General features: G+C 39.0%; 3 protein-coding genes and 2 long non-coding RNA genes across 18 annotated transcripts; 1 reads left to right on the forward strand and 4 right to left on the reverse strand.

Moving 5' to 3' along the window:
• Window positions 1–185,309: 185,309 nt before the first annotated feature.
• GRB14 (growth factor receptor bound protein 14) lies at window positions 185,310–243,495 on the reverse strand. 3 transcript variants are annotated; one of them, XM_039352785.1, is made up of 13 exons: window positions 243,016–243,495; window positions 225,721–225,877; window positions 206,019–206,140; window positions 203,642–203,716; window positions 199,727–199,864; window positions 197,803–197,913; window positions 197,491–197,586; window positions 191,830–191,907; window positions 190,789–190,905; window positions 190,636–190,705; window positions 189,255–189,342; window positions 186,592–186,685; window positions 185,310–185,752 (listed from the first exon to the last, which is right to left on the reverse strand). In XM_039352785.1, the coding sequence occupies exons 1-13, from the start codon at window positions 243,190–243,192 to the stop codon at window positions 185,606–185,608; spliced, it is 1,470 nt and encodes a 489-aa protein (XP_039208719.1). In that variant the 5' UTR covers window positions 243,193–243,495; the 3' UTR covers window positions 185,310–185,605. The 3 variants fall into 3 exon arrangements, with proteins under 3 accessions (XP_039208719.1, XP_039208721.1, XP_039208720.1); XM_039352787.1 differs by lacking the exon at window positions 243,016–243,495 and adding an exon at window positions 233,568–234,461; XM_039352786.1 differs by lacking the exon at window positions 197,491–197,586.
• Window positions 243,496–261,054: 17,559 nt separating this feature from the next.
• Window positions 261,055–381,760, reverse strand: COBLL1 (cordon-bleu WH2 repeat protein like 1). Of its 8 annotated transcripts, XM_039352791.1 has the most exons (16): window positions 381,231–381,760; window positions 349,740–349,828; window positions 296,050–296,235; window positions 289,912–290,113; window positions 288,740–288,968; window positions 287,617–287,655; window positions 285,064–285,152; window positions 282,624–282,863; window positions 278,125–278,275; window positions 276,767–276,841; window positions 273,947–274,105; window positions 273,053–273,245; window positions 270,105–270,190; window positions 267,834–269,662; window positions 267,356–267,538; window positions 261,055–263,004 (listed from the first exon to the last, which is right to left on the reverse strand). In XM_039352791.1, coding segments are annotated over exons 2-16 (3,753 nt in total). In that variant the 5' UTR covers window positions 349,742–349,828; window positions 381,231–381,760; the 3' UTR covers window positions 261,055–262,914. The 8 variants fall into 8 exon arrangements, with proteins under 8 accessions (XP_039208725.1, XP_039208724.1, XP_039208723.1 ...); XM_039352790.1 differs by lacking the exon at window positions 349,740–349,828; XM_039352789.1 differs by lacking the exons at window positions 349,740–349,828; window positions 381,231–381,760 and adding an exon at window positions 347,417–347,493 and having other exon boundaries at window positions 267,356–267,535.
• On the forward strand, window positions 379,282–455,620 carry LOC120312278. 5 transcript variants are annotated; one of them, XR_005557839.1, is made up of 8 exons: window positions 381,948–382,271; window positions 395,881–396,087; window positions 400,194–400,267; window positions 434,283–434,445; window positions 438,076–438,194; window positions 446,306–446,339; window positions 448,320–448,587; window positions 453,364–454,035. It is a non-coding gene; the product is annotated as an uncharacterized LOC120312278 (long non-coding RNA). The 5 variants fall into 5 exon arrangements; XR_005557837.1 differs by lacking the exon at window positions 438,076–438,194 and having other exon boundaries at window positions 381,953–382,271; XR_005557838.1 differs by lacking the exons at window positions 434,283–434,445; window positions 438,076–438,194 and adding an exon at window positions 455,135–455,620 and having other exon boundaries at window positions 381,956–382,271; window positions 453,364–453,757.
• On the reverse strand, window positions 399,693–405,186 carry LOC120312279. The gene is made up of 2 exons (XR_005557841.1): window positions 402,408–405,186; window positions 399,693–400,070 (listed from the first exon to the last, which is right to left on the reverse strand). It is a non-coding gene; the product is annotated as an uncharacterized LOC120312279 (long non-coding RNA).
• A 19,901-nt stretch (window positions 455,621–475,521) lies between the features above and the next one.
• On the reverse strand, window positions 475,522–557,634 carry LOC120312280 (sodium channel protein type 3 subunit alpha-like). The gene is given in 29 exon segments (XM_039352797.1): window positions 475,522–477,225; window positions 479,878–480,148; window positions 480,482–480,586; window positions 483,829–483,966; window positions 484,825–484,878; window positions 487,060–487,341; window positions 489,086–489,208; window positions 494,454–494,627; window positions 494,931–495,085; window positions 498,402–498,522; window positions 507,985–508,464; window positions 511,396–511,752; window positions 514,136–514,309; window positions 522,879–523,117; window positions 525,426–525,558; window positions 526,956–527,306; window positions 532,419–532,691; window positions 534,904–535,110; window positions 535,367–535,508; window positions 537,910–537,973; window positions 540,045–540,317; window positions 541,346–541,521; window positions 541,523–541,624; window positions 542,472–542,600; window positions 544,950–545,039; window positions 546,061–546,179; window positions 548,067–548,384; window positions 549,358–549,493; window positions 557,520–557,634. Coding segments are annotated over 27 exon segments (6,192 nt in total). The 5' UTR covers window positions 548,334–548,384; window positions 549,358–549,493; window positions 557,520–557,634; the 3' UTR covers window positions 475,522–476,032.
• Between the last annotated feature and the right edge of the window lie 18,664 nt (window positions 557,635–576,298).

The raw sequence follows: 576,298 nt of genomic DNA on the forward strand, positions 1-576,298 counted from the left end.
AATGTTTAATCTCATGGGCAGCGAGGTATCAGAAATGCTGTAGATCATATTTGTATGATTTATTGGCCAGAGTCTTTCCCTAGTGGAACAATTCTCCCCCTTCTCTCCTCCTCCCCTTTCCACATTACAGGAACAAGGTGCAATTTTGAAACAATAATGTGAACCCAAGCTTCTCCGATAAATTAACAGAAGCCTTTAAAAGAGCTGGGGGAAAAAATAAAATAAAATAAAGGAGTGTCGTGTGAGATTGCCCCAAACAAAAGCTTTGCAATGACAGTGGTTTGCATTTTATTTATATATATTTTACCTGCAGAGAAACAATAATATTTAACAGGCTGCTTGATTACTTCATCTGTGCCTTTTCCCCTTCCCACCTGGAAAATTAAGACAGGAAACACTGTAATACTTTTAAAGACAAAGGTGTATTCCATTGGCCAGTCTCATAAAAATTCTGGGTTAAGTGAGCATGTAATTTACTAATCTGCATTTCAAAGTTGCACATTATTAAAACTTCACTGTGTGGATTTCAGCATATGGAATCTTGCACTGCTGGGCATAGGGCATATATATATATATATATATGTATTGCTAATTCATCAATAATGCCAAACTGTATTATTTATAGAACAGCAAAACGTCTACAATTGGAAGCCAAGTAAAGAATGCTTGAAATCCTTTGTGATGCACCTATTGCAAGATTTGGCTAAACAATCTTCTTCCACCATTTCTCTCTTGGCTGATCAATGTTCTCTGTAAGCAGCAGCTGAATTATAAAACATTATTATTCCTGATAATGCCAGGAGGTGGCACACCATCAACTCCAGAGCAAAATCTATGCCGGGGCAACTGATTAGCTCTACAGAATTTTCTTTTTTGACTTGACTTTTTGATCCCACTACAAAAGTTTCAGAAGATGCTGAGGCAATAAGTAAGCATTGTGATGTTTCCTCGAGCTTGTTGAACTGAGTTGACCCAAATCCATGTAATAAATTTTGTGAATAGGAAAAGGAGAAATTTAATCTTTAGAGACATCCTGTCTGATATTTTGTGAATCACAGCCACTGCATGAATCTGATAACAGCTAACACATTCAGGTGGGGTGGGATTGATCAGTGCTGGGTAGGACAATCTTCTACTTCTGCTATGAATTGACCATGTCTCTCCCTACTAAAAATGTATACATTAGTGCTATAAAATACTCTTTTAAATCATATTGGGCTACCCGGGCTTCCCCGCTTTTACTGACCTTAATTTTGATATACAAAACGTGGACCTCACATTTTCATTTGTTGCTTGTTTGTTTATCTTTTACTGCTGAATGAAGTCCTATAATTGTCTAGCCTCCAGAAAAGGTCACTGCTCTGTTAGAGTATCTTCACCACAATATGATAAAGACAACAGAAGGAGAACTTGGTGACAGTCTCATACCATTGCATAAACAGTAACGCCCGGTTTAAGGGCAATAAGGAAAATAATGTGATTATAACCTTGGTTCCAGTTTATTCATTACTATCCTTATTTAGTAGTGCATAAGTTGTGACTAGAACAGCGCTCTTTAAGAATACTACTGACTGACCCTTGAAGTCCAAAAGGACAAGTAAAGGTTACTGAAGAATTTATCTGCTGTGATGAAAAGTCTGCTGGTCTGGCTTTTATATTTTTTTTGGGGGGGAGGAAAGAAAGAAAGAAAGAAAGAAAGAAAGAAAGAAAGAAAGAAAGAAAGAAAGAAAGAAAGAAAGAAAGAAAGAAAGAGGGAGAAAGAAAGAGAGAAAGAAAGGAAAGAGGGAGAAAGAAAGAAAGAAAGAAAGAAAGAAAGAAAGAAAGAAAGAAAGAAAGAGAGGGAGGGAGGGAGGGAGGGAGGGAGGAAGAGAGAGAGAAGAAAGAAGAGAAAGAGGGAGAAAGAAAGAGAGAAGAAAGAAAGAAAGAAAGAAAGAAAGAAAGAAAGAAAGAAAGAAAGGGAAGGAGAGAGAGAGGGAGGGAGGAAGAGAGAGAGAAGAAAGAAAGAAAGAAAGAAAGAAAGAAAGAAAGAAAGAAAGAAAGAAAGAAAGAAAGAAAGAAAGAAAGAAGAAAGAAAGATCTGCATCAGGAATGGCAGTGAAACTGCACTGGCTGCTCTGAAGGATGATTTCTGACAGGACCAAAACATAACATGACCTCTTTGGTCTTGTTAGGTCTCTCAATGTTTGGTACCACTGAACATGGTATCCCTCTGGCCCATGTGCAGGAACTGGAAGCATTATTTTTTAATAGTTCCACTCCTACCTGACTGGGCAGTTTCTACTTAGTAATTACAGGAAAGCAGCACTTGAATCCTTGAGTTCTCCAGGGTGGGTTTTCTCAAGGCTTGATGTTCTGGTCCTTGCTAAGCAACAGCACTTCAGGGTGAGGTAGTATTAATATGGTGAAAACATCCAGTTGCCATTCTGGCAGAGATTTCATAGAAGTCCTGAACTTGTGAATTTGTGCCGAGAACCTGAGAATCTGGATGGGATGAAACAAACTTAAATCAAATCTTATCAAAATGAAGTTGTCAATAAAAAGCCGTGCAATCCAATAACATCAATCAAAGTCCTGGTGTTGATATTTACAACTCAGTATTGTCCCGGGATACATTAGACCACGGATGTCAAACTCACCGCATCACATGACAGATCACGATATATCGCGACTTTTTTTGCATTGCCGGAGCTGGAGTGGGCGCAGCCTCCACATGATGCAACCGGTCCGCAAGCTGGAAGTTTGACACCCCTGCATTAGACAATCCTGAATGTAGTCTAGATATATATAGTATAGTAGAGTAGAGTAGAGTAGAGTAGAGTAGAGTAGAGTAGAGTAGAGTAGAATAGAATAGAATAGAATAGAATAGAATAGAATAGAATATTGTCACTCTTAAATCTAGAAACAATCTATTGAAACCCCAGCCCCTTTCATGAGGTTCATCCAACATGGATTAAGTGATGACCTCCATGCTTTGAAATATAGTTTATTAGTGATGACCTCCATGTTTTGAAATATACTTCCCCAGGGACAGCCCAAATCATGAAACGATTATGCTTATGTTTCATAAGTTAAAGTTATTCTGTTGGAATATGATTTCAACCTTTAGTTGTTCTTAAGCATTTTGCCTATGTGCTTTCATATTATGCATATTTTTCTTTTTATATTGAGTTTTGATTTTTTTCACCACTCTGTCAGGACTGGGTGGGATATAAATTTAGGAAATAAATATTTAGTAAGCATTCTATCAAAATACAAAAAAAAACCCTCTCTACTTACAACAGCTTCTTATTTATATGCTTCAGTCCATTTTCCCTGTCAAAGGCAATTGTCTCAGTCTCTAGTAAATTAATTTTCAGATCCATATTCCTTGTTGCATTTATTTATTTATTAATAAAATTTACATGCATGAATCATACATCTGCCACAAATCAAGAACAGATTTATACATAAGCCACATAGTAGAAACATGTTTTCTAATTAGAACATTAAAACATTTTAAGTATTACGGGGAAAAACATTTTTAAGAAGATCCTAACAACCAAAAAAAAGGCCTCACCATTCTTATTTTGGCCCAATCATTTTTTCTGTATTCTCTCATCTTGTTCTCACCCATCATATATACTTCTTCCTTTTGATCATATCCATGCAGACTGTTGTACAATTTTTCCTTAAATTCAGCCCCAATTCTCTCATTATTGCTGTTCTCTGGTGTGTAACATGCAATCATCAACAGCCTGTGAACACCTATTTTCATATTCAGCTACTACAATCTAGTTCAGACTCCTTCATGTTTTTTGACACAATTTCTTTATTTCGCTCAGAATGAAACCCAAAAACAAGCAACTCTACCCCCCCCCCCCAAGACCACTTTTATTTGTATCTATTAACACCCACCCCTTTCTCTTAGTTATACACAGGGCTTTTTTTCTCATAGAACGCCCAGAACAGAGTTCCGGTACTTTTTGGGATGGAACCTTGTAGGGTAGGCAAGGCGGGTTGTATGACGTGTGTGAGTTCCAGCACCTTTTTTTTTTTTTTTTTTAGAAAAAAAGCACTGGTTATACAGATAGAGCAACATACAACCCCAAGAACCAATTGAGTATCAAAAGATGTTGTCCCTAAACTACATAACTTTATACACCAGTTATACAGTACGTAGCGTATACAGTTGCTCATATGCCACCATCTAATAAATGCATATGGAAGACTGACACACATAAGATATGAAAGGTATGAAAACAAGCAGTAGGTTAGTGTCCTACCCTAAAAAGTTAAATCTTTGGGCTCTTTCTTCTGGAGTTTGGGAACATCACATGCCAGCTGAAGGATACTGATGCATTTTATCTCTTTATTTATTTCTTAACTATTATGTTTCAGTTTGGAGTGCCACCCTCTGATTGGCACAGAAGGTTGCACCCTCACCATGCAATATTCTCTGGTGGTCATTTTGAGTCTCACATTGTCACTAAGAATGTTTGTTCTATAATGCCTACACTTTGGTTGCGTTCCATGAGGCAAGGCTTGCGATCTTCCCTTGTTTCAGTGTACTTGAACCAGGGGAGCAGCTGGAAGGGTTGGGGCCTATGAGCTGGCACACTTTGACAGAAAAATAATTGCTTTACTTGATGGAATCCTGAGTGGAAGTATTTGGCTCTTTTTATTATTACTGAAGTACGGTTTAATGTAGAACAGATCCTATTAATAAAAGCAACGCTCACTCTCTCTGTCTTTTTAAGAGAGAAGAGCTGACAGTTGGAAAAGGGTATATATTATGAGGTCTATCATGCAGGTAATATCCTGTATATTTAGACTGATCACTCATTTATAGCTAAAACAAGAGGTGCTAAGGGTGTAGTGAATCATAGTCTAATGATTAGTGATAAAAATCACCTAGGTAATGAAACCGGTATTAAGAAACAGATTTTTAGGTAAAAATGATTATTGTGTGAGATTGATTAAAAAAGATGATTGTAGAACAGGGTAACCTTTCCTATAATTGAGGCTTCAAATTGTTTAAGACCGTTTGTCATAATGATGTGGCGATCCGGAATTGTAAAAAGATTGATCAGTAATAAAAAGTTATTTATTGTTTTTCATAACTTCAGGCATTATCAAATCTCTAAAATATGATTATAATGTCTCCCGTTAAAGTTAGAAAGGAAAAAAAAATAGGAGTTAAAGATAGGATGGTTAAATTTCTAATATGGTACTAGAACAGACATAATGCCATGTTTATATTTTATTTAGCATTTGAAGAATCTGAAAAAGTTGAGATCCATACATGTTTTGTCCTCAGGACTTTAAATTTATTCTCAAAAATATAAGTACTTTTCAAACAAAACTACCATACCATTCATAATAAAACTGTATAGCTTTGTAATGCATTTTTTGCTGTCCAATGCATTTTTTTTAAAGAAAAAAACGCTTTTCGCTAGATAGAAGTTACCTTTTTGTTCTAGTAATGTTTGGAGGAAAAAAAAGTAGACCATTATCCACAGTAATTCTTCAATCCCGCACAATTTTGGTAACTTGTTGGTTGTTACAGTAGATGCACTCCAAAGTCCACTCTACAGGTAAAAACAACAGTGCATATTCAATCTGTCAAAACACTGAATGCCTCTCAAGATCTTCCTGTTCATCATAAAAACAGAGAGCTCTCCTTGTGCTTTTTTAACATAGAAGATGAAAAGCTGTTCTTAACCAGGTGTGTCAACATGGTTTTTTTGAAGCACAAGTATTTGTTGCTTCTTCCTTTGGTTCTCTGCAGCATTCTCAGAACACAGTAGCTGTGCCATTATAAGGAAAGTATTAAGAATGCCAAACCCACCAAGATCTTCCAATGGAAGACTACCTTCATGGGTTATTTCAGCTTAAAAATGAAACCAGAATCTAGTCCCAGACCTCTGAGCCTCCTTCCTCTCATGTTGCCTTTATGGGACATCTTTGAAATGTCTCCTTCTGGCATTAGCTTAGCTTTCATATTGAACACTGCTTTTATTGTTTGGTTGACTCTTTGTTGGATTTATATGTTACTCCTCTTTCTCCCCTCCTGTGCTCCACCCCTATTTGTCAAAAGGATGGATCCCTATATATACCACCTCTTAAAAATCTGTAACCATTAAGGGATCAAATCCTTCCATTCCCCACCATCCAATCACAGGTCAGGTAGCTTCTTGGATGAGAAGCGGAACATCTTCAAAGAAAAACAAGAAAGTCCAGTTATCTCATGAAAAGAGCACCTTTGGGACATTAACGAATCAGTAACTTCTTCTCATTTCTCAACTCTTGAAACACCTGCAGAAGGCATCCATCTTTCCATAATAATAACAATGTAACTGTATCTGAGGGGGTGCGGGAAGAGAGCTTACCATCTGATTCACATGAAAGACAGTTATGCATTTTTAACTGTGTTTGAAAATACACAGTAAAAGACCTTAGGATTGGTTAAAGTTCCAATTAGCTCCCAAAGTTTGATGAACCATGCTTTTGGGATACATTTTTATTGTGTAGTTAGATGATCTGTTCATTTATAGTGAGGACTCTGTCTTCCACCTTGATCAAATTTGAGCCATTCCACAATATCTTCCTGATTGTAGATTGTATGCTATTCTAGAGAAATGGGCCTTTGATCCTCCTGTGTTGGTTTATTTGGAGAACTGTACATCCTTGAAAAGAACGGAACATCTTCTTTTAAGGGAGCCCCTCTGTACTATTCTGGAGATGCAGCATTCTCTAAGATAGTGGTGGCAAACCTATGGCACGCATGCCAGAGGCGGCACCCAGAGCCCTCTCTGTGGGCATGCATGCCGCTGCCCCAGCAGAGTTTGCCAGAGTAGCAAGCATATGGCGTTTGGAAGTGACAGGGCAGGAAGTGAGCGAGCAAGCAGTGTTGGCCCCCCAGGGATGCCCAGAGATGGTGAGGAACTGGCCCCAGACACGCTCCCCAGTCTGCCGTGACCACTGCAGCCACGCCCACCCAATGGGCCACCCCCCTCCCACAAGGACACCACAATGCTGATGCAGCCCTAGTACTTTGCGATAAATAAGTGGGTTTTGGGTTGCAGTTTGGGCACTCGGTCTCTAAAAGGTTTGCCATCACTGCTCTAGGATATGACATTATTACCGTAAATGTGTTTCTAATTTTCCTGCATGGCCATACTGCAGACCCATCTTGGATTCCAATACTCAAACAGCCATTCTTCACCTCAGTCAGGTATTCTCTTTTCAGCCCATCACTCCATCATCCAGTTTGCATTATAGGCTAAGGCTTCTCTTTTCTTCTGGAGAAAAAAACACTCCTAATTTGAAGACAACCTCCCCTGCATATTTCTTTCCAACTCTTTCTGGCTGAAGGGAGCTGTGGTGTTTTTAAACAAAGGACTCTGGACAACCAGGAACTTTTTCAGCAAGAGCACCTCTCTCCTCAAAGGCGTGGAACATCATATAAATATACAAAGTCACCTCAGAACCGTGGAGTGCTTATAAACATTTTACACCTGCAAAGAGCCAGGTCAAGGTGGCAACCAGCAGTTCCTAGAGAGAATCATTAAGTAAATAAAGTTCAGCTGCCTCTCAAAGCCATCAGGAGGGCAGCCAAGTTTTCAAGCAAACAACCAAACTTAAGAGAACACCAAGGATGCAAAGCATCTGTTAACTTGGAAACTAGTTAACTTGGCCTAGTGGTGAAGGCATCAGGCTAGAAGCCAGGAGACTGTGAGTTCTAGTCCTACCTTAGGCCATGAAAGCTGGCTGGGTGATCTTGGGCCAATCACTCTCTCTCTCAGCCTAACCCACCTCACAAGGTTGTTGTTGTGGGGAAAATAGGAGCCGGAAGGAGTATTCGGTATATTTGCCACCTTAAGTTATTTATAAAAATAATAAAAGCAGGGTAAAAATAGATAAAACAGTGTTTAAGTTGAGGAACACAGACCTATTCTAATGTGTTGATTTCTTTGTACTAAGAGGGCAAATCTTCCATTATATATACATTTCTCTTTTTTCCCGCATTAAAGATTCAAATCTGGTAGAATCATGGCTCAGAACCTTTTATCTAGTAAAGTCAATTGCTGAATAAAGAGTTAACTGTCTGAAGAGTTAAGAATTGCTTTTTATATTCCAGTGCACAGCCAGACATATAGACTGCTACACCTTTTTATTCAAAATGCTGGAATACTTGTCCACCACTGTTTTGTTTTGCTTTTTAAAATGTCCTCATCACCTATACAGTCATTGTCAGTTCACAAGCTCTTACTGAAAGGAGGTATCATGGAGTGGTGATTACTATAGTTACTCCAACTATTTGAAAAGCTAAAGGTTGGGCAACTCTAAGTCTTTACTGAAGACATAGTTCAGCCATTTTAAGCTTTGCTCATTCATATTTTAAGCACATATTTAAAGTTCCACGGTTGGAATTAATGGATTTCAGACTGCAATCTTACATCTAGTGAAAGGTTTATTAGAAAGGACCCTACACCAATTGGATAGCTGTCTGTTCTTTAAGGGAGTTCCAATTGACTCTTAGTAAGGACCTACTTGAGGTAGTTGAAAAGAGAAATTGATAGTGCTATTGAACAGGCATCTTAAATCAGGAAGAGAAGCCCCTCTTCTGTGATATGAGTGTCTTATTTAAGAGAAAAATATATCCAGGACAATCACAATAGTTAAACAGTCATTGCTTCATTTTGGCTGAATAAATCACAGTGATTTAGCCCCCAGTAGTAATAAAAAATAAATGATATTGTTTTGGTTCCTTACTACTGAACTAATGAAATATAATGAATTAAAGAATTTTAGTGAGTGAAAAACTCTCATCAAAAGAATCTTCTGAGTCTTACTTTAGGCCATAGTAATTGCAAGAGCTAAATACAAGTAGATACTATCCCAAACCTAATTAATTTCAGTGTCCATAGCAAAGAAGTTCTGTTGGTAAAAAACAGAAATAATCTCACATTGAAAGTTCATTGTCATTCTGAGTTTAACTCTTTCCTTTCTTGCATTATTTGTTCAATTGTTACAAAGATTTAATAAGCTACTCTTCGTCATGGAGACACTAGCCTTAGAGTACCTTAAAATAATTCAAAGTAACAAAAAAGGATACAAATGGTAAAAATAAGTTGACAAAATAATGAAACCAGCCACAGCAAAATCAGTGGCAAACAGAGAAATAGGTAAAGAGATGAGAACTCTGGATTTATGGCCCCACAGAATTTTTAGATAGCATTACAGTAGTTTGGTATGTTTGAAATGTGAACAATGCAATTATTACGCATCTGCAAGGCTTTAAACAGCTACTTTTTACCTGAATACTCTCAGCCCACAAAAGGCACCAAAATAAAATAAAATTAAAATAAACCCAACTTGAAAAAGAGTGCTTCCCAGCCTGAAAAAGTTGTCCCCTTTTACTCCTAAATGCTAGGGCAGATAAAAAAACAAAACACCTTCATCTGGTACCCTTAATTATTAGATTTGTGCATAACCTATAGTTGACAGCCATCACCAAAAAGATCCTGTTGCTCCCTGTTTCTGATGGCAATGGACAGAAGGAAGAAGAGTAACCAAATTCACCTTCCTGGGTCTCAACCGTTGCCATCATTGGAAAGGGCAAACAACTTATTCAGAGATATCCATACCTGGGCGAATCAAAAAAGGAAGATGGTGGCCCCAATGTTAGAGCTTTGATTGCATCAAGGCCACACTCTCTCTCTGCACTTACTATTCTAAAATTGTCTTCTGGGTTATTTATTGTAGGCAGCAATGAATACTAACTTCACATAAGCTTGACAAAATTATCTAGGTTTCATTATCATACACCGTTAGGTGAATATTCTTCTGTGGGGCATTCATTAGTAACTGGCTATGCCAGCGTTCAGATTATACTGTTTTGAAAAATGGTTCTTTTTCATTTTGTGATATGTCATACAAAGACACATTCAGTATACACCTAAGATTTAGATCTGGATCCTAGGGACATCTCAGTTCAGCTCTCCACTGGACCATGAAGTTCACTGGATGACTTTGGAGCAGTCATTTTATCTTGGGTGGTCTACCTTACAGCATTGTTGTGAGAATAAAATGGGCACCAGCATGAGCTCTATAAAAACAGGGGGGATAGTGAATAAATAAATAAGTAAATAGGATTGAATTATGATAAAATTAATGTATTATAACTAACTCTTCTTTCAAGGCAATATTAAAAGCCTAAAATAAGTGAAATAAATCCAAATAGACTACATTCTGTCTTTATTGCTACTTGGTTCCTTGGCCTAACAATGTGCTAGCATTTCTTCTTCTTGAAGACCCCTCTCTACTGGATATTATTAAATCATAACAATTATTTAGAAGGCAGATCTAAATATCTTTACTCCATTAGCCCCTTATGAAGTTCTAAAAAGTTCATTCTTTAAACACTGACTGAGAGATCAAATACTGAGCGATCCAAAACACCTGACGGACACCGGATATCATGTCAGGCAGGATTAGGACTATCATCGGTTCCAGAAAGCATTGCACCTGGCTTTGTTTTATTGATTTTGTTCTTTATCAGATTACTGTAGCCTGGACTATCTGTTTGAATTTGTCTTTTAGCTGTTTTTATGCTTTTTTTTCTAATTTTGAATACCACCCATCATCCACTGGAGTTGGCTAATAGAGTCCAATAAATAAATAGTAATAATAAATGGTTTAAACAATAAATAAATAAATAGCCTAAGTAGCGTTAAAGTGACACATTCCTAGCTGAGGACTATCCAGGGCCTAATGCATAAACAAAATAGTCATTCAGCTTTTACAGTCAGTTGTCTTGCCTGACCTTCTGTATAAATCAAGAAATGTTATTTGCAAACGGGTCTTCTTTCACTGCATTTATGTCTCATTTCTTCATGCTATTGGCTGTAATCCTAATGGCATTTTTTTTTCCTGACCCATTGATTTTGGTGGGATTATCTCATGGACTACCTTTAGGATTGCAGCTATTGGATATAGCAGAGTTCTACCCACAAAAATACTACATTCGGTTCCGAAAGATTTTTATGCCACTCAAAGTCATAAAAAATGCAAACCAAGCAATTCTAAGAGGGTGAATCAATGAAGCTGTATTATCTTAGAAAGCAATTCCAAGTATGTTCCATGAGAGAGAATAAAAATGACAAAATATGCTGTCTGGATTGAAGAACTATATTAGACAAGTTACCAAATCATGAGTCCATAGACACTCTTTTTTTCTGCAATATTTGGCAAATGCAGTCAAGATTGTGTAGGTGGATAATACTTTGACATTGAACAGAATAGAGCAGCTCTCCCTGTAGCAAAGAATTCTGTGCATACCAGACCTGGCATGTGATGCTCAGATATAATTTTGGTTTTAAAAAAGATTAATATATCCAAGCACTCTAATCAGTTAAGTAGCAGATTGCAATAGCAAAGCTAAAAGGTTTTAAACTCTGTTATAGATCTGACAAAACCCAGCTCCATACCATTTAGAATTATCTGGAAATTCGAGTTTTGATTTTTTTTTTTTATGTTCTTTGAATGGCTTGATTTAGAGAGTCTCGTAGATCAAGCTAAAGTAGTGGATCAGCCAAAGTCTCATAAACATGGATTTCTAGATGTCTCAAGCAAGTCCCAATCCCTCACTAAAGTCCATCTAAGGATGAAGAAAAGATTGACAAACAACAGGAGAGAGAGAAAAAGTTAGTTTAGGAGACTAGAAAGAAATCTCTAGCGCAGCGGTTCTCAACGTTTGTGTGACGGCGACCCCCGTCACACAAACGTTATGCGCAGGCGCAGCGCAGCGCGCATGTGTGGTGCCGCCCCCGGAGGAGAGAAAATGGCGGATCGCCACCTTTGGCGACCCCCGAAAAGTGGTCGATCGACCCCAAATGGGGTCGCGACCCATAGGTTGAGAACCGCTGCTCTAGCGGCAAGATACTAGCAAAGTTCAACATTCTGCTGAAATCCATGTCTTTGTCAGGAAAAAAAAACGTGAGCAGAAAATTGCAGATGAAGGCATAGCAAACCACACGAAGCAAACCACTGGACATGTCTGAAAATTAAAATAGAAGCACACCAACAGATGAGTTAAAAAGACCTTGTTCTATGAATGATCTGAGCTTTTTGATCTGTCCCAGCAAAATTTCCAGGTCCTGCTCATGCAGTACACCATGTGTAATGTTCTTAACATTGCTAACATAGTTACGACTAGCTAAAAGCGTAACTAGTTGGTTTAAGCAGGTAGGATAGCAAAACATTTGCACAGAAATTTAGAGGGAGAAGAAACCAAGTTGAATCTAATACTGTCTCTCAATTCTACCTTAACTTGGACTGCTCATTATTAATCATGTCACCCATCAATGTCTTTCTTCATTTTCAAAAATAGGCTGAAGCTGGAGGAGGAGGAAGAAAAGAATCAGCAATGCTAAAGGCATCGTCCCTTATAAATATATATAACCTGATAAGTTTACTTTTTTTTTTAAACAAAAATCCTCCTTATTGACTTTACTTCCCAGGAGAAAGCTGTTTCTTTAGTCTAAATGGTTTCTGTATGGAAGACTTCTGAGTGAACTCAGATTCACCTTTTACTGAAGAATTGGGGGGAGGGGGGAAAATTTTACCATTGCTAGACTTCCTCTGGATGCAAAAAGATTTTAAGCATGATCAGAAACGTCCTACATGGAGAGCTAGCCATACTATCTGACTTTGGGCAAGTCCCCTTTCCTCCCATTTTCTCCTTGTTCATGTGCGAAATTCCCTGCTGTTTCTACTATTGTCAGAAAGGATGCTACAAGCATCTAAAACCAGATCCTCCTTTTGTGCAGATTCACATTCATCAGAACTCCCCATTGAGGCGTCCTACAACTACGCTACAATTCTTCCATGCTACAATATGATCTGCACATATGAATGCTCTCTGTTGCAATTTAATAGCAGTAGCAGAAGCACTGGAAGTGACAGAATCAGGGGAATTAGAGGAAATGCTCATTAAAACAAATTTAAAAGGTCTAATGATTAAAATATTGATTAATTAGCCAAACATTGATTAACAGTCACACATTATCAACTACAAAGGTTCTAATTACTGTGCCATTATTCCAAAGATTGACCTGTTCTCTCTTGTCAGTTAGGATGAAGAACAATTTTTATTAAGTGGGTAATTTGGATTTTTGACCTGTAAAATTTTAATAGGGAGTGCAGAGAGGGTGTCATGTGTGGTTTGGCATTTTAGTCATCAAGGGACCTACAGCTACTGTCTCTACTTAACCAAAGGCACAGGAGTGCAAAAGGGATGCACACATGTAGGGATTAAAGCCCCAAATGACTTCTTCATCAGGAAAATATGGAGATGTGCTTGCCAGGGCAACAAAAAAATGAAATCCTTCTCCTAAGCACCAAGAATAGTTCAATTAGAGAGGCATATAAGCAGCGCATGAGGGAGCACATTACGGGATGCCCAGATGCCTTTGAACAAGGAAACAGACAACATGAAAACATTCTACTTTTACTTCTCTAGCAAAGAGAAAGAAAGCCTACCAGCTACAAAGATTCTCCCACAGGTATCACTGCAGCTTCCACCATCTGGCACAAGAATCTAAGCTAAGAGGAAGCCCATGATTCTCCAAAGGCCATTTTGCATAGCAAGAGATTAATCCTATGGAAAGCAGGCCCGGAATGTAAGGGGAGATTTATGGGTGTCCTGCATAAGACTTTTTTCTGGGTTTCTCTGTTTAGACTTGTTGATGTAGCATTTAAATCTCACCTCACAAAAGAAGAGAGTCTAGCACACACCCAATCTAGCTATCTCCATAACTGTCAGAGAAAGGATAGTCTGGATTAACGCTTGATGAGATCCGCTCTCTGGCCAAGAAACAGATTTATGCAAATAAACCCGGAGGAAGAAAGGAGAAATTTGGAGTGTATATTGGCTTGATACTCTTGCCAGGCCAAATATACTCATAAATGAATAATGTTTGTGTATCTGTGCAACAACTAACAGCCTCAGTTGGGCCAAATAAATAGCACTAGGGGGGCAATTAGGAAAAGAGTCATTAACTAGTCCAAAATGAACAACCAAAGCTTGGGAAGAGCTCAAGAAAGAAACAAGGGTGCCAAATACCACCCTAGGGAGGCCTTTTCTTCATGCATAATGTAGATATTTTGCAGAAATCTCCAGAGTATGTTCTGGTCATCCACAGGAGCTAAAAGACCTAAGACTAACTTGGAAATTCCTTACATCATCTGGGAAAAGTAGCAAAGAAGTTACTAAGAGAGGAGTTGTGTCATATAGGATCACTATCAACAAAAAACTGAGATCACATCAAGCTATTCTGTATCCTTCCTTCCTTCCTTCCTTCCTTCCTTCCTTCCTTCCTTCCTTCCTTCCTTCCTTCCTTCTTCTCCCATCCTTTTTCTAATAGATAATAAAGAAAACTAGTAAATGGTGAAAAAAGGAAATAGAAAAAAAAGACAGAGAAAAGAAATGACAAAGAAGCAGCTTCTGAAGTTCTTGGCAATGTTTATATCTTCATGGACTCTTTCTCACTGCACCTAACACTAACATGAGATGGCAACCTCTGTTTTCTGATGTGTCCTCTTGATGTTGCTTTCATGTCAATCCCTCAATTGACACCTGAGGCTGCCTAAAACCAACTCTGCTGCTTCCGTTTCAGTTTTCTCTTCTCCTAACACCATTTTTGCCATAGCTATGACTGTTCTATCCCCGCCTATTGCCATCCTTGTTAAAGGCACAAGGACCAAACCCCTGCTGATGCAATAGGCTGTAGACTTTGCAACAAAACAAAACTCTTTTAATATGGTTGACAAACCTGTCAAATAGTCCAAAACACAAACAGCAAAACTCAAGTCCAAAGGAAACACGATGCAAACAGACGAGAAGTCACAAACAAGATAAACAGAGAAGTCACAAGCAAGACGAACAGACCAGGATTCCAAGCACTTTGCAAATGGTTGCCTTCAGCAACCAGCACCGCCCATACCTCCTCTCTTTATACAGCAGTCCCAAGGCGTTGCCTCTCAGTGCCTTCTCCTTTTCCCCTGGAGTAGTCGCATTGACTGCTGCTGATTTACTCTTGCTAATTGACGACGGGAGCGTGCATCAATTAGCAAGTCCATCAGGTATGATTCTTCCGAGTCTGACTCATGCTCCTCACACAGCTGAGCTTCATCAGAAACATGACTGGAGGGCCCAGGCTCTACATCAAACTGTGAGTCCTGTAATTCATCAGAGCCTCCCTCTGCCCCTGATGGCCCTTCAAATGCCTCCTCCACCTCCTCCTCAGATTCCTCAGACTCAGCTGTTGTGAGCACAGGCTGGCACGGAATCACAACACTGACCTCCACCATTTCACTAATTATTTGATCTCTGATACAAGGACTGAAATCCACCCAGCTCTTATTGGCCACTTTGTTTGCTGTGGGCATGAATGGTCGATCTTGGGCACTGCCCTCTGTGGTAATTTTGCTTTTGGTGGCAATAGAGAATAATCTCCTGTGGAGCCCTAGCTGCCCACGTAACGTTTGATCAGCACTTTCTAAAGCATTTGTAAGAATTTACAGACTTAACACTCTTGTGAAAGAGCACTAGTCCTGTGCTGAAAAAAGGTCAATTTAACTGGAGAAAGAGACTTGACTTCTGCAGTTACACGTGGCCAGCTTTGTTGCTATTGGGTGCCTTACAGGTTTAATGTGGCTTTTGGGGAAAATTGTTAAAATTCTTTTTATTACTTTTATTATTTCGGAGGATTCACATGTGAAGACTTCCATTGTCATCCTTGCTGGTCAGTGCTCCCAAGACTAGTATCATGAAGCTGCAATTCCCATGGCTTTGGGTACACTATTTGCTTGGAAGAAGAGACAGTTTCATTTGCTTATTCCATTCCACCTGGATGATGCTAGTTGCCAGTGATGACAGCTGCTATTTTTGGGTCACGCACAATTGCATGTTCTGCCTGGCTGTCCATTGATTACGTCTATAACTACACATGTGGAAGTGGGCTTTTTGGTTACCTATTGCCAGCACTATTTATCCTTACAGCGGCCAAGGACAAAACTTATTCAATCACCATTATTCCCTTTTACCTTATTACTCCCTTTTATCTGTCAGCTGGACTTTATTTTAACATTGGTTTAGTGCTCTTTAGGGCAGCATGGTAGATCAGCAGTTAAGATGCTGGGCTTGTTAGCTGGAAAGCCGGCAGCCCAGATTCGAGATCCGAGCTCCACGTGTAAGCTCCCGTCCTCGCACCAGCTCCTGCCAACCTACAGTAACAGTTTGAAAACATACAAATGCAAGTAGATAAATAGGGACCACTTGTGGGAAGATAACAGTGCTCTGTAGCATCATGCTCACCATGTAAACATGGAAATGTCTTCGGACAGCATTGGCTCAATGATCTTGAAATGGAGATGAGTGCCACCCCCTAGAGCTGACAATGACTAGTGAAATAAAATCCGCAGGGACTCCTTTAGCTTTTTTTTTTTTTTTAGTGCTCTTTTAGAAGAGTGCTAGACTCGTGTGAAGAAATAGTTACAGTGACAGATGACAGGCACAGAGCGGGGCTAGACTCAACAGATGCTTCTGGGGCAATCTAGTTTATGCAGGGATGTTTTCTGCCAGCTCAGCCACTTGTGGATAGCACTTTAACTTGGCTATCTGGAAAGTTGCCATCTATACTCTTCATTACCAACACCAGCATTTTCAAAGTAAGGAGTGGGTATGTGTTTGTATGTATGGATGGATATATTTTTAAAGCAAATTCTTATTTTCGTGTATGTTTTGTGAAACTCCAGAAGGAAACTCTTGGTTATTTTAAACCTATCATTTATTATTACTAGGTAAGAATAGCTTTCCTCAGCTCAGATGTCTTCAGTCTCATTTCCCAGAATTCCCAACCAGCATAGCCTCTTCTGAGAACTGGAGGTCAAAACATCTGGAATCCAACAGACTGGGAAAGACTGAACTAGTACACTGGAGAATTACAGGTGCAAAGAAGTCATCTGCAAAGCAGAAAACTCAAGGTTGGGGGGTTTTTTTGTCCAGCAACTCAGCAAAACAATTCCAGTAAGCAGAAGAACAAAGACATGAGCAGAGCCAGAAAAAAAAAAAAAACAAAAGTAAACATGGTTTAATTTTACTTTCAACCAACCAACTCAGTTGAAAATAACGAATGTGGCTTTTCTCCGAGAGTTTCCTAATTTTCTCTCCTGTCATTTTAAATATGTCAGGATGGCTACATCTTTCGCAAGGGCTATAGGAGCTGAACTTGAACTTTTGGAGAGTTACCAAGTTTAATCTTTGGCTGCCAATTGTTTCCTGCTAAGGTTCAGTAAGTGAAGGAGGTATTTAAACACACAATGGGTTGTCCTCGGCAGATCTCTACAAGAGATCTAGACAGTAGTTGTGCTGTGTTCAGGAACCGTTTCATTACTCTGGCATTGCTGAACATGGAAGACAAAGCTACACAATACATTATTCTTGCAATGCAGACAGGAGAAAGATGAAGTATCAGAGCAGCCAACCATCCTTCCTCTAATCTGTACTTTCAGACATTGTCTATTTTTCCTCCCTTTGTTTCTGACAATGATAATTGCAGTCCTTTATGTACCTAACAAGGCTAGAACCATAATACACATAGACCCACACAGACACAAAGACTAGGTAGGACGGTTATTTATGGAAACAGATCTTATTGGGGGGGGGGGCAGAACAATGGGGATGGATAGCAATTCCTTATGCTATTGGGTTGAATGCAAAATTTCCAGTAAACCTCCCTGCATTAAAAATGAATTAACAAGGTGATTATTAATTGTGCCTATTCCGATTCCTTTGTGCTCTCCTGCATGTTTCCTGAATCTCATTTGAATCCTCTGGTTAAGTAATGTGTCAAGGGGGGTGCCTGCCTGAATGCCTGATTTATTTAAAAAGCAGGACATCACTCCCAGATTAGAATACCAATGAGTGGGGTTAAAAAGGCTCCACTGCATTTGGAGGACAGCTTTCACTCTGAGAGGTACCTGAAAAGGACCTCCATGGACTAATTTTCCGAATCACATTGTAATGTGGGCTCATGTCAATCATCAGAACAGACAGCTTCATCCCATGATATAAACTAGTTATACATTCAAGAGCTGCCAGAGGATCTTCATTAAAAAGGGACTTAGCATTAAAAGAAGAAGGTTGTTTTATTATAATACTTCAAACGCAGTTTTTTTGTTTTATATGTTCTCTGAAAAGCCTTTTTTGTTCTTCATCACAGTATCAAAAAAAAAAAAAAGAAGTGCCACGGAAGAAGCAACAACATTAAATATTCTTATTTTTAATAGGAATCAAGGTAGCTTTCTGGTTTAAGGCATAAAGAAATGATATACATTTCCCCTTCTAAATATATTCATGCCTTTGACTAACAAAAAGAAATCTCCAGATGTAATAGGAGGATGTTTTTAATCTTTTGTGAGGAGGGATTTGCAAAGCTGCTACTCAAGTACAATATCTAGTGGCAAAGTATAGCAGCAAGAGGTTATATATTTGTATAAAACCTTTGGGCGATCACCAGCTTTAAGATACAAGTGAGATATCACAATCCATGCCATTAAAATATAATGAGATGGCATTAAGAAGAAAACATTAACAATATCCGTGGAAGTACATCATTGACACAGTAATCTAGTTTTTTTTAAAAAAAAATTAGCACGTACAAATGTGTGTGCAGGCACTCACACACATGACTGTCATTTCCACACTTCTAATTTAAATATAATTTTACAAGTTGCATGTCTTCAAATTAAATGGGACATTTTAATCAAACACAACTGCCTTTCAAACAAAAAGAGAAGGGGGAAAATGTGCTCTTAATACATGCTTGATGGCTGAGCCATCTTTCTTTTCCTTTGGAGATTCTTCAGATCCTAGGATGTAACGGGGGGGTGGGGTTTTGGGGGGAAGGATTTTTGATATTTTTTATTGGAGTGGGCTTTTTGATATCAACAATGGTTTCTCCTTTCTTATTCCTGGATAGATGACTATATTGTTATTATCTGGGAGATGGCGGGAGATGAAATATATACCTTTATAAGTATTGTTGAACTAAAAGCTGCATCATAAATATCACTTGCCACAGGGAGGTAGGACTAGGGCCCTTGCAGATGTTCCTGGATCTTGTTATCATCCAGGTCGGTGGTGGCGAACCTATGGCATGTGTGCCACAGGTGGCACGCAGAGCCCTCTCTGTAGGCACGCACAGCATCTCCCCAATCCTAGGCCTTCAGCTGGGTTTTATAAAACCTTTTTGCTTTAGGCCTCTGATGCCATGTAAAAAAAAAAGTTCATTCAATCATCAATTTCAACTTCTCATGGGAAAAAAAGATTTCACAAAGTTGGAATTGATTGAACATTTTAGTCCCACCCAGTCTGCCATTACCACTGCAGCCACGCCCACCCAATGGGCCATGCCCACCCAAATGGCCAGTTTGGGCACTTGGTCTTTAAACATTTCGCCATCACTGACCCAGGTGGTCAAGGCAAGGCAGGCCTCTAAAGACTTCTTTATTCCTCTTAAACAAAGTTCCAGCCAATGGCCCTCCAACAACTGCTAAGGCTCCACCCTCACACTACCTTGAAGGCAGCCACCCTCAGTCCCCCAAACAACAGCTCCTATAGTACACCAAAAGCCCCCAGAGAAGGAGCACGCTCACAGGGCAAGGCCAAGGATTCCAAGTCCCATCCACCAGGCAGGGTCCAGGCCCAAGACCAGGGCAGCCCTCAGGAGAAGAAACAGGTCCCAGAAAAGAAGCAGTTCCAAAACCCCAATGAACAAAGGCCAAATGTAGGCCATAAGAGAAGGGCAAGGCCCAAAACAAAATGTGAAGAGCAATCTTCAAAGCAAGGCAAGGCAAATAGCAACAGGCATGAGTAAAAGCCGGGGGAGTGTAAACCAAAGCAAACAATTGTTCCTGGCAAAGACTTAACTCCCCATGGCTTCTCCTTAAGTTACTCTCCTTAAGTTACTTCCTTGTGAGGAGGGGTGGGGTGACCTCCTCCCAAGAAGCCTTGCAGCCCTTCTCTGGACTTGCCTACACTCCACTCTCCTTGCCCTTGGATCAGTGGAGCAGGCAGCTGTTCCTCGTCAGAGGAGATCATCTGCTTATCAGGACCTCTGCTGGTCATCAGCCGATCCTCCCCTGTGTCTGTGCAGGCAGGCACAGGTGGTCGACCACTTCCCCCAATGCCTGAGGGGCACGGGACAGCATCCTTCTAGGCCCCTGGCATGTCTTCCCTGTCGGAGAGTCCCAGCTCCTCCTCTTCCTCCGAATCAGCATCTGAGGGGGCCATGACAGATCTTACTCTTTCTAGCATCTCTCCTTCTTCTTTACATGTTGGTTTGGCGGCTGTCAATTGGAATGCACCAAGATTTGGAGAACCATTGGTTTCCCCCTCCCTCTTTCAGCAAAACCCTCAATAGGCAGGGTGGTTGAAGAACTGCTCAGCACTGGAACTTCAGAAATGCATATCAAGTCAGATAAATAGTGCACTTAGTTCAGTATTGTTTATCCTGACTGGCAATGGCCCTCTAAGACTTAGACCAGTATCTTTCCCAGCTATCCCAGGAAATACCAGCAGTAGATCCCACAGGCTGGGCCTCCTTTAGGTCCTGTCGGCCAAGCAGTGCCATTTGGCGGGGCCGTGGAGGAGGGCTTTCTCTGTGATGGCGCCCACCTCTAGGACCGCTCCTACCCTGTTGGTTTTCCGTAAGTTGCTTAAGACCTGGCTTTTCTGGCAGGCCTGGGGTTTATAAAATCTGACCCCTGGATGACTGTTCTTGTGCTATTCGTTTTGTTATGTTTTATGTGTTTTTATTGTTAGCCGCCCAGAGTCCTCCGGGAGTGGGGCGGCTTATAAATTTTAAAAATAAATAAATAATAAATGCTAAACCAACAACAATCTGCAGGCAAAGAAAATATTTAGCCACCAAGCTTTGGTACTTCCCTGTAGGATAGAACATGTCAAAGAAGGTTCCCAGACATTGAAAACTTTTAATGTATTTTCCACTAAGTAGATCAGACCTGGAAATCAACACCCCAAGAAAGCTAAAACTACTTTTATTGTGATTGGTGATAAAACAGAATCTTGCAAATCTGATTTTGCTGTATCTCCTTCCCCCTTCCTATACTCTTTTACTCCTGTGAATTAAGGAGGTATCTGTCTAAGGTGCTTCTAAATGCTATCTGGACATTTTGGACTTAAAAATGTTTCAGCCTCTCCTACTTAGGCAACAGCACCTGCATATCTCTATCATCATCTTCCTTTTTTTTATCCCGCATATATTACTTTTTTTTAGAAATAACACAAAGCGGCAGACACACAGAATACTTTCTCCTCCTCCTATTTCCTACACAACAACCCTTTGAAGTGGGTTGGGCTGACACAGAGTGATTGACCCAAGGTCACCCAATTAGCTTTCATGCCTAAGGTGGGACTAGGACTCAAAGTCTCCTCTTGGCTAGCACCTTAACTACTACACCAAACTGGCTCTTTTATCTCATCTCCTTATCTTATCTCATCATATTTTATCTTATCTTAAATCAGTTTCCTTATTCTCTACGGGTTCAGATACGAAATAGTTATTGCTCTGCCTGAGTCCATGGGAATCTTTATTTGTACCTCTTCTTTTCAAAAACATTTCTGGATTGTTATCTATTTTGGTAAATACTTAAGATAAGTAACAAAGGTTTTGCATGCTATAGTATTCTTTCAAGCTCTTCTCTTATGAGAAAGTATGAAAAGCTGGTGACATCTCAGCATGTAGCCCTTACAGCAAGACACACATCATAGAGAACCACTCCAGGAATGGTGTGTTAATAGGGCTTCAATGGTACAACAGCAATAGCACTTAGATTTATATAGTGCTTCATAGTGCTTTACAGCCTCTCTAAGCAGTTTTTACAATCAGCATATTGCCCTCAACCACAGAAGGATGGAAGGCTGAGTCAACCTTGAGCCAGTAAGGATCGAACTGCCGAACTGCTGGCAGTCGGCAGGCATCAGAGTTAGCCTGCAATGCTGCATTCTAACCACTGCATCACCACAGCTCAGTGAAAGATGAAGTAGCTTTCTCCAAACTTGGAAAGCAATTCAGAATATATCATCAATTATTGAAAGTAAGATGGTGATTGTTCCCTTTCATAAAACTACACAATTTTCAATGGATCCACTCAAGACAACTCTGGGAATAATATCATTATGAAATTAGTTTTGAGAGCTTAGAAAATCCACCTGCTAATTAAGCTCTGTTGCACCCAGAGACAGCTTAATTAAAGTCTTCTGATGCTTAGCTGTAAAAATAAATATACCAATCCCCGCTTTTTGGGGCTCTTAAAGGTATTCTTTGAAGCTTCCCCCCATAACTGTCTCTATCATATTGAAGACTTCAATTATACTCAAGCATACATATAGAGCTTCCTCATTTTTTTTAAAAAAGAGAGAGTTGCCATAGTACAATTAAAGACTGATAGATACCTCAGCACCTTCCAGCTTCCATCTCAGAAGCAGTTAGCAGCACAATCTTGGATTTGCCCTTTATTGCTGCCTAATAGGCAAAAAAACATTGACCTCTTGAATATAAAGCTTGGAGGGGCATTTCATAGAATTATCACAAGCGGAACATTCCAAGTGTAATGAATGTAACCCAAAAGAAGGAGAGTTCTAGAATGCTAGATGCCAAACCCCCCAAAATTCCCAAACAATTCCCTCTGCATTCCTACTGCTCTTGATGTCAACCCAGGTGAGCACCTGATAGGCAGTCCTTGCCCAGATTGGTTCTTTTTTTTTTCTTGAAATCAAAATGCAGAATAGATTCAGTACAACGTTTCCTAATCTAACCTGCAGGTTGACAGCTCTTCCGTATGTATACATTGTGTAACTATTGCAACCAACAGATATTGTTCTCAAAGAAATTCCAATACCTGGTACCAGGATTTTAGTTGTGCTTTCGTCTTAGTTTCAGAATAGAGCCTGCCTATTATTTCACTCTCCATTGGCTTCATGGATTTTCCAAATCTTGTAATTGAGTTTTGCCAAAATATTTGCAGGAAGGAGAAAGAGAGAATAGAATCCATATAAAAGTGTCTCTGTGTGTGTCTGTCTCTGTCTGACTCTGTCTCTCTGTCTCTGTCTGTCTGTCTGTCTCTGTCTGTCTGTCTCTCTCTCTCTCTCTCTCTCTCTGTGTGTGTGTGTGTGTACCTCAGTATTTTAAAAGTTCATACACATAACATAAACAATGTTGCTTTAGTGACAAAGCCAAGCAAATAAAAATATCCTTCTCAAAAACTAATGTGCTAGCTACAAAAAATGTAATTGTTTGCAATAGTGACTAGAGACTAGACAACAGAGAACTGGAAACCTGTGTCTACCACAAACCCACACACCCGGACCAGATCCTCAGCTTCACAAGCAACCATCCTGCCTCACACAAAATGCAGATGCCGATTTCATAGGGTGCATCGGATAGATTGGTCCCTTTTCCTCTGAGACTGATAGTGGAAGATGGTAGGATGAGTTCATAGGCATAATGATGTTCCCCATATAGCAGAGGCATCCGTTGGGTCGCTCTGTGTGCCTGGAGGGGCACAAGGGGCCCCCTTTCATCATGGTTTGAAGATTGTCACAGCCAAAGCAAAAACCTGAATAATGGTGCAGTAGGAGTAAGAGTCCCTGTCTCCATGTGAAGGGGCACTTCACTTCAATCCAAGTGGCCTCTTGAGATGGCTCCATAAAGCAAAGGCTTGTCAAAACAACTGGGGTGCCGTTTTGTGCATGTGGTGGGCAAATATCCAAATCACACTTCTGCTAGCATTTCCATGGAAAGTGGGGAAGAACAGGAGGGGAAAACCTCCAAGATGGTGGTTGTGGCAGCCTACGTTTGGAAGCTTCTGCTCTCTTGTCTGTGCTTTCGTGTTCCCTGCAGGCGCAAAGGAAAGCTTTGATTGCGCTGCTGCCCCCAGTATTACGAAAATTTTGGTCCTACCTGCAGATGCTGAAAGTGAAGGTGAAGAAACTTTTGGATTTAATCCCCAGCCTCTTCTTACCCGTTTGGGAAACTTCTGCCTCCTGGAACTCTGGAGACAGCTTGACAGTCAGTGTCGGCTGTATAGTCTGAGTGGTTTAACTTACTGCAAACATGTTCTGAAATGTGTAATGTAAATAAATAAAAGTGTGAAAGCTGTGAGAAAGATGAACTCTGCCCATTTCATATGTCCTATGGTTGTTTTAACGTTACCCTAATGGTTGCCACATGCTTCAGTTAAAGAACTTGCTCATGATGTAGTGGGGGCTACATACTGAGATGATTAAGGTAGCAAAAGCAGACCAAAATATGGAAAATTCTCAGGTTAGAATGTTGATAGATGCCAAGCCTGGTGTTCAGCAGAGAGCATGATTCTGGCTCATTACTGTTTCCAAGTTTCCAGATTAAACGCATTTTAACTGAATTCTTCTGTGGTTATCTGAGCTGAATGCACAAGTGTGGAAATTTTTCACTTGCCACTAAAGAAATAGATTATCATTATCATAATAAATCTCTGTTTGTGCCATTAAGGATGTATTCACATGATTTAACAGTTTAATGCCTGTAATCCTTTTATCAGATGTTCCTAAATAAGGCTTGTCTTTGCATTAAAGGCTCTAATAACCAGAACTAAATTAAGTTATATCCAATAAAATATACTAATTTGCTGTGTCAAACAATTATGGGGTCCCTCTTTTGTTAACAGAATACATATACAGAATGGTCTTGAAAATGCTCATTAAAGAGGGCTGCAAAATTGCACATTTTTTAAAATATGCTTGTATTGGGGAAAAAATTTCAGTGTTTGTTCGCCCCTGTCAAGGATAACAAATAATGTATTTCCGTACCATGTGTTCGTACATTGTTATCCTAGTTGTGTTCTTTGGAGACACAAAAATGGCACCTTCTAGAAAAAAAACTTTGTGGATGTTCCCTCCCCCCACCCAAAAAATATTATTCCCAATAATAATAATAATGATAACATGGTGGTGATAAAGATAAATTAAAACCTGAATAGAGATTTAATATTTGAGTCATTTCTTCCTGGCCACATCTCCCTAAAGATGACTTTCAATCATTAACACACCAGTCCGTCAGCCAGCCCGACCTTTTTAATAAGCCGTTGAAGAGCCTCTGTCTTCAGTGCATGAAGGTAACAGAAGGCTCATTAGTCAAATGAAGAAAGAATAGCTGGAATATCAGTGTCTTCTTTTAAAAGAAGGCACACATACAGGCACACACACACACACAAAGAGAGAGAGAGAGAGAGAGAGAGAGAGAGAGAGAGAGAGAGAGAGAGAATGAGAATATTCATGCAGATATTTGACTGGGATTTTGGCATCCAACTTCTAATGCTTTGGGCCATTCTGGTGAAAAATTGATACCAAGGAAAATGTTGAGAGCATATATTTTTACAGCTTGTCAGCTTAAGTGAGGCGTCTTTACTTTGCAGAGTCATTTTGAAAACCTACTTAAACCAATAAAGATGTTGAAAGAAAAGGGAGAAGGAAGGTGTTTAACTTTCTTTTTTTCTGTTGCTATATTTTATCAGCTAAGAAAGACTGTTTGCAAGAGACTGGAAATATGTGTTTGAAATAAACAAATGATGAAATAAAGCACAAGGACTTGGCGCTCTTGTAAGTCATGACAGCACATACAGAGAGCTTCTGAGCAAAGAAGCCTATTGTACAGGCTTAAAACATGTTTGCCCTGCTTGTGATAATTGACTGACTAGATTTATGTCCTACCTTTCCTCCAGGAGCTCAACATTAACTATATGGGAACTCTGAGTGATTAAGGGTGATTTAAAGCAGGAGTGGAGGACCTAAATGGCTGTAATTGACTTTTATGCCAAATGCTAACAATAGGTACACTAGGTAGGACCAGCGTCTGAAGAAAGATCAGCCAAGTGCAACTGCAAAGAGAACAAAACCTCAATTCCATGGATGGCATTTTTACAGAAAGAGGAATACAGACAGGCCTGCATCCTATTAGCTCCTGCTTACACTGACTGCATACATACTCACACGCACACACATTCCCACTTTAATATACTCAAAACCAGGGGTCTTCAAACTTGGCAACTTTAAGACTTGTGGACTTCAACTCCCAGAATTCCTCAGCCAGTCCTGGCTGGCTAAGAAATTCTGGGCATTAAAGTCCACAAGTCTTAAAGTTGCCAAGTTTGAAGACCCTTGCTCAAAACCAATCAAATCCACAACTCTTATTTCTAAAGGAAGGACAAACTGGAATCTCTTTAACATGCATGGTAATGTCATCAGATGGCAGAAATGGGGGCTTCAAAATGAGATTTGGAAGGGCCACTCTACAAAATCCAAAGAAAGCAAACCAGAGGGTGTTGTGTGAATCAAGTTGGGGGGGGGGGAGGGAGGCATTTTAAATTTGACTAGGAAAAAAAGTTTTCTTTATCAAAGAGAAACAAAGATGCACATTTCCAAGCCAAACCAATGGCAGAATTAGAGGACTTTGAACCTAAATTGTCAACAATTCTTTACCTTGCAGATACAATAATAGCAACAACAGCTTTCCATGGGAAAATGTGTAAGCAAAATTCATTACTATCTGGCATGTTTTGATAAAAAGAGCTCCTGTGATGGGAATAAGAACAGCAACTCTATTGTAACTGTAGGAAAAGAACAGCCACTCTATTGTAACTGGGGAAAGTTGAGCAAAATACTACGAAGGGGAATGGAGGTCACTCATAGGGTATAGATATAGAACAAAAAAAGTAAAGAGAAATAGAATTATATTGCAAGCATCAAGGCTTAATCTGTGTTTTTCTCCTAACCTCTTTCCTTTGGGTGCTAATGAACTGAGTAAAGGAATGAGGAGATTGGAGACTCAGTCACTCGCTCACTCAGGTATTGCTGAAATGGAAACCGAATGAAAGAAGTCAATCAAAGGGCGAAAGTGCTAGAAATCAGTCTAACCTGGGATAAAACCAAGACCCTCCGGGCAAAACTATCACTCCGCTGAAATAAATGCAAGTCTCTTTGAGAGTCTTAAACACATTTTGTCCCATTATTCTCCGCAGCCCGGATCTTGATGCCAAGGAATGAGTCGAAGGCAGGTGGCCTCCCTGGAATTAGGACGAGCTGCTGGCCAGAAGAAAGTCATTTTATGCAGATGATTGTGTGGCGAGGAGATGGCCCACTGTGACATAACATCAGATTAAAATGCAGCTGTCTCAACGCAAACCACAATAGGACAAAGATCAAAAGGCAAGGTCAAATATGTGGAACGTAATGAGATAGAATTTTAAAGATATCAAAAAAGAGGTCCAGCAGGCAGGAGAGTCGCCAAATCGGAGAGAGTCGTATTCCCAACTGATTAAATAGTAACAGTGGCAAACGGACAAGGTGCTCCTAGATGTGATAACATAAATATCCTAAGACCTCCGAGTGACATTTTGGGATGCTGGCTTAGAAAAAAAAAGGGAGCATGACAAAGAGCTGCAAAGAGAAAGAGGAAAGGTAAAAAAAAAAAAAAAGGCAGCATAAGTGACACTTAGGTGTTTGGTTGGAAGCCGATGGTGATTAACAGGGAAAGCTATTAAGATGTATGCTGCTCAGAGGGAAATGGAGTGGGACAATGCTGCAGGCTATCCATGCCTGTGTTAAAGAGTGGGGACTAAGGGCCATGAACTTTAGCTCAGTTGGACACTTAAAAAGTTACCCAGGGTTGTTTTGCACAACACTTGTATCAATTGATTGGAACCACACAAAGTTTTTAAAGATGGGGGAAAGAGAGAAAGAGATCCTGAAAAGGGCAAATAAATCTGTATTTTAGTTATCTGTTTGTTTCTTCGATTTCTATAGTATGGTACAGGTCCCCAAACAAAGATCAAACCCAGTACAATGCTGCACATGGTTCTTCTTTCCCTTAGATTAGGGTCAAATTAGGGTCAGATTAGAATCAACTTGAAGCCCCGGGGCTATGGGGAGCCACCAAACTGCTGCTCCAGCACTTGTTCCAGCAATAACTGAAAAGTAAAAGTGGCATCTTTAAGGGTTTATGAAGCAGGAAGCCCAGGAGAACTGTCACATAAGCCCTACAATTAAATTTGACTAAGAAGAAAAAAAAAAAAGAAGAAAAACAGTCACCTCCAAATCCTAACAGGGAAATCAAACAGAAATACTGATACCTTTCCACAGCACAGCACTCTCTTGAATGACAATTGTATACAAGGAAGCATCTGCACCCTCAACTGCTTCTCTTAACAGCAACAAAATAGTTTACATCAGTATTTCTAACCTTGGCAACTGAGGAATGGGTGGACTTCAGTTCTTGAAATCTACTCATCTTAAAGTTGCCAAGATTGAGAAACACCGGGTTTGAGGCTTGCCCACTTACCCAGAACAAAAGACACCCCCCCAAAAAAAGTAGGGGATGGTCAACAGCACCTTGAGAGGCTTAAGGGAGTGAGGAGGAGCAATCTCACTGGATTCTTGAGATAATTGTGTGTTTTATGACTAGCCAAGTCCACTACAGCAGCCATTTTGTGAATTGTCCAATTCTTCTGCATGGCGGCTGTTTTCTTCAATCGCTCATAATATGTTCTCAGAACATTAAATATGCCCACTGGTCCAAAAAGATGGCCTTATGTCTGCTCTTCAAGATAGGCCAATATTGGTCTTATTATAAATAATTAAGATAATAACGAGAATAACAGAATCTTGCAAATTTGAATACACTCCATTTAAATTCATGAGAATAAGATAGGGGTTCCTCTGAGACATTTTTTTTCTCTTTTTGTCCCAGACTTGGATTTCTTTTATCTGACTGTTGTCTTGATAGCAGCTTTTCCTCCTGTCCCTCAAGACCATTCCCTTGTCCCACTATATCTTCCCATGTTTTAGAAAAGAGAAGTAAAAATTAATTTGCCATGTAAAAAGACAATAGCAGGATATCTAGTATGAAAAGTCACAGAAACGTTTAATTTCCTATTATACCTTTGAATTGGATATACACCATTATGGTTAGCATCAGTATACACAGAACCAAAGTGAATGATCTTGACCTAATAAAGCAGTTTCATTGCTCTTAATAAGTTCATGATCCAAATAAAGAATTGGCCAACAAGTTGAAATTAGACAACCAGATGCTGCAGATAGTGTGATAGCAATATTTTTAAAACTGAGCAGAAAAACATTAAATAACATAACACATCTGTCTCAATATTCATCTTAGAGGAGTCTCATTGGAACTGTGCTGTCACCATGACACAATGAAGGGGGAATGGGATTTATTTTATTTTATTTTATTTTGAGAAAAACTGAAAAAAGGCCCCAGTCTCTAATTCTGCAAACTGTATCAGCAGAAGGATGATCAAAAAAAAAAAAAAAAAGATCATTAGCAGAAATGATGCCATGTTCCTTCTAAACTCCTATCACAGCCTGACCGAAACTGTTGCACAAGTGTTGCTAATTGTGATTTTTATGGCTCTTGTTTTCTTTTTTTGCATCATGCACAGAAGAGGATCATTTTACCTATCTTTGCTGCCTTTCTGGTGAATACTGTCTGGCCCCTTACACTGCGAGGTCAGTCAATTTCCTTTTTCTGTGTTCAGCAGAAATAACCAAAAAAGAACTCTCCTTTGTTGGAAATGGCGTACGATGACTTTGCATGGGGAGAAACCTCTTTTTATGGGGTGATGTGTTTGGAGACCACATATATTCCCCTGAATTCTGGATACAGGAACTATCCAGAAACCTATCAGCCATATACATCCAATGACAATACTAATAGTGGTACTACAGCATTACAGGAAAACCATCAGGTAGATAGTGAAGGACATGCAATTAAAAAAAAAAAAAGCTCTCCCTGACTTTCACTAAAAGAGTGAAAATATATTTTGCTTTTCTGTCTGTATATAACCAAGCTTGGCAGTCAGCAATGTGATAATGGCCTAACTCATATGCATTAAGAGTTTGCATCATTTAGAAACACTGCAATGATTTACAAACCTTGGAAGGTCATTGGTTGACCTTGCCAAATGATGACAATTCTGACCAGTTACACTGTCTAGCATCTCTCCCATTAATCCATTTTCTGGTAGCCCATAAGCAGAAATGGTTGAACCTGGAATGTTTTGCACACAGATTTTTTTTTTTTTTTAAAGCACATTGCTCTGCCATTGAAAATTGACCATTCCCCCTATTGATTTGAAGTAAATGTTGTTTTTCTTGCCCTAAGATCAAGACTTAAGACCCTAAGACCATCCCTTGGCAGGCTTCATGCCATAAATACCAACCAAATGACATTGCAATTCATTCTTCTCATCAAAAGCAAGGACAACCTTAGGGTGTATTGGACGTGGCCCTCTACTGTCTCCCCCTTGAAGAAAGAAGGATCATTGTTGATGGTGAATTTTTTTTTCTGCATCTCAATGTCCAGAAGGAGTTTGTCCTGATAGTTCCAATGCTAGCATTGGCAGATAGCCCTAACATTTTGTGCACAGTCTTAAGCCCCGGGATACTAAAACCTGTTTAGTTCTAAATCCTGAGATCTTTCCAGCTACACCAAACTGTAGTTAGCATAGCAAAAGAGTCCCCTTCCCTTTTTGTGCTCACTAATACCTTGCCGCTCTGCTTCTTCTTAATCCTACATTTTATTGTCCTGTCTTCAATGATTGTACATCTTTCCCCGATGTGAAGTTTAACATACATTTAATTCACACACATTCTGAATAAAGAAAAAAGAAGAAGTCAACACATCTGCTAATATCACCACAATAGAAAATATACAATACCCACATACAGTAATCCTTGGAGACTGCTAGCTGAAAAGGATTGTCTACAGTTAAATTAAAAATGGTTTGGCATTATACTCATCTTCCCTCAGACTGCTGTCTGTACTCGTGGGTACTTATAAGCAGAAACTATTGGCGAAGAGGCAAAATTGGCAAATCGCTAACCATGTAAAGAAATACTTAAATATGTCAGGAGGCTTTTTATATATGACATCAGATATATCGGTGACATCCAAAGTTTCCTGTTAATGAGCTGATATCCAGCAGTCCCAATGATGATGCTTCTTTGGGATACTCAATCTCAGTGTGGCATCTTCTGGTGACTAAAGCAGAGAAGCGATGGAAGCTGCAATCGGGGCAAAGCAACGTATTGAAAGGAATACAAAAAAAGGTGATTAGTTGTACTAAGTGATTTCTGGGGGTGGGGAAAATGCTGGTTCCTGAAAAACAATTAAAACTGAAAGATATTTGGCTCTGCTGTGATGTGAATTATACATCACATGCTATGCTATTTATAACAATGTCAAGAGTACAATATGTCACTCTTTCTAATAGAAATCTGAAAAACCACTAGCTGGCAGCAATGACTTAGAATATTCTCTCTTTCCTGCCATCTACTGGTTGTACAGTGTTTTGCATCCTATATCTGATAGCCCTAACTTATGCCTTTAGCCACTAGCCCCCATTTCATTCACCGCCAAAAGCAATAAAAGCTTTTTACCGCTCCTTCTGACATTGCCCACACCATTCACTTCCTGTTCTGTACGTATCTGCAAGGAAAATCTCTCTGTCTCTAGCAGCTGCGCAAGCAGATGTATGCACAGTGTATACAGATGTGTGTTTCCCCTTCACTAGATGTTTGTGCTGGATGCCTGACTTTGCCAGCCCCCACCCACCCACCCAAAGTTTATACCTTTTAATAAAATTGAGTGAGAACTAAGAAAAGAAACCTCAAATTCAATGAAGCAAATTTGCCTTACTGGGGAGGGGGAAGGAGGCATCTGTGGAATATCCAAATTTATAAATTTGCCAGAAAGAAATTTATAGCAAAGATTTGCCCATTCTAATGCAACAACAATGCTGCTGCTGCTGTTTTTACTACAAAGAACAGTTTTCAATGCCAGCAGCTAGTGCTAAATACAGCAGTGTTATTTCTATTTTGTTTCGCACTCTTAGGCATAAGGGTCCTTCTTCAAAGCCATGGACTCTTCTAGGGGCTGTTACTGAAGATGTGGGAGCTTCTTCTGCTAACACTTGACAAAAAAAATTAAACCCAAAGGAACGATGTCAAGCTATCACATATCCTGGCACCTTTTATTACTCAATGCAGAGTGATAAAGAAACGGTTCTATTGCAACTGAGCACCTGACTGAATTAAAAAGCTGTTAAATGGAGATGGAGTGCAGACCACGGTTAACAATACTTGGGAAAGAAGTTTGGATTGATTAAATTGCTCTGACAGTAATATTCTACAACAGTGGTTCTCAACCTATGGGTCGTGACCCCATTTGGGGTCGATCGACCATTTCACAGGGGTTGCCAAGCAAGGCTGTCCGCCATTTTTTTCCCCTTTTCCGGCGGGTGCCTTACCTCCCTTGGGCTGGGCCAGCTAGTGGCTCAGCCGGTGGTCGGCCTGCTCTGTCTCTGCCGCTTGCCAGCTATGCCTCGGCCAGCACAGGGGGCGGCACCACGCATGCGTGGCGCTCCCAGGCAGGGAAAGTCCTCGACTTACGACCGGTTGGGTAGTCCTCGACTTACGACCGGTTTAGTCCTCCACCTACGACCGGTTGGGGGTCACGGCATTAAAAAGGTTGAGAACCACTGTTCTAGAGAGACCACCTTTGGTGAAGTGCATTCAAACATTCACCGCTGAATTTCTTGGTTAGTCTATTGGTACCTTTTAAACATTGTAGCTCAGTCACAGAGAGGAGAAAACCTGTAGGTCCTTAGAAATTGTTCCAGCATAGAAACCACGTTTCCCCTTGTTTAGAAACCGAGGCTTGGTCTGCTTTTCTACAACTATGCGTATGCAAGTCAAAGGATCAGTTTCCAATTAAGCTACGATTCACTTTCCTCCCCATAATCTATTTGCAAATGCTTTTTACAATATTTTAATGCACTCTGCCATGCCAGCTGGTAAATAATAAATACAACCCCTATATACTTCAGGAAGGTCTGCCTACTGCAGCTTTGCAAAGAGCAAATAGCAAGCTCGCTAATGAGTTCACATTCATTTTCATTTTATTGATTGCCATAAGCTAGGTAGGTAATGAAATAGATCCAATATGACATGGCACAGCAGTTGCAAACTTAACAGTGCTGTCTGACTCATCCAGGAAAGGCTGGAAGAATCTAAACACGCACTGAGCACGTGCTCAGAGCTTCCCGACGCCAGGCTGCCAAGCAAGGGTGCAAGCTTTTGGTCTTCCCTAAGGAAGGAGGCAGCTTTTAATCCCCCCAAATTGGCTTCAAATATTACCTTTCTTCCTTACTGTTATGACAGCATTGTTGGGAACGAAGGGATGTTTAATGATATTCAATTTTGCTCCATTCTAAAACAATGTGGTTCAACAGGAGGAATCCTTTGCTTAAGAGTGTACTCCTATTCTTAGCATTGTTATCAAGAGCAGAGTGGTGTGCCCTACACTGGCCTCTATAAATTGACTTTTTTGGGGGGGTGGAGTTGGCATTGCAGAAGCACAAAGAGGACAATTGCACAGGGTGACTGACCTATATTTACCAGTTTCAGGAGGACAAAGTTGGCTCTTTAAAATCCAAATCTCTTCCAGAAAAATTCAGGAATAGAAGGCTTAGGGCAGGGGTCTTCAGACTTGGCCCTTTTATGATTTATGGACTTCAACTCCCAGAATTCCTCAGCCAGCATGCCTGGCTGAAGAAGCCTGGGAGTTGAAGTCCACAAGTCCATAAAAAGGCCAAGTTTGAAGACCCCTGGCTTAGAAAAACACACCCACCCACACACACACACACACCTTCTATTAGTTTGCACTATTTCCAATTTAAAATACTAATTCTACTTATATATGTCAGTTGAGTGAACTTGAGATGTATCTTCGGTCATGGAGTAAAAGTGACCAATTGACTTTGCAAGATCATGTGCAAGCATAGGAAACTTTTTATGAGAAAAGAAAAAGTCTTACCAAAGTCTCCAAATCTGCATTTTTATGTCTTCCCTAAACTGAGTTTTAGGATCACATAAAAGCCTGAGTGACTTGGGTGACTTATAATAAAGTTTAGATTGTTTGGGGAACAAATTCCTGTTAAAACATGATTTGGCTTAAAACCAGAATCAAATTCTAAAAAAAAATATTTGTGTCTTAGCAAAGCAGATCCACCTTAAAAGGAATAATAAACAACATTTCACTGTGGAGTCCTTGATAATCTCTGAGCTTCCTTTTTTTCTTGCAGACATTTCATTACCCAACTAGGTAACATCATCAGTGCTACAAGGGTTTGATCTCTGTTTATATACTAGTGGCTTGCCCTGTCATTGTTGGTGGGAGTTTTGATGCAAATTAAAGATAATCTAGACACACTTTCAAATTTATTTCAATGTTTGGAGAAAGATCAGAATGACTGAGATGACCTCAGCTTCAAGTTTGAAATACTTTACAAAACTTCCTATCTTTCTTTTAAACTAGTTATTTGACTTTAAACTACTTTAACTTATTTTGTAATGCATTAACTAAATCTCTCTGGTGCAAATTTCAATTATCTATTGCAAAAAGTTGACTTAAATTCTCATACTTTCATATTTGTCTTTGAGGATTTATTTTAATTTTTGTCACTGGCTGTAATCAGGCACATCAACAGTCAGTTCCACTTTGGATTCAAACTGAGAGTTGTTGACAACATTGCAATCTCAACTATTATTGGGAATCCTTGTTGTAAAGAGGATCAGTTTCACTACCTGCATTTAGTGAAATGCCACAAGATATATTTAGAAAATATTGGATTACATATATAATGTCGACTCTTCAAGAAAAGCATACAAAAGGAGCAATCCATATTATAAAATAGCAGATTTGGGGGCAGGGAAAATTGAGCCTCTGACAAAATTATTCCTCTTTTCTGTTACAGATTTTTTTTAATTGATTTCTTTCAGAGTGCTTCTTAACAGTTGATTTTACTCAAGCATTTGTCATTTGTTCTATCAGATCCAGATGCTGCTGCAGATTCATAGTGGTTGTAGATCAAAGAGGAATTAATTATGGTTCCCAAGCCCTTTCTCATAGAAAGTTGATGAAATTGATATTTACACAACCTCAGAATATCCTATCTAGTTAAAGGTGCTTTAAATGATTGATGCAACAGCAACAATAAAAGATTCTGCATATTAGACACATCAAAGAATGTTTAATTGGAGCTAATTGAAATTGCCTCACTTTTGGATATGCTACTAAGAATTGTTCATTAGATCAGATGGTTTGGCCAGTTTTTGGACAGTAACCAATGTGCCTGGCTGAGGAATTCTGGAAGTTGAACTCCACAAGTCATAAAAGGGCCAAGTTTGAAGACCCCTGGTCTAGTGGTTAAGAAACCAGGCTAGAAAGCAGGAGATCATCCTGAATTCAAATCCCAGCTTAGCCATGAAAGCCAGTTGGGTGACATTGGGCCAGTCAATCAGCCCAAACCACCTCACAGGATTGTTGTTGTGGGGAAAATAGGAGGAGGAAAGTATGTTGGATGTATTCTCACTGTCTTGAGTTATTTGTAAACATAATAAAGGCAGGATACAAATAAATAAATAAATATCAGTTTGTTAGGTGTTAAATATGTTTACGTTCTACTTGGCTATATCCCTAGTATCTGGAATCAAACCTAGCACCAGAAATGGCAGACATGTCAGGCATGATAGTGGTTAACAGTATTAAAAGAAATGCATACTTAGTTTCTAGCATAGACTGTTGACAAGGTACACAGCTTTCCTTTTTTTATCCTCCAGGTCTTTCTAGGAATTTACCTACCCAGAAATCCATTTTGGTATCTTTAATAAACAATTGTTGGTCATTTATATACATACATACATACATACGTATGTATGCCGAGGTGGCGCAGCAGTTAGAGTGCAGTACTGCAGGCCACTTTAGCTGACTGTGTTCAGCAGGTCAGAGGTTCAAATCTCACCGGCTCAAGGTTGACTCAGCCTTCCATCCTTCCGGGGTAGGTAAAATGAGGACCCAGATTGTTGGGGGCAATGTAAATATATATATACATTGCTTACTGGTGTACACCGCTTAGAGAGTGCTTGCACTTAAAGCGGTATATAAGTCTCATAAATAAATACGTACATACATACATACATACATACATACATTTAAATAGCTGTAGCTAGGAAAGGCATTAAATATTTAGTTTTAATTACTGTTTTGATTATTTTATTTTAGTTGTTCTGTATCCACATCCCCACCCTCATCTTTTTCAGATGCTTTAGAGAGTTTTGGCAAAATAATTGTTCTATAAGCTGTGAAGCAAATAAAGTATTTAAATATTATTTTGCTTTTAAATCACTTGACTGAATACAAGATAACACATTATTTACAAGTAAGTATTTAACTTCCTGCATGTTTCTAGAGATGTGTAGGAGGCTGATTAAACAGTAAACCTAAGGTGGATTTTCAATTTTTCATTCAATCATGCATGATTTAACTAGCTTAATTTCCGTGTTGAAGCATGTCTCTGGCTCCTGTCACTTTGAATTATAAATATGTGTGTGTGGTGGGAAGGGGGGGGGAAGACTATTAAAAAACACAGTAACTATTACTTCCTGAGTGACATGCTAAATGCTTTACTATGCATTTCCATCAGTAAGTAAATATGACATTGAGTGTTCATAGGCCACTGATTATTGATGACACAGTGCCATCAAAATATATCTAGGAATGTCTTTCACACTTCATACAGTTTTATTAACATTACATTAGACAAATGTGTTACTCAGCACAGCTACTCAGAAAATATGCCTAAATACAATGAAGCCAATATAAGTACAGACTTCTAAGCCAATGTGAGAAGGTTCTCTCCTGTTGTTGCTATCATTAAAAAAAAAGAAAGTGGAAAGAAAGCTTCTTCTTTCTTCTTCAACTACTCAAAAAGTCACTACAGGTAGTCCTCAACTTACAACAGTGCATTTAGTGACTGTTCAAATTTATAAGGGCACTGAAAAAAATAACTCATGGTCCTTTTTCACACTTAGGATCTTTGCGGCATCCCCATGATCATGTGATCAAAATTCAGATGCTTGGCAACTGATTCCTACTTATGACTGTTGCTGTGTCCCAAGATCATGGGATCCCCTTTTGCGACCTTCTAGCAAGCAAAGCCAATGGGGAAGCCAGATTCACTTAATAACTGGGTTACTAACTTATCAGCTGCAGTGATTCACTTAACAACTGTGGCATGAAAGGACGTAAAAGGAGGTAAAACTCACTAAACAAATATCTCACTTAACAACAGAAATTTTGGGCTCAATTGTGGTCGTAAGTAGAAGACTGCCTATAGACATGATCAGAGGAGAGGTTTCTTTCCCCAGCACTTCAGAGAAGTCTAACATCAGTATAAAGGTAGAGCAGGGCCCATGGATACGAATGTGACTCCTTGGGGCATCCTTTCTTACATTCATTGGCTGTGGGTACTAATTTTATTATTTTTACTTTAAAAACACATGCTTTCCTATAATAAAATTATGCTCACTTTCAAACAATTTTATCTAAGGCATTGGGGCAAATTCCATGTTTCATTCCTATAGTCATGGTGCTGTTAAGACTAATGCCAATCTGAAAGTTGCTATCAAATTTTAATAGGAAGTATGAAGACAGAACAAAATTATGAAAAATTAGGAAAGCAATCATAATCACATTAGGACATGACAACCCTCAGTGGACCTTATCTGATCTTAGAGGCTAAGCAGGATCAGCTCTGGTTAGTGTTTGGATGTGGAACCACTGAAGAGTTTAATGCAGAGGCTAACAATTTCTCTTATACTACCAAGAAATATGTATGGATGTAGTTAGCAGGAATCTAATTTAATTCAAGAACATTTTAATCATAGTAGCCATATGTGATCCATTTAATTCAAATAAATTTGAATTAAATCCAATCCCATTTATTTTGTTCTGAAACCACCCACCAAACAAGGGAGACAATCATCTCAATGAAGATTCGGAGGGAGGGAGGAACAAATAGAATTATCACTACTGTTCTTCTTTCTATCAAATGTCTGTAATCTTTCCAATCTAAAAATTCCATGAAGTCTATTTTTATTGTCCTCTCCCCATCTTCCCATGCTGGTGTAGTACCAAATTATCATATCTGAAAAGAGGATTTGAGGATTATAAGAAGCATACATTCAGTTTTGCAGTATGAAATGTTGATAAGAGAATGAGAATAAAAATATAAAGAAATAATATGAAGATTTTCCAAAGGAGATTTCCTAATTGGAACCCAATTATTTTTTTAAAGATTTACATGTTATGCGTGTTATACGGTTTTTAAAAACATCTCTGCCAATGTGTTTTAAATTTTAAATACTGGAAAACAGCTCAGGAAAGGAAGTCAGAATGAAGACTTCTAAAGATTACACTAGCAAGCATATTTATTGTGAATCACAGTTGTTTTTTTATATGCAGCTAGGTGGACATGGTTTTGAATTACTTAATATTCTATATATTTAATTTTGCTAATTAATTTTCTTCCAGTGTTTTGATGAGTTGGATATGGCTTGAAATAAAAATGAAGCCACAGTGGTAAGGACAACTGCACAGCAAGGTTAAGTGCATTCTTGTCTCTGGTACCCATAATTACCATTAAACCAAAAAAAAACCCCAACCCTGTTCTCAGATCTGACAGCTAATTTACTATGACTATATGCACCCAATTTATAAAAATGTAATATTGATGAAAAATAATCTTGCACTGGTACACATCAAAATTATTTTATTGTTCAAGTCTTTTATTATATAAATGGGAAAGGATTAATTTTGCAAGATGGAATTGTCGGAGATTGCTGCATAAACGAGATGCATGTCAGCACTAAATTTAATTATTGATCACAATACAATAGTGCTGACATTTCCAATCCCAAAGCTTCCAGTAAGTATCAGCAAATTTAAAATATATAGAGAGGGAGAGGGAGAGAAACACCAAAGAAAAATATTTTAATTGCAGATCCCCACATTTTATTAAATATTTGATTGCAGTTAGATAAAAAAATAATTACCACTTCCACTTCCGATCACCTACTATTTTGCATTTGTGTGCACAAGAAAGGATTAGCCAGCCTAATTATCCCATGATTTTGTCTTAAAATGGTTCCACCAATTGTTTAATCTGGGTCTTTGAATTTATACTTGAGAGTAGCAAAACATGCTAGAGAGGTTTCTCCTCATCTGTCTCTGGAAAAGCTCTGTGGGGTGTAATAGAGCAACTCCAGAGAGTATGGCTTGAAGTTGCTTTTACAAAACTGGGTGCCACATGCAACAGAGATGACTAGGCTCCTTGGAGAAATCTCAGCCTGATTTACAACCCTTGATCCCTACTTGCCAAGAAGGTATTGGAATATTTTCTGAAGGCAGGAGACACATATGGTCTTCTAGCAATTCGGAAAAATAGGCTGGTCACGCTAAGTCAAATCGTAACGTCGTAAAAGGGCTTCATTCCAGCACAAACATAAAAGGAAGAAAAAAGCATTCCATTATGCTTTCCTTACAAAAAGTATAACGCAGAATGCATGTAGATTGAACCTCGTATTCCTTTAGTGGAAATGGGTTACTTTTGACCGTGTACATCACAAAAAGGAAGTGTATTGTGCATGTTTCCAAGTTTATGGGAGAAAACGTGTGTGCATGTGAGAAATGCATATGGATGAAAAAGAAATGATTGGCATTAGTATGAACATGTTTATGTAGTCCTTACCTGGCAAATTGTTAGGTTTTCTGGCCAAAAATGTTAACCAGCCATGCTGCATGATCTGAACATGATTCTAGTAATTGTGTGAACAGTAAACAGACCTATCATGCAGCAGGCAAAGCGGTTTCCTTTTGATAGGACAGTAAGAGCTAATAAAGATAGAAACTGTGTTTGAATGTAACGCAATATCCACCATACTGGTTCCCATGAAAAGTATCAACTGAAGGAAAAAAGTTAGTCTGTCTTGTCTTCCATTCTGTTCCCTATCCCTGTCTGTTTTCTATCACTTTTTAAAAATTAGTGTTCGTTTTCTGCAAAAAGACATATAAAATAAAGAGAAAAGGGCCCATCTGTAGGCCATTGTTTCTATTTCTTTTAGTTAATGCTCTAAAAAGTTCCATGTGACAATGCTATGATGTTGACGCATGCTGTGCTTCAGCTAAGGCATATGATTGACAGTTATGCCATTATTTCCACATTCTGGACTGATTGCTAAAAGTAAATGCTAATCTTTCTCTGTTCAAGTTTGTATGTGTGCGTAGATGTGCACACCTCCCTCCCATTTTCTCCCCCCACCCACCCCCGGTATTTTTCATGATTTTTCCCACTAGTGTGGAATTTACTTATTTGGTATACTCCTCACATTGTTTTCTTTTACTAGTCTACGCTGGGTTGCAATTAAACACCTGGACAACTACTCTCTAATGGAACTTCTGGTATGATGGCTGTATTAGTAAATACCCACTAGTACACACTATGGTACATGACTCATTAGATGCCAATAAATGAGTCATCTAATTTAGACTAATTGAGCTGTACCCAGAGATTCTGTATGCATATGCAGATAGCTTTCTGTATCAAGAGTGTTTTGCATGCACAAAGGCTACCCCACAGTGTAAACCTACTCTATATTCAGTTTTAATTTAATCATAACTTGGTATTGTATATATACTCAGGAGACAGAATATTTTTCTCTCTGCTTTGATAATTGGATGCCAGAATCTAACATTCTGAGGAAAGAAAAGTAAGAAACTTTTCATATCATTGCATCTTATATCAGATTAGATATTAAAAAGGTATTACAACATAGTACAGTATAGAAAATAGTGATCGTTGTCAGCATCTAATAGAAATATTCTTGCCGTAAAATAAGAATTACAATTTAGTCCAGGGGTAAGCAACCTTGGCTCTTTTATGACTCGTGGACTTCAACTCCCAGAAGAGCCAAGGTTGCCTACCCCTGATTTAGTCACTGAGTACTCCAGTATAGAATTTTTCTTTTATATTTCTCTCCAAACTTTCCCTCCAGTCTTCCATTTTTTTTTTATCCCAACCCATTATTTAGAACAGGGCTTTTCAACCTTTTCACCCATTGTACCACTTTTAGGATATGGCAACATCCAAGTACCACCAGTCGCCTAGCAAGGTGTCAAAAACTTGATGACCCGCCCCCCAAAAAGGAAAAAAGTGATAAGCATAGGTAGTCCTTGACTTACAACAGTTTGCTTAGTGACTGTTCAAAGTTAAAATGGCACTGAAAAAAGTGCCTCCCAAGCCACAGCCAAGCAAGACACCTGCCTGCCCACCCGGTGGCACTCTTCCTCCTGTCCGAGGTTTTCATTGTTGTGAGCATTTCTGTTGAGGATTTGCAGCAGGGGTGGGGTGGGGGTGTTTGGTTTTTATTCCCCCTGTCTGCTGGGTGGTTGCAGCAGGTTTTTGTCACTTCACATGACCCTGGGACACTGTGACCGTCATAAATATGAATCAGTTGCCAAGCATCTGAATGTAAATCACAAGACCCTGGAGATACAGCAACATTCCAGCTGATCGGCGCTTCTTCTGGGCTCAGCAGAAGCACCAGGATCAGCCCTGAGCTCCAGCTGGAGCCTGGCACTGATCCTGGTGCTTCCGCTGAGTCCTGACAGCCCTGCAGCTCAGCCATCTCTCGCTCAGGCTTGTGTGGTGCTGCCACCTGTTCAGCTCATTCCCCTCCCCCGCTACCACTTTTCTAGGATGGTCACATACCACCTGCCAGGTGCCAATGTACCACAGGTGGTACCCGTACCACTGGTTGAAAAGCCCTGATTTAGAGGGAACATGAATGCATCCAGAAACAACCCTGAGTAACACCATAGGACTTAATGTTACAGAGATGGACACATAATTAAAGGTAAAGGTTTTCCCTGTCCAACTGTGTCCAACTCAAGGAGGCAGTGCTCATCTCTGTTTCTTAGCCGAGGGAGCCAGCGTTGTCTGAAGATGCTTCCATGGTCATGTGGCCAGCATGACTATACCCCAAGTTGCATGAAACACTGTTACCTTCCTATTGAACTGAAGCTAAATCTATGAATGGCAGTCTGCTAAAATCCAGCAGACCTATGAAATATCAAACACTGAGGAAGGAGAATCGATTAGAACATGTTACCTTACCCAGACATTCCTGGAAAAAACAGAATTGATATCTGATGATTCTGAAATCTGCAGACAACATAATCAATTATTTTTCTAAATGTATATCAGTGAATTGATAGAGAAGACCATATCCAAACTCTGAATTTAGAACATGGGGTAGCAAGTGGGTTTTCAGCCATGGCGTTGTCAGTCTTATTATAACATTACAGGCATTCAGTTACCTATGATTGCCTTGCCAGGGAAGGGATATTTCACAATTAAGTACAGCTCTAACAATTCCATCTCTGAAAGAAGATGTCAAATCCCCAAGCAATGTAAGAATTTTGTTTAATTAATAAAATAATGGAAGATACAGCTATGAATACTAGAGCAATTAAGAAAGTAATAAGGGAGGGAGGGAGGGAGGGAGGGAGGGAGGAAGGAAGGAAGGAAGGAAGGAAGGAAGGAAGGAAGGAAGGAAGGAAGGAAGGAAGGAAGGAAGGAAGGTCAACAATCAAATTATAAACTTGCACTAGAGTTAGACTGCTGCTTTAGCTTCCATTAGTAATCTATTTCTCCAGTTTAAGAACGTTTGTGGGGTATAAGCTTTATTCTTAGATTTCCTTGAAAAAGAAATGCTGGCAATGCAAAATCCACATGTTATTTAACCTTCGCAGGAAAGCTAGAATGTTATTTTTAACATGTTAATGTCTGAACCAAAAGAGTTCTTTCTTTTAGGGAAAATAGCCATTCAAAGTCCTGAACCCTCCTTTTCATACATCACTTTTTGTTCCCAATTTTATCTTGGCTTCTGTGCGGCTGCAAATGGCACAACTACATTGCAGTGTTATACTGAAGAAGTTCAGATTTAACCTGACCCACTTGGAATGGGAATCCATACACCAGTATAAGACCTTTTGTGATACTTCTTTGATAATTCTTTGCAAGTTTCCATTAGAAACCGGGAAAAGCCACTTCAAGAGTGAACACTTACAGCTTACTGTTTACCCATACACTCATAAGATCAAAACCCTTGGTCTTACTGTTTTTGTTAACAAGGAGCACTAAAAGTCTTCCCACATACTGCGTTTCGGTTTCCATTTTACAATCTGAGATGACAGACGGCACAAAATGATGAGAAAACTGTGGGGAGGCTTCCAGAAGATTGATTCTCTCATCAGCTGATTCTTTTCTAGTTAGTCTTTTATTGACTACAAAGGTAGAGCCAATGCAGAAAAGGAAAACCAGTCTGCCCTGTTTAATCCTGAGGGCATTGGCAAAAGGTGATCACTTTTTGAGAAAACAGAGGCCTACAAGGAAATCAGCACACGGGTATGAGCTGTTAAGCTGATTTAAACACACAAGGGATGCCTGGGGTTGAGCTCAAGATCTCAGAGGGGTAAGATGAGAATGAAACCATTCCACAGACTAATATTACTGGGCTTTACTAGCAGGTGGTATAGTTGATCAGCCAGGAACCTGTGATTTGAAGAATAGGCCAATATATCTGAAAGACATGAAAAGTCATTCGTTTTCCCCACCAACCCCCTCTTTTCCACCACAATTGGGGAAAAAAGAGATCAAAATATTGAAGTTTGATACATCTTGTCCCATACATTTCTTTAAAACTAGCCTGAGATAGACCGAGCAAAATTATTTTGGTTGTAAAGAATCTGAAAGATATTAAAAATGTAAGTACATAAAGGGTGAAGTAAACAATGTGCATATCAAGGGATTTACAACCATTTCTTCTGCTAAAAAGTTGCATTCCATTGTCTAGAGTACGTGTCAAAACTATGTGTAAAAGCAACATAAGGAACACATAACAAGGTAAGGTCAGATACGGGAATGGGTAGACCAATTTTTGATTTAGCTATAATTTTTACTGTGGACTTTATCTTCATTTTAAATCTGGACATGCATGTGCCAAAATCATACTTGTTTGACAGCAACAAGGAACATTTGGGTACCTGACTAAACATAACCAATAGAATGTAATAGTAGCAGTAATAGGAATAGTATGTTGCCTCCAAAATAGACTAATGGCTTGTTGATAATTATTTAATGACACTAAAATCTCCCTTCCCAAATCTCTCGGCATATATGGAGAGTCAAATAACTTGATAACTTGGGAGACTTGTGGATCAAAATTGCTTTGTTGTTAGTTATAAAGAGTAGAATAGAATAGAACTGGAAGGGGCCTTGGAAGTCTTCTGGTCCAGCCCCCCGCTCAAGCAGGAGAACCTATACCAGGGGTAGGCAACTTCAGCTCTTTTATGACTCGTGGACTTCAACTCCCAGAATTCCTGAGTCATAAAAGAGCCGAGGTTGCCTACCCCTGACCTATACCATCTCAGACAAGTGACTGTCCAGTCTCTTCTTAAAAATCTCCAGTGATGGAGCACCCATGATTTCTGAAGGCAAGCTGTTCCACTGGTTAATTGTCCTCACTGTTAGGAAGTTTCTCCTTAATTCCAGGTTGCTTCTCTCCTTGATCAGTTTCCAACCATTGTTTCTTGTCCTGCCGTCTGGTGCTTTGGAGTATAATTTGACCCCCTCTTCTTCTCCTGTTTCTTCTTTTCTTTAGACTAGTCAAACCCAAGTCCTGCAGCCGTTCTTCATATGTTTTAGTCTCCAGGCCTTTGGTCATCTTAGTTGCTCTTCTCTGAACTTTTTCCAAAGTCTCAACATACTTTTTATAGTATGGTGACCAAAATTGGTTGCAGTATTCCAGGTGTGGTCTCACTAGGGTTTTATAAAGCAGTACTAATACTTCATGTGATCTCAATTCTATGTCTCTGTTTATACAACCCAGGACTGTATTAGCTTTTTTAGCTGCTGCTACACATTGCTGGCTCATACTCAAGTGATCGTCCACTAGGATTCCAAGATCCCTCTCACAATTACTGTTTTTGAGCCAGGTCTTACCTAATCTGTACTTATACCTTTGATTTTTCCTGCCTAAATGTCAAACTTTGCTTTTCTCCACATTAAAACTCATTTTGTTATATAGGGCCCATTGTTCAAGTTTGTCAAGATCTTTTTGGATCCTGTCTTCTGGGGTGTTGGCTATTCCTGCTAGTTTAGTGTCATCTGCAAAGTTGAAGAGTTTCCCCTTCTATTCCCTCATCTAAGTCATTAATTAAGATATCGAAGAGTACTGGGCTTAAGACAAAGCCTTGTAGTACCCCACTGCTTACTTCTCTCCATGTGAATGTAGTATCACTGAATACATTTTGTCAGCCAGCTACAAATCCATCTGGTGGTGATGTTGTCTATTCCACCTTTTTCTAGCTTATCCAGCAGTAGATTGTGATCTATTTTGTCGAATGCTGTACTGAAATCTAAGTATACTACGTCCACAGTGTTTTGCTGGTCTACTAATTTGGTCACTTTATCAAAGAATGAAATAAAATTTGTTTGGCATGATCTGTTTTTAACAAACCCGCGCTGGCTACCAGTTATAACTTTGTTTGCTTCTAGTTGTTTGCAGATCTGTTTTTTTATTATCTTTTCAGGATCTTCCCAGGTATTGATATTAGACTGATTGGTCTGTAGTTTCCTGGGTCTGTTTTTTATCTTTCTTGAAGATGGGAACACATCAGCCCTTTTCCAATCCTCGGGTACTTCCTTGGTGCTCCAGGACTTTTAAAAGATATGGTGCAATGGTTCCAAGATAACATCTGTCAGTTCCTTCAGAACTCTGGAATGTAATCTGTCAGGTTCCAGTGATTTATATTCATCAAGGTCAGATAGGTGTTCTCTTACCATTTTCTTGCTTATTTTAATTTTTGTTTCTAGTTTGTCTTTTGCAGTAGTTTTTTTTTTGTATGTTGGGCTATAATTTCTTTTTGTCTGAAGACTGATGCAAAGAATGAGTTAAACAGCTCTGCTTTCTCCCTGTTGCCTGTTACTTCCTTGCCATCTTCTCTTTTTAGTGGACCTACAGCTTCCTTGACTTTTTTCTTGTTATTAATATATTGAAAGAAACTTTTTATTATCTTTGATTTCTGTTGCAAGTCTTTGTTCATTCTGAGCCTTTCCTTTCCTGACTTCGTCTTTGCATGTTCTGGCTGTCTGCTGATAATCGGCCTTAGTTATGTGTCCCTCTTTCCATTTTTTGTACTTGTCATTTTTGTCTTTCATTTTGTCTGAGAGATCTTTGTGCAGCCATGCTGGTTTCTTCTTGACTTTCTTTTTTTTTCAGTGGTATTGTGCTGGACTGGGCTTTTATGATCACATTTTTCAGAGTTTCAAAGTTCAGAGGTCAGTTGTGTTGTTAGTTCTAAAACCTGTGCCAAAGATTAGCATCTGTCTACAAAGTTATTGAATGCAGGTTTCCATCACTCATTCTTTTATCCATGAGGGCCCACTTAATGTATTGAGATACAAGTCATGTGTCAACTATATAGGATCCGTCCACCAAACGAGGAAGACGACAATCCATGTGAAAGCATATTACCTTATTCAGACATACAAAAAGTAATGATTGGATGAGACTAGCCTAAACATGGTCTTTTGTAATGGTCAGATCACTCTCTGACAGCCTTGAATTTCTCTACATGAAAGAGGTAGGACCTCTTCTGTCAGTCTGTGCCAAGGGCCTGATTAATACAGCAGGGTTTTCTGGGGAAATTGAGGTCATTCCTGAAATTCTGATAATATTTAACTGAAACCTTAGTACTGCTTAGAATAAGTAGATAACAACAGTCCTAATTTGTTGTACCCCTGTGTGAACTTTCACTGTCCATAGATCCCGAGGAGCTCCTGGTTCTCAAAAGAATTCTGAGAGATGGTTAGAGGATGACTGGAAGATAAGTAAATAACCAAGTAAAAAGTAAAAATGATCAAGCATAGGTGAGAGCCTTTAAGGATTACCTTGTGATGTTAAGAATGCAAAATGTAATTATTTTTCAACTCTTACCATGTCTGCATTAGCAGCCCTGTTCAGGGTGACCTAGTCCCTCTGCTAGGGCTGCTATGTAGATTACTGAAGGCATTCAACAGATAAAATCATTCAGCTCCACTAATTCTATGAGTTGACTGAGGCATGGTCTGGCTTAGTTGAAAATACATATCCCCAAATCCCCAAAATATACATGAATGTTGGAGAAAAGATGATGTGTAGGGAAATCCTGAATTTCTGGTCTAAAAATGTTGGATATCTAACAGATTAGGAAATTCTTCAATTCATGCTTCTTGTGACTTAGCTGTTCACTTCTGAATTAAAGAATAACATTAGAAATAGATGAAATATGAAAGGAATAGTACTGATACAGTTCCATTGTGTTTTCACTTTATATCACATGTACCAACAAGAATAAGAAAACCACAATTTTTGATTATCAGTTTTGATATTTGTTTATCCATTACAGAAGGAGAAAGATCCATTGGGTCCTGCTTAGATGTTGTGTGCACTTCATGATTCTTTCCTATATGTAGATGGTAATAAATTATTTGTTCACACAATCTTCAGTTCTCTAGATTTCAGGTTTTGAGGAATCTTATTGATTTTTGTCACCAGCTGCCTCATCCCCAAGAGGAAAGCTAAGCCTCAGTGCTTCCTTATTTCCCATAGGTTTTTTCTTTTATTCTTTTTTTGTTTACCTGCTAAGCATTATTGGGTTGAGATCCAATCAATATAAAATCCAATGTAAGCAAATTTCCATATGTTAATAACTGCCAAGCAAATCTACACCTCATCAGCATTTCTTCTATTTTTGGTAAATCACAAGAACAGAGCCAAGGTAAATGTAAAAATGAATTTAAACTCTATTGCTAATATTTAAAATTAGATTCAGCACTATTATATGGGATGTAATAATATATGTGAATAATCAGAAGTATATTGGACTATATTTAACGGTGAGGGACTGCCTCTGAAAGGAAGAACCTAGAAGCCATAAAGTATAAACTGAACCAATATTTTAGTTCAGTTCCTAACATGCAGGGCTTTTTTTCTCATAGAATGCCCAGAACGGAGTTCCGGCACCTTTTTTGGATGGAACCTTGTAGGGTAGGCAAGGTGGGTTGTATGACGGGTGTGAGTTCCGGCACCTTTTTTTTAAAGAAAAAAAGCACTGCTAACATGAGAGTACAAACAGCACCGTACCCAAATTCTGCTCCCATTGTAAAATGCTCATTAACAAAAGCAAATGTTCAGATGCCCCATAATCAAGCAAAGTGGATTTGGTTCAGATTTAAGATGTATTATTCAGCAAACTATGCATTGTGTATTGGAATTACATATACAGATCTTAATCAAACTTAGAAGTAAACTTTTTTTCTTTTTATGACCCTGTTATCCCTTGTATGGATTGAGTCGGGGCAACTGAATAGAGCTGAGCATTTACTGGCTAGATACCCTTCCTGACGCCTATGCAGAGTTCACAGCAGATATGTTCTCTTTGCACCCAGAACTTGGAAATAAACATTATCTAGAGAAAATATACCTCTTAACCAGGAGTATAACCTATTAAGTGTTTGGGCCTTGGAGGAGCATTGGATTTCTCCTATTCAAAAATAAAAAGATAATCCTAACATCCCCTTCCTATCTCCACATCAGCTTCCATGACCAATATTGGTTATGATTACAGAAATCCCAATTTCACACAGGGAATATTCCAGCATTATGTCCAGAGGCTATTCTTACACTTGCAATTCCTGAGGATGGGTTGTTACCATCTAACATTTCTATATCCAATTTCTTCTTGGTAGTCTGTTACAGTCAGGTCTAGAGGCTCATCTTTGTCATTTCAATTAGACAACGCAGACATATTTGTCTACTCTGAATGGCAATAGTGTTCCAGCAGAGTTTTTCACATCGCCTCCTACTCGATGTCTGAACTAAAGGGCACCGAACATAGGAGTTTCTTTATCCAAAATATATGCTCCATTACTGAACTGCAGCTCTTTCCTGCAATGAAGGTCATGGCTTTATTAATTTCCCACAGATTAATCTCAAAACCAGGCATGTTTATGTATTAATGAATTTTCTATTTGGAGTGAAGAAACATGAACACACAAAACAAGGCAACAAAAAGCCAGCAGTTAAGCGATAATAAAGTTCCATAACCACATTGCTAGAACTGTCACAAATAATCATGTTGCAGAGGGTGAAAAAATCCACCACAAGACACTCAGCACTACAAGGTGAATCAGAATCTACTTCAAATCACTCAGAGTCCTAAGAGTCCTAAAGCTCCAATTCCCAGTTAGCAATTGCAACAATAAGTGACTTGTTCCCCCTTCCCCCATTAGATTCTATTGCTGAAAATGGGAGGGGTGTACTTTATTTATTACAATTCATTTAATACAGTTTAGAGGCTATATGACTCTAAATGAGTCTAAGTGGCTTAAATTAAGAAAAGTAAGTATAATAAGAAAATGAAAAGAAGGAACAGATCATAAACATCCAAAACAAACAAAAGCATAATAATAACACATCCCACAGAGGCTCTGTCACCACTCTGCCCCAAGACCTGGGAGAACAGGCCAGGTTTTTCAATGACTTTCTGAACCTCATAATCAGAATGGATCATCAGACCTTTGGGGAGGGGAGAGAGCTGTTCAGAGGACAGGCACTATGAGAAAGAAGACATGCTTTCTGGGTCCCACAAGATGACACTGCTTGAACAACGGGACCCAAAGTTCACCCACTCTGCCTGATCTCCCTTGTTGGGCAGAAACCATTAGAGACAGGCAGCTCTTCAAATAATACTGTACCAAAAAGGCTTTATAAGTAATAGTCCGCACCCAGAAACCAACTGATAACCAATACAGCTCATGAAGCAGTGGCATCACATGGGCATAGAATGGCATGTACATTACTGGCCATGTCACTGTATTGTGGACCATCTGAAGCTTCCAAATTGTCTTCAAGGGCAGACCCACATAAAGCACATTGCAATTATCTCCAATGCAGAAAGATACATTATGAGTTTGATGAGGACATGAGTTACTAGTTGAAGGCTATCTCAATCCAGGAAAAGGAGTAAAGAGTACATTTGATGAATCTGTGCATAGTCCTTCTTGGCCACAACTGCCACCCGCTCTTTGAGCGAAGCTGTGAATTTTTTTAGATTTTGTACTTTAGCTATTGTGCAGGAGTAAGGGTGTGTGTGTGTGTGTGTGTGTGTGTGTGTGTGTGTGTGTATCCTTAATCATTTTAAAAACTTGAATCCCAGGTATAGTCATTTTAAAATCTGCTAAAAACCACTGATCTCCAGTATAGAAAAACCTTTTTAATAACTTAGCTTTCGTCAATCCACTGTTGACGTCATCAAAGTATGAGCTAGTAGCAGAAAGCACTCGTTACTTTTATAGCTATGTGGATATTAGCGATCTAGTCATGGAGCACGTGACCGGTCTACCCACCCCACGTTCTCCCATAGTTGGCTGCGTTGATCGTGATTTCGCCGTACTAGCTGGTATCTGCTTCGGTTTCGATGTTTTCCCTCCCCCCCCCGCCCACCCTGCCTGTTGGTCGTGTCTATCCTGTAGCACGTAGCTGTTCAGCATTGTTGCCAGATCCCTCCTGCTACTATTCTGTCCGGTTGTGCTGTCAGCCTGCCATGCAGCCACCTCCGTCGATGATCCTCCCGTCGTATGCCTCATCCCGGTCATATTGTTCTGTTGTCCTTCTCTTAGTCTTGTGGTGGGTTCTGCTCATGCTCCCATCTCCCATTCGTTGTGACACCCTGCTGTTTCATGGATAAACAACCCAGATCTCTTATATTTCTGTTTGCCTGGCATGGAGGTGGTAAGAGATTCACCTGCCCCAATTCTCTATGCAGTTGTTCATGTCTTCTCAATCTTTGATATGCTGGAAGCAGTTCCACGTGTCGACTGATGGAGTATCGATCGGATAGCCATGCTTTTTTTAATAACCGGCCACCTTTCATGGAATCCTGGGCGATGACTTTAGCCCCAGTAAAATTGAATGTGTAATCCTTCTCAGCCATATGTGCCCATATCTGGGAACGCTGTTCATGCTGTTTAACCACTAGTTCATGCTCATGCACTGTAGTACGGAGGCGTTTCACCATTTCCCCAACATAATTGCAACGGCAATCATTGCAATTGATTCTATAGATTACAGATGACATGTCGCCTTTGGATAGCGGTTCCTTTAGGCGCATTATTCTTATGCACAGGGTCTGGCTGGGCCTGTGTGCATATATATATATATATATATATATATATATATATATATATATATATATATATATATATACATACATAAGAATAGCGATTCCTGGGTACATATATTTCAGTAAAAAAGGAAAGCGATCACCAGGAAGTAAAACACCAAGGTTTTAATAAATAAAATCAAGCTTTCGATGGCTAACATCTGCCATCATCGTCAGGATACAAGCCAGTCAGTGAGGAAACCTGCTTATAAGCATAGCCACACCTAAACTCTACGCATGGACCTTGTAACAGGTCCAAGCCAACTAATCCTTACTTTACTTACAGCCTTCAGTGATTCTTTCTTTTAGCTCTTACTTACATCCACCTAGCTTTCAATGGCTAGCACCTGCCATCATTGTCAGAATACAAGCTAGCTAGTGAGGAAACCTGCTTACAAGCATAGCCACGCCTAAACTTCTATTTGCCAGCCCTTGCCCATGTGTAAACTCCTGGGGGTTGGTTGTCTCGTTCCTGTTTTTTATCCCCCCTTCTCTCTCTCGCTAATGGGTGAGCTCCTGTGTGTGCTAAAGGGTTGCTAACTGGGCATGTCTTTGGAATTGCTCCACTACTTGTTACCCTCATTGCCTCCTCAGTACATATATGGGAGCGCAGGAGATAACCATCCCATTTGCACTCGCTATTACTCGTCTGTTCTCCCGTTGATCGGGGCCGTGCTTCTATTGCCGAGTCATTGGCGGGGCACGCCTCCGGTGCATTTCCCCCATTTTTAAGTTCTATTGCCCCTCCCCTGCATCTATAATCATCTGGGGGGGTATCCAGGTGCTTTTGCCCCACATTTGCTACCTTCCTCATTAGCGGGTATGCTCGTCTGTCTGGCCAGGTGTCATCAATGGGGTATATCAGAGCTTTCCCTTTCTCCCCGGTGTGTATGTATGCCCCTCGGGGGAAGCCATCCGGTGGTACCTGTTCATTGATCTCCTTCCCTCATCCTGACTGGATTGAGTTGTTTGTGCTTTGGATGCGGGATATATTTCCCTCATGCTTTTTCTCATCTTCCTTGTTCCTCCACCAATCTGGATATCAGCCCCTGGGGGTGGGTTGTCTGCTAGCATTGTGTCATCCCTCCTCTCCTCTTTCATATATAAGTGGATTGGAGACATCATTTTACTTGTGGGTGTATCCCCAGTTCACCACTCTCTCTCAGGGTTGTGGTTATCTCCCCTGTCATCCCCTCTTTCTGATCTTGTACAGAGTAAGTTGGTCGCCTGCATTTCCAATTAGCACCCCGTCTTTCCCATCCCCTTAGTATGTGATATGCTGGAGGGAGCTCTATGTGGCGATTGATGGAATGTTTGTCTGACAGACAGGCTTCCTTGAGCAGGTGGCCTCCCTTGGTGTTATCTTGGGATATGGCCTCGACATTGGTGAGGTCGAACCCGTGCCGTAGTCGGCCATGTGGATCCACACTTGTGAATGCTGCTCTCTTCTCTTAACTGCCAGCTCATGTTCGTGGACCCTGGTCTTACGACTCTTGGAAGTTTCACCAACATAATTGCAGGGGCAATCCTTGCAATTGATCTTATATATTACCGAGGATCTTTCTCCAGTGGGGAATGGTCTGGGAACTTCTGAGGGTCTCCAGGACTCTTTCAGAGGTCTACAATCAGATAAATAATAAATATTTAGGAATGCAAAAGGAATCCTGGAAGCAAAAGTTTGAGAACTGCCATCAGGAGTAAGATTTCTTAAAATGAGTCCCTATTATTGCCTGTTGCATACCTGACAGAGATCCAAAGTTCGCCCTTACAAACCATGATTAGGAGATCAGGCTCATAATGTGAAAACAGCACAATGAGGAAAGAAGATTTCATTCAGAGGGTTTATTAAAGCAGTGAAAAAACATATTTATGTATCATGCTTAGTTCATAAAATAAAATAATAATGTGCATAATCAGATGCACTGTTTTTGCTTGCCAACAAACAAGCTAATCAAGACTGGTTCTTTACTTACAACAACTCCTATCTTCTGGATTCCCACTAAAATGTGTGATCCTAGGCTTGGGCGCCATCTTTGAATTCTCATAATGTCTATTTGTATAAACAAAATAATAAGTATCCCTGAATATTTATTTCCAATATTTATTTGCCATTTTACAGATTTAATTTCTTTTTTATAAATAACTACACCTCCATTCTGGTTTCTTGGCTTCTTTTTTCCTTTTTTTTTTTTTTAATTCCTGAGCTTTTGCCCCACTGGAAAAATTTCCACTTCATTAGCGCCATACTGTCTCCCATTCATTTTTACCATGTCTTTTTCTTCACATTTAGTTCTCTTTCCTCTGTTGTAAACACATTTATAATCACATAGGCAGAAAGACCTACTTAGGTCAACTTGGAAATTACCATCAAGGTCTACGTTTGATATTAACCTACAGCTTTTAGTCTCACATATTTAATGAAACCGTAGGAATGATACTTTTATAATATGACTTTGAAATTAATTAATTCTCACCTGCTTGTTCGTTAGAAGTCATCCAGATGATGCATATATATATATATATGCTTAGCAAAACTCCTCCAATAATAAACTGATCGTAAAATTTAAAAACAAGAATAAAAATATTGGCATCTTACCTAAAAGGCAGGAGAATGGGACCAATTCACCATGTTATAATTGAGGGTATATATATCATTCTTAGATTTGTATTTTTTTTTTCACAGCAGGTACCCAGATACCCAGCAACTATTCCTTCAAGACATAATAGAGGAGAAGATTAGAAGAGCTTTAGGTCCTGAAAGGCTAGAACTATCTCATATATTTGCAGGATGTTAAGGATATATTCTTATGCTAGTCTTTAATTATAATAAACATTGATTGATAAAGATATATTAACTATTTTGCTAACTCGAAGTTATTGAACCTGAAAGTACACCAATATGAAGCCATTATAATGAAACACATTTTTAAAATCTTATACCATGTTTTGCAATTCCACAAAATAATAAACCATAAAACGGATGTAAACAATAAATTAAATTAAACAATAAACAATAATAAAATAAAACAGATGTAACAATAAATTAGATCTGTTAGTATGTGGAGATTAGGATAAGGAAATGTAGTGTCTGGGACACAAAACTCCATTCTGTCATCTATAGATTTAAAAATTCAACAAAAATATTACTTCAAAAAATGGGTATTTTCAGGAAGAAATGGCAGGGTTCAGCTAACTGTTGGAGATGCAACCCTGGTCCATATGATGGGGTTGCCTCTTGAACAAAAATTATTCCATAGATTTACTTGATTTTTATTTATTTATCTAACTTATATCGCTGACTATCTCACACAAGGTGATTTTGGGTTGTGCACAATAAAACTAGCTATTAAAACCAAATACAAAAACCAATTAAAGTAAATAATCAGTGTAAGTAAATACATATTATGAGAGGGTATTATTGAAGATGTCATGTGTGGCACCACCAACACGTGGGCTATCTGTTGTCAGGGATCGCCAAGCCTGATGAAGAAAATATTTTGAGAGCTTTCCGAAAAGCCATAAGGTTTGGATCTAATCTCACCTCGGGGTGGGGGGAGGGGGAGATGATGTTCCAGAGGTTGGGTGTCACATAGAAAAGGCTTGATTCCTTAGAAGACCTAAAATATCTGCTGGATCTTATGACATAGGCAGAAATAATCAGGGAGAGGCAATCTCTCAGTAAGCTGGCTCTGTGCCGTGTAGGGCTTTAAAATTAAAATCAGCACCTTGAATTGCACCTGGTGTGCTGTCCAGCTCACTCTCATACACACATAACTATGGTTTAGTGAGTTTATCAATCTTTCCCGGCAATTACCTTCACCAAAAAAATCCAGAATTAAGTCCCAATTAAGTCCAGCCACGAGCAGACAAATGCTAGTCCACACAGCAATGGCCAAAGATCCACAAAACACTTGAAAGTTTCTCAATCAAAATAAATCCACCAAGCAAACTTAAATCCACAACACAAGAGAGTTCATGAGACAAGAAAAGTCCAGAGTTTCCAAGGCACGATCCAAGTCAAGGCACAGTATCAATCCAAAGTGAGGCAGGAATCACAATGACCAGAAAACACACAGCTAGGAAACAAACACATTGTTCCCAGCATCACCTCCATCTCTGCTATGCTAAGTAGCCAGCTTTTGGTGCAGCCCATCAAGAAGGGCAAAGCTTTCTGTTCACAGGTAATCTGGCTGACCTTCTCTATTCCCGCCTACGTGTTCTTGGATCAAGTGCAGAAGGCAGTTCCTCCTGTTCCTCCCCGACTGACTGCAGCTGCATGCGTTCCCCACCTGGAGCCTCAACCAAATCCCTCACACTCAGAGCCATCAATCAACTCAGCTCCTGATGTGCCAGGAACTGGTTCATCCTCCCCTGAGCTGACATCTAGAGAGGTATCTAGGGAAGTATTGGGGAAGGGGGAATCATCACACCTGGAAACAAACTGACAATTAATGTAGCTCATGAAGCAGAGGTAATCCAGAAGTAACTGTGCATTTTGCACCAGCTGAAGCTTCTGAATACTTTTCAGGGGGAGCTCCATGTAGAGGAGCTATTATAATAGTCCATTCAGGAGATAACCAGGACTAAGTAATGGTGAGTAGAGCCTTATGATCCAGGAACAAGCACAACTGATCCACAACATGAAATTGCACAAAGGTCTGCCTGGCCACGACTGTCACTTGCTCTTCAAGCAAAAATTGTGAGTCCAGAAAGACTCCCAGATTACATACCAGAGCTATTGGGGGAAGTACAATCCCATCCAATAGCCAAGATGGTAACATCCAGGGTGGGAAGCTCCTAAAAGTGAAACCCCAAACCCAAAATCCTACCAGGGTTCAGCTGAAGCCTGTTGTTTGCTATTCAGGGGAAGTACAATCCCATCCACCTCCAGGCACCAAGAGACAACATCAACAGCATCACTTAGTTCACTACAGGCAGAGAGGTACAACTGAGCATCATCACCACACTAATGACGTATGATCTCCCCCAACAGTTTCATGTAGATATTAAACAGGAGCGGAGAGAGCACCAAATCATGTAGTACCCCACATAGGGGCCAAAGGTAGGATTTTTCATTCCTGATTAACACTGACTGGTATCAACCTGTAGGAAAGAAGTGAACTAGTAAAATACAATGCCACCATTCCCAATCCCTGAAGCTAATTTACAAGAATAGTGTGGTCAATGGTTCTGAAAGCTGCTGAGATGTCAAGGAGAACCAAGATAGATACACCATCCCCATTCCCACTCCAGCCAGAGTTCATCCAAAAGTGTGGACAATGTCATTTCTGTCCCATGTCCTGGCCTGAATCCAGACTGAGAGGGGTCCAAATAATCTACTTCAGGGTCATTGAAATGGCTGTGCAACCACCTTCTCCACAACCTTTCCTAAATAAAAGAAGTTTTTAAAAAGTAACTGGATGCAAGAACCATGAAATACTAGTGTAATGGTATGTTGAAAACTTGGGGAAAATTCTTGTTATGCACACCTAAATATTCCTCTTTCATCAGTGGGGGAAAAAAACAGATTCTGCCACATGGAAACTGAAAAAGTTTCTGACTTAACAGGTGAGAGATGAAGTGGCTTCTAAAAGTGAAAACAATCCCATTATTGAAATTTCTGTAACCAACTCCTTTTTCCCCTCTCAATAGTTCTGGCTAAAGAATTTTCTGTGAGAATATTGCTTTTAGATCAGCTGTCAGGAACTTCACAAACTGGTTCAATGCATGCCAGTTCCAAAGAGTTTTTTATATATATATATACTCTTGAGGATGAAGGTTCATTCCCTGAGCTTGTGGGTTGGTTTCTGTAGGTAACATCTTCAACAGAGTTTAGGGGATGTCAGTGTCAGTGTTCTTGTTTATAAGATGTAGATATGTCAAGTGACGGTCTTGTGATGGGGAGATTACATCAGCTGAGGGTCATTGGGAGGTGAAGTGCTGGTTGGGTTGGTTGAGAGTCGGTGCTGTCTCTGGTTGGCTGTGTGGTTGATTTGGCTTCTGAGAGGTTCGTAAGCTGGTTGTGGGTCGATTTTTATAATCTTGTCTGTCAACAAGATTGATAGACTTTAATGAGCTACCAGAGATGGTCAATTGATTTTCTTTTAAAATTTTATACTTTACATCCCACAATCTCTTGTCATTGGACATTCAAGTTGGAGATGAAGAGATTTGACGTTTCAAACATCTGGAGAGCATCAGGTTGTTCACTCGTAATCTAGGCAGTGTTGGATAGCAAATTAGTTTTCTCAAAAGCATCATTAAAAGTTTTCTAATATGTAGTTAATAGGTAGCTGCTTCAGGAAATCATTCTTAAATCTCATGCCCCCTTATTTCAAGATAGCACTAAACCTGACATTGAATGCTAACATAAGTACACAGCTCTGCTGGTGCCTGGTTAGAATGCAGTATTGTAGGCAAACTCTTTCTACAGCTTGGGGTTCAATCCTGACGCTGCTCAAGGTTGACTCCATCCTTCTGAGGTCGGTAAAATGAGGACTGTTGATTGTTGGGGGCAATATGTGACATTGTAAACCACCCAGAGAGTGCTGCAAAGTGCTACGTGGTGGTATATAAGCCTAAATGCTATTGATATTGCTATCGCTATAAGTAGTGATCAGTTTTTTGTCCTTATGTTGGTACCAATATAGTATATACAGAGGATATATTTCCATAGGTAAGTGTAGATAAGCTGCACCTGATCTAAAAGGCAAAATCCAGCATGGATACAACCAGTTTCTAACAGATTTTTTTCTCCACCAAATTATTCCTTAAGTGTGCCCGTCCTCTTTCTGCTCAAGATATATTTCTATAATGGCTAAAGAAACAAATACTCTCTGCAGATGGCCCAGTCCTCAAACTAGAGGCGTCCTTCCTTATCTTGATCTTTCCACATGCATTACCCTGCCCCCTTCGTGTCAATACACCAACGTGAAAAATGAGTAAAGGAGGAAAAAAAAGAATGCCCATGGTGGCTCAGTGGTTAGAATGCAATATTGCAGGCTAATTCTGCCCACCGTCAGCAGTGCGATTCTCATTGGCTCAAGGTTGACTCAGCCTTCCATCCTTCCGAGGTCGGTAAAATGAGGAGCCAGATTATTGGGGGCCATAGCTGACTCTGTAAGTTGCTTAGAGAGGGCTGTAAAGAACTGTGAAGCAATATATAAATGCTATTGCTATTGTTAATAGCAGCTGCAAACCCGATGGAGATTCTAACAATGATGCTAAGATTATTATAACAGATGAAGTAGAGAATCTTCTCTACAGCCATTGCAGTAAGCATTTCAGTGGGGTGGTTTCTGATTATAAGCTTCAGTGGAGAGACAGTGTGTAGGTTTTGCTTTAAAAAAATGAAGACATTTTTTTAAAATAAAGTTAAAGGAAGGAAGGGAGATGGGAATACCATGGCGAAAATGCCAACTCTTTGTTTAACTATCACCAACTCCCTGTATGTGTTTATCCACAGAAGCCTGATATTGAGATTTTGTTTCCATGGTGCCTTTGTGATCAAGGAAGAAATAAATCATCTCAAGGTATAAATGGTAGACATTTCTTTCCTGATTTTTGTAAAATCATCTGCATTAGGCTTAGCCACTGAATATATCTTTCTCCTTCATACTGCAAGGTGTTATGACAGAGGGGGAGAAAAGAGCACCATCACAACAGCATCTAATCAAGCTGCAGAAAACATAGGAACTCATACTGATACTGTGTACACAGAATATATTGAAGAAGGCAATTTTAAAAGGTAGAGATGTAATCCTGATCCTTTGTAATAAAGTAAAATATAAGCTCCTATTGTTAGAGGATAGAACTTTCAGGGTAATAGGCTATCATTAACAGTGTAGCTCAATCCATTATGCAACTTTCTACTGACAAATAAAGAAATAGTTGCTGTTGAGAGCCCTGAATAGATTTTTGGGAAGAATGAATTGTCATTTCCACCCAGTGGAAGTTACTGTAAATAAGGATGCTTTTTCATCATAATTTCAGCACTTTTCAAGGTGGAAAAAGAAGAGCTTGTCCCAAACCCGAATTACATAAAGACTCAAGATTCTGAGGTGTTTTTCCCCATACAGAGGGGGAGTTTTTTCTTTCAATCAATCAGAATGGAGCTGGAAGGGACCTTGGGGGTCTTCTAGTCCAACCCCTTGCTCAAGCAGGAGACCCCATACCATTTCAAACAAGTGACTGTCCAGTCTCTTCTTAACAACCTCCAGTGATGAAGCACCCATAATGTCTGAAAGCAAGCTGTTCCACAGGTTAATTGTCCTCACTGTTAGGACATTTCTTCTTAATTCCAGGTTGCTTCTCTCCTTGATCAGTTTCCATCCATTGTTTCTTATCTTGCCTTCTGGAAAATTCTGGAAAATAAATTGACCCCTTCTTCTTTGTGGCAGCTCCTCGGATACTGGAATACTGCTTTCATGTGACCCCTAGTCCTTTTTTTCTCTAGACTGGCTATACCCAATTCTTTCAATCATTCTTCATATGTTTTTGTCTCCAGGCCCTTAACCATCTTAGTTAAAAGTGCTCGTCTTTGAAGAGCAAAATAATACTAAAGAGGATTATACATCACCTTATATACAATCCATTCAGATTTTGAATGATTCAAAAGTGATTGCAATCAAACTATACGCAACTCCAAAAAGGATGGGGATTGAGGTCCAATTACAAGCTACCAAGAATCGTTACAACTTTGTTACTAGCCTATTAAAATGGACAATGGGAGACTTTCCTTTGGTTTACGTATTCCGGCTAGAGATGAAGGGAGACCTATTTGCAGATCTAGAGTCTTTATTATGGAAACCTGCTTGGAATAGAAAGAAAGCTGGAATAAGATATAAATATGGAATTTAAGATTACAGTTATGGGTTGCAAAGGCTTCATAGAGATGCAGATTGATTTGGATTTGAATTTTTAAGAAATGTTATTAGGATAAGATTTAGAATTTAGTATTGAAATATAGTAAGAATACACTCTTTGAAATAATAGATTTTCCTTCTTTTCTCTTTCTTCCTCTTGGTCTGTTTCTGTCTTTCTTTACTATTTTTTCTATTTTCTTATGTTGTTTTTATTATTAGGCATGATAATTAATTTGTGGAGGTATAATGAGAAAAAGATTGCAATAATGGAAGAGATGAAATTAACAAATGAAGAATTATTGAATAAGGAACAGAATATAGCTAAGAAATGTAAGAATGTAATGATGGAAATAATATGTTTAAATAAGAGAAGTTTGAGACATCCAAATGGTAAATAATATGTCTGTTTAAGGCTAAGTTGGATATGGTATTTGGAAATTAATAACAGCTGAAAACAGGATTTTGATTTCTCATAACTTTTATTGATTAATGGAATTTTTATTTAGGAATGTATTAACGAATGAATTTTATTTAGAAATGTTTTAATTTGACTACATTATGTTAATTGATAGAGAGGGAAATTTTAAGGAGTATTATTTGAGCCGTATATTTATGATGTTATTGTATTCAACTGATTACCCTATCTCCACGTTGGTTCTTAAGCTTCTTGGTGCAAAAATGGAAAAACCAATAAAATTGTTTGGAGGGGGGGAAAGTGCTCTTCTTTGCACTTTTTCCAAAACCTCAATGTTTTTCTTTATAATGTGATGACCAAAAATGGATGCAGTATTCCCAGGTGTGGTCTAAGATCTTTAATGACCTTAATGTTTCAGTGGAGGTTAATGCGAAGGCTAGGCCTTCAGACCAGTGTAAAGAGCCAAGGTGGCGCAGCAGTTAGAGTGCAGTACTGCAGGCCACTTTAGCTGACTGTGTTCAGCAGGTCAGCGGTTCAAATCTCACCGGCTCAAGGTTGACTCAGCCTTCCATCCTTCCGGGGTAGGTAAAATGAGGACCCAGATTGTTGGGGGCAATGTAAATATATATATATATACATTGCTTACTGGTGTACACCGCTTAGAGAGTGCTTGCACCTGAAGCGGTATATAAGTCTCATAAATAAATAAATAAATAAATAAACTCTTCAGGAGAAAGAGAAATTTTTGCTAATTTCTTCCTTTCCTTCCAGTCCCTGACTCTCCAGAACAGATACTTGAAAGAAGATGTAGACATTATTTCCCTTGGAGTCAATGCAGCATCATAAAAAAGGAGACTGTCTCACTTAACTGTCTTTGAGGGGGTCATTACACTGAGTTTTGCAAAAGAGAGAAGGGCTTTTTGATACCAGCCTCTCAGCCTATGGAATAAATTGCCACTATCCGGAGCTTTTAAAAAAGCCACAAAGACCAATTTGATCTGCTCAGTGGCAGCAGAGGTGCCTCTGGAAAACTAAACAGAATTAGAATTGGTTGGCATTTGCATACCAATACTAGGGTTGTAGACTAAACCAAAAGCTAAAATATTGCTGTCTGAGTCCAAGTTCAAGATGGCATCCCATTCCTAGGTAACAAATTGAATTTCACTTTAACCCTAGCATCCACTGCACCTGTGTCTTGCTTAGGGGTCCTAGATTCATGCAGTGGGTAGCACTGTATCCCATAGCCGTGACTGGGTCCAGCATCTGCTTATTTCACTCTGCTTATCATTTGGGCTGATCCTAAGTGAAGGTAATATTTTAAATGTCAGTCTGGTCAGTCTGCAAAGGTCAGTCTGCAAAAGGAGCAGATGTCTGAAAAACAAAGAAGTGACCAAGCCAAATTTGCTTTCATTCATTTGCTGTAGCAGCCTCCCTTTCTTTTCTCCAGGCTGTCCAATGAATGAAAAATCTCTTCGTAGTCATAGAAAATTCAGGCAAAGCGCTCAAGAAGAAAAAAGGGAAAAGCCTAAAATGTTTGCAAGAGCCTCACTAGCATGAATGGAACATGCACAAAGGAGAACAGCTGTCCTGCTGCTAGCCCTCGACTAGGATGGAAATAGTCAGCATATTTTCATGTTGTTAGATGTATGAAAAAAAGTTCTGCATTTCTCCTTAAGAAAGATTCCCAAAAACTCTAGGCAGCTTTCAACATCTCAATATATAAACACAGGGGGTCCACGGTCATACTACCCCAAGGCCTGGGAACAGGGCCAGCCCTTAGGACTCTTCTGGAATCCCAGGAGAATGGGTATTATGCATATCTCAGGGGTGGGGGGGGATCCTGTTCCAGAGAATGGGGATTGTAGTAGAGAAGGTGCACTTCCTTAGTCCACAGTGTTTAATTGAAGTGACCTGGAGCACTCTCACTCAACCTGAATGTACTGGATATGCAGAAACAGTTGTAGCCTGTAGGTAATCAAACTTTAGTCCATGAAAGGTTTGCAGGCAACCAACACCTTGAACTGCAACTGGAAGCCTACTGGCAACCACTGCAGCTTGTATAACAGCAGTGACACATAATGAGGAGTGCCCATTCCTGCCCATGTTGCTGCATTTTAAACCAGCTGTAGTTTCAGGACGGTCTTCAAGGGCAGCATCCTGTAGTATAGTGTAACAGTCCAGCCATAAGGTGACCATCTGAAGGGCCACAGGATCCAGGAAACATTACAACCTTTACAAAGGTTCTCCTGGCCATAGCTGCCACCTGCTCATTGTACAGGAAAACATTCAGGAAGACCCCAAGTTGCAGACTAGTCTAAAATGCAACCCCATCCAAGACCTATGGTGGAAACATTCCCATCCTAGGTGTTCCAATATCTAAGGGGCTGCCACAAAGAAGAGGGAGTCAAGCTATTCTCCAAAGCGCCTAAAGGCAGGACAAGAAGCAATGGAGGGAAACTAATCAAGGAGAGAAGCAACCTAGAACTAAGGAGAAACTTCCTGACAGTTAGAACAACTAACCAGTGGAACAACCTGCCTCCAGAAGCGGTGAATGCTCCAACACTGGAAGTTTTTAAGAAGAGACTGGACAGCCATTTGTCCGAAATGGTGTAGGGTTTCCTGCCTGAGCAGGAGGTTGGACTCAATGACCTCCAAGGTCCCTTCCAACTTTATTACTATTACTATTCCTCCCTAGCCAGACCTGAACAGTCTGCAGACACTGAGGCAGTGCATTGAAAGATTCACCTGAAACAGCTGAGTGTAAAGATGAAGAGCTGGCTGTTATCAGCATACCGGCCCACTGTCAATATGAGAGAAAATATCTAGGTTAAAAGTCATTAACTGGGGGAATGGGCAGATTATAGAATTAATAAATCTGTTCCACAATAACTTCAACTCTATGAGCTGTGAGCACTTTCGGAATGTTAACAAGTTGTAATCATTCTTGGGGAAAAATGGGGGGGAGGTCCACTGACAACATTGGCTATCATAAGGAACCCAATCATTTAGAAAACATCTGTTTAACCAAAAAGTGCCTGTCACATCTTCCCATTCCCTTCTGCCATACTTACAATAAAAGCTTGCCTTTCTTGTTTATTTCTTGGTTTGTTTTCCTGGGCAGGTGAGCGTACATTCAAACTCCAGGCGCTAATTTATTTATTTTTCCTTTTATATTTTCTGGTTGTCAGAACAACCCCCCCCCAAAAAAATAGTTCATGGGAGTTTAGCTTTTATGTAATTGCATTTGTTTATTTGAGTTATAACCTGCCTTTCTATCTGGGCAATGTCTCAAGGTGGGAAACATAAATTAAACCCAGACACACAGAGACAGCGAAAACCACAGATATTAAAATCATGGGACAAGTAAATGCCTGCTGAAGAGATGCATCTTTACACATTTTTCTAGATAATGGAGAGTGACAGATCAAGCTCCTAAAGCAGTGTTTCTCAACCTTGACAATTTTAAGGCATGTGGACTTCAACTCCCAGAATTCCACAGCCAGCAATGCTGGGAGTTGAAGTCCACATGCCTTAAAATTGTCAAGGTTGAGAAACACTGTCCTAAAGGAATGAATCTCACAGCTGAGGAGGCCTTCCCCACAAGGCAGACCAACCACTGTCCATCAGCAAGGATATCCTGCTGCCAATTGAAAAGCTGAATGAGTCTGAATGCGAGCAGCCAGTTGTTGGGGCCAGACCCTGGTGAAACAGTCTAGCTGCAGGTCAGCAAAAGAACGAGGGAAGGTTCTATGCTCGCCCTTTTTTATTCAACCTGTAGCAGTTTAAAAGCATGCACATGCATGTAGATAAATAGGTACCACCTTGGTGGGAAGGTAACAATATTCTGTGTGCTTTGGTATATAGTCATGCTGGCCACAGGACCATGGAAAATGGTGGCTTTGGACAAAAGTGGCTCCCTCAGCTAGGAAATGAAGATGAGCTATAATTGAATACTACTGGCAGAGGAATCCTTTACATACAGACAGACAGATAGACAGACAGACATATATACATACTGAATATATATTGAGAGATACTGCAGATGAGAAGATGATGAGTGTGATTTAAAAATGGAGGAAGAAAAATCAATAACCTATACCATGCTGATGATACCATTCTGATAGTTGAAAATGCAAATGACCTGGAAGCTCTAGTAATGAAAGTCAAGGAGCACGGTGGAAAAAAATGCAAGAAAAAAAATTTAAATATAAATTTCCACAGATACAGCAAAACTGAACAGTTGTCTTAGGAAACTAGTAGAAAAAAAAGTTATTTTTCCTGCAAAGTTCTTTCCAAATTTGTAATATTGGTATATGCATTACTAATAATCTAAAACAGGGGTGTCAAATTGCTGGCCCGCGGGCCGGACATGTCATCCAGAAGCCGCACCTACCCCATTGCCGGCAATGGCAAAACCGTCCCAATACATTGCGCGATGTCACATGACATCGTGAATTTGACATGTCTGAATTCTAGAAAGACAAAGAGGGTACCTGCATGTTTACCTAGAAAAAAGATCAACTGCATTTTAAATTCCAACTCCGAAAAGACCTTCAAAGAAGATAGTAATGATCCACTCATAAAAGATTCACATTGGACAAACCTGTATCAAGCATCAGTTGGTTCTGAAATTAAGTCAAATCCTATCAATAGAGTCCATCCATTGAATTCTCTTTTCTTTCTTTCTTTCTTTCTTTCTTTCTTTCTTTCTTTCTTTCTTTCTTTCTTTCTTTTCTTCTCTCTCTCTCTCTCTCTCTCTCTCTCTCTCTCTCTCTCTCTCTCTTTCTTTTTTTCACACAGATTTCCATTTTCCTCCATCCTTTTCCATTGGACTGTTTGCAGCTTCCTCTGGACACTATGGAAGGAGGTTTTGAGGTCTATAGAGAGAAAGTGAAATTGACAAAACTTGTCTTCTCTCCCTCCTCCAATGGAATCCTTAGTTAAATTTGGATCCCTTCCATGAATGCTAATTTTTTGCCCAAGTCCCAGATGAAAAATGTCAGATTTAACATTAAGTTATGGTTCTTTTGACAGGTTGTATTAAGCTTGATGATGTTTGAAGATAAGGGGAATTTGCCTGATGGGCAAATTTGAAGCTCTGGAAAATAATTGCTCTCTTAAGAACAATGATTCTTCTCCCTGATGGAACATCAGTATTGTAATAGAAAAAAAGGGGGAGAACCATTCCCTCTTTATTATGCTGTACAATTTTGCTTTAATATTTTAGAATTAGTTTATGGCTATTGTTACGATGAATGTGGTACCCAGATAGGCTTGGTATGATTCAAGTGGGAATAAGAACATCAGACACACTATATTAAACACGTACCGTGGGAATTTTAGACATCTTCATAAGACATCCAATGACCTCTTCAAATAGGGCCTCCCATTATAAATGTATTTATTAATAAAATAAATTTGAGATAATGTACTTAATTGAGATAATGTTTTAAGACACCCCCAGTGAATTATTCTGTAGGCAATCTGTTACTTTATATCTCACCTTTGTTTTCACTGGTCTTAATGCTTTATTTGTCCTTCATATACCACTTTGGGTCCATAAGGCTTGGAGAAGTAAAGATAGATACTAAAGTGATTTTTCCATCACCAAGCTTGTACTCTTCTAATACTTCAGATTATAACTACTAGCATGTAGAAGCAGCATGACAATTATCTGGAGAGCAACAGGACATAAAAGACTAAATTACAATAAGTGGATACCTTGAAGAAATACAGGGAGGGCAGGCAACAGGTTTGGGGTGCAATGGAAAATGTTTTGTAATTTATCTAACTAAATCAGATTCCCTCCCCCACACCCCCATCCCACAGCAGGTGGGCCACATTTCTTATCATTCTCAGCTGAATTCATTAACTAAACAACATTTGTTTCTCATGCCCATACAATCCACAGCTTCTTCATAACCACCACCCCAAACAAAGGCGACATTCGCTGAAGCCAGAAATGCTTGATTCAAGTTCTTCAATCTTTAAAAGAGGGCACTCATATAAATTTAGCAAAGACAGTAATGTGTGACTCTGGTATTACCCTGACCTCAGTCCACCTTCAAAAGCAACTCAGCAATCTTAAACAGTAAAATTCAAACCAGAGGGGGGAGAGAGAGAAAGAGAGGGAAACTCCACTGCTGCTGCCAAACAGATAGATAGCCTATGCCTGAACTCAATTTACAAAACAGGGACATCACTGTATGTTGGCTACTTTAATAGTTTTCAAGTTTCTTTTCAGATTATACCTCTACCATCAGCAAACTGCAGAGTGGAAGCAGAACTGAATTATGCTGACTGAGAAAGTGACCAGAGAGATGAACATGAAGGAAGCCAATTAACCCTTTCTCATTTTTTTTAAATAAAAAATCAAAAATTCCCTTAGTATACCCTTCCCCTGCCCCAATTTTTCATGCTTCCTTATATACCTCTTAGCATTTTGACTGTTCAGATCCATGCTAGTCCTGGGTTCCTGCCAAACATTGTTGCCAAACTATGGCCATTTTGATGTTGTCAGCTTTAAAAGTATTAGCAATAGCACTTAAGACTTATATACCACTTCACAGTGCTTTACAGCTCTCTCTAAGCCAGGGGTCTTCAAACTTGGCCCTTTTATGACTGTGGATTTCAAATCCCAGAATTCCTCAGCCAGCATGCCTAGCTGAGGAATTCTGGGAGTTGAAGTCCACAAGTCATAAAAGGGCCAAATTTGAAGACCCCTGCTCTAAGCTATTTATAGAGTCAGCATATTGCCCTCAACAATCTGGGTTCTCATTTTGCCGACCTTGAAAGGATGGAAGGATGAGTCAATCTTGAGCCGGTGACAATCCTATTATTCTAGATGACAGGAGTGTAGGTTGTGTACTGAAGTGAGCCCTATCCCAACAGCATAAAGGAAAATCTCGAGAATCTCTAGATGCCTGGCCTTCAAAGTGATCCTGGAAGAATAACAAGCTGCAGCAATCTATGAATCTAGAAACAGCAATAAACAAGATTCAGTTTATTAGCTGGTAAGCCTCTTTCAGAAGATGGCCAATGATGGCTGACCCACAAAACAGTGCTTGTGTTACATGCCAAGTGGTACTTCGCTCAAGAAGCAACAGGGAAGACCAATAAGGAGGAAATAAAACACAATTGTACATGCAACATCTCTAGAAAAAATAGTATCAGAGAGCTACTAAACTTCCATATATGCACACAAGTAACTGCCAAGCAATAGAAGAACTTTTAGACATACCAATCTGAAAGTCCACATGCGCAATATGACTTTTTCCCATTTGCTTCTAAATTTCCTCAATTCAGAAAAGAGACAGAACTGTTGGAGAAGGCAGATAAGTTTCATAGCTGTAGAGAAGAATCACTTCTTCTACCCAATGGAGTCCTATCTTCTAGTGTAGCCTGGTATACAGCTAGTCTAGGCCACATATGTGTATATATGGGTATATACATTTTTTTGGTTATGTTTGTGCAGTTTAATATTGGAGTTGGTTACCCTTTGAGAGCTGTATGCAATGAAATATGATTTTAATGTATGCTGGTTAGTGTACCTTTAAAGTGATAATAAAGTTATTATTCTATTCTGTTCTATTCTGTTCTGTTCTATTCTATTCTATTCTATTCTCCAAATTTCTCTCAGCCTATCTTGCTTCACAAAAATGCCATTGTGAAGCTTAGAGGGAAAAGTGCTATATATGACACCTTGTTCTCCTAAAGAAAATTTGGGATTGAGTATCTATCAAACAAACAATTCAATAAGTGCTTTTAGGCCATAGATCTCAACATATGAGAAAGAACCAACAGTTCCTCCCTTCTCTAAATGACACTGTAACATGAAAGAACAGTCAGTTTATTCATAGGTGTGGCATGACGGCTTACAGCGTTCCCCTCTGTGCTGTTGACAAGGAGTCCAGTTTTTCAGTGATATCTCTAGTGATTGTCTCTCTTTCAGAGCATTTGGTCAGCAATTAGCAAAGTTCCCTATGAGAAGATAATAAAAGAAACCATATTTTTCCTGTAATGGGCATGGAGGTTGAATTGCAAGCAGGATATTGCAGATAAATTTAGGATAAGGCAGATAATTTCCATGACACATGGCTCTGCTAATTCTGCTCTCCCAACTACCACTCGTGTACACCAGGCTTTATCAGTAGAAATCTAACCTCCCAAGGACATCTACATAATGGAAACAGATGGGTTTGCAACAGCATCTTTAATCCCAAATCAAATAACAGAATCAACACTTCAGAATGATGGCTTACTTCGACACTTTTTGTCAGACAATGTCGTTTATAGCTGTCTGTCATGTGTGGAGTTGGGGGCGGGGGGGGGGGAAAGAAACCAATGGACTTTGAAATATGACTTTGAGGTATTTCCTCTCAGAGTTGGTCCTTTTTCAGCTCTTCCACCCTCACTGATTATTCCATTCACTGACTTTGAAACAACTTGCTAGATACAAACACCAAATAAATAAATAGATAGACCCCCACAGATAGGAAAGTCCCATATATAGTTAAAAATCCAAATTGACATCTCGGAATCCTTGGAATTGTTCAAAGGGGTGAGGAGACAATGTTGCACATTCACATATAGGAATCAATCAATATTATAAAATAGCAGGTTACGTACAGTCCCAAAAAACCCTCCTCAGCTATTCTTTTTCTTATACAACAAAGTGAGGCCTAAGCACGTGAGTGATGCTAAAGATTTCTGTAAGGGTTTTAAACTTTATAACTATTTTCTGAATGCAAGTTTAAAAGTATTTCCCTTACCACTGTTATTTATTTTACTTATTTACTAATATTTCATGAATGCTACCCATTCTTGCATGCTCTAGGCAGCCAAAACTATAAACATATAAAAATAGATTTCTCTTCTTTCACCAAGATTGATGGGAACCAATTCTTTAAGAAGGCGAAGCACTGCAAGACAGTGTTACATGCATCAGAAAATGTCCCAGAAAGTTGTGTCAGGACTATGGTTGTCATGGCAGCCATGAACTGAACAAAGATTAGTTAAACTCCCCCCAACCCTACCCTTTGGGAGTAATTCCATCTTCATCTCATCAATCAGGTTGAACAGACATGGCCGTGATGCTACTGTTCACCTAGGGAAGCAGTACACGTGCATTCTGTCCAACTGGCCTCTATGGCTGACATGCACAACAAGGCCTTGTGACCCCTATATTTGTGAAGTAGCACTTCTTCACACCAACAGAGTCTTGCAGATGACAACATTAACCCCACATCCCAGCCCAAGGATCACAGGGGATACCAAAACTGAAAGCCAGGAAGACAAATTAAACAGATACTGTTTAGATATAGTTTCTGTTCTGGGGTCAAAAAAGTCAATACATATTAAAAAGGAATTAGGTTTTGATTGTATCGGTCTCCCTACCACCTTGATTTCTAGGACCATTTCCCACAGAACCCTGTAACAGAGTAACAGAATTACACAATTGGAAGGAACCATGGAGATTTTCTAGTCCACCCCCCTGCTCCAGCAATACCTTATAGCATTTCAGACAAATGGTTGTCCAAACTCTTCTTGAAAACTCCCAGTGTTGGAGCATCCGCAACTTCTGGAGACAAGCTGTTCCACTGGTTAATTGTTCTAATCAGGGCTTTTTTTCTCATAGAACGCCCAGAACGGAGTTCCGGCACCTTTTTTTGATGGAACCTTGTAGGGTAGGCAAGGCGGGTTGTATGACGTGTGTGGGTTTTGGCACCTTTTTTTTTTTAGAAAAAAAGCACTGGTTCTAATTAATTAATTGTCAGGAAATTTTTCCTTAGTTCTAGGTTGGTTTTCTCCTTGATCAGTTTCCATCCATTGCTGGAAAGCATGGCCAGTGGGGATGAATGTGAGGCATTTGGGTCAGCTAACCAGCATGCCAATGATTTTCCCATCTAAAAAGAAAGAAAAGAAGGGGACAACTTCCCCGTGCCAAAACTTTTAGCTAAATGAGCATCTACAGTAGCCTTCCTTGTAGCTGTATAGCAACTCGAAAGAGAAATGCAAAACTAGAAAGGGGCATAGCAGGATAACTGCTTAGAGAGGTGCTCCCTCTAACCCCTTTTCTGTCCCTGGAAGCCTAAATTCAGCAGCACATTTTAAAATTTCAATTAATATTTTTTAAAAAATATAATTGCATGGAAAATATTTCAAGTACTTTAAAAAACACAGAGCACTATTTGCCGATGTCACCGTGTGCACTCTTTGTCTTGGGGCCCCAATACCTCCGTTGGAATCCTTTGCTGATCAAGTCCACCTGTACCTGATTTAGAGAACCCTGGAAATGTTGTTTATAGCTAACAGAAAAATTGAAAGTGTGTGGTGTGCATGTGTTGGAAAGAGACATACAAACAACCTTTCATTGCCATGTCTTATTATTTGTAGATCCAATAATACAAATATAAAACTAGGGGCAGAAAGGAGAGTAGAACATAGTTGGTTCTGCATGAATGCTAGCATAACGGTCAGTCCTCCCCCCACAATGAGTTGATTAGCAGTTTCTCTGCAACATCCCCTGAATTTTATTCTGCAATACAATGGGCTTCTGTGATGTGCTGAAATATTTCCTGATGTAGCATGCTCTACTAGATGTTATCTATTGAAAAAGGACTTCTAAAACAGCAGCAAAAAGAAAGGGGTTGAAGACAGCTGGGAAAGAAAAAGGAATCCTGAACAGATATTGTGTTGTATCTTGCAGAGCAAAAAAAGAGGCTACTAAAAAAATAAGAATCCCGCAGTTTCATTTTTTCTCATCCAGCCTACCCTTTCCCCCACTCCCTTGTGCTATTGAAATAGGCCCTTCGCTCAAGTACTTTTCACTTAGGAGAACGGCAAATTTCCGCAAAGGCTGCGCTAATATTATGCATTCTCCTTTCCGAGTGAAATGCTCTTCAGTAAATAGACACAAGCATTCAATTGTGATGAAGCCCGACTCATATATATATATATATATATATATATATATATATATATATATATATATATATATATATCAGAATAGCAGGAAACTCCAGAGGGCTGTGAGTCTCTCAAGCCCATGGAGAAGACCAGCGCTTCCTCCTCTGTTTTGTACAAAACAAAATGTTTAGACAATTGTGTTCTGCTTAGTGCGGTTGCGATGTCTAAGAACTGCCTATTATGGCAAAGGTGACAGTTTCATTGAGAAACCGAGTTTATTTTCTACAAATTCCATTTGAAACATTACTGATTAGTTTACTCTTGGTAATGTGAACCACTCAACAGTCACAGAAATTCTCCATGGATTGAGACTGATGATGTAATGTTCACATTTTCAAACAGAATGGAAAACAATTGAAGGTTCATTTTAACAGAAGAGGGAATTTATAATGAGGAATTTATATATAGGATCATCAATGATATGGAAAGAATGAAGGGAGAAATTCAACTGCTCTCCTCAAGTAAGAATTTGGGAATCATGCAGGCAAAGCAAAGGGATGCCTCAAATGTAACAGAACTAATCTTAGTTACTCTTAGTTACTTGATGCTACAATGAAAAACAGGAATTTTGGGATACTGATAGCATTTGGATTAAATGCAGGAATAAAAGATTGTGTGCCATTACAACAGTCAGGTAAAATCACAAAAAGATTCTACACTGCAGCCAACCCCACTAGCAGAAGATAAGCAAAGCTATGATCATCTTCAATAAAATACTTCATTGGGCATAATAGCTATTGATAGCCTTGCCTGTTAATTGTCACATAGCCTTAGTTGGGGGTCTGAAGCAACATATCCAAACTTGGTGTTCTCCAGAAGTGTTGATACTTCCATCCCATAATTCCCAGCCGAGTACCAATCTTGCAATTTATGTTTCTAATGGGTTTGGAAAGCATATGTTTGAGGAAAGATAACCTAAAGATTAGGTTACAGAAATGTCTTATTAATCTCAGTAAAATCAATAAAACACAGCACGAATCAAAATTAAATTACGGCTACTGAGAGATAAGAACAAGTCATAAAACTCCTTCCAAGTTGTGGAAATTCTGGATTTATGTTCCTTACTATTGCATGGTAAATATACTAGCTTGCTTAGTTTCTGTCCATTAAGGAAGGTTCCCCCATTTCAGGTTGGTGAGCCTGCAAGATATTATGAATACTGACAATGTGACATTAGTAGTGATAATATTAAATTTAATCCAGTGCTTGGAATACTGAGCAGAGCAGGTGACAAAATGTGCTACGCATTGTGGAAACCAACCTGGCAAGCAGTGAAATCAAAATGACCTGCAGCGCTGACGTGGCACGCTACGGTGGCCTACTTGACACATGCTTATGGCTTGCACAAGTGGTTGTGGTTTATTAATTGATTAGTCTTATGACCATATCAAAGAAACTAAAGTAAAACAATATAGGACTTAATTCCAAGGTAAAATAGATAAAAGAAGTTTAGGGTACTTGGGTATTTGCAATTAAACTATTTATATAATCTTTTGGTACTTGCCTTGGCCCTTGCTGAACTTCTTTTAAAATGATTTACCCACAACCCAGTAAAATCACTCCGAAATTACTCAGTCTTCTATTTTGCTCAAAAGGTATTTTGCATCCACCTAGGATGCAACCTGTATTACTTATACAAGAGAACAGCCCTGCTAACAATGGGGCTCACCAATCCATGGGTATCCTGAGGAGTTCTGGGGCTAGAAAATATTTCCAGGCGCCTTGTTAGATTTCAGATTTGAATAATACATTTTTATTATTATTCAGATACTGATAACACTGATATTCGGTATTATTTTGATAATGACACTGGAGGCCAGGGGAGAAAGTGTTCAAAAACTAGAGGATCAATAATTTACTTATTGATTAGGTTTAGTAAATCAATTTGCATAATAATCCTTCCAAACTGAAGCTGGAATAGGCATATTGAATTGGAATTTAAGTTCCTTCAATAAATGCAGTATTCCAGAAGAAAATTGAGTTTGTCCCTTCTGTTGAAATTTCTAATTTTGACCATATTTTAGCCATGTAGAAAACTTTTTTAGAGACTGTCATTTTCTTGTAATCATGCCTAATTTTTAACAATTTACTCTGGGTTGTTTTGTGTCTGTGTGTGTGTGTGTGTGTGTGTGTGTGTGTGTGTGTGTGTGTGGTGGGCTGTCCCTGGGCTGGGTTCATCACTGCCCTCAGTAACCTTCTGGTTAGAGTCAAGCCAATTAGAACTTATTGGGTGTCAGTTTCTAATGAGGAGTTTATCTGCTAAAAACTTTCTTGGTGAAAGACACATCAGCATTTTGGGTCAAGATTTTATTTGGATCTTGGATAAAGAAGGAAACTTCTCTAAATCTGAGGCTGTTCTGAATGAATATTGCCTTAGCACAGTGGTTCTCAACCTTTTTAATGCCGCGACCCCCAACCGGTCGTAAGTCAAAGACTACTCAACTGGTGCAGCACCGTTTGCAGAATGGGACTTTTGGCGGGCTCAGCAGGGCAAAGACAGCCTGGACAATTCCTATTGGCTTTTGAAAGCCAATAGAATTAGACTCTATTCAAGAGAGTCTATTCTATTGGCTTTCAAAAGCCAATAGAATAAAAGGGAGTAGCACAACTAAAGAAAAGGGGGAAAAAATGGCGGACTGCGTTGTTTGGCGACCCCCATGAAATGGTCATTCGACCCCAAATGGGGTCCCGACTCACAGGTTGAGAACCACTGCCTTAGCATCTACCTTGGCCCACCCAAAGCTTCTAATCTGCCTCACTTCAAGATTAGCTAGTAGCTCCTTAAATGAGGCATAGATAATCTAGCATCAGATCTGCCTTGGAAGCTTGCGTTAGTGATAATTCCTAGTAAGATGGCAATTTGTAAGTAGATAGTACTGAACAAAAGGCAACCACAGTAATTTTTAAAAATTACAGATTGGAATACATAAGAACAAATTCACGTTCCAGTAGAAAAACAATCTAAAAACAAACTTCTTTCTACTTGCAAAAGAAAAAAGAAAAAATCCACATCCCAGGTGTGTGATTTATTACTCATGCCAAAAAGTCTTAAATTGAATGGTTTAAAAGCAAACCAATTTTGCCATGTTGGATTTATGAGTGTAAGAACATTTTATGGCATATCCAGATCTGTTTCTCGGTAGGGCAAATGTTTTCTTGTGGAGAAAACAAGGAAATGGATGTCAGTTTAATTTTAGATAGATAGATAGATAGATAGATAGATAGATAGATAGATAGATAGATAGATAGATAGACAGACAGACAGACAGACAGACAGACAGACAGACAGACAGACAGACAGACAGACAGACATTAAAATGTGGGGTATGTTTGCATGAAAACAAAACTATTCAATTTCACAGAACAGAGAAGAATGAATTCAAATCATATTATATGTCATTTGAAAAAGTGAATTTGGACCAATGACTTCTATTCTTTAGAGAAAGCAAATGTAGCATCCCAATCTGGAACATGCACACTGAACTGTCATCTTTAGTAATATCTGCCTGGATATTATTGCCCCACTAACATTACTAGCAATGAAGTTGCCTGATACAAAGCTTGAAACTATGAATATGAGTGTTCATATTTAATACTCAACACTATGACTTTCCAAAACATTGTTAGGTTAAAGGTACGTGAGTACAGTACTGTAATGCCTTATGTAATTGGGCCCTGAATTTAATGCTGGATGAGATCATCAGATAGCACAGGGTGAGGTTTCATCAGTATGCTGATGATACCCAGCTATATATCTCTTCCCCGAGCATTCTCAGTGAAGCGGCTGATGTGATGGGCCGTTGCCTTGAAGCCATGAGGGTCTGGATGGGGGTTAACAGACTCAGACTCAATCCTGACAAGACCGGGTGGCTTTGGATGTTGCCTCCCAAGGATCATGTTAACTGTCCAGTGTTGACTCTAGCAGGGGAAAATATATCCCCTTCGGAGCGGGTTCGCAACTTGGGTGTCCTCCTTGATTCACAGCTGAAATTGGAACATCATTTGATGGCTGTGGCTGGGAGGACCTTTGCACAAGTTCGTCTGTTGCACCAGTTGCAACCCTACCTGGACTGGGAGGCTCTCCTTACAGTCACTCATGCCCTTGTCACCTCATGTCTGGACTACTGCAACACGCTCTACATGGGACTACCCTTGAAAAGTATTCGGAGACTACAGTTGGTCCAGAATGCAGCCGCATGAGTGATAGTGGGTGCTCCTCGGTACACCCACGTTACACCTATCCTCCGTGAGCTGCACTGGTTGCCTATTGGTCTCCGGGTCCAATTCAAGGTGTTGGTTATTACCTTTAAAGCTCTATATGGCTCAGGGCCAGGCTATTTGCGAGACCGCCTACTACCTCATAGTTCCCTTCGTCCGGTTAGATCCCACAGGCTGGGCCTCCTTCAGGTCCCGTCGGCCAAGCAGTGCCATTTGGCGAGGCCTCGGGGGAGGGCTTTCTCTATGATAGCACCCACGTCTTGGAATCAGCTCCCCCCGGAGATTAGGACCGCTCCTACCCTGTTGGTTTTTCCGCAAGCTGCTTAAGACCTGGCTTTTCCGGCAGGCCTGGGGTTTATAAAATCTGACCCCTGGATGAATGTTATTGTATTGTTTGTTTGTCAAGTTATGTTGTGTTTTTATTGTAAACCGCCCGGAGTCCTGCGGGAGTGGGGCGGTCTATAAATTTTAATAAAATAAATAAATACATAAAATAAACACAATGAATCCTAATCCTCCAATTATCCTTGAAACTAAACAAGTCTTGATCCAGAGATGTACATATTGGTTCTCTGTTGTTCAGTACAAGGCAGCTTCAGGAGGTTGCAAGTTTGAGTAAAAAAGACAGGGATTTGTCTTAATCTTAGGCTTTTCTGACAACATAAGTTGGAAGAGAAAATGAGAGAGAGAGAGAGAGAGAGAGAGAGAGAGAGAGAGAGAGAGAGAGAGAGAGAGAGAGAGAGAGAGAGAGAGAGAGAGAGAGAGAGAATATCCTATCAGCTGCGGCCAAAAAGATAATTATTTGCTTGGTTGTCTACAGCAAATGTAGTTTTTTAAAAAATATTTTATCTATTTTCTTGTAACTGGGAGAGAAACTCTTGAAAAAAGTCATCCCAAAACAAAATGGGTTTTACCGTAAGAGATTCCATTTGGACCTTCCTCTTCTTATTTCTGCACACCTAGGATTAATCAAATCCTTTCTAAAAGAGAAAGAGAGAGAAGGACCACTAAAGTCGCCATTAATTGTTCTAATGGCAAAAGTCAGGGATAAATAAAATAAAGCCATCAGTGCCACCTTTTCCAACAGGATAATGTACGCTTGTAAAAGAAATTGGATAATTGTTTATGCTACTGAAACATGCACAAAAACACCTCAGTCCTACTAAGAAAGAAAATGCCTGTAGTGCATTCTATCCAACTGGATACCCATAAAAACTGCAGTGGTATAGGACAACCTTACCTCTCCTCATTCTCTTTGCTAAATTCAGCTGGATTTTCTCTTTAATGTGCATACAGCCTGAACGTGCATGATTTGTTCTGAAGCCAGCTGATAAAGCACTGACATTTAATACGAGAAATAGCCACTTTAGCTTGATTTGAAACATACTCGTTCTAATGGGTATTCTTGGCCTTTACCTCAACAATTTCCTTTACAATTTCATTTTTTTAATTTACATATTTATTTGTTTTATTTTTGAGCTGCGTTATAGCTGAAGCAATCAGATCGAAATATCCAATAAAACAAAACAGCAAAACCCATAATAAAACAAGCACTTCAAAAACAAGTGAGGAATAAGACTGCAAAGCAACATTTTTAAGAAGCAGAGGCTCAGCAATAAAACACTCACATAGGCAACTGGAAAACGCAGCTCTGACCTGGAGTACAGTACAGCAAGATATAAAATAATATAAATCAGCTTTCCGACTCTGTCATTCTGTTATTCTGAACAGCATTTAAAACAATTAAATGTAACTATATCCAAATGTAATTGGCTAAAGAAGTACAAAATCTTTTCTTAAAACATCAGCGTTATACTAGACATAATTCTAGACGTGCTGGTATTTCCATTTACCCTTACAACCATTCATTTAGTGACTGTTTGAAGTTACAATGACACTGAAAAAGAGACTCTTATGACCCCTTTTCACATTTATGACCATTGCAGCATCTCCATGGTCATGGGATCAAAGTTCAAATGCTTGGCAACTGACTCATATTGATGATGGTTGCAGTGCCCCAGGGTCATGTGATCACCTTCTGCGACCTTCTGACAAGCAAAGTCAATGGGGAAGCCAGATTCACCGAACCACCGTGTTATTAACTTAACACCTGCAGTGAATCACTTAACAACTGTGGCAATAAAGGTCGTAGAATGGGGCAAAACAATTGTCTCACCTAATTACAGAAAATCTGGGCACAATTCTGATCGTAAGCCAAGGACTACTTGTACACCATAGGGCAGTGATGGCGAACCTATGGCACGGGTGCCAGAGGCGGCACTCAGAGCCCTCTCTGTGGGCACGTGCACCGTCGCCCCAGTCCTAGGCCTTCAGCTGCGTTTTATAAAACTTTTTTGCTTTAGGCCTCCACTGCCATGTGCAAAAAGAAAAGGTTCAATCAATCAGTCAATTTCAACTTCTTGTGGGAAAAAAAATCTTGCAAAGTTGGAATTGATTGATTGAACTTTTTAGTCCCACCCAGTCTGCCATTAACACCATAGCCACGCCTACCCAATGGGCCATATCCACCTGGCACCCGATGATGCATAAGTGGTTTTGGGTTGCAGTTTGGTCACTCGGTCTCTAAAAGGTTCGCCATCACTGCCGTAGGGACTTTAGTCAAATTCCAGTATTTTAAACATACAACGAATGCCTTATTAGCGTGTGATATTGATATTTAAAAGAAATAAAGCAGAACTTAGGAAAGTAACCAGCAAGCACTTCAGCTTGGCTCTCCTCCTATCTTTCTGTGGTCTGCTGTGAAGCAGAAATGCTTTTTGAGAGATGTCGGCCTGACAGTATTCTGTTTTAAGTTTGTCAGGAAGGACACTGTATCAGAAAAACAAACCAACGCTAGAAGCCTCTTTCTCCCCATCCTCTGCTTATATAAGAAAAGTGGAGCTTCTAAAGTGGATTTGTCTTTAATACAGTGTTTGACCTGGTGCATATTTGCACTGAAAACCTCCACTGAATTTAATTATCTAAAGAACAAGCTTACATCTTTTATCTGGCAAGCGATAACCGATGTTAGTCCACATCCGCAGAGTTCTTAAGGACTCTTAACCAATCCTTCTACCTTCAAAGTAGTCCATAGGGAAAATAAAGGACGCGGCAATAGATACAGCTTTACTGAATGATGAGGATGAGGGTGATCCACAGAAAAAATGTAAGAAGTATATAAATTTTGGAGAGGCAAGAGCTGAAAATGCCTTTGAACCCCAGCAAAGCAGAACTCAACTGCGATACCGATCATGCTAGCCCTGGCATTGGAAAGAAGGAATTTTACAGAAGAGGCAGTTCTTTGTCCTGGACATTGTAAAGGAGGCCAAAGGAGGAATCCCTATAGGAACTATGATTTATAGGCATTTATTTTGCTCTCCTCCATACCACCAAAATAATATCTGCTCGTTGAAGCGCTGGCAGTACGGTAACCCAGCATTGCCACACTCAAAGAAGCCCTTTCTGTTGTTTAATATACAGTTTTATATTATTGTAATCCTAATGCTGTCTTTAATGGGCGGTGGTGCTGCAATGGTTAGAAAGCAGTATTGCAGCCTAATTCTGCCGACTGCCAGCAATTCGATCTTGACCTGAGTCAAAGTTCACTCAGCCATCCATCCTTCTGAGATCAGTAAAATGAGGACCCAGATTGTTGCGAGCAATATGCTAACTCTGGAAACCGCTTAGAGAGGGTTGCAAAGTACTGCGAAGCGGTATATAAATCTAAGTGCTGTTCCTATTGTCTGCTTTTCAACACTTCTTTATGCTGCCTAGCCAGCCACATCCTCCAAGTGATTAATAAAAAACTTGGGAATTGGGGAAAATACAGGCCACAGTAGAGCAGTGTGACCATCCCTTTAAAAGCATGAACAAGCCTTTCTCTCATAAATCTTATCACACAAGAACACTTTTGGTGTTGGCTTTGTTTTCATCAGCACAATCCACATTTTGTGTTGGACTGGACAGACACATTGCAGCAAGCTAAGCAAGACATTTTCAGGATGGAGATATCTTGCCTCTCTTTACAGCAGTATGCATATTCCTATCTAACAAGACGTATGTGCGGAGCAGGGGAGCTTTTCCAGAGGAATGGCCAGGTGGATGACCTTGGGACAATCCCTCAGCACACTCATCTCACAGGGTTGTTGTGGGGAAAATAGGTGTGTTGAATATGTTTGCCACTTTGAGTGATTTGTAAAAATAATAAAGGCGGGATATAAATAAATAAAAATGAAATAATATCCCAAGAGCCAGTTTGGTCTAAAGGTTAAGGCATCAGGCTAGAAATGGTGGTGAGTTCTAGTCCTACCCAAAGCCATCTGAGCAATGTTGGGCCAGTCACTCTCGCTCAGCCCTAAAAAATGACAAAATGGGAAGATACTTCTGAACTCTTGCCAAGAAAAGGAGAAGGAGAAGGAAAAAAGGAGATGTGGAAAAAAGGATAGGCAGGGTAAGTATGTTTCTGTATGCTGGACAGGAATGACTTAAATCCCTCCACTTTTGTACTTGACTTGATCCACCATTGCAATGTACTATCCCAATGCTTTCTAATTATAGAATACAGGACTTGTTTGAATGCATGATCCACCAGGCAAGTAATATTGTGTGTCAGGAAATATAAGAATATTTAACTGCACTAGCAGTTATGTTAGAAATATTACTAACAGTACTCATTTATTCCTTTATCCCATTCTCCGGCTCTATCACATTAATGTAAGATGCTTTACTCTGTTTCTCTGAAAGGAGCCTTTCAGTGACAAATAAAAGAAAAAACAATTAAATCCAAAAATTAAATGAACCTTGACAGGAATAGCCGAGTGGGTTTAACTTACAACAATAACTATAAATCACATGGTCTCTTTGAAGACTAGAAAAAAAATGTGTCCTCTCGACGGATTTTATCCCTTCATCACACACAGCAAATCTGAGTAAACATGAGTGGCAGATCTCAAAGGTAAAAACAGAGAAATTAAGGTCACGTGGTTAGGAATTTGTCTATTGTAACCATAATGAGTGGTCTATTGTCTCCAAGGAGACAATTCAGGGCTTACAATACACAGCGTACAAAGTTAGTTAGAATCTCTCTTTTCCTCCATGTTCACACACCTGACCTCTCATAGGAAAGTATTAAACTGAAAGCACATTAAATTCTTTCAAACTATTGGCAGGCCAATAGCTAGTTAGAGCCTCGGGGTAGCATTAGGGATCCATGATGACATATCAGCCCATGTAAGGTTCTGTCATTTTCACATTTCTCACACTATGCATATGTTCCAACCCATTTTTTTGTATCTATTTCTGCTTTTAAAAATCATTCACATAAAATTAATTTGTATTTTCCAGAGCATTTCTCCCTGTACACATAAAGTATACTGTAGTAATTTCTCCACTTTGATCATTTCTTTCATAAATATATGAAGTATGAACGTGTTTCTGGTATCTGCATATATAAAGAAATACACCCTCAAATCCAGAGAAGCAGCATTATTGAAGGATAACTGAAAATAAAAATAAAATAAAATAAAATTAAATAAAAAATAGGTTGCTTCGGGAAATGAATCATTTTGACCCTCTTCCAGAATGTATTGGTTACCTTCCAATGTGGGGCACCAACTTAGAACAGCATAACTAGTAACACTGAAAAGGAAGAAATGGCATTAAGTTTCAGAGCGATAAGCTTGTAAAGTCTGATTTATTATTATTAAAATTTGTAAACCACCAAACTCTCAGCACATCTGGACAGTTTAGATTGGACAGTTTAAGTGGAGCACAGCTAACTTGGAAAAAAGAAGGGGCTACGCAGGGGCCTTTTCCTCACCCCTGCATAATATTCACTGTTTTGCATAATCAGCTAAGAATGTGCATGTAACAAGGCGCCCATTCACCTTTCTTTTGGAACAAGTCACTACAAACTCATTTCAATACTGTGCAGCACTTGCTCAAACAATGCACTAGACTAGAGTATGTCTGCTTTTCTTTTCTTTTTTTTTTTGTAAAAATTTTTTTATTTTCAATTTTGCAATACATTACATTCATAAAAATACCTCAGATAAAAAATAAAATAAATTGATACACACAACTTTCGGTATTGCTCGCCCATTTCCTCCCAAACCTCATCCACCCTCTAACCTACTTCCCTCTTTCCCTCTTCTTCCTCACTCTCCCCCTCTCCCCCTTCTCCTCAACCTTCCTACTTGCTTCTCCCCTTCTTCCTATCTTCTCGCTCCAGATGCAGTCCAGGGGAAATGCCCGAGCAATTCCTCTCTTCAGATTGAAACATCAATATTATATACAATAAAACTATTTCTACTTATCTGAACTACTTAAACTTGAGCCCATCCTCCCTCCACCCCCCTCCCCCCACCCCGACTTCCCAGAGGAAAGTTCAGGGTTATACAAACATATTAAACACAATCTATTCAAGTTTACTAATTATACAATAACCAAAATCATACTAACCCTTAACTCTCTTCAAACTTTAACATCATAAGTATATAAACAAATTCATTACTCATAAAATAAGTGAAACTTTGTAGTTCCATATTTCTTCCGAACATATTCTATCCATCTTCTCCATACATTAAAATATCTCTCTTGTGAATGGTCCTTTAAATAAGCAGAAATTTTAGCCATTTCTGCTAAATTAGAAACCTTAAATACCCATTCTTCTAAAGAAGGCAGAGTATCCTTCTTCCAATATCGACCCACCAGTAATCTTGCTGCTGTTATTAAATTCAACATTAAAAGTATGTCTGCTTTTCTTGTAACCGGCCAACATAAGTACAATCCATTTTTGATGGATTTTTCTATTAAACATTATTTTGGTTGATCCTTTTTGCATAAAACCATGGATGGCTACCACATTGCATGTTACTGAAAACTTTGAGTAGCAATACTTGTGTCAACGCTGCAAATATTGTATATTCTTGCTTTTGACAATACGCAATATTGCAATATGCGGTTGCATCTCAACTAACTTCCCCCTCCGTCCCTCTGCCTTTTCTTGAGCAACTATTGAGAGAGTAATCAGGATTATGACTGTGATGACTTTTGTCTTTCTGCCCTCCTCCCCATGTAGTTCAGTTCTATATATTCTCCTAACCAAGTAGAAAAACTGCCACAGATAATTTTATTCCAACAATGAGCTGCAGCTTCAGGATGAGTGATTTTCAGGCAGATTATGCCACAAGGAAGAGAATGGTCCTTCCTGCCACATGCTTCAGCCTTTATTCTTGGTTTGTTTTTGGTTTTTTTTTTTTTTTTGCTTACTCACAACTCCACAAATGATATTCATAAACAATCCAATATGAGAGCTACATTTAGCATATGTTCTGGTTCAGTGGTGGGATTCAAATATGTGCACAACCAGTTCTCTGTGTGGATGCTGCTTCCGGAAGTTCATTCTGGCCTTGGGCAACAAAAAATTAGCTACCAGTTCTGCCGAAGTGGTGCAAACCAGCTGAATCCCACCGTTCTGGCTGATCAGCAACATGTTTGCTGTCTGCAGTCATGACAGAAATGGTATGATTTCCCCTCAGGATTAACAGCTGAATCATACTGTAGTCCTGCTGGTTGGGTCTGTGGACTTCATGGGAGCCGATGCAGGAGAAGACCAGGACAAGTTGCATGACACATCCGTTTTTTTACTTTCAACAGGGAGGAATAGCTAGAGAGCTCATAAAAGCTTCCCTTGCTCCTCTCCAAATCTGCCCTCTGAGGCAGTCACTTTATTCTAACTAATGCTAGGGGTGGATTACAACCGTATAGGCTGTTCTTTTATTCTTCTGTATCTCTCCTTCGAGTATATGTCAGAAGACATGTATTCTTAGAAAGCAATGCAATTGGCTGTTTTAAGCATAATGCCCCAAATTTGCACACATTCTAAGAGTTTGGGTTTCATTGGGTATTTTATCCTCCTTCCTTTCCATAAAATGAAACATCGGGCCAAATTTTTCCCTCAGTTACACTTCTCTAATGGCATGCTATTAGTTGATGTTTTATTCCCAGATAAATCTTCTTTCATCTGCATTTGTCTAGAGCAGCAGAGGCGATGACCGAGTGGCTGATTTCAGATATACATTCTCTAAGTACAAGGACACACGGCCTGGCTTGGAGATGAATATCATACTATCTAAGCCAAACACAATTGATGAAAAGAAGAGTAAAATAAGTGGCTTGGCCACAATCATTTAACATCTGCCCAAGTTATGTTAATGCAGGTTGGACATTACATGTAAGCCCATGTTAAACACACCAGGAATCATATCTGTAAACTAATGCATTTACCCAGGAAATATGTCACATATGAGGATGACTCCATCTTTCCAATGGCTCTGATTTCTCACCGACTTCACACTGATTACCATTTCCTTGAATATTACTTGCCCTGATTTGCAGTTCCATTGTGTGCTTTAAAAAATAACATCAGGGCTTCTTTATGAAGGAATATGAATCATGACAGCAACCAACCATCAATCAGATTGGATTATATACGGATGTTCTTTGACTTACAACCGTTCATTTAGTGATCCTTCAAAGTTACAAGGGCACTGAAAAAAAGTGACATGATCATTTTTCACAGTTATGGCCTTTGTAGCATCCTCATGATCATGTGATCAAAATTCAGATGCTGCACAACTGGTTCGTATTTATCATTGATGTATCCCAAAGTCACGTGATCCCCTTTTGTGACCTTTTGACAAGCAAAGTCAATGGGGAAGCCAGATTCATTTAACAACTGAGCTACTAATATATTACCTGCAGTGATTCACTTAACAACTGTGGCAAGAAAGCTCATACAATAGGGCAAAACCTAACAAATCTCTCACCTAACAACATAAATGTTGGGCTCCATTGTGGTTGTAAGTCGAGGACCTGTAATTAGATCAAAACCTCAAGTTAGATGAATGCCTTCATTCTCAATAGGCCTATAGGCAACACCATATCATTAGAAAGATTTGATGGTATGAGGAAACAGCCTCAGAAAACTAGGTGAGAATGGAAGAAATATTTTCTTTTGACTAAGCAACTAACTCAATCCATTTAACTGTCTCCACCACAGTCTCCCAAACAAAAGCTACTTTGCCCAGGATGAACTTTTTCACAATTGTGATTAAAAATAAGAAGTGCTTAGGAAGATGATAAATACATAAGCAATTGTTTGCCTGTGCATGGGGACAGGACTCCTGCGAGGGGGGGGAGGGAGGGAGGGCCAATTGAGTTGTAGACTGCTTTGCAAATTAGACAAATTGAGTTATAGACTGCTTTGCAAATTAGAGAAATCTGCCAAAGTGGAACTGAAATGGGAAGATGAAGAAGAAAGGACCAGGAAGGGACCTGGATAAGCAGAGGGAGAAGGCTAACAAGTGTATGGAAGACAGCAATCCAAACAGGAGACTTTATTATTGATCAGTTCAATCAGTAACCCACTTGTCACTCAACAAATGTCACCCACGGAGGCTAACAATTAAAAGAATTCTTTACAATTGGATTTCATCTATTAGCTGGATTAAAGAGGCGAATATGAACAAACCCCTTGGCAATGAAAACCACTAGCACTTTCCCCATATCAGCTAAAACACAACCAAGTGCTGCCTAAATAAATAAAATATTCCTGACTGCCAATGAAAGGTGAACAGAATTGACAATTTACCTGACCTCTGATGGCTGGATAATCCACAGAGGAAAGGCTTCCCTCTGCTCATCGGTTTCTGCAGACATTGTGCTTCTCTCAAACAGAACCTGTCCATTGCCTAGACACAAACCACACTGAGCTGAAGCATTCATTGAGAAGCTATTTGGACCTGGAATCCAAGTAGGATACTGAAAAGAGGTCAGCATAGGTTTGCATTAACTAACACTGCATAGTCTTTAAGGATAGTTCAAATTTCCTGCAGATTGCAGAAATAAATGGGTAAAACATCTACAGGGAGTCCTTAACTTACAACCATTCGTTTGGTGTCTGTTCAAAGTTACAAAGTGACTTATGACTGGTCCTCATGCTCATGACTATCACGGCATCCCTCGCAGTCACATGATCAAAATTCAGATTCTTAATAACAGGCATGTGTTTATGACAGCTGCAACATTCCTGGATTGTGAGATCATCATTTGCAACCTTCCCAGCTGGCTTCTGACAAGCAAAGTCAACGGGGAAAGTCAGATTTGCTTAGCAACTGGGGTCAGAAAAGGTGATAAAATCAGGTGTAAACAACTGCCTTGCTTAGCAATGAAACCTCTGGTCCCAACTATAGTCATAAGTCAAGGGTTAGGATATTCTATTCTGACCCTTGTCTGTCTATCTCTATCTTATATTTATCTATCATCTACTGTGTCTATTATCTTACTGTTTCTATCATGTATCTGTCTATATATCAGTCATATGTATCTATCTATGTATCATCTATCTACTGTTTTTATCATCTATATCTATCATCTACTGTATCTGTCATCTATCTATGTATCTATCTTATATATATCGTCTATCTCTATATGTCTATGTATCATCTATCTACTCTATTATCTACTGTTTCTATCATCTATCTATTTAATCTTATGTCTATCATCTATATCTATCTATGTATCATCTATCTATTCTATTATCTATCATCTGTCTACTCTTTCTATCATATCTATCTATCTATCTATCTATCTATCTATCTATCTATCCTATATGTGTTTAAAAACACATAATTCTAGTAGAAAGGTAAGATTTAACATCTTTGATTTGGTTTGATTGGATAACCTATGCAGAGGAAAATCCTTGCACACATTTCACAGAAGCGGGAATGATTTGATTTTAGTTTGTATCGCTAATTTGCTTCACCCTTAACACTAACAGCACAATAAATAAATGTGCCCTTAGGTCTACTAAGATGTGCCTGCAATAGTCTAGTAGACAAATGATGTTGTTACTGTGTGGCACCGCTTTGCCCCAAAAACGTTCTTGCTTCTCCCTCCCCCTTTTATATCTGTTTTTATTACTGATGTACTTTATGGTCTTTATTTTGCTGTGTTTTTTCTCTTTCCAATTTCTCTAGTGTAAGTTGAACTCTACAGAGTTGGCTTTACATCTAATGGCTGGTTTCTCTAATTCTCAAGTTCTCATACAATCAACCTGCCTTTTTCCTTCAAAAGCTAGATTATCACCCATCCCTTACTCTGGTCCATTTCCATATCACTTAGCAAATCTGGCCAAAAACAGAGGCAAATGGTGGGGTGAAAGAGAGATAAGGAAAGTCAATTCAATTGTGTACAGTACATACATTTTGGAATGCACTTTTTTTAATATATGGATTTTTGTCCAGACTTTCCTAGGTTTATATCTACTTTAGGTGGATCCTATTATGTGAATATTAGGTAAGTACAACAGATGCCACATGATAACATCTGCAAATGCAAGCAAAATTATAGAAGAACTATGTATGTCCTGCCCAATGGATTGTGGTAAAATGTAATGATTGTTTGCCGGTTGCACATTCCAGTAAAAAACTAAGTACTGTATATTCCAATGATCATATTATTTACCTTCTATGAAGATTCTAGCAACTTCTGCAGGATACACCAAACATTCAGTCCATATTTTTCAAGTCACAGAGCTACTAAAAACAGAAGAACACCTATTCTATCTTTACTTATCAGTTTCAAGCTCAATTCACCTCTCAATCATCCAGTTGCAGAATCCGTAGATACAGAAATTCCACAAATCTGCTTATAGTGACAATTCTTTACCCTGAATAACCAAAATCTGGTCCGTGCGAAAAAACTAGTGCACCCTATTGATTAAGGGGAAAAAACCACCAAGGAGATAAATCAGATAAAATAAAATAAAATAAAATATAAGATAATTACATGCCAAAGAAATGCTATTAAATTGATAAGCTATATCCTGTCTTAATAAATAGTGTTTTTTTTCCACATTAAGGGGTTTTATACATTTTAGAGGCTTTTAATTGCAGTGTTTTTCATGCTAGTGATCATCACAGTGCACAGGTGTTTTATAAATACAAATCACCATTAAACCTCTTACATTTTACAGCCCAATCCTTAAAAGCAGTCTGTCAATGTAAGTCCCCATTCCATTCAGCCACATACTGTAGGTGTGAGCAGATCGCTTTGCCATTGGGCTGTAAGTTATTGTTCCCTAGGGGCCTTCTGCATTAGAAGCACAGCCTTAGCCGAACTGATTTTCCAATTTTCACATTACAAAGTAATAGGAAGCAAAATGAAAACTTTCATTTTGTCGCCCCTATAAATGTGTCCCTACACTGTTTCACAATTGACTTTAAGCAGATATTCCTATAATAAAACTTCCACCAAGAAAGCTTCATTTCTTTCCTGTGTCAACCCATTTGTGGTCCTGGGACAAAGTCTCTGAAACTTACTTAAGACATCAAGATAAAGCAATGGGCATTTGGTTACATCCAGATGAAAAAATGATTTGGAAACCTTTTTAAATCTCTGGCTTGAATTTTGTGGTTAAATAATTGTAATGTGTCTATCTAACCATACTCATCTATTTAATATACTTGGGAAACCCTTGTTTGATAGATTAGATTAAAGCAGTGGTTCTCAACCTTTTTATACGGCGACCCCGGTATTAAGCAGGCGGTGCGCATGCGCGGCGGCGGCCCCTGCGCGGCGCACGTGCGTGGTGCTGCCCCCTGTGCAGCATGCATGCACGGCGCCGCCACATGCGCCACCCCTGTGCGGCGTGCATGCGCGGCGCCACCCCCATGTGCCACCCCTGCCCGGCGCGCATGCGTGGCAGCGCCCCATGCGCCACCCCTGTGCGGTGCCCCTGCGTGGCAGCGCCCCATGCCCCTCCCCTGTGCAGTGCCCCTGCGTGGCGGTGCCCCATGCACCGCCCCAGAAAAAAATGGTGGGTCGCATTGTTTGGTGACCCCCGTGAAATGGTCGTTTGACCCCAAATGGGGTCGCGACCCACAGGTTGAGAACCGCTGGATTAAAGGGACCTAGGCAACAGAAAAAAGCAGTAATATTCTTATGAGTAGGTCACAGGATTCTTGAACAAGAACCCATCAGGTCCAGCAGAAGAAGGATGTTGTGGATTCTGTTTGCTAAAGAACTATATCTACCAGGACCCAGGAGACAGACTTTTTCTACTGTGGCACCCATTTTGTCAAACATCTTTCCCTCCCCAGATGAGATTGGCCCCGTTCTTTTTTTTTAAACAAATTTTATTTATAATACAATTAAAAACAAACAAACATTGGATTTGACATGACATTCCAGTATATACATTCTTATCAGATTATTCCACTTTTTACAATCAATTCTTCATCTCTACATATACATCTTTTATATACAATACTTGTTCTAAAATAACATATATTTCTATCTTAACATTCATCTTTAATCCCGACTGTCCTCTTCAAATTCTCCAGCGGTAAAATTTATCCCAGGTTTCATAATAAACTGATCCACATTTATCTTTTAATATCATTGTGAGCCTGTACATTTCCGCACATGCTAATATTTTATGTATTAACTCTTCCTCTGTGGGAATTTCCTTGCTCTTCCATTTTTGCGCTAAACAAGCCTAGCTGCAGTCAGGATGTGCAGCAGCAGGTAGATTGTTCCCTTATCGTATTTTTCTGTCATTATTCCCAACAAGAAGAGTTCAGGTTTTAACTCTAAATCCAGTGTTAATATATCCCTCAATCAGTTTCGTGTCCTGTTCTAATCCTCACGGATCTTTGGGCATTCTCACCACATATGGTAGTATGAATCTAATGCTGTTTTACATTTCCAGCATAGGGGTGAAATGTTTGAACCCATTTTGGCTAACCTTATGGGTGGGAAATGCCATCTATAGAACATCTTGTAAAGATTTTCCTTATATGAGGTAGCTAAAGTGAGTTTCCTATTCCTTTCCCACAGTTCTTGCCAAATATGTAGGTCGATACTAAAACCAAAATCCCTACTCCAAATTATCATCGTCTCCTTAACCTGTTCTTCATACATTGTCTGATCTAAAACAAAATTATATATTTTTTAATCATTTTATCCTCGGGACCTAATAAAATTTTATCTAGTTCTGTCAGTTCTATCTTTATACCCCATTCTTTTTTATCTTGCTTATATCTTGTTTGTAGTTGGAGGTATGCCCACCATTCTAATTCTATCCCTGCATCTTGGAGATTCTTCCTCGATTTTAATTCTCCTCTCTCGTCTAGTATGTTTTTATAGGTTATTACTTTCCCCAACTGAATAAACCTTGGGTGTATGTACATTTCTAATGTTGAGATCCAATTGGGGACCTGCCTATAGTTCTGTCATCGAATTTTGATCCATACATCTATTAGTGCCCGTCTGATGTAGTGCCTCCGGAAGTACTGGTGAACTTTATGCTTCTCATCCCATAACATGGCATGCCATCTTGTCTGCATGTCATGACCTTTCAGTTTTAATAATCTCCAATTTTCCAGTCGAATCCAATCCCGCACCCACAGTAGAATTTTATATTGATAGTATTTTTCCAGATCGGGGAGGCCGAGATCCCCCCTTTCCTTAACATCCTGTAATAATTTTAATTTAATCCCTGGTTTTTTCCCTTGCCAAATGAATTTAAGTACAGTTTGGTTAAAATTTTGAAAGAATTCTTTTTCTAATCTAATTGGTATACATTTTTTTCTTTTTTCTTTTTTTAATTTTTTTTTTATTAAAGAGTTTTATAAATTTTACAAAAAATAAAAGACAATACAAAAACAAAAAACAACATATACAAATAAAAAACAAACATTACCCAACAAAACCCCCCTTCCCCCACCCCTACCCAGACCCCCCCTTCCCCCCCCCCCGGGTCTCCCAAAGCAGAATATAGGCTTAATTTAAAAAAAAGTTAAAAAAATTTATATTTATAAAAAAAAGAATATAAAATAGAAAATATATATATATATAAAGTTAAAAATTATGAAAAAAGTATATAGTATTTTTTTATATCAAATTTAAATTGTATGAATTTTATCCATTTATCCCAAACAGCAAGAAATTTCTCTTGCGTTTGTCCCTTTAAGAAAGCCGAAATCTTTGCCATTTCCGCCAAATGAGACACTTTAAGAAACCATTCCTGCAATGTAGGCAAAGATTCCTTCTTCCAATATTGTCCTACTAACAGCCTCGCAGCTGTAATCAAATTTAACATCAATATAACCTCCTTTGTATCACAATCAATAACTATACCTAACAAAAATAATTGTGGAGTAAATTTTACCCTCCTTTTAAAAATTCTCTGGATATTCCACCATATCTTAATCCAGAATGCTTTTATCTCTCTGCACGACCACCAAATATGATAATAAGTAGCGTCCATACAACCACATCTCCAACATTTAGGTTGTAAGTCAGGGTACATAAAAGACATTTTTTGTGGATCAAGGTGCCATCTATAAAACATTTTATAAAAATTCTCCCTTAAGTTCTGTGCTTGTGTAAATTTGACATTTCTCACCCAAATAGTTTCCCAGGTGTCCAATGGAACTGGCTCGCCAAAATTCTGCGCCCATCTAATCATACAATCTTTAATTAGTTCCGTTTCTGAATCCAATTCAACTAAAACCCCATAAATCCTCTTAATGTGGGTTTGTCTTTGATCCTTCACTTGCTTAATAAGATTTTCATCTTCTCTGAGAAAACCCACCTTACAGTCCATCTTCCATCTATCTAATAATTGCCTATATTGGAACCAAGAATAAATAATATTTTCTTGTGCTAACTCTTCCCGTGATTTTAACTGCCAGTTTTGTCCATCCCATTTAAGTAACTGTCTATAAGACACCATATCCATTTTAACCCCTCTTTTTATTCCTTCTATTGCATGCCAAGGTATAGCCCATAATGGTACTTTGAAATCACTTTTATAATATTTTCTCCAAACCCTAAGTAAAGAAATTCTTAAGATATGAGATTTAAAAGCCCAATCCATTTTTTTATTAAATATTAAATAGGCATGCCACCCAAAAAGTAGATTCCATCCCTCTAAGTAACTAATTGGTATACATTGAAATAGAAATAATATTTTAGGTAATATGTTCATTTTAATTATGGCAATTCTACCCATGAAAGAAAGCTGGAGATTTGTCCAGGTGTCCAAGTCTGTTTTAATCTGATCCATTAATTTATCATAATTGTCTCTTTTAATTGTTACATACCTAGCTGTTAGATGTATCCCTAAGTATCTTATTTTCTTTGTGATCTGAATACCTAATTTATCAGTTAGTTCGTTTTTCTGTGATCTAATTATATTCTTCACAAATATTTTGGTTTTTTCCTTATTTATCTTTAGGCCTGCCATTTCACCATATTCACCCAGTACTTCCATTAGCCTTGTCCCTGGTTGTAAAGGTTCTTGGAGTATGAAAACAAGATCGTTAGCAAAAGCTTGCAATTTAAAAATTTCTCTCTTAATCTCTAAACCTTTAATATACTCATCCTTCCGAATTATTCTATTTAGTACCTCCAGAGGTAGTATAAACAGTAAGGGAGATAGCGGGCAACCTTGCCTTGTGCCTTTTTGGATTTGGAAGTTTTTTGTAGTTTCTCCATTAATTATCACTTTAGCTACCTGTTTGGAGTAAATTGCTTTGAATATGTTTATGAAATTCTCCCCAAAATCCATGTATTCCAATTGATTTAACATAAAGTCCCATTTCACATTATTGAATGCCTTTTGTGCGTCAAGAAAGATTAGTCCCATTTGTTTTTCATTGTGGACTTTGTAATATTCCAATATGTCCAATATAATCCTAACATTGTTTCTTATATATCTTTTAGATAGAAAACCGTTTTGATCTGTATGTATGAATTTTACTAAGAATCTTTCAAGACGTTTAGCCATTATGGCCATGAAAATTTTATAGTCCAAATTTAATAATCAAATAGATATTAGCCCTGTTCTTGATGTCCTTGCAGAAGCCCCTCAAAATCTAGTTGAGTCAACAGGCTTGGGGGTCTCAAGAAAATGGAGACTTTATAGAAATGCAGTTTGACGTCGTGGTGTGATGGGCGCAGGAAAATGGGGCTCCGTCTTCCGTGTTCAACTTCGCCTTGCTGGGGACCCTAAAAAGGGTCGAAAGTCACTCCGGAGAGGCAACAAAGAAGGGCAGCGGCCCTTCCGTTTGATCTGAGGAAGCCTTCCAAACTAGTGGGGGAAAGACTGGCTACATTCATGTGGCCAGTCAGATGGCATCAACACCATCTAGTGGCAAACCATGAGACAACAATTTATTATGTTTAAAGGAAATTTGGCTTGAAGCCCAGACTCAGATAAGACTTTTGTTGTCCTTGGAAACTTTCACTTTTCAAGACTGCAGCTGGGAAAGGGGGGCAAAAACACTCTTGGGCTGCTTATCTGTGTGGCAGACGATAAACTGTTTTGAAACTGACCTGCCTGGACTATGAATATAAATACTAACTGATTTTTGGAGCTGTGTCATGAGCTATTTATCTGTAGAAGAAACATGCATTATGGATTGAGATGATGGAATACTTTGCATTATAAACCTTTGACTAATGAACAACTTTTAATTGTTTTTTTTCCTCTGGACAGAAAGGACATGTTTTTCTTTGAACAGAAAAACTTGAATTTTGCTTAGGGGAGGCTTAATGATGGACTGGTAGGCTGGCTGAATAACTTGGAGCTCAAATGACAATTGACTGAAACTTTTTAAATCCCTAAATGGATTGGACTATAGAGACCACATACAAAAACAAAATGGATGTTCCATACTTAGCTTTAAATGGTAAAAAAAACCATCTCTAATACTTATCTCCAAAGTCCTCAGCTTGACATATCAACAAGAAAATGTTGACAAAGCTCAGAAGAAATTCTTTCTATGTTAAAATTAATACAAGAGACAATTGATTTAGCTCATGATGAGACTAAAAATAACGCAAAGAACAATTTTCTAATCTAAATCCGCAAATTCAGAAAATGACTATAAAGAAGGAACTAGTAACCCAGAAAACAGAAGGAAAATTAGAGGAAGCAGATCCAAAAATGGAGGACCAAAAAGAAGGAATTAACAAACAGACTAAGACAGATGAAGAATTAGAAGACACAGAAAAGACATCTTACCTGTCAAGATCTCAGAACACTCTTGAGGATAAGGAAGAAGAGTCGATCGAATGTAAAATAAAGCTGTTAGGAGAATTGTGAGAAATTGGAGAAGGAGGGAGGCTGCTTAATGAATATCAATAGGCTGAGCGTTCTTCCAAAAATAAGTTAACCGAATTGTTTTTCTTATTCCAAACAATATACATAAAAATAGAATTCAAAGGCATTGACTTGGAAAGTTAGTTGGCAAAGGAAGAAAGCTAGAGTAAGACTGAAGAAAATAGAGGTTCTGACCCATTAGATGGGATATTATACTATTAAAGTGATGTTTGAACATGCCTAAGAGAATAGATAATTGTTAGAAATAGAAGTGTTATTAGAACTAGAGAGATCAGATTTATAACTAGAATTTTATATTTTGGTATGAGAAGAGAAATATGAAAATGCTAAGTGGGTTTGAACAAGGGAAGCCTTTGGTTGCCCAAATATATTTTATTATGAGAAAATTATAAGTGATAGAGACACTTTGAACACTGATGGGAAATCAAAATTTAAAGAAAAGCGGGGAAAACAGGATATTGATTGAACAAATGGATATTAAGTGCAAATGCAGTTGAGATATGTTTTGGTTAGAAAAGGTATTCTAAATTGACACTACTGCTATTATATATAATATTAGAAAAATATAACAAAGATGCTAATATTTAATTGTATAAACAGCAAAAAGAATTGTATTTGCCCAGTATGGAAAATGTATACCACTGGAAGAAGAGAGGAAGCACTGGATAGTGTAGTATTATATCTAGATTGAGGAAGCTAATATGTACCTCTGAATTACTAATGGACCCAGGCAACATGTTTATTAAGTACTTATGATTGTAAAACTAGAAAATTAATAAAATACTTTTTTTAAAAAAAAGAAAAAAAAAGAAAATGAAGACTTTATGACATGGTTACATTGTTTGTAACATCGAATGCTCCGTCCTATCATATCTCTTTAATCTTTTGTTAATAATAATATTATTTTTAACTATATTTTAATATTATAGTATATCATATTTTTGTAATATTGTTTATTTTATGGTTTTATTGTAAGCTGCCAAGATATGAATGGCATATAAATACGATTGGAGAGACAGAGAAGATGGGGGAAGATGACATACAGCCTCCTCAGTTTTCCATACTTCCACCACAACAAGGATGATGTCGATGAGCTGCTTTACCAAATGATGAATCTGAGCAGTTTCATTAGTGATCTTTCTCTCACTACAATATTGTCTATTGAACTGCTACTGTAATACTATTGCATGACCACTAGTTATGACGATATTTTACCAGAGTAATAAGGCTAGCAATGCCTATTTCTGCACTATAAAATAAACTGCCCTAAACCTGCTGCAACTATCCTCAGCCAGATTCAAGTGGTGTTTTATGTAAATCTGATATTTTGGCAATAAATGGAAGGGGAGTTCAGATTCCTGGCATCTGGCACAATGGATTCAATATGATAGGTTCTGAATTAGGAGAACTGTGATTCAGGATTGCCTGATGTAGATGCTTAGGCCCAATGCTGCTGCAGGAAGCATGCAGGAAAGGTCAGACTGAGATTAGTTGGTCTAATTTACCAATGGCACCGGATGGGCATTCCAAAGTTATCTGATTCCAAACTCAGGAGAATTGTGGATTAATGCAAGATTGGCCCTATCTTTAGGCAGACAAATGCTTCAAGCAGCAGATCAGGGAGAAAGGGTGAGCAAGCGGCCTGCTCTGTTCTTTCAGGATTTCCTGGCAGTCTTCGTTAGTAAATAGAACTGTGCATGTCCCATAAACTGACTTCCAAGTGCAGCATAGGTTACTATGCCATTATAAACACTCCAGCAACTTTCAGTGGTCAGCCCAGCTAATATCTGAAAGGGGGGGAAGATACCAACTTAAACTTTGATGCAAGCAGCCAAACATTGTGTGAAAGCCCTTGGCTAATTTGTCAATTGCTGTTGAGTTGGCAGGGCAGGAAGCCTATGGGTGGTCCGCTCTCAGTGTTCAGCCAATCAAATCTCTATCCAGAAGCTGAGAATCTACTGAGTCAAGTTAGAAAATACATTAAAGCAGCACAAAGTTATTTTTCCACCTATCCCGGAATGTTTTACTCAGATTGGCAATGTTCCCCCCCCCCGCCACCATCTTTTTTTTCTTTTAATTTAAGAAGTACAAAGGTTAGTTTTAGGACCTTCTGTACACAAAGCATCTGCTCTGCTATCGAGCAATGCTGCTAATAAAGAGATTAGTAAGCAGTCTCCCAGCCGTGCAGGTGGGATGTGGACCATCTGCTCATTTCCATGTTATATGGCTACAGGTTTTTTTCCTACCTTGCTAATGAAGCTAGTCTAAGACTGTCATCAGTTATGGCAGCCAAAAGGGGGAAAATGGACTGGAGGCGGGAGCTTGGATCAAGACAAGAGATCCTGCCAGCAATATAATGAGGAGGCTGAAGCACACCCTGTTTTTTGCAGTTTAAGAAATTAATTTCTTCAAGGATTCAATTAAGTTGACTGCCTTAGGAGAATATTAGTTGTCCCTATTCGCTTTTGTCTGGGAAAGAAAAAAAATATAAAACTAATGTTTCCAACCTGTCAAAACGCATAGCTCTGAAACATGTTTTTCTGACAACCAACATGGCTGAGGAGCTGTGAGCAGCTTAGAGTGCCTGCAGAAGAGGCATGCTGAGAATCACAACTAAAGGCTGTAGAACTGGGGTCGGGGGGGGGGGCAGGGGGCAGAGAAAATAAAAAGTTTAGAGGAAAAGGCACAATAAAAGCAGGTAGCATACTATATTTTTTTTCTAGAACAAACAACATAAATAAATGCCCTTAAACGTTGGGCAAAGGATGGACATGGACAAAACAACTGAATAAAAAGTGTCCATCAGCCCTCTCCAAAAGCTGGATTCTTTCGGATAGCGAATTCGGATTTCAATTCCCGTAACTCCAATCTTCCAGATAGTTTAAACCAGGGGTAGGCAACCTTGGCTCTTTTATGACTCGTGGACTTCAACTCCCAGAATTCCTGAGCTAGCCATGCTGAGGGAAAAGGGAGAGGTTTCCAAGCTGAGCCATGCTGGCTCAGGAATTCTGGGAGTTGAAGTCCACGAGTCATAAAAGAGCCAAGGTTGCCTACCCCTGGTTTAAACGGTTCCTCCCATATCCCCTTATCACTAGCTATGAACAGCTGGGGGACCCCAAACTGCCTACTACAAAGAACAGATAGTACTGCCAACAACTTTTCCACTCGCAAGAAAATGTTCTCTTCTAACTCCTACTTAAAGATCCAGTTCCTGGATCAATCTTCAGATGCCTCCATCCGCCTACATATTTAGAACAATTCTTTTTTTTCTTAGCACAGTTTCAAAATCAATTCTTCCGACCCCATTCTCTTGGAAGTGAATATTATCATTAACTCTATGTAAGTCCCCACAATGTACACTGCATCTCTCTTTGAAAGCCTCTGTCTCTTCTGCAACACACCGGCCACAGTATGAAAAGGTTTCAGGAATCCCAAAGGAGGTTAATTTTGATTCAGAAATTAACTTAGGAGGGAGTGACATTCCATTCTCTTTACAAAAAGTTCCATGAATATAGGAAAGTTAACCAAAAAAGTCAGCTTGAAACTATCACACTTTTCATTGCTTATGTTATATATCTCCATGGGCTCTTTTCTTTCTCTGAATGTTGTAAGGTTTGTCTCCATTGTGTTTATTGTTCCAAAAATATTTCACTCAGTGGAGTGGTAAATCTCTGATCCATGTATACATCCCCAAAATGGTTTCTGTACAGTACTGAGAAAACTAACATATGTTTGAAAAACCAACAACAATGTGGTGAGTTTTTTTAGGTAGAGCAGAGGTTGCTCACATCACCTTTCAAGTAAAGGGTATAAGTAAGATGGACAATCTCTGGGGATTCTCCATTTAATTTAAGGCCCTGATTATCCAGGGGTTCTTGTTCATTTCAAATGTTTTTATATAGTGCTTTTTTTGTAAAAAAAAAAAAAAAAAAAAGGTGCCGGAACTCACACACAGCTCTGGCTCCAGTCGAAAGCCCTTTATGGGGGGGGGGAGAGAACCGCTTTAGGGAGCTTCTGAGGCACAGATCACGTGAGCAGCATCAGCTGACGGACACCATTGCCGCGGCTTTTGAGAGGGCACTTGTTCAGAGCCAGCATGTCTTCTGCCACCTCGTCCTCCTCCGCCTCTGATGACACAGAGGCTTCCTCCAGAGCCAGAGTGACCAAGGCTGCTTTGGGAGTGTGCCTGGTTCCTCAAAGAGATTTGCTCCAGGTGTCAGTCCTGGTCCCTGGTGGCCAACCCAGGGGTGAGGACAGGCAGTAGCGGCAGTGGGGGGAGCCCCATGAACCAAGGCAGAGAAGAGAGTCTGCTTTCAGGGCCGTGGAAGTGTTTCCAGATCAACCTTTGAAAGCCTCTGTCTCTTCTGCAACACACCGGCCACGGTATGAAAAGGTTTCAGGAACCCCAAAGGAGTGTCCCCAAGCAGCTTCCTTTCACCGAGCCAGAGCTTTACTCGTGCTGGCAGCTTAGAAGGAGCCAGTTCTTCCCTTCAAAAAAAAAGGTGCCGGAACACCGTTCTGTGCGTTCTATGACAATAAAAAAAAAAAGCATCGCTTTTATAAGTAGTAGAGGTTCTACAAGAACAACCAGGCAAGCAAACCGAAAGGGTCAGACTCTGTGCTCTTCTTCAATCTTGCCTATGTGTAGAAGGTAAATTGATCAGGGCAGAACATTGGGTCTAAAAATGGGAGAAGAGGACATTATTGCTGAATGATACACAAGGCTGATGTTTTAAACTGGGAATCACAGAGAACATTTTGAAATCTCAATAAAAGAAAGGCATATCAGGTATCTGCCTTTAGAAAAAAGAACACGCAAGAAGTCCTAACTTTCTAAAATTACTGAGAAGTTGGCATACTAGAAGAGAACTCTCAGTGGGCATCTCTCTAACTAGCGGCATTAAAATTTGGGTGTGGCTGATCTTTTCACATTCATTGTTCTCAAAAGTTCCCGCTTGGAAATGCTGGTGGGATTTCCCCTGCTTCAAAGGGAAAACATGCTTTAATCATTTTGTCAACATGAAGGTGCAATAGTGACCTCAGTGAATGGGAGATACAGCATCTAGCTATCAGAAAGAAGTGATGAGCATAAGTCTGCAGCAGTGTAGTTTGAGCTACAAATAACAACTTTCAGACTTATGAAAAGTGGAGGTGTGCACTTAACCACAAAATTGATTCAGCAGTTTGGCAAACAGCCTTTTCGTATGACTGGTTCAAAGATTCTAACACGGAATCTAAATCTGAAACATGTTTTGGAAAACTGATCCTCCCATTAATCTTCAGCATTAGTTGGCTACAACTTTTAACTTTGTTCAGTTCAAAATAATGGAATGAATTTCTGAGGAAGAATATGTCCTAATTCACAGACGAAGCCTAACTGATTTCATATGAATGTGGTAAGGGACTTAGTAAATTAACTTTCTGGCATTTATAAATACACGTGTGAGAAATAGGTTGGAATTAGAGTTGGAACTAGAGAGGAATAAACAACTACCAGGTAGCACTAAATGTGAGAGATCAAAGCATAATATCCATTCAGCTGTGGAAAAGGAGGGGGGAAGCATTTGATCTAAATTTTAGAGGGTATCAAATGCAGCTGCACCCTCATTTTGTCTGAGAGAAATCATTTCTTTGCAGTAGCTTGAGGCAATATTTCTAAGTAGCCATGCTGTCATGTTAGGTATGTGGAAAAATTCAAGGCAATTTTAGCCAAAGACAATAGCCTGATAATGTGACACACTGTTGTGATACACTAATTCTTATACCCCGATGGCATGTTAAGTTCCTACTAACAAACACATATACATATAACTTTAATCTAGTATTGTGGACACGTTTCTTCTTGATTATGATGATGTCATAATATACAATGTATATTATACTTGTATTGTGATGGTACATGCAAATACATAAGCGGCAGAATGTGCATCATGACATCCTAGTACAAATTTCATCACTTGCTTACCCCCTTATCCAGGGGTAGGCAACCTTGGCTCTTTTATGATGTCCACGAGTCATAAAAGAGCCAAGGTTGCCTACCCCTGCCCTTGTCCCTCCACAGATACCTATGATGAAGGATAAATCCCAAGAGTGGCAACTTTAAGAATTAGTTCTTAATGCTGGTATGGGATTTGTCTTGTTTTCTCTTTCCAGGCTTCTGCAGAAATGCAAGGACAACAAATTAGTTAAGACACTTCTTCTTCAGATTGGGTCCCATAAGAGATTACATTCTGCAACACATTAAATTTTTGGTAAATGGTAAGTAAGTCAGAAATCTACTAAAAACTCATTTTATAGGGAAAAAGGCCAGTTAAAAAGTGCTGTGGTTGCTCCACTAACTGGGCAGCCCTAGAAGAGACTAATATACAGTATAGTAATAGGATTCAGTGAATGAATTAACATTATAGGTAAGCTGAAGCCTAGGATGACCAATCATAATTTAATGCAAAATTAGTAATGTGATATAAAAAAAGAGTGTGCATCTTTTAACAAAGAAGCCAAATATCCTTTAGTTTTTGAGGTACGTTCTTTGGTTTTCAGACAAGGTTTTGTTAAAATTCTTTGGAAGGAATACTTTTTCATAATATGTTTCTAGGGAGTTCCAATTTTTGACATTTGCTAAATGCCCAAATCATTATGGTAAGGTTGAATCACTAATATGAGGCCCTTCAGAATTCCCTACTCTCCCTTATCCCCCATGCTTTAAAACAGAGGTTTTCAACCTTGGCAACTTTAAGACTTGTGGACTTCAACTCCCAATTCTAGGAGTTGAAGTCCACAAGTCTTAAAGTTGCCAAGGTTGAGAACCCCTGCTTTAAAATATTTCCTTGAATCCCCTCTACCATAACATTAAGAGGCCTGAGGAATATATGCTGCTCTTGCTCTGTTGCAGCCCTCCTTTTTCAGAATATCTTCCTAAATAGATTCAGCTCACCCTGCGTATGTTGGCTTTCTGGAAGTTGGTCAAACCAAAGTTCTTCCAAAGGATTTACCAATTTGGTGTAGTGGTTAAATTGCTGGCCTAGCCACCAGGAGATTGTGAGTTCTAGTCCTGGCTTAGGCATGAAAGCCAGCTGGGTGACTTTGGGCCAGTCCCTCTACCTCAGCCTAATTCACCTCACAGGGTTTCTGTTGTGGGGATAATAGGAGGAGGAAGAAGTATTATATATGTTTGCCACCTTGAAATTACTTATAAAATAATAAAAGTAGGATTTAAAAAAATCTAATAAATAAATAGTGCAATGCTATTCAGATGTTACTGAGATACATTTAATTTTAATGATATTGTTTTTAATGGTTTTACTATGGTTGTTTTCATTTTTATAAATGGCTGGATCGCAAGATTGCAGACGTTTGAAAATCAAATCAGTATCCAGACTATATTAAGTATAAAATGCCAAAGAATAAAAAAGGAATCGTTGAAACCAGTGTCCATATGTAATAATCTTCACACGTAATTTATAGGGTGCTTTATATCGTTCAGTGGTGAGTGGTTCATTTAGATCAGCGGCTCCCAACCTTTTCCATACCCCGCACCCCTAGAACGCTTCTGATATATTCTCACACCCCTTACAAAAGTTCAAAATAACGGCAACAAATTATACACATGCACTATAATTTGGAAAACCCAAGTTTTTGCACCCCCTGGAAGATCGTCTCGTACCCCCGGTTGGGAACCCCTGATTTAGATCATATCTCTTTATACATCACTTATTTATCCCCACAAGTGAATATTGTGTTCCAAACTATTTTGTGCATTAGAAACCAACAGAAGAAAAAGTTTCTCAACTCTCAACTCTGAAACCTCACATCTATCAGTGGAAAAAAGGAACACAGCCAGGAGCCACTGCATTTCATAGAGGCCATCTTTGAATTTTTTTTAAAAAAAGGATAATGGGCAAGGAACCATTCACTATACTCCCAGTCATTGTGGCATTATGCTGAATATCATTTTTCATCTTCAGTATTTAACCTCAAAAATAGTTGGCAATGGCAATTAAAATCAAATGCTTGTTTTCCTTTCTTCTATTGGAAAATATAAATCAGCCTTAAGAGAGAGTGGGAAAGAGAGAGTACTTCAGTCAAGATACTTTATAACTATGATACATAGTTACAGTGACTAAAATCCAATATAAAAATCACTTTGATACATGAAAACTACCAATGCACAATTAAATTACTCTTCTCCTACTCAGAGCCTATGGGCAAAAATGTTCAAAGTTATTATTCCATGCTTCTTGTACCCTGATTAAAATAAAGTTCTGGGAACTCTTTATCAAATCAGTTTCCTTTAGTGAAAAAAAAAGCTTCATGATATTTGTAAGAATGCATTTCTTTAGAAATATAAAAGTGAAACAAACAGCAGAGATGGCAGCACATATGGAGGAAGCGACTCTTACAAAGGGCTTTCTATCCAATGCCTAAGAAACAGAATCCGATCTCTGTCTGGGCTATCTAAATACATAAAGAGAATCATAATCTGAAGTCTAAATACTGCCCTCAGTTTCAATATTTAGCCCTTGGGAATCCAAGTGAAAATGAGCATCTTTTTCCATTCTATAGAGAAGAAATGGTCATTTAATGGACACCTCTCCAAGATTCTGTGTCCTTCCACATTACTTGATTGAAAAGGTAAAGGAAAGACAAAGACCATAACTAGGAAATATTCCCATACTTGCTGGATAATGTCATTAGACTGCTTAGACACTAGGTGGCAGCATTGTATTTAATGCAGAAACATTTTTAAAAACAGACAAATTTTTAAAATATTTATTTGCACAATTCACATGAGTCTTCTATTGAAAAAAGATAAATTTTCTCAGCTAGCTTTCTGACTAGCCTGTCTATGACACATATTCACTACCAGATTAATTTCAAGGCTCAACAGACAAAACGGACAAGGTTTATACTGGAAAGATAAAGAAGAAGGAAAATGAGCTTGACAGAGTTAGGTGGGAACCATTTCCTAGGCCAGGGGTAGGCAACCTTGGCTCTTTTATGACTCGTGGACTTCATCTCCCAGAATTCCTGAGCCAGCATGGCTCAGCATGGAAACCTCTCCTCAGCATGGCTGGCTCAGGAATTCTGGGAGCTGAAGTCCACAAGTCGTAAAAGAGCCAAGTTGCCTACCCCTGTCCTAGGCAAAAGGAGCTGAAATATTTCTTTTTAAGTCCAAAACAACAAGATAATACTCAGAAGCTGTTTAGACAAGACACTTCTGAAATTCACTCTGTGAATGTGGAAAGAGAGGACCGCTGGTTTGAAAGAGGGGTCAAAGAGGCCATCTATGTCAAAATAGAACGGCCCTACGACATCATCTATCTCCAGTCTACAACACAGTCCTCTCAACAGTTCCAAGAAGGCTCCACACCCATCTGCACTACTCAGGATGACCCTGAAGACCCAGATAAACGACTCTCTAAAAGAATACAAATGACCAGCTGTCTGCAAGGAGTACAAATCCTGCCATTCCCCACCATCCAGTCACAGCTGAAGAAGCTTCTTGGGTGAGAAGCAAAACATCTTCAAGAAAAGCAAGAAAGTCCAGTTGCCTAGTGAAAAAAGCACCTTTGAGACAACCATGACCTGGATGACTGAGAATCTCCATAGACATCTACCTACCAAGAGGAGATTTCCTAAGACAATTTCCAGCCTCCAAATGTTCTTCTTGATTTGCTCTAGTTTCCTAAAATAACATTGCTTCACAAAAATACTCCTTTCTTCCCTCCATGATTAGCAACAGAGTGCTTATTTCTAAGAACCAGCACTTTTTAGTTCAGTCACAACTAAGATGGAATATTCCTTTATTTTGTAATTCTTTATATATATATATATATATATATATATATATATATATATATATATATATATATATATATATATATATATAAATGCCCTTCCTCTGATCATTCTTGAGCCTACCTTCCTTACTTTCAAAGGTATCAGAAGCCCTCTCACGTGTTTAAAATCTGATCACAGGCTTGTGTAGGAGGTCATAAGTTTCAGGGGTGGGGGCAGACGACAAAATGAGCCCATAAACATCTGCCATTCACACAAACTTCCAATGAGATAGGAAACGTATTCATGTTGAAAATATCGAGTTGCTAAGCCTTCCAGCTGTATTCCAAAAGTCTACTAGCAACATTTCAATCAAGAACGCAAACCTGGAGACAGCCAGGCCGCTTGAGCTGAAAAGCACCGTGCAGAATTATGTTGGTGAATCTTGTGCCCTCTCGATGACCTCATATTATAGCCACAGCATTAAGTCATGGAGGAACCTGTAAGTCAGGTGAATATTTTTTTCCTTTTTAAAAAAGTAGAAAGGGAAAAAGCTCCTGAGTTCCCGGTAAGAATGCTAAATTACTTTTTTTGCCAATGGAATAGTTCACTTTCATTTCCAAGGAGCCGTAAGCCCTCGTGACCCCCTCCCCTGTGTTATCCCTTCTACTGCTCATGCAGTATTTTCTTTAATCTCTCAGATCAAAGACTGGTCAATAAAATTCATCCCTGCTTTTGTGGGGCGCAAACAAGCCACGCTCAGACTTATGATAATTGGAAAGCTACATTCACATCTGTTTGAGGAAACTTTTAAGTTATGAGAAGGAAGATTCTGCCCTGGTATTTCCAAATATGATGATTCAAACTGTAACTTAGCATGATGGAGATCCCATGGTTTATTTTGTCACCATTCTTTAACAAAAACAGAGATTAACTTACCTGTGATTAGAATTACAATACTGGGTTCATTGGCTGTGGTACCTTGCTGCCAAGAGGTTGGGATCAGTAGGAGATGATAGGTATATATATGGACCCATAGCATTATCCTTGCTGTGAATTCTGGGATTTGTAATTCAAACCATGCAGAGAATATGGATTGGAGAAAGATAAACTAAGGCCTTCCCTTAGAAGTTCACAGTGTGAGAATTACAAAATGGACAAATTTCTTTTCCTCTGCCTAGAATCTATCATCACTTCTCTTTGCAGCCTTACTAAATGTAAGACTCTGTGTGTGTGTGTGTGTGTGTGTGTGCGCGCGCGCGCACGCACACGCACGCACACACACAAATATATATGAATTTCAAAGACAGAATAAATTCTATTTTTTTCCAGTAAAGTAGAAGTACTAATTACACAAACATGGGTCAGTAAAAAAAAAGGTCAAGGGAGCAGGTAATTATTAATAATGGCACCTGCATTCATCAAAAAGAAGCTATTTTCAGATGCTCATGACATTTTTGAAAGACAGAGCAAGGTTAATAGGCCAATATAGTGAAGGGCTGGTTGCACACGTTAACAAAAATAAATCTGGAATTACTGAATTGAATGTAAAAGATGAAAGAACTTTTTTAATATGCTTTTTCAAAATGTGTGATATCTTGGCTTTACAACTATGCAACAAGCTGGAAAATGTTTACAGATGCAGCATGAATGGAAAATGAAGCATTTTAAGTATCCTCTGGCCAAAGAATCGGCTGAAGGAGTTGATATTTGCATAAAGTCCACAAACCGCCATCACTGCTATGGCCTCTAATCTTTATTGCCTTTCACTAGGGCAGCCAATTCACAACAGAAGACTTGAGTGGCAGAATTCCTTTACTGAGAACTAGAATGCTGTACAATTATCTAGTTTTTTCCCCTGTCTTTCCCATCTAAGCCTAAATTAGAAGCTCATGCTTTTCAGAAGTTGGACTTTTGTGAGACCAGTTGAGCTAAAGATTATCCATGGTATCTGTCAAGTGGTGGTCCAAAATATCAAGATGGTGGGCAAGCCCTTTCTCTTTTGCATATGCCAAGGGGTGGGGTTTTTATCTTGAGGTTGCAGCTGCCATCTTGGCTTTGTTTACTTGCCCCCTCCCGGGATGCCCCTGTTGCTGTCAGAATCTATCATGCCATAGAAGCAAGACAATCTGACATGCTCCAACCAATATTAAATATTTAAAAGGTCATTAATCTCAACTGAAGAGTTTTCTTCATGCCCTTTAATCTCCAGTTCTAATAAATGGTCTTTAAAAATAGTCATCATCAACTGGAACATTCCTGTCTACTTAGAACTCAACAGTTTCTCCCCAGCAGCCATATTCGTGCAATACATGGACTGAGGTAATCTAGCCATGAAATAAAGTGAAGCTGAATCCTTGCATGCAAAACTGTAAGGTATCACATATCTGTATTTTGAGGAATAGCAAAGGTTGACAATTGACCTTTATCTTGCCTGGTTTGTTACACACATACACACACACACACACGCTTTATAAACAGCATTAACACAAATAGAGTAAAAGAACCAAGTAAAGAAAGAAAAAAGCAAAACGCCAAAGTGCAGAAAGAAGGAATAGAAAGAAATAGAAGCTTCTGATTTCCTTTGCAACAAACATAAGTGCAATAACACCATTATCTCTTCCTCTTAAGCACACTTTTTTTCTATTATTCTTTTTTTTTTCTAATCACCCAAACCACACATCGTAAGAAAGGCATACATTTTGTTTCTGTTTCGTGTAAAAATTCCACAAGGAGTTTCCAGTCAGTCAAACATATGGCTATTGTTTTTTCATTAATCGAAAAAGTTAATTTAGCCATCTCCACAAGTTCCATCATCTTCAGTAACCATTCCTGCATTGTGAGGTATCCAGCCTGTTTTTTAAAACTGAGATTCTCTTTTCCTGGAAAATTATCCAGTTTAAAATGTCTGAAATTTACAATTCCCATATCATATTTAGAGTTGGTGCTGATCTATATAACCAGCTTGCCCCAGTATGAGGATCATCGGCCAGTGATCATTTTTTTGAGGATATAAATTCAAAATGTCGTCCTCTACCACCCCCTGCAATGTTAACCTGATTTTCTTTTTCTGGTATGTATCCTCCCCCCCCCCCAAAAAAAAGCAGGTTTTTTTAGCTGAAGCAGTGCTGTCTGCTTCAAAATGCTGCAGTTCTTTTCATTGGAGGCAAACACCTCCGCTTCTGTTCTGTGGTACCATTCTCTATGGCCAGCTTTTTCACAAGTTTGCCAGTGGAACAGTGAAAAATTGAGCTTCTTTTAAACTAGTTCTATGACAGAACAATGAAATGATACTCCCATTGTTGGCTCTGTGTGTGTGTGTGTGTGTGTGTGTGTGTGAGTGTGTGTTTCTTTTAATAAGTATGTGGATTAAACAATAAAATTCTTTCTCTTTCTCTCTTTTTATAACTACCCCGATGTTAGCATGCAACAATAGACCTGTCTTTTTTTCCCTTACAAGTTCATTAATAAGAAAGCAGTGTAGTGAGTTATGAGAATAACCTTGAGGATCAAGAGGAAGAAGAGCAGTCCAGGCAATGGTCAAATAAGAGAAATCTGAGCCCAAAGCAGGAATGGATTTGAGGAAGACTGGACACTCCCTGATTCTCTTTAGGAAAAAGGTGGGGAGGGGACGATACAAATTCAGGGTTGCAATATTGCTGTTTGCCCTGCAAGATAGATTTGAACACCAAAGTTATTAATAATAAAATTATTAGAGCAACAAAATCTTCCAACTCTGAATGTGTCTTCCCATCCACCATTACCCCTGCCTTCATCCTAAAGAAAACTAAGGAGGGTTAGTTAAGTCTTTCTCAAATTCTTTTCTTGCTCTGGGCTCAGATTCCTCTTATCTGACTATTGTCTTGGCTGTGGCTTTTCTTCCTGTTCCTCAAGGTTGTTCTAATAGCCCATTACAAACAGTGATATCTCTATTTTTGTTTTTTATTTATAACAGATGAATTTGACAAGAATTCTGTCATTTTTCCCTTCTAACCCACGTTTATTCAAAATAGCTTCTTCTTCTTCGTCCTCTGCCTCCTCCTCTTCTCCTTCTCCTTCTCCTCCTCCTCTTCCTCCCAACAAGAACATGAGACCACTATCATGAATGAAGCAGAGGAAGGTTGTTCAAATCTCAAAAGAGACTTTATAAACCTGTTTTGTTTCCAGGTAGTTGCACTTGGTGGAAAAGACCTTAATTTGACCACAAAATTGGGTGGCTGAAATATGGCAACTTTGGAATCCAACATTCCATTAGTTTGTTCAGTGCCATCCAAACAAAACTGTCTCTGTATGCTAACAGTGAGCTCTTAAGAAACCATTCTTTGGGGAGCCACAATGCCCAGGAAGATCTTAAGATTGAGCTTAGGAAGTTCCTAAAGGAATTTTGGCAGGACTCTTCTAACCAACAAGACAAATGCCAAACCTGCTCCCAATTATCTCCTGTGCAGGAATAACACAGGAACCTTCTTTCTTAAACAAAATCATCCTGAGGTCAAAGTTCACGGAAAAAGACAAGCCTGCTTCACCAATTCCTGTACCCTGTGCTTTCCAGCCTCAGATGGCAGGCTGCAATTGGAGGTTGATTCTATGTCCTTGGCTGATCTGCTTATGATAAGCAGATTCAATACAATGCACCGTCAATTCTTTCAGGCGTTAAGCTCACCACATACTGTATTTATATCACTCCTACATTCCCCAATTGCAGAATGATGCTAATGCAAAGGAATATGAACAACAGGAACAGCATAATTCTAATGGCATATTCGTTTCCTAGATGTCATGATTCCAAGAAGTATCAAGATATCAAGCAAAATTCCCTTTAATTGTTTTGATTATTGGTAACACTAAATTAAGTATTATTTATTCACTATATTTATCTAGGAGTGAGATGGGCAGCATCAAAATTTGACAAATACATGAATAATAATTTATTGGTTTTCTGCCAAAACATCCCAGCTAGTAATCTATGATTTAATGCTATAAACCAGTGGTTCTCAACCTTTCTAATGCCGTGACCCCATAATACAGTTCCCCATGTTGTGGTGACCCCCAACCACTTATACATCACCGGGTGCCAGGGGAATGGCCAAAGAAAAGGGGGGGGGAAATGGCGGACAGCCCTGTTTGGCACCCCCGTGAAATGGCCGTTCGACCCCAAATGGGGTCCCAACCCACAGGTTGAGAACCACTGCTATAAACTATCTGAAGACAAGTTGCAAACCATTTTGACACAAGGGCATAAAGAAAATAACTGTCATAGGTTTATATATTTACAAAACATTAGCATACTCTCTCTCTCTCTCTCTCTCTCTCTCTCTCTGTGTGTGTGTGTGTGTGTGTGTAATCATTAAATAGTACCTCAATAACAGGCACACTGGCAAGATGCTCCTTGTTCTGTCTTTGGTCAATCCAAGTTGGTTTGGGTTACTTTTTGGCCAAATGAACACCTTTACAAACCTACGTGCTACTTCCAAGATTAATTCCTGCTATTTCTAGTATTGTTTGTTTTATTAAACATTTTACAACTGAGGTCTCTTGGTAGCTTACATTTTTAAAATGTCCAAAAATGTTTATGATTGCTAGGGAGAATTCAGTGGAAATAAAAATGAGTCTAGCAATTGGTGCTTTGATTTTCTGCTTGCAAACTTACCTTTTACTTCAATTTAAAATGACATTGAAAACACATAAAGCAGAGTGGGGCGGTATTACTGGCAGATGCCATTCAGTTGTCTTTTGGGGCTAGATCCCCTCCCAAAATTATACATATTGACTATGCATATTAACAATAATTCTGGTCACTGCATCAAAGATAGAGAAAGGGGGGAGAAGGGGGAGAGGGAGAGGGAGAGGGAGAGGGAGAGGGAGAGGGAGAGGGAGAGGGAGAGGGGAGGGAGAGGGAGAGGGAGAGGGAGAGGGGAGGGGGAGGAGGGAGAGGGAGAGGGAGAGGGAGAGGGGAGAGGGGGAGAGGGGGAGAGGGAGAGGTGCGGGAGAGGGAGAGGGGAGGGGGAGAGGGAGAGGGAGAGGGAGAGGGAGAGGGGAGGGGGAGGGGGAGGGGGAGGGGGAGAGGGAGAGGGAGAGGGGAGGGGGGGAGAGGGAGAGGGAGAGGGAGGGGGAGAGGGAGAGGGAGAGGGAGAGGGGAGGGGGAGGGGGAGAGGGAGAGGGAAAGGGAGAGGGAAAGGGAGAGAGAGAGAGAGAGAGAGAGAGAGACTGTAGAGTTAGAGAAGTCTAACCAATCGCAGCAGAGTATACAAATAAGTAGAATAAAGCCTTTGATTTTTTTTTAAATGTTGTAAATCAGCGTCTTTCTAGCTTGGCAACACAATGGCCAATAATGGCTGAGGGATCTTGGGAACTGAACTCCACACATCTTAAAATTGCCAAGTTTGAAAAACAAATATAAATGGAAAACAAGCAAGGATTTCAGCTCAGATTTGTATAGTCTTACAATAAAACAAAAACTGTACTTAATGTACTATAACTAAGCTTAGACCTTCCTTGGTTCCACTCTAAAGCTCAAGCTGGGCTTTGCCTTTCTACCTGTCTCCAGTTGCAACAAAGATAACTTCCTACAAAGAAATAAATGGCTTGAATCCTTCCAAACATATCCCTTCCTCTCTTCTACCAGGTACAAAATTAAATTATGAAATCCTCAAGGGCAGAGGTCATGCTTCCTTACTTCTACAAAGGGACATCCAGTATACTTGCTGGAGTGAAATATAACTAAGAAAAGAATGATACATCTGCTCTCTCCTCATAAATAAGAAACTATGATTATTTTCAGTGTGCATTTATACTAAAAGGTTAATAGGCAATTTGCTAGCATACTTATTTTAAAAACTGACTTTGGCTTCCAATGCCAGGTCAAGCACATCAAGATACAAAGGTTGTAAGAAGCTCCATATTCTATAAGGCACCCCGTCTGTATTAAGGACCTGTCCGTACAGGCTGCATATTAAAATTTGTCACTGAATATCAAAGAGATGTGGCCATCAGAGTTGATGAACAGATAGTGCCACCCTGCATTAATTACAGAAACAGAAAGTTTAACTTCAAGCACTTCTCTAGCAATCCATGATCAAGGGCCTTCAGAATTCTAGAGTAGATGAAACTCCCATCTTGACATAACTATGCAACTACCTGTGTTTCCCCGAAAATAAGTCTGGGTCTTATATTAATTTTTGCTCCAAAAGACACATTAGGGCTTATTTTCCAGTTAGGCCTTATTTTCAGGGAAATACAGTACTAAATGTGTCTGTCTGGCTGACAACCTTAACCGGGGCTCATTTTAGGGGTAGGTCTTATATTATGAGCATCCTGAAAAATCATGCTAGGGCTTATTTTCCAGTTAGGTCTTATTTGGGGGAAAACACAAGTATATTGTTACATATATTTCAAAAGCACAAGCCAGAGTCTTATATTTTTCAAAAATAGTAAGATTAATATCTGCTATTCAGAGGATGCCTCACTCAAATGAAGATAAATTAAGAAAACTGTGAACTTCCCAAGTTCTTTTCTCAACAGATTTTACAAAGCTGAAGCACGTGCATTCCTGTTCTTCCGGTTGGATTCACTCACTAGAGAACCAGTTTGGTCTAATGCAGGGGTGGGCAACCTTGGCTCTTTTATGACTCGTGGACTTCAATTCCCAGAATTCCTGAAGTCCTGCTGGCTCAGGAATTCTGGGAGTTGAAGTCCACAAGTCATAAAAGAGCCAAGGTTGCCTACCTCTGGTCTACTGGTTAAGGCACCAGGCTAGAAACCGGGAGATAGCGGGTTCAAATTCCAGCCTAGCCATGAAAGCCAGTTGGGTGATGTTAGTTTCGTCACTTTCTCTCAGCCCAACTCACCTCACAGGGTTGTTGCTATGAGGAGGAATATTAGGTATGTTTGCTACCTTGACATATTTGTAAAAATAATAAAGATGGGGCATAAATAGATAAAATCAGACTAAATTATAATTTGTTTAGTTTGGGAATGCAATTACATGAAGTGTGGATAAGGCCACTGTGGCTTGCTCAAGAAATAAGCCTCATCCAGGTACTTCATAAACCTTGTTGAGGTACTCCAGGTACCTGACAAGGTGATGATTATGCAGCATTACTTGTATGACCTGAAAGGTTAAGTATCATAAGCCCTACAACTAACAAGGAGCAATCCAAATAATTGAGTTGTCAGACTATCTAGTTCAAGGCTTTCCTTCCACAAGCTCCACTGAGCTCAGTAGAGTTGCAGCCCTGTGGGATGGAGGTGGAGAAGATGGTGGGTAGATGGACCAACAGACCAGTGACTGCTTCTGAATTGGTAAAGATGTGCCTTATGTACAGAGAAGGAAGTGTTGAGCCCTTTGGCTTAAAAGAGCTGAAATCCCAGCAGAAGGATTATTGGTTAAATTAAATTAAATTAACACTCATATTTTATCAGGAGAGGAGAGAGAAGGGGAGTTCTTCATCAGAGTTGTAGAAGAAACTATAGTTCTTAAGATTTCTTAAGCTAAGGGGGAGAAAAAAAGCTATTGATTCAATAGATGTTTTCCTTATAGTAATACCAGTAATAACAATGATATACATAAACAGACACATACAATACATAAGTCTACAAGAATAGGGAAAGTAAAAAGTGACTGACATTAACTGTCTCATACAAAAATCAAAGCTCATTTCAAGTATATATATCCAGGCCATGTGACAAAGTGGAATTATTGACTCTTAAGAAAATTCATTTAACAATTAATAAAGGGAAATTAAACTAATATATAGGATCCAGATTTCTAAACATCAACTGAGATTACAACAATCAAATGCTTACTTAAATATAGAAAGAGACGGAAGCTCTTCAGACCATTATATAGTCAACCGGTGACCTTCCTACCTTGTAATATCCTGCCTTACTTAGTTGAGTAGCTCGGGGTGGTGGGGGAGTTTCAGGGGGGTCAGGTTTGCATGTGTGTTGTGTTCCCCCCTTCTTTTGTAATCATGATGGTACACAAGGACACAAGGAAATTAACAAAAGCCAGGTATACTGTCAACTCTCACAGTAGAAATAGGGCATAATGCAGATGATTGAAAACAACTGAAATACAGTGGATTCAATACAAAAACTACACAACAAATTATTATGAAATAACAACAGGTATTTCTATGATAGATGGATCTCTTCTATACAGACCACTGGGCAAAAAGCTTATTAAATTATTAACAGAATTGTTATCTACTAAAATATTTTATAAATAGCCCTGTAAATATAAACTATACCAGGTTGCAGTCACTTGCATAATTAGGTATTTTAAATCCTACTGAAGTCAACAAGAATCCAGCCTTTACTGATTATATAGCCTATATATTTTACATATTCATATTCCTAAGCACTGCATATATTGTAAATAGCTGTTACTCTTCAAAAGATTAAATTATTTCAGCACTGAATTTTATAATCAAGAGCCAGCCACTTAAAGCATTGTAGAGAGTGCTTCCTATCGCTTTTAAACCAAACATTCATGCTGGAAATAATATGATATAGGGATATTAATAAAATCCATAAACCGTTAATACTGTTATGCCTGCTTTGTTCAGAATTACACATAGACCTTTTATGTTTATTCCTCACAGAAAATGCATTAAAAATGAGATCCTCTCTAATTGCACTCTCTGAAGATAGCTGGTAAAATCATTTCTAGCAGCTATAAATCAATTGCAGTATTTAAATGACCTGCCAGGTGCATCTTCTGGGTATCAGACTAATTAAGGGAATGTATTAATTGCAACTATTCATCAACACCACCAATGTTGTAAGGTAACCCTTACAATGAATCTTTTCACCATATTATCCAGCAATAAAACTGCTGTTTGGCCAAGTGATGGGTGTATGAAAAGATGGATTTTAAAAGACAGACACAAACTAATGTTTGTCCCTAATTTTTTTTTATTGACATATATTCTACCCCATCTAATGTTGAGGAGCACGATTACTATATGCAGGTTCACAGCAATAAAATATTGAATAACCTTTGTATGTATGTGTTGAGTATGAGAGAATATATTTCTTCCAAAGCTGGGGAACTACTGTCTTCGTTTTCTTTAGGTTTAAGTTTCCACCAATGGAATAGAAACAGTAATATATGGAAGATTTCAAATAAATTTGCATACTTAAATGAAGTTTAAATACAAATCTAAGCAATGTCAATTAATTAGGTCAGCCTTATCTGATTTCCTTGACTTGAAGGAGGGTCAGATTTCCTAATGCCCATTAAAAAATTTATACATTTCACAGACTTTTTAAAAAAAATTGTTTTATTTCCCAAATACTTGTATTATAGGTTTCACTGACAAAATGTATTGAGATTTAGATTCTATAATCTCCAGGGACTGTAGAAACCTCAAGAACAATCATACCGTTTTGAAAGATGGCAATCCATTTCTGGCTAGTTCAAACAAAATTGCCCCATAACTTACACTTCAAACTTACCTCTGCTTTTCACTGAAGCAGGAATCAGCAGCATCCCCCAATAATGTCCACAACTAGATACCACACAGGAAAACCATGACATCAATCTGACTGATTACCTAATCTGATAGCCTCCATTTTCTTCGGCCCATGGAGTTTCCATGGTTTGGGATGAAGTCCGAGTTCATAACTGTTTGATCTGAGATATATATCCACTACAAAGCTTGGCTTTAACATCAGGTATTTATTGTTAAGTCTTGAGCTCTGCTTCAGCTTGGATTTTAATCTAAATTGGAGAACTCTGCTTACTATCTCTTCCTTGCTGACCCGTTTCTCTGACTGTTGTACACTTGTTTTAAAAAGTGGTTAATAACACTGAGTCTTTTGTCTTCCCATTCTAGCAAATCCTATCAGCGATGGGTGATACCTTCAGGACAGTTTTCTTCCCACCTTCAGACAGAGATTCCAGGTGAAAATGGGCTTTTCTGCTTCAAGCTTCCTTCAGCCAAGTTGCTTTGGCAACCAAGGATACACTGCCCTCTTCCATCTTCTAAATGAGTCCTGGACACACATCATTATCCAACTCTCTGCGCTCCTTTTTGACAAGAGTATAACTCAATTGACAAGCACATGAATTTCCCAATGTTTAAAATTATGAGCACTCCAAAGATTCAGCAGGAAACCAAAATGAATCATTTCGGTTGGTTTCAAACGAAGGATATCCGCAATGACTTAAGTGCCATTCTCATTTCCACTTGACAACTGTAAGAATAGATTTCCTTTTCTTTCACTTCTCCCTACTTGCTAAAATTTCAGAAGTAATCTCTGATATTTAATATGCTTATCAAGGAGAAGTACTCAAAAGTAGAACATTACAAGCAGCAAGCTGTTAGGAAAATGGAAAACAGAACGTGCAGGCATTAAAGGCAAATTGAAATACACAATAAATATAAAATGTGAAAGTATGAAGTATGCAATTCTTCATCCTCATTTGCAAACTTTCCACATCATATGTGCTTGAATTTAGTTCTCTTGCTTCAGTAAATCAAGTGCTCTGACCAGTGGTGGGATTCAGCCAGTTCACACCACTTTGGCAGAACCGTAGCTAATTTTTTGTTGCCCAGGCCCAGAATGGACTTCCGGAAGTGGCATCCACTCAGAGAACCGGTTGTTCACATATTTGAATCCCACCACTGGTTCTGACACAATATCAGGAATTGAGAAAAGCTGTCCCATTTTGACTAATTTGATCATTTTCAATCTCTCTCTCTCTCTCTCTCTCTCTCTCTCTCTCTCTCTCTCTCTCCCTCTCTCTCTCTCTCTCTCTCTCCCTCTGCCTCTGCCTCTGCCTCTGCCTCAGTCCAGACATATTTAATTCTCCTTTTCTCACTGCAGTCTGCAATCTTTATTGCCATCACAAGGAACTTGCAAGGAAAATCTGCTTTTACAAAATGACAGCCATGTTGCATGTGAGCTAATACCAAATACTCCTTCCCCAAATTCCATGTACCGTCCTCCCAAACCCCCTCAAAAGCTCCAACCCTGGCCAACTCTTCTATTTTGATATCTTGACAAATGGGTACACAGTCCAATGAAGTTCTGAACTGTAGCCACTTCCCATGTTTACTTTTTATGACACTTTAGGAGGACCCACGTAAAAGCATTCCAAGAAAGATAAGGCTCAAGAATCATGTCTTACTTGCTGAATGCTTGTATCTGGTTCAATTTAAAAATAAATAAATGCTCTATTTTGTGGGAGGGTGCAACAGCATCTGGCATTTGGTCACTGTGATGTCTGCGAGCTGTTCTATACCAAGACCCAGGAACAAAGCCAGCTGGTTCAAGCAAACAAGAGGCCCCAAACATATATCAATGAAAGCCTTGTGCAAGGAGTAGGGTTGGGGGTAGATTCATTTTTATGGAAGAGTTTTAAGATGTAATGTGTTTACAAGCAGTTACCTTGCCAGACACTGCAATGAACTCTGTGGATTTACTTAGCTAGTGGAAGCACACAGAATCACACAACAGTCATTAAAGATTTGCCTCAGCATATATTCCCAGCTGCGAGTATTACAATGTTTACAAGGTGATGTTATATATACATTTATATGATATTATCTTTATCAAAAAGGACTCTTTCTTAGAGAACATAATTGTCCCTCTCCTTGAGCCAGGGTTTTAAAATGGCTGTTAAGTGCTCACAGAATGGAACATTTAACTTTCATTTATATATTTAGTCACTATTATTGCTATTTATTATTTTGTGCTGGGGGCACAGTGTTCCAATCAAGGGTCAAAGCTCAATTGTCTAGTGGTGAACACTAACAAATAACTGAAAAGACAGCTAGGCAAATCCTATGTCCCAGAGAGGTTATATAGCCATAGCCTCTGCCACTTTCTTATGTATTTTGAAAATGCAAACTTCAGCGAAAAAAAAAGTGAGGGAAATCTTTAAAGGAAAATCTCTAAAGAGATTAGAACTCTGCTTGAAGTTTATCATAGAGAACTTTCATATTTAAAACCTCTGGGTATTTTGTCAATTTGGAGGAGAGAAATATTTTTGGCTAACAATAGGGGAGGGATTCTGGTAATCAGAAAAAGATGCATGTTCAGATCATCTCCCTCCTGCAGTCATCAAACAAATGCATGCATCCATTTGGAGAATACGCAGCCAATCATCACTTCTCAGGAAAAGTGCACAGGGCATATTATAGATAGGTGGGCAGTGGTCATACACGACAATCAATGTGTGAATTGCATGCAATTCCCTAAACAAAAGTGAAATGTGTCATGCCCAAGGCAATACCTCCCTGCTTCTAGAGAGTGTACAACTTTGTTAAATTAGCTGACATAGATAAACAATTGTCCCCCAAATATAGCTGCATCAGTTTTTCAGTTATTTTTACATTTAGAACAGGGAAAAGCAATATTTTACTAACATTGTTTTGCTTTGTGGATTATTCAGCCCTATATCAACAACCACCCGACTTGGATCCTGGATTACGGTTTCAACTTTCTTCTTTTTTTGGCTGAGGCTGATAGGATTCTGTAAGGTTTCCCACTTAGCCTCACAATTGCCCCAGCGTTACTCGGGAATTTAAAAGAGCCAAAGAAACTCCTGAGCCGAGGTTTCAGCAAAGAATTACAACTTTATTTTGATCAAAACAGAGAGGGGTTGCCTGATTCCTCTTCGTGGCTGGTAGAGAGATGAAGGCAACAACCAGGAAAGATGTCTTCCACCTTTTATACCTTTCCAGAACAAAAAGACCAGGTCTTGGTACCAGGCATAAGATGGCACAAAAAAATAATTCCTAGATGATGACTCATACACAGCAACCCAGGTTCCATCCATAACTCCTTTCCCCCCTCCCCTTACTGTGCTCTTTTCATGTAAGCAATCACGTGTGTGTTTAACATAAAGCTTTTACTTTTCCAATGTTCATAAAACATCTGCTCAGGCAATTGACTACAAAATAACGATTACAAAATAACAAAACAATGATGACATGACAACACTATAAGTATCCATATAAAATGGTTACTATATATAAAATAGCTGCTAATGTCAACCTTAAACATACTAAAATCATAAGCACAATAAAATCCCTTCAATTCTCTATCTATCTCTATTTTCCAAAGTACCTGAAGGCAGGACAAGAAGCAACGAGTGGAAACTAATCAAGGAAAGAAGCAATCTAGAACTAAGGAGAAACTTCCTGACAGTGAGAACAATTAATCAGTGGAACAACCTGCCTCCAGAAGCAGTAAATGCTCCAACACTGGAAGTTTTTAAGAAGAGACTGGACAGCCATTTGTCCGAAATGGTGTAGGGTTTCCTGCCTGAGCAGGGGGTTGGACTAGATGACATCCAAGGTCCCTTCCAACTTTACTACTACTACTACATGGTATCTATCTATCTATTTATCTATCTATCTATCGCTCTATCTATTGGTCTCTCTATCTCTATCTCTCGCCCTCTCTCTCTCTCTCCCTCCTGTACTGAAATGGATATTCTCACCAATATTTCTCTCTAAACTAGAGAAATAAAAAGTTCACAAAGAAAGATATTGTTTGTGTCTTTTGCTCTGCCCTCATATTGCTGAATGATTTTCCTTTTGTCCTAGATCTCTTCTCTATCCCTTTCACCTTCTCTCTCTTGCTCTCAACACTGTCCCCTTGATCCAGCAGACACAGGCAAGGCAGCTGATGTGTTATGCCTGAAAGTAATTTTAGACAGAATCAAATGCCCTAGAATCCTTAGTAATTCTCCTCAGATCCTGTTGCTGAGCCCTGGTTAGGCCCTTATATATTCAACAAACAGCCTTCAGTCAGCTAGAGTGGAATCTCATAATCTTTCTTGGAAAGGCTAGAGAGAGGACAAGTCCATTGTAAAGAAAGGGGGAGCTCAGTGGAGAATATATGCAGAAAGTACAATACAACATAGCAGTCATTGGAAGGAGTGGCCAATCATCAAGGCTGAAAGCCTTGAAAACTTTTCCATATTTAATGCATTACTTAAACTGTGCTACGTTACTCAGAACACCTCATATTTAAGTTGCATTCTAATAATAGGATTTATGTACCATGTTTTTTCAACCGCTGGGGAAGAAACACTGAGAAGTAAAGTGATAGCTGCAAGACCATTGTGAACAAAACAAAGAAGGGATAGTAGCAGCACCAGCATGAACTGGAAACAGTATCACACTGCTTTAAGTTGGTTAGATGCCATCAAATAGGACTCAAATTTTGATAACAATTGGTATAAATACTCATAATTTCAAGTTTTCTCCAGCAGTAATCTGTAGTTCTTCCAGGGACAAACTGTCTCTATCATTTTACCTCATTCATCCTCTTTATTCATTGTCCTCCTTTCTACTCCTTTCAACCTTGCCAAAAATTCTTTCTAATTCATCATCCACTCACAATATAAAATTTGTGAGCTTGTTTACTATTTCATCTATCTATCTATCTATCTATCTATCTATCTATCTATCTATCCATCCATCCATCCATCCATCCATCCATCCATCCATCCATCCATCTATCTATCTATCTATCTATCTATCTATCTATCTATCTCTACATCTATTTTGCATTCCATAATACTCTTACGAACCACTTCCAAATCTGTAATTCTGTGGTGAGCATTACTACTAGAAAGATCATTGTTTTAACTATTCTGATGTTTGTGATCAACAAACATAATACAATAATAATCTTATTTTTCACAATCTATTCTAGGTTTGTCATTACCTTCCTCCCTGGGATTAATTTTCTCTACATCTTCAGCTCATTGTTTAAGATTACCTATTCTTGAACTCAAGAACAGTGCTTCACTTTACTTCTTCACTATCCAACTACAAGTTCCTTAAACATGTTGGTTCATATTATGTTAGTCTTATTAATATTTAACACCATTAATTTTTCTTAATATTTAACATTAGCCCAGACTTTCTTTCCTTACATAATAAATAAAAAATCTAAGCCTTTCTTTTCTAAGTCTCTTTTCTTAGGAGGAGGGTTGCTATCAAGATATGTCATCTGCATATCTCAAATTGTTAGTGCTTCATTCTTTCCCTTTTGAATTTACTAGCAAGTATAACTCTACCAGGATCTTCCACACGGTACCATTACTCTCAGGGTCAATGAAGCTGCTGAGTAGCTCTGTCCCCCCACCCCACCCCAGAAAGGTGACAATTCTCTAGGAGGGATGAAAATGAAGACAGGAAATGGTCAATTAAAAATACTTTACTTGTTAGGGAGGGATAATTAAGGCTGTATTTGTCTGCATGAACTAGTCTATAAAATCCATGCATTCTGTAGTTTCCAGAGATGTCATTATAAAAAACACAGATCCTAGAATATTTATTATTTTTATATGAATGCTCCTCAAATAACCATTATGGGTATGAAGTATGATTCCTATTTACCATCCTGATAGGGTCATAAGGTAGACCTTGACTTACAACCATTTGTTTAGTCACCTTTCAACGTTACAACTGAAAAAAAACTGATTTATGGCCTTTCCCCCCCATTTGTGACCATCGCAGCGTCCCCATGGTCACGTGATCAAAGGTCGGGTGCTTGGCAACTGGCATGTATTTATGATGGTTGTACTGCCCCAAGGTCATGTGATCACCATTTGTAATCGTCCCAGCTGGCTTCCAAACAAGCAAAGTCAATGGGGGAAGCCAGATTCATTTAATGACCATATGATTCATGCAATGATTTGCTTAACAACTGTGGCAAAGAAGATTGTAAAATGGGGCAAAACTCATTTAACAACAGCAATGGAAATTTTGGGCTCAATTGTGGTCATAGGTTGGGGACTACTTATAATAAATATTACAACAATCCATATCTTTATGTTAGGATAGTATTGTAAAAAATGGAAGTTTTTTTTATTATTGTGTGATATATAGATATTATTGTTCGCTCTAATTTGATAGTAGCCGAGGTAGATTCTCTATAAAACTCTAATAAGGACAACATAATTTGCTTCAGTGTTGCATCCCACTTGTTCAGACTTCATAGAAAAGAAATCCTGTGGTATTTTATCAGTCCCTTTCTCTCATTTTCTCATATATATATATATACACTTTCTTTCTCATACACACATGCTTAAAGCCCAAACTATGTCATAAGAATAAAATATTTCAATTCCACTCAATAGTCTTCCATTTTTATTTATTTTCCTTCTCACCCTGGCCTTTGTTATAAGGGGAGCTTTTTATACCCATACAGTTGTGCTTTGTATTTTGATGACATCACCTTGACACTTTAGCTCAAAAATCTAAAGCTGGATAGCCAGAGGTTTGAAGAGGGCTACAGACAAAAAGGAAGTCTGAGAGAGCTAATTTATATATGGTTCAATTTTATACAAATTGATTCCAAGGAATTGCAGATGGGTGAAAATTCTTATTTGATTGCAATATCACTGCCCACCCAAGAAGGCATCTGTAGATTGGCCAGTCCAGAATTTTGAAGGGAAAATCAAACAAGTCCTGAAATATCCTACTCTACATTATTCTAACAACCTCTTGTTTGCACTGCTTAGCTGAGCAACATTTAAGTCATTCAAACAGCATTTTTCATTTTTTTTTCAAATTTCAAAGAGATTTCCTTTTAACCCCTAGAATTGAATTAATGATCCCTTTGTCTTTGGAAGCTTAACACTGCTCTTCAATTTGAGTACAGTTGTTTCTTTTTGCCTAGTCTCCCAATATGTTGCCTCATTTCTTCATTTTTATTGCAATTATTATTTTATTTATAATTATTTCACTGCCTAAAAAGATACATTAAAAACCCATAGGCAAAGCTTCACTCTATAGAAAAACGTATGCTGAGCCCAAATCCTGGTCCATGTAAGACACAAACTTCCAGTTCATGTGTATGGTTGTCTCTTTGATCATGGATTGCTATTTTATAGATTAGTGAAAATAGTCAGGATTTGGAAGGGGTTTGTCATTGTCTTAAAAAGTGGTTCAATAGTGTCTCTATACCAGGGGTGTCAAACTCGCAACGTCACGTGACGGGTCGCAACGTATCATGACTTTTTTGCCATTGCCAGCAATGGGGTGGGCGCAGTTTTGCTATGATGCATCCGGCCCACAGGCCGACAGTTTGACACCCCTGCTCTGTACCAACAATATAGCTAACTTATAAATTTAGCTTTAGATAGTTCTATTTTTCCCCAAACTTCCTTGTTTCTCCCTAAAGTTGCAATGTTTTCTGCTATAAATGGCATCTAAGGAAAAACTGTGAATTTACTCTTCTTATTGTGAGCTCTACTTTTTTGACAAAATGTTCTTGCTCTTTACTGTTGCCTAAAAGTGGCTAAGCTTCTGTTTGACCTCCCCATCCTCAACCAAGTAATAGACCCTTGAGGATGCCAGTGAAATTTAGATAAAATATATGATTGTCTGTCTCAGAACAGCATACTTCTAAGAATGCCTGACTGAGTTGGTTTGTCCCATTTCTGAATTCTTAACTAAAAAGTGGGAGCCCAATTTATAATCCAGTGTGTAAAGTAATTTGCCATGTCTCTTCAACTGGTTAGGAGATTATTTTTTTTTGTACTTGCCTTACCCTGAAACAAAATAATTACACTTGGTTTCATTTCTCCATTGTTTCTTTTAAAAGCTCACTCTTTTTATGAACCTTCCTTCCTTCCTTCCTTCCTTCCTTCCATTAGTCCTATCCCTACTATTTCCATATCACCTCCTTATTTGAGAAACTTTGATGCCTTTAAGCTATCACTATTAGTGACAATATCCTGGCTTACTCCTTAGAGACCCACAGGCCAACCAAGCTTCTGTTCTATTTTATACAATCAAACTTGTTTTGATTGAGTTTGAATGGCTCTTTGAATGCACTGTATGTCCCCTTTAGAAGCAATTCCCCCTCATTAGTGGAGGCAGGGTGCATAAATCCAGTCGGTACATATCCTACCTGGGTCTTTATTCCTGGATCTGGCTCATGGGAACCATGTCTTCATAGATTTGCATGAACAGAGATCACACAGCAACACCTTTCATTTCCTCCTGGGCAGCCCCATAACCCAAATCACTTAATTCTCCTTCCATTCACACCCTGTAGGCAGTGGTGGGATTCAGCCGATTTGCACCACTTCGGCAGAACCGGTAGCTAATTTTTTGTTGCCCAGGCCCAGAATGGACTTCCGGAAGTGGCATCATAGAACCGGTTGTTCACATATTTGAATCCCACCACTGCCTGCAAGTCTTCTATTTTCATTGCCTCCTCATTTAAAAGGATAGTGTGATTTTTCTACTCATATTTCAGGTTCTTTTTAAAAACATTTGCTGTTTTTATTGATTTAGAAAGCACGGAAGAATGCAATTTTTGCCAGCTCCCCAAAGTGATGAGTTTTGTCTACAGCGGAATAAATACATGTTATCTGATTTAATTCATTCATATTAAGCAATTGTAAAACAGAGTGTGACAACAAGGAAGTTTTAAGAAGAGAATGGACAATCATTTGTCTGAAATGGTATAGGGCTTCCTACCTGAGGAGGGGGTTGGACTAGAAGACCTCCAAGGTCCCGTCCAACTCTGTTATTCTGCATTCTGTTTTTTGCAAACAGTCAAGGTGCTACTGAATTTCCATCTAACTTACACTAACCCTTCTGAGACTAAAATAAATTCTCTTTCCAGATGAATGCAAGTCCTGTTGACTTAATGGTGAGGTGGATGTCATTTTCTTGGCCACTGGTGTGGTGGAATGTAGTCTGGATTTCCAGGAGGGAGAAGCTGCATTCCAGAGGGCACAGAGGCAATGAATCATGGGATGTTTGGCCTGGAAGGAAGAGAGTTAAGAAGGCTCCTCTCTAATTATTTCCAGGATATATTTATAGTGATATAACTGGTTGCTTTCATTTGGCAAGATTTCTACCCTATAGGTGAGCAACAATTTCTACCCTATAGGTGAGCAAGCACATGTGTCTTTCTTGTTTCTTGGAGAGACTGACAGCAACAATATTGTATGAAAAAGATTTGCCACTGCTTATTTCCAGGAGGTTTTAAAGACTTTTCAGTTTACCCTATCCTCCTGGGATTTCCTGTTGATCATTTATACAATCCTGCTTAATTTGTTTGATATCAACTATGGTTGGCTAAGTACTGTCAGCTAGTGGGACATTTTGGAGTTCTTTCATGTGATCACTGAATTTGTACAAATGAGCTTTAAATATTAAGTATCAGATACAACTGTGAAATTACTAGCAACCAAGTTTACAGATGCTTACTTTGATTCTAATCTGCCTACAGTCTGTAGTATATGTTATATATGTAGTATATGTTGTATTATATAACATGTTAAAATATATCGTGCTATATTATATATGTTACATAAATAACATTCTATATGAAGTACTTTGGGAATGATGAAGTTATGATCATCCTGATAGTTATATATGGTTTTATACCACATCGAACTATTTGACCATTTTAGGATCATAATTGAAAATAGTGTTGAAAAGGTCCTTCAAAATATATGGGCATGCGAACATACAGTACAGCCTAGTCTAATCTGATCTAGAGCCTATTCTCTTCCAAGAATCATTTGGCAGCCCTCTGCACTTACCAAAGCACTACCACAGGCTTTGTATGTTCAGCATAATACTTATCACCTCTTACAGTGGCATTTCCTAACTATATACCTGTTAACTTTTAACACAAAGATGGGAAACACAACGATATTCTTGCACTGAGCTCTCATTGTTCCTCACTGTGGGCACTATGGGCTAGGACTGATGAAAGTCCATCAATATTTAAACAGCATATATTTCCCATTCCTGTTTTAACAGGAGGCACCAGGGATTAAACATAGAAACCTCCTGCAGTCAACATTTGTGCTCCAAAGTTGAACTTATCCAGCATATTCTTGCATGCACTGCCTTGGTTCAACAACTTCATTTGCCATGCAACCACCTGTAGATACAAGGTTGAGAGTTACTTTATGAAATTAAGTCAAATTATATACAGCCTGTCGGATAGAGGAGGATCAATATTATCTTGTGTATTTAAGATGAGAAGGCAGAGAAATAACACTTACCTAAGGCTGCTTCATGAATCCATAGCAAAAGTGTGATTTGAACTGGAGGCATCAAAGATCTTAACTTCATTAGGACTAAATTACAGCAGCCGTCATATAATCCTAGTTTTCCCTCTTGTTAATAATGTGGGAACAATACATGCCAATGCAACAGTCCAATGAAGTAAATATTTGGATGCTTCGTAAATGTTAGAAATGTTAGAAATCTAATTGCAATATGGAATGCCTGGCTGAATGTCTCCAGCAGAAGACAAACCTTTGGCTACTGACAGTAGCTATTGCTAAGCAGTTCCGTTTTCTGATCTGCTGGGGTTCCAACTAATCTGGTGGACTGAGAATGGATATAGATACAGATGCAACATGACATTCTCAACAAACCTGCATAAGTCTATGTATGTGTAACTCCCCTTGATGTCAGTGGGTGAGCGTAATCATCCTAGAAATTCTGTTCTCAAGGTTCATAGCTATATGCATGAGAGAACATTTCCTTAGCTCATTAACAATCCTGCTAATTCGTCCTGTGTGTGTGTGTTTGTGTGTGGTTAAATCACTGCCTAGTATGTAAACTGCCCAGGTTCGAATTCCATAAGGGGTGTGGCTAACTGAAGAGAGCAGAATGAGCTCGAAATGGCCATCTTAGTCTCCCAATTTAATTTTTTAACTCTTTGTCAGAAAAAGAAATTTGGATTTGTAAATGTTTTGCAGTTGCGACTTGAGCCTGCTTAACACCCCTAGTTGGAGGGCTGCAAGGCAAAAGAGATTGTAAAAGTATAACTGCAGTATAGCAGTTAAAAATGTCAAGGTGTAATCAATCAGACCTGTCTGTCTGAAAAACTTCGTACGTATATAGCATACAAACTCAAAAAAGGAGGGCACACAAGGGATTTCATGAGGAGAAAAGAGGTATTCAAGGGGCCCAATCTGACACAGAGTCCGAGAGCATTGGCAATGGGGGGAAGGAGGAAGTAGATAGCAGACAAAGTGGCAATGATAAGAACGGGAATTATACAGCCAAAGGATGGGGAATGGAAAACACGAGATGGGGAGAAAGACTGAGGGCTCGCTCCCATAGGATAAGGGATGGCAACAGGGGAGTAAGTAAGGAACAGAGGAAGGAGGAAGGTGGGAGATGTAAGTACAAGAAGAGGGAGCAATTTAGAGATACGATCTAACCAACCAAAAAAGGGGGGAGGGAACCTTCCTAATCCAAGACCGGGGGAGGTAGAAGTGAGTAATGGCACACTCACAAGCAGCGGAAGCAAGAAAAGAGGAGTCATCAATATGGAAGCTATAATTAGAACGCAGCCAAATCAATTAGGGCCTATGACAAGAGCTAGGAGCCATATGCAAAGGACGGCTCATCTATAAATGTACTCTCCCATAGACCAGCATTAACCCTGACAATGTCAGAAATCTCTGACGAAAGCTTGGTGATTGGTGATGGTATTAAACTTTTTCAGTTTATTATATTCTTGGTGCTCATGTTTTTATTGGATATGTATGTCTTTGGTTATTCGGGTTTTCTCCCGCATAAAATTGGAAATGTCTTGGCGATGTTTCAACGAAGTCCCATTCGTCATCTTCAGGCTGGTGTTTTCGGCTTCGTGCTTCTAGCAGTGCTCCTAGAAGCACAAAGCCAAAAACACCAGCCTGAAGATGACGAATGGGACTTCATCGAAACGTCACCAAGACACTTCCAATTTCATGTGGGAGAAAACCCGAATAACCAAAGACCTACATACAAACACCCGCGAAAATCTCAGAATATATATATATATATATATATATATATATATATATATATATATATATATATATATATATATATATGAAGGTCTTTGGTTATTCAGGTTTTCTCCCGCATCAAATTGGAAGTGTCTTGGCGACGTTTTGACGAAGTCTCATTCGTCATCTTCAGGCTGGTGTTTTCTGCTTCGTGCTCGAAGTCTCATTCGTCATCTTCAGGCTGGTGTTTTCTGCTTCGTGCTTCTAGGAGCAATGTGTGATCGTAGCTGTTTCTTGCTTTTAACTGCCAGTGGGGGTATGAACTGATTGGGTGGGAGCTTGGCTGTGTTCTGATTGGATGGGGGGTTGGCTGTGCTTTGATTGGCTGGGGGAGTGTTCTGTTTGGGTGGGGGCTTTGTTGTGCTCAAGTTAGTCTGAGTTGCAGGGGGATTAGGGATGGTGAGCTGCGTTGTTCTTGTTTGGCTTCGCGTTTGTGGTTGTGCCTTATCTTCATGGTGGGTGTCAGTTTGCTTCATGTATGGATTGGAGGGGTTTAAAGTGGCTAATGATGCAGCTGTGGTCTGGCTTCTGGTTTGTGGTCGTGCCTCATCGTCGGTGTGGGTTTGGGTTTGCTTTTTGTGTGGATGTGTGGTGGTGACATCCTGTGTGGTTTTCGTGAGAGTGGGTCTGGTGTCATTCTTTGTCTTAGGAACTCGTTTGTCAATAAGGGCGAGTTTCCAAATGGCTGGTAGGCGGGAGGTATCATCTCGTTTATTCATGCTGTGTGGGCGTTTTTCTATCTCAATGGCTTCTCTGATTATTCTGTTATTAAAGTGTTCAGTTTTGGCGATAGTTCTGGTCTTTTTAAAGTCAATTTCATGTCCTGTGGCTTTAAGGTGTTGAACCAGGGAAGAAGTTGGTTCCTCTTTTTTGACTGAGTTCTTATGTTCTTCAATGCGTGCACTTATTCTTCTGTTGGTTTGTCCGATGTATGTGGTGGGACAGAATATGCACATTATCAAAGTCAAATTGATGATCAAATTCCGCCATGTGCGTCCAAACTTGTGAATACTGCTCACCCCTTTTGATTGCTAACTTATGTTCATGTAAACAAGTTTTTAGTCTTTTAGATGTTTCATTCACATAATTACTACGACAGTTCTTACAATCAATCCTATATATCACTGCAGATTTCTCTGCAGTGGGGAGTGGGTCTTTGGGGCACATAACCTTAGATCTCAACGTTTGGCTAGGTCTATGAACCACCCTTATATTATGGGGGGCCAGTAGTCTGGCCATTGCCTCGGAAACGTTATTAATATAGGGTGCTAACGCTGGTTAATTCTATATAAGTCTTTCCCATTGTCTGACTTTAAACCCTGACGATGTCGGAAGTTCCCGACGAAAGCTCGGTATTTATTAAAATTTTTCCAGTTTGGATTTTCCTGGTGGTCATTATTGATTTATTTTATGACATGGATATACCCAGGAATCGTGTTTTCACTGACATTATTAATTGTATGTATGTATGTATGTATGTATGTATGTATGTATTTGTTTTCTGAGGTTTTTGCGGGTGTTTATATGTAGGTCTTTGGTTATTCGGGTTTTCTCCCGTGTAAAATTGGAAGTGTCTTGGCAATGTTTCTCCTAGAAGCACGAAGCCGAAAACACCAGCCTGAAGATGATGAATGGGACTTCATCAAAACGTCACCAAGACACTTCCAATTTTATGCGGGAGAAAACCCGAATAACCAAAGACCTACATACAAACACCCACAAAAACCTCAGAAAACAAATATATATGTGTGTATGTGTATATATATATATATTATAAAATTTGGATTGCTAACAAAGAATTAAGGGAGAATGGAATAGCTATTTCGAACTTTTTAGTTCTCGTCAACCAGACATACCCTTCTGAGATTTGAACCTGGGCTGTCTGCATGTTAAGCAGCTGTGTTAACCTCTAGGCCACAGGCTCTTTCTCACTTTGTCAGCTGTGTCAGGGAGGGAAGAGACAGGGGGAGGAATTACCTTGAGTGCTTTTTGATGCACCCTGTCGACCCAAATATGGGAGAAAGAAATCTTTTGCCTTGTATCAGCTCAAACTAGAGCCATCCACAGGCAGCAGTCGCAACTGCGACATCATTTGTATTATAAAATATATAGTCTCTAATTATGCTAAAAATACGAATCCTGGGTAAATCCATACTATAAAATAATCTGAACACCAGGATAATACTAAAAACAAAACTGTTTAATTAAAAGCTGAGCCTTTCGTCGGTCAACACTACCGACATCATCAGAGCATGATGCAAGATTGCTGGGAGTCCTTCTTATGCTGCCGGGCAGCTTTGCACTCGGCTCCTTGACCTGGTTACCGGTCCATCCGTTCTCTCCATCTGGTTTCTTAAAGGGCCCATGTCCTTTATTGTGTTAATACCCTCCGAAGTTGCTATTTCCTTCCTCCTGGATCCAACCACTCTCCGTTTCTGCTCGCCCACTCTCATCTGTCATCCTCTCTAGCCCCATTCCGTGGTCCGTTAGATCCTCCCTGGACTGACTATGCTTGCGTGCGTTCGAGGGAAGGTGTGTGTCAAGCGGGTCCGGATGCCTATTGGCGCAATCCCTGGCGGCTGCATTCCTGCACACATTCCTCCACCCAGGGACGCTGTTTTCCTCCTCAGGTGTCCGTGAGTATGCTGTACCGCTTCTAGTTGTCCCCCTCCTCTTGAGGCTCCTCATTACTCCTCCCCGCACGTGTGCAAAAAGAGCAAAAGAACTGATGAACCCAACGTGCGAGCAAGTAAGGAGGAGCCTCAAGAGGAGGGGGACAACTAGAAGCGGTACAGCATAGTCTCTCTTCTAGAGAGCTGATAAAAGTAGAAGTAGGCTGTTCTTTGCAAAAGTTTTAGAATAATGACTGGGTTAAAGAATACATTAAAAAAACTGAGAGCAATATTAATGGGTACAAGATGAATCTGTAAATAAGCTTGATGGGACTGATGGTGACTCAACTGTTCCTGAACATCTTACTTTTGACAAAGGAAGTCTGCTATTGAATGGAAAAATCTGGAAGCTGGTAAAAATGCTTTCACTCCCACAGCTATCAATTCATTACTGCATCATCTCCCAGTTTCTGTAACGTGCCTGCTTTTAACAAGGCTTCTTAATAAGTTTGGGCTTTGTCATTCTTTCTCCCTTGAAAGACTATCAGTGTCTCTAACTACTATGGCTAACCAAAAACTCTGCCTCTGGTTTCTGGACCAAAAACTCTGTTGCTCTTATGATTCTGCTTTTTATACAGGTTTTAAAAATATAGGGAAGAAAAAAAAAACACTGCCATCAAGTAAGATAAACAACTGCTGAGTTTGTATATTAGCTTGCCAAAGAATATTGTCCTTTTGCACTGTTTCAAATTAAACAATTTGGTGGGGAAATATTAAAAGTGTAAATGTTGCCTTAATGAGCAACAGAGGTATAAAGTTGGACAGTACCATGGAAGCAGAAACCGAATCTTATTCAGCCATAACTATCTGAGCAATTCCAGGACTGTTGATACAAAGATCTTTCATTTTGGAGGTCCAACAAGTTACAACTCCTGATCCAAATCTCTTCTATGGTCTCTCTTAGCATTTATATGTTATGCTATCACTTTACAATAAATATTGCTGTGATCAGAGGAAAAAAAATGCACTAGTAGTAGCATTTTGTTCTGGGGGGGAAAATAATACTGCCGAAATTACTCTATGTTAGTGACATTTAATTGTAACATAAAAATTAAACACCATTTACTGGATTTAAAATCAGGGCAGTATGCAAATTAAGTAAGTTTCAATTCATGTCTTCTTAGTCACATCTGTTGGCAGTTTGAATAGTTTTAGTGTCATTAATTGTTATAAAAGTGCAAGATTTGCTGTATGCTTGCCACTTAGGACCAAAGGCACAAAAGTCTAATTGAACTAAGTAATTAGTAATTTGTCATTTCCTATTGTCAGCAATTACTTTCTATTGGAAATCCACATTGAAAATTCTAATTTGAAGTGAGGTTTGCATTTTACTGCTGTCCATCCAAATTAGTTTTAAATTGACAGCTACGTTTTCATTAAAATGTAAAGATATTAACTATACCTGTAGACAGTGAAACACAAAATCTGCTGCACATGAGGTCATTGATAAATAAATTTGACAGTAAATAAATAAAGTGAAATATAAATTAGCTCTTGTTCTTTCAACCCAGAAGTATCCATTTTATACATAAGCAAATTTTTTATATATATATTTTCCCCTACTGTACTGATGGGACCATCCCTGCTATTTAAGACAAGGAAAGGGGATTTCACTTTGTTTTGTTTTTTTCAAGCTCTGTTGCAAAACTGAGATCCACATGTTCTTCTTGGTTAACATAAATAGTCATGTGAGAAAGTAGGTGGGACATCTTGAACAGCTGCATTTTAACAGATGTAGCTTACAAGCAACACCTGCTTCATTTTCTCTCTTCCCACAATCAAAGATGCAGCATCCTGACCTTAATCTGAAGGACTGAAGGGAATTGGAGTGCCGCATGGTTTTCCACACTTCATTAAAATCCCCAGTGCTCACTGTATTGATAGAAAATAGCCACATTCCCAAGTGACTTATCAGTGACCTACTATCAAATAACCTCAGACCATGGCTGCCCAAATTAGATTAAGGAATAGCCGTATTTGAGCTCAGGTCCATTTACAGTGGCTGCCAAGCTTTTCCCTTTTGTATTCTGTTTCCTTTTTTTATGGTTGGCAAAAGAGAAATAATTTTAAATTCATGATGCTTAAAACAAGACTGAAGAAGGTAGAAAGCTGAATCTCTACTCTCAGTTCATTCCCCCCCCCCCCGCAGCTATGGGGGATGGAAAGAACAAATCCCCAAAATAGGGCTAGTATATGCAGCTGTAAAAATAGAGACAATCACTGGATGGCAACACAGAGGCACAAAGTTTTAATTCTTGCTGCCATCTAGTGGTCACACCTTTTACCAGACCACTCCTTCCAAACAGACTAAGTAGCACCTGGTTAAAAAAAACAAATTTGGGTGAGTTTCTCTAGCCTCTTGTTTCTATGACCAAGATTTATGAGCCCATTTCTACTTGTGTGTTCTGTCTCTCACTACACTGTTCTTCTGTCACCTAAACTCAAAATCTGTTCCAAAGGGTTCAATGCTTTTGGAAGGTCAAAGTGAAAGATAAAGAAGGAATCTGGTTCAGGGGAAACATTACTTTTCAGTGGATGACTATTTTGAATATAATTCCAAAGTCGTTAGCTTTCTAAAATTGCTCTTTGCTTGTGCATTTCATAGCATTAGTTTAACGAGTTTTCAGCAGGTGTGTATATAGATAGAATAAAGGAGAAAGATTTTAAAAAGGAACAGAACCTGAGAGAAAAAAGAGGGCAAAAGGGAAAAATGTTGGTTTGTTAATATAAGATATCCATGAGGTTGTTTATGTTTGCTTTGAAACAAATCCCAGTGAATTCAGTGATATACATTTATACTAATTTTCCCATCAACCAAGATCACAGCTGCTTACAAAGTTAAATCACAAAATTATTAATACATAATTTAAAAGGACTCATGAAAATGTCTTTTTGAAGACTCTAGTCAGACATCATCTAAAAATACTTAGAACTGCAACCTTGATATATAAAGCCAAGTCAAATTTGCAACATCCATATAAGAGTTTTGAAGATCATTATAACAAAAAATCAGAATCCCTGTTCATGCATTTTTTTTTTCAAAAGTAACAATTGAGTTTTCTCCTACAGCACAAAGCATCCTTCAAAGATATGAGAAAGTTAAACTGCTATCTGGTAAAAAAAAAAAAATCTTGCAATAGAAATTATTGGCTTATTAGCTTAAAGAAATCTCATATGGAACAGACAAGTTCTGAGACAAATTACATTGTTATCCAACATGGAAGAAAAGAAAAATTCTGATTTAGAAAGGACTGGCAAAGCAAGTTAGAAACATGTTCAGTTATTAAGTCAGAAAATTAGAGCCTATTAGGGCTAGGATACTATACTGTACAAATGCACAATTGTGTTTCTGATAGTTCAATAATTGCTCAGTATAGCTTTGGATCTTAATTGCAGCAGTACAATATTCTTATGTACAGACAGACATTGTTTTCAGTGTAAGAGAAACTAGAATTACCTTCTTCAATGAAGCCAATTACTTTGGTTCAAACAGATCATCTCAATCTATGTACACCAAAAGCATGGACAGAAAACCCATTCTGCTAACCATGATGTACCTGAACTCACTCTGTTAAGTGGATATTAATTAACACTACTTCACAATAGAATTCCTATGAAACTGCGCACATTATATACGCATTAAAACCCAAAAGGCTCACCAAAGCGCTCCATGTGATTAATATTGTAAGAAAGAAAAGTGGAGACACGCCATGATTTATCGCCAATTAGTGACAGATGTTGTCGACTTTTCTTTAAACAGATAAAATAGCCTTAGTATGATGCCAGGGGCAAAAAAAAAATGTGCGCAGTGGGGGAGAAATTACATGGTTCAGACATGGGATTCAGTATTCATTCTATAAAGGAATTTTGGTGGGATTTAAGTCCAAACAGAAAGGGATCCACTAGATAAAATCAGTAACCCCCCCCCCTTCTGGTTTTGTGTCCTACACTATTAATAATTAGATGCTTCAAATCTTGATGCTGTAGGAGATTTAAGAGAAGAAAAGCTCCTCTGCAGACCTTAGTTCTTATCCCTTAGTAGGCTCGGGCCAATATATTCAAAATACCTGGAGCCTCTCTATTCTTCCTTTTATGCACTTGTGCTTAACTGCCAATAAGGCACTGTGTGAACCAGAGAATTAAATTAAAAGTTCAATAAACACTGATCAATATTCGTGTAAATATTGAATCCATAAAACGATCTTCCCCTTAACTGTAGTTATACTGCAGGTATTCGTCCTTATCCTCCCTGGTGGAATGCAGAAGCGGTTGTTCCGCAGCTTCCAGCCCAGCTCAGTTCATCCCTCATAAAAACCAGGCAGGAAAGGCCGGCGCGCTTCCCAGCCGCGCTCTGACTCGCAAAACTGTTGCCGGGCGCCGAGCTCGCCGGCGGAATAAAGAAATCGTCTCCTGTCTAACATGTAAATAAATCATCAGCCTCACTTACTTGACCACCGGCTGCTTGTCATTCAGGGAAATAATGGTTAATCGATGGCTAATCGATGGAGACGTGTAACGTATTAGTTTGCAGTCCTTCATCATCCTATTTTCTTCAATTGCCCTGGGGGGTCGTGTGCGGTACTTACAGAATCGATGGCGGGGTTGAGAGGGGGGGGGGTTGGACAGAGACGATCATTCAACTCGCACGGAGAGCCCGTCAAGCGGCGCTCTGAGGGGAACAGGGGACCGGGACGAGATCGGGGTTTTGCCCTTCGGTTGAAGGCGAGGCGCTCGCCTCTAGTTGTAGACCTGGGAAACGGGGATAGCCGGAGTTGCGCGGAGGGGAAAAACGGGGCACGCTACGAGTCGCTTCGAGGGAGTTGCGGCACTTCGGGGAAAGGCAACTTTTTTTCCTGGCTCCGCAAACGAAAAGCGCCGCGCGCCTGAGTCAGAGCACGCCTGAAGGAAAGTGTAAGAATCCAGGCGATGGGGAGGCCGACGGGGGTCATTCTCCCCATTTCTCACAACCAGGTCGCAAGGGATTTTGCCCTCGTTGCCTGTGGACGCGCAGGACAAGTCCTCCGTCCGAGCCACGCTCAAAAAAAGTTCCTCCTTAGCCGAGCGCCTCGGGAAACAGCATTGACGGCAAAGATGGGCGAAGACGAGAGACGTTTCGCCTCACGTAAAACGCCTAGTGTTGCTGTGTTCCTTTCGGTGTTGGGGGGGGAGGGGAATCCATTTTATTTATTTTAAAGGAAATGTAAGCATGTTTGTTATCAACATCAGACTGCGACAAGCCTGACTGGCTTCTCTTAAGCCCCCGCGGAGGGCCGCAATCAATGCATTAATCATGGCTTTTAAGCATTTCCCTTGCAAATCCGCGCCGTTTGGACTGTCACCGGGCGCGCGGATGGTGCCAAAGACACATTCAAGGCTTTCCAGGAAATAGTTGCAAGCTAAACAATAGCGCTTCAAAGCGTAGCGCGCTCCCCACCACCATCACCACCACCCCGCGCGCGCGCGCCCGTAGGTATAGAGAAGGTATGCGAGGGATACCGGCGCGCGCAGGCTCCGGTCAGCCGCGGAGTTTGCGTAGGGATACGCAGCCAACGGGGCTGTGTTGAGGGTAAGCTCGGGTTAGCCGCGGGAGTTTGAGTGTCCACAGCACCCTCTTGTGGCCGAAAGCCTCCAGGTGGCCTCCCGCCTCGGCTTAAAACTTGCTGCTTTTGGCGGAACTTCGGTGTCTGTCCGTTTGAAGCTTTCGACGTGAGGAATCGCCATCGACACGTGACATAACGACCAGAGATGAAAAAGGCGGCAGTTTTGTTCAAACTAAGGTCGAGACAAAGGCGACGAGAGGAGGATATTTCTCTTTGCCAGCCCTTCTCAAAACGTGGCGGAGGGTCTGCGAAGCCAAATAAACATTTCAAAATGTCTCCTTTTTAATTTCTAATACAGTAAATATCGATAGATATATAGGTCAACATGAGCCAAAGCTCTTTGGATCCTCAATCATTTTTAAGAGGGTAAGGGGGGGGGGGTCCTGAGGCCAAAACATCTGAGAACCACAACTTTGCATTGAGCACCCTTTTCCTCTGGTTCCTCCTCCCCTGAACCAGGGTCCAAACTCAGCTGAGGGAAAATTGGGAAAAGCCATGATTGGATACCTAACCCAACTCATAGAGGCGGGATTGAGCGACGCCTTCTAATGTCCCTTAAGTAAAGGCTGTTTGTAAATGTAATAAAACAAATATGGCATCTTATTAGGAGGGTCAAACACATCTCTAGCCTTTTGGGTCCCCAAAGACTTTTATGGAATTTTTGTTAGGTATTTTCAACAGTGTCAGGTAAACAAGAAGACCAAGCCTGCGATTCTAGGAAACATTTGTTGCTTTTTTAAAAGAGGATTCTCTGGAAAAGAGAGAAGAAAAGGCTGTTAAATGGGTGAAATGATATTGAAAGAGACTCTTTGCCTTTTCATTTATGCATTTATTTGCAGAGCTTACATGTCTCTCCAAACTGTCATTTATTGTAGTCACCTGGATTTTTTTAAAAAAAACCATTTTAATCAAAACTCTACTTTGAGGTGCTGTTCCTGGTCAAAAAGTAACACCATCAAGCAGATTAGATTCATTTTCAAGATTTTCTATTCATTTGTTTCAGATACTGAAACAGAAAACAGACCGCAGTATTTGAAGTAAAAGCAGATGACCGTGTGCACGCACACATATAAGTCAAATTACATAGATGCCATGAGGAATGAAAACCATTTCTGCAATATTCAGATACTGTATATGACAAATCTGCCATCACCTTTTTTGAGGCAATAGAAAAGATGGCAGAAATGAATATAAATTACAAAGAAAAATATTGCTGAACTTTGGTCTCTTCCTTGCAATGTCTACAGTTGTTGGTTCCTTGGCCACAGCTCAGACAGATGATTGCAGAGAAAGAATTGTGTAAAATGGTGGTAACACAAAAGTCCCTAGACTACAAAGCATGTGGTTTCAACCCAGGCCTAGCAGGCAAAGTCCTTAAATGCAGCCCAAACTACTTAAGTGCCAGATACAATTCTGTTTGTCAGCAACCAGATTGCTACTTTTACTATGCTTTCTTTGCAACTTGGAAAAAAAATGTGTTATATTCTACATCATACTATTAGGTTTAGTTCATCTAAATTTTGTTATACCTTGCTTTTGTTTTTAAGTCTATTATTTTTCTGTTCATTTAATGTTACACTAGGTTGTTACAACTTGCAGCCACAAGAACCGGATGGTATCTTTGGAAAATGCCAGTCTTTGTATAAATCTGAAACAGTATCTTCCTCATTCATCTGTTGACTTGAACCTGAGCATTCATTAGCTGTCCCAAAGAGATCCTGCAATTTCTGCATCAACAGAAAATGCAAAGATTTTTTTTAAAATGCACATTCTGCTTTGTGAAAGATTCTGAATTACCAGTTTTGGGGGGGGGGAAATAATATCTATCTCCTTTGAAGTGGTTTGTAGTCTACGAAAGCTTATACCAGTGGTGGCGAACCTATGGCACAGGTGCCAGAGATAGCACTCAGAGCCCTCTTTATGGGCACATGTGCCATTGCCCCAGTCTTGCCTCCCCCCATGACCCTCTCCTCTCCAGCAGCCCCCCTGAAGGAGACTCGCCCTCGAACGTGGCCCACATGGAGCAGCGCAGCCAAGTAGACAAGACTCTGCCCTCATGCCCCATCATGCAGTTGATGCTGCAGGGTGTAGGCAGAGGGTATGGCCGCCATAGCGCTGCTGGGCTGCCTGGGTGATCTGCAGCAGGCCCTGGAGGCCGTGAGTGGTCCTGTGGGCAGGCGGGGCAGAGGATGGGGGGACAGAGCGGGGGCAGGCAGGAGGGTGGAAATGGGGTGGACCAGTTTTTGGGCACTCGGTCTCTAAAAGGTTCACCATCACTGGCTTATACCATAATAACTTGGTTAGACTTTAATAAAGTATTTGGATTTTAAAAAAACACAAGAAAAATCATGCAGAAATAGAAAAGGCTTATGATTAAAAATATGGAAGCCCTACATGTTGAATGGACAGTTTTCTCATAATTAAAAGTAAATTAACACTGTTTAGTTAGAACAATATAAGCACTAGAACAGTGATGGCAAACCTTTTAAAGACCCCAAAACCACCCCACCCCCGCTCCACCCGCCCACCCCCGCTCTGCTCCACCCTCACCCCGCCCACCCTCAGGGCCATCCACAGCTCGCCGCAGATCACCCAGGCAGTCCTGCAGCACCAGGGTAGCCACGCCCTCTGCCCATGCCCTGCAGCATCATCTGCCATGTGCTTGGCTGCGCTGCTCTATGCAGGCTGCACCTGGGCGTGACTCTCCTCCAGGGGGGCTGCTGATGAGGAGGAGGCTGCAGGGGGAGGCAGGGTTGGGGCAACGGAATGCGTGCCCACAGAGAGGGCTCTGAGTGCTGCCTCTGGCACTTGTGCCATAGGTTCACCACCACTGCACTAGGATTACACAAAATCATCAAAGGAAGGCCTCTTGCAATGCATTGACATAAGCAAAAGACACACATACACAAACACACACATGAAGGGGTTCCAAAGGCTGGACCTTTCACAAGTTTTGGGGTATCAGCTTGGAAAGCTGTTCCAGTTCCCTCCACAGATGTGGGCCTGCAAAGATGCTTTGCTTTGCTGGCAGTGCCACCAGAAAAATGGTGTTGGAAAAAACCTATAAAGCCACCACACTCCATCTTCCAAGGATGATGCAGCTGCTTAAATTTGAGGCAGGATGCTTCACCCACATCCATATTTTTCACAAATATTTTGCCAGCCCTGATAAGTCTAGCCCTATACTAGTCTCCTCAAAACTATGGTACTCTCCATATGTTCATGTGCAACCCACAGAATTAGAGGTTTAATGAGGGTTGCATTGGAAAACAACAGTTTCAGGAATGCCACCAAATATATAAATCCTTAATATTGGACATTTTGAGTAATCTTGGGTTAAAGTAAAGGTAAAGATTTACTACATTCAAAACCCCTGTCCAATGGTGTCTGACTCTAGGGGGTGGTGCTCATCTCCGTTTCTTAGCCAAGGGAGCCAGCGTTGTCTGAAGATATTTCTGTGGCATGTGGTCAGCATACTATATGCCATGACACACACAACACTGTTACCTTCTCACCAAAGTGGTAGCTATTTATTGTGGGAAGTCAGACCCCCAGACAAGGAAATATTAAAAGGGCAGAATATTATATTTCCTCAAAGGATCTTAAAAAGAGGCAAAAAAGCATGCCCAGTTTTTCTTAATAGCCCCAAGTCTCCCTCCCCCAAGCAGAAACCAGCTCTGTAGAAATGCAGATGTGATAATCCATTCAGGAAGGTTGTAGCCCTCCAGCTAGAAGCTTAGGAAGACAAAGACACCTAAAATCTACATACCCTACCCAAACTCTAGGACAGGTCATAATAGGATTAACCCAAAGATGCCAAAGGGGCACACTCAGGCTCAGGCCAAAGTACATGACACAAGAAATGCAAAGCCTCAAACAGGAACAGGAAACAACTCCAAACAAAAGCCCAAGAGGTAAAAAAAACCCACTCCCTACTACATGTGGTCACTCTTTTCTTCCAGAGCCATCTTTCTGTCTGGCTCTCCTCTTCAATAAACTGCAACCTTCTTTCTAAAGCAGTCGCCATGTTGTTTATTCCCAGCTTGGACTGAACCATGATGAAGACTTTTCCTTCTACATTATCTATTTGCATTTGTATGTTTTAAAACTGCTGGATTACTCTCATTCTAAGAGCCCCTTTAACACTTTCTACCTCTTTATATTCAACCTGTAATCCTGCAGTCTAAGACCGATGGTTTTAGAGCAGTATCCAGGGTAGAGGGAATGGATTCTGATAAAGATCCTGCACTCAGACCTGGCTCAGTGTGCAAAAAAAAAAAAAAAAATCAATTGAATCACTTGATCTTTCTTTGGAGGAATAATCTACACAGGAGACGTCTTTATGTTAATCAGCTACCTAATGCTATCTTTTGCTAGAAAGTGTTAATAAAATCTACCTTGAATGCATAATTATTTCTCTGAAATACAATGAAAAAGGTAGGTTTCTCCAGTGAACCTTCATGCTAAAGCACCGTTATACCCTTTTTGCTATTTGTAAACAATTATTTTTGTACTTAAACCAACTTTCCAGTCAATATTTACAATGAAACCAGAATACAATCAATAATACAACACTAGAGAGCATATTAACAAGTCACAGAAAGTTACTACTGTGTTTGCTCTATAATATTGTAAATAACAGGATATGAACATTTTATAAAAGCAAGAATAAATAGCATTTTACATCACACTAAGCCAAAATAATTAATAAAACTGCATTGTGACATTAAAGTTATATGAGAATGATGCTTCCATGATCAACGCTTATCTTTAACATTCAAACTTAGTATTCTGACATCCATAAAACGTACCATTTAAATATATCTCCAAGGCGACCACATTCATGTTTTCTTCTGTAGTACCAACATACATTGTATCTAAATATAATTTGTTAACTCTCATTATGATCCCAAGGACACTTTGAAACCAGAGTTGAATTTGTTGAATTAGCATATATGAAATGATAGCAACAATTAAACATTTTCATTGGGCTACATAGAAAAGCTTAGGACCTGGGGAAATCTTTAGGCCATGATCTAATGGATACAGATTAAAATGTATCTAATATTAATATAAAGAGCCATGATATTGTATCCTTATTTGCAGCATGGTTTAAATATGCAGATATGTTAGCACATCTGCACATTATGTTAGCTTAAATGCAATTGAGAAAAATCTGTAGATCTGCTATGCATGAGATCTTATGAGTTTCCTCCTTCTGTTATATATTCAAGATGGGCAGTATTTAGTATTTATTTGTTATGTATATGTAGGGGTGTGGGTCTATACATATGTTGTATATAGTATGTTTAGGTGTGTGTCATGTGTTTCATTTTGAGAGCAGGCAACTAAATTTCATTTTTGATGTGTGCTGTTGTGCCCACAGTAAAAAAAATGGCAATAAAGATTATCTTGCCTTGCCTTTGCCTTTGCCTTTGCCTTGCCTTAATTTAACTTAACTTATCTTAACTTAACTTATCTTTTTTCTGAACATTCAACAGTATGACCAAAGCCCAGGAAAAACAAGTATAGTATAGGAATATTTTATCTGCTTTACTATCTTCTCACAAAAGCAGTACATGTTAACATTGATACAAATGTTAATACAAATGCAATCAAAATGCATCCCAGGCCATGTTACTTCTTCTCTATCTTAGCATGTTAACTAAAAAATTATATGTAAATGCTACAGTATCTACAACACTCTCCCAATGACTGTCTAGATTTTGAAACTTTGGCATCAAACTTCCACTTCCAAAGACTCCAAGAACTCCAAGAACTCCACATGAATTTTAAACAAAGTTTAAAATTCAATTTATAAAGACAGCTGACAAAATGAAAGCAAAGAGACTGATGATACATGTTTATTGACACAAATGATGTTAAATAGCATATTTATATCATCAGCAAAACAATGACAAATGAAAGACTTAGCAAAGGTTATGGTTTGACAAAATAACATTTTTAAAAATGTGGACACCAATCAAATTGCTGGAAGCACCAATGATGCAACACTTTCTGACACTAAAGTCTTTACTTCTGCTTAAATATATATGGGTTTGTTTGCTACAACGGCTTACTGTCAACTTTTGTCCATAAACTCTTTCATAAAGCAGAAACAGAAAAAATGATTTAAGCAGCTCAATTTGTCTGTTTATCTTAATCTTTAACTATTCCCATATGTCTTGGCTACATGATGTATGACTCCTTATAAAGCCATTTTTCACTGATATCCAAGACAAAAAAAAAGTCAGGGTAATAACCTTTTATCCACACTACTTTCCAAAACAAGTCTGCACAGCAGACTTTAGGCTATCAGAAAAGTTATAGTGATTTTGATCAATCTAGGCCCTTTTGGAAATTGTTTGCATGCAATCTATATGCTCACCTTTAACCATCAAATTCCAAAGAAACCTGGAAATATAACTCTAGCTGTAATATCTCAGATTGCAGCCAAAAGGTGGAAGATTCAGTTTCAAAAGTCTTAAGATTGTATTGAAGTGCAGTGATGGTACAATATTATAGTTTTGAAGTCAGGCACTTTTCATAATAGCTGCAACCAGGTTGTGGGTTTCTTTGTAGAGCCGCAATGCATTCACAGAGAAAGAAGGAGTAGCAGCTCACTCAGCCAAGCATCTGGGTTAGGATAAGTTTGGTGTGTCCATTGATGTAAGCAGGGGAAATCAAGTTGGAAAGAGTAGTTTGTTAGAGAGATCATAATATTTATTAAAGAATAGATCTAGTTGTAAGATCTAACTGCTTGTAAAGTTTTAAAAGCTCTGAGTTCAGCCAGCAGGAGCCATAGTAAGAAACAGCCCACTTCCTCAAAAAAAAAAAAAAAAAAATGGATACAAATCATTTTTGTATCATTTTGTAAAAAACATTGATACAAAATGCACTGGAAGTATTGGACAATTGACAACTTATCATCCGGAAACTCCTAGTAGCCAACCCAAAAGATGTAGACCATTTTTGATATGCATATTGCCTTGGTGTAAACTTCCCAGAAGATTTTCTTATTGATTTGTGTTAAGCTGCTATGAGAAACATAGGTTTAGCCCTACAAGTTCAAGCTAAAGCATGTTTAGTTAAGTCTTCTGTTCCCATATGACTGCTAAGAGAACGTCCCCCAAAATGGATGCAAAGAAAAAGGCATCTTCTAGTTGTCCATGTTGTGAAATAGGAGATGAGGGCAACTGAGTAGATTTTGGAACAAACCAATAAAATCATGAACTGTGTACAACTTCCAGAATTGTGGTTTTATATATATATAATTACCTTTGCAAGTAACAACAAGATGACAGAAGACTCCCCGGAGTTTTCCTGGATCTTATTTTCCACATAGAAAGAGACAGTAAGGGGCTTTCAAATATTCTTGACTGCTGAGGGATGTTGCGGTTGCAGTTCAGCAACATCTGGAAGGGCAGATGTTGCCTATTCCTGATAGCTCCAGATTTTGGAGTTCCTGCCCAAAGCACGTCTGGGAATTATGGGGTCTTAAATTCTTCTTCATATTTGGATAATATGAAGAATACTCCTATGAATATGGAATCATCATTTCAAAAGACTTATGCTTTTATTTCAAGGAAAATAAGCAAAGTGTCATTTCTCACTAAAACCTTATATGGCTCAATTAATGTCCCAGAATTCAGAGTGTATATGAATTTCTAGGGAAAAACTACTGGGAACCCTCCACAAAGTGGACTAATTTTAGCCTGGGATCTCCTCCTTCACTGTTACTTGAACTAAAATGGCTATTTTTTTAAAAAAAAAAAAAAAACTTCTAGTGAGCTTGAGGAACTGATTGTGGATCATGTATACAACACGGGGTCAATGCTGTATTGAATTTTTAGACCATTCTCAAACTACCTTCTGGCAGTGGAAGCATTTTGACCACTGACACTCCCTATGGGTATATCTGACTATCCTGGTACAATGCACCATTCCCCATTATTGAATCTACAACAAACTGCTGTAGGTTATTCATTGATTGAGTGTTTAAGTGTATTCTTTGGGAGTAAATGGAAAGTGAATTCTGTAGACAGCCACATAAAATAAAACTCTAAAAAAATCAGCAAAATGCCTGGCTTTATGCAGTGGGATTAATGGGAGGAGGAGGAGGAGGAGGTTTAATGGTTTGTTACATAGTCAGCCAGATATTTAGACTGGATTTGTCATTTTTATCCATCTATCCAGTCTTTCCAAGGACCTGAAACAAGCAGATGTTGTTTGATGGTGTTAAAGGTACCATTGCAGAATACAAGCTGTTCCAAGTAAAGCTGCCTTTTGCAATTGACCGATGGTGCTCAAATAATGCTCCAGCTGTTTTATTATTATTATGGCTCAATTATTATTATATACAGAAAAATGTGAAATCACAGTTGCCAGGTTTTTAGATGGCTGTCATACATATAGAGTTCTTCCCAAGTATCTAAGATGTTATAATGTATTGGCACATGTACTTATATAAAGTATTGGTATATGTGCAAATCCAAGTAGTGTGGACTTTTGTAATTGGTAGGTAGAAATTTTGTCAATGTGGAGGTTTTTTTCTAAGATATTTTTGGTATGGTACCCAGCGTGCCAATAAACACTGGGACCATCACAGCCACTTGTAACATAATCTTTCAAGTTCAATTTTCAGATGTTGATACTTTGTGATTTTCTCCAATTCTCTGTCTTCTGATCTACTATTCCCTGGTATTGCCATATCAATTATCTCCACTTTCTTCTTTTCAACTACAGTTATAGCTGATGTTTTGAGCCAAAACTTTATGAATCTGTATTTGGAAATCCCACAATACTTTAACCTGCACTTTTTCAACTACTTTTTCAACTCTGTTACTACCCATTTTTCATTACTGGTGCATGATAATTTTTACAGATGTTCCAGTGAATCATTTTGGTGACTCTGTTAGGTCATTGTTTATATCCAGTTTGTATGATTATTATGGTTTGTCACACTGCCATCCCTATGTTTACACTTTATTTGGCATTTTTATCCTATCCAGCCCTTCCTAATGCCTGGGATTATTATTAATAATATATTATTATCTCACTTTCCTGAATCACTTTCTACAAATGAGGTTGTTTTTGTGTGTTTTTGCTCTTTTATTCACAGGAGGTGATACTTCGTTTGAAGAAAAAAAAAGTATTAAGCCACCACTGAGATGACTGTGTAGGCACCTAGGACCAAGGTATAATTCCTTGCAAATGCCTTTACCCAAACCAATGATAGGCTCAATGCTCTTGTTAAATAGTGATGATCTGCAGGTAAAAAATGCCCTTCAAAAGGGCTGATGAAGGCCAGAACAGATAGAGTCCATTTTTTTTACAATGTCTGAGCTCTTCAATCTACTATCCCTTTTCCTGCTTGCAGGGTTAAGGAAAAACACACCTCAGGGAAGGAAAAATTTAGAAAAAGAGGCAGAGGAGCACTCCAGAGACAACAGAGGCGAATTATCTGATTGCTTGTGAATGGAGAGAAAAAATGAGACTATTTAAACATCTTTTTCTACAGAGTAATGGGATTAATCCAGCCCAAACTCCATCTTGGGGTGGGGGGAGGGATGAGCCAATGGGGAAAGGACTAAGCTAACTACTCATACATTACCTGCTTTATCTGCATAGCAATCCTCTGTTCTGTTCTCAGCCTCCCCAAATAGGGTTGGAAACAACCCTGATTTGAAATCCTGGATGGGCCCTTTGCCCCAGATGCTGAGTTGGATTACCAGTAGCTTGGCTTAACCGAATACAATTCCCTTTCTTCCTATTTCCCTTTGGATAGGACCTTCTCGTAGTATCTCTGCAGCTTTTCTGCATCAGCCCCAAGGGACAGGCGGAGGACTGATGGGTGTAAGCAGAATCAGAAAGGAACACTGCATTGAACTCAGCTATGTTCCTCTTACATTGGGACCCAGCATTTCAAGCAGGGCACACATCCCGTCCCTAATCTTGGTTCCAAAAAGCAATTTGCATTAACAGCTACTGCAGTGAAGGTCACATGTAAAAGATACTGTAGGCTCACTAAACCAGCTTACACAAAACGATGGCTTACTCTGCTCTATTGCCTACTTTCCAAAACTTGGGCTCTGTTATGAATTCATCCCTAGTTTTATTTGATTGCTGGCTAGTCCGTGGCTAATTTCCCCCTCCCCTCAACCAAAGATGTGCTATGAAGATGATTTTATGTAGAAAGCAACAGGGGTTTTTTTCCACATCAAGGGCACTTCCACAAAGCTCTGCTGGGGAGTGACTGGCAGACTGGTGAGCTGGAGGTTGGACAATCAGTCCTGTGGCTTGATAGAAAAGAAGAGGTGTGTAAATGTGATGAAGGCCAAAAGGCATAGGCAACAGGTCCATGTCCCATATGAATGGACAGTAGGGAATGCCGGTTTATGATTTTGCCTAGGGCAGAAAAATGCTTCATGCATACCAGAGAAAAGAAAAGAGTAGAAGATCTAAAATGTTGCCATTTGCCTCCAAACTGTGAAGCCCTCTGCCTGGATGAAGACGTGGCTGTCATTCAACATTCAGGGTTTAGAGAGGATGTTTCAAATCTCTAGAGGCTAAGCTGCATTGAAGGGAGTATTTCTCAAGAATAAATCATAGGTACTTTAGGACCCTTGTGCGAACAAATATATTTTCACAGTAATCTGGCAGGTTTCCAGACAGGAACTGTTCAGGTTTGTGGGGTAAATAATAGAACTTCAAAGAAACACTTTTCAAACCTGTATACACCCAGCACAATCCACAAACACTTCAGTCAAGCGGGCAAATAAGACTAATTGTGAGCACCAAAAGGAATCGAGAGAGTGCATTAAAGAGATTTAAGAATTCATTTAACCTCAGACTGCTGCTTCCTCTGTCCAGACTGAATGGACACTAACAATCACTAAAAGAAATCACTAAAATACATTATAGAGTTTGCGTAGGTGGATGGGTGGATGTGTAGAATAGAAAAAGCCCTGCCAAAATCAGAATGTCAACCAGGAAAGCAAAGAGAATAGAGAGGAAATCCTGAAGTTAAACTACACATACATATACAGGAAAAGGATGAGCGTTACTTTTTCTATGGCATTACTTTTCAGTCTGAATCAATCTCAGTTATGGAGGAAAAAAATGCATTCTAGCCTAATGGCTTATCTAAGAAATTCACTTCTTCCAGACGATTAGCAGGAGCAAAGTCCTGTTGGGTTTTTTTTTTTTTTTCCTCCCCCATTCTCCAAATCTGCGGTGCCTGCAGCCAGGCCAAGGAAAGAAAGGTGATGCAGAAAGGCCAAGTGGTCACCCGTCTGCAGAGAAATCTTGACACAACCTCCCGGGTCTGCAGTCAGTAGCAGGGAGGAGAAAACATTGCCCTTGTCCACAAATCAAAGGATAAACCTGAGCTACAAGAGTGCGGGGTGATTCTGAAAGACACATTTGACAGTAGGAAGTCCTTCTGGAAAGAGCTCTTTTCCACATGAATGAGATTGCAGAGGCAGACCAACTGGGTGAGCATGTGTGCCTAGTGGAGGCAGCAGCAGAGGGAGAAAAAGGGGAGGGCATCACCTATTATAATCCATCTTTACCACCTGAACTGGGCTTCAGGCGTGCTGGTCTGTGCGTTGTTCTCTCCCCGTTGCTGTGAATAAGGAAAAACTTCTTTTTTTGCTTTCGTGCATTATAACTTGAAATAATGAACGCAAGTTACGTAAGACAGCTGTGGAAACAGAACCTGATAGGCAGAAGCTGTTTTAACAAATGAGCGTGACGTGAAGGAGCAGTTTTCAGATAGCCCAAGTGAGGCTTTAAAAAAACAACAACAACAACCTCAAAGCATAAAACAGAAAATGTAAATGACATAAAGAAATAGGCCAGTCCAGAGTGAGAAGTCAGGAACTATAGCCATGGTGGCAAACCTACTGGCACATGTGCCACAGGTGGCACGCAGAGCCCTCTCTGTGGGCACGTGCCCCGTCGCCCCAGTCCTAGGCCTTCAGCTGGGTTTTATAAAACCTTTTCACTTTAGGCCTCCGCCGCCATGTGCAAAATAAAAAAAAGGTTCAATCAATCCATCAATTTCAACTTTTTGTGGGGAAAAAAAAATCTCGTAAAGTTGGAATTGATTGATTGAACTTTTTAGTCCCACCCAGTCTGCCGTTAACACGGCAGCCACGCCCACCCAATGGGCCACACCCACCCAATGGGCCATGCCCACCCGGCACCCGATGATGCATAAGTGGGTTTTGGGTTGCAGTTTGGGCACTCGGTCTCTAAAAGGTTCGCCATCACTGAACTATAGGCAGTATCAACAAAATGTGATGTAAGAGCCAAGTTCCTAAACCAAGGGAAGAGAGGAAGAGTCAATGGCTGCACCATAGAACCAATCAGAAATGAAAGTTCTGCTCCTGCTCCTCTCATTGGACACTGAGAGACGCAAGTCCATCAGCACAAGCTCTTCTTTTCTTTCCTCGGCCCCCATTTCCTTTTTTTTCCCTTTCCCTTCATCAGTTCCATCCGTTATACCTGAGCTGTGTTCATGCTCCTTTCTCAGGAATCGTGTGCCATGTGAAGTGGGCTGTGCTCTAGGAAGCTCTGTGATAAAGCCTGTGGAGTGTGTGATATCAAATGTATTTTATTCCACCTTAGGCTTTAACTTTGTTGAAGCTAAATAAGAATGAATTTATTCAAAGCCAAGTGACAATATTGTTTTGAAACTCTGCATATACTCTTTCTCTATTTCCTGGGTTGGCGGTGGGATAAAATAAAATTTAGCTCTTCACATTTCTTCTATCCTTGCCCATTCTGCTGTTGTTGTTTTTTTTGTTTTGTTTTTTGTAAGTCTGTCTGTATGAAGTTTCTATCTCATATAAAACACCAGCATCTCCTGTTGGGGTGAACGATCTTACAAAATCCTATGGAAATTTATTATGCATTTAATAACTTATGGTTATTAAATTATCTGTATTGCACAGGGTAGAAAATATTCCAGTGACATCCACTTCCACTATTTGTCGGAAGTGACTGAGACATGTTTGAGGCCTATTATCTGAGAAAGGTTTGAATCAGTTGGTCTCAAGGAGGTGGACAGAATCCTTGTGGCTATGGATTAGACCCATGGCCCTCCTGATTGGTCAAGGCCTCCAGGAGATGGCATGTGGTTGAGTAAAAGCATGGTTAATGACTTTTTGTGGGAGAGGTGATGCCTCCTATCTTGAAGGAGGCAGTAGTGCTTCTCAAGAGGTCATACTTGGACCGAACAGTTCTTGACAATTTTCATTCAGTGTCCAAACTTCCCTTTAGAGGGAAGGCAGCTGGGAGGATGGGTGTCACACAGATAAAGAGGGCCCTGGATGAAGCTGGCTAAATGGACTGTTTGGGTTCAGGTCAGAACGCAGTACTGAGACAACATTGGTCACACTTATTGATGACTTTGGAGGACTGAAGCCAGGGTGATACAACTATCTTGGCCCTCCTGGAGGTCTCAGTAGTTTTTAATACTCTCAACCATGGTATCCTTCTGAACCGGTCAAGGTATTGTAAGCGGGAGGAAATGTTTCAAAATGGTTCTCCTTTCTCTGTAGCTGATTTCATTAGGTGTTGGTGGGAGAGGAGACGTTGAGTCCTAGGCTTCTACATTGTGGGGTGCCTCGGGGCTCAGAGCTTTCTCCTCTTTAACATCACCATGAAAACTCTAGGTGAGATAATTTGCTAGCATGAGAGGCAGTATCATCAGTATATCTAGTTGTACATCTCCATCCAGGATGAGAAGGCAATGATGTTGGAGTGTTGACCAGGTATCTGGAGATTGTGAGGGTCTGGATAGGGAGGAACTGACTTTGACTCAACCCTGGCAAGATGAAGTAGCTTTGGGTTGTTGATCTGGGAATATGTTATCTTTGCATTGAGTCTTTTTGGGATGGAGCTGGTGCAAAACATGGAGATCCTCCTGAACCTATAGCTGTTGCTCAATGAGTAGGTGTCAGCCAAGGCTAAAGAGGCATTTGTACAAATTTATCTTGTGCCTCCTTTTCTGGAATGGGAAACCTTGCTCCCAGTCATTCACACTTTGGTCTTTTTTTTATTATTGCCACACCTTTTATGTGCGGTTGCCCTTGAAGATCACCTGGAAGTTACAACTGATTCAGAATTCAGTGCTGGGCATTTCTAGGTCTGTTAATATTGCATCGTTGTTGTGCGAGCTGCATTGGATCCCAGTTTCCTTCTGGGTGCAATTTAAGATACTGGTTGTCACATTTAAAGCTCAACATGGAATGGAACCAGGTAATCTGCAGCACCGCCTCTCTCTGCGCACATCTCTCTGTCCCACAAGAGGAGATAGGGTGGCCATGCTCCAGGTCCCTCCCCTTAAATATTGCCATCTTGTGTGGCCTTGGGAATGTACCTTTTCCATTGTAGCTCCTGCCCTATAAAACACCCCCCTCCCCCACCGCCATCTGACAGACCCCTGCCCTTCTATCCTTCTGGAGTGTATTTAAAATCTGTCTCTTCCCCCTGGAGTTGGGATAGGGCGAGGTCAGGATGGGATGAAAGTGGGCCTGCATCAGAAAAGTATGTCCTTGGCAACAGTTTTTTTCTTTTTAATTTAATTGCTGTTACCGTGTTTTCCTGAAAATAAGACCCAACTGGAAAATAAGCCCTAATGTGTCTTTTGGAGCAAAAATTAATATAAGACCTGGTCTTATTTTTGGGAAAACATGGTAATATTATACTGTTATATTTTATTGGTTGTAAGCTGCCAAGAAAGAAAGAAAGAAAGAAAGAAAGAAAGAAAGAAAGAAAGAAAGAAAGAAAGAAAGAAAGACATTCATCCATTCACTTCAACTATTTGTATGTCATTGGGTTTACAATATTACTGTAAAAATGAATCTGAGGAAATGAATTATTTGGGGGTTCAACCGACAGAGAAGGAAACTTTAGTTGCCTGACCATCATGCTGGAGGCATATTTCCCCTCAGTAGTTGAAGATGGACAGATTATGTCAAAGTTTGGAGCTTTATGCTTAATCCCCCCAAAATGGAGACCATACCTAATAAAACTAGGCATGGCTGGACAAAGCAATTTCCTCCTGCATTAATCTTAAACAGTAAGAGTTAACAGTTATCAGAGTTTTATTTCAGTGGCCATAGTTTGAATGGCTGGTTTTAACAGAATACATCTGTCACGGGTCTTCACATGTTCTCAAACTGGAGGCCATGACAATTTAATACAGGTTTCATTAGAAGAATACTTGATAACAAAGTATTCTGGAAAGCTTTGGCTAGCAGTAGTTTTTTAAACATTTCTGAGATTAAATCTTTTTATCAACAGTGAGCCTTCTACTGCCAATCATTGTTGAAAAGAGTCCTGACTTCCAATGTGTCCATTCAAAAAGGCACACTCTTAGGGCATGTCCCAGCTATTAAGGAATATTACGCAACAGAATGTGTAATAGAATAATATTCCTGTACTAGATTTACCTATAGATAGTGACCACTAACAAAACAGTAGCAACAGTAGGATAAGAAGTGACAAAAAATTCTTTCTCTCTCTCCCTCTCTCTCTCTCTTTTCAATGAGACTATTGCAGTGATCTTGGGTCTTATTCTTCTGTCTTTCACACACCCCATCCAAAGCTGATCTTAGCACCAAAATTGCTCCAGGACACATGTAATGGCAAGTCTGTTTCAATCATCCCCAGTTGTCCTATCTTCCTTCCGTCTTCTTTCCTTTCTTTCTTTCTTTCTTTCTCTCTCTCTCTCTCTCTCTCTCTCTCTCTCTCTCTCTCTCTCTCTCTCTCTCTCTTTCTTTCTTTTTTTCTCTGCTCCAAGCCCTTTCCTGTTATTTCTATTTAAAACTATACTTGTAAGTTAGCAGTAACTGCTTAGGGGGAAAAAGTGTAATTTGACTGATGAAATTTGACTGAATTTATCATTTATTGTAGGATTCTCCAGAACATATCATTTTTAATTTTTGAGTAGTCAGAGCAACCAAGTTGACCATTTTGCAATGAAAAGTGCATTGAAAAACATCAGCATGTTTTGGGTTGCGTTTTTTTTTAATGTTATGTTTTTCACATGACTGGGAAAGCAGAATTAGGGCAGAATTAGGGCTCAGAGTCATCTGGGCCCAGTGCCTTAAAAAAAATGTGAAAAACAAGCTAAAAAAATGAAAAGCATCTCTTGCTCTTCTGATGTTTTCACAGATAATATAATATTCAGAAGGTGAAGAAGCAGAGCATATCAAACATTGTCCAAACCTAGATTAAGAGGTTGTTTGTAAGTAAGTTCAGACAATAACACCTAAGGTCTCTGAAAGAGACACATCTTTCTCCGTGATGTGAATAGTTTTGGCTGGGAAGCATAGGTGATAACAAGAGGTGTGCTATTGTTAAATACCGTGGATGCACACATCACACATTTTGGTTTGGTTTTTAATGTTAGCAAATGTGTATGACTGCTTTTTAATTCTCCCAGGATTTTGGTATCTGTTCTTTTATGCCTGGGGATATTGCCTGTATCTTGAGATGGGATTCTTTTTATTGACTGTATTTTCTAGATTTTATTTGTTAATGTGCCTTATTTTATGTATTGACTGCCATTCGACTGAGACATATTAAATAAAAGAAACACAGGCAGAACAAAACTAATCATGAAGTTGCATGTGTTTAAACTTATATTAGTTGATGTGACAATAGAAGTACATTACCAGAAGGTATGTCTCTTTGAAATGTAAGCATCAACTAAGCAATTGTTTCAACAGATCCATTTTTTTTATTCGTAGAAAACCCATTCTAGGGTTTTTTTTCCCCAAAAGCAAAAAAATATATATCTGTCATTCTCTTGATTTAAAGTGACAGGTGTATTGGACTGTGAGGGAAGTATTAAATAAACTTATTTCATTCAATATTTTCTCAGCCTTAATTGTTGAAGACACAGCTTGTACTATCACAATCAATTATAGTGCTTTTCTTAAATTCTCAAAGATGGGGTGTTTGGGGGGTGGTGGTACAGTTTTATGGTGCTTCACGGGATAACCTTTCATGGGTGTGCTAATTGCAATCATTTATAGGCTGAAACACTATACTGCAAGATACACCAGGGAGAATTCTGAAACCTTTCTTGCCTTTGAAAGGTTAAAAAAAAGTTACAAAAATCTTGCAGGACTAAACCATCTGTCTCTTTAAAATCTATGTTTCGACCATTCTTTCTCTTAGTTTCCATGCTCTACCCTCCACCCACCCCATCCTCAAATCAAATCAAATCAAGTCAGATCAGTGACTAAACTGGGGAAAAAGTGAAGTTTGCTGGCCCAAGGAAACATACAAAATGGACGCTTTTCCAAAAAGAAATCTAATAAATAAATAAATAAATAAGAAGAGCTAAAGTAGGTTGAAGCAACAGAAAGACTAGTTTTGAAAGTTGACTCCTGGTTGTCAAAAGCCTTGACTATTATTTTAGAGGTAGGATTGCAGATGCCCTATAGAAGAGGGGTGCAATCTCTATTGACTGGGAATGATAGGATCGGTAGTCCTTATCAGATTGGGTCAAATAACTAAATAGAAATAGGACTACAGCAAATCCAATCAGCAATACAATAGAAGGGGGGGGGGGAGAGTCTAGGATTCCCTAATTAAAATGAGGTGGACACTAGAGAGACAATAAGGAAATATTAAAAGTGGCAGGAAGGAATAGATAAAGGGCAGAATATATAGATTTAGCACTGAATCAGGAGAAAGAAGAAGAAATAACAGAATGGTCAGAGGCAGATTTTCACATTTCATGGTCAGGGAAAAGAGAAAAAAAACTTTGTTTGCTTATTTGATGGGATTACCTGAAGACTCATTGTGAACAGACTGTATTGTCCCAGTTTTGATCCACATAGCACGGGCCCTTCTCGTTCCCATAGATACCAGTCCTGGCAGAGACCATGGTAGCTATCCAAGGCCCAGTAGTCACTCTGAGGGTCACCCAAAGTCCTGCTCTGTGCAGAATAAGGCCTAAAATCCTGTTAAAAACCAAGATGGTAAAGCAAAACCTAACCTAAAGGAACCTAAAGGAAATATCAAACAGGGGAAGAGGCAAGGGGAGGTTGGGAAGCAATGCATGCCAGCTAAGGTTTGAAATATCCCTGGCTTAATACCTTGGAAAAACTCCCCTTGAACATCCCCTTGAAGTGTTTGCCTTGCTGGTTTTTGCCTCATGCAGAGTTCTCCTCTTTTGCTTATCATAATATAAGGGCAAACAGCTTTAAACTCCACGCTGATGATCAGTAGGAGGTGTCTGAAATCAGGGACCCCAGAGGGGTGTTCAAAACTCAAGATTGTAGGTTTAATTGCATGGTTGCAGCTATCATCTTGACTTTTACGAAGCACACACACACACACACACACACACACACACACACACACAAACATTCTGTGGTCATCCCTATAAATACACCATGTTTTCCAACGGCCTCTTTCAATCTTGCCAGGATGAGGTGGTTCTAATGCAAAAGAAAATTCTCAAAACTGACTTGATCGAGGAGCCAAATGATGTAGACCAGTTGTCCTCAGTGGACTTCTGTAACATACAGGTTGGTCAAGAACATTCCAAGCTAGAAAGGGGGAAAAAAATGCCAGGAGTTCAATCCTGACCAGCTCAAGGTTGACTCAGCCTTCCATCCTCCTGAGATTGGTAAAATGAGGACCCAGATTGTTGGGGGGGGGCAATATGCGGACTCTGTAAACCGCTTAGAGAGGGCTGTAAAGCACTGTGGAGCGGTATATACAGTAAGTCTAAGTGCTATTGCTAGTTAGGAACTGACATTTTTCTTTTCTTTTTGCAAAATTGCTTTATTGAGAAAGGAATCAAGTATATTGAGGTGCTTTTTAAAAATAGAAAAATACTATGCTTAAAAAGTATAATCGTTTTATTTAGACATCATTGTCACCCTGAAAGTTATATATAATACATATTATAAAAGGGACACGGCTGGCCATCATATTGTTTTTCTTTCTTTAAACAGAATTATGCAGGGAATCTAACAATAAGCAGAGAAGATTGGAAAAACCATGGCAACCTTGGGTCCTGTTGATTTCAATGGGGCTCTATAAACAGAAGGAACTGTTCTGGATTGTAACCAGTACAATATTTAAGGCTAGGAAATAAAGAATTTCTAGCTGAAGTGTAGCAGAGAGACAGAAGGCAATTTTGAAAACATGGGATTTGGCCTGATCAGAGGGAGGGGTTCGAACCCTCTAATGGGGAAATTCTTCTAGTTAAATTTAGGGTCAAAAAAGGCTTAAGAGCTATCAGAAGATGATCTATGAGCCCACCAGAAAAGGCCCACAAGTAATTCTGCAAATGAGGTCAGACAACTGAAGCGCAGGCCATTCTACTTCTGGAGCGGTCCTGAAAAATTGGTAAACCTAATTAAAATAAACAGGCAGACAATAGCTTTTGATGCCCATTCACCCAAAATTGCTTGTTTCTCTGAAATTAAGATATGCCATTTCTGGGAACTTAAAATAATTTTTCATCCCCGGATGTAGAGGGCAGGACTACATGGCATGAGGAGATGTGCCCCAACTATGTCAGCGGCCTGTGAGCTGATAGGAAAAAGAGGAGAAACGCAAATGATCAGGCTCCCGATAATTAATTTCTTTTTACACCCAGATCCATTCACAGCAGGAAAGCCAAGAGGGAAACAAAGCGAATGCCAATTGCTTTCTTCTTCAACAGCCACCAGGGTGTTTAACTGAGCATGACTCATCATCACAATGACTAGTCAGCCTATCTATCAGCAATAAAGAGATTTGCCTGGCTAACAAAGGTCAGTATAGAACACAAAGCAACAGATTTTACCTTTCGGAAAGATGACTGCAGGGCTACAACGCTGGGCGACTGCCTCTATGAGAGGACCATATGCACGTTCCGCTATTTGTATGGTAATGGAGCCGTAACGCATGGCATAAATATTATGCAACAGGTAAATTTCAGTAGCAGTGACTTGTATCCAAGGTGGAGTTTAAAGAAAGTTCTTCTGTATCTTCGGCTGCACGAGACAGGATTCCACACTGCTCCAAAATTAATAATAATAAAGTTGGAAGGGACCTTGGAGGTCATCTAGTCCAGTGGTTCTCAACCTTTCTAATGCCGCGACCCCATAATACAGTTCCCCATGTTGTGGTGACGCCCAACCACTTATACATCACCGGGTGCCAGGGGTGTGGCCAAAGAAAAGGGGGGGGGGAAATGGTGGACACCCTTGTTTGGCGACCCCCGTGAAATGGTCGTTCGACCCCAAATGGGGTCCCGACCCACAGGTTGAGAACCACTGATCTAGTCCAACCCCCTGCTCAGGCAGGAAACCCTATACCATTTCAGACAAATGGCTGTCCAATCTCTTCTTAAAGACTTCCAGTGTTGGAGCATTCACTGCTTCTGGAGGCAGGTTGTTCCACTGGTTAATTGTTCTAACTGCCAGGAAATTTCTCCTTAGTTCTAGATTGCTTCTCTCCTTGATTAGTTTCCATCCGTTGCTTCTTGTCCTGCCTTCAGGTGCTTTGGAGGATAGCTATATGATTCTGTTTAGCTTTCTATCCCTGTGATCTCTAAAATAATTTCTTTTCACAGCAAAACCAGCTTATTCCCAATTTTAGGTACCATGAACCTGAAACTGTAGAATATCTACAGTCTGGTTGTGGCCATGGACCGTGGCTATCTGGACCGGGGTGAAGGGGGTGAGGAGGCTGTTCCCCATTTGCAGAGCTTAGATTGCTGGTAGAAATGGAAAGGTCCACCTTCCCTCAGTCCTCCCTCACATGGACATGTCTGATAGGAGAGAGGAATGTTTTGCTGCCCTAGATCCAAACCATAGTTTCACTGGAGAACTGCAAACATGAAGCTGGAGAAGATCCTTGAAACCCCCAGTGAAGAGATTAGGTTGGGGCTAATCTTTGGTGCAGGAAACTCATCCAGTGGGGCTGAAGTTCTGAATTTCTACTCTACCCCCTCAGGATTTGCTGATCATTGCCTTTTGCTAGGAGGGGAGCTCCTCCTCTACCCCACATGTAACTTTGGTTTCGAAGATACTGAGCAAGCCAGAAAAGCACATCTCCCAAGGACTTTATGTGAGAACAACCTTATGCTTAAATCATCATCAAATGCTCCATCATTTATTACTGCAGTGAAAGCCTACCTATTCTTTCTAGATATCTCTTTTGGTACACTCACCTGTCCTGTGAGAGTTGGACATTGTGACATGTCTTTGACAGAGGCAGAATGCTTGATGCCAGAGCTAAATTGTCTCTTTTTACTTCAGCAGCATTAAACTGGAGAGTTTCCTGGGTCATTAATAGGCATGATTTGATTATAAGGCTTGGCTAGAACCACTGAAGAATGAACTATGCTGAGTATGTCTGCTGTGGCCTAACTAAATTCCCTTCCCCCCCCCCTCCAGTCTGATTCATTTTGCCTATTAGTGCTACTTTCCTTGCAGAATATGGCAAAGTAAAGCCTTTTTTTATCATTCAAATTATATTTCGTATTTACTAAAGAAACAAGCTATAATTGTGGCAAAATGTTGTTTTGCAATAATGTTTAATACACAGAATTAGAAGAAGCTAATAATAGTAATAATATAATGACTTACCCCTCTCTATGCTGGCTTCCAATCTTTATGTTTAAGTACGCATAACTGTTTTATATTTTTCACCAATTAAAGGAGCAATGTACAAACTGAATGAGCACAGGCATACCACACATAACATGGAAAATGCAATATATACAATATTAAAACTTTAATTTGCAACCTAAAAATTAATGCACTTTAGATATTATTCCTAGAAACAGCAACATTTACTAAGATTATGGAAGAGAGTATAATTTCTGAAATTCATTAGTTATAATCATCTATACCTCCATATGCAATTAATTGTAGATATTTTACTCCATTTGTTAGATAAAATCATATCAAATATTTAACTATCGGGTTGTCATAATTAAAATTTATTATTTAATTACTTATCAGTCTTCTTACCAGGCTTCTGGTACAATAAGCATGTCTGCAGTCTTTTTTCTTTCCCCCAGTAGAACTATGTCTTGCATCATTTATCTGCTTTGGGTTGTGAGTTCTGCTTTGAAACTGCTTATGGGTTTATACACTTTTGTGTAGTTGCTTCTGGCATTAAAGGACAAAACAAGAATACCAATTCCTTGCAAAGCAGTGTCCCCAATTCTCTTTATTAACCCCAATTTCCCTCTCTTGCACATATAAAAACATGGAGTCAGTATTTGGACCAAAATGACTAAATTTAACTCACTGATTATGTTAGCAATAGAATTTGAACCCAGGTCTTCTAAAGTGAAAAAAGGGACTGAGAGGTCCCCTTCACGCCATGCCTCATAGCATTGATCATATTTTAATATTAATTAGTCACTTACTTGGCTGATTATTCAGCCAAAATATGCTCGGTTGGGAAAAAATTATATTCTTAGCACATAATTCACACATTGGATCAAGCCTTGCAAGGGGTTCCTTTTATTATTTATAAGGTCATGTGACACTTTCGTGCTAAAAAAACGAGGGTCTGCATGAGAAAAGAAGTAAAAGAAATGCACAGAAATGAAACAATCAGATATTCCCTAACAATATTTAAAAATAGAAAAAATTGTTACTGCTACATACAGCATGTTCCATCTTTTGAGATTTAATGGCTCTCTTGTGGTTTAATGGAGAATTAGTTTCAGTAATTGATTATTAAAATTTAAAATTGCTAACCATCTTCATTATTAGACGAGTGAACATGTTATCCTTGTAATTAAAAAAAAAAGCTGGAGATTGGCTTTCATCCTGTTGACAGACTGGGCAGACAGGCTCAGCGCTCTCCAGCATGATGGTTTCAGGCTGGTCTCTTATTTGACCAGGAAAAAAAAAGAAAAAAAGAAAAAATAAGCAGCACATTATTGCACGATAAAAATGTAGAACATCCACAGAGGCTGAGCAGAGAATAATGAACAAAGATAAAATTATAAAAGAAGTAACAAAGACTTAGATGCTAATTAAAGTATTTGGGGAGGGGCTAATATTACCCTCTCTCATTCTGCACACTGCTTCCTTGTCTTAAATCATACTTTGATTTTATGAGGAAGACAGAGGTTTGGATAAAAACCATCATACAAAGGCAACAATATACCTTTGCATGCACTTGGTCCTGAAGGATGAGCTTTGCTGGTGCTACACATACATACACTACACACACGCTTTTATGGCAGAATTGTTGGGGCAAAAGAGAAGTGCCATATCTGCACCCCATTACACATCCGTTACTCTGTCAAATCTTAAACTGGGTGGGCCAGTAGCAGGAAGACTTGTTCCTTTCATTTGGTTCATGGAAAAGGAGCAGGGATTCTGAGCACAATGGGATTCCCATCCCCACCTGTTTTTCTACTGCCATTACACCAGTTGAGCAATGGGAAGGAGAGGTATGATTGAGTCATGGTGGCGCAGTGGTAGAAATGCAGTATTGCAGGCTATTTGTGTGAACTGCCAGCAGTTCAATTCTGATGGGCTCAAGATTGACTCAGCCTTCCATATATAAAATCAGAGGTCAATTTTTTTCCAGTTCTCTTTCCAATAGACCCAGGAGGAAAGTTTCTGGTGACGTCAGCAAGATTGCTCTGTGCACAAAAGTGGAAGGATGCCTCGATTCCTACCATGGACAAATGGCTACAAAAGCTTATGGAATTGGCAGAGATGGCCAAATTGACTGTGCTGGTAAAAGAAAAGAACATAAGTACTTTTGTTTCTACTTGGAAAGCGCTTGTGGACTTTGTGCTTGAGGTGGGAAAAAATGATATCGTGATTTTGGGTTTTACCGATTAGACTGATTTGCTGATACAGAAATGGCTGGTGGATACTATTATAGAAATGCAAAAAGTTGAGATTTGATTTTAACGTCTGATTTTACTGCAACAGAGAGAGTCAGAAGTCAATGCCTTTTGTTTCTTCCCCTCCCTTTCTTCAGATCTTTTTTTGTTTTCCCTTTTTCTACTGTTGTCTCCAACTATTTGCTTTGGTATTTTCATATTTTATGTTATAAATGAATAAAACTAAATAAATTTAAAAAAAAGATTGACTCAGCCTTCCATCCTTCGGAGGTTGGTAAAATGAGGAGCCAGTTTGTTGGGTGCAACATGCTGACTCTGTAAATCGTTTAGAGAGGGCTGTAAAGCATGGTGAAGTGGTATATAAGTCTTAAGTTCTATTGTTACTGCTATTGGCCACGCTTCACAAGTCACAGAAGGAGCCATCAAGGGCTGCATATCTCCTCTGGGTCATCCCCCCTGGAAAGAGCTTCCTCAGATTGGAGGTGAGTGGGGGAAAATCTTAGTGAATGTTGGTTGCTGGTCTGCAAGCAGATGGAATGAATGTTGTTGGATTTCCCTGATTTTTTTTCACATTTATTTACTGAAATAAGTCTCAGCCCTATTCTTGTGAGATCAAATGTGTAGATCAGCCCAGTAATGTCTACTTGACTGATAAGGTCAAAGAGGGTGGATTCTCTCCACATCCCCTCATTCAAGAGGCTGTGGAAGCAATGCCTCTCTATTGCTATCCTTCCCATTGGCAAAGTATACACACACACACATACACACCCCCTCCCCCCATGACTCCTTTCCTATTGGCATTTAGAACGTCTATAAAGACTTGACTAGTTGGACAAGCTCTTGAAGATGTTTGTCCCATGGAAATAGCTTTAAACGGACAGCATGGACCTTAACTTTTCTCAGGGCCTTAAGTTGTCATTTATGCTTTTGATTGATTGTGTTCGCTTTCTTTTAATCCAAATTATCGAGGGAAACAACTTGTGCCTCTCAGAGTCAGTTGTGATTTTAATAGCTTGTAAGCCCTATAAAATAAATAAATAAATCAAGAAATAATCAGTTTGCCTTAATGTTTCTCATCATCTACAGATGGATTTGTATCATAAGCTTATTCAATCTTATTCCATGCTTGAAATCATGTAAGAATTGAAGATATCTGATTTCAACTCACCAGAAACCTAAACCGACCCTACTTAGACGGTAAAGACGTTTACAATACACATCTTTGAAATAAGACCACATTTTCTACAAATTCAAATTTTACACACGCACGTGCCAATATTACTTGCCTAATGGATCTGTTCTTTGTGCAGATCCTAATGTCCAAAACCCCTTTTTACTATTACAGTAAAAATAAAATGTGATGAAGATAAACACATTGTGACTGTAGCTTCCTAATGTTGCAGCCTCTACGTTCCGTTTGTCTTCTGGCTTTTGGTCATTTCACAGGAAAACCAAATTTCAAGAGGTTTCCCCATTGCATTCAGAAGCTCTTCTAGCCTGGCCCCAAATGTCATAATTTACTGCCTAATTAATGGGACTGTGCGCATCACATCTGTTAGTAAATGGCAAGGTGTCAAAATCAACAGCCACTGCTGGGCAATGACGTTGAGACTTTGTCTGTCTAAAGAATGAGCCAACTTGGAAGAGTTTCATTTGCTTGGCAAGGCTCTACCCTCTCTCTCTCTTTTCTTGTTCAACTTTAGCACACACACACACACACACACACACAAACACACAAAGGAAACAAAGTTGGATCTTTTCACTGCTCTCTCTAGAGTCTGATAATGTTATTTGCTAAATCTTTTTTGTGTCAGCACGGATAGAAGCTATCTCGGTACAATGGAAATGGCAGATTGTGAATAATTAACATCAGGCATCAAGGCATTGACATGTCACTCACTGATAACACCATGGGATGGAATGCCAATAATGCTTTCTAAATATGCCATAGAGGGAATTCCGAGATCCTTAACGGAGGACGCCTTGATACATAATGTATAAGGAAGCATCTACCTTCCCCTGCAGAAACCGTGCCAAGTGGAGGGAAGGTAACTGCATTAACTTTCAAAGACTGGCTCCAAGCAACAGACATTTTTTTTTTCATTTCATTTTATTATTTTATTTGTTTTCTATGGCTAAAAACATACACAGGCGTGGATTTCAAAATAAGTTTTAGCCTTCGGAATATGCCGTTTATTAGATAATGGTGGCAGAATCCTTCTCTTTTCTCTTTTCTTTTTGTCCTTCTCTTTCCCTTTCATTCTCACTCACTCTGCTTGCCTTTGTTTAAGCTACCTAGAAGTTTTGTCTACTTACCTTCACTGCAAATCTCATGCTACTATATATCTTTAAAAAGCTAAAAAGCTAGATTTGGGAATGGTTGGCAATAGGGCTACTGTGTCCAGGAGGAAGAGGAGAGGAGAGCAGATGAGATGATCATGGATTGGCAGCAATTGTCTTTACTACCATCTAATGATCTTTTAGATTTTTGTAGCCCGGAATTAATTACAGCGCAGTAATGCAGAGAAAATGGATTTTAAAAGAAAGTGCCATTATTAAAAGATAACCAAAGGGGGGGAGGGACAGATAAAAGATTGTTTTAAAGCTTACACAGATAATCTTAATTGTGTGGTATGAGTTCCAGAAGTAAGTGGCAAGCAATATGGTAAATAAAAAAAATAAAAGAAGAGGATACTGTCTTTAATTTCTTATTGCATGTTGATTTATTTAATGTGAAATGTCTCATTTTACAACACGTTTTTAAAAATGTCAAGGGTATTCCCTGAGCTACAATCAATAGAAGTGATTTCTAAGTGAAACCCTACTGCATGTTTACTCAGATGTAAGCCATACTTTCCCCTTTATGGATTACTGCCTTGTCGTGGCGAAGGGGCTTGCGTAACTCAATGAAGCTATAAGCTATGCCGTGCAGGGCCACCCAAGATGGACAGGTTATAGCAGAGAGTTCTGACAAATGTGATCCACTGGAGAAGGAAATGGCAAACCACTCCAGTATCTTTGCCATGAAAACCCCATGGACAGTACTAAAAGGCAAAAAGATATGACGCTGGAAGATGAGACCCTCAGGTCGGAAGGTGTCCCATATGCTACTGGGGAAGAGCAGAGGGCTAGTACTAGTAGCGCCAGAAAGAATGAAGCGATTGGGCCAAAGCCGAAAGGATGCTCAGCTGTGGATATATCTGGTGGTGAAAGGAAAGTCCGATGCTGTAAAGATTTTTTCTCCATAGGAACCTGGAATGTAAGATCCATGAATCAAGGCAAGCTAGATGTAGTCAAAAAAGAAATGACAAGACTGAACATCGACATCTTAGGAATCAGCGAACTAAAATGGACAGGAATGGGTGAATTTAAATCAGATGACCATCAGGTATACTACTGTGGGCAAGAATCCCTCAGAAGAAATGGAGTAGCCTTCATAGTCAATAAAAGAATAGGAAAAGCAATACTGGGATACAATCCCCAAAATGACAGAATGATCTCAATTCGAATCCAATGCAAACCATTCAATATCACAGTAGTCCAAATCTATGCCCCAACCACTGGTGCTGAAGAGGATGAAATTGACTGGTTCTATGAAGCCCTACAGCACCTTATAGAATTAACACCCAAAAATGATGTCCTTATCATCATGGGGGATTGGAATGCTAAAGTAGGAAGCCAAAAGATAACCGGAATAACAGGCAAGTTTGGCCTTGGAGAACAAAATGAAGCAGGGCACAGGCTAATAGAATTTTGTCAAGAGAATACGATGGTCATAACAAACACTCTTTTCCAACAACCCAAGAGACGGCTCTACACATGGACATCACCAGACGGTCAACACAGAAATAAGATTGACTATGTACTCTGCAGCCAAAGATGGAGAAGCTCTATACAGTCAGTAAAAACAAGACCAGGAGCTGACTGTGGCTCAGATCATGAGCTTCTCGTTGCAAAATTTAAGCTTAAATTGAAAAAAGTAGGGAAAAGCACTAGGCCACTCAGGTATGAACTAAATCATATTCCTGATGAATATACAATAGAGGTGACAAATAGATTTAAGGAACTGGATCTGATAGACAGAGTGCCTGAAGAACTATGGATGGAAGTTCGCAACATTGTACAAGAGGTGGCAACTAAAACCATCCCAAAGAAAAAGAAATGCAAGAAAGCAAAATGGCTGTCTCAGGAAGCTTTGCAAATAGCTGAGGAAAGAAGGGAAGCGAAAGGCAGAGGAGAAAGAGAAAGATACACCCAATTGAATGCAGAATTCCAGAGAGTAGCTAGAAGAGATAAGAATGCCTTCTTAAATGAACAGTGCAAAGAAATAGAAGAAAACAACAGAACAGGGAGGACCAGAGATCTCTTCAAGAAAATTGGAGATATGAAGGGAACATTTCATGCAAAGATGGGCATGATAAAGGACCAAAATGACAGAGACCTAACAGAGGCAGAAGAGATTAAGAAGAGATGGCAAAACTACACAGAAGAACTATACAAGAATGAGCTTAACATCCCAGATAACCACAATGAGATGGTCATTGACCTCGAACCAGACATCCTAGAATGTGAAGTGAAATGGGCCTTAGAAAATCTGAGCAACAACAAAGCTAGTGGAGGTGACAGTATTCCAGCTGAGCTATTCAAAATCTTAAAAGACGATGCAGTAAAAGTGCTACACTCAATTTGCCAGCAAATTTGGAAAACTCAACAGTGGCCACAGGATTGGAAAAGGTCAGTTTACATTCCAATTCCAAAGAAAGGCAATGCCAAAGAATGTTCAAACTATCGCACCATTGCACTCATTTCACATGCTAGTAAAGTTATGCTTAAAATCCTACAAGCTAGACTCCAGCAGTATGTGGATCGAGAACTACCAGAAGTACAGGCAGGATTTCGAAGAGGCAGAGGAACTAGAGATCAAATTGCCAACATACGCTGGATCATGGAGAAAGCTAGGGAGTTCCAGAAAAACATCTACTTCTGCTTCATTGACTATGCAAAAGCCTTTGATTGTGTGGATCACAACAAATTGTGGCAAGTTCTTAAAGAGATGGGAGTACCAGACCATCTCATTTGTCTCTTGAGAAACCTATATGCGGGTCAAGAAGCAACAGTGAGAACCGAACACGGAACCACTGATTGGTTCAAAATTGGAAAAGGAGTCCGGCAAGGCTGTATACTGTCGCCCTGCCTATTTAACTTATATGCAGAGCACATCATGAGAAAGGCAGGGCTAGATGAATCAAAAGTTGGAATTAAGATTGCCGGGAGAAATATCAACAACCTAAGATATGCAGATGATACCACTCTAATGGCAGAAAGTGAAGAGGAACTAAAGAGCCTCTTGATGCGGGTGAAGAAGGAGAGTGCAAAAGTTGGCTTGAAACTCAACATTAAGAAAACCAAAATCATGGCATCCGGCCCTCTCAATTCCTGGCAAATAGATGGGGAAGAAATGGAGGTAGTGACAGATTTTATTTTTCTGGGCTCCAAGATCACCTCAGATGGGGACTGCAGCCAAGAAATTAAAAGACGCTTGCTCCTGGGGAGGAAAGCTATGGCAAATCTAGACAGCATACTAAAAAGCAGAGACATCACCCTGCCAACAAAAGTGCGTATAGTCCAGGCCATGGTTTTCCCAGTTGCAATGTATGGCTGTGAAAGTTGGACCATAAGAAAGGCTGAGCGCCAAAGAATTGAGGCCTTTGAACTATGGTGCTGGAGAAGACTCCTGCGAGTCCCTTGGACTGCAAGGCGTTCAAACCGGTCAGTCCTAGAAGAGATCAACCCCGACTGCTCTTTAGAAGGCCAGATCCTGAAGTTGAAACTCAAGTACTTTGGCCACCTAATGAGAAGGAAGGATTCACTGGAGAAGAGCCTAATGCTGGGAAAGATTGAGGGCAATAGAAGAAGGGGACGACAGAGAATGAGATGGCTGGATGGAGTCACTGAAGCAGTAGGTGTGAATTTAAATGGACTCCAGAAGATGGTAGAGGACAGGAAGACCTGGAGGAATGTTGTCCATGGGGTCGCGATGGGTCCGACACGACTTCGCAATTAACAACAACAACAACAAAAGCCATACTTTGTTCAACAGGGTGCATTCCTTTATGTGTCGAGGGTATAGGTGAAGTTCTGCTCTCACAGAATTAATTTACACTCAGAATAAGCCCAACCATCCCAATCATTTTTAAGTGTGACTGTTTGAAAAAGAAGCCCAGAAACAGAATTCCCTCATAACGTGAGTTTTAAATGCTTCTAAATATCCATAGTAAAGTGCTGAAGAGAAAAAAAAAAGATCTGCATACTGGGATCAGCATCTCAGTTCTGGGTGAGATACTGTAATTTTCTAATAGGTTTAACTGTACTCTTCTCCCCCACATAGGTTTTTTTTAAAAAAACAGCTCATTTATGAAAAAGAGAAAGTCAAAACCCAGCTTGGCAGGAAAAGTTGCAGCAATTAGTTTCAGCAAAGTTCACCAAAGTATTCCTTTCCACTAAAAGAAAAAGAGGGGGGGCAGGAAGCAGGATATTATAAGACTTACTCCAGCTCCCAGGGAAGTCAATGTTGTCACCATCAATAGCTTCCAAGGAAATGGGATCAAGCAACTGCTCACATTTTAGATTTCTACACAGTAACAAGGTTACTCCAGTCCAGTGATGGCGAACCTTTTAAAGACCGAGTGCCCAAAACTGGCCCCACCCTGCTCCACCCCCTGCCCCGCCCCGCTCTGCCCCCATCCCCCGCTCTACCTACCCGCAGGGTTACTCACCGCCTCCAGGGCCCGCCGCAGATAGCACAGGCAGGCCAGAAGTGCTATGGCGGCCACACCCTCTGCCCGCACCCTGCAGTATCAACTGCATGATGGGGCGTGAGGGCATAGTCTTGTCTACGCTGCCTGGCTGCCATGTCCTTGGCTGCGCTGCTCTGTGTGGGCCATGCTTGGGGGTAACTCTCCTTCAGGGGGGCTGCTGGAGAGGAGGGGGTTGCGGGGGGAGGCAAGGCTGGGGCAACGGCACATGTGTTCACAGAGAGGGCTCCGAATCCCGCCTCTGGCACCGTGCCATAGGTTCGCCACCACTGCTCTAGTCTATGGGATCTCCTGATTGCCTGGAAATCAAGCGGCCTTTCAAAGTTCTGTTTCTTGAATCAGATGGGAATGTCCCCAAGATATTTACATCAAGTAAGAAAAAATGCTAAAACTTGCTTTTAGCTTCTTGAGGTCAATACTGGCTTCCCTCTCTTTGGGGAAGGTCTATTTGCCAGCAGCACTCTTTAAAACTCAGAGATGATTTGAAGCCATGATGGATGGCAGGAGTCTGAAAATTAATATCAGGAGTTACATCCCCTAAAGACTCTGCCATTCAGACATGCATCGTCAGGAGCAGCACCATGGAAAAGGCAGGGGGTTTGACATAGCTGCCTTCATTTCATAGGGCAGACTTCCCCAAACTGGGGCTTTCGAGGTGGATTGGACTACAAATTCCACCATTCTTGGCAAGGAGGTCAGCACAGGATCACAAAAGCTGAAGATTCAAATGGATGGCTTTTTAGGAGCAGACTATATTGAACCATCGTTATGTAATGGCTACGTCAAAAGCTAAATGTTTAGGCAGGAAGTTCAACAATAGAAAAACAAACATGCCAGAGGATTAACCTATCTAAGAATATTTCCAATTCTTTTTTGAACAGACTTCCATTAGGTCTGAGTAATTTATGGTACAGAGCATAAACCCAACTATTGCCTTAGCACTTTGCATGAAGCTGTCCATCATGTTACACTATAGCTTGGCTTTATGTGAGCAGAGCGTATCATCTGAGCACAACAATTGGGCTTTGTTAATCCAGATTAAAGTAACTTCTGGTTTCTTTTCTAGGTTGAGCAAGATTCTTCCAGGGAATAAACTTTTGTCAACCCAACAAGGCAGATCAGACTAAGAAATCAATGACAAATAAGTCAGGACTATTTTTATTGTAACCATAGTAACAAAATCTTGCAAGTCTGAATGTGCTTTCCCCTCTCCATCACTTTATCTTCCTGTGAATGAATGAGGAGGTTATCTGAATATTTACTCACATTACATCCTTGCCCCGGACTCAGGCTCCTTTTATCTGACCATCGCCTTAGTAATAACTCTAAGACCTGTAAGAGCAACAAACAGTTATCCATTGTCACCAAAGCAATAGCAATGGCACTTAGACTTAGATACGGCTTCATAGTGTTTTACAGCCCTCTCTAAGCAGTTTACAGAATCAGCATCTTGCCCCCAACAATCTGGCTCCTCGTTTTACCAACCTCTGAAGCATAGAAGGCTGAGTCAACTTTGAATAGGTCAGAATCGAACTGCTGGCAGTGAGCAGTGAGTTAGCCTGCAATACGGCATTATAACCATTGCATCAAGACCAAGAATCCATTCTCGCTAGAGTTCTGTGTATCCTGTTCTGCGTATTCTGTCGCTGCAGGTATTCTTACCAGCTACAATAAACTTAACAGATCTCTGCTCTATGGTGGATTCTTGCACTGGGAGGGGAGTTGAATTGATCTCTTCCAAGATTTCCATCTATTTAAGGATTCTATGAGAATTCAGCTTTAGAAGTTTAGTTCATTCACAATTCTAGTATTTCAGTATGTCTAGAAAAAGGATGTATTAAGTAACTTTGCTAAGGCCAAATTTCTTATACAGTCTTTATCATTTATTGTGACATAGAGCCAGTTTGGATTAGATCAGGGGTAGGCAACCTTGGCTCTTTTATGATTTGTGGACTTCAACTCCCAGAATTCCTGAGCCAGCTGCTGGCTCAGGAATTCTGGGAGTTGAAGTCCACGAGTCATAAAAGAGCCAAGGTTGCCTATCCCTGTTCTAGTGGTAAAAGCACCAGGCTAGAAACCAAGAGGCTATGGGTTCTAGTCCCACTTTAGACATGAAAGCTGCTGGGTGACTTTGGACCAGTTTCTCTCTCTCAGTCCAACTCATCTCACAGTGTTGTTGCTGGGGGTAAAATAATGGAGAAAAGAGTATAAGATGTTTGTCACTTGCAGGTACTAATAAAAATAATCTATGAGATGCCCCGAAGTACATAAAAATCAGGTTTAATTTAACCTGTAGTTTTCCTGTTTCTACATACATGGTGGATGTTCCTGCTCTGTTTCACCAAATTTGTAATGTGAACCTTGTTTCATAGTAAATCATCCCCAGAAAAAGAAAAAGGGAAGAAAAAACAGCTTTGAAAACAGAAGCTTAATCTAGGATTTCTGCTATCTAATATATATATGTTTCGGTGTGGAAGAGTAATCAAAAATAGCAATACAAATATGCAGAACTCTAAGAAATTATAGCAAATAAGCAAGGAAGGAGTATGTTCTCTTTTTAAATAATTTTTGTGGCTATTCAATCTGAAATGGAAAATACATCTGTATCTCATTGTGTTTCATTATACATAAAGTCTTCAAACATGGCGCAATAATCCCATCCTTCAGGATCTAATCTGAAATTAATCTGACAGAAGAAAATTAAGTGAATGGGACATTATTTTTCTCCTACCATTCAAGGTGGTAATTTGGGCACTTAAATTTAAAACTTTGATAATTCCATTTCCAGAATATATGGACAGTATCTTTTGAGTGCAGCAATCAAAAAAGAATGAGGGAAAGAATGAAGATTGAATGAATAAGTGAACTCAACGAAATTAAAACAGAACTCTGTTCAACATTTTAAGTCTTTTAACCGAATGTGTTCTGGTCTCTTTCCATATCTGCTTTTTCCTCCCCACACTTTGCAGTTATTTCGTTCTTGTAGATACTTTTTCTCATCTGTCTCAACTGCCTGCTACAATTGTAATAACTTACCTGGGAATAATGCAACATCGGCTATACCCATTTTAAGTTGTTCATGTAATATTTAGTAATTTAATTTTGTTAAGATTAAGACTGGTCCTGCCCTTGCCCTCTTTGACTCTTGCTTCTTTTCAAAAACTAGAACTATGCTTCCCTGAGCTAAAGTGAAATGCTAAAATTCCGAAAACTGTAGAAGGTAGAGAGTTCACAGCATCAACTGGCTTTGCAAATGATCCTAGTTATGATTTAGAGAGAGAACTGTATTGTTATGTCACTGAACCTTTCACTCTTTAAGATGCCTTTCCTCTCTTCCTCCTCTACACCCTGAATTCTATACCAATATAATTTGGGGAATGCAAGGTATCCTGCAGGAAGTAAAATTGCCTACTTTCAACCTATTTGATGGGTAATTGGATACAACCTATAAAGATCTAGTGCAGTGTTTTTCACTTGTCAGTTTTAAGATATGTGGACTTTAATTCCCAGCATACTGACTGGAGAATTCTTGGGAGTTTACGTTCATACATCTTAAAAATTGACAAGATTGAGAAACACAGATCTAGTGGGTCAGACTATCATCCCAAGGAGCTTTGTCTATTGTGATTGGCCAACATTTTTTCCCATTCCTTAATTGATCCCTTTTTTTGTAGAGATCTTATAGAAAGTCATCCCATGATATGTTCGGATAACAACTGAAGAGCTTTGCATTGGATTATTATTCCCAGTTAGGTGTGTTCATAGGAGAAAAATGCACCTACTATAACAGTAACATTTGTTTTATTTCTCTTTAATTTTGTTTCCACTTCCAAACGATTGTTATGAGAAATCTACCGTGGTTTCTATTGCTTATTACTTTGATATTTCCAATTAATTGGCACACATTTTCAGACATTGCATCACACCTTCTGGCCATTATAACCACTTAATGTCATGTAGATTAGACAAAGATTTTCTATTTTAGCAGTAATTAAAAAGGCTGCTTTCTAAAGCAGACCTAGTCATTCTTCTCCTGTTTATATCTTCAGTGTTTTTTCAAGTTTTGAACTTCCTTACTTGCATCATGATTTGTCTTTAGCACAATAGAAAAAATAAATGTGAAAAATGCATAAAACGTTCATTATTTCTAAAGACTTAATTGTGCAATAAGGTGAATGGAAAATGCACTCACTGAAATTTTTTATTAATTTTTCATATCTGAGAAGAGCTTATTTGTTAGCTATATATGGAGTTGATTACAGTTGGATGACTAGAGGAGCTTTTATTCTTATAAAATTATCCCTATGTTTTATACTTGACAGAAAAAGATATGGGAATGTCTCATTTCTGGGATCCTAGGTGTTGAACTTGAGGGTTCTATTCATCTTCAGCATTACTTGTGGGCTAGTTGACACTGTCAAAGGTATCATCAGAAGGGTAAAAAAAAAGTACATAAAAATAGCAGGGTTCAATTGTGTGGTCATGCCTACTACCTTGACTTCATACTCACTCCCTACGGATGTCCCTTTTAAGCCTCGCCTCCCGATGTGAATTATTTTTTTATGACAGAGGATTAGGTTGAGATGTGTTTGAATATTAGTAGCTCGGATTGGTAGTTGGGCTGTTGGTTTGATCTCCAAGCTTAGCGATTTGGCTGCAAATGTTTCCTCTCCATTCGGGGAAGGACATCTTCAGTGCACTTTGAATTGTGCTCCTCTGTCAGAGCACTGGCCTTTAAATACCTTTTTGCGTGATGTGAATTGGTGTGGGTGTTATTTGTCTGGATATTTCTGAGTCATGGTCTGGTTTTGGGTTGTTTGGCTGGCTGGCTTTTGTTGAGACATGATCTGGTTTCTTGAGATGGTTGTGATTTTTGTTGCTATGTGGTGGGGTGCCTGTTTGTTTTAAATGCTGCCTTCAGGATTGAAGTAGTTCTTCATTTTCAGAGGTTGGTAGATTGGGTTGATGTCAACGTGTCTTTTATTGACCTATTGGTGGAGAAGATTAGGCCTATGGCTTGCCTAAAGCAATAAGGGAGTGATCACAAAAGTATTTTATGGAGAAGTTGGGGAATAAAAAAGCTACACAGGGAATCATTATATAGAGTGGCGATTTTGAGTGACAGTGGATTGGACGGCTGAGCTGAATGGGTGAGGGGAAGGGCCATCTCAAGGTATACGTGCACAAAGATTAGAAAGGCAAAGCCATAAAGGCCTCTGAAGACAAGGAGAACCAGTTTGTGCAGGCAACATAAGGAAGTCAGCAGAGAGGTTTAAGAAATAGTTACATGATCAGAAGGCTGAGAGAGGTATATAATTTTGGCAGTAGAGTGGTAGATGGATGTCACTGAATTATAGTGCAATGACAGAAAACCAGGGAGAAAAAGACCATAATTAAGGCAAATGTTACTATAGTATAAACAAGAGTCTTACTGGAAAAAATAACCCACAAGCTTACTTCCCGAAGATAGTAAATTATGAGGTTTCTTATTGAACCCAATGTGTTTTTAGATACCGTAGTTCTTGATAAACCCATCCCTACTTTATTAAACCATTTAGAGATTAAGACTAAATAGTAGGTGTGTAATATCTTTAGGCCAGGTGCCAGATAAGGCCTTTAATTGATGTGCCAACTGTTTTAAGTCAAAAAGCAGTTTGGTTTCATTTTATTCAAACACTGTTAATATGATTATCTCTCCTCTTGTATTTGATAGCTTTCTCATTCAGATGGAAAACTTTTGTCAACAAGTACTGTTAAAGAAATTCACTTTTTGGACTAATTTGGGCAGCACTCAAATTTTGTACAGCAGGTTGAGTGCACCCATAGTGTAATGCTTCCTTCCTTCCCTTCCTCCCTCCCTCCCTCCCTCCAAATAGAATATATTTCTCAGCTGCTTCTTAGAATATCCATTTTCCTATCTAAGTTCACTGGCTGTCTCCAAACAAGCATTGTAGATGTTTCTTGGTTTGTTCATCCGTACTCAGGTAAAAGACACTATCAGTTGCTTTGACCTGGATTACTTGCACATTACTTAAGAATTAAAGAGTAGCTAAAAGGCATATTGCACAGCCATAAAGATTTGTTCTTCTGTGGTAGGGGAGGGGTTTTTTCTCTCTCTCTTTCTTTCTTTCTTTCTTTCTTTCTTTCTTTTACTATGGAGCTATGCAAGTTGAGAGAGGTAAAAGAAACTGAGATCATATTGTAATGCATGAGAAAATTGAAATGCCTTAGGACAACAGCATAACTATTGCCAGTTAATGTACTAGATTCAGAAATAGAATCCATTTACCTTACTTTTCCACAATTCACAACTGTGTTACAAAAGGAAATGAATATCTGATGGCAGAATCATGACACAATGATATTTCCCTTCGGTTTGAAAAGCATAGGACCAATTATAGAGGCAAAGAAAAACTCTTATGGAAGTTGGAGAGGGGGCTTAATTTCAAAACCATGTCCTCCCACATGGTGAGTCATCCACATCTCCTTTATAATATAGTAGATATGTCAGATTAGTGTAAAGGCAGAGGGCCATATTATAAATCATACACGATGTCCTAGGTATTCAATTATGTATTTATTTTTTGGTCTTAGCAGCTGTCAATCCTTAACTTTTCCTGGCTGATCTTGGAAGTTAAGCTAAGTGGCTTTGCTTAGTACTTGGACTTCTTGGGAAATCCAGGCCTGTTGGTTGGACTTGGAAATTAAAAGCGGAAATCATAACGGAAATTGACAGCATTATGGAGGAAGGAAATTTCTGTTATGTTGCCAAGAGAACTGAATGGATGCAGTCCTTGCAAATATTATTAGTAATTAGTTAAGGCCAAGGTAGATAACAAACAGAAACAAGAGATTACAACTTCCAGAAACCCTTGTCGTTAGCCAATGATGGCTGGGGTTGCTAAGATATGAAAGTTCGAAGCTGGAGGATAACATATTCTGTTCTTAATTTAAGGATTCCAGATCTCATGGGATAAGAATTGTATAAGAATTGCCTGTAGATTGTTCTGCAAAAGAACAAGGAGTAGCAGACATTCCATTATTAATTAGCATTAATTATTTTAGTTAACTGCTTTGAGGACATCTTGGTGGAAAAATTGGGGCAAAATAGCTTAAATAAAAATGAAATTATGAAAAGAAAACCATCCCCATAGGAATGTGACCTGCTTAATAATATTTATACTTGTCCAGTAGAAATCTGCACTACTCCAACATAAGGAAGACTAAGGAAGTTAGCCAAGAGATTGAGGTCTCTAATAAATAGCCAGTTTTTTTCAAAGAATTTAAGAGAAGTTAGCCAGTGCACATAACTCAGTCACTACAGAACAGCATCATACTATTTTCAAAAAGCTATACTGGGATACCAATTTCCAGCAACTCAGTTCCAGTTTCCAAAAACTCAGTTGCATCACAAGAGCAAAACATTTCATATTTTTGTACTATTGCTTTGCAGATGCTTTTGGTTTGTCCGTCCTGGCAAGGCTAAGAATCAGGCTATAAAAATATTGTGCATATAAGCCATGCAGAGAAATTGAACAAAATAATAAAGACAGAATCATGCCACAGAAACTTGCCAGCAATTGAGAAAAGACAGCCCCCCCCCCTCAAAATGCAAGCATAAAACTTTTTCATCATTCTAAAATAAAAATCAAGATCATCATTTGGAAATGAAGAGTTGACCTCAGTTTAAGTGAAAAATAAAACACAGACCAAAAACTGACGTCCGTGTGTTAAAATTTATAATAAAGAAGTATTTCCTGTACTTGGTAATAAAATTGGCAGCTAACACCAAAGGTTCTTTAGTAATAAATGACATTGCCTGAATGTGGGAGATAAGATACTCTCAATTTGTTTATCATGAATTCATTGTTCTTTTTTTCTGTTCTAAAACTAGATAGTAAAGAATCTATATTATTACTGAATGAAAAAGGACTTTTTTTTTCCTGGTTGCATTTTGCTTTCACAGAATGTTTCAGGACTTCCAGGTCAGGATCTGGAGCCATCCACTGGGCTCACACAGTGTTCTAAGCCATGGGCTACTTTACTGAATAAAACACATATTGGTAGTTTCATGTACAATGCAACATCATGAACTTTGGTTTATTCTAAGCCAAAATTAAATGAGCCACATTAAGGCATAGCAATTGATCCCTGTCTAAATGTCCTTTCCCTCCCCTTTTTAGGGAGGGGGTGACTTCAAGTCAGTATTCTGTCCGGCAACTGTTTGGACAAATTCTTGAAGCCTTCTTGGAGAGATTTGGGAAGTAGTTGGCCATTTGTCTGCTTCCCCGGGCTGAGAAAGAGTGGCTGGCCCAAAGTCACTTGGCTTCCTGCCTGAAGAGTTTTCCTGCCTGAAACTCACTTTCTCCTGGTTTCTAGCTCAGTGTTTCTCAACCTTGACAATTTTAAGGCATGTGGATTTCAACTCTCAGAATTCCACAGCCAGCATTGCTGGCTGTGGAATTCTGGGAGTTGAAGTCCACATGCCTTAAAATTGTCAAGGTTGAGAAACACTGTCTCTAGCTTGTCTTAACCACTAGATCAATTTGGTTCTTGGGGATGTTCAAAACACAACACGGGCAATCTCACAAAATGGCTGCTGTCACCAAATTAATGGCTTGCCCTTCCCCCTTCCCCCATCCATCTTATTTTTCTGGAAGATTGGTGCAAGCAACATTTGGGAGGTAGTTCTGATTTATTTTTATTTTCAAAGAATGCAGTACCCAGAGGTATTATTGAAAAAATAAAATATTAGAGGTTATTTCTTCCCTTTTAACGTTTTTCAAATTAATTTTTAAAAACAATGTAAAGCAGAGAGTCCAGTAGGTGCACAAGGGAGATGCTGTCTGGCACACTGGTCCCCATCAGGGATGTCAAGATGGCACCTTTGGTTGCAGAACCATTGTAGAATCTTCATTTTACATTTTTCTATTTAATTCCAAATAAAAGATAGTATTGAGATATCTCCAAGGATATAACATGCAAAATATAGTGGACTGTAACAAAAAAAAAAAAGCTATTGAAAAATTCTTCTGTAGTTAACTAAACGTACAATCATAGATGAGAAACAATTTGTTTTTGAATTATTCATGGGCAAGATGCAGAGATCTTTTATTTAAGAAGTGGACAAAATACAGGTGAATGGCCTCTCAATATACAGTACAGGTAGCCCTTGACTTACAACCATTCATTTAATGACAGTTTGATGTTACAATGACACTGGGGAAAAAAGTGACTTATGACCATTTTTCACACTTAATGACTGTTACAGCAACCTTGTGGTCACATGATCAGAATTTGGATCCTTGGCACCTGACATGTATTTATGACAGTTGTAGTATCCCAGGATGAAGTGATCACCTTTTGTGACCCTCTGACAAGCAAAGTCAATGGAGAAGTCAAATTAACAACTGTGTTACTGTAGTTTATTCACTTAACAATTGTGGCCAGAAAGGTCATAAAATACAGCAAAACTCAACAACAGTCTTGATTAGCAACAAGAAATTACCTGTACAGTAATTTCTTCAGCTGTCCAACTCTCTTTGGCTCCCCCATGAAAACAGGGAAGCGATATTGCTGGCTAGCAGCTCTTTAGTACATCGTCTTCTTGAAAAGTTGATGGGGATACAAAGCAAAGCTTGACACAGAATGCAAAGTTTTAGCATATGAGAGCAGGCATTACTTTTCCTTCGCTCTTTCTTCAAAGAGTGGATTTTCCCCCTTCTTAAAGGGGAAATTATGACAGAAATGAGCCAGACTTTCAGAAAGATATGACTGACAGGACAAAAGCTATAAAATTTGGTACAGACACTGTTTTGAGCATACCAAATGGCTTTTTCACCAAGAGCTAATAGAAATTTCCCATTTCCTCATGACTGGATTTCAAGATACATTCTCTAACTCATTCGGAGGCTATAAGCTACTGCTGACAAAAGGGCAAATGCTTGAAACTTGTTACATCTATGACAGATTATCTATCTATCTATCTATCTATCTATCTATCTATCTATCTATCTATCTATCTGTATCTACTATCATCTAGCATCTATATATCTATCTACTGTGTTAGATAAATCATCACTTGTTAAAATATTTTCATTCTATAAACATTTTCTTAAGATTGCTATCCCTCCCTCATATTATTCTATTAGAAAAAACCAGTGGTAACTGAAATGATGCCTTTTTTCAGCAGGCTATAAAACTGTGACAATATAAGTAGATTGACTCTCCTCTCCCAGCCCATAAAATACCATTATGTATTTGGGTGGAATTAGGCTCGCTTCACAACAGCTAACTCTATTGGAACAATGGCTCTCTATAGTGAAAGCTTTAATTTTCCAGAAGGACTGCGCTGAATAAGATATCTTTCCCTCCAGATATGTGTACATTTCCCTAACTTTGGCCCTTCTGGGTGCACAGGAGCTGTTTTGATGCTTCCAATCGCTGCCTCCTCCGTCAATTTTTATTTCCTTCCTTTTTTTTTTTTTTTTTTAGCATTCTGCGCATTGCTGCCTTCTCCCCTCCCCCAGTGCTTTTATGAAGAATTTCAGCTTCCCCCTCCTTAAAAAATTAATTATAGAAATCATTAGTATTAAAAAGGTAATATAATGGTTCCAAGAACAAGCTTCAGAGAGTATCTGCATATTTAATCATCTGACTTAATAAATATTTAATCATTCATTGAATTCAGGTTCTGTCTTGAAGCTTAACTTGATAACAAACCTTGCAACTGGTAGAACTAATTGGTACAGAAGAAGTGAATAATTTATCAGAATGAAAAGCGGCGGGTTTTCGGAAGGTGTGCAGAAACCAGGAAGTCACAGCTGTTTCAGGAGCTAACAGGAAACAATGGTTCCTTCTAGGGATTGCAAGCGCACTGCTGCCCTCCGGAGGCTAACGCTGATCACTGGCATCTCTCTTTGAAAAGAGAACTATCCGGCCGACTACAAAGCCAGATCCATTAAGTTTTAAATATTCATACATTTCATTAAAGCTATCATAATTGGTCTACCGTACACATTGATTATGCATAGACCATCGAGCGTTTAACCTCTGAAAGCTTGCATGCGTATTTAAATATATCTGTTATGTCCTGTCTTGGTGGCTTCAGAGAAATCTTCAGCCACATGGTGCTGGATTAGAAAAACAAGAATGTAGCACCGAAGGAAACAGAGGCCAAAGAAGCAAAGCATGGCAACTGCAACGTTGTTATTTGTTTTTTCAGCATGATCGAAATGTATGGTTCAGAAACATTTGATGGGGAGAAAGAAAAGAAAAGAAAAGAAAAAAGAAGGAAGGAAGGAAGGAAGGAAGGAAGGAAGGAAGGAAGGAAGGAAGGAAGGAAGGAAGGCAGGCTGTTTGGCATTTCTTAATGGCGAGATATTTCTTTGCAACTATTTCCCACACAGATTTAATTTGCAGAGCACCGATTTGTAAAGCAGAACGGAAGGGTCTGTTTTAGATGCCCTGCAAAACTATGGTCAGCTTAACTAAAAAGGAAAAGTCCTGTCATATCCAATAGCTCATCAGATTCCACAGTTAAATAGTAAAAGAACCTGTAACATTGGGGTCTGCTGTATTGAAAACTTTTATAGCCTGAGCTTTATAGTAGCTAATCTGTCCAATTCCAAATATCAAGTGATAGCTAAAAAAGGACTATTTCTTTCATGACAATCAAATATATTTCAATCACATTCTGCCTAATAAAATCCCAATTATTTCACAAACCCACTTAATTTAGACTTTTGGGGTAGGCATAGCAAACTGAAAACATCTCCATGATAGTATAGCCAACGACTCTGGCAAAGAACAATAGACCAGTTCCTTGGAATCTCATTGGATAATGTGAGAATAGAAGATTGCCTACATGTGCTCCAGATGGTTGCTCCTCACAAGTAGACCACAGGATAGTAGTTTTCTGCAGGTTAGAGACCCAGGACATAATGGGATCTGCCATTCTGCTTGCAACAACAGTGGAGCCTTCAAGAGGACACTACATTAACAAACCTCACTTTCTAATTGCTTTCAAAAATTGCCTATTGCTTTAAAGCTATTAGAGATCTTCAGAATGATAAATCTGAAAAATACAAATTACAAGCTTAAGAAATTAAAGAATTTAAAATAAACAACCAAAAGCTAAATAAGATTTTGATCTAAGAAAATTACAAACAGATTTTGGAAATTCAAAAGGTACAAAAATCCTGTGGTGAGAGTCCAATATTCATGTAAATCAAATGAAAACACTTCACCATACGGAAAAACAGCTGTGCTTCCATATGGAAAGATCACAGATTATTGAGAGCAGAAATTAAAGGAAAGAAAAGAAAAATCAGAGTCCAGCAAGGGGTTGAAATAAATCAGCATTCAACCACTAGTCAACTTTTAAGAATAAAAAGCAAAGTAAAACAATACATTCAAAAAAGTGAAGGCCAAAAGTCCATGTATGCTTAAGAAAACGAAACTGCTGAGAGGAATATGGATATGCCCAATGACTTTCCTACGGCTTCCATATAGTTCTGAGTCACAATCCAGGTTATCTGAAGGATAATGTTTCTCTCCCATTATATCTACCCAATCCATCAAAGCAAAGTGACAGGTAATGTTGTGCGTTCCCTCTCCTAAGGAGGTACATCTGGAAGGACTCAGAAGGGCCTTCTCTGTGGTGGCTCCCTCCCTTTGGTACATCATCCCGGCAGAAATTAAACTGGTTCCCACTTTGACACTTTTTCACAAGACCCTTAAGACTTGGTTTTGCCAACAGGCCTGGGAAACCCAGAATGGGATGAAGCCCATCAAGTGGCTTGTTTGACTAATTGCTGTCGCGGGGGGGGGGGAATGGGGTGGAGGAGTTATTGTTTTTATGGTTGCATATTGGGTTTTTATTTTTTGTACGATGCCCAGAGTCACTGAAAGTGAGTGGATGGCCATGTCCATTTTCTAAATAAATAAGTAAATAAATGATGTAATCATTTCTCCAAAATAGGGGGGAAATGTTGTAAAGTACATACTAAGACAAATGGCTTCAATTTAATGAGTATAAACCAGAGAACCCATGTTAAATGTGTGCTATAATCTTGGATGCACATTTTTGTGAGAGTAAGTCCCACTGCTTTCAGAGAAAGCCCAGGATTACCATTTCATTTGCATAAAGTCTGGATCGCATCTGGTACCTGGAAATTGTGGGTACCCTTCCAGAAATGTCCCCAGAGGCCTGTCAAGCTCCATGGCCCACCCCTGGATCACAGTGCTTCCACTCTCCTTGGAGCCTTCTTAAAACAATCTACATTTTTATTGGACCCACAAGCAACAGTTCAGTCTGCTTAACAGAGCTAACAAAACAAATCGTACGAAGCTCACACCGTCCCATTATGTTTCAAGGCTTAATTCAAGTGGAGGTTTTGAAAAGAAATGGAGACCCTGAGAATGCAGGAAATGCCTTCTTCCAAATGAAGCCCTGTATTGTAACAAAGGGTGGGTTGAGGGGGTGGATGGGGTGGGGAGAACCAGATGCAAATCCATCTTCAGACAGGGAACCTCATGGGGTGACTCTTACACTTGCTCTGATCCAAGCTGCCTCCTTCTCAGCCATTCTTTTCGCCCTACCAACAAAGCTAGTAGGAATAAGATTTTTTTTTAAAAAAAAAAGCTTTAAAAATGGAAGCACAACAGCTTTCACACCATTGTGTGCTTTTCTCACTGCTGCTTTAAAGGAAGGGGTTAAGACAATGACTTGGACCACTGACATAAGTTAGACACAATGAAGCCCAATGAAAGAGATTTTCCACTGATTTTAGTGGAAATAGTTTACCTCCTACCTGGTGTCCACTTTACACTTCGTTGTCGCTGGGGCTTTCTTCTTTCTTTGCTCTTTATTTTGTTTGTTCCTCACCACTTTCTATTGGATTTGCACATAATATTGCCACGTAAGTGTCAGAAGGTCAATGTAAATAAATCGAAATATATCAACCACGTGTCAATTATTAGAGTAACCTGTCCCAATCCCATGTTTGTAGTTGTATTAGGATTCATTTCTCAGAAATTAATTTTAATTCTGTTAGCTACCTTGAGTATTCTTTGGAAAAGGCAACTGCGTAGACAGGATATAAATCAAGTAATAATTTTAAAAAATAGATTCCCATCACTGGATTTTTCCCATTTCAAAGCTAAGTATCACTCTCAATTGCTTTGAAATGTATTATGATGGTTTCTTTACACATTAGGGACACTGAAGCAGTGCAATTAAAACTGAAGATTGATTTTACAGCCTACTTTACTTAGGACATAGGCATCTCAAGGAAAAATTTCTATGCTGCAGGCCCTTTGAAAATGTAAGATAAATGCAAGTTGGGAATTTCTTCTTAGATGCTGTGCTTGAGAAATACTCTCCTCAAAAATACTCATTTTTTTCTTAATTTCCTTTGCTTACCAGCTGAAGATCTTTGCATTTTCTGGAAAACAATGTCTGTCTATCATCCCTCCCTCCCTCCCTCCATCTACTACCTACCTACCTACCTACCTGCTTACCTATCTTTTCAATATATAGCACTGTCCGTCTCAAATTATGACTCTGGGCAGCTAATATTAAAAACCAGCACAAAAATATAAAAAATAGAAAGACAACACATTAAAAAAACCAGCAACCAAAGTAAAACCAAACTCACCTGTTGCAAATGAAGCATAACCAATGTATGGGCCCAGCCACACCTCTTGATCTTCAGGCCTGGTGACAAAACTGTATCTTTAAGGCCTTAGGAAAGGCTGGAAAAAACAGGACCAGTCTAATCTCTGGGGAAAAGATCTTTTAAAGGGTGGATGGATGTCGTAACAGAAGAGGCTTTATAACAGAAGATGGCACTCCTTAACAGATGGAACCTGCCTCTTCTGCTGAACTTAATGGGATGGGAGAATAATTGGGGAGAGGTGGTCCCTCAAATAACCTGGTCCCTTTTCATGTCTGTGTTTCTATTTTGATGGGAAAATATTTGTATGGGAGGGAGTGATATTAATATAGCAATCAGGTTCTTATATATTAGAATAAGGTACGGTACCTGGCATTTGATGGAAGCATTGTTCATATTGCTCTGTATTATGTGGTTATTTTGCAAAATACTTGTTCCTAATCTAAGCTTATGGTCTTCTGATTAACTCCAGTGCTTGAAAAGGTAAGGCATTCTCTCCAAGAACTTCTTTATATATACAAAGAAGTTTTATTAAAGAAGTTTTTCCACAAAGTAAAAAAAAAATACAATTCTTAAGTTAAAGATACAAGAAATAGAGAAAAGAAATAAAAAGTGAAAAATAAGTAAATAAAAGAGATAGAAAAGGGAAAAGGAAAAAAAAGCATAATTTAAAAAGTGGTTTCTAATCTTCTTAACAAGTTATATTTATATTTCACCCTCTGTAAGGTTGCATCAAAGTTTCCTTCCTTTCATAATCTATTCTTTGTAATCATCAAATCCATCAGTTCTTTTTTCTTTTTTTCCACAAAAAGTCCATAATGAGTTTCCAATCGCTAATAAATGAAGTGATTGATCTTTCTCTAAGTAAACAAGTTAATTTTGCCATTTCTATTACTTCCATCATCTTCGTCAACCATTCCTCTCTTACAGATATTTCAGAATCTCTTCATTTTTTTACTTACAGTTATCTCGTAGCAGGGTTCATATATAAAAATAATCTTCCATGGACTTTTTCTGATTATCTGTCCATTAATTCCAACAAAAAATGTACTGGTTTCAGTTGAATCTTAGTCTTTAAAATTCTTTAAATATATGTACGCAAACACAAAATTTTCTGGCTGTTTTACAAGTCTACCAAATATGAAAAAAATGAACCTTCATGTTGTCCTCATTTCCATCATAAATTTGAAGTACTTTATAATTCTAGATAATTTTTCTGGAGTCATTTTGTTTTTTTAAAAAACCCCATGTTTTAGGTTATATAACAATGTGAATTCCATCTTTTCAACCACATATTTTCCCACTGTACCAAATGCATTATGTTTATCATTCTTAGCCCATTTAATCATATACTTTTTCACTTGTTTGTCCTCTATTTCAAATTTCAGCTAGCTTTTATACATTTTGGCAATTATATGTTCATCATTTGTACATAATTTAGCTTCAAATTCTGTCTTTTGTTCCGCAATTCTAAATGTTCTAATTTAATCTTGAATCTTTCCCTTAGCTGTGCGTACAAAACCATCAAAAACTAAATCCTTCAGCAGCCAATCGTTCTCTTGATTTCATCTTATATTTTCTATATACTTGTTCTAACAGTTCTCAGTAGGTTAACCATTTCTCTTTACTTGCTGTTTCTTTCCTATAAAATGCTTCTTGCGTTAAGACCCGTGAAAGCATTTCTGGGTACAGTCTGGGTTTATATCTATTTTCAATATGGTACTTCTGGTATGGTGATTTTAAAAATCAGCCCTTAACTTTAACTTCTAGTACAGTAGTTCTCACCTGTGGGTCGGGACCCCATTTGGGGTCGAATGACCATTTCACGGGGGTCGCCAAACAACTCAGTCCGCCATTTTTTCCCCTTTTCCTTAGCTGTGCTACTCCCTTTTATTCTATTGGCTTTTGAAAGCCAATAGAATAGACTCTCTTGAATAGAGTCTAATTCTATTGGCTTTCAAAAGCCAATAGGAATTGTCCAGGCTGTCTCTGCCCTGCTGAGCCCGCCAAAAGTCCCATTCTGCAAATGGTGCTGCACCAGTTGAGTAATCCTCGACTTACAACCGGTTGAGTAGTCCTCGACTTATGACCGGTTGGGGATCGCGACATTAAAAAGGTTGAGAACCACTGTTCTAGTACCACAGAAAGGCATGCCATCCAAACCTCAGATCATGCCCTTTTAATTCTAAAATTACTTCCTTTCTCAGCAGCTTTCACGCTTTCTTCCAAACTAAACTGCTGGCCACAAAATATAGTTTTAAATCAGAAACCCCCTCTTAAATTATTTCAAACAACAAAAGACTTCAAGTCAAAGAAGAATATCTTCTCCCAAAGATGGTTTCCTGCTTCCTAAAGTTTGCAAGCTTTCTTTGTTTTTCAATTCTGACTTTTTGTGACCGAATGAACATCTTTTGGCCAGGATTGCCTGCCTGCCTCCTTGAGTTCTTATAAGTTCATGCTTGTGTCATTAATGATAGTATCTTGCTACCTTGTTTTCTGTCAGCCTCAACTACTTTCAATCTTTCATCGGAGTCTTCTTTAGAGACCCTTGCCTCGGCATCAGATGTTATAGAATCTGACCAAGGAAAGAACCAAAGTAAATCAATGATGAACTCTGAGTGACCAAGTAAAAAAAAAAAAACAGCAACAGAGAGCCAATGATCTCTTAGATGACAAGAGCAGGAAGTGGTCTGAGTGAGCAGGAATTAGGAGATGCCTTCCTTCAGTTGTTTTCAGCATCTCAGCAGATCATTAGTTTTCCTCCTTTTGCTTTCTGCATTTTGGTAATCTTTTGTTTACTTCCTCTTAAAGATGTCACAAATTGAAGTTCAGATTTCTTAAACACTCTATTCATCAAAGCTGAATCTAAAGAATAGATTTCTATTTTTTTACCTACACTACATAATCATTGGGTTCCTATCTTGTTGGTCTGATTATTTTGTTTTCTTTAGTTTAAGAAATTGTTTGATAGTCAGCCCTGATTTGCTTTTGTTGCCTGAATACAGTTTTTCCATCTTTTGCTTACAGGGCAGTGTTTCTCAACCTTAGCAAGTCGAAGTCCACATATCTCAGTTGCCAAGGTTGAGAAACACTGTTGTAGATATTGTCCATCTGACAATGACCATGTATACAATCATCTTCTAAGCTGTTGGTAGAAGGTATTTGTAATAAATATTGAATCTTCTTCCCAGAAGCTTGCAGTCTGTTTCCTGCTTTGTTTCCTACTCAATGCCAATGTTTTTTCTGTTATTGCAGATTCTAATTTACTTGCAACTTTGACCTTTCAGTCTCTTATAATTTTTCCTTTTGTTTGTTTTGCTGACAAGTTGCACAGTTTTGATAGATCTATTTACCCTGCCATTTTCATGGTCTCTGTGGCTGGCACAGAGATTTTGATGATTGTGATACTGATTGGCTTTCCTTGGGTTTAGATTGGCTTTTCCTTGGAGAAAGTAAAATAAGGATTATCTGCTCTCAAAGATTTTTTTTCAACTTCTTAAGGTTTGAAGGCTTCTTTACAAGTGTTACTTTTATCTTTCCATTCCATTCTGCTGGCTGGAACCCAGGGGGGAATATTGAGGCATATCCTTTTAAAAGTGTATTCAATTGTTTTTCATTGAATTCCTTCATTAAGATAAGATCCACTTAAGAGAAAGATTCTCAACAGAATAATCAATCAGAATTTTAATTTCTTGATGGTATGCTTAAAAACATCTTGTCTGTGAATTTTTCTATAGTAATCAATGGGTAAAAATACTTTGTAAAAATTATATCTTGTTTTCCTTTATTGTATCATGATTGTTGTGGCTATTTTTATACCATCTTTTGTCAGTTAAATTATATAATTTATTCTTGGAAAATCGTAAGTAAATAAGAACTGTTAGTTAGGCACATGAAAAATTTACTGAAAATTTACTCTCTTGGGGTTTTGGAAAGCTAAGTTAATGTTTTTGTAGGGGCCCTGTCATGTATTTATTATTGTGGTTGTTTTAGTCTAGGTTATCTCATTTTGTTTTATGTTTTTGACTGTTTTGTTTGTATTGGGTTTTATAGTTACTCAGAATCTATAAATTTAATACGGGTAGTTCTCCACTTACAATTACAATTGAGCCCAAAATTTCTGTTGCTGAGTGAAGCATTTGTTAAGTGAGTTTTGCCCTATTTTACGATCTTTCGTGCCACAGTTGTTAAGTGAATCACTGCAGTTGTTAAGTTAGCAACAAGGTTGTTAAAGGAATCTGGCTTACCCATTGACCTTGCTTGTCAGAAGGTCACAAGAGGTGATCCCATGTCCCAGGGATACTGCAACTGTCATAAATACAAGTCAGTTGCCAAGCATCTGAATTTTGATCATGTGACCATGGGGATGCTGCAACGGTCATAAGTGTGAAAAATTGTCATAATGGCCATTTTTTTCAGTGCTGTTGTAACTTTGAATGGTCACTAAAGTGAACTGTTGTAAGTCCAGGATTGCCTGTACATAAATGTTGTTTTGACAATTAAAAGTACTGAATGGGAAGGTAACATATTAATACCCTTATGAAGGGGACACGTCAAATGTCTTTTAGCTATTTTGAATTACATTCAATCTATACAGTGAATCGTTAAATGGAATAATGAGATTTGTAGTTTATGATACCTGAAAGCTTACAGGCTGCCTTCTTACTCTCTACAGATTTAATGGATAAGCAAAGCCTTTTACTGTAAATGTGTACTATCATCAAAATGTGAGCTAGCTATAGCTATTGTATTTGCCCGGTATCTGTGTTATCCAAGATTTTGATGTTTACCTCTTACTAAATTCTGAAACCATGATCTGGAACACAACACATCAAACTATGTCTGGGTCATCTTTCTGTATCTTGGTGATGTAAAGGGAAAGAAGAAATTGCTTAAATGGCATTGCATGGGTTATGTTCATATGATCTCATCATATGCAAAAATCAATGGAAGGTGTAGTAAACAAAAGTATAAATGGGTAAGTGTTCTATTTCTACACTGTACTCAGATGCAGTCCTAGGAGGCTAACAGTTATGTTGGCAGGCTATGTTTTTGCTGTTTAATAATTGTAAGGAGAAAATAAAGAAGACATTTGAAAAAAAATAGTGAAAAAGACATTTATTATATTTTGAAAAATACTCCCTAGGATTCCAGCACTGCAGTTATACCATTTCAGCTTGAAGTTCATATTTGGAAGATTAACCATCACTTAATCAACTCTAATACAGAAGTACTGCATTTTGTTTTTCTGTAGAAATAGAAGCTCTTCTTTGTAAGCTGAAATGTACATTCAATTACTTCTTTTTAAACTTCATTCTCATAACAAAGTGCTTTTTCAAAAGTAATGTTCTGTCTTGATTTGTTATTCTAGTGAGCTTGGGTGACATGATGATATTTTAGCTAAAGTGCAATTCGAGCACAATAATGTTTTAACTTGCAAGGAAGAATTCCTTTATTGAGTTGGTAAAACTCCACGAGTTGAATAAGATCAGAGAATCTAGTGTGACCATCATCCAGTGAATAAAAGAGTTTGCCTTCCTCTTCTAACTGCAAAGGGAGAGAAAGTCCATAATCCAGTGATGGCAAACCTTTTAGAGACCGAGTGCCCCAAAAACCGCCCCGCCCCTGCCACATCGCTCCGTCCCACCCGCTCCACCCCACCTGCCAGGCCATCCACCACCTCCAGGGCCCACCACAGATCGCTCAGGCAGCCCTGCAGTGCCATGGTGGCCACGCCCTCTACCCACGCCCCACATCATGGGGTGCGAGGGTGGAATCTTGTCCCTGCTGCCTAGCTGCCATGTGCTTGGCTGCACTGCTCCACACTCAGGGGTGACTCTTCTCTGGGGGGGGGGCTGCTGATGAGGAGGGGGCTGTGGGGAGAGGCAGGGCTGGGGCGATGGCACGCGTGCCCACAAAGAGGGCTCTGAGTGCCGCCTCTGGCACGTGTGCCATAGGTTTGCCACCTCTGCCATAATCTATCATGTACTGTCAGCAGGCAATTAAGCAGACTACTATTATGGATACATATGATAGCAGCATCTCAGGTTTTATTTAATAAAACATTTCTTTTTCCTGCATGAATTTTATTTATGCATCTCTCAAAAAAACAAATTCTGTGAAATATGAACTATACCTTGTAAGATACAAAGGAAGAAAAAGCTAGAATGATAGTCCCATGTAGGCTTATCGGGATATGTGTCAAAACAGATACCAAAGTCATAATGAGAAGTTGATATCCCAAATAAGAAAGTAAAATTTTCATGAGAAACATGGTTTTTGGTTTGGAAACTTCTCTTTCATAGAAAAGTGCAAAACCATGGGATTTGGTTCTTGTAAACAGAACATCAAAAGATTTGATTCATCACCTTAATAGCTATACTTACCGGCACAATTTGGAAGTGCTTTATTTTTAATCCATGGCTTAATGACAACACAAAAGTTCTGGGATTGCTTTGACTATCCCGTACCAAGAAAACTCTATGGTAAAAAAAAAAAGGAAAATGTGGTCAAGCAAGATATGAAATTATGTCCTTAAATAATGACATTGCAGTGCTAGCAAAAGAATTTTTTTTTTTAGATTTGTTTTATCCTACCTCTATTATTCTTATAAATAACTCAAGGAGATGAGTTATATTCCTTTCTCCTCCTATTTTCTCCAGAACAATGTTTCTTATCAAATTTTATTTTACCTCTTTATTTTTAAAAAGTAAAGATAATTAACATTAATTGCTATATTCCATGTGTCGCAGTATCCACTATGAACTTAAGCAGGTCCACGTCAGGAAAAGGGAAATTTGCCAAGTGAGTTTAAAGTATGGAGCTTTACATTACACTATGGACAAAGAGGGAATAAAAATGTGATAAATATTGCACATCTTTTGCTATTGTACCCACATGAAGCTCAAGAGAGATAACATAAAAAGTCCCCAAATGAACATAATTGACTTCTTTAAAAACATTTTCTAATAAATGACAACACTAGGCAAGGGTGCCCATTTTCTCTTATTGTTCGTATTTGCTTTAGAAATCTTTGTGGACAAGATTCAAACATATTGGAGATTAAAATTCAAGGTCAGAAATAAGAATTGAAACATTATGCTGACAATGTAGTCCTAAGCATTATGTAAATACAGAGGTTTATAAGATAGCTGATGAAATACAATCAAAGACTTTGGTGAATGCTCTAGAGACTGGGTCAATGAAAAGAAAAGAAAAGAAAAGAAAAGAAAAGAAAAGAAAAGAAAAGAAAAGAATGACAACATACTTAACCCCGGATGAAGAAGAGCTTTGTTTAAAAAATAAGTCTGGTTATGAGATAACCAAATAAATAAATAAATCCAATGAAATTCTTAGGAGTTTATTACATAAATATTTACATTTGACAGGATGCAAAGATGTATTTCAGAACAATTACAATCAATTATGGGAAAAATATATTGAGGCTAGACAAACTGAAAAATTTCTTGCTAGATCTTATCTTGACAAAAAAAATGAGCATACTACCCAAGATGATTTGTGTATTTCAAATGACACCAATTTCAATCTCAGTCAAAATCTTGCAGGATTGGCAAAGAAGAATAAAGAGATTTATACAGAGCAACGAAAACGAACAAGAATAGAATTTAAAATTCTGCAGGATTCAAAGAAAGATGGGGCCTTACGTTTCCTAACTTTAAATTATATTACCGCACTAGCTGGTAATATAATTGCATAACATAACAGATAAAATCCCCAAAGAATAAAATATCAATCATAGGGGGAACTGACTTAGCCAATGGACTTTATAGATACTTATAGTATTTAAGAAAGCAAAAGAAAATGATTTGAAAGGACGTATAAAACTAAGTCTGATAACAATAGGAATCTTTTAAAAACAAAGATAGGTGTGACAATTTCACCATTAGTCTCACGGTCAAACATCATGTGTGTAAAGGTTTGTATGGATGGGTGGTGTTAAGTCCTCAAGTTAATGGTGAAAGAAGAACACGCATTCTGCAGCCAACAACTGTTTATTCTCCTTCTGCTCACTCCAACACAACTCAGAGGCTCACAGGCCTCTCTCACATTCAATAGATCCCCGGGCAAAAAGGTTACAATAGAAAATGGCGCACTTTCGCGCCTTGCGCATGCGCGCAGGCTGGCACCGCTTAGTCTGGTCCTGGGCAGCTTGCAATAGCCCGGGACCATAGCAACGTCCTAAGCCTGCTTTTGCAGATGGGTGGGTGGGTGTGTCCTCCAACCCCACAAATGTTTAAATCACTTCTGACATTTCTTTATAAAGGCAGAATGAAGTGCCCATTTCCAGAAGCAGACGCTGGAGAAGAGGAAGCCACAGAGACCTCTCTGAAGGAAAACACTCTGTGCATCATTACATAAAAGAGTGGGATTGTGAATTTAGCTCTAACCTGCTACAGTATGGTGGACTTCCAGCAGATTAGGTAAAAACTTAAAAACAGATTTGAAACGCGCAGCTAAAGAACTGAGAAGTTTCTTGGACGAGAAATGAAACATCTTCAAGCAAAACAAAGAAAGCCCAGTTGCTTTTTGAAAAAGCATCTTTGGGACAACCATGACCTGGATAACTGAAAATATCCACAGACATGTCAAGGGGCTTGAACTGAGTCTATGTAGAGGGCTTCTGAAGTTAGGACAAACTGAAAATAAGCTAAGAGGTATTTCAGATACAGGTAGTACCCTTACTGAACTACCATTACTTCATGCTTGTTTGATTGATTAACTGATTTTAAGGCTGCCAACTCGCTGGTGACTTTAGCATCCTACAGAGGGTTAAAACAACAGCCATCATTAAAAAAAGTCAAGGATGCTGGGAGGAATAAATCAGCTTATATGAAACTGCTGCCAGTGCTTAGTGGGAACACACATAAAACTCAGAATCTGCTGGAAGAGTCAGGGTTTAAGTTCTTGCCCAAAGACCAGCAGGTCAGGGTCATGTGGATCTTGGGGGAGATACAGTTTCATAGGGTAGGTGGGGCAACATAAACAGCCAGTCACAAAATATAAATATCAAGGGAGGGGAGAAACTTACCCATCCACCAATCCTTGCCTCAGAATCAGTTGGTGTGCCTCTTCTCTAGAAATCTTATGATGAAACCACGGTTGTGAACTGTGTATAGCTAAAAACAAGATCAAGTCTATCTCATACGATTCTAGGATAAGGTAATATACCTTTACATTCTGCTTCAAATATCTGGGGATTATTTTCCACAAAGTGGCTCCTGCATAGAGTGTGCCAAATTCCTAGTCCAAAGTGCCCAATATAGTATTGTAGCAATTCTGGGCTTTTTTCATGCCAGAGATATCCATTTTATTCCAGTTTTTTTATTCAAAAGCCCTAGAACATATATTATATGAATTTAACTTGGCTCACACCCTCAATTTGAATTAATCCGGTCAAAAGTCTGAAAGGCTATCTTTTAAATTACTAATTGCTTTTATAATTGTAATTGTATTCCCAATTTTATTTTGCGGCTTGAGGCTGAATGTTTGAGGCAGAGTTGAAGATCTAAATCAAATCATGACCTACTGGCCAAATTTTCAAATTGATCCCTTTGTGTTTGACTCCTTTTATATTGGTAGATGACTCTTATCATCCTTCTTAGAATTGCCTTCTGGAAGCATATAGTTTTCTCTAGGTTAAAATGTGCTGGAAAGCCAGTGGTTCCAAGTTACTATTACTTGAATAGATTCAATTGTTCTTTGAAGACAGCTGGTAATTTTTATTTCATGTATCAGTTCCCCCCTTTTTTAAAAAAGTATTCATTTTGTCATCCTTGGTGGTTTTATTTAGGAAATACAAAATTCCCTATGGTCTAAGTAGCTTGAGTCAACAGAATGTATCCTTCTAAGTCAAGATTCCTCAAAGTAGCCAGTATCGACCCTCACAGGTTGATGAGACTAACTATTATTATTGTCATTATTAATATTTCTAGTACTATTTGTTACAATAGTATTTATTAAATTATTTTCATATAATAGATGTTTGGGTGGGGAGGGGGATCAATCAATAATCTGAAATTTCATGAAAGAGTCAACAAGAAGAAAAGTTTGGGGACTCTTGCCCTAAACATGTATTTTATAAAGATATATAACATTCTCTCATTGCCTTGCTTCTATGGTCCTCCCAATAATTTTTTTTGCTTGCCCAGAAAAGTATCTGCAGAATCTTTTTGTCAAAATGGCAAAAGCAACATTGCCCTCCCTATAAGTTCCACATCATGGCACATATACAAAAGAGACAAAATGTTCATATTGGTTGTCCCTTGATAATCCCAAAGCAATCTCCATCACAATAAAACTGAGATAAACATGCTTTATGATTTCAGTTTGTGAGTATATGTATGCATGTATATGATGAATGAATTGATGACATCACATGCTATTCTACAAGATCTGTCAGGGGTGCATACCTGCAGTGGAGGGGACACTTTGCAAAGTGCTGGGGCTGCTATGTATACCAAGACGTAAGCTCCCTTTTTTCTACATAAAAAGAAAGGAAAAGCACTAAATTTTTAAACAAGAAACCATAACATTAAGAATGGCTTTAAACGGAGTTTTCATACCCGCCATGCTAAACCTTCTTCGACTGCAACTGATAAGGCTTCTGTAGGGTTTTCGATAATTCTGGATTTATTCCCTGTGAAGTCCATAGCGACAAGAGAATTCTCTGAAACACTTCTCTAAAGGATAAAAAAAATGTGTTAAATGCATCTACCAAAAACATTTTACAGTATACCCTTGATTATTCTCAGGCAAAATCAACATGGAATCTATTGATTAGCAAACAGAAAAGTAAAAAAAGAAGGGCATCTTTTCTGCAGAAGGTGGTTTAGATGCAGTAGATACCCCCCATTTCTTTGTAAGATTATGCCTGAAAGATACTGCATTATCAAGATCAGCAAGTGATATTTCATTTTTATGAATTACACTCCTAACAATTCTGTCAAGGTGGTTAAAAATAGATGGAATTCATTATTTAAGTTGAATTGTTGTTGGTTTTTTTAGATTTATATTCTGCTTTTTAAATATGCCATTTACAACAGAGGTAAATATCTTTCGCCCCACTGGATGGAACAGACTTTGACTCCTATAGGCCCCAGCCAATGGTCTGGGTTGATGGGGAGCTGTGGCTCCAATTACCTTTAGAGATTCATATGATTCTCCAACCTATCTCAAATAAACTTTCACTCATATCCTGCTCTACAATAAAAACAATCCAAATACTATAAACTGAAAAGGAAAATGGAGGGGAGGAAAGAAGAAACAACTGTAGAAATTATATAAAGAGTACCAAACTAGTAACTGGAGGACTACGCTTGGTCTAAGAGATTCTACTGCATATTAATTCATAAGTTCATCTCTTTGCTTATTCATTCCATTTGTATATAACCAAATCAATAAAAGCATACGGGCAATAAGTCACTGTGGAGAAATCATCTTGTTTTGACAACCAAAACAGAAAATCCTGCAACGATAAACAAGCTAAACCATTTCCACCTCCTCCATTTTCTCCAAAATCAGTTGCCTGAGGAGGCCACATAATGCAACAATCAAGAGGTTGTATTTATATTTCAGTTTAAATAATTGTTATTAAATATACTTACCATGGGTGTGCTAAGAAAACTGCCCCCACTTCTACCTTGATAGGGCTGTGCGTAATTCTGGTACAACTGCATTCCATACTATAAACAAGGAACAAAGAACTATTACAATTTTATGTATATAATTCAACCATCTGAGAATATTCTACTGTTAAAATAGAAATACAGACATAGCATGCAATAGCAACCGCACTTATATACTGCTTCATAATGCTCTACAGCCCTCTCTAAGTGGTTTACAGGGCCAGCCTATTGCTCCCAACAATCTGGGTCCTTATTTTACCGACCTCGGAAGGATGGAAGGCTGAGTCAACCTTGAGCCAGTGAGAATCAAACTGTTGGCAATGAGCAGAGTCGGTGTGCAATACTGCATTCTAACCACTGGGCCACCACAGCTCCTGTAGCCAAGTTATTTGAAAGATTACCTCTCCCTGATTATGTAGACCAGGCATGTCAAGCTGCTGCCCGGATGCGTCACGTCGAAACCGCGTCCACCCCATTACCAGCAATGGGGGAAAAGTCGCAATACGTCACGTGACGTCACGAGTTTGACATGCCTGATGTAGATCCATCTCACTAGGCATGCTCTGAGTCTCATATATTAGAGACTGCCATCTGGAAGAGCCCAGAAAGAGATCCTTTTCTGTCAATTTGGAACATCATCCATCCCAGAGATTAGATTGGACCCAAACCTGTTTGCTTTTTGTAAGGCCTTACACACAAGTTGCATCACTGAGTTGAAGACTTGGGTGTGTGGCAGAGCCTATGCAATGATTATATTGATTGTGTTGGTTGTTCTTGTTTTTAATAAAAAAAAATCTTTGCTGCTGATTAGTCAGGCATTTTTAAATGTTATATACTTCATGCTGTTTTTAATTGTTATTAGTTGCCCAGAGACATGAATGTGAGATGGGCTGCTATATAAATTGAGATAGACACAGTTGATAGACAGAGGTGAATTCTATCACTAGGCTGTATGATTGAAGATGACTGGTTACAGACCAACATCTCTAAAAGACCCAGAGTTGGAGGATGTTGACTTAGAAAATTGCTTCTATCACAATTATTCCATCTCTTTTAAACAAGGGCTGGGTGATATTCTGCTACATATAAAAACAATAGGAATGCCCGTGTTATAGATTTTTTTTCCAGGCATTCTCAAAGTGATAAAATAACAAGTTTCCTTTTTTTAAAAAAAAATAACTGAACAGATCTCTATCTCAAAAACTAAGATGAGCAGGAGGAGAAAAAGGAGTCTGTCTGCCTAGATTTGTTCTTATTCTTTGACAAGTAGATTATAGGGAAAGAAACAGGGCCACCTGGTGACCCAGAAAACTTCAATGTTCCTGAAAGAACATCCCTAAGGAAACCTACAGCTTGCCAATAACAATAGTAATACAAAAATCCTGTAATACACTGGAACAGTTTTTCATTGATTCCAACACTAACAACAAAAGGGGAACAAGCTTTTGTGTTTATAAAATACTAACAAGATGGAATTAGGCTCCCGTTTTGTTTCCAGATCCCACCCAGAAAAATCCAACTCTATTTGCAGTTTTAACATCTCTTTTAAACATATCCTGAATTGGATTTGGATAAATGCTTAAGTGGTGATTAAATAGCGACATAACAAAAGCAATTACTTAAAAACCTTTTTATGCACAATATAGTTTTGTGCTATTAGGTGACCAGCTTGAGAAAAATATTAACAAAAGGCGTTTTGAAAACAACCAGTCCTATTTTGTACAATGTGCTCTTGAGAAGCTAGCTGAAGAGGTATTTGTTAAGACCCCAGGAAATGTGATCAGGTCATTCTGCTCAGGACAGAATAACAATTACAGAAAATAATTATTTTGGATTAGAAAAACTATATGTTATTTGGAGGAAGATAGTCTTAGAACCACTTCTCTTTTAAAAGAAACAAAATCTTTCTAGAAGTTTATTCCGTGAGGTATGCCAAATCACATTAAACTGTTTGACTGCATTAAGTTATTATATCTCAATTAAACTACTACATCCCATGTAGTGGTTTATGGCTTAGTGTGATGAGTGAACCCAAACAACTATGATTTAATCAACAAGCTCTAGTTAAGCAAACCATGAGTTACTCTAATGTTTAAAAAAGGTTTTTACCTAGGCCAGCACACTGGCTTAAACAGGGGTGTCAAACTCAATTTCATTGAGGGACGCATCAGCATTGCAGTTGCTCTCAGAGGGCTGGGTGGGTATGGCCAGGGTGGGTGCAGCCTACTGGGTAAGCGTGGATGGAGTGGGTGTGGCCTACTGGGTAGGTGTGGCCAGCTCTACACCATTTGCGTCAAGTGTGCCTGTGAGGGCCTGGGCAGGAGTAGGATAGATCTGAGGGTCTCTGGCAGAAGGGGGTGGCATGGTCCACTGGAGGAACCTCACTGTTCCTCTCAGGCCATGTGGGGAGGGGCTTATGGAGCTAAGACTGAATGCCTTTCAGCATAGAGGGCCACCACAAAATTGTACATTGGCTCCCGGCTGGCCTGGGCCAGGGCCAAGGCAGAGGGGGCCGTTCCCTCACTGTTTCCAGGATGGCTTCGTGGGCCACATGAAACCACTTTGCGGGTCGCATCCGGCCCCAAGGCCTTGTGTTTGACTTGTCTGGGCCAAAAGAATGATCAGTAAAAAAGATTATTCACAGGATAAACTTTTGCTCTCTCACTTTATTTTCTGAAGCTATCTACAACTCCTGAAATGTTGTCCTAGGACAGGGGTGTCAAACTGCCAGCCCGTGGGCCGGTTGCATCATGCAGAGGCTGCGCCCACCCCAGTTCCAGTAATGCAAAAAAAGTGGCGACACATCGGGACATGTCATGTGACACGGCAAGTTTGACACCCGTGTCCTAGGAGAACCCCTCAAATTATGCATAATATGACTAGGAGTGGGTTTTGCAATCAGATTTACATTCTTCTATAAATTGAGGAGCAATATATGATCCAAGCCAATGGCTTAATATGATATACAAATCAACCCTTTATGGCAACCCAGTCACTATAATTTGTTCAACAAATCATTCAGTCCAACAAACTGAATATGACTTCCCTCCTGAAATATTATTGTAAATATATAATGGGCCAAAGTCTGTGTCCAATTTTACTTTTTCTAAATGGAAAAATACTTTTTTCTAAAGGAAATGTTTTCCTTACCCCAACAGAAATTGTAATACAGTTTATCAATGTTTTAAAAATGAATGAATAAAAAGCAAATAGACATATATTAACAAAGAAATCACACAGGTCTAAGGCAGAAATATGTAGACTGGATTAACATATTACTTTAAACCATGGCTTATACAAGTTTAGTGATTAGGCCATTAAGACAACTGTCTTCAGACAATAAGTCAAGTACCACAATATGGCTTATTGCAGAGCTTTTCAACCAGTGGTATGGGTACCACCTGTGGTACATTGGCACCTGGCAGGTGGTACGCGACCATCCTAGAAAAGTGGTAGCGGGGGAGGGGAATGAGCTGAACCGGTGGCAGCACCGCACAAGTCTGAGCAAGAGATGGCTGGAGTTGCAGGGCTGTCAGGGGTCAGCGGAAGCGCCAGGATCAGTGCTGCTTTCCAGCTGATTGGCGCTTCTTCAAGACTGTCAGGGCTCAGTGGAAGTGCCAGGATCAGCGCCAGGCTCCAGGTTGGCGCTGATCCTGGTGCTTCTGCTGAGCCCTGAAGAAGCACCAATCAGCTGGAATGTTGCCTTATCTCCAGGGTCTTGTGATTTACATTCAGATGCATGGCAACTGATTTATATTTATGACGGTCACAGTGTCCCAGGGTCATGTGAAGTGACCAAAACCTGCTGCAACCACCCATCAGACAGGGGGAATAAAAACCACACGCACCCCATCCCATCCCCGCTGCCAATCCTCAACAGAAATGCTCACAGCAATGAAAACCTTGGAGAGGAGGAAGAGCGCCGCCAGGTGGGCAGGCAGGTGTCTTGCTCGGCTGTGGCTTGGGGGGCACTTTTTTCAGTGCCATTGTAACTTCGAATAGTCACTAAGCGAACTGTTGTAAGTCGAGGACTACCTGTACTTCATCACTTTTTTCCTTTTTTTTTGGTCATCAAGTTTTTGAAACCTTGCTAGGCAACTGGTGGTACTCGGATATTGCTGTATCCTAAAAGTGGTACAATGGGTGAAAAGGTTGAAAAGCCTTGGCTTAGTGTATTGTGTGAATCAACATTGGTATAATAACTACCAAATTACTGATGTTTTTGTGGTAAGATTTTTTGAGCTTAGTTCAATTGTAAGCAGTGAACCTTACCTCATTCCAATGAAAATATATTTTTATAGACTATTTAACTTCACTGGCATCTGCTGAAATTTTATTATTTGCTAATCTATGCTGTATATTTTAGATAAAAAAATCCATCTAAACTGCCTGAAGCAATGTAGTCCTCTTAATTGAATTTTAACATTCACTTTTATTGGAATGAAATGGTCTCAGATGGAAAGTTTCCTATCACTACCAGTTAAAAGATGTAATGCAACTCTGCTGCCTTCTGTTGGTAAAATACAGGGTTGCTATAAATGGAGCATCATTCTTAAGGAATAAATATTCTTGAGCTGCCATAGTTGTGTGTTAAATTTAAATTTACTGACAAAGAATTAAGGGGAGACTAGTATAGTTATTTCTAACTACTTAGCTCTCATCAGCTAGCCATACCCTTCTGAGATTCGAATCCGGGCCACTTGCATGTTAGGCAAATGTATTAAACTCTAGGCCACGGGCTCTCCTTGCTTTGTCAGCTATAGCAGGGGGGAAGATTAAGTATTTTCCGGTGAGATCGATTTATCAGGGAAACCTGGTCTACCCCAAATATGGGATGGGAAAACCTTCATAACTGCCTGTGAAGGCTCCTAGATTGGGGCTGAAAGGCGAAAGCGGAAGCAGTATGCTCTGTCCCATATTTGGGGGTAGACCAGGTTGCCCTGATAGACTGGCCTCATCAGAAAACACTTAATCTGGAACTAGTTCTTTGGAATAACAGTGACAAGCACTTCTCTGATAATCTGAAACTGGTGACAGAGCTTTTGCATGTAAATTACTTGTGCATCCTTTGATGGCCTTTTCATTTTCAGGCTATTCTTTGACTAAATATGCAAGGCATATTTTAAGTGATCCACTTCTCCCACAGCTTCCTTCCACTTCTTCAAAAGGAATGTCTCTTCCAAACATTGCTGCATTGTCCATGCAGTCTGGCCGTCCTTCTAAGATTGAGTGGGTTGCTCTATGGCCGTGCTTTTTCAGCTCTAGTTCTCCCTCACAGGATGCCCTCCCTGGGAAGCAGGCCTGGCACCCAATTTAGGGTCTGCTCTAAGCTAAGAGCTTCCTCTTTTCCCATCAGTTTTAGTGAGCTTTGACTTCATATTTCTATAAGGACTTTGTGCATTTTTGTCTTACATCCTTGCGGTGCTACTTTCTAATTCTAATTGGTTTTTATGTTTTAAGTAAACATTGTTTACTTAAATAATTGTGCAGATGAGAAATATACACATGCAACACTGAGCTTTAGAAGGCTAAAAATACCACTTTTACCCAGAGGCTAAAGAGAAGAATGAAATGTATTGTGAACAGTAACTATAGAAACAATTGATGAAGACAATGCACAGAAGAAGAGAAGACATTTACCTTCAGCAACCGAATTGCTGTCATCCAACAGGTCCTACTTTGCTCACTGTCTGCATAAAGGTATTTCAGGTCTCTGGTTCCTCCTGCTTTATAAGGCTAGAAGGCCACAGCATATTGTTTAGCATTAATGCATATCTTGAAGACTATACCTGTTGAAATAAAAGCCACTAATTCTCCTATTTCACAAACAAAATCTCTTCTTTTCTTAGTGTTTTTCCCTGCATCAAAAAGTGTCTTAGCATTTTTTTTGGGGGGGGGGACCACTAATTCGCTAAAAGGGGTTTAGCTCTTATTAAAATGCTAAATTCTTACCTTGAAGCAGAACCCAAAAGTGACTGGCACTCCAGATATCTTTTTGCCTCTCAAAGACATATATATGTCGCTACTGCTAAATTCACTGAAAAGCTGAAGGTGTCGTGGTTCCTAAAATGAAAAACATAAAAATATTACATCCACTTTTAAATTATTGCTTGTGGGGGGAGGGGTTGAGAGAGGGGAGGGAGGGAGGGAGGGAGGGAGGGAGGGAGGGAGGGAGGGAGAGCGCCTATAGTGGAACACAATGAATTTTCAAAGAATTATGGAAAGTTTTTCCAAGTTGCGTACAGCATCTTATGACCATTCAAGATCTTTTAGATTAGGGGAACTTCCATCAACACTACTAAAATAGTCTTAAACACTGAAGAGGAACAATAAATGTTTTTTAAAGGAAAAGAACTTGAATTACTGAACATGGTAACTGTTTAGAGACTCTGCTAAACCAGAATGTGACTTATTTGGCTTTGCTGTTTTTAATTTGTTACACAAGATGAAGTATAAACCCAGCCAGTGTAGTTCATTCAACAGATTAAACCAAAAGCAAACTATGGTCCAATGTGAAGTGTTGACCCTCATGTGATTTTTCAACTACTAGTTTCACCCAGAAGCAACTGGGGATCTCAAATTCAAGAATAAATCAAAATGTAGATTGGAGAAAACTGTTGGAAACTACCGAGAAAACCATCAATGCCAGAAATATAGGAGGAACCATATACCACTGTTTATTGTAATGCACCCACACAGCAAGTTTTACCCAAGGCAAGGCCTTGACAAATATGCACCAACTACAGGGGCATCCAGTCCTGCAGGGAGGGTCAAAAAACTCAGCTTTGACAGATTCGACAGATCAGCCCAAGTTAACAAAAGCCCGGCTCCTTTGTATGTGCAGCAATGTTGTTTTCTATACAAAGGGGTGGGGCTTTGGTCATGAAGTCATGGCTGCCATCGCTACTTTTTGGCCTATACCCCGAGGATATAACTCAGTGGATATTTTTCCAAGAGATATCTTCTCTTGGTTTCAATCCTAAGAGAAGGAAAGCTAACTGCTACAGCTCCTGAACCAGAGAATTCCCAACAATTTCCAAGACAATTAGGTGAAGAAGAGCCCTTGGTCGTCTTCCAGAGTGTGGCTGGAAGAACAAAGTGACAACCCTCCAGTAAAAAGGTTTCTAAGAATAAACCAATTTTATTTGTTGTTGTGGGGAAAAGAGGAGGAGGAGGAGGAAGGAGTATTAACTAAGTTCGCTGCCTTGAGTTATTCAGAAAAATAATAAAGGTGGGATAAAATAAATAAATTAATTAAAAATGTACAGGACATCACCACTTCTTCTATAGGCAGAGCTATCAGCATTATATTATAGCTGTTGTGATGCCCTCCCAGAGACTATAGAACTGTAGTCTTTATCACAATGTAACTTTTTTTTAAAAAAGGAATTTTATATTTCAAGAGCAACATCATTAATCCTTTAAAGTGGAAAATTAGCTATAGACAGAAGTTTTCATAAATACATTTCATTTATTCTAATTTCAAATCCTAATTCATTCCAAGTCTATATCATAAGGACTGGATTTTTCACTTTTTCACCTCTCTTTCTCCACAACAGACGTTCCCAACGAGGGGTGCCCACCCAGCTCCCAGGGGGGGTGCAAGATGAAATTTCAGAGGGTGCCACAAAGAGTGGCTTGTGTCACTTAGGCACAGTCAAAATTACTTTTAAAGAGAGGGTGAATATTAATCAAACATTTCCTAGGGATGTGGTGCATAAGAAAATGTTAGGAACTACTGCTCAACAAGAACAAAACTGAGGAGAATTTTTTCTAAATCTGTACAGATTTAAAATGATAAAAAAAACCTCTACTACATAAAAATAAAATGCATACCAATTTCTAACACTTCTTCCTTTCCATTTGCCAAACTTACCTTTGATGTTCCCTTAGTGGAAAAATACAGGCCAGATCTCCGCAACAAAAAGTACATTTTTTTCCAGGTTTTCTTCCCTTGCTCTTTAAAATGCAAATAACCATGAATTTCAGGATATGCACTGGAACTTAAAAACATCTGAGAGAGAGAGAGAGAGAGAGAGAGAGAGAGAGAGAGAGAGAGAGAGAGAGAGAGAGAGAGAGAAAGAGACCCCATTCTTTAAATTCCATTGGAATGTTCTCTTGTCTTGCAGTTCTTTGTACACAAAATGAGGAATTCTAACATTGGCATTTGCTTAGGACATTGTACAATGAGCTTCTGCGTATTATATATATTGTTGAAAGTTCTACAACTTTCTTAAAATGCTAAGTGCTGTAAATACTAAGTGTGTTCGAGATAACTCCCATAGTAAGTTCACTTTATTCTACAACCATTTGTTACTCTGGGTTCCTGTTTGCGTATTTCAGAAGAGCAATTAGTAAGACCCAGATCCAGCAACTTTTCCTGTTGCAGAGAAAGTCCCCCTATCTCCATGAAAGTGCTTATAATTAGCAGAAGATTTTTCACAGCTGGGACTGGAATTCTGCTCAGTTGTCTCATCCAATATTATTCACAATTCAACCAACCAGCTATAATTTCTTCAGTATCTTTTTGCAGATGGCAGGCTATTATTACATATAACATTATCTGATAGCGCAGTTAGGTGAGAAGGCCGTTCTTTTTCTCCAGGCTCACTTTTTCTCTGCTACACAAAGACATGCACACACACACAAACACACATACTCACAGCGACTTCATTAAAAGGAAGAGATGCTTATAAACCTAACTGACACCTTGAGAATAAATAAATCTTAAGCCAGATGGTATCCACCTGAGGGATTCCAAGAACTACATGAAATTGCTGGCCTGCTAATAAAAATACACAATCTGTATAAGATTGCCATCTACTCCCAAGGACTGGAAAATTATCAGTAAGATTCCAGTTTCTAAAAGAGAAACTGAGGGGAGATACAGGCAATTATAGGACAATTAGCTGACAATTAATTTGTTCCAGATCAATAATAATCAAACATAGAAAAATGAGAACCAACATGGTTTCGTATGGATAGATCTAAGCTAAATCTCTAAACTGTCTTATGGTATCAGTGAGTATGTAGACAGAGATAACTGGACAGATCTTGAAGATCTGGAATACTCAGTTAACTTTTGCCAAAGGCTCCTGAGCAGTTTCAGCAGCAGAGGGAAATATGGTGATCTTAAGGAAAGGCGATTGGCTAGAGAACAGAAATCACTTTTGGACTCGAGTAATAATATTCAATATTCAGTTCAATATTCAGAACTGAATCGTCAGGAAATGCTGGTAGAATCTGTATCTTTAGTCTGTTTAAAAAAGTCATCTGGAATGAAGAGGGAGTAACAAAGTGACCAAATTTACTAATTGGATCAACCTGTTCAGGATAGTAGCACCAAAAAAAGATGGCAGAGGATTCCAACAGCTTCTCTTCAATGGAGGATTGAACTGGATTCAAAATAGCAAATGAAATACGATATGAGCAAGTACAAAGGGATGTATAGGAGCACACCAAAAAGCAAAGGTTTAAAAATAAATGACAGGTGATCCTCAGCTTACAACCATTTGTTTAGTGACCATTCAAAGTTACAATGGCAGCCTTTTGGATTATGATTTGGTGGAACATTCAAAAGGTTTTTAAAAGGAAGATTAAGTTTACTCCCCAGTTGTTTCTTTTGGGTATTTTTGTGGATTTTGATGCTAAAGAAACTATCTTAATGTTGAATTTAATAATAGCAGCAAGATTATTGGTGGGTCAATATTGGAAGAAGGATTCTCTGCCTTCTTTAGAAGAATGGGTATTTAAGGTTTCTAATTTAGCAGAAATGGCTAAAATTTCTGCTTATTTAAAGGACCATTCACAAGAGAGATATGTTATTGTATGGAGAAGATGGATAGAATATGTTCAGAAGAAATATGGAACTACAAAGTTTCATTTATTTTATGAGTAATGGATTTGTTTATAAACTTATGATGTTAAAGTTTGAAGAGAGTTAAGGGTTAGTATGATTTTGGTTATTGTATAATTAGTAAACTTAAATAGATTATGTTTAATATGTTTGCATAACCCCGTACTTGGCTCTGGGAAGTGGGGGGGGGAGGAGGGGAGGGGGGAGGATGGGTTGAAGCTTAAGTAGCTCAGATAAGTAGAAATAGTTTTATTGTATATAATATTGATGTTTTAATTTGGAGAGAGGAATTGCTCGGGCATTTCCCCTGGACTGCATCCGGAGTGAGAAGATAGGAGGAAGGGGAGAAGTAAGTAGGAAGGTTGAGGAGAAGGAGGAAAGGGGGAGAGTGAGGAAGAAGAGGGAAAGAGGGAAGTAGGTTAGAGGGTGGATGCGGTTTAGGGGGAAATGGGTGAGCAATACCGAAAGTTGTGTGTATAAATTTATTTTACTCTTTATCTGAAGTATTTTTATGAATGTAATGCAATGCAAAATTGAAAATAATTTTTTTTACAAAAAACAACAACAACAACTGCAGTGATTCACCTGACAACTGTGGCAAGAAAGGTTGTAAAATGGGGCAAAACTCACTTAAGAAATGTCTCACTTAGCAACAGAAAAAATTGGGCTCAGTTGTGGTGGTAAGTCAAGGGACTACCCTGTACTGTAAGAGGTTCTGGAATACAGTGAACAGTTCATTGAAAAAACAGTGTGAAGCTGCTTAAGGAGAAGAGTGAACTACATGGCTAAAAAAAATAGGAAGAAAACTGAAAATAAAACAGCCCTTACTTAAATATATGGTGAGTTTGCCCCTGTTAAGTATTGTTCAGTTTGAATAATTACGGTCAAAAAAAGGATCTTTTAGAGCAGCCCTTCTCAGCTTTTTTTTTTTTTTACCTCAGAGGAACACATCAAGTACTTTTGCAACGTCTCAGGGAATTCTTGCATTTTTTTTATATATCTATAGGTCATGGTTAATAAGTTGTGCATATATAACATAATAAAATACAAAACAAAATGACATAATAAATAGCTAAATGAGAAAACCATTAAGAATAGGAGCATTTCACCCCTACAATTCATTTCTAACCTATACAATCCATTTTTTACAACATTTACAAAGGGCTGAGTCATGGCACGTGAAAATTCTCAGCAGACTGCTAGCATTGCACAGCATGTGAAATTAAAAAAAGTTTTTTTTTTCTTTAATAATGATCTTTCACAGAACCTCTTGCAACCTCTTCAGGAACCGTAGAGTTCCATGAAACTCCAGTTGAGAAAGGCTGCTATAGAGTTTGAAAAATTATGAACTGTAAAAAATGAAAATACAAATAAAGGGGCAGTTTGCTCCCATATCTTCACCATCTCACCCGTCAATACACATACATAACCCATATGAAAGTATAAAGTTTAGCATTCCACATATTGCAAGAATAATACTAAATCATGCAAATCCTGTTATTTTTTTTTAAGTGGTCATGCCTAAGAGTCTTCATATAACTTTAAGTTACTTTAAGGAAGACACCAATGGTTATGTCTTTTTAAAAACAAGCAAGCTTTGACTTAAATATGAGGAATCCAAAAGAATTTAGATGAGTAAAATATGAGCAAATCCAACTTCTTAGCCCCATAGTAGTCTTCATTGAGGTCAGCTTCTCTCCATCCTTATTTACTTGCCGCCGCCATCCCTCCCATTGTTTTAATGAGACATATGGAAGCTTTAGAGCACCATAAAAGTCAGCCACAAGGGATGCAATCTCAACTAGGGTTGCTTGAGAGGGAAAAATTAAAATCGGATTCCCGGTGCTTACTTTACACAGAGAGCAGAATCCACTTAGTGGGGCTTAACAGAATCTGTGGTTTGATCCACAGATAAATTTCATTTCAGTACCTTACCTGCAGTATCTGTGTATGGTTCATTGTGCCATTGCTCTCATTTGAAAGGGATACCAAATGGTCTGGGAAAAATATCTGCAAAATAAAAAGTTAACAGGAGGCACTAAATGTTTCATAAGCTTGAGCTACATTGTGGGCTTCACCACGATTATCATAATCTAGACCAGTGATGGCGAACCTTTTAGAGACCGAGTGCCCAAATTGCAACCCAAAGCCCACTTATTTATCGCCGGGTGCCAGGTGGGCATGGCCCATTGGGTGAGTGTGGCTATGGTGGTCATGGCAGAGTGGGTGGTGTGCTCACTTGGATGTTGCTTATGGGGAGGGATGCCTGTGGGGGACAGGCAGGGTTGGGGAAGAGCCAGGGGGTCTCTGGCAGGTGGGGCAATGGGCAGGAAGCTCGTCCTGCGGAGTGAGGCGAGGCAAGGCGAGGCATTGTCGCAGGGCAAGGCGAGGCAGGGGCCACGGCAGCTGCTGCCTGACACCATTGGCCCCCGCAGAGAGGCCAGCAAGCGTATGGGGGCCGACAGTATCCGGCAGCAGCCACAGCCTGCCAGCCCCTCGACTGGTACACTCTGGGGCTCCACAGCCCATCGCCAGCAGTTCAGAGAAGCCGCCTCTAAGCTGGACGGCTAGCTGACAGCTGAGGAGGCGATGCAGTGGGTCATGCCCGGGAAAAGGAGAGCATGCAAGTTCAGGAGGGATGGGGGGGGGAACCAACTGTGCTGGGATGCATCCGGCCCCGTGGGACCTCAGCGAGTTAGTGGGCGGTTGATTGAAGAGGGACAGTTGCCATCTCCGGGGCATGCCGCACATGCCCACAGAGGGCTCTGAGTGCAGCCTCTGGCACACGTGCCATAGGTTCGCCACCACTGATCTAGACAGCAAAAATCCAGGCAACCACCAGATGGCAATACAGCAATACAGAAAACTCTTAATAACTCTTGACTACTCTAGTGACAAATTGGAATTTAGCAACCTTGCATCACATTTATTTGTGAATGTGGATGGAAAGAATGCCTGACTCCCAGCAAATCAGAGTACAGTACTTGATATTATAATAAGCTAGCATAATAAAATCAAGCAATGGGAACTAGCTTTGAGGGAAGAAGGTGGCTTTCCTCACACGAAATACTTCAGCAGCCATTGTGTCTGAAATCAATGTTTAACAGAAGAACACTTCCTTGGTAAGCAGAAGGTCTGTGTTGATGTTACTTACTAAAAGAAATAACATGGTAGTAAATAGGGGAAAGACATTTCTACTGCCAGTCAGTATTCTATGGCCAAAGAAATTTTCTATGGACTTAAGTACAGGTATGTAGTCCTATCATAACAACCACAATTGAAGCCAGCAATCTGTCACTAAAAATGTGATCATTAAACAAAACATGTGACTGTACTGGGATTTCTCTGTAGTTGTTAAATGAATCACCCATGGTCATTAAGTGAGACATCATGTGAATGCAACATGCAATTTCACTGTTGACTTCTCCACTGGCTCTGCTTGTCAGAAGTCAACTGTGAAGCGTGCAAATGGCAACTGAATGACCACATGACCCTGGGATGATCATTAATGCAAGGGCTTATTGCAAAGTTACTTTTACAAAGCTGCCATAAATTCACGTGGTTACTAAAGAGGGCAGTTATTAAGTGAGGACTAAGTGTAATACTTCCACGTCTTCTCTAGATGTGTTCCAGCACAATTGGAAGATAACATGTGGTGGAAGACTCTTATAATGTACACAGCCCACAGCTTGTAACCATTGAAAGGAACTCAAAAAGAAAACCATTTGTCACTTTTGTCTGTATATAACACAATATACAGTCAATTGCCTCTCAGCAAGAGATTTTTGACTGCCACCACAACCTTCAAGCTCTGTTCATACATAGGAAGTAGCTGAAGAATTTGGAACAAGCAAGGTTTTGCAAGCCTATTTGCGAAACTCTTTGTTTTTTTTCAGAAGATGGGCACAAGAACAAAGAAAATGACCTCCTACAATGCCAGTTGTAGGTGGGGGGCATGAGGAACCTATGTCACTTTAGGTCAGGGGTGGGGAACGATGGCCCTTGTATGACTTGTGGACTTCAACTCCCAGAATTCCTGAGCCAGCCTCTGCTTTAGGTAGTCTGGTTAGTGCTGAACGATTCCTCACTCCACATTACAACTTTGCCTTGCTGTATTGTAATAAAAAAGAAAAAAAATGTGGGGATGAACTGTTAATCCTTTGAATCAAAGGGATAATAGTATATGCTGCAAAGATTTTTGTCACTAGACTTCGTAGAGCTGGTGAGTTCCTGTAACTAGGAAGAATTATGCTGAGTATTCAATCTGAGGTATTTATCTATATTATAAACATATCATACAGTAAGAACTTACTTCAGGGTTTTTAAAAAACTCGTATTTGGCGTAGTTTTTCCGGAAATAAAATTTATTGCCTTCTTCAATTCCCCACCTTGAATGGACTTCAACAATCACTTCATGGTCTTCTACTATTCTTTCTGTGAAGGAAAAGAGAAATGCAAATACCAGTTCTTTCACCAAAGGGACTGGAAGGAAGTGGCTTACCTGAATCCTTTGAGGTGAGGTTCAAGCCCAGTTGTGCTAGTGCAGGGGTCTTCAAACCTGGCCCTTTTAGGACTTGTGGACTTCAATTCCCAGAATTCCTCAGCCAGCCATGCTGGCTTATTGTTTCTGATTTACCCATTGTTAGCTGGCCAGCATTATTTTATAAAATATAGGCAGCTATATAAATCTTTTAAATACATAAATTTCCATTTCTGTAATTGAAAAAACTGTCAGACGTCTGAACGATTGAGGCAATTTATAAACACTGTAAATAAATAGCTAAAATTTGCCCAAGTCCCTCAAAACAATGCTGCTACAATTATAAATATTTTAAAAACTTAAGGTCATTAAACTGGTCTGTTCAGGAGAAGGAAGAATTTTGAAAGCCACATAGCTTAGGGATGATATACAAACCACCATCATCTGTAGTTTAGGATATGTAACTGTACTGGACATTGGACATGCTACATCTCGGTAAAACTGACATGAGGAAAAGCTCCCTGGGAAAGCCCTCGAATTCCATGGAAAAAAAGGAATGTTCATAAATAAATTTAGTCAGTACAGTCACACCCTGTCGTAAAAGATTCCTTCCTAGCTTGTAATACTCAGAAGTCATCAGTATATGGAGCTTGGCCTTCACACAAAGTAGCTATTGGACAAAACATAGATGCTCATGAGGAGAGTGTTTAAATACTACAAACTATGCAGAAAGCTTGTGTGCTCCATTCTATTTCTTGACAGAGTAATCAGTGCTGCTACTAAGAGATCAAACATTGACTTTCTATTGCTTTGACATAATAATAATAATAATAATAATAATAATAATAATAAGAAGAAGAAGAAGAAGAAGAAGAAGAAGAAGAAGAAGAAGAAGAAGAAGAAGAAGAAGAAGAAGAAGAAGAAGAAGAAGAAGAAGAAGAAGAAGAAGAAGAAGAAGAAGAAGAAGAAGAAGAAGAAGAAGAAGAAGAAGAAGAAGAAGTTGGAAGGGACCTTGGAGGTCATCGAGTCCAACCCCCTGCTCAGGCAGGAAACCCTATACCATTTCAGACAAATGGCTGTCCAGTCTCTTCTTAAAAACTTTTACTGTTGGAACATTCACCGCTTCTGGAGGTAGGTTGTTCCACTGGTTAATTGTTCTAACTGTCAGGAAGTTTCTCCTTAGTTCTAGGTTGCTTCTTTCCTTGATTAGTTTCCATCCGTTGCTTCTTGTCCTGCCCCCAGGCGCTTTGAAGAATAGCTTGACTCCCTCTTCTTTGATTGAGTGTATGGCCAGGAGTTATAGTTTACCAATATCTGGGAGGCATTCCCAAGGATTTGAGATAGGCAGATGTGGATGTTTCATGATGTTAGAGGTATTATTGCAGGATGCAAACTATTCCAAGTCAAGCTGCCTTTTGCAATTGACGGTGAATTTATCAATGCCAATGGTATTCAAGAGGTGCTCCAGTTATTTTGGGGTTGAACTCAAGGCGCTTATTGCTGGAATTGGGTATGTCTAGTTTAATGAAGAGAAGGACAAGGGGGGACATGATAACAGTGTTCCAATATCTCAGGGGCTGCCACAAAGAAGAGGGAGTCAAGCTATTTTCCAAGGTGCCTGAAGGCAGAACAAGAAGCAACGGATGGAAACTAATCAAGGAGAGAAGCAACCTAGAACTAAGGAGAAACTTCCTGACAGTGAGAACAATTAACCAGTGGAACAACCTGCCTCCAGAAGCAGTAAATGCTCCAACACTGGAAGTTTTTAAGAAGAGACTGGACAGCCATTTGTCTGAAATGGTATAAGGTTTCCTGCCTGAGCAGGGGTGGTTGGACTAGATGACCTCCAAGGTCTCTTCCAACATCATCATCATCATCATCATCATTATTATTATTATTACTACTACTATTACTACTACTACTATTTTTATTATTACTATTACTGCTATTACTACTGCTGCTGATACTATCTTTGTTTTCTTTTGCCACAGTCATTCCACTTCTATTTGCAGGTATTAGTAGCTGTTGTCTTCTCCAGTATTGCCATGTCCACTATCCAAACTTGTTTGACTTTCTTATCAATAATTATTAAGTCTGGGATGTTATGTAGCAGGTGCTTGTCGGTTTGAATTCTAAAGTCACAGAGCATTTTAGTTTCTTCATTTTCTATTAGTTTCTCTATTTTATGGTCCCATCAGTTCTTGCTTGCAGGCACATGGTATTTCTTGCAGATCTTCCATTTTGCTACTTTGTCATGCTGTTGTTTGTAGTCATTCTGGGCTTGGTGCAAACTTCTTGCAGCAGCTAACCAGATAGTCCATTATTTCTTCAGCTTCTTTGCAGAGGTGGCACTTGCTGTCTGTTGCTGTCTTCTGAATTCTGGCTTTGTATGCATTTGTTCTTAAAGCTTGATCTTATACAGCCAGAATTAGCCCCTCTGACTCTTTCTTCATCTTTCCTGCTCTTAGCTGTTGCCAAGTCTTGTTATTATTTGCTTTCCCTGCTATTTTTTTTAAATTTACAGGCCATGTAATGCTTTGTCTTCCCATGTCTCTTTTTTGCTTTTCATCTGGTCTTTCTAGTAGACCAGTTTGGTCTCTTTGCTTTAGTGCATCTTCTTTACTATCTTTCAGATAGTTTTCCAATGCCCTTTTTTCTTCTCCAACTGTCTGATCTATTATTATTATTATTATTATTATTATTATTATTCATGAACCTCAGTCAAGTGAACATTCAAATTGACTGGCGCTGATGGTTGACATGGGTTGCTGCCAGCATCCTAAATATCAACCATAAAATGTAAGATGTTCCGAGTAGCGCAGTTTTTTGTAGCATTGCTAGAGTTATTGCAGAAAGCTGCAGTTTCTTGAAATATTTTGCAAAGGTTTTGGACATAGTTCCCAGTGCCCCGATGACAATGGGTATCATCATCATCATCATCATCACCATTATTATTATTATTATGGATCATCGCACAGTCAGCCAGATGTTCAGACTGGATTTGGTATTTTGTCTACCTATCGAGTCCTTATCCAGGACCTAGGATAGGCGGATGTGGATGTTTGATGGTATTACAGGTATCGTCGCAGGATGGAAGCAGTTCCTAGTAAGGCCGCCGTTTGCAATTGACTAACAGAGAATTTGTCAATGCCAATGGTGTTCAAGTGGTGCTCCAGTTATTTTGGGATTGCACCCAAGGAGCCTATTACTATTGGTACTACCCTTGCTTGCTTTTGCCACAGTCTTTCTATTTCTATTTGTAGGTCTTTGTATTTTGCTATCTTCTCCAGTTCTTTCTCGTCTATTCTGCTGTAGTATTATTATTAGACATTCTTTTAGAGAGAATTAATATTAATAGCAACACTATTTTAGAGGAAAATACTGTATCCTTACTTTCCCATGCCCAACAGTTAGAAGATCGTGCTGCTGATGTTCAGTTATCCGGCAACTGAAGGGTTATGATCACTGAGAACTCCAGAGCTTCAATAAAAGACGCTGGCTGCGGTCAGTGGGCTGTCCAATCCTGCCCTATGGTTGTATGAGCTAAGCCAAAAATTGATTCTAGCCCTGTCAAAGTTCTCAACTGCTTTTTGGATTTATTTGTTTATTAAAATTATTAATTTGCTGACCCCTTTAATGATTCTGATTGAGTCATAATAAAAATCATCATACATAATCATAAAACACAGATAATAAAATTCACAAATAAAACATAGCATGTGGCCCCAAAAGTAGAAGTGGTTTCATCCCTGGAGTTGGCTGTTTCTCAATAAGTTGCGTTCTCCAGCCCAAAAGGCTATTGAAAAGGGGCATGGTCTTCTTTACTTCCCAAAAAGGCAAGAGGAAAAAGGCCATTCTCATTTGGTGGGTCAGGCTGTTCCAAAAGGGGGGGGGGCTTTCACTGAGAAGATATTTTTCCTGACTCTTCACACAGAGAAATGATCCTCAGCCAGCCTCTGCAATAATATCCAGCTACCACTATACTCTTTTGGCTGATCAATGAAGCCAACCTTCCTTAAGTTCTAAAAATAACATATTCCAGATCTTGGAATAAGATGAGGGTTCAGGAAATATAATACACATATCGCTTGTCCTTCTAACTAATCTTCATAAATTCATAAAGTCTGACCTGGACAAAAGATGGCAATTTTCTTCAAAAGTTGCTTTTAATTTCCATGCCAGCAGAGGAACTGAAAGAAACTTAAAGGTGCATGATCATATAATTAAAATTCAAAAACAGCAGCGGTATATTCAGGGCAAGTGCGTCTGAGATTCTATTCATCTCAGAATGTCTGGCTTAGTTCAGTGCAACACTTGCTTTGCAGCTGTCTTTCGCAGTACTCTTTTCAAACTTGGAAACTGTCCTGTTTGTAAACGAATCACTAGTCTACAAGGACAGATTGTTTATCTAGGATCTGTAATCTGTGCTGTTCAGGCAGAAATTAGGTGTCCAGTTCAGCCCTTCTACTCTATTGAGCCTCCGCGCTATCAGCCCCCGCTACCACAAAGATCCTGCAGGAGAAGGGCAGTGTAGACAACCGTGGGATCTGGCAGGGTGAGAGCTGTGAACCATAAACACAAAGCTTTCGCTGTGTCCCTGCATAACAGATTCAGTGCCCTTGCTGACCTTAGAAGGGACATAAAGGAGACAGGTCAAGGTAGTTGACTAGGAACTAGGGGATTAGCCATAATGGATCTAATCCTCACTAACAGAGATGAAATGATAGAAGGTGTTGAAGCCACAGAAACCTTGGCAGGAAGTGATCATGCAATATTGGAATTCAACATTATGGAAGCACAAGCAATAGAACACAGTCAAACTAGAGTCTTGGACTTTAAGAGAGCTAATTTCAATAAACTTAGAGAGAGCTTGGGAAGGATTCCATGGATGAGAATCCTCAAGGGGAAAACAACTCAAGAAGCTTGGGGAATTTTGAAAAGTGAGATAATAAAAGCCCAGTCTAGCTCAATACCAACAAAGAAGAAAAATAACAGCTCTCAAAAGAAACCAGCATGGCTGCATAAAGAACTCTCTGATAAATTGAAGGGTAAAAAGGACTATAAAAAGTGGAAAGAGGGGCACATAACTAAGGCAGAATATCAGCAAATAGCTCGAGCCTGCAAAGATGAAGTGAGGAAAGTTAAGGCTCAAAATGAACTAAGGCTTGCGATCAAAGTCAAAAATAATAAAAAAAGCTTCTTTCAACATGTAAAAAATAAGAAAAAAATTAAGGAAATGATTTGTCCATTAGTGGGGGAAAGTGGCAAGAAGGTGACAAGCAATACGGAGAAAGCAGAACTATTTAACTCATTTTTTGCATGTCTTTACAAAAAGGGAAAAAACAATCCAACCTATCAATAACAGTACCATAAAAAACAGATTAGAAACATAAATTAAGATAGGCAAGAAAATGGTAAGTGAGCACCTGTCCAGCCTAGACGAGTTCAAATCGCCAGGACCACATGGATTACACCCCAAGGTTCTCAAGGAACTGGCAGATATGATCTCAGAACCACTGAACTATATTTTTCAAAGATCCTGGAGCACTGGGGAACTACCGGAGGACTGGAAAAGAGCTGATGTAGTTCCCATCTTCAAAAAAGGGAAAAAATAGATCCAGGAAACTACAGACCTATCAGCCTGACCTCAATACCTGAGAAGATTCTGGAAAAGATAATCAAAAAACGAATCAGCGAACATCTAGAGGCAAACAAAGTCATTACTAAAAGCCAACATGTGTTTGTCAAAAACAGATCATGCCAGACAAATCTTATTGCTTTCTTTGACCAAGTGACAAAATTAGTGGATCAGAGGAATGCTGTGGATATAATTTACTTGGACTTCAGTAAGGCATTTAATAAAGTAGATCACAACCTACTACTTGATAAGATAGAAAAATGTAGGTTAGACAGCATCACCACCAGATGGATTTGTAGCTGGCTGACTGGCCGTACTCAGCGTGTAGTCCTCAATGGAATTGCATCTACATGGAGGGAAGTGTGTAGTGGGGTGCCCCACAGCTCTGTTCTAGGCCTAGTGCTCTTCAACATCTTCATCAACGATTTGGACGAGGGGATAGATGGGGAACTCATCAAATTTGCAGACGATACCAAGCTGACAGGAATAGCCAACACTCCAGAAGACAGGCTTAAGATACAGGAGGATCTGGACAGACTTGAACACTGGGCACTATCTAACAAAATAAAATTCAATGGTGAAAAAAGTAAGGTTCTACATTTAGGCAAGAAAAACCAAATGTACAGATACCTAGTATAGGAGTACCTGGCTGCATTAACAGAGGGTAGAATCAAGATCACGTGAAGTATTAATACCACTTTACAATGCCTTGGTAAGGCCTCACTTGGAATATTGCATCCAGTTTTGGTCACCACAATGTAAAAAAGATGCTAAGATTCTAGAAAGAGTACAGAGAAGAGCAACAAAGATGATCAGAGGACTGGAGGCTAAAACATATAAGAAACAGTTGCTGGAATTGGATATGTCTAGTTTAATGAAAAGAAGGACTAGGGGTAACATGATAGCAGTATTCCAATATCTCAGGGGTTGCCACAAAGAAGAGGGAGTCAAGCTATTCTCTATAGTGCCTGAAGGCAGGACAAGAAGCAACGGATGGAAACTAAGGAGAGAAGCAATCTAGAACTAAGAAGAAACTTCCTGACAGTTAGAACAATTAACCAGTAGAACAACCTGCCTCCAGAAGTGGTGAATGCTCCAACACTGGAAGTTTTTAAGAAGAGACTGGACAGCCATTTGTCTGAAATGGTGTAGGGTTTCCTGCCTGAGCAGGGGATTGGACTAGACAACTTCCAAGGTCCCTTCCTCAACAACAACTACTACTACTACTACTACTACTACTACTACTACTACTACTTCTCCTCCTCCTCCTACTCCTCCTTCTTCTTGTTATTACTCTACTGAAAATTGAGCTATCTCAAAATATGCTTCCTTTGCTAACTGTGAAGGAAGCTTTCAAAACTAGCCTGACATTTAACTGTAGCTATACAGATGTCACTGTGGCATTTATGAAAATGCCATCTTATATAGGACGGAAAATGTATTTCTTAAAAAAATTGCAACCATCTCCAATAGAATATATTAACACTTTTATCAATTGCACCACTATTATTACTTAGATAAATAACCCACATTTCCCCAAATATTGTTTAGACATCTTTGTTTTCTAATACACTAAGTTTTCAGACACTCATGCAATCCAGTTTTTCTCTGCTTTGTTTCTTTCTTTCTCCATCCAACTAATGTTTTTAAAATTCTTCTGGCCCTGGGATTTGGTCTGGGGCACAGAATTTAAATGGACTGGATTTGTATTTATGTATTCACTTTACGCTTTGTAAATTAACACACATTGCTGGATTCCCAGAGTGTTCCTTTAGTGCAGTGGTTCTCAACCTTTCTAATGCCGCGACCCCTTAATACAGTTCCTCATGTTGTGGTGACCCCCAACCATAAAATTATTTTCGTTGCTATTTCATAACTGTAATTTTGCTACTGTTATGAATCACAATGTAAATATCTGATATTCAGGATGTATTTTCATTGTTAAAAATTGAACATAATTAAAGCATAGTGATTATGCTTTCCTCTCTCCCTCTCTTTCTCTCTTTCCTCTCTCTTTCTCTCTTTCCTCTTTTTATCTTTCCTCTCCCTCTTTCTCTCTTCCTTTTCTCTTTCCTCTTCCTCTTTCCCTTTCCTCTCCCCCTCTCTCTTTCCTCTCTCCTTCCTCTTTCCTCTCCCTTTCTTTCTCCCTCTCCTCTTTCTCTTTCCTCTCCCTCTTTCTCTCTTCCCTCTTTCCTCTCTCTCTCCTCTTCCTCTTTCCTCTCCTTCTTTCTCTTTCCTCTTTTCTCTCCCCTCTCTCCCTCTTTCCTTCTCTCTTTCTTTCTCTCTCTCTTTCTCTATTTCCTCTCTCTCTCTCTCTCTCTCTCTCTCTCTCTCTCTCTCTCCCCCCCCCCTCAATATCTCTGGTTTATCCTTTCAGTGACTCTGGGCAGGTTAGAGTTCAAAGATGTTAAATGCTAAAAACTTTTTTAAAGAGTAATGACAGCAAAACCAATAAAAACAACAGAAGCATCCAAATTAAGTGACCACGCTGGAATAATGCCCATAATTGGGCCATGAGATGCAACTTCCCCTCAAGAGGCAGAAAGAATTCAGGCAAGCGGCATTTCGGAGCCGCACAAGTCAGCGCGGGGCTCGGTCGGGCCCTCCCGGGCGCAATTAGGGGCGGCTTCACGGAGTCCCAAGTGCCTGATTCATGGAGGAAGCCGGCCAGGAGCTCACAATTAGCGGGTCCACCAAGAGGCAGCTGATGTGGACATCCCCACGGCAGTCAGGCGGCCCCCGAGCCGGATGAGAGTCCTGGCCAGCCGGCCATGGGGCAGGAACAGCTCCCTCACCGGGGCTGCTCACCCTTCCCAGACGGCCAGCTGGCCGGGCTTTTCCAGGGCCAAATCCTGCTGCGCTCTGCCTGCCGCAAGAGGGCGAGCCGGGCCAGGCTGGGCAGTGGGAAAGGAGGCACACTGCGATTTGCACAACCGCAGTCCCGGTGCAGAGAGGATGAGGGTCTGGGAGGGGGAAGCCCCTTCCCATGCCCGGAAAGCAGCACTTCCTCTCCTGCTCCCAGCATGGGAAAATGGGCGGAGGTCCCAGGAAGGCCAAGCGTGGGGGGGGGCAGGAGGCAGCAGAAGGCCCCGTGGCTCCCACAGCGCCACCTGCACACCATACCAATGGCGCAGAGCTTGCAGTCGCCAAGCCAGATGCCAGTGCAGGGCGGTGGGAGGGTGCAGACGGCAGGCAGGCCGAGGCGGCAGCAGGCGTTGCGGGCCAGGTGGTCCAGGGCAGCCATGTAGGCACAGGATGAGGCAGCAGCGGCGCAGGTCCAGCACCGGCTAGGTCACCAGCTGGCCCGGCCCAAGGAAGGTCAGCCACCTGCTGGGCCCCACACACGCCAGCTACCCTCCCAACACCCGCTGCTGTCCCACTAGCCTTACCTTGGCCACCACCCATTCGGTGCGGCGGCAGGCAGGCTCCGGCGCTCCTGGCCAACTATGGCAAGCGGCAGCGATGGTGCAGGCCAACCACCGACTGGGCCACCAGCTGGCCCAGCCCAAGGGAGGTAAGCCACCCGCCGGGCCCCACGTGCGCCAGCTATCCTCCCAGTGCCCGCCGCTGCCCCGCTAGCTTCACCATGGCCACCGCCCATTTGCTGCAGCAGCAGGCAGGCCCAGGTGCTCCTGGGCGGCCCTCCCACCCCTGGCCCTCTTTTACTTACATTTAGTAATTGCTCAGCAGGGAGGGGTGGAAACTTCCAAAAAGCTCACCTTAGCTGCAGATAACTTGCAGCAACGTTTGCCGACTGGGACTTTTGGTGGGCTCAGCAGGGCAGAGACAGCCTGGACAATTCCTATTGGCTTTTGAAAGCCAATAGAATTAGACTCTATTCAAGACAGTCTATTCTATTGGCATTCGAAAGCCAATAGAATCAATGCCAGTTGCATGTAAACACACAGAGATGCTGCGATGGACTGCAAGGACCAATCATAAACCACTTTTTTCACAGCTTTATAACTTCAAGTGTTCACTAACCGAATGGTCCAAAGTGGAGGATTATCTGTAGTGTGAAGTTCTTTCTACTTGTCAGTGTTGAGGTTACTTAACTGTGTAATGAAATATTTTCAAGAAAACAACCAAGCTCAAAGAGTACCAAGAATTCCACAATTGAATCCTGAGCTACAGTCTCTTTTGACATTAGTGATAAAAGTGCATCTACACCTGAAATATACAACAGAGGGGGACACTAGAAACTGTCCTACTTTGCAAGGTTGCAGGGCTCTTCTGTCACCTACTACTGTCCCATGAAGTTGCTGGAAGTTGAACTCAATTCAAAGGAGATTTTACGGTAGGTTAAGAAAAACGAATGACTGAAATTCTATGTTGCGTTTTGCTAAAGGTAAATATGTCTTTGAAAGTAAGAAACAACAGTGACACCCAGTGGACATTTCAAAACTATACACGTCTCTCAGTTTAAAACCTGCCATTATGTGAACAATTATCATTCTTTCTTTATAAAATACCTTTAGCATTTCCTATAATTTCCTTAAGATTTGAAGAATAAATCAGTGATATATCTTACTAAATTCAAAATTCAGAAGCTATTTGTATTCCTATTACTGGAAAAGATTCCATCCAGATAATAAAACCTACCTTATGTCTTGACTTTCCGTGTAGTTTATTGAACAGTTAGCTACCACCATTTCTTTTGCATTACCCTTGAATTTGACCCTGAAGAAATAAAGCCTGCTAAATCCTGCCTATTAATTCCATTTAATAGATTGGATTAGAGTCATGAGCAAAACTGTCTTCTGCTAGAGTAGAGTGATTTACTATTAGGCAGCGCTTTTAAACCCCATGTTCTGGTGGGACAGCAAAAATATTTCCATTGGCATCAATGTAGTGCCCCAGATGGTTTTAATATTCCCAGATGTGTCAGAGGATATGATCCCGATCATATACCTCTGCACAGATTAATCAAGTCAAATAGGTAGGTAAATGTATCTGACAAAGCAGCATCAGAGTTCATCTTGTTCCGCACTTTTTAAACTGAATTTACATTAATCTTATGGAAGAAAAGAATGGTGTAAAGTTCAACAAAGTCTGAATGCTTGAAATGTCAGATTATGAACATACCAAATAAGGGAGGGAGGGAGGGAGGAACACTGAAAGTGGCAATTGGAAGCTCACTCAGAATCCAGTTTACATTTTAGATTCCCATTCTATATTTTGCTTTTAAGAAATCAAATCCACCCACAAACAAGCTAAATGCTGCAGAAAGTTGTAGTGCAGTTCCAAGTTGGTAGAGATGGAAACACATCATAGTTGATCAAACTATGCGGCCACTCCAGGGAATTCCTAAGCCTTACTATACTAGTCCTTGACGTATGACCAGAATTTCGACTGTAAGTTGTGATGGTCATAAGTCAAGATACTGACACCTCTGGCCCTGATTTTATGTCTGTTTTTTGTGATGGCTGTTATTTGAATTCTTTCAAATGGGCATTTTTTGCAGAAAACTGGTCAAAAATGTCACCAATTATGTTCATTTGACTGTGGGATGCTGCATCCAGTTGTAAATGTGAGCCAGTTGTCAAGTGCCCAAAGTGTGGTCATGTGAGCGGGGGGGGGGGACATTTTACGATGGCCAGAAGTGCTTTACAGGCCATAAATCACCCTTTGTTGAGGTCGTCAATTCCAAATAGTTGTTACTTGATTGACTGTAGGTGGAGGACCACCTATATAACCTATCCCTTTTAAAATCACTTCTAACCAGTTTTAACCCTTACCATGCGTGGGGATCGACCTTCCAGGGGCCTCCATGTAGTGTTCATTCCAAGTGGATTTCCCTATATGCTAATGGAGAGGGGCTTCCAACCAGTGGTGGGATTCAGCCATTCACATCGGTTGAGGAGAACCGATACCTAATTTTCTGTTGAGTTCGGCGAACCAGTTATGATAAATCTGCACAAGCCTCCCCTGCCGCCTCCCTCCGCCAGCCCTGATATCCCTCCGCCAGCCCTCCATTGCCTCCGCTGCACTTTCTTGCTTCCCTGCATCGGCCGGCATCTCCCTTCTCCATTCTGAAAATGGCAGCCCCGTTTTCTGCTGCTTTCCTCCGGGAAGGAGCCAGCAGGGGAGGCTTGCGCTTCCCGGACATGGCCCAAGCTATGGGAGAGGTGGCGGAAAAGGAAGAGGCAGCTACCACTGGGCAGGTGATCTGCGGGACGAAGCGGGGCCAGCAGAGGCCAAAGAAAGCCCCTCCAGCAGCAGACGCGGCTGTTGCGCAGTGGCAGCAGAGGCTTTTGCCATCACTCTCCCAACTCTGAAATGTTGGAGGGGGACTGGGTAAGATCCATCCTCCGTAGCATGGCAGTCCAGTATGGGAGGGGAATGAAAGGGAAGAGGCAGGTGGGCAGCTGGATTTTTGAAGCGGTGGGGGGGAGGTCATCGAGCAGGGAGTGGCCTGGGTGTGGGGATCCTGAAGTAAGCAGGTGTGGGACGTATGGGGCAGTTCCCACCCCCCCACCACCACCCTAGCTTGGTTTTTACATGTGCGCCTCTTAAAGGGTTCTGTGATTTCAGAGAGAACAGGTTGTTAAATTATTTGAATCCCACCACTGCTTCCAACTCACCAAACCCCTCCTAAGATACAGCTTCAGATCTGTGCTCTTAGGAAGAAAACAGCTTTTTTGCCCAAAGCATTTGAAAATAAATATAACCAAGTAGGAACATTTTAAAAGACCGATGCTTGTCATATTATAGCTGCACAAATTAAGATTAAAAGCAGCTGGCAGTACATAGCAAAGAGAAGAGAGTGATGTCCTAATAATTAACATGGTGCGCAAACATTTCACACGCACATTTATTATGAAATCTGACATTATTGTTGCAAATAAAAATCCCATTTTCAATTTACTATGATTCACAAGTTTAGACCTCCAAGCCCTGGAGCAGCTGCCGAGTGTTAGTAAAAGAATTTGAAACTGCTATCTTATCACAAATTGTTTATTCTCAAAGTAGAAAAACCAAAGCACATTTTTCACCATAGTCTACTGGGAAGCAACCTGATATATTTGATAAGATTCGCACAATGACAAAAATGGGAGATCAGTCCTTTTGAATCATCCCCTACCTTGCTCATTGTTTAGGGGTCTTCAAGAGAGGTTTCACATGGAACTGTGAAGGAATGTGACACTATTATTATTACTAACATATTATTTTCTCAGTTGTGATAGCAACTGAGAAAATTAGAGGCAAATATATCAAGCATGCTTCTCTACCTGTCAAGGTGACTACTTAGCAGAGCTCAGGATGTGTTATGCATCATGGGTTTGTTGTGCTAAACCCCAGCTGTGAGTTCTTTTCCTGTGTTTAATCTTCTTCTGATTTGTGTGTGTGTGTGTGTGTGTGTGTGTGTGTGTGTGTGTGTGTACGTGCACCTCTGCAATACCTTTGACTTTAGTAAATAAAGCACTGAATTCTTTGATGAAAACAGCATTTTCCTTCTCTGTGCTACTTACATCCAAAGCAGCACTGTATTTGCTTCGCATAACTTCCTTTTTCCAGAACTTTCCAAATAGGGCAGGATATTCTTTTGGAAGGAAGAAATGGGAGAGGGGAAGGAGGTCATTTAAGACCATTAGTAGAATTAAAAGGACTGTTCCAGGCCTTTGTGGTAGGTGTTTGAGTTGTGGCAAAGACGGCTCTATTTGCTTTGGGCTTCTAATCAAACCATAGCAGGTATCTTTAACCCAGGGATAGGCAACCTTGGCTCTTTTATGACTCGTGGACTTCAACTCCCAGAATTTCTGAGCCAGCATAGTTGGCTCAGGAATTCTGGGAGTTGAAGTCCACGAGTCATAAAAGAGCCAAGGTTGCCTACCCCTGCTTTAACCCGCTTTATATAAATGCCCAGAACATTCAGTAGTTTCTTCTATGAAGACAGGCAATTTTCTCTAGCTTGATGCTCTCTGCACATTTCAGAACTGAGATTCCCATGAATGTATTCATTTACCTCCTTATTAAATTTTTATGCTGCCCGACTCCCAACAACTCAAGTTTTGAACCCTAACCTAAATCAGCAATCTCCCAATACTTTGGAAAGGATCGGATTGGGGGCGGACGGGGGCTCTTTAAAACTGCTTCTTGGGGAAGGCCCTGTTCTGCCCCAAAACTCTGATTTCCTGCAAATCTAAGTTCCCAAGAGGAAAGGTCTTTTGGTGATACAAACAAAGGATTTCTTCCAGTGTGTAGGATTGCATTCCAATGGAAATCATCGCCCAAAACATCATCAGTGCGAATCCTGCCTCTTGGGGAAAGAATGATGGGATCACTGACACATCTAAACAGGAGTTGTGTCTCTATAACAGGAAACCAATTCAGAAAGTTTAAAAGCCGTAAGAAAGAAAAGAAGATCAATTTGGTATAAAGGCCTGGATAGAGGAAATCTGCTGTTTGCACTACTGTAACACATTAAAGATAAGTTTTTTTATCATAAACTCCGGCTACAGCTCTCATAGGTTTCTGGGGTGGTTTTTTTTTTTCCTTTCTTTTCGTTGCCTCTGAGTATTCTTAACTTACTGTATTTGTAACGCCAATGACTGAAGACAATTTAGCACCGACAAGGAGAGAGGATGAACAGAAGCTGTAAAATAATTGTAATTAATATTGATACAAGGGAAAGAGAGGCTCTCAAACTTCATAACGTGGCTGAAAAGGATCCCGAGAAAGATGTCTTTGTACAAAGAAAGCATTCCCAGACACGATGGGAATTGTAGCAAATGAAGGATTGCAATGGATTGCAAAAAGCTATTTTATGTCACTTTCAGTAATTGCTATTCTCCCTCATTTACTTTAAATTGCTTGTCTTGTTGAAAGTTTTTTGCGGAAGGTATTGAAAGCATTTGTTAAAAAAAAAAAAGCCCACTAAAATGAATTCCACATTTGGTGCATATTTCACAATTATCACATTAGGTATACACTATTATACTCCCTTAAAGCACTTGCTCTCATAAGCCTAGGCCAGGGGTAGGCAACCTTGGCTCTTTTATGACTCGTGGACTTCAACTCCCAGAATTCCTGAGCCAGCCATGCTGAGGGGAAAGGGAGAGGTTTCCAAGCTGAGCCATGCTGGCTCAGGAATTCTGGGAGTTGAAGTCCACGAGTCATAAAAGAGCCAAGGTTGCCTACCCCTGGCCTAGGCAAACATTACTAGGGTACACCCAGCTTTAAAAGTCTCTCTCTCTCTCTCTCTCTCTCTCTCTCTCTCTCTCTCTCTCTCTCTCTCTCTCTCTCTCTCTCTCTCTGTGTGTGTCTCTCTGTGTCTCTGTCTCAATTTCCACGATTCTTTTTCAATACCAGTTTCTGGACTAGGGCTAAAATGCTGCCAAAAGTGTATTGTTTGATCTAGGCTTTCAGAAGTTCGACAGCTGTAGTTCTGAATTCCTCTATTGTGTTAGCGGACTTTAAATCAAATTGCACTGGGATAATTTATGACCCTGTAAGAGCATGCTGACAGGTCTCTTTCAGTAGAAGAAAATGTAATTTAGAAGACAGCACCTACTGTCCCCACAGAAATATGCACTAGGATAACACTTCTGTAAACCCCGGACAGTCAACAATGCCCTTGCAGCAATATTTTGACTGGCTATGTTGGATTGACCCTAAGGTCAAGGTATGTGAAAGTAAATATAAATTATGGAATTATCCTCCCCTTCCCCATTATAAAGACTTTTTTTTAAAAAAAAAAAAACAACAACTCTGGAAACTTTGGATGAGTTGTACAGCCATATCTTAATAGTCTGTTGTGAAAGGCAAAGAACAGGCATGATAAATCAGAAGTCACCTTACCACACGGATATGTGCAACAAATGAAGATAAAGAAAAATACATCTTGCAAGGTCTGAGAACAGGAGAAAGGCAGCAAAAAGAAGCACCAATGGTGATCATACTGCATTATCAGGACCAGCAAACCTTATCTAAATCAGGCTAGCATTTATTTATTAAATATATTTTGTATGCCAATACAATCAAAAACAAATCTTTGTGGCTTACGTAGAAAAATACCATATTAAAAAAAAACTTCATATAAAATTAAAACTGCAACGACGCAACAAGAATAGAAAGAGAATAAAGGGCAACAAAAAAATATCAAGCGAAAGGGTCTTTAGAAGCTTGAGAAAAGTCTACCAAGAAGAAGTCAGCCTGATTTCCACAAAGAGGCTCTTCAACACTATTGGAAAAGCAGTACCTCTAGTCTCAACCCCCAAATGTTATGAGAGAGGGCAATTGGGGCAGTTTCTACCTTCTAGATCTAATTGGTCAAGATAAAGTTGGCTGGAGAAAGCAGTCCTGAAGGTATCTGGATGCCAAGCTATGAAGTCATCTATAAGCCAAAACCAGTATCTTAAATTGGACCCAAAATTAATTGGCAGCCAATGCAGGTTTCGCAAAATCAGTGCTAGATGTTCTCAATGTCTGGAATCTGAAAGTATGTAAGCTCCTGCAGTTTCCAAATATTCTTTAAGGGAAACCCCAAATAGAGAACATTATAGTAGTCTAGGCATCGGGAATAAGAGCATGAATTGCTGCTGTTAAGCCCTCCTGCCCTAAGTGAGGCTTCAATAGTACATCAACTGAAGTTGATGCAACAGAAGCTGTGAGTCCAGCAGTATTCCAAGTTATGAACCAGTTCTCAATAGTACTTGCCTATGAAGGAGTAACTCTAGCAGGAAAAGGGGTCCTTGAGGTATCAACAACAACTCTAACTTGCTATTGTTCAACTTTAATCTGTTTTCTCCCATCCAGACCCCGGGAAAGGGAACTGACAGAATCTCCTCCCACTCACACCTTTATATAGAAATTAAGAAGCAGAGACCAACCCTGTAAAACTCACAAGGCAGGAGTGAAATTACTGAAAGATGTCTCCAGCCCCCAATGCTTGCAGGCAGTCCAAAAGGATACCAGTGACATCCCAAAACTGGGCCTGAATCCTGACTAAAAAGGGTCCTAATAATCAACTTCCTCTAGGGTGCTAAAAAGTTGATCCACAACCACTATCTCAACAACTTTCCCCCAAAATATACTTGTCTAACACTATTAGATCTAGGGACGGCTTCTTCAGAAGGAGGAACTGAGAATTCCCAAGGCCCAAGTGGTAACCATCGCCATCCCTGTATAAGCTGGGAGACACGTGGCATAGGGCAACTGAAACAGCACCTTATCCACTTCCTTGGAAGTCAAAGACAGAAGGGGTCCCAAAATAACAGAGCAATGCCTCAGTCACCATCAAAGATTCTGTCCACATGGAGGCAAGGCTACAGTGGAGCTGAGTGACGGTCAGTAAAAAAATGCACAAACTGGTCATATCAGCTGGAGGGAACTTATTCTATCTCGGATGGGAATTCATTACCGTGTAGGGCCACTTGATAGCAGCCATCCAATGCAGTAAGGATGAGAAATAAACATGTTCGGCTTCCTTTATCACTTATTCAGATATAGACCTGAACATGGGCATGTACCTGTGTTCAGTCAGGTTCACTTCAAAGCTTCCTCTCCCAGGGCTCCAGATATCCTTCCTGGCCAGTTCAGTAATATTACTGCAAAACTCTAGAATTCACATATGTACTTGCACACCTGTCCACACACATTCTGCATACAAATGCAGCCGGCTACAACTAGGAGCAAAACTTGATCAACTATAGACATAATTATCAGAGATGGGAACCATAATATAGTTCACATATTGGGATTAAGAACAAACTATATCTATTGATAACAGAGTTGAGTGAATTGGACCTTATTGGGGCCAATAGAGCATTCTGCAATGCTATGATTGTTTCCCACAAACCATTAGGACATTTTGGCAATAAAAAAATGAGGTAATTTCAGGCTAACTCATTTCAAAGCAAACTTTACATTGGTAAAAGTGTATGCTTCAATCCCTGAAGCTTGGTTTCTCAACAAATCCAGCCTATCAGCTATATTTTGGACTCTATCAGCATCTTCTTTCTTTCTTCCTCATGTTCTCCAGAACTTTGTCACTTCCATTACTGGTTCTTCATGAGAACACATTTCTAAATAACTGAATGGATGTCAACAGAACACAATACACATGTGGAAAGACAGTCGGCAAATAAAGTAAATAAATTAATAGGCATCTAAAGGTGAGCTTGGAATATCCTACTAAGTAAACTTAATTCTGTTTTTCAGAAATTCAACCTAATTCCCAGGCGCATAACTATGATGAAAGATTTGGAAGCCAAGCGTTGTGGGAGTACTTAATTATTCTCCTCCTCAAATTACAATCTTATTCCAGTTTCCTACCCATAATAAACCTCATCTTTCCTTATCTTGCAAACCAGAAATGGGAAAGGATGGGGCAAAGATGCAAATGATGTAGGGCTATTTAATGCAAATAAGCAGGGCCAAAATTATCTAATTTTCCCCAGATATTGGAAGGAAGCCATCTTTTGTCTCCACTTTTAAAGCTGTATTCAATCAATTTGAAGTTTACAGTAAAGGTTTGTATGTTTTCATCTCATAACAGCAGGAAATATTATTACTCATTTTCAGTCAAAGAATGCTACAGGTTTCTCACTATTAAATTAACTAATATTTAGAGATAGTAACCCTGAGTAAAAAGGAGGCCTTTTTGCTGTGGCCCCCACCCTTTCCAATATCATGCTGCTGGAGGTGAGATCTACCGCCACTCTCTTGGCCTTTCAAAAGAGCATCAAAGCCTGTCTCTTGTCAATTGGCTTTAGGCCCCGATGGGATGTTCCATGCTGGAGATGGCTAGTGCACTAAGAAGAGCCCTCCTCCATTCCGTTTGTGTACTGGTTCCGGGTTTTACCCAGTCCCTGTTTATTTTAACGTTTGCAATATTTTTAATGTTTTAATGTTTCTATATTCTCTCTTTTACTCTCTTACAAGCTGCCCAGGGACACTCGCTAATGAGATGGGCAGCATATAAAGTTAATAAATAAATAAAGGGGTAAAGAGAAAAGAGCAATGCTCTTTCTTAAAGGTGTTCTTAAACAGAACGACAAGGTTTAAAGAGGAGCTGGATTCAAATAGCCCTGGTCATATGGAAAACTATTTGCCTTTTGGGGTGGGTGTCCACACTATAATATAACAACTAATGAAGTCAACTGACATAACTTGATTCCCAGAATTTTTTTTCCCAAAAAATCTAAGTAAAAGACTAAATATATACATGTTGCTTTGATTATTCCTTGCTAGGAAAAACAAGCATCTAAAGGCTGCAGTGAGTCTTTTCTCAGCCAGCAACTGGCAATAATTACCAGCAGAAAACAAACCAGCTGTGTGGAAAGACCTTTTTTGGGGGGTTGCTAGCAGGCAAGAAACAAGATATGCAGCATCTGAGCATGTGCAGTGATATCACTATGGAAGCCATCCTGCAGTAGCATCGGGATATAGGCCTGTAAAGGAGGGGCTTGTGCAATGACATTACTACAGGCTGGGACCATAACTTGTCCTAATTTGCTATGGATTTGCTGCTGGGGAGGATTTAGTTCATTCTTCTACAATCTGAGCATGTGACAATGTGAATCCTCTGCTACAGCTGAAGTTGAGGAAGTTGGCTTAACTTATTCTATAAGCAATCCAATATTAGCTTTGGACAGAGGGAACAATATTCCTCATTTCTGCTAACCACTGAAAGGTCACTAAAAGTGACATAACATCATGGCATTCAGTTAATGAGTTGTTCTCGTTTCCTAATTTAGTTTTGGCACGTTACGATCCTGGTTAGGAGCACGTGTGTTTGAAAGTAAATCCTACTACATTCAGTGGGGCTTGTTCTCAACTGATACAACTGACACAACGTCTAACACTCTAGACTCACTCTCTGCCTCCTCAATTTCCACCCCATTACAGCCACCCAACGAATCACTGCTGCTTTTAAAAGCAAGTAATACTTACCTAGCCCTAAATAAGTGAGACGTTCAAAGAGGGTCCAGCTATGATCATCAACGTAATGATTCTTTAGTATTAGCAGCTGGCACAAATCTCGGGCTGTTATATCACTTGGTATTTCAAATGCTCTGCTGGTTTCATCCTCACTATATACTTTAATCACCTATTAAAAAGAAAAAAGACATCAATGTGGCATTAATATGTAATACTATTTTGTTACAATTATTATGTTACTTGGTTTACGCTGATTTGCCACCAAAAGAAAAACAAGCAAAATAATAGTATTTATTAATTTTATATTCCAATATTCCTTTAAAACAAGGGTGTTAAACTGGCAGGCCACGGGCCGGATGCCTCACGCGTAAGCCACGCCAACTCCGGCTCCACAAAGGCAAAAAACATTGCGATACATCACAATACATCACCTGACACTATTTGAGTTTCACACCCGTGCTTTTTAAAAGCTCAAGACAGCCTACATAAGGCACCCTTTTTCCTTCACAATAACATCCCTGTACGGCAAAACTGAGCTGAGAGAAAGCAACTGGCCCAGTGTTATCCTGGAAGCAATTGAGATGTACAATCTTTGTTAGATGGAGGATATGGGTTTTGCTGGATGTGCTGAGTGAACATATTTAAACACGACGAGAGAAAAATAGTCGTTGTAAAGAGAAAAAAAAGCCCTCACAATTAAGAAACATTTATTTCTTGTAGCCTAGCTTTTTATCTATCTATCCATCCGTCTGTCTATCGGATTTTATCACCTTCCCACTTCTGCTTTATCCATGCTTAAAGCTATCAAGCTTAATTTAAATCTAATTAAAATGAATTGTAATTTAATTTTCCCCAAATTAGCAGCAGCTGAGGAGGCTGCGCTCTTTTGATTATATGGAGTTTTGTATTTCCTTTTATTACAATCACAAGGCTTAGCACTGTGCGTGTGTGTTCATACCCCCAATTAAAATATTAGTTTCATTAGTAGGGGACAGTTTCAGGCCATATGAAGAAACCATCCACAACAAGAATTGTGCTGCATGTGATCCTCAAAATCATTACCATACATCTGATGATCGTTTAGCGGCATAGCTCAGTGGCAAAATAGTTGCTTTGTATGCAAAGGATCCAAGATTCAGCCCTTGGTATCTCAACTTTAAAAAAGCTCTGGGTAGACTGGAACCATAAAGGGATGTTTTTCACCAGACTAAATGCTATTGAAATCCTAGATAGGGTTAGGACAGTGTTTCCCAAACTTGACAATTTTAAGGCATGAGGACTTCAACTCCCAGAATTCTGGGAGTTGAAGTCCACATGCCTTAAAATTGTCAAGTTTGGGAAACACTGGGTTAGGATTTCAATGGTCTGATAGAGGATGTAGCAGTTTCATATGATCTAACCACAAGAGTTTTAGGAGAAGTGGGAGCTGTGTAGAACTAAGCCAGGGGTAGGCACCCTTGGCTCTTTTATGAGTCATGGACTTCAATTCCCAGAATTCCTGAGTCAGCATAGCTGACTCAGGAATTCTGGGAGTTGAAGTCCACGAGTCATAAAAGAGCCAAGGGTGCCTACCCCTGAACTAACCTATCCTATCCCCTGCTCCCTTCCCCTCTCCCACTCTCCACTCCATTCCATTCACCACAAGGACAGCAGGAGGCTATCATATTCATATTCATCTATTCTTCTCAATTTTGGGATGCTGCTAATACACAGTGCTAAGGAACCTGTGACACGCTATGGTCCAGTATTTGGGTCCATTTTAAGCAAAGGTAAGCAGCATTTACTATTCTATTTATTTTGTTTTAATCAATTCAAAAAAGAAATGCATTGGCCCTATCAGGATAAAAACCACTGTTTACTAAGTGGCAGAAAGTACTCTCTCTCGTCACATACAGTATTTCACCCCAATAACCATGATTGTGGTGCAAACATCAGTTGCCCACTAGATGGCAACAAAGGGTTTCCCTATATCTCCTTGCTCCCATCTAAAGGTTGTTTATGTTTTTGCGACCCATATTAGATAGCCCTACCCTATCATGATACATAAATGTCCCTCTTATATTTAGATTCATAAACCAGCAATGAATTATCAATGAAACTCACATTCGGTGAAGTCATTCTTTATTTATTTATTTATCACAATTGCCAAGGTTCACACAATATTTTAGGCCAAACTAGGGTATATAAACTACAATAGTTAGATTCCTGTAACGTTTTAAGTGAGAACCCAGCGACCACATGATTTAGCACCATGTATCACCCAGCTCCTACTGGGTATGCTGGCACAGCATTATGTGTAGTAAGCCAAATCATGTTGAAATAGTCTATGTAAAATATGGAAGATTTTAACTGACAACTGATCTTCTATTTAGGTATGATTTTAAAACGATATATGATATGATCTGGATATGATTTAATAGAAGATTTAAAAGTGGGGTTGAACTGTCTAGAACAGGGCTTTTCAACCTTTTCACCCATTGTACCACTTTTAGGATACAGCAATATCCGAGTACCACCAGTTGCCTAGCAAGGTATCAAAAACTTGATGACCAAAAAAAAAAAAAAAAGGAAAAAAGTGATGAAGTACAGGTAGTCCTTGACTTACAACAGTTCGCTTAGTGACTATTCGAAGTTACAATGGCACTGAAAAAAGTGCCCCCCAAGCCACAGCCGAGCAAGACACCTGCCTGCCCACCTGGCTGCGCACTTCCTCCTGTCCGAGGTTTTCATTGCTGTGAGCATTTCTGTTGAGAATTGGGGTGGGGTGGGGTGTGTGTGGTTTTTATTCCCCCCGTCTGATGGGTGGTTGCAGCAGGTTTTGGTCACTTTACATGACCCTGGGACACTGTGACCATCATAAATACAGTATGAATCAGTTGCCACGCATCTGAATGTAAATCACAAGACTCTGGAGATAAGGCAACATTCCAGCTGATAGGTGCTTCTTCAGGGCTCAGCAGAAGCGCCAGGATCAGCACCGAGTTCCAGCTGGAGCCTGTCGCTGATCCTGGCGCTTCCACTGAGCCCTGACAGTCCTGAAGAAGTGCCAATCAGCTGGAAAGCAGCACTGATCCTGGCACTTCCGCTGAGCCCTGACAGCCCAGCAGCTCCAGCCATCTCTCGCTCAGGCTTGTGCGGTGCTGCCACTGGTTCAGCTCATTCCCCTCCCCCGCTACCACTTTTCTAGGATGGTCGTGTACCACCTGCCAGGTGCCAATGTACCACAAGTGGTACCCGTACCACTGGTTGAAAAGCCCTGGTCTAGAACACTTGTAAGAGTTTTTTAAGTTAAAAAAAGCAGGATAAAATATGAAATTTAAGTATGGTATTTCACAGAGGAAAAGCCCACAGAGTTCACAAGTGTGCACAATTTATTAAGTCATTTTAGTAGCATCTTCAGAGAACCGTCTCAAGAAAGGTGGGAACCAATTTACTATCAAAGGTGAGACCAATTTCTCGCATGTAATTTCAACGCTGCACCACTCTGCTCAATGCCTCTCCAAAGAATCCAAATGTCCACAGAGGAAAGACTTACTGCTTGCTAAAGTAACAGTTCAGTAGGCCACCCAAGATCTGACAGTCCAAAATCAGACACTGATTTCTGGAGGCTTAATTTATTTGAAAGAGGATTCAGCTGAAGAAATGGAGTAGTAATTTTCTCAGCCACACTGATCCTTTTCCCCCTGGATCCCCCAAGGGTATGTGTCAGGAAGAAAATGCCTTTCTGAACCCTGGAATATATTGGCAAATGAAGCAACAAAGTCCTTGGTCCCTATAACAAACAGATTTCAAAGAAATGGAGATGAAAGTGGAAAGAGAAATCAAGCATTCAAGGGAGAGGTATGTCCTACTGAGAATCATCAAGCCATGAAGCTGTATAGATATTTTCACTGTTGGCATTCATGCAACTGTGCAATCAGATACTCTAATATATCTGATAGACCAACTTTATCAGGAAATGCGGGGAAGGTCATTGAAAGCGTTGCCTTGACAATAGAGAGAGCATTAAAGTATTAAAATAACTACACACTGTGGTGTCTTTGCTTTTGAAGAAGGCATCTAATTCAGCCAAGGGATGTGACAGAAAAGATTACAAAATAGAGATCAGTCATGTAAAAAAAAAAAAAGTACATAAATATATCACAAGGTAATCTGAGGTTAGTAAAGGGATCTGAATTTTATTTAAATCTTAAAGCATTTTGTTCTGCGCAGAATTATTTTTAGGGATATGTGCCTAGTAGTTATTTAGGTCAAATCGGCACACCTCTTCATAATTGTAATGCAGCATATGGGCAGATTAATGTTATCCAAATATGCCTTTTAGATGTAGTTACAAGTTCCTCCAGCCTGTACTCAACTTTAAAAGCTGATCTACAATAAATATATGCAACTGTTACCCTTCTGTGCCAGCAAGAGCCATGGTGACACAGTGATCAGAATGCAATATTGCAAGCTAATTCTGCTGACTGTCAGCAGTTCAATTCTCACCAGCTCAAGGTTGACTCAGCCTTCCATCCTTCCAAGGTGGATAAAATGAGGACCCAGATTGTTGGGGGCAATATGCTGGCTCTGTAAACCGCTTAGAGAGGACTGTAAAGCACCGTGCAGCGGTATATAAGTCTAAATCAGTGGTTCTCCACCTGTGGAAAAAATAGCTCCAAAACTCCACACTTGACTAAATAGAAATTTTGCATGAATTATATTCTACCACTTGATTCCTCCTAACTTAACTTGGTAGAATTAGCATGCAGCAAAATGAAAAAGATGATGCATTCATTTATTTGGTTAGTCAATTTATATGATGATGAATTTTACTAAATACTATTTAACTACTCAACTTGTCCAGTGAAAAGGATAATCCTATATTCAAAGTTACAAAATCTTACCCATTCCAATAAGCAGACCAGATTCAGCTTATTAAAAACACATGCATACACAAACTGGATTATATTGCAACCTTTAAAAACACATAATTTGTTTATTTCAATAATATTTTACTAATGTCTTGGCCCCATTATAAATAGTAGTACTCTTCACTGATTTGGAGATTTAGGCAAATGCTAACCATATAAGTGGGCCCTAGTATTAACAATCCAAAAGTCATTTTGAAGTCCATAGCACCTGGAATTAAGCAGCAGGACACAATCTTATATTCTTTTACAAGAACCTGAATTGCTTTCAGCAAGTCAGACAGGTTAAAATATTTAGATCACATTACTTTGCTGAGCAAATCTCATTATATATTGAAAACTCATTGCCACTCTAGAAATAGCATTTCTTTCATATTTCAGCTTTTCTAAATAAGTCAAGAATTGAGTTTGATAGAATATAAAAGGGTACTTCAAATTTTTGTTGGAAATATGGGCAACACAAGGGGTCATTTTATCGTGTCTGGTGGACATGTAAAAAAGCAGAAAATTTTGGGTTCAAATCTGTACATTGATACAAGGAATTTTAAAGTTAAGATTCAACTGAAACCAGAACTTTTCTTGTTGTGATTAATGGGCAGACCACTAGGAAAGAGTCTATTTTTATGCACGATCACTGCTGTGAGACTACAGGTAGTCCTCGACTTACAACAGTTCATTTAGTGACTATTCAAAGTTACAACAGCATTGAAAAAGTGTCTTATGATCATTTTTCAGAGTTACGATCATTTTTTGCGACTTTCTGACAAGCAAACTCAATGGGAAGCCAGATTCACTTAATAATCGTGTTACTAACTTATCAACTGCAGTGATTCACTTAACAACTGAGGCAAGAAAGGTTGTAAAATGCGCCCAAACTCACCTAACAAATGTCTCACATAACAATAGAAATTTTGGGCTCAATTGTGGTTGTAGGTTGAGGACCACCTGTATTATACGCACAAAAATGGGAAGACTTTGATATATCCACAATGGAAGAATGTTGGTGAAGATGATGGAACCAGCAGAGATAGCAAAATTAATTTGTTTGCTTAAAGGAAGATAACCGTTACGTTTATTAGTGACTGGAAAACCTTTATGGACTTTTTGCTGGAAAAAAAAGAAAAAAATGAATTTGTGATATATGGGTTTGATGATTAGAAAGGGCAGTTTACAGAAGAAAAAACTGATGTCACCCTACACAGAGAGGGTACATGTAAATACATGTATTTGTATCTGCTGTCAAAAAGATTGTAAACATTTTTATAAAGTAGGATAAGGCGATCAACAACTTACAGGATCAGGCTGTATATATCCAAATATTAGATCCTAAGGAACATACCCTCATGTTCCATATAATCTTCCTAAATGAACCCAATTGTTCACAAGGAGACTGATGGCTGATTCAGGTAGGCCTCTGGTCTGATTCAACATTGTTCTTTTAATAGCTGTAAAAGTGACAGGAAGGACTTTAACCATGTTCCTACTGGCCTTCCTCAATTTAATTATATAGACTGACTCAGTCAATTTATTTATTTTTTTTCTCTTGTAGGAGCTAAAATAGAAGTCCTGTGTTTAAAAGGCTATATAAAAGTTTTCAAGGCCCAAAAATTATGTTGGAGGACTGAGAATGCAAAACTCACATCAGACTCAAACTTTCCCATGTTGGCGCTCTATGTAAATTTTGGACTAACTTTCCTCCATACTGGCTGAAAATATTGTGCACTGTAATGCAACAGGAGGGCTCTATTTTAGATAAACAGAAGACAAAATCAATCATCTATTTGTCTAGTGTTAAGCCTAAAGGCATTGTGTATACAGAATACTTCTCCAAAAATGTAAGTTTTTAATGTTTTCAGTATTTTTTCCTGCTCAAATTGGTATGTATGTATGTATGTATGTATGACTTTTATGTATGTATGTATGAGTTTTAGTTCAACAGACCTGTGAAAAAGGTCTTATGACCAATTTCAAAGTTTTGGAATTGCCCCTCCCCCAAGTTACATGACTATATTTTGGGTGCTTGGCAAGTGGCCTGCATTTATGGCCATTTGCAGAGCCATGTGTTGTTTTACAAAGTTTGGCCAGAAATCAGCGTTAACTTCTGGTTTCCTGCAAAAAAAATTAATGCTCACAGCATTCTCTTATTGATTGTGGCAGCTGCTTACAACCACAGCAGTCGCTTAATAACCGAAGCAGATTATGTGATCTGCTTTATGATGGTCACGACTTATGATTGCCAGGTTCAATTACAATTGTAAGTCAAGGACTACCTGCACGTAAATTATAGCTGCATTATAACTTATAGCTGCACTATGATTGATTCAGTTTTAATGTCTTGATATCCAAACAATGTAGAAAATTTACCGGCCAAAAAAAATCTTATTTACCAATTGCCCAAATGCCTTCCAACTATCCCCCACCCACCAATGAAAATAAGAAAACACAAACAGTGTAAGAAATTAATCCAAGTCCTAATTTCATCAGACAGTATCGGATGCAACCTTTTTAACTTCACATAGAACCTAGCTGAATATTCTGCCATTTCAAATGTAAAGATCAGCTGCAATGTTAAACTGGTATTTAGAGCAAAAAAAGCATTTTTTTTATGAGAGAAAAAAAGCAACGTCACAGACTTGCAAATAGTTTTGGTTAAAAAAAGGCCATCTTATACAAGATGTAAGTTACAAGGATAAAAATAAGTTTAGAGAAGATTGTTAAAAAATCATGTCCTGTAGTAATATTACTTCACCACCACACTCTATATCTAGCAGCTTAGCCACTTCCGGGAGAAGACAGCCCCTCCCAAGTCTGTGTCACTGAGCTTTCCTTCCCACCTGCCACTTCAGCTCTTCCACATAGCTCCATTTATTGTGTTACACCTAACTTCATAACCGCGTGTGTTTTCATGGCAGTCATATTCCATTCTTCACACTTCACCAAGTCACCTACCCTTCTTGACAAAACTGTTGGAGAAATCACAGGCAAGGCTGCTCTTCTTCCATGCGCGTTCATCTCAGTTGTTGACAGCTAAACAAAAGTCCCTTGTCCAAATTACTGGCAAAAGAAAGATGAATGCCTGAAGAATCAGTTCTCAGACAACCTCACCTCACGAAGGGCCATCGGAAAGCGGTAACTTGGACGGCAATCGAAGGCATGCAGTTTATTTGAATATACTCCTTCAGAAAGCCGATTAAGGACTGTCCAGACAGAACTGACCAATGGCAGGCTAATCAGAAGATGCAGGGCAGACAAGGGAAGGCTCATCTCTACTCTGGAAAACACATTATGACTCTTCGGTTTATTATGGTTAAAAAAACAAGGGAGATAATTCAGTCAAAGCTCCTTTCTCTCAGCTGTGCCTTCATCTACCAAGCAAGAAACTGCATCTGGCTTTTCTTTTCCTCCTCTCCCGCAAAGACAGATCCCCTTTCCCTTGTTGGAAAGGAAAAACAGGCATCTTAAATCTTTCGGTTATAGCAAGCAGTTAACTTTTAAACAAGATGTAAAACTCAACCTTAGTCAAGTCAGGAAATATTCAAAATCAAGACTACGATACACGGCAAAAATTAATGTTGGATTGGTCCAGGGAAGCCAATGCCACCTTCAAATTAAATGTCACTTTACTTTCTGACTTGCGATACATGAAGTAGCTGCAAGAAGACTCCGCCTTGTTCTGAGTTAGGGTCAACTGAGGATAACGTCTTGCCATGTGAAATAGCAGAAGGCTAAACTGAACCAGCTGCATCAGCAAAAGCCCAGGACTGCTTTTATTTTCTTGTTTTTAAACAAGAAAATAGCTACTGCACGGTTCGTATAAATATATAAGCATGAGGCATGTTTGCATGCGTATACCCCTACACAAACACATACACTTATATATGTTTGTGTGTTTACTCATATATCTCTTCCCTTAATTTCTTAAAGTTCCTTCAGCATGTAGATCCCAATAATTCATGGCAGAACTATCTTATTTTCTTCAAATAGCTGGTCAGCAGCCAGTGGAATGCAGTTCAGTGACCACGAACAATAGACAAAGGAGAACAATGTGAATCTGGGTTATTTTAGTTAGCAAAATTAAAGAATTAAATCCTAATCAGTTATGGAAAAAATGGCAACTGCCTAATAGCTTACTTCTTAATACAGGAGCCTTAACATGCTAGAGCATGTCTGGCTATTGCTGTTGCAGCTTATCCCTTCTTTGTGGCAAACCTTCAGAAAATCAAGGTCCTCAGATTTTAAAGAGGACCAGAGAAAAGCACTAAAGCACAGGCCTACAATTTTCATGCAGCAAAGACATATCCAAGAAGAGATTATTTCCCATATGAAACTTTAACAAACTCAGCAAACAAAAGGTTACACAAATGCTTCCAAACAGAGAGAGGAAATTCAACTTTTCCTCAACCTTTTGCACTCTTGCCCAATATGTGCACATAGCCTCTGGTCCCTATAGCTCAGGGACCAGAACAAAAAGTACATTTCATTTCACTTCCATTTAATTAATATAGTTAATATAACCTCATAATGTATTTAATAATTGTTCCTTACAAATTGCTATACAGTCATAACTGGGGGGAGGAGCACTAGTAGTCCTGGAGTTTTAGTTGTGCATTTCTGGTCTAGCTAATTGCTTTATCTTTAAGGAACATCCCTGAAGCTCTAGAACATTAGTTTAATAATATTCAGTAATGAACATCCCAGCTCCTTAAACTGAAACTAGAACTTTGACAACTTCGATCTTTTGATTCAGTGACATCACAGCAGCTCAGCCAATCAGGTAGCATGCAAATTTTTATCTCACAGTTCATTACGCAGGTGGTCGGTCGGTCGGTCTGTCTGTCTGTCTGTCTGTCTGTCTGTCTATCTATCTATCTATCTATCTATCTATCTATCTATCTATCTATCTATCTATCTATCTATCTATTGTATGCAGCCTGCATATAAAAAAGTAAAAGTGATTTGCTAATAAAAATACATAAAAATAAAGGAAAGCAACCTGGAGTGATTATGACTTCCTCTCTCATAAGCTTCCCTGTTCCTTTCACTTTGAACTAAAGATCTGTATTTCTTAAAATAAATTTGCTCCCTTCACTGAACAAACAAACCACATGCCACAGCTCTGGATATGTGACAGAGCATCTGCAATGCTGTTGATCATGGTTATTATGGTGCAATTATTTCTTTAAGGTCATTTTTTTTTCATACTCTTTCAATCTCTATCATTTCCAATCACAAAAGATGTAAAACTCCCAACAAGGTGAATAGAAGTTGTTACAAGATCTAGCCAAGGTCAAACCCTTGTTCCTTGCCCAGTTACTTTTTAAATTGAAGACTTCTCAGTAAGCAATAAAGCCTAGAGCCAGACACAACCATATCTGCTGCCAAATTTCTAACCTTGGCTTTTACTCCTACTTTCAGGAAATCCATAGTAACAATGCAATCACCTCACCATAAAATACATAGCCGTTTCTCTATTGCCTTTAGTTATCTGCAAGCTCCACACAACACCATCTCTTCTCTTCAGCATATACAGGTAGTCTTCAACTTATGACTGTAATAGAGTCAGCCCATAATGAAGTCTGTGGGGATCCCATGGGGTGGGATGGGGGGGGGGGAGTTAGCTGGTCAGTCATAAAAGTGGTTGGACTGTAAAGTGTCCAATTGTTGCTCACATGATCATGGGGGCACTATAGTGACCTTAACTTCAAAACCATCATTTTTAAAAGAGGTTGTAAGTAGCTTTTCAGGAGTCTATCATAACTTCGTAACTTCAAACAGTTGCTAAATTCTTCTCCTACAATTAGGAATTCAGACTTATTTGTGTTTCCAACTATATTTACTGAGAACACCCCACGTTTTCCAAGTGGTTCAAGCAAGCCTTTTTCTTATACTCCATATCAAGCTGTGCTGTTAAAAAGAAAAAAAAAACTAAAAAGGTTCAGGTCAGGAGGTCCCTTCTGAGCAGACACAAGAGTCCTGCAGAGTCTAATAGAAATCAAGTAACTGGACAATGTAGACTTTGGGGATGAATGTAGGAGCCCCATTTTTAATTTTCCGTAATGTCCTTGAGGTAACCCTGCACTAGGACTCATCGCAGAGGTAGCATTTTCAAATCTCCTAATGCTCTAGGGTAATGCTATACCAAGGGCATGGGGGCAAATTAACTTATTAATGTTCATCACATTAGTCCAACTTCCTGCTAACATGCTCCATCATTCCCGGGAAAACTCCCATGCCCCCCAACTACAATGTGTAGGGGGAGGGAAGTAATAATAATAATAACAACAACAACACCAATAAAGTTGGAAGGGACCTTGGAGGTCATCTAGTCCAACCCCCTGCTCAGGCAGGAAACCTTATACCATTTCAGACAAATGGCTGTCCAGTCTCTTCTTAAAAACTTTTACTGTTGGAGCGTTCACCACTTCTGGAGGCAGGTTGTTCCACTGGTTAATTGTTCTAACTGTCAGGAAGTTTCTCCTTAGTTCTAGGTTGCTTCTCTCTTTAGTTAGTTTCCATCCGTTGCTTCTTGTCCTGCCTTCAGGCACTTTGGAAAATAACTTGATTCCCTCTTCTTTGCGGCAGCCGCTGAGATATTGGAACATTGCTATCATGTCCCCCCCCCCTCGTCTTCTCTTCATTAAACTAATAAAGTAAAGAGTATGTTGTGGGTGTCTTTAAGTGTGGCCCTTCAAAGTAGACCAGGTCAGGAAACAAGTATTTCATGAACTGCTGGAACTCTTCTTCATTGTCGTAGGTTATAATTACAGAATCTTGAAAGTCTGACAGAGATTTTCTCTCTCCCGAGACATTTTTTTATTTTCCCCCCCTCACCCCTTATTGTCTGTCTGAGCTAAAGCGATCTTTACATAACAGCAGTTGCATTCCTTCTTCAAGGCATCTCTGTACTCCTCTATCCCAAAATATTTTCCTTAAATAATCCTCTCTTCACTTCCTTAAAGGAAATCCCCTCAAGTTCCTATTTTCTGTAAAAAGTAAATGTCACTTAGGTGAATGGACTGTGTAGAAGACAGATAGATTAGAATTTAAAGTAAAATTTGCAGCAAAAAAAATCCCTATTACTCTCATTGGACTTGCAACCTCATAAAGGATTACGTTGATTCCAGAGGAAGGAGAGTTATGAAGGACCCTTAAAGAGTTTTTGCTTCTATGGGTGATATTTCTCGATTTTGCCATATTAAAAATTAAAACTGATGCACCTGCAGCTGCTAGCACCCTTCACAATTGTTTGATGAGATCTTAATATTGTATTATTTCTCAACATAGGCTGGCAAATAATTTTGATTTCACAAACTCTTGAGATGGTCTCAAGAGGCCCCCTGGGGTCTCAGAACCACACTTTTAAGAAACATTAGTCTAATATAATGCTCACTCTCCAATTTAAGTAGTGAAATAAGAAGCAATGTAATGAGTAAAGGGATTGCTGCTTTATTCAGTCCTCCAGTTCATACTATTATCAGACTATGCATAAAAAATAATTTTAAAAATGAAAAAGTTATTTTTTCCTATGCTGATATTTTAAAAAAATGCACTTATTTTATGCACTGAATTTCTTGGGTGAAGGAAGGAAAGAAAATTAGTTTTTGTTGTTTTTTAAAATAGTTAGGGATTACAACTCAGAGAAATTTGCATGTGCTTAAACATACATAACATCCTAATTCTAATACAGTGGTAACAGAAACATATACCATGTATGCCCAACAACATTCTTATTTAGTCTCTGTAGGACATATGAATGGCAAGGCTGTTTTTCAAACATGGGTCATAAATTGGCAGATTTGAAAATGAACGACAATCTCTCAGAAAGAGAACAAAATGGAACATGCTATAAAAAGGCACAACTGATTGATGAGCCATGAAGAGTAGCTTTTCCTGAGCTTGCAGGATGCAACTTGTCCTGGTTATTATTTTTGCTTCATTCATCAGTTGTTACTGGGATAGCATGGAACAGACATGCCCTAAACTGAATCAATTCAATCCAGAGTATATTATAGGCACCTGAATTGTCTTTGTAGCATGACTTTCAGCTCCTATTGTAGGTGGATTAGTCTGGCAGGCTTGCTGATTTGGAAGTCAACTGTAGTGACCTCACTCCTGGAGTGATCCCACTAGCGTTCCCTTCTTTCTTGAAATAATGGCCCTATTTTAATTCTGGAAGCTCTGGAATGATATACTCATGGTAATCTAAAAGCAAAAAACAGCTACTGACAAGGTGGCTTGGTAGAATCTTTCCATTAAAAAGATAACACATAAATATGTAAAGAATGACTATATATACTCAGCCATCACAAATATAGAAGCAGGAATATAAATTATTTACTACCTTTAGTTAAATGAAAACAAGAGTCTGTAGGAGCCTTTCAAGTGAAAAAAAAAACCTGTACAAGAACATTCCCCCTTTCAGGCATTCTCTTTGTAACTGCAATGTGGTGAAGAAGAAGAAGAAAAACATACATATATCATAGATATTATGTCTTTACCACCTCTGCCTCACACATTTTTGGAGGAGTATATGAAAAAAAATGCTGCCTGACATGCATAGCTATTTCCCATCATATAAAATCCTAAGTACACATACAGGTTATTAAATCACAGGAAATTCCACAACTGTACAGTACTCATGCAAAGAAGACTCCTGCGAGTCCCTTGGACTGCAAGGCGTTCAAACCAGTCAGTCCTAGAAGAGATCAACCCCCACTGCTCTTTAGAAGGCCAGATCCTGAAATTGAAACTCACTTTGGACACCTAATGAGAAGGAAGGACTCGCTGGAGAAGGGCCTAATGCTGGGAAAGATTGAGGGCAATAGAAGAAGGGGAGGACAGAATGAGGTGGCTGGATGGAGTCACTGAAGCAGTAGGCGTGAACCTAAATGGACTCCAGAAGATGGTAGAGGACAGGAAGACCTGGAGGAACGTTGTCCATAGGGTCGCGATGGGCCGGACACGACTTCGCAATTAACAACAATAGTATTCACGCAGCACAATATGCATTCTCTTCCTTCAACACCCCCACCTAATGGGCAGTCAAAACCCAACCGCCTGGGTTCTACAATGTAAAAAGCTATGCTTTCTAAACTTCGACCTGTGATATAAACTGCAACTGATTGGATTCATATGTTTGTGGTACAAACCATGGTTTTTCAAAACCAAATTGTGGGGTTCACATAACACACTAATCCTAGTGCAATTTGTGAACCCAACCCACATGATTGTTCTCTTCATCCACATTACAATGATTATAAAGCTAAAGGGATTTTTTTTTAATAAGGTTAAGGTTTTACATTTATACTAGTTGTGTATGATATCACCATAACCTGAAAACTACAATTTTCTGCAAGCAATGGGATAATCAGGATGTTATTGGATACTCTTGTCCTAAACATACTTTCCAAAACTTAATATGATTTTTTTTATGGTTCTTGGAGTTACTTATTCCCAATTTCATCTCCTACTTCTTTAACGTAGAATGCATGAATTTGTGCTTTGTATGCTTATTGAAGCACAGGAAAAAAATGTTGTACTTTGCAAAATATTGCTTAAATCCAACCTTTCGCATCCAACCTTTTCTTTCTTTCTCTCTGTAGGTATTCAGTGTTAACTAGCAAATCTCTTGCTGCAGTTCTAAGGCAACTCAAAAAACAACCTACCTGTTATGATTAATAATTGCCAAGATTCTTCTGTTATAACTGTATTATTTTAAAATATACAGATACGAAGTAACACTTAACAATCAATTCTACATAGTTTATGTATGATACAGAGATTATTAGACCAGAGGCACCCAACCTTTTGGGCACCAAGGACCAGTTCTGTGGAGAGTTTTCCGCAGACCGGAGGGGGCCTGGTTTCGTGTGCTGCCTGCATGCTGCCGATGGGCCTTTGCTTGTTTATGTGGCCTGGTGCCAGTCCACAAGACGGGGGGTTGGAGACCCCTTTATTACACTATTGGTTTGGGTTGTCTACATAAAACTAAATTATACTCATAATACAGGGCAGCATCACTGTCTCTATGTATTTGCAGGCAACAAGGTAACAATGCTAAATATCGACTACATTCATATTAAGCAAATTGAGGTTCTGCTAAATATCACTTTCCCGTCACAAAGGACAAAATGTAACGATAAAAAGGGGATGAAGATGAAATGACTCATGAAAATCCAATTGTCCGGCAGGGACTTTAAAAAATCTTGTTAGCTCTCCTAGAATTTTTTTTAAAGCAATAGCTTCATAAAAGGGCTACCCCTCCCTGTCAAGAAATAAAAAACATGGATGAAAGATAGACATATGGACTCCAATTCCACTTCCTTTATCCCACCTACTGTAAGGATGAGGTCTGCAGTGGGGTTGGAATTGCCCTTGGCCAAACACATCTGAGGAAGCACCACTTTGAGAATTGGAGTAGACTAGGCAAGAACCTTGGTGAGAGAGTTTTAAAAGGATTCGTATGTTCCTCAGAGCTTTCCAAAGACATTCAACAGCCGCCAGTGGAGCAGCAATTGCACTTTCATGTTGTAAGCAAGGCCCAGAATATCTAAGTAGTTGTTGTGAGAAATCAGATATGGTTGGTCAGGAACTGTCATGCAGCTAAAATCTGCTTTGATTTGAATTGGACTCCTGGTCATTTCATGGACATATATAGTTTTCTCGTCAATATTATGCAAGTCATTTTCCATTAATTTCAAGGTTAAAAAAAGAAACAGTCTGCCTTGGAATAAAATCTGCAGTAAAATGTCTGTTATATCGTTCCATTCTGATTCTCAATTAATAAAAAGTAGTGCTGAAGTTTAATTACCAGCCTTCCTACAAGAAACAGATTTATTTTGCCTAGTGTAGTCAAGTTATTTACAAACTGTGAATATCTAGAATCAGATAAATACAGGAAAAAAATGTAGCAAAAGAATAAAATGTCCCTGGATTTAAATACCCTTGAGTTTTATTTTGCTCCTTCCAATCACATTCAAGGAAGCTAACAGAGTTGATTTGCCTTGAACTATTTTTATAGAGAAGTCATTTCTAGCTTATCTTTGACCAAAACAAGATTAATCATGCTAGTGTACATTTTCATTCCATTTATTCACTTATTTAAATTTCTTGTGTTTCCCAAATAAGTGACATTCCAACACAAATATAATCAGAATAGAATAACAGAGTTGGAAGGGATCTTGGAAGTTTTCTAATCCAACACACACACACACCCGTTCAAATGGTATAGAGTTTCAGACAAATAGAAAGAAATAAATCCTTTAAAATTTTAATGTGAAGGTTATCCATCAAACAGTAATTTATATTTTTTATATTCAATGATAAAACTAAACAACTAGCATTCATACATGAAACACAGCTATGGGAATCACTGCTAAATGAATACTATGGTTCCTGAAGGCCATGTAAATCTGAGAGAATCTTAGAAGCAGGCTACTCTCTCCTAAGTATCTCCAATGATTCAAAAATTCCAATTTATATTTCAGATTCTATGTATGTGGATATGCGCAAGCTGTAATCTTTTACATGAGTCCTACGCAGAGTTAAGTTAGGGAAGTATTATCTGAATAAGCGAAAGATGATACAGTTCCCAGGGCTGTATTGATGCGTACAATATTTTATTGCTCAAATCAAAACTGCATACAATATTTCATTGCTTAAATCAAAACTGCATACAGTATTTTTTTCCACAGCTTTGTGACTGTACAAAGCAAAAATCACAAACTTGTATCCGAACACACTCAAAAGATTCAACAATTCAATACAGCAGGAATCTTTCCATCCCAAATTGGAAATATCAGGGATTGATCTATGGGTTTCTTCCTCTTTTATCCCATGGTTGTTACATTTAATCAAGAACTATTCATAAGACGCTTTCAGGAAAAAAAATCCAGATTCAGAATTAATATTTGCCAATCACCCTTCTTCACCTGCAAATTGATCTTGTTATAGTATCATTTCAATTGTTCTTATCACATATGTAATCATCTTTTGGATCATTTCAATATGCTTTGTATTCACATACTTCATTAATGGTTAGGACACATGGATGGAGCACAGCTTTATCTCCAGTTTTTTAAGTGTGAAAAAGTACAGGCCTTGAGTATCTACTTTGAATAATTTGGTGAAATATGGACCCCAGCTTGGGTGTCCATGTTTATGATAAACAAAATGTCTGAATATGGTTATATAGTTAACATTTCTAGATCACAAAGAAAGGATTATATCTTGAAATAGCTGACAATAGAAGGAACCAGTAGGAGAAAATTCTAGGTTTAATTGCACATATTGTTGAAAAGTTTTGCGGTATAAACAGTGAATCTGACGGGAACTGCAAAGAATAAGCATGATTCTCTTCATAGTTTGGCTGTCAATTTTTTTTAAAAAAGATGCTTACCTGTTTTATCCTGGGATTTGCCTTAGGCAACAGGCTGGCTGACAAAACTGATGTAAATGGTGAGACACAAAGTTCAGGAAAAGGATTTGGTATGGGTGGGATTTCTGGCATATTAAACTCTGTCTTTTTTGTCCTATATTGAAGAGAGATGATGTATTGTTTATATACCGTAAGCATACTTATCTATATTCAGTTCAAAATTACAAGTAGTAGTTATACATGCAGAAATTGCAATCTGTGGATATGCACAGACTTTATTAGGAAAAGCTCCATTCTCCCAACTGCAGAAAGCACATTTTGCACTGGAATGATTTCTAGCAACGTTCTTTGATTATGTGGGAAATGATTATTGATCTTGTCTTGCAGCCATATTCCTCAATTGTTAAAAAAAATGAGATGGTAAATTGGATGAAAGCATTTTTTTTTTACTTCCAGATGTCTGACTTATTAAGATCACAACCATGCTTGCTTGTTCTCATAAATTCTTACTTAGAGGTGAATCACACCATGGTTCATATAAGGCCTTCAGCTGCAATCTGTCTAGGTTCACTTGAACAAATCCCATTTAAATTCAGTGGGCTTTAAAGCTATAGGAGTATACCGTATATTAAATGCAGAGTCAATCCTAATATGAAAGATCAACAATATTGGCACAATTCAAACTTATACAGTATTTCAAAAGTCATTTTTAATTATCTAAATTTAATTATCTAAATTATCTAAATTGTATTGTTCTAGATTTCTTTCATTGAAGATTTTAGAAAAGTGAAGAGATTATCTACACATATTAGCATTGGGTACTATCAGCACTATAAATAGTAGCTTGATTCTACTTCATGGTTCTTAATTAGCTTCACTTATGTATGCAGTATTTCTGGATAACAATGTATATTTTGCACTATCCAAAGCACTTCCTTGAATGCTCTAAGAAATTTCCTATAAAGGAATTTTTATAATGCAACAGAAATATTCAAGCTACTTTCTCATATTTGGGTATTAATTAATAATCCTAACATTTTGTACAAATATACATTCTTTTGAGTTTAAAAAAATGCTTTTACAATTCACTAGCAGGATCACAAATGTAGTACTTATATGCATCATTCTGTTAAACCATAATAAAGTTATAAATGGAATAGTGGCATTTCAATTCACTCCAAACGTTCTCATTTACAAATTCTGCCAATTATTTCTTGTTCATAAAGTCTTTTGGTTATAGCAGACAGACCTCCTAATTATGTCAAATTAAGTTTTTTTTTTAATCCAGAGACCATAGCAACAACATGTTCATGTCCCACCTTAAATGTGTAAATGGTTAATATATATATATATATAGGTCCTTGAAAAACGTATATATTTTTAAAAAATTCTAATACTCTCTTTTGTATGATCTTCTACTAATTGCACAGGAGCACTAAAACATTTTCTTAACTGGCCCCTTCCAGATGCATCTGATTTCAGCTCCTTTCATTCACAGCCAAGCCAGCCATAGAGTGATTTGGTTATAATGTGGCAATATTGAGGCCAACCTGGCCACCTAGAAAACCACTGTTTGAAATAGACTGACCTGAGGGATTTCCTTTTGGAGTTGGATGCTTGCTGTAAAGAGTGGATGGGGGAGGGGGAAGGTAGGGCATGTGTGAAGTTTTCTCTGGTATGTGTTTCTGTGTGTGCATTTAGGGATGAGGGAGGGAGGGAGAGCTGGGGGAGAGAGAGAGAGAGAGAGAGAGAGAGAGAGAGAGAGAGAGAGAGAAAGAGATGCTTCTCATCAGAACTGGCCTGTTTCATCAGGTGCATCAGCCTTCAAGCTTCTGCAAGCCCAGGGGGGCAAAATGTTCATTCAAGCCTCCTCCCATTTTCTTTTCATTGCAACCCATGGCTCTGCAATTCTTTCTCCTTTCTCTCAGGATAATAATAATAGTAATAGTAATAGTAATAGTAATAACAACAACAATAATAATAATAATAATAATAGTATTAATAGTACTTTATTACTAATAATAAAGTTGGAAGGGACCTTGGAGGTCATCTAGTCCAACCCCCTGCTCAGGCAGGAAACCCTATACCATTTCGGACAAATGGCTGTCCAGTCTCTTCTTAAAAACTTCCAGTGTTGGAGCATTCACCGCTTCTGGAGGCAGGATATCAGTGCCGGAGTGGGTGGGCAAATCCAAAGTACTGAACTATCCTAAACCTCTTAGGGCAGTTTTGCTGTCCTGCTTAAAAAGGAATACAAACGCCTCTGATCACTTCCAACAGTGAGTTACTCTTTGGATAGTCCCCATGCAAACGTTTGGCCCAGAACTAGTGACTCTTTGAACTGCCCCGCCCCCCCCCCACCCCAAGTCCTCCAAAGCAACCTGGTGAGTCTCCCCATTGGAGAAGCTTGGTCCCTGCTTGGTCCCATTCCCCCTACAATTTTGTCCTGAGCTACACTGTCTCTGAACATGGAGGATTCATAGGATTATCCGGCTCTCCTCCGGCATGCTTGGCAGACCCCGGCCTTCTTCTTTCCCTCCTCTTCCTCCCTCCCTCCTTCCCTGCCCTCCAACGGAAAGGCTTACCTGTCCTCTCGGGCGAGCTGGGCCGAGATCCCCGGAGCCGGCGGAGTCACCCAGGCGATTTCTCCCACGCTGCTCCCTCCCTCGCTCCTCGCCGGACAGAGTCTTCGACGCTCGGCTGCCACCCCGCCCGCCTGGCTCTGCAAACCGGGCAAGGAAGCGGCCATCCTCATCCGCGCCGGCTACGGGGCTAAAGGCACATCCTCCGCGGGCAAGCAGCGCGATCACGGGGCCGCAGAGCCCCAGCCAGACAAGGCACACCTTCCCTTCGCCCGGCTTGCCCGGCCCCACGTGCGGCGTTTAGCGGAGAAGGGGAGGAGCCGAAGGGGAAGCCGTCAAGGTAACTCCGGGCGGGCATTCCCCCGGAGGGCGGGCGGGCGTTGCAAAGCGGGGAGCCAGCGGAGGCGGGAAACAGAGGGCTCGGCTGGGCTCCCTGGGCGGGGGCTTCCATAGCAATCTTCACCCCATCTTCTCCCAAATGCTGCTGGGCGAGGGGGGGGGGGGCTTCTCAGAGAGGCCGATAACCGATGCGCATTTCTCGGGGAGGAACCCCTGAACCGGTTCCGAGGAAGTCCGCTTCGGCTTTCCTCACAGCTTTTGTGTTAGGCGCCTCCTTGAAGACCCGAATTCAGTACTGAGGGGCACCCGTCGCCTTTTTGCCTTTACAGTACTTCGATTTTTCTCGCTATTGTCTGAATGCTGGGTCTTAAGGTTGGAGAATGATTCAGGCGTGTGCGGAGCCAAATCCTGATGGATTTACGAGGTTGCCCTGGGATAGGAAAGCCCGGATTTACCTCCCACAGGGTGGGCTAAGGAGAAAATGAGAGGGACACCGGCTTATATGCTTTGCCCTGAGCTCTTAGCGTAAATAAAAAAAATATTTAAGAATGTAAACTTGCATAGCTTTTGAAAAACCTGAGACCACAGCATTGCATACAGTTACTTTTAAATAGATGGAACTTTTGAAAATTGCCCTGTTTTTTGAAATCTGCAGAACTCAAGTCATCTTTTCTGGTAAAGGAAAGAGAGAGGGAGAAGGGGTTTGGTTTCATCTGTTTAAAGTTAAATCTCTTTTTGATCATGTTTGACACATAACTTACACTTTACTTGTGACAATGTAGAATTGGTTTTGCACTGCATTCATAAAAGTTTTCTTTAAGAAAGGATCTTTTAGTAATCTATAGGACTAGGAATTTCTGATCTGTGAGATTAGCCATAGTTTGCTTTAAATTCCTCCTTCAATTTGTCCTAAACTTGTGTAATATTAGATGATTCTCATTGATTCTCACCTTTTCCTTGATACTCCATGACATACTGTACTAGCCATATGTGAAAACATGCTTATGCTACAAGCTGGATGATTATTTCCTATTAAGCCATGATTTGCTTAAGCAGAATTTATTAAATGAGTTGAGATTAGCACAAGTAAATTCAAACCAAAACCCAACATGGCTTAGTGATTTGGAAATGTGAATCTAGCATTATTCTACAGAAGCCACTAAAATTTAGGAAAAAGCTGAACTTGGGGATCCCAGGGAGCCTTCAATCTTAATTTACATCATTGTCTTTCAAACTTGGCAATTTTAAGCATGATGGATGAGGAATTTTGGGAGTTGAAGTCCATACATCTTAAAGTTGTCAAGTTTAAAAAAAACATTGGTGAAGGGAGTAGAGACTGGCCTGTGGTGTGATCTGTGTACACTGGAGCCTTTGTTAAAAACAGCCATCAAAAGGACCATCCATGATTTTAAACCACATTCTTTTGTTGCCATGACTGCATTTTTTTGTGGTTTTGACTTGAATACAGTACTCTCGTAACTCAAATCTATTCAAAACCCAATAGCTTATTTGTACAAAATGATATGCCAAAGTTTGCTTAACAAGTGCAAACTATTTATTTAAAAGACTTCTACAACATGCCTGGGCTCACACATCCTGCTAAACCATGGTTAACTCACTATAAGGGCTGGGTTTGCAGACAACACTAAGGCAAACTAGCATGTTATATGAATTATGCTAAGGATTTATTTCACTCAGGACTGCTGATTAAAATATTTGGTTAGTTTCACATATGCTAAACCCCAAATGATGGTTTGTAGACAGCATCACACCATGATTTAAACAGCCATTTTATACCTTAGTAATTGTACAATGTATGAGATCTCTTTCTGAGTCAGGCCAGTAGCCCATTTACTCTTATATTTTTGCTACTTCCAATTCAGCAAGGTTTCATGCTTAACTGGAAACGTCTGGAATATGTTTTATGGAAAGTCAAGCTTTGGCCTCTGCCCCAATGTTAATTTAACATTTCGTAGTCAAGAAGCATATTTTCCAGCAGTTCTAATTAAATTTAATCATAGGAACTTTTGTATTTAATTACTTTCCATGAGATAGTCCAAATTCTCAGCTGTGAATATTGCAGCCCTTAGGTTTGTTACAAGAAGATTAAAATAGGATTTCTCTATCGAATTTAAGGTTATTGCTACTGTTTGGCTATGCCACATAGGAATGTGTTAATTGTAGGATTTTAGCTTCTCGGGTAGGCAACAATAAGTTTCCAGGTGTTTTCTACATTATTAATTGCTAGGAGGCACAGCTTTCCTAGCCCTGGCAAGTAATTCTGAAGTTTTTAATATTGGAAAAGTTCCCATGGTTTGAAATTCTCCTTTTCTATGAACTGTGTCATTCCAAATTCAGGTTCCACATGGTCTGAAAAATAAGCAACATCTCCATCTCCTGAATGAGATTTTACAATTGCCAGCTTTGCCCACACATCAGGATCCACCTGCTATAAGGGTTTCTGACAAATGAGACTTTTGGTCCTTGGCTGCTTGTTAAAAAAAAAAAAAAATCAAGCTACAGTAGAAGGATTGAGGGGAGTCGCTTAAGAGAACCTAGCAGGCCCTCTGCCTGTACCTTTTACGCCCTGCTTTTCAGGATCAACAATAAAACACTGATTACCATCACATTAATTTGTGCCTAAAGCAAATATTGTTTGGCATTAAAAATGTTCCAAGAAGGAAAATCAGGAAATTAAGCAAACCAAGGTCAGATGCAAAACCTACCCATTCTCTAGTCTAGTGCACCTCCTCTCATTTCAAGAAAGAATCGCTTAACAATTTGCTTCTTTGTGATTAGTTGAAAAGGCCAAAGGGCATTCACATGGCTTTTAGGACTTATTCTACAGCTGTGCTGATTGCCTTACTACAATAGAAGTTGTTGAGCCAAAGATGGTGCTTGTCCAAGCCCCTCAGACTGAAAAGGGAAGAATAGCCAGATTGTAAAGTTGCCATAAGAGCTGTTAAAGATTTCAAACTGAAGTATGTGTGTTGGGGGAATTAGATGCATGTCAGGAGCCACCCTCCTACATTCAGGACAAAAAAAAAGGTAGATTTAAATTTACAATTTAAATTTAAGTTTAGCAGGATTGGAGTGGAGCTAAATAGAGACTACTTCACAATTACTCACACTATTTAACATCTTCTACCCTTTATAGTCTGATTTTCTGAGAAAGTGATTTTTCTGCACCCCATGCCAAAGGCTTTGGAGTAGATTATAAGACATAAATCATCATCATCATCATCATCATCATAAAGTTGGAAGGAACCTTGGAGGTCATCGAGTCCAACCCCCTGCTCAGGCAGGAAACCCTATACCATTTCGGACAAATGGCTGTCCAGTCTCTTCTTAAAAACTTCCAGTGTTGGAGCATTCGATCTGCTTTAATCCCACCGGTTAGATGTGTCTTTTGTACATCATAATAGTACACTATTTTTTTCCCGTATCAAATGTTAACCGTTCTGATCGACAGTGAGAAATGCAATGTATTCCCATGTCAAACTGGCCACCTAAGAAATCTAACAAACAGCATCAAAATAAATATATCCTGTAAAATAAGTCCAATTTGTTACATATTTAGATCTTGAAAAAGATAAAGACTATCCACATGATCTATGAAATTGGCAGGTAAGAAAGGAAGCATGAGAGATGTTTTATTTACTGCTTCCTGATGTGCTTTGCTTATATAGCAGAATTTAGATATTCTTGGTGCTGAATCTCTTATGGAAAGAAGATTTGCATTAGAGAGAATAATTAAAAAGTGAAGGAACACACATCTGGACAAGTATGGACCTGAGACACCAAAGGTTTATGATTGGTTAGAAACTTTAGTAGCTTTGTACATACAAGAGCTCACCTGCGAAGAAGAGAATTGAAATAATGAGAAAAATTCTGGAAGTTATTTTGAAAAGAGGGACAACATTAAGGCAGTTTGTGCCTCTTGTTCTTTTTCATGGGTCTGGAAACTCCCTACAATCTCACAGTAATCTTTTAGCAAAAGAGTTGCTAAAAACTGACAGCACATGTTCCCATGAAATTGGACACCTGTGATGGTCAGGTCAAAAGAGTCACTGCTTTTTATATGCAATGGTGGCCACCATCTTGATATTTTTGACACACATATCCCAATGACATTTGTAGTGTAAACCTTGCATAAATTAAATACCTTTGCAAAAAGCAATTCAAACACTCCAATTTCCAGAATAAAAAGCTTGGGGAAGGGGGCACACTGCTGGCTCATATTTAAGTGATTGTCCACTAGGACTCCGAGATCCCTCTCACAGTTACTGCTATTGGGCGAGGTACCACCTGTACTGTACCTGTACATTTGGTTTTTCTTGCCTAAATGTGGAACCTTCCTTTTTTCACCATGGAATTTCATTTTGTTAGACTCGTGTGTCTTGTTTTATTAAAGAAGGAACAACTACTTTTATAAAAGACTGGAAATCCTTCATGGACTTTTTGCTGAAAATGGATAAAAATGAACTAGTGATTTCTGGATTTACAAATTAAAAGGATGTATATGGGAAGAAGGTGACTATGTTCTATAATTCTGAAGGGAGTGAAATAGTATCTGGTATATCTATAGCTCCTATAAAAATATTGGAAGTCACTTCTTTAAGTATTTTCCCTCCCTTTTTCCTTTACTTTCAATACTTTTTTCTTTCTTTCCTACTTCTATATTTTTTATTTATCCCTTGTAAATCCTTATATAACTTTGTAAAACAAATAATAAAAATTATATTAGGGGGTGGTGTATGGATTTGAAGAGTCCTCTTTGGGTTTTGGCCAGAAGCGCCTAAGAAAGGATTGCATCCAGTGTTTTTTTCTTAAAAAAAAAAAAAAAGGTGGCAGAACTCACACTCGTCATACAACCCGCCTTGCCTACCCTACAAGGTTCCATCCAAAAACCGGAACTCCGTTCTGGGCATTCTATGAAAAAAAAAGCCCTGATTGCATCCATGGGGAAAAAGTGGTGAGCAAAACTAGGAGCAGTTGGAGGAAGACGGAGAGGAAGAAAAGAAAAGAAAAGAAAAGAAAAGAAAAGAAAAGAAAAGAAAAGAAAAGAAAAGGCAGCTATGAGCAGCCAGATGAAAAGGAAAAAAAAAAAGCTGCAACAGTAAAGTCAAGAATCGAAAAGCCAGAGTGGGGCAGTGACTCATCCAGCAGATGCAGCCACAAAAGAAACCTGCAGGTAGAGAAGCAGATCGATGGCAATCCACTCATAGGAGAAAAGGCTGTGGGAAAAAGGCAGGTCTGAAATAAAAGTTAATAGAGAGGCCGAAGTGAACTCAGCAGTCTTTAAAAAGAGAGTCACCAATTTGGCAGAGACTGCAACTGATTGAGTTTCCCAGTGAAAAGTTGAAAAAGGCAAAGAATATAAGTATTTTTATATAAGGCTGAAGACAATGTACAATGAATAAGTGACCAGGATAGTAAGAATTTTATTTATCATGATTTGTACTGTTTCGTAATATAAACCATACTATTGCAATCATACAAAAGACACAAGGATTAGGAAGTACACATGCCATAGGCACAGGAGCAGGGCAGAGTTAGAAGAAAGATTATTTTTGTAATGACATAGCTTTACCTTTGAAATGGTTCAACAATAAAACAGTCTTGCAGGGGGCAGATATCCATTCCTGCAGAACGGATATCTGCTTTGGAGATCTTGCAATTCTATATCTGTCTATATAAGATTCTTGTTGTCACGACCTTTAACTGGGTGAAACAGTCCATCATTGAGCAACAAGATACCTCAAATGGGCCAAAATCTGGGACCCATGGCTCCCATGGGAATGAAATTTGGAAAAGTTGTACTTTCTTCAGTGCTACTGAGTGATGCTGTGCTGCTGGGATCTTGCTGTCCTGAAATGATCTCCATTTCAGTAACAGTTTCCCAGCCAGTCTCGTAATCCCTTGCTCCATCCCTTACCCAGCAACAAAGAATTAATTCATCATGTGGGTCTTAAAGATGCAACAACTTTAAGGTACGTGAAGAAAGGCTTGGATATTTTTATTGCTTTATGTGCCCCTTCTCTGGCACACAAAGTCCACACATCTAAAAGTTGCTAAGGTTGAGAAACATTAATTTTGCTCTCAGGACCCTTTTACCGCTTTAAAAAATTACTATATGGAAAACTCCAAAAGAACTGTTATTTGTATGAGTTATGTTTATCAGTGTTTAGCATATTAAAATTTTAAGTGGATGCTTTTATAGAATATTGAATCATATTCAAATAATATTAAACCATTAGATATTAACATAAACACTCGTGAAAAAAACAATATTTTAATAAATAAAAGATGAGAAGACTGACATTGTTTTTAAATTTTAAATACATCTTCAATATCTGGCAAATAATTTTGATTTTGTGTTCCCCTGAGATGGTTTGGGGGTTCTCAGATGACATTTTAAGAAACACTGATTAGAGGAAGCATATCCTAGATAGAATATGGGTTGAAATATGGAATGTTTTGCATGACTATGGAGTTGAAGGGTAAGGCACTAAAGGCAAGATTGATGGAACTGCAGCACTCACCAAATACATTAAATGCTTCCACATTGATCAGAAAGTAAAATAATATGTGATAATTATTTGATTAAATAAAGGTATAAGATGTTTGTGATAATATTAGTGGTAAGTTAATTATTTGCAGCATATGGAAGATTTTATGCAAATACTGATTGTAAAGTAAGGGATAATTTGTGGTTTGGTTGCAAGGAATGAAAGTTTATGAAGAGAAAGAAGTGGTTGAGCCTACTTTATGGAAGTGAAAGTTGGCTCTGTCAAGGTGATATGTGAAATTAAGTGGAAATGGTTTACTTAAAATAACCTATGTAGTAAAACACAGAGATAAGATTGATTATGAATAAGTGCTGAATGAATGTGGACTGAATAAGAAAGTGAGTGACCAGTACAGAAGATGTAGGTTGGGGTGATTTGGTCATATGGAGAAAATGAACCAATTACAAAACAAATAAATGAAACTGTCAACCAATGGAGAGGAAGTGAAAAGCTGAGAAATTCACAAGTAATGGAGTTGCTGAGATATTCAGAAAGAGCAAGGAGAAAAGTTTAAGGAACAAGACAATGTAATTAGTGGCTTATGGTAGAAGCCGAGATGTTTCATAGTTTGTGTGGATAGAAAAGTAAAAGTGCAGTGAATGATGTTGCTGTTAATGGATTTCCAACTACATTTACTGATCGTGTCTTTCATTTCTGCAGCTTACTACTTTCTTACACTTTTTCGGTGCTGTTCCTCATAATGTTGCTTACCCTAAAAGGGAATAGCCTAATGTAAGTTTATATGTTTACAAATGCTGTATTTGTCGCTTTCTCATGATCAACGTTTCCTTAATGAATAAATGCAGTTTGGTAGGCTGTCTGCGGTCAGAGACTGTAAACTATTTGGGGGAACTTCACACTCCTGTGTGATTCACATCCTTGAATGTGGCCTCGCTGTTAAAGCATTTAATTTAGTGTGAGATACAACTATGAAAAGAAAATCCAAATTTAGGTTTAATGAATTGAGGAGTTCTTCTCCCTGCTATGTTTCTTTCAGAAATGTGTCAAAAGTGCAAAAAGCAAGTTCCTGTCCTATTTTGTGCTCTTTGTGCTGACAACTATGAGAAATTTGATTGTGCTCTTCTCAGTCCGCTTTGTTCCCATAAAAATCTAAAGAACACAACTGTAATATTTGCCTGAAATGAGGTCCCCACATGGCTGTCTCAGGACTTAAGAGCCGGCCCCAGAGAGCTTGGTGTCATTCATCCTTCCATTCCCCACCATCCAGTCAGAGCTGAAGAAGCTTCTTGGATGAGAAGCAAAACATCTTCAAAGAAAAACAAGAAAGTCCAGTTGCCTCATGAAAAAGCACCTTTGGGACCCCAGAGAATTTTCATTCTGGAGTCAAAAGCAAGATGGTGTTCTCACACTTGAGGTCGAGACTGGGACTCAACTGGCTCCTAAATGTTTTTTTGATATTGATGAGAGGCCGACCTGTTTCACTGTACTCGAAAAATGCAGGCTAGTCACCCTGCACAGATCTCTGCTCCAAAGCCTCATCCAGTATGGCTGCTTCTCTCTATTGACTGAAAGAGACAGAGGTCAGGGTCAGCCCTGTTGTAAAATGACACGAAGCGTTGTTTCATATGGCAGGCACCCTCAATGTGAGACTGTGAAAAGTTGCTGGTTGCAGAAGTTAAAACTTAAATTGGTTAAATTTATCTTTTCAGAGATATTTATCTTTGTGTTGCATATTTCTTCAGCAAATGAAGTGGAAGCATTTTTAAAACATAATGTACATTTTGTATCAATATTTTGCTGAATTTCTTTGGAAAGAAAAATATTAAACCACGCTAGTATCTATGAGCTACCGTGAGATTAAGATGTATTAGTGTCTTAAAATACATAGAAAACATAAAACGTTTTGGGGGTGGGGAACAGAATGAATGGTGGGGATAGCAGGGTAGGGCAGTGTATGGTGGTAGAGTCAGGGAATGGGAAATATGGAGGGAGACAAGAGGCAGGGCCCTCAGCGTTCAGTACCAATCTTGTGCTCCAGCCTCCTGCACTCAAACCACTTACCGTATATGCCGGCGTATAAGACGACTTCTGGAAGCGCTAAACTTGGCGCCAAAGACGGGGGTCGTCTTATACGCCGAGTCATCTTATACGCCGGAAATACTGGTAGTTTCTGGCGTATAAGACGACGTTCTAGGAAGGCGACCCGGCGATAAAGACAGGGGTCGTCTTATACACCGGGTCGCCTAATACGCCGGCATATACGGTACCTGGTCAGCAGATCTGCGTTTAAATGCCAAATCAGTCCTTTCCTGACCAATACACCCTGCTCACAATTATCCACACTCTAGTCCTCTCCCATCTTGACTACTGCAATATACTCTACAGGGAGTTGCCTTCAAAAAGTATCCAGAAGCTTTGATTCAAAATGTGGCAGCTCGTATAGTTCTGTGCAAGTTTAGATTTGCACATGTCACCTCTCTTGTGGGAGCTGCTTTGGTTGCCAGTTTGCTTCCAGGTACAATCCAAGGTGCTGATTGTCACCTTTAAAGCCCTACATGACTTGGGGCCAGGTTATTTGAAGAGCTGTCTTTTCTTGGTTACATCTACCTGATCCATCAGTGTGAGGAGGTAAGGTATTTCATGGACCCCCTCCATTAGGAAGGTCCATCCAGTAGGACCAAGAAGAAGGGCTTTCTCTCCCTGAAGAAATAAGACTGGCCCCCATATTGATACACTTTTAAAAGGCCCTGAAGACATGGTTTTGCCAGCAGGCCTGGGGAGCCCAAGGCAATACAGAGTATCAAGCGGCTTGTCTGATTGTTGACAAGGGAGGTGAGGGTATACTGGGTTTTGAATTTGGGGGTCTTATTTCTACAAGCCATATACATTTTCTAAATAAAACAAAACAAAAATATTACTACTAGAAACAACTGAAGCATCTCATGCAATTACTTACCAAAACATTTCAGCAGTTCTTAAAATTCAACCAATCAATCACAATAGAGCTGGAAGAGACCTTGGAGGTCTTTTAGTCCAACTCTCTGCTCAAGCATTAAACCCTATACCATTTCAGACAAGTGACTGTCCAGTCTCTTCTTAAAAACCTCCAGTGATGAAGCACCTGCAACTTCTGGAGGCAAGCTGTTCCACTGGTTAATTGTTCTCACTGTTAGGAAGTTTCTCCTTAATTCCAGGTTGCTTCTATCCTTGATTAGTTTCCATCCATTGTTTCTTGTCCTGCCCTCTGGTGTTTCGGAAAATAAGTTGACCCCCTCCTCTTTGTGGCAGCCTCCCAAATAGTGGAATACTGCTATCATGTCCCCCCTCGACCTTCTTTTCTCTAGCCTAGCCAAACCCAAATCCTGCAAGCATTCTTTATACGTTTTAGACTCCAGGCCTTTAATCCTCTTAGTTGCTCTTCTTTGCACTTTTTCTAAAGTCTCGATGTCTTTTTTGTATTGTGACCAAAACTGGATGTAGTATTCCAGGTGTGGCCTTACTAAGGCTTTATAAAGCGGTAGTAATATTTCACGTGATTTTGATTCTATGCCTCTGTTTATACAACCAAGGACTGTATTAGCTTTTTTGGCTGCTGCCGCACACTGCTGGCTCACGTTTAAGTGATCGGCCACTAGGATTCCAAGGTCCCTCTCACAGTTGCTGTTTTTGAAACATAAAATAAAAAAAGAAGTTTGAAGCATAAAAAGTATTCTACCTCCTTGTTGAATATTATAAGATGAAAATAGGCCAGCTTTGAAAGAAGAGACTTTTTAAAAAAAGCTATCATTGAATAAATTAATCGGCTAATAACTTAGAACAAAACAATTGATTTATGCTTTGTGTTAAAGCAAGTTCATACAACTAGTGTATTATTCATAGACTTAATATAAATTAGCCATATTTGGACTAGCAGATTAGTTATGGTTTCATTGTCTTCGGATTTATGGTTCCAGAAAACTTCACAGCCTCTGCAAGGGGAAAACATCAAATTTCATGGTCAGATCTAAGGTAGCCAATTGTTCTTGCCAAAGAAGCCTGTAGCTCCAAACACATTACAACAGGTTTTCCATTATAGCACAACCACATTTTGAAATCAATTATCTTTCCTCTTTAGAGGGAAGTTTTCCATTTGTTTTATTAGTGTGTAGCCCTCCCTTCTTTTCCCACCAAGGCAGGCAACTGGAGACATCTCTGTATTATTTCTCCATTCAGAAATGAAATGAAATGAAACCCCACAGGAATCATGCCACAAGAAGGTCAAGCAATCCGGTATCTCTGTCGGTGGCAATTAAATTATAGCCGTGAGAACTTCAGAACCATTTGGCAAAGTGACGTTCCTTCACCGAAGGTTGAAATTTAACATCTTTTCTGTCTGCAGCCAGTCCCGTGCTTGGCAGAGTGAGCGCAACCACTTACACTTATGGTACATTTTGCCCAAACTCGTGCAACTAATTTCTGACTGAAGAGGCTGGGGGTCAGGCTTTAAATTACGTAGTGTAATTAGAGATTGGCTTTTTAAGTTCATGAGTTACAACAACTTGAGTAAAAAGCTCCTAGTTACCCCACCCCCACCCCCTGCCTTCCTCCCAGTATTTTCAATAAGAGAAAGCTCATTCCAAAACAACGAAGTGCCATAGCAATGGGTAGTTCACACACAACACTCCTTTCATCCAGTTGGACGATTACAACAATTTTGTCTACTCTGACCAGCATTATTCCTCAGGTTCTTTGACATGACAGGTTTTTTCCAAGAGAATTTTTATGGAGGGTAATAAATATATAATAAATGGAGTATCTTGATTTACTTGTATGGTTTCTAAACCGAAAGGATGTTGGAAAGAAATTGTGGAAAGAAACTCAGGGTTCTGTCCAAATGGAATGGAATATGGTGTGGAGAGAGAAGCTGGGAAAAAGTTTTGGAAATAGGCTGGATCAAGCTATGGAGAAAAGAAAAAAAAACAGAAAAATGTTCTCCAGCACCTTCCTGTGGGACAGGCAGCTGAGAATAGTGTTGACTTCTCCGTTATATGCCTTCTTCCTCCTGGTGACCCAGAGGTGGACATAAAATGGCAGCAGACCACTCTGGGCTTCTAGCATGTGAAGATGCATGCAGATGCATACAGAGTCCCTGGGGATAGTCGCCAATGTGAATTTAATAAATAAAATGTACACATCACATTGCTTTCTACAAAGAAAGATCAAACACCTTGTATGGCCACTCCTGGTAAAGGGTTGGAAACAATTCCAGATGCCATATTCTGTATTTTCTTTCTTTTTTAAAAGAGGATTTTCATTCTCTATATTTCCTAAGATGATCTAGAACAGTGATGGCGAATCAAGTGCCCAAAAAGTGGCCCTGCCCCCACTCCACCCCCCCATCCCCTACCCCACCTGCCCGCAGGGCCATTCACCGCCTCCAGGGCCCACTGCAGATTGCCCAGGCAGCCCAGCAGCGCTATGGCAGTCACGCCCTCTGCAGCATCAACTGTGCATGATGGGGTGTGAGGGCAGAGTCTTGTCTACGCTGCCTGTCTGCCATGTCCTTGGCTGCACTGCTCCACATGGGCCACGCTCAGGGGCGACTCTCCTTCAGGGGGTGCTGCTGGAGAGGAGGGGGTCGCAGGGGGAGGTGAGGCTGGGGCAACGGCATGTGTGCCCACAGAGAGGGCTCCGAGTGCTGCCTCTGGCACCCGTGCCATAGGTTCACCACCACTGATCTAGGAAAACAATACATTTGGTAACAAATGCCTATCCAGTTGCATTTTTTCAGCATATACTTTTTTTTTTCACGGAATTGCAGTTAGTATATTTAAATAGTATAAAAATGTGACCACATCTTTTCATTAAGCTAGTACCGGTAAGTGACCTTCTTGGATGTTGTGACTTCTCTCCATTCTCCCTCCATCACCCCATCTTTCTAGGCATATCTAAAATCCAATGCAGAGTGTCCCCCATCTCTTGACCAGGGATCAAGAGGATCATGGCAGAAGGTGGGACAATCTGCTCTGCTACTAGATGCTGCTTGAGTGTTTCTCTCCCCCAACACATCAAGATTCCTGAGTAAGATGAGATATAATTTGCCCCCTTCCCTGTATGTCTTCTCTCTGCTCCTTGGGAGGCAATCCTAGGGTCACACTCGGACTTTGAACAAATCATGACCGGAATCTGCAGGAGTCAGATAAATTCAATAGATACATAAACTTAAACAGATCAAATTGTAACACTATTGAAACTTTAGAACTGGAGAACTCAAAATCAGAGAGATTCCAATCAATTTAATTGCAAAAATGGATACATTTCTTTTAAGCTTTCTGTGTAAGAAAATCATCTGATGTGTTATGTTTAAAATCACAGTGGTTTTTATCAGAGATCTATATAGTCAGGGCTTTGGAGAAAGGCTTTGCCAGTGTTCAGTGTTCTTTGACAATTCTCTCCAGGGAGCAAAAGAAATAGGATCTATTGATTATTTTTCATTATCTCTAATTTCTACAATTATGAAATTTTAAAGCCCATGTTTTCTAGTAACTTTCATCTAATTGTAAAATTTGCTTTCCAGAGAGGTGATTCTACAAGCAAATTGCTTGGCATTTCCATGATAATGAAAGCCCTTAAAATAACAAGACATTTTAAAATTCTGTAGATGATTGATTTTCATTCTTTTATATGTTTCTTATTCTGAACTGTTTGGCTGTGTTTTCATGCCATCCAATTTAAATACAGGTAGTCCTTGAGTTACGAGCAGAATGGAGCCTGCCCATTCCACTCATAACTCGAAAACTCGTGGGAGTGAATCTTGTACCCCGAACGAGATCACTCCCTTGCTCGTTAAGATGCACACGGCTCATTAAGTGATCATGAGGTATCTCAGGGTGGGGAAGGGCATGGAAGGTCTAGTGATGGAACAGCCCCCCCCCAAGGCCTTCCCGACCCACTAAAAACCTCATTCTTCCCCCTTCCTTCCTACTGCACCAGACTCATCTTGAAAAGATCTGTCTCCTCTCCGCCGCGGTTCCTGCTGCTACCCAGATCTGAGGCCAGGGGACACTTCTGTGGCCCTCTGACAGCCAGATCTGGGCGCCGGATAACTTCTCCAGGCTGCCGCCGCCTGGATCTGAGGCCAGGGTACACTTCTGCAGCATTCTGGCGGCCTGACCCTGCCGGATGCCTCCTCCAGGCCAGTGCCACACAGATCTGAGGCCAGGAGACATTTCTGTAGCCCTTTGGCAGCCCGTTTCTGGGTGGCACCAACCTGGATCAGGCTGCCGAAGGGCCGCAGAAGCGTCCCTTAGCCTCAGATCCGGGCGGAAGCAGCCTGGAGGTGTCCAGCGCCTGGATCAGGCCGCCAGAAGGCCACGGAAGCATTCCCTGGCTTCGGTTCCATTCTCTGTTGCAGAGGCCTAAAGTACCATGAGTTCACACGAGATCAGAAGCGTGAGATCTCGCCCCACTGATCTCACGTGATCTTGCGTTACTTTAGGCCTCCGTTCTCTGCAAATGCATGAAGGCCTGGAGCAGCCAAGAAAGCAAAGGATCTCAATCTTTGCAAGGTGATTATTGAAGGCCTGATTCCTAGGGAGACCCCGGATGGGGGTGGGGAGAGAGGGAATAACCAGGGTGAATGTTGCAGTGCCACTGCCATCACTTGTAAATGTGAACGTCTGCCATGGTGCTGCGATATTCATGATTTTGGGACTTGCTCATAAGCACTAGGGGGTGCTTATCATGTAACTTCAAGCAAGCGTTAAGTGAATGCTCATAACTCGGGGATTACCTGTTATTTAAACTCTATGTTCATATTCTAAAGCTTTCTAATTTTATTCCTTTGTTGCTTCTTTTGTTCTTGGAAAAATAAGTAGATAAGCTAGATGAAGGCAGGGGTTAGTGTGGATTATATAGTGGATGGATGGATAGAATCTGCATCCATTTGGTGATGTATTTACATGCTTTAACTATAGAATTGGATTATTTCTCCTCTATTGTTTTAGATTTGTATTTTCAACAGATTAGGTAAAAGTAATCCCAAATTGCTTTCATTCTGTAGTTGCTCAGACACCGTGACAGATGATGATGAAAACACTGGCGTCATACTATTGGATCACTGGATAGGGTGTTTTTTATATTATAGTTTGTAAAAGTATTAGTATATATATCTTCCAGCATTCTATACTTAATCCTGAGACTTATTTTACATGTACTGTATACATAAAGAGCACTGGTCATATAATTTTATTTTCTGGCATGATTACTGTATACAAATCTAGCTATATGAGGACAGAAAGAATGATGTGTAATCAGATTAGCAAAAAAGCAGCTATATCAGTGAAGAGGTAAATTATGGCAGTTTCCCAATTTTGCATTACATAATTTTTTTGACAGCATTCATTGCCCCATTCAGATCAATACAATGCAACTCACTGCATAGAAGATTTTGAAAATGTTTGGAAATCTTTGTTAAAAACTGATCTGATTAGAACTTTTTTAAAATTTCAAAAGTTGATGGTTTTCAAAATTATAATTCAATATGATTCAAGAATAAAACTAAATACCATTGCTTTTATCTGAAAATACCATGAGTTATTTAAAAGTAAAGTAAAAATATTCCATTATTTGCAATGCATATCTACAATTTATTGCTTGATCAGAACTAGGGTCACAAACAAATTTTCAACATAGAAATGCAACATTAGTAAGTCAAGACAGGAAGAAAAAGATGGACAGCGACAAAGCAAAACATCTATTACTGAGGATTTGGTTTTCTGCTCAAGATAATATGTCTTTTCCATAGTTGATGCTTAAATTCTACAGTGTTAGAAATATATACTCGTAGAAGTAGTTGACTGACAATATTTCTAAAACAAATTTGAACTGGAGAAATTGTCACCAATACCTCTTTCCTTAAGATAAAGTGAAGCGCATTTCCCTCCATAACCATATGCTGAATTTCCTGAATGTCAAAAAATATTTTAAAAATTAACCAACATAAAAATAGCTTGCTTTTATGAATAGTGAAGAAAAACTGCACAAAAGTTTGCATTCAACTACAGCTTATCTATTTTCAAATACATTATGGCAGCTCTAGGCCATTGCGACTTTTGCTTGAGATCCCCTCAAGCTATACCTGATCCACAGCTCAATGTCTTGAAAATTTATATCCAATGCCAAACAAATATCCAGAATCTTCAGTCCAACCCAGAGCTGGATTGTGAATATTTCATGTCATCTTAAATAGATTCCAAATTTATTTCCAAATATATGTCCTATCAGTCTGTCTTTGCCAAAGATCCTTTCCCAACATCTGCTTAGCTACTAAATTTACAAAAAGATGTGGGTAGAAGTTACTGAACCTCAGTACTGGTGAATCAAATCCATAAAGGACTCTGAATGAGGATAGGAATGCTGAATTATATGCCTATTTTTGAGATATACAGTTCAGACCTCATGGACCTGCTCTTTGGTATCACCCTAGAACAGGATGGGACATCTGTAACTTTTCAGATGTTCCTACACTGCCCAATTGTTACTATCTATCCCCATTGGCCATATTAGCTAAGGTTTTGGGGACATCTATCAGCAACATGAGTGCACTCCAAAAGTATTCACGGGTTGCTATTTTCTATAATTTGGATATGGGTTTACAGTTGCTTTTGAAAAAAAGATCTGATCTCACTGGTGGCATTGTTGTGACACATCACAGACATAAGCACTCTAGCATTGAGACTAAACATGTTTTAAATAAGGAAATTCACATATAGTGTTAACAAGTAGGTGCCAGGAGATTTCTGTTTTATTATTTTTCACTTTGATACTAGAAGCAAACATGGTAACAATCAACCTAAATAGGCATGATCCAGCCAAAATTAAGCACCTTTAGGTTCTACTAATTTAAGGAGAATAAGCAATTAAATTGATTTAGAAGTATATCTTTAAATGTATATCATCTACATTGCTTTTTTTACTAGAAAACCTGCCCATCAGAGTTTCTAGATAATATTTAGCTAAGTGCAATAATTAATTTCAAATTTAACATTCAAGGCAACAGGTGAGAAGAACTACATTTAAATTCAAATATTTCTGAACATAATTATTAAGCAGTTATAAACATTAAGATGAATCTTAGCATTATACAGCACATTGCTACACATCATTTGTTATGGATGAAGTGGAAATTAGCATATCTGATTATTACAGCAGCAAAAAAAATCTACAACTGTTCTGCGCCATGGAATATGTTCTGAAGCAGCATTTTTAGTTTTAAAGAGAAAAGTCAAAAAAAGCCATAAATTATATATTTTAAGAATTCTTTTGAGGCGTCCATTAAATTTCTGTGCTTCACTCTTGACAATATATACCCACACAATCCTGCATCTATACATAAGTCTTCAATAATATGCAGGTAACTGTGAAGTAGATTTATGCAGTAGATCTATGCAGCTGTGATTAAAGTGCAAAATATTTGGTACAAAGTCTTAATGACTACCGTATCTTGTTTCAATGGACACTGGAGAACTGAGACTGGATCTTCCATTGATGGCAATAGTGTTTGATGGAGGTGCAACCTGGAAAAGAAAATATTGTCAGGATCATAGAAAAAAATTAGGCCTGGATATCATCCATCCGCCATTTCAACATGCATCTGTCTTAAAAGCTAACCCTGAGCAACATCTACCGTATTTTCCCAAAAGTAAGCCCTAGCTTGATTTGGGGGGGCGGACCTAATATAAGCCCTACCTCCAAAATAAGCCCTAATTTTGGGGCAGGACACACACTTAAAAATCAAGCTAGGGTGGGGATGTGGATCTGCCCCATGTGCCCCACACCCACTTACCTTGCAGCCAGGCCTCTCCTTGCTGGCCCACTTCTTCTGCAGCGTCTTCTGCAGCCAGGCCTGCATTTCTCAGTCACAGGCCTTTCCGTAAGGCCTCTTCCGCCAAGAACTAAGTTATGGATTGAATAGCTTGGTTCTGTAAGACCTCTGCAGCTGAGGACCGAGCTATGGATTGAATCCATAGCTTGGTACTCGGCTGCATAGGCCTTACGGAAAGGCCTGACTGCAAAATACAGGCTGGACTGCAACTGCAGAATGAAGCTGCTCCTTCGGCTGTAGAAGAAGTGGACCTACTAGGTGGGGCTGTCGGTGCCGGAGGTGAATAAGACATCCGCTGAAAATAAGACCTGGTGCCTCTTTTGGAGGCAAAAGAAAAAAAAGACCCGGTCTTATTTTTGGGGAAACACAGGTAATTATTTACTGCGACCCCATTCAATAAAGAAATGTATACAGGTTTGATAAAGAGAGTAATGTAATGTGGTCAGCGAAGGTTGAGAAGATTAATCAATTATTAATCAGTCTTGATATTCAGTGGGTGTCTCTGGATATTGTTTTACCAAACAGCCAAAATGGTAGGACAAAATGAGATGGAAGAAGCATATCTCCAAGATTAAAAAATAGGAGACAAGGAGGTTACAATATGAAAGTACGAGATCAAACAGAATTGGAGAATAAAACAGGTTTTAAGATTGAGAAGAAAGCAAAGCATTGGGTATCGCCATGACAATTCTGAACAGTACGCTGCTTCAAAATAGTTATGTTAAAACATGGAGTGAAATTAAAGAGATATGTTAATGATAGAACAAAATGCAACTGTCACTTTTGAGGAGTGAAGTCAACAGACACATGGATGAGGTATACATTTTGCTTTTTAAAAGGAAATGTTTTAAATAAAGCAGTATCTTAATGGGGGGAGACTAGTCATATGATGGAAACATTCTGGAGAGATAAATAGCTTCAAGCCTTACCCTCTTTTGACCCATTTGATTAGCAATTAATGAGGGCTTAATTCAACAGAAATAAAACTGCAGCACAAAAGGCCACAGAGTTTGGCTCTGCACCCAAACAAGTTATTAAAAGGAGGAAAATGTTTGGCTGACAGGAGAAACAGTTTTTCTGCCTCATTTCTTAAATACTTGGCAGACAGTGAGAGCACCTGATAGACCTTTTACCTTACTAGAGTAAAGCAATTGCCCAACATCTACTCTCCTTGCTCTCCATACACAAGGGAATCAAGGAGCCTGCCAGCCTGCTGACATTAAGGGTTTAATTCTCTCACATGCAAACATCCCTTGTTTTAAAAAGCTAAAGTGACATTTTGCAGCCACAGCCTGACATCATCTTCACAAGAGGAATAAAAATAAATTTGATACTGCAGTTTTCTCATCTAAGTTTCACTTCCTCACATTGTTAAGATAGTGCAAAAGTCTCATCAACAGGCTACGCTTTTTGGGGGGGGGGAAGGGGGAGGATGTCTTTCTTGAATGGAGAACAACTAGGAAAATCTGAAAAAAAAAACTTCTAAAAATGAATGGATCTAACTAGGTCCATCCCGACCATATTAGTTAGCCTTAGAGCCCATTCTCTTTTCAATGCACAGTTTTAAAAAAGAATGGAGGCATGCCTTAATTACTCTTCATTTTTCACTATTTATTTACTTATTTAAGCAAACCCATAGAGGGCCTCAACAGCAGTCAAAGAAAAACAAGTGACAATAGAAATACTAAATACCCAGAACTTCACAGCTCATTATAAGAACAGAAAACATGCAAGGAGCCAGTTCACATTCCACCCTTCCACAGAATCTGCTGGAAAACCTCGATCTTCAAAAAAGCACAACAGATTTGGGGTCATACAGACATCGGAAGGAGTGCCGTTCACGTATGGCTACGGAGAACGCCCTGCAAGATGGCACTGCTTTACCACGAGGACTTGGGAGTGAGCAAACTTTCCAGATCTTATCAGATGGACAGAAATAACAAAAAGAGGCCACCCCCATGAAGTGACAACCAGCCTTTTGAATTGTAACTGGAAGCTAAATAGTGGTCAAAATAGTGGTGTAACACAGTAGGGGTATGAAACAATGATGTTACACAGACAAAATGAGATATGACCATAATTACCTCCATCCCTCTATTTTGGACCAATGCAGTTTCTGAGTAGACCTCAAGGTAGCCAAATGGAGAGTGCACTGCAATAATCCAAACAGGTGGTGATTAAGGCCTCCCAGTCCAGAATACAGGTTGTAATTGGAGTACCAAATGAAATCTCTGGCCATGGCTGCCAACTGTTTGTTGAGTAAGAACCTAGAGTCTATGCACCCCCACATTGCACAGATGTTCCCCACTGAGAGCAGAAGTTGAAAAATACTTGAAGCCAAAGCCATTCGGTCTTGCTATGCTGGAACTGGAACTAAACCTTAATGGCACTGCCATGTTGGGATTAACATTTAAATCTGGGTATCACCTGCATACTGATAATACCTGAATCTGTGTTAACATAGATGCTAAATACAAACGGGAAGATGATGAGCTGTTCCAAGGAGTCCTGTCCTGTCCCACTCTCTACCAACTCTGACTGGAACTGACCCTGGAGAAAGAAGGGTCACTATAATTCAGAACTTCCCATCTCTAACCCCCGGGAGTGAAGGGCTCAGAAGGCTACTGTGATCAATGATCCTGAAAGCTTCTATTCAGCTACATTAGGCAATTCAGTCCAGAAAATCTACTCCACTAGAATTATATTTTATTAAGATTAAGATTTATTAAGCTATAATAGCAGAATCTTGCAAGTTTGATCCTGCTATCCTTCCTTTCCATCTTATATCCCAGTGAACCAGGGAGCATTTGCCTGTGCCACTTCCAAACAGTATCTTGCTTTCTAGGTCTTAAAAGAGTGTTTCAGCCCTCTTTGTCTAGGTCAGGGGTAGGCAACCTCGGCTCTTTTATGGCTCATGGACTTCAACTCCCAGAATTCCTGAATCAGCCTACCCCTGATCTAAGTAATAGATCTTGTATAGTTCTGTCAAGGTCATCTCTTTTACTTTCTAAAGCTGCAGTAACAGGAATGGTCCCACCAGAAGTCATCCACAAGCACAATCAGTGATGTCTCAATACTATATCCAATCCCTGTCTGGTAAGATTTCAGATAATGCTTTTCCTCCAGAGTCCGCTATAGTTACAGCCAAGAGAAGCAGGCAGCAACAACAATTAAAACCACAATGGTAGACTTTTTTTTTAACAACACAAGAGAACACTGAAAAAAATATCTTAGAATGGCAAGGTGTGCAGTCACAAAGCTTGCCTGAGAAAGATGAGTTCATCTACTCCAGGCATGTCAAACTCGCGACGTATCACAACTTTTTCCCCATTGCCGGCAATAGGGTGGGTGCAGTTTCGGCGTGATGCATCCAGCCCATGGGTTGGCAGTTTGACATGCCTGATCTACTCACTTGAGCTAAGTTCTCTGTATATAGATTTTGTCCTATTAAGAAGCAGAGCAGCAAAAAATATCTGTAAAAATATGCAAAATATTCTGCTGTATATACATGAAAAATATCCAGTATGGTTTTGAAACTTGAAGCCTACAAACCTGAAACTGATACCACAACCTTTCTGCTTTACTGACTTGACTTTTAAGAAGTTAACTATCTGATTCGAAGGCTGAAGAGATTTAGGGAAGGTGGAAGTGCAGGTATGAAGCCAGTTTATGAAAGACCTTAACTTGGAAAGTACAAATGAGCAAGGGAACTGAAGGAAGTGATGGAAGAAAGGAGAAAATGACCAGGCAAATAGAAAGAGGGAAGCTAAGGGTACACAGCAACCTGATGTCCTTTAAAATGGGTTAGTTGATTACGGTTTCTATAACAAAAGTAATGATATATACTAACCAGGTTGAGGTTAACCAGATCAAGGTCAACCGTTATGAACACAGATCTATTTCCTATTGGCATCGTTAAAAATAACAACAACACATTCACAAGATTTGCTCATTCTGATTACTACACAGACTTTGAAAGAAGCCCTATAAATCCCCTGCTGTTGATTTAATGCTGAGTGGGAGAAGGGAGGATAGCGACTCACCCGCCTCAATTTGGCAGCAGCCTCTCCAGAGCGGATTGCAGCCAGCAAGCTCTGGTGGATCTGTTCTGGGTCAGGGTGCTGGACTGCTGCAGCAAGGCTTCTCTCACAGATAGCGGTAGCTGGATGGTTGAATAAAGGGGGTGCCTGCCTGTTTTGCTCATAGCTTGCATCGTTAGTCTTCTGCTGGGTTAAAACATTGCCCAAGTAAGGTTAGCTGAGGGTGTTACCATCATTCTGAGCACATTCTCAAAGAGCTATAGGTTTCTAACTACGAAGCATTGTAGTTTATTAAGCGGATCCAGAATAATAAATCATTAATTTATTATTAGTGTAGGGGGGGGGTGTTTAAGGTTGCCACAAAATTCAGGTAACACACATTGGATAAATAGCTTACTCAAATATTCCAGTAAGCAGAGATAGAAGTGGGGGTGGGGGACATGCAATGCCATTATGAATGCATGTTAAATACAAGTTTTACCTTGTCTGTCAGGATCTGCTGTGTCTGAGTTGTTGGACTCGGTATAGATGAATAATCTTTTACTTCGATGTTGGATGCTGATGAGCTAAGGTCAAGAGAAGATTGTTCTTTTAATGGTCTGGTTGCATTGGCACATGTTTTACTGAAGGACTGTGATCTTTTAACTGCTGATGATACAGCAAGAGCAAAAGGTGAAGGTTTAGGAGAAGAATATGGTTGTGGCAAAATAAAAGTCCTCAAAGTTTTCAATTGTAATGGAGAAGGCTGGGATGAAGGAGAAATCAATGGTTGAGATACTTTTATAGGAGAAGTGACTTTTCTCTCTTCTTCATTACATCCATTTTCAGTAGTTTTCTCAGGTAACTGAGAAGGAACAGTAACTGGTTTAGGTAGTGGAAAGCCAGGTTGATCTGGAGATGCCACTTTTTTTTCCGTCTCCCTAGTCTTAGCTTCATTCTGAATAGGAAAAGTGGTGACTTTTCTCTCTTCTTCATTATATCCATTTTCAGTAGTTTCCTCAGGTAACCGAGAAGGAACAGTAATTGGTTTAGGTAGTGGAAGGCCAGGTTGATCTGGAGATGCCACTTTTTTCTCCGTCTCCATAGTCTTAGCTTCACTCTGAATAAGAGAAGTGGTGGCTTTTCTCTCTTCTTCATTACATCCTTTTTCAGTAGTTTCCTCAGGTAATTGAGAAGGAACAATAATTGGTTTAGGTAGTGGAAGACCAGGTTGATCTGGAGATGCCACTTTTTTCTCCACCTCCATGGTCTTAGCTTCACTCTGAATAGGGCTGCTTAGAGAACCACTTCTTGCAATTGCAGAAGTTACATAATGATCTGTGGTCCTCCTCTGTATCTGTAAATAAAAATTGCTTGGCCTTATTGGGGGACTCAAAATTTTTGGTTTTTCTTGCACCGCAGGTGGAGAACTTTTCTTTCCTGAATTTAGAATTAAAGGAGGAATTGGGTAGTCTTGATTAGGCCTGGGATGTTCTACCTCCATTTTCTGGCCTTGGGCACTGGAGAAGGAAACTGGGCTATGATCAGCAGCCGGGTATGTTTTAGGCGGTGAATCCCTCTTTACCTCATATAATGTAAATTCATTCTTAAAATCAGGTTCCGTTTGATACAGTCTTTTTGAGATATTAGCAGTCTCTGTTTGTGTACCAAATTCTTGGGAATTTTCATTCTTGGGAGATACCGTTGCTTCTTGGGGTTCCACAGGATCTAATTCCCGATTCTTTGCGGTTTCCAAAAATTTGGGAGGTACTATTTTGTAAGTAGTCATTCCAACTTTGGGTATGTAGTCTCTGGTAATTTCATTGGAAGGCTTAGGCTTAGGCTTTGAATCTTGTCTGTAAAGTGGGTACGTTTTTGTAGGAGAACTAATTGGGCTTCTGACAATTGTCTCTGGGAGAACTTGGTTCTCATTTACCAATGCATTATCATGGGTGCCATTAGGATTCACACTGCTTTGGTCTGCTTGTCCTATGGGCTTACTCATCATATTCAGGGCTCCTGAGGAATGGTTTTTCTGTACTGGCTTGTGTACATGAGTCGAATTTTTGTGAGGGCTCAGTGTGCGACTCTGATGATTGCCATTTTCACTTAATGCAGTCTGACCACAATTATCTTCAGATATGGTCTGAATTGCAACATCCTGAGTCTTTATTACATCTACATTGATGGGATCACATTTTTGATCGTGCACATTCAAAGACATCTCCCCGTTTAGAGAGGTGTCATCCACTGTCTCAGGCTTGTTACTTTTTCCTATTTCTTCCTTACTGAGTTTGTTAGAAGGCAGAGGATATGTTGCTTCTTTATGACCTTTTTAAAAAGGGAAACGTAATTTTGACATTAGCACAGAGAAGAAAAATTCTCTGAATTACACATCACTCTTTTTTCATTAAAACGGTACTAAGCAAAAGAATTCCCTTAATATAAAATTCCATTGATTATACCGAACTGCCATGTGTCATGCTGATTTCACAATCTATGCCGGGCAGACCCAAAATGGCTTATTAACATGAAGTAATGGTAACTGCAGGCAGGACTTTATGATTGCTGATTTATACGGCTTGAGAACAACCACAGAGAGAATCAGAAGAATTCCTCGGTGCCAATAAGCTTAATTAGCATTCCCAGAATGTTAGAGGGAAAATTTTCTTGCATGAGCAATTCAGAGAAAAAAAACTGCAAGGATCATTTCCTGATTTTTCAAGGCATTACATGAAGGACAAGATAATAATTCTGATTAAGAGAAACTCACCATTATTTGTGTTTGGCTGCAATGTACCATGTGCTGTACCATTGGGAATGCTAACTCCTTCACTCAATATTTCACTATCTTGGGCTCTGCAAAACAAAACAGAAATACTAGGGAGAGGACTACTGACAGATGAAGAAAGCCCCACAAACAAAAGATAATTCGTTTTGACAGAAAAGGAGCCAAAGGCGGAATAGAATACAGGTAGTCCTCAGGTTACAACAATGCTGAATGAGGAGGACTTACAATGGTTCCTTGGAATTCTAGCCATTGCAGCCTCCCTGCAGTCATGTGATCATGATCCCAGTGCTTGGCACCCAGCTTGCAAATATGATGTAGCAACGGGCCATGATTATGTGACTGTGATTTCCAATGTTTCCTGCTGAGTTCCCACAAGTAAAGTCAATGGGGAAGTCAGCAGGAAATCGAAACTCACTGTCACATGAGGTCCTTGCTTAGTGACCCATATGATCCTTATTTATGACAGCACAATAGGTCTGCTGGAATTACTGTCACTAAGCAACTCAGTCATATGATGCCAGGCTTTCCAACAATGTCACTTAACAATGCAGTCCCAATAATCCCTTAATTACCCTATGGTAAGATGGGCAGCCAATAAATCAGATGGTTAAGTAAGTAAGTAAGTAAGTAATCAACCCTAGGACTACCTGAATGATAATAACAATGAATCATATAATAATATGGTCTGTATGCTAAAATGTAGACAGAAAAATCAAGAACTAAAGAAAACAATGAAAACAAAAGGACTTTAAAGATTAATATATTTTTATAGCTTAGGTTTTTATTGGTTGGAGTTATTCTAGCTGGCAGATATATAAGGATATTGAAAAGACAAATACAGCTAGAGAAAATCAAGAAATGAAAAAATATGAATTGCAATAGATATATTAAGCTTTAAATTTAAGTAAAACAAGCATAAATAAGTAGTGCTCATTGAAGCCCAAGCCTTCTGGTATGGATAGGCTAAGTAATCATCCACAGTGTGATAACAAATTATTTTGAGGACATAGGTGACAGAATCAAACTTCTGGAAAGCTTAAACCTGAATCTCCCTTGACCAAATCTTTAGATGGCAAATGTGACTATGTGGGGTCCTTGGTGCTCTCTGAGCTTGCTTGTTTTCTTGCAGACGTTTCATCACCCTAACTAGGTAACATCATCAGTGCTAGTAAGGAGTGCGGTTTGCTGTCTGTTTATATTTGGGTGTCTTGCCTGTCTGGGTGGGCGGGGACGGTCATAGGATTCTTTGGTTGGGCTGTTTACTAATGGCTCTTTGGCAGTTTCTTGATTGGCGTATTGCTTACTTGATTGCTAGTCTGAAGTCGACTATCCATCATGGCTTGTGAGAAAAGTAAAAATGCCCAGTCCTGAAACCTTGTGCTGTCAACTCCTGCAGGTATCACTTCAGTACATTTCTATTAGGTTCTTAAGAATGTAAACTGTATTAGTTAACTTCGTAGAAACATAACATATAAATGTAAAAAGTATGTAATCTTAAAATTTATGGAGATCTTAGAAATAAATTAGAGCAAGCGTTGTATATACTGGGGATCATAACTATTTGTTACCAAGAGTTGCAGATAAGTTTTATCTTTTGAACTTTTTATGAGTTTGGGTCTCAGATGGCCACTGGAGGTATGATGATGACAAAGGAGATACACTTGAGATTCCTGGCACGTTTTATAAGGAAGGTCTGTATTTTGTTTATATAGGTAAGACTTAGTCCTACGATCATTCATTCAGTGACCATTCAAAGTACCACTGTACTATATGAATGATGGCTGTGACTGGTCCTTGGAGCCCCAGTCATCTCAACACACCTGCAGTCACGTGATCACAATCTGGATCCTTGGCAAGCATTCCCTGTTACAACCTTGCCACATCTCCCTTCCACGCATGCGCAACTTCTTGCCTTCATCTGCACCACACCCTCCCTGACCCCACTCACAACTCTCTCTGCACCACTTCTTACATACCCCCCTTGCATCTTTGTGCACCTTCCCCAACCCCTTCTGTGTATCCCCATGCTCCCCACCTGAAAGCAGTTGGTCAGGGACTTGCAACTTCCTACCAGCTTCCCACCAACTTTGGTCGCGGAAAGCCAACAAGAAGGTGCCTCGCCTAACCACACCATGGGATTTGGTCAACAACTGGAACTGTAGAGATTGCATTGCTAAGCAATGCAGTCGTGCTTTACAATCGTACTTCTAGGCAGTGGAAATTCTGGTCACAACTGCTGTCATAAATCAGGGCAAAATACTGTAGCTGAATGGACTCCAATGGAGGTTTAAGAATTTATTTTAGTGTTTACATGTTGTGAGGGGGGGAGGTAAAAAACAACAACATTATAATGCCATCCAAACCCAGAATTAATTTTTCTACCAAGCATCAGTGGTCTGTGGCTGGGGGTCCACTCCACCCCCCAATGAACTGGGGAACTGAACCATAGTCTGCCAATCTTTGATATATTCATCAGCCACAACACTTTTCTTTTTCAAGAGAAGCACTGATTAAGCCTTATTTTGCTACACGAGGCATTAACAGTACTGTTGGTATATAGCATAACTTTTTAGCCCTAGCTTTAGAACTCCCATCCCAACAGTTACAGTAATAGCAATAGCACTGAGACTTATATACCGCTTCACAGTGCTTTACAGCCCTCTCTAAGGGTTTACAGAGTCAGCATATTGCCCCCAATAATCTGGGTCCTCATTTTACTGACCTCAGAAGGATGGAAGGCTGAGCTGGCCAGGATTGATGGAATCGAACTCCTGGCTGTGTGAATAGTTAGCCTGCAATACTGCATTCTAACCACTGCACCACCACGGCTCCCTACAGTAATGTGAGATGATGGAACCCAGCTTGGATGAATTACTCAGTTCCTTACTCTCATATATAAATAAAATCGTACTAAACTTAGCTTTACTTACTTATCTCGTGCACTCGTATTTTCTGTTTTCTCTTCATTAGACTCTTGTGCATTGTCTCCAATATCAAAACTTGGATCAGAAGCAGTTTCATGTTTTTGAACATCTAGTGGAACCTCAGAAGCACTGAGAGAGTTATCATGTGTTTCTTCCTTCTCATCTATTTCCTTTAGGCTATATTCAGAACCCATGTCAGCTGTGCAAAAAAAAACAAATACACACAACATACAAGGAATAATCTTTGGAGAGTTTCAGTATACAAAAGTATATTGCTTTTTTAAAAAAAATTGAATGCTTGCTTACTAATGCATTTGCTATATTGTCCTATTATTTAAAATCACTATAAATAAGGTAGGGAGAACGTAATATATGAAACACTTATATATTAATAGAAGATGAGAGTTTGGCAAATATATTTAGAAGTACCATAAAAGCAATGTTGTCTTCTTTAATTAAACACATAAGAGAATAAACCGACAGGAACATAGGGAACTGCTTTATATAGAATTTAATATATTTAGATATTCTGTGGAAGAAAATAGGAAACTATCTAATAGTGTTGCCATAATCAGAGGAAAAGTCCCTGCATATCTTAGTTTCTTCTTGGCTTCATTAATAGACTAATATTATCATATGACGTCAGCATAAATGTGTTGTACCGTAGAGTTATGTGAAGACAAATACAACAATGGCACTCTTAAAATCATCAAGAAGAGAATAAGTAGGCTATAACACTCAAAGCAGGCACATGAAGCTGAACAGAATGGAAGATCTTCCTTTCCTCCTCAAAACATATATTAAACGGCATTCATTACTCTCAGAGAGCTCATGTTAAATGAGACTAGTATGTATAATTTAGGAAATTAGTCCCAAAGAGAAAACATGACAGCCACCTACATTTGAGCGACACTTCAGATTCATCTGGAGTATCAGTGTTAACCAAAACTCTACTTTCATCTGCGACTTGCTGGACATTGTTTTGATCATGACTGGTTGGATCAAAGCTGCATGAGGTACCTGCTGCCACTGGGGTCCTGGTTAGATCAACTACATTGCCTAAGAAGCAGGTTAGGAAACAATGTGTGAATTAACTTGATTAACGTGACAATAAAACAAACATGAGAAGGAAAAAAGCAGAGGGAACAATGTTAGTCAAATCAAAATGTTTTCAAGTCATTTTTGGTAATATTAATAGGGTTGCTGCACTAAGTTCACAAACACAGTCTAATTAACACCTTTCTCTACTCAGCACTGAAAAGAACTGAAAATGTCTCTGATCATCAAAGTATCAGTTCGGAAGATCCTCACCTTTTTCCCTCTCATACAAACAGAACCACTATCTCTTCCAAAATACTGTCTACTGAAATTGCATGTGCTTCATTTAAAAACAAAACAAGGGCACTTATTTTTTCCTTTGAAATTATAACTTATTCATAACCACCCAGATGCAATATAACCAATTAATCAATGAAATCAATGTGATTAAGCAATTACCAGTTCTTTTTTTTCCTAGAACAATTAATTGTACATTAAATTGTAGGGCTCTGCAGAAAGCCAGTAAAGCATCTTTCTGAACCCACATTTAAGGGCTCCCTTTCTCCAAGGCTCAGGGTCACAGCCTTCTCCCACTCCAGCAATCCTCTTTCCATCGGGACTGCTGTCAAAATGAAGCAAACTGTCCTCTACGCTTGCACACTCACACCGAGATTAAGTGGAAAAGAACCTCAGAGCTAGTAGCCAACCTTGAAGAAACACAGCCATCTTGACACTCTGAGGAGCAGATTGGGGACGGGGGTGATTATTGGTCCCTTTGGAAAGGCTAGGCTATTAAGTGGGGAGGTAGAATGGTGAATATATTTTAATATGCAGAAATGTAAAAAACAATAGTCAAGGACATCTGTGACTTGATTATGGAGAGAGAAATGGAAAGAAAGAAAGAAAACGCAGCTCTGCTAAAAACTCAAATGAGGAAACCAACAAGCTGAGTTGCAGAGATTAGCTGTAGTTGTAGGAGGAGCTGCATGCCAAGCAGTTCCAAGTTATTTTTCTTATTATTTGTAAATAAAGAGATTGTTTTTGCTTCAGCAGGTATCATCTGCCTCCACATACACAACTATTTACGCCCTTTTCAGCCTTCATAATGGAAAGAGGACATGTGACTGGACCCCTTTCCCTGTACATTTCAGAGCCATCACTCCTATAGTTGATGGGGGTTATGTAGACTATTATTCAATCACATACTCTATTAACCTAACATATTGAAAGACCAGGACCATGGTGTACCTAATGGGAACAAATCACATCCCTCTTCATCTCTAACAAGGTATCAAATTATTATTTGAACATTATTTCCAAGAAGAAACTAGTGCAGAACATAAGGTTTTAGTCCCCCTTTTCAGAGTATTGATCTAAATGATATTTCACTGTGGTTGCTTTTCTTAGCTTTTAATAAAGCTATAGTCCAACTATAGTATAAATCAGTGGATTTACAGATATTTCAATATTTATGCTGTCTCTAAATCAATGTGTCTGCTTAAAAATAGGGGGGGGGGAGTCTCCCAATGATATGCTTGCATGTATGTGCCTTGAAGTCAGTGTTTATTTCTGGTGACTGGACAAGTCCCTGCCATTTTCTTGGCAAGTTTCTTTGTAGTTTTCAAATACCTCCTTCTTAGGGCTGAGAGGGAGTGACTGGCCTAAGATCACCAGCTGGCTTTGTACCTAAGTCAGGATTAGAACTCAAGAGTCTCCTGGTTTCTAGTCTACTGCCTTAGCCCCTACACTTGGAATATTGCATCCACTTTTGGTTGCCATGATATAAAAAAGATGTTGAGACTCCAGAAAGAGTGCAGAAAAGATGATTAGGGGATTGGAGGCTAAAACATACGAAGAATGGTTGCAGGAATTGGGTAAGTCTAGTTTAATGAAAAGAAGGACTAGGAGTGACATGATAGCAGTGTTCCAATATTTCAGGGGCTGCCACAAAGAAGAGGGAGTCAAGCTATTCTCCAAAGCATTTGAAGGCAGGACGAGAAGGATGGAGAATCAAGAATCAAGGAGAGAAGCAACCTAGAGCTAAGGAGAAATTTCCTGACAGTTAAAAAAACAATCACTGGAACAGCTTGTCTCCAGAAGTTGTGGGGTGCTCCAACACTGGAGGTTTTAAGAAGAGATTGGACAACCATTTGTCTGAACTGTTATAGGGCAGGAGTCCCCAACGGCCGTCCATGGACCGGCACTGGGCCATGGCATGCCACAAACTGGGCCTCACAAACAAGCAAAGCCCCATCTGCAGGATGCAGGCAGCATGTGAAACCATGCCCCCTCCAGTCCCCGGAAACACCTTTCTCCATGGAACTGGTCCCTGATCCCCAAAAGGTTGGGGGCCACTGATATAAGGTTTTCTGCTTAAGCAATGGGTTGGACTATAAAGCTTCCAAAGTCCCTTCCAACTCTATTTTTCTGTTATCAATCTGGCCCCAAGATAGGCTTAAGGAAGGGAAAAATATTGACATAATTTAATACTGCTTGATTTTATACATTTTAACACCCAATTCAAGTAAAATGAAAGCCATTGTTTTGGGTTAATTTAGAATAACGTAACAAGGGCAGAGAAAAGGATGTTAAAGGGGCAAAAAGAATTTTGGGGCTATACTAGCAGATATAGCTGGGTTTGTTGTTTTTTTTTTGTTTTATTAAATGTTGCATTAAAAATACCTGTTAGAGACTGCGCTTTTGAGTATTTTCCTGTGTCAATGCTTTCTGTATGAATTGATTCTGCAGATTCTGATCCTGGAAAATAGATTTTGGATAAGCAGAAATAGGCATTTTGGAAATACTTCCTTCTTCATGACAAAATGCAACAATGCCCAAATATCTTTTAACAAAGGTATACAATTGTCAGACCATTATTGTTCTTATGATACTATTTTTCTGGCAAGAAAGCACAGGCTGCATGCAATCTACAAGTAGTCCAGCTGTTGACACAACAGTTAATTTAGTGGCCATTCCAAATTACAACAGCACTGAAAAGATGACTTATGACTGTTTTTCATATTAACCACCATTGCAGCATCCCCCTAGTCACGTGATCAAAATTTAGACACTTGGCAACTGATTCATATTTATGACGGTCGCAGTGTCCCGGGATGATGTGATCACCTTCTGTGACCTTCTGATAAGCAAAGTCAATGGGGAAGCCAGATTCACTTAACAACCCTTATACTAACTTAACAACTGCAGTGATTCACTTAACAACTGTGGCAAGGAAGGTTATAAAATGGGGCAAAACTCACTGAATAAATGCCTCAGTAACAGAAATTTTGGGCTCAGTTGCAGTCATAAGTCAATTGAGTAATAAATAATAACTTCCCGTCAAATTTCAATGGTAAGAATTATACAACAGGCCACACTGTTTGGATCTGCAGATATACCACAATGATCCATTACAACAGCCTAGATCAGTGGTGGCGAATCTATGGCACGGGTGCCAGAGGCGGCACTCAGAGCCCTCTCTGTGGGCATGCGTGCTGTCGCCCCAGTCCTAGGCCTTCAGCTGGGTTTTATAAAACCTTTTCGCTTTAGGCCTCCACTGCCGTGTACAAAAAAAAAAAAAGGTTCGTTCAATCAGTCAATTTCAACTTCTTGCAGGAAAAAAAAAGATCTTGCAAAGTTGGAATTGATTGATTGAACTTTTCAGTCCCACCCAGTCTGCCGTTACCACCGCAGCCACGCCCACCCAATCGGCCACCCCCAATGGGCCACCCCCAGTCAATGGGCCACACCCACCCGGCACCCAACGATGCATAAGTGGGTTTTGGGTTGCAGTTTGGGCACTCGGTCTCTAAAAGATTCGCCATCACTGGCCTAGATTCTTGGGAAGAACTTGATGGAGATCAAAACCAGCTAAAGATGAGACAACAATGATTTCACATTTTAGGGTATAAAGTAATAACAATTCAATGAGCCAATTCTGACTATAAGTTAAAGAGGACAACCGCTCCAAAGTCATTACTTTACATGAGGGCAAAACTGTTTCAGGTTTTGGGTACAGAATTGTGAAATACTATGTTTACCTGTGTCAATGCTATGGTCACTTTGGCCATGCAGTTTCCTGGAAGGTGGAGAAGGCGCTTTGCGTTTTGTGCGCCTTAAAGAAGAATTAACTGAAGATGTGCCACTGAGATGAAGAGAACCTGATCTCTCCATTCCCATTCCCGAGAGTCCCTGGGGAGAAGGTCAGAGCAGAAATGAAACTAAAACAGAACCATTCAAAAATGTAGCCAGACAGTAATCATTCCCTGTTAAATACGAAAACTCTTGGTGTAATCAAGACATACTTTCAGTCTGCACTAATAACTCCATAAAACGATGTATGCATTTTGTCCTTCCTGAATCAACTGATTATTTCCAGTGTAACACCAACCCAAGACTAAGCATTAATTTGGAGTTATGAAAATATGGATCTATTTTCCCCACAAACATAAATAATTAAATTCTAATGATACATTTAAGTGACTGTAACTTAATCCGAGGGATTTGTAGACATTCACATCTGCTGGGGATCATAAACCTTCACAGTTCAGACACAATGGAAAAGTTACTAGCGTTCACTGTAAAAAAAAAAACAAAAACGAAAAATAGCCATCTATATTTTATTCATCCTAGATTTTATTCTACCAAGCTATATTTAGCTGAGGGAAAAAATCTGCTTGCATGTTGTTCAGAAAAAAATAAACCTTTAAATGTTACTGTGAACTAAAGCTTTAAAATTTATCTGCCAGAGCAGACCTCGCTCATTATTTAACGGTGAAGTGGCAGTACTTAGCAGACCTTGGATGATCTTGAAAAAGCTTGTTTAGTACTCAGATGGGAAAGCATCAGGAAATCCCAGGGTTTGTAGGTTAGCCCAGAAAGTCAAAAAGCATCCCAGAAGCCAGCAGGGGCAAATGACTTCTATATTGTTACCAAGGAAACAATATGGACATGCCTGAATCATCACCAGATGTTGACTTAAGGGAGACTTCATCTTCAAATTTCAAATTAGTAACTTCTTAAGCTAAGAAGCAATGTTAAACAATACAACTGAATAACTAGTTAATCGTATAACACACACACAATTTCTTGTCCTCTGTGTCGTGCAACAATTTCATGCTATTATGAGACTGAGAAGATGGGATTCCAACTAATGTCTTCCTGAGTTAACAAAACAAAACAAAACAAAACATGATCTCCTGCATTTAGAAAAGTAGTACATCAGGCAAGCATTCCCTCTTCCAAGTTGTACAGGCAATCCAAAATTACCTCTGGTTGTTCTTGATATTTGGAAAAAAACTGGGTGTTGTTCCGAAAGCACCTGAAACTTTCAATATCTTAAAAGCAGCCTTTCAGATGTACTGGACTATAGCTCTCCAAATGTCTGCCAAAGTGTCTGGGAATTATGGCAAGTGTAGTCCAACATAGCTCTGAAGAGCTATGGCTGGAAAAGATTGATTCAGAGCAATTTTACTTTGCACGTCTCGTTTACTTCTCAAGGAAGATGAGAAAATTCAAAGAAGATACCGGTAATCAAATTCTTATATTTTCCATTTAAAATCAAGAAAGCAGACTATAATAAGTGAAACTGTGGAGGCAATGTTCTTTTTATTTGGCTTCCCTTGCCAGTGTCTGACATTACCACTTTAGCATGAATAAATGCTTTGCTTTATCAAAACAGAGCAAACTGTTCAGTTGGGACAAAGGTATTTCAGTTTAGTCTAGTGTTAAGATAATATAACAAGTCACTTTGTATTTTCCTTTTAAGTTACATCTCAGCAATTGCTGTATGAGCATAAACCAAAAGTACAGGTATAGTATAGGTGGTACCTTGCTCAATAGTAGTAACTATGAGAGGGATCTCGGAGTCCTAGTGGACAATCATTTAAATATAAGCTAGCAGTGTGCTGCAGCTGCCAAAAAAGGCAACACAGTGCTGGGCTGCATTACCAGAGGGATAGAATCAAGATCACATGAAGTACTAATACCACTTTACAATGCCTTGGTAAGGCCACACTTGGAATACTGCATCCAGTTTTGGTCACCACAATGTAAAAAAGATGTTGAGACTCTAGAAAGAGTACAGAGAACAGCCACAAAGATGATTAGGGGACTAGAGGCTAAAACATATAAGGAACGGTTGCTGGAATTGGGTATGTCTAGTTTAATGAAAAGAAGGACGAGGGGGGACATGATAGCAGCGTTCCAATATCTCAGGAGCTGCCACAAAGAAGAGGGAGTCAAGCTATTCTCCAAAGCACCTGAGGGCAGGACAAGAAGCAACAGATGGAAACTAATCAAGGAGAGAAGCAACCTAGAACTAAGGAGAAACTTCCTGACAGTTAGTACAATTAACCAATGGAACAACCTGCCTCCAGAAGTGGTGAATGCTCCAACACTGGAAGTTTTTAAGAAGAGACTGGACAGCCATTTGTCTGTAATGGTACAGGGTTTCCTGCCTGAGCAGGGGGTTAGACTAGATGACCTCCAAGGTCCCTTCCAACATCATCATCATTATTATTATAAGACTTGACTCTGTGTCTGGAGATGTGAGCGACTGGGTTGAGCAAAACAAACTGAGAATGCAAGATGGAGCTGCTATGGGTACAAATATTACCTGGTTCTACGAATGCTTCATCTACTGTTCTAGAGCTGGTGCATTTCTTTAGACATAGTTTTACCAGGAGTTTGGCAAGTATAAACTAGACTAAGACGTCTGGACAGGCATAATTGTATGCCTGCTTTACACAGATGCTGCTTACAGATTCTTAACTGGCATAACCAGTTTACTTTGATATTATTTGGAGAATGCACTGAGATGGCCACTGACTTTTCCCAAAGGAAGACTTTTTTTTTTTTTTTTAGTTAGTTAGATGCAAATTTCCAAACCTCTGTTAAACAGCGCACTCTTGTGGTTAAGGCTTTATAAAAAATAGAAATAATATATTTTTAGGAGAACAAAAATACTATTCACTGATTGCACTTATGTTCCATTCATCTACTGGGCCTGGCTTTCCTTTTCTTCTTTCCTTTTCTCTTCATCTATATAGCATGCTCATATATTCTAGGATATCAGAAAAACGCCTTTTATTCTAAATTCAAAGTGCTGTCTCAGTACACATATTCCCATTTACGCTGATACACTTAGCTTTGATTTTTAATTGGAATTCACCAGTGACAATTTATGCTTTAGTAAGATATTAGTAACTGCATTAATTTCACCCCTCAAACTATGCTGGAATAAATTCAGCATGTATGGGATTTATATAGATAGATTTGACCTGGCAGCCTCCTTTATAACTTCATTAAAATGCTTTATTATAGAAGCAGGCAAGGTTATTAAGATAAAAACATTATTTTAAACATCCCATGCTCTCCCAATAAGTACAATTTGATTTTCTTAAGGATTGAATATGTTTCTAATAATGCAATGGTTTGAACTGCTTGGGAAACCTTTTCCCAGTAAAGTATTTAACTATATTTTTCATAAAGGGATGAGGAAGACAATCTGGAAAAGACAGAAATTGTCAAATCTTTCTTCATTTGATACTTAAACTACACTTTTTCACATTTAATGAAAATATAGAAACTATCTGTTTTATAGGGAAAGCTGAATTTGAATTGCAATTTGATATTGCTTCAAAATACAATTCTTCACAATCAATGCAACTAGCTAAATTTATGATTACTGAACTGTTTTGATCACATTAAGCTTTTCCAGCATTTAATATTAATATTTAACTTCCATCTACAAATTAAAGGTTAATATCTAAAGCCACTGCTTTAGAAGTCTGATAATAAATGCTAGTTTGAGTGAAGGAGGATTCTATGAATAATCAATTTCTTCCTAAGCACAGTTATCAGATGTCCACATATTTCATTTAAAAGTATAAGAATATACACTTCGATTTGGAAGTTCTTTTTTGAAGGATTCTAATAGGAGCAAAGTTTTAGCATGTTCCTCCATGTCTTATTACCATATGTGTAAAAAACCTGAAACACAGGATTACATCCTAAAGTCATACAATATATTTCTGATGATCTACCCCAAGGGTGTCAAACTGCCGGCCCACAGGCTGGATGCATCATAACGAAACCGCGCCCACCCCATTGCCGGCACTGGAAAAAAAGTCACAGCATGTCGCGACATATCACGTGACGTTGCGAGTTTGACAGCCCTGATCTACCCTGTCTACATATCTGATGTGTTTATCATCATCATCATCATCCTTGTCTATCCATTGCAGGATGAAGGCCTCTTCCGCATGTTTCTAGCCAATTTGGTCCTGAGTTTTCTTTTGCCAATTCGGCTGATGTCGTTGATCCGTTATACTCAGTGTGAAATCTGAACATAAAGAAGTAATTTTGTGGCTATGGTTGATTTCAGATACATCATCTAAATTTGGCTCAAGTCAACTCTCACAATTTAATTGGAAGGTATGGCGGTGATTATTCCCATTAAACGGTTTCATAGCTATTCAGACATTATTTTAAAAATTATCCCCAGAGTGAAATGAAGGGCAAGAGGTTAATGACTAACCTTATCGGTTTCATCTACACTACTGGATTTCAGCATACAGATCTTAGGTTTGTCCTGGCTCTGAGCAAGATCCTGGGGCACACTTTGAGAAGCAGGCATGGGAGGCAAAGGCGCTCGGCGCTTTTTGGGCATCTCGGAGGGCAAAGTGTTTGAGTCATACTGTTTCGAAACGGAGCTGGATCTCACAGAAAAGGCTGGCCTTGGCTTGTTTATGAGTGGTGTCGCAGGAGCACTGGTCGTCTTATTGGGGTTGGGGTGGAGATAAGAAAAAAAAATGATTTGATTAGATGTTCAACCATCCGACTTCTTTAAACCAAGAATTATTCACATTTATTACAAGACCAGATTCAAATGTAGCATACACAGCCCAGGAAGTTGTTTTCTTGTAGGAAGTTCCCCAAGAAGCTCAATACAGAAACCATAAGGAGATGGACTGATACGAAATATTGTTTATATTTCATCAATAAAAAATAATTGTTATGGTTCCAGCTAATGAAACATTTCAAAGAACTTCCAGGCAAATGTCCGCACAGGCACAACGGAGGAATGCTAGGATATAAGTTCTCTTCCTCTGAGTAGTTAAATTATCAGCATGTTCCCTCCCTAAATTAGCCCTCATATCTCATATTATCCAATTAGTGTGAAGGTCAAAGGTTTTCTTCTTCTTCCTTTCCCAGGTTTTACCCACTCCCCGTCTGCTCTGTATTAACCCCATAAATACCAGACAATTCTGCATATTGTCAAAAGCAAGAATATACAATATTTGCAGCGTTGACATCAATGCTTTTTCCCTATTCTGGGTTGGCCAAAATGAAATTGGAATGAATGGGGCAAGGTGGGGCATTGCAAACCTCCCCCCCTTTTCTCTATCCTTCTTCTTTCTCCTCCCTATTTTATTTCTAGCAATGTCCCAGCATGCTATATCCTTCTACCTCACCTGTTCCAGATCTTCCTAGTACAGTCTATCCTTCTATTCAGGTTCTTTGCTGTCACCAATGTTGCAATGGAGCCTATCCCATTGACTCATCAGCCCTACTGTATCTTCCTACCATCTTCCCTCAGCTGCCATGCATATTCCATTAGCCACTCCATCTCCCCAATGCCTTTCTTCTTCTCCTCCTCCCTTAGGCCTCCATCCAAATTGCTATACGGTATTATGTATTTCAGCAACCTATCTCCCACTTCCCGGTATCTTACCCTTTCTATCTCCTTTTCTTCCTCTCAGATGCCAATATCCCTGGTTCCCTATACACTTCAACCAAAATAGCCCTACTTCAGACTATGCATGAATAAAACAGACTCATTTCACTCCATTCTTGGATCAAAATGACCAATACGTGTGTTTTGATTTGAGCCCTAAACCTCCCATGAATGCACAAAACATTTTGATTATCCCTGGGCTACCATACGGGTAAGGATTAAGTCCCCTAACAACCTGAAAATCTACATTCACTCATCTCATTAATTGAAAGAAAAATGGGATTAGATAACAAAATCTTGAAAATAGGAGATGTGTGTTTTTTAGCCCAGGGGTCGCCAATCCCCGGTCCGTGGACCAGTACTGGGCCACAGCATGCCAGCAACCAGTCCGCACAAACAAGGATGCAGGCAGCACACAAAACCACGCCCCCTCCGGTCCGCGGAAAAACCTCTCTCCACAGAACTGGTCCCTGGTGCCCAAAAGGTTGGGGACCTCTGCTTTAGCCTCTCTTTTATCAGTTCAAGCATAAAAGCAGTCTCATCCTTGATGCCTTTGACCTTTTCACCCTGCCTTTGATCTAAGGGCTAGGACACAACTTTAACACCCATCTATTCTTATTTATTTATAATTTAAATTACATTAATTTAAATCTCCACCTATCAACAATTTCCACTGCTTCCATTTGTCAACAATTCTGTTCTGTTCTGATTCTGCAATGTTTTGCAAATATTCTCATTCCCAAACTCAGACAATCCATTACCCCGAGTAGGAAGAATAAGACAGAACCACAGCCGGTCTTAATCTATGGGCAAGGGGGAAGATGGTGAGAGAATTAACATTTGCACAATGGTAAAAAAAAAAAAATTAAAAAACAATTTTAAAAAATAGGGTCTTCAGAGCTGGGATGGAATAGTTTCCTTAGGTTGCAATTTTAGGATAATAAGGAAGAGCTGAGAGTGATATTGTGGGATGCACATATGGGGGTTACGTGTGTAAGAAAGTAATTCCTGGAAGCAAAGAAATAGGGATACTCCATGACTTTTGATCAGGAAAGATCAGGAAATATGGGCCTGGTTGTTCTGTGAGAGAAACTGAAAGGGCTAAAAAATAATCCTTTGTTAACCACTCCAGTTAACTTTAACAGGACAAATTGTCCAGGCCAGCAAAAAAAAAAAAAAAAGATCTACTCAAGCTTACATTCTACCTTACCATAATTATAAACATGTATATGTTTGTTACCTGTTGTCGTTTCTTTTTGCTTCGTTGAAAAATGCCAAAGAATCCTTTCTCCTTCAAATTCTCAGAATTTTGGGTGTTCTGAAAAGAGTCTTTAAAAAAAAAGTACCTTCATGTCACAACTTCTAACTCCTATTCATATTTTCTTCACTGAGCCTCTCCTCTTTCTATTATATAATAAACCTTTGAAAATCAGTACGATACTAAGTAGCATCAATGGGAAATTATCTCATTTATTTATTATCTATACAGATAATAAATCTTGAACAGGACATTTAGTCTGATACATTTTCTGCAGTTTTAGATTCAAACTATTATCTGTATCAAAGCAAGATGTAATCTGCATATCTTTTTCTGGTTAATACATAAAATAAAAGCTGCTTAGTTGATTCTTTCTATGAATAATTCTCAAAGAATTGTCCTTAGCAAGATTTATTGCAAAGAAATGAATGGGGTTATATGAATCTGAGCAAATGAATTAGTTTGTATTTAAAACCAGACATGATCTCAGAACAATTGAACTATATCTTTCAAAGATCCTGGAGCAATAGGAAACTACCAAAGGAATGGAAAAAAACTGATGTAATTTCCATCTTCAAAAAAGGGGGAAAAATAGATCCAGGGAAACTATAGACTTATCAACTTGACCTCAATACCTGGGAAGATTCTGGAAAAGATAATCAAGCAACGAATCAGTGAACACCTAGAATTAAGGAGAAATTTCCTGACAGTTAGAACAATTCATCAATGGAATAACCTGCCTCCAGAAGTTGTAAATGCTCCAACAGTGGAAGTTTTTAAGAAGAGATCGGACAACTGTTTGTCTGAAATGGTACAGGGTTTCCTGCCTGAGCAGGGGGTTGGACTAGATGACCTGCAAGGTCCCTTCCAACTCTGTTATTCTATTCTATCAATGTATCAGATCAGAGGCTTTTTTATTTTTCTTCTAATAACCCTCCTGTGAGGTAGTGGGCATTTTCATTGATAACAGAAAAATGTGCAACTATCTGTTCACCTAACAGTCTCCTCAATTTTCATTAGTCTGGGAAGTAACTATTATACCCATATATCATAATTCCTTCTAAAAGCTGTTTACTGGATATTTTTTCATTAGTGGGATTTTTTTTTACAACAGGAATAATTTTTTAAAAATGGATAAGTCAGTTCAGGCTCTTTGCGAACAAAGAGACAATGGGTAATAAATAAATGATCTAGCACAGTAAAAATTACTTCCCATTGCAAATAGTGCTAGATAGATAACACTGTCCAAAGTTGACAAACAGGCATGCTGCATTTACTCTAAAGGAAGCTGGCTCTGAATGAAAGCCATCCCAACAGAAAGAAAACATAAAAATTGATAATATCTAGCATCCCCATTTTGTCATGGTAGGATTACCAATGGCAACTAAAACCAATCCTGAAGATCTCATTTCTCTGGCCCCAAATAAATGTATGTGAATTTCTATGTGCTATATACAGTATATTTCCCTAAGCCCCCAAATTAAAACAATAAATACTAATTATAACTATATAACATTATCCCCCCCTCTACCTTTTAATATTACATGATACAAAGGAGACTCCACTGTTATTAATATTTTAAACAGTAAAAATATTATGTCATATCTGTCCATGTCCTACTTAGGTTCTACTGAAGCATAAAATGGGGAAAAAGTGTGTGGGGGGGGAGAAGGGGATTGAAATAAAAATAACTTTCAGGGAATCATATTGGGGAAAGGGAGAGAAGTCTACTAAGATATTGCCCTTCATGCTCAAGGAAATTAAACAACATATTATATTAGTTTAGAAAATATATACAGATTTCAGCTCTACTAACCAACAATTTTATTCCGAGTTTATAGATCCAATTCCTTTCATCAATACTATTTGAGGTTTATTTTTATTTGGCTATATTCCTAGAATTTGGACATTATCAAAGCATCAAGCTCCATTTGCAACAATGGAATACAGTACTGATACATGCCATCTGTCAACATTTGAATTAGGATTTGTTTTTCCAACAAAGGAGCAAGAAAGATTTTTGAGCATTAACAAATCATAATCTTCAGAATAGTAAATAATAAGTTTTCTGGATACCTGTTTCCCTTTTCTCTCTTTCATTTTTAATTATTATAATGAGCATTCGTTTTATACAAATACATGCTATTTATTATACTTTTTCACATTTATTAATTTGTGTGAGACAGGTCAAAATTTAATCTCTGAGTTTCTCCAACAAAGATAGGTACTTCCAGTGATATAGTAGAACTTTTTAAGAGTGGAAGGCATGTTTTTTTTTTTCTCCTCCATTCCTTATGCCACTTCTGAGGTAACTCCAAAGAATTAGGCATAATTACTCTATTGTTGTTCAACAGTTATCTGATCATTGAAGAGTAATCCTACATTAGATGTACTATACGTATTATCAAATACAAATCAGGGTTATCCCATTTAGATAAATGCTAATTAGTATTGTGGATTCCAACATCATTAAACAAGAATAGTTGTGTGTCTCAATATTTTATTGTTTGTATATCTATGTTCAAAGCGACTTACCTTGTAATGAAGACAAGCTGTGTTCAGTAGTTGGCGTGGCTATAGAGACAAAAAGAAATGCAAATTTAATTGTATTTGAAATGCTTCTTTACAAATTTCTACAGAACATGTGAAAGCTACACAGGCAAGATGTTAAAAAAAATCTATTTGATCATCTCTAGAAAGAAAAGATATATTGTAAATGAGTGGACAAAACTACTGGTGCACTATAGAATGTTCCAGAAGCAACCCACCTCACAGGGTTCCTGTTGTGGGGAAATAGGAGGAGGAAGATCTGTTGAAAATGTTCATTGCCTTGAGATAGTTGTTAAAACAATAAAGATGGGATAGAAATAAAATATTCCTTAAACCCACTCATGGGAGCCTTAGGAAACAAAAGAGTACTTTCTTAAGATTCTCATATACCAAATTTCTTCCAATATATGCGATAAAAACAGCCAAGAAATAGATTGGGCTGAGAAAGTGGATGATGTTAGGCCAATCATTCTGAGTTTCTTTGGCTGAGGAAGGAGTTGAATCTTGTTTCATCTGGGTCCAATTCCAATACTTTAACCACTATACTATGTTGAGATATTCCTATTTTATGGCTTATCTGACATCACTTGCACTGATTTCCCCGTGCCTTTTAAGGTCAGCAATCCCGGGGACAGGATTTTACCCGAAAGCTGAAAAGGGAGAAATAGAATAGAACGTGAGTTTAAAAATAGAGAAATTGTCTGATTTGGATTCCGGAATTAGCAAATACTGACTCCAAAATATTAGAAAGTTACTTTATCTAGCACAGGGTTAGGCAACCTTGGCTCTTTTATGACTCGTAGGCTTCAACTCCCAGAATTCCTGAACCAGCATGGCTGGCTCAGGAATTCTGGGAGTTGAAGTCCACAAGTCATAAAAGAGCCAAGGTTGCCTACCTCTGATCTAGCATGATATAATGAGGACAATTTAGCAATGTAAATGGAAAATGAACTTATTATATTATTTATGCTATTTTTTAAATCAACCTTTTATTTTAGAACATTAAATAATTGGAATGCAGAAACAGGATTATAGCAAAAAAAAAGTAATATATTTACAGCATTTCTTTCAGCAACAGCTTTGTAGACAGACAAACCGTAGGTCTTACCTCTGCTGACATCCATTGCATATAATTCTCTGAGTCCAAGGTCATTAAGGGACTTTGTCAGGTCAAGAGTCTCTCGAGATTGATAGGTCTTTAGCAAAACAGTGTGTAAAGGATCAAAATCACATTTGCTGCTGATAATATGCACAATTTCTTGAAGTGGTGCATGAGGACTAACTCGGACAACTGTCTTCTGTGTCTTCTTGTAATTCACCACAACTCTCACAGTTTGCTAAAACAATACAATTTTTAAAGAGTTTAACACACCGTGCACTATAGCTCTACAGAGTCCATTAATACAAAACATGTTTGCAATACTTAACATAAAAAAATCATAGAATAGTAATTAATTCCCATATTTCTTCAACTCTTCTAAGAATATAAGAAAATTCCATTACACTTTACAGTTTCCTATAAGATATGAAGCTAGGCCTCCCTCATTCACACATATTATCCTAAAACTGATAAGTTGTGGAATGAATTGGAGCAGGGTTATTTTTAGCTGTTAATATTCTTTCCCCTCAGGAAAAGGAGAAACAGTCAGGAGTATGACATCAGGAGCAATTTGCTCTTATAAAAAGGGAAGGGCTGCCAGTATCAATTTTTAGGATATTATGGAGAAGATGCAAGCAAACAGAAGAAGCATCCATCTTCTCTAGGTAAGAAGAATCCAAGTCAAATAAATGCAGCTTGAATAGATATGGATAAAATATCCATAAAATATGGATCAGCAATGGATTGTTTTATGTGTCAAATGACATGGCTTTTAATTTTGTTAGGTGTCTTGGTGATCTGCTTGAGTAGTAAAAACTTTACAAATAAATAATACATTATAGGTCAAAATATTTTTTTAATTGCATATAATTTTCCTGTTATTCTTGTGAGATTTTACAACTGCATCTCAAAACTTTACAGAAGGATACAACATCTCACACGATTAAAGCACTCTTATCTCAAATGTTGTGACACTTCAGTTCATCTGAATTTTAAAAAAATAATTTTGTGGAATCACAAATGTTAACTGTGCAGTATCACAGATACCTTGGTATCTGTGAGCACTCTTTAGTTGACATATGGCCTAAAGCAGGCTATTACTGCTTGTAACTAATATATATATTATGAAAAATATGTGAAGTAGAGGAATGACAATAGTAAGACTTTACTGACTCTCTCACCTCAGGGATGATAGGAATAGGCTTTTTCTTATCCATTTGTTTTGGCTTTAAAATCACTTGCTCAAATTCAAGCATCCCAATAGGTGTATTAGGTTTGAATTTGATTGGTTTCTTCTCAGCTGACATCAGATCAATAATATGGCTTGCAGGATTTAAATGGTATTGTGCACAAAGGTATACCAATAAGTCCATCATTGGTTTGCTAAAATAAAAAACAATAGAATATTATATGGAAATATTCAATACGCTACATGTTTTATCTCAGCCAAGTTTATAGATCAGAATATAGACAGCAATTCAATCTTTTTATTTTTTCCAGAGAAGCACAGCACTACAGCACTGAAATTATACGCAGTTAAGACACACAATTATTCTTTGGGGCTCAGCTAGGACCTTACTCCTCTTTTACTCCTCTGGAAAGGGCAATCCAAATTCCTAAGACCATATTTCAGATAGTGCACTGCATCCCAAATGTAGTAGTAAGTAGGGAGGCAGGACTAGCCAAAATTGAAACAGGTGCATGGAGTTACATTTTTGTACATCGGTTAAAACTACTCTTTCCCTCTACAGATTTGAGTTCTCTCCTTATACAGAGAGTCCTCAACTTACAACAGTTCATTTGGTGACCGTTCAAAGTTACAACAGCACTGAAAAAGTGACTTATGACCATTTTTCACACTTATGACCACTGCAGCATCCTCATGGTCACATGATCAAAATTCAGATGCTAGGCAACTGGCTCACATTTATGACAGATGATGCAGTGTCCTGATAAGCAAGGTCAATGCGGAAATCAGATTCACTTAACAACTGTGTTATTAACAACTGCAGTGATTCACTTAACAACGGTGGCAAGAAAGGTTGTAAAATGAGGCAAAACTCACTTAACAAATTTCTCACTGAGCAACATAAATTTTGGGCTCAATTAGGGTTGTAAGTGGAGGACTACCTGTATAACACGATTTCAAATTAGTATGGTTCAGGACCAAAAACTCCAGTATCTTGGTTTCTCCAGGGAAGTGCTTCTTTTTTTTAAAATGTTTTATTGATTTTTAAGAATTACAATCTTTAGTGCTTAGTAAGCAAGATGTTGTCTGGGTTCAGATATTTAACGTTAACTTCTTCAATATAAATCCATTCAGTACTGCACAATCCAGTATTTTTTCCCTGATCCTCCTTTCTTCCCCATATTTTTTCCATTTTACCCTCATTACACATTTACGATTTTTGGTACTGCTGATGTATAAAAAGTTAGATATAAGCATCTTCATCATACTTTACTAATATCATACAAATAATAATATCAATTGTAAATCAATAATGTCAATTTATAAATTAATATCCTGTTTTTTGTGCTCTTGTTAAGGTTTGATTTCCTATCAGTATTTGAAATATCTTTGTCAGTTATAATTTTCTCAATATTAATTACATTTATATAGCTAAAAGTTTTATTCATATGAATCCTCTTATTTTCACATTTCCCATATAAAAAAGAAAGAAAGAAAAAATGCTATTTTAGTTTTAAATCATATCTTTCATTATAAAAGTCTAAATATATCTAAGGGTCATCGGTTCTTTTAATCTTATTCAAGCAAGTATTTAAACATATAATGCTCCCTCTAATAGATCAAATCTTCTGTTTTTTAAATCTAACTCTTGCTTTCTTTCTTTGGCAAGTAGCTTTCCAAGCCAGAGCAATTAAATCGCCCAGGAATTTTCTTTCTATTTTTGTGAAAATTGCTTGACACGAGGAAGACAATTTAGGTAGGGCATTTTTTGGGGGGGGGGGAATTCCGCCCATTTATATTCCTTAAGCAACTCCCAGTTTCTTTCTCCTTCAATTTCTCTTTTCATTCCCTGTCTCCAAAATTGTGACATTTCCCCTAACCACTCTATATTCCATTTTTAAAAATCTTCTTCCTTGCCATCAGATTATTTTGTAGATCTAAGGAGTAAAAGATCTTTTGCATTTTCATTGTTATGGCTAAGTCTTGCAGTATTTTGTTTGTATATGGTCGTTTAAATTTCCTTTCTTTTATCTCTTCCGTCTCTAAATCCATTTCCTCTGTTTCGTCTTCTAATTGCTGGTTTATTTGTTCATACTTTGTGATCGTTATCTGGGAACTTTCTAGTTGTAGATTTAATTTGGAGATTTGCTCATTTATATTATCTAAATTGTTTTTAGACTCATTATGAATTCTTTTTATGTCCTCTTTGTATGCAACAAATGTTTGGTGAATTAATTGTAGCATAGAGTATATTTCCTTCTAAAAAGTGTTTGTTTTTTCTTGAGGCATCATTCCTGGAGATCTTCTAGTATCGCCAGTCTCAGTAACAGTAGATCAAATTTTCCTCTAGTTTTCTGGTCTTTATATATACACTTAATAATCCAATAGATTCCAGAGTATAGGTCCAGTCCTGAAAGCAATATTTTATAGTGATCCTTTGTCTCAAGTATCCAAAAATTGTCAGGCAAGGTTGTAATCCACAATGTTCAAAATGTTCAACCTCCCTGAAAACAGTTCAAAAATCTCTCCCATCCAAGCGTAGTCAAAGATCAATTTTTTTTTCTCTCCCACTAGCTCCTGAGGTTAAAAGTCCAAGTCAGTAGGTATTTATACTCCAAGAAGATCAGGGTGAAAAGTATGCCAAAATATTTTCCTTTATTGCCAGCTATTCTCCCAAGCTAGGAGTCACCAAGCAGACAGGAAGCAAATTATAGTGCTGTACACAAATCCACCACTAGATGTCATTCAAAGTCCATTTTCCACTCTTAAGGCAAAGAACTGATTTTTTATATTTCACCTTAATGTTTGTTTGTTTGTTTGTTTTTCCAAAGAGAAAATCTTAACCGTTATCTCAGTTTTCAAATTTATCAAAACTGTAGCTTTATGTTACTTCCACTTCAGTATTGTATGTTTCTGTCCCTCATAAAATTAAAATGCCGCTTCCATTCACATTCAGAGGTTTTTAGCTTCTTGGGAGCCTTTCCCAGGAAATTCAGTTGTAAAATAGTGAAGAAAGGATCAGTATTCTCACCCAGTCCCAAACATGCTGTTTACGATGTGTTAATTGGTGCTTTTTCTTCTTCGGTTGTCAGCAACTAATGGCTGGCCACAGGAATGTAGTTAATCTTTCCCCTGCTGGTTTGGAGGGCTTTCCTTGGATTGAACAGAAAGACTGCCATCTCTCCGTGATCAACAAGGCACCCCTCCCCTTCATCGCCTCTTCGGGGCAACTTTAGGTCCTTTTTAGGGCCCCCAGCAGGGCAAAATCTGGTGCATCTCACTGCAAAACCGGAAGTCTCAGGAAGTGCTTCTAATGATAGGGTATGAGTGTACACTTAGCGCACTTATACAATATATTAAAAATCTGGAAATCCAATAAGATCAGGCTGCTCTTCCCAAGAATGTTTATTTGAGCAAACTTCCCCTTTTAAAGCAGCGAGATATTTATATCAAATAACCATTCCAAAAATTCAAAGGGTATTAACCTTAATGCATTGAAGTGAACTTTCCACAGCAGTTTTGGAGGGCTAATACAAAAAAAAAAATACCATGTGAGCTGAGATTGTGCCCCTGTGGATAAGGAGCCATTGAAACTGTAGCTCACATCCTGCTATACTGCATCTTCTATAAGGACTCACAGACTCAATTTATAACACCTTACCCAAAAAATATCCAGGAAATATTCACGTGCAACTATCAGATCAGTGTGAAGTAGTTTCTCTCAATGTGGCCAAACTCTGCTATGCTGTCTGTAAAAATTAAGCAAAATTTAACTGCCCACTGTTAATCCACCACCAATCACTATAAATTATTCTATCTTTTATTTTTTACTATTACTATTATTGTTTTAATCTTTTTATTTGCTGGTCTGTGACGGTAATAAAGATTGATTGATTTCATTACACTGTGACAATATTAATGTGAAGACATCAGTACATGCATCACTGTGGTGGAGCAGTGGTTAGAATGCCGTATTTCAGACTGATTCACTGCTCACTGCCAGGAGTTTGATCCTGACCTGAGTCAAAGTTGACAAAGCCTTCCACCCTTCCGAGGTTGATAAAACGAGGACCCAGTGTCATGGTTCCAACAGACAGAGATGAATAAAGCAGAACTCCGAGGGTTGAAAATTCCTCAAAGAACATGTTTATTAGTTACAAAGAATCGGCATGGTCAAAAGTGAAACCAAGTCTGAATACACAAGTAACAATCACCAAATTACAAATTACAAAGTTAAATGTCCCACCCATGCAAGCAACTACGTTCCCCAATACTTAATTGGTGGGCTTTTTATGGTCTCGGGAGCAGTAGATGACCTTGGTTTCCACGGGACAGAAGATTACTTTGACTAACAAACCACCTGGGCAACCCTCCTCCCTCCGTTCTATGTGGCAACCTAGAATGAGAAATAAAAGTGGCTGCAGTCATGCTCATTGTAGAGTTGACACCCAGATTGTTGGGAGCAATATGCTGACCCTGTAAACCGCTTAGAGAGGGGTAGTAAAGCACTGTGAAGTGGTATATAAGTCTAAGTGCTATTGCTAAATGCACTGCCATTGTGTTGGAAGCCATTGCATAATAACATGCTGCCTTGACTAGAAAGGATTATTTTTTTCAGGTGTGAAGCTTCTTACATTCCTAAATCTTTAAAGGAGTGTTTCTCAACCTTGGCAACTTTACGATGTGTGGACTTCAACTCCCAAAATTCTCCAGCTAGCAACGCTAGCTGGAGAATTCTGGGAGTTGAAGTCCACACATCGTAAAGTTGCCAAGGTTGAGAAACACTGCTTTAAAGCATTTGAAAGAAATTGATTGTATCATTCATAAAGGAATTCCTGCAATACAATCCCCACCCACATTAACAATGCTTACAGATTACTACACTTCTTGTTTGTCAGAAAGGTAACTAGCACTGTTTTGGACTGGGGTTGATGTCATCTGTGGTTTAAGTTCTTCTATCAGAGCCTCTAAGAGATTAGTCACTCTTTTCCTTTTAATCTGTTCAGGTGTTTGTTTTGATAAAAGCGATGACTTATTTCCAACAGCTGGGTACTTGCAGATATCCCAAAATGCAGTTGCACAGAGGTATTTGAACACCTGGGCAAGCAAAAAAAAACCTTTGTAGAAATGTCAGTAACTGTTTTTTGAAATAGGAAAACCTTTCTGAGTTTAATTTTCCATATATAATACTGACATTCAGTACAGAGGTTTTTCACCATAACTTTAAAGTAGTGCTTGACTCAGTCCTGATAATGAATAGAAGAGATGATGAAATCCATTTCTTACCTCCTAAGAAAAGCTTTCTCCCACAATGATAAGGGTCTTACTTTAAAAAAAAAATCTGATTAATTTGGCTTTGCATCCAGCTAATTGTAAACAGAACTGATATTCCTGAATATTTTACTCACAAAATAAGCATTCATTAGTAAGCCTTTTTAAAAAAATAAACAGGATCTATAGAAAAGCAAAGAATGTGCACTAATTGAAGCATTTCCCTAGAAAACTATAGAAACTATTTAATAGGAGTGAAAGATGGCATCTGACAGAGTCAAAACAAGGATCAACAAACCCGAGGAACTAATATGGAAGGGCTCACATTTCAACCTGTCAAGAAGGCATCTACAGCAACAGCAGAGGCTCTGTGGCTGAGAAAATATTCCACCTGATTTGCTCAGATTCAGCTGCAGCACGAAAGGAACGTGTCAAATGTCTACTCAATCCTTGGCAAGGAACTGAATCCATTATCTCTCCGGTGTAAGGAGATACCTTGTGTGGACAGAAGCTGAACTTGTTTCAGTCTGTGCAAGAACCAAAGGTTGGAAAGAAGTGCTGGTATGTACAATAATATCTGTAAATTTTCTTTCGAATGCCAAATTTAGAAGGGAGAGCATCAAAGTCAATGGCATTTCTCTCAGCAAATATTCAGCAATCTGGTCTAACGGTTTTGTAAGTTTCTCTAAAGCAGCGGTTCTCAACCTGTGGGTGACGACCCTTTTGGGGTCGAACGACGCTTTCACAGGGGTCACCTAAGACCATCAGAAAACACATATTTCCGATGGTCTTAGGAACCGAGACTCTTCTATCCGGCCTCTGCCACCCTCCTCCTCCTTCAAATTTTTGTTCAACATACCTGCCGTTAACATTAGTAGTCTTGATCACCTCTCCAGGAAGAAGCACAGACAGCTGAATGTCTCTGTCAATCGCATTTTCTTTTTGGTCCATAGTGCAGTTAGTTAGTTCTAGATCATCAAAAGATGAGCAATCAGTAACTTTAGTTTCAGGTGGAGGAAGGGGAGCTTTTGACTTGGCTTTCCGCCTATAGTAAAACAAAAAATTGAAAAAGATAAAAATTAGAAAAAGTAAATTCAATGGGAAATATTGGATTTCCCAATACTGGGAAACTAGACACTAGCTGGATACTAGAAGATCCTCTATCCCCAATGGATTTTTAAAATTAAAAGAAACTATATAAACACAGAAAGAAAAGCAAGTACATAATCAATAAATTTCACCATGCATTATCAAACAAACAAGACAATGTGGCCAAATTAAGATGGTATCCAAATTTCACGGATATACATCCTAAAAAGACTTTTACTTGATTATGCAATGCAAGCATGGATTCCCTACCCCCACATCTGGGATTATGTTTAACTAAATGCTGAAATTTCCAATTCTCTCAATCATAATTTTAAATTATGTGATGAAAACATTTAATGGTTTAAATAATTTGCTGCTGTTGTACTTTACTTAATAAAGCATTCTTGTTTTATTAACATTTTGCCATCTACATTTAAGTTTCGTTTGAACATGTTTATTCAAACATTGCTGTGCAACTTTTTTTTTTTGTGACTCCTGGAATTCTCTCTGCCTATCATTGCCAAAATTAATGCGTAGTATGATTTCCCACTATTTTGAGACCTGAAACACACAGCAATTTTAGTGTAAGCCTTGTCAATAGAGAAAACTAGAATTCCACAGGCTTAATAGGGGTTGGGAAGGGGGAATCCTGCTTTATATTTTTCTCTAGGCTGGTGTTCTGCAAAAGCCCCTTCACTCTTCTACAGTCACCACCCAAGCCCTCACTCACAATGCACCTTCTGGTGCCTCGTGGCCAATAAGTTTATATATAAGCTGGCTACATCTCCTTCCTCCTCTTCTTCCCTGTCTCTTACATGATACTTCTTAACAAGAGAGAAGCAGAGAGCTGTAGCCACTCTGTAAGAAAGAACAGAAAAAGAGCACTACTGGATCTGATCCAAAGCCCCTCTACTCTGTCATTTTATTCCCACAGTGGCAGATATGACACCCATAAGCTTACAAGTGAGGCACTCATACAGCACCACACTCTCACAAATGTTTCCTAGTAATGGGTAATCAGGAACTTAATGCCACTAGGAGAAACAATAAATCAGTGGTTCTTAACCTGGGCGATATTGCCCCCCAAGGGGCGATTTCATTTTTCAGGGGGGCAATGAAACGAAAAGGGGCATCACGGGGACGAAGGAACAAAAAGGGGGCGATGGAGCAAGAAGTTTTGGGGACACTTTTGAGACTTTTTCGTACAGTGAATCGCTGTATATCTGTTGTACAAAAACATCAGATCACTCGCTATTAGTGGATTCAATTGTGTTTTCAAAGGTTCCTCCAGCTAGCTTCAGTACAGAACGCCGTACATATGTGAATATGCATCGCTTATCTTCATGCACGTTGTGCACTCTACCCATACAGTGGTGCACCATTGGCCAGAATATGGGAGATATGGGAAAAAGACTGGAAATAAATTATTTGCATCGATATGTCCTCATGACAATTTTAAAGAAAACAAAAAAAGGGTTTGCATAAATTGAAGAATTGTTTCCTATGTTGTGATTGAGAAGTTATGTTGGGGGAGGGGGCGATGACAACTTCCTCATTGGCTCAAGGGGGCGATTCGTTCAAAAAGGTTAAGAACCTCTGCAATAAATAACTGTGGTGACTAATAGCCATTGACAGCATTGTCTTCCATGAATTGGTTTAATCCCTATATAAAATGTTCAAATAAACATTTTAGACAAGCTAATTCCACACTAAGATATAACTATACTCTAATCTAGTGAGATACCTCTTTTCTGTCCTCCCACTCCAATCAGTGAATGTTATTGGCTAATCCTGGATTCTAGCATCCAACTACAAACATGTTTTACATGCATCTAGCATGTCTCCCTCACCTCTCTCAGTCTTCTTGCTTAAAGCTAAAATCCTCAAATGTTGTAATCTTTCCTCACAGGATAGTTACTGCAATCTCCCAACTTTTCTGCAAAAATGCTCTTTTCTGTGGAAATTCCAGCTCTACAATACTCTCCTTGATGTATGTCAACAAAAACTCAATAGAAATTTTCAAGTCTGTTCATGCCAACATGTAACTTTACTCTTTTCTACTAAAATTAAGAATGGAATTTGCATTTCCAACATTTCTTCACAGTCAACACTCTATGAGAAACCTAATTAAGATATTTGGCCTCTAAAATATGGGTCCCATGTTCCATCAACCTCATCACATGAAATTTTAAGTAAAGAATGGCAACATAAAATGGAACCAATAAGGGAGGCTCTCATGTTCAAAAGAATTTAGTCTATTTGCATTTATAACCTACTAAATAAGCTATGGAAAAAACAGGCTAATAAAGCATTCACAATAAATGTAAAAGTATATTTAAATTCCAATAAAGGCATGAATGTATTTTATGATCCAGATTAAATATTAGTACATAAAAACAGCAGCATTTTGGATTGTACCTAGAAGCCTATAGGTAGCCAATGTGGGACATACAACACAGGTGCTGTATACAGGTAGTCCTCAAGGTATGAACCTAATGGAGCCTGCCCATTAGTTTGGTGAGTCAAAAAATTTGTCAAATGAATCAGACTCAATTTTACAAATTTTTAAAATCAAATTCATTATTTGAATTTGTTAAAGAAATGAAGATATGACTTACTATTTCCTCTGATTTGTTAACTGCTGGCTGCCACCAGGCTTTTCCAGCTGTTTCTGCTGCAGCCCACTCAGGAATTAAACTGCCTCCAAGCAGGGCTTGCAGCCATTGCAGTTGCTTATTTTTTTTAAAAAAAAAAACTGTTGCTAGTTAGCTCAAGCATCTTCAGCTGCCCAGAGCACGTGTTTTAAAAAAAAAACAAAAAAAAACACTTGCCACTAATTAGCATAAGAGTTTCCAGCCAGACACCCAGAGGGAGCTGTGGGAGGGATTTGCAGAACTCTCAGTTTGCAACAGTAATAGAAATGGAAGGGACTTTGAGGTCATCTAGTCTAACCCACTGTTCTCACAACAGAGTATTTCTGATAAATGCCTATCCAGTCTCTTCTTAAAGCTTCCAATGATGGGGCACCCACAACCTCTGGAGGCACTTTAAATTTAAAACCTACAAACTACAGTAATATACACTAATCTCCAAAATAAAAGCAAGAAACACAACATTATAGAATACTTCGTGAAGATCCTGGCTATCATTTCTACAAGTAGTTTCAAGGAAAATGTAACAATTAAAAAAAAAAATTAGAAGCAGTCTTCAAGCCCAGGCAGCAGCAGATTCTCCACGCAGCACAAAAAAAGCAAAAAACAAACTGGTGTGAGCTCTGCTCTTGTTTAGCCATGTGACCAGGGACAAAAAAAAAAAAAAAAAGAACAACCCTTCCAGCTTTAGGAAACTGCATTCAAGTCAGAGTCAAAAATGGCTGCCACTACAGCACTAACCGAATCCAAGTCACATGGCTACAAAGGGCTCTTTTTGCTCACAATTTTGAATTTCTAATGTAAGTACCCTTTCTGAAGAAATTTGTTTTTGTGAAAACTCGCTAAATGAACATTCGTACCTGGGGGATTACCTGTACCTCTGGCAGCTAGCACACGACAGTAAGCAGATCACTTTATTTTAAGAACAGTTCATTTGTATATTAAGGAACAAACATCTAGAAGTATGTGTTGGATTAACCCTGTTAGTCTACTCCGATGGTTATAATTTAATTTATTTATTTATGAGACTTATATACCGCTTTTAAGTGCAAGCACTCTCTAAGCGGTGTACACCAGTAAGCAATGCATATATATATATATTTACATTGCCCCCAACAATCTGGGTCCTCATTTTACCTACCCCGGAAGGATGGAAGGCTGAGTCAACCTTGAGCCGGTGAGATTTGAACCGCTGACCTGCTGAACACAGTCAGCTAAAGTGGCCTGCAGTACTGCACTCTAACTGCTGCGCCACCTCCCTTGAGCTGCTATCCTTCTCAATATGTGGTTATGTATGACTAATAATTTTGTGGCCTTTACTGCTCTTGTGATTGTTTAAACACTTTATGTAAGACACTCAGCAAAGGGTCCATGGGGGAGGGTGACAAAAAGATGCTATTGAAATCCTTTCATCCTTTTTTATATGTGCGTCAAGATTTGACTGTATATTTTTACTTGCCATCCTGCCATAAAGGATTGCTTTTTCTGACACCCTGCTTGCAGACACCCTTTCATGTTCTCCTTCAGGGATCTCAAAAATGGAGATATTGGACTGGAAGCCAAAGGAAAAACAATAAACAGCAAAGTCAATCAAATTAAGATCCTACCGTCAGAAGAAGCCCAATTAAAAAGGAAGCAGTTATCTAGTAAAACAAAGGAACCAAGGGCCTGGTGGATTTCTCTTGTCAGAATATTATGGAGAAGGCCCTGCATTTCAGAGCTATTTCTCCAGCTTTAGTTCATATAAGAATAGGGAGCAGGGCCAGCCTAAAGTATTAAGTGGAGAATTTTCAGGTAAAGCCCAACCAGTTGCTGTGATCATGTTCAGCCTTCTTTTCAGGAGGTTCTCTAGAACTATAATCAGATTTATTAACAGTCAGCTGAGCAGAGTCTTTGAGGAACTCTTTTCTGCAGTAGGTGGATGCCTGGAGAAAGGGCTGGGCAATAGCAGTGACACAAAGAACTGGGGCTACTTGCAATTCTCCTCTGCAAGCTGTGGCTTTTTGTACCCCTAAACCTACTTCTCATTAGGGGCAAAAGATACTTCACTTTTATCTCCTTTCCTTGTCTAAAAGGCTTCTTTGGATATCTTTAGGAAACAAGCCCCTTATCGGTCAGATGGCTATTATCAGGACTCTTATCACTTCCTTCCGCTTTCACTTCAGCTTTCTCCTCTGACCCTGAGCTGTGTAGTTCAGGTTCTCACCCAATTCCTTCACTTTCTCTCACTATAACTCTTAGTTGTAGGTAGATTAAAAACAACTCAGGCTTCCCGTGTTAGTTCCTAAATAGAACAAAAGCTCCAGTTTCAAGAATATTTTGTTATAAACTGCACTAACTTTAGTGGGGGGGGGGTTTCCTACATTGTCAGAATCCAATTATATTTCATCTTTAATTATCAAACATAGAAACTCCCAATTCTGCCTTCTCTGGATTCTGCCATAAGAGGGAGAAAAGGGGGAGAGCAAAGGGGCTTTATGGCCCTCACTTCCTTCAGCACACTTCAAAGGACTGAATGTATGTTTATTGTGGCCTCTAAGCGTTAACATATCAAAGAAGAGTAATTGCCTTTCATGTAGTTATCTGAAGTCTCCATCCAGACGGAAGAAGAAAGGGGATGGAATTGTGATACTTGAAACTATCACTGGAAGGGGGGTTGATTGGGTGGGACTACTGGGGAACCCCTTAAAACCTTGAATGGGAGAGCTTGAACCCCAAGTCCTGTCTAGCATGCCTGCAACCATTTTCTCTTAATAAAGGATTCCTGTTGGAAGAATTATTCCAAGAGTTCTGTCTTCTTAAGATGCAAAGTGGGGTGGGTCCTTACATTAGACAGGACTTGCAAAATTAATCCACCTGGAAGGAAGACCCTTGCCGGGGGATTTTGCAAAAATTTACCATGTCAGACAATGGAGCAAGAGAGGGGGAAAACTCCCTGGAAAGAGAGCCGCTGACCCAGTTGGAACCTTGCCAGATGTTGGGATCCGAGAGGCCAGATTCCTCAGGAGAAGAAGTGGTGGAGACACAGGACCACAAGCCTCGCTGGTCGATGGGCGTTGGAAAGAAAAGTGAGTGGGGAAAGGAATCAAGAAAGGTGACCCTGAGACGGGGGACCAAGCAACCAGAATGGAAGCAGGAGATGGAGAAATCCCTGCACGCAAGTGAAGAGGGAGGAAGCTGGGCACCGTACTCAGACTGGATCCTAGAGAAAGCTATTGACCTGATGAAGAGAACTCTCAGCTCCCTAGGAGAGGAGAATACTGAACCCTACGGCCGCCCCAGTTCCTGGAGCCGCAAAGGGAGAGACACCGAGGGGGACATGGAACCTGCAACCCCAGGGACATCTACTGATCCAGGAGCTCCCACCCCCTACCGGACCACAGATGGCAATCTGGACGGAAGGCACTACCACCCACAACAGAGGCACCGATCCATTCCAAGACGTCCACCGTTGGAAGTGAAATTCAAAGGGGAGCCAACACGCTTGGGATTTTTCCTAACCCAAGTCCTCAGCTACATGGAGGAATATGGGCAGGATATTCCCAGCGACAAAGCCCGCATCCGGATCGTGCAATCTGCCCTGGATGGACCAGCTGCGGATTGGGTAGTGAACTTGCATGACTCCAATGCCCCAGAACTCAGTAACTTCAACCGTTTCATGTCCTCTTTGAGAAGACGATTTGAAGACCCCCTGGCTGATCGCAAAGCCCGTGAAAGAATAACAACGATGAGGCAGGGCAAACGCCCAGTGGCTGAGTATACACAAGAATTCCGGGCCATTGCCAGCAAACTGAATTGGCCAGAAGACATCCTCCTTGGCCGTTTCAAAGACGGACTAAACTATGATCTATATGATGCTTGCCTGCCCCGAGGGGACCCACATCGACTTGAGGAATGGTACGTCTTGGCAGAGGAAGCAGAGATCGACATATTGAAGAGGCACCGCCGAGGAAAACAATGGAGCCGCCCCCCGCCTGAGCTGACACACCAACCGGTGAAATCATCGGATACAGCCAAGAAGCAAATGAGATGTTTCAAGTGCGGAAGAGAAGGGCATCGAGCTGTAGAATGCCGCTCAAAGGCCCCCCAGCACAACCCAGACAGATCCCCAATCAACAAACCCGGAAAGTATTCAGCTAAGCCAAAAGAAACGGCCATGAGAATGATGGAAATTGCAGAAACCCCCACCTCTGCTCACCAAGGGGAAAGAACTCCAGCCTACACCACAGGGCCGGTGGATGCCTCAGATGACAGCTCGGAGGGCGAACCCCTGGTAAGTGGATGCATCACACCCATCTTCAAAACAGTGACTATATTAATCCCCCCCATGCCCGAAGCTGTGAAGGTGAAAGCCTTAATAGACTCTGGCTGCACCCGCTGCCTCATTAGCCCAACACTAGTGGGGAATCTGGGCATCCCATCCAGGAGACTGGAACAACCAATCTCATTTGGCCAGCTAGATGGATCCATAGCAGGGGGGGTGCCAGCTACCCTAGCCACTTTGCCAATACATCTCTCCCTGGGCAACCATGAAGAGGACTTAACGTTTGTGGTGACCCCAGGTATGGAATGCCCAATGATTCTAGGGATGGAATGGTTGAAAAAATGGAACCCCTGGGTAAATTGGAGGACGACAGAAATCAAATTCCCGAAGGGGGACCCTATGGACTTAAAACCCCAAGGGAGGCTACCAGAATCAAGAATAGAAAAAGCATCCATAGGAGAGGAAAAAAGATTAACAGAAATACCAGAGGAATATAGGGACCTTGCTGAAGTCTTCAGTGAGGAGAGGGCGAATGAGCTTCCCCCCCACCGACCCACAGACTGTACCATTGAATTCAAGCCTGGGGCAAAACTCCCGAAGCCCAGATTATACTCCATGAGCCCAAAGGAGAAGGAGGAAATGGAAAGATTTATAAAAAAAAACCTGGAGAGAGGTTTCATTGAGCCAGCCAAGCCTAAAGTGGCTGCCCCGGTCCTTTTTAGAGAGAAGAAGGATGGCTCTTTACGTTTATGCGTGGATTATAGGGCCCTGAATACAATCAGTGAAAGCAACCTATACCCGCTGCCCCTCATGAAAGACATGCTGTCACACCTATCGAAAGGGAAAATTTTTTCTAAACTAGACTTAAGGGAAGCTTACTATCGAGTAAGAATCAAGGAAGGGGACGAATGGAAGACTGCATTTAACTGCCCCATGGGGTGCTATCAATTCAAAGTCTTGCCATTTGGATTACAAGGGGGCCCTGCAGTCTTTATGCAATTAATCAATGACGTTCTAAGGGAGCACCTGTTTAAGGGGGTCCTTGTTTACTTGGACGACATTCTTATCTTTACTGAAACAAAAGAAGAACACGTCAAACTTGTCAGAGCGGTTTTAAAGAAGCTGCGAGCCGCTCACCTATATGCCAAACTCTCAAAATGCGAATTCCACCAGGAAAGGATAGACTACCTAGGCTATCGCATATCCCCACAGGGCATTGAAATGGACCCAGAGAAGGTCAGAGCAGTATTAGAATGGGCACCACCCCGCACAAGAAAGCAACTACAAAGTTTCCTGGGCTTTGCAAATTTTTACCGCCAATTCATCCCCTCATTTGCACAGATAGCCTTGCCCCTCACTAACTTACTAAAAACGAAGGGAACACCCTCAGTAAAACCTAGCCAGCCACTAACATGGACAATGGAGTGCCAAGCAGCGTTTGAGAGACTAAAGAGACTTTTTTCTGCCGAACCAGTACTAAGGCACCCAGACATGGACAAACCCTTCATAATACAGGCAGATGCAAGTGATGTGGCAGTGGGGGCTGTGCTATTACAAGAAAATGATGATGCAGTATTGCAACCCTGTGCATATACATCTAAGAAACTCACGGAAACAGAACAGCGCTGGCCCGTATGGGAGAAGGAGGCTTATGGGATACGTTGGGCATTACTCACGTGGCGACAGTTCCTGGAAGGCAACAAAATCCCCTTCCAGGTATGGACTGATCACAAAAATTTAGAAGCCCTGAAAACTTCCAGGAAACTCAATCCCAAACAAGCCCGCTGGTCCCAGCATTTTCATCAATTCCAATTTAAGCTCAAACATTTACCAGGAAGAAAGAACTTCCTGGCAGATGCACTATCTCGCATGCCCCAATATAACAGCGCACGAACCACAGACTCTAGACCAATAATGGCAGAGTCACAACTGGCAGCGCCAGTAACCACAAGAACCCAAGCCAAAATAAAACCACAACTGGACAGCCAAACTGGGATTGAATTCAGAAAAAGTTTGGAAACAGATGATTGGTTCCAGAAAAACAAACATGTGTGCACAATGAGAGACGGATTGCCTTGGGTAGGGGAAAAGTTATATATACCAACAACTCAAAGACTAACTTTCATGCAACTTTGCCATGACACAAAATCAGCAGGGCATTTTGGATTTGTAAAAACTTTACACTTAATTAAACGGCAATTTTGGTGGCCATCAATAAAAAAGGACATAGAAAGTTATGTTGCCAGCTGCCCAACCTGTGCATCAGCAAAGAGGTTGCAAGGGAAATCGCCAGGGCTGTTACAACCAGTGGCAAGTCCCTCAGCCCCCTGGAGGGAAATAGCCATGGATTTTATAGTGGAATTGCCTGAAAGCAATGGGAATACTGTTATCTGGACAGTCACGGACCTATTTTCCAAACAGGTGCACTTTATCCCTTGCCAAAAAATTCCCACTGCAAAGGCCTTAGCAAAACTTTTCATCCAGCACATTTACAGATTGCACGGGGCACCCCAACGCATCATCTCTGATAGGGGAGTGCAATTTACGTCTGCATTTTGGAAGGAATTTTTATCCCTCTTAGGGACCACTCAGGGATTGACATCTAGCCACCACCCTCAAGGAGATGGACAAGCGGAACGCTGCCAGTCGGTACTTGAGCAATATTTGAGATGTTTTTTAAATTTCCAACAGAGTGATTGGACGGACTTACTTCCTTTTGCAGAAGTTGCCTACAATAATGCAGTCCACTCCAGCACAGGCTACACTCCTTTTCAAATAGCCAACGGCCAAAGTTTCAACCCTATGCCAGAGTTAACCCCAAAAGAACCAACGATCCCTTCACTGAAAGAATGGATGGAAAACCTACAAAACACCTGGCCAATAGTCAGAAAATCACTAGATGAAGCTAGGCGGGCATACAAAGCACAAGCCGATAAAAAAAGGGTTGAGCCTACACCATTCATTATAGGAGAAATGGTGTACTTATCTACAAAATACCTAAAGTCCCTACAGCCCTGTAAAAAACTTGGACCAAAATATATAGGACCTTTTCCAATTAAAAGGATCATAAATCCAGTAACAGTAGAATTAGAATTACCCAAAAACCTCAGGCAAATACACCCAGTTTTTCATTGCAGCTTGCTGAAAAGAGAGCATCAGTCACCTCTACGGCCAAAAATCCCCCCCCCACCACCTCCAATCATGGTGGAGGGGGAACAACACTTCGAAATAAAAGAGATCCTTGACTCTAGGAGATATCGTGGAACAACTCAGTACCTAGTTGCCTGGAAACACCTCCCTGCCTCACAAAATGAGTGGGTCCATAAACGTCACGTCAGAGCCCCGAAGCTATTGAAGAAGTTTCACACAGAGTATCCTAACAAGCCTAACTAAATTTTTTACTTGTGTTTTCTTTCAGGTGGATCTCTCTTATTGTTAAGAGGGGCCGGATGTCAGAATCCAATTATATTTCATCTTTAATTATCAAACATAGAAACTCCCAATTCTGCCTTCTCTGGATTCTGCCATAAGAGGGAGAAAAGGGGGAGAGCAAAGGGGCTTTATGGCCCTCACTTCCTTCAGCACACTTCAAAGGACTGAATGTGTGTTTATTGTGGCCTCTAAGCGTTAACATATCAAAGAAGAGTAATTGCCTTTCATGTAGTTATCTGAAGTCTCCATCCAGACGGAAGAAGAAAGGGGATGGAATTGTGATACTTGAAACTATCACTGGAAGGGGGGTTGATTGGGTGGGACTACTGGGGAACCCCTTAAAACCTTGAATGGGAGAGCTTGAACCCCAAGTCCTGTCTAGCATGCCTGCAACCATTTTCTCTTAATAAAGGATTCCTGTTGGAAGAATTATTCCAAGAGTTCTGTCTTCTTAAGATGCAAAGTGGGGTGGGTCCTTACATACATTTTGTTTCCCATGTATAAAGGTCTGGACATCCACCAGCCTAAATATTGTAGAAACCCTTTTCAAGAATGCTTGGGTACGGTTTTTGGTAGGTTTAGACAGAAGGAAAGGGCAGTAATGGCTATTTAAATAAAGGCCAGCTGTGATGGAGATTTTATGCTCTCTTCCTCTCTTCTAAAATGTAGTGCATTGGTAACTATTAGCTATACCACAAAAAAACTGCAAAATGGCTTTTTTGTAAGGCTTTGACTGAATATTTGGGGGGGGGGAAATGCAATTTCTTTGCTCTTTCATTAAACATTTTTTTAAAATGTTAAATATGTAAATACTTGTACAAACATCGAGGAAGTGCAACAAGGAAATATATACATAAAGTTAAAACCGCACAATCAAAGACTTTGCAATGCCTCAAGGGGATTTAAGTCCGGAATGTAGCAGCACTTAACAGTATAATTTCTTGGGGGGGGGAATTAAGTGGTTCCTGGAATTAATGAGCATTATGGCCTAATACAAATTGTGAGAAAACTGCTTTCGCAAAAGTATTTTTTGCTGAGACAACCATGACAATAATGGTCATGGATGGACCTTCAATAGATTTCATTGCAATTGTTAACATGTCAGACATATTAAAACTACCACATCTGAGTAGAATTCACGACTAATGGCAAGACTAATATGAATGTATTATCAGTTAAATCACCTAAATAATCTCAATTATCTGATCCCAGTAATTTAATCTCTGCAAGTGAAGCAGGAACTTTTGTAGCTGAATAACACATACACACAGTTCCCATTCTGCATTGGTACTTACTTGCGCCTCAAAACTAAATAGGGAAACTGGTTGGGAAAAACTTCATTTCTAAGAGAATTAGAAGAAATGCAAGAATCTCATGACATAGAGTTTCCCAATGTCTTGCAAATTTTGAAATTTGTCCATGATTTATAAAATTCTTTTTAAAAAGGAAATTTTTGAAAAGGGGCGTTGTCTTACCTGAACGCCTTTTCTCAGCAGGATGATGTAGAGTCCAATGGATGGGTTCTATGACAGCCTTCCTGCCCGGCAGACTGGGTAAAAACTTTGGCCACACCCTTCCCTTGGGCGTGACCCCAGTTTTGACTGAGGCGAGATCTGTTTGTTGGATTCAATATAGTAGCTCCTTGTCCAATACCTGCCTAGACCTAATACCTGGGGGGGCTTGGACTCTACATCATCCTGCTGAGAAAAGGCGTTCAGGTAAGACAACGCCCCTTCTCCAGCAGGATGGCTGTAGAGTCCAATGGATGGGACATACCAAAGCCCTCATGTCCCCCTGGGAGGGAGCGTCTAGGCCACTGGATCCTGAGCAGAGACAACTTGCTGTAGCACTCTTCTACCAAAGGCAGCATCCGCTGCGGCAAAGAAGTCTAAACGGTAATGCCTAATAAATACGGAGGGAGAAGACCAGGTTGCGACCTTGCAAATGTCTTCCACCGATGCTTGTGTGGACCACGCAGCCGATGTGGCTGCGCTGCGTGTTGAATGGGCCATCACGTGTGGGGGCACTGGGAGTGCCTGTGAGACATAGGCTTGGGCTATGCAGGCTCTGATCCACCTACCTATGGTAGAAGATGACACCTTTCCCATAGTTGATGGTTGGAAGGAAACAAATAATGCTTCCGTCTTACGGAAGGACGAAGTGCGCTTTGCGTAGAAACACAACGCTCTACGTACGTCCAGCTTGTGCCATCTATGTTCTAGTCTATGTCTGGGTTTTGGGCAGAAATCAGGAAGAATTAGTTCCTGAGATCTGTGGAAGATGCTGTTCACCTTCGGAATGAATGCAGGGTCTGGTCTAAGAACGACCTTGTCCTTGAAGAAGGTACAGAGATCCTTCCTCACTGACAGTGCTGCTAGTTCCGAGATTCTTCTCGCTGAAGTAATAGCCACTAGAAAGGCTACCTTTAATGATAGGTGATGAAGAGAACATGAGTCAAGAGGCTCAAAGGGTGCTGATGTCAAAGCTTGAAGAACTTTAGGCAAGTTCCAAGACGGGTACCTGTGTATAACAGGAGGTTTAGTATTGGTCGCACCCTTCAAAAATGCGCTAATCGTTGGATGTTGCGCTAGAGAGGTTAAGTTGTCACAGGAAAGTACAGTTGAGAGGGCCGATACCTGTCTACGAATAGTGTTGACTGATAGGCCCTTATTAAGTCCTTCCAATAGGTAATCTAGAATATTGGGAATAGATACTGAGGTTGGATCTAGGTGAAGTAGGATGCACCACCTGCAAAAATCTTTCCATGTAGCATCGTAGATCCTGTTTGTCGAAGGTCGTCTTGATGCTTGTATGATCGATATAACCCCTGAGGAATAGGATTGTTTGGCTAAACTTTGCCGCTCAAATGCCAAGCGGCTAGTTGTAGCCACTGAGGATCTGGATGTAAAAGTTTGCCCTGACTGAGTATTACTCGGTCCGGGGGGATCCTCCATGGGGGTGATATTGAAAGATCCACGAGGTCGGCAAACCACGGGCGCCGTGGCCAATGTGGAGCAATCAAGATTACTTCTGCACCTTCCAGGATCAACTTGCGTATGGTTGCCAATATTAATGGCAGCGGTGAAAAGGCGTACAGGAGTTGCACCGGCCACTGACATCTGAGAGCGTCCGTTCCCTCCGATCCCAGAGTCGGGAATCTGGAGAAGAACCTGGGGAGTTGAGTGTTCTTCAGAGTGGCAAATAGGTCCAGATGTGATTGTCCGAACCTCCGGGAGATCTCCTCAAACAGAGCCGGATCCAGACGCCATTCCGACTGATCCACCTTGGCTCTGCTCAGGGAGTCTGCCTGGATATTTGTCTCCCCTGAGATGTGTTCCGCTCTGATGGAACTCACATTTGCTTCTGCCCACCGAGCCAGAGCTGATGCCTCCTGCATTAGTTCCGAGGATCGTGTTCCTCCCTCCTTGTTGACGTGGGCCTTGGCTGCTACGTTGTCTGTTAGAACGAGAACGTGTCTTCTCGTTACTATGTGGGAGAATTGACGTAGAGCCAGGTGAATGGCCCGAAGCTCCAGCCAATTGATGTTGTGAGAGAGGTCCTCCTGATTCCACTGGCCCTGCGCTATCTGAGTTCCCAGATAGGCTCCCCATCCGAATAGGCTCACATCCGTCGTGAGCGTGATCTGGCTTGGCTCCCTGAATATACTCCCCTTGAGCATCATGGGGGATATCCACCAATTCAGTGATTTCAGCACATATCTTGGTACCAAGACCCTCCTGCTGGAGGTACCGAGGCTCCTCCTCTGATAGGGGAGGAGGAACCACTGCAACACCCTTGAGTGGAGTCTTGCCCATGGGACAATGCCCATGCAAGATATCATCTTTCCCAGGAGCCTCGAGAGCTGTATCAAAGGTACTCTCTCGTCTCTTTGAATTTGATGGGCCAGCTTGGAGATGCTGCTTCGACGTTCCTGGGAAAGATATACCCTGCACTGGGATGAGTCTATCACCGCTCCCAGATGCTGTAGCTTCCTTGAGGGAGTGAGATGGCTCTTTTCTACATTGACTGAGAATCCGTGTTCCTGTAGAACGCGGATTGTGGTCTGGAGATCTAATTTTGCTTGCTCGTGTGAGCTGGACTGAATCAAGATGTCGTCTAGATAAAACTGTACACGCACCGGCATCAACCTGAGATGGGCCGCTATTACTGCTAGAATTTTGGTAAATACCCTTGGGGCTGAGGATAGACCGAAGGGTAGAGCCCTGTATTGGTAATGCCGGTGTACGTAGGTAAATCTGAGGAATTTGCGGTATTTGGGGTGGATGGGAATATGCAGGTACGTCTCCGTGAGATCTATTGAGGACAGGAGGTCATCCTGACACTGGCTAGGATGGATTTCAGGGACTGCATTTTGAACCTCCTGTAAGTTACGTAATAATTCAGGCCCTTTAGGTCCAATATTGCTCTCCACCCTCCTGATGTCTTTGAGATCACAAAGAGGATGGAATAAAATCCTCTTCCTTCCTCTCCCTTTGGTACTTTCTCTATGGCCTGAATTGACAGGAGGTGTGCTATGGCCAAGGTTACCAACCTTGCCTTGTGTGCCTTTCTGGAGATGGGACATCTGATGAATCGGTTTGGTGGGGGAGAACAAAAGTCTAAGGTCAGGCCATGCCTGATTGTCTCCAAGACCCAGGCGTCGGTAGTGGTCTGTTCCCAGACTTTGATGAAATTCCCTAACCGACCTCCTATGGGAGTGTCCTGTCTGGCGTCACTTGGTGCGTTTAAAGGGTCGGCCTCCCGATCCTCTAAAGGGACGCCTGGACTGAAACTGGCCTCTGGCTCCCCTGTTTGGGCGATCCTGGGAACGATCCTGTCTTGAATAGAAGGATCGTGAGCCTCTAGACCAGTCCCAGGATTGCCCTGATCGAAAGGGCTGTGCCCAGTCCCAGGAGTTGCCTGGGCGGAAACTTTGCCTCCGGAATTCCTGGCTGCCTCTCCTGTCTAATTTCTTTGATGGATGGACTAGAATTTTCCTCTTGTCCCTACTCTCGCTTACATGTGGATCCAGAATGGATCCAAACAAAAATGACCCACTGTACTTGGACGTCGAAAGACGCCACTTGGCCTTCAGATCTGTCTTCCAATTTTTGAGCCACAATAATCTGCGAGAGGCCACTGTGGCTGCAATGGATCTTGCCGCATACTTGGTTGCATGAAGTGATGTTTCAGCCATAAATTGTGAGGCCACCAGTATCTTGGCCAAAGTTTGGTGAGCTCTGACCTGATCTGGAGGCACAGTGGTTTGTAGCTCGCGAAGCCACATAATACACGCCCTGGCGAAGGAGGATGATGATGCCGCCCAGGCTGTGGCCATGTGGGAACGATGGAGGGAGTGCTCAAATTTCTTTTCCTCTGGTTTCAAGGCCTCCGCCATGTCCCCTGGAATCGCAGAAGTAGAGAATAATGAGATTAAGGGACTATCTATTGCGGGGACATCTAACATGCCCAAAAAGGAAGGAGAAACATTGAATAGTTTCCTTTCCACAGTGTTAGGTGCTGGTGGTGTTGCTAGAGAAACCCATTGCTCCTCTACCGTGGTGCGGAAGACCACAGGACAAGGAATGTACTTGTCCTGCGGAACTTTCTTGGCAAAGAGAGGGTTTGCCTCCTTGCTAGTAGAAGGATTTTCCTCCTGGACTGAGGTCAAATTGACCATAGAGACTGCTTTTATCAAAAGAGATTTTAGAAGAGCTGGATCAAAGAGGCCAGAGCTTGTTGCCTGCTCAGGAGCGGTCCCCTCATCCTCCGAGAGGGGCATATCAGATATGTCTAGATCTAGTAATTCTCCCTCTCCTATTTGAGAGGAAGTTTCAGAAATGTTTGTAGCCGGAGCCTTGCTTCGTCCCTTAAGGGATGGATGAAAGGCTACTTGGCATCCTGCATGAATGCCTGAAATTGGGCAGACCATATGTCCTCCTGAGGTCTGTCCGTGGACGCAGCCACAGTGGGAGTATGGTCTGGTGAAGAGGCAGGTGAAGAGGAGCGGGAGGAGTCCAACTGTTCAGTTTCCCCCGGAGGAGACCAAGTCCTGAGAACTTCCTGGGAAGTAGGTTCTGTAGGACCCATCAATGGGACAGGGGAAACCACGTTTGTCCCATTGGCATTGTTTTTCTGGGCCCTGGCAAATTGTCTTTCTAGAGCCAAATGTCTCCTCGATGCCTCTCGCTCAGCTGTTTTGGATGGACCCCTTTGGATCAGGTGCTTTGTTTTAGCCTTCTTCTTCCCCCCCACCTCAGGTTCTGAGGATCTGCGTTTTTGTTGTTGTTGGGGGGGGGCAATTGGGGGCCCTGCATAGCTGAATGTGAGACATTGTTTGCCATTGTGACCAGGTATCCCGAGTACGCAATACCTGGGGTGGGGAATAAATTGTACGCAGATCGGTTGCAGATGAATCAAGCCTGCAAGGCTTATTCTGCACAGAAAAAAAACAATGGCCGGACAGACAGGTCCCTTGCCAGGAGGATCCTGTTGGGCAGTGACTAAAGGTCACCCTGAGGAACAGTGGACCAATTTTATTTCCTCCCTCTCCTTCACCGATGGCAATTGTAATGGCCCGGATTAGAGGGCAATGGTTTGATGGAGTTGTAAATATGAGTTCCCCACTATGTGGCTGTAAAGACAGTCCACTGGGTGTGCTAATAACTCTTTCTCCTCGCCCTCTCTCTCACTCTGTCCCTTTGTGGAGACCTTGCAAGTATGTGGCCACCTAAGATGGAGGCTATGCGAACAAAGGAACCACCCAAAATGGTGACTTGGTGGAGGCCACGCCTTCCCACTCACTGCCCAGGAGAAACACGAGGCTCAAAATGGCGGATCTGGCTGCAACGGTTGCTCCGCCGCTCAAAATGGCGGTTTTGGGCCCAACGGACGCTCCGCCGGCTGGGGAGGCTTTGGGGCGGCAGAGGCTAGTATTAGAGTTGTTTTAACGAGCCCCCCGGGTACGGACCGCTCTTCCCCAGGGGATCTAGCGACTTGCGCAATGGCCGCGTTGCCATTTTAATCCCCCTAAACCTTCGACGCGGTTCCCGCTGTCTGAGGGCTTCAGTCTTGCGCGCCCCAGCTGATCCTAGCAAATATAGGTCAGCGGCGCTTCTCTGCTGCCTCTCGCCGCTTCCCTCGGCTATCTAAATATCCCTCTCTTTTTTTGATACTCTCACCACCAGAGGCGACGCCTGCACGGTGCAGTGATCCGTCGGCTGCTCGGAGCCCCGAGCCAAGGCTGAAGGAAGAAAACCTGTCTCCCTGAGAGCTTGCTAATAAAATTGGAAATTGTAAAGAGAGAGAGGGTCTTAGTCCTAATTGAAATCTAAATTTCTAGCTGCTAACGGGCTTCGAGACTGAGTCTCGAGCTAAATTTCTAGCTGCTAACGGGCTTCGAGACTGAGTCAAAACTGGGGTCACGCCCAAGGGAAGGGTGTGGCCAAAGTATTTACCCAGTCTGCCGAGCAGGAAGGCTGTCATAGAACCCATCCATTGGACTCTACAGCCATCCTGCTGGAGAAAAAAAGGTTCTTATTACATTAGAGATTCTTGCTTCCAATAATATTAAACCTACTAAAAAATAATTAGACATACAAAGTTTAAAAAGGGTATTAGAATAGAAGATCTACATTCTCCAGAACAACCTTCATTAAATAATTTATAGTAATATCGTTCACCTACTTACATTTTTATACTATCACACTCTGGCAAGACTCCCAGTAGTTAACAGCACGTATTAAAATAAGCCAATACATAATAAACCTAATGAAAAAATCAGCAATATGAAAGAAATATTGTTCATCTCCCTTCTAGCAACAATCTATGTAGTAAAACTGTTACAAACCAGTTCAGTTTTCACCTCCTTCCTGAATGTCAAGAGACTAGATCCCATCTGGAGTTAAAACTAAAGGAGTACTGGCTCCTACCTCTCTAAACCTCAAGTACTCAGATGGGATCTTCACTTCCATGAGGGATGTCCAGATCACATGTATAGGTTTTATTTGAAACAGGTTGACCTAAGGCACCTAAAAACCAAGCCATCTAGGACTTTATAGATCAAAAGCATACACAGAGAATTTTGTATGTAATTACATATTACCTCTTTAAAAAATAACCTAGAGATCTGTTCCACAAGAAATATGTTTGCATATACTTTTTGTTTTTAACTTGTTGGAACAACAGCAAGGCTGTGGGATACTTTATGCAATTTCATCTTAGGTTTATGATAAGACAGAAATGTGGCAGCAATCAATAAACTTGAATTTTGGCAAAGATGATATGAGGCTTGGTCAGTAATGTTAGGAATACCAAGGATAATTTTATCGCTAGTTAAAAGTTTCCATTTGTGCAAGGCAAGGCAGTAGATTTTTATAAGGAAAGGATGAGAGATCACCAAATTATGCTCTGGACAGCTGCTCCTTGCAAGGAGAGTTGGATAGCAATTGGTCCCAGTGGTGGGATTCAGCCAGTTCGCATCACTTCGGCAGAATCGGGAGCTATTTTTTTGTTGCCTAGACCCGGAATGGACTTCCAGAAGCAGCATCCACACAGAGAACTGTTTGTTCACATATTTGAATCCCACCACTGGTTGGTCCTATTGGTCTGAGCACCGAGAGACAAGGGAAGCCATCAAGCTCTCAACCATGGCAGAGCCTTTAAGGACACTGGGTTCAACCATTGAATTTTCTAACCAATTTTAGATTTACAATTATTTTACAGTTAAATGAGACTTTCCAAACAACAGATTTGAAAAACTACTTAGTGAGTAAAATTTCATCCCAAAATGAAAGAAAAGTTAAATAGTAATTTTAAAAAAATGAAAGAATAAAAAGCAAAAGGCAAAAAGCTTCATAAGAATTTTATTTTAAAAAGTTTAAAACAGATTAAGGGACCAGATTAAATCTGGAATATTAATACTTTTTTAAGATTTCTGAAAATTTGAGTAAACAAAACAATATTTACGTGAGAATACAAATTGTTTTGTCTACCAAGAAACAGATTATTGCCTGAAAGCAAAAACAAAGTAACAGTGAAACCTGAGACTTCATGAATATAGAAATGAGCCACTAGAGGGACTAAAGTTTTAGGCAGGAAGAAGAAAAATTAAATTGTAAGTAAGATCAAGTAAAATGACAAATAAAGCACACTGATACTTGAGACATTTCAAAGGAATGGGAGAGAACCTTATAATCAGTCTGACAGCAATTACCTTTATACCAGTAAATGCATTCTTTGAAAAACATTGCAAAGTCTTGAAAGATGTGACACAAAAATACAGAAGACTCTATGGAGAGACAGAATGAAGAGGGGGTACAAATCCTAGCTCATGAAATATTGGAAAATAAAGAAATTGAGGATTGTAAAAAGAGGCAACAGGATGGAAGCACAAATGACAAATCAAGAGATAAAAAGGACTTATAATTGGATTTTCAAAAGAGGGTTTCTAAAACCTTGAAAAAATCTTTGAGGTGGGAGAAAACAGTCTGCACGGAGATTCAATCTTATTTATTTATTTATTTATGAGCTTTATATACCGCTTTAAGTGCAAGCACTCTCTAAGTGGTGTACACCGGTAAGCAATGTATATATATATATATTTACATTGCCCCCAACAATCTGGGTCCTCGTTTTACCTACCTCGGAAGGATGGAAGGCTGAGTCAACCTTGAGCCAGTGAGATTTGAACCGCTGACCTGCTGAACACAGTCAGCTAAAGTGGTCTGCAGTACTGCACTCTAACTGCTGCGCCACCTCGGCTCTTAAAACAGCAACTTGATGAACTAAAGGTTAAGATTGTTAGAAAAAAAACAATATAATATAAGGTTGGCTTGCTTGATCAGGGCTAAAATATGGACATCTTTGTAAAATTCTGGAAACCCTTTATCAGTTTTTATGACATATGGACCAAAATGACAATAATTTTTGGATTTGTGAATTGACCAGTGGTGTATGGGAAGAAGTGAGGTATGCATATGACCACATAATGGGTAAGGGAACTATTAATTTGCCTGTATTTGTTTGCAAGGAAGATCAGGAATCGCTTCTTTCTTCTTTTTTTCTTTCTTCTTTTCTGTTTCTTTTCTTTTTGCATTTTGTATTTCTTCTTTTCTATTCTTTTATTTTTCTTCTGATTTCAGTTTGGATTATCTTTTAGAATTGTAAAATTCTTTAAACATTTTTTTAAAGATAAGACCCGAAATGTTGGGTGCAGGAGAGAGAATGAGGGAGGATCTGATGAAAACAAGGGTTTTTTTTTTTCACTAAGTGAAAACAAGTGCAAAATCATTGGAAATAAACCACTTATATTCATAGTAATCTGTACTTCATGGGTGATACTTCCTGATCTTGCAAGCACAAAGATAAATGTTTCATAAATTATGCGGTAGCCTTACATCGCAACAAAATAATCACTGGTCTTTAAGTTGCAACCATTGCACTAAAATATTTTTATTTAATCCTAAAGATTTGAATCATGTATTCCCTTTAAGGAGTTAAATTCATCTGAAAGGAAGAATGGTTACTTCCATCAATATAGAAATCAGTCCCATAACTGTTTACTACTGGATTTAAACCACAGGGTTTACCAAAATCCTGGAAAACGTTTTTTGTATCCTTCTGGAACTTGAAGACTTTCTCTTGAAACAACTGTGTCTCTGAGTCTTCTGTAGATCTGATAAACTGACCTTTGGACAGCAGCAGTCTTGGAAACCAAAAATCCTTTCAGTTAGCTCCAAGTCCAAATGACATTTTCTTACTTTAAAAGGCCAAAAACCATCCTTTGAGCTGTAGGTTAAAGCCAGATCTGCTACAGATATTTATGCTTTGAGCCAGGGTTGTTATGGCATTTCAGGAAAGCATGTCAATCAGCTGTTAATGTGAGAGTCTTCCTTACGTTATCTCATTGCTGAAGAAAGCTCTAGCTACTCTATCCTGACAATTTAACACAAGCACTTTTTAAAAACACTTTTTGAAGAGCATCACTTTGCAATCGTAATAAAATAGTTTTGCAAATGCCAATCCTTATATAGTTATAAAGGCATCATCCACAAACCAAAGAGGATACAGAGGCAGATCTGAAGGGAAAAACAGCAAAATAAGCCTGGAGTGACTTGGAAAAGGAGAGGGGGAAACCATGAATTGGAATATTATAGGAAAGGGAAAGTTTGGCTCATAACTGAATCCTGCAGTATATTGTTGCAAGTCTCATCTGCATCACGTCATTTATTACCAATAAAGAAATCCATTTCAAGGATTCACCTGTATTTCTTTTCAACAGTTAATCCCAAAGGCAGGGGAGGCTACAACATCTTATGAAAGAATACATTCCTCCATATATTAATACCCAGAGATAAAATTTCAATGATCTCCAGCCTATCAGTGACAACAGCCATGATGAACGATTAATATTTGAAGATCCAAGTTAAAATCAACTGGACACAACCACTTTTCTTTTTTATTGAAGCCCAAATAGTTACAGCTGTTTCTCAAAAAGATAAAATTGGATATACAATTAAAATGTGATGTGAAAGTTGCAACAGAACTGGCAGTTGCAGAATGGTTAATTAACAGTAAAAAAAAACAACGGAAGGCTGTAGATGACTTTGCGATTAAAATTGTCACAGAGACTTGAGTTTGGCAGTTCTATAAATGTGAAAGTTGTTTGTATTCATGATAAATGGGACACTGTTCAATCAATTTCTCAAATTATACATCATCAGGTGTATAATTTGAGAAAGGGGTTGTTTATCAGTATCATCAGGGAGTCAGTATCATCAGGGAGTCTCTTAAAGCTTTCTGAGGAGAGGGAATAAGCAATTAATGTTCGGTCCTCCACTTTTCAAAATATAAAATCAAGCAGTTACCGCTTTCTATCCTATGAGAGATACAGAGGCCTCTTCTAAGAAACAGCAAATGAATAAGCATTCATTCATTCTTTGTGAGAAATCAGTGCAATATAAATATGTCTTATTCTGAAGAATTGCCACTGGTTGGATTCAAAAGGTCTACCAACATTAGGCTTAGAGGAGAAAACTTCAATTGGAAAAGTCCCCCCCCCCCAAAAAAAAACCCCTACCTCTGGAAAATTGATAAAAATGAAAAACTAAAAGCACAATCTTGGGCACATTTATGAGAAGTAAAGCTTGCTTATTTCAGTCAGATTTATGCTTATAGGAGCCTAGAAGCTGAACTTCTACTATCTTGTTTAACTGCACAATTCCTCAATATTCACAACACATGTAGGTTCCCAAGCCAAGACTGCAGACAACTGGTAACATTTTCCTTAACACCTCTCTTCCTAAAAATGTGGGTTTTTTTCCTCTCGAAAATTCACCCTGGGTATTGAGATTGTTCTCCAAACCAGAATTAGATTAAGGACATTTTCATCTGTCAAAGCATCTTCCACTGCATCTGAAAGGTGTACGCTAACTAAGCTGTGTGCTCTCTAGTTATTCCCTCCCAGCATCTGCTGCTTCACATTAGAACCAGTCCTGTGTCCAAGTGGTCACCCTCTTCAACTCTGCGGTACTTACATTCATGTACACACTGTCCTGAGGACATGCCACGTTCCTCCTATGAATAACACAGGGAATTAATGGCACAAGACCGTCATGGGATGAGGGCCTGCACTATTGACTTGCCAAGAATATCAGGAATACTTGTCAGAAGCCTTTCCCTTAATGGGGGCTTAGTTCTGTTCCTTTCCAGTTTCTTACTATAGGTTCTGTCATTCTCCCGGGGAGAGCAGGGAGGCTCTGGGGAAAGTATGTATTCTCTCTGCCTTTTCTATCTGCTTGCTCTGTTTGCTCTTTGAACTGTTCCCCCTTGTTGTCAACCTGGGGTGAGAAAGGAATGTGCCTCCAGCCATCTGGCTTATCTCTCACTGTGAAAGGGAAAGGTGCGAAGACCCAACAACGTCTTCACAGGCATGGGAACGAACTCCATTATCAGCTCCGTTCTCACAGCAGACTTAATACCTAGGGATTGGCTAGTTCAAACTGACCAGATGAAGTGTTGGGATGGGGTTTGCTTAATGTTCTTTTAACCTATTGATCTGAGCGGGAAACCCTCATATCCTGCCTTCTTTACATGCTGTCAACTTCTCCTAATAAAAGTTCCTCTTGGAATGGAATTGCTCCAAGAGTCTTGCTTTCTTGGGATGAGGTTTTGAAGCGGGTCCTTACAATACTGTTGGATTATGTAGGAAAAGCTAATTCTTCATTCTTTCAGAAATTATAAGGTGAGTACTATATGGCAAGCAGATTATTAATAAACAAAATAAGGATTATAACTCACAGCAGAACACAAGAGTAAGAGTAGAAAGGATTTCCGATACATCAAAGAGGTTTTGTTTTTTTTAAAAAAGGAAGCTTATACAAACTAGTAAATATTATTTTACACAATTTGAAAAGTCCATTGAGAAACTTTGGGTCAATTAAACTTTTTTACTTCATTCTACCTCACAGGGTTGTTGTTATGAGTACATAACTCTGAGCTCCTGGAGGAAAGGCAGGATATACATCTAATGGGAGCATTAATAGATGCACCATTATAATTCATTATACTGGGGCTGTGCTGCAGGGAGTCTTCCAAGCCAGCCACACAATCTTGAAAGGAGACACACCTGCTTTAATGAGGAGGCAACAGCTACTGCATTCACACTCTAGCACATTCCAAAGCACTTCCTACGAAATGAATCTGGAGCTCTGCACATCCCTACAGGACACTACAGGTGAAAAAACCTACAAGTGCTAGAATGATACTCAAAGAACACAGTGATTTTTTCAATGTTGATCCACCCCGAAACAATGAATTCACTGTTAGTTCACAGAACTGGTATACACGCAGTGTGGGCCCATCTATGCAAAAAACAAACAATGAATCATTGATTAAACATCTACCCAGGAAATACACAGTACAGCTGGGGAACGCCATAATATACACAGTATATTTTTGCCACCTTCGCTACAAAAGATGATGCATATTTCTGTCTTATTTGGAGCTAGGATTAAAGGTTTTCTTGCACATCACCCTATGGAAAGGATACTGGATGGTAAAGGGAGTAAGTAAATCCGTATTCCAATACACTGCTTATAAATTTGAATGGGGAAAAGAAGTACGACTGCCACTTTGTTTTATTTTCTGTCCCATGCTCCTGTACACGAGAAGTGGCAGAACAAGACAAAGGAAGCACACAAAGTTGTAATGAATACCACATGCATCCAAAATATAGTTTCCAAGTTAGCTAGTAATGCAGCAGGACAGGTACTCTCAATATGAACCAATTTAAAGGCATTTACAGCCTGAGCTGAAGCACATTTCTTCACAATCCAATTGTGGAGCTTCCCCCAAATGTGTGCACTGGGTGTGATCTAACAGCTATTTCTGGGCAGAAGGCCACATCTGAACTCTGAGTGATGTGCTGCAGGCAGACATGTACAAACATAATGATGGGGAGAGGCGAGATAAAAATGAAATTTCACCCAATTCACATAGAGTTAATTAAAATGGAGTTGATGTTATTGCACTCCAGTCAAACACTTAGCCATGTCACTTTAAAGCTTATGATTGGAGGGTTCTGGGGCTGCCTCCAAAGTTTTCTGAGGTGGTTTGTGCCTCTCTGCTCAAATCAGAACCACTGGTCTGATTGCTATGCATTCTGTGTGAAGTAGAAAGTCCCTCCATGCTTTAAGTTCCCAGTAGATGGAAATGCTTAGCTTACAGTATAGTGGAAGCGTATCTTTTATCAAATGGTACGAACTGACGCTGAAAATGTTCAAGAATTATCAGTTGTTTGCATAATGATAGGCTGGCTGGAATAAAGTAATTCAGTATATGTATCCGCTAGCCTTGTGTACATAGGCCCAGAACAACCTTTCAAGGGCATCTCTGTTGTCTTTAGTGTGCTTTACACAGCCTAACAATGATGTAGGAATCCAGCTTCATTCCATGACGCTGCTATAACATTAAAAGTCCCAGAATTAACTATGAGAAGTCCCAAAGGTGCTTTTCAAAAGGTGAATTGGTTTTTTTTCCCTTGAAAATGTTTCGCTTCTCATCCACGAAACCTTTTCAGTTCTGAAGCACGTTTATCCCAAAGTGCATGGCTATCCCAAAGATGCTTATCAAAAGGCATCTGGACTTGGTTTTTTTCCCCTTGAAAATGTTTCACTTCTCATCCAAGAAGTTTCTTCAGTTTCCTTCTTGGACGAGAAGCGGAACGTTTTCAAGGAAAAAACAGTAAGTCCAATCCTTTACCTAGGGTCAGCTGTCACCAAAATCTTGGTTAGGCAACTATCATAGGGTCTAGGGCAGGAGAACAGAAAAATAGTTTCTAGTTTGATCATTATTGAAACATTCAGTGATCACTTGTAAAATTTTAGACAGGTACATAAAACCATTCATTGTATGGAAATTAATTTTAAACACAATAACAAATCCCTGCCTCGACTGGCTCCCTACTGTTTGCAAAAAAAAAAAAAAAAAAGCCACCAGACCTGTTCACATTAATATAACCTGAAGTGATACATGCCAAAACAAACAATTTCAGTAGGGTTTGAGCCGTGGCGTAAACAATTCAAAGTCTGCAGAATGAGGCAACTACTTCAAAACAAGGAGCTAATGAATCAGAAGTTTTAAAACCATTTTACCTTACTAAAAGCATATGTTTAGACCTGACCAACTGTGCCCCAGATTAATAAAAAGACTGTATTATTTTTACCTTTAGCTCCTGCAAACTAATTTGTATCAAGTATTCGATACCATAACCCAGTCATCATTACTCTGTTTTCCCAAGACAGGTAAACCTGTGGAATTGTTCACATATGAGCAACACACAGACAACTGTATACATTTCAAAAACTTACTATTAAATTTATACTCAGAAACCAAGGAAAGAAGATGGTGCAGATTCTGATTCTTAGTTAATCTTGTTACTATTTGGCTCATGCAAATTTCAGCTAAGAGAACTTTGCCAGCTCTTAAACTGAAAACTGTAGAAGAAATCATGTGTCTCCCAGTATATGATTAGCTGGAAAGTGTGAAGCTGATCTATACATGGCTGAAATTAATCAAAAATTTCTACAACATGACTGATAAAAAAAGTATTACTTTATGCAAATTATGTACATTTGCAGACACCACTGCAAAAGGTAATAGTCATTTCTTTTGTTAAATTCTTGCTCCATATTTTGGAAAAGAATATAAGCAGCCCTGCTTTACTCAATCAGCACTCTCTAGGAAACATTATTAATGAACTGGCAACTTGCAATCAGGAGCTGCATTGTCCAGGATGTGCCAATTATAGTAACATATGATGATTCTGGATATACTATGTTTACCAGTCTTTCAACATTTCTTACTTAATTATCACTGCAGAAGTATTAATCACAGTAAGGTGATTCTCCAACAGGAGACAAATTCTTAAAAATTCATGTGACTGTAGAAGCTGGATCCCCTTTCATGTGGCAAAAATGATCCTGGTGAAATGTTTTGAAAAATAACAGAATATACCAGCAATATTTAGAGGGTTCCATTTATTTGGTGTAGTGGTTAAGGCACCAGGCTAGAAACTGGGAGACTGAGGGTTCGAGTCCAGTCTTAGGTACAAAGCCAATTGGATGACTATGAGCCAGTCACTCTTGGCCCTAGGAAAGAGGCACTGGCAAACCCCTTCTGAAAGATCTTGCCAAGAAAGCTGCAGAGACTTCTCCAGGTATTTGCTAGGACTTGGGAAAACAATTTTTATTCATTCCTGCTTGCATTTAGCTTATTCCCCTTGGTGGTATAACCAGCTAAAGCACTGAAATTGTTTACCACAAAAGTATATAGTGTGTGACATTCTAAACACTGCTGAACTACCTCCCAAAATCTTTCACAATTGGCCACACAGACTAGGGCTCCTGGAAGTTGTAATTTAACATCTGGAGTGCAACATATTTTGATTTAAGATTTGGTTCGATCCTGGGCTCCTAGCTTCTTACTTTTCTCTCTAGATCAAAGTGTGAATGTTCAGCAACATATAGAAATCTCTTCTTAACACTTAGAACATTTAGAAAGGTGCTATAGAAAATAAATCATGCAAGTTTTGAGGTATTGTCATCTACTATTTGTGTTTCTCAATCCACACAACACTGTCAATGAACATATTTCAACAGAGCTTTCTTGCAACACTTGGTGAATTACTTGTTTATAAATCAAAGTTCTGGGGTTGCACTTAAGTATCATCTGGATAGCATTTGAAAAATAAGCTTTCTCAATATTCATGTATGTCAGTGGCTTTATATCTCAGGTTAACTTGCTTCTTAAATAAATGGGACCGGTGTTATTTTTAAAATGTAATGCACACAGTTCTATAATTAAAGTAATTTAGAAAAATACTTATCCACAAAGATTATACAGTTGGGATGGTTGTTTTTTTTCTCTGATTTTCTGGCTTTCTGAATACAAGGAAAAAATACATCTGAAATCTGAAAGGGCCAGTTCAGTGTAGGGCAATAGTTAAACTATTGTACTTAGAACAGAGAGATAAAAATTCAGGTCCATGCTCAACCTATAACCTCAACTAAACACAGCAGACGTAAGGATTCTATAGATAGCATCTGCCAAGGCTATCATTTCCCATACCTGGTGATGTTACTGGCAACATGTCAGTGATACTACAATCCCAAAGGTATGTCTACTGTGCTTTTTAGACTACTATTGTTAAACATCACAGTGAACAACAACAAAAAAAAATCTTTCTCCTATCTGATTCTTCTTCTTCTTGTTGTTGTTGATTGCGAAGTCATCTCCGACCCATCGCGACCCCATGGACAACGTTCCTCCAGGTCTTCCTGTCCTCTACCATCTTCTGGAGTCCATTTAAGTTCACACCTACTGCTTCAGTGACTCCATCCAGCCATCTCATTCTCTGTCGTCCCCTTCTTCTATTGCCCTTAATCTTTCCCAGCATTAGGCCCTTCTCCAGTGAGTCCTTCCTTCTCATTAGGTGGCCAAAGTATTTGAGTTTCAACTTCAGGATCTGGCCTTCTAAAGAGCAGTCGGGGTTGATCTCTTCTAGGACTGACCGGTTTGAACGCCTTGCAGTCCAAGGGACTCGCAGGAGTCTTCTCCAGCACCATAGTTCAAAGGCCTCAATTCTTTGGCGCTCAGCCTTTCTTATGGTCCAACTTTCACAGCCATACATTGCAACTGGGAAAACCATGGCCTGGACTATACGCACTTTTGTTGGCAGGGTGATGTCTCTGCTTTTTAGTATGCTGTCTAGATTTGCCATAGCTTTCCTCCCCAGGAGCAAGCGTCTTTTAATTTCTTGGCTGCAGTCCCCATCTGAGGTGATCTTGGAGCCCAGAAAAATAAAATCTGTCACTACCTCCATTTCTTCCCCATTTATTTGCCAGGAATTGAGAGGGCCGGATGCCATGATTTTGGTTTTCTTAATGTTGAGTTTCAAGCCTACTTTTGCACTCTCCTTTTTCACCCGCATCAAGAGGCTCTTTAGTTCCTCTTCACTTTCTGCCATTAGAGTGGTATCATCTGCATATCTTAGGTTGTTGATATTTCTCCCGGCAATCTTAATTCCAACTTTTAATTCATCTAGCATCTGATTCTTACTTAATATTATTTGTCAAATAATTTACATTGTTCAACTGTGGCATTCACTCTACGAATCCTATAATTTATCAGCAATGTATTCCAACTATTATTCATCGCTTGTCATTCTAGCTCTGACTGCTACTACTATATATATTGGTTGACTGAAATTTTTTATCCTGTGTTTAGTTCCATGGTAGGCCCACTATTTCATAGGAAATCCATAAAATGTAAAATATTGTTTAAAATTAGGAACATCCTTGAAAATAAATATTTTAAAATGGTATTGATTAAACATGCCAATACAGACTTCTAAAAATGTGCTTATAAATCAAGACCATGTTAATATACCCTACTAAATACCTATAAATCTAAAAAAAGCAAAAATATACATCTAATATACTCCTTTCCTACCCACAATAGAAAAGTCAGAATAGCAAAAAAGAGCACAGAATGTAGATGAAGAGATAGCTAAAAGGAAATAAAATGATCATGTGCAAGCAAGGAAAAGATAAAATGAAACTTATGACACTCAAAGAAAGCACAAACGCTTCGATTTATAGCCCAATTTTATACTTGTAAATCAGTTTCCTCTATCCCAATATGCTTATTTCTATCTGAACTTGAATGCCGCAAGCCAACACAAAATTCAAATAAGGTTACTGAACTCAAATACATAAGAGCTGTGTTCTTTTTATAATGCCTATAAAACCTACCGTTTTACTTATGACTTTTCACCTTCATCAGTAAAAGAGTAAAGCACTTAAAACACACACACACAAACAAACACACACACACACACACACACACCAGAGAAAGACAGGGGTACCTACCTTTACAGTTTTAACATCTGCATATCTAGTCTGACAATAGGTATTTCCCCAAAATAGATATCGTACCAGCACTAACCCTGACGTATGGCTCTAGAGATGCATTTCACTGTCACTTTACTGCACGTGGTTCAGAGCAGAGTTCAAAGTCCTATTTAAATAAAACTCCACAGCCCCTTTTCTGAATTGATGTTTTTGCCTTTATGCCAGTCATTCCCCTTCTCTTTGCTCTTACCCTTGCAAAATAATTAGAAAATATTTATGAAAGGGGCACAGTCCTTTTTTATTTATTGCCTATCTTGCTTGACAAGATGAAAGAAGTTTTTCTCTGTTCACTATATGCAAGCACAGGAGCACCCAAATATTTATTCCCTGCTTCTGATTAGACACTTCCACACCCCTCCCACTCTTTGCTGAATTCCTGTTGAAAAGGAGTGAGCCCTCCCCCCAAAAAGCCCCCACATGATTCTTCAGGCTCACAAACCAACACCCTTAGCAGCCCTTGGAAACTATGAAAGTGTCAAAAGCCTATCCTAGGGGTAGGCAACCTTGGCTCTTTTATGACTCGTAGACTTCAACTCCCAAAATTCCTGAGCCAGTAGCTGGCTCAGGAATTCTGGGAGTTGAAGTCCACGAGTCATAAAATAGCCAAGGTTGCCTACCCCTCTGGCAAGACACACTCCCAGCAATCTGCAAAACTTGTCTCACAGCCAAGCTTTGAGAGGGAAAAAAAGAAATAACAGACCATAAGAATCTGAGGATCAGACAAGTACCATAATTGAAATCTGCCATGATATATAGTTGGCAAATTTTCCAACCAAATCTTCTGTGTTGGTTTAACAGCAGAGATATGCAAAATATGAATAGGATAAACGTATTTCCCAAATGATTTTAAACATTTCGGGGAAAGAACCATTTCATCAAAAAGTAGGACTCATAAAATGATCCAATCCATTTTGCAAGAGTTTATCAATGTTACAACATTTTAGAAATCATGTTTTATACTGATATAAACACTTTTTCTCATTTTTAAAGTTTTATCTAAAACATCACAGAGTTAATCATTTCTAATTACTATTGTGTGTATATACACATGTATGTCTGTGTATGCATGTGTGTATGTACAGTATGTATGTGTGTGTACATACACACATATATACGTATATTTGTTGTTGTTGTTAATTGCGAAGTCATGTCCGACCCATCGCGACCCTATGGACAACGTTCCTCCAGGCCTTCCTGTCCTCTACCATCTTCTGGAATCCATTTAAGTTCACGCCTACTGCTTCAGTGACTCCATCCAGCCACTTCATTCTGTCGTCCCCTTCTCCTATTGCTCTCAATCTTTTATATACGTATATATCAATCACTAAATTCAGTTATTAACTTACAGATTGTCTTTACTTAACAACCATCCATTCAGTGACCATTCAAAGTCACGATGGCGCTGAAAAAAATGATACTTACATTGAGCCCTGTAGTAGCCTGGCAATTACATGAACAAAATGTGGGTGCTTGGCCACCTAGGACTAGCAACCTCCTGCCAGCTTCCTCATTGCCTTTGCTTGTTGGAAGATGGCAGAAAGTCATGAGTAGGTCCTTGTTTCACAACCTGCAAGCCTCACTTAAAATGGCCCCATAAACTGCTGGGATTGCCCTCACTAAATGATGAGGTCATATGACATTGCATTTTATGACACCACTATTTAATGATGGAAATTCTGATGCCAATTACCATTATCAACCGAGGACTACCTATAATCTATATTATTCACATTTTAATGCAATAAAACAATTAATAATATCACTTTTTCAGGATGAGCATCAACTGGCTACATCACTTTGATTTAGGGAAGATAGAAACATCAAAAATTATAACACAATTTCATAAATTCAAGTCTGGAACATTTTAGTTCTTTGAACAAAACAAAACAAAAAAGACAATTGGGGTCTCCCTACCAAAAATGTTTCTACTCATAGCTGTAGTCATCATGGAACAGAAGCCCTTAGATCAGGGGTGTCAAACTGCTGGCCCGTGGGCCAGACGCATCATCCAGAAGCCGCGCCCACCCTATTGCCGGCAATGGCAAAACCATCCCGATACGTTGCGCGATGTCACGTGACCTGTCTGCCTTAGATGCTATTTGAGGTTTTATATTTTATAGAAACAATAGTGAATGAGCAATATATTTATTCTGTATTAGTGGGCCTCCAGCCAGCAGCTTGGTCTAGTTAAATATACAATAAAACTGACAGAAAATTCCTCAACCTAGTATTTAACACGGCATTCTGACTAAATAACAAACAACATATAAGTTACAGGCACACAAAAAAGCAGAACATTATTTTTCAATTAACTTATGTAAATTCAAAATAAATGAAAAAAATGAATTAATCTGAAATATCGCAGCAGTCTTATGTACTATTCAAAATTAGATATTCAATTTATATTGTTGGGACTTCCCCACCCCTTTTTCTCTTTTTTACTGTTTTATCAGCAGAAGGGAGTGGTTTGAAATATACACTGTCGTTGGATCAAACATTACTATCCCTAGGGGAAGTGCATTGACTCCGAAACAAAGGACACTTGCAATACATTGAAGTAATCTGATTGTATACAATTCTGTAACCTGTGTTATTTTAAGAACAAGCTTTTGTTTAAACTGGGTGTTTCTTTGGCAAAGTCATTTTTTGTTATTATGGTGAGATTCTTGATAAAATATGTCATTTGTTTGCAATGCTTTGAAAAATTATATTATTTGAAATGTTACAATGCTGAGCATATACATTTAGATGGTGCAGTCCAGGCATCATTCATATATAATTTTGCATATTTTTTTAAAAAGCACATTGTTTCCATAAGCTGGCTCCATTATTATGGAATCTTGGGCTTGTATTATCTACAGGTTGGGAAAGACTGATATTCCCAGGATAAGTCTGCAAGTGAAAACTTATATAACCTAATATTTTTTTTCCTGTAACTAAATATGAATTTAAGGTTGCCATATTTATTATGTTTCTATGTCATAAAACTACTAAAATCAGTGGCATAGAACTAACAGCATTTTTCAAGCCAACAAAAAAAAAAGAAACAACTGTAAATTAAAAAGCTACCTTGCAATGATTCATTGCAAAATTATTTTTGTGCTTTCTACAGTAATTTACTTCTCGGTTGGATATATATCCTACTTTTCCTCTAGAAATCTATGACAGTATACACAGCACCTTCTATTTTACCCATATAACAACCCTGCGAGGTAGATCAGACTTAGAGAATGACTTGCCTAAAGATACCCAATTAGCTTCCATAGCCAAGCATGGAGTTGTGATCTGGATTTCCCTGATAACAATCCATTGCTATACCACAATGATTCCCTGTGACTGTTTAAATCTACTGATAAATCATGGGCTGTAAGAACTTTAATGTTTGTTTCCCAATAATGAATACATAAGATTTTGCATTTTAAAGGAACTTCAAAATATTATAGTTCATATATAGATTGTAATTCAGAATATTTTCTTTATCATATAAGCATAAACTTCAAAGGATTAAACGTTAGCATTAAAACAATGAGAAACAAAAGTTCAAGAACATATACTCATACAAGAGTCATAACTAGATATGATACAATTGAAAATATCAGCCCTCTGTAGCTATTAGATAAAATCTGCCTTCACTGCCAATATGGATGCTCTGTTTAAAGTATTAGTATTCCTAATCATAGCATGTCTTCTGTTTACCCAAATGTTGAGACTCAGAATGTTTTCTCTATACTGTAACAACTCAAAACTCCCTTTATAGCACACTTATAGAAAAGTACTACACTGTAGCTGCTCTTTCTCTTCAGATAGTACTATCGTTTAAGCCTTTCTATTTATAATCTCACTGTCAGACCAAAATAACCTTGGAAGCATGTATATAGATCTGTATCATTGTTTTAGCTTGTTTCAAATAAGTCTGGTCTTCATTCTGTAATTGTATTATGTTGCTGTGTAGGTTTTTCTCCCCTCTCATTGTAGATCCCTTTGAAGGGGCCTCCACTTGACAAAAAAACCATCTCAATAAATCAACTGCTGGTAATCCTGACATATCCACTTCAGCTAATTCAAGAACCTACATTAAGCAGCTTTACCATTTTTAAAATAACCTAATTCAGTAATGGAGTAATCTGCTCTACACAATGGAAGTCTGCATTCATATCAACTTAATTGCAGTGTTAGATATCATAATAGCAAAAAGTACCAACTAGAGATATTGTTGTTCCAGTGGTGTCCCCCAATTTCTACAATTCCAATTCCACTTTATTGGCTTTTAAATGGATTTTGAAAAGCTTTTTAGCTGCTTTTAACTAATATCCTGGGCTGAGTATTCTATATTTTAACTTCCATTATGCAGGATGTTTATGTTGTATAAACACCTCCTTTCAAATCAAAGAATGTGGAGTTGCAAAGCACTGCTACTACAACTGATTTTTCTTAAAATGAAAAGGTAGTAGAATACAATAAGTAGAATGAAGTAGCAGAATGGATAAAGGTGCAGCAAGAAGTGAAGACACCTGGGCTGTCTAGACTCTAGAAGATTAATAAGTCGGGAGTGACTTTGCAAAGATTAGTTTAAATCCTACCACAGAATAGCAGATTTCATCTATTTGGACACAAAAGGCCATGGTCCACTTCAGGGCAAATCTATCATTTTTTTACAATGGAGATGAGTTGGTATTCAGATAGCATGAATAGTTGTTGTTGTTGTTGTTGCTGTTGTTGTTGTTGTTGTTGTTATTATTATTATTATTATTATTATGGATCATCACAGTCAGCCAGATGTTCAGACTGGATTTGACATTTTGTCTACCTATCGAGTCCTTACCCAGGAATAATAATAATAATAATAATAATAATAATAATAATAATAATAATAATAATAATGATGATGATGATGATGATGATGATGATGATGATGATGATGATTACTATTGGAAGGGACCTTGGAGGTCATCTAGTCCAACCCCCTGCTCAGGCAGGAAACCCTATACCATTTCGGACAAATGCCTGTCCAGTTTCTTCTTAAAAACTTCCAGTGTGGGCGCATTCACCGTTTCTGGAGGCAGGTTGTTCCACTGGTTAATTGTTCTAACTGTCAGGAAGTTTCTCCTTAGTTCTAAGCTGCTTTTCTCCTTGATGAGTTTCCATCCGTTGCTTCTTGTCCTGCCCTCAGGGGTTTTGAAGAATAGTTTGACTTTCTCTTCTTTCTGGCAGCCCCTGAGATATTGTAACACTGCTATCATGTCCCCCCTCATCCTTCTCTTCGTTAAACTAGACATACCCAATTCCAGCAACCGTTCCTTATATGCTTTAGCCTCCAGTCCTCTAATCATCTTTGTTGCTCTTCTCTGTACTCTTTCTAGAGTCTCAACATCTTTTTTACATCGTGGTGACCAAAACTGGATGCAGTATTCCAAGTGTGGCCTTACCAAGGCATTGTAAAGTGGTATTAATACTTCACGTGATCTTGATTCTATCCTCTGTTAATGCAGCCTAGCACTGTGTTGGCTTTTTTGGCAGCTGCAGCACACTGCTGGCTCATATTTAAATGATTGTCTACTAGGACTCCGAGATCCCTCTCACAGTTACTACTATTGAGCAAGGTATCCCTTATACTATACCTGTACATTTGGTTTTTCTTGCCTAAATGTAGAACCTTACTTTTTTCACCACTGAATTTCATTTTGTTAGATTGCGCCCTGTGTTCAGATCTGTCCACATCCTCCTGTATCCTAAGCCTGTCTTCTGGAGTGTTGGCTATTCCTGCCAGCTTGGTGTCGTTTGCAAATTTGATGAGTTCCCCATCTATCCCCTCGTCCAGATCGTTGATGAAGATGTTGAAGAGCACTGGGCCCAGAACAGAGCCCTGGGGCACCCCACTACACACTTCCCTCCATGTAGATGCGGTACCATTGAGGACCACACACTGAGTACGGCCGGTCAGCCAGTTACGGATTCATCTGGTGGTGATGCTGTCTACCCACATTTTTCTATCTCCTCAAGTAGTAGGTTGTGGTCTACTTTATCAAATGCCTTACTGAAGTCCAAGTAAATTATATCCACAGCATTCCGCTGGTCCACTAATTTTGTCACTTGGTCAAAGAATGCAATAAGATTTGTCTGGCATGATCTGTTTTTGACAAACACGTATTGGCTTTTAGTAATGACTTTGTTTGCCTGTAGGTATTCGCTGATCCATTGTTTGATTATCTTTTCCAGAATCTTCCCAGGTATTGAGGTCAGGCTGATAGGTCTGTAATTTCCTGGGTCCTTTTTTTTTTTCCTTTTTTGAAGATGGGAACTACATCAGCTCTTTTCCAGTCCTCTGGTAGTTTCCCAGTGCTCCAGGATCTTTGAAAAATATAGTTCAGTGGTTCTGAGATCACATCTGCCAGTTCCTTAAGAACCTTGGGGTGTAATCCATCTGGTCCTGGTGATTTGAACTCGTCTAGGCTGGACAGGTGTTCACTTACCATTTTCTTGCCTATCTTAACTTGTATTTCTATTTTGTTTTTTTATGGCACTATTTTTGATAGGTTGGTCTGTTTTTTCCCTTTGTGTAAAAGCAGATGTAAAAAATGAGTTAAATAGTTCTGCTTTCTCCCTGTTGCTTGTCACCTTCTTGCCACTTTCCCCCACTAATGGACCAATCATTTCCTTCACTTTCTTCTTGTTTTTTACATGTTGAAAGAAGCTTTTTTTGTTATTTTTGACTTTGGTCGCAAGCCTTAGTTCATTTTGAGCCTTGGCTTTCCTCACTTCATCTTTGCAGGCTCAGGCTATTTGCTGATATTCTGACTTAGTTATGTTCCCCTCTTTCCACTTTCTATACTTGTCCTTTTTATCTTTCAATTGATCAGAGAGTTCTTTCTGCAGCCATGCTGGTTTCTTTTGAGAGCTGTTATTTTTCCTCTTTGTTGGTATTGTGCTAGACTGGGCCTTTATTATCTCACTTTTCAAAATTTCCCAAGCCTCTTGAGTTGTTTTCCCCTGGAGGATTCTCATCCATGGAATCCTTCCCAAACCCTCTCTAAGTTTATTGAAATTAACTCTCTTGAAGTCCAAGACTCTAGTTTGACTGTGTTCTATTGCTTCTGCTTCCATAATATTGAATTCCAACATTGCATGATCACTTCCTCCCAAGGTTCCTGTGGTTTCAACACCTTCTATCATTTCATCTCTATTAATGAGAATTAGGTCCAAAATGGCTAATCCCCTAATTCCCTTCTCTACTTTTTGGGAGACAAAGTTGTCTGCTAGGTTTGTCAGGAATCTGTTTGATCTTCCACTTGGTGCAGAGTTTGTCTCCCAGTTGATGTCAGGGTAGTTAAAGTCCCCCATTACTATTGTGATGTGCTTCCTACATACCTTAGTTAGCTGACTAGCAAAAAGTTCATCTATTTCCTGTGTTTGGTTGGGTGGCCTATAGTATACACCTATGGCAATGTTGTCCCCCCCCCTTTTTATATTGACCCATATGCATTCAGGACAGTTTTCATCATTGTTGTGCTCTATTTCTGTAGAGATGTAGTTATTTCTTATATAGAGAGCAACTCCACCTCCTCTTTTATTTGGTTTGTTTCTTTTAAATAATTTAAATCCCTCTAGCTGTGTGTTCCATTTGTGGGTTTTGTCCCACCATGTTTCCATTATGGCAACAATATCATATCTGCCCTCATTAACCTGAATTTCTCGTTCACTCTGTTTGCTGTTCATACTCTGTGCATTTGTGTATAGACATTTGAGTCCTTTATGACCGACCCTGTGTTTACTTCCTACATAACCTGTGTGGTGCCTGAGTTCCCCTAATGTCTTACCACCTATTTGGTTAGTGCACTTTGTGTAGCACTCACTATTAAGAGCTTGATTTTGCTTGACAGCAAGGTTGATGTTCTTGTCCACACACAGATCTATGTTACATGCACTGATAATGAAGTATTGCACAAAGGAAACTTCAGCTGCTGGTTGATACTGGCAAAATGTATCTGATTTAAAAATACTCAGTGAAAGTGACAACGCTAGGAAACTATAGGTTGATACCATGCTACCTACAATGTTTAAATTACTCAGAGGCATAACAGCAGACAACATCCAATATTATTTAGAAGAAAGTAACATCCTCCCAGTAGAACAGAAAGGAAATAAAAGGAAAAGCAGGATGTTTTGTATATCAACTTCTGATTGATAAAATGATTCTGGAGAACTGCAAAAGGAAAAAAAAATACATATGGTGTAGATTGATGATAAAAAGGTGCTTAATTCCTTCCCATATAGTTAGTTTGGAAACAATTGGCATCAGTGAAAACATCTGAATGTTTATAGAAAAAATAATGAAACAGAGGAAAACAAAATTGGTGGTTGGAAAGGAAAAATATAGGCTTGTCCACATTAGGAGAGTTATTATGACTCATTATCACCCTTATTATTTGCTATGGAGCTGCTCTGTTTGCCTTTTAGTGATTTTGAAGAAAACATATACTGGTTATCAAACAGCAAAAAATGCTTATAAAATCCAACATTTGCTTTGAATGATTTGAATGATTTGAAGCTATAGGGAAAATTAGAAATCAAAATTCAGTCACTGACAAACACTGTAAAACCTTTTAGCAGAGATATAGCAATCGAATTTGACCTAGAGGAACATCCTACATTAGCCATAAATTGAGGTAAAATTACAAATAGTAATGGAATTGAAATATCAAATCACCGAACCATCAGGAACCATCAGGATGAAGCCTACAAATATCTAGGGATTTTATAGTTGGATAACATAAGCATGGGTAAATTAAAAACATGATTAGTAAAGAATACATCGAATGAGAAAATTGCTAAAGACAAAATTGAACCCCTGGGCCATACCTGTGACACAACTCATTATTTGAATTATTAATTGAACACAAGCTGAACTGGACAGTTTGGATTGAAAAACAAGAAAAGCCATTACTATTCACTATGCATTATATATCCCATAGAGATATTGACAGATTATACCTGCCCCAGAGAAATGAAGGCAAAGGTTTACTTTAGGTCAAATAAACCGTCCAACAAGTAAAGTATGAACTGGCTATTATACCAAAGACAAGTCAATTTCTACAAAAGATCAAGAGGAAAGTGCATAAAGATAAAACCTGGCAATGGCTTATAACTGGAACATTTAAAAAAAGAAAAGAAACTGATGGCCCAAGGCTTCCAGTATGAGGGATGGGGTGAGAGGTAGGCAGGGAGGAAGCACTGCAGTATACCTGCAATCTTTCATAAAGGCAAAGGACCACCGGGGGGGGGGGGTACTGCTGTGGCCATAACAGTGGAACCAGGTTCTAAGTAGCTTTGGGGGGGGGTCATCCATAACTTTGAATAATAACCTGTCAATAAGCAAGGACTATACCTATATCCTTGTGTCTGTCTTCCCTTTGCATATTTTACTGTATATTGGCAGAACTTTTGTATATTTTATCAATATCTGTATAAGTTATGATTCCAAATCAGCTGACCAAACAGAAAGCAGGCTGTACTAGCTGTCCACCCAGCCATCCCAATTCGTAATTTTTAATTGCATTCTAATTTCAATTCCACATGGGTCTTGCCAGCATGAATATATACCCCAAGGTTCTTTTTGTCCTCCCCACTCTCCTAGTTGTATTTTGTGTTTTAGGAGGAAGTCAAGAACTTAAAAAAAAACCCATAACCTATTTTTATAAATTAGGAAAGGATCTACTTTTACTACATCTCTGGGTTTCATTTTGGTGATAAAAAATTACGAGAGAGAATAAAACCTCGTCTGAAAACCCTGAGACCTTCACTCAGTTTCTGTGGCTTTAAGGCAGCCTTATACAGGTAGTCCTTGATTTACGATCAGGTGCTTAGCGGTCATTTAAAGTTACGACAGACCTCCCCAAGGCTACTTATGGATTCCCCCTGCCATCACAGGATTGCACTTTGGATGCTTGGTAACTTTTCAGCTGTTTGTAAAATTTTGTGGTCACAGGATCGTGATTTATGATTTTTTTTCCCTGGAAGCTGGAGTTTACTTCCAGTTTCCAGCAAAATACACCCATTGTGAACAATGAATTTGTCACAATAAAGATTGTAAAATTGGGTACAATCACATAGTGACCCATTTAATGACCAGCACAACTTACAACCATAATTCTTGGCTCGATTTACAGTTGTAAGTCAAAGACTACCTGTATCAAATCATATTATTAGTACATTTCAGCTCAGCATTTCTCTGGCCACATGCCATCCCCGCAATTGTATAGAAGCTAGGAAAAGACTGAATTAAATTATACTAAAGGTCTGACTGCATATAAGAACTATGTACATCCCAATTTCCAGTGTCCAACTATAAACCAGCATCTAGCAGACCCTTAGATAAGCAGTTAGAAGGGTGATATTTTTATGGGAAGCTCCTTAGGAACCCCAGGACTTCAGAGTAGACTAGAAAATCAAAAAGCATTCTAGAAAAAAAGGCAATGGCAATCTATTGATGCTAAGAAAACTATTTGGAAATATCTATGAATTCCTGAGAGGTTGAGTTGAACTCAAGAGGACTTTACCTTTACCAGCAGTTAATTACTATCTGTATTAACAACCTACACAAATGTCTAATTCAGTGTTGCTTTATTCTTCAATAATATAAATCAGTTTATTTAGTGTCTGAAAATATTCTGCAAAGTCTCTAATACAAACTTATAATTTTTGTCATTTTTACCCTCAGAGCTTGAAAGAAACAAAGGCAGAAAAACAAACTGATGAATTAAATAAAGTGTCGTGCCAATAGTGACTCCAGATTGTGAGAGCCAATTCACAGAAAGTTGCCCTAATTAACTTGGTCAGACATAAATCTGCGATGAAGGGTTTTGCCCCTGATTCTAGCCCCCAGAATGTTAGGGTACACTTCAGAATGAAGCACCACTTTTGTTTGTTTTCTAAGAATTATGACAGCATTGGGAAGCAGCCATGCTTCAAAGCAAATTGCAAGCTTCCAGCACAGGAATTGGTACACTGCTCTGAAATATGCCAGAAGTATTTCCCTTTTCTGTTTTTGATCTAGAACACGGGTGTCAAACTCGCAACGTCACGTGACGTGTCGCGACGTATCATGACTTGTTTGCCATTGCCGACAATGGGGTGGGCGCCATTTTGCTATGATGCATCCGGCCTGTAGGCCGGCAGTTTGATACCACTGATCTAGAAGAATCCTTTTAAAACGTATAAATTGATAGACACTGAGAAAGATAACCACAAGTACTTAACACTCATGGATATCAGAAGCAAAGTTCTGAAGTATGACAATCAACACAAATGCTTTTAAAAATATTCTAGTGTGTGTATTCATAAAAAATAAGACATTTTCTAATTTGTTGTTTCATGCAAAAATGAGGTTTGCTGGATGCATACATAATGTCATAGTGTGTGTCTTCTTCTTTTAGAAGTGCCACACATGATCAATTCCATTGTAGATGTTAAAAGAAGTCTGCATTTCATCGTATTGTATGTCAAAAACATGGCTTAATATTAACCGTAATATGGCTTAATGTTAAATAAGGACTAGAGTTGGATATCATTTGGACCAAAGGAAATTGGGTTTTTTATTAGTTGTATTCATTTATAACATAAAATGTGAAAATACAAAAGCAAATAGTTGGGGACAACAGTAGAAAAAGGGAAAACAAAAAAGGTGTGAAGAATGGGAGGGGAAGAAAAAAAGGCATTGACTTCCGACTCTCTCTGTTGCAGTAAAATCAGATATTAAAATCAGATCTCAACTTTTTACATTTTATATAATAGTATGCACTAGCCATTTCTATAGTGGGAAATCAGTCTAATTGGTTAAACCCAAAATCATGATATCATTTTTTCCCACCTTAAGCACAAAGTCCAGAAGCAGTTTCCAAGTAGAAATAAAAGTACTTATGTTCTTTTCTTTAACCAGCACAGTCAATTTGACCATCTCTGCTAATTCCATCAGCTTTTGTAACCATTCGTCCATGGCAGGAATTGAGGCATCCTTCCACTTTTGTGCATAGAGCAATCTTGCTGATGTCACCATAAATAAAATCAGAGTTCCAAATTTTTTTCCCAGTTCTCTTTCCATTAGACATATCTTTGGTAAAACATTCGTTTTAATTACTGAAATTCTGCCCAGTAATGATAAATGTAGTTTGTCCCATCTTTGTAAATCCTTTTTTATATCATTCCAAAGAGGTACATAATTATTTTGAAAGAGTTTTGTATTTGTGTTTGTCACCATAACCCCCAAATATTTCATCTTTTTCTCAACCTTGAAACCAGACCTTTTACTCAATATGTCACCATCCTGGGAGGACATATTCTTGATCAACACTGTTGTTTTCTGTTTATTTTAAAAGCTGCTAGAACCCCAAACTCATTTAATTTCCTCAACATATATTCTATCTTATTTGGGGGGGTCCTGCAGGAATATAACCAAGTCATCAGCAAATGCCCTCAATTTGTAAACTTCTTTCTTGATATTTATACCCATTATTCTCTCATCTTGCCTAATGTCTCTATTTAAAACTTCCAACACCAAAATAAACAAGGGTTTGGACAAGGACATTGTTGATAGAAAGGAAATTGCTTTATTCACTATTCTATTTGAGCTGGAGGTTTTTTTAAAAAAAGAAAACTCTAGTCATATACAAATTGCTGGAACATAATGGAAACATCACAGGATTCAAGACAAAGTGCAAATGTTGACCAAGAAATTAAAGTTATCAGGAACACTCAAGAGGTTCATTCACTTCCCACTACTCCTTTAGGAGAGTCACTAAAATACAAATTATTTGACATATTTAAAAAAAATTCTAGTTCAAGTCTCCTAGCATGCCAATTGCATAAACTCCCATTCAAAAGTAAATTATGGAATGTACATATGGATCTGGTCAAACCATTATAAAGGGAAAGGTTTCCTCTACCCAGTCCAATACACAGCCAACCACAACACAAAAACAAGTCCTGCCCTACATCAAAGGAACTTCCAAAATGGCTGCCAGAATACTGCAACCCCTGGGAATAATGATAGCTCACAAACCCACATTTATACTCAAAAAAGAGCTATCTAAAGTTAAAGACAAAATACAGAAGGAAGACAACAGCAACATAGCATACAAAATTAATTGCAACAATTGTAGCCAGTTATGTGGTACAAACAGGAAGGCAATTGAAAACAAGGGTTCATGAACATCAACTAGCCGTTAAACGGAACGACCAAAAATCCCTGATCTCATAATAATAAACACCAGTTCAATTGGGAAGGAACAAAAGTCATTGGGCATGCCAACACCGCCACACATGTGAATTTATTGAAGCCTGGTATTCTACCAAAGGAGCAATTAACAAGTATATTGATTTAGATCCAGCATATGAATATGTAAGAAACCAGACCATTCAAACTGCCAATCATCAAGAGAACCAATCAGCTGCTCAGAATTTAAATATAGCCAGGCACACAAGACATTTATAAGCTAAGAAAAACAGGACAAGAAAATCCTGCTGCTGATGTTACCTAGTCTGGTAAGTTCAGAAACTAAATTGAAACCAGCTTCAAGAGCAAACCACTGCCAAAATCCTTGGCTTCATTTCTTCACCAAGGGAATCAGTCTTGTCCAAAGACATTTTCTTTGTCCAGTAAGACTATACGTCAAGGCGCACGGGATGCTGTTACCTTCCCAGTGAAGTGGTACCTATTTATCTACCCTTATTTGCATGCTTTCAAACTGCTAGATGGGCAGGAGTAATGGGAGCTCACCCCATCATGCAGCACTGGGATCTTGAATCCTGTCAGCTTTCCATCTGACAAACTTAAGGCCTTTAACCGCCGAGCCACCGTGTCCTCCTCACCATTATAGTGAACAGCAATTCTTTTCCACTTTAATCAAATGGAAGCTATGTAAACCTTCGTATTTACAAAAATGACTGAAAGTCATGTTTATCTGATTTATACAGCTACTAATCTCACACAAGTGGCTCTGGAGGCCCTACCGAAAACCCACCACATCTCATGCTAGGCTCATTTTAGGAAAAGTGTTTTTTTTTTCTTCCTAGTGCAGGGTCTGCTTATTTTTTGGACCAATCAAGGGTTGATCCATTGGTTATGACCAGGAATTGACCAACCAGCATATTGTCAAGTCTCACATCATGGGCTGAATGATTGGCCCAGAGTCATCCAGCTGGCTTTATGCCTAAGGTGAGGTTAGAATGCACAGTTTCTGGTCTCTAGCCTGCTGTCTTAACCACTAATCAAACCAGTTCTCTTTAAGAAAGCAGAATCTATGCAGCTTTAAATTGATAGGTTTAGGTTGCGATATAGGGGATTCTCCTTTATTTTAATGGGCAAGAAAGCTCTGAAGTAATTTGCACAAGTTCAACTTTAAATACCAAAAATCTTGGGAATAAAAAGTGACAGTTTTACACAAAACACTGCCACTTGCAGAGCCACAAATAACATTAACACCAAAGTGTGGAAGAAAATGTATTCTGTGAAGTTCATGAAGAGTATCTAATTCTGGAATTTTTCTGTTTAGGAAAAACTGCAGTTTTTTTGTAATCTGTATAATTGTTTGTTTCAAGCTTTTATTACTGTAAAATTAATAGTTTAAAACAGGAGTAATCCTTCACTCCCATCTCATGTATTTCACTTACACGCTAACTACAAACACATTCCTAACATTCCACTGGAGAAAACTCTTATCCTGGGTAAAATAGAGCATGTAGGAATACTCCTGGGAGGGGGAGAGGACTAGCTTAAGGATTTTTTTTTGCAAGCACCTAGTCAGAAATATCCAATCAATCAGAATAATCAAAAATCTTAAAAACTGGTGAACTGCTGATTTGTGCAAGGGAACCTGGTTATGCTGTGCTGAAACATGAGTACTTGACCTTTATTTCTCATTAGCATTTTGTTAAATTGCAGTAATGGCAGAGCATATTTTGAACATAATACTTCAATATGTCAGAATAAGAGAGTAGAAAGATCACACGCTGATTGTTTGCGTGATAATGAATTTTCCTCTTCTATTCTGATTGCCACAATCATCCATGTCTACGAAAATCAACCTCTCACATAAAAACAGATTAAAAGATACAAAATTGCACCTGCTTTCAAACCTGATGCTAGTAAATTAAATCTAGAAGGCTTTGGGTAAGTCTGTTTTCACTCGCTAGAATAAATAGATTGAAAAACAAAACCAGTTAAAGAACTTTGCAAAGACTTGCATAGTTGTCATTATTGGAAAGCACAGGAGTATGTAGCAGTATGATGTAACATGGCACCAATGCAGAATTCTAGATACTAGGAACAATGGACATTATGCAAGAGACCTTTCAGTTCTGCAGTCAGGCCTTCCTTTGATCTTCTCTCAAACTCCATGTGTACAAGCCAAATCAGTTCAAAAGGAAACCTGAGGACTTTGCAGGGATAGAAAAGGGAGCAGAATGACCCATTTGATGCAATTCATGACTAGGAGAAGGGATTATGGATTTTATTCTCTTCCTTTTGAAGCTAAACATGTTGCTGCAAATACTAACCCAGGGTTCGTAAGTAGAGCCAGAAACTGATTTGCTAATCATAATTAGGTCTAATGCTCAGAAATTCTTAATGTTGGTATTATATAATAGTTCACCATTGTTATCTGAGAAAAGGAAATAAAAAGGGAATCTGAACACAATACATTAGCCTTAAGGCAAATTAATATCAGGAATATAATTCAAAGCAACAAACATTGTTGGAGATGGGCATATTCTGTGGAATTCAGAATGCCAATTATAATGCTTAAACTCTTTCTTATTGGAAACTTAGCCTTTAAAGTGGTACTCTGAAGAAGCCAGAACTTCAACTAAAAGCATTCCAATCCAGAGATTAATGGTGCCACCTGCTAACAATTTTTCTGCCCTAAATAGACCTTGCAACTCTGCCAAACTTATAGAATCAGTTGTCAACTGATTCAGAAATTTTTACCATGATGTTTGTAACCTATTAGTACCTAAATTAACTGAATTTTGCTACAAAGTAATCCATTTCCTTATTTCTTTTACACCGGTTCCGCTGTTATGATTCTTAAACCTACCAATTGTTTATTTATTTTAAAAATATTAATAGCCCACCTCTGGGCAGAGAACAAGTATAAGGTCAAAAAAATATAAAAACAAAGCACAAAAGCTAGTCCTCGTTTAATGTCTGCCTCAGGTAGCCTCTACTTGCAGTTATGATGTTGGGGGGAAAGGTATAGGAATGGAAGCTATATCTGAGAAGACCCGTAGTCTGGATCATGCCCTTAGGGAAAGGTGTGATAACAACTATGACTGAGGAACAGTCAGTTTTTCAGGAGCAGGTTCCTAGAAGTAATAAGGCATATTTTCTTCTTGAGCATCTAACTGGCCATTTTATGTCTCGGTCCCAAGAAGCATTTGAGAGTATTTAAGGCTCCAACCAACTGCACCATGAATACATAACTTTAATTCACCAATTTGCTAGAAGCTGGGGATAATGTAATAAGGCCACTGGAAAGCTAATTCACCAAAACACTTAAACAACATCTTAACAAAGGTCACAGGGGGAGAAAGGGTTGAGAAAATACAAACATAAAAAAAAAACCCACAAGTACCCACTGTATGTTTCAAGATACAAACTTTAATTTCAAACTACAACTCACTCATGCCAACAACAGACTTTTCTTGAACTCTTGAGATGATCATTGTTATTCCATCACAGAAAGAGTTAATGGAAATGATGGCACAGCAGTTTCATAGAGACAAATGCCTGCAGTTTTGGAAACTTAAAAGAATAATCCATTGCATTTACTGTGAGCAGATGATATGTGGCATTGAAGTATATGTTTTCTCTCTCTTATTAAACTGCCTTAGGTATGGGAAGACACTTGATTTATTTCATCTTATTTGGCATATTCTTGACACCCTAGAAGGACAAATTAAACAAAGCTATGATTAACATGATTTTCCTAATCTCATTTTCCATGGGGCCTACCTGCTTGTATTCAACATGAAAGAGAAAAGATCACATGCCTTAAGAATTTTCCCCACAAACTCAGGGAAGTATAATGATGATTGTTCCATTTTTCAAGTCTTTATTGGGGTGCGCATTTTCCACACATGGTGGCAAAGGAGATTTAGATTATTTTGTCTCTGTATTCCTTTAAAATCTATAGAAAACTAATATGTGGACAGGTAACTATATAGTTATTTTTCCTACCCTTCCATGCACATAGTGCAAAGCTGAAAAAAAATGGCTCCTGTTCTTGCCCTTTATTTATCTTCAGAACAATTTTGGAAGACTGCAAATTGAGAGAGACAGACAGATGGACAGAGATCCCAGTTGGTGTAACCTGAGGTTGTTGTATCAAATGTAGGCAAATTTGAGCCCATCAGATGGTTTAGACTTCCAAAAAAAAAAAAAAAAAAAAAGATCTACACCAGTGTTTCTCAACCTTGACAATTTTAAGGCACGTGGACTTCAACTCCCAGAATTCCACAGCCAGCAATGCTGGCTGTGGAATTCTGGGAGTTGAAGTCCACATGCCTTAAAATTGTCAAGGTTGAGAAACACTGATCTACACTTTGTAACATTGGCATTTGCTTCAAGACAAAGCAAATGCCAATGTTTATATATAAGAAGTGAAACTTCCTTTGTGCTATCTGAAAGTTCTTTTTGGTGATTTTGGTGAAAGCATCAGATAACTGAGGACATCTCTGATTCCACAGTCTACCCTATCGATATACAGCAGGGGTGGGGAACAATGGCCCTTTCATGACTCGTGGACTTCAACTCCCAGAATTCCTGAGCCAGCCATGCTTGATCATGAATTCTGGGAGTTTAAGTCCACAAGTCATCGTTCTCCACCTTTAATATATATAAGATAAATTTTGGGTCAAGCAGGCCAAGTCCTTTTACTTCCCTTCCCCTAAGTAGCAGCACAGTTCTGCAAGCTACAGATCTTTGTAACATAAAGAGACCTGACTTTGGACTCATCTCGATTTCTTTTCTCTGACCAAACCTCCTGTTCAGATGAGTTGCAACTATATTAAGGCTTAAATATGAGTGTGAATTGAATGCTTTTAACTTATGTTATTAAAAGATATAATAAGTACAATCACCTAAAGGAGAGTTTATTCAGTAAACCAGAAAACAGCTAAAATAGCTAAAATTAAAATCATCTCAAAAAACTGGTCCAAACTGGGTGGCAAACTCGGTCGCATCACTTGACATATCACAACGTTTTTTGCCTTTGAGGAATCGGTGTGGGCATGGCCTACATGTGACGCATCTGGCCCATGGGCTGCCAGTTTGACACCCCTGTGTTAAGGAAATGCCTAATCATGTAACAACATTCTTTCACAATAAGCTACAAGATTTTTTTAAAATGCTTTTTTACTTTATCTTCCCAAAAATATTGAAACAGATCTGCTTCCAAAATACACACACAAAACATGCTCTCGCTCTAACATATTACAAAACTTTCAAAGTTTCATGCAATGAGGTAATTGAGTTAAAATGTATCAGAATGTTAGCTAAACAGCAAACTTCTTCTAATTCTTCCTATCCCAAGGGGCAGCCATTCTGAGAAGCAGAATTTCTTTACTCAAAACAAGAAAATTCCAAAGCTCATCGCTGATGGTACTGGCTTTTTCAAAAATGAAAAAAGTCTGCCCAAAAATTTATGTAATATTAGACCCTAAGCCAGACGAACTCAGAAGCCCACACTCTTTGTAGACTGCTTTGCAACCAGAATGCTCAGCAAAGTACTAATTGGGAATTATTTGAAAGAAATCTCAAGAAAGGTAAGGTTCATCTGGTAAATTAATAACAGGAGCTCCTGACCAGCAGTTCAAAGGCCTGATTCCGCCATCTAACTTCTAGCATGATTTATTAGATCAAATGTAACATGCACAAATGCTAAAGAAAATATTACATTCAATCAAAGAAAACTTAAGACATTCAGTAGGGGTTCCACTATACAAATGCATTATAATGCATACATTCTTGCTTGATGTTATTTTATTTTATTTATTTAAAAGATTTATATAGCCACTCATCTTATGTATCATAATCCCAGGTAGCTAGAACAATAATAAAACAATAAGTGTACTGGTAATTCCTGGGCTCCAGTCACATACTATCCCAAAGCTTGTGGGAAGGGCCAAAACTTCAGGAGTTCTCAGAAGGCCAGGAGGGTATGGGCCTGTCAAATCTTGTGTGTGTGTGTGTGTGTGTGTGTGTGTGTGTGTGTGTGTATGAAAAGGAGGGGATGCTATGGAGAAGGCATACTGACTAGGTCCCAATAGATGGGGCCTGGAGCATGTCCACCCTATCAGACCTGATAGAATGGGTAGATATACTTGGAGAGACAACTGTCCCAGGCCATTTGAGACTTTAAAAGTGATAACCAGCTCCTTGAAAAGCAGCAGAAAAGAAATGGAAGACAGTGTAACTCCCATAGCAGCAGCAAAACATAGACAAACCATAGGCAGAAACGCATGCGCCACTGCATTCTGGATGGTAGCTCCCCCCAATAAAACATTACAGTAATACAACTGGAAGATGATCAGGGTGGGAATGATTGTGGTGAAGGTCTCCCAGTCCAGGAATGGGCGCAACTGGAGCACAAGATAAATCTATGCAAAATCCCCCCTGCTGCAGCTGCTCCCTATACAGTGAATCTTATTTAAAATAGATATATAAAGGTTCCTCAAGTCATTTGAAGAAACTAGCATTGGATTGGCTTTCTGAAAATGAAGTTTAAAAATATTCCATCAAATTTACTTAGAGACAGATCAAAGGGGAATGTCAATTTTATACAAATACGTTAAATACTATTTCACAGATATGTTTTGCTATGACGAGAAATACTTTTCTTCCACTGCTTTCTTTAGCAAATTTACCCCTCTGGATTATTGGCATGAAGATGGTTACTTCCATCTTTCCAAACTACTCAATACAGGTCATGTTGACTTTTCCCAAATAAAGAGAATGATTAAACGCCTGCATATATGAGTTAGAATTAATGAATATTCAATCCCCTTGCCTTGTTTACTTACTTTTATTATGTATTATTTAAATATCATTTATTAATATTTTATTATTAATGTTATTGTTAATATGACGAGCTAATGGTCATTTTACAGATGTAATGAATTGAACTGAACTGAATTGAAGCTTGTGGTCAGCAATGCTTGGTACTATCTAGATGCAGTTCCACATACCTATGTTAACTATAGAGATGGCTTGGGCTGAGATAAATAACTCAAACAAACTCCCTTTTCTATTTCTGTACTTTGCTTTGCTGACAAGGAGAAAGGTAAAGAAGATAGTTTCGCTCCTCATGAAGGAGGGAAAGTCCCAAAACCTCCAAGATGACTTGTCAATATCAGAAAGGATTCCAGGGAGGAGAATTTGAGCCATAGAGCATCTGGCTGGCAGCTAGAGACCCCACAATAGCTAAACCAGATTAGACAGCTTTAGTAGCTGTTGAAGATGGAAGGGGTTTCCTTCAGTTTCTATCCAGAATAAAGATGGATGGTAAATAAATCTAAGATGGGCTGAGCAACTAATTCCAATTAGGATTTATGAGATTTGGGTGGGTGAGACTAGGAGAACTGCTAAAGTATATAACTCTAGACAGAAGAACATTGAAGGGAAAAAATGATAATGCAGCTAGGTTCAACTAGAGTTGAACATGTCAGAAGGTAAGAAAAAACAAGATCAAAGCTTGCCTGCCTGGTTCAGTTGCCTATCATTTCTTCTGCTTAAGAACAGATAGTACAACGCCAACTATTAAATAAGCCATTTCCTTAGACCTAGAGAGAGAGGTAAATAGGAACACCATAGTATCAGTCTGGAGGTGGGAAAATGCCTACTAAAGAATGCAAGCCAATAACTGAAGTCAGTGAAATGTGAAACTATTTGCACATTCTGATGAGCCTTGGCTTACATCCAAACTGCTTATTTCTCTTTTTATTTCTGAGTGACATAACAGAAAAATCTGGGAGCCATGTGGTCTTGCTCTGCCCCCATCAGATTTTAATCTGTAACTCTGCTAATGATTTACTTTAATGAACAAAATCTTCAGGGCATGGGACAAGAGTTTTATCTAGGCCTGCTTTATCACTTTTATACCATATATGGGGGTGGATTAGAAATCAGGCCCCATTCCTTGTTCAAAAGTGAAAGTGATTGTACAGGGTTAAGTTTCTTCTTTCCATGTGACACTGCACACACACAATCCACAAAAAGTTGTGAAATCTATCCAAGCTCCCCTGCCCCCAATAAGTAAAATAAATACGTACTGTAATTCAACTCTCCACCATCCCAGACCAAAAGTAAAGTTTAATATTTTAGATCCTTCCATAATAAAGTGGTATACGCTGTACTCCGATATAAGCTCCTTCAGCCTGCAGGTTGCTCTACTTAACAAATAAAAAACAAAACACTGATCCACCTTTTAACTGCTATTATTTATTTTTCTTTTGCTTATACTGAACAGAAAAATTAATATGTACAGTATAGTATGTTTGTTTATTGGGTTATCTTCATCAGGGCTTTTCAACCTTTTCACCCATTGTACCACTTTTAGGATGTGGCAATATCCGAGTACCACCAGGCGCCTAGAAAGGCGTCAAAAACGTGATGACCCAAAAAAAAAGGAAAAAAGTGATGAAGTACAGATAGTCTTCGACTTACAACAGTTCACTTAGTGACTGTTCAAAGTTACAATGGCACTGAAAAAAGTGCCCCCCAAGCCACAGCTGAGCAAGACACCTGCCTGCCCGCCGGTGGCGCTCTTCCTCCTGTCCGAGGTTTCCATTGTTGTGAGCATTTCTGTTGAGGATTGGCAGCGGGGGTGGGGTGGGGGATGTTTGGTTTTTATTCCCCCCGTCTGCTGGGTGGTTGCAGCAGGTTTTGGTCACTTCACATAACCCTGGGACACCGTGACCATCATAAATATGAATCAGTTGCCAAGCATCTGAATGTAAATCATAAGACCCTGGAGATGCTGCAACATTCCAGCTGATTGGCACTTTTCTGGTCTCAGCGGAAGTGCCAGGATCAGCGCCGAGCTCCAACTGGAGCCTGGCACTGATCCTGGCACTTCCACAGAGCCCTGACAGCCCCGAAGCGCTGATCCTGGCGCTTCCACTGAGCCCTGACAGCCATCTCTCGCTCAGGCTTGTGTGGTGCTGCCACCGTGTTCAGCTCATTCCCCTCTCCCGCTACCACTTTTCTAGGATGGTCGCGTACCACCTGCCAGGTGCCAACGTACCACACGTGGTACCCGCATGACTGGTTGAAAAGCCCTGATCTTCGTTGTTTCATTTTTTCACAGAGGCTGGAAATATTAACTGAAGTTTAGGGCACTTAAAGCTATTATGTGACATTCACATGATCTATCAGTCTCTGAACTACATGCTGGATAGATTCAAAAGTATTGGGGACTCTCCTTTGTCACAGCTTCTAAGATGATATTCAATATAGGTAGTCCCCCTTAATGAACACAATTGGGATCGGCAACTCAGTCAGTAAGCGCCATTGTTGCTAAGTGGAAAATCATCTCACTATGATGGATTTATGACATCACTTCCCCTTCAGTCATTAAGTGAAGTGCCATAGCCATTAAGTGAAGTGCCATAGCCATTAAGTGAAACATCATATAACCGCAATTTACAATTTTACTTCTGCCTTTTCTACTAATTCAGCTTACTACAAGCCAACTGTGAAGCGCATAAGTGGCAATAAAGTGATTGTGGGATGCCGCAATAGTCATACATGTGTGCTGCTTGAGAAGTATACAAATGGTGATCACATGACCGTGGGACACTGCAATGTTCATAAAAGCGAAGACTGCTTGCAAAGCTTTTATACCGTTGTCATAACTTCGGTAGCTAATCAAGGCAGTCAGTGAGGACTACCTGTCATGTGTACAAAGCATTTTTAAATTCAAAACAGATTTTAGGTTAGGAGTAGCTATTTCTCATTCAAAATGTGCTGTTTTAGTCATTTTGGAAATTTGGACTTGAATCACTTCCAGAATGATCAAAACAGCCTCTTTCAAATGCAAGATGGACATTTTAGACGTGAAAAGAATCAAATTCAAAATTATCTGAACCTGAAACATTTGCAGAGCTGTATTATATAGTCTTACACGTAATTGCTATATGTTATATCCCTAGTAAAAAGCTTGGAGCTATGAAGGTGATAGTATGTACTTATCTTCCCTTATGCTTTCCCTTATGATATTCTCTGCCAAATCACACTTAACTAAGCCACTTTTCATGTTCTCTCAATTCTACAGTTTAATAACTGAGGAACAATATAAATAAATAAATAAATGTCAGAATAAAAATTAGTAGAAAGATATTGTATTTTGGTACCAAAGTGATTTTTTAAAATAATTGCATTTAAATTTATTAATTTTTGTTCCTCTAAAATTAAAAAAAAACATTAATAGTTTAATTGCAATAAAATTTGCCACAATCATTTCCTTATGTCTCAGGGACTTTAAAACTAAATATTCAGCCACACAATTTTATTGCCAAATGAAATATTGATTAGTACATTTATTGTTTTATTTATATTCATCACATGCAAACACAGAAAAAATGTGGGTATTACATCACTACTTAGCTGTACATCTGTCCTCTGTTTATTATTTCCTGAACAGATAAATCTTCCTTTAAATTAATACTGTGTACAAGATCCACCTAAAAACAAAGAGAATATTTGGAATATTATTACTTGATATCTCTGAAATACAATTGTTCACATGCATCTGCAGATTTCCTAAAGAAGGAAGAGGCCTGAAAACAATAATAGATTCAATCTGAATTGTGAGGAAAAATCATAAAAGCAAAATAAAGTAACAGTGGCACAGAAAAGTTATTAAAAGGCAGAAAGATAAAAGAATACTCTTTAAAAAATTTTCTAGGATCAGGAAGATTAAGATGCTCTCATAAAATCATGTGGAATAGTTAATGCTCTATAAAACACAAATTGTCCTATTCATTTTGAAAGATTCCCATGCTAAGAAGAATTTAGATCTCATAGTTGTTTCTATAGTTAACTGAACTGACTTTGTCCATCCCAGCAAAAGGAAAGCAAGACCATGGTAAACTGAGCATAACAGTCATAAGACAGAGGTCTTCAAACTTGAACTTGTGGACAAGAATTCCTCAGCCAGCCACAAGTCATAAAAGGGCCAAGTTTGAAGACCAAGAAGTTGGTCAAGATTTTAGAAAAACAGAATATATTTTGTTCTTCCCTATGCTATGCATGTGATAACCACAGAAGGTTTTGTGGCCTCCAGTCTTTAGTGCTTAGTCAACCAGTTCACATATTTAACATTAACTTCTTCAATATAAATCTGTTCAGTATTGCATGTATATCATATTTTTTCCATTTTCCCTTCATTACAGTTACAATTCTTGCTTATTGATGTATACAAAGTTAGATATAAACATCCTCATCAATATTTGTTTTTCATGCTTTTGTTAAGGTTTGATTTCCTATCAATATTTGAAATATCTTTGTCAGGTATAATTTTCTCTATTAATTACATCTAAAAGTTGTATTCAAGCCATATTTTCATATTCCCTGTATCTCTAATAGTCTAATTATATCTAAGGGTCATCCAGTAAAGCCCTCTCTAATAGGTCAAATTTAAATCTAATTTTTGCCAAATAGCTTTCCAAGCCAAGGCAATTAAATCGCCCAGGAATTTTCTTTCTATTTTTGTAAAAGTTGCTTGGCACGAGAAAGACAATTTAGGTCCGCCCATTTATGCAACTCCCACTTTTATATGTTTCCCAAGTTGTGACAGGCTCTATAGGTATCTTTTGTAAGGGCTAAAGCATCTTTTCCATTTTTGTTGTTATGGCTAGGTCTTGAATAGTATCCCTTCTTTTATATCTTCCATCTCTAGGTCCATTTCTTCTGCTTTCTTCTGATTTCTGGTTTATTTGTTCATACTTTGTAGTCAAATTTTCTAGTTATAGATTTAATTTGGAGATTTGCTCGTTTATATTATCATCTCATGGACAATTGTTTGGTGAGTTAGTTGCAGCATAGAGTATATTTCCTTCTGAAAGGTACTTGTTTTTTCTTCAGGCATCATTCCTGGAGATCCTCTAGTACAGGGGTTCCCAGGGGTGTGAGATGATATTCCAGGGGGTGCAAAAACTTGGGTTTTCAAAATTATAGTGTATATGCATCATATGTTGCCATTATTTTGAACTTTTGTAAGGGATGTGGGAATATATCAGAAGCGTTCTAGGGGTGCAGAGTATAGAAAAGGTTGGGAACCACTTATCACCACTCTTAATTTATTTATGAGACTTATATACTGCTTTAAGTGCAAGCACTCTCTAAGCGGTGTACACCAGTAAGCAACGTATATATATATTTACATTGCCCCCAACAATCTGGGTCCTCATAGTGGAAGGCTGAGTCAACCTTGAGCCGGTGAGATTTGAACCGCTGACCTGCTGAACACAGTCAGCTAAAGTGGCCTGCAGTACTGCACTCTAACTGCTGTGCCACCTCGGCTTAATAAGAATAGAACAAGGTTTCACCCAGTCTGGTCTTTATGTGTAGCCTTTATAATCCAATAAGTTCCAGAATATGGGTCCAGTCCTCAAAGCATTTTTGTAGTGAGCTTGGGTGTCCAAGAATTGTCGATCAGGCAAGGTTGTAATCCACAATGTTCAAAGTGTTCAGAATGTTCAACCACCCTGAAAACAGCTCAAAAGTCTAGCCAGACATTGAGTCAAATTTTTCTTTCTCTCCCAATAGTTCTTGAGATTAAAAATCCAAGCTATAGGTGTTTATAGTCCAAGAAGATCAGGGTGATAAGTATGCCATATTTTCCTTTATTGCCAGCTTGATTTAAGACTAGGAGTCTTAACCAAGCAGCCAGGAAGCTAGCCTTGGAAATAGTTGCAATATACTCAACCATGCCAATCTACTTGATGTGATTAGCAAAATCCATTTTCCACTCTTAAGACAAAGGATTGGTTTCTAATATTTTACCTCAGATGTTGTTGTTTTTTTCCAAGAGAAAATCTTAACAATTATCTTAGTTCTCAAATTTATCAAAACTGTAGCTTTATATTACTTCCACTTCAGTATTATGTATTTCTGTCTCCCATAAAAGAAATTAAAACACTGCTTCCGTTCACGTTCAGAGATTTTAGGTTCTTGGGAGCCTTTCCGTGGAAATTCAGTTGTAAAATAGTAAAGAAAGGATCAATATTCTCACCCACTTCCAACCATGCTGTTTACAATGCTAATTAGTGCTTTTCTTCTTTGGTTGTCAGCAGCTAATGGCTGGCCACAGGAATGTAGCCAGTCTTTCCCCTGCCGATTTGGAGGGCTTTTCTCAGATCGAACAGAAAGACCACCATCTCTCCGTGATTGACGAGGCACCCCTCCTTCTTCATCACCTCTTCAAGACTACTTTAAGCCCTTTTAGGGCCCCCCAGCAGGGTAAAATCAGGCACAGAATCCTGCCTTCCTGCATCCGCCTCGCAGCGATGCAAAACTGGAAGGACCTGGATAAGACTCTTGAGGATATCATGAACAGGTAAGTAAATAAACACATAGATCATAAAATAAATCAATCCTGAGTTCTCACTCAAAATACAAATGATAAGGCTCAAATTATCATATTTTGGACATATTCTATAAAGACCAACTTCTATTAGAAATCCATAATGCTGGGAAAGATAGAAGAAAAGACAATAAGAGGATGACCACTAGTAAGCTGGAGGGACTCAACTGAAGTATGATGGGTACACTGCTGAGGATCTAAAGGACCAGATGGGGACATATCAACCTGGGAGAGGTCTGCCTATGTGAGTTGCTAAAAATCAATATACTTGAGAGCACAACAATCCATCAATCAAAGCTGTTCAGAAATTAAATCTGACTCGGGAAAAGATATAGGAGGAATCCAATATTCTATTACAACAAAACTATTCATATCAATCAACCTTCAGTTCCTCCGCATCATGTTGCCCTCTTCAAAGGGCCTGCTCTTAAAGGTCCCCAACTTATAGAGACATTTTGGCGAGTTTCCCGTAATGTTGCAGAGAATAACAATTATTCTTCATAAGTAACCGGTTTTGCCATTAGAGGAAATTTATTAATGTAATGTAACTGACCAAACTTTCAATTGTTTGATTCTGTATGTTATTTTAAACAGGCATACAGTTTCATTAAACATAAAATGATATGATGAAACATTATTCAAACTGCATTTATCCAGAAGCTTAATAAATGATATGCTACTGTTCTGCTCAGTCTGCATTCTATGGCAGATGGTTTTTTTTTAAAGATGAACAGTAAATAAACTCAAATGTCTGACTAGTAGCTGCTTCCAATTATCTAACTGTAATGTGATCATAAGATGAGCAAGAATGCCTCTTAATGCCTGCCATATAAAATCAACTTGGGCAGATGCTTCAGATGGAAAACTCTGTGCATTGCATGCTCATGCCAACAGGGAGTTTACAACAATTTATCTGCCTATAGCATTTCAATTTCAAAAACTAGGAGAAACAAAAAACAGTATTACAATTTCAACTAGTATATTTGATTTCAAGGCTCTTTAATCAAAATACCTTCCTAACATCCTGGTTCATTTGCACATGGATATTTTAACTGAATGCTGTTCCATGGTTCATATGCCCTTAACAAATACTTAAGTTAACATTTACTTTCAAATACCCACCACGCTGAACATATAATATGGAACAGCATGATCTTGTCTGGCGCCCAAGCAGCAAAATGATTTGACTGTCTCTACCTGATAAGGGTAAATGAGCAATTACAACTGCTCGTATGAAATTGGACAGTAAAATGAATTGGACAGTAAAATGAAGACCTCACATTAAAGTAACAGAAAATAATTCTCTTATATCAGAACAGCAGACCTTAAAATCCAAAACAATAGTGATCTTCTTAGCAGGATGAAATGACCAACAACAAAGGAAGTGGGCCAAGGCCAATAGAGAAGACTATTCTAAGCAGCAGAAGCTCAGCAGGGTCCCATCTTTCTCATCACCTGCTTCCTGCTACTTCTAATTAACGTTTCCAGGAACTGAACCCGGAATCAATGCAATGCATGAGGAATGGGGTATAAAGAAAAAACACACATGTATATTCCAAGATCTCATAAGGCAGCATGTGAAATAAGCAGGGATTTAACTCCTCAATGTCTTGCCTGGATTATTTAAAGCAAGGTACGTTCAATGGTAATAACACAACAGCTCTTTATTCAATATTTTCATCCTAGCTAAAACTTTCAGAAATTTCTCCCTGTTTCATTTGTGGTTGGCAAAATTCTAAGACCCTTTGGAATGGGAGAGGGAATCTTTCCTAACAGGGAAAATGTATTTAAAAAAGCATCTATATAAGCAGCCTCAATATAAGGTCGGGATAAATGATGTGGTTGATAACTGATTTTCCACAAAATCTCTAACGGGGATGTGGGGGGGAGACAAAATGAGTGGAAAGATCTGAATTGGAGATATTTGGTTGGAAATATGGAGAGGGAGAGGGGGAGAGAGAGGGGGAGAGAGGAGAGGGGGGGGAGAGAGAGAGAGAGAGAGAGAGGAGAGATTGCTCCTCTTTCCTGTTTATATTTAAATCATTTGGGCAAATAGGAATACAGTACATAATACATTTATGTAATTTATTTATTCAACCTCTATGACTACCCATCTCAACCAATGTTTCCGGGCAGCTTATAATTCATAATTAAGACTTTGAAATGAAACATACTGACAATCTTTATAACCAAAAAAACTCTCCCACTGTTTAAAAGCACTCTGTAAAAACCTGTGCTGATGGAAGATTTTGTCATTTGTACTTTATAAGAAATTCTATTCATTATGGATATGAGACCCTTTTTTAAACTTAAGTCTTTGTATTAGACATTTTTAGCAAAGAATACTTGAAAAAGAACAGCTTATCCTTGTAAAGCATGGAAACTACTAGTACTCATCTGAATTTAGTGAACTAAAACTAACTCTTCCTACTATAAATAGAAGCATATCCTTTCATTTATACTGTAATTTTTTGCAGAACTAGCATCCTGTTTTCTCTAAGTAAATGCAGCTATATAATTAGAATTCAGGCTTTATGTAACAACTTCCACATATTCCTTACAATTTATACCTTCCAATTTTGCCAGTTATTTTATTTTGGGCAGAATTTGTTGTTCAACCGCTAATTCCTGTTTTATGGATATGGGCTAAATTCCTTTCTCTTAGCCTTGCCTTAGGAGAAAATGTACCCATCCTCATCATTAAACTATCATTAAATCCATCCTCATCATTAAACTATGCCTAGCTGAGGAATTCTGAGAGTTGAAGTCCACAAGTCATAAAAGGGCCAAGTTTGAAGATCCCTGAGCTATCACAAGAACAAGCGAGAAGGCTGTGCTTCACACCATATTCCGAAATATGCTGCTGTTTAATTTTGCACAAGTATATTCAGTTCCTCCTGAATCTTAGGACCTTTTAAGAAGAATGGACTTCAATGATGGCTGGGGAATTCTGGGAGTTGAAGCCCATCTCTTTTTCAAGTTGTCAAGCTTTAAAATAATGCAAATATTCCTTTGAAAAATAATTTGCAGTATTTCTCTTTTCACATATTTTCTTTTCTGCAGACACACACTTTTTTTTAATTATTGGGAAGTGAGATGATTATAACCACCTTACACTTCCACTGACATCATGTTTTAAATCAGAGGTGTCAAACTGCCGGCCTACAGGCCGGGTGCGTCACGCGGAAGCTGCGCCCACCCCATTGCCGGCAATGGCAAAACTGTCCCGATACTTTGCGCGACGTCATGTGACATCGCAAGTTTGACATGTCTGTTTTAAACTATTCTTCTAATTTTATATGGGAGGATAGACAGTATCATTTCTAATCTCATAAAGCGTTTCAGGCCCATAAAGTTACTTTCACTGGGGCAGAAAATAAGGTATGCCAACAATAAAATGAAAAACAATGAGAGTTGTGCAGGAAATGCATGTATTTGTGTGTGCACACACATACAAACACATAAAAACCCAAATGTAAGCACTAAAGTAAAAATGGAAAAATAGAAACTCCAAATATTTAATGTCAAATGTTAAGATCTCTATGGGTCAAAGTTTTTACAGTTTGTGCCACATATAAGGAATTTGTGCTTTCCAAAGAATGCTCTAAATCAGGGGTCCTCAACCTTGGCAACTTTAAGACTTGTGGACTTCAACTCCCAGAATTCCTCAGCCAGCAAGCCAGAATTCCTCAGCCAGCTTTGCTGGCTGAGGAATTCTGGGAGTTGAAGTCCACAAGTCTTAAAGTTGCCGAGGTTGGAGACCCCTGCTCTAAATGTTGAATTCCAATTTCCACAGCATGGTCATCAGTCCAACGTTCCAGGGAATAACCAGATTAGGGAAGGCTAGACTGTATTACTTGGAGCAAGCCACTTTCTCTCAGTTACCATAAGAATGTGCTATAAAGACAAATAAACTCTATGTATTTATACTAATATATTAGTGAATTCCTTTCCCGTAACATTTGTTTATTTGCTTCTTTTTTGCACCACCACAATTCCAGGCAGCTCTTGGCCATCTACATAATACACTCTTGTAAAGCTGCTGACAAGCATTAGTAAATAATTATGTAATGCAGCTAAAATTTATTTGCAACTAATAGAAAAAGTTAATTTCAATATACCTAAGGCTTTCAACACTGTTCCATTAAAAAAAGTTAAAGAACAATTTAGTAACAAAAATAAACATTTTATTGAGAATTCCATTCCAAATGTATACAGAAAACGTATTTTGCCTCTCTGTCAGCTCCCATTATATAAATGGGCTAGATTTTATACACACAGACACATATATAGCCAAAACTCAGCTCTAATATACATTATACTGAACAATTACATCTTTGAAGTTATAAAGACATAGCGCAAGTTTTGATTTTTCTTTGTTTAGAGCAAACTACGGTTCCAGGAGTGACTTGGCAAACAGTTTAGCCAATCTAGTAGGAATTAGAAATCAATCAAGACAGGCTTCGCCCGAAACTCTACCTATGCTTTATAGTTGGCACTGAATCATAGCTTCTCTGTGACAGATCTTTTCTTAAACTGGTTTATCAACATTGTTTTCTTGAATGCACCACAGAACAGAATCACGATAAATAAACCCAATGCAGCACTAGTGTTCATGGCAAGTACAGGCAATCCTCCACTTACGACCACAATTGAGCCCAACATTTATGTCACTAACCAAGATGTTTGAGTTCTGGCTCATTTTACGATCTTTCTTACCACAGTTGTTAAATGAATCAGTGCAGTTAAGTGCCTTGGTTGTTAAGTGAATTTGGTTTCCTCGCTGACTTTGCTTCTCAGAAGCTCACAAAAAAGGTGGATCATGTACCCCAGGACACTGCAACTGTCATAAATATGTGTCAGTTGCTAAGCATTTTAATCTTGACCAAGTGACCATGGAGATGCCACAACATATGTAAGAATGAAAGTCACTTTGTTCAGTACTGTTGTAACTTTCAATGGTCATTAAATGAGTTGTTGTAAGTTGAGGACTACCTATATATTCCAGAAGGCTTTCTCTCTAGTCACTGCATATAAAATCAATTCAAAGCTCAATATTTCACAGTACAGATATAATAATCCAGGGGTCCCCAACCCCCAGTCCGTGGACCAGTACTGGCCAAGGCATGCCAGCAACCGGTCTGCACAAACAAGCAAAGCCTGATCAGTGGGATGCAGGCAGCTCACAAAACCAGCCCCCCTCCAGTCTGCAGAAAGCCTCTCTCCACGTAACTGGTCCCTGGTGCCCAAAAGGTTGGGGGCCTCTATAATAATCAACAGGTTTTGCATCCATTTGTTTTCAAACTACTCCTAATAACTTATGTGCACAAAGATGCTTGAGATCAACTCAATCTCACCTGCTCAATCAATATGCAAGCTGTTGATTGTTCTTGTTTAATATTAAGATTTAAAATTCAAGTCAACATCATAAGAATATTTCTGAACCTGCTTTGTTGAGATCTTTTAGTAAGGTATTTTCACATTCACGTGAATCATCTGAAAAGCTATCCAGATGCATTTACTTTAAAGAACTCATTGTTAAAGCTTTTCTACAACTACCAAGTTATACTAGTTTTCTAGTGAAAAGTATGTCACACTGTCATGAGATCTGAAATAACCAGTTAGGGATAGATTGTCACAGAGAAAATCTATCTCTGTGATTGCTAAGGAACAAAGATAACCTGATGGCACTTAATTACTTAAAAAGTACCTTTAAAGATGGGTTGTGCTAAAGCAAAGTTTTCAAGTTTCAAGATCAGGCAATGGCATTATCTTGGAAACATCTGGATCTTATCTTCATTCTTTTGCAACAGAGCACAAATTCTTCGTAAAGCCAGTGTGACAGTAAAATGCCAAAATAAAGCCATCTGTTACACATCAGAAATTTAAATGCATCCATTTTTAAAAGGTGAAAAAGCACAAGCTTATATAAACATATTTTAAAACATGCATGATGCAGGAGTTCCAGCAGTGGTGGAAAACTCCTATTCTCCTCATTGGCCAAAGCTCTCAAATTCCTATTCTATTCATTGGCTAAAGCCTTCTGTGGTCTCTCACTTAAATACTAAGGTCGAAATTTTGCTTAATTTCCAAGTCCAAATAAAATTAGTTAGGCACTACCTAATCTCGAGACACTAAATCCTGATACTGACAGGTTCATTATTACTGGTAAGATGTTAAAATCTCATGTTATATTTTAAGTCCTAGGTGAAATAATTTAAATGTCAGTTTCATGCCAGAATATCCCTTAAGAAGATCATGTCAAGTAAAATGGCAGGCTAAAATGCCATTTACTCATTTCATTTCATACTTTATGATATCAGAGTTTTATGTATGAATATATTATATATTTACTTATGGGATAAATAAATATATCAAATAAAGAGGAAGAAAGGAAAACGGTTCCATGGAACCAGACTGGAACCCAGGATCAATTTGTTGTATGACAGACATATTTGAGGACATTTTATGCTGCCATTCTATTACAGAGCCTAAAGATGTCAGACAAACATTTTTTCCACTGTGATACTCCATCATCCATCACCACCCTTCTCTATTCTACACAGAATAAATAGGCAAAACCTTTTCTGCATAGTGATGAGACGATTTTCAATCTCCATAAAATAATAAACATTTCCCTTGCTTATTTGTAGAGCCAAACATTACAGTGGTTAATAACCCCATCAAGTATATTTATCTTGAACATAAGCAGCTGATGATAGTATCTGAAAACATATATTTTTCATTTTTCTTCTGATTTGGCCCCTCATAAATCTAAACTAAGGATAAGAAAACTGAACATTACATTGGGGGGGGGGGGGGAATAAAACCAGTCCCATTTTTTTGCTCACCAATGCTAACATATCACGTTGTCATCGAAGCCTCTTTTTTGAACTCCGTAATTACAATAGATGTTTGCAAAAATATTATTGCAAACACATTTTATAGAATGCATAACGAACAGTATAATTGCAGTATACAGAAACTGTATTTCTAAGTGGCATCATTCTTGGATAGATTGAGAGCGTAAATACAAATGAATGAATAAAAGCATTGTGGCAATCACTCTGAAATGACAGCATTATAATGAAAAATCCCAGCTACTTACCTCCTGAAAACAAGCAAGAGTTTTCACATGCAGCAAGCAACATTTACTTAGATAATGAAAAAGGGGAGGGGAAAAAGAAGCTTAAGAACTATCCCAACAAAAAAGACTCTTTCATCAGTAACCCCAGAGGGTAGATGTTGAGTAAACTCTTCAAGCTGTACCCATTTACCACACAAAGCCTGCCTATTGCTAACCTGAAATATTGCAAAGGCTGAAGTTTCAGCTATTGCTTGAGCTGACGTGATTTCCAAATATGTAGAACTATGCCATAAATAAATTTGCTCTGGGCTGAGTTTTGGCAAGCTGAGAATCTTCCACCACCATCTCCTATGATTTTGTTGGCTGATTTTCAGGGTAAGAAACTACAGAAAGAAGAACTATCTGTTCAGAGGATGGAAACGGATTAAAAACACAAGGACCACACTGCTACAAATGCAGAAAGCAAAGGCCAGGTGTTTTTCTAAGCCAAGTAATTTTTAGGTGTGTTCCTTTTTATCCCAAGCAAAAAAAAAAAAAAAGTCTTGTTTGTCAAGCTATGTATTCATAGCAACAATTCCTGAACTGGAAAGGGCTGGAAGAGCAAGATCAAGGCAATGCTTGCATAATTATGGAGGAACAAAAGGATTTCTTAGCATGCTGATAAGCATCACAGCTTCATATAATGTTTAGCCATTCAGATAAGCAAAAAGCAGAATTCAAAGAGAAAAACAGACTTAGGAAAAATTACTACAGAGTAATTTTCTTAGAACAATAATGAATAGCAGGAAATGCTTAAAAGTTAAGATTGGTAATTCAATGCTGTTCTTTCAAGAAAACCAGAAAAAGAATCACAGCCATAATAAAGGTTAATGAGTAAGAAGCAAAAAGTTTCTGAAAATATAAAATGATAGTTCTACTTTGTTAAAGTTAAGAAAATGTATGTGGTCACCCAAGGGCACCTCTGGGCAGTTTACAAAGATAAAAACCAATGTAAAAACAAGCAATAACCTTCCAAACCCCCCCCCACCTCAGTGACAATAATCAAATAAGCCACTTGATGGGCCTATCCCACTCTGGGTCCCCAGGTCTGTTTGTAAAACCAGGTTTTCAAGGTCTTCAGAAAGAGTGTCAAAATGGAGGACAATCTTACCTCTATGAGGATGATGTTGCAAAGAGACCCATACAAGGCCCTTCTTCTTGATCCCATTAGCTCTGCGGTAGGCAACCGTGGTTCTTTTATGACTCGTGGACTTCAACTCCCACAATTCCTGAGCCAGCATAGCTGAACCTTTTTAGGAGAGGGGACCCATAGCATTCCCTGCCTCCCCACTCTGGTCGGTCAGGTAGGTGTGATCAGGAAAAGACGATCATTCAGATAACCTGGTCCCAAGCCATGTAGGCTTGTATTAAACAATGTCACTTCATCTGACATCTCATATAAACCTAAAAATGCTTAAGTGTGGTTTCTATGCATGTTGTTCTGTGTGCTTTCAGTTATCTCCCATCTTTGTAAAAACAAAAATTTAGCAAGAATTTTGAATTGTACATTTCCTTGCTTTTATATTTACTTGTCATAATATATCACCACCATATTTGTGTAAGTGTCTCAATCCAGGAACTAAAACCAATGCTGTGCTGAGAACTAACTCTAGTGTTTCTAATAAAATGTATATAACTGAACCTGAAATGGCATATTGTTGCTAACCTTGCTTTGCTACCTATCTTTATTTCATATTAACTTGTGTAATAGCTTAACATGTGGGAATTGTGCTTTCCATGGTTTTATTATCTTTTCCAAAAGGGACTAAATTTCTTTGATGGAAAAAGAGCATAATGTGGCAAACCTAACCTCTTACAATGGAACATCATCTCTGTTTTTAAAGCATGTATCATGTGAGGCAGGATGTATACCTTTTCCTATGCATAGGAGCAATTGTTACATAATGAGGAAACTTATGCACATAATGAACAATGCTATAAAGGCAGGGGAGGGGGCGTTGTCTTACTTGAACGCCTTTTCTCAGCATAATGATGTAGAATCCACTAGTGGATAATCTCAGCCTTCCTGCACAGTTGAGACTAAGTCAGAAATTTGCCACGCCGCCTTGTGGGCTGGACCTTACCCAGTTTTTGACCAAGGCGAAGCAAAACATGATGAAGTCCGACGCATTGGCTCCTCTCACACTGACACAGGCGCAGACGGCCTTTGAGGGTGTGGATTCTACATCATCATGCTGAGAAAAGGCGTTCAGTTAAGACAATGCCCCTTCTCCAACATGATGAATGTAGAATCCACTGGTGGGACATAGCATAGCAAAGCCACAAGCGGCACCTCCACGAGGGAAGAGAAATCAGAAGAGACATTGAAAAGCTTTTTTTCCTGTCCCACTAGGGTTAGGAAGAGTGCCTAGGGAAGCCCATTGCTTTCCCACCATATTGCGGAAGAAAGACGGGCAGGGAAGCTGCTTCTTCTCGACCACCGACTCAGAGAGCAGAGGGTTCGATTCCTGGGTGGTGGTGGTCACTGGCTTAGGGTCTTGCTCAGGAGTGATGTTGGCTGAAATACAGGCCTTCAGTAACAGTGACCTGAATAGAGAAGGATCAAATAGACCGGATGTCGGGGACGGATCCGGAGCCGTCTCTTCGTCTTCGGACATGGGCAAGTCCGAAGTTTCGAAGTCCAAGGAGTCATCCTCTCCCACCTGAGAGGACGTGTCCGAATTGCCCAAACTGGGGAACAGGGCGGGCCCTGTCTGAGGCAGAGATGCTGGGGGAGGGCAGTGGCATCTGTAAAGGCCTTTGACCCATGGCAGAGGCCATGTATTGTGAGAAGGCTTCATTCAAAAAGGCCTGAAATTGATCCTGCCACACCCTCTGTTGTTCTGTTGGGTGGATGCCAGCTGCTGTAGGTGCATATGTGGCTTCCGGGCCTTGATATGCTATAGGGGAGGGGGAAATACTCCAAATGTCTGTAAGAGAGGGAGGGGGACCGACCTGTCCAGTTTCCCCCTGAGGAGACCATGCCCTAGGGGTAACGTTGGGAGGCGCGAATTGAGGCTCAAAAGGTGAGCGGTCCAGTGGAATGGGGGAAACCATTTATGCCCCACTGGAGGTGAGTCTTTGCGCTGTGTTGCAGGGCCTAACAGGTAGTCTTAGGATGTCTCCTCGAGGCCTCTCTCTCAGTGGTTTTAGAGGGCTTCTTGGTGGACAAGGCCTTTGCCTTAGATTTTTTTCCCCCGCCGCTTCCGAATTGGAGAAGTGCGCTTTTTTTCTGCGGGGGGGGGGGGGCAAAACAGCCCTGCGATGGCTGAGGAGTTGCACTGTCTGCCATTGCCACCTGGATATTCCGGGCAGGAGATATTCAGGGAAGGGGCGGAAACGCAGATCTGGTTGTCAGAGAGGGAAACCCTGGGCTCTGAGCAACAGCAATGGCTGACAGCCAGGTAGATGCCTAAGACTACCTGTTAGGCCCTGCAACACAGCGCCACGCGGCTAAATGGGACAGATGGTACTAATAAATTCCCCCTCCTTTGTGAATGGGTGTGGGATGCAATGAGCAAAGATTGAGGCCCTTGAGGTAGGCCTTTTTTTTTGAAGAGGTATCCTCTGTCCCAGACCTTAAGTCTGAAAGGCCTGAAATGCCTTGGCAGGCCTGATGTTTTGTTCTCTAAGGCCAGAGGTCTTATAATTATTTTGGAGACAGGCCACAGAGCATACTGGAGAATCCAAATGGCGGCCGCGCCACTGATCTCTGTCCTGGGCAAGCACACTAATGTAAATAGGAGGTCTTTGTAGACCTTTGTCTCAAGTATAAGAGAAAGCCCAGTGTGATTTATTTTGCCCCGATCCATGCCTGTCACAGCAGGATAAAGAGAGAGCCAGAGAGAGGGTGAATCCCTTGACTGAGGGCTCCACAAGGCTCTCAAAATGGCGGCCGCGCCACAATTAATGCCCGCTAGTATTTCGGCCAGCCTTCCCTGCCTTGAGGGACCCTGGGGGGAAACTTGGTTCCTACTTGATCCCTGCCTCTGGGGACGAAAATAAATCACTTGCGGTTCATTGATCAGCCTCCGCTGTGATCCGGATCACGTGGGAAGTCGTCGGTGGCCTTGCGGTAATGGCGTGCTCCGGCAAGGCTGTCCGGCCTCCGAAAGCTCCGCGGGGTGTAGTCCGGCTGAGGCGAACGCCCCGAGCCTCCTGGAAGGATCTGCCGACGATGTGGGGCTTGATCAGTCCAAGACTGAAAACGGCCCGGGTGGAGCCTGGAAAGCTCGCTGGGGCCGAGGCAGAACTCCTTTCCTAGAAGTAGTTTAGTCCTTCGATGTTGGAGCGAATCTCTTTTTTTCTCCTGTACTGAAAACTAACGATCAATTTGGAGCCAAATTAATAAGAGGATTTTTTTTGTAGAATCTGGAAATAAATTGCTTTTACCTAATCTAAATTCAGAGGAGCCAAAGGAATTGCATCCTGCTGAGCTAAGACTAAGTCAAAAACTGGGTAAGGTCCAGTCCATAAGGAGGCGTGGCAAATTTCTGACTTAGTCTCAACTGAGCAGGAAGGCTGAGATTACCCACCAGTGGATTCTACACTCATGATGCTGGAGAAAGGCAAGTACTCCATATCCCTTAGACAACACAGCCCTTTCTGCTGAATTAACTGCATTTATTGTAAAAACTATCCTCTATACTGTACTTTCACAATGGAGATTTACCCAAGTTTAAGCAGGGTAGGCAACCTTGGCTCTTTTGTGATTCGTGGACTTCAATTCCCAGAATTCTTGAGCCAGCATGGCTGGCTCAGGAATTCTGGGAGTTGAAGTCCACAAGTCATAAAAGAGCCAAGGTTGCCTACCCCTGCTGAGGCTTAGGCATAGCTTATCATACTGCAAATTAACCTTAGATATTTAGAATATGTATTTTAAAGAAAAATAGGAACTATTTAAAATAATTTGAATGATTTCAAATTTTAATAATTGCAGATGTCCAAAACAACTTATAAAAATATTTAAGTAACAACTAGTGGTTGAAAAAAATGTTTTTCTCCTTTAAATATTTTCATAATCATAATCTTACTTTAACCTTCACTCTAGTGTAGTTTCAATTATGTATATGTATTCCTTTATCCTTGCTTTTTGTTTTCTTTTGTTGTTTTACTTAAATAATAACATTAATAAGTCCTCTCTTACTTTGTTCTTACATGCCACATCAAAAATATTTGGATGCTTTTCAAAACCATTTGCCTTTGCAGAGTCTTATTTATGAATTCCTTCTCACCTTACTGTAGGTGACATACATAAATATGCAAATACATTACAAGGGTTGCATGAAAAGTTATGCTTCCAATGTTAAAAATCACCAATAGATGGCAGTACTGACATACTAAAAACTCTGACATGTTCTTTAGCATGTCTTCATTTCAGTGGGTGGGAAATAGCTATTATTCATGAAATGCCTGCAGCAAGTCGCTGCATTTTAAGCAACATGCCATAATTGAACTTCTGATTGCTGAAGAGGCCTTCCAATTGAAAATGACTCCTGGAGGAAGGTTGCGGAGCTTAAAAAACTGTAATGTCAGTGAGCTGAAAAGAGCTGATTTGTGTGATCAAGAACAAAGTGGTTAACCTGAGATAGCAAGTTTCACAGGAAAAAATCTGATGAGTGACTTGTGCATTACTCAAAGAGAATTTACTGTCAAGCTTTGCACTTCACAAGAATTTGTGGGACATGTTGTTGATGTTGTGTAATATCAGAAAGTTTGTTCAAAATGAATTCTTTACATGCTGACCAGAGAGATTAAAACCTCAAGCACTGAAATTTGCCAACAATTGCTGTCAAGCTAAGAGAATGAAGGCATGGAATTTCTTCATAGTAGTGTTCCAGCTAATGAAATATGGACTCATCATTCTGACTCAGAAATTAAGCATCGGCCTATATAATATCATCACAAACCTTCACCTGCATGGAAAAAAAACAACCAAAGCCCAGGATTCAGCAGGAAAAAATCATGACTACAGTTTTTGGGGATCCAGAAGGTACTGTTTACATAAATTTACTTGAACCTGGCACCACGTATACTGCAACATTCAAAATACTGAAACAATGATTAAGTTCAGAAGTATAAGAAGGCATTTTGCTGCAATATGGCAATGCTAGACCTTACATTTCATAAGCCACCCAAGAGACAATTGCAGAGTTGGCTCTGGTCAGCTGCCTTACCCCATTCAGCATATACTCCATACTTGCCATGCAATTTCTACCTTTTTCCAAAATGTAGGCATAATGTTGGGGGGGGGGCATGTGCTTGACTCAAATGAAGAGGTGGAATGGAAAAGATAAAGTGTGGAGTTCTTTTAATGTGGAATAATGAACAATCATTAAAATAATTGTCTGCATAATTACTGGAATAATGCTGTGTTAGTAACCTAATGCGCATTGCACTTGGATACAATGTATGTAGCAAACTCTCCATTGTATACCCGTGAGAAACGAACCTAATGTATTACAACGTGTATTTCAATGTGTATTCCTTTGTTCCTGAGAAGAGGAAAGTATAAAACTGAAGTCTGAACCCGCCCTCGGGGTTCAGAATTGCTGGTTGCTATTGCTTCTGAACCTGCGCAATAAATCTCTCTGCTAAAACCCTCTGGAATTCATAAGAGTCCTTTCGTTTTCCACAAGATTTCCATGATGGCTTTAAGAAATCCATAGTTGATAGGAGTGTATAGTGAATGGTATTTAATAAAGAAGTAATCACAGGTAACAAAGAGCTCATTTCTGTATCATTTATTAGAGTATGCCTACTAAGTAAAGTTATGGAGGCGGAGACATTACTTTTCACTCATCCCTCACATACCACATTCTTTACTTTTTAAAATTCTGCTTTATATAATTAAGCCCACAATTCTGATGACAAACATGGCATGATGAAGCACATATTTTCAAGCAAATATTAGTTGAAAGTCTTGGACATATGACATTGTTTACAAAAAATATAATTTCCTGTTAGCATATCTGATTTATTTTCATTAAAATGCTTTCAAAGAAATAACTAAAAACAGTTTACCAAAAATCTGTATCAATATACTATTATGCAAATTAAATTGATTGACCGAGAAAAGTTCACAATGGTACAAGGATCAGGAATCTGGTGGATTCTCCCAAATTCTTTCACCTGCTGATTAGCTAAGATAATAATACAGAGATATGAGGGAGAGGAAAACTGTAGTTTCTTCCTTTACATGACTCCTGAACATATCTTCAGGATAATTAAAATAGTTACCAGTTAAGTACAAACATAATGCTGATGTTCTGACTATGTCTGCAGTTGTTCAAGGAAGATTCCTGGCTTCAAATTATTTAACAACCATAATAATATTATCCTTATTTTAAGGTACTCTGGAACCAGAAAATGTGCCAGTAAAAAAAGATGTCTAAACTGCATTTGAGTTCCAAGAATTCACAATCTGTGGAGTCCTTGGTGCTGTCTGAGCTTGTTACCTCCTCTGGTTAACGAAACATCCACAAGCACACAACCAAACTCAGACAGCACCAGGAACTCCACCAATATGAGACACATATATTCTCTTCTATTGGTAATTCAAAATCTTACCAAAGTCTGAATTAGACCTCAGATTTATTGAATTACAGATGCTGAGCATCAGGTTAAAAAAATGGGTGGATTCAGGTGGATTATAGAGGTTTGTGTTATGTGCTAGATCCAGGAAGCTGTTCTCTCCACCCTAAAGGCAGAAAAGACATCAGTATCTGCTTCATAAGACTGTCCTTTTGTGTGATAGATGTTATATCATCTATATTGACAAAAATGAACTGTGGTGCTACATGAAATCAACTCCCTTTTCCAAATTGCATTCCAAAGGGAAAGTATAAATTCAATCCATCACACTGCCAAAAACACTTTTTTTAATATAAAATAAAAGAACTGGATTATATTTCATTATAAATACATACTATAGACTACATCTATCTGGTTTCTAATATATTTGTATAAAAGTCTTCTCCTGAGTCTACTTCACTATGTGTTTTGAGTTATACCAGGAGTAAGCAAGAGAGGATTTCAAAGCTGCTGCTGAAAATGAAAGCTGTTGTCATGGTTAACTGGTACAATGACAAGAGAATGCAAGAAACAGCAGTACCTATTATAAATGCTGATGGGAGCCTTACTCTTAAAACAAGGCAAGAGACACTGTTTTTTACAGTGAATAATATCCAATGATTTATGTAATATAAGCCACATCCCAAAGTGCACAGTGCTTTGATAAACCACCAGGCAGTGTCACATTAGGTTTATTTTATTTTACTATTCTGTACATACTTTATTAAAATGCACCAGTTAGCATTAGGAATTGTTACTTTTCATAAATGTTCCTAACAATGAATTTCAGAGCCCTGCATTTTTCATAAAACCTGGTAAAATAAGGCTAGTTTCACATAACAGTTTTATGTAATCAACAACTTAATGGATACAGCTGCCCAGCATGTGTCATTTGCCAGCATATCATATCTACTGCCCTGTTTTAAGAACTTTATGTATAATGTGGTTCATATAAATCATGACTTATGCAGAAAGCATAGAGTTGTCAGCCAGATTTGTAGCAAGGGGATATTTATTGATTGATTTGTTGTTGTTTTTTTAATTTTGCCTTTTATTACTTCATAGGTAACTCAAGGCAATGAACATACATAACCCTGCTTCCGCTCCCTATTTCCCCCACAACAACCACTCTGTAAAGTGAGTTGGGCTGAGAAAGAGTGATTGGCCCAAGGTTACCCTCCTGCCTTTCATGGCTAAGACCAGACTTGAACTCACAATCTCACACTTTTTAGCCTGGTGCCTTAACCACTTACCTTTTTGCCTTAAACAGTAGATCAAACTGGCTCCCCTTCTAGTCAGCTTAGGCTCCTAGTAATTTAATTTTTTTCATGAGATGTATGTTTTCTTCTGACAAGAATTCAGAACTGTCTTGGAACTAGCTTTGGTGGGATAGTTTATTCAACTACCTCCCATCCAAGTAATGACCAAACATCCATGTCAGTCAGATGATGCCACCTATTTAAGAGGTAATGATAATAATAATAAGCTGACTACATACTATTGTATTGCATAAAGTAGAAGTTGCATTTTTTCAAAGCCTGGTTGGGCAATGACAATGTTATTTATATTTAATATCACTCAGGTTAACATTATAGTTCACTGTTATGCAAAACTTAATAGCCCTGTTTTAAATATTGGGTAATTTTGGCCCCTCTGTCATCTGAATAGGTTGCTTCAATTGGCTCCATTAATCACTTAACTCCCTGAAAGCTAGAAGTGGATTTTTTTTCAAACTCAACAGCCCAAAATGTCCTCTCTCTCTCTCTCTCTCTCTCTCTCTCTCTCTCTCTCTCTCTCTCTCTCTCTCTCTCTCTCTCGCTAATATTTCATTTAACTTAGTGCAAGGGAAACATTATGAAGCAGATTCATTTCTGTTTAAAAGGGAGGGGGGGAATCACAATGAATACCTGAATAAAATTTAAGTATTTTTTGCAGTTTAAGCTGCAGTGGTTGCCAAAATAAAAAAGAAAAAATAATAACATGGTCACATAAATAAATATATTAACACAATGGACCAGATCTTTAAAATAACACTGCTCAGGATCCTAATTTAATTAAGCAAAATATTAGATCGTTTGTCTAGAGCAGAAGTTCTTTAATCACTGGAATTTTAAGAAATGTCAAAGCACGATTACTCTTACACTCACACAGAGCAAGCATTGTTCATACTGTTCTGGAGCTGTTCAAAGAAACCTTTAAACGACGACTGAGACACATTTCCCATACTAACATGAAATAATTATTTTCTGCCATTATAATGAAAACATTATTTACTCTCTCATTTTATCTATCAAATCATTTACCAAGTATCATCTTATCTTACCATCTTAAAGTTATTGCATATGTGCTAATGATTATCATATTGCAATGTATATTGGATGGTTTTTTTCCAGGGCGTGCTGGAAAACACTCTATAAAAACCACTTTGAAAATGTTGAAGAATTAAGAGAGTAACTTTCTCTGTGGTTAGTCTTATCGATCTTTTGTTTAATTATGCTTGACTAGATTATCCAGTCATTTGACATTCGTATATTATTCAAAATAGTTTGGAATAATTACTAAGAAGTAATAAATCTTTGTACTGAATAGGAGAGCCAGCTTGGTCTAGTGCAGGGGTAGGCAACCTCGGCTCTTTTATGACTCGTGGACTTCAACTCCCAGAATTCCTGAGCCAGCCATGCTGAGGGGAAAGGGAGAGGTTTCCAAGCTGAGCCATGCTGGCTCAGGAATTCTGGGAATGGAAGTCCACGAGTCATAAAAGGGCCAAGGTTGCCTACCCCTGGTCTAGTGGTTAAGGCACCAGGATAGAAACCAGGAGACTGTGAGTTCTAGACCTGCCTTAGGTATAAAACTAATTAGGTGACCTTGGGCAGTTACTTCCTCTCAGGCCTAGGAAAGACACAAGGGCATCCTACTTCCAAAGTATTGCCAAGAAAACTGTGGGGACATTCATCAGGCAGTTACCAGTAGTCAACACTGACTCAAATCCAGAAAATAATAATAATAATAGTTGAAGTCTATTTTTGGACTGTTATTGATATCAGCCTGGACCCATCACTGTAGCTTTGCTCTGTTCCAGGTGAGTCTCAAAACCTCATTTCTCCCCTTGCTAGCTTCCAGATGAATATCAAGAGAGAATTTGTAGGGACATGGCCTGAAGGTAACATCGAGAGAAATAGGAAAATATTAACATTTTTTTCCATAATAGTAATTGTAATATTTGTTCAAAGAAATACACATACACACAATTTTATGAATGCTGGGACTTGACCAGCGAAGGTCACGAATTGTGATCACATGACTGTGGGAAATTACGTCATCATAACTGCAAGGCAGGCACTTGGATCATGACCATGACTGACTTAAGCATGAGGACTAGCTGTAACTACTCAGCAGCATTGTATATTTGAATAGTTGCTGAACAGTGGTCATTAAACATGAATCACTTTTATCAGCTCTGTGCTACCACCTAACGGCTGCGCTATATTATTAGTATCTGTGTATACACATATACACACCCATGATATTTGGGTGCTTTAGGCTCAATTTCCTACAGCTTTCTTGGCAACATTTTGAGGAAATTTTAGTTATTTATTCATTTATTTGTTTCATTTATATTGCCACTCATCTCACAAAAAGTGACTCTGGAAAATGATTGTCCCAAGGTCATCCATCTGATACTTGTTTGTTTTTTTTGCCTAAAACACAGAGTCTCCCATTTTCTATTCCGATGCTTTTAAACAGTACACCAAATTCCTTCTCAGATACAAGATACAATCTTCAAACCTGTCTTCTTTCAGATATAACCAACCACAACCTCTATAATTTTTTTCCAATTTATTTATTTAAAAGACTTAGATGGCTCTCCATCTTATATGCTATAATTCTGGGCAATTTACAAAACAGTAATAAAGGTTACAAGAAAAAAAATATTCAACATTTTAAATTACCCATTTTTCTCTGTAAATATCGACATCTTTACTACTCCCAATGTGTTTATGTTGTTGTCACATTACAAAGCCTGCTAAAATTCTCTTGAACTAACTCCCATAACCACATTCTCCTGGTATGAAAATCTACGTCAACAGCCTCAATGATATTTCAAGCATGGAATGATGGCTTATGGCTGGTATTCTTCAGGATTAGAGCAATTCGTAAACAGAATTAAAAGCCCTACAATACTCTGCTGCTTTACAGGATTATCCAGTGTTAGTTTATTTATTTAATCCAATCTATAATCCACCTCAGTTGCAGTCACAAATCTAAGGACCTTACAGAATCTAAAATATTGAAATAATAATAAAGGAGAATTACTAGAATCACTTCTACTAAGAAAACAACAGGAGCAATTATAACACCACACAAAACATAGATCAGAAAGCAGGATGAGAGTCCAAAGCCTGCTGAAATAACAAGGTCTTCAAGGCTTTGCAGAAACAGTACATTATCAGAATCAGAAGGATTTCCAAGGATTTGCAGCCACACAGAAAGCCCGTCTTTAAGACTTGCAAGATGACATTGCTTTACCAATAGGACATAAGAGTAAGCCAACCCTACAAAAAGAAGTTGCAGAAAGAACAGCAGAGAGACAATCCAATAAATATCTGGACTTAAGCCATGTAGGGAGACCCAGTTTGTTGCAGTGGTTAAGGTACCAGGCTAAAAAACAGGAGATTATGCCGTAAATTTTAGTCCCACCTTAGGCACACAAGCAGATGGGTGACTTTGGGCCACTCATTTTCTCTCAACCCTAGAAAGAAGGCAAAGACAACCCACTCCCCAAAAGCTTGCCAAGAAAACTACAAGAGCTAGTCCAAGCAGTCACCAGGAGTCAACACTGATTTCAAGGCACACACACACACACACAAAAAGCTACGTACGTTTTTATAGATCAGGAATCCCTACCCTCGGTCCGGCACCTGTCCACGGCATGCCAGAAATTGCTCCATGCAAACAAGCGAAGCCCCATCTGTGGGATGCAAGCAGCATGAGAAACCACGCCCCCCCCGGTCCGCAGAAAATCCTCTCTCCGTGGAACCAGTCCCTGGTGTTCAAAAGGTTGGGGGCCTCTGTTATAGATGACAACCAGCTGGATTATACTTAGAAGCCAGTGGCAGTCAGTGAAGCTCATGAAGCACTGGTGTTACTGCTCGTGATACTGCATTCTAGAGCAAAGCAAGGACTTTGAATTCAATCTTAACAAAACAATATTGACTCAATGAATCAATTCATTGAGCCAATGTACCTGACTCAACAGTATTAACTATGAAAGGAATATAGATGTCCTAGTCCAGGGGTCTCCAACCTTGGCAACTTTAAGACTTGTGGACTTCAACTCCCAGTATTCCCTGTCCTAGTGGACCACCACTTAAATGTGAGCCAGCAGTATGCTGCCGCTGCCAAAAAAGCCAATGCAAACCTGGGCTACATTAATAGAAGGATAGCATCAAGACAATGAGAATTGATAGTACCTCTTTACACAGTGCTGGCGAGACCATACTTGGAATACTGCCTCTAGTTCTGGTCACCATGATAAAAAAAAAAAGTTGAGACATTGGAAAGTGTGCAGAGACGACCAACACAGAGGTCTGGAGGCTAAATCATACAATGAACGGTTGAGGGACCTATGTCTAGCCTATCAAAGAGAAGGATTGGGGGGACATGATAGTTGCCTTCCAGTACTTGAGGGGCTATCACAGAGAAGAGAGGATTGACGTATTGTCTAGGGCACCAGAGGGCAGGACAAGAAGTAACGGGTGGAAGCTTATCAAAGAGAGATACAACCCAGAAGTAAGGAGAAATGTTCAGACAGTGAGAGCAATAAATCGATGGAATAGCTTGCCTCCTGGGACTGTGTGAGTATGCCATCACTAGAGGTTTTAAAAAATAGACTGGGCAACCATTTGCCTGGGATGTGTAAGGCTCCTGCCTTGAGCAGGGGGTTGGACTAGAAGACCTCCGAGGTCCCTTCCAATCCTATTATTCTATGACTGAAACTAACCAGAAGAAAGCAGTAAAATTACTGAAACACAATGCTCCCAAATCCTGGAATTAGTCTAGGACAGTGATGGCGAACCTTTTAGAGACCAAGTGCCCAAACTGCAACCCAATACCCACTTATGCATCATCGGGTGCCGGGTGGGTGTGGCCCATTGGCTGGGCGTGGCTGCGGTGGTAACGGCAAACTGGGTGGGACTAAAAAGTTCAATCAATCAATTCCAACTTTGCAAAATCTTTTTTTTTCCTGCGAGAAGTTGAAATTGACTGATTGATTGAACCTTTTTTTTTTTCCACACGGCAGCAGAAGCCTAAAGCAAAAAGGTTTTATAAAACTCAGCTGAAGGCCTAGGACTGGGGCAACGGCGCACGTGCCCACAGAGAGGGCTCTGAGTGCCGCCTCTGGCACCTGTGCCATAGGTTCGCCACCACTGGTCTAGGAGTAGCTTGGCAGACACTATCAGAACCATTCTTCCACACTTACCATGCTGTCAGGGGCTTACAATACTGAGCAATAAATGCAGCACACCTGGATTCTGAAATGACACTTTTAGAATAATTAGATCTCTAGAAAAAAACCCACATTGTTCTAAGAAATACATACATCATGTATATTTTGTTCTCAATTTTAACAACCAACCATGGATAATAATTTTTAAGGAGTCAGGAAATAATTGTTTAAAACACCCAAAGTAAGTTAATTTTAAATTTATATGCAAACCTTGAAAACTAATTTTTTGTCAGTTCAGATTATGCCATGATCTTACAGTGTTTTCAGTTAAGGCACATGTTTTTAGTTTGCATTCCTATATTCCTCAGCCCCTTTTAGCTTTTCCTCAATAGTTCCATAGCTGTTTGAAGACAAAATTCCTAGTACTGTACATGATTAATTAAAGAAGGGATTTGCTTACCAGGCAAGTTAAGTCTGCTTAAGCCACTGTATTCTGTGTGTTCCTGCATTCCTTTCTATAAATACTTCAACTACTACAACTTTATCTCGCTTCGCTTCACAAAATTTCTAAGAACATTGTTCTTTTTTCTCACATGCAAGCTTCTAAGCTGGTTGGGGTAAGGATCAATAAAGTCAACCTATAAGCTTCATAACTTACTAAGGATTTTGATTCAAGAGTTCTATTCTGACATTTTCACAATTAAAATGCCTCTCATGGTCAGGCAGAGAAAAGCCTCTGAGCCACATCTGAATGTTGAATGAAAAAATACTTGAAAACATTTTTATAAGGTACATCTATATGGTAAGAAGCCCGTAGGCAAATCCCAACTCAAGGAAATTTGAAAACTGTTCTAACTTTTTAACTGGCTTCACCTGTACCATATGGTTAAAGATAGCAATTATTTAAGTTAATTTTAAAAAAAAACCTTAGATACTGTACATTTGGGCATTTCATTCTATTTGGTTAGGTATTTAAGATTACTGTAAAGCAGTTTGCATCAGGCTCATATCTTCCAGCAGTGATGTTTTTTTAATTTATTCAGTCTTGCCTCCTGTTTGGGGAACACTCACATTATTAGAACAAACGCAACTATAATTCCAAGTCACCATGGTTTATTTCCATGTAATTTGTGCATTCTGGCAGTAGTCTGAATACTTCTGCAAAGCTTGGGGAAGGTCTAAATTATTTTTCATATTGTATTGATGCAGTGACAGATTAAGGCAAAAACAAAAGTTCACTCAAACATTACCAATTTTCTATCCTTGGAGCTTTGGCCTCCAATCCTAACCTTTTTTAAACTAACAGGTTATAATTAGAAGCTACTGTTTATGATTTCAGCAATGTGTTTTTATTTTTAAATGATGAAATGTTGGAATATAAATTTAATACTGCATCATGGTGAGGGGATGTATGAATTGTTAGCAAACATGCAATCACATCCTCACCAATAGACCCATACAGGTAGTCCTCAATTTACAACCATTCATTTAGTGACCATTCAAAGTTATAACAGCACTGAAAAAAGTGACTTATAACTGTTTTTCATACTTACAACTATTGCAGCATCCCCATGGTCACGTGATCAAAATTTGGACACTTGGCAACTGGCATGTATTATTTACGGTTGCAGAGTCATGCGATGACATTTTGCGACCTTCTGACAAGCAAAGTCAATGGGGGAAGCCAGATTCATTTAACAACAGTGTTGCTAACTTTAACACTGCAATGATTCTCTTAATTGTGGCAAGAAAGGTTGTAAAATGGAGCAAAATTCACTTGAGAACTGTCTTGCTTAGTGATGGAAATTTTGGGCTCAGCTGTGATCATAAGCTAAGGACTATCTGTAAACTAGACAGAAATTGCACTGTTGCTATTAGAGTACCAATACTATATTTCTCTTTTCTCAACAGTATCCAATAATTTATCTTTAAAACTTTTTAAACCATCCAATAGCTCAGTGGTTCTCAACCTGTGGGTCGGGACCCCATTTGGGGTCGAACGACCATTTCACGGGGGTCGCCAAACAAGGCTATCCGACATTTTTTCCCCCTTTTCTTTGGCCACGCTCCTGGCACTGGGTGATGTATAAGTGGTTGGGGGTCACCACAACATGGGGAACTGTATTATGGGGTCGCGGCATTAGAAAGGTTGAGAAACACTGCAATAGCTGATGCTCGTTTAATTAGGTAACATAACTTTACTATATACCAGGGGTAGGCAACCTTTGTGACTCGTGGACTTCAACTCCCAGAATTCCTGAACCAGCCATGCTGCCTCAGGAATTCTGGGAGTTGACATCCACGAGTCATAAAAGAGCCAAGATTGCCTACACCTGCCATATACCGACTTTCTTTCGCTGGACCAGCTCTCTGTAACCGATACTAAAGATTCATACCAGGCAATGACACTGTTAAGCATTAGGATTCACTCTGCACGACAATAGGGTGGCCAGAAAAGGAGTAGTTTATTGAAATCCTGTGGTCTCTGTAATTGCTAATTATAGCTCCATTAGAATAGATGCTTACAATCACCATCACTGCATTTAAATATAATTGTAATTTATTTTTAAAATAATTCAAGGATACAATTGAGAGCAAAGGATCTGCTTAGAATATCTCAGGACTGTATTCTATGCAAAACTACAAAAGATAATTGGAAAACAAAGAATTTGCTTATCATTTAAACTGTCATCAGTTTAAAACCAATCTCTGCATCAAAATATAGATGGGACCTTACTATGTTTTTAGACATCCATTCAGAAGAAATGGCTGTCTCTTTTTGTGATTACACAATTTTTCCAATAACCTACTTCAGCGACAGAGGCAAGGGGATCTTGTGCTACAGTAAACCATTACAAGGGAACAAATTTACTAGTTAAATAATTATAACCAAAATATTTTTTGAAAAACAAAGTGGACAGCAATTTAGAATAACCTAGGGTTAATATGAGTAGACAGACACAATTTTTGGGAAACACATATATTGCTTAATTTATGACTTTAAAAGATAATGCTGATTCATTTGATCTGACAGGTCAATGGGTCTCTCTTTTCTATATGCACAAGTCATTATAGTAGCTATGACAGCAACAAACAAATAGCAGTAAAGTGGAGCAATACTAAACTGAATATTTCTTTTTCAACGTTTTGTCTGAAAAGAATGAAGGGAATCAACACCTACAGCATCTACTTGGTCCTTTTTAAAGCAGTGGCACTTTTTTCCTGGATTCACGAAATATTTACTTTAAAGAGTTGTGAGTAAGTATTATATTTTGTATTGTACTAAGTCTTGTATTCTCTTCAGTACTTTGTTTGGAACAGAATCCAGTACTATGCAGTCCTAGTATTTGTACTAAAGCTAGGCAAGTTATTTTAGAGGGCTCTGAGCACTCCACCAGACCTGGTCAATGAAACAGATGTTCCAAACCACGCCCACAACTCTCCAATGTTTGAAATCCTACCAAATGATTTATATAGGCCTAATTCATACTTTCTTCTATGGCGATCAGCATGGTTTTACATATGGTTCACAGGTGGTCTATTTTCCAAGTACTTAGACGGCCAGATTGCCTTTCCCACACTGTAGCTTTAGTTTCCTTGAACAATGTTAACACACCTTCAGGTCATTCAAATATACACATTGGCTCTGATCCTGAAACCATATAGCATGCTTTCTATATTAATATCATATTGGATGTAATCATTGTTAAAAAAAACAGGCAGCATTTAGAATATAATTTTCCCTTTTCCATTAGTTCAGGGGTATCAAACTGCCAGTCCACGGGCTGGATGCATCATACGGAAGCCGTACCCATCCTAGCTCCAGCAAGGGGGCAAAAAAAAATCACGATATGTCATGACATGTCAAGTGATGCGGCGAGTTTGACACCCCTGCATTAGTTTGTAATAAAGCATAGGCAATAAACAAGAAGCTGATTCATTTCCCTGCTTCATTTTAGCTTTTTTCTGTCTTACATACATTACTAATATTTTCCTGCAATTTTTCAATAGTTCAGTCACCTACAAAGAGTTCTACACAATGAGACCTTTAATATAGGTTTAGTGTCCAACAGATTTCCTACTTATTAATATGAACAGGTTCTGGCCTGATGCTTAAAAAAATAAATTCATATCATAATCTACAGGAAAGTTTGCAAATATATTCTTTGTGCTACTACTACTAACACTACACATAAGCACCATACAAAAGATCAGTAAGATTATTTGCAAAACAAACAAGTACTCTCTCACACTTGCCTTCATTGTTTAAGCCACTTTGTAGAGTATAATATACAATGTACTATGTATGTAGAGGGGAAACTACTTGGATCAACCACCCTCTCGAGATCTCAGGCTCAGAAGTATGTGCACCAGAAATAACACCTATTTGTTTCAGAATATTTTTCAGGTTGACAAGCTGTCATGTGCTGAACTACCTGTTCTTTATTTTGTGTACACAAACAAGCAACTGTTAACTCCTTACACTGTATCTCTGAGAATGTAAAAGAGAGAGAAAACATAGGGTTTCCCCAGTCTGTCCCAACTGCATTTCAGTTTCTGCGACATCTCTCCACCCTCAAAATCCAGAGTCAATCACTTATATCCCAATCCTACACAACAGAAACAAATCCCCCCCCCAACATACATACACTCACTGTTTGTGAAGAAATTAGAATTTCTTTGAAAGCTTTTTCAGCACTTGTCCCTGCATAAAAAAAACTTAAGGAAAGGTCATCAATTTCTTATTGGATTTGGAAGTACTTAGAAGAAGCAAAAGTTCCCACTGCTTTCCAATGATTCAAAAGCCCACCAGAAAGGTGTGATTCCATCCTTCTAGCTCAGACATGTCAAACACAAGGCCCGAGGGTCAGATGCGGCCCGCGACGTGATTTCATGTGGCCCACGAAGCCATCCTGGAAACAGTGAGGGAATGGCCCCCACTACTTTGGTCCCGGTCCAGGCCGGCCGGGAGCCAATGTACAATTTTGTGGTGGCCATCTATGCTGAAACGCATTCAGTCTTAGCTCCACAAGGCCGTCTGGAAACAGCAAGGAACCAGCCCCTGCCCCATTGGCCCCGTCCCCTGGGTGCATGCTGGGGAGTTGTCACCCTTTGTGAGGAATGAAGAAATGCACCATCGCCTGGAAGTGGCCAGCAAATGGCCCTCGCCTACTTCACATATCCGGCTTGATGGGCTCCAGGGGAGGGGTTTTGGCAGGCTCTTCCAGTGGGCCATGCCTTGGTGCTTGCCCTGGTCTCACCCCCGTCTGCCAGAGACCCTCAGATCTGTCCCACTCCTGCCCAGGCCCCCACAGGCCCCCTTGACGCGAACGATGTAGAGCTGGCCATGCCCACTCAGTAAGCCACACCCACTCCAGCCATGCCCACCCAGTAGACCATGCACACCCTGGCCACACCTACCTGCCCCCCCATGGACAACCGCAATGCTGATACGGCCCTCAATGAAATTGAGTTTGACACCCCTGTTCTAGCTTCTCACTGCAGAAATCCCTAATACGTTCCAGTAAGTTTCAAAAGCAACACTTGGAAGCAGAAGCAGCTAATGTGGATCCTCAGAGCGGTTCCTATAAGGTTTCTGTACTTCTGTCAGATATGCAATTCAAATTTTCTGCACTGCTATTTAAGCAGGAATATACCTCTGAGTAAGCAGGTATTTTGCTTATGGCATTTGTACTTTAGTGCAACAAGCAAGCACTCGCCCTCTAAATAAGTTAGACTTTCATAATATTAAAATTTGATAGGTGTTCTTAACAAGAAATTCACAATAGTAGCATCACACACACATTCCACAAATACTTATGATATTTGCACAACCACTTGCTTTGCAGTTCTTGTCTTCTTAACTGATGGGAGACTAAAACTGACCCGCATATATCCCCAATAAAAAAGAACAGTTATGTCGGAGTACTGAAAAACTCAGCCAAATGGGAAAATGCAATGAAAATAATATTTGCCTTCATGCAAAGAAGTAACAATTTATATGTACTATACACAAAATATATATTACATTCTTTTACTTAAATTATTGCTAAATTATAACAGTTGCATTACAATATTATTCTAAAATATTTTCTTCCACTATCCTACTCCTAGATGTCCTCTATTATCCTCCCCCCTCAAGATTTAAGGGCATGTGAAATAGTTTAGATGGAATTTGCATGAAACTTATCAACTTTGAAATAATGTTTGGATTTAAATTCTCCAATGAACCAAAAAGAACGTTTCATGCTTCCTTGTTACACAGCATTTGTTTTAGCTTTCCATAGCTCTCCCCAAAACCAACCAAGGAAGATAAACACAGAAATCTAATACTCTTATGCACTTCTTTGCACTAAATTATCTGTACAGTAAGCCAAAAATAGTTTATGGTTATAATTAGCACACCTGTTTGCTCCATTAACATGCAAATACATTTTCTTGTTCAGAGACTGCATGAGAGATTTCTCAGTCCTTGTAAAATATGACATTAAATCCATACAACTATTCAAGTTTGTTTTCAACGTGCACAAGGAAGGCACTATCTTTCAACACTTAGAAATCCAACAATAAGCTTTTTTTTTATCAAGTTTGACTGACTTGTCCTTTCCAGAGCTAAGGTGTAATTGTTTTACCCAAGATAATAGGAACACTTTGTAAGGTGAATTACTATTCCACCAGCACAGCATACCATACTCACATTCCTCTCTGCCAAGGGTTGCTAACTTATCTTTGCTTTCAAACTGAGCTTTTTTTCTTCCCTCAATCTTTTAATAATCATTCCCCCCCCCCCCCCAAAAAAAAAGGAGAATGGCAACACGGGCAGATTTCAGGGCATTCACAATAATTCCTTCCCAGTTTCCACCTCTCACAGAAAACTGAACCCTACCTAAGGAATAAGGAGCAAGTAATCCAGCTGAATTTGCAACCAAGTTTCGGGTCTTCGTATTTTGTGCTTTTCAAGCAAGGTGCACAATACAACTGTACGCATGTTTATCCAGAAACTCAGCGTCTTTATTATGAGACGCTCTCCTCTAAAGTTCAGCCAGACTTGCCATTCCCAGTCAAACCACCGCCAAGGCAGAGGAGACGGCTCCTGGCCCTCCCAAGGGCGGCTGGTCACCGTCTCCCACAGGTCCATCATCCCCAAATCTGCCCTAGGTGAAGCACTGATCTTTTAGCCAGGTAAGTTTTATTTTTGTTTTTTTAAAGGAGGGGGGGCAGTAAGAGGTGGAGGAACAGGAAAGCCACTTAACCCCCGTTGAACTTCGCGGATCTGCTAAACCGGGCTCGCCTTTCGCCTCTCGGCGACAAAAACTTCCTTTTGGAAAAGCAGGAAGGAGAGCGGGTGCTTACCTGGAAAGAGCCACGTCGCTCGAGGCCGAGCAGGTCTGACCGTCCATTCCTCTTTAAGACGACTATACGCTCCAGGTCGAAGTCCGGCGGAGGGCGGAATGCAAACTACGCCTACTCCCCTGCAGGGCGCGAAGGAAACCGCTTGGGTCTCAGCTCACCTGTCTGGAGCTGCTGGCGGCGGTCGAAAGCTTAGACTTGGGTGGTGGTGGTGGTGGTGCTGCTGCTGCTGGTTTCTCGCCGCTTCGGCGTCTCTGAAAAAACACTCCACATTCTCCCTTCTTCTCCTCCCCCCTCCCCCTTCTCAAAGTTGCGAGGCGCTTCTTAACACCGGTTGCCCAGCTGAGGCGCTTCTCCTCCTTCGCGGAGCTCAGCGGGAGCCGAAGGGATGGGACGCCGCTTTTGAAACCACACCTTGGAAAACTTCGCCGGGAAAGGAGGCGGGGAGAGGGGAAAAAGAAAAAAGAAAAATAATCCCGGCTGCAAACGCCAGAGGGAAACCGCGCTTTCCTGCAGAGCGAGAGCAGCGCTCCCGGTGGAGCGCTCCACCGCCTCTTCTTCCAAAGCTTCGGGGGAGGGTGGGGGGGGCGGGAGAGTAAAGACTCCCTGGCTTCTTCCCAGTTTCCCTTTCTGCGATCTGCCCGCCTTCCTCGAGCTGCCTTTCGCCCGGCGAAGCGCTGGAGCAGCTATTTTTTTTCCGTGAGAGGCTGCAGCTGCCCGTTCCCGCTGCCGGGGACGGGGGGGGGGGGGGAAGGGAGGGCGCGAGAGAGAAACAGCCGGACTGAGGAGAGCCTTACAGGTGGGGGGGGGGGAAGAAGCGCGGATCGCTTCGGGCGTCGGAAGAGATTAATCCTGTTAACGTTTCGCACGGCCCTTTCCAAATCCGCCTCCGTGCGCAGACGTCCGCCTTTACCTCTTGTTCTTTCCCTCGGCTGTCTGGGAAGAAGCGGCTTGGCCTCCCCGGCAGTGGGTTGTCGCCTTCAAGACATACCGGGGTGAAGGTGCCACGGCGCGCTTTCCGCTGCGAGGACGCCCCCTCTGCAAGTGGGTTTGTTTTTCCTGCCAATCTCGACAGTACCCGGTTCGCTCGATTTGGTAGTTTGGTCTGAGAGAAGGAAAGCCGGAAAGAGGGTTTTCCTCTTCTCCCTTCAACGCCCAAAGCCAATTTTGGATGTCTATAAACTTGGTCTTTCTATCTTGCGCGATTTTAGTTTTTCGGAATTAGAAAAAAAAAATGTAGATGCCTCTGAACAGACAGTCTCTAGAAAAGCAAATGCACTTTCTCTCGGCTCTAGGAAAGCAACGGCGAGTCACTTTTAGAAAATCTTGCCAAGAAAATTGCCCGGACTTGTCCAGAGAGTTGCCAGGAGTCAACATTGATTTGAAGCCATTTCCCCCCCCCCCCCAAAAAAAAGGGGAGGGAGAACTGATGGTTGTATTCCGAATAGGCACAGTAAATACCATTGGGGGAGAGGGGGAATCTCTTAAGCCTCTTAAAGATTTAGGGCCTTTCCCTTGTTACTCCTAATCATGATACAAACATACCCTAGCAACATATTTTTTTTTTCTCATGGCCTCTTGACATAGCTGTCAGCTCATCCCCATCCCTCGAGACAGGCTTAAGCCGTCATTATCTGTACTTATGCTAAAGTAGTGTTTGGGAACTTATTCTGACCCTTAGAGAGTTCAAAGTCTATGAAGTATTGTCTCCCATTTTCCTCACTGCCCTGACAAGAACTGCAGTCAAGAGAGGCAGAATAGAGATCGAGATTGCAGGTTTCCTGTTTTCTGGCAAGTGAAAGATGGATAAAGAACACTTCATCTCAGCAATGGGAAACAGCTGTCAAGAAGTAGTCCTGCTGACTTCACTGGACTACTTATATAAAAGCACAACAGGATCTGTTAACCAGCATTAGCAATGCCAAAATATCATAAGGTAGTGGCTTGAGTACAGATAGTCCTCGACTTACAACAGTTCATTTAGTGGCCATTTGAAGTTAAAACAGCAGGGAGAAAAGTGACTTTTAACCATTTTTCACACTTATGATCGTTGTAGCCTCCCCATGGTCCCATGATTTACATTCGAATGTTTGACAACTGACTCACATGACAGTTGCAGTGTCCCAGAGTCATGTGATCCTCTTGCAACCTTCTGATAGCAAAGCCAATAGGGAGGCCAGATTCACTTAACAACCAATTTAACAACTGCAGTGATTCATTTAATAAATGTGTCAAGAAAACTTGTAAAATGGGGCAAAATTCACTTAACAAATTTCTCATTTAGCAACATAAATTTTGGGCTCAGTTGTGGTCATAAGTTGACAACTTGCATACGCAAATTTTAAAAAGCTGAAAATATTAAAATGTACAGAAGCCCTGCCTGTGCAGAATGGCACAGGTCAGTCCCAAGAATTTCTGAATCAGGTTTACAGATAGTAAATTTGTCAAAAGCAATTGGTGCATCTTACAACTCATTTTTTTAATTATAACTTAATCACATTTAACTTAGTTTTACACAAGTAACATTCTATCGTAAAGTTGCATTTTTATTAAATGAATGAACAGGGCTAAAAATGATGTTAGATCAGCTTTGCATTTAGTCAGCTGAAGTATGATTAAATGAGACGAGTACAATATAAGACAAAATGGCTAATTGTCTGGATATTGCATAACTCCTTTAAAAAAAATTAAAACTCAACCTAATCTCATATTGAAAGTTCAGTCATTACTTTTAGAATAAATAAGTCTTTGTTCAAATTATATTTATAGTATAAATTACGTAATAAAAGGAAACTGGCAAATAATTATTTTTATTACGCTTGTTGGTATTTTAGCTTGTTCTTTGGTAACAGACGTGCATGGAGTGGAATTTTCCATTATGCAGGATAAATCAACACAAGGAAAGCCCTGCATTATTAAGTTTTCCCTCTATAAATTGTTTTTTTTTCTGAAGTTCCCAGCTAAGACATCAATCTCCCCCCCCCCCGCCCCAATTTTAGATTGTCTCTACCGGCCTTTAGGAAGGTAGGAATAGCAATAGCACTTAGATGTATGTACCTCTTCATAGTGCTTTACAGCACTCTTTAAGCATTTTACAGAGTCAGCATATTGTCCCTAACAATCTGGGTCCACATTTTACTGATCTCGGAAGGATGGAAGGTTGAGTCAACCTTGAGCCCCGTCAGAATCGAACTCCTGCCAGTGGGCAGAGTCAGCCTGCAATACTGCATTCTAACCACTGTGCCGTTATACCTCCTAAAGTCCCTAAAGACATGGCTGTATGACCACGCTTAGTGTCAGGCTTGTCTCAACTCAGACATTTAGGAAAGAAAGACTCTCAACTCTATTGTTTGAAGTGAAAAGTTCTTTTACTAAAGTTAAGTGGTTACTGCAAAAGCAAAGCCGGATCTGAGTATTCCTGCCTAAAGGTTTAGTTTTCCCCCCTTTTCTCAGCCCTCCCCCCTTGACCAGTCCATCAGTGTCCAATAGCCTTCGTTTCGGATGTTTTGGGAATGGCTTTGAGGTTTGGCATCTCTCTGGTGTAGTTTCACATTTCGTTCTCAGGTTCTGTCCTTGATCAGCCGGTCCACCAACAGTGGGGAGTTTTTACACTGGCTTTGTAAAGGCGCTTGATGAAAGGATGGATTTTGGTCACTGCCCATGGTTATTCTTGGGTTTTAAGTGGTTTCTGATGTTTTATATGTTTCTATATTGGTTTTTAACCTTTTTATTAAATTACTGTTTTAACTGTTATAAGCCCCTCAGAGGCAGCTAGGTGAAATGGGCAGCCCTATAAATCAATCAATAAATGCATACATTATTCAATATAGGTGTTCCCTGTTTTCTGTTTTCTTGCTGGAAGGTTACAGTCTGATCTCAAGTTTACTTATTTATTAATCAAATATATAAGGCTGTCCATCACACCGAAAGTGACTCCCGGGCAGCAATACAACATTTCAGTAAAGCAAATTATTGCTGGGCACATTCGGTTGTGCAGACCCAGTGCCTAGATCAAGATGAAAACAAAGTCGGAATTTATATTGGAATTTTGTTCCCTGGTAGCATAAAAAGAGGGAGGGGGTTTCCACAGCTGTGTTAGATTAAACAGTCCTGGAAATAACAAATGGGATGAGTGGGAATGAAAATTAGCTATATGGTGACCAATAGCTGTACTGAAACTACTTTATATTGAAGAAAAATATATTAAAGTTGCTTATTTGGATTCCTCTGTTTTTCAGAGCAGAATTAAATAGCAAGCCCAGACTTACTGTGATTACTTAAACCAATGTCCTTTGGTTTAATTGGAAAAATCACTTTTTTTTGTCCCAGAGGGAAGAACTTTTTAATGAAAATTTCATGTGTATGTGATTCTTGTTCATGTTAGTGATGAAATGGCTAAAGAACATATTTTATGAATATACTATCTTTTGTTGTACAATCTGTTGCAGAAATCTCAAGAGAAATTATCATAATTTCTTTTGTGGAACTTTTACAGATCAGGAAGCAGAGCCGTCCATAGGACATGCAAAGAGACTGAAAGATGGGCAAGAAGTAGAGAACAGAGCCACCTTTTAACTATAAAAAGTCAAAGTCACTTTCCCAAGAAATTCTCAGTCACCCTGAAAGCTAACTTTGAAAAACTCTGCATTACATCCTAATCTTATTTCATCTAAATATGACACAATGCTGAGGAATTCTGGGAGTTGAAGTCCACACACCTTAAAGTTGGCAAATTTGAAAAACACTGTTAATGCAGGATTAAAAGGACCAGATGTCCTTTTAGGAAATTAAGGCGGTACTGATTTAAAATGCTTTTGCATTGTATTGTGTATCTTTTCTTTGTCCCAATTTTAATTTGAAAGAAATGATTTGAAGGACAATGCTAATCAATCTGTTATGACGTTATGATACTTTTATCCTATGATCTCTATCACAGTAGTAAATCAGCAGATTTTAGCAGAACAGAAACTCTTTGTCTCACTTATGTGTGCATACAAATGGTTTGCATCTGACTGCCAGCTGTAATGTTTCAGGCTGGTTCAGAACTGGATTTGATGCCATCTGCTGAATCATTTATTAGTTTCAGGCATAAAAGGATAAAATGCAGAGATTCCATTCAGGTTTTCAACTTTCTTTAGAAAGCTAACTATATTTTATTTTTGTGAATAGCTGATATACTTCAGGCAAACAAGTTGGGTTTTTGTGTTATGGACAATATATAATAAACTATCATGGTTTCTTTAACTACAATATTAGCAATATTTCATATGTCTTTAAAACAATATTACAGATATTTGAGTAGCACTGTTCAAAGTGAGTGTGGTTTATGAAAAAAAGGATGTTTTCCTTATTAAATTTGCACTAGAAGTCATACAGCTAATTAAAAGGAAGATATAGGTGCCTTTATCCAGTAGTAAAGTACAGAGAGCTAGCATTATTAGTTTGATATCTCATACAGTGAAGAAAGAAATAAAAATAATGCACTCTTCTAGGATACTCCTATTCCAAAGAGATTCATTTTTTTTTCATTTGCCTCCCGGTATAATGTCACTCTGATGAATATGTAGATGCAACAACATGCCACAGAAAGTATTGTCATGAGCCAATAGTTTTAATGGCACACCTTTTTTATTTTAGTCATTCACCCAGTGTACTGTAGCCATTTAATTTGGCGCCAAAATATTTCATGATGATGATGCATCTCTGCTTATTACTTCATGTCTTGTACTCAAATGATTTGCAAAAGAATGGGTGGTGGAAATTAGCAAGCCACACCAAAAGTCCATTTCAAATTGCTATCATGTAGTTAATCCTGTTTAGTCAGTGGGTAGCTAGTTGGTATTCTAAAGAGCAACTGAACCAAAAGTCCACAAGGACAGTTGCCTATGTGCATTTTGGCTTTTAGAAAGTTAAATAGACATTGTACGGAATCAAATTTTAGAACTTTTGAAGTGCTGTGCAAATCATCTTGCCATGGGACTTACCATCAAACTCATATGTCCTTGAGGAAATTAGTATGACACTGTGATCAGGATACACAGCTCTTTTGAAAAGCATTTATAAATCAGCTAATGCTCATAAATAATCAACTACATGAGTAATTGCTTATTTTTGTGTTCTGAATCTGCTTCAAAAAATAACTATGTAGAAAAATCAAATGTACGCTGCTGCTGTCTTCTACCAGTATTTTTAAACATACACCTTTATGAAAATTTCAGTTCTAGAAACAAAGTTACAGCGAGCCACAAATTGAAATCCAAATTAGAAATATTTGCATGGCTTCCCCTTTATTCCTTAAAATGCTTGACAGAAAAAAACTGCCTAAAAGGTTACACAATGCCCAATTCTATTAGTCAAAGACTAAAATTACAAACAGTTTTGTACTTCTTATCTGATTATAATCACATAAGTCCTAGTCATATGATAAGCCTTATTCTAGGAAGAGTTTCTACCATCTAGAAATTATTTCTCAAAACACGGTTGCTCTAGTAATTAATTGGCTTCCTCAGTGTTGTTCAGAGGAGTAACTTTCTCCTACATTCATGTCAGGGAGGGTGGCGAGAAAGGGACTGTATTTCTCTAGATTAGGGATGGGGAATCGTGGCCCTTTTATGACTTGTGGCCTTCAACTCCCAGCATGGTTGACTCAGGAATTCTGGGAGTTGAGGTCCACAAGTCATAAAAGGGCCATAGTTCCGCATCCTTGCTCTAGATGTTGTGCTTTAGTTCACATTATCTATTGGCCATGCTGGCTGTCATTTTCTAAATTCTCTGGACTGTCACAAGCATTTATGCATCAGGTTTGATTCATACACACATTTGGCTGATTCCCAGTGGCTGGTTGTCATATTGCTCAATGGTCCCGTGTTGTTTCTTCAGTTTTGAACTATTGCATGATATGAGCACAATGAATTCTTACTTCCACTTATTTTTCAGCAAGGTTTGCTTGTTATGTTCATTAAAACCTTCCTGTTTGCAAGTCATATTACAGGATTATATTTTCCTACTCAGAAGTAAGATCCATGCATGAAAGATTGCAAATTGCTTCATTATCTAAAGATTGCATCTAATATTTCTTTAAAAAAAATGACATAATTTGCTTTTCATTACTGATTAATCCTTTCCTTTTCATAAGCAGTGTTTTATGTGTGCACGTGCTCGTGCACACACACACACACAGTATATATGACAGGAAAATCTATAAAAAGGATGTAGTCTTATAGACATTTACCCAGTGGTGGGATTCAAATATGTGAACAACCAGTTCTCTGTGTGGATGCCACTTCTGGAAGTCCATTCTGGGCCTGGACAACAAAAAATTAGCTACCGGTTCTACCAAAGTGGTGCGAACTGGCTGAATCCCACCACTGCATTTATCTGAGAAGAGTTTTATTGAACTAGTGAAATAGGAATTATACTTTGGAATAGGATTATATTAGACAGTGTATTCCCATCACAATAGAAATTAGCAGAAAAGGGGCAATTAAGAGACCTAATTCTTGAAACCTCAAATAAGAGTGAGCAATAATACTTATTCCTACTTAAAGATGTAATAGCCCACCCCGGCTCCGCAAAGGCAAAAAACGTCATGGTATGTCATGATACATCACATGATGTGATTAAGTTTGACACCCGCGTTCTACTCTATTGGAATATTTTATGTCAAAGTCAACTGATGGACCTTTCTTGGCAACAGGTCAGAGGTACTTTGTATTGCCTCCTTTTGGGATGTTTCCAATTTTCCAGTTTAGTCCTGGGATTCCCTGAAGATATACCCAAGCCAAGAAAAGAGAATTTAGGTCCTTCCACCTGCTTAGACTTGAGGCAACAACTCCTGTTGCTAATCTGGACATTATTCTTCTCACTATTACATTTAATTTTGTATCCATTATTATATAATATGCAGTAATACAGACAATTATTACTGCATTGTTCACTAGTAAGCATACAAGATGCTATTAGCAGCAATATGCATTTCTTACTGTTGTTCAGATCTATTGAGAATTCTCAACCATTTGAGAGTTCAGTGCCCAGTACAGAGTTTGAACCGCATAAAATAAAATCTGGTTACTTGCACCTGACAATTTCCAATAACGATGAAACAATCATGCAGTGTCCACTGGTGGTCAATGTGTCTGAAAAATATCACATTGGAGATTGATTGACTGTTTGACTGATTGATATTGCGATGTCAAATTGTTGTGAACCTTTAGTGATCTCATAAATAGGGACAGACTGTCATGGAGGAAATATAACTTGGTCTTTCGCATCTTCCAAATATACACTCTTAATTTCTGTAACTGAGTCCATCCGTGTTGCTGCTGGTCGTCCTCTTTCTTTCCACCTTTCCCAGCATTAGAACCTTCTCCAGAGAGCTAAGTCTTTGCATAATGTGTCCAAGATAGGATAATTTAAACCTGGTCTTCTGTGACTCAAGTAAGAACTTTGAAGTCGATTTGTTAATATTCCACTGGTTTGTTTTCTTGGTTGTTCACAGTATTCTATAGTGTCATCTCCAACAACACAGGATATACCCTGTGTAAAAATAGAGAAATAGAAGTCATGTAAAACCCTGTACTGGGGGGACATGACATGAACATCCCTACTCTGGAATTTTAAAAAACATGGACTGTATATATAATTCTGAGAGCCTTGGGGATACCAGGTTGGAGACAGTTATGGATGCTATATCTGAGAAGTCAGTCTTCTTCCAACTGACCACAGAGCTTTCAGGCTGCCTGCCTGACTTGTCATCCTCCAGATCAAAATTAGTATACCAAGAATATATGATGATTCACTTACTTGAGCTTTACCATAAGGCTCCTAGTTTTGCTGACCAATAAATGCCCAGGGCTATTTCACAATTTCAATATCCTCTTTTGCAGTCCTTGGTATTTATTTACTTATGGAAAGCATTTATATGGCCCAACCTACCATAAATATTAAAAATTGGTGACATGATTTCTTGCCATTTTGAGATAGGTAATACACACAAAAATAATATGAGCCTTTAGATAGATAGATAGATAGATAGATAGATAGATAGATAGATAGATAGATAGATAGATAGATAGATAGATAGAGGAGACAGACAGACAGACAACTGCAACTTTTGCCCCCAGACATTGCTCTCTGAACTAAGCAATTCTTCACGTTTATACAGAAGTAATTTCCATTTATTTAAATTATGGTCTACATGGTGCTGGCCTAAAAGAGTATCTGAAAGCTACAGCTGGTGCAGAATGCAGCATATGAATTTGTTTCTAGAAGAACCCATGTTACACCTCTACTCTGCGAGCTGCATTAGTTACCAGTCTGTTTCTGGGTCCAATTCAAAGGACTAGTTTTAACCTTTAAAGCTCTACGTGGCATGGGATTGGGTTATCTGAGGGATCACCTCTCCCTCATTCCACAAGATCCAGAAGAGAGGGAATGCTGCAGGTCCCATTGTCCCTGAAATTATCAGAAGATATTTTACTTATCAATATGTTTAAGGTTTTATACCCATTGTTAGTGATTTCATCAATCCTCTAATCAAAGCTTGTTGATCTGGCAATTCCCAATCAAAGCATTTATTTCATTTCCAGCTTTGTCTTGCAAGTTGTTAAAAATATAAGAAAATATTTTTAGAATAGCTTTTGGCAGGCAGAGAGTATAGAGCTGTGACAACAATTTTAGGAGAAGATGCCAAGTGCCTTTGGTTTTCTCATTGTAATCATTACCACAATAAAATAGTTTAAATTGTTGTATTAGGGCTGGTAGAATCCAGACTTAAAAACTCTCACCTTAGGAAGCTCTCGCAAGGTGATGCAGGGTTAGTAAGACATAGCTGTAAGATTATGTATTTTCTCTTGAACTTTTTTGAGGAAACAGAGAATATCCATTAAACAAACAAGTGGATTAATTTAACTGCCAACTGATTTCACAAGAATTGGTTACATAACAAATCAATGTTCAACATTAGGGTCAAAGGCCTTTTCTCCTCCAAAGGGATTTTTTTTTTTTTTTGACAGGGGCAGCCATTTTAGAAAATTGGCTGCTGAAACCAGAAATGAGGATTAAAGCAAATAATCTTAATGCAACAAATAACAGCTGTGAAACCATAATCCATGCCAATCCTGCCCTTCGGTTATTTAATGAATGCATTAGCAGTGTTTTCCTCTCTGTGAGCACAGGCATTCTCCCTGAAGTATATTTTAGTGACGAAAACAGTATTGAGAACATGCAGCCTTGTGTCCACAACAGATCTGTTCATGGCAAGAAATTCTTCAGGAGGAATAAAGCATATTTCCACCTCAATAACTTTGATTGGAATCTCAAGCCAATCAGCTGCTCTGGTCAAAAGCTATTTTATGGATTTACTTAGGGGTTCAACATTTTCCTTTCCTGACTTGATGATACTCATGTATCAGTGCAGCATGTTGCTTGATGTTGCCTAACAACAGAATACAAAAATGATCTTCTTCAGTAGAGGAAAATCTTGGAATCTGGACCAAAGTTGACCCAATGTCTGAGACTGTGGTTTCCTCTTTTCCATCCACCATAACTATGGAAGAGCAGCTGATGTCAGTTAAATATCTCTTAAGGAAATTTTTTAAAATTAAAATTGGAAAATGGGGGTCAATGACAATTTTTTAAAAATCTAATATTTTTCAGAGGTAGGATAAAATTGATTAATTTTCAGGCAGGTAGTGGAAGTGATGATACAGTAGAGCTGCTTCTGTGTTTCTTTCTCAGACAGTTTTCCTGGCTGTTTCTACCCCACACTCTCCCCATGGTACGATATCATTTTACGAGGCATTTTGATGCCTCTAAGCAGCCAACTCTTGTAGTGGAGGGAAACATCTGTAGAAAACCCAAATATTCTACCCATACTCATCACCCCAGCAAGTTAGGCTTACACATCAGGATAAGCCATGGTTGGCTTCAATCAAGGATTGTTAAATATGTCACAGGGTCTTGGTTCCATGCCACATCTAAAATTGGCTTATTTGGTTCTTGTTTACTTTATTCAGTTGCTTCAGACTCTTTATGATCTGATGGAGAACAATTCAACCAGATTGTATAATTGTCACTGTTCTTTTGTGTTTTCATAAACCTGTGCTAGGGACATTGGTAAAAAAGTCTGATCATCTTTTGCATCTTCTATTGCCTTCAATTTTTTTTTTTTACCAATATGAGGGTCTTTTCAAAAGACTGTCGTATTATGTTTCCAGTATAACATTTAAGCTTTAGCTTCATCAGTAGGGGCTCTAATAAAGTAAAGCAGCAAATTCTTGATCAAACTAGTCCTGTTATTTCCTGCTCTTCTGAGTTTTGGCTGAGAAGTTCCAAAATTTTTTAGAACATTCACCCTACTTGGATAGCTGCTGGATCTTTAGAGTTTCGCTCAGTTCCAATAACAGGAATCCCTTCCTCAGATCTTGTTTGTTTTTATTTTAACATTTCCCCATACTCTCACACCTCATCTCAGCATCAGGTAGTCAATATTTTGATTGTTGGATTTTATTAACAATTAACATGAAATTTCATTGCATTCAGCTCTCAAAAGAATACCACTGTGCATATCCCCACATACACATACATATATGACACAGAGAAACATCACAGTCTAGTTCGAATGTATGCATATACATGACGGGAAAAAAGAATTCACTTTTGTTCTTGCATTCTTTTGGGAATATGGCCCTTGATATACAGTTGAAAGGCCTTTGGCCCAAAAAATGTTGTGTATCCCACAGATACAGCATTGCTGAGTTAATATTTACCATATGAACAAGATTTCTTACTAGGATTTGCTTGGCATGGTTACATATTTTTTGCAGATCTGTCTGAGAGCTGTAGGTTAGAAGTCATCTTCATTGTACCTAATTGATAAATGCGGTCTTTCCATGCCAGATAAGAATGTTGCCAAACTGAGACAATTCTTGTGTGGATTTGTAAATAACCTCATATAACACATCAGTCTAAGCTTCAGCTGTCCATGGGAACAATACAAAACTACAGAGAGATTAAAAATGAACTGAATTCACATTGATCTTTGTTATGCATGACCTATAACAGGGAAGCACCACCCTTATGATTCTACTTAATCTTTTCCTGCCCTTCAGTATTATTGATCATGGAATCTTTCTGGATTACCCGCAAGGATTGGGTCAAAGGCACTATGTTGGGGGAAGATCAAGTCATATGGCCCTCCATTGTGGGGTGTCATATTGTTCAATATTTTCTTGTGTAACCTTTACACAAGAGGTCATCTGCCAACATAGGCAGGTATCCTTAACATTCTGCTGATACTCAGTTTGACATCTCCAATGCAGACAGAGCATGATGCTCTGAAGGCCTTGCCCTGGTGTCTGGAAGTTATTATGGTTTGGAAAGGGATAAGCAGGCTTAAATCTATGCATCAAAGTCAGAATGTCTAGCTTGGAGATGGGGGAATATAATGATAGGATAATAAATTAACTAGTCAAGCTACTCTTTCATGCCACCCAAAACCTGCTGCCTCAGTCAAACTAATGGCAGAGAAGTCTCCTCTGATGGGAGAGAAAAAAAACTACAAATAGACTTTGATGATGAAATGCGGGCTAGATTTCATAACCTATCCACCCCTGCCATAAACTATAATTTATAAAACCATAGTAAGTGAATACATTCAGTGTGTTAAGTACAATCAAATTAGTTGCATCAAGGTTTAGTATCATGCAAAACCCAGGGATTTGTTTTCTATCACAAACACATTTGGTCCAACGAATTGAAGCAGGCTATAGAAAGCATTCTATGTATTATTAATTAGTGATTACATGGCTATTGCCATATAATTATTTAAAATGTTACCAGGAATATAATTTAACTAGAAGTGTTGATGCACTCTCTCATAGTCTGCCATCAAGCATCTGTGAGTAATACTTTGCAAAATGAAACCATTTCTATGTGTTTTCTCGACTGATGATAAAGTGTAATCCTAAAATGGATGTATGCTCAGAGCAGTTAGAAAAGATATGCAATAATAATTAAACATCTAGAAAGATAAAAGCTTAGTAGGTTCCTCAAGTAATATAGATGAGATTCGTAAAAGAAAATTTTTAGGAACTATACTCTGACATTTATTACGGCTCGGTTTTAATAAGTGAGTCATCAGTGGTTTGTTTATTTGTTTGTTGTTGAGCAGTTGCCAAGACTCCAGCAATTAATGTTAACCTTAAGAGAATAAAGTCATATCTCTCTCTCTCTCTCTCTCTCTCTCTCTCTCTCTCTCTCTCTCTCTCTCTCTCTCTCTCTTTCTCTCTCTGCGTGTGTTCGGTAGGTGGAATGTAGCACTATGCCACTCCTACTATGTGCTGGATTATACATGCAAGAATTAACAAATGGCTGATTCATTCCTTTTGCTTCTCTTTTCCTTGCTTTTTACAACATGCATTTATGAAATATTGGAGATTGAATAGTTTAAAAGACAGTATGTGGAACTAGTAGAATTCAACCCATGTTGAAGTTTATCGAAAACCATTACACAACATTAGCTAATTTTACCTAAACTGTATCTCACCTTTCCACAGTAGGAAAGGGAAGCAGTACCAGCATATTTTTCCCCATGCGCTGTATTTACTAATATGTAATTATCTGGTGGTGAATAACACATATTCTGTATGCCATGTAGTTCTACAAAGCTATGAATGGACATCTATGCAAGATGGAACGGGCAGAGGCAGGAGAATTTGTTTTAGAGATTTTAGTTTACGCAACATATGAAAGATTCCTGCATGAGTGCTTCTAAGAAGATTTGACAAGGAACTGTTCTCAAAACATGACATGATTCTCAAAACAAGAGATATTGTGCTCAGATGGAAAAATACCAAGAGACATGAGAAAAGTAACAAGGTGGGACTAGCCAAATCTTGTCAGAAATTATAAAAGCATTTTTGAGTCATTCCATATTGAGAAGGTGTCATGCAATGTGAATTTCCTGCTATAAATCTTTTGGAATTTAAACACCTGGCCAGCTAATAGGTGATTAGATGTGGGCATGTGTGTATGCTAGAGAGCGAAGTGCTGACTTCAGAAAGTGAGGAATAATATTTGCAAATCTACATTTGCTTTTTTGTATCTTGAGTTTCCAGATAAATAAAAACAGGTAGCATTGATAGTGTTATAAAGACCTTTTTTACAATATTTCATGTTGATACTGTCAGCTATCATATATAGGACTGGTTAGAACATAGATGAATAGGCCACAGTTGGCTGGATTCAGCCATAAAGTACAAATTTATGCAAAAAGCAAAGCCAAAATCACATAAATCACATTGGGTCATTTGTTCTATGTTCATGTGTATACAATATGTGAACTCAACCATTGGCTTTGTATAAAAAATATATATAGTCTTAATCCCAAATACAAGAATTTAAGTAGAGGATGATTGTGAAGCTTTCTTTTTGATTCAGTTTGTTTTTGTATTTTGCTCCACTGGTCTCTAGTATATTCTTTTAATAAGTTGCTTTTTAGTTATAAGCTGCCCGGAATAATTTAAATAAATAAGTAAATAAACTTAGAAAATGATACAGAGTAAGAGTAAGCAAACAGAACAAATTCAAATCATCAAGATGGAAAAGTAAATTCCACCCAAGAGATCATTTGCCTGTCTACGTTTTATTTTAGTCTTCCATCTTTGAGTGAGAAGCTTGTGGCCTTTCAGATCCTGGAGAATTACAATTCCCAACAGCCCCAGCAAGCATGGCTAATGATGAAGCATGCTGGATTCTGCAACTAAGCAACATCTGGAGGGTCAGAAATTCCAAACTGGGAAGCTAATTAGAAGATTTGCAGAGAGGAGGCTAGATAGATGCCCATAGGAAGAGAGTAACGGTGAGTCATCAAACTGTTCTTTATTTTGGTAGAATAAAACGTCTAGAAATAATATGCTCAGTTGTAATACTTTGCTGGGAAAAGATTAATCTTTCCCAAATTAAGATCCAAGGCAGACTAGGATCTCTGCCAGAGGATCAAAACAGAACCACAAGTAAGTTGACAGTAGAGCAGGCACTTTGAAAGGTACCGAGTCAGGAGAAATTTTTAAACATTCCCCATCTTTCTTGGATGGGCCATACAGATGTCCAAGTGACCGTTCCAGTACTGAGGTGGTAGCAAAACCTTCATTCCAGGAACTTTGATCTCAAAAACCAACATCTCTATCTCAGGAATAAACATCGGAATCCCCAGGATCAATGTATCCTATATACCCTCCATGGTGCCCACCAGGATCCCTGATTTTTTTTTTTTAAAAAAAAGATCTTTTTAATTAAAAAAAGGAAGGAGTAAGTTGCCGGGCTGCAAAGCAATGCCTGTAATACAGTTGAAAGCATACCTTTGGCAGGCTAAAGTTCATCGGCTGGCAGAGTGCTAATTCACCTGTTGCTAAAGGAGTGTTTGATAACAAGTGTGACATGCTGATTTGGGGAGTGTGGCATACCACAGGCTCTCAACATTCCAAAAGTGTCTTCATCCCCCTCGCTCTCCAATTTTATGTTTATTTATAGCGAAGTAGAATTATTTGCAGCATTTCATGCATGCCTACATGTCCTCACTGCTCAAGAGGACACCAGAAGATGCTCGTGCAAGAGTCTGAAATATCACTGTCTAGCCTCAACAGCTAAAATATTCCATACTGAAGTTTCCTTTTATGAGCACAGCTTGCCTTGGGGTGGGCGAGTTGAATACCAAAGTGGGTGTATATATTATCCGCATTGCGAGTCAGAAATCCTGCTTCCTTATGAGGTTTTGCAATCTTGTACACGCAGCATAAAATAAGAGTCACAAATTGCACCAGCCAAAGTTTTTTTTAATAAGCCACCGTGCCCTCATTTTGCACACTACATCAAGTAATAAAACATGGTTTTTAAACCACAGTAGCAGACATCTCATACAATACCTATATACATTATAGCATAGGATGATACATGAATTCAAACCATAGGTACAGACTGTCCATACATAATGCATTGGACATTTTACACTAAGATTAGCTCTGAGTACAGAACTATCAGAAGTATCTAAAGTAGATCCAGGCACACTATCTACAAGTAAAGAAACAGTCTTGAGGAAGATATTTGTGTTGAAGAAAAATCTTGTTTAACAGAGGCCATTTTGACATGTTTATTGCTTTAGGCAATAAACATCTTCCAACAGAAACCTAGGCTCTTAAAGAAATCCAGTGTGGTGGTTTTATTTATTTATTTATACAATTATTTATAGATTGCCTGGTTCCACTCAAGGCTCAAGGAAGTTTACTGTCAGAGAACAACAAGCCAATAAAAACAATACAATTTTTATTATTTTATTGTTGAGACTATAGAAAGAGTACAGAGAAGAGCAACAAAGATGATTAGAGGACTGGAGGCTAAAGCATATAAGGAACGGTTGCTGGAATTGGGTATGTCTAGTTTAAAGAAGAGAAGGATGAGGGGGACATGATATCAGTGTTCCAATATCTCGGGCTGTCACAAAGAAGAGGGAGTCAAGCTATTCTCCAAAGTGCCTGAAGGCAGGACAAGAAGCAACAGATGGAAACTAATCAAGGAGAGAAGCAACCTAGAACTAAGGAGAAACTTCCTGACAGTTAGAACAATTAAGCAGTGGAACAACTTGCCTCCAGAAGCTGTGGGCACTCCAACACTGGAAGTTTTTAAAAAGAGACTGGACGGCCATTTGTCTGAAATGGTATAGGGTTTCCTGCCTGAGCAGGGGGTTGGACTAGAAGACCTCCAAGGTCCCTTCCAACTCTATTATTATTATTATTGTAGATAAAAGGTGGTAGAGTTTGACCAAGGACACTCTCATTTGTGGAAAGCAGAAGTTCCAGATAGGACGGTAAAAAGTTCAAAGGACCGCTAGAGAACCTTAATGCCATCTATCATCAGTTCTTTGAAACCCAGATGGGATAATCCTATTGAAAGCTCACTGGTTTCTAGGTGGGCTCAGTCAAGAAATGGACACACAGTGAGCCAATAATGTTCTTTTGTTGCAAGGGGAAACAGCAGATTCTGTGAAAACCTAGCTGAGTTTCTTTCTGTCCCATTTTATATCCCTCCCATATCAACTTGGGGTGACTTTATTTTTTACATTGTTTCTTTTCTTAAGCTGAATGATGTTTTTTGAAAGTCACCCCACCCCACAATGGTTCCCTTATTGTATTCCCAAGACCAGGTCTACATTCCTGCACATTGGGTGATCTTAAACCAGTCACACTCCCTCAGTTTAATCCATTTTACAAGGTTGTGATAAAATTGGAGATGTAAATCCAACGAACATACAGGCAGTATGACTTAGAGCCATTCATTTAGTGACCATTCAGAGTTACAACAGCACAGAAAAATGTGAGTTACAACTGGTCCTCATACTTAACAACCTTTGCAGCATCCGAAGTTGGTCATGTGAGCAAAAGTCAGGCTCTTGGCAACCAGCTTATATTTGTTGCAGGTTGCAGGCCCTGGGGTGATGTGATCATCATTTGCAAGTGTCCTAGCTGGCTTCGCAATAAGCAAAATTAATGGGGGAAGCCAGACTGACTGCACAACTCACCGTAACAACTGCAGGGGGATTCACTTAATAACTGTGGCAAAAGAGGTTGTAAAATCAAGCTTGACTCACTTAACAACCAACTTGCTTAGCAACCAAAGTTCTGGTCCCAACTGGGACTGTAAGTAGAAGACTACCTGTGCAAACAAATAAAAGACAATTGTCCTCAACTCACAGATGAGGTAGCAGTTTCTAAGCTGTTGGCAAGACACCATTTGTATTTCTGGTGGACTTTATATAGGCTATTTGTGGAATGTCTACTGGCTACCCATTCTGCCATTTTGTAAAGCAGACGGACATGCATTTCTGATGGAAAATGAACCTTGTAAGATGCTGTCCAAATCTGCTTTGTTATTTTTAGCTCTGTAAAATAGAATAGAATAGAATCTGTCTCCCTTTCTGAAAGAAGAGGCGATGTTGGTTTTAGGTATATGCAATGAGTTTTTCTGTGCTCCGGAAGGAACTACAGGTAGTCCTCAACGTACGTCCACAACTGAGCCCAGAACTTATGTTGCTAAGTGAGACATTGGTTGAGTGAGTTTTGCCCCATTTTACAACTTCTTTTGCCACATTTGTTAAGTGAATCATTGGAGGTGTTAAATTAGTAACACGGTTGTGAAGTGAATCGGGCTTTCGCGTTGACTTTGCTTGTCAGAAGGTCACAAAAAGGTGATCACGTGACCCCGGGACACTGCAACCCATCATAACTATGAACCAGTTGTCAAGCATCTGAATGGAAATCAAGTGACCACAGGGATGCTGCAATGGTCATAAGCAGGGCTTTTTTTTTTTTTTTTTGCCATAGAACGCCCAGAACGGAATTCCGGCATCTTTTTTGGATGGAACCTTGTAGCGTAGGCAAGGCGGATTGTATGACGTGTGTGAGTTCCGGCACCTTTTTTTTTTTTTTTAGAAAAAAAGCACTGGCTATAAGTGTGAAAAATAGTCATTGGTCACTTTTTTCAGTGCTGTTTTAACTTCCATCAGTAAATGAACTGTTGTAAGTCAAGGACCGCCTGTATTTTTCACCAATCTCTGCTACTGAAGGAAGTCTTCCAATCTGTGTCTTTCTAAGTTCGTTCTTAGAAAGGTTGTGCCTTAGTTTGCCATTATGTGCCAAAGGTGTTTTTCCAGTCATCTTAAGAATAAGTTATTATGACTATTATTATTTGAAAACCAAAAGTCAGGTCATTATTTTTAGCTAAAGTGCAGAGACCCAAATTTCTTCATAATGCTGGCCATCCTGGTCAAAGCGTTATAAGCATAAAGATCACCTAGGAAGAAGAAAGAATTTTATTTTGAGCCACATTCCCATTTTCAAAGGGAGAAAGTTACTGACTCTATTTTTAGCCAAAGAGTGAGTAAAGTGTAACTTAATTTTTTTCTTTCAAGCACAGTTTAAAGGGGAAAAGTGGCTGATTACTATACAAGAAAAAACAACACCTGTAGGGATGGCGAGGAACATAAAAACGTAAGTTTACTAAGAAATAGTATTTCCAAAAATCATGTTGACAAAATAACAGCAGGTTAATCTTTGATCAAAGCCATAAATACCAGCAAAGGCTTAATAAATATCAAATGTAATGTTGCTGCCTGAGAGGTAAGGCCCCCTTCCTCTGTATGATTAGGTTGTTACATCACACTGATCCATAACATGGTTTAATTTAACATTCAGCACAGAGCTAAATCATGGCTGATGTCTCCTGTGTTTCTAGATCCTTGTTGCACAAATCAGACTTAACTTTAGCTTGGTTCACATGCTATTCCATGCTACAATTTGTTTAATCATGGTTTGTTGGTTAAGCCACAAGAGCTGCACTGACACATTATGTCATTGTGGTTAATTAAATGAACCAGGGGGAAGCACAATGTTTAAATCCACTCTGTGCTTCCAATCATTGGATTATTTAGCCTAATATTGTCAGTCCCAGGGTTTCAGATAGGATTTTTCCATTTTTCCTCAAGGGAAAGGTTAGAACATGAGCTCTTCTATTCAGATAGGTTCTCCTGCTTGAGCAAGTGGCTGGACTAGAAGACCTCCAAGGTCCCTTCCAGATTCTATTCCAGTGATAGCGAACCTTTTAGAGACCGAGTGCCCAAACTGCAACCCAAAACCCACTTATGCATGGTTGAGTGCCGGGTGGGTGTGGCTCATTGGCTGGGCGTGGCCCATTGGCTGGGTGTGACTGCGGTGGTAACGGCAGACTGGGTGGGACTAAAAAGTTCAATCAATCAATTCCAACTTTGCAAGATCTTTTTTTTCCCCACAAGAAGTTGAAATTGATTGAACCCTTTTTTTTTTTTTTGCACACGGTGGCGGAGACCTAAAGCGAAAAGGTTTTATAAAACCCAGCTGAAGGCCTAGGACTGGGACGATGGCACACATGCCCACAGAGAGGGCTCTGAGTGCCGCCTCTGGCACCCGTACCATAGGTTCGCCACCACTGGTCTATTCTATTCTATTCTATTCTATTCTATTCTATTCTATTCTATTCTATTCTATTCTATTCTATTCTATTCTATTCTATTCTAGTATTTTAGATGCTTTGCTGCTGAGCTAAATCCTGAAGGCAGAAGAGCCACTATATCCAGTTTCTAGTTCAGTGTCTATAGAGTCCTCAGTTATCCAGGTCATAGCTGTCCCAAAGGTACTTTTTCAAGAGCCACTTGGACTATTTGTTTTTTTCTTGAAGAAGCTTCCTCAGTTCTGACTGAATGGGAGGGGGGAAAGAAATGTCTAGCTCAAGTTAACGCTATCAACCCTGACTGTTTAAAAAGCTGTGCTCCCTATGAGTCTTCAATTTCCTGTTAATATATTACATTTTAATACTACATATATTAAGCCATCATTCAGGCAGCATGGCCAAATGAGAACAGAAAGTGAGACACAGACATAGATTGGATTCACCCAACAGAGTGTGCCCCTAATATGGTTTGTTTAGTTTGGTCTAGTTTATTCATAAGAGTCAATGGTTGTTTATTCAAAAGACCATGTTTAAATGAATTGTGGCTTAGTGCAATGCATCAATCCGATAATAGTTTCTTCATTTTTATGATGCCTTGGTTGGGTTACTGTATTGCCTTCATGACATAATATTTATTTTTCTCAACTTATTTTATTGTCAACAGAATTTTTTAATATTGTATTTCCTTATGGATGAATAAGACTAACTGAAGCTTTTTGTCTAACTTGGAAATTCTACTCCAAAATTCTGCATGCCTATGATTAAACACAGAGCGCCATCTGCTGGTTATTTTCTGCCTAGCAACAGTCTTAAATTGACTAATTTCAAAGGTGTTTCAAAGTTAAAGGGTCAAAAGTTCTCCAGCCTCTCATACACATTTCACACTAGCCTATTTATGAATCTAGTCAACCCTTTAAAAATTCAATAACAAGCTATTAAAGCAATTAAAAATACAGCCCCTCAAGGCCTACTTATAACAGATCAAAATTGCTAAGATGCTGAATCTCTAAAATATATCCCTCGCTAATGTATGGCTTTGAGATCATGGGGCCTGTCAAAAAGACAGAAAATTCAGCTCAGCACATTTCAGCCAATATGATTCATCCATAATCAGTATGTTAATCTTACAGGTGACTCTTGACTTACCTCTCTCTTGTTATGCTTCCCAATTGTACTTGGCAGGCACAATAACAATGAGACATCTGCCAGAAAAGGAACTATCTCCAAAGTTGCAAACTCTTCAAAGCCCCCACAGCAGAGGGAATTTTGGCAGATATCGCTTTCATGAGAAGTTTCCAGGAATAAGAATCTATCAAATCTATAAAACAAAATTGCTGTAAAAATTAAAATCAAAGAAAACTGTTTTATATCAGGGTAGGGCCAGGCAGGGCCACAAGTGTAATTTTGGCAAGATGGGGCTTATCCCCCTTGGTCTTCTCATGAGTTTTAAATTGGGTTCAATTGTCCTAAACTATAGTTTAAATAAACTACAATGGATTGAATCTACAAGCACACAATCAAAACTGAATAATCTACACTAGGAATGATTAGGGTTGTCACACTAAGCCATCATGTGGTTTATTTAATGTAGGTATCGTACGTACAGGATGTATACCCTACTAGTGTAGTTTATAAGCCATATCCTATGTCTCATATTCTTAGATCCTTGTTGCACAAATATGATTGTTTAGCCATAGTTTGTTGATTAGGCTGCACCGTTATACCATAATACAGAGGTGTCAAACTGCCGGCCCTCAGGCTGGATGCATCATAGCGAAACTGCGCCCACCCCATTGCCAGCAACGGCAAAAAAGTCACAATACATCGCAACATGTCACGTGATATTGCGAGTTTGACACCCCTGCCATAATATATGGTTTTAAAACTTCCTTAGTTGGGTTCATACTAAACCAAGCCAGTTTAATTCACACTGGTTGGATTCACAGAACCTACTTAGTTTAACTGAACAAGCTACAATTAAAATTCTAGGTTCTAAGCAAAAGCTTACTGTGGCTTTTTATGTAACCGCCATATCATTCTCTGAAGAGGCAATATCTCCTTGCAAAGTTCCCACATGGCCTGAGATCAGAAAGTTTAATAAAAGATTCCAGCTTCGTATTAGGAGCTTGCTAGAGATGGTACGTCACCTCAGACCTCACCTATAGCACAGGTGTCCAATCTTGGCAATATTAAGACATGTGGACTTCAAGTCCCAGAATTTCCCAGCCAGCATGGTTGTGTTTTTGCTTGGGACCTCAACAGTTTCATCTTTACCTGTTTATCAGGTACAACTGAAATGGGAACTGAGGCTTTAGAGCAGACAGAGCAACCTGCCTTCCTGGTTGGTTTTTCATCTCTCACTCATCCTCCAGAACAATAAGCTCCCAAACCCTGTTAGCTGAGGTTCATTGAGAAATAGGCACATAATCTGGCATGCTGATGGAACAAGTGGCTAATTATATATTTAACGCAACAAGTTTTTTCCTCTGCCATCTGTCTTAAATTAAAATTAAAACTGCATCATTAGTACCACATGAATCTGTACACTGATGTTGCAGACCTAGTTGATCAAATCCACCCATAAACTAGTTTGACTGTGTTGCCCAAGAGAAAATGCACTCACAAGCAGTGGAAAGCATTGTTAAGTAATATCTGCAATTAACTGTGAAATGTTTGCTATAATAAAAACATTATTTACAGGGCAATTATATCACTTTATACTTTTCTTTTTTAAAAAGAAAATGTATCGCTGCCTTTCTGATAGCGATACATTGGACAAACAGCCTTGGGACATCAGCCAGGAAAGGCATTATGAGGATCTAACCCAGAGAAACTTAAAAATGTTTCCAGAACCACATGATTTAAATGAGCCGCCAGTGTTTTCCAGTACAAAGAGTACTGTGAAAGGCTGAAGAAAGTTAAAAAGACATTTAGCTACATGTGACTTTTAAGATGTAAAGGAACTTCTCAGTCAACTAAAGGCTGATGGAACTTACTGTTAACAACAGCTGAAGGACCACATATAACCTTCTTTTTATAGAAATTGCTCTCGCTAAATATATATTTTCAAGAAATGGTAAAAACAGGTGTAATTTAAGTTTGTAAGTATGATAATAACTACTCTGTGTGCCTTTTTAAAAAAGAGATATTAAATATTTAAACTTCGTTTAAGAAGTCTTTTTTTGTGCTTTCTTTCTTACATTCCTCTGCCTGACAAAGATGCACAGAGGTCCTTAAATTGCACATAGTCCACCCCAGTGCTTTTTTTGTAAAAAAAAAAAAAAAGTGACGGAACTCACATACGTCACACAACCCGCCTTGCCCACTCTACAAGGTTCCATCCAAAAAAAGTGCCAGAACTCCGATCTGGGTGTTCTATGACAAAAAAAAAAAAAAAAGCCCTGGTCCATCCCCCCAAAAGAGTGTACATTATTCCACAGTGTTTCTCCAACAGTCACCGCTAGAGCTATCAGGTCTGGGTTAAAATATGGAATGACCACTAGATGGCAGAAAAAAGAAGATTTGAACTCTCTTTTGCCATCTCTTGGTCATATGTATATTTGCAGACCAGATTTGGTCCAAGTTGTTGTCAAATTGTAATGTTTAATTGGACAGATTATTAAATATAAGGGTAGTAAGGATATTTACTTAATTTTGCTTCATTTTAATTAAACTTAAGCGAAACAAATTCAGCTTTTATCCTGGATGCATTCACTTCTTTGACTTTTCCTTCATGTACAATACTTGGAATCTAGTCTCTATTTGACCTGAAGTCATATTGGCACTCATTCAGGGGAACCCAGACTTTGTACTTGGCCCATCACCAATATAAGCCATCCGTGCCTTTTTGAGTGCATGCATTTTCCAGCTTTGATTCAAAATGGCTCTTTTTCAACTACACCCTTCAGAGCAGATGGTCTTCTGCCTTTTGTTTCATTCTGATAGCAGCCCAGCACTGATAGGTTGCAGTGCCTGGGGTATTTCCTCCACTCCAGTGTCTGGTTGCTTCCATGTGCAGCCAATTTGTCTTCAGTTTTTGGACTATGTTCTCTGTGTTTTTTTTTTTTAATGGGCAGGGGATTTACAAATGTTAGCAAATTTCCCCCAACAATTTGGGTCCTTATTTTATCAACTTCGGAAGGATGAATGGCTGAGTCAGCCTTGAACCCCGTCAGGATCAAACTCCTGGCTGTGGGCAGAATCAGCCTGCAATACTGCATTCTAACCACTGCACCGCCATGGCTCCATCCATAATCTGGTGGTTCATATAACAATGGGCCATTAAGTCATGTCTTTCCTGTCTTTCCCTTTAGAACAGACATGTCAAACTCGCAACGTCATGTGACATCGCACAATGTATCAGGCCGGTTTTGTCATTGCTAGCAATGGGGTGGGCGCGGCTTCTGGATGACGCATCCGGCCCATGGGCCGGAAGTTTGACAGCCCTGCTCTAGAAGTCAAAACTCCCTTCAAACCTTATATCTCCCATTGGGTCCCTTATTGCGCTGAGGTGGCGCAGCAGTTAGAGTGCAGTACTGCAGGCCACTTTAGCTGACTGTGTTCAGCAGGTCAGCGGTTCAAATCTCACCGGCTCAAGGTTGACTCAGCCTTCCATGCTTCCGAGGTAGGTAAAATGAGGACCCAGATTGTTGGGGGCAATGTAAAATATATATACATTACTTACTGGTGTACACCGCTTAGAGAGTGCTTGCACTTAAAGCGGTATATAAGTCTCATAAATAAATTTCTGCCCAGGATGTATGTCCTCCCCCTGCTTTCTACCCATTATACATAGTACTGCAAAATTGCACTTCCCTACATTTTTGTTTTCAATCCGTCAGTTGCAACATAGGCTACAAAGTCTCAATGGATGCTATTTTTGGGTTGCTGTGAATCTCAACCAGCCGTTCTTTTTCCTACAAAAGAACTGTTTCTATGGATGTACATGGAAGTTAGGAATATAGGAAGAATCCATTTCCTTTCCTTTGACCAGTGTAGCATTACAATCATAATGCTATAATTTTAATATGGTTCCCCCCCCCCAGCATCTCCAGTCTGTCTGAACTGTATTACATAGATAGAAGAATAAGAATGAAGACCTAGCCCATGGGTAGGCAACCTCAGCTCTTTTATGACTCATGGCTTCAATTCCCAGAATTCCTGAGTCAGCTATGCTGACTCAGGAATTCTGGGAGTTGAAGTCCATGAGTCATAAAAGAGCCGAGGTTGCCCACCCCTGACCTAGCCTGTTCTTTTTCTCTCCTAAGGTTGCTGCGGGATCTACCTACTTCAGTCTCTACCTGTTGGTTCTCAGGGCCACTCAACTTTTTGACAGCAGGAGAGTCGGGACTCAGAGTATCAGAATGTGTATTAGATGTAAAAAGGTTACAACAGAGTAAGGGCCTTATTCAAAATAGGCCAATGGGCCTATAAAACAACTCTATGTTGCTTTTACTGAGCTTATCTCTGCTACTGAGTCCATTGACAGGTCTTAGCTGTGGGAGAAACCAGCTGGGACAGGCTCATAGCTATATGTCTTATAAAGTCACTACTTACATTCCCATGGAAGCTTTACTTTATTTTAAAGCTCTGGTCAATATTATATATCAATAGCATCTTAAAAAGATTTGATGTGTAGTTTGCTGACCATCTGTGTTTCCCCTGCTCCCACTAAAGCTATTCTTTATTTATTTTTTCTAATTGGCATGAGCTTGTAAGCTTCAGCTCATTATGACTGAAGTTTTTTTGCCAGTTTGTCGGGAAGAATTATAGTTTCGGGTGAACTGGTGCGTGATGAGCAAGGAGGTCAGCCTATCTTTTGTGTTTGGCTCCATATGATTTGCAATGATGCCTTTTAAAACTAACTAATTATAGCAAGTTTTTCTGAAGATCATTATAGCTAAAGATCGTACTGTTTACCATTGTTATGGTTGGCTACACAGCCAGCCTGACAATAATAATAATAATAATAATAATAATAATAATAATAATAATAATAATAATAATAATAATAATGTTGGAAGGGACCTTGGAGGTCATCGAGTCCAACCCCCTGCTCAGGCAGGAAACCCTACACCATTTCGGACAGATGGCTGTCCAGTCTCTTCTTAAAAACTTCCAGTGTTGGAGCATTCACCACTTCTGGAGGCAGGTTGTTCCATTGGTTAATTGTTCTAACTGTCAGGAAGTTTCTCCTTAGTTCTAAGTTGCTTCTCTCCTTGATCAGTTTCCATCCGTTGCTTCTTGTCCTGCCTTCAGGTGCCTTGGAGAATAGCTTGACTCCCTCTTCTTTGTGGCAGCCCCTGAGATATTGGAACACTGCTATCATGTCCCCCCTCGTCCTTCTCTTCATTAAATTAGACTGGATTTGGCATTTTTGTCTGCCTATCGAGACTTTCCTAAGGACTTGGGAGAGACAGATGTTGGTGTTTAATATTAAAGGTATCATGGACAGATGTAAGCTGTTCCAAGTAAAACTGCCTTTTGCAATTGTCAGTGCCAATGGTGTTCCAGATTTTTGAGATTGCATTGCATTACTATTGGTACTACCTTTGCTTCCTTTTATCACAACTGCTCTACTTTGGTTTGCAGCTGTTTATATTTTGTGATTTCCTCCAGTTCTTTCTCTTCTATTCTGCTTTCTCCCGGTACTGCAATATCTGCTTTTCAGATTGCTTTGTTGTCTTTTGTATCAACAGTTATTGAGTCTGTTGTGTTAAATTTCACTGCAGATGGATATTAAGTATGAAGTAGACGATATGTTTATCCTAAGATCTAGGATGATGTTTGCAGGACTAAAGCTGGATGGATCTAATCTGAAGATGCACAGGAAAAAATAACCTCTAGAAGATGAGAATCATCTTGACTGCTGTTTGTATTTATTTTTGGGGCGTTTTTAGTATTTTATTGTTTTTAACTGTTTAATTGTTTTATAATTTTAGAATTGTAAGCTGCCCACAGTCACTTGGTTGAGTTGGGTGGTTATAAAAATAGAATGAATGAATTATATAAATAAATAAATGAGAGGGGTAATATTAACTTCAATCTCCTTCCCCCTCTAAATAGGTGATCATTTGCCTTGCTTGACAAGGATGATAAGTGTTGTAGTCCTACCTAGCCGGGGAAGACTCAGCCATAACAATTTCAATGAAAGATATAAATAAGAATCTTTGCAATGTTATTTCTCTTAACAGTTTCCACAATGGGCTGCAATTCTTTCTTTTTTCCTTGATGGCCACTTGCAATTTTCATTCTCATCAATCCTTTCTATTTATGTGTTTGAAACCAAATAGGATAGAAGAGCTGGCAGCAAGAACACATACGCGCGTGTGTGTGTGTGTGTATCTGTGGGTCTGTGGGTCTACTGTACAGTACATATAGACATGCATATGTATTTAGAGAATATATGTATATACATATTCTCAATATGTTCAAATTGATGCAAAAACCTGCATGTTGTGGCATTTCCCTCCTTTTTATCCTCTTGCTATACAGAAAACTCTCCAAAGTACAAGACAGTAGCATATTCCCAAGTGCCTTATTAGGAATTAAAGTAGAACAGAGGAACAGATGAAGAAAGCCAGAGTAGGGTTTGTGTGTGGGAATTTGTTCCCCTTTTGCCCTAACCAGAAGTTAAATGGCTAAATTTCTTCAAAACATTAAAAGCAGTTTAGGGTGACAGATGATGATCTGATAAGCTATTTTACGTTTTCCACAGATTACTCAGGCAATCATTAAAGCAAGCGGTACATGAAAAACATAAGCGACTCCAGAAATGGAGGAATCACTTTGGTGCAAAAATAAACAAATAAATCTGACTCCTGTGCTATGCAAATTAAGAAAAAAAAATATCAGGCAAGGCACTTACTCAATGACATCACTCCAATGGCTTGAATTGCATTTGGCTTGAAAAACTCCCAAGGAGTGGAATCCGAAAAAGAAAAAAACATACGGTCCTGAGAAGCTTCAGTTTATTCCGCACTGAATTGATCAAAATGAGCAGCAAAGTGGAAAACACATGCTACAAAATCGAGGACTGTTAAAAAAAGAGAGTGAAAGGGGTGGGGGGGATTGGGATTTTTTTCCTGTGGTGCTTCAGGCTAATGAATGCTACAACTGTCTCTTTAGCCAATACAGACACGCTTCTGTGCAGGATTTTCCTTGCTGCATCTGAGGGCTTTTTAAGAGACAACAGTGGCAACTATTGCCTCACCCTTGGGGTTAGCGGTACTGCTGACATACAGTGATGCAGCTGGGGGGGGGGGGAAAGCACACAGAATGTGTAGAAGTTCAAATTAACATTTAATCTCTGAACTTCTTCTTGTGAATGTAAACCCATTTAGTAGGGAGCAAGCCCCATTGATTCCTCCTGGGGATCTCGCACTCATGTTGTGAGCACAACTGGGGAAGGGAAGCAGCCACATGAAAAACGATAGGACTGAGAGAAAGCATGCTGTGGGAAACTGCAAAGAGAGAAAAATCTGGCACATGAAATCTTTAGGAAATGGTACAATTCAACTAGACTAGACCTCTGATCTGGTCTATTTCACCCATCGCATGTGCTGTGTTTCGGTTATCCAGGGTTGGAATAGCCCACAGTTAGTTGGTTTCGTGCAACATGCAGAGACATAAGTCATTGTTTATAAACCTTAACAGTTAGGTTTCTACAATATATAACAACAACAACAACAACAATAGAGTTAGAAGAGACCTTGGAGGTCTTCTAGTCCAACCCCCTGCTCAGGCAGGAAATCCTATATCATTTCAGACAAATGGTTGTCCAGTCTCTTCTTAAAAACTTCCAGTGTTGGAGCATTCACAACTTCTGGAGGTTCCAGTTATTAATTGTTCTAACAATTTTTGTTTTGAAGAACTTTCTCCTTAGTTCTAGGTTGCTTCTCTCTTTGGTTAGTTTCCATCCATTGCTTCTTGTCTTGCCTTCAGGCGCTTTGGAGAATAGCTTGACTCCCTCTTCTTTGTGGCAACCCCTGAGATATTGGAACACTGCTATCATGTCATCCCTCGTCCTTCTCTTCATTAAACTAGACATATCCAATTCCAGCAACCGTTTCTTATATGTTTTAGCCTCCAGTCCCCTGATCATCTTTGTTGCTCTTCTCTATACTCTTTCTAGAGTCTCAGCATCTTTTTTACATCATGATGACCAAAACTGGAGGCAGTATTCCGAGTGTGGCCTTACTAAGGTGTTATAAAGTATTAACACTTCATGTGATCTTGATTCTATCCCTCTGTTAATGCAGCCTAGCACTGTGTTGGTTTTTTTGGCAGCTGCAGCACACTGCTGGCTCATATTTAAATGATTGTCCACTAGGACTCCAAGATCCCTCTCACAGTTATTACTATTGAGCAAGGTACTACTTATACTGTACCTGTGCATTTGGTTTTTCTTGCCTAAATGTAGAACCTTACTTTTTTCACCATTAAATTTCATTTTGTTAGATAGCACCCAATGTCAAAGTCTGTCAAGATCTTTCTGTATCTTAAGCCTATCTTCTGGAGTGTTTGGCTATTCCTGTCAGCTTGGTGTCATCTGCAAATCTGATCAGTTCCCCATTTATCCCCTCATCCAAATCATTGATGATGTTGAAGAGCACTGGGCCCAGAACAGAGCCCTGGGGCACCTCACTACACACTTTCCTCCATATAGATGCAGTTCCATTGAGGACCATACGCTGAGTACGGCTAGTCAGCTAGCTACCAATCCATCTGGTGGTGATGCTGTCTAACCCACATTTTTCTATGTTATCCAGTAGTAGGTTGTGGTCTACTTTATCAAATCTTTCTCACCATAATTATTTAATCATAATTGGTGGTGTAGTGGTTAGAATGCAGTACTGCAGACTAACTCACTGCTCACTCCAAGAGTTGGAGTCTCACCAGCTCAAGGTTGACTCAGCCTTCCATCCTTCTGAGGTCGGTAAAATGAGGACCCAGATTGTTGGGGGCTTCCCATCAAAATGTATAAGCATTTATCTTTTTCTCACCCTTTTAAAAATAAACAAGCAATAATTAGAATGATGAAAGAATCATGTACCAGGGGAGTCAAACTGGTGGCCCGCGGGCCAGATGCGTCACCCACCCCGACTCCGCAAAGGCAAAAAAGTCATGATACGTCATATGACATGATCGAGTTTGTCACCCATGCAATAGGACAACAACAACAACAACAAAACCCCATGAAATGAGATTGTCAAGAATCAGACCTGTACCAAGATTCAAAGAACTCACTCTTCTTCGAGTATGGAAAAACAAAGGAAGAAATACAGTTTCCTCGTTCCAAATGAGGAATCTGGTTCGATAGTAAGTAAAACAGGAAGGTTTCTTGTTGGAATCAACAGGAGATGCAATAAGAGTGGAGAATGCAGGTAGCCTGCAGTTTAAGATGCAGTAGTGTCATAGGAGGAAAAAACACAGAATACAGACAACTTATAACAGAGGTGCCAAACTGCCGGCCCGCAGGCCAGATGCATCATGCTGAAACCACACCCACCCCATTACCGGCAATGGAAAAAGAGTCGCGATACGTCGCAACACGTCACGTGACATTGCGAGTTTGACTCCCTTGACTTATAATGTAAAATGCAATAGTGACATAAGCTGCTGTCGCTGGCTGATCTGCAAAGCAGCTGGACGCAGCTTTAGACCATAGTGGAGCCCAGCAGCTGCCTTTCGTCATTTCTGCCACCAACCAAGCACCATTCTCTGCCGTCAGCATAATTTGAGTTTTAGTCTTGCCAATTCTAGAAAGAATTCGTGCTCCAGAACACATATTTCATTTTCACATTTATTCAAGTGGGAGAGGCATCGCTATAATTCAGCGGCAGCTTTTTAAAAATCGCTTTGGAATAATAATGATGATGGCTGAAATTAATTCCAGTCCTCTTGTAAATAAACGATAGTGAAATTTATAGTTCCCTTTATTGTTTTAAGCATCTGATAACAAGTTATTTATAATGCAGTCTTATACTCATCCGTTTGGAACTAAATTCCACTGGTTCCAATGGGATTTGCTCTTAGGTCAGAGCATAGAACTGGAATATAAAATCTGTTTCTTTACTCATTTATAAAATATGTGTGGCTGGGTGAAGAGATGGAATTTCCAGCTCAAACAGGATGTACCCCACACTGTTCAGGACAATAATCTAAGCCCACATTCTTATATGTGTGTTCATTTCCTTTTGAATGAACCCTAAATAGAAAGAATTCCCTGAAGTTTTTGAATACAGCTGCTGTTAAGTCTCTGCTTAAGTGCTCTTCTGAATTAGGAAATATTAAAAAGAGAAAATCCCACCTGGATCAGCCTCATTCACTTCAGTATTCGATTCATGCATCAAGTACCTCTAGGAAATCAAGAAGCTGAATATTAGTTGAAATACCAGCTCTTTCTAATCTTCCCCAGCAATTAATTTTGACATACTGCTTAGGAGTATACTGCTCCTAATAGAGATAGTCCTTGACCTATGACCATAGCTGAGCACCAAATTTCTGTTGCAAAGCAAGACAGTTGTTAAGTGAGTTTTGCCTCATTTTACAAACTTCCCTTAAGTCAGGGGTGTCAAACTCAATTTCATTGAGGGCCGCATCAGCATTGCGGTTACTCTTGGGGGGGCAGGGATGTGTGGCCTGGGTGGGTGTAGCCTACTGGGTGGGCATGGATGGAGTGGGTGTGGCCTACTGGGTGGGCGTGGCCAGCTATACATTGTTCACGTCAAGGGTACCTGTGGGGGCCTGGGCAGGAGTGGAACAGATCTGAGGGTCTCTGGCAGAAGGGGGTGGGACCAGGACAAGTGCCAAGGCATGGTCCACTGGAGGAGCCTCACTGTTCGTCTCAGGCCATGTGGGGGGGCTGGATGGTGGTGCAGGCTGCCCGGAGCCATGGGCAGCAGAGGTCAGATGCCCAGCCTGACCCTCGAGCACCCGCGGCACCAAGCCCAGCCCCACTTCCCCAAGGTAGCGCCCAGCTGCACTTACCTCCTTCTCAAGGCTGCTGCTGCTGTGCTTGTTCTCCTTAGCCAGGTTGCGGGTATGAGGGCAAAGTCAGAGGGAGGCCCATTTCCTCTCCATGGGAGGAGACCCAGCTTTGTATCCATAGCTTCCTTAGCAATAGGATGGGAGACCCCCAGGATAGGCCAGGAGGAGAGGGCAAGGGGATGGTGAAAAGGGCAGCAGGGCAAGACTAAGGCAGGACTTCCTTCAGACCCTCCCTTTCCTTCTTTCTTTCCTTCTTTCCTAAGTACAGAGTGGTGGGAAAATATTTGAGATGAGGGAGGGAGAAAAACAGGCAAGAAACGCAGCTGGGGAGGTGTCACCCTTCATGAGGTATGAAGAAATGCACCATCGCCTGGAAGTGATCAGCACATGGCCCTCATGTATTTCACATATCTGGCTTGGTGGGCTCTGGGGAAGGGGATGCCATGAGCAGCGTGAGAGTCAACATTACCTGCGCAATGCCATCCAGCCCCCAGCCTGCCCGGTTTCGGCAGGCAGCGGGACGCTCTCCTCTTTGGTTCCTCGCTGTTTCCAGACGGCCTTGTGGAGCTAATGCGTTTCAGCATAGATGGCCACCACAAAATTGTACATTGGCTCCCTCCCCGCTGGCCTGGGCCAGGTCCAAGGCAGCAGGGGCCATTCCCTCACTGTTTCCAGGATGGCTTCACAGGCCATATGAAACCACTTCGTGGGCCGCATCCGGCCCCCGGGCCTTAAGTTTGACATGTCTGCCTTAAGTGAACCTCTGCAGCTGTTAAGTTAGTAACACAGCTGTTAAGTGAACCTGGCTTCCCTGTTGACTTTGCTTGTCAAAAGGTTGCAAAGGTGAGCCCATGACCCCGGGATACTGCAACCATCATAAATACATGCCAGTTGCCAAGGGTCCCAAATTTTGACCACGTGAACAATTGGGATGCTGCAATGGTTGTAAGTGTGAAAAATAATCACGTCACTTTTTTCCAGTGCTGTTGTAACTTCAAATGGTCTTTAAATGAATGGTTGTAAGTTGAGGGAAACCTCAACTTACCATTTTGAACATAGCCACTGAATCTCAGGAATGTGTTTAATTTTTCTAAAGCTACATTTGGAATCATCGATACAACGGTTGGTGTAAATTTCATCATTTATTTGTCACATTTACATCCTTCCCTCTTAAAGATCAGCTCAGTTCTTTCAGTTTTACCCCCACGACAATAATATTGAGATAGGTTGGGCTGAAAAAGAGTGGGTGACCCAAAGCATCCAAATCAGTTTTCATGATGGACTGTGTGCTTAAGTTGGGTCCCTCTGAACCTACTCCAACCACCAGGGAATACTTCCTTTTATTAAACTGGAACGGTCCTTATTTCAGCTTCATTGAATGATATCAGGTTCTAGTATCATCCATTTTCTCCGTACTGTATATACTTTTATGCACTTTTATGCTCATCTGGTTCGAAGCTATGTTATTAATTAAAGTCTTATTATACCTCTTTGTGACTTTCAAATCATGGGTGATTTAATAACAAAAAACAAAACAAAAACAAATCAGTTATTTGTTCAGCTGTTCATGCACAAGCTGCCAATGAATCATGCTTATTTGGTTGTAAATCCAATGGAACCGATCCCACCGTAATGCTGACTCATCAACAAACCAAGAAACCTCCTTTCTTCTCATACATCAGTTTCAAAATCAATGGAAAATCAATGTTTCCCTGATACCTTCAGTTAGTTTAACTCTAGAATGTAGGAGCTGCTTAAGCCATCGTTTATTGGTTCATGTGACAATGTGGCGAAGACCTCCACAAACAAATATTTGCTCAGCTCATCCTTCACATGAGGATAAATGGGAATGAATCATAGAGCCATATAATCAGAAGAGACTTCGGAGGCCTTCTAAGTCTTCCAAATGCATTATTGAAGTTTAGATGCATTCCATCTCATCAGGTTTCAGTATTACCAACAGTTATTTCTCCCCCTTCATATACTAGAGCCTGGTTCTCCCTGTTTGTTCCCCATATTCTGTGCAATAGTGTACAGATATCTGAGCCTTTTAGAACTGTCTTTTTTAGGTTTGCCTGATGCATCTCCTATATATTCCTAAGTGCTTCTTCCAGGTTTAGGACATTTAGGCATCCATCTGTGGGCATTCTCACTTCGCTCCAGCCACCCACCTCAGTTGATTGACAGCCAGTTTTCCCCTCCGCTGGCCCTCCCCCAGTGATTCTCCATGGCCAATGACCCACTAGCCCTCTGCCCCCAGCCTTTCGTCCCAGCCCTTTCCCTCAGGGACTGTTTGACCCGGGCCTTTGGCTGCACAAGACAATGGGCCACCAGCCAATTGGTGATGGGTGGCAGCAAGCAATCGGCAGCAGGCTGTGGGGGGGGGGCAGCACACCATCACGGGGGACATGGGGGGATGCTCTGGGCAACTGGCAGCAGAGGGCCAGGAGGCCATTGGCTGTGGAGAATCACTGGGGGAGGGCCAGCAGAGGGAGGAAGCTGATTTTCAATTGGCTGAGGTAGATGGCTGGGGGTGAAATGGCCACAGCCACTGGTGGGTGCCTAAATGTCCCGTTCCACTTCTTCCTTTTTACTACTTCCTTTCTTGTTGCAAGGTTTACTGCCTTTAGACATATGCTGTGAGTATAGTTCTGAACATTGGTATCTCTCTCTCTCCCCTTCCTAGTTTAAAGCCTTCCAGGTGTCCTGAATAAGATGCCTTTCCAAACACTTTAGTGCAGCTCATCTTTCACCAGAAGCCCTTCCTGTAGATGGTGTAGATCATGGTCCAGTAATCTTCAGATTTTTTTGATGGTATCATACCTTGAGCCAGAGGTTCGCTTTCAGAATTCCCCTTTCCTTCCTCAGACCTTAAATTTTAGCTGCAAGTATATAAGAAATAGCAATAGCATTTACACTTACATATCACTTCTTAGTGCTTTACTCTCTAAGTGGTTTTAGAGAGTTAGTATATTGCCCCCAACAATCTGGGTCCTCTTTTTACCGACCTTGGAAGAATGGAAAGATGTGTCAACCTTGAGCTAGTCAGGATCAAACTGCTGGCAGTCAGCAGAATTAGCCTGCAATACTGCATTCTAACCACTGCGCCACCAGGGCTCTTGGTGGTGAAGAAAACATCACTTACGCTCCAAACTCCTCTGCTTCCTGCCTAGCTCATCTCTTGATATATTTTCCAGCCTCTTTCTGGCAGTATCCTTATGTTCCAAAATCTCTGAAAAGAGGGATAATGATCAATATGCTTGATCAGTCAGGTCACCATTTCTGTCACATTCTGGATCACACCTAGGAGGCAACATCTTCTGATACCATGTCTAGACTAAAAATTACTAACTGCTTCTCTCAGCAGTGTGTCATCCTTCCTCACCACATCTTTTTTTTTCCCTTTGGGACAGTCATCAGATTCCTCACCTCTGTGCAAGCTCAAGCTTCTCTCCTTCCTCTGGAAGACTGGGTAGAATCCATTTTCCTGAAACCTATGAGTCACCCTTCAGGGGGATGATGTGAAATTTATTCTGTAGCTCCAGCAACATTCTCTTAGAACAAGGGAAAACTCATTCATCGGTTGATCATATTGCTCCTTCTGACTGCTTATTCTACAACATCAACACATTCCTTGTAGTCCAAAGGATAACAGAATATCAGAATAGGAGATTTAGAAGGGACCTTGGAGGTCTTCTAGACCAATCCCCAGCTGAAGCAGGGAACCCTATATTATTTCAGACAAATGGTTGTCCAATCTCTTCTTAAAACTTCCAGTGTTGGAGCATTCACAACTTCTGGGGGCAAGTCATTCCATTGACTGTTTGTTCTTACTGTCAGGAAATTTCTCCTTAGTTTCAGTTTGGTTCTGTCCTTGATTAGTTTGCTTCTTGTCCTGCCTTCAGGTGCTTTGAAAAATAGGTTGACCCCCTCTTCTTTGTGGCAACCCCTCAGATATTGGAACACTGCTATCAAGTCACCGCTAGTCCTTCCTTTCAGACATACTCAATTTCTACACACATCTGGATTAGACCTTTGATAATAGAGTAGTTTTCTGGAAAGCTGAAGTAAATGGCCTTGTTTTAGTCAAGTGATTTGTGGTCTGTTATTTTACTGTGGGTTTTACAATCCACTTTGGCTGTATATAGTACCTATTTGTCTCATGTAATGCACATGCCAAAAACAATTGGAGTTTCGAAGACGGAAACATTGGGCAAGTTCCTTTGCATTACTACCAACAATGAAACTGGATCACAATGAGAATATTCATTTCAAATGTCAAATCTGAAGTCCAGTAGCAATTCAAGTTGTTTGCAACCTGGAGACCTCATTTGCTAACAGTGCCTTATGTAGCGAATACCTAGAAATTAATGTGTCGTATGGCATTGACTTAGGTGAATTTCGCAAACATATGTGAGAACTTTGACCACCCTAGACAAAAGGAGATTGCCACCAACCTTTTTTTTTAACCAATGGGAGAGAAATGTATCTTTCACTAATGCAGTGTTTGTTCAATCAGTTTGCTGGTATTTCCCTGATATGAAATCCACTGTCACACAGGAAAGGCATTGTTCAGCTGGAAGAGTCAGTTGCCCATCTTTTTGGCACTCACTGGGCAATGTTTCCAGCTGAATACAGTTTTTCTTTTGTGAGAAGTGCCAAGAGGGAGGAAAGCTTTCCTGAATAGTTCCCATTTCCTGTTCAGCTTTTGAACTCAACTTGATTGGGGAAAATCCAAACTAAAATTCAACTATTTGAGGGCCAGATCCGTACTCACTAATACTAAAAAAAAAACTGCAGGCTCAAGATAAACACGTTAACATTTTACAGCCATGTATTAATTGTATTATTACATCTACATTAATAACCACACTTTATTATGTTAATGTTATGCATTGTTGTGTTAAAGTTTTAGTCAAATGTGATCCATTTGACCCAAGGTTTCTGGAGGGCATTGGCAGCTTAAAGATTTGAGGTTGTGAACTATGGTGCTGGAGAAGACTCCTGCGAGTCCCTTGGACTGCAAGGCGTTCAAATCGGTCAGTCCTAGAAGAGATCAACCCCAACTGCTCTTTAGAAGGCCAGATCCTGAAGTTGAAACTCAAATACTTTGGCCACCTAATGAGAAGGAAGGACTCACTGGAAAAGGGCCTAATGCTGGGAAAGATTGAGGGCAATAGAAGAAGGGGACGATAGAGAATGAGATGGCTGGATGGAGTCACTGAAGCAGTAGGTGTGAACTTAAATGGACTCCAGAAGATGGTGGAGGACAGGAGGACCTGGAGGAGCGTTGTCCATGGGGTCGCTATGGTCGGACACGACTTCGCAATTAACAACAACAACAAACTTTGGATCAGATGCTCAAAAAGACCACAAATTTGTGTGATTTGCTTTTTCCAGATTCTGTGAAAGACCCAACTCTTCTTTGTTTCTAAAGCCCTCTTTCAGTTCTTTATATCTCACTTTTAGTCTGCTTCAGTATGCTGATTTAGAACCAGAGTGTGTGAGAGTTTCTACATATTCAAATGTGTCTCCTCCTCCCAAATGTAGGCTCCATGTCACTCCAATTATACAGAGAAGATACTATGAGCACAGCAACCATTTCCTTCAGATGTAGAAAAACTTGATGGGAATTTTCTATGCAGGAAACTGGAAAGGAAGGTGCTGGTTTAAAACCAGACATTATAGAAGTGATGGTTGAAAGCAAAGGGGAAATTGTTACATAATTCCTCCTACATGGCCACCTACACGATATACACAGCCACTTTCGCCCACTCTATGGAGTCATTTTGAAGATATTTAATCATAGTTTCATTATTATGCCTTGGAAGCATTCTCTGCACTATTTATGTTTCTAAAACTATTTCACTTGTAAAGATTAAATTATCTTCATTTGCAGCTTTGGTATTTCTTTTAATATAACTAGATATCTGTTGGGAGAAATGAGAAAAGACATATCAATTCAGCTCTGTAGTTCTTCCACTAAAGATGTTGCAAAGAGCTAGACTGGTCCTAGCTGCATACGTATGTCTCCTAAAAAGTTGCAACAGGTTTTGAAAAAGAGCAGATTTTCTTTTTGTAACATTATAAATGTCACTCATTATGATGGGACACAAATGATTATGACATACCACACTAAATGGCACAATAGTTTCAGCATGAAGCCATCATATCAAAAAGTTGCCACCAGCACTGGGACTGGTGATTATTCTTTGATGAGATGTTAATCCTGCTTTCAAAGTTGACAGAAAGCGATCCAAGGACACAACTTACCCACATCTGAGTTAAATGTGACTCTGGAAGATTTGAGGAATGGCTACCGAGGTAGAGGAATAAAAGTCATTTTTGATTGGTTATTTGGATTCTGGTTGCAGAAAATTCAAGACTATTTCTTGCTGATTGACTTCTTAAAAAGTGTTGCATGCCCTTCAAAACAGATGCACATTTAAAAATCAAGACCTGTATTACAATATTCGGAAGAGAGTGAAATCTGATTCTTGCACTAACCCAGATGGTATAAATTGGGTCAGAACAAAGTAGTATCCAGAGCAGGATAATCAGAGATTAATTGCTCAACACATCTAAAAGGACTTTTATGAGTCTTTGCTTACTAAATGCAGCTAGAAGATTCTCAGCCTTTTAGAAATCTGTATAAAGCAATAAAATGCATTTCAAAAATAAATGCCAAAGAATAAAGAAATATTTCTGGGTTAGATAAGGCAGGTTTGGTACTCGCTGCTCTGACCAATAAGTATTTACAGTAAAATAGTTAGAAGCAACTTTACAATAAAATGCATCAACATCAAAGACCCAGAATTTTCTGTCTGAAAGTCTGAAGGAAGCCAATAGTTTTTTTTTCCAAAGAATTTAACATAATTTCCAAGGGTAAGTGCACCCAATCCATACTTTCTATTTGCTAAATAGATTGGCAGGTTTTTACATTGTTTAAAATATGCAAGATCTGTCTGACTACATGTTGAACTGGAAGAACAGGAATGTGCCGAGTGAGATTGCTGCCAAGTCTCATTCTGTCTTCAAACCACATTCAGACACAGCTACTGTCCATCTCTGCCCAAAGTATCATCCAGAAATAACAAGATGACTTACAAATGTGTTCTAAATGTAATTGTCCTTATAATCCCAACAATCAGAATGATGGTTGTTAAAAACACAGAGAGAAATGACACTTGTGAATACAATCAAAACATTTAATGTCTAGCTTTCACCAGCTGGCAATCAACTTTTCAGAATTAAATGATAATCTCATAATTTTTTTAAAAAAAAATCACATTAACATATTGCTCACAGCTGAGAGTTTTATAGGTATCAATATAATTATATGACATTTTTTTAAATTTAAAACATTCAGTAGGAAAAAAGAGATAAAACATAATAGGTAAAACATGGAAGGAGTCTTTTTATTTTTAAAAGAACCTTTATCTCACAGAAAACTTGTGTCTCACACTTAAATAAGGTAGTAATAGATTTAAAGCAGTCTTCTTCCAATTAGTTTGTAGATGCTTGGGATTGTAATTCCAATACCCCCCCCCCAACCATTGGGAATTCTAAATCATGGGTCTTTGACTTGATTCCAACATTTAGGTACAAAATAAGAATGAGCAAATTAAAGCAATATAATTTTAGCGAGAGCAATTAAAATATATTTGTACTTATAACTGCTGTGAAGAGTATCAGAGGACACTTCTTTATATCTTTTTTTCTTCCTTTTCCATTCTTCTTCAAATTTTCTTCTTTTCTTGCAATGTTTGCTTCTTTTTGACCTTTATGGGATTCGAACCTGGGCAGTTTACATACTAGGCAGTGATTTAACCACCAAGCCACAGGCTCTCCTCCCTGTTTGCCAGCTGAGTCAAGGGAGTATATGCAAGAAGTTAGATGCAGTAGCTACCACCAACTTTTAATACATGATATTTCAACACAACTACTTTACCAACACAACAAATCCTTACACTTTGGCATAGCTAAAAAAAAATTGAGTAAATTGGCAATGTGCTTATAGTGTGTGGTGGTGGTGGTGGTGGTGGTGGTGGTGTGTGTGTGTGTGTGTGTGTGTGTGTGTGTGTAGTAAGAGGCTGTCTTTCAGTTATCTAAGTTTCCCGTAAATATCAATTTTGCTTTCACAACCTGTTGTCCTTGAAACATCTATTCAGAAGGAAAGTCCTTGCAGGCCAGAAAGCTCTAGTTCTACTTCTGACAAAATCCCAAGGTTATATTCAAGCTGGTAATATGTACTAAATTATAGCAGATTGAATATCAATTTTATTTGGAATTGTGTGTGCGATTGTTGCCTTCCCTCCTCCACTTTTCCCAAATAAATTCATTTTTACATTAACTTGATTGTTGTCTTATGCAGAACTACATCCAATCTGAGAAAGCTCTGTCTCAAGGGTCTAATCCATCACTAAACATTTCTGTGTCCACCCTGTCAAAATCTCAGCCTCTCTCTGAAGCCTTGTCCCCATCTGCATCTTCTCAGCTAGATGCAGCAATTCTTGTCTTTTAATAAAAAAAGGGGATCAATCAGGCCAACCCAACTTCAATCAACATTCAATCAATCTCTGCCAGAAACAACTCTCAAGTACTTAGTCTGGAGAGAGTATGTATAGATGGATTGAGGCTCCCCACATGCAGAGCACTTTCAAGCACCAATAGCCTGACGCTTCATTTACCCTGTCCTTTTCTCCTTAAAAAAGGAAATTCTATGGTCACATAAAGATTATTGCATCCTGGCAAGCTTCATTGTCTGGGCTGTTGGGGAAAAGATGGAGTTCTGTCTTATTGAACAAAGTAGCAGAAGCTGCGCGTAGCTTCTGGACTACAAACTTGTGGCCTAGGGCAGAGGTCCCCAATCCCCAGTCTGTGGACTGATACCGGGCGGCAGCATGCCAGCAACCGGTCCACACAAACAAGCAAAGCCCCGTCTGCGGGATTCAGGCAGCAAACAAAACCACACAAAAAAAAATTTCTTCACGGAACCGGTCCCTGGTGCCCAAAAGGTTGGGGACTTTTGTCCTAGAAAAATGCACCAATAGCCAGTAGGACTTCCTACAGGCAAATAAAAGTCCCACTTGTTTTTCAATAGGATGACACATTGGCTCTTGTGGTGTAAACCCTGTAATTGTTAGCAATTAAAACAAGTAATTATAACTTGTCTATCTTAACAGATGTATAGGAAAGTATATATAATGTTCAGCTCATAGAACAGGACATTTTGTAATTTTATAAAAACAAAAGGGTTTGACACGTAATAAGCTTTACTGTACTTGCAAGCCCAGCCCTGAAAATAAAAGAATTGCAATAGTGGTGAAACGTTCACAGTGCCAAATGAAAGGAAAATCATCTCTAGGATTTTGTTCGTTTGCCAAATCACACTATACTGATGACTAGCAGATGCTTTAAATAATGACGGGTGGCTACTAGCATAACCAATCTCCTTACATGAGGATATACAATGCAGCTGACTGAACTGGAACACAGCCAGCGCTGACTATTTACAACTGGTTGTATTTGGATCTCCAAGAATAAGCTGTTTTGATGAATCAGAGCAAGACTGTTGATATACTTTTCTCTGCTCAAACTTTTTGTATTGGAATTGCCACCAAATCTACTGATCCTTCAATATTATTACTGGCAAATCACTGCATTCCCCTGCATTCTTATGAAATAATACATTTCCAGCCTGAGTTTACACAATTATTAGCTAAATTTAATATATTCTATCCAACTTTTCTTCCAACTCAGAACTCAAAGTAGCATGTATGGATTTCCAGACTTGCTTGCCTTCAGCCATATGGTTCTATGATGTTCCTTCACACCAACCCAACTCAATGTCCCTGAGATCTGTTGAGTGGCAATTCTCATAATACTGACTAGGAGTGATGAGAACCAACACCCAACAAATTTTGGCGGTACCAAATTGATGTTCTATTAAAATTTCTCATATGCAGTCATTTTATCACAAATACTTGCTCTAGATCAGGGGTAGGCAACCTTGGCTCTTTTATGACTCGTGGACTTCAACTCCCAGCATGGCTGGCTCAGGAATTCTGGGAGTTGAAGTCCACGAGTCATAAAAGAGCCAAGGTTGCCTACCCCTGCTCTAGATTATGTTCCCCCATTTGCAGCCTAAAGCTGTAACCTAGATTTCCCTAAAGTTTTTCATTATTAAACAATATTTAGATCAGGGCTCTTCAAACGTGGCCCTTTTCTGACTCGTGGACTTCAACTCCCAGAATTCCTCAAGTCATAAAAGGGCCAAGTTTGAAGACCCCGGATTTAGATATTCATTATCTTATTTATGTATTAGATTTATATTCCATTACCTTTATGTACAGAAACTTAAGGTAGCATACAATAGGTCTCTTCTCCTATTTTTCTCTGCAATAATCCTATGATGTAGATTGGCTTGTAAACCAACCCTTTGATAAAAGGATATAATAGGCTAATAATATTTAAGATCAGAATTCTGCTGAAGGAGTGCTGTGATTAGAACGCAGTACTGCAGGCAAAATTCTGCCAACTGCCAGGAGTTCAATCCTGACCAGCTTAAGGTTAACTCAGCCTTTCATCCTTCCGGGGTCATTAAAATGAGGACCCAGAGTGTTGGGGGCAATATGCTGATGTTGTAAACCACTCAGAGTGTGCTGTAAAATACTATGGAGCACTATATAAGTCTACATACTATTGCTACAATTCTTTAGGAAATGAACATATTTCTGAATCAGAGAATGCTATATCATTTGTCATTTTGACAGCTAATAGCTGTTTTCCTCGCCCTGTCTGCCTTAGCATTGCTAGATTTAATTGAGCATCTTTTTTCTGGAAATTTCCTTTAATAGTAGCAATATAGTCCAAGGTTACTTAATAAATTTTGTAGCCAACTTTTATTTATTTCTCTAAGAAATTTTATGTGGCTGCCAACTCATTCTCAGTGACTCTGGATGGCTTACAAAAATAGAGATTGGAACATGTACTAGCCTAGCACACTAATTCTCATATAGGAAATCTGCAAATCTGTAAATATGGTGTAGTACAGCCACAAAAACTTTAAGCAATTGGCCTTAGTTTTCAATGTTCCATATTAAAAATTGATCTGCAACTTAAGATCAACTCAACTATCCTAGGAGATATCAGCGGGAGGGAAATATTGGGGCTGAATGTGGGAAGCCTTGATTTAATCTTTGATGAGGCATCCACTTTACCACATATTTTAATATGTAATTATTCTGCATGTCTGAAATATATCATTAAGGAAAATAAGTTACAATATCAAATAATATTTAACATTATTTTATTATATTTGAATCCGCCTTTACTCCAATAGTAATAATGATGATCCCATAACCTTTTTGCATTAAATCATTAAATCACTCCCTCTTTTATCTTCACAACAATTTCATGAAATAAGTGAAGTTGAATCAGTCCAGGATTACTAAATAAATTACACAACCAACTAGAGATTGGAACACGTCCTAGCCTAACACACTAATTCTTCTGTGGGAAATACAAATCTGTAACGTTCCATATGGTTTTACATATTTTCACAGTAATTAATTTTACATTTTTTCACGGTAATTAAAAGACAATGGCAACTTCCCAATTTAGCATGGGATGTGGGCATGATAGGTAATTTTAGTATCTGCTAATTATGACACTGATCTGCAAAAAAAAATCTTTGCCTGGTGTTTAAGCCCCCATGTCTTCTTTTTTTTAAGTTATCTCAACATTTTAGTGCAAATGAAGTTTGAAGATCCTGAAATTATAGATCTGCACTTCTTTTTTTTATTCTTTTCTTATTATTATTTATTTATTGAAATTTTTTGCAATTTTACAATAAAATAATCTCCCTCTCCCACCCCCCCAGCCCCCCATCACCCTCCCTCCTCCTTCCCAGAGCTGAATACAGGGTTAATAAAAACTAGAAAAAACCTTACCACTTAAATAGACATCAAACAATTATAAATACATTCAAAGAAGAAAATTTTGAATACTTTAACTCCAATATATAAAAACAAAACAAAACAAGAGTTCTAATCATTACCTTAAATATAAATTATTCAAAAGCTAAATAATACTTTCTAATCTCATATTTGAGCTGTATAAAATTCACCCATTTTTCCACACCATAAAATATTTCTCTTGCGATTGATCTTTCAAATAAGCCGAAATTTTTGCCATTTCAGATAAATGAGAAACTTTAAGAATCCATTCCTCTAAAGTAGGCAAAAACTTCTTCTTCCAGTATTGCTCTATCAGCAGCCTTGCCGCCGTAATTAAATTCAGCATTAAAATAATTTCTTTATCATCACAATCAACAATAATGCCTAAATTGTGGTGTGAATTTTATCCTTCTATTAAAATTTTTTTGAATATTCCACCAAATCTTAATCCAAAAAACCTTTATATTTTTACATGACTACCTAATATGATAGTATGTTGCATCCAAACAACCACATCTCCAACATTTAGGCTGCAGATTTGAATACATACGTGACATCTTTTATGGATCAAGGTGCCATCTATAAAACATTTTGTAAAAATTTTCTCGTAAATTTTGAGCTTGCGTAAATTTAACATTCCTCACCCAAATTATCTCCCATGTATCTAATAAAATCGGCTCTTCAAAATTTTGAGCCCATTTAACCATACAATCTTTAACTAATTCTGTTTCTGAATCCAATTCCACTAAAACACCATAAATTCTTTTTATATGAGTTCGACTTTGATCTTTAATTTGAAACAGATCTGCACTTCTTTATATTGTTTACTAGACACTTTTGAGGTAATATCTGTGCAATCCTTATTTATCTATGTAAAATTATGTATGTGTGTGTGTAATTTTAATTACAATACTAAAATCTAATAAAGACTAAAATGGAAATTGTATAGGAAAAAAAATGAAAAGTGTAAAAGATTTAAAACAGAATAAGTCCATTAACTGATACCAGAAATAACAGCATCTTATTTTAACCTCAATAAAATAAACTAACCTTATATTCCTTCCTTGTAGTGGCGCAGTGGTTAGAATGCAGTATTGCAGGCTAATTCTGCTGACTGACAGGATTTCGATTCTCACCGGCTCAAGGTTGACTCAGCCTGCCATCCTTCTGAGGTCAATAAAATGAGGACTCAGAGTGTTGGGGGTCATATGCTGACTCTGTAATCTACTTAGAGAGGGCTTTAAAGCACTATAAAACTGTATATAAGTCTTAAGTACTATTGCTATTTTACTTCTAACATTCTTAATGGTTAAAGTGCTGGCCTAGAAACAAGGAGACTGAGGGTTCTAGTTCCACATGAAAGGCAGATGGAGGACTTTGGGTCAGTCACTCTCTCCCTGTCCAACTCACCTCACAGTGTTGTTGTTGTGAAAATAGGAGGAAGTGTGAAGAAGTATTAAGTATGTTTGCTGCCTTCAGTTACTTATAAAAGCAGGATGTAAATCAATAAATAAAATTTTTTAATTCATTCAAATAATGTTATAGAATATTATTTCTTTTCATTTCTTCTTTATCCCTTTTCACAAAGCTCATCAAAGCTTTAAGAAGCCTCTTTTGTAAATCAGAAAGAATTATCCAGGCCACTCTTCGTTTATTACCTCTATTTCCCTTTTGATTTTTAAAACATAAACTAGTTCCTTTTGCATTTCTAGTGCAACATCCTTCTCCATCTTATTTTTATAACCTGCCATTTGTAGATCCATTTTCAATGCCTTCTCTGTCCTGTCAAATAGAACTTGTTTCTCATTCGTCATTTTTTCCATATTTTTTCTTGACACAGTCTATCCATAGAAGCAAACATTGCTGTTGAAATTATTGATACTATTTCAAAAGTGTTCTTCAATATTTCCAGTGATAAAGTATTCTGCCTCATTTTATACATCCAATTAGTGGTTAATCAGGCTTATGTATTTTTCTTCTTTCAATAAATCTTTAGTCTCTTTTAGTGTCCAGTTTTTAAAATTACGTACCTTTATTTTGTCTTGGAAAAAATCCAAACAAAACTATTTCCCATGGGAATAATTTTTTATAATTAATTCCAAACTCGCTCTGAATAAGGCGTCTTCCGCATTGGCCTTCAAGGACACTTACAACAATTAAGCACCATATTCCTCTTAGCTTGTATATCTGCATAATTTATATTAATGTAATTACTACTTTAGCTTCAGATATTTTAGCAAGAGACTCATACATGAAAAGTGTTTCCTTCAATGATATTTTCCAGATAGATCAAAACTTTTTCTAGAGCATTAAAGAAACCAGGCTCAGTAGAGAGAAGAAGACTTTAGGACAGTGGTGGCGATCCTATGTCATGCATGCCAGAGGTGGCACTCAGAGCCCTCTCTGTGGGCACGTGTGCCATCACCCCAGTCCCGCCTCCCCCTGTGGCCGCCTCCTCAACAGCAGCCCCCTTGAGGAGAGTTGCCCCCAGACGCAGCCTGCACAGAGCAGCACAGCCAAGGACATGGCAGCTGGGCAGCGGAGACAAGACTCTGCCCTCATGTCCCGTTGCATGCAGATGTTGCTATGGGGTGCGGGTGGGGGGCATGGCTGCCATGGTGCTGCTGGGCCACCTGGGCAATCTGCTGAGGCGGGCCATGGAGATGGTAGGTGGCCCTGCAGGTGGGTGGGGTGGGGGTGGGGCTGGTCAGGGGCACAGCAGGGGATGGGTGGGCAGTTTTGGGGCACTCGGTCTCTAAAAGGTTCGCCATCACTGCTTAGGACATGGGTGTCCAATCTTTTGGCTTACTTGGGCCACATTGAGTGAAGAGGAATTGTCTTGAGTTGCATATAACTTTATATACATAAAGTTATATACTGTAGTTAATGTATATAAATAAGAAACTTTCTTTTTTAATGATTTTCTGAATCCATATTACTAGCTGTCTAGGGCAGCATGTGTCCTGTGAGCAAAGTTCTACATTTGGTACATAACACAGCACTGATATTATAGTTCTTAACTATTTGGATAAAGTCATCTACAGAGTTTGTATATGCCTAACTAAGAGACATATAATAGCTGAACTTTGCCATTTGCCTAAATACTCTTAGTGTCATTGGATATTTGTATTATAAGTTATCACAAATATGTAGGAATAGATGACACTGAAACCTAAACAGCAATGGCTTCCAGTCATTAAAAAAAAATTAAGAATAGCCATTGTACTTCTCTTTGTCAATCTCAGGTTTGTATTCCAATGGTTTATTGCAGAAATCTATGGTAGAGAAAATGACCTCTAAAGATTTAATAACCTTAATCTGCTCTACTGAACTCACATAATTATTTTAATGAAAACTATAACCTTCATCTTATTACAACGTATTTGGAGTTTCTATTTTGTACAGTACGAAATGCTCTCATGACTGTCCTCAGTTTTGCAAATATAGCAAAAAGAAACAATTTGCTGAAAACTACAAGAATATAGTTTTCTATATGACTACCCTAGAGGAGCAGACTGCAAGGTAGTCTTGGTTACCGCTGAGTTGATATATATTGAATAAAAGGGAGGCAAGTATAGATCCCTATTTGACTGCTCTTGGTGTAGCTGCATCACCACCCAGTTGTCTCAAAGAATTGCATCTTTCTTAGAGGTAAATATTGTCATATGTTAAAGAAACCTCTATCCTCAGAAAAGAGTTTTTAAGTTTATCCCTTGGGTTAGTCTCAAAAGCAACAAATAACCCATCCTTGAGTTTAGCAGTATTTTTTTTTCTATTTAATAAAGTAATTTAAAAACATTGGTCACAAGTTGATCATCTGCTCAAAATCCTGCCTGCTCATAAAAAATTAGAACATTTGCACAATCCAGTCCAGTATGAAGAGAACTAGCACATATCTTGCTAATTGAATTTAGGGGATACTGGATATTAATTGACTAGATTAAGCTTTAATCTCTTCTTAGAAGCAAGGATTGCAATGTAGGTCATCCAGTCTGGGGATGTAAAGAAGACAGCTGAAATTGGGCCCCACATCCAGCATTTATTTTTATCATCTCTGGAATATTTAATCTCCTCCTCCCACACACACACACACACACACACACACCACAGAGAGAGAGAGAGAGAGAGAGGGAGAGAGAGAGAGAGAGAGAGAGAGCTTTCCCGTTTGTAATGGAGTAGCCAGCTTGTCTTCTGAGGAAGTAATTCTTGACTAGACAGATAACATGTTTAAGAGAAGTTGTCAAAAGATCAAATTTGGCTGTACAGAAGCAGTGTGAATAATTGGCCAGCTTTTAAGATACCTGCACTTTTTCAAATTTTGGATTTCAATCTCATCAATCCCAGCCTACAGTGCAAGTAACTATGAGAACTGTAGTTCAAAGCATCAAACAAACACAAGTTTGCCAAGTTGTAATATTCAGATGGCGGCTAATTTACACATAATCTGGTTTAATATGAATTTCAAATAATAAGAAATGGCCTATTAGAATTTCTGTTTGTAATAAATGCAAATAACAATTCAACAAAAGAATAAAACAGAGCCACAGTGACAGATATATTACCCACCTGATCCTCTGAAAATGCTGATATTAAAACAAGATGATGCAAGGTTGCTAATTCCTTCCTTCCTCAGTTCATCAAGCAGCATTCTTCTTTCACCCTTTTCCTCCTGTGAACAGTAAGTAATGTTTAAGATATTTTCAAAATCATTTGTAACAATAAATCCTAGATTTATAGTCTGAGTTTCATGGTGGAGCCTTAATGACTGTGAACTGAATTCAGTAATAACTAGAATTTCTAAGTAGCCTGGATTTAACTGCTGTACAAATTCAGATACAATTATTTTATTTACTTCAAATATTTACACCCCACTCTTCAACTTCATATGAGAGCCACGTATATGTAAGTATAGGCAAAATATAATAACTAGGTACCAATATAATATTATAAGGTTTCAGTCAAATACATTTACCAGAAAGAAAGCCTCATTTGGAGGCAGAAGGACTTGCTTCTGGAGGAAAAAAAACGTATAACATCATACTCCAAGTTCATTGTGAATAAAATAACTGAATAGTATAGGACAGCATGGATAAAATCAAGTACAGCAGTACCGCTGGCACCAGACCTTTGTTCTCCAAAATGACTTATTAGCTTCAAATGCTGTCTATTCCCATGCAAGTTATATCACTGGATATGTCAATCAGTTTTGCTTAGTCTGCAACCATCTAAATCTTTTCTCAGCCAATAAAGCAACTATATAGCCACACATCTGAAGAAAGCCAATTAGGGAAGATCAACATAGACAGCTCTGTGGTTGATTATCCTATAGCAGGCATGTCAAACTACCGGCCCACAGGCCAGATACGTCACACCAAAACCGCGCCCATCCCATTGCCGGCAATGGGAAAAAAGTCGCAATATATCATGCAACGTCATGTGATATCATGGATTTGACATGCCTGTCCTATAGGCTACTCAAAGAAATCCATCTCAACTATCAGGGAAGATCTAGGTTATTTCACAAAATTGAAGAAGTTGTGACCTCCACATCCTACAGAGCGAAGAATGAGTTGTAGTTCAGCAACAAGTAGGGGATCTGGTTTGTGACTCCTGGTTTTAGAAGGAAATTTGGACATATGTAGGCTTACTCTTCCAGCCTCACCTCCCAAAAACCTTAGCCCATGGCTTTTATTCCCAGTGAAGCAGAACAGGCCAAGGCTAAAGGATCTACAGCAGTGATGGCGAATCTTTTAGAGACCGAGTGCCCAAACTGCAACCAAAAACCCACTTATTTATTGTCGGGTGCGAGGTGGGCGTGGCTGTGGTGGTCATGGCAGATTGGGTGGGAGTGGCCAAGGTAGGCGTGATCACCTCGATGTTGCTCGTGGGAGAGACACCTGTGGGGGCTGTGCAGGGTTGGGGGAGATCCAGGGGGTCTCTGGCAGGTGGGGCGGTGGGCAGGAGGATCGTCCTGCGGGGTGAGGCAAGGCAAAGCGAGGCAGGGCAGGGGTGCCATTGTCACAGGGCAAGGTGTGGCAGGGGCAGGGGCGGCTGCTGCCTGACACCATCGATCTCTGCAAACAGGCCAGTGAGCACATGGGTGCTGGGATGCATTCAGCCATATGGGACCTCGGCGAGTTAGCGGGTGGCTGGTTGAAGAGGGATGGTTGCCATCTCCAGGCCATGGCCTGTGCGCCCACAGAGAGGGCTCTGAGTGCCGCCTTTGGCACACGTGCCATAGGTTTGCCACCACTGATCTACAGGATAGAAGGCCAGCTGTCTGCTTTTCCTAATCAACACAATGCTACGTCCTCAACCAGTATTGGTCATCAATAATTCCTTAATGTCATCCTCCTCCCACTGCAACCTCATTTGAAATGCACCACATGCTTTTGTTTTCCAGCTTCAGTTCAAAGCCAATGTGTTCCAGTTGCCTTGAGACCTTCAGAGCAGATGGTCTTCAATGTTTTATTCCATTCTAGTAGAGCCCCAGCTCCAATTGTCTGCGGTACCTAGTGCTCTTTCTTGTCTTTAGTGACTAGGCAGTGTCCCGTGAAGCCATTTCATGTTGGGCTGCCAGGACGCTATGTTCCCTGCTGATCAGCAGTTGTTGTTTTTTAATCTTGCAGTTCATCCAACAATGGCCTGTTAAATCAATGAACCATCCTCCACCTAGAGATTTCTGCTTGACTCAACCCTTACTTCTCCTAGTTGGCACCTGTGGCTGTTCCAGCTGCTCAAGCTGACGAAGCATACTTCCTTTGTTTTCCCACGGTGCTGTAATGCTTCCCTTCTCCTTCCTTTACTTTTAAAACGTATTTAAGGAATCTTGCTATTTTGTTTCCATGAAGCTAATCTATCAGGGTTTTGTTTTTTCTTACTGAATAATAAAAATGAAGGAACAACCTGTTTACGTTGAACAGTGTAGCACCACAACCACAATACTATAGTAAGGGGGAGGGGGAGAAAAAGAAAGAGTCTGATTTAATGTCTATGAAGATTCTCAGTCATCCAGGTCAGGTCAGTTCTGAACTGAAGAAGCTTCTTGGATGAGAAGCAAAACATCTTCAAGGAAAAACAAAGTCCAGTTGCCTTTTGAAAAAGCACCCCTGGGTCTGATTTAGTGTCAGAGGAGATAATGATGGTACATAAAAGGCATCAGTGTACCCAGATATCTGGAAAAGCAAAGGAATGGCACAGTGACTAGTGAGAAGGGAACAATCCCTATAAGGAAAAGGCAAGCATTGATTGACAGGTCTGGGCAGGAGAAAGCCACTCAAGCCACTTGTCTTCTCTGCACAGATGGGAATAGCAAGAAGCAGAGGAACAGTCAGAGTTATAGTGGCCATAATTCAGATTAACTACCAGCCCAGTCTTGCTACCATCCCATTGCAATCTGGACTGGAATTTCTGAAGCAGCCTGGGAAACAAGCTGCTTAAGCAGCAGTGCATGAAGGTTTCTGCATCTTTATTAAATTTAACTCTCCTGACCCCTAGTGGTTAGTTCTTTTGTTTCAGCTCCTGCATTGTTGTGCACTTTCCAGCAGTGCCAACTTGTAGGGTACTCCTCATAACACGCTGATTTCCAAATACCTGTGTCAAATTTGCTGCACTACAGATTTTCTGAAATAACCCATTTGGTATCCATCCTCTAAGGCTGGTATTTTGGGGAGACACTGTACCAAACCTTATGCAAACTTTAGTTGACACTTGTCATACAAATGCAGAACGTTGGGCAAATTCTTGTTAAATTAACCTATAATGCAAAGACAGCCACAGTTCAAATCTGAGTCTATTAACCTTACAACTGAAACCCAGAGTCTCTGCATCTTTGCAACCTTACCAGCCAACTCTACCGTTTGGCCAACTACATAAACTGCATATGATATGACTCTTGCGCTAATTCATTTTTCACGGCTACATTTTTGCAGACAGAAAGAGGTATTTGTTTTTCTTTTTTGTTTCACAGGCCAAAATACCTTGACTATCCCTGAATACCACATAGCTAAATTTGAAAGCAGGGCAACAGTTGCTGTTCTACTACAGAAAGCAAAACATCAGACTTGACCCAAAGATTTTTCATCCATAGGAAGTTTGTGTCTGAGATCATCCCCACCCATCCCACAATGTATTCTTCTACATGGACAAATTCATTTATTTGAATCCCAGAATAGATACATTTGAATTATCCATCCTTCTCAAAAAAAAAAAAACCTTGAACCAGTTTGAAATATTCTAAACCGAACTGCAAGTCAAGTCATGCCATCCCTTCACCCTAGTGTCTCCACTTGGCTGAGGTGTGCCAAACTGTAAATATTATGAAAGGAAAAATGATTCCAAAATACACATTGCACTGATCAAGCTTACTGAATTAGTTTGATTTTAATCCATTTGAGCTTTTTAATCTGGCTCTCCACCATATCTTTCCATTAGAGTGCAGTAAAGCATTGGGAGGAGACAGTAAGGACTGTGGCCTCAAGGGATGGCATGCCGCCACCATCACCATCTCCTTTTGTTGTAGCGCTGCATTTCTTCTTCAAGGAAGGGAAGACATGGCACATGAGTCTTCCTTCCCCCAAGTTGGAATATATATTATTTCATATATTAGCTCCCCTTATATTATCTCAACTGCCTGTATACTTCTAATCTATTAGATAATAGTTTTCCAAAGGGACTATCACTAATTCCATTTCCAGTCCTCCAAAAATCATATAAATCAGAGTTCTGCTGAAAAGGGAAGCAGGATGAGAGAGTGGCAAGGGAGGCCAGAGGAAAGTTGAGAATGTTGTGTCAAGACAAAATGGTAGTCATGGCCATGCAATCTAAGCTCCCTCCCCCCCCCCATTTCTATGTGTACAAAAGGATGTTTTTCTCAAAGACTGGAAAATGTCTATGCATTTTTTGTGGAAAGAAGAAAAAAAGTAAGTGGTGATTTATGGATTTGAAGATTAAAAAAGGCATGGATTAAATCAGGGACTGAAGCAAATTATGTAACAGACAGTGAGATGGGCAGAAAATAAATTTAATAAATAAATAATTACAATTATATTGTGCCCTTCTTCCTTCTTAGATTTATTTATCTGTTGAAAAGAAGGCCAAAAAACTTCAAAGTGAAGGAGAAGTGAAATTGCAGCTCACCAGAGTGGAAATAATAATAAAGAAATTTAGGAGCTGGAGGTGTGAATCCAACGCCATTGACTGTTCTATATCTCATCACCTACTGACCACAAAGGGTAAAATACAACACAGATCTATTCTTTGTCCTTCTTTCTCCATTATTCTCTCTGTAAGAGATCACTAATACTGTGTTTCTCTGAAAGTAAAACCTACCCTGAAAATAAACCCTAGCTTGATTGGGGGGGCTAATATAAACCCTACCCCAAAATAAGCCCTAGTTTGGGAGCAAGGCACATGCCTAAAAATCAAGCAAGGGTGGGGGTGGAGCTTGCCATTGCAGCCAGGCCTCCCATAAATCGACTCTTACCCTGCTGGCTCACTTCTTCTGCGGCCGAAGGAGCAGCTTCCTTCTGCAGCTGAGAATGGAGCTTGGGCCTGCATTTCACAGTCAGAGGCCTTTCCGGAAGGCCTGTGCAGCCAAGCTATGGATTCAATCTGTAGCTCAGTTCTCGGCTGTACAGGCCTTCCGGAAAGGCCTCTGACTGCAAAATGAAGGCCGAGCTCCATTCTCAGTTGCAGAACGAAGCTGCTCCTTTGGCCGCAGAAGAAGCGGGCCAGCTGGGCAGGGCTATCGGTGCCGCCGCTGCCAGGTGAGTGGAAAAGATACCACCACCACTCCCGAAAATAAGACCTGATGTCTCTTTTGGAGGTAATTTTTTTTTTTTAAAAAAAAATAAGACCGGGTCTTCTTTTCGGGGAATGGTGGTATCATATCACCTCTCTCTACCTTTTTTCACCCCAAGAATACATGCTTGGAGTACATACTCTTGAAACCTCTTCTTGGTAGGGATGTAGCAAATCAAGTGCTAGGCTTTGCTTATCCTTTTAATATTCTGTTATGGTTATATATGGTTATGGTTATACTTCACTATTGGTTTTTCAGGATAGGTTTTTGCTGTTAGGAATGCTTACACACCCACACAAACTGGTTTAACTTCTTACACAACTAAGGTTGCATATAAGCAAACCAGGCCACTGTTCCATTGCCATCCATTCCGTCTCTACAGTGTCGCGTGGCTCCTTTAAAAACTGTATGAAAGAATTTGTTACAGTATATTTGCTAAACCTAATCTATTCAAAGTTCAGGAGGTTAACTCCCTTTTGCACCTGATTAAATAGCTGGCAGGGGCTCTTTCCCAGTTGCATCTGATTACATCAAGGAATGAAGCAAAAATTTTCTTCATGCAAAACAAATGCTTTATTCCTGTGCTACGAACTCTGAACTGAAGAGAAGATTTAGGCTCCAAAAATAATAAGCTCGGAAAACTCAACTCTTGTTGCATTAAGAACTATTTGAAGGGAACACTGAGAATAAAATCAAAAAGGATCAATGTGTGGCTAGTATCAAGGAACAGAGATGACACATGCAATTTCAGATTTGCAATTCTAAGCATATTGTCCTATCTGAGCAGTCTTCCTCAACTGCAAATAATGGTCACAAAAGACAGCTATGCTGTAGTAAGTTGAAGATTTCACCAGGGAGAAAATGCCAATCAGCACAGTAGAACTAGTTATTTTCATTGAGCATGCATAGGAAAATCTGCACACTTACAGGCAGATCTGCGAGATGACCTTATATGTTGTTGGTGTTCTGCACAGCTTGTTCCCAGGATATTTTATTTATCAAGGGCCTATAATTTGCTATTTTGAAGAAAGTCTGGTGACTCTACAGCAATACCCAAGCTGAAACATTGAAGGTGAATGCCATCGATCCTTTCAGTGGCGGATGACTTTTAATAACTGTGGGTAGGGATTGACTCTTATTTCTCTGAGGAGCTTCGTGCGGCTGCTCACCCCAGGATCCCGACATCAAATCAGAGCAGCTAAACTCCTTCTCCAACACATGAGGAGTGATTGGTCCACTGGCCAGCAAGGCTGGGCACCAGCACAAGCTCTCCTGGCTGGGCCATCTCAATCTTTCCTTCAGCGCAAAGTCCTGTCAGGAGCAAAGCACAACTTATGGCCAAAGCCTCCGGGATGGGAGGCAGTGAGGCACAACCCTTTCAAAATTCTGCAGAGAGAGAAAGCGGCAGTCAATATAAAGAACGAGAACAAAATCCCGCCACCAGGCCTGGAGAAAAGGAAGTGGAGAACTGGCAGCTGGGTGCCCAGGTGTCGAAAGGGTTTGATTTCAACAGTTCCTAAGAATATAGAGTTGGGAAATTGAAAGCCAGCCCAGCCCCCAAACACACAAGGCATGTGTGTATCACAATGTAACCTATAAAATCAACTGTAACAATTGCAATCAATTCTATGTGGGACAAATGTCATGTCAATTAAAAACCAGGATCCACAAACATCAGCTGGCAGTCAAACACCACAATCCCTAGTTCTTAATCTCTACTTACACCAATACCAAACAGCACCATTTCAATTAGAGCAGCATAAAAATCAGTCACACTATCACCCGCCACACTCATGAGTTCATTGAAGCCTGGCACTCCACAAGCAATTCCACCAACAGACACATCAACCTACAACCAGCCTACAAACCCCTCAGAATCCAAATCAACTGCACAGCCAACCAGAGATGGCACCGACTGTCAACCAACCCACACAAGACCCCCCTCCCTCTCCTCACCAGTTCACCTCCCAATAACCCTCACCTGATGTAATCTCCCCATCACAAGACTCATCACAAGACCCTCACTTGACACACTCACACTTGACCTATCATAAGACCTTCTGATCACACTTGTTTTAAATGATGAGCTAAAAATTTACCTGCTTTTAATATTTTACAGAGATATATAACTCTGCCAATAATTATTAGGATAGCTGAATCATATAACAATAAATATTGGAAATGCCATTTTATTATATGTGGTTGTTATGCAACCCCCCCCCCTCAAAATTACTGGAACAATATATATAAAAATATTCAGAACAACCTAAAAATAAAAATTGAACCAAACTGAAATATATTTTTATATTAGTTATAATTCCAGAAAACATAAATGTAAAATGTCACAATTTACTAATATATATGCTGACAGCTACAAGAACAAAACTGTCACAACATTGGAAAAAAAGAACTTTATTAAAGATATCAGATTGGGAGACCAATTCTAAAAAATATACAGCTGTGGCAAAATAGACACTTTATATATATACATAACAGAAGTCTGACCAAATTTAGCAAGAATGTCTTCCATAAGTAAAGCACGTTACACAGCAGGGCAAAAGTAGACATTTGGCATGTTTTTCAGAATGAAAGTTGTGAGCCTGATAAAAAATATAATAGATGAAAAGATGTAATGGAGCTTGCCAATTACATTCGTAACCCAATAATTCGTAGGAGTGAATGGTGTAACTTGAACATGATCACTCCCTGCTTTCAACCACGCATTCACTAATCAAATGCACAAGTCATTAAGTGCACACGAGGTATCTCAGGATGGGGAAGGCCATGGGGGGCCTAGTGCAGGGACAAGACCAATGCATTCAGCCACCAAAGGCCTATCCACACCCACTGAGAGACTCCATGCTCCTCTTTTCACCCCTTGGGGTCCAAAGCTGCTTGAGTCTTTCCCCCCACTCCATCACTGACCGCTGATTTATGTTTGACGCCACATTTGAGAGCCCCACACTTCCCACAAGGGGAGGTTGGAAAGTCTGAATGAACTTCTTTTTTGTCCAACGAACTTATTTTATTTCCCTGCACATTTCTTCTGTTTCCAATGCAGTGTTTTTTTAAGCCAAGAGCAGCGGTGAGGAAATGGAAGTTATTTCCCGTTCCATTCTTGCTTGGAGGGGAACCTGGATTAAACGGAATGCAAAGAGGAGCTTTGCCCAGACATTTGAGGTCAGCCACCTGCCCTCCCCGGATTGCTTCCAGTTCCAGGTTAGAGGCAGAGGCCATGAATGGGATTCCAGATTGGTGGAGTCATGCTTGCAATGAGGGGTGAGCTGGTTCCACCAACCTGCGCTGAGCAAAGCTGCAAAGGCTTTGCCACATCCCGCACCTCTGAAAAATCTGGATTTAGGAGATCTCAAAGGAAGCCCGCAGGGAGCGGAGGCAGAACCGGGCCAGTCAAGCCTCGTTCCTTCCAATCTAGAAGCTAGACGGGGGGCAGCCAGCTTCCTTTGGGTGGTTTCTTCTCGCTTGTGTCAAAACAGGAGCAAGTGGAGCAAGCGAGGGGAGCTGGCCGGTGGCACACCAAGCTCTCCAGCTCGGCAGCGGCAGAGAAACTCGACAAAACTGGAGAGTAGGATTGTTTAGGAGCCCCTCTTGCAATTTAGAAAAGGAGTAAGTGCTTTTGGCAAGCTAAGGGAGCAGGGGGGTGGTGCGCCAAGCTCTCCTGCTCTGCAACAGTGCAATTTGTGACATCTGGGCAGGTTCGGCACTCCAGCAAGTGGTGGAGCAGAGTTGCGCCCACTTGTGAAAAAGGCTGGGCTCAGTGGGGAAGGGGACAGGCCGGCCTGGTTTTCTCTGCCCGGCTGGACAAGGGCTCCAGCACCCAATGCTGCGCAGGAAGCGAGCATAGACAGTTCTGGACTCTCAGACAGGGCACCAAAGTAGCATGTTGCAGGGTCTCTGTGGTCATTCGTAAGTGCAAACAACCACTGTGAAGTTGCAAGATATGTAACTTTGGGACCCGGTCGTAAGTACTTTTGGTGTGGAATGTTGTAACTTGTAACTTTGAAAATTCATAACTCAGGGGCTACCTGTATTTATTTATTAAATTTATATGCTGCCTATCTCACTAGAGATAGAGCAACTCTAATGCTTACAACATTAAATAATTGTTAATGTTTAATGTAAAGCAAGCATATCTAGGCTATGGTCAGCCGTTGAGGAAATAGAAAGGAAAGAAAGAATGTGTTACTGGAAACATTTTCCCATAATGTTTTTATTTATACTTTTTCTATGTTTAGCATTAGTTTCTTTCCGTGTTATTCAACTGTTATTATCCAATGTAGAGTTTTTCTCCTTTGTACCTCACTATTCTAACAATCAAAATACCTTTAAAAGGAGTTGCCTATTTTTTCACCAGTTTTCCAATATTGTTGTTGCCTAGGAGACTTTTGCTTCAAATACCAGGCAACCCTTGTTAATCATTTCATAAATGACTGCAATTTTGTTCAAAAATGTCATTTCAACTTCCAAATCAGAGCTACCATGTCTGGATTAGGGTGAGGGTCACTTAGAAGCCTGAGAATTCCTTGGCCTTTTGGGTGTTTTTCAAGATCACATTGGATGTGCTCGGTGCCTATATAAAGATTGTCTACTGGGACAAAGGTTATGTCACATTTTTTCCCCCTCTTTTAGTATTCTGGTCCCACATACCCGCCAGCTTTTAATAAAATCCCTACCAGCTCCAAGGAAAGCTCCACACTAGTCAGCTGACAGGCTCTGAAATGTCAGGAAAACTTTTCCCTTTGAGGCAGCTTATGCTATTCCACATCAGTTCTTCCCCATCACTTTGAACTATTACATATATTATACATGGAGACTGTCTGCCTTAGAAGAAACTGCAGAAGTCAAAGTGGAATCAGTTCATGCAGATGAGGTGGCTTGGAAACACTGCAGACAGATAAAGGTATCAAATCCCAAAAGCTTTTATGAATTATCTTAGCGATCTGTGATGAATCTCATGGAAGCAAATGAAGTCTTCCATTTGCAGGTATCAATGGGATTGACAGCTACTTTGTATTTCACAAATTAGATGCCTGGTTTTTTTTTTTTTCCTTTTCAAGGGAGGAAGGGATATGAACTCTTTGGGGAAACAATTCATTCTGACACTTAAAGATCATTTGAAAGGAATGGGGGAGGCCTATAGACCTATCTAGTCCTCAGGGATCCCCTATATCAGACAAGGACTGGATCATATCCTAATTGGTTGCAAGAGATGTCAGTAGGAATTTCAGTCACGCCATGTAATGTCTAATTTCTTTGGGCTGAAGATAATATTGCCCACTAACAGATCCTCAACCAAAAAAGAAAGATTTCTATTTTCAACTTTAGGTTTTAGAATTTATTTCAGTGACATATTCACTTCACTTCATTTCATCACTGCAAGAAAGCTGAAGATGCCATTTTTATTGTTGATAGACATCTTTCTATCTCTCCATTTAACAACCTACCTGGTCATTTTGATGGAGTGGTTAAGCTGCTATTTGAGGACTGGGAAATCTCTCTTGGGCATGAGAAATCATCAGGTGACTTGAATCAGCCCATCTGCAAAATTGTTGTGGGAATAAAATGTTGGCAAGTGTGCATGAGCTCCTAGAGAATAAATGAGATAGAAACCTAAGTAAATAATGAAATGAGCCCATGGAAGGGATTTCCACCTGGTATCTTTAATTAAGACCCAGGAAGCTGAGGAATCTAGAGGCAGCTTGGAGGATTATTATTATGAACGAGAAGGTTTTCCCAACACCCATCATGCTGTGGAAATGTTTACCCCCCCCCAAAGATCTGTAAAGCTCCCTCCTTTGAGATTTTTAAAAAACCTTTCAAGACAATTTATTTTTCCAAGCCTTCAACCTTAGCTAATTTTTATTGGCATTAATTCATTACTTCTCTTGAGTTTCTTTTTATAATTTTGATTTACATGCATTTTGTAATTGCTTTTATAGTTCTAATATGGAATCCACCCAGAGACGTTTGAGATGGGTGGGCTATAAAAACTGCAAAATAATTAAATACATCATAAAGCTTCTCCACGTCCCTCCTCCAGATAATTAAATGCAAAGTATTATAAGGATGAACTGTAAGACTGTCCAACAGAATTTTGCCAATGCTTTGAGGACAATAAGGATGAAAAGAAATTCAAAGGCACTTGCATTGTGAATGATATTCACCCCAAATTTGCTAAAAAAAAACCCTTGATTTCCAAATCTTTCAACAAGTACACAGAGTACAGGCAGTCTTTGATTTACAACAGTTCATTTAGTGACCGTTCAAAGTTACAACAGTACTGAAAAAAGCGACTTATAACCGTTTTTCATACTTAATAACCATTGCAGCATCCCCCATGGTCACGTGATCAAAATTCAAATGCTTGGCTAGTGATTCATGTTTATGATAGTTACAGTATCTCAGGATCATGTGATTGCCTTTTGTGACTTTCTGACAAGGAAAGTCAATGAAAAAGCCAGATTCACTTAACAACCGTGCTACTAACATGTAATCATGTTACAACCACAGTGATTCACTTAACAAGTGTCGCAAGAAAGGTTGTAAAATGGGACAAAATTCACTTAACAACTATCTCACTTAGCAACATAGATGTTGGGCTCAATTATGGTCATAAGTCAAGGACTACCTATACTGATTTTTAAGAGAGGAAAATTCCACCTGTTGATACAAAATTCAGGCAGCCACTCTTTGTGAAATGCTGCAGGCTTCCAAACGCATTTCTGTTTGGTTTCTAAGCTACCAATTGCTGTATTAGTCATTTCTGCCTCCAGCCTACTACACTGATATTTTTATATCTAGTGTGTATTCATCCCGCCCCCCCCCCCAATTTCTATTGTTTTCCTTTAGCACTATTTTAATGCCGGGGAAAGTATACAATAATTTGGCTACTGCAAACATCACATCCTGTAACAGATGCTGTATTTTAGCTGCTTCTCTCTTTCTCATTTATCGTGTATGGGCCACCTCTCTGGTTCTGTTCATTCTCTCTTTCTGTGGTAAATTGTAGCTGAGGAACGAAACATGATGCTTCAAGGTTTACTGTCCCACTTCACTCAGAAATTTACCCGATGCAGGACGACAGTGGCATAAGAAGCTATTTGCTTCACTTTTGATTCAAAACAGCACATAAGGCAGACTTTGGGAAGTCAAGGCAGCTGAGCAGAGCACCCATCTAGGTTGAGTTCTATGGGAGAGAGTTTTTAAAAAAAGGCGGGTAGGTTTCAGAGAAGTGGCAATGCACAGGCTAGCAGCAGCAAGGAAAAATTATGTGGGGGCTTACCCAGAATGGGCTCAAACTGGATTAACTGTAACAACCTAAATCCTGACCCTGAATAAGAACATTTCATAGATTCCTCTTGGCTAAATATGGTCTTACTGATTAAGGATCTCCATAGATTGAGAGAAGGATGTTGCCGAAACAAAAGCAATTACAGTACTGGATGAGAACTTTCTATAGATTGTTTTAACCTCCAGGTTTCCCTGAAGATGACGTCTTAGATTTTGAAGGTAATAGTAATAATAAAGTTGGAAGGTCATCAATCCAACCCCCTGCTCAGGCAGGAAACCCTACTACACCATTTCGGACAAATGGCTGTCCAGTCTCTTCTTAAAAACTTCCAGTGTTGGAGCATGGTACTACCCTGCAAATCTTACATTAGTGTTTCCCCTTATGAAACATCCTCCCAGGAGTCCGCAAAGTCAAAATTATTCACCAGATATTGAAGATTTGTGCAAAAATGTAAAACAATGTCACTCTTCTCATCGTTATTATTTGTTAAAAATATAGCTTTTTCATGAAAAATATTTTACTTATGTTAATATCTAATGGGTCTAATATTGTTATTTTTACATCTGCCAATATCTTATAAATGAATCTATTTTAATTTTTAATACGATAAATCTCAACTCCATACAAACAGAAGCTCTTTTGGGGTTCTCCATAATTTTTAAAAGTGGGAAGGGGTCCTAAGAGCAACAGGTTTATGAAACACTGCTTTAGAGATTGAAAATTCATTCATGGATTTCTTAACTAAAGTTGTAACATAAAGATCTCTGTGGCTTGATTTTCAGTTACAATAAAGCCAGATAGGCAAACAATCATCAGATAATCCTAGCTTCCAAGCTTTTAACATTCATGAATCTTTTCCATAAATGGAGATATATCCTGGATAAAGAGTCGGGTGACTCTCTGTCCCACACACACACACACACAGAGATACACAAAATTGAGAATTATTTGCCATACTGTCTGTTTTATCTTCTGAAGTTCTTGCTTAAAAAGAGAGCCTTCCTGCTTTGTTGCTGCATACGTATCAAATAGCAAATATTATTGACTGAGAAGATTAATTTTTTAAAATGCAAATGTATAATTTTATGGAAGGTTCTTTGTGTTCAAGAATAAATTTCCCATCATATTTAAAGAAAGGTGGATACGTTTCACTCTTTAAATGAGAAAAAAAAACATTTTATTCTATTATCAGACCCATACCTTGCTATCATTTTGAAAGGTCCTGAGGTAATTTTGTTTCAGTTGGACTTTGACCTTAATAAGACTGTGAGCAGCCATTCAGCTTTTCATGAATTGTTACATTATGTTCAAGTTTCTTTTGAATTTTGTGGTGCATTGCTCAGGGCCTACATTATGGTTTGCTAGGCCAATTATGATTTATTTACCACAATAAATAAAATAATGGCTTAATGAACCATGAATCCAGCTAACTGAGTAATTGCTAAACAGAATTTATATCTGTCTCCAATGTTAGGACTCCAATATTTAAGGAGGGAAAAGCAAACATTGATAAATCTTACTAATGCTAGAATAGCATTTTGTCTCAAATTAATATGTAGATGTTATAGGGAACCCGAGGAGCTAGAAACTATGTTAATTTGTATTTTAATCTTTGATTTTGAAATGTAATAAAATATTAGAAGGTGGAAAAAAAGAAAAATAGAAACATGTTGGTAAGCATTCAGAAATAAGTTTCCTATAAAGAACTTATCTAAGCCTATTTCAATAATCATAGGGATGTTTTAGTCAAGGTAATTTAAAGAAACTGAAATTAACAAATGCTGCATGATGATGGCATGATGTGTTATATAAAGAGGCTAATTACTGCTCTTCATTCATTTAAAAAAAAACAGGTCAAAGACAATAGGAGATCTGTTTTCATTTTTTTTATAGCATCACATGGCTTGATTTGTCCTTACTGTCTTCTCCTTTTCAGCTCTTTTATCTGATCTACATGATTTTAGACTTTCAAATCTTCACAATGAATTTACAGAAATGGTTCACTTGTTTTAACTTTTTAATTTTGCATTGCTGCTTTCACCCTACTTATTAATATTTCAGACAACAAATACCCATCTCATAGTTGGTTTGCATTAATATGGTAAGCTCTTAGCTTTAAGTATCGCAAATCCAGGTTGAGTTTGAATTGCCCCACAAATTATTTCTGTTGCTATGTCTGAAAAATGACATTTAAGGTCAATGACATTGCCAAAATACACAGTCCAGAAACAGGCCTATTGTCAAAGTCTGAAGCTCTGCTATTCTGCTACTCAATTTCTATTCTATCTTACTTGAGCATGCAGAAATCAAGCAGATTTTAAACATTCTTTCTCCCAAGGTCTCTTCCTTTCAATTACTTCTGTGAAAGGAGGAGAAAGGCACTCTGTATTTTCTTTACCCATGCCTAGAATTCCATGGAAACTGTGCACTTATGTAGTCCTGTTCTCCCCAGACGGAACTCGTAGCTCTGAATTCAATCTAAACAGTCAGATAACAGTCAGTTAGAGTTACTTAGATCTATGCTAAGTCCAGAACAAGTCCTGTATGTTTAAAAATTGTAATGAGAAATTCCCTTTCAAATGGCATGCAGACATAAACAGAAAATGGAACAATCATACATGCAAAAAGCAAGAGAAGACTCAGAAGAGTCGGTCCAAGTTAGCTACATATTATTGGCTTAAGCTGATCTGGGAGTTTCAAAGAAAAGGCGCCACTCATCCCAGAACAGGAAGTCTGAAGAAGAGACCAATGTGTTTTCCTGATGTTAGAATGATTATGTTAAATTCTCACCTATTTAAGTGGGAGTGTTCACAGCGCCTCTCTGTAAAAGTTGTTGCTATGTTTAAACTCTCCCCCCTTTTTAAATGACAGGAAATAGCACAGTAATTAAACCCTTCCATTAGCAGCTGAACCAGCCATGTAATGGTCCATATCCAAACAAAGCTAGTGATGAATTATGTAAGATTAACCTTCTGCAGAAATGGGCTATAGGTCTCAGTGCTTGTATTTTCCAGAACAGAATATGTCTGCTTGCAATTTAGCCTCTAAGTTGGTTGAACTTTGCAAACCTGAACCTTTGGCCAACTCATGACTAGCAACTTACATCTTAGAATTTATGGCATAATGCTTGAATGTCATTAGAGAAGCATTTGATGGAGAGCTGAACTCTTTCTTTCTTTTCTTTCTTTTCTTTTCTTTTTTGCATCCAGTAGAGGGCAATATTGGCTTTTTTCCCCATTCATTAACAGTTTGACAGACTTAAAGTATACATAGCATCAGTGGTGGGATTCAGCCAGTTTGCATCACTTTGGCAGAACCGGTAGCTAATTTTTTGTTGCTCAGGCCCAGAAGCAGCATCCACACAGAGAACTGGTTGTTCACATATTTGAATCCCACCACTGCATAGCATTTGAAGCAAAACATAACACATAAGAAATCGTTGGAAGTTGCTTTCGAACCCATGTCCCAGCACCCTAAAGCCATTGAGTCTTGTGGATTAGGGCAGCATAGAAATATTGTAACAAATAAAATTATCCCAAAGGTGCTTTTTCCAAAAAGCACTTTCTTGATTTTTTCTTTCAAAACATTTCACTTCTCATCCAAGAAGCTTCTTCAGTTCTAACTGACTAGTAGGGAACTGAAGAACTGAAGAAGTTTCTTGGATGAAAAGTGAAATGTTTTCAAACAAAAAACAAAAACAAAGTCCAGCTCCCTTTTGGAAAAAAAGCACCTTTGGGATAACCATGACCTAGATTGAGAATCTCCAAATAAACAAACAAAACTATTTGTTTAAAATAAACAAAAATTGAAGTTAAATAAAATTAATTTCAAACCAGTTATATGTGAAAAAACAGTAATGCTTCATGTCTTTTTTAAATAATGCAAATGGGTTTTCTTAAAATATGTTTATTCTTTACTAGAACCAATTCCAGAGTTATTCTGTGGCTTAAAATATTTCTGTTTTGTGTTAATGTGACTTCAGGGCCTGCAGCTATTAATCCTCAGGACCATCACAGGTAATGTATTATTTCTTTTGTTGTTGTTGTTGTTCTATTACCTTAAAGTTCAGTTATTTCACGTATGAAAAGAATAAATATTTACTAAAAGCAAAGAGCAAAGGAATTTTTCTGGAATATTTGTGAGGGGTGATCCCAACACAAATTCCTTATCTAATCTACCTGACCTTCAACATATTCCAGTAATAATTATTATAAAACTGTTTTGAAAAAAAAACAATATTCAAAGACAAAACTTTAAGCCTGATGTTGGAGGCTCCAGGTGCTACTGAAGTGCAACTCCTAATACAGCTCCAGACTGTATGGCAGTGATGGTGAACCTTTTAGAGACCGAGTGCTCAAAAACTGCCCCACCCCTGCTCCGCTCTCCCCGCTCCGCCCCCCGCTCCGTCCCTGCCTTCCCCACCCGCAGGGCCACCCACTGCCTCCATGGCCCTCCGCAGCAGATTGCCCAGGCAGCCCTGCAGCACCATGGCGGCCACGCCCTCTGCCCACACCCCACAGCATGATTTGCATGCGACAGGGCACGAGGGCGGAGTCTTGTCCCTGCTGCCCGGCTGCCATGTCCTTGGCTGCGCTGCTCTATGCGGGCCATGCCCAGGGGCAACTCCCTCTGGAGGGGCTGGTGAGGAGGGGGCACGAGGGGAGGCAGGAATGGGGCGACGGCGTGTGTGCCCACAGAGAGGGCTCCGAGTGCCGCCTCTGGCACGCGTGCCATAGGTTTGCTAACAGTCCTGTATGGCAATAATGGGAGCTACCGATTGCAGATGAGGAAGGGCTGGAAGCTTAATCCTAGCATGCTGTATTGTGCATGATTGATTTCTACCCCAACTGCAAACAGACTTTTCATTCTTCTTTACCTATGCAGACCCTGTTTATCTGGCCAGATCTGCCCTTACAGTCAGGGAAAGGTGTTGCCAATGGATAAGAAGAGTTGGTGTGGCTGATAAATTTCAAAGAGATAAGGCTATAGAAATTACTCCAGGGTTTATAAGCTTGAAACTGAAATTGTTCTAGTCTCATTACCCAGCCTACTGAGACATAAAACTAACAAGAGAGCATTAGATAAGTTGATCTTCTCTAACCTGATGCCCTTCAGAGCTTTGGAACCAAGAATTCCTCTTCTGCTGGACTAGTTGGGATTTCGGGAATTATAGTTGTAATTAAGTTGAATTTGAATGGTTGAATATCTAATTAATCATTGTTCTGTGAACAAATAATCCCCTGTTTGTCTTTCTTTGAATAAGGACCATGATTACAGGATTAGGAACAAAATGAAGTTCTACTAGGCTCAGAATTTAAAAGTTCTTTTATTATTGCTATCAAACAGAATAAAATACACTATACAAAATACAAAATACATTAACTACTTATGAAATTGATTCTGAAGTTGTCCCAGGCATTCTTCCAAGATCAAAGATAACATTGAAAATTACAGGCTCTTTCTACATAGCAGCTTTCTTTCTTTGTGACATCCAGGCCCCACTTTAACAAGTTCTAACTTTACTCAAATTATTACCCACCCAAGATTTTCTCCAAATGGATCAGGACTAAAATGGAACTGAAGCTGCTGTTAAAAATCTGTTGCACAATCCCTTGATGAAAATCATTTTTAAAAAAGCAGAGAAAAGAAATGGGTCCCAAATGGATGCCACAATAAAAGTGTTGTGCCCATAGCGAATGTCTTCTTGGCCAGCATATCTCCATTTTTTAAAATGAGTCCCACTTAAGTGTTCAACTTTCACTAGATCATATCTATACTCATTAAAAGGCAAATAAACTGCAAGACAATTAAGGCAATGTTTTCGAATATGTATATGCAGAACAAGAAACCAGATGTTTTATTTTGTCTTTCTTTCAGGTGTTGATATAATACAGTGATGGGGAGAAAAGTGTTATCTAAAAATAGACAACCACAAAAAAAAACTGACAAAGGTCATTAATACCAACCAGCTTTGTCTCTCTTTTCATCAATGATAGGAGATGTTTCGAGTTCCGAAGATCCCTTTCAACTTTGTGATTCTGTTCTGTTCTGAATCGGTGGCTGGATGTGGTATTTATTGGTGACCTTGGCTCAGTCACTTTCTCTCAGCCCTTCTGAAAAAAACCTTTCCAAGAAAACTCAAGTGGCGTGTCCAGACAATCTCCAAGAATTGGACCCAATTGAATGGAAGAAACAAAACTCCAAACAATATGAGTGTTGGACAGTACTCTACTGTTCTAGAAGGGGTGCACTCTTCCCAGAATTGTGAGTACCCATTGATCCATCATTGCACATAGAGACACAAGTGGCCTCATTATTTAGAGATGCTTTTACTCAGCTTCAGTTGATAAACCTCTTTGTGCAGGCAGATAGCTGAGCTAATGTTATGTACAAGCTGGTAACTCCTTTTTGGATCTTTGCCGATTCTTACATTACAGGAGCTGCCTTTGATAGCTGGCATTAGACAAGCAAACAAACAAGTAACATCCTTTCAAAACTGAGATTTTATTTTATTTTTTGGCCTAGTGGCAAGTATTATAATACGACTTTTTTTCTGCAACAGTAGCCAGACATTTTCTGGCCTTGTGATCAGAAGCCCGTGGTGGAGCCACTGGCAATAAGATAATGGTTTCAGCATTTGCATCAGTAAGCACATTTCACCATCACTTTGAACTATTCTACCGTTCATTCAGCCTAGGAAATTGTTGCAGCTGTTTCAGCCAGACGCTGAATTTATTTGCAAAACTTTTTATAATACATCAAAAGGCACCTATGGTCTCTTATATTCAGTGCATCTCCCTTTTTTTCTTTCTGGTAAAAGTCTTCGTGAAAGCAGGTTTCTCCCATCTCCAATTTTCCTCTATAAACACGATCTCTCTTTTTTTTTTTTAAAAAAAAAAAATTATTTTAAGCTGCAGATTAAGTGCTTTGAAGAACTTGTTATATGACAAGTTTCAGCCTCAGGTCAATTTAGCACAAAGCTTTCAGCCTCCCAAAGGACAAAAAGAACAGAATATTCTCAGTGAAAATGGGAATTAAATTTCATCACCCAGTCTACTGAGTCATAGTGCTAATAAGACATAGATAAGGTAGTCTTCCTTAACCTGGTGCCCTGCAGAGCTTTTGGACTTCAATTTTAGCTGCCGTTTTTAGTTAGGGATATTATCAGTGGGTTGCAAGTAACTACATAACCCCTAAATAGGAACAAAGGGGCCACAGTTTTCCATGCCTACATGCAGGCTATCTAGCTTTAGTGCAGAGGTGTCAAACTGCGGGCTAGATGTATCATCGGGAAACCACGTCCACCCCATTGCCAGTAATGACAAAAAAGCTCTGATACGTTGCATGACGTCACGTGATGTTGCGAATTTGACCTGTCTGCTTTAGTGCTTTCCCACTATTAGCTGACCTACTCACAGAGGGCTCACTCTCAGCTAATTCACAGCCGGGCAGATACACTGCTTACAACTGAGCAGAAGAAACCAGGGGCTGGGTGGAAGGTATATTAGTCTACAGCCAACTGAGATACATAGCTTTTAATAAAGCAATCGTAACCTCAGAACCCGCCTGATTGGGTAGTGGAGTACAGAGACAACCTTGAGTAAAACAGGTGGCAACCATTGCAGAAACATCCGCTCTGAAAAAGAGACAGGAGTGAGAAAGAAAGTGAAAGTTAGCCCACCTTCATTCTTTTGGCATTGTGGTGAAAGTCTTGGCTTAGAAACCAGGAGGTGATGCATTCTAGTCTTGTCTTAAGCATGGAAGCCACTCACTCTGTCTCAGCCTAACCCACCTCACCGGGTTGCTGTGGGGTAAATAGGAGGAAGATATTGTCCCTCTTGAGGTACCTATAAAGTAGTAAATACGGGATTTAAAAAAATCTAAATAGTAAATAAAATAAATGAAAAGGAAATTGTCAGGTTTCAAGATTCTGTTATTAACATTATCCCTCTAGAAATTAGACTGGCCCCCACTCTGACACTCTTTCGTAAGGCCGTGAAGCCGTGGTTTTGCCAGCCGGCCTGGGGAATCCAGAGTAGGATGGAGCCCATTAAATGGAGTGCATGTTGTCGCCAAGAGAGACCGTAGGGGGTTATTATTTTATTATTATTTACTTTTTTATTATTTTTATTTTTTCTACATTATGTTTTTATTCTCTGTAAGCTGCCTAGAGTTGCTATGAGCAAGTAGGAAGCTATATAAATTATCTAAAAAATAAAATAAAATAATAAAATAAAATAAAATAAATATACTCTTTAACAGTAGAGTTATAGTGTTGTCAATCTCCTGATCTGGTCTCTGTCAAAGAGCTAAGCGACACAAATTGTGAGCAGCCATCATTCTACCCTCTTGTCTTCCCCTTTTCATCAGCTACCTCCGAGGGAAGTTGAGTTTTGTGACCAGATCTTTGGACTCAGTTGAGCCTGGGGACTTATGGGGCAGCATGGCTGAGGGGAGCTGATGAATGTGGCCAAAATAGACGGTCATGAAGGAATTGGCTCCTCGGCGGTCGTCTCCCAATTAAGGAGAAAACAAGGCTTGCTCATGTTTGGCTCCTTACAGATTCTACTGGCAAAGAGATTGTAAAACAGTTTTTTTAGTGGATTTGAGAAGTCCGGAGATTGGGGAGAATATCCATCTTGCCTAAGCCATGCTCAGCACCTTTCAAAAAGACACTGGGGCTGCCTACTTCCTCTCTTAATTACTTTAGAAAACTGCTTATTACTGATTTCTTTAGTTAAGAAAGACAAGCTGTGTTGTATTACAGTGGGAGATTTTCTTTCTACCCTAGATGAAAGAAATGCTAAAGAAGTTTAAAGATTAAACAAGAGAAGCTTTAATTTTTGGAAAACAGAAAAAGTGGGACTAGCGTATTGATTTTGGAAAGTTAAGGGGCTAGATGGATTTGAAAGAATATTTCCTGTGGGGTGTTTTTAAAACTGCATAAAATAGTATATGAAGACTTTGAAACTAATTGTAAAAAAAAAAATCCTCCTGTGGGAAAGTTTTATTGATTGGAAAAGCAACAGATGAAAAGAGGGGATAGGAATAATGACTGCAGAACACCAGAAAGAACAAAGGATTAATTACTCTTTAAAAAGAGCAGTTCCACTGTTGGGCTAGACTAGAGCATGGAGTGCCAATGTTTGACTATAGAAAAAAATAAAAGCTTTTTTGGAACAGTCTAGTTAGAAGTTACTTACCAGATTGTTTGTTATTATAGCAGAGGATATTTAAAGAACAACAGATTTTACAGGACAAAACAGAGTCTGAGGCTGATTTTAATGTGGATTTGGAGTTTTAAAAAATGCTGGGTTAAAAAAATGATATGGGAAAAAATGTGATGGATCTGAAAATGGATTTTAAAATGCCAAAATATACTGTAAGTGATAGGAGAAACAATACCAAAACAGATTTACAAATGAAACCAAATGATGTCTTAATAATTAAAGGGGACATACAAATATTAAATCAGAAGAGTCATTCGGAAAGCCTGCTTACTTTGTATTTGCAAAAGGAATGTGTGGAACCAAGGAAACTCTTTCTGAGAAGAGGCAAAGAGGAATTGCTCAAGTTGTTTATGGAAGGAGACCAAGAAGATGATAAGAAATCAGCTTGTGGGTCATTACACGACAGAACCAAAGATGAAGCTTTTTAAAAGATTTATAAACTGAATCTGTTGAATAAATATTAAAATCTGTTTCTGGTAGTTGTTAATGAGATTTCTTTTTGACTAGGATTGTATGATGAGACCATAAACATTTGTTTATAAGTGAAGAGAGATTTCTTCTACTCTATTTCTTAGACAAATTGATAAGTTTAGATTATAAAATTAATTGTTTATTAATATTAAATTTTATATATTAATATCTCTAGTAACTCTTAATAGACTTTTGCTAGTTAGAATGGAAGGCTATGGTTTGTAAATTAATTATTGATAAGGGATGAGATAGGAGAAGAAGAGGGGTTTTTTTTAATTGAAGCACTAGGAAAGGGATCCCTGTGGATTTTGCTCCCCTAGTTGTAGCCAACTCTAGGGGCAGTGCTCATCTCCGTTTCAAGGGCCATCAAGCCAGCCCTTGTTTCCATGGTTATGTGGCCACCATGATGTCACAGAGTGCTGAAGTACTAGAGAAGGTATTAAATTATCCAAATTGTTTATACTTGTCTAGAGGGAAAGGAGAATCATCTTTTACTGTATACTTTCTCTCTTTCTGTTCTGTTCTATTCTGTTCTTTTTTATTTTTTCTTTACTTTTTATATTTTTCTTAGTTTTTCTTGGTTTTTTTATCTTTGTAAACTTTAATAAAATTATTATTAAAAAAGAATTAGCTGAGGTGGGGAGGAAAAGATGGGAAATATGTATTTTGAAGGGCTCTGATAGAGTCTTCTTGTTGAAAAGACCTCAAAAAGGGCTTCTTAATAAAACATTTCAAGAAATCTATTGATTTCTTTTCCCCCACTGGAGTGATTTTCTGTCTCAACCAAGGTTTATGCCTCTCAGAGGAAAGTATGTTTTTAATACAATTCTTGACAGTGTTGTGGAACTGTATCGCTGTTCCACATTACAGTGAAAATTAACTTATGTCACAAAACAGTAGGATACATTAAAAAAAATAGGTTAGAAATATAGTATGTGTTCCTAATAACTTAACCTAGCTGGTTTCTATGAGATTGCCTTTGCTACTACATTTCTGGAAGACATCAAAGGCAATATCCAGCAGTATCCTAATTTGGAAGTTACCATTGCATAGATAACTCTGGTGAAATCACTTCTGTTATAAAACCTCAAGATATCTTTCTTCACATGGTAAAAGTTTTATCAATCAATAATATAAAGCATGCTGAGTTTTGAATGCTACTAGATTCTTGTTTCAGTTCCAATTCTTGATTTGCCAGATTTCTTCTGCCAGGCAAATACCTCTAGTTTCTATATTCTGAACTAAATCAAAAGCATTTGGTATCGAAGGGGGGGGAGGGGGAAACTGGTAGATGAAAGCAATGTCACATCCCATGACACACATTCTGCCTTTTTTATAGGAGTGTCGCGATTTTGCATGCTGTACGAAAGGGGTGGAGCCTGCAGCGCAACAATACAATGCTGTTCTTGCCATTTTGACCAAGTGCTGGGTCTTCTGGAGACCTACTTCAAGCTCTTACTGTTATTTTCTAGGTTCTGCCTGAGCCCAACACAACCCTGACTTGTTAAATGGTCAGTTATAATTCTAAAGTGCTTCCTATCGATGCTTAGAAACTATAACAGAGGAAAGTAAATGTTGTCGGAGTATATTGCACTATAAGGGATCTTCATGTAACCTATTAGGATGGCAACTCTAAGAGAAGCACTGCTGAACAGGAGATGAACATGACTGACAAAGAAGACTATGTCATCAAGCATCCTTCAAATGCGTTCTTCCAAGAATATCCAGTACAGGTAGTCCTTACAATTACAATTGAATCCCAAAATTATGTTGCTAAGTGAAAAATTGCTTGGGAAATTCTGAAAAAAGAGGTAATAAAAGCCCAAACAAAAGCAATACCATAGAAGAAGAAAAACAAGAGACAACAGATGAGACCAGCAAGGTTAAATGAGTTAAATGAATTTTACCCCATTTTATGACGTTTTTTGCCACATTTGTTAAATGAATCGCTACAGTTGTTAAGTTTGTAACATGATTGCTAAGTGAATCTGGCTTCCCCATTGACTTTGCTTGTCAGAAGTTCACAAAAAGAGATCACATGATCCCGGGACACTGCAACGGTCATAAATATGAACCAGTTGCCAAGCATCCAAATGTAAATCATGTGACTGTGGGGAATGCTGCAATGGTCGTGTAAAAAATGGTTATAAGTCAATTTTTTCAGTGCCATTGTAACTTTGAATGGTCCCTAAATGAACTGATGGAAGTCGAGGACTATCTGCACCATCTTCACAGACAAATATATCTGAGTGAATATTCTGTTTGGATATATTCACACATTATGCTTTTCTCTCTCCCTTCCCCTTAGGTCAATTATATGGCAAATCCATCATTCATATTAAAGCTGATGTTTTGATTGTGAGTTAATTGTGAGTTCAAAAATGTATAGGCAACCAGTCCTAATTAAGGTGATGTAAGAAAATGGGTTATGATTGCACATGTTCCAGACATTACAATCAGATAAATTATTGTTAACTAAAATTCATCATGCTACCTCTCAGCTTTGCTAAAAATATTCTCTTTATTACTTCTATTATGAACACAGTTTTAAATTACTGTCTGATGAGAAGGAAACTAAGAGATAAAGAGACAGCTTAGCAAGAAGTTCCTACCAAGCATGCATTATCAATATCTGCAAAGACTTGTCATAATCTTGTTTTCACCACCCGCCCAACTACCCATCTCTTAATACTCCAAACTAAACAGTGGCATGTCTTCAACTAAATGCTGATATGGATATCTATCAAATGACACCAAAAAATCATGCAGAAAAGTGGTTTCAGTTCATGCTGGATGGGTGAATGAATCACCTTGCCCAGACCCCTTCCCACCATGCCTTGAGAGAACTCTTCAGTTCTGCAAATGAGTCTTCTTCCCACACACCACAAGCAACAGACAATTCATGAACTTGACTGGCAGCACCCAGAAATTTGAAATCCTGTGTCAGCCGGTTGTCTAGTTGCTCAGATGGAGGCATTTGCCTGAGGCCAAGAGTTTAGCTTGATTGATTTCATAAAGCTGGTGCCATTTCAGCAGATTGCTTTTTGATCGCTTCCTAAAGCACTTGCTGAGTCTTGCTGGTAACCCACGCACAACCTTTTTCATCTCAGATTACAGCAAGCACATTGCCTACACGAACCATTCAAAACCATGATCTACAATCAAGAAGGAATTACAGTGTCCTCAATGTGAAACCTCATCTACCATTGTCAGACGGAAGCAGACAGTCAAGGAGCATGTTGTGAACTAAAAGCCGCTGTGGTTCAACTTCAAAGTAGGGAAGGGAAGACGTGATGCTCAAAGGTTGCTAAGTTAAAACTTTCTAAACAGCAGCCACAGATCTGACCAGGAACCTTTAAAATGCTCAAAGACTTGAGGGGGAAAAGTGGAACTTCGATGTTATATATGTTGATGGCAACAAGATTGATTTATGCACAAAAATGGAAGGACACTTTGATCCCCACAATGGACGAACTTGGCTGCAAAAGTTGATGGAGTTAGCAGGGATGGCTAAATTGACTGCTTTGATTAAAGACAAAAAAACAATTACTTTTGTTTCTGTTTGGAAACTGCTTTTGGACTTTGTGCTTGAGGTGGAAAAAAAATGAAACTTTGATTTTGGATTTTCTGATTAGATAGGTTTGTTGTTATAGAAATGGCTAGTTTATATTATGTAAAAGTAAAAAGTTCAGGTTTGATCAGTGGTGGGATTCAGCCGGTTTGCACCACTTCGGCAGAACCGGGAGCTAATTTTTTGTTGCCCAGGCCCAGAATGGACTTCCGGAAGCGGCATCCACACACGGAGAACCGGTTGTCCACATATTTGAATCCCACCACTGGGTTTGATGCTATCATCTTATTCTACTGCACCAAAGGGAGTTGAAGTCGACATCTTTTCTTCCCTTTTTCCCTTTTCCCTACACTTTTCCCTTCTCCCTCCCCTCTTTTCCTACTATTTTCTTTTAAATTTTTGTATTTTATATCATAAGCTAATAAAAAAATAAAATGCTCTAGCGCAGGTCTTCTTGCATTTTTAGCAATCTCCATGCATCTGACTCTTAGTGACATCCACCAACAGAAATTCTGAGTTTCTCTTTGCACTGCTCCCCATCCCCACTTTGTTTCTATCCTAGAAGGATCCTCTTTTTTTCTTAGCATGCAGCCTCTCTGCTTGTCTCTCATTGCTTTCAGGACCATCGTACTTCAAAAGACGACAAAGGGCTTCAGAATCATATGATTCAGGTGTCTACTTTCAATATGGGCATTGATGGGATGATCAAAGCGGTACTAAACTGAAGCATGCTTCAAAGTACTGTACATCTCCACTAAACAGGTTTTAACTTTAGCTCATAAGGTGCCTCTACATTTATCTGATCTCTACATTCTTCTCCCTACTCCTCCCCCCAAAAATCTTAAATAGAGAGAAAATATTCTGTTAAATGGGAAGACATTAATCCTGCCCCATTGAATCAACAAGTGTGGAATGGCCAGAGTAGTATAATTATTCCATTCCAGTTGTTCTCCAGTGCAATCCAGTTATTCTAAGAGAGTAAATCAAAAGGATAAGTCATGTTTTATCTGCTAAGGGAGGCAATACATAGATTTTACACAGAAGACAGAAGTCTGAAGAAAGACAGTTGGCATAATAATGGAAATCTCAGCTGGTGGACAGTTGCCTGGCTACTTACAGACTTATAGCCATTATATTTTCTACAATAAGTAGAATCACATTGAATATCTTACCCTTCTCTTATTGCAGAAAAGACTGGATAATCCAACCTTTTAGCAATATCCCAATAAACAATAATATAAACCAGGGGTGTCAAATTGCCGGCCCACGGTCTGGATGCATCATAGCGAAACCGTGCCCACCCCATTGCCGGCAATAGCAAAAAAGTCATGATACATCACGAGACATCACGTGACATTGCAAGTTTGCACCCTTGATATAAAGGGATCATGGAAATATTTTCAGAAACCTAAGGAATCCCTAATGGAGGAGTCCACAAAGTATCTGTGAGCATGGTTAGTGACAGGCATGTATTTTAATTATTATAACACAGCTCCACTCAGCTGGCATTTCACTTTAAATAATGCAATAAGCTCAAAAGTTTCAGATTGGTAGGATATCTGTGCTACATCTGCCTTTCCAAGCTTTGGACAGATGCCAGGTTTATGAACTGCTCCTTGGGGAAATACATATGTCAATTAATCTCAGGGATTTTAACACTGGCTATCTTATAACCATCAAATTTATCCAGGCTGGGATGCGTATGTGTGTGTGGGTGTCCATTAACAATAACAAAAATAAGAAATATAGAGGGTAGCTTCTGTAACAAGTTTACAGGGACAGGCTGAGAGAACATATGGATCCTTTAAAAGAAATATAATTGACACAATAAACTGAATCCTGCCTTCATAAGTTTTCCATAATGTATCAATCCTTGTATTCCTTTCTTCCACAGGCAAAATTCATGATTAATCTCTCTGTATGGTTCCATTATGTTGAAGGTTGAAGTCTTCTGGATCGTTATGTGAGCATTCCCAAAAGTAGAAATCCATCCTGAACAATGATGAGTTGTTCAGATGATCCCTTACAGCAGAAAGGAAATTTATTTACAGCAAATACTTGAGATAGGCAAAGCTTAGTATCTAACTCACCACATCTCTAATAGGAGGAGTAGAAATCTCCTAGGTAAGGTTCAAGCAAAGCAGTAGATGAAAAATGGCCACAGAGTCAATCCATAACTCACTCAATCTACACCCTTCTTCCCATGAAGGTCAAGAAATCATAAGACACGGAAGAGTCAATGCCATTGGATCTATACCTCTAACATTATTGAGGAAGATTACAAAAACCATAGATAAAATTCTATTCTACTGGGCTTCTGAAAAGCCTAAAAAGATAATGAATTACATTGTATGTAGTGGGGGTTACCAAGGGTTACGTGTGACCTGGCAGAATCCCAGCCCACACAGCCTTTCCACCTCCAAATGTATAAGGCCAAACATTTTGGTCCTTTCTCACTTTGGGAACCTAGGGAGAGTTTAAGGAGCAAAATGGGTGCTGTGCGGATTGTTTAAGAGGTTCATTTCACTCCTTAAAATTCCCAGATCTCTCAAACTTCTGAAAGCTGTAATGTTCAGCCAGTCCCAAATTGCTATGTAGCCCTTGGTGCAGTCCACCATCATGTACTTCTCCATTAGAAAATTGTACAAGGCAGACTTCCGATTTGCCATTGCAGCTGCTACGGCCACTGGAAGGCAAGCTCCGTCTTCTGCATTCAGTTTCGCACCGCTGGGGGACCCTGGAAAGGGTCGAAAGTTGCCCTGTAGGGGCAACAAGCAAGGAGGGGACCCCCGCTTGATCATGGAAAGGCGATAGCCCTTTCGCTCGATCTGGGGCAGCCCTCCAAACTGGCAGACGAAAGACCAGCCATAGAAATATGGCTCATCACTAGGCTGCAGACAGCCAAAGTCAAACTTACCACCAGGCACTTTTAAAGGAGCGTGGATGAGACTGGGTGAGATCTGATCTCTCTTTAATCCTATTTTCTTCTCCTGTAAAAGCTGCCCAAAGTATTCCCCCCCCCCCGTGTGAGGAGAGAGGGAAGGGAATTTCTATCCCACCCTCTAAGAATAGTGGTGACTGACTATCCAGGGAAGTAAAAACACTGAAAGAATAACCTTAATGTAACTGGATTTATATGCTTTTAAAATTTGGGGGCCAAAAGATTTCTTATCTTCACTGAAGACTTTGGTTTTATTTACAAAAAAGAAATAAAATTGGAAAAAAGATTACAAAAATTTGGGACTTAAAAAATCTTAAATGGCAATGGTGACATCCTGTGGCCAAGTTTGATTTTATAACTTGTTATTGTCTACAAGAGACTTGGCTTGAAGCCCAGACTATAGATAAGACTTTTTCAACCTTGACAAATATCAGCTGTGAGAAACCCAGCTGTGTTCTATACTCAGTTATAAAATTATTTTCATTCTCTGACTTTAAAGCTCTCAGTTTAACACACCATCAAGAGAATATGGATGAAGACCAGGAACAGATTCTTTTTATGTTGAAAGCAATATATGAAACCATACTTTCAGCTGGTGATGAAATAAGATGCTACAGAAAAGAACAAGATGTCAGCCTTGATATACAAACCCAAACTTTAACTACAATTAAAGAATCAACTACACAGAATATAACAGAAGAAGTGGAACAATTAAATACTATGATAGAGGATTCAACTGACCAACAAATATGGTCAATGGAAAAATTAGGAGAGGGACTGACAACACTGAAAGTGGAAAAGACTTTCTATATAAACCAGAAGAAACTTGAGCAAGAAGAAGAACAGACCGAAGGGAAGACTAACATATCAGGACAACTATGGGGATCTGGAATAATAGAGAGATGATTTGCTAGCCCTTCCCAAAAATTGGCGACTGGATGGTCTCTTTTATTTCAAGTAAGATATATAACAACCTACTTAAAAGCACTAACATGGAAGGCGAGCTGGCAAAGGAAGAAAGCCAGAATAAGACTGAAGAAAATTGGGGTTTTGATTTATTAGAGAGGATTTTATTACTAATTAAAATAGAATATATTCAAATAGATAAGATGTGTATTATGAATACTAGATTTTGTTATGAATTGAGATAAAGAAAATTTTGGTCATTTAAAACTTGGAAGTATAAATATTAAAAGTTAAATTTGAATATTGATGGGAAATTAAAAATTGGAGAAAACAAATAAATAGGATATTTATTGTCTATAGTTGAATGTAAAAGTAATTAAGATATGTATAAACTAAAATTTCTTGATAAATGTAATAAATATGTTTTTACTTAGTTGATATAATAAGAACTACATATGAGAAGGTAGATATTAAGGGAAAGAGAGAGGAAATATTTGATGTTGAAATAGGGGAAGTTTTGGTCATTAAATTTAAGACATTTGGAAACTAGTTGAAAATAAGGGTGTTATCGTATTATTAACTAAATGATGTAAGATGCTGGGAAATAGAATATATTCAAATAGATAAGATGTGTATTTTGAATATTAGACTTTGTTATGAATTGTGATAAAGGAAACCTTGGTTACCTAAAACTTGGAAATTATAAATATCAAATGTTAAATTTAAATATTGATGGGAAACTAAAAATTGGGAAAAACTAATTACAGGACATTGATTGTCTATAAAGACTGAATGTTAAAGTAACTAGGATATGTATCAGCTAAAAATTATTGATATTGTAACAATGCTATCTTCATTTAATTGATATAATAAGAACTGTATTAGTTTAAATATGAGACAGTAGATATTAAGGGAAAAAGAGAGGAATTATTTGATGTGGTAGCTTGAGATTTGTACTAAAGATTTTTGTATGTTATTGAATTATCGATTAACCCAGCTGGGTTAATCGATAATTCAATAACATACACGTTTTAAATACTTAAAATAACATACACGTTTTAAATACTTAAATGTAAAATTAGAAAATTAATAAAATATTACAAAAAAAGAAAGAAAATTGTACAAGGCAAATACACACCTCAGGTTCCATTTTTATTAATTGAGATGTATTCTTTAGTTTCTATTATATCAGTAAAAATACAATTAAATACTGAGAAGCTCAGCTTCTATATATAGGTTGTCTTTATTAAATATTTATATTTCTCAGTAAATGATATGACATATCTTATGTGATATACAGAAGTCTGTTTACAGATGACATTCAGCTTTCTATTTCATATTACCAAATACTGTTTCCAGCAGTAACACAAAGGATATGAAAAGGATTATTCTCCGATGCTTGTTTAATTTTTAATTGTATTTTCTAGAAAGAAAGCTTTAAGTAAATGCACATGCTAAAAACTAGGTCATCTTATTTATGCATAAACAGTGTGATAATGTATTAAAGGAAATAGGAAGATTTTTTTTTTTTTGTAAGGATTAACAGGTACAAAAATGTTCACAGACCAAGATCCAGGATTGATTTCATGGAGACTTTGTAACACAATTTATTTTCATTTGTTTTTGATTTGGACATAATTGGTCATACATTAATGAAATAATCATGCTAAGTGATTGTTTGTATCTAAGAAGTAAAGCATCTGGCTTCTCTATTAGTTCTCAGTCCATTGCTTGAAGCAAGTCAAAGTGCCATTCTGCAGTTGGAAGATTAACTGTTTTAATCTGGTCTGACCATTTTTTGAGATGATCACCAGAGCCATTCTCTGAAATTCCTGTGTGCAGCAGGTACAGTCGCCTTTTCCATGTTATATATATATTTTTAAAAAATCTGGATGAAATCACAGCACTGTGTTTTGGTGGGAGTAGTGAAATTGAATATTATTTTAGAAGTAGAAATAGCAGCAATAGCACTTAGACTTATATATATCGTTTCACACTGCTTTACAGCCCTCTCTAAGCAGTTTACAGAGTCAGCATATTGTCCCCAATAATCTTGGTCCTCATTTTACCAACCTCAGTAGGAAGAGTGGAAGGCTGAGTCAACCTTGAGCTGATCAGGATTGAACCGCTGGTAGTCAGAAGAATCAGCCTGCAATACTGCATTCTAACCACTGCCCCAGCCTAGCTCTTAGAAAGATCTAAGAAAGATCTCACAACTCCATACTGTTTAAAACATCAAGCTGAACTCCAGTCCAAAATTCCCTAAGTTTATCTCAAACCCATCATACACACAGTCCTTGTATTCTCTCCCTAACAGTAATTAATCAGCCATTTTTCTGATTCTTGTAACATTCCCTGATCTACTTTAAATATGCTGATCACCTTTGTCTATTGTTTCAGAGTTTAGTTGTTCTTGGCTCAACTTCTTATTTTAAATATATTTTATTGATTTTTTAACATAAACACCTTGATATTTGGTAAACTTTTTATTTTATTGTCAGGACCAGGTTGGGGACAATTCATCCTGGGGAAAGTCTACGTGATTGCTAAGAGCCAATGCTGATTTGATGTCACACAAGGAAAAAAAGTAGTTGAAAGGGAGAATATGATTTTTCATAATAAATAGTTAATCACTTTATGTGAATACTGTAGGGCAGGGGTGTCAAACTCAATTTCATTGAGGGCCGCATAAGCATTGCAGTTGCCCTTGGGGGGCCGGATGGGTGTGGCCAGGGTGGGTGTGGCCTACTGGATGGGTGTGGACAGAGTGGGTGTGGCCTATTGGGTAGGCATGGCCAGCACTACATGGTTCGTGTCAAGGGTGCCTGTGGGGGCCTGGGCAGGAGTGGGACAGATCTGAGGGTCTCTGGCAGAAGGCGGTGGGACCGGGGCAAGTGCCAAGGCATGGTCCACTGGAGGAACCTCACTGCCTGCTGAAACCCCTCTGCCAGAGCCCATCAAACCGGATATGTGAAGTAGGCGAGGGCCATTTGCTGGCCACTTCCAGGTGATGGTGCATTTCTTCATTCCTCACAAAGAGTGACACCTCCCCAGCATGCACCCAGGGGCTGGGGCCGATACAGCAGGGGCTGGTTCCTCACTGTTTCCAGACGGTCTTGTGGAGCTAAGACTGAATGCCTTTCAGCATAGATGGCCATCACAAAATTGTACATTGGCTCCCAGCCAGCCAGGGCCAAGGCAGTGGGGGCCGTTCCCTCATTGTTTCCAGGATGGCTTCGCGGGCCACATGAAACCACTTCGCGGGCCGCATCCAGCCCCTGGGCCTTGTGTTTGACATGTCTGCTGTAGGGAAACCGTACCCTTTTGTGATAAAATAGAAGTCTCTTAGTTCTTGGAATTTTTTCTCCATTTTTTAAACCCCACTTTGTTTTATAAACTATCTACTAAGTGTGGTTTAGTTGACAGGACAGGATTCATAGATCATCTCATCCAAAAAGCTCACTTACTTTATCTCACAAGATGGTTACAATGTTGAATCTGTACCCATTACTATTTATAGATGGACTGAGAGGAGGATGCTTAGACAAATCCTGTCCTCAGTGGCTTTAACTTGACCTTCCTTTTCCCAAATAAGGTTTACCCACACTCCCTTGAATCCAAGGGTATGGCTGGGGAGAATTGGTACATTCTGGATCCTGTTGATTAGGCAGTGCCATCTTGCAGAATCCAGTAAACTAAGGCTGAATCAAAACAACATTTATGAGTTGGACATAGGTGTGTTTCAAGCATGAAACATTTCAGATTTGAAGCTTTGCCCGCAAAATACATTTATCTGTTTGCCATAGCAACTGCCTCATATCTAACAGTTTCTAGAATATTTCTGCTGCATTGTTTTCATTTGCTAGGCACAGATAATGTTACTGAAGCCACAATATACAAGAAAAGGATGCATATGTATGTACTCCAAATGTATATGAATAATTCCAGCTAAAATAGGCAGAAGAGTTATTAAGTCTACCCCAAATATAAAGCTGTCTGTGAAATATCATTGAATAATGTACACAACCAAGATAACATTTTGTTATGAAGGATCACATTTAATTCATAATACTAGCTTATTTTGCTGTGGTTTTTATAACAAAAATATTCATTCATATATTTCTCTTTTGAAAGAGGCAAGAATCTGCCTGGCTGATTCTGACTTGCAGGTTGGCAAAAGACAAGTTATTCATAATAAGTCCCAAATTAAACTGCTATTTAACTTTTTTTTTTAAAAAAATTTTGATTTGAAATCATGAGCAATTTTGTCAGATTTGGAGTCATTTCAACAAGCTTGTGTCCCATCTGATTTTTTACTCTAGAACGATGAAGTCTGAGGCCAGAATGGGGAGATCTTGTGTAAGAACAGAGACATTTTTCTTTGTGTTGTCACCAAATGGAAAGATGACAGCATCCATCATCACTAAAGTTGGGTAATCTTGCATGATTTCAAGCAAATGGGGGTGGGAACTCTTCAGGCCCTTGTTAGCACACTCTGAAGACAGTGTTTCTCTGGGACAGTAAAATATTAAACTGTGTGAAAAATCAAAGCAAGAATGCAATGAAAAGAGCTTCTACTGCATATATACTGTATATCTGATACTTTTTTTGATAGGATCCATTGTGCTATTCTCTTTCCCACATTGTTTATTTTGCACTTTCCCTCTGTAACTATTTTAACCTTCTTAAATAGAATATAATCATAAATATTTTTTTTAAAAAATGTATTTTTAAAAGACAGTAAATACTTCCAGTCAAGACTTGTAGAAGCATTTTATCATATTTTTGTTGTTTTACAGAATGCTAAGGGGTAATCTGTGTAGAGGAACACCAAGGTGACTTTAGAAAAGGACCCAGGCAGAGGTAACAAAACATAAATGGAGAAGCAAAGTGTGAGAAAGAAACTTAAAATTGCCTCTTGGATATAAGGGGGAGAAAAGGAAAAATGCTGCCCAGCCTTCAAGTTTCTATTATTACAGAGAATCCTCATTTAGCAACTGTCTCATTTAGTGACCATTTACTGTTACAATGATGACAAAAAAAGAACTTTATGACCAATCCTCATATTTATGGCTTTCACGGGTTTGTAAAGCAAATGAAAGCTGAAGTAAGATAAGAAGAAAAGCGACAATTTCACTTAATATCTGCTTCACATAATGATCAAGTTGCAAGTCCCAATTGTGGTCACTAAATGAATACTGCCTGTGTATTCCTTACACCAATGCAGCACAGCTCTTGTTTTTCTTGTGGTCTCTTTTTCCTAACCTACCTCCTTCAAGGGCTGACAGGATCTTTGTCTTTGGTAACTTTTTCGTATACTGCTCAGAGCCCCCTGTTCAATGCTACTCAGCGACTTACAAAAACACTAACCTTACAATCTCACCGTTGTCTGCATAAAGAACCCTTATACATTCCGATTTTGAGTTACCTTGTATTTTGTTGCAAGGAGGGGAGTAAGCCTGAAGACCAGAAGCCATTTTTTTGTTCCATACAGAACTTTAAGCCCCGCCCCTTTGTCCATCCTGTTTCTTTCCACAAGAAATCTCTGAGTGAAGGAAAGACAGCTGCTGGACAATACCTTCTGATTGGTCCTTAGGAGCCTTCTGGAGGAAGCATTCTTAGTCCTGCTAAATGTAGCCAAACTTTCTACATATCATTTAATAGTTTTTATAGATAAAGGCTAGAGAGAAGAAAGAGAGTCTCACTTGATGTGATCTTTCTTTGTGGAGGAGCACCTTTTGACCTTTAAACCATTCAGTTGCATTGTTCATAACTTTTACTACCTCGATCAAACCGGTCAGTCCTAGAGGAGATCAACCCTGACTGCCCTTTAGAAGGCCAGATCCTGAAGTTGAAACTCAAATACTTTGGCCACCTAATGAGAAGGAAGGACTCACTGGAGAAGAGCCTAATGCTGGGAAAGATTGAGGGCAATAGAAGAAGGGGACGACAGAGAATGAGGTGGCTGGATGGAGTCACTGAAGCAGTAGGCTTGAGCTCAAATGGACTCCAGAAGATGGTAGAGGACAGGAAGGCCTGGAGGAATGTTGTCCATGGGATCACAATGGGTCGGACATGTCTTCACAACAAACAACAACAGTGCTCCACAGTGATCAGTGAGCCAGACATGATTTTAAGAGCAGTCTTATAAGTGTATTATTTCTGTGGGCAGTTTTATTTTTTATATTCACCAGACAATATCACTAGGCTGATATTGTCATGGAGCTATTCAACATGGCTCTAACATACATGACTGGCAGCAATTAGGATGGATGGGTGGGTGGGTGGGTGGGTGGTTGTATAATAGAGACAGTGATGATAGAGATAGTGATGAGGGAGATTTGAATTTTCAGTTATCAGAGTTGACACGATATGATTGTTATCATGTGAGTGGCATATAAAATCAGTGCAATATCTAGAAATGCAGATATTTAGGCAGGGAAGAGTGGATGAAAGCAATTATTCAGCAGCAATAACATCAAATTTAAATAATTTGATTGTGACAGCTTTCCACAAGGTGGCAGAATTTGGCTGCGTATGTAATTATGAAGGTTAATTTTGACAAATACAGCTCTTCTGGGCATCTGTAAGCACAGGACATAATCATTTTCATGATTTAGATTAGTTCCAACTGTCATCTTACATATGAGTCAATTGCATGAGTGCAATTAAGTTGTGTGAATGTGATTTACATGAACAATTTTACTAGCCATGGTGAAACCAAAGCAGCCTTACCACCACCATCAAAGGTCTAATTCAAAGCAACAAAGAGAAAGAGAATATTATGACACTTTTGTCTTTCTATGTTAGATTAATTTCTTTTATGAAATTAATAGGTAGCCATGGAGGAAGGCAAGCCATTGAAATGCTTCTACCACAAATGACTGCGCTTGTAAACATGATTGTTGCATATTATGTTTATCATAGTTTTTGCGACACATTGCTGCCTGAAGGAAAGCGCTCACAAGGATCCTGCACAACACACCACATACCTACAAAGCCTGTGGTTCCATGACTGTTGACTAACCCTGATTGTATGCAGATACAAATGCATATTTCACATATAAAAAACATCCCACAAAATCAAGGACATTTGGAGGTGAAAAAAAGCCTGCTTTCTTCTGAAATTTCAGTGCAGATCTATTCATTCTTATAGTTCTTTCCTGAGAGTTCCTGCACTTATACTCAAGAACAGGACTCGGGTTTGGCTAGTCTAAAGAAAAGAAGAAACAGGGGTGACATGATAGCAGTATTCCAGTATTTGAGGGGCTGCCACAAAGAGGGCAACAAACTATTCTCCAAAGCACCAGAGGGCAAGACAATAAATGGTTGAAAACTGACCAAAGAGAGAAGCAACCTAGAATTAAGGAGAAACTTCCTAACAGTGAGGACAAGTGGAACAGCTTGCCCTCAGAAATCGTGGGCACTCCATCACTGGAGATTTTTAAGAAGAGACTAGACAGTCACTTGTCTGAAATGGTATAGGTTCTCCTGCTCAAGCAGGGGGCTAGACTAGAAGACCTCCAAGGTCCCTTCCAGCTCTATTCTATTCTAACATTTGCTTCTTTCCTTTAACAGTTTCCTGTTAAAGTACTTGCTTCTAACTTTGTTCTTGCTTCACTGAAGGGAGCCAACATCATCCACTCACATCTTACACTGGCTGAATCTTGCCTTGATGATGGCATCCATCTATCTTGTTCATTCTTTCAGAAAAAAAGGCTGCCAGGCTGCCTTCTGTCTCCCTGCAGCCCAGTTCCTCAAAGGCCATCAGGATTGTGAAGCAGATACAGACCACAAGGTTGGTTCTGTGGCCTTGACTCCATGCCTGCTGCTGTGAATAGTAGGGTTGTAGGTAGCCATGGGCTTTCTGCTTTTTTCCAGAAAGAACAGGGCCATGAAGAACAGCACATCCATCTCTTGTGGGAGGTACAATATTATCTGAATTTTTCTTGGACAGCCCATCTCTACAACTGGCTGTGACAGTACCATGAAGCAGGCCCATTGTCTTTCTTTTCTTTTCCTTCCACAGCCTCTTTTCACGTTCTTTCTTTTTTTGACATAGCTAACATAGCTTCTGAAGGCTTTCTTTCATGCTGAAGAAGGTGAATCATCATTATCATTAATCACCATCCTCACATGAAATAAAACCTTGCAAATGTACGAGGTTATATTGCTGTCTCATCTTTGAAAAATGGAAGGTTTTTCCTTTTCTCAATTATGCTCCCTCCTGCCCAGTTAGGTCATATGCTGGATGCAGAATGTCAGCATCCAATGCCGCTAAACAAAGTGTTCTATTCCAGCTCCCTGTCTCCATGGCAGGGACGTGCAAGTGGTGATGCCCCATCACCATGACAATCTGAATTCTACAGGGAAGTCTCTTGGAGGAGGACATCCAGCTGTTGAAGCTGGGGGTGGGAAGGAACATTTGTACCCTATAGTAATCTTAAAAACCCTAATTTCAGGTGTAAAGGGCATAGGGAATGGCCTTGAAAGGCAGGAGAAAGAGTTGCTACCGGGGCAATAATCAGAGGAGCAAGAAAAAAGTAGTTTATGTCTCAGTCAGGATCTTCTTAGTTCTCATAAAGATAAAGGGGGGGGGAAGCACATTCAATTTTGTCCCTATAACTATTCCAATAAAAGTAATTTTAGACCAATATGGCACTGATTTCTTAGTCTGACGTGCTTTATATGACTGACACCAAGAAATGGTGCAAACAAAACAGTGAGCAACATTGATAATTTGGCTCAGCCTAAACTCAGAAAAAGGACAGTTGAAGCTTTTGTGATTCCAAGACAGCCACAAAAAAGTATTCGTCACATATCAAGAGGCACAGTGGCTCAATGGCTTAATGACACTGTAGATGGTTTCTGCTCTAATGGTTCGAGTCCTAGCAGTATATGCTGGGGTGAGCTCCCGTCACTCACCTCAGCTTCTGTCCACCTAAGAGTTTGAAATCATGTTCTATGTGAGTAGATAAAATAGGTAGCACTTCGGTGGGAGGATGAGCTGGTGCTCCATGCAGACAGTCTGATTCCTGCCCTCTGAACCTTTCTGGTTGCAGTGCCCATTTGTGAGGTAGCTCCGGGAAGGGAGGGGGCTTTGGGTGATGCTACAGGAAGAGCCACTTTCTTTCTGGTGTGAAGCCAGCTCGCTCTCTTGTAGTACACTATGGGAAGTGCACATTTCCTACAACAGAACTTGTACCTTGGCAGCCAAACTACTACTCTGCAATTGCACTGTAGTCTCCTGGCTAATGTAACAATAGCCACATGCTAATAAATAATAATAATCACATACCAAGAAAATCTCCAAAGTTGGAACAACAGAATCCCCTGCATGGAGGTACATACAGTATTTAGTAGCTATGTCCATAGAAGTGTTCAGAATTCAAGCTAGTGAGCTACAAGTACTAGCTCCAAGGTGAATTACCCAGTCAACTGATGACATTTTGAATTTGTTTCCATGTATTTTCCCCCAACTTCTAAGCACTGACATTATTACTACCAAGAGATGTCATTTTCTTGATTCTTAGGAAATAATTTTCTAGGGAGCTATCATGAGCTGGTTTATAGTGAACTATAATTTCCTTTTAGCACAATCTACTAAATAAATTACAGTTAACTGGAATCACATGCTAAACCATTGACCATGATTTTCTAGTCACAAAGACTGAAGTCATGTAGTAATGATTGCTTTACAGCTTAGAGTAGACATGTCAAACTCACGATGTCACGTGACCTCGCGCGACATATCGGGACTGTTTTGCCATTGTCGGCAATGGGGTAGGCACAACTTCTGCATGACACATCTGGCCCATGGGCCGGCAGTTTGACACTCCTGGCTTAGAGTGTTACATAAACTATGCTGGAGTTTTACTGAAGTTTTTCCAGTACTTCCCAGGGTCAAGCTGGCTTTGTTGTTCTGGTTATTTCTTGGCCCTATGGCTATCTGGAGTAACTCAGTTTCTTTGTTCTGCATCCACATATATGTTTTCTCAGCCAGGAAAAAGCATAGATTTGATGGGAGGGCTTTCAAATTAAGGCAGTGTGGTTTAAATAAGTGTTTTTCAACCTTGGCAGCTTGAAGATGTGTGGACTTCAACTCCCAGAATTCCCCAGCTGTAAATTATTCATGATACCTTTCTATTACTTATTTAACCTGCTTTATTTGGTTGAGATGGATGTAAAGACCTTTTCTCCAGGGAAATGGCAATGCATTTCAGTTCACTGTAGTATCTTTATTCCCCCTATGATGCTGACTACAGCATGTTTTTACCAAGAAGGTCAAAATGCTTGAATTTATACGAGTAAAGATAAAACAATAAATCAGCACCATACATTGAATATTGGTCGTGGGTTGTGAGGGTTGTTTTTTTTTCTCCCCGGAATAAATTAGCATGGATTCATTCAAACCCACATCTGAAATGCAACAGCAAGTGGCAAATAATGATTTTCAGTAAAGATCCAGAATAAACAAATGAGTGACAACGACTTAACTCAACTGGAAGTCAATTGTAGAATTTCTGTCAGTGGATGCTTGCCTTTTGCAGTTTTGCATATTGAGAAGGAAAGGAAATTTGACTTTAGAACAATGAAAAAAATACCTTGGTAATTTTCTGGTTGGGCTGCTTAAAATTAAATCATAAGAGAATAATTTTTGACATTTATCTCTTTCCTCATTATATTTGCTACTGCTCCCAGTGGCAACAGTGGGATAATAGGCTTCATTCATTCATCCATTCAACTTATGATCCACTGTAATCCTCAAGGACCTCCAGCTGTAGAAGAAACGGAAGTCTCTGGGGGTGGAGTTAAAAGAGGGATCAGCCTAGAATCCCTATAGATAAGAGATGCATTAATTTGGGCATGGGAAAAAGTTAAAAAAAAACATTATAGGAAAATTCCAAATTGGACCTCACCAATGGAGGCAATGATTCACCCAAACACACTGAATAAAATAAAGATGATAAGGTATAAAGAATTATTAGGCAATCAAGGAAAACTTAGATCAAGGGAGGAATTAAAAGAACAGGGAATAATTATCAATTTACAGATACAATCAAAATATAGCAAAGATATGGAAGAGTATGGAATAAGTCGGATACCATAGCAATTGGACAAAATATTGACAAGCAAGAGAGGAATTTTTTTAACAAAAACCTATAAACTTTTATTAGAAGTTGAACTGGAAGAAGAAATAATAAAGGGTCCAATGATAGCATAGGCACGAAATATAGGTAGAAATATAAAATTAGATGAATGGGAAAGAGTATGGAACAAAAATTACAAACTAACGTTGTCAACCGCATACAAAAAAAAACAATATAAAATGTTCTATAGGTGGCATTTTGCACCGGCGAGATTGGCTAAGATATATAAAAATATGAATCTGGACCATTGGAAATGTAAAAATAAAGAGGGAACATTTTATCATATGCAGTGGCAATGCCCCAAAGCAAAGACTTATTGGGAGCAGATAAGGAGATGGATACAGGAAATAACAAAAGAACAAATTGAACTTAAACCCGAAATATTCCTATTAGGCATAATCAATCCAAAGATGGAAAAACAACTTCAATACATCATTATACACATAATAACTGCTGCACGCATTGCATATGCACAGTGCTGGAAAAGGGAAAATATACCAACAAATGTAATGATTATTTACAAGATACTAGACTGTGCTGAGATGTACAAACTTACTCTAGAAATAAAAGACAAGGAAGTTACAGAATTTTATGAGATATGGGATAGGTATTACAATTGATTAGAATTGAGGAATAAAAAAGTATGAGAAGTAATGTAAATAAGTGTAAATAAATGTAAGAGATATAGGATATAGTATTGTTAAGAAAAAAGAAAAATGTACTTTGTATTTTGTTTTTTGTAAAGAGAAAAAGAAAAAATTAAAATTAAAAAAAAGAAAAAAAAGAAATGAAGTCCAATCTACCTTGAATTCTGTTGACTTGTGTCTAACCCCAAGCAGGTTAGTTGAGAAGAAACTTGTGCATAGCTATAATTAGCAGTAAATCAATTTAATTGGATCTTCACACGAGGACCTGATCTTTTGTGCCTGACACCAGCAGTTAATAAAGGCACATAATAAAAGCATAATATAAAATGATATAATCAAAATCAAAGCTAAAACCAGCAAACCAATCCCTGCCCCCAACCTTGAAATGGCCACTGCTTACACCACAAATTTCATCGGAAAAGCTTAGTTTTCAGCATCTTCCTCTGACTGTGAGGAGGTCAGACTGAACTCAACGAAGATGCTGTCCAAAAAGCAGGTGCCGTCCCAGAAAAGCAGTGCTTCTGTATCTCAGCTTTTCCCATTTCATGGAAGTGAAGTACTACCAGCAGTTTCTCCTGGACAAACAAGTCAGGTGGATCAATTCTGATTGGAAAATATGCTCCTTAGAGACATCTGAGCTCCAAGGTCCGTAAGGCTTTACTAATCAGAACTTGCACTTTGATTACATCTAGAAGGGCTTGTAGCATAGGGACTAATGTGCATTTGGTGACATGTGCCAATCAGCTAGCGGACTACTGCTTTTGAAATTAATTGCAGTTTCTGCATGGCCTTCAAAAGAAATCTCTATAGAATGGATTGCAATAGTCCATATGGGTAGTAAGGAGAACTACTACTACTAATAATAATAATAATAAAGTTGGAAGGGACCTTAGAGGTCATCTAGTCCAACCCACTGCTGAGGCAGGAAACCCTATACCTGTGATGGCGAACCTTTTAGAGACCAAGTGCCCAAACTGCAACCCAAAACCCACTTATGCATCGTCGGGTGCCGGGTGGGTGTGGCCCATTGGGTGGGTGTGCCTCATTGGCTGGGTGTGGCCCATTGGGTGGGTGTGACCCATTAGGTGGGCATGGCTGCGGTGGTAATGGCAAACTGGGTGGGACTAAAAAGTTCAATCAATCAATTCCAACTTTGCAAGATTTTTTTTCCCCATGAGAAATTGAAATTGATCGATTGATTGAACCTTTTTTTTTTTTTTGCACACGGTGGCGGAGGCCTAAGCAAAAAGGTTTTATAAAACCCAGCTGAAGGCCTAGGACTGGGGCGACGGCACACGTGCCCACAGAGAGGGCTCTGAGTGCCGCCTCTGGCACCCATGCCATAGGTTCGCCACCACTGGGCTATACCATTTCGGACAAATGGCTGTCCAGTCTCTTCTTAAAAGCTTCCAATGTTGGAGCATTCACTGCTTCTGAAGGCAGGTTGTTCCACTGGTTAATTGTTCTATTCCTTGGTTGCATTCTTCTGTCTATCTTTGTGGAGCACAACCGTGAGTAGTTTTATGGTAAGGTTACATTAACAGCATCTTGCAACAGTGGAAGTATTTCCTTCCTCATTTCCTTTTCCTGTCCAGAAAAGTACGGGGGGTCCCTTTTGAAACCCTTCCCATGCCATCCCTTCTATGGGATGAGAAACCTTTTACAGGAGAGTTGTCCAGTCTGTGGCTCTTGTGTCCCAAGGTCATTCCCACATGCTATCTGCTCCTTTAAAGCTGCAACGGTATATCAATCAGAAGTGTGGAAGATTTAAGAGAAAATTTTTATAAAATGTTTTATGGATGGCATTTGGATCCCCAAAAGTTGTCCCACATGTATCCAAATTTACAGCCCAAATGTTGGAGATGTGGAAATCTAGATGCAACTTATTTTCATATTTGGTGGACTTGCAGAGATATCAAAGCTTTTTGGATTAAGATTTGGTGGAATATTCAAAAGATTTTTAAGAGAAAGTTTACTCCGCAATTATTTTTGTTGGGTATTATTGTAGATTTTGATGTTAAAGAAACTAATTTGATGTTGAACCTTATAACAGTTGCAAGACTATTGGTGGGGCAATATTGGAAGAAAAATTTATTGCCTACTTTGGAAGAATGGATACTTAAAAGTTTCTAATTTAGCAGAAATGGCGAAAATCTCCACCTATTTGAAGGATCAATCAGAAGAGAAATATATTATGGTTTGGAGAAGATGGATTGATTACGTTCAGAAGAAATATGAGATTGAAAAGTATTATCTTGCTTTTGAGTAGGTTTTAGATAATTATTAATAGTTTTAATTATCTTATTATCTTTGATTTAATTTGTTAATATTTGTTTGGAGAAGGAGTTAAAGTGTGTTATGGTTTTGTTTGATAGTATAGTTGGTTTATGTTAGTTAGATTATGTTTATTTTATTTTTTATCCTGTAATCAGCTCTGGGAAGTGGGGGGGGGTTATATTGTAATAAATTTATAAAACTTTTAAATAAATAAAAAAAAAGTGTGGAAGAGACTCACCCCTTCCTGGCCATGGCTTCCACTTAGCATGAATCAACAAGGACCCCAAAGTTGTAGTCCGGCTCCTTCAGAGGAAATACTTCCCTGTCTAGGTGCACAAGAGGTAGTCCTTGACCTACGGCCATAATGGAGCCCAAAATTTTACAACCTTTATTGTCACAGTTAAGTGAATCACTGCAGTTGTTAAGTTAGTAACAGGGTTATTAAACGAATCTGATTTCCCCATTAGCTCATCAGAAAGTTGCAAAATGTGATCACGTGACCCTGGGACACTGCAACCATCATAAATACGAGTCAGTTGCCAAGCATTTGAATTTTGATCATGTGACGGCGGCAGTTAGCTTTACTAGAACTTTCAAATCAGTGGTTTGGTGTCATCCATGCACCACTGACAAGACTGTTGTAATTTATCGTCACTGCTATGGCAGTGTTATAAATTGCTAACATATAAGATCTCTTAGCTTGAGCACAATTTTATCATACTGAGGCATCAATGTAGAATCTGTCATTAAACAAAGAAATGAACAAATGGTCATTAATTATTTTATTTTTTAGTACTGTGGAGAGCTCAGTTGAAAGATACAATGAAAATAAAAGAAAACATGGAAACCAAAAGAGCACAGATGTAGTTTTATGTACATCAACACTGCTTTTTTTTTTTTACATTATTTATATATGCTAATCGCACTGCCAACAGGTTAAACAGCTTGCATTATTCCATATATAGCCTTGGTCTACGCCATTTAGTAGCCACTTCAAATTTTAAAAAGCTAAAAAGAAAAGAAAAGTGATCAATAACTGCAAACTATAATTCAGTGATAGGAAGAACTGTTTTCATTCAGCACTTCCTGTAGAAAACAAAGATGATTGATAGAAGGATCACAGCACACTGGTAGCAATGGCAATATTCACAGGCTTCAGCGTCTTTCAAATTATCTCTAATGGCACAGAATACAATGATTTGTCAATAATTTGCAAGCTAGGCCTGCTAGGGCACACGTTTGCAGAAATAACGTTGTGTCCAGAACAACTGTAGGCTCGAATATGTACAAACAGGTCTTTACAACTCATACCTGCAGCAGTATTATTTTTTTTAAAAAAGAACGTAGGCATATACTATACTGACAGCAGCTGATTATGCAGTACTTTAAGACAAAATAGAATTCTATTTTTTTTTTCCTCCACTCTTTCCACCATCAGGGCATTTTTGTTCGCTGTTTTTCTCCTGTGAACATTTGACTGTTACCTTGAATTAACAGATAACCTCCCACATTTGTGAATTCCTTGCTCCTATCTGCTGCAATGTGTCAGGAATTAACCTGTGACCTAATTGATTGTTCAGTGCAAAGATAATCCCATCTTAGGCAAGGGACTGGATTCCGACAAATCCCTAGGACTAAGATACTACTTGTATGTGTGTGTATATGTGCATGTGTGCTTGCACACACGGGCACAAATACAAGCGTGTGCATGTGCACTCATTCCGATTTGGTAACCAGCATAAAAAATAATGCATCTTGGAATTGGTATAAATAGTAGGGATAAGAGGTTGCCTCTTAACAGAAAGTATAAAATTGCTCCAAGCTGAAACAGCAAAACAGTGGAAACCTGTGCTGGATGATGCCACAAGAGTTCCACGCACAATCCAAGGAGTGCAGCATCTCTTCATACAAATTGCTTCCCTGTCTGAATGTTATAGAGAATTAGAGACTAGAACACCTGGTCCTGGTTCACCCCCCCCCTTCCCTCCCACAACAGAAACCCCATTTACAAAAATAGTCACATATAAACACCCTGCGGATTTTATTTAAAAATAAAAACACGATAAATTCCCCTACACTGTGTGTTTGTGTGCACACATGCGAGAATATGGCGAATGTGGCTGCTGAAGAACACACAGTGAGAACACTTCCTGAATTAAGTGTCTTGTAACTTACTGAACGTGTAACAGCTTTGCCCACTTTACACTGAGCAGCAATGTCACCCCTCTCTTCTCTTCTGCAGCAAGAGCAACAGGGGGCGGCCATTTTGTTTTCCAGAGTTAAGGTCTGGTGACTAGGGGTCACTGTCTTATTATAGGCACTAACCTTGAAAGAGAGCGTACATATCTATATAGAGACATGTCTGCGTATGTCTATATCTATACATAGATATACATGTAATATATTTATAAACACTTGACAGTTTAGCATAACTCTCCAGTGGAGCTTTGCTGGCAAATACATCCCCTTCAAAGGCTGTAAACAAGTTGAAGAACAAATAATGCAAATGATCGGTTTCACTTTTTGCTAATCCTTATATCTTTACCTTTAAAGTCTCTGTCTGTTTTGCCCTTTTCATATTTCTTTTTGTTTGGCTTAGTAACACTATCATAGGAAGGGGGAGAGGTGGTTGAGGAGCTCTCATCTGTTTTCTCTGAACTGGAATTCCCATTAAACTTATCAGAGGTCATGTCTTTGATTGGTAGGAGGTCGCCATCTCTGCATTTTTCTTTATTGTACATAGAAGTTACATTTTTAACCTTCTGTTTCAGGAGGAAACGCTTGAAAGTCCGTTGAATGATGGCAGCGGACACCTCCTCCTGTTTCCGCTTTAATGTGGTGGTGATTGGTTCATATGAAAGTTTTGATGGATTGGCTGCCATGAAGCGCTCTTCCATTTGCACTCTCAGTAAATCCATTTCTTCGCTTTCTCCCAAAACACGCTTTGTAAAGGCAAACAAGATGTCAAGGCAGTGAATTCTATCACCACTCACCATGGGCAGGTCCATCGCAATTAGCTGAACTTTGTTTGGTTTTGCAATCAGAAGAGGAGGATCCAACGAAGCAGCAAAATCAGAGAGTTTAGCATATTCCATAAATTGGGATGCATCTGGATCAAACCTTTCCCAGACCTCATAGAACATCTCAAAATCATCCTCGCTCAAAGGCTCAGCACTTTCTTCGGTAGCGACGCTGAAGTTCTCCAAAATGACAGCAATGTACATGTTCACTACAACTAAAAATGAGATGATAATGTAGCTGACGAAGAAGAAAATCCCAACCGAAGGATTGCCACAGTCTCCCTTGACTGAGCTACCCGGGTGGTCTATCTCCGGGTCGCAGTCTGGAGGCCCGCTGTTCAGGATGGGTGCTAGCAGGCCATCCCAGCCAGCAGAGGTGGTGATCTGAAAGAGGCAGAGCATGCTGTTGCCAAAAGTTTCAAAGTTGAACAAGTCATCAATGCCAACTTCTCTCTTCACGTAGGCAAAGTTGGACATTCCAAATATGGCATAGATGAACATGACCAGGAAAAGGAGGAGACCAATGTTGAACAAGGCAGGGAGAGACATCATCAAGGCAAAGAGCAGAGTGCGGATCCCTTTTGCCCCCTTGATCAGACGCAGGATTCGACCTATCCGGGCAAGTCGAATTACTCGGAACAAAGTGGGGGACACAAAGTATTTCTCAATAATCTCTGCGAGGAACATTCCTGCAAAATAAAAAAAAAATTAAAAGTGACACTTTAACAGCACTCAGTATTTCTCATTACTTTATAAAGCAGAAGCTGGGCATTAAGCATACACAAAAATTAAAACAAAATATTTTTAAATGATTCCTAAATGTAAACTGCTATATTAGTCCAAAGGAAACATACCGATTAAATGCTGGTATGTTGAAAACAATTAACAAGCAGCAAACTTAACAGTAAAGAAAAATTAAGACTGTTAATCTTCATTATCTTAGACAAATTCTAAAACAATCAATTTGCAAACACAAAAAAATTTGTGTAAAAATTCTTTGGCTCTGTCAGGGAACTGTGCAGCCATGGAGTCAAAGACGCTGAAACAAACTTGTAGTTTTATATAACTAAATATATTTTAGATTTATATTTACAGTAAACAAGATAGTCATGCACACCACTACATCATGAGGTATCGTGAGAACAGCATATAGAACACACAGAAGAAAAAGGCAGGAAAAAAGGAAAACTTCCCAGCAACCAATCATAATATAGATTGCCCCATGCAGGAGCCCACACTCTCCAACCAATCAACTACAACTGTGTGTTCTGGCTCATTATACACTTTACTGTTCCAACTATTAAATATCTTAACAGGCTCTTTAGTCTGTAATTTTAAAATTTTCTGCTAGAAAACTTTGAATGCTATATAAACAATATCTGCTGACGATAAAGAGAGAGACAAACTTTTGATTCTTGGATTTATTTCATACGTAGAAATACCTTCATATTTTTCCCAGTTCTTTGGGACAGTGTTCACAAAGTTTTCTTGGCAGTATTAAAGAACCACTGAATTATTTTTTTCAGAGATTTTATTATTATTATTATTTAGTCTAGCCTAGAACCCTGGTATTTCCTTCCAAATAAAATCAATCCATTTTAACTTTTTGAGGTCAGCCAAGGTTAGTTATTTACTCTCATCTGCTGAGGATGTAGCTGTACCTGACAAAACTTACAGAATCAATCACAAAATATGCCACAATACTCCCTACCCTTTGTCTTTCTTCTAGGCAGAGGAACATACTTTCAAGCAAGGCATTGGCTGTAGTCACCACCATTGCTGAGATCTTAGTAAGGCCTATTCCTTTCATTAGAAGGGCAGATCATGCTTCTTTTGCCTTGCAGCATGCTATCTCCAACTTTAAAAAAAAACCCCAAAGGATCTTTTTAAAAAAATCAAGAACACCCAAAAATATGATGGATACCTAAGGAGGTGCTCGGGGACAACCTGGAATTTCAATACTTGAAATAATTATTGTCCTATGTATTTCAGGCTCTCTTTCTCAGCTGATAGAAATACTATCTACTTACACATGAAGAGAGAATCAGTTTGGTGGAATTTGGTTAAAATAGTCAGTTTGGTTAAAATAGTGATTCCCAATCTATGTGGCCTGGTGGCCCGCTGGGGGGCAGAGGGGAACCAGGCTGTGTGAGTGGTGGGCTGTTACGCATGCACACATGCATAGCTCCACTCACGTGACTGGCGAGGCTACTACTTGCATGAGTGGAGCTGGGCATGTGTGCATGCTTGGCCCGCATTTTGCATGAATGGAGCTGCACGCTCGTGTGTGCATTGGCACACCTCTCATGCAGCCCGGTTCTGAATAGGCCATGTTGTGGGCCACAGCCCGGCAGTTGGGGATCCCTGGGTTAAGACACCAAGATAGAACCTAGGAGACCATTAGTTCTAGTTCCATCTTAGGCACAAAACCAACTGGGTGACTTGGGCCAGTCATTTGCTTTCAGCCCCAGGAAGTCAGCAAGAGCAAATCACTTCTAAAATCTTGCCAAAAAATTCACAGGGACTTGTCCAGGCAGTTGCCAAGAGTCCAAACAGACTCAAAGGCACCCAAAAAGCTCGAACAACAATGAAGATCATTATCCCTTATTTTGTCTCTTGCATTCTCTTCATATGCCTGTTAACTCGTTATTATAAAATTTCAATTGCATGAGCTGACTCAAATAAAATGCCAAACCAGATTTTCCTTTTATCTATCTTTTGATTTACTTACTGCTATCTTAAGACATGCTGTTTAACTGCGTTACAAGATTTACCTATCAGGTATACAGGCAGATTAATGTAATTTGAGAATTTCAGCATACAAGAAGGGAAAGGAGAATTCTCAACCTTTATACTTTTTATTAGACTATTTTAAAAGCTTTGTTGGATCAGGATAATGGCCTATGCAATATGTAATATAATATTATGTCCAATAAGATGCATGAAGTAATAACTTCCCATTATTGTTTGCCAAAAGTTGCCAATTTAAGATAAGCTGCCTGTGATTCAGGTGATAGCATGCAGCTGCTAGCAACCCTGTCCTCCATGAATTTGTCTTGATTGCACTTAAATTCAACAAAAGTCTGTATTTGAAGTTGGCATTTTTGTCTATGTTTCAATATATCAATTTGATTATGTTTATATTTAATTGTATTTGCCAATTACTATTAACTCTTGTTTGCATTCTATATAAAACAATCCTATTACTGAACTGGGAATCTAAAAAAATAGTACATGGCTTTAATGAATCAGTTTACAAACCTATTACTGAATTAGAACTCTAATGCAATTTAGTACATGATTTTAGCCATCGTTTAATTTTGGAAACAAATGGTTCTTACCTACAATGGAGAGAATGACAACGATAAAATCAAAAATATTCCAGCCAATGGTAAAATAATAATGACGAAGTGAAATCAGTTTGAGTATACATTCTCCAGTGAAAAGAATTATGAATACCAGGTTAATCCTGGATAAGTTAATTTCCATTTCTTTACTTTGGTCATCTGTTTCAACCATCATGGTGACCATATTAAGGCAAATAAGAATCATGATACTGATATCAAAGGCTTGTTTGGTTACAAAGTCAAAGACTAATCCTTGAAATTTATTCTGTAAAAACAAAAAAAACAAAAATTGTTAATAATGCAAAATTAATTTTCTTTATTATCGGATTTTTTTTCTTTATCATTTCTTTTTACTAATGTTCATGCCCTCTTCTTTTGGGAATGGACGACTGTACTAAGCAGAAGAAAACAACAACAACAACAACAAAGATCAAATCTTGAACCAAAATGCTAAATTTGATAACACAAGCTACAAGTTCAGATATTTCATTGTCCACATATAATTACAATAAGTGCACTCTATGTTATTTTAAACAAGATGCTAAGAGTTAGAAAGTGTGGCCTGAGAGCAGAAAATGTTCGAAATAGAAATCCTTACCCCTGGTCTCGGTATCGGCTTTTGTGGTTTTTTGGAGCCCAGCTTTTTCATTGCATTGTAATATTTTTTCTGTTCCTCTGTCATAAAAATGTCTTGTCCTCCAAAGTAAAGAAATAAATCAAAACTAGTTACACAACATGCTGGCATATTGATTTGTGTAATGATGGATGAACACATTTTTTAAAAAAACAAGTTTTATTAGTTTTTTCTTTTTACAAACAAGTGCTTAAGAATCAACGTGGTGGCACGGTAATCAATTGTCCAAAAGCAAAGTCATTCAAATTAAATCATTAGAAACCCCCTCTCTATTCCCTCAGATAATATATTATATTCAAATTAATGTATTTCAATACAACTAAGTCAATCAAAACAATCATCAATAACATTTTATCTAAATAAATGTGTTAAGCTTTACTATTTAACACAAATCCTGCGTTAAGCTTTACTATTTCAATTGCTATATTCCATTTTGCTACTATAAATACATAATTAACACTTCAGGTGTCTCTCCATTCCCTTTTTCCTTGACAAAATCAATAATCATTTATTAATATCATTTCTTCTTTTTTCTTATTCTTCTATGGATGAACACATTTTAATCCATTGATAATAACACCATATAATCACAATTTTGTATAATATCCACTGGCCCGAGTCTATTTCTAGGCCAAATAAAAAGAACTGGGTTTGAAATTTAAGGCCTGGAAGAGTCTTAAGAATTTATTTCTATATAATACCATATAAGTATATGGTATTATATAATATATAATATATTATATATATACATATACATATATATATATATACATATATATAATATAATATATATATATATATATATATATATATAATATATATATATACATACATATATATATATATTATATATTATATATATATATATATATATATATATATATGTTTTCTGAGGTTTTCGCAGGTGTTTGTATGTAGGTCTTTGGTTGTTCGGGTTTTCTCCCGCGTAAAATTGGAAGTGTCTTGGCGACAGAAAGCTTCGTGCTTTCAGGAGATAATAACCACACATTGCTCCTGGAAGACCACACATTGACATAAGACCACACATTGCTCCTGGAAGCATGAAGCTGAAAACACCAGCCTGAAGATGACGAATGGGACTTCGTTGAAACGTCGCCAAGACACTTCCAAGTTTACGCGGGAGAAAACCCGAACAACCAAAGACATATATATATATATATATTATATTATATATGGTATTATTTCTATATAATACATATAAGTATATACCTTAAAAGTAACTTTTTCTACCTAACCTTGCCCTTCAAAATATGGAAGGTAGATTCACAAGATAAGATTTCTTTTTCGGCTATGAGAACGAAAGAATATATAACCATTCTTGCTGGTCTACATTTGGTAGTAGAAGAAGGAAGTATGATTAAAGTTATCTCTTTTCTCTAGTTTCACTGTTGGATCATTTTAATAGAATGGGTGTAATGTTTTCATTGTTTTAGTTGCTGAATTGTAATTTTATTAGTTGTCCAGGGAATATTTATAAATACAGAATATTATAGAATAAATAAAAAGGTTAAAGCAGGATTGGTTAAACTCTTCCTGAAAGAGCAGGTTTATAATCTAGGAAAGTCTTTCTCCACATCTGTCTTTGTATCCCCCAGTGCCAAGAAGCACATTTGCAGGATTATGCCTGCTGTACCAAGCAACAGCCTTTCTGTAAAGCTTAAATACAGGCACAATTATTTATGTCTTGGTTGTCTTTAGAGTATTGCAATATGCTGTGTGTGAAATAATCTTTGAACAGCGTCCCAAAGCAATTACAGTAATGTAAAGTGCAGCAACTTCATTGTTAAACTATTGTTAAAATTCCAGGAACATATTATGTTTATGCTAAAAGAATTGCATTAGTTCCAGCAATCTTATAGGCAGAATTCAAGACATAAGAGTTTAATTTTTATAAGGTGACCAACTTTTTTGCAATGAAAAGGAGGACACAAATAAATTGAAGAAAAAAATATCGTAAATAAAAGAAACATTTTATTCATGGCAACAATAATACAGACAACTTGCATGTGCAAAGTTTGCCAGCCGGGTGTTTTGGCACGCTCAGCAGCAATTCCTATTGGCTTTTGAAAGCCAATAGTGGGAGTAGCACAGCTCATGCAAAAGTTGAAAAAAAAAAACCATCAAAAAAAGGTGCCAGAACGCCGTTCTGAGCGTTCTATGAGGGGAAAAAAAGCCCTGCAGATTAGTCTTCAAATATCGAAAAGGAGGACATGTAGGAGGACACTTTTCGAGGGAGGACAGAACTTACAAAAGGAGGACTGTCCTCCCTAAAGGAAGACGGTTGGTCACCTTAATTTTTAACACACTGGACGCTTTAGAGCCCAATTATCTGTTAGGAATCTTTCTTGTTATCAATTTGTTTGGATGTTAAGGGCTGCAGGAAATGCCTCTTATGGATACCCTTATTTAAAAAGCACCCCCCCTCCTGTTGTGTATATGGAACAGGATCTTCCCATGCATCCCTTCCTATTTATCAAATACCTACTCGTAGGAGTTGCCTTCAGCCCCACTTCTCCTTCTGCCTTTGGAAAGAGAGTTAGAATTCACTTCCTGAACTGGGCCTTTTAGTGTTTTCTATGATTCAACCATTTATAAATCTAGTTTAACTATGCTTTGATTTGTTGATCCCTTTTTAGTTTCAGTTTTATGCTATTGCATCCATCCTGATCATCTTTTGGAATAATAAATATGTTTATTAAATAAATATGTCTACCCTCATATAAAATTAATATTCCAAATACAAACAGGTAATTGTTGTAAAGGTCAAGACCAGATCACATGCTGCACTGAATTATAAAGTACACACACACACACACACACACACACACACACCATTACTCATGAAACTACAACTCTGAACAAATCACACTTTCTCAACTTAAGTTGTTGTGTTGGGATCAGGCTCAGGGCCCGCCAGTGAAAAGATGTACTATAATAACAACATTTAGAAGAAATGAGTTTTATATACTCTTAGTTCCTTATTCCCCCCCCTCCCCCCGTTGTATCAACCAGTACATAAAAACATTTGATTTCATTACCTTCATATTGGTTCCTGCACTGAAAGTTAAGATGTGTTTGGGGAGAATTATAGATAAAAAAGAAATAAACTAATATTGGTGACATAACTGTAGCTAGCAGGAAACCCACTGGAAACTCAGGATGACAAGATAATAGTATTTATATAAATATTTAAATATATATTGTTCTAACATTTTAAGGGGGTTTCTTGTGGTTTTTTTAAATTGTAGAATTTACTTCCAGAGCATACAGCAAACACTTTAAATACTTATCTTCTTTTTTTGCTGATTGAAATTATCTATAATGACACCAATGAAGAGGTTTAAGGTAAAAAATGATCCAAAGATTATGAAGATAACAAAATAAAGATACATATATAAGTTGTCCTCATAATAGGGTTGTTCTTCTACCTGCAAGACATAAAATAATGCAATCACTTAAGGCAGGCAGTAATCAAATTCTTTTGTAATGCAACAATTGCAAATTAGGAGTCTATTCAGTGGTGGGATTCAGCCGGTTAGCACTACTTCGGCAGAACCAGTAGCTAATTTTTTGTTGCCCAGGCCCAGCATGGACTTTCACAAGCGGCATCCACACAGAGAACCGGTTGTTCACATATTTGAATCCCACCACTGAATCTATTCCTGTTTCTATCCATGCTGTGTATGTAGACTTTAAACAAGCAGAATTTCTCCCATAGTCAATGTACTCAGGATACAAGGGATCTGCCATGTTTTCACAAAGTCCTACTCTTCCAGCTGCAATCTATAGCAGGGGTTCTCAACCTTGGCAACTTTAAGAGGTGTGGACTTCAACTCCCAGAATTCCTCAGCCAGCAAAGCTGGCTGAGGAATTCTGGGAGTTGAAGTCCACACCTCTTAAAGTTGCCAAGGTTGAGAACCCCTGATCTATAGCATCCTATCCTTAACAGTTCTGGAGGCCCTCTTAATTCTTCCCAAATTTCCAGAGGTGATGGTGCCAAAGTAGGGAGAAGGTAAATCAGCAGAGATGACTTCTCATCTCATTCCTTTGTAGAAATATTCTGTCGAAAACTTCCACAGATGGGAGAAACTTTTTCATCTGTAGGAAGACAAATCTGGATCCAAGCTACTAAATGCAAATGTCTTTCAGTTTATCATTCCTGTGAAACCTTTTATCAATTACACCTCAGAAATACTTTTAAGTATTTTCATTAACAAAATACAACATATACAGTTATGAACCAGAAACATTTCTCTGTGTTTAATAGAATATAAAACGACACTTACATTCCGTGAATCAACAGCTGCATACATAATATCCATCCAGCCTTTAAAAGTAGCCTAAACAGAATCAGAATGAGTGAAAGTTCAGTGAAAAGGTGAAAGAGATACAGACATGCAACCTGGGAAACACATTTAAAATCCTACTTTGAAAAGTCCTGTTGAAATCAGTGGAAGGTAACTTAGTCATGAGGAAATACTAAGGATGTGCAAAATGTTCAATGCATGACTCAAATTGTGAATGTTTCAGCTGTTTTATTCAGGGCTGTGTGAGGGTGTGGGGAACTAGGATAAAGTCAAGGATACTGGCAGCTAAAGCTGATGAATAGACAAGGTTGGTAGAATATGCTGCATGGGAGCATGGAAACAATGACAGCAATAGCTGCTGGTAGGCGCTTCTGTGGAATATCCCCACTGGGACATTGGCAGTGGCTGAAGGGAAGGCAAAAATATGCTAGGAAGACCAGGAACTATCAAGCTAATGGGCATGTTGGAGGCAGCTGACAGGACACAGAGTGAAGGAAAGTGCTAGGAAAGATGGTGGAAGGGCCAACGAATATGTTGCATGGGGAGCTGCTGATAGAAGGAGGGCAGAAACAGGTGAAGCCTTTGTCCTCTTCATCAACCCCAGATTTCATTTTGAAGCCTGGAACAACCAAAACCTTCAGGTTTATGGAACAATTCATCTGGGATGATTCAACAGAATCTAAAACCAGGATGATTTATTTCAGAAATAAAACATTTTTCCTACTTCTGTGCACACTTCACAGTGTGCAAGGCTGTCAAATGTAAACTGCAATAATCCAGATTGGATTTGAGTGGCAGCAAAGTTAGGGGGGGGGTTCTAAATTTCTATGCTGCTATCTAGTGGTCACATGAATTTTTCCAGCCCACCTGGAATTCTGAAGTCTAAATCCAATAAACAAAGCATTAAATGTAGTGATTCTACTTTTGCCGCATAAATGCAGGAAATATTGATATAAACATTTAATGGAAGAGCCGAGTCAGTACTTTACAATGTAGTTTGCATTGTGATATGTTACAGAAGAAGATGGCAGCTGATACAATAACACTGGACTAGAACTAATGCAAAGGAAAATTAGAAGATCCCTCAAAAGGTGGATTTACTTCCTGAATTTGGCTAACAATAAGAATTGGTACACCTGTACTAGTGAACTTACTATACTCTACTGATGTTTTTATTATATTTTACTGAATATATTTTTGATGTAGTGATGGGATTACTGGATCCGGACATGGGAAATTAAGTCTCTCTCAGCCACAAAGCTCACAGTGAATAATTTTGAGTCAACTATTTTCTCTTCGCCCAACCTATGTAAAAAGGTATTGTACTTGTGAGAATAAAATTAATAACACTCTTCACTTCAATATGAAGAGCTATCAGGGTAGCCATAATAATATTCTGCACAACAGAATAAGTTTTGGATTTGAGAAGTATGGATGGATCACCAAATAAATGGTAATACCAATGAACCAAGCTGTGTACTTGATCTCAGTCTCTTCTTAGTAATAAATTAATCTTGTGCAAGTAAGAACAATGAATGGACATTTCAAATCCTATTGTATTAACTCCATTTTTCCTTTCCTACAGAAAAGGAATGTTGTCGCTACAGCAGCAGCCCAGCATCACCTTATCAGTAGAGTTTGCTAATAATGGCAGACTAGGTATATGGATCTCACCATCATGATCCACTGGAATTTTCTCATTGTTGCATTTCCTATGGGAGTCACTAAAGATATTTGCAATATTGACACAGAACTGTATCATTTCAAAAACAGCTTACCATATATCACTCTACTCCTTTTGATTCATACACCTCTAATCTCCTCTATAAACAAACCTCCCCAGGAAGAGAATTTCACTAGATTGACAACACCTATAATACTTCTCTTTTCTTATAATAAGCCTTAATGGAGTGGCATTTAGAGAAGAGTATCATTGGTGTGATCATGCTTAAATCAGGATTTTTATTTTTTTTACTTGTAGAAATTCCAATGTGAATAGTGCCTGCAACAGCTTCATTACTGCTTTTATTTATTTATTTTATTAAATTTACTATATTAGTCACCCATCTTACCAAAGGCAACTCTTTTGATCCTGGATCTTGATTCAAGCAAGTATCACTGGAACTTATGTGGCACTTTAGAGTGAAAGCAACGAACTTAGATGATTTCCATAGTTATTTTTATAGGCAGCGGGGTAGAAAGAATATAACTTACAACTTGAAGCAGAGCAAGATAACCAGCCCCAACGTTATCAAAGTTAACTTTCACGTTTTTCCATCGGGCTGGCTGATTGTTGTGTATGAGCTCATCACATTCCGTTTTATTGTTGACATCGCTGACGTTGAACATTTCACCCGTTGTGGTATTAACGCAATGGTAGAACTTGCCAGCAAAGAGATTCACACCCATGATACTAAAGATCAGCCAAAATATGAGACAAACCAGAAGCACATTCATAATGGAGGGAATTGCTCCAATAAGGGCATTAACAACCACCTAGGGTACATATTGAAGAGAGGGAAAAAAAGGAGGGGGAAGGGGAAGAAGGCCTAGATTATTTTTTGCAACTGAAGCTGTTTATATTCACAGATTGTACGGAAAATAACACACATGTCAAAAGAAGGAAAGGTAAAGTTCACCCTCCCACCCAAAAGACGAAACAGAAACTAAATGCTACAGAAAGTAAAAAAACGAAAACGAAAACCTGGTAAGATGGAATCATAACATTTGCGTGCACTGAGGAGACAAAAAAAGAAAAAAGAAAAAGGAAAAAAAGGTTACATACCAAGAACAAGTAAAAAGTACATATATGTCTGATACATAATGGCTGGAACACGAACATAAATATGCATAATATATGAAGCCACAGATTTCAAGAAATTAATAAAGAGACAAGAAAAGTTAACAACCAATTCAGCTCAAACTAACAATTTAGGGAAAGATGAATGACCTTTTGGTTAAATGCAGCCAATCTGGGGGGTCTTCGTGGACTCATTGCTTCTGTTCAAAAACGGACAGCAACTGTGATCAGGAAGGTCCTTGCACAGGTCCATCTGGTGCACAGTTGCATCCTTTCCTGGATCAGGAGGCCCTCGAAACAGTCACTTATGCACTAGTCCAGTGGTTCTCAACCTTTTTAATGCCACAACCCCCAACCGGTCGTAAGTCGAGGACTACTCAACCGGTCGTAAGTCGAGGACTACTCAACTGGTGCAGCACCGTTTGCAGAATGGGACTCTCAGCAGGGCAGAGACAGCCTCTCTTAAAAACTCTATTCTCTATTCTATTGGCTTTCAAAAGCCAATAGAATAAAAGGGAGTAGCACAGCTAAGGAAAAGGGGGAAAAAAATGGTGGACTGCATTGTTTGGCGACCCCCGTGAAATGGTCGTTCGACCCCAAATGGGGTCCCAACCCACAGGTTGAGAACCACTGCACTAGTCACTTTATAGTTTGACCAGTACAAGGGGCTCTGAAAAACCTCTTGAAATTTCAACTGCTCCATTTTGCTTCTGGAGGTGATTGGCCTACAAAGGCATATACGGCAGAGGGCCTGGTTATTTGAGGGACCACCTCTCTATTGTGTGTTTGCCTGGCTGATATCAGCTGACTTAATTTGCATGCTTTGGGCTCCTTTGATCAAATGGTGTTATCCATGAAGACCCAGGAAGTGTTACCTTCTCTGTTGCAGTACCTGCTCTCTGGAATCAGATTTTCTGAGATCTGGATAGCGTCCACCCGATGGAGTTCCAGAGGAATTTAAAGATCTGGTTGATCTACTAGTCCTTAGGCTAGGGTGGAATCCCCCAATGTATATTTCTTTTAAATTTCAATATTTCTTAATTTGGGTAATCAAAACTTCAAAATTTTTAATAAATAAATATTTATTAAACATAAATATCTTGGGAGTTTTAAAAAAATACATTGTTGTGATTCAAAATATATGTATTGTATTCACATACATGTACATATATCCCTAACACCTGAAGAATGTCCTAATACTTGAAACACAACATAATGTTAATCATGGAAGCACTAAAGATGGCTTAAACAATTTATGGGGGCTATCTCAAAGGTAATAGAAAGGTTTTTAAAAATATTTTGAAAGTGCTTATGACCATAGCATGAAATAGTAGTGAAAAAAAGCTAAACATTTCTACATTAATACATCATTGCTTATATTGCAGAAACAGATTTATTTCATGAAAATGTTAATTTCCGGTTTATTTCTTAACATCTCACCCTCATTCCTTCAAACCGTGACAGAGCTCTTAAAGGCCTCAATGCTCTTAGTGTTCGAAGTGATTTAATGGCCCCTAATTCAGAATAGCCTAGTGCATTGGCTATTAAACTGACCAATGAAACCTGAAAGAAAAAAAGTGCATCATTAGCATTTCATTAGGCATCATGGAGAAAGTTTAGATATTCGTAGAACGTATTTTGAGAGAGATTCTACAGGTCCCAAATGGATGGATGGGCCAAGGACACAAAACTGAAACAAAATTCCCGTAGACTATGTTCCATCAAGCCAGACCCTTAAGTGTTTCTTATTGCTGTATAGCTGCCTATAGCTCCTTCTTTTTGTAAACATAGATGCTTGGCTTCAGAACAGATCTGACTTAAAGTGTACCTCCAAGCCAAGTTCCACTCCGACCACAGAGATTTGAGAACAATCATTTTGGTTCACATGAACTTTTCTTCAGTACTGCCAAATAAAAAATAACATGCTTTTTTTGCGTGCTTTACTCCTGAACTTTGCCTTCACCTACTGAAAGAGATAGTTCCATGTATAGTTCTATTTGGTACAGACAATCAGAGGTAGATTAGAATTATTTCCTGATACTTCTATTACAGTTGCTGAAAAACCAATTCCTTTATCTGGAGTAAGGTTATAAGAATCGGTGCAACCACTGTTGAATATTTTGTTCAAGTCATCTTCAGCGACAATTTTTGTTTCCTGGAAAAATTGCTTTAAGAGTCTGAGGATGAGTCTGAAGGGCTTCAGTGAGAAAAAAATTAAGTAATTAAAGTACTTATTACTTTACATGCGCATCTGTTTTTTATTCTTGTTTACTAAAAAGAAATCACAAAAGTAAACATTTGGAGTAGGTTCCTAGCATAGGATCATGAAAGGTTTAAATGTTTGTGCTTTCTTTTTAGTCTTGATCAGGATCACTTTTCTCCTACTTCTGCAAGCTACACTGCCATTTTTTTTTATTAATTGAAATTGGCTCAAATAAAGAATGGTCAAGAGCCATTCCAATGAACTCGTGGTTACCACCAAATAATTTCTGCATGTTATTGAAATGGCATACATTTCAATTATGTTTATATTGTTCCTTTTGATTTCTTTTCCACACTAGTAAAGGAAGGTCTCTAACATTAGAGGTAGAAAACCTAACCCAGCCTTCCTTAACTTGTTCCCCACCCCACCCCCATCCCATCATCTCATAACTGGTGTAATCGATGTGGAGAATAACCTTGAAGAAGAGGAAGACCTGCAGCCTAGACATTGTTCAGATAAGAAAAATTTGAGCCCAAACCAGAAATGTATTTTGAGAAAACGTGATTCTTCCAAGTTCTTTGGAGCATAAAGGCAAGGAAAGGGAAAGCTCCTACAAAAGTGATGGCGAACCTTTTAAAGACTGAGTGCCCAAACTGCAACCCCAAACCCATTTATGCATCGTTGGGTGCCAGGTGGGTGTGGCCATTGGCTGGGTGTGGCCCATTGGCTGGGTATGGCCAATTGGGTGGGTGTGGCCCATTGGGTGGGCATGGCTGCGGTGTTAACGGCAGACTGGGTGGGACTAAAAAGTTCAATCAATCAATTCCAACTTTGCAAGATCTTTTTTTTCCTACAAGAAGTTGAAATTGACTGATTGATTGAACCTTTTTTTTTTTTTTTGCACACGGCGGTGGAGGCCCAAAGCGAAAAGGTTTTATAAAACCCAGCTGAAGGCCTAGGACTGGGGCGACAGCGCACGTGCCCACAGAGAGGGCTCGGAGTGCCACCTCTGGCACCTGTGCCATAGGTTCGCCACCACTGTCCTACACAATTGTAACCTTACAATAAAAGTATTATTAGTATTCATCTTTTTGGTTTCCTGCTCTGGACTACCTTGAAGAGTTGACACATCTAGTTATACCTACTTGAACAAGATAGCACTAACACATGTGCTATTGGTACCTACTTTTGCCTTAAAAAAAATTTTTTTTTGCACCGTCACATACTTCAAGGCTAGGATTCTATTATTACCCTCAGTCAGAAACACAATTTTTGGAGAAGTTAAACTGTTTTCCTCCATTTTTAATTCTTAATGATTCTCTTCTAGAAAGGAAGAAAGATGAAATAGTTGCACAATGTTGTTTTGACCCCAAAAGCTAGAACTCCCTGCTAGGGAATGTGGGAACATTTATGAAGAAATGTAAGGTACAAAATTTGGAGGTCCTTGGCATTATTTCCTTCACCCATCTAATTTCATGCATGAAGTAAATTTCTCTTATTTACTTCAGGCATAAAATTGAATGGGTAAAGGAGATTATACCAGGACCTCCAAATTTTGACCTTATATCTCTTCATAAATATTCCCACATTCCCTCGCAAGGAGTTCTTGTGCTAGGAGATAGAAAGGAAAACTTATACAGGAACCTTGGAAGTCTTCTAGTCCAACCTCCTGCTCAATCTATACCGTACCCCTTATAACATTCTGGGCAAAAGTTGTCTACTCTCTTGCTGACAACCTCCTGTGATGGACCACCCACAATTTGGGTCGTTGAAGCAAGCTATTCCACTGATTAATTGTTCTGCTGTGAGGAAATTTCTCCTTAATTCTAGACTGAATCTCTCTTTGATAATCTTGTTTATTTTAGGTTACATTAGCCCTTTCAAACTAGGTAGACTATACTTCACTTTCAAGATCAAATATAAAAATATAATAAAAAGAAATTAGTGTTATATATGGTACATGTGCACACATGTGTGCATATGAAACTTAACGTATGTATGTATGTATGTGTGTGTGTGTGTGTGTGTGTTTCTTTGCATGGATACATACACCTTTCAGCAATTTTTAATCTAGTCAATTCATTCTTAAAATAAATTCTAAAAGGAGGCACAATTAATGTTCTATAGAGAAGAACTTTTAAATAGAGAGGCAGGAATGACGGACTTCCTCATGTTTCCTTCAAAACTATGGGTTTCTTCTTGGATAAGATAAAAATTATTTATTACCTTGCGTTCACTTTTCTTTTGCCATAGAATGAGATAGAAAACAAGAAACTAGCATTGGGGGGAAAGATACAAACTGAGAGTAAATATTAAATTTAAATATTATTATTACTAATTTAATATTAGTTAACCAGCATGAGGAGAAGAACATTCCCATGCAAAATGAGAAGGAGGGAGGAAAATAGATGCTATTTATCTTCCAAAATACTAAGACTACCTCAGGGTGACAACTAAGCTTATTTTTTAAAATTTAGACTCTGCTTTGAAGTCATGACTGTTTTTCAAATCAAGCACATACTTCAGGCAGGTTGAGAAAAGAAAAACTGGGACTCTCAGGATGACACTTCTCAGAATGACAATGGCTTAGCATTATGGCTTAATTCAACAGATCCAGTTAATTATTTCTTCAGTCAACCTTACAAGTTAAAAGGGATTCCACAAACTGAGACACCTGCTATTTTTTTTTATTCTGAAAGCATTCATGTTATTCCTTACTCTTTTTTGTTAGTCTATTTGATGTTCCTGCGTTTTAAATTTTTCTATGGCCGTCACTGGTTGGAAGCAGTTTGGGTCGCTCTATGTCTCTCAAAGAGCTAATATAATTAGCATTGCCTGTCAATTAATTCAGTTTTGTAAACATCCCATCTTGACAGCTTGTGTAAACAAGACTTCAGAATATTAACTCAAACAACATATCACTTTCATGGTAAGGCAGAATCAAGCACATCTATTATTTCTCACACATTAGCCTTATGGCATTCTGAAAGCACAGAAAGACCTAGCTATATTCTAGAACAGGATTGCCATCATTGACTCATGCAGAATGGCTTACTAGTTGCTCGACACCTCCATTTTTTTTTATTGCACTCTCTGGCAGGAAATAAAAATAGGAATTTTCTCAGGGCAATGCACTAAATATAACAGTAAATGGTTCAGCTTTATGCTACATATTTTTAACCAGGTGTTTAATGGTTTATGGTGTATTTAATATTAGGGGGTTTTGATTATAAGAAAAAGGGATAATAGAAAAAAGTGAGCCTTTGGGGGGAATCATAGAGTAAGAGATAATCCTGTTAATTGTATTTATATTTGCTGCAAAGGAATTCCTTTCCTTTCCTTTCCTCCTTTCTCTTTATTAGTTAGTGATAAATTTTTACATGCTTCATACAAGTTTTAATAAAAACAAATTCCAATCTTACTTTTATGGATATAATTGTGGCTCAGCCTTTAAAGCCTTTTTAAATTGTTGCAGTGATTTTATATACAGGTAGTTCTGGATAGACGACCACAATAGAGCCCAAAGTTTCTGTTGCTAAGTGAAACATTTTTTAAGTGAGTTTGCCTCATTTTAGGACCTTTCTTGGCCACAGTTGTTAAATGAATCACTGCAGTTGTTAAATTAGTCAAACTGTTGTTCAGTGATTCTGGCTATTCTATTGACTTTGCTTATCAGAAGGTCGCTAAAGGAGATCACATGATCCCAGGACACAGAAACCATCAGAAATATGAGTCGGTTGCCAAGCGTCTGAATTTTGGTAACATGACCATGGGGATGTTACAACGGTCGTAAGTGTGAAAACTGACCATAAGTCACTTTTTTCAGTGCCGTTGTAACTTTGAACACTAAATGAACTGTTGCAAGTCGAGGACTATCTGTATACAGTCAAATTTATATAATTGTAAGAAGGAATTGGCATGTCACAAGTTGCACAGATCTGTCATATGAAATTATACTATAAGCAACAAAGAATAGAAATCTGTCTAATGATTCACATTTAAAACCCTTGAGTGGTCAGAATCAAACAGAAAACACAGAAAAAGTTGCAGTACAAAAGCCGAGGGTTGTAATTGTTCTCTAATAGTGTCAGATTCATGTACTAAACTTTTAGCCATAGTTTCTTAAATAAGTGATGGTAGTCTTATTCACACTTAATACCGAGCCAGAAACATGACTATAAATCAAAGCAAAAAAAATTAAACAACCACATTACAGTACGGTGTTCATGTAGATCCAGATATTTACTGTCCAGATCAGTCTTTCTCAGCATGATGCCTTCCAACTGCTGAACTGAAGTTGAATATCATTTAGAGGGGCATCATGTTGAAAAGAACTGGTCTAGACAAGTTAAGAATGCTATAAAATTTTGAAATGGACCAAATATAGATGTGCATATATGAATTAAAAGAGAAATTTATGGTCAACTTGTTGCTCCAAACATTTGCTTTATGCTAATCAGAATGCTAGTAGCATTTCCAGAATAACCTTTTATTCAAGGAACACCCGTGTTCTATTTCAGTTCTTTTTAACTTATCGGGGTTTTCTAAGCAGAAAGATGCCAGATAATATATCTACAAAGCAAACTATGGTTTTTCAACACTTACATCAACAATTAAAAAATCCAGCCAACACCAGGCATTTGTGAAATAAATCTGGAAGCCATAGGCCACCCACTTCAAAAGCATTTCTAGAATGAAAATGTGCGTGAAGACCTTGTCTGCATATTCCAGCACTGTCTTGATAGTCTTACGCTGTTCAACATATATGTCTTCAAAGGCCTGGAAAGAGATGTGTTGCTCTCATCATATTTTAAAATGGAGGGAAAAGGCAATCATTTTTCCAATATCACATAAGGAAAAAATAGCAAGCTGCAATAAAAATTATTTATTTTTTCTAATCTTTTCTTTCACTTTCATTTTTTAACATAAAAATCTCAATTATCTTTCCATGGCTTTATTGATTAACTAAAGCTTTCAGAACTGAAAACACAGCCTATGCAACTTCTTGTCAAGTTCTTTCTAAAAGTATTGACACCATTAACATTTTGAGAAGAATATTTAATTTTCTTTTTTTTTTCTCACCAGAGCACCACTGCTGAGGAGAATCATAAATACAATGAATGTTTCAAACCAGCTATGTTCAACAATGCTGTAGCAGGTTTTTCTAAAATTCCACCAGATTTTTCCTTTGCCATCTTCTATACTCACTTGACAACATGGGAACTTTTGGATGCAGCCTGTTATAACAATAGTAAAAATGTTACTGACAGATACGGTACTTTATTTTTTAAAATAAACTTTTATACATGGTATATTGTAATACCCCTCTGAGGTTAGCATAACCTTAACAGGCTTATCAACATTTCCTGAAGTATTAAGTAAATGATGGAATTCATTATTCTTTAGAGCAGGGGTAGGTAACCTTGGCTCTCCCTGCCTTAGAGGGAAGAAAAGCCAGACTTAGCACAGTTCTGTTTAGCTAAGGAAAATAATTGGTACCTGGGCTTTTGTCCTATGGATAAAATGCATCCAACAGGATGTATAACATTTCTGATCCTCGAGTTATTCCTATAGCTAAATGTTAGCCAGGATTTAAAGAAACCATGTCCTTTCAGAAGACTGGAATAACCACCTATGATGGCAGAGACTGAGAAGAGGACAAGGCTATAGGGGTAGTGCAGAAGACAGTGGTTCTTCACACATGGAGTAGGCCGCATCCAAATTATAGTTTGGTACTTGAAATGACAGTACAGGGCAAAGCTTTTTCATTCCAGACTTTTAAAGCCAAAATCTCATCTTTTAAAAATCTGTTACATAAGGGTTATTTTAATGTTTTGGGATACAGGTAGTCCTCAACTTATAACCACAACTGAGCCCAAAATTTATGTTGGTAAGAGAGACTTTTATTGCGAGTTTTGCCCCACGTGACAACCTTTCCTGCCACAGCTGTTAAATGAATTACTGAAGTTGTTAAGTTGGCGGTTGTTAAGTCAACCTGGCTTCCCCATTCGGCCTTGCTTGTCAGAAGGTTGCAAGGTCACATGACCCTGCCACCATCAAAAATATGAGTCAGTTGCCAAACATCCAAATTTTGATCACATGACCATGGGGCTACTGTAACGGTCCTAAGTGTGAAAAATGGTCATAAGTCACTTTTTTCACTGCCATTGTGAATGGTCACTAAACAAACTGTTGTAAGTCAAGGACTACTTGTGGTATATAGTACTCACGCACTCCTGTCCAATGAACCACTGAATTTAAAAGTTTAAAAAGAGAAGAGATAAATTATTGACACAGGACACATTTGGGGAATGTCAAATTAATATTCCACCCTGGGTCTCTGAGGTTCTGGAAACAAAGAGGAAACCTTCCCATAGCTGCTTCTTCTGATTTTCCAGTGATTTATTTTTGTTGGAGGGCAAACCGTGTGTGTTATGGCGTCTGTTAATGGCCTCAAATATGATGACGATTGTCAATATTGAAAAAAAACTATTCTATTCTAATCTATCTATCTATCTATCTATCTATCTATCTATCTATCTATCTATCTATCTATCTATCTATCTATCTTTTTTTTCTTTCCCTCACTTAGAAAAGTATCTTAGACAGCTCTGGCTTCTGGATTTCAATTTTTCACAAAGTGATTCCAAAAAAATGTTTTTAGAAGCAGACGATAGCATTCCAGAGAGAGGTTGTATTTGAGAAAATACACACAGACATTTTTTTTAAAAAATACTGCATATATATGCCCTAGTTTTGGGGGGGTGTATATGATCCACTAATTTATATATATCCACCAATTGTGCCTCCCACTTAAAAAGATGAGAGAGGCCTGTAATTGTCATCATAGGTAGACCTCAACTATGAGAGACAAAATGAGAAAACAAATCCAGACAATCACATTGTCTGATTTGGAAAGAATTTATTTGCAAATTATGGTGGAAAATAAGTATGTGGTCAATATCAAAAGTTCATCTCAATACTTTGTTATATATCCTTTGTTGGCAATGACAGAGGTCAAACGTTTTCTGTAAGTCTTCACAAGGTTGGCACACACTGTTGCTGGTATGTTGGCCCATTCCTCCATGCAGATCTCCTCTAGAGCAGTGATGTTTTGGGGCTGTCACTGGGCAACACGGACTTTCAACTCCCTCCAAAGGTTTTCTATGGGGTTGAGATCTGGAGACTGGCTAGGCCACTCCAGGACCTTGAAATGCTTCTTACGAAGCCACTCCTTCGTTGCCCGGGCGGTGTGTTTGGGATCATTGTCATGCTGAAAGACGCAGCCACGTTTCATCTTCAATCCCCTTGCTGATGGAAGGAGGTTTGCACTTAAAATCTCACGATACATAGCCCCATTCATTCTTTCCTGTACATGGATCAGTCGTCCTGGTCCCTTTGCAGAGAAACAGCCCCAAAGCATGATGCTGCCACCCTCATGCTTCACAGTAGGTATGGTGTTCTTTGGATGCAACTCAGCATTCTCTCTCTTCCAAACACGACGAGTTGTGTTTCTACCGAACAGTTTTACTTTGGTTTCATCTGACCATATGACATTCTCCCAATCCTCTTCTGGATCATCCAAATGCTCTCTAGCAAACTTCAGATGGGCCTGGACTTGCACTGGCTTAAGCAGGGGGACACGTCTGGCACTGCAGGATCTGAGTCCCTGGTGGCATCGTGTGTTACTGATGGTTGCCTTTGTTATGTTGGTCCCAGTTCTCTGCAGGTCATTCACTAGGTCCTCTCGTGTGGTTCTGGGATTTTGCTCACCGTTCTTGTGATCATGTTGATCCCACGGGTTGAGATCTTGTGTGGAGCCCCAGATCGAGGGAGATTATCAGTGGTCTTGTATGTCTTCCATTTTCTAATTATTGCTCCCACAGTTGATTTCTTCACACCAAGCTGCTTGCCTATTGCAGATTCAGTCTTCCCAGCCTGGTGCAGGTCTACAATTTTGTTTCTGGTGTCCTTCGACAGCTCTTTGGTCTTCACCATAGTGGAGTTTGGAGTGTGACTGTTTGAGGTTGTGGACAGGTGTCTTTTATACTGATAACAAGTTCAAACAGGTGCCATTAATACAGGTGATGAGTGGAGGACAGAGGAGCCTCTTAAAGAAGAAGTTACAGGTCTGTGAGAGCCAAAAAACTTCCTTGTTTGTAGGTGACCACTTACTTATTTTCCACCATAATTTGCAAATAAATTCTTTCCAAATCAGACAATGTGATCATCTGGATTTGTTTTCTCATATTGTCTCTCATATTTGAGGTCTACCTATGATGACAATTACAGGCCTCTCTCATCTTTTTAAGTGGGAGAACTTGCACAGTTGGTGGCTGACTAAATACTTTTTTGCCCCACTGTATGCCTTAAATCCTTTTTGAGAACCCAAACCAAGGAACGTATCTGTAAGTTATTGACAAAGGACCAATGCTGCGTAATGGTGAGAATGAAATCTGACTGTTAGTGCTTAGAAGCCAGCCCAGTTTGTGCAGGTACCTCATCCACAAAATGGCAGTTCCTGGGAAGCCAGGCTCAGAAATATCCTGTTACCTTCTGTGAAACAGGCTTCAGGCTCAAGAGCTTCTTCGGGTTCGATCTCTGCCTGCTCCCCCTCTCCTGGCAGGGCAACATCCACAGTACTGCCTTCAGATGAACTGGTGGCATTTATCTTCTGGAAATAAAACCCCACAGAAAAGTTTGCATTTTTTCCCCTCCCCCTGTAAGTTTATCATGCTCAAAGGAGGTCTCTACCCAATTGTACACTGATCATTTCAAAGCCGTAAACAATTTAACATGAATATTAAATCCGCTCCTGCATTTATGTTTACTCACCAGAAACAGTGCTGACAAACATCTCTTTCTGGCAATTCATATTTCATAAATAATATCATACTGTAATAAATGCAATATCAATTATTACCCCCCTAATGAAAGCAGACACTTCATGGCTACCTTCACGACTGCTGAATATTACAGAAGAAAATGATAGAATGATAGAAAATGGCCTGTTGTCCAACTGTTCCTTTCTAATTTCACAAAAAAAACAGCAAATTAGCAAATTAAGTTCCTGATAGCATTAATATATTAATATCCACCTATTATTAAATTACAGGTTGCTGAAAATCTAGCATAAATATAATCCTTAAACCTTGTTGCCAAAATAGAAGAATTCAGCTGGATGGGGAGGGGAATCTAACAACAGCATGTCTGTGTATGTCATTTTAGCACATGGATTTTGTTTGTGCAACTGCAAGTGTGAAGTGCCCTGTGGAACGCAGCACTTTTTGAAATATCTGGGTCACAATCTTTTTCAACTTTAGGAAATAATAATAAGAGAAATACTGAAGATACAGATTGCAAGACAAGGCAAATTCTGAGCAAGAAGGCAACAATTATTTTGCAATAAATTAAAATTTGAAATCTACAATTTTGTGCTTGGATCTGTATATTATTTGAGAACCGGGAATCCACAAATTATAGAACTCAGTCTCCTCATGTTTTATTTGGAAGTTAATATTTCTTCTTTCGACCCCCCTTTTATTAAATAAAGACTAGTCCTTATTTATACATCCCTATAACTTAGACACTTTTTTCTCAACGCCCCCCCCCCATTTGGCTAACTAGAAAACCTGTGGACTTCACACACTGTTTGGACACAGTTAGTACAGTTGTTTTTATATTCATCCCAGTGCTAGGAGACCAAGGTGCAAAAGAAATGAGACTATATGAATGTTTCCAAATAAAAGCCACACACTGTTTTCGGGTTTGGGCAGCTTCAGTGAAGGGATTAATACAGACATGTTACATTAGGGAGGTAAAACTTTTGTGGATTGTGTTTGTCTTTGGGCAATGTTCCCTGAAGATGTTCCCAAAGAGTAAATGGGGTCAGCATAAACATTAAGTTTGATTTTTTACATATTACTTAACATATTTTCTAGTCATGTATTTAAGAATTGTTCTCTCCTGCTGCATTAAGATTTTCATTTGGTCACAATTTTCAGATTGCATTTGGGGGGCAGGGAAAACCCTTTGAAGCTCAGCTTACTCACCTCTGCTTAACCAGACTTTTAATACAATGTTGCACCATTATATTCTAGCAAATCTATTTTCCTTCTAACTGTGGTAAGGTGCCATGCATGCTCACATACTTTCGGGCCAAAGTATTTTATGGAGTCCTTGGTCCTCTCTGAGCATGGTCATTTGCTTGGAGATGTTGCATTATCCAACTAGGTACCACCATCGAGGTGAGTTTGGAATTTGCTTTCCATTTATATACAGTAGCTTTTTTGGGAAGGGTTGTAGTTTGCTTGCTAGGAGTTCCTAGATTAGGGCATTGTTTCTGTTTCATTGTTTGTCTAGTGTTAATCCATGTTTATCTTGGTGTTGGCTGCTAAAGAGGATGTAGCCTTTGTTTCTTTAGTTTTTTAATTGTCTCTTTTGAATCATGTGTAAATATGCTTTATTTCTATGCTTCTGTTGATGGCTAAAGTCATCATCCAGATAAGAAAGAACCTTTTTGATGTTTATATTTTATGCATTGTAGAAATAGATATACTGTATTTCTGGGAAACTTCAGGATTATTAATTTTTTTATGTTATGGGAAAATCTGATTCACCAGCATGTGCCGTCACAGCTATATGGAAGAGGTACCTGACATCTTCTTTTCATCCTCTTTCCCCAACTGCATTGTACTCAATGTTTTAATAGCAATATTGTAATATTTTCTAAACAATAAAATATCTCCTGCCTATAAATATACTGGTCCTGGTTTACACAAGAAAAGAAACTTTGAGAATTCATTTCTTATTACCCTGTATATCTTTAGTGATTCACTTTTTAAATGTTAATTCCTTTGTATCAATACATTTTTTGGCTGCTACTTTTGAAGACTTTTTCAAAAGACCATGAAGAAGATAGTATGTATTTCCCAGAGTTGGACATTCCTCCAAATAATAAATGCACATACTATATGCCTGATAGTTCACCAGTGTAGTTCAATAAAAACTTGTATATCAGACAAAATTTACAAACATCTCAATTCAGTTTTTGAGTTGAGATGTATCAGAAGAGAAGTACATGTAATCATTTAAATAAGTTGCAGTGTGACTCATACTTTACTCTCTTCATCTTTACTTTTCCAATCACCAATCAGGATATCTGTTTTCGGTTTTAAACAAAACACCATTTCCATTGACATCCATACTGATGAAAAAAAAATGCTTTTTAAACTTGTGGTTAGTGAAGACAAATCAAGATCAAAGTATGCTTTCTAATTATGCCCGATTCTGAAAGCCGAGATAAAATAAATCATAATTCCCTGAATTAGTGTTGAGGAATATAGTTAAGAGTCAGAGGAGAGGGCAGCTCTTTCCCAGAGGGCAAAAAGAGCAGAGAACTGGGAATGTCCAATAGGCAGGAAGAGAGAAAGGCTGGGTTCCCCCTAGTAATTCAAAGAGTATATCTATAGTTATCCCAGATAATTCCTTTAGTCTGGCAAGATTCTGTTTGTAGGTAAACAATGATAAAGCAACAACTCAGAAGTAACTCCATGTGTTATTTTTGGTGCTTTGGGCCTAAGAAATAGGATGGCACAAGGAACTGATCTTGGCTCAAAGTGGGGGCTTTTGCTTCTAGTTACTTTTTAAAGTTTAGGGAGTCAAGGAAGATAGCTGAAGTTGCAGCAACCTATTTATGACATGGGGAGTAATAATTCATAATTCATGTGAACTGGACTTTTTCATTTTCTCCAGTGGGATACAACATCAGCAACATCAGACCTGTTATAATATACCTCATTATTCTCACCTACAATGCAATTCCTAGTATGTATTAGAAGTTAAGATCTTGAAAATAGTATAATAACTTTATAAAACAAAAAGGAGACAATTATAGGTTCTAACTCACAGGAAATAACACATACAAAGAGTCAGGGCTTTTTTTGTCATAGAACTCCCAGAACGGAGTTCCGGCACCTTTTTTGGATGGAACCTTGTAGGGTAGGCAAGGCGGGTTGTATGATATGTGTGAGTTCCGGCACCTTTTTTTTTTTTTTTTTTTACAAAAAAAGCACTGCATAGAGTAATTGGAATTCAGGAATTCAGGAAGGAAGGAAGGAAGGGAGGGAGGGAGGGAGGGAGCGAGGATTCAGGATGGGGTTGTCTGTTATTACAAGATACTCAAATTCTTTTGCATAAAATATTAAAAGTTTGAGAAAAATTATCCAACTATTTTCTATGACAGACCACTCTGCAAGTATAAAGAGGAAACATCTTAATTATCTGCAAGAGTACACTGGAAGACATTTGTTGATGAGGCAGCATTCCCAAGGCCTGGATCAGCAAAACAACATGCTGGATTAGAGCAGAAGCCTGTGCAATATTAGTGAAACTGTGCCAAGACAGAGAGATATCCAACTTCTCTTTTTAAAAAAGATGCTCTACAAACATTACATAACATGGGTGCAGTCTAAATTGGCATAGATAGCAATGGGACATCCATTTTAAAGCTCTCTTTTGGATTTTACAGAAACTCTTTTTTGCCCATATCTGTTTGCCCAGGTAAGGCCAATTCATACCAGCTTTGCCCCACAGCATGTTAAAAGAGCCCATTTCTATTATTAAAGCATTCACTTCGGACCCAGTCTTGCTCTCATTTTATTTTTGCTTTATGTTACTTCAATGGGAGCAGGAGCAGGTTATTTTACAAATATTAAAGCTTTACAAACCACTTCATGAGTCAAATGACATTCAAATAAACAAAGGGATTCAGCCATTATAAATTATTAGGAATAAGTCATCTTGTACAGTTTGAGTATTCGAAATTGCTTCATGACTTGACAAACCTGCAGGAAATAGTTACTCTTATTCTTCACATTCAACCACATCTCTGACTATTTTTAGGGATTTGAATTGACTTCTGAGCAAGACAAAAAGTTTCTCACTTTGTATTAAATATTTTTTCTTATCTCCAAAGTAACTCGAGCACTTAATTTGCAGCCTGTATATAACATGTATTGGATATAACTGTATATTCAAAGATTACAAAAAGGCAAACCTAGCCACTGAGTCTGTTGAAAATCCATAAGGCTGAAACTAGCACTTTTAATGAAAACAAGAGTTAATAACTTGCTTGAGTTTGCCTGATCTGTTCAAATATAGAAGAATTTGAACTCACAGAATCAACTCTCTTGTCCTATTCTAGAGCATTTCTTAGAACTCATTGTATGAACTATAACCATTATCTGTTTTGTCTCTCCATCTGTCATGCAATTTGATGGTACACAGAGGGAAACTTTCATAGGAAGGACCAGTTGTAAACTGGGGAATATAGCCAGAAAATGAGAAAGCAATGTGGAAAATCTTGTATCTGAAGAGCAGAATGTATAATATAAGATATACAATACTAGTAGAACCTTGTTATATTGAGGGGTATTTTGATAGTATGAGCTGGTTATTACTGAATCACGTAAGAGTGCTTTAAAGCTTCTACATCAGAAGCTACATTCTGAATAATTTAAGTTCTCCTTTTAGAATAATTACCTATTTGTCAATAGTTGTGAATGTTTGTAGTTACGCAGTAGCTCATAACTATTGCTTTCTTATAATAACTTTTATTTCTTTAATGTTTAAAACATGATATTCAGAAAAACAAGTAGGACAGAAACATCTGTTTCCCTAGCAATGGCCAATGCCGAACAGAACAGAACAATCTGAGTAACCTTTTTAGCAATAAACATCTCTTAGGCAAAACAGTAAATGTCACTCAGGCTCTACCCGTATTGCTTCTTTAGCAGAAGAAAAGGAATATAATTGGATTTTTAAAATTATGAAATACATTTTGTATGTATTTAAATTACTGCTTGCTATTTATTGCACTCTACCGATATTAAAAATCCAAATCAATGCTTAGGGTTAATTCATTCCTTGTAGATCATATCTTTGTTCTAAGCAACAGTTTCATAAAACAGTGAAACATATTTTTTTTATTTTCTGAGTGCACCAGTTGATATCATACATGAAAATCCAAAATACTCAGACAAATACTGCAAGAAAAGAGATTAGAAATAGAAAGGCTTGCTGCATGAAAATACCTTGAAATTAAAAAGCAAGTAAGCAAACAGAATACAATAAAAATAATAATTTGAAATTGTTCCTCTAAAGTCCATCTGTGTTAATTATATAAATAATTACACAGCACATTTATAAGGGCTGAATCAAAAAGGGGTTGTTTTCATTGCTTTAAAAACTATGCATGCTCTGCTTTTTTTCCCCTTGACCTTTGAAGGAGTTAACATTCTCGTCCATTTAATCTACTTTGCAACACCTCTAAGTCATGCGGTAGCTGTTCAAAAGAGTTGATAATAAAATGTAATCTAGAGAAATCATTAGCAGGATCCAAATGTATGTAAAGGTTGCCAATCTTGCCTGACCATGCTGTGATGTGTGAGTCATGAGACTCAGCAGAGAGTAGCTGTATGTCTGCACATCTTGCAATGAATAGGGAAGGAAACAGAGCTTAATATAGCATGCAGGCCAGTCAATATCCAGAAATTGATTAAGTATAGCTTGCTTAGATAACCTGTTAAGAGGTGTGATAGGTTGAATCTACCTGGTTAAAAAGCAACAGAGCTGCATCCTTGATTTCTCCAGCTTGAATTTACCCCTGTGAGAAGTAAGAACGGCAGGTAATGAAGTTCATGACACAGTACCTCACAACTTTTGCTCTGGTTTCAAAGCATTTTCAGAAAAGTTAAACAAAAAAGGAGGAGGAGAACCTAAAGATGTCATCATAAAACTAAGAAAAAGAGAGATTGAATGCTCACAGCCCTAATTACATTTTAAATCAGCTTTCTCCAAGCTGGTGGCTTAACAACATTTTAGATTACAAGTTCCATCATCTCCAAAAGACTTGCTGGATTTTGCTATAGTCCAACAGTTCTGTAGACAACTCTGCTGGCAAAGCCATCAATATTACTGGAATAAAGTAAAGCATGGCGAACCATTGATACTTTATCACTGGGATTATGTCACATAATTGCTTTGATTTGTTTGTTTGTCTGCTAATGATGTGATGCTCCCAATTCATTAGCACTCCTTAAGCAAGCAAGAAAGGATCCTCAACTGCATGGCTCCCTCCCTCCTCTGACTCTAAAGCAGAACACTGGTCTTCGGCTTGACCTCATCCACTCTGAAGAAAAAGAATTTGGCTCCCCACCAGAACCAGGAGCTGCTGTGGACCATTCATTGGGAGGGACCCATTGTGGCCACAGTTAGCCAACCAGACTGACTTCTCCTTATTGAATCTGGAGGACCTAAGAGCTTCCTTTGCTCCTTCCATGTTCTATAGTTCTGGTATAGTATCAACAATGGTGGTGCCAGGAAAAGGTTGTGTAAGAGGGAAATTACTCAAATGTAATTTAAATATTTCTTCAAAGTAGAATCTAAACAGCAAGTTGATTATTCAGAACAAAACTGAATTATATCAATCTCTAGAATCGAATTATTCCATTATCACAAAAAAAAAAAAACATCTTCAGAAATGTTTTTTCTTTCCTTCCTTAACATCTCTCTTACCAGAGGACATTCTAATGGCTAGCCACTAAATTGTATAAGAAATTGTTCAAAAATTAAACTCATTCCCTCACTTCAGTTTCTGTAAGGAAGCTTTCCCCAGTCTTTGTTTAACTACTGTTCATAATTAGCAGAACCACTAAATTAGTAGATACATCAAAGAAAAATAAAACAAGAGTTTATTTTCTTTGAGGAAGAAGTATAGGACCTTTTAGAAGGGAAACATGTAAAATCTTTTAAAACTCTGTCATTCCCAGTTTGGAATTTTAATAGAAATGTAAGAAAATGACTATTTTCCAAGATGAAAATATTTATAAGTAAATAAAAAGAGGATTGAACACTTTTCTCTTTCCTTGCAAATCCATAAATTCTTTCTTTACCCAGTTCAGTGAAAAAGTTGGCCTTGCACAGTTTTATTTACTTAACATTGTTAAAATAAGGCTACAATTCTAGTATATTTACCTAGAAGTAAGGCTGAACAAATATTGCATTAATTACTTCTGAGTAAACATGCTTGGAATTTGGCTTATTACCCCTCACTTTCAAAGAAATGGATAGTTAGTACCCAACTGTTTATACTTTATTGTAGTTTTATTTCTATTGTGTACTGTTTATTTCTAGTATGTTCCTCACATTCATGCTACTGACTGCATTGTTCTGCAGAGATGTTCACCTAATTGTGCTCTGCTCCTGTGGTTTCTACTTTACTCTCTAAATTTGTTTGTATGATTTAGGAAAAATCACAAATAATTCTAACCTACCTGAATAGGTTAGAAAAATGTACAAAATTACCCACCTACTCCCAAAAAACCCAGACATATTCAAATACAAATCTGATCCAAACATATGTACTGTTCTTTCTGCATAGCATTGGCTGGGAAATGAAACCTGAAAATGGTGAGGTGTTTAGATCTGAAGCATTTCTTCTAAATAATTTTTGAAGACCTGGCAGATCCTATGGAACCTTTTAAGTAAACAATGAAACTAAGTCAACAATTTACCTCAAATCCCAAATAGCTAACATTTATGTGCTTGAATTTTTCTCAACCATTTTTACAGACGGGTGAAATATTCCACACAGGAAAATGGAGAGTAAATTGACCAAATACCAAAGAGTCTGATTTCTTGATTTCTTGAATCTTCGATAATAAAGTTTTAACTAAAACTAAAAATACTAAGAATTAATGAAAATGACTAATGTGCTTTTACTTTCTTCTCTCTCCCCCCCCTCTTCCCCTGCATACATATCTTCTTTTCTGAGGGTTCTGCAGAATAACATCCTAGGAAGGAACATTATACTTACTATAATGTAAACCTAATATAAGGAGGCAAGCAGAAGTGTATTGGAAAGCCTAGGATGAAGGGGAATGCAGTCTTTAAAATGGATACAAATCCTGGATCATCGAAGAAAAGAAAGATCAGCTCAGGCTTCACTGCTAAAAATCAAAGCAGCCAAATGGCATGCACTATAGAAAGATGGCCTATTAATTAACACAAAGATAAAATGAAGACTAGTTCAAAAAGAATCTAGTTAATCTCTTAGGCCAGGGATAGACAACCTTGCTGGCTCAGGAATTCTGGGAGTTGAAGTCCACGAGTCATAAAAGAGTCAAGGTTGCCTACCCCTGTCTTAAGCCATAGTAGGTTATCTCTACTGCTAAGTAAAATAAGGGAGACCTTGTTGCGTCTCTATTGTAAAAAATGAAATAGGATATGGGGGGGGGGAATCAGCAAAGAAAATTCCAAACATGTGGTCAAGAATTATCCCTCTCAATAGTTTTCCTTCCATAATTGTGCTCAATCAGAGTAGCCAGCAATCTATCATGGTTGCTTTTAATACAAGTTATAGGTTTGGCTTAATGGCCCTAGATACACTCTACTGACTCTGTAGTTTCTTCTTACCTATCTATCTGTTTTTGTGCCTTCAAATCAGTTTTGATTCCTTATGACTGCCTAGATAAATCCACGCAGCTTTCATGCCAACATTTTCAGAAATGGTTTGTCATTGCTGTTTTCCTAGGTCTGAGAGAGAGTGACTGGCTCAGAGTCGCTCAGATGGCTTTGTACTCAAGATAGGACTAAACCACACCGTCCTCCAGTTCCTGCCTTTAACCACTATACCAGTGGTTCTCAACCTTTCTAATGCCGTGACCCCATAATACAGTTCCCCATGTTGTGGTGACCCCCAAGTGGGTGTGGCCACCAATAAGAGGGAGTAGGACAGCTAGGGAAAAGGGAAAAAAATGGCGGACAGCGTGGTTTGGCGACCCCCGTGAAATGGTCATTCGACCCCAAATGGGTTCCCGACCCACAGGTTGAGAACCACTGCACTATACCAAACTGGTTTTCTATTCCAAATTACACAGAATAAAACAAACACCAGCATTATATATTAACTACCAGTTTATAACAACAAATGAATTCATTGTTATTTTTAAAAAATGATTAGTTTTTATTTTAAAAAGACAACTATGTTAACCTTTTAAACTATGTTATAAATAAGAATAATTCAATGTAACACAACTGAAATATTTTATATATATATAAATATAAGAAGGCTTACCTCTTTGCTTCCTTCCAGGTCAGATTCACTGCTAAATTCTTCTGTGTTTATATTTTCAAAATCTGACTCTCCAACTGCAATTGGTACAGTTACAGTAAGGCCTGGATTGTTTATAAATGACATGTAATCATTTTCATCAATAATATATTTTTCCACACTGCTGCCTGTTCCTACACCACTGGTCGTTCCATTTCCATCTCTCTGATAATGAGCTTCCTTAGTTATTTCAATCATGGTGTGGTTGGAAATGTAGACATCTTTCTTGTGGTTTAGTTCTTCAAGGACTTTGATATCATCTATAGTTTTCTGCTTTGTGCTTTTTTGGACAACTTCTCCCAATGTTTTCTTAATGTAATCTATTCCTTTCTGAATCCTCGCCACAGCAATCTGGAGATTGTTCATCTCATTATCATCATCAGTAGCAGCAAGATTGTCTGAACTGAAGGAGCTCAGGAGCAAGGCTAGAAACAGGTTTAATACCTAAAAGACCAAGAAGGAAAGCATCAGATGCAGATGAGGCTTTTTTATATAAAAGTAAGATTTATAGCAAGAAAAAATGACAAGCATGGAAGAGGAACCTTGCTTATGAAAGGGGTTCAAATATCCTTTCCCAGTCTGCTATATTGTATTCATCAGCAAGAATGGACAGAGGTCCCCAACCTTTTTGGGCACCAGGGACCGATTATGTGGAGAGAGGTTTTTTTGCGGACTGGAGGGGGCATGGTTTTGTATGCTCCCTGCATCCTGCGGATGGGGCTTTGCTTGTTTGTGCAGCCCGGTTGCTGGCATGCCACGGCCCGGTACCGGTCCAGAGACCGGGAGTTGGGGACCCCTGGTCTGAGATGATGCGAGGTGTTGGCCCATCAATACATAATATCAGGAAAAACAGAACTAAATTCTTAAGTACCATGCACTACTTCAGTTCCAGGCCTCCATTATCTGCTTTGTTTAATTTTATTCATCAGCACCATCCCAAAGAGACAGTCTCACCTTCATGGTTAGCAGAAATCAGAGATGGAGTGAATTGTCTCTTTTAATTCCTAGCAACACTCCAAAACCTTATAAAATAAATAAATGAAACATACATATCAATTTTCAGTGTGTTAAAAAACAGAACACCAAGAGCAAAGGTTCCAGCCTCCTTGCTTTCTGCTATAATATTATTAATAAAAATGTATTAAAGTCATATGCTGTCCAACTCCCAGTGACTCTGGGTGGTTTATATGTAAAACAGGGCTTAGTTTTAACTTGGAAAACATTAAAAATATGCTACCTCTTAATCAGTACATCCCATTCTGAGAACATCATTACCTCAATCTGCAGTACACCAGATGAGGCATTAGAATCAACACACTCCAAATATTTATTGATGTTCCTATTCTGCACTGATTTGTCTATTCTTTTATTAATAGTATTAGCACAGTACTGTAAGATATCCAGTTGGTCCTTATGGAACAAAGTTTTATCTAATCAAACACAACAGTTTCATTCTTATCTATGTTTTATTTTCCCAATTTTTCTAGATATGTACAATGTTATATAGGGCAGTAATTTTTTTAAATTTTTTTTAAAGCATCCAGAAAAAGGAACTGCTGTCATACAGCCAAGAGCTCCCTTTTGATCTTTTAGCTGTTTCTGGCTTCTAATGAGACAAGTTGTTTTCATACTGTGTGATGGTTTGCTTCTTTTGCTATCGGAATGATTTTTAGGAGAGCATTCAAACAAAACTCCTGTGGTCAGTTAGCCAGCATATTTGAAAACTAAATCTAACAAATGTGAAAAAAGCATTAGTTATAGGTAGTCCTTAACTTACAATAGTTCATTTAGTGACCGAAGTTACAACGGCACTGAAAAAAGTGACTTATGACTGTTTTTCACACTTACAACCATTGCAGCATCCCCGGGGTCATGTGATCAAAATTCGGATGCTTAGCAACTGGTTCTTATTTATGATGGTTGCAATGTCCTGGGGTCACAAGATCACCTTTTGCAAACTTCTGACAAGCAAAGTCAATGGGGATGTCCGATTTACTTAACAACCTTGTTATTAATTTACCAAATGCAGTGATTCACTGAACAACTGTGACAGGAAAGGCCATGAAATAGGGCAAAACTCACTTAACAAATGTCTCACTTAGCAACATAAATTTTGGCTCAGTTTTGGTTATACATCAACAACTACCTGTACTTATATGAAGGCCTCACAAAGTTAAATATGTACGTAATTAAAGTAAATTGATTAAATTGAGGATAAAAGCATGCCTACGTTACTCACTTATACTCATCCTTAATTTTAAAATAGTCAGCAAATCAATAGACTCTTCACCTAGGCTACCGCTTTAGAAGCTTTCATAAGTAATGAATATTGCACTATATTATAGGTAATATAATACTGTAACAAATATTGTAATATATGAATGTATTAAATCCTGTCAAAGATGATTTCAGAAATTTGGGTTGGTGCATGCCTTTCCTTACCGAATCTTTTAACTCTTGCTGGTATGTGTGGGTGTGTGTCCTAACACAATTTAAAGTTTAGCATCACAAAATATTTCTTCCAAACTGCTGCCCACATGTTTTGGTCTGATGCAGGACAATGGTGAATTTAATACTAATACTAATAATACATCTGCCTATCCCAGGTCCTGGGTAAGGACTCGATAGGTAGACAAAATGGCAAATCCAGTCTGAACATCTGGCTGACTGTGCGATGATCCATAATAATAAAAGTTGGAAGGGACCTTGGAGGTCATCGAGTCCAACCCCCTGCTCAGGCAGGAAACCCTACACCATTTCAGACAAATGGCTGTCCAGTCTCTTCTTAAAAACTTCTAGTGTTGGAGCATTCACCACTTCTGGAGGCAGGTTGTTCCACTGGTTAATTGTTCTAACTGTCAGTAAGTTTGTCCTCAGTTCTAGGTTGCTTCTCTCCTTGATTAGTTTCCATCTGTTGCTTTTTGTCCTGCCTTCAGGTGCTTTGGAGAATAGCTTGACTCTCTCTTCTTTGTGGCAGCTCCTGAGATATTGGAACACTGCTATCATGTCCCCCCTCGTCCTTCTCTTCATTAAACTAGACATACCCAATTCCAGCAACCGTTCCTCATATTTAGTAAAGTCAGACTGCATTGGGTCAGTACTTTCTTTAATTTTGGAAGAACAAGCTGAAGAGAGCACTGAAGTGTGAGCACCCAGTTCCGATTCAGTTCCTTCCATGTTTTTGCATACTGCAGAGAAAATTCCACTTTCTCCCCAGGGGCTAATTTATGCTTTCAATAATCAATAATGCTAAATGCATTCACATTGAGAGGTTTTGTGTAAAGCCTAAGAAGAAATTAAACCAATCTTTAGCCTAGTGAGTTTTCTACCGATAACTCAGTTACTGTACTGGATAATAAAAAGCAGAGCACTTACCACTAAATTCCCAATCACCATGACCAACATGAAAACAATAAGGCACATGGATTGGCCTGCAACCTCCATACAGTCCCACATGGTTTCTATCCATTCTCCACAAAGAACTCGGAACACGATCAAGAAAGAGTGGAAAAAATCATTCATGTGCCAGCGAGGGAGTTCACAATCTTCTGCAATCTTGCACACACATTCCTTGTAGCTTTTACCAAAGAGCTGCATACCAACCACAGCAAATATGAAGACAATGATGGCCAGGACCAAAGTCAGATTTCCCAAAGCACCCACAGAGTTGCCAATAATTTTGATCAGCATATTTAACGTTGGCCAGGATTTTGCTAATTTGAAAACACGAAGCTGAAAAAGCAGTAATAAAAATATACAATTATTAATAATCAAAACTATTTGGGGGGGGTATCTTTTACATCACAATTTATAAAAAAGAAATATTAGAAGAAGAAAGAACTATGCTGCTTTGTAATGTCCCCCTCCCAAAGTGAGTGGATTACTTAAACCCAGTATTTTCGAAGTGTCATTCAAGATTCAAAACAGTATTTAGTCTATTACTTTATTAGAACACACAATAGAGAAAATACAGACAAATGTTTATAGAAAAAAGGAATAGGATTAAAGTATAAGTATGAATCAAGAAACAATAACTGGAATAATTCTTAAATGGAGACTGAACATCAGGAAAAGGGCTTAGGTAAGGAACTGAGCAAGGCAGGGGTGTCAAACTGCCAGCCCATGGGCCGGATGTGTCATGCCGAAACCACACCCACCCCATTGCTGGCTATGGGAAAAAAGCCACGATACATCGCAACACGTCACGTGACATTGAGAGTTTGACACCCCTGGAGCAAGGCTTTGAACTCATTTAAAATAAAAGAAAATGCACTATTTTCTCTCTATTGTGGCACTTAGAAATCAGTATATATCCAATTCCTTCCTGCATTTTAGGAAATGACGCTCCATAATCCTGGAATTGGCTTAAATTCCTTCTTTATTCCCAAACAACGAAAACCTCCAGCAAAATCTTCCTTCACTACAGTACAGTACTCAATGGGAGATAATCATATTACTAGTGGTAGAGAAAATCAATCCATAGGCCAAACGTAAGCATTCTCCAGAGCTCCCACTAGTAGAAGTGCCCATTACCTACTTAAATACATTTGATGAAATATAAGCTAAAGATCAGTAAGAGCTGATTTATTGAAATCTGAGAGCAATATTTAGAAACATATTTTAATTTAAACTTAAATAGTGAACAAAGTTCTCCTGTTATTTCTTATTTTTAAGACTTTGTGAGATGCATTTGCACAGTAATATAAACTGTACTTAAACAAGTTTATGGAGATACTGATCAGTTAATCTCAAGCATTGTTTCTAGAGTTCATAAGTTGAGAATTTTGTTCAATTTCTTATTTTTTCCAGATATAGAAGTTAAAATTTACTTTTCAAAAATATTTGTGTTCTTCTGGTATTGTTTTGAGCTACTCTGAACATTATCTAAGTTCAAAAACTGTAATATTAATAATTATGAACTTTGAAAACACCCTTTGCTTGAATAATGGCTGTTTTAGATTTCCCTTTTTATTATTAAGGGTTATAAGACTGCTTTTTTGATGTTTTTAAGGGACATTATAAGTGTTTTTTTCAGTCCCTGGAATATGACTACAGCACATGGTTTCTAGAAGCATATTGTACCTAGCCCAGATTAGAAACTGTTCATTCAGAATCTTTAAATTCATTTGATCATTGAGAGTTCATTGTAAGCTTTACAAAATAACTTTTGAAACAGTAGTATAAAGCAGGGCTTTTCAACCTTTTCACCCATTGTACCACTTTTAGGATACAGCAATATCCGAGTACCACCAGGTGTCAAAAACTTGATGACAAAATAAAAGAAAAAAAGTGATAAAGTACAGGTAGTCCTCGACTTACAACAGTTCACTTAGTGACTGTTCAAAGTTACAATGGCACTGAAAAAAGTGACCCCCAAGCCACAGCCGAGCAAGACACCTGCCTGCCCATCAGGTCGCGCTCATCCTCCTGTCCCATGTTTTCACTGTTGATGATTGGCAGCGGGGGTGGGGTGGGGGTGTTTGGTTTTTATTCCCCATCTGTTGGGTGGTTGCAGCAAGTTTTGGTCACTTCACATGATCTTGGGACACTGTGACCGTCATAAATATGAATCAGTTGCCAAGCATCTGAATGTAAATCACAAGACCCTGGAGATGCTGCAAAATTCCAGCTGATCTGTGCTTCTTCTGGGCTCAGCAGAAATACCAAGATCAGTGCTGCTTTCCAGCTGATTGGTGCTTTTTCAGGGCTCAACAGAAGCATTAGGATCAGCGCAGAGCTCCAGCAGGAGCCTGGCGTTGATCCTGGCATTCCCCTGAGTCCCGAAGAAGTGCCGATCAGCTGGAAAGCGGTATTGATCCTGACACTTCCGCTGAGCCCTGACAGCCCTGCAGCTCTAGCCATCTCTTGCTCAGACTTGTGCAGTGCTGCCACCGGTTCAGCTCATTCCCCTCCTCCGCTACTTTTCTAGGATGTTTGCATACCACCTGCCAGGTGCCAATGTACCACAGGTGGTACCTGTACCAGTGGTTGAAAAGCCCTGGTATAAAGAAAAACATTCAAGAATTTTTCAGTTCATAATGAATATAGTGATATTGTTTGTGAATATAAAGACATGGAATTTGGTAAAAAATATTATATTTCTTGGTATATTTACCAGTCTGAAGGATCTTAGGACTGACAGTCCTTCCACATTTGCAAGACCCAACTCCATCAAACTCAAGCTGACTATGATGCCATCAAAAATATTCCAGCCTTCTTGGAAATAATAATAAGGATCCATGGCAATTATTTTGAAGATCATTTCTGCAGTGAAGATCCCAGTAAAAACCTATATACAAACATTAGTTTAAGTATGAGTTACGATGCTTTGAAATTAAAGCAAGTACTTAATGCAAATATTTTCTACACATGAGAATCACTTTTTTTTAAATTCTGAAACAGAAAATTAGTACATCTAGATAAATGGTTCTCAACCTTTTTAATGTCGCGACCCCCAACTGGTCGTAAGTCGAGGACTACTCAACCGGTCGTTAATTGAGGACTACTCAACTGGTGCAGCACCGTTTGCAGAATGGGACTTTTGGCAGGCTCAGCAGGGCAGAGACAGCCTGGACAATTCCTATTGGCTTTTGAAAGCCAATAGAATTAGACTATTCAAGAGAGTCTATTCTATTGGCTTTCAAAAGCCAATAGAATAAAAGGGAGTAGCACAGCTAAGGAAAAGGGGGAAAAATGGTGGACTGCATTGTTTGGCGACCCCCGTGAAATGGTCGTTTGACCCCAAATGGGGTCTTGACCCACAGGTTGAGAACCACTGATCTAGATCAGGGTTGTGGCCTTGTATGAAAATATGTCAGTGGTGGGATTCAAATATGTGAACAACTGGTTCTCTGTGTGGATGCCACTTCCGGAAGTCCATTCTGGGCCTGGGCAACAAAAAATTAGCTACCGGTTCTGCCAAAGTGGTGCGAACCGGCTGAATCCCAGCACTGAAATATGTTAAATATCAAATCCAAGATCTTTGGCACAGAAAGCATCTGTTCTACCACTGAGTTATAATTTTTTTTTTCCCATAGAAAATACAGATACAGCTTGCTATAGAAGTATAGCATGACAGAGTTAGTAATATACAAGTTTAAATGCTTTCAAATTATAATACATATGCTTTTAATACTTCATCTCAATAGAGGACTCTTTTCTTAAGCCTTGTATGCCTATGTATCTCCCATTCCAAGGGTGTTACTATTGTGTAGGGTAGAAAAACCAAAGTTGCACCCCTTGTTAGCAATAAAGCACAGAAAGATGACTCTGGCCCAACCTAACCTTTCTTAAAGGTTTGCAGTAATCTGCCTTGAACTCTGAAGATATAAACAGGATGGATGGAAGGAAACAGAGGGAAGGAGGGGGAAGAGATAAAGAGAAAAGCAGATGTGAGTTCTAGGTCAGTTGGGTGAGTTTAGGCCAGTTGCACTCTCTCATCCCAACCCACCTCACAGGGCTGTTGTTGTAAGAAAAAGAGGAGGAGGGAGGAGTATTAGCTATGTTCCCTGCATTGAGTTATACATAGGTGGGTGGGTTAAAAATGTTAACTCCCTCCCACAACATATCTTCATCCTTTTTTAAAATTTTAATTTCTGCACAGATTTTAGAACAGATGATGATGAAATAATTTATTAGAGTACATAAATTTATTATTTGATTTCTTATTAAAAAAAAGAACTTGGTTCAATATGATTTGCTTTAAGTTTTATAGAAGTTAATCATCATACTTCACCGTAATGTTCTTTGAATAGAAAGAAATGTATTTATTATAGTCAATAGCTCATTCCAACTGGTGTATGCCGACCTCATTTATCAGCCAGAAGACTCAAATCCAGGAAACCCCCACTGGCACTGGCACAACATCTGCCCAACAACTTTAACATTGATTCCCAATGGAAAGCCAAATGGGTCACTGAACACCCAGACATAGGAATATAAATGACCCCATAAGAAAGATGTTCAAAAGGTTTTGTACTACCACACCAGCAATGGACAATCCTGAACAGGATTTGCACCTCACATGGCATCTGCCGGGACTCTCTATATAAATGGGTCATAATATCCTCCCCTCAGTGTGACTGCAGGATCCCATGTCAAATTATAGATTAGATCGTGACTGGTTGTAAGCTGAGGGCATATACCAGTCCAGTATCTGATTTTTTTTTAATATAAGCGATGCTGCGCTTCAATGGTTAGATGGCCTAGGCCAGGGGTAGGCAACCTTGGCTCTTTTATGACTCATGGATTTCAACTCCCAGAATTCCTGAGCCAGCTGGCTCAGGAATTCTGAGAGTTGAAATCCATGAGTCATAAAAGAGCCAAGGTTGCCTACCCCTGGCCTAGGCATTGGTATTTGAACACAGATCTTTTTAACATTTATCTTTTACTGTGTTTTTTACTCATCTAGGTGAAATGTTAATATATATTGCTAGTCCATGTATGATATGCCATATGCTAAATAAATAAATATAATCAATTGCTAAGCACAAATCTAGGGAATGAAAATAAGTATATGAATTTCAGGCACAGACAAAGAAAATGAGGTTAACAGATTAAGAGGGTAACGCTCTTGCAGCTTTAAATTCCAAGAGCAAGAAACACATTATGCATGCAGTCCATACAGCATGAGCGCTGGTTTACATGCTACCCTGAACATGCTTTTGTCATCTCCGCACACTGCTGAGGTAGTCATATGAACACCAATGGCCAATAGTATATTGCAGAACAGTGCTTTTCAAATTTGACAACTTTAAGAGATGTGGACTTCAACCCCAGAATTCCCCAACAGCATATAGCACACATGTTAAAATTGCCAAGTTGGAAAAATACTAAACTAGAAGAAAATTTCTCTTAAATATATTTCTAATGACATACTGTGCTGTATTCCGCTTTCCTAAAATGATCTGACTGAAGCCCTCACCAAAATTTATGCCCAGTTACGAAATTCTGGGTATTTAAGAATACTGTACTGTTGATATCTAAAAGACAAAGCCAGATTCAGCAAAAATAGACATTTTTCAACGGACAAAAGTCTGAGATACGGATAAGGACTTGTGGGCAGAGCAGTGACTTAGTGCTGTCTCTAAAAATGAGAGAGGCAGGGCTTAGAGACCATTTTCTTTGTCATTCGGGATTCTTACTTCTTTATTTTTTTTTCTTGATAAGATAAGTCTACGCAAGTTTTTCTTATTTTCTGTTTTCTTTTCTGCACTGAAAATAATCAAGAACAAGAATTGTTCGGCAGGGAATCCTATTTGGCTACTGAATTTCAAGGGCACAGTTTGAAAGAATAGGGTTTTTAGGCTTTGCCTGTAGTCTATTCTATAGCAAAAAGCTATAGAATAAACCCTCTGTGCTCGTCTAGACCAGTAGTTCTCAACCTTTCTAATGCCGCGACCCCATAATACAGTTGCCCATGTTGTGGTGACCCCCAACCACTTATACATCACCGGGTGCCAGGGGCATGGCCAAAGAAAAGGGGGAAAAATGGCGGACAGCCTTGTTTGACGACCCCCATGAAATAGTCGTTCGACCCCAAATGGGGTCCCGACCCACAGGTTGAGAACCACTGGTCTAGAGCATAATCCAGGAAAGAGTATCCCCATGTAATCCAGATCATCAAGATGATTGTGGAAAAATCTATGCCTTTCATTAAAGGCACATTATATATTTGCAGACTTCATAGATCACAAATATGGATACCTAAATGGCATTAAACTCTATGTCTTCTATCTGGATTCATCTTCCATATATTGTCACATAGTTTTGGCATGAATATATGATTTCTGTCTATAGAAGTTAATACCTTGGTAACAGAATATTATCAAATTTGGGACTTGTTTTATTGATGGCTAGAGGAAAGAATAAAGGATTAGGAATTAAATATACCGTAAATGCCGGCGTACAAGGCGACCCGGCGTATAAGACGACCCCCGTCTTTATAGCCGGGCCGCATTCCTAGAACGTTGTCTTATACGCCGGAAACTACCAGTATTTCTGGCGTATAAGACGACTCGGCATATAAGACGACCCCCGTCTTTGGCGCCGATTTCAGCGCTCGCGGAAGTCGTCTTATACGCCGGCATTTACGGTATATTAGCGAATGTAAACTCAGACAGCACATTGGTTGAAAAATTATTATTGTATATATGGAAATTTTTTTTAATAAAAATTCTATTAAAAAAGAAGTTAATATCTTGGTAGACATTTTCAAATCTCTGACTTAAATTAAATATTTTTTTAAAGAGTGGCATTTGCTAATAAAAAACATATTGTGAGTTTCAAGAGTGAACGAAACAAATTAACATAATGCAATTGTTATTTCTGACTACTGTTTTCTCTCCAATGTTAAAGTAGCAATATCACACTGAACCATTTTTAAAACTACTCTCAGAAATATGAGTCTCTCAAATAAGTTTAAGAAGTTAAGTGGTTCTGACATTATAATATGGTTCAGAAAGTTTCTAGCATTAGAATTTTACGAGTGAACAAAGATTGGTACCACTAATCAGCTTATAGAATTGTATATAGGATAAACCTTAATATTTCTTAAAATGATCTCTATTAAGAAGCTTAGCTACAGTATATTTAAGATTGCATAATATTGTCAAACAACATTACTAAGCACATTGAACGTAATAGTGGACTTCATGTAAAGGGAATCATCTACTTAAGAGCTTTGTGTAGTCATTTCCCACTGGTCTTCCTTACAAAGGAAAACTGTCAATGAAATTTCATCAGACAGACAATTTCAGAACAATTTCAAGCAATAATCTTGCCCCTTGATGAGTATGACGCTCTTTAGCTTAAGACTGTTCTACACTGCTTCTTCAGCTTCCACTGGCCTACTGCTATTAATGTATTACAGAGAGTCCTTGAATTAAGACCATAATGGAGGCTGCCCATTATGACTGTGAGCTGTAACAGTCATAAAACACAAAGTTATGACTTTTTGTAGCTATCATGTTGCAATGATTCACTATCGGTGTGGTTTTCCTGAAAACCAGAAGCAACTGCCAGTTGTTTAGCAAAACCATTGTAAAATGCGGCCATGTGACCGTGGGACACTGCAAATGCCCTTGAATGCAGTTATGTTGTCAATCACCCAAAGTCTGGTCACATGACCTGGGGGGGGCAACTGTCAGAACTTTGGATCTGGGTTGTAAGCCCCATTTTTTCAGGTTGGTTGTAATTTCAAACCACCACTAAGCAACGGATTGTAAGTTGAGGACTAGCTGTAATGCATATCCTCCGCAGTCAACTGGAAGAACCTAGGATAAGCAAAACTCTCCTCAATCCCCCCCTTCTTCGCAATCATTGGATAGCATCCTGCATTTTTATGAAGTAATAATTTAAATTTGAAATAATATTTTCAAAATGTAATGAAGAACATTGTGAAAAGATGACCCTGGTTTTAAAATTGGAGAAAGGAATATCAATAACCTGCACTATGCTGACAGCACTATTTGGATAGTTGAAAATATATAGGATCTGTAACATCCGGTAATAAAAGTCAAGGAGCACAGTGGAAAAAATGGACAAAAATAAAATAATAAAGAAGATCAAACTAATGACAGAATGGGAATAACCAGCCTTAGACCTGACGATGATATCTATTCAAAAGCCGATACCTTCTGCTATTTAGGATCAATCACCCAAAGGAACAAGCAATCAAGAAATATGCTACAGACCAGCATATGGAAAGCAGCCATGAAGGTGTTTGAGAAAAATATTCAGATTACATGATGGGTTTTGAGGGCCACACAGGATGCACTTTGTAATACCAACAACATGGGCTTTGTAGTATTGTTTTACCTGCTAACTAACATAATTATTTTGTATTTTATTTTGACTTATTTGTCTCTCTTTTTAAAAGATATTAGTGGTTAGATTGATAACTTCTAACATTCCTAAACTTCAAGATAAAAAACTGTCTTTGTCCCCCAGGTCGAGATAGGATGGGATGTTTGATAAGAGAAAGCTTATTAGCACTAACTGATATCTGGTTTGTCTCTCTGTGAACTCCAAAAGCTTTATGACTTTTTTTCCTCATTAACGTCTTAAATTTTACACCACTGCTTTTGTCAGACCTCATTTAAATGGATATGTCCTTGTCACATGTACCATATTTTCCGGCGTAAAAGACGACTTTCTAAACCATGCAAATCTTCTCCAAAGTTGGGGATTGTCTTATACGCCGAGTCTTCTTATACGGCGGAAAATACGGTAATATGTTTTAACTCCCTATAACTGCTTTTCTGTGCAAAGGAGGGGTTACTTTTGTCCTGTCCAATTAACTTTTCTCTTGTCATTTCCTTTGATGTATTAATTATAAAAGAGACTGAAAGCTGGGTCTCAAGGTTCCCTCTTTGAATGAGAGGAATTCTTTTTAGTCAGAACATTCAAAATAAATTGTAATAAAATGATCTTCCTGTTTTGGTCTGTTTCATTGGAAAGCACACATGCTGAGGCCTAGAACAGGGCTTTTCAACCAGTGGTACGGGTACCACCTGTGGTACATTGGCACCTGGCAGGTAGTACGCGACCATCCTAGAAAAGTGGTAGCAGGGGAGGGAATGAGCTGAACCATTTGCAGCACCGCACAAGCCTGAGCGAGAGATGGCTGGAGCTGCAGGGCCATCAGGGCTCAGCGGAAGTGCCAGGATCAGCGCTTCTTCGGGACTGTCAAGGCTCAGCGGAAGCGCCAGGATCAGCGCCAGGCTCCAGCTGGAGCTTGGCACTAATCCTGGCACTTCTGCTGAACCCAGAAGAAGTGCCGATCAGCTGGAATGTTGTAGCATCTCCCCTGGATCTTGTGATTTACATTCAGATGCAACTAATTCATATTTATGACGATCACAGTGTCCCAGGGTCATGTGAAGTGACCAAAACCTGCTGCAACCACCCATCAGATGGGGGGGGGAATAAAAACCAAACACCCCCACCCCACCTGCCAATCCTCAACAGAAATGCTCACAACAATGAAAACCTCGGACAGGAGAAAAAGCGCCGCCGGGCGGGCAGGCAGGTGTCTTGTTCAGCTGTGCCTTGGGGGGGCACTTTTTTCAGTGCCACTGTAACTTCAAACAGTCATTAATTGAACTGTTGGAAATTGAGGACCACCTGTACTTTATCACTTTTTTCCTTTTGGGGGGGGGTCATCAAGTTTTTGACACCTTGCTAGGCGGCTGGTGGTACTTGGACATTGCCATATCCTAAAAGTGGTACAAAGGGTGAAAAGGTTGAAAAGCCCTGGCCTAGGAAACCATATTTGGCTAACAGTCTATACTTACAACAGTACAGATCAGAACAGTACATTGTCAGCCTTACCAGGCAGACCAGACAGAAAACATGACCAGATAAATTAATTATATTTAATTGTAGAGATAATAAAATCTTGCAAGCCTGAAAGTAAAATTCTCATGCTCCCACCTTTACAGATCAAGAACTTCTGAGCCTCTTCCTCCACCTACTATGTAGCTGCGGTTACACTGTCCCTTATCCATTAGCAGGATTCAGCCGGTTCGCATCACTTCGGCAGAGCCGGTAGCTAATCTTTTTGTTGCCCAGGCCCAGAACGGATTTCTGGAACCAGCATCCACACAGGGAACCGGTTGTTCACATATTTGAATCCCACCACTGCCCGTATCTGACCATTCACTAGGCAGCATCTCTTCACCTCATCTCCCAAGGTCTTTCCCACATATTATTATTTTTTGTTTACTAACCGCATTTATATAACTGCCCATCTCACTAATATATATACAAGTATTCTCTGTGATACTCTATGGACCTGAAAGTTGGAGTTTGAAGAAGGTTAGGGAACATATTGATGCTTTTGAACTTTGGAGTTGGAGAAGACTCCTGAGCATGCCAAGGAAATAAAGAAATGGAGCGAACAAATCAACTCAAGAGTTTTCCCTCATGGTATAAATGACCAGGCTGAAATTAGCTTATTTTGCACACATTATATGAGGGGCCCTGGTGGTGTAGTAGTTAAAGTGTAGTAGTGCAGGCAAACTCTGCCCACAGCCTGGAGTTGGATCTTGACAGGGCTCAGATCGACTCAGCCTTCCATCCTTCCAAGGTTGGTAAAATGAGGACCCAGATTGTTGGGAACAATATGCAAATAATGCTTACATTGTAAACTACCCAGAGAGTGCTGTAAAGTGCTCTGGGGCAGTATATAAGACTATTGCTATGAAAACTAGAGAGGGGTCAAATGCTGGGAAATGTGGAAGAAAAGAAAAGAAGAGGAGCAGCATCACGATGGATGGACTCAGTTATAGTGGAAATGAGTACCGTGTAGCAATACCTGAAAGATCATGTTAGGGACAGGTCGTCATGGAGAAAAAAATCTATGTGGTTGCTAAGAGTTGAGAATGACGTGATGGCACATACTCAATTAAATGAATAAAAAAAAAGAGCATGTTTTTCAGATTCAATTTAAGAGGCAGCTGCTGTATTTTTCTTCCCATACAATAGCTTCTTTTCCCCATGAGTTTCAGGAATATAGTAAGAAACATTTTCCTTTTCACAAATGGAACCAGCAGTTCTGAAACAGGGCCAAAACAATTGTGGTGCTATAATATAAATCAATACTTAATAGAAAAATGAATAAGCTTAATATCCAATTAATTAACTTTGGATGAAATTTTCCTGGCTCTTTAAGTTTGTTTATTATTAAATGGATACCTCAATATTTTACTGACAATTTTTTGCATTGGGTTCAATTCTTATTCTTAATAATTTAAAATCCTTGCAAATTGTACTGCATACTTAACAATTCCTACAGAAAGATGCTGGACACGCATATGAGATACAGAGGTTTTAAATCCTGTTTGTCAAATACATACCAGATTTCCCACTGAAAGTACTTGGTAGAAATCAGAAGTCATTGGGTAATGTTCCATGGCCATAAACAGTGTATTCAAAACTATGCAAATAGTAATAGCAAGATCGACAAATGGATCCTTCACTATCAAATTCATAACGTGCTTTACATTTAACCAAGGGCTCCAGCAATCCCAAATCAAGAAAACATTTGCAAATCTATACCAGCATGGCGGACACTTCTGCCGGGATTCTTCAAGTTCTGGAGATTGATAAAAGATATGTATTAGTTTTTTCAATTTAATGCATTCCATATTCTGCAGTATTCTGGCAAACTACATATAAATTTAAGAATGCATGGGAAATTTCCTTATGTATATGTTTATTACTATTGCTTACTAATTTATTTACACAGCTGATAGAAACATCTGGCACACAGGTCGGCAACCTGCGGCTCCGGAGCTGCATGCGGCTCTTTGAGCCTTCCCCTGTGGCTCCCAGCCTCCTCTGCCATTTGCAGAGATAGACAGAGACAGAGAGAGGCACTTGCACTTCCCTGCTTCTCTCTCTGTCTCTCTCTGTGTTTGTGTTTTGTGTATGTGTGTGTGTGTGTGTGTGTGTGTGTAAAAGAGAGTAGACTCACAGTGTTCTCCGACAAGCTGAAAAGCTTTTGGGGCGGGGCTCCTCCCTTTGCTGCATCTCTGCAGGAAGCAGGAAGGGCAGGAGAGAGCTAGCTAGCCCAGCTATGCTGATTCAGGAATTCTGGGAGTTGAAGTCCATGAGTCATAAAAGAGCCAAGGTTGCCTACCTCTGAGCTTGTTGGAGAACAGCTTGAGGCCAGCTTGCCAGGTTAGCAGAAGATCGGAGAGAGGGAGAGAGGGGGGGAGAGAAAGAGAGAGAGAGGGAGAGAGAGAGGAGGGAGAGAAAGAGAAAGCAAGAGAGTGGGGGAAGAGGACTGGCAGACCAAGGCAGAAAGACGGAGAGGGAGAGAGAGAGAGAGAGGGAGGGAGGGAGAGAGAGACAGAGCGAGAGAGAGACCCTTTTGACATCTAAAATGAAGATAACACTGCATATATCCTTTTTTATCTTATTTATTTATTTATTTATGAGACTTATATACCGCTTTAAGCGCAAGCACTCTCTAAGCAGTGTACACCAGTAAGCAATGTATATATATATTTACATTGCCCCCAACAATCTGGGTCCTCATTTTACCTACCCCGGAAGGATGGAAGGCTGAGTCAACCTTGAGCCGGTGAGATTTGAACCGCTGACCTGCTGAACACAGTCACTAAAGTGGCCTGCAGTACTGCACTCTAACTGCTGCGCCACCTCGGCTCTTATATATATCTTTATGATATATATAAATATAAATATATATATAATATATATATATATATATATATATATATATATATATATATATATATATATATATCATAAAGGTGAAAAAGGATATATGCAGTGTTATCTTCATTTTAGATATCAAATGAGTTTTGCGGCTCCCAGTATTTTGTTTTTGGTGGGAAACGGGTCCAAGTGGCTCTTTGAGTGTTTTGGATTGCCTACCCCTGATCTAGCAAAAGAAGAGCTTGCTATATAGTTCAGGATTGAACTGTGGAGTCCTTGGCGCTTTCTGAACTTGGTTGTTTGCTTGCAGACATTTCATGCTACACAGTAAGATAGTGAAATGCCTGCAAGCAAACAACCAAGCTCAGAGAGCACCAAGGATTCCACTGAAATATGTACTTTTATAACTAAACATGCTTTCATACAGTCTTCAGAATTAATTCCGACACAGGACATTTTAACTGAAACAAATAGACTCTTACTACCAGTTATTCCTACCTATTGTCTTAGCTGCAATTAAGTCTTATTCACCATAAGAGTTTGCTGCAGTTAAACCAATAAACATTAGGGGGAAATGAAGGAAGACTTTAATTTTTCAGTGAAGGTAGAAAAACTAGCACACTTAGATCATGGACTCCCCTTCATTGCTTTATCTGGCCTGCTCATTTGAATTAATTTATTAAATTTACATGTACCTTGTTACATACAATTCTATGTGGCTAAGAACAGTAATAAAATACAGCAACAAAATGACTACAACAAAAGAGTTGCAAATGTATTACTTTTGAAGTCAGAGTAATAGGGTATTTTAAATTGTTGTTTTAATATGCTATTTTTAAAATAACCACTTGATTCTATGTACAGTAGCTGACCTTTAAGTATTCAGGCTGACCTTCTCATGAATTCTCGCTAAAGGGCTTAAAGTATCTTTTTCTGATAATCTGAAACATTAGCATTTTGATCCAGTCCTCATTCACTACTGAACGAAGTTTTCCCACCATATTGTGGCACAGAATGTTGGAAGCCAGCAACTCTTAACCATCCCTACATTCCACTTGCTCTGCTACCATCGTTCCCACAAAAAGAAAAAAAAGTACTGGAATCCTGGAACTATTAAATATATGCCTACGACTTCAGTAGTAAAACTGTTTCCATTTGAGAGAATGAAATCAGGGTGATATCACTTCATGTTAAAATGACGACTTCACATCCTACCATACCTTCCATAGTATTTGTAAGGATGCTGGCTATACTCATGGCTCTCTGCCTTGCTGCAGATTCTTCCATCAGTTCCATAGAAATTTGATAAGAGCTTAATCTTCTTTTTCTTATTTCCGTTTCAGTTGTTGTACCCTAAAAATAAAGTTATTTTCATTTTAATGTATTGCAGGAGTGAGAGACAGATTGAGTGTTGTTGGACCATTCTTGGTACTTATGTAACCTTACGGAAAAAAACCTTTGCAGATCTCATCTCTGTGTGCCAGTTATTGCTATTAGACCTATCATTTATTATGTGATAATGGAAGTAAGATGTTTCCTCACAGTTGATCTAAGAATCTTTTTCTGTGTTTCACAAAATGGTTTCAGACTACCATATATGCCGGCGTATAAGACGATTTCCGGAAGCGCTAAACTCGGCGCCAAAGACGGGGGTCGTCTTATACGCCGAGTCGTCTTATACGCCAGAAATACTGGTAGTTTCCGGCGTATAAGACGACGTTCTAGGAATGCAGCTCAGCAATAAAGACGGGGTCGTCTTATATGCCGGGTCGCCTAATACGCTGGCATATACGGTAAATTCAGAGAAGAGCAACTAAGATTATCAAAGGCCTGGTGACTAATATATATGAAGAATGGCTGCAGCACTTGGGTTTGGCTAGTCTAAAGAAAAGAAGAAACATGAGTGACATGATAGCAGTATTCCAGTATTTGAGGGGCTGCCACAAAGAAGAGGGCGTCAAACTATTGTCCAAAGCACCAGAAGGCAGGACAAGAAACCATGGTTGGAAACTGATCAAAGAGAAAGCCTGGAATTAAGGAGAAACTTCCTGACAGTGAGCACAATTAACCAGTGGAACAGCTTGCCCTCAGAAATCGTGGGCGCTCCATCACTGGAGGTTTTTAAGAAGAGACTGGACAGTCACTTGTCTGAGATGGTATAGATTCTCCTGCTTGAGCAAGGGACTGGACTAGAAGACCTCCAAGGTCCCTTCAAGCTCTATTCTATTCTATTCTATTCTATTCTATTCTATTCTATTCTATTCTATTCTCTTCTATTCTATTCTATTCTATTCTATTCTATTAGCTTAAAGCTTTAAGTGTAAATCTCTTCACTATAATCTGAAAATAAGTCACAAAAGAATTAAACTTTTATGATAGTATGTTGCAGGTTTTAGTGAAAGAGCATACAAAAGTTACTCTGAGGCAGTCAAATATATATCATCACACCTATCTCTTGTGCAAGGATAGGAAACAAAAAAATCAGATGAAGTGACTGCACAAGCAGAGTTCCTGCTCACCCAAGATGAATTTCTTATTAATTCTCCATCCCTCCGTCCCTTTTTCTTGAAATTTCCCAACTCTCAAAGAGCATTTTTATTGATTAGAGTTCTGAAGAAGGGATGAGTCAATCAGACACATCCTCAGGCAATGTAGACGCAAGTATCTCAAGATGAAAGGATGGACAGACCAGAAATATAGCAAATAAGTATTTCAGACAAGGTCAAATGCAACAAATGTGGTTTAATCACCTCTGGTAAAAACTGTCCAGTAGGTGAAGGGAGTGCAGGAGGTCCTCCCATTAAGGAAACAACACCATTGCAATCCACTGTACTGTGCATCTTCCCATTTGCAGGAAGTACTGGCACCATCTTTGATGACAGGCTGATTTGACTGGTAGTGCTGTTGCGACGCTCGCTTGTTTGTCTGTTTGGAACAAAGAGAGAATCTCTCCTGCTCTCATTGTCTTCAAGAGTGCTGTGTTCATCATCAGCAAAGTCATTCTCTGACCCAATATCTTTTGCTCTCCCTCGGAAGCTGAAAATACTTGTTCTGCTACTGCGTCGTGGGGAAAACAGGGAGCCACGGAAGCTCAGCAAAGACTATAAGAGAGGCAAAAAGAAAAAAAGCAAACCAGTTATTGTGGGGAATTATTTGTAGATGAGTGGCTTCCCTGACTGTATCTTTCAGGAAAGTAAAGAACTTATAAATTAAAGAAATAAATGCCATTATTCTACAACCTCATCTTTGATATGCATTCTTACAAATTAAGATGTCTAGCTCGGATCTGAGAAGACCACAAGACAACCTGAGAACAATGAGTCATATATTCTTCCATTCATCCTCTGCTTCCTTGAGTGGAACACTTCAAATTTAAGGAAATGTCTTCTGAAGACAAAAAGGACACATTGACCAGCCAGCTGTTACATACAGTTACTGATGAAACTCAGTGGCTAGATCTATTTAACTAAACCACTGCAATTAACCCACCATTTATTAATCACGCTGCTTCATCAATTAATGCTTTCAGTAGCCACAGGAGACTGAAGCGATGATTTTGAAATCGAGAGCAGGAACAAAATCAATTTCTTTCTGCTTATCCTTTTATTTAATTGCACTACAAGAAATCCTTAATGGACACTTTTGCTCCTTCCCTGCATATTTCATTTCATTAGTAGCATTCATGAATTAATAAAGCCATCACCAATGTCAGAAGAAACCACATACACATAAACAATTGTTCCTATATTTGAATTTCTTTTCAGTAACTTAGATTCACAACGACCACTGCAATTGCAATATACAAACATTTACAAATCTCTTGGTTCAATTTTTTTAAAATGTGACTTTAAGATGATAAACTAACAATTTTATTTAGACATTACAGTAGTACTCATCCATATGAGTACTCATCAGTATGAGTACTCATATTAAACTCTAAGTGCTCTTTTAAGGAAAAGATAGATATAACTGCTGAAGTTACAAGAAAAAGTAACTTTTTCAGGCAGATTTTTATCAGACAACTATTTCTTAGACTTTAGAGAATCTATTGCAATGCCCAAATACACTTACTGTAACACCAAGTACAGTATTTGTCGATATGATCTCTACTTATTTTCTTAATGTTTTATACTCTATTTTATTTAAAGTCCTAGAGTTACCTTGGATGAGATGGGAGGAATACAAGTTTGATAAATCATAAATAAATAAATAAGGTGAGACCAGACGAGACAAGGCAAGATAAGACAACCTTTATTGTCATTTTTTTTTTACTGTGGGCACAACAGCCCACATCAAAAAATGAAATTTAGTTGCCCACTCTCAAAGTGAAACACATACATGACACACACCTAAACATACTATATACAACATATGTATAGACCCACACCCCTACAAAAGTAAGTAAGTAAGTAAGTAGGGAAGAAACAGTCTTTGGCCCTCTTTGCATGCAGTATTTACTTAAATTTTGTAAACCAGGTACTTGAAAACTTAAATTCCCACCATTCTCATCTAACCAACCAATTCCTGCTTTACTTTAGGTAGGCAATACCGTTCTTTCCTTTCCTTGGTGGTAGGATATGAAAACATCACAGCCCTTCACAATAAGGAAGACTTCACATAATAAGATAACATAAAAACTAAAGTTAAGGTTTTTTAAAGTTCTTTTTTTTAAAAAAAGAGGATCAAACACAAATGGCAGATTGGAGGCCACACTTTAGACATTAGACATCACAAGTATTTCATGGCGCACAAAGACATGAGAAGCCAAAATCCCACAGGCCGTGATCTGATACTCTTTTAAGATTTTTTTCTAAATTCAAATGGGAGGCCAGTTTATACCCATAGCTTCTGGGAAGTTTCAAAGAGTAAATATTGCAAATCTTTTATTTGGCGTGCAGGCCTATGCCTATAAAGATTTCTATATTTGGGGAAAATACAACCTAACATTCTGAGGGCAGATTTTTGGATTCTAAAATAAAGCCTTACTTCTTATTTCCCTAGAAGCCCTGTTTGGCAAGATAAACTCATATATTTGGCTAAAGCTACAATACTGGCCAGAAAGTTATCCCATCCCAACTTTATATAATCAACATCATTCCAGGCAGAGAAACTCTCTCTTGAAATAAAACTACCCATGTATCTATTCTATGGCCTATCTAAAGGCCAAGGGAATAAAACAGAGTGCTTTGAATACTGATAAACAAAATTATTTTAGCAGAACCCAAGCTTTATTTTGTTATTGTTATTTGTTTAATTTGGTTTATTTTGATTATAACTTTATTATTATTTTTGCTCCGGCTTCTTTCCTTCCCTTTCTAAGACCTCTCCTGAAGAGGCCGCCATGTACTTTTATACAAGTGCCTCACATTTTGAATGATTATGTGCTTCTCTGTCCTGGTCTGGTTGAGTTGGTGACACATGCTCTATCATATTGTTCCTTTTATAAGGATTACTAATAATATCTCTTTTAACAAACTATGTAGGTAGATCAGACACATTGTAATGGACTGTAGCCATCACTTATAAGGTAGCAAAATCTGTTTCTTGGAACTGAGTTATTAAGAAACAAATAACAGAACAGGTGATATAAAGGTTGAGTCATAAGTTTAAATCCAATTCTGTTGTTGCACTTCAGATTTTAGAGCCGGTTTGGTGTTGTGGTTAAGGCATCAAACTGGGACACCAGGCATTCTGGTTTCCCCTTAGACACAAGGCCAACTGGGTGAACTTGGGCTAGTCACATCCTCTCAGCAGGCAAAGATAAACCACTTCTGAAAAACCTTGCCAAGAAAACTGCAGGAACTAGTCCAAGGAAGTCGCCAGGAATCAAAAAAACTGACTTGAAAGCACTAAATAAATAAATAATATGTTTACATTCATAATGTATTTTGTTCTTATGTGTGTAATTATTTTTCTTCTGCTAGTATAAGATCTACTTCAGTCCAAGACTTGAAAATAACTTTCTAACCAAGACGTTGCCTGCTGAATTTTTACTTGTAATGTACCTCCCCCCTCCCTTTTTTTAAAACTATAAAGTGGAGCCGTGGTGGCACAGAGGTTAGAATGCCCTATTGTGGGCTGACTCACTGCTCACTGCCAGCAGTTCGATTCTGACCAGCTCAAGGTTGACTCTGCCTTCCATCCTTCCGAGGTCGGTAAAATGAGGACCCAGATGGTTGGGGGCAATAAGCTGATTCTATAAACTGCTCAGAAATGCCTGTAAAGCACTGTGAAGCGATATATAAATCTAAGTGCTCTTGTTATTGCTACAAGCAAACAACCTGTATATTGTTGCTAAGATAATAGCATGGGAGGGTCCATATAGTTACTTGATTCAAGGGAGACTTTATTGGTTAATTAAATTCATTTTTGTGAGGTTTTTAGTCTGGAGTCAGTTCTGTACCCTCAGTGTAGTGTTAATTTTAACTGTTTCTTCTTTTTACAGTATATTGTGGAGGACAAGGAAGAAGCCTCCCTGAGTAGTATAGGAATCTCTAAACTCAGACATCCCCTGGGCAGCAACACAGAGTTGGCTAATTCTTCCACAACAGCAGCCAGACAATCCTTGTGATCTCCTGGCTTAAAACACATCACTATGAGAAGGCCTTAGGAGTTTGCCACATGCTAAATAAAGTAAATAAACAGTATACTGTCCATTTTGATTTTATTGCTTTTACATTAATTATTGTAAATAGTTTAGGGTCCTTCTGAGCCAAAGAGGAAAAGATAAAGGTTTCCCTGTCAATTAAGTCTGACTATAAGGCATGGTATTCATCTCCGTTTCTTAGCCCAGGGAGCCAGCATTGTCTAAAGACAATTTCTGTGGTCATGTGGCCAGAATGTCTATATGCCAAAGGCACACAGAATGCTGTTATTTTCCCACCAAAGTAGTACCTATTTATCTACTCACATTTGCATGTTTTCCAACCATTTATCTACTCACATTTGCATGCTTTCGAACTGGTAGGTGGGCAGAAGCTGGGGCAAGTATCGGGAGCTCACCCCATTGCATGGAGCTCGGGTCTCGAACCCGGGCTGTCAACTGGCAAATTTGGCGTCTTTAACCACTAAGCCATCACACCCCTCTTTCTGGGCCAAAGAACGAGAAAGGAAAAAAACCAGAGGGCATCAAATGCAGCAAAAGAAGAAGGGGAATTTCTAGGTGCACCAATATCTCTGTCTCTCTCAATATCTCTATCATCTCTCTTCCTCTCTGTCTCTATCACCTCTATCTCTATTTCTTTATTGAACAAATATATTTTGAATATATTATGGTGGGATACAAGTATATTAATAAAGAACAAATGAACTATTGTGCTTTTATATTTTACCCACAAGCACAAATGCTTAAGTTGTAACTGAAGTTGCTTCTGTTGTTCAGGGTAGCTATTGGTAGCATATTATCCAGATTGCCCTGGAATCTGGAAAGAAAAGAAACAGTAACTATAATGGACCCTTGTCACTGAATAGAAGAATTGTGACTTCATAATAAGGTTATCTTATTATAATAAGGTTACTCCTGTGAGTCCCCTGGACTACAAGGCGATCAAACAGGTCAGTCCTAGAGGAGATCAACCCTGACTGCTCTTTAGAAGGCCAGATCCTGAAGTTGAAACTCAAATACTTTGGCCACCTAATGAGAAGGAAGGACTCACTGGAGAAGAGCCTAATGCTGGGAAAGATTGAGGGCAATAGAAGAAGGGGACGACAGAGAATGAGGTGGCTGGATGGAGTCACTGAAGCAGTAGGCGTGAGCTTAAATGGACTCCAGAAGATGACAGAGGACAGGAAGCCCTGTAGGAACGTTGTCCATGGGGTCGCGATGGGTCGGACATGACTTCGCAACTAACAACAACAACAATAGGTTTGGTAACAATAAGGTTACCAAATTGGCAAGACTCACATATATGGAAAAACGTAAAACTTTAAACACATGATACCCATTGTGATCCATAATCAGCAGCCATTTTATCTTACCCTATAAAAATCAAAGGGAACTATAGCAAACAACTCCAGCGTCTGTATGCATATCCTGCCCTGGTCACCAATCTTTACAAAAAAAAACCCACACTTATTTTCCTAAAGATGGAATTTATCAGGTTCTTGTAAAAGGAAATTCCATCAATGTGGGACTGATACACCAGGTTCTGATTTTTGGAGTTGAAATATATATTAGAATCTGCTGCATAGTTTAAATGAACACTGTAGCATACCTGGTGAGTTGAGGTTCTCTTTTCATAGGACAAGCGACCTCCCCTTCTGATGCTGTCTTCCGATTCAGATTTAGGAAACCTCTCCACTTCTTCCTTATCTCCTACTTCCGAAAACTCCTTCTGCTTCTTTTTTTTCCTTTTGTTCCTTCTGTCTTTAGCACTCTTTGAGCTTAATTTAGATGCCTCTGAAGAGCTTTCCAAGAGCTCCCCCAATCCACCCACGCCGCTGAAATCTCTTGATGCAACTGATGCTGCGGCCACAGCTGCCGTCGTCTGTTGTGTTACAGTATCAGGTAATTGGTATTACTTGGATTACAACACTCATCATCCTTGTAGAGAATTCCATTATTATTCCAAGGATACACAGTCACAAAGCAATTAAATACTAACATCAATAATGGATGTGTCCTCTTTGGAATGAAATAGAAAGGGAATGCACAAATGAAGGCAAACATATGTAATCCCAGGATAATGTTGCAGGATCCAATCTGGGTCATTCACCAGGATCAGAGTTAGTCTTCCACGTTTTTGGACGTGTGCTGGAGCCCATCCTCAGAGAACTTCTCTCTACCAGAATGTATACACAGACAGTACATATTCTTTCTATGAGAAAAGTTCCCTGAGGATGGGCTCCAGCTCAAGTTCGAAAGCTCAGAAGACTAAACCTCTGGTCCCAGTGACCAACTCAGATTGGATCCTACAAAGGTAATACAGTTTTCTGCAAATATGGGAGTATAGCAGTAGCTAATGTTTTTAATAAGGCTGTATTAAGGAAGTGGTTTGTTTTTTGTTTTTTTTACTTAAGACCTCTGCTCCAGGATCTAAATTCTGACTAAAAAGTCAACACTTGGCTGGCAGAGCATCTGCTCTGTGTGACAAGTTCGATCCTGTGCCTTTCTAAACAGGCAGAAAAGTCTCCGTGCTTGAAACCCTGGAGGGCTTATTGTCAATAATGCTGAGCTAGATGGACTAATTGCTCTCTCTGCATAAATTAGCTTGTTCAGAGATGCTGCTAACCCACAATCACCTCTTGAAATATCTGCATAAGGGTATTTTGTTGTAATACAGCAGACAATTCCACCAGCTGTTCAAGAATCAGCTAATGTCAAAGTTTGTAACTACTGTTTCTACTGTGTTTTAAAAGCTTCACAGATGCCAAGGTAAACTATTTTCACCTACTGCATTGTTTTTACATTTTCTTGAATGCCAACATTGTGTTTATCTCAACTGCTTTCCACATATTAGGCAGCGGAAGGTGAGAGTAGCCAATGTATACATGAATATGAACTTCAGTCATGTCGGAGGTTCCACTCACATATGAAAACTGTTATCAACAAAAAGCCCAGTGTTACCTTCCTTTAGCTATAGAGAGTACACAGAATACAATTCTGCCCTATTCCCTACAAGAGCCCTGCTCAACTGTGTCATTAAGGACTTCAGGCAATGTAGATGATGAAACTATGTGTATTTGTTGTATTAACCTCCTGCCCAGTCCAAGACAAGCTCTCTCCAACCTCCACAAATTCAGTTGGGAAGTGAGAAGAAAAGTACTCCTTTCTGCACGAATGCAAGTAGACCTCCACTTATTACCTGGAAGCCTGGTGGCAGATTACTCAGAACTGAACTCACAATCAAGCATATATGAATTTAGTATTCTTTAATGATCTTAGTTGAGTGTGTGAAGCTGGAAAAATCAAGGATGGGGTGAGTAGGCCATGGGAGTAGTGCGAGGAAATATTCCCACTTTTTACGTTGTTCAAAATTATCGTGCAAATGCCTAAATAGAACTACTGATTGATCACAAAAGTAGGACTTTTTAAAAAAATAAATAAATCCTTGTGCTCTAACCAAACAATTTAATTGTTAGAATAGACTGCCTTGGGCATTTCTTGGATAATGTTACAAAATCAGTTCAGCAAAAATAGGAGGCACTGTTTTAATCTCAAGTGGGAAGCCATAAAGAGGGATTCCAAATGGATGGAAGTATAGATTCAACAATCTACAAGATGACCAAGATGATCCTCCCCTTGTATTCCGACACTGTCATTATCCATTGATACGGATCCCATCTTTCCAGCTTCAGGCAGTATTGTTTAGCATGTTTCTGATAGTGCATAATGGCAAAAGCATGAGAATGCAGAGATGAGGTATTATGTCACTGGGTTGGCCCTATATTCCTGAATGGATGGCAAAGACACTTCTTATTGCTAATAAAAGCATAGTTTGATTTAATCTGCTCAAAAGCTCTGGAAAGAAAAGGTCTAGTATAAACAACTCACATGACAAAAGAAGAGGGAGCATATGAAATCAGTGTGGCTCCATCTCTTCCAGGCTCTGGTAGCCAGCAATATCCCATTCTGATATGCATCCTATATTTTGTGCATTATCAGTTGGGACACACTTGGATAAAAATCTGGGAAGATGCATTCAATGCATCCCCTGCATTTCAGCAGTTTCAAAATGAGATCTTCTAAAAGCAAGCTACCTGAGCCTCTTCTTGCTGTTTTTTCAGCTGCTCCAGCATCTGCTGGAACTCTGCCTCTTTCCGCTCAGCTTCTTCCATGGTGGCTTGATTCTGCTCTTCATAGGCCATGGCAACAACAGCCAGGATCAAGTTGATCAGGTAGAAAGAACCCAAGAAAATCACCAGGACAAAAAAAATCATGTATGTTTTGCCAGCAGCACGTAGAGTCTGGGAAAGTGAGTTGAAGAAAGAAAAACAAACACAAAAAAAAAACCTCATCTAAGTGATTTTAAAAAATCAGTTTTAGTTATTAAAAATCACTATTACTTTATGATTGCAATCATAAAACTACAGTGACATATCAAATAGGCATAAGTAGCAATTCTTTGTTGAAAAGTTAGTTACATTAAAATAAATCAGCAGCAAGACGGATGTTTTTGTTCCAATATCATACATATTAACCTTGCCTCATGACTGTTCTCACCAGTTGGTAAAGATTTTCCCAGTAGTCCTGAGTCATCAGCCGAAACAGTGATAAGAAGGCCCAGCTGAAGGTGTCAAAGCTTGTGTAGCCGTAGTTGGGGTTTCTACCAGCTTTTATACACACATATCCTTCTGGGCAATGGCTATGAAAAAGAATTGCATCGAGTATTCTTGTTATTTGCACTTTAAAAAAATATTTTCAGAGTGACATTTTAATTCTAATCTGAACCATTTATTTTCCGTTATGTTCCTGATTGTGCATGAATGCACAAGACTGGGTTCAGCTGCACTTTAAATCTCACTGAGATCAATGAACATTTTAGTCCTAAATAACTAACACTCTTTCATGCTGAGATACCAAGGGACCTGTTTGCCAGAAGATGCCATGATTAGTCTTCAAGAACACAAACCCCACAGACTGAGGATGGGCTCCGAAAGCTCGGAAAACTAAATCTCTGGTCCCAGTGACAGACCCAGATTGGATCCTGCAATGTTATCTTGGGACATGTATATTTGCCTTCATTTGACAGACTCTACACTTTTCAGCAGTTCCAAGAAGGCACCACACCCATATGCACTACCCAGGTGACCCTGAGGACACAGATAAACCTCCAAGTGGCCTCAATGACTCTCTAAAAGCATGCAAATGACCAGCTATCTGCAAGGAATATAAATCCTTCCATTCCCATCATCCAGTCAGAGCTGAAGAAGCTTCTTTGATGAGAAGTGAAATGACTTCAAAGAAAAAACAAGAAAGTCCAGTTGCCTTGTGAAAAAGCACCTTTGGGAGCTCATTAATTTGAAACACAGCTGTCTTAGTGTATGTATTACAAAAAGAGATTTTGTGTTATATATGTTTTGTAAAGCATACAAAGGCACCTGATGCAGTGGCCAAAATCTCTAATATTGAACCAGGGTATTTGCTTGATCTGAAAAATACATTAGTTCTTAATTTCAAAGCTATCTCAAATTACCTGGTGATAAAGATTATGGTGAAAAGAATAATACTAAAAAGTAGCCTTCACAGTGCTAGAATTCCTGTCAGCAACAGCTACATATTTAGAGTAAACTACGAGATATTCAGGAAGAGTAGCAAAGCTAAATACTCATATAATGATCATACTTGTTGGCAACCCCTGCCTATTTTAGCACTTTATCATGCTACTGTATTTTTACACTAATTTTTGACAAAATATGTCATTGTATAGCAAGTTCACTGTGCAATGCTAAATAGATGGAAATAAATTCAATGAGTGATTGCTTTCGATGCTTTTCTTGCTTATTATTGATATCATCCCATATCATTTACTTTTGTCATTCTAAATGTATTAAGCATCACGTGTATCTCTAAAATGACATTTGCAAACATAATTTTTCTTTAATTGTATTTGGCAGGGGCAAAGAACTTGTGAAAACGTTTTTGAACAGGCAGAAGTTTCCCAGACATAATCAAAAGTTTCAGTTAATTAATAAAAGTACAAAAACAAAATTCAAATGCATATATTTTAAAAATAATGTTCCACATGTGCTGGATTCAGAGAAACCAGATGTAAATGAATATTACAGAACAAGGAAGTCCCCAAATGTCTAGTTTCTTTTGGTGTAGTTTTTTGTGCAATGTCCCTCAACTTGTTTTGGAAAGGCAAAAGAAGAACATGGGAAGATGAACAAAGTTGCCAGGAACAATTTGATAAAATATAGGATAATAGATAATAATGCAAGATAAAGATGATTTGCTTATCCCAAACATAATGTTGCAAGAGATTATATTCCCCATCACCACTACACTGAATCAACTAACCATTGGCTTGAATTCCTGGGCATGCAAAAATTAGCTTGGCAATTATTTAAGAAAGATAGATACTGGCACATACATATTTTTGTCTTTCTACTGATTTTTTAAAAAGTTCTTGCCTTATTCTGTTTGATGTTTTTAATATAAGAATGATGTAAAAGGGATCACTGAATTTTTTCTGCTTCTATTTTAAACAATTCTGGCAGACCAACGGCTTGATAAATAGCTTGGCAATCTTTTTAGAGAAATTTTGATATGCTCACAATTTTTTAAAATTTTAAAATACATTTCAAAAATTAATCCACTGATTATCAAAATTCTTTAGAAACATTTTGTTTTAAATAATAGATAAAAGTGGGCATTTATATTTAGATAAAACCAGTCCTTTTTTTGTTAAAAAAAAAAAGGTGCCGGAACTCACACACGTCATACAACCCACCTTGCCCACCCTACAAGATTCCATCCAAAAAAGGTTCCAGAACTCCGTTCTGGGCGTTCTATGACAAAAAAAGCCCTGGATAAAACCATTTCCAGTGCATAACTAGGAGTGGGCTAATTTCTGCTAGCTTTATCTTAGGTAATTACATTACATTAGAATGATCATTCTAATATGCACAATCATCTCTTATGCTCAAAAGACTTCCTTCTTCTCACAAGTCGCTCCTGTAGATCCTGGATCACGTGAAGTTAAATGTTTTCTAACTTCATTACAACAGTACGGAGTACAGTGGGTTATTAAATATTCTTACCCAGCATCTGAGCTATTACCACAAAGAAGTGCATCTCTTTGTCCTTCCAAAACATAAAAATGACCTGATTGAGAAAAAGAAAAAACAATTACAGTACTATTTTTGTTTGCAGATATTAAATATAGATCCATAAACGTCAGAAGTATGAAAATACTATAATTAATTATAAATGTGTGATGAGGAAAACCCTCTTTTATGGAAGTTATGGATTATTCCTTGAAATGCTATTACTTTTTTTCAATCATTTTTATTATTGTTTTACTGAATTATTTTGTAAGCCTCTTGGAGCTTTGTTTGAATTAAGCAGCAAATAAATTAGAACAAATAAAATATATCAGTGCAAAACTTTATTTTAAAAGTAAATACGTTTACTTTTAAAATACAATGACTATTCTACTTGATTCAAATATATAAATTTGTATTGTCATATGTATAAAAAAATCTTAAATTATAGTCCCATGCCCAATTTCTACGAGTTTGCCCCACTGAATTCAGGAAAGATCTTGGGATGCTGAGTATGTGATAAAGGTGAATCCCCAAGGAGCTTTTTTCCAAAAGGCAAGTGAATTTGACTTTTTTCTTTGAAAACATTTTGCTTCTCATCTAAAAAGCTTCTTCAGTTCTCACTGACTGGAGGAAAATGGAAGGATTTATATTCTTTGAAGCTCATCTGGTTGTTAGTTCTCTGAGAGTCATTGTGGTCATTTGAGGGATTTATCCGTGCCCTCAGGTTCACCTGAATTAGAGTGTAAATGGCTATGGAGCCTTCTTGGGACTGTTGAAAGGACTGGTATGTAAACAGAAGATAGGTGGTGTCATATCCCTCCCCCGGTTGAGCGAGGGCTGTTCAATCTCAATGTAGATGGCCTCTTTGATCCCACTTTCAAACCAGTGGTCTTCTCTCTCCAGAATGTGGACTTTGCTGTCTGTAAAAGAGTGACCTTTGTCTTTCAAATACAGATGCACCACTGAATCTTGTCCTGATGGGTTTGTTCTCCTATGTTGTGCCAGGCATTTGTGAAGTGGTTGTTTTGTTTCCCCAATGTGCAGGTCTGTACACGTCTCACTGCATTGCACTGCATATACTACATTACTCAGTTTGTGTCTGAGTGTTTTGTCTTTGGAATGGACAAGCATCTGCCTTAAAGTATTCCTGGGTTTAAATTGGGCACATATGTTGTGTTGGTTGACAATCCTTCTGAGTTTTCAGATATTCCTGCAATGTATGAAATGACAACATTGCTCCGTTTGATGTTTTCTTCTTTGTTATGAAGGAGCCCCTGTTGGATCTTTTCAAGGAGGATTTTCAATCATGGGCTCAACAACTTTCAGAGAGATAACAAATAACCCTCTGAATGCTAATGACCAGATGACCGCAAAGATAGAAATCCTTCCATTCCCCTCCAGACAGTTAGAACTGCAGAAGCTTCTTGGGTGAAAAGGGAAATGTTTTCACAGAAAAAAACCCAAGAAAGTCTAGTTGCCTTTTGGAAAAGGCACTTCTGGAACAACCATGACCTGAATGATTGAGAATCTCCATAGATAAGAAGGGTGAATGCTTCTTTCAATGACAATTGATGCCCATTAATTTTGTAAGGACCGTGTGTGTATTATAGCAAACACACAAAATGAACATTTAGCCTTTTTAATAGGAGGGAATTCAGTAAGAGTCACACCTGGGTAAACAAACAGAGGTCTATACCAATTACCATTATATCCCTAATTTATTATTTTAGCTTGTTAGAGATTATTTTATTAAATCCATAAAAGTTAAGTATTTATTTTTTAAATCTAAGTTAAACTCCAGAGAGTCTCTACAGAGAGTCAAGGAGAGGGCAAATAACATGGGTCATGACATCATGACATAATTTCACCATTATCACTTCATTGTGATTTGTATTCACAACAGAACATTAAGAGTTTTTAAAATACTAGTTTTTTTGGTTATTTGCATGAAATTATGTGAGATGTCAATATGCTAAGGTCAATAGAAAAGAAAGGAGGTGATTTTTTTTTAACAATTTTGCTGTTTCCTGAGACTTTTTATAATAAAAGAATCCCTGCTGGGCACATCTGATAATATACATGATTATATTTTTTCCCTCTATCTGCCAATTATATTAAAGCATTCTTACTTTCATCCTCAATGTACTCCTTCCAGTTAAAAGTGGTCACTGTCGTATTTACATAGGTACCATTTTCTCCCATTGTGCTATTGAAGTAGGAAGTGACGTTTATTTCAAAAGTAGAATTGTCCGGTGGCCAAATCAGGCATTTGTGCCTCAGGTTCCCCATGAAAAGCTGGAGCCCTATTAGTGCAAATACACTAAGACAAAACACGGTGAGGATCATGACATCTGAGAGCTTCTTCACAGATTGAATGAGGGCCCCTACAATTGTCTTCAGGCCTGTAGGCAGAAAGGGACCAAAAACGCTGATCAGAGTGTGTCAAACATTCTTCCATTCTATTTAAGATGCCATGCAGCAAAAGCCATGTCCCGTTTGTGAAACAGTAAAGTTTTATGGACAGCACTAGCACTTGTGAAAATGTATGAAGAAAAACCTTCTATACAAAATGAGATGTACCGCTTCCCTTTTTTCTTTAAAAATGGCATATTCATTTAAGGTATTCCATTTTTTTAATTATTCTCCAAAAAAAGTGAAAGCAGAGAGATGAGATCCTAGGCCATGACTACCTTGGCATTTAATGAATAGCCTCTTCTTGACCTTTTGGCTAAGATCAGGCATAATATATTCAGTGGGTATACTTCTCTATTTATCATTTATTTTTATTTTAAAAAATTATCTCATACTTTTTTTGGAAGTTTCTTCAGTTCATTGATATGTCTTGACACGTTGGGATAGAAATTCCTGGAATTTCTGGGCCAGCATGCTGGCTAAAAATTCTGGGAACTGAATACCCGATATATGTCAAAATCTTATTTCAACCATTAATTTTGAAAAACTTCTGTAACATCTTTATTCAAATCTGAACATGCAGTGGGATCTTGTTCTTTTATGTTCTGTCAGGAATAAGTCTCACCATGTTTTGAGACAGTCTTCTAAATGTGTTTAAGATGACACATTGAAACAATATAAAAAAAAATATGGCAATACAGAAGCCATAGTGTAATTAAAGCTTTCCATTATACAAGAAAAAAATGTCATCTATAATGCAGCAGCATCAACATAAAACAAACCCAGAACCAAAATAAAACATGTAAGCTGTGCATTTTGTAGGTGTCACATGCAATTGTTTTTAAAACTCAAAGGCTGACTTTGCAAATCAAAATAAATGTTACATTTGAAAAGACAAAGATCTTCCGATTCCTGCCTTTTAGTAACATTAGCAGCAATCAGCAAGACTTATCTAAGAAAAAGTGGGTGACTTCCATGAAATTAAGAAGTCAGCCTCTGCGTTTAACCTAGCTCTCACCTGGAATGACTGATATTGTTTTCAATGCCCGGAGAACTCTGAATGTTCTCAACGCTGAGACATTGCCCAGGTCCACAAACTCTGTCACATATCTGTAATAGGGGAGTTCACACACAAACACAATGACAACACACAAAAAACAGCTGAAAATACCAGGGGTCTGGCCCTTCGTCAAGCCACTCCTTACCTGGGATTACAGAAATAGTTTTCAAAGCTCTCAATACTCTGAAAGTTCGAAGAGCTGAAACATTGCCTAGGTTTACAAATTCTGTTACATACCTGTAGAATTAAACCACAATTATTCAGAATTGAGGCAGAGCTTAGTCTAATTACTCGGTGTTTTTTCATGAAGGCCATATAGATAATTTGTCCTTTTGAAGTCCTATGCCCAGCAGTAAAATTCCCCTATTTAATGCCCTTTAGTCTTTAGCCATGCAGGCTGGAATCTCTGAGTATTGAAGTCCTAACTCATCCTATTAAATCAGGGGTGTCAAACTCAATTTCACTGAGGGCCGCATCAGCATTGCGTTTGCCCTGGGGGGGGGCGGGTGGGTCTGGCCAGAGTGGGTGCAGCCTACTGGGTGGGCGTGGATGGAGTGGGTGTGGCCCACTGGGTGGGCATGGCCAGTTCTACATCATTCACATCAAGAGCGCCTATAGGAGCCTAGGCAGGAGTGGGACAGATCTGAGGGTCTCTGGCAGAAGGGGGTGGGACTGGGGCAAGTGCCAAGGCATGGTCCACCAGGGCAAGTGCCAAAATGGCCACCACAAAATTGTACATTGGCTCCTGGCTGGCCTGGGCCAGGACCAAGGCAGAGGGGGCCGTTCACTCACTGTTTCCAGGATGGCTTTGCGGGCCACATGAAACCACTTCACGGGCCGTATCCAGCCCCCGGGCCTTGTGTTTGACATGTCTGTATTAAATATTTAAATAGGGCTTGGAATTAAAATCTCTAAAATGTAAATAACAATTACATTATGTAACCATTTGCATTTTTATTGAAATGCAAACTTCGCTATTGGCAGAATGTTGTTTATTCCAGTGAATATATGCCTCCTAATAAGATAAACTCTTGCATCAATTTCAAGTCCATTATAAAGTTTTTAAAATAAGTATGGTACTTACGCCATCAAAATGACACTGAAGTCAAGCCAGTTCCAGGGATCTCGAAGAAAAGTAAATCCTTCTAAACAAAAGCCCCTTGCAAGGATTTTTATAAGTGATTCAAAGGTATAAATTCCAGTGAATGTGTACCTGGAAGCATGCAGATGAAGGTTGAAGAACGTTGAATTCCATACACTCCTTAATTTGCCCACAGATTTAATACGTAACATCAAATAAAACTTTAGAAATATTAACGTTCCCCAAATTCAATGGTATAGCTCCAGTGAGATCAAATGAAGGTAACACACACTATTCATTTATTTTTGTATTTTATTTTGACTTAACAACACTAATTTAAGACAGATTTGATGACTGTGTCCATGATCCGTTGAGATCACAGCTAAAGTTGATAAATACATAAATTAGCCTTTCAGTATGTATTCTAGTAGAAAATTGGATATGCAAATACATTGTCAATTTCATTCCTTGTTTCTAAAGTCCAGTTTTTAAAAGTCCAGATTCCCTTTACTAGTGAACCTGCCTTACATAAGCAAGCAAATATGTTTCATGTATCAGAAGATCAACTTTCTTGCTATTCTTATATAAATAGCTCATTTTCCAAATGTCCATTTTTATGAGCAACATCCACATCCAAGAACTGGTGTCTGGGGAGTGGGGGAACCTCAGGTTTGCATAAATAATTTATTTATGAAACATATGTGCATGCCACCCCAGTCAAAAACAATTCTCAGCGACTCACATTAAAAAGTACAATATAAAACAATCCTATGTAAAAAGTAAAAATACATCAATACTACAAAAATAGAAATTGGATAAAAGATCCAACAAGAATCAAATTAGAGAAAGGTTCTCTGAAAAAAAGTACTCTTTACAAAACTTGTGAAAAATCAACCCAGAGGGAGCTAGCCTGAATTTCATACTGGCACTGTTGCAGAAAAGCAATGACTTCAGCACCGGAACATTCCGGAAGCATGGGATTTAGTACAGTTTTGCTTTTGTTTCTGTTTCAGGACTGGAAAGAAATAATAAACTTTAAAATAATGAATGTTTGATCGTGGCACTTTCAGGAGACCCCAAAAAGGGGGCTGAAATGAAGAATCTAAAAAAAAAGGGTATACTGTAGCACAGGGGTCCTCAATCTTGGCAACCTGAAGACTTGTGGACTTCAACTCCCAGAATTCCTCCTGGCTGAGGAATTCTGGGAGTTGAAGTCCAAAAGTCTTCAGTTGCCAAGGTTGAGGACCTCTGCTGTAGCAAGTTGGCTGAAGACTCTCTACAAAATTCATTGTTACTAATTTGGTTTTTTTCTTTTTTCACTCTGGTTCTACAAACTCCTTTTCTCTTCTCTTCTTAAGCTGTTTTTGAATATGTGCAGCAATGCATACATTCTGCTGAATATGCAGGGATCATGAGCACAAAAAGAGAAGTATGATTACCCAGCTTTTAAAAAAGATGGGCCACAATGAGCATTAAGGCATCATTCGAACTGCCCGAAGAAGTAGAAATGATGTGACCCAAACAAAACAGAATGGTTAACTACTACAAGGAAGATGTCCAAAGGAAAGGGAGATCGAGGAAAAAAGAAATGCAAATGCAAACAAGCAATAAGGGAAGGAGGAATCGCTACCATGACATCAGCAAATAAAAGGTTTGTGGAAGTTTGTGGAAACTAATCCGGTCTGAGGATCTAACTAGGACTGATGCCATTCATGGAATTAACAAACCACTATATGGTCTCTTAAAAAATAATCTGCAGCTCTTTGGAAACAGCTTTTTTGTTAATTGTTTTGTTGAATAGGCACCTGGGACAGTAAATCTATTTGTTGTATGTTTTTTACTCCAATGTAAAAGCAAATATGTATATGGGATGCACTGCAACTGCAGCTGGAATGAAAGTCTTAAAGTAATATCAACTATCCATTCCCTGATTCTTGTTCTGCTTTGTGAACCCTTAGTATGGTTTCTAATTGCCTGAAGGTCATCCTTATCCTCAATCTAATCCAGGGGTCTTCAAACTTGGCCCTTTTATGACTTGTGGACTTCAACTCCCAGAATTCCTCAGCCAGCGTGCCTGGTTGAGGAATTCTAGGAGTTGAAGTCCACAAGTCATAAAAGGGCCAAATTTGAAGACCTCTGGTCTAGTCAGTACTGTACCTACTGTAGATGCACATTTTTTGAGGAAACCCAACTCTGCCATTTGGAGTTCCAAGGAAGGATATAAATCCAAAGTCACACATTTATAACTTCATTTATAATCTAATTATATTATAATTAAATTTAAATTAAATTTAAATATAAATATAAAATTAGACTAAAAAAGTCTAAGTGCTATTGCTATGACTTCATTTACAAACAAATTTAGAATAAAGGAGCAGAAGGAAACACAGTTCAGCTGTTGAGGCTGCTCATTAAAATCTGCAATTGAAAATGCATAAAAACAAAGATAACTTACATATGTTTAAAAAGAGTTTGACTTACTCTACATTCTTTGTCCATTCTGGAGGATTACTCATGGTCATAAATACACAGTTGGTCAAAATAGTGCACATAATAAGCATGCTGAATAATGTAAAACCAAGTTAAGGAACTTTGGGCCTTTTATTATTTGCCATGTCACCAAACAAACTTAACGACAGAGTCATCCTTATTTTTCTGAAACAAGGTGAATCCCACAAAGAAACTGGATAGTAGGTGAAATCTAAGCCAAGTAAACACGTTAAACTGCTGCAGCAAAAATAGATGAAAACATGGCACATTTAAAACTATGGTTTGTATTAAGAGAACTATCATAGGCAGGTTGTCACAGATCAATAATAGCGAGGAGTCTCTATAGGGTAGCACAATCTGTTGCCCATAACTGAGTATTTTCGTTGTACTGGAGAGCTAGATTATACAAACCAGCCATACATTTGTTGCACTGATATCTCAGTTGTATTTGTGATATTTTATTCACCAAGCATTACTGTATCTACTACATTCTAAACGATGTCAATTTAGTATCAAATTTCTGAGGCCATTTTTTCTAATTACAATTTCATCACTTTATTTAACTTTCTGAATAAAAGTTATTCCCATAACTAATTATTCTCAACACAGCTAAAAGGATAAGATACCCATTAACAAGAAGAATCCAAATACTGCTTTTTTTCCTCATTCTCCTCAAAACATTCATCCTTCTTCATCCTCCCCCCCCACCTTCCCTTTTGTGACCATGTTATGCTCCTTATGTCACCTGGTGCAGATGATACATTTCATGTCTCCTGAGATACATAATTATTCCAACAGTATCCTTTCCTTTTAATGGCATGAACAAATTTAGAATGCATTAGTACAATTAATGGAAAAATACTACTATTAAGCTTTTACGTTATGCCAAACATTTAGATTTGTAATCTAAATATCCTGAGAGAGAGAGAGAAAATATTTGACCAAGAGCTTTAACCCAGTTTATTCTGATATTACTGTTCAAAACATGCCTTTATCATCAAGAGACATTTCTTTCTGACTGTAGCGGTAAAGATAGTAATTAAATTTCAACATAATATTGGAAAAACAATTCAACTTTTGTTTGTGACATTGAAAAGGATATGAATGTACCAAAATTTTAATAGCAATTTTTCTGAGAGGATTGAAAGGTGTTAAAATGTACAAGGCAGATGTGGCACTGAATCGGAAAATTGCCTTCCCTCTATTCAACACAATGAAGGTCTGAGGGGAAAAAAAAACAAATAATGGCTCAATTAGAATGTTCTTATGAAGAATACATAAATGGTACGCTTCCTAAATCTTGATACTGTATTGACCTTTGAAGAAAATGTAGTACTGTATATTTAGCACCTGGATTCAAATAAAATAAATTAAAGTTATTGGGTTTTGTTGTTGTTGTTATCACAATACCAACAATTACTATCACTGTTAATTTTATTGTCCATTTGTGTGTAAATTTTTGTAATATTGAACAACAAATTAATTTTTTACGGGGCAGCATATACATTTTTAACACATAAATAAAAATGATCAGAATCAAATAAAGTCCATGCTTTTTTCATCGGCACAATAATACCATGCTTTAATGAATTCAAAAACATAGGTAAATATTTTCATATTCAATAAATAATATCTTTTTATTACTGTGTATGAGAAGAAAATCTAAGAACTGGAACAGACTTGCCCAATACATCATTGTACAAATGCTGACTAGAAATTCTGGTATTTGCAGATCTGGAGAGCACCAGATTGGAGAAGTTTGACCTGAAACATGGTGCAACGTACAAGGAAAACTGAAGTGTGGTTTGTAAGCCACAACTACAAACTTATAAGGTAACACATAATTGTATCTAGGTAAGAAAAATAGGCTATATAATAATGTCCATTCAAATGTCATATTCCACCAACTTCCAGAGGCTGACTCAGAATGGCTATCATTGTGGGAGGAGGCTGAGTCACTGAGAACTCTGCATAGTAGTAGACTCTACAGCTGAGAAGTAATGTACGCTCTCAGCTAAGGAATATCTGCCAGGCACCATGGATAATGATATTTCTTAGTATTAACTTTAAAGGACACTCCATCTTGGACCAAACAGTTAAATGTCTACCGTATTTCATGCCTGCATAGACTGCTCCTCCCCTAGTGGGAGGGACAGCAACTATGGAGAACTTGTAAAACACATATCCAAAGATGAGTTTAGTTATTACAAAGAAAACAGATCTAATTTAGGGCAAGCCACTTGTATGTAAACAGAGAGCAAACCCACTCCCTTCTAGCACTGATAATTACCTAGTTGGGTAATGAAACATCTGCAAGAAAACAACCAAGCTCAGACACCACCAAGACCTCACAGATATGGTTTAGTCTCATGTCTGAAATCTCTGTCTTTCAGGTTTCCTTCCCATTCTCTAGCTTTTCTCTTCATTTCTTTCTTTCAGATTCTGCCTCTCTCTAGGATCTGAATTCTGGCAATCAGAAATAGTGATATTCAGTTTTATCAGTGGTAACAGCAATCTTCTAGGACAGGTCTATTTGTTTTATGGGTCCCACTTAAAGTCAATGAGTTTTATTATACTGTGAGTCAGTATTCTTAGTTGACTGTATAGCTATTGCCATCTCCTTTTGTTTTTTAAAAAGAAAAGATTTTATTATTGCAAAAGGTACTGAACAAAAGGAGATCAAGAACATATATGTAAGATGATATAGTGTAATTAAATATATATGTATTAGCTAAAAAGAGTTCTATAGTGTGCTACTTTCTTTCACACACACCCCAACCATAACTTCTACTTAGATAATTGTACTTTCCTTTAAATTTGGTATAGTTGTTGTTTATAGTTATTTTACTCATTTTTGTAGTGGTTTTTAATCAAGATCTCGCTTATCTTTTTTCCAGCCCTAGAGCCAGTTCTGCATAAATATAAAACAGGAAGCCCATGAACCGTACCATAAAGCCATGCTGGAAATGTTTTCCACATTTTTTCTGAGTGTGAACTGAGAAATATAAACTTAAGTTAATACACCCTGAGAACATCAAGCATTCACAAAACCTTTGCAAAATTCAGCAAATATTATTAAAAATCCAGCCAATCTTAATTAAAACTCACTTGTTTATTGCTATAGTAAGGGTCCAGATCCTCCAATGGTTCAGACACCATTCCAGGAGGAATATCGCCATATATAAAAGGAAGTGTTTTTCCTGCTTCCAAGTCACTATTTGGTTTTGGCCCATGCTCATCATCATTATCCCTATGTTCTTGTTTGGGCCTTTTCGCTTTTTCTTCTGTGCACCGTTTTTCAATAGCTGCAAGAGATTCTCTAGTAAAAAAGTGGAAACTGTCAGGTCCCGATGGTACCAGCAGTGTCTGTGCCATTTTTTCATCCTGCACATTGAAATTACTTTTAGCCTATTGCATAAGAATGTCCTGCAAAAAAACAAAGTGAAATTAAAAAATGGTTAGAAAAATAAACAGTGTTAATATATCAATCACACATATGTAATACACATAAATAATCAAACACAGATACTTGCACACATGTACACACAATCCCTTTTGGATTTCTCATCCCAGTATACCATTAATCAGACCTGGCTCTGCTTAGCTTCTGAGTCAAGACCAGATCAGCCATATGCTGTTACCTGCTGAGGCACATGGATGGATGGATGGATGGATGGATGGATGACAGATGCATATGTATCTTCACCCTGTGGAATGAGCTTTATGACTTAAGATAGTCTTTATCCCTAAAATAGTATTGGAAGAGAAGAAAAGCTGGCTGAGGAATTCTGGAAATTGAAGTCCACAAGTCTTAAAGTTCCCAAGGTTGAGGACCCCTGTTCTAGAGCTTCTAGATTCTCCAGAGCTACCTGTATCAATGAACATGTCCCATAAGGTTGCAAAAGCCAAGCAGCATCTTAAATCTGTGTATGTCATGCTAGCTGCGATTTAGCTTTCCGAAAAGATTGCCATACATAAGAAGTCATGACTTCATGAAACAATCCTCCAGCCATGAACATTTCCCCATTCTGAGTGGTGATGGCTTGAGTGTTACTGAGTGACGACAGGGCAATATAGACACTATGACTAAGTATTACCCCTTGCTCTTCCTTCTTCCAGTCATCCTGATGGAGTATTTCAGAAAGAGTATGGCCAGAAGAAATCAAAGAACCTGAAACTGTGATGGGGGGGGAAGGGCTTGGAACCATAACAACGGCAAGAACCAATTAGCTGAAAGGCGATCTGAGATTAAATCAGCTCAAAGTATCAACCATTCTAGTAGGAAAGGGGAGGAAGAAACCCAACAAGTGCTAAATGGCTTGTGTGTATATAAGAATGGGGAAGTTTGGAACAATTACCAAGACAAAAATGAAACATTGAGAGAAAAAATATTTTCTACCTTTTTGATTTCTGAAACAGGTGCCACAGAATTTCATGTAAATTCTTAGGGTGGAATATGCAGCAGCTCTGAACTACAAAATCTTTTTTTCTTCCAGAGGCAGAATAAATTCATGAAGTCCCATCCTTAACAGCAGCTGAAATAGAACACGTTCCCAGTCAGTGGATTCTTTTTTATTGCTTTTTAATTAACAAGAAAATGGAAAGAAAATGTGCAAAACGTAAGGATAATAATGATGGAAGTATATACACTGTCAAAGAAAAAAGGGGAAAAAAAAGAACACATAAAAAGGTAGAGTTGTGATTTGTTTTCCTTTTAGCTTGCCTGTTGATCCTTAGTTATGAGGCTGTTATTGTGAGCAGTGTTTGATTCAGAGGAAAATCAACAATTAATCATTTTTCTAATCTTTTAAAGAAGAACTATCAGTTATATTTCACCTATTTCTACTGAAGTTTTAAAAATTGAAAAATGTATTACAGTAATTTCTTGAAAGTTGGCATAGGGAAGGGAAGGGATTCCTACTATATGTAGAAAGATGGGGAAGAAAGAAATCCTCTGCAAATATCAGCTATTTAGACATTTTGATAAGAAAACTCAAACAGCAGTTTTGAAAAATCTAATATAAATAATGATTTGCAGTCAAATAATTATTTGAAATCAATATGTAAACTTTGAACCTTCCAAACTTTTATTGTTCCTGTTAATATTCACCTCTTTTTTTCTTTCTCGCTCCATTTTCCAATTTTTTTTACAGCTTTCATAGTCTGCTTTTCTTTTATTCCTGCCTACTTATTTTACAGAATTTCCTGTCTGCTTGTTCTTCCCTAAATGCTGGGCAATTTAAATAATTTTCTCCCAGAATTAAAAAAAAAAGTCAGCAAGAGGATCTTACCTCCTTCAGAGATTTTCAGATTTACCATCACCATTCTGTGAAATGCCTCATGCTATAAATAGTGAGGTAATTTTATAGCAAATTAGAACATGCAGGTACAATGCCTTAAAGAACATCCATGCTCAAAATCAATATTCAGAGATGCATTATATTTAAGACAGAGAAAACTTTCAGATAAATAAAAGTCATATTTAACAATAGTCTGCTTATTCCATTTAAATAATAGTACTCATCTTTGCACCAAAACCCCCACTATTTAATCTATCTATAGATGTGATTTCACCTCATTTCAGCCTTGTTTTTATCTTGAATAAAAAGTATACATACTTAGAATGTTCTATTTTGGGAAGAGAGAATTTTACTTAGTAATGAAAAACATAATTATTAATCTATTGGGATTACTGTATAAACCTCTATTATAACAAGACAAAGCAAGCTCTCTCTAGAAAGGGGCTGGGGAAAAATAATCCCCATAATTCAAGTTCTATTGTATAAACAAAATTTGTTATTTATTTATATCTTGCCTTTATTATTTTACAAATAATTCAAGATAGCGAGCATATTGTGGGAAGTCAGCCCCCCAGAGAAGGAAATATTAAAAGGACAGAAAAATATATTTCCTCAAAGGATCTTAAAGAGGCAGAAAAGCATGCCCAGTTTTTCTTAATAGCCCCAAGTCTCTCTCCCCCAAGCAGAAACCAGCTCTGTAGAAATGCAGATGTAAATAATCCAGGAAGGTTGGAGGCCCCCAGCTAGAAGCTTAAGAAGACAAAGACACCTAAAATCTACATACCCCACTCAAACTCTAAGACAGGATATAATAGGATTAACCCACAGATGCCAAAGGGCACACTCAGACTCAGGTCAAAGTTCATGCCACAGGAACAACTCCAAACAAAAGGCTCCAGAGGGTATACAAATCCACACCCTACATGTGCTCTCTCTTTTCTTCCAAAGCCACCTCTCCAATAAACTGCAACTTTCTTTCTAAAGCAGTCGCCATGTTGTTTATTCCCGGCTTAAATTGTTGAAGGAAAAGTCTTCATCGATATCCAACACACCTTTCTCCTTCTATTTTCCCCAGAACGACAGCCTTGTGAGGCTGAGAGATAGTGACTGACCAAGGTCACCCAGTTGGCTTTCATAGCTAAGGTGGGACTAGAACTCTATTAACATTTTATGACACAAAGAAGTCCAGGTGCAAAATAAAAGTTGGCTACTTTGCTTTCTGCATGTTCCTTTCCCTCAAGTTCCTTTAAAGTTGTTCAGGAAGAATTTCCCTTGAAACAATTTCTTCTGAAAGTATTCTCCAGCACTACTGTCTTGGAGTTACAGAAGTTGATGCTGAACACAATTTGAAGTACTAAATTTAGAAAAGCTATATGAATGGTATTAACCTATGCTGCCTTCCTCCCCAGTGAGAATCATTCCACAGATTGACTTAAAATGCAGCTGAATCTCAATTTGAACTTGCCATTGTTTACACTGAGAAATGAACTGGCTTTCATCATTCTTAGATGAAGAAATATCACAGATAGCAAAATTTTTAATAAAAGCTTTCTTTTCTTTTCTCTTTTCTTTTACCGAAAAAGCAGGTGGAAAAATAGCTTGATGTTTGAATAAATCTCTGGTTGCAGTTTGATCTTAAGTTATATATTAAAATTGTCTGAGAGTGGGAAAACAGAACCAAGATATCAATCAATGTCATATATCCATGGACCTGAAGTCTGAGTTGTCCATAATTCTTCAAATCCTGGTTCTTTTAAAGAATTTGAATACATTTGAGAAGTACAAGAGAAACATTTTATCATTCTCCTCTTATGATTCTTCCTTTCTAGATATCCTTTACTGCTATTATCAACATTAACACTTTGTCTATTGTCAAACAGTATGGATATATTTTCACATTCAAATTACATCCAGAATACACATGTAGGGGAAAATACTGATTTCCTCTGAAACAAGTGATCTCTTGGGTGTTGGGATGTTGCATTCTGTGAGGTGTGTGGGTGGATGTGGCCTATTGCCTTTGGATGTCATTTATGAATGACAAGGGATAGCTTGGAAATGAGTCACGCCATTTCCTCATTTCTTGGAAAGTGTCACCACTTATGTCAATTCAACACAAGGCATACATCATCTTTAAGCCTCTTGCCAAAGTCTGCTTCCAATTTTGCTTCTTCCCTAATTACATTTTGCTGATTGGTGTTTTATTTGGAGTTACAATTTTTAATATTTCCAATATTTTTAAATTAATGTATTGCTAGACTTTCTAAAGGATTACATGGCCCGAATGACAAATGTAGGAAGTAAAAATAAATAAGCGCTTCCTATTTTTCTCCGAAACAAATAGCCTATCCAACTGAAAATAGTCTGAAACTGTTGAACTATTATTAAGTAAATTCTATTACCTGGATTTCAGAATGGATAAGATATATGTTAAATATATGTTAAATTATGTTTGGCATTTAGGTGAATATTAAACTAGTCGTATATGCACGGTCACAATATAATGATAACTTGCTATTAATAATTTGCCTTTCTCTTCTGCCATGGTTTTCACTTCCAAAGGAATCTTCCTGGCCTAATCAAACTCCCTCTTGCTATCAGTAACTTGTACCATACAATACCTAAGAGCCAGCAACCCTAAGATGCAAAGGCATTATTTAACAGCAGTACCACATGCCAAACAACCTTCTTTATTCTTCATCTTTTTTATGTTGACTTTACCTGATCCCCAGCCCATGTGAGGCAATGTATGTCAGCTGCATTATGAAGCATAAGGTGACCAACCGTCCTCCTTTAGGGAGGACAGTCCTCCTTTTGCGAGTTCTGTCCTCCCTCAAAAAGTATCCTCCTCCTTTTCGATATTTGAAGACTAATCTGCAGGACTTTTTTTTCTCATAGAATGCTCAGATGGTGTTCCGGCACCTTTTTTTGATGGTTTTTTTTTCAAACTTTTGCATGAGCTGTGCTACTCCCTCTATTGGCTTTCAAAAGCTAATAGGAATTGCTGCTGAGCACGCCAAAACACCCGGCCGGCAAACTTTGCACATGTAAGTTGTCTGCAGCAAAGGCGAATTGGCAGGAACTTTGCACCCCTCCCTGCTACCCAACTACACCATCTCCTAGTTAGTCCCGAAGATACCTGGAGGAGACTGGAGCGGCGACGCCATGGTAACTTTCTCTTGATCTTCCGCCCTGCTAGGGCAATAATGGCTGTGGGTGCAAGAGGCAGGGGCGATGGGGCTGCTGTGGGCGGGGCCGGCTGCCCCCCCCGTGCTGTGGGAGCTACGGGGCCTGCTCTACATGGGGCTGCACAGGGTGGGCAGTGGTGCTGGCAGGGCAGCTGCAGGTGGGGTGTGTCGATGGCGGGCTAACCCCTGGGGCCAGAGCCTGCACAGCTGGTGCTTTGGGAGCCGCGGGGCCTGCTCTACACAGCGAGGCAGCAGTGCTGGTGGGGCGGCTGCGGGCAGGGTGCATAATTACAATATAAAATGTTATTATTACAAATGTTTTTTATTATGCATTTATCATGTTATAGTGTATTCTGTATTATTGTTGCAATGAATAAAATGTTTCTTTTATTTACGATATTTTTTTCTTCAATTTATTTGTGTCCTCCTTTTCATTGTAAAAAAATTGGTCACCTTATGAAGCAGTATCATTTTTAGTTGTCCCCACGTTAAGGTAGTGTTTTTCTTTTTGTCTTGGTATATTCAGATCCCTGGACCTTTTTGTCTTGGGTGGCGAGAGAGCCTGGCTTTTTCAAACAGATTCTCCCTCCATACTTTCCCTCTATACTCACCACTAAGCAAACATGATTTAGGGCCGTGGTGGCGAACCTGTGGCACGTGTGCCACAGGCGGTGCACAGAGCCCTCTCTGTGGGCACACGTACCGTCGCCCCAGGCCTAGGCCTTCAGCTGGGTTTTATATAACCTTTTCGCTTTAGGCCTCCGCTGCTGTGTGCAAAAAAAAAAAAAAGAAAAGGTTTCAATCAATCAATCAATTTCAACTTCTCGTGGGGGAAAAAAAGATCTTGCAAAGTTTGATTGATTGATTGAACTTTTTAGTCCCACCTAGTCTGCTGTTACCACCGCAGCCATGCCCACCCAATGGGCCACATCCACCTTGCACCCAATGATACATAAGTGGGTTTTGGGTTGCAGTTTGGGCACTCTAAAAGGTTCGCCATCACTGGTTTAGGGGGTCTCACTTTGAAAGAGAGATAGGCTGACTAAGACAGACAGGGGTTATGCAGGGCACTAGAAGCAGAACTCAGAGTTCAGGTCCCATCAACTCATCTTCTGTTAGGGAAGATATTTTGAAACATGGGCTCCACCCTCGTTCAGAAAAAATACTAAACTTACGTCTAAACTTATGTTCCATGGAATTCTCTCTCCTTTTACTCTATACAATTAACCTTGTTACAAAATTCTTGATGCCTGTCAGATAATGCAATAGTGGTCCAAACCAGTGGACGATTCCATTCCAGTATAGTGCACGACTTCCCTTTGCCCTATATCAGCTACCAAGCACACAGCAGGCAGATTGCATTACGGTTTTGTGGTTAGCAAGGATAAAAAGAGTTAAAATCCAGATTTTCCATGTGGACTGAATATCACACAGTGCTGTATTTGAACTATGGCTTAGAGAAAAATGTTAGGGCCATGCCTTGAATTGAGCATCTGGATATCTACTATATAACTTCTACTAATGCGAATAATTTCATTTTGTCCGAGAATAGGAATCCTCACTCAGATTAAAATAGGATAGACAGCAGGCACAGTTTAATTAATGTCAATCACTGATCCATATTACTTTTGGCATTATCTTACTCTTGCCATGGAGCCAAAAAAAAAAGGAATATAAGAGATTTTTGCAAGCGCAGACCTTATAAAGATACATAGACAACAATCTTTAACTCTGTACTTCAGAGTAGAAACATCGAAATTGACTTCACTTTGAAATAAGAAGAAATCAGATGTTCATTTCCTGGGCTTACTTCCCCACCAATCACTAATAACATCTCCATAGCATTACCCAGCCATTGTTGAAGCAATAAACATCTTTTACAGCTTTTTTGGCACAATTAAGTTTGGTCGACTTCAGAAAATACTAATATCACGAATAGGAGAAATAAACTGAATGTATATTCCAATGTCCCATTGATTCCAATAACATTTAATCCTAGGGCAGGGATAGGCAACCTTGGCTTTTATGACTCGTGGACTTCAACTCCCAGAATTCCTGAGCCAGCCGGAAGGAATTCTGGGAGTTGAAGTCCACGAGTCATAAAAGAGCCATGGTTGCCTACCTCTGTGGACCCAGGGCAACCAGACAGGGGAAACAAAACTTTGAATGACTCAGTGGCAGAAAAGTGCTGAGGTTTTCTCTATCTCTTTGCTGCCATCTAATGGTGATTTCAGTTTTTGCTAAGTGGGTCCAATAAACTTATTTAGTTTTTTGAATAGCTTTATGTATGTCTTGCAGAAGAGAAAGGTGAGTACCACTGACCATGTACCATAGTAATATAATTAGATCTAGGCTGCAAACATATATAAGATGACTGATAAGCAGCTGAGAGCTAGAGTTTCTTATATCTTTTTGCTTTTATCTAGTGCTCATCCTTGAAACTCAAATACTTTGGCCACCTAATGAGAAGAAAGGACTCACTGGAGAAGGGCCTAATGCTGGGAAAGATTGAAGGCAATAGAAGAAGGGGACGACAGAGAATAAGATGGCTGGATGGAGTCACTGAAGCAGTAGGTGTGAACTTAAATGGACTCCAGAAGATGGTAGAGGACAGGAAGACCTGGAGGAACGTTGTCCATGGGGTCGCGATGGGTCGGACACGACTTCGCAATTAACAACAACAACAAGTGCTCATCAAGATTTTCAGGCCAATCTAGTTGCCTTAATAAACAAGCTAGAAAAAAATTAATTGAGAGAAAATTCAGACTGCTGTTTCTCATGATCTACTGACATCTCTACCAAATAAAATGTACTGAAATATTAGCCAAAGAAAGATACACATCTGTTATATTTCCATGTGTCATAAGAGAAATTAAGAATCATATTTTTGCATGATTGAACACAATTAAGAAAACATCTATGCTTGAAATCTAACCTAGTCCTAACATATATTTATTCATCTTCATAGATGATCTACCTTTTTTTGGTAGAACCTACAAACTAAGTTATTATTCCAAAAACTTCTGTTGCCCACACAGGAAAAAAATAACAATATAGAATTTGTTCCAACGAAAAACCATTATTTCTGTACTACAATCTTTTTGAGAGATCTGAACATGATCTAAGTAATGGGACAAACCACAAATGTAAATATATCCATAGGTTAATTTAATCTGAATTATTAACTGTACAGATCAATACAATAATTCTAGAATAAAAGCTGTGCTGCTTAATTAGTATGCGCGCGCGCACACACACACACACACCACACACACAGATAGACACAGGAACCACTAATGTCAAAGAAAATACATTAGTGGGAATTAACATATAGCATAATTAATTCTGTGTGATGGCTTCCATTCCTAACAGGCCTCACTCTTGCCTCAGAAACTTATTAAAGGTTGAAAGGAGGGTTCCTTTCATCATCAGTATTCCAGCTATCACATTCCTTCCTGCACAAAATTTACTTCATGCTGAAAAATGATATTCATAGATTTGATGCATACTACTGCAAAGATCAAAAATCCAAGGAAATGGGAGTCTTCTCCTCAAAGTAGCCTTGTGAAAATAAGATAGACTATTATATGCAATTCTTCCCTGGGGCACTTTGATTTGAGGAATTTATAACTATACTAAAGCATTGTTTTTTAAAAAAAAAATGTCAAGCACATTTTCTTTCTTTCCTTTCAGAAGCAACATGACCTCCTTTGGAAATATAAAACACTCCTGTTCTCGCTTTAGAATAGATAAAGTCATATTTTAACCAAATGATCCAGTCTATAAGGGGAGGAAGGAAAAAAAAAGCAATATTTACAGTATTAGGCAATTATTGCAGCATAATCTTGTGCATATTTACTCAGAGGTAAGTCCCAAAGCTTTCAGTTGGGCTTATTTGCTCAGGTCACTGTGTAAAAGATTATAGCCTTAAACAAGTAGGAGGGGTGGAGGCAGGGGCCAGAAAGATAGAAATAATAATAATAATAATAATAATAATAATAATAATAATAATAATAATAATAATAATAATAATAATAATAATAATAATAATAATAAAGCACAAAACCACCCACCAGCACAGCATCACTTCAACTGGATAATCCAACATGGCTTTAAATTTTCTCTGTTCCTCTTTGGATTCATCTGTACATCCCAGCCGGGAGACTAAAACTGGATGCTTCTCTTTTTTTCTATGAAGATCTCAGGTTGCTGGCAGCCCCCTTAGCCAGCCACCCCCGCCCCGAGGAAATGACTTGCCGGCTTACCTGATGAAAAGGGAAGGACGAAGCACAGCCCTAACATCCAAGGAGGAACATATCACACGCTTGCTTCCTATTGTAATGATCCAGGTCTCTGGCCACAACATTCTCTCTCTCTCTCTCTCTCTCTCTCTTTCTAGCTGTGTGTCTATATATTCACTTAATTTCTGCCTTCTTGGAGGAAAAGAAAACACAGAGACCTTTCCAGAATCCTTGTGGCTCCTGCCTCCGCTTCCTGTTCTCAGGCTCACTCTATGGTACCCAACATATATCAGAAAACAGCTCATTAGGAGGAGGAGAGGGGGAAAGAGAGAGAGAGAGAGAGAGAGAGAGAGAGAGAGAGAGAGAGAGAGAGAGAGATGGGGAGGGGGGGGGACACAGCACCTTACATGACAGCTCCATCTACTGGTCAAGGGAAGACATAAATGAGAAGCCCGGTTTTTACAAGCTCTTCTTGAATCAACAGCTTGTTAGCTGTGTTCCTCCAGGCTAGGAAAAGAGAGGCACACAGACATCTCTCTCTCTCACACACACACACACAGCGCAAACTGACTGCATAGACAAAGTAGCAAATGATACTGCAGTATATCTGAAGAATATTTCTGCTTTTCAGGCAAAATTCTGTAGCTGCCCAAACTCTCAGCACAATGGTTCCTCCCCCCACCAAGTCTAGGCTGTCGCTGTGCTTGACTCAGAAGATGGCCACTTCTTTCAAAGCTGCCTCACAGGTGTGATAACACTACCATTTCCCAGTAGCATTAAGCTAAATCTAGAAAAAAAAATTCTTTATGCATTTATTCAATTTTTATAGCTGTCTATCTTAATCCAATTGACTTTGGGCAGCAAAATGATAAATGTCTGCTGAAGCATGGCCTAAAAGGTTAGAATGAATTAGAAAGAAAGACTTGTGAGAATATTTCACATTGCTGATGGGGAAAATTTCTCTCCAATTCAGCCTACAATCTAACTAAGACTAAGTAGGACCAGGAGAGCAACATTGGTGAAGTGACACTTGGATGGAAATCAGAAAGCAGTTAACAGCAGCTAACTACTTACTTATTTTTATTCTGCCTCTATTATTTTTTATAAATAACTCAAGGTGGTAAACATACTTCTTTTTCCTCCTATTTTCCCCACAACAACCCTGTCAGGTGGGTTGAGCTAAGAGAGAATGACTGACTCAAGGTGACCCAGCCGGCTTTCATGCCTGAGGTAGGATTAGAACTCACAATCTCTCATTTCAAGCCTCAAGCATTAGACCAAACTAGCTTTCCAATCATAATGATAAAACATGCAAAATAATTTGTTTTAATACATTGCTATATCCTGACATTTGATGCAAGGATATAAATTCTGAGGATGGGGATAACATGATGCCCATTTTATCACCTTCCCCCATCCATTTGGATCTCTAAGAATCAGCACAGAGCTATTTCTGCAGCAAAGTTAAGCGGGACTCTGAGACTTTGAGGTGAGATTGGTTGAGATTTAGGAGAATGGCAACTCTATGGCAATCTACTAATACAAAACAGAACTCTTGATTTCTTCATCTTGATTGTCACAAAGGAGCAGAAGAAATGAAGACACATATCAGCTAATATTTCACATTTGCTTCTTTCTGTTTGAGCTCATAACAGTATATTATTGTTCTAAATCAGAGGTGAGAAAGTATGGCTCTTTTATGACTTGTGGACTTCAACTCTCAGAATTCCTGAGCCAGCCATATTTCCCCACCTCTGCTCTAAATTATACTGGAAATCTGGGATAAGTAAAATAATCCTATGTATAGAATTAGTTGAATATTATAAGACATTCTATAAATTCTGCATAATGTTAAAGCACTCCACAATCATTAGGGAGTGATGGATTTTTCTCTCGAAGGGTCAAAAGTTGTATTTGTATTTACCAATTAAGCAAAGCTTGCTTAAAATTAATTTTTCTGATTAATTATTATATAATACTATGGGTGCCCAGACATGCAAAGAGCTAATCTGCTGAGTTTCCCTTCTTATTTTAATTAATGACAAGTTACTGTTTAGGATTCCAAAATCATACCAGCATGTACATGTCAATATTTTGTATATTTTGTTGTCACCCTGCAACCAAATTTTTAATGAAAGCTGTCTTATGTAGTGTGAAAAAATCAATTTACATAACATAACAAAGAATTAATACAATAGTATGTTTTAATTGGTTCAAATACACTTGATGCTTACTGACTTTTTTTATTGCATTGATTTGTTCATCAGAATGGAAGTTAAGAGGATTCAAGGAGGAAGAATCCTCTCATAGGCTTTGGCAGGGGAAGTACATCAATTGCAATTTTATCTCTTTATTCCAGTTTCTCGGAGAAGAAGTTAAATCACCAGATATCTATGAAGATTCTCAGTCATCCAGGTCATGGTTTTCTCAAAGGTGCTTTTTTTTTCAAAAGGCAACTGGACTATGTTTTTTTCCTGAGGAAAAAGACATTTTACTTCTCACCCAAGAAGCTTAATCAGTTCCGACAGGATGGTGGAAGTGGGTGGGATGGAAGTGTTGAAAGAAAAACCTTCATCAGGGTCCATTCCAAGCCGGGAATAAATAAACATGGAGACTGCTTTAGAAAGAAGATTGTAGTTTATTGAAGAGGAGAGCCAGACAGAAAGATGGCTCTGGAAGAAAAGAGAGAGCACATGTAGTAGGGAGTGGGTTTTTATACTTTCTTGGGCTTTTGTTTGGAATTGTTCCTGTGGCATGAACTTTGACCTGAGTCTGAGTGTGTCTTTCTGGTATTTTGATGGTGGTGAGTTAATCCTATTATGTCCCAAAGGCCATATCCTGCTTCCCTTGGGCTGTGGCTGATGACTGTTGAATTTTTGGTGTTTTTCTTTCTAATTCAAGCTTCCTGGCTCCAATCTTTCTGACAAGATTATCACTTTTGCGTTTCTGTTCAGGGCAGAGAGACTTGTGGGGGGGTTGGTTTCTGCCTTTAAAATCCTTTGGGGAAATATATTCTACCTTTTTAATATTTCCCAAAATATTTCTTTTCTAGATTCTTCCCACAGAAGGATCATACTTCTTTGCAGTTATCTGGTCGTTAGCAGTCTCTCGGAGAGCCATTGAGGCCACTTGGGGGTTTATCTTTGCCTTCAGAATCACCTGAATCAGAGGGCAAATGGCTGTGGAACTTCTTGGAACTGCTGAAAGGGCTGTGTTGTAGACAAGAAATAGGTTATGTTATATCCCTCCCCCTCTGTTGAGGGCTCTTCAGTACTAACATAGATGTCCTCTTTTACCCCTCTTTCAAACCAATGGTCTTCTCTATCCACATTCTGAAGAAGCAAAATGTCTTCTTCCTCAGGGAAAAACATAATCCATAAAACCTTTGAGACTAACTCACTAGAAAATTGACTTTTTTCTAGCTCTAAATGTGAGGACAGATCGTTCTCAGAAATAATCTATGGACTACAAAATATCATTTCTGAAGATATTCTGAAGGCCATCTACTTGAGGCAACATTGCAGTGAAAAAGTTCTAGGCCATGAGGGCCCAGTTTTTGGCTTGTCTGGGCTACAGTGAATGAAGAGAAATTATTTTGGGCCACATATAAAATTTATAATACAGTTAATGTATATAAACAACAAATTTCCTTTAATTTTTTTATGATCTTGTGGTGCCGTATTGCTAGTTGTCCAGGGCCACATGCAGCCCATAGGCCATGGGTTGGACCATGCCTGCTCTAGAATGAAACTTTACTGGCATGTCAAACACCACCCTCCACAAACAAAAGAAAGACAATTCTCTGTCTTCCCTCCGTCTAGGCCACCCAGAACAGCAGCACGTGGCAGCATGGTATGAGGTGGCCATTTTGAGTGGCAGCATGGCACTGAGATTGAAGTGGAAGCCTGGGGCTCTACTTCAGGCTCAGCCACCAAGTGCTGCTGTTTAAGGTGACTTGGGGATGGGTGGGAGGGAGATATAGAATTGTTTCTCTTTTGTTCAGAGGCATGTGTTCAATACTAAGGTGACCAACTTTTTTACAATGAAAAGGAGGACACAAATAAATTGAAGAAAAAATATTGTAAATAAAAGAAACATTTTATTCATTGCAACAATAATACAGAATACACTATAATATGATAAATGCATAATAAAAACATTTGTAACAATAACATTTTATATTGTAATTATGCTTACATGCCGCGCCTCCGCCCGCAGCCACCCCGCCAGCACTGCTACCCTGCCGTGTAGAGCGGGCCCCATGGCTCCCAAAGCACCAGCTGTGCTGGCTCCGGCCTTGGGGGGCAGCCTGCCATTAACACACCCTGCCTGCAGCTGCCCCACCAGCACCACTGCCCACCCTGCGCAGCGCCGTGTAGAGCAGGCCCCGCGGCTCCCACAGCATGGGGTGCAACCGGTCACCGCCGCCCCTCACACTGCTGCCCGCAGCAGCCCCGCTGCCCCTGCCTCTTGCACCCACAGCCATTATTGCTCTAGCAGGGCCGAACATCAAGAGAAAGTTGCCGTGGCATCACTGCTCCAGTCTCTCCAGGTATCTTCAGGACTAACTAGGAGATGGTGTAGTTGAGTAGCAGGGAGGGGTGCAAAGTTCCTGCCAATTTACCTTTGCTGCAGACAACTTGCATGTGCAAAGTTTGCTGGCTGGGTGTTTTGGCATGCTCAGCAACAATTCCTATTGGCTTTCAAAAGCCAATAGGGGAAGTAGCACAGCTCATGCAAAAGTTGAAAAAAACCTATCAAAAAAGGTGCCAGAACACTGTTCTGAGCGTTCTATGAGAAAAAATATCAAAAAGGAGGACATATAAGAGGACACTTTTGAAGGGAGGACAGAACTCACAAAAGGAGGACTGTCCTCCCTAAAGGAGGATAGTTGGTCACTTTATCAATACACCACAGAATCAAGTGGTGTATTTCCAAATTTCCAAATTTTTGACACACTGAGCCCAAAAGGTTTGCCATCATTGAAATAAGTAGGAACTGTTATCAAAACATGAGTTTAGCTTGGGAAAACAGGAAATCATGAGGAAGAAAGGTAAGCTTTCCTTGCTCTGTTCTTTTTGGTATAAGAGGGAGGGAAAGACAAACTCTGTCAGACTTTCAATATTCAGTTACAGGTAGTCTTCAACTTATAACAATTCATTTGGTGACCATTTGAAGTTACACCAGCACTGAAAAAAGTGACTTATGATCATTTTTCACTCTTAAGACCATTGCAGTATCTCCATGGTCACGTGATAAAAATTCAGACACTTGGCAATTGACTCATATTTATGAGGGTTGCAGCGTCTTATGATCTGTCTCAAATTTCCAAACTGCTAACAAAACCATACACTAGTTGGAAGAAGAGAGTTTCTCCACAGAAGGAGAAAAACTGAGAGGTCAAAAGGAAAACAACTAGCAGCTGAAGAAAATTGCCATGCATCATTTTTTTCCCCCTATTTGAACTCAGAATGTTTTGGTTAGCTGGAAAGTTAGAACAGCATTGAAAAAAGTGACTTTCAAATAAACCTCACACGCCACAGCATCTCCACATGTGATCAAAATGTAAGCTTTTGGCAACTGACATGTATTTATGGCAAATTGAAGCATCCTGGGATCGTGTGATTGCTATTTGCCGCCTTTCCAGTTGGCTTCTGATAAGCAAAGTCAATGGAGAAAGCCAGATTTGCTTAATAACCACATGATTTACATAACTGGAGTGATTTGCTTAGCATCCATGTCAAAAAAAAAAAAGATTGTAAAATTGGGCATGAGTCACTTAACAACCACCTTTGTCTAGCCACATAAATTCTGGTTCCAGTTGTGACCACTGTACACTGTACAATATCCAAATTGCACAAGATGTTTCATACTGTGACCTTCAATAAGATGAAGCAAGTAGCAACCTTGCCACCTTTTTCTCACCTTCCTACCTATCTCTGGAACTACCGCTTTCATCTATGCCAAGCCTCAAGGGGTAAATAAGTGACATCTCTGGCTGAAGTTTTATGCTAGGGCCTACGCTGGAATGGAGCCTAGAACAGAATAAAATACTGTACAATTTGTGCCTGCCTGCCTGTTCGCCTGCCTAGATCTTATTTTCAGTCTGGGTTGATTCATCTTCAGGCTGGGATTGGGAGGTGTGCTAATTGATGGCAATGTTAAAGAGATTAACTCTTTCTCCATTAATCTGCTGGCTGAGTACCCGAGAAGATGCTTTCTTGATAACCAATTTCTAATCTAAAGAAGTTCATTGTTCTGTAAGCCAGTACCACTGTACAGGTTCATTTTTTGAGAACAGAACTGTGTCCCACCATTTCCTATGGGGATATGCAATGGGGAGTCCTTCAGAAAGAAGCCAATAATTCATTAGTTTCTTTCCAGTTTCCTTACCTCTCTTAAGCCCAGCTTGAGTCCCTGTCATTTAAACTTTCAAATGTTGCCATAATTTTAATATTCATTTCAATATTGCTTATAAGATTCTCCATGAAGGTTTTAAAAATTTGTTTGCTAAATTTTATTTTCACCTTGATTTTTGAAGGAAATCTTACATAGCTTAAATATTAAATATTTCAGAATATACAAAACTCTCTTAATAGCACTGCTGTTTAGCTACAAGCCTGTTTTGTGATGAAATAAAGAGGATTGTGTGGCTCAGATAATTCAAAAATATAAAATGTAGTTAAATCTACATGCTCATTTTCAGTTTCTTTTATTCAAAAAGTTCAGCTATGTATTTCTGTTCACTGAAATTGAAAACTGGCCTCAGCTTTGTTGTAGGGAAAGCATTTGCATATATGTATGTATGTATGTATACATATGCACACATGCCATCCTGAGCGTGGTGTGCATGAAATAATGAAGCGGATTTTATAACTATAACTTTAACAGAAAGGATATTTATTTATGAAAATTCATGAGAAGGATAAGCAAAGTTTAGCTCCTAGCTGACCACATCCTACCAAGAAGAAAGTTAGAGAAGTGTTTGTAGAGAATAGAGATGGTCTTGAAGAAAAAATGTGGCAACTGCTGGGGAAAATATGTGGCAACAGTCCAGGAAAACAGGAAAGCATAAGAAAAAAAACCTCAAGATTGCCCTGTCTTGACTCTGTTTTGTGTAAGAGAGAGAGAAGGGAAACACTTGGACTTTCAAGATCTGTTATTATAATCTATTTCAATAAGGTAGAGTTCCTTTATTTGTTGTGTTGTGTACTTTCTGACCTGTCTTGCCATGAAGGGGTGGCAGTGTTCCATGTGTGTGTATGCATGGAAAGAAAGACAGAAAGCAGTCATCTAAATTCACATTCCCGTAAATGAAGAGCAGGTAGAGGACAGATAAGAGGGTTCATGGAGTAAATCCCTAACTATGTATAGCCCAGTATTCTGGAGTCAGTGCCATTGAAGTCACATTTCCACAAGCAGGCTGTTGCTTTCTCTGGACCTCATAGACATATTTATAAATTGGACAAGTTATTTCCAATCAAGCAGGAGATAACACCCCGCCATTATTTCCATGTACAATGATGAATTCTCCTGGCCAAAAGTGATGCATTTTCTCCCATTATGTGATATCTGAGATTATTAAGATTATTATGATTTTTTTATGTTTATAATCATGGTTTATCACTTGTTGCTTGTATGTACACTGAAAGCTTGTGCACGGGAGACAAATTCCTTGTGTGTCCAATCACACTTGACCAATAAAGAATTCTGTTCTATTCTATTCTATTCTATTAACCAGGCTTAGCATGTTTTAAAATATAATGGTAAAAAGTGTGGTTTACCTACTTAATTTTCTGTTCTGAGTTGTAAAAAAATATTTTGATTATTGTAAGCAAATTCCTATGAGACTGGAGTAATTTTTGTCCGTATAATAATGCCTTTTGAAAAAAGCTGCCAGAAAAGCCTAATAAGTTAGTCTTACAATTAGACGGCCTAACTCTTAGGCAATAATGAAATGGAAGTGTGTTTAAGAAATCTTTTTATTTAGGTCTCCTGGGAATTACCCTGTTTCAAAAGCTTTTAGCTACACAGCTGTAATTATTTGCAGGACCAACCTTACCACAAGCCAGCAAATTCATCTATCATAAGAAGACAGCAAATAATTTGTTAATTATTTCATTTTTTAATAAATGGGAGGTCCTTGTGAAATTTTCTTTCTTTCTCAGCAAATTAATCCAGCCATATAGTCCTTAAAACAAAAGATTGTTTATTCCACATTATTTTAGTGATATAGCTAATATTCATGAGTGAAAAATGTAATGTATTGAAAAAATACAACAGCTATATAATGCTATAATCACAACTTTCTTTAAAGAAACATAATAGTGTATATACAGAGTATAATTTTATATCATTTTAAAAAATATTTTTCTAGTGACAGTCATGACCAATGTTGCTAAAATTGAAAGGTACAGCTTTTAATATAATTTTATATGTACCTTTGTATGTGTACATATATATTTAATTATAGGTTTATAGTACTGTAACACTTGTCATTTAAACAGCTATTACTTTTATATTTTAACAAATAAGAAATATCAGAGAAAATACTTAATGCCACTTAAGAGACTGATTTAAAATAAAACAAAAGTAAAATACATGGATGATAAAATAGCACAAAGATGGTTGGAATACATGAACAAGTGAACACCTGCAGAGTATTATATAAACTAACTAGATTTTTTTTTCCTTCCTATCATTTTTCCCGGAAATGCAGGGTCCACTTCTTTTAGATCAACTGAGTGAATGTCCATTGGTTGTGACAGGAATTGACTGACCAGCTTATCGCCTGAGCCTGATGTCTGGGCTGAGAGAAAGTGATTGTCCCAAAGTCACTCAGCTAACTTTCATGCCTGAGGCAGAACTAAAACTAAAATTAAAACCAGTTTCCTGGTTTCTAGTCTGATGCCTTAAACCACTAGGCCAAACTGGTCCCCCTATATACCATATAAAATGTTTACTGTTATCGTAAACTGAGCTTTAGCTTATAGTGTGGATTGCAAATTAATCTTTTATACTACTGTGAAGGTTTATTAAGAACTCTGAAATTTCTTTTGCTTCATTGCCATGACTGTATGTAGGCAGAAGATGTTTCCACAACTAAAGATTAGAAATTGTTGGAAGATGGAAGTTGTTCTCTAAATTTTGAAACTGGAACTGAGTGGGCAACATTTGAGTTTCAAAAAAAAGCATCAAGAAGAGTAAAAGTACGGAGAAAGGCAGTCTTTTATGAACAAATGGTATCCATTTACTTTGTTTAGCTTAGCCAGCATTTTTCTTGCTTGAGCAGGGGGCTGGACTAGAAGACCTCCAAGGTCCCTTCCAGCTCTATTCTATTCATTAGATACTATCCATAAACTTGGCACAGATGGCTTTGTAGGTTTCTGTGAAGCCTGAGAGAAACACTCTGAAGCTTCCATCAAGGCTTCAACAAAGTCTATTTTCAACAAGCTTTTGAAAAGTGAAATAGCATGTTATCAACAACCACCATATGGGTTGAAACAGCCATTCTTCTGATGTTATCAATTTTCTGTGAGATGATGCACAGGTAGAGAAAGTATTTCCCCCAAAGTGAAGCAGGAAGTGAAGTGAGCTATCTCACCAGAATATCTTTGGTTAGACCAGGGGTAGGCAACCTTGGCTCTTTTATGACTCGTGGACTTCAACTCCCAGGATTCCTGAGCCAGCATGGCTCAGCTTGGAAACCTCTCCCTTTCCCCTCAGCATGGCTGGCTCAGGAATTCTGGGAGTTGAAGTCCACGAGTCATAAAAGTGCCAAGGTTGCCTACCCCTCGGTTAGAGGTATCAACATGGAGGGTCTCACATTTCCACTAGTCAATTCTCAAGGTGTCACTCTGCATGGCTCTAGTTTTTAGCACTTAAATGATTATAAACATTTTTGGTGGTGGATGCCAGAAGCATACTTCCCGCTGCAGGATATATAAATCCTTGCAGTGGCTCTGAAATGACCTATAATTGGAAGGTGCCTAGCCCTACTCTGGATCAAAATAAAGCATTATAGAAAGAATATAGAAACAGTGATAAAAGAAAGTGCAGCAGTAAAACTGAATGCTACATTATGAGAAAAATAATGTACTCAGACAATAATAAGGCATCAATTATTATATTTATGCATATATTGTTGTTTTCATACAACAGTAATATGTGTATTCAAGCTCAGAATGGATGAATTTTTAGACTAGATTTAGGTAAAAGATGTTGGGTAACAGCATATGCACATATATGCTTACGTACCCATCACGGTATTTGTTTTTAGGGGAAAGAAAATTATGCGAAGTGCAAAAAGGGGTAAAAAAAATAATAAAGCAAATAAATATGAGATAAAGGAAAGGAAACTAAAACTATGTAAATAGTTTGACATCGTGTGGGGTCCTTGGTGCTTTCTGAGCTTGGTTGTTTTCTTGCAGATGTTTTAGTACCAAAGTAGGTAACATCAAAAGTGTGAGTAGGGAGTAGGGTTTGCTTTCATGTTATATATTAGTGGTTTTCCCTGTCAGTGTTGGTGGGAGTGGCCTTGGTGATTCTTTAATTGAACTTTTGTTTATGGTTAGCTTGTTTGTCTGAGCTAGTAGTTACTTGATTGGAGTATCGTTTGCTTTTTTATTGTTGGTTTACACAGTTAACATAAAACAATGTAGCTAATTTTACATAGTTCAAGCTATATAAACATGATAAATAAAATAAAACTAGTTTATACTTATGCCATTCAGTATACTCTTCCATCCTTTCAAACCATTTTTGCTTTGACCTCATCACAGCTGCTTCATACAATCTCTTTTCTACTTTGAACTTTCCACACTTCTCTTTTTTCAGGATCTCATCAATTCTGCCCAAGCACAACTTTTTTGGTCTTACTCTTCTTCCTGACTATATTCCCCTTCCCCCCCCCTTTTTTTTGCAGTTAGTTCCTTAGTACTTCTTTCATACTAGTCATTTACATTTGCATTCAAGAATATTTAGCTTCCATTCATTCTGGAATGGTTTTATCACACAGATCTCTTAAGTACACCAACCCCTACTCTACACTAACTCCTGCCTTCAACTTTTTATAATATTTCCTCTGGCTTAGTCAACTCTCACTTCCATCTAAGAAAAGGGGCAAAAGCTTATTACCAAGGCATTTTTTTTCTTTCTTGAGCAAACATTCCTTCTTCACAACTACCCACTTATTTTCTGTTTGGTTCTACATCTTGAGGTTTTTCCATCCATTTCCCATCTTTCTTCCAAGCTAAAGGATTCTATCAAACTGCTCTCTCGCTCTCTCTTGCGCTCTCTCACTCTCTGCAATTGTTCCTTCTATTTTTCTTGTTAAATACAATTACCTTGATATATGATAGATTTATTTTCAGATCCTTATGCATTCTTGCATAATAGAATCTATCTAACATTCCCTGAGAATCATTCAGGTTTTCAACCAACAGCATCCTCTGCATACAAAAATACATATACATTTTAATGTCATTTAATCTCATCATAAGCCCCCTCCCCCTTATACACTTAAACATAAATACATCAAATAATTAAATTAATAGAACGCATTCCTTGCTGTATTCCTTGCTTAATACCGGAGCTCTGGCTGAATAGGCGGAATGTTTTCACTCTTCCCCCATTCAAATACTGCACTTGTTACATTTAATAACCAACATTCAACTCCCTGTTTGCACAAAACTTTCTATAATTCAAAGTTATTCATTTTATTATACATTTTCTCTGAAAGAAGAAACTTCTTCCTAAGTCTAATATTCATACAAGGAGAGGGAAGGAGGGAGGGAGAGAGTGGGGAAGGGAGGAATGGAGAGGAAGGAAGAAGAGGAGGGAAGAAAAGGGAACAAAAAAAGGGAGGGACGGAGGAAGGAACAGGGAGGGAGGAACTCTTAGCCATACTTCCCAACCCTTGCCATCCCCTTACACACCCTCCCCAATCCATGTCAGTGCCATATGGACTGGGGAGTGTGCCTGGGGATGCTTGGAAATGTGTAAGAGGTGCCATGCACGTCAGGGACAGTGCTCATGGGTCAGGAAGAGTATGGGGTGGTGTGTCGAAGGTGCTGCCTGGGTGAGGGAAAGAGTGCAGGGGACAGTATAGGTCAGGGAAGGTGCGGGTGATGCACAAGAGGTGCCATGTGGGTCAGAAAAGGTGCACAGTGGTGTGACCTAGACCTCTAATTCTTCACTCACTCCCCCACTCTGCAGCAGCCATTACCTGCCTGCTGGGCTTCAACTTGCAACTTCCTGCTGGCTTCCCACTGACTTTGTCCCTTCAGCTTTCCACAAGCTAAGTAAATGGAGAAGCTGGCAAAAAGTTGAGGGATGGAGGGAAGGAAGGAAAGCAAGAAGGGGGAGGGAGAGAGGGAGGGAAGGAGGGAGGGAGGGAATAAAGGGAGGGAGGGAGGAAGGAAGGAAGGAAGAAAAGAAAGAAAGAAAAAGAAGAAAGAGAAAGAAAGAAAGAAAGAAAGAAAGAAAAAGAAAGAAAGAAAAAGAAAGAAGGAAAGAAAGAAAGGGTTGAAGGGAGGGAGGAAGAGTCCTAATGCTCTCTGCCAGCTTCCCACAAGGAAACTCAATAAGAAAATTGATAGGAAATAGGAAATTGTTCTCACTGCCCCTGCTCTTTTGCCCACTTGTGGTCATTCCTTCTCTTTGTTCAGGTAAGGAAATATCTCTAAAAAGATGACCCAACGGAGCACAAATTGTCTGGTTAAACAAATTAACCTGTTAGATACATACAGTTTAAAAAGTGCAAAGGAAAACCAAAAAGGAAAAAAATACAAGAAAGTTCCCCCTGCATCCTTAGAAGAATAGTCAACAATCACAACTTATCACTGTTTCTTAAAAAATACTCTTTCATTTTGTACCTCACCCCATTTTCTATAAGCCCATCTCTATTCTTTAGCTCTCTTTATTAATCAGCATAAGGGTGCATCAGAAATAACATCTGAAATATTTATGTCTCCATTTCCATTTAAACAATTTTCCCCAATCCATCTCTTCAAATAATCAAAGTCCAATCCCAATTTTAAATATTTAACATTATCAAAAACAAACATTATTGCCCATCATCCAGTCAAAAAAACGATTAAACATAACCAGAAAGAGTAACTCATGTATAAAATCTAACATAGCTATCAAAAATAATGTAAGTGTTATAAATTAATTCATTACACCCAATTAAGCATTACCAGTATCATCCAGTCTCGGTCAAAAAAGTCATAGTTAAGTAAACCAATTTAGTATTTTTTTTCTTTCTTATACAAATGTTTAATTCACGTGAATAAAGTTCTAACATCTGCTTTCTCATATTCACTGTATCTGCTTTCTCAAAATTCTTTTCATCTTCATTAACATCATTTTATAATTCCATTGGAATAACTCCAATAGATTTCTTATATTCTAATAAAGAAAATAATCCACATTATTAATTTGATTTATTACATGTATATCTTTTAAAAATTTTAAATCATCATCTAATTGCATTTCCATCTCTTTCTTATTAGTTGTAATTTTAAATCCACCTCAAACTCCATTTCAGTTTTATTCCATGAGGCTTACTTTTCTTTAATAACATCTTTTGATTCTATTATTGAACTAGCTCGAAAGTCTCTTAGACCTGAACATCAAACATTTCCTTTAAATTAGCCATCTGATGTCCCTAATCTTCAAAGTCTACTTATCAGTTCAAAGTATAAAAAAAACTTTCCCCATGAGAAAGTATCCTTTTAATGAAGTCTTTCTTTAATTCAAATTAATCTCAGTCCTTAATTCAGTTTAAAACTTCCTGAAATCAACACCATAATTATCTTTTGTTGTATGTTGCAAAGAAAAAAAATTACAAAATTTAAACACATAACTTTGTTGTTTTTTTTAAATGGATTGAAGCTGAACTCACCCAGTGAATATGGCATTTGTGATTCGAAAGGTTTTTCAATCTTTATCAAACAATGAACTTTATTTTTTTTTTTAAAAAAAAAACAAAGACAAAGAAGAAACACAGACAAGACATTTAAAAAGTGCATTAATAATTAATACATATATACATATTATCCCCCCAATTGAATACTAATATATTACAACAATATTAGTTTCCCATTCCTTGCACAACAAGCCCCCCCAAATTTTTAAACTATAAATTTATTTTCAAGTTATTTGCCTATCATCTATACATTATATCAGTGGTTCTCAACTTTTTTAATGCCGTGACCCCCAACCGGTCGTAGGTCGAGGACTACTCAACCGGTCGTAAGTCAAGGACTACTCAACTGGTGCAGCACCATTTGCAGAATGGGACTTTTGGCGGGCTCAGCAGGGCAGAGACAGCCTGGACAATTCCTATTGGCTTTTGAAAGCCAATAGAATTAGACTCTATTCAAGAGAGGCTATTCTATTGGCTTTCAAAAGCCAATAGAATAAAAGGGAGTAGCATAGCTAAGGAAAAGGGGGAAAAAATGGCGGACTGCGTTGTTTGGCAACCCCCGTGAAATGGTCGTTCGACCCCAAATGGGGTCCCGACCCACAGGTTGAGAACCACTGCATTATATTAATGACCAAATAGTTAACAAGAACAAAAATAATAAAAAAGGCAAGATTAAAGTTTCAAAACCCTCTGCTGTTAAACTGTTATTGTAATCAACTCGTAGAAAATTTACCACAGCATCTTGTCTATCCCAAATTGTCCAAAAAGATAACAGTGATTTGTCCTGGATAAAATAGTCATCTTTATTTCTTAATACCATCTCTTATCAATTATTCTCTGATTAAATATGATATATTTCAGTGGTGGCAAACCTATGGCACGGGTGCCAGAGGCGGCATTAAGAGCCCCCTTTGTGGGCATGTGCGCCGTTGCCCCAGTCCTAGGCCTTCAGCTGGGTTTTATAAAACCTTTTCGCTTTAGGCCTCCGCCGTGTGCAAAAAAAAAAGAAAAAAAAAAGGTTCAAACAATGAGTCAATTTCAACTTCTCACAGGAAAAAAAAAGATCTCAAAGTTGAAATTGATTGATTGAACTTTTTAGTCCCACCCAATTTGCCATTACCACCGCAGCCATGCCCACCCAATGGGCCATACCCACCCGGCACCCGACAATGCATAAGTGGGTTTGGGGTTGCAGTTTGGGCACTCGGTCTCTAAAAGGTTCACCATCACTGATATATTTAACCTCCAAAATCAATCTATCTTCCCAAAAAAGTCCAGATGAAATTGTTTTGCAGTTAAATGTGGTAAGTCGATGCTCAATTTCCTTCAATCTTCTTAGGGAGAACCAATTAGTTACTTTTCCACTCAGTCAGCTTTCTGCACTTGTAGAAGAATGCAGGTTTGAAGGGAGGGGTATGGAATCAACTCAGTTAGTTGTAACTCTAAATTCTAAATTCTAAGTCTATAGAGTTTATATTTCTTTCCAGCGAATCTACTACTTTCAGATCACATGCTTTTATGAGTCCAATTTATCTGCAGTTAAATGCACCTGAATATTTTTCACACTCATTATCATTTCATTAAACTATTTAAATAAGTTATCAGATAGGAACTGCATATTACTAAACAATCTTTTTTCAGATGTTAGCCACATGTGCCTGTTTGTAATCTGATATATTATTGCTCTATGTTTCTTGACAATGATAGATAAAAGAATGCAGGGAATCTTCAGGATGAAAAAAAAAAGCAGGGAAGATATTTTCTGGATATTTCGTTCCAAAATTAAAATATTTTTTTAAAAAATCCAAACATTTTGCAAATTAGTAAAATGCAAAAACCTTGTAGCGAGACTCCAATATAGATGTAAGTCTAATGAAACCATTTTCACTATCCCAGATATCTGCTTTTATGAAAAAGCAGAAGTCGTTTAGAACAACAGCATATATGAAAAGGAAAATATTAAAAAAAGAAAAAATAGAGTCCAGCAGGGGGATAGGATAAATCCGTATTCAATCAGCCAGTCAACTTTTAGAAATAAAAAGTGAAATGAAAAAAAAAAGCTTGAAAAAGTAAAGTTAAAACCCTGGCATTTTAAAGAAAATGAACAATGTTTCTTTATTGTTCATTTAGTAAATTGTTAATATGAAATTAATAATAATAATAATAGTAATAATAATAGTAATAATAATAGTAATAATAATAATAGTAGTAGTAGTAGTAGAACCTGGAGGTCATCTAGTCCAACCTCCTGCTCAGGCAGGAAATCCTATACCATTTCAGACAAATGGCTGTCCAGTCTCTTCTTAAAAACTTCCAGTGTTGGAGCATTTACCACTTCTGGAGGCAGGTTGTTCCACTGGTTAGTTGTTCTAACTGTCAGGAAGTTTCTCCTTAGTTCTAGGTTGTTTCTCTCCTTGATTAGTTTCCATCCGTTGCTTCTTGTCCTGCCTTTAGGCACTTTGGAGAATAGCTTGACTCCCTCTTCTTTATGGCAGCCACTGAGATATTGGAACACTGCTATCATGTCCTCCTTCGTCCTTCTCTTCATTAAACTAGACATATTCAATTCCAGCAACGGTTCCTCATATGTTTTAGCCTCCAGTCCCCAATCAGTGCTTTTTTTGTAAAAAAAAAAAAAAAAAAAAGGTGCCGGAACTTACACATGTCATGCAACCCGCCTTGCCTACCTTACAAGATTCCATCCAAAAAAGGTGCCGGAATTCCATTCTGGGCATTCTGTGACAAAAAAAGCCCTGCCCCTAATCATCTCTGTTGCTCTTCTCTGTACGCTTTCTATAGTCTCAATATCTTTTTTACATTGTGGTGACCAAAACTGGATGCAATATTCCAAGTGTAGCCTTACCAAGGCATTGTAAAGTGGTATTAATACTTCACGTGATCTTGATTCTATCCCTCTGTTAATGCAGCCTAGCTTTGTGTTGGCTTTTTTGGCAGCTGCAGCACACTGCTGGCTCATATTTAAGTGATTATCCATTAGGACTCCGAGATCCCTCTCACAGTTACTACTATTGAGCAAGATACCCCCTATACTATACCTGTACATTTTCTTGCCTAAATGTAGAACCTTACTTTTTTCACAACTGAATTTCATTTTGTTGGATAGCGCCCAGTGTTCAAGTCTGTCCAGGTCCTCCTGTATCTTAAGCCTGTCTTCTGGAGTGTTGCCAGCTTGGTGTCGTCTGCAAATTTGATGCGTTCCCCATCTATCCCCTCGTCCAAATCATTGATCAAGATGTTGAAGAGCACTGGGCCCAGAACAGAGTCCAGGGGCACCCCAGTACACACTTCCCTCCATGTAGATGCGGTTCCATTGACCGCATCTACATTAATTTCACCTCTTTCATTGGCTAATCCTGATAAATCAAATCCTGTAATGATTCTTGTCCTTTGTTTTATAAGTAGACTCATACGGCTTACAAAAAGTAGCCAGATGTTGTGTGCTACTTTAAAAATGTTATCCTATGAAGAGATAACAGGTAGTCCTCAATTTGCGACCATAACTGAGTCCAAGCTTTCCATTGCTAAACAAGACAATTGTTAAACGAGTTTTGCTCCATTTTACGACCTTTCTTGCCACAATTGTTAAGTGAATCACTGCAACTGTTAAATTAATAACACATTTGTTAAGTGAATCTGGCTTCCCCATTGACATTGCAGATCAGAAGTCACAAAAGATGATCACGTGACCCTGGGACACTGCAACCGTCATAAATATGGATGAGTTGCCAAGCATCCAAACTTTGACCATGTGACCACGGGGATGCTGCAATGGTCGTAAGTGTGAAAATGGTCATAAGTCATTTTTTTCAGTTCCATTGTAACTTGTAAGTTGAGGACTACCTATACTGAGGATTCACTTATTAGTAAAATGGCTATATATTTTACAGGTATACTTCATTGCTCTGTTGCTAACCTTGGAGAGTAATATACTGTGTTCTTTTGGGTAAAAACAGTGAACCATTTTGTAGTCATTTTTATTCTAACTTTCTAATGCCAGAGATACTTAACATTTTCACATGGTTTTATATAGGAATGGTGTACGTTATAAATAATTTCATTACTCTATAAATAATGTTACTAAATTTTGCCAACCATTTTATTTCCAGTTTTAATGAAAATGTATTAATTTTCACACGTTATTTTTGCAACACAAAAACATTGCTGCAAAATGGGTTACACAGATTAGCTGCAGTTTGTCAAAATGATGCAGGTTGCATAAAATGGGAAAGCACATTAAAAGTATGTGGGTTGAAAATTATACATTCAGAAGATCCAGGCTGCACTGCTGTCCTTTGTGCTGATTTCTGGGCTTAAGGAAATATAGCAGGTTTAGATCCTGAATGTACATTGTATTTATTGGGTTGAAATGCAAGGAGGAGGAGGAGGAGGAGGAGGAGAGAAAGGGAAGAGGAAGAGGAAGAAGAAGAAGAAGAAGAAGAAGAAGAAGAAGAAGAAGAAGAAGAAGAAGAAGAAGAAGAAGAAGAAGAAGAAGAGGAGGAGGAGGAGGAAGAAGAAGAAAAAGAAGAAGAAGAAGAAGAAAAAGAAGAAGAAGAAGAAGAAGAAGAAGAAGAAGAAGAAGAAGAAGAAGAAGAAGAAGAAGAAGAAGAAGAATTCAATGCTGAGAAATATAGGTAGTCCTTGACTTATGACTACAATTGAG

The sequence above is a fragment of the Crotalus tigris genome, unplaced genomic scaffold (genome assembly GCF_016545835.1).
Source record: "Crotalus tigris isolate CLP2741 ecotype Arizona unplaced genomic scaffold, ASM1654583v1 scf7180000018477.2129921, whole genome shotgun sequence".
Lineage (NCBI taxonomy): Eukaryota > Metazoa > Chordata > Lepidosauria > Squamata > Viperidae > Crotalus > Crotalus tigris.

Excerpts from the sequence above, each read along its gene's own strand:
- GRB14 (XM_039352785.1), bottom strand. The coding sequence starts at position 243,192 with ATGCTTACGGTATATAAACAATACATCATCTCTCTTCAATATAGGACA. Across the intron at positions 225,878-243,015 it reads CAAATCCCAGGATAAAACAG|GTGATTAAAGTATATAGTGA; the intron begins GTAAGCATCTTT and ends TCTTTTTAATAG. Across the intron at positions 197,914-199,726 it reads CCACTAAGGGAACATCAAAG|GAACCACGACACCTTCAGCT; the intron begins GTAAGTTTGGCA and ends TTTTCATTTTAG.
- COBLL1 (XM_039352788.1), bottom strand. The coding sequence starts at position 347,478 with ATGGAAGGATCTAAAATATTAAACTTTACTTTTGGTCTGGGATGGTGG. Across the intron at positions 285,153-287,616 it reads CAGCTTGTCTTCATTACAAG|ACTCTTTTCAGAACACCCAA; the intron begins GTAAGTCGCTTT and ends TTTTTTTTAAAG. Across the intron at positions 278,276-282,623 it reads GTGTAGATGAAACCGATAAG|GGACTCTCGGGAATGGGAAT; the intron begins GTTAGTCATTAA and ends CCTTCTCCCCAG.